This window comes from Vipera berus (genome assembly GCF_964194415.1).
Source record: "Vipera berus genome assembly, chromosome: 7".
Classification (NCBI taxonomy): Eukaryota; Metazoa; Chordata; class Lepidosauria; order Squamata; family Viperidae; genus Vipera; species Vipera berus.
In genome coordinates, this window is record NC_138209.1 from 12,091,469 (window position 1) to 12,575,108 (window position 483,640).

The following is a 483,640-nucleotide window of genomic DNA, read 5'->3' on the forward strand; positions in this document are numbered from 1 at the left end:
TAAGCTCCATTTTAATCAAATCCTGTTCTGCACACGTGCATGCACGTGCGCATGCGCACGCGTATTTTGCGGCTCCCAGGGGTTTTTTTAGTGAGAGAACCGGTTCCGAGTGGCTCTTTCACCGATTCAGGTTGCCTACCCCTGACCTAGCGTGTGATGCTTCACCTTATGGTGTGGGGGCTGTGATCAGCCATTTAGACAACCAAGGGATACAAAGACCAATCGCATATTACTCCCGGACACTAACCAAAGCCGAGAGGAATTATGCGCAGATTGACAGGGAAGCATTGGCAATTGTGGCAGGAGTAAAGAAGTTCCATGACTACCTTTATGGTAGGAACTTTACCATACTGACTGACCACAAACCCCTGTTGGGACTGTTTACCACGGATAAACAGACTCCCCAAATCATGTCACCCCGAATGCTGAGGTGGTCCATTTTCCTCTCAGCATATTCATTTTCTCTCCAATACAGGCCGGGCAAGGACATGGGACATGCTGACGCCCTGAGCAGGCTGCCTTTGAACATCACTGAGGATGACCCTGCCCCTGTGGGACAAATAATGTCCCTACAGGACATCACTGACTGGCCTTTAACAGCTAAAGATATAGCTGTGGCAACAAACACTGACCCAATTTTAAAAAGAATAATGGCCTGGGTTCTAAGTGGGTGGCCAAATGCCAATCCGGATGCCAAGTACATTCCATATTTCAGAAGAAAAGATGAACTGTCAGTTCATTTGGGATGTTTACTGTGGGGAAACCGTGTGGTTATTCCTGAAATCCACAGGCCAGCCATTCTATTAGAATTACATGAAGGTCACCCAGGAATAGTACGCATGAAGGCGTTGGCTAGGAGCCACTTGTGGTGGCCAGGTCTGGACAACAACATTGAGGAATGCGTTGCCAATTGCCATCTATGCCAACGCTCTAGGCCAGAACAACAACACATTCGTACGCATAAATGGGAGTTAGCTAGAAATCCTTGGTCCAGGATTCATATTGATTTCGCTGGACCGTTCCAGGGGTTAACATTTCTGGTGGTTGTTGACAGCTTCTCTAGATGGCTAGAGGTAGTACCAGTCAGTTCTACGACTTCTGGTAAAACAATACAGGTATTAAGGGGCCTCTTTGCCACTCACGGGTTACCAGACGTAATCGTGTCAGATAACGGGCCACAATTCACCTCTGTTGAATTCCAGGATTTCCTCAAGGCCAACTCGATTAAGCACAAGACATCAGCACCCTTCCACCCATCCACTAACGGCTTGGCTGAACGTAATGTGAGGACCACGAAAGACGCTTTAAAAAGGATCATCCGAGGTGACTGGCATCAAAGACTGGCCGAATTCTTGCTGACCCAACACACGACCCCATGTACTGCCACGGGCAAAAGTCCAGCTGAAATGAGGTGGGGAAGAAGACTAACCACCAAATTGGACAGATTACACCCTGACAGACTTCCACCTAGTGCTGAACTGGACATTCCTAATAGAACATTTAAAGTGGGGGATTTAATCTGGGCTAGAAACTATGCAACAGGGGACAAATGGATTCCAGGGGTGGTTACTGAAATTTTAGGTCCCCTGTCATATACTATTGAGGGGGAAGGGAATAGGATCAGCAAGAGACACATAGACCAGTTGAGGAAGAGAAATAGTGGGTGCGCACCAGAAGAAGGGGATCTAGGCATATTTGTGGGGAACAGTACATCCGGGTTCAGTGATAACAACCTGCCAGATGGTGGGGTTGCAGAATTGCATAACAACTCAGTCCCTGGTAACCATCAACAGCAATCTAGTCAGTATGATTGGGAAATACCCCTGCGGAGTAGGCCAGGAACAGATGATCTTCAAACACAAACAAATCCACAAAACAGCAATAGGGTAGCATCTGAGCCAGTTAACCAAGAGCACAGGTCCAACGGAGACAATCAGCCGAGCAGACAATCTGGTAAGGGTGTCCCTAGCAGCCAGGGCAATAGATACCCTTCGAGAATCCATAGGCCACCTAAATACTTGAAGGATTTTGTTCATAAATAACAACAACTGGGGGGTAAGGGGTGTTGTGTATGTAAATAGTTGCAAACAAGGGAATTTGCAGACTGCACCGTAGCTAGGTTTGAGCGGGAGATTCAGGTGCAATCATTGGCTGCAAATAGCAAGAAGCGGGAGAATAAACACCTCTGATTGGTTACAGTTCAAACAGTTCCACTATAAAAGGTTGCAACACTTGACAGTTGACAGTTGACAATTGTGTATTCAATAAACTCGTTCATTGCTAAAAACCACTCTGAGTCCTCGTCTATCAGAACTAAACAGTTTCTATCTCCATTTGTAGGAGGCTGTAAGCCACTAGAGTTGCTTGATAGTGTAAGAAGTCAGCACCCCACCCTAGAGAAGGAAATATTTGGGGGGATACTAAAAAAGGCAGAATATTATATTTCCCCAAAGGAATAATGCAGGGGGGATCTTAAAAAGCTTTTCTGCCCAAGTTTCCCCAGGCAGAAACTCAGCAGGCCAGCTCTGTAGAAATGCAGATTTGATAATCCTATTCAAAAAGACTGGCCACCTATTCATAAGCAAAATGCCTTCAGCCACAGCCTCAGAGAATCAGGACATGTTCTTTAGGACATAATAGGATTAACCCACCACCATTAGAATACCAAAAGGGCACACTCAAGCTCAGATCAAAGTACATGCCACCTCAAATACAAAGCCACAGGAAAAACTCCAAACACAAAAGCCCATGAAGGTATAAAACCTCACCACTCCCAGCTCCATTTTGTCAGCTTTGCTAGAAACACATGCTGTTGGTTCTGTTCTTTTCAATAAACGGAACTTTTTTTTCCTAAGCAGCCTCCACTTTGTTTATTCCTGGCTTGGACTGGACCTGAACATTTTTCTTTCAACAATAGTGAGATGGGCAGCAAATAATAAAATAAAATTTTCAGAAGCTTAGCATAGACAGAGATGAAGTGCTAAAGAGAGCAAGATACTGCAGAAGTAGAAAAAAGAGAGAAATTGGGGAGAAATTGGTGGTGGGAAAGATTTCTTCAGTCTCGTGAAGAACCAACAAATGTTTTCGTATAGCTTTTCTATACTTGACTGGCATGCATGTTCAAATACTGGACACATGCACACCTTGATATATGCTACAGATATTTAACAAAGGGATTAATGTTTAACAGAGGTTTAACAAAGGAATTAAACATTTTCCACCTGACATACTGCAATTTGTGATCTATTTTTTTTAGTATACATCATCTAAATTTACACCTTTTATATAAGTTTTGAGTTGCAATCTGTGACCATCAGCATAGGGCAGCATGATTCCCATAAAAACGTCAACTTCAGGGCTGCATTGGCTTCCTAGTAGAGGCTATTATTTTCTGAAGGAAAAATAATTTTAATCGGTTTTAACTCTGTAATAAAAACCTTGCTATCAGAATTACAAGGGTAGCTTTCATCTGGACGCATGGCCATAAGGATTTATAATTCTCTAGTAATCTACAGTAGTTCATCACAGAGATATTCTTCAGTGAGAACTAAGTCTGTGAAAGTCCAAGGAGAGAAAGGGTATTTCCATAATTGCAATAGTAGAGCAATTTAGTTGCTAATTTACAGCTATTGATCATAAGGTTTATGTTGGGATCAACAAGATATTTGCTGGGCTGAATTTCTCTCTTAACTTACGACTCTTATTAAGACTCCTGCTGTTTTTATCCTAATTTGCAATTGCAGAAGGAAAAGAGCATCAGCCAATGAAGGAACAAAACCATTGGTCTTCAGAAGGTACTAAACACACAACAGGAAAGGTTGTAATATTGAGACTGACCCATGTGACCATCTAGAAGTGGTCTGAACTGAAAATCAGGGAGAGAAAACCATAATTATATATGTTTGTAAATTATGCTACAGGTAATATTTGAAGCTGAATAAGATTAATGAAGTGTACTGTCTATTACCAATGACTTGCTAGGGAAGTTTAGCAATGTTAGCAGGTGTGGATGTCAACTTCAAGGGCTTCGTTGCAAAACTACAGGGGGTCCTCAACTTATGATCATCATGGAGCCCAAAATTTCTGTTGCTATTCAAGACAGTTGTTAAATGAATTTTGCCCCATTTTACAACCTTTCTTGCCAAAGTTGTTAGGGAAGGGGGTCTTTAAACTTGGCCCTTTTATGACTTGTGGAGTTCAACTCCCAGAATTCCTCAGCCAGCCACGCTGGCTGAGGAATTCTGGGAGTTGAACTCCACAAGTCATAAAAGGGCCAAGCTTGAAGACCCCTGTGTTAGGGGAATAACTGCAGTTGTTAATAAGGCGGTTGTTAAGTGAATCTGACTTCCCCTATTGAATTTGCTTGTCAGAAGGTCACAAAAGGGGATCACATGACCCTGGAATACTGCAACCGTCATAAATAGGAGCCTGTTGCCAAGCGTTTGAGTTTTGATCACATGACCATGGGGATGCTAAAATGGTCGTAAGTGTGAAAAACGGCCATAAATTACTTTATTTTCAGTCCAGTTGTAACTTTGAGTGGTCACTAAGCGAACTGTTGTAAGTCAAGGATCACCTGTATTAAAGTTATTCTAAAGCTGGGAGCGTGTTGAGGTCAGGAATCCATAACTGTAAATGTTTGTTAGTTTTATATACTGCCTCCCATTCAAGAATTCAATGCAAAAATGCTTCTTCTGCCAACATTTTCCACGCAAAACCCCCTCTTCTTTATTTGTGTCAAAAGCACCACGAATAAAGTTATAGGCATACAACAGTCAACACTGAGCAAGTAAAATAGGCATAAAATAGGTCACAGAAATATAGCACATGTAAAAAAATTGTAAAAATGTTGTTGTTGTTGTTAGTTGCGAAGTCGTGTCCGACCCATCGCGACCCTATGGACAATGTTCCTCCAGGCCTTCCTGTCCTCTACTATCTTCTGGAGTCCATTTACGCTCACGCCTACTGCTTCAGTGACTCCATCCAGCCACCTCATTCTCTGTCGTCCCCTTCTTCTCTTGCCCTCAATCTTTCCCAGCATTAGGCTCTTCTCCAGTGAGTCCTTCCTTCTCATTAGGTGGCCAAAGTATTTGAGTTTTAGCTTCAGGATCTGGCCTTCTAAAGAGCAGTCAGGGTTGATCTCCTCTAGGACTGACTGGTTTGATCGTAAGATTGTAAAAATAAATAGGATTAAAGCTAAATGACATTTGCCCTGTATCAGGCCACGTTGACAGCATATGAAAGACGATTGCAGGAACTGGGTATGCCTAGCCCAGGGGTAGGCAACCTTGACTCTTTTGTGACTCGTGGACTTCAACTCCCAGAATTCCTGAGCCAGCCATGCTGAGGGGAAAAGGAGAGTTTCCAAGCTGAGCCATGCTGGCTCAGGAATTCTGGGAGTTGAAGTCCACGAATCATAAAAGAGTCAAGGTTGCCTATCCCTGGCCTAACCTAATGAAAAGAAGGACTAGAGGTGACATGATAGCAGTGTTCCAATGTTTGAGGGGCTGCCACAAAGAAGAGGGGCTCAACCTATTTTCCAATGCACCTGAAGGCAGGACAAGAAGCAATGGATGGAAACTAATCAAGGAGAGGAGCAACCAATATAGAACTTCCTAACAGTGAGAATAATTAACCAGTGGAACGGCTTGCCTCCAGAAGTTGTGGGTGTTCCATCCCTGGAGGCATTTAAAAAGAGATTTGTCTGGAAAGGGATAGGGCAGGGGTAGGCAACCTCAGCTGGCTCAGGAATTCTGGGAGTTGAAGTCCACGAGTCTTAAAAGAGCCAAGGTTGCCTACCCCTGGTATAGGGTCTCCTGTCGGAGCAGGGGGTTGGACTAGAAGACCTCTAGCGTTCTTTCCAACTCTGTTATGCTGTTAGTTCTGTTAGGTAGGAAAATCTACCTAAACCTATGTAAAATCTATATAAATCTACTCTATGTGGTAGATTGGGCTGAGAAAGCGTGAACTTGAATCTCCCTATCTACTCCAACAATTTAACCACTATACCATACTGGCTCGTACTAATGAATGTTACAGGAGATAAGATTTGCTGGGAACAGGCAATTACTGTATACAGAATAAAAAACAGCTTGACACTTCGCATTCCAACTAGAATTTGTAAATGAAGAGCACTGAAACCTCACAAGGCTGTCATTTAGGAAAAGATATCCTTCCCCATTGCAGCTATAGGATTGTAACTCAGCAGCCCTTTTCTTTTGTGCATTATTCTGATTTTTTTTTGAAACACAAACACACACATCCCTAACTTCTTTTTAACGTTTTATTGAAGAATTGGGGAAGCTGTACAAACCCTCCTGCATCTTTCTTCCACCTCTCTCCGAAGTGCAGTCTCTGAAGCGGAATTGTCAGTACTGATGAATACATCCCACAGGGTTGTCTATTACTTGTGATTGGGTATCTCTAAGATCCTTGGGGCCAGTCCTTTGTTGCAATCAATTGGCCCTACTCTGTTGAAAGGGAAGGCCCCGTGGGAGGGGGAAGCCCAAAAATGAGACTGGGGAGATCTAAAAATGACCTGGGGAATTTTTCTGGTCCAAGCCTGCATTGCCTTTGTCAAAACCAATCCATAAATGTATTATGGGGGATAGATAGCTGGAGACTTCTAAAGTAAAAGAAGTACTTTCTGCATTGTGACAGCAATACCATTTTCTTGGAAAATCCAGGTAAAATGGTGTAGAAGTCAGACATTGATGCAACACTGCAGATATTTTTGTACAGATACTCCCCTTCACGGCATCTGTTTTTGTGTACGGCACTCCATTTTTCTTCCTTTGTACAGGTGCTGCTATGAATAGAGAGTGCTGAGGGTGGAAGAAAATAAGCTCACAAAACAAGTATATCACACTTAAGGAGAGGGGTTTTTTTGCCCTAGAAAAACCAAAACAATACAATACACTAAAAAGAGAAAGATGCTTAGGGAAAGAAGAAGAAGAAAAAAAAGGAAAAGGAAAGGAGAAATATAACAGCAGCTGTCCTTAGAACTGATTTATGGAAGATATTAAATGTTATCTCCACCCTAACTTTGAATTCAGTTATTGGGCATTTATAGCAATTGGCCAAGTCCAGTTCCGGTCAGGAGTTTTGAGGGGGAACTAGGATGTAGTCTTTTGCCGCTTATGGAAAGGGTGCAGTTTAAAACAGTAAGTCACTTTAGTCAGAAGAAGAAAACCAAAACGTACGTGTGGGGTGATATCGTACCAAAAGTGAGGCAATTGAGGAAAATGGCGGCTAATGGGAAGGGGAAGATGGAGGAGACGTGCCAGAGCACTCTTGGCAACTTGAAGATGTATGGTCTTCAGTTCCCAGAATTCTCCAGCCGCAATGGGAGAAAGTCCACATATCTTAAAGCTGTTATGATGAGAAATACTGTGCTGGAGTAATGGTATGTTGTTGTTGTTAGCTGCGAAGTTGTGTCCGACTCATCGCGACCGTATGGACAATGTTCCTCCAGGCCTTCCTGTCCTCTACCATCTTCTGGAGTGCATTTAAGCTCACGCCTACTGCTTCAATGACTCCATCCAGCCACCTCATTCTCTGTCATCCCCTTCTTCTCTTGCCCTCAACCTTTCCCAGCATTAGGCTCTTCTCCAGTGAGTCCTTCCTTCTCATTAGGTGGCCAAAGTATTTGAGTTTTAGCTTCAGGATCTGGCCTTCTAAAGAGCAGTCAGGGTTGATCTCCTCTAGGACTGACCGGTTTGATCGCCTTGCGGTCCAAGGGACTCGCAGGAGTCTTCTCCAGCACCACAGTTCAAAGGCCTCAATTCTTTGGCGCTCAGCCTTTCTTATGGTCCAACTTTCACTGCCATACGTTGCAACTGGGAAGACCATAGCCTTGACTATACGCACTTTTGTTGACAGGGTGATGTCTCTGCTTTTTAGTGTGCTGTCTAGATTTGCCATTGCTTTTCTCCCCAGGAGCAAGCGTCTTTTAATTTGTTGGCTACAGTCCCCATCTGCAGTGAAGTAATGGTATATATAGACTTAAAAGAATTGGAGAGTATAACCACCCAGCTCCCACTTGACAGGATGCAGGACTGGGACAGCTTCTACTTAAAAGTACAAGAATTCAGAGGCTGTGACTGTTCTTCCAAAATCTGTATGGAGATGATTAATAAGCCCTGGTTAAAAAAAGAAGCCAGTTTTAAGGGGGTAAAAAACTATATTCATATAACATCCTAACATGGTTTGCAGGGCTTTGGCTTATTAGGTTTATGAAGCCAGCAACTGTGGTTGGTAAACCACCATTATGTTTAAGGCTCAATATTGTGTATGAAGCCTGCTAATTCTGACTTAATCAACAAGCTGTAGGAAAGGCAACCACAACTGTGCAAGTATTAGACCAGTTAATGCCTCTGATTGAATTAGTGCAGTGTTTCTCAATCTTGGCAACTTTAATATGGATGGATCAAATCCCAGAATTCTTCAGCCAGCATGCTTGGAATTGAAGTCCACATATCTTTACGTTGCCAAGATTGAGAAACACTAATCTACAATTTCCAGCAACTATAGGAGATCTGGCCCAAAATTGAGTCCCGGCAGCTTAGCCACAGGGAGTCCTCAACTTACGACCACAACTGAGCCCAACATTTCTGTGGTTAAGTGAGACATTTAAGTGAGTTTGCCCCATTTTATGACCTTTCTTGCCACAATTGTTAAGTGAATCACCACAGTTGATAAGTTAGTAACCTGGTTGTTAAATGAAACTGGCTTTCCCATTGACTTTGCTTGTCAGAAGGTCACAAAAGGTGATCACATGACCTTGGGGCACAGCAACCGTCATAAGTATGAACCAGTTGCCAAGCATCTGAATTTTGATCACATGACCATGGGGATGCTTCAAAGATTGTAACTATGAAAAATGGTCCTAAGTCACTTTTTATCAGTGCCATTGTAACTTTTAACGGTCGCTAAATGAACTGTTGTAAGTCGAGGACTACTGTAGTGGCTGTTCCTTCTGCCCATTACACCTGGTTCACACATACTAAATTGTAAATCACGTTTCACAAACCACAATGGCTAAATTCATGCATTGTAATAAGCTAAGCCAAATAGTCTATATTTTGACTAATGGGATATATAAACACAGCTGCTTTCTGCCCCAATATTCTGAAATGCTATTTATTTGGATATCACGGACATCAAAGTTGGACATTACATAATTCTGGCAAATGCTTCAGGATCAAGTCTTTATCCTCCTCAGAATTGCTGGAATCTAACCTACTGTATAACTGCATTTAAAAACAAAATTTAGGGTCTTGTGAAAAATTAGTACTGAATTCAATACTTTCTCATTGAGGTTTTAATACTACTCAGAAAGATATTCTGGCAGCCCACAGTAGATCATTTAAGAGGATGTTCAGTAGAAAAGGAAAGAGGGGAAAAAAGACAGTTCTAGAAATGATTTCCTAAAGCAGACATGTCAAACACAAGGCCCGGGGGCCAGATCCGGCCCGCAAAGTGGTTTCATGTGGCCTACGAAGCCATCCTGGAAACAGTGAGGGAATGGCCCCCACTGCCTTGGCCCTGGCCCAGAGACCCTCCTTCTGCCAGAGACCCTCAGATCTGTCCCACTCCTGCCCAGGCCCCCATAGGCACCCTTCATGCGAACGTTGTAGAGCTGGCCACGCCCACCCAGTAGGCCATACGCACTCTAGCCATGCCCACCCAGTAGGCCACGCCCACCCAGGCCATACCCACCCGGCTCCCTGAGGGCAACCGCAATGCTGATGCGGCCCTCAATGAAATTGAGTTTGACACCCCTGTCCTAAAGGAAATCAAACCTGGATGTTCTTTGAAAAGCAGATACTGAAGTTGAAGCTCAAATACTTTGGCCACCAAATGAGAAGACTGGACTCCTTGGAAAAGACCCTGATGTTGGCTAAATTGCCGTGTTGGCACTTTGCGATAAGATTGAAGGCAAAAGGAGAAGGGAATGGCAGAGGATGAGATGGTTCGATCATGTCTTTGATGCAACGAACATGAATTTGGGAAAACTCCAGAGGATAGGGGAGCCTGTCATGTTGTTCATGGGTTGCAAAGAGTTGGGACATGACTAAGCGACTGAAAAACAAATAGATATGAGAAAATGGAATAACAGAAATTGTTGTCTTCTATGACATCACAATTGTCCAACAACTGCATGGACAGCAGTTATTGTGAATGATCATAGACCTCAAGCTTTTTTGATTCAATATGGATGAAGGTATAAAGGTATAACAGTGAGGACAATTAACCAGTGGAACAGCTTGCCTTCAGAACTTGTGGGCATTCCATCATTGGAGATTTTTAAGAAGAGACTAGATTCTGAAATGGTAAGGGTTCTCCTGCTTGAGCAAGGGGCTGGACTAGAAGACCTGCATGGTCCCCATTCCATTCCATTCCATTCCATTCCATTCCATTCCATTCCATTCCATTCCATTCCATTCTATTCTATTCTATTCTATTCTATTCTATTCTATTCTATTCTATTCTATTCTATTCTATTCTATTCTATTCTATTCTATTCTATTCTATTCTATTCTATTCTATTCTATTCTATTCTATTCTAAATTGTTGGTCACTCTGAGGGGCTGCTATGCACGGATATCACTTGCAAGGGATTTCAATCAACATTTGGCTCCATAATTGGAATGATAAGGAGGATCAATCTTTTTCATTCATGGCAGTTACTCACCAAGGCCACTCATTCTCATTTACTGGGCCATTGACTTCAGTGCATAAAAACAATATAGAAAGAGATTACATTGATATAGGATGGAATGAGAAGATGGTGGGGGAGAAATGAACATCCTTGTCTTTGGACTTTTCCACCTGTTAAAAAAAAAGCTCATTCATCTCCTGGCACAGGAGATAGGTTTCCTGAAAAATTGATGGATTTTACTTTGAAGATGACCCATTATACATGTCAAGGTCTGTGCTGAACTTTTCTGAGCTCGGAAGGTAACAGAGTTGGACATGGTCATGCTTGGTTGGGAAATTGCTGGAGAAAACCAGAGGCATAAAATAAAGTGTACAGTCTGAAAGCACTGCGAGAAGACAAAGGTTCTGCTAAGTTGTCCATTCTAATGGGTTAAATATATGTTCATTTTTAGTATTAGAATAGAATAGAGCTGGAAGGGACCTTGGAGGTCTTCTAGTCCAGGCCCCTGCTCAATCAGGAGAACCTACACCATCTCGGACAGGTGATTGTCTAGTCTCTTCTTAAAAATCTCCAGTGACGGAGCACCCACGATTTCTGGATGCAAAGCTGTTCTACTGTTGATTGTCCTCACTGTCAGGAAGTTTCTCCTTAATTCAGGTTGCTTCTCTCATGCCCTGTAAGCATTTAACTCACCACCTTCTTCTATGTATATGGACGTATCAGTAACAGTGGAAAATTCTTAGGAAGATTCTGGTTTCCCATTTGTAAACCCAAAAGGTCTACAGGTAGTCCTCAACTTACAACTGTAATTGAGCCCAACATTTCTGTTGCTAATTGAGACATTTGTTAAGTGAGATTTGCCCCATCTTATGACCTTTCTTGCCACAGTTGTTAAGTGAATCACTGCAGTTATTAAGTTAGTAGCATGGCTGTAAAGAGAATCTGGCTTCCCCATTGACTTTGCTTGTCAGAAAGTCACAAAAGGTGATGAGTCTGGGACACAGCATCCAGCATAAATATGAAACAGTTGCCAAATATCTGAATTTTGATCACGCGACTATGGGGATTCACATAGCGAAGTGACGCTGCCATTGTAAGTTGTAAGTCAAGGACTGCCTGTGTTTCTTATTGCATTTTTTTTGTCTCCTCCTACTTTCCCCTCTTCCTGAAAGCAGTTAGAGCCTTCAATTTTTTCTCTCTTCATAATTGGAATACACCCCAGGGCTGCATTGCTTTTAAGCAGTGACTTATGTTGTGTTCATGGGGTTCTCTGGCTTGAGTGAATGCAAGAGAACTACGGCGTAGTAAATTGTAGGAAAATCACTTGCTTAATATCTCGCACCACTTCCTGCCAACTGATTCCTCCGCCCTAGTATCCTCTCCTAAACAAAGACCAGGCATACACTTGGAGGTTCTCTAAACCTAGTTAAACATTGTTTTATGTTAGATATGTCATTCTGGCAAAGGTCCCCTCCTGGGAAATTTGGTTGGAAGCAAACCAAGCCTCAGGCAAACAGAGGCATCCCACTGTGTTTTGCACATCATTTGGTAGGTCCCCTCCCTTTTTAATATGTATATATACATATTCCCCTGTTCCCTTGTTGTTTGCTCCTTTCCTTTTCCCAGCTTCTAAGTTGCTGTCAGAGTTGTTAAACCATCAAGTATGCTTAAGCAGCGGTAGCTTTGACATTCAATGGCACAGGCACCGCAGGTGGCTCCATTAGAATCTTTCAGGGTAGCTTGGTGTTGCTAAAAACTTAAGGACAGGGTGTTGCAAATGTGCTTAATTACATGCCAATCCATTTGGCCAAATGGAAGTCCCTTTGGGCTAAATGGTAGTTCATGAACCTGGGCCACTCATGCTTTTAACAAGAAAAGTATTGAAACTTAACAGAGTAACAGAATAACAGAGCTGAAAGGGCCCTTGGAGGTCTTCTAGTCCAACTTCTTGCTCAAGCAGGGGACCTTATACCAGGGCCCTTTTATGACTTGTGGACTTTGTTATGTACTGGGCTTTTGGAATATCACCACGTGCGTTGCCGGAGAACTAACGGTTCTCCAGGAACTCAGACAGGACGTCTCCGGTCCTGCAATTGGTCAACTTTGGGCAGCAAACATGGGTTCAATCCGATTGGTTGCTACCAGAGGGTCTGACTATATATATTTTATTTATTTATTTATTTTAATCCCATTTATATCCCGCCCTTCTCCGAAGACTCAGGGCAGCTTACAATTTAAGCACAAACCAATGTGCTTAGCAATATTGAGGCAGGGTGACTCCAATTCCTCAGTATAGTTTCTGCTTAAATAAAGAATGAGTTTCTCTGTACTCATCTGCGTGTCTTCGTTCCTGCTCATCCAAGCCCACGACATAATAGACTTCAACTCCCAGAATTCCTCAGCCAGTGTGCCTGGCTATACCATTTCAGACAAATGGATGTTCAATATCTTCTTCATAACCTCCTGTGACGGAGCACCCATTCTGGAGCAAGCCATTCCACTGGTTAATTGTTCATTGTTCTCACTCTAAGGAAATTTCTCTTTATTTCTAAATTGGTTCTGTCCTTGATGAGTTTCACCCATTGCTTCTTGTCCTGCCTTCAGGTGCTTTGGAGAATTTGGCTGCTTTTTGTGGCAGCCCCTCAAATATTGGAACACCACTCTCCTCTCACCCCTAGACCTTCTCTTCACCTTCCTGCAACTGTTCTTCACAGTGCTTTTTTTGTAAAAGAAAAAGGTGCCGGAACTCACACATATCATACAACCCACCTTGCCTACCCTACAAGGTTCCATCCAAAAAAGGTGCCGGAACTCCGTTCTGAGCGTTCTATGAGAAAAAAAGCCCTGGTTCTTCATATGTTTTTAGCCTCCAGCCCTTTAATCATCTATGTTGCTCTTCTCTATACTTTTTCTAGAGTCTCAACATCTTTTGTTGTGCTTCTGATGCCTTTTGTGCAGTATGTTTAGAAAGTGGTCTAGGGACTATGGTTTGAGGCTGCACTGTTGGACCTGTTGTGTCTTCCAGAGTTTCATCTAGTTGCTTATGCATTTCAACAGCTACATAAAATCATGGGAAAAGATCATCCAGAGCTTTGGAATGATATACTGTATTTTTCTTTTCATCCCCTTCTAAGGGATACCCTTGAACACTGCCCAGGTTAAGTAATGGAGATGATAAAGGAGACCCAGCTGAAAATAAATCTAGATAAGATGACGGCATTGTTGGTAAATAAGCTGGCTGCAGAAATTAAGGATGGGCTGGTTGTGCGTGCGGTTGCATTTCTTCTGAAAGAGCAGATCTGCAGTATTCCCTGACTTTTCAGCTGTCACTGGATTCACAGGTGGCCTCAAAGGGGGCTTTTTTTGCACAACTAAGGCTAGTATGACACTTGTAACTGTTTCGAAGCCAATCAATTTGGTTGTGAGCATGCATGTTTTGTTTATACTCTTGCAACATTACTACAATGCACTGTATGTGGAATTACCTTAGAAAAATGTTCTGAAGTTCTAATTCTGCCTTATGACTAGAACCATTTTTATAAACATGGTACTCGAGACTTGCTTTTTGCTTTGCAATTACGTCTTCCCTTCCTCCTTGTTCTTGTTCTCCTTCTCCTTTCTCTTACTCCTTTCTCCTTCTCCTTTTCCTTGATAGAGTACAAAGAAGCAAGAAAGTCAGGTGGAGAAAATAGGACTGGCCAGCACTGGGGAGAAGCTCATGGGAACTATAATAATAATAATAATAATAATAATAATAATAATAATAATAATAATAATAATAATAATAATAATAATAATAATAATAATAACAACAACAACAACAACAACAATAATAATAATAATAATAATAATAATAATAATAATAATAATAATAATAAAAATAATAAAAATAAAAATAAAAATAAAAAATAAAGCTGGAAGGGACCTTGGAGGTCATCTAGTCCAACCCCCTGCTCAGGCAGGAAACCCTATACCATTTCGGACAAATGGCTGTCCAGTCTCTTCTTAAAAACTTCCAGTGTTGGAGCATTCACAGCTTCTGGAGGCAAGTTGTTCCACTGGTTAATTGTTCTAACTGTCAGGAAGTTTCTCCTTAGTTCTAGGTTGCTTCTCTCCTTGATTAGTTTTCATCCATTGCTTCTTGTCCTGCCGTTGGGCACTTTGGAGAACAGCTTGAGTCCCTCCTCTTTGTGGCAACCCCTTAGATATTGGAACACTGCCATCATGTCACCCCTCGTCCTTCTCTTCATTAAACTAGACATACCCAATTCCAGCAGCCGTTCCTTATACGTTTTAGTCTCCAGTCCCCTAATCATCTTTGTTGCTTGTCTCTGTACTCTTTCTAGAGTCTCAACATCTTTTTTACATCGTGGTGACCAAAACTGGATGCAGTATTCCAAGTGTGGCCTTACCAAGGCATTGTAAAGTGGTATTAATACTTCATGTGATCTTGATTCTATTCCTCTGTTAATGCAGAGGAATCCATTGCTTATGCTGGTTGAAATGACCACCTTCCAGCATGTTCCTTCAATGCAATGTAAACACACTACATTTCTTTCAAAATGTAAATATGAGTATTGCTATCTCTCTTCCCCAAAACTGAACTAGTTCAGGGGTCTTCAAACCTGGCCCTTTTATGACTTGTGGACTTCAACTCCCAGAATTCCACTATCAGGCACGCTGGCTGAGGAATTCTGGGAGTTGAAGTCCACAAGTCATAAAAGGGCCAGGTTTGAAGACCCCCTGAACTAGATAATCCTTATGAATAGAGTTGGATAGGAACCCTATTAATGAAAGAAAAATGGAAGATTGAGTATAAATAACTGATGTTGTAGTTGGGGGCTGTTTTTAGGACCCATAATAGGCTGTAACAGACTTATTACAAGAACAGAAATTTGCTAAGGAAGAAGAAGTTAAATTAAGCACATCAGTAATGTATAGACAAGAGAGAATGAGGGTGAAGAGATCCAGTTCAGAAGAGTATTTAATTTTATCATCCTGCAATGTTCAAGTACCATACGTTTTTAGTATACTTGGAATTCTTAGGAATAGAAATTTGAGAGGAAATGAATACTATGTTGGAGAAAACCTGCTTTGAAGTTTCATAGATTTGGAAGTCTAACTGGTCATTAATCTAAGAAAAAAAATATATTCAAAAGCACTGCATAGTTCTGGGTTCCATTCCACCTCTGCCCAAAGGCCACTCATCCTCCTTTATTTATTCCCAATTTTGCAACTAAGAAGTCCAACTTCTGCTCATAATTTTCAGTTATTCACGTATAAACTAGGGCAACCTTCCTATATTTTTGTTCATAAATTGTAAAATACAGCACATTCTACAGTAGGGTGGGAAGAATTTCTATTTTGTGTCAGCAATAATGGTGTTGGAAGACAAATGATAGTAGCATTCCTTTTGTTTCATCTGAAAGGGGGCAGGGGAAAAATATTATATCAACCTCCTTTCAAAGACCACTTCATGTCTAGCTTAGTGCTACCATACAGGTGTTGGACCACAGCTTCTATCACTGTAAGCATGTCTATAGTGATGATGATGAGGATGATGATGATGATGATGATGATAATCATCATCATCATCATCATCATCATCATCATCATCATCACACTGAAGTCAAGAAAAAGATTAGAGGTGAATACATCAAGAGAGTGAAGAAGATCTTAAAGTCCAAACTCAATGGAGGAAATACCGTGAAGGCAATCAACACCTGGGCAATTCCAGTCATTAGATACACAGCTGGAATAGTGGACTGGACTCAAGCAGAACTAAAAGCAATAGATAGGAAGACCAGAAAAATAATGACAATGAATCATGCTCTTCATCCACGCAGTGACATTGACAGATAGGTGGACGTGGAATGCTGCAAGTACATCAGATGGTTGGAGAAGAAAAAAATGCTTTGGAAGAATATCTGAAGGACAGTGATGAAGATGCACTGAAATTAGTATATCAGGAAGGCTTACTGACTACTGGAGAGACCAAACTGGCCTACAAGAAAGACCAAATGAAGAACAGAATAGAGGCATGGGAAGATAAAGCACTACATGGCCAGTACATGAAAAAAATAGCTGGGAAAGCAGATAATAACAAGATAATAACATGGCAATGGCTAAGAGCAGGAAACTTGTAGAAAGAGACCGAGGGACTAATTCTGGCTGCACAAGACCAAGTCTTAAGGACAAATGAATACAAAGTCAAAATTGAGAAGACAGCAACAGATAGTAAGTGCCACCTATGCAAAGAAGCTGAAGAAACAGTGGACCACCTGATAAACTGCTGCAAGAAGATCACACAGACTGACTACAAGCAGCAGCATGACAAAGTAGCAACAATGATGCATTGGAAGATCTGCAAGAAATATCATTTGCCTGTAAGCAAGAACTGGTGGGATCATAAAATAGAGAAAGTCATAGAAAATGATAAAGTTAAACTGCTCTGGGACTTCAGAATTCAAACAGAGGATTCCCAATGTATCCAACCTGTTCTGAGAGAGGTTTTATAGAATTTTAGATTCTAACAGAATAACAGAGTTGGAAGGGACCTTGGAGGTCTTCTAGTCCAACCCCCTGCACAAGCAGGAGATCTTATACCATTCTGGATAAATGGCTGTCCAATCTCTTCTTAGAAAACCTCCAGTGATGGGTCATCCACAACTTCTGGAGGCAGGTTGTTCCACTGATTAATTGTTCTAACTGTCGAGAAATTTCTCCTTAGTTCTAGGCTGCTTCTCTCCTTGATTAGTTTCCATCCATTGCTTCTTATCCTACCTTCAGGTGCTTTAGAGAATAGGTTGATCCTCTCTTCTTTGTGGAAGCCCCTCAAATGTTGGAACAGTTCTATCCTGTTGCCCCAATCCTTCTTTTCATGAGACTAGACATACCCAATTCCTGCAAATCGTTCCATATGTGTTCTAGCCTCCAGCCCCACCGATCATCCTTGTTGCTCTTCTCTGCATTCTAAGAAATATAGAAAGCCAACAGATCAGATGACAGAAAACCTGGAGATTTTCAAGAGCAACTTTCATATTAGAACTGTTCAAGGAGGCTATTTCTGAAGGGGGAAAACCCAGTTGCCAGGGTTAAGAGGAAGAAGTGACAAATGGAGCTAGGAAACACTCTTCTGAAATCTGGCTTGCAGGAAGAATCACAGAAGTCTTTAAGGCACACTGTATGGTCTGTATTCAAGTCAACATGTGCTCAGGGTCAGCTGTTAGGGGTCTCAGGACACAGATAGCAGGCAGAACAGCATTTCCAGCTTAGCCAAGCCTGAACACAAGCCATCTTCCATTTCTGGAGGCAGAAACACATGGTACCATTAGCCTCAAGATACCCCAATTAATAGTTAACAGTAATATTTTACTCTGAGTCAACAGTAATATTTTCCATCGTGTGAAGTACCAATACCACTTTACAATGCCTTGGTAAGGCCACACCTGGAATACTGCATCCAGTTTTGGTCACCACGATGTAAAAAAGATGTCGAGACTCTAGAAAGAGTACAGAGAAGAGCAACAAAGATGATTGGGGGACTGGAGGCTAAAACATATAGGGAAAGGTTGCTGGAATTGGGTATGTGTAGTTTAATGAAGAGAAGGGTGAGGGGTGACATGATAGCAGTGTTCCAATATCTCAGGGGCTGCCCCAAAGAAGAGGGAGCCAAGCTATTCTCCAAAGCACCTGAAGGCAGGACAAGAAGCAACGGATGGAAACTAGTCAAGGAGAGAAGCAACCTAGAACTAAGGAGAAACTTCCTGACAGTTAGAACAATTAACCAGTGGAACAACCTGCCTCCAGAAGTGGTGAATGCTCCAACACTGGAAGTTTTTAAGAAGAGACTGGACAGCCATTTTTCTGAAATGGTATAGGGTTTCCTGCCTTAGCAGGGGGTTGGACTAGATGACCTCCAAGGTCCCCTCCAACAACTTCTTCTTCTTCTTCTTCTTCTTCTTCTTCTTCTTCTTCTTCTTCTTCTTCTTCTTCTTCTTCTTCTTCTTCTTCTTCTTCTTCTTCTTCTTCTTCTTCTTCTTCTTCTTCTTCTTCTTCTTCTTCTTCTTCTTCTTATTATTATTATTATTATTATTATTATTATTATTATTATTATTATTATTATTATCTTGGACCAGCTCAAGTCACATTGTCTGGTTCCCATGCTGCGTGCGTTTCTGGTTCCTGTTGTGTTGTGGGTTCTGGAGAGCAGGAAGGACGCCGAGACGATGAGTACAGCATAGCAGCTCTTTATTAGGTGAAGGGACTGTACTGGGGAATAGGGGCTACCTGCACTCTTATATATACCTGGCCAGTACCTGGCCAGGTACTCAACCAACCAATCGGTTTGAACCTCTGTTTCCCACAGAAATGCTTCCCGCCAAAACAGTTACAGTTCAACGCCTCCTGGTGGTGACTCTTATACACAGCTTTAGGTGTTGCAATAAAGCTTAATACATAACAGTTCCCATGCTGCGTTTCAGTTGGTAAAGGCTGTCTCTCTCTTCCGGTGTCACTCCACTGATATCTCTTCATACAACTTCATACAACTGTGCCTTTTTAAAACAAAAAAAAATACCCTTCTTCATTAATGGAACAGAAAAAAGATGGACTTCAAAAAAAAATAATCCCACGGATGAAATTGACAAGTGTTCTGCTACTTTTCTTTTCTAACTGCAGTAACAGAAAAAAATATATATGTTAATGATGTTTTCTCTGCTTTCTTCATTTACCAGTTCAGGTGGGCTAAAGAAGCAGCAGAATCCGTCAATCATGATAAACATGGTCTGGACAGGACATGTCAAGAGGTGGATTCTCTTTTAGAGAGATTTCTTTCCTCCTTGCTTATTTTGAAGATGTCCTGCTGGTATTTTCAGCTAATTTAACTGATGGAGATGAAGAAGGTTGCTAATGCTGGTGTTGTGGCTTTCTGGTATGCCTCTCTCCATCCCTCTGAAAATTCCCTGGACCTTCACCTTCTCCAAATGGGGGTGGGGGGGAAAGCTCAGAGAACACCAAGGACCTCTCATTTCAGCCCTAAGCTACAAAGATTTTCCTTTATTGGAGGGGCTCCTATCTTACGCCTATCTATATGCCTATAACTATCTTGTGCCTATTACTATCTTTAGAAAGTTAACTTAAGCTCTTGGAAGGCTCAGAAATGATCCAATGGCCTTTGGTCACCTTGTAATTGAGCACTCCAGACTTGTGCATCGGCATTGCCCACAAAACTCTTCTTTTTTTCAGGGAAAGAAACATTGCATACCAATTCACTTTCATCCAGAGAAACCAGGCTGTAAGGAAAGAAAAGCAGGATAATGTTTCCACATGGCACTTCCCACATGGCCCGGGGGAAGGAGGGGCCATACCATGCAGGGGTCCGGAGATAGTTGAGGAATGAGCTGTTGGCTAAGAAGGGACTCCCTTCAGCTCAGAGCCAACAGCTTTTGCTTGCTGCAAAGCTACCAGTTGCTGTGTGAAACCTGAAACCTGCTTGGAAGGAGGGGTGGTGGTGGTGGAGATTGGCCTTGCCCACCTACTAGCATGTTGTGCTATATCTTAACACATTTTGGACCCGCCTCAGCTGTGAATTCCGAGCCTCACTCATTCAAGTACAGCTGGAGCTCAGCAATTGAGAGTTTGACGTTTGGTGTCAGCGTTCAACAGGAGGAACCAACAACTTTACACAACAGTGCCAGCCTTATTTAGCCTGTCTGCGTTTCCTTTTTGAAACTGGAGTTGCAGGGACCTTCACTTTGATTTGAATGTTATCTGGCATTCTGGAGAGGGTGTTTTTTTCTGTTCTGCTTTTTTCATCTTTGAAACGAAGGCTCTGGTTTGGAATTAGTGCCGGCGCGGATCAGTTCAGCTGCTAGGAACACGGTAAGTGGCATTAAAATACCATTTGCTTCAAGTGACCGAATACCAGCAAAAGAATATGATCTTCCAGCAGGTTGAACTCCCTCACTGTGGATACAACAGCTTCTTTCTAATGTAATTTTGGAGAAGTTGCAGTAGGACTTTTAAGGCTTCTCTAGGGTGATCTACATTTTGATGAAAGAAACGGAGTAGTGAGGCTACTTGGTTTTTGTCTTCTCTGAAAGTTAAAATTGGAGTTCACATCTAAACTGCAGGGGGTGGGGGAAAATCTATAAAATCTTCTATCCTAAATTTCTTAAATTAAAAAGACTTGCTACTTCTTCAGCCTCATCCTTAGCATGTTCTTTTTCCCAAAGCAACACCTGTAGGAAAAGTCTCAAGCATTTTCAGCATCACTACGATTGGTTTTCTGATAATTCCTCCAATTATAATGGCAGAAGTTGTGAAAATTGTCAAACGCTCCCAAGTCTTCTATGCTGGCACCAAATCCGTTCTTTTTGAATTAACTCTCCAAAATCTCTACAAATTATTTGTAGAGACAAATTATTTACTTTTTTTTTTTGGGAGAGAGTGTTTTCTGTTTAAGGTAAGATTAGGTTTTGAGATGCGGTTAGCTAAATGTTGAGTGTGCTGAGAGATAAATCTTTTCAAAGAAGACTTCTCTTTAGGAAACAAAATGTCAAGGTTTTCATGAACTCCTTCAAAGTGTTTTCATGTATTCTGACAATTCAGTTAACACATGTTTACTCGGTTCTAAAACGTACAGTGGGTTTTTATCAGGCAAACGTGTGTGAGTATGGCATTGATTTTCTCTGCTATGTGATGGTATGGTTCTGTCTATATCTTTCAAGTTTCTTGTTCAGCTCTATTTGACTTCTATTTTGCTTTCAGGAGAAATAAATTTGTAGGCCAAATGACCGAAGAGACCCGTAGAATTAACAAGTTAGAAGGGATCGTGAGCATCTCCTAGTCCAGCGGTCTTCAAACTTGGCAACGTCAAGACTTGTGAACTTTAACTCCCAAATCTTCTCAGCCAGCCGTGCTAGCTGGAGAATTCTGGGAGTTGAAGTCCACAAATTTTAAAGCTTGGCGACTGACTCATATTTATGACAGCTGCAATGTCCAGGGGGGGTCACGTGATCACCTTTTGAGACCTTCTGACAAGCAAAGTCAATGGGGAAGCCAGATTCGCTTAACAAATATGGCAAGAAAGGTGGTAAAATGGGGGGGGGGAAAACTCACTTTGCAAATGTCTCATTTACCAACAAAAATTTGGGGCTCAATGGTAGAAGACTACCTGCAGTTTGATCAAAGCGACTAATTGGGAGTGTATAGATTTGCACATGAGCTTGAGATTGAAACACAAGTTATAGGGTTTTACATGACTGATTTCTACCCGTGGTGTCTTGTTTTTTAATGTTGCATTTCTGTTATGGGGTGAAAGTGTTCCCTTCCTCAGACAATGAGGAAATCCCTGAAAAAGTATGCGGGAGGCTTATACGAAAGCTGGAGACCGGTGGCATTTTGAAAGCCCACCTTAAAACCTGTGAATGAGATATTCTCCAACATTTTTTCAAGGGGTAGGGTGGTGACCATATAGTTACTGTGAATGAATCTCCTCAAGCACATTTTCTATGGTTAGCTCACCACACTTTGAAAATTTCCTCCAAATTCTTCCTCCCCCACCTTCAAAGAAATTTAAAAGCCAGCTTCCATTCCAAAAACACAGAATTTCTCCGCCCAACACCAGAATAAATAGCGAATGGCGTAATTGTTTGTGTTTTAATGTGGCAACGTTATAAAATATATATATATACAGCCCACAAAATAACTTTTACATTGACTGTTTCCCATTCCTCCAAGGTCTTTACTCCAAGGTTACTCTATGGTCCTCTCCTGGAAGACTATTTGCTCAGGAAAACATTGGTGAAGCTCTCATGCTTGAGGTTTTTTTTTTTGACTTTCTTATTTGTCCACCCTTATTTCCATCCTGGGTCTTTTGGTGCACATTTTTCCTAATACAGGTAGTCCTCAACTTACAACCACAATTGAGCCCAAAATTTCTGTCACTAAGTGAGACATTTGTTAAGTGAGTTTTGCCTCATTTTATGACCATTCTTGCCACGGTTGTTAAGTGATTCGCTGGAGTTGTTAAGTTAGTAACATGGTTGTTAAGTGATCCTGGCTTCCCCATTGACGCTGCTTGTCAGATGGTCACAAAAGGGGATCACGTGACCCTGGGACAGTGCAACCGTCATAAATATGAGTCAGTTGCTAAGCATCTAATTTTTGATTAGACCTTGATCATGACCATGGGGATGCTGCAACAGTCTTAAGTGTGAAAAATGGCTGTAAGTCACTGTTTTCAGGGCTGCCCTAACTTTGAACAGTCACTGAATGTACTGCATACACTACCTATTTACAGATGCATTTGGAGTGTATTTTGCATATGCCTTTCCTAATGGAGGTGTCTACAATCAGCTTTCTGTGATCTAAGGCAATTTCACTATTGTAGTGCCTGACACATGGAGCTGACATTGAAAAGTTTATAAAATGGCATGGGCAGTAAATGCAGAATGCATTTCTGTATTCTGCTGTTCAGAATACAGAAGATCATATGAAGTCTACACTGAAAGTTCTCTACTACCTGTCAGTTGTTTGCTAGGCATAATCTAAAGTAGAGCTGCTCCATCTTGGTGGCTTGAAGATATGTGGACTGGCAGGGTCATCCCGGGAGGTGAGGTCCACACATCTTCAAGGTTGAGAATCACTGATCTGAAGTCTGATATTGTCCTGTAATTTCCAGCAGATGGCAGCATTAGGCTAACTTTGACAGATCTCCAATAGGCAATCAGAATTTGGAGGGGAGACCACCAGGAAATATCAAGCAGAAGAATAGATGAAGAAGTCAAAACAAAACACACGCAAAGAAGGCGGCTATGGGAGCCATTCCATATTATTGCCAAAGGCTTTTTTCAGAAAGTTGGAAGCATTGTTTCCAACTATCACATTTTATTAAGTGTAGATTTTTGTAAGCTGCAGCTCTAGGTAGAAAAAAAATCTAAGTTAAAAAAAATCTAAGTTAAAAAAATCTAAGTATACTACGTCCACTGCGTTTCGCTAGTCTACTAGTTTAGTCACTTTATCGAAGAATGAGATGAGATTCCTTCAAAATTTCTGCACCACAGAGGAACACAACGAAACTTCGTCACCATATCTATGTAACCATCCAACGTAAAGCTTGATTGGGAAAGAGTTGACTCATAGCCTTTGAAACACCTAAAAGCATAGGGCCACCATTTCCTTTACAAACTTGTCTGGCTCTTCAGAGCTTCAAGAGAGGCTCTTCGGAAGATGACTCTGCCATCTCTGATACTTGTTTTTCTGACCTGTGGGAGCGAATTGTTCTCCTATGCCGCTCCCAAGCCTTGAAACGCACTCCCTTTTATTCATTTTATTTTATTATATTTTTATCTTGACTTTGTTACTTTATAAGTAACTCAAAGTGCCAAACATACATAATGCTTCTTCCTCCTCCTCCTATTTTTCCACAACAGCCCTGTGAGGTGGGTTGGGCTGACCCAAAGTCACCCAGCTGGCTTTCATGCCTAAGGCGGGACTAGAACTCACCTTCTGTTAGTAATTGGCCCAAAGTCGCTCAGTCGATTTTCATGCCTAAAGCTAGAACTCCCAGTCTTCTAGTTTCGAGGCCAGCACCTTAACCGACTCCCCTTGTTCTCATTCTCTCCCTGTTTGGAAAATCTGTAAACGTTCCTCTGTTTTACTTGACTTGTTAATGTTGATTGAACTTTTAAACTCTAAAACTCCTTTTAAATTTTTGTTAGGCACCTTTGAGGACTGGCCAGAATAGAATGACAGGAATTACTTCTTTGCGGGAAGAGATCTGATTGCCAAGCAGCTGATTGCCACTTTATGGGACCTAGATAGTTGATCAGTCAGGGCAAGGTCTACCTCTTGCACCCCAGTACCTTCTCATATGTTTCTTTATTTCACATTCATTTGGAAGAGACTCAAACAGGATGCCAGAAGAAAAATAAACATGCCTAGGGAAGTCAGGCAAGAGTGTTGAAAAATGACTTACTTTAGGTGTGTGGTATTTTCATGACTGGGGGAAGTTTTCTGTGCTGGCTGATGGCAGCAGAGGAAGCAGGCTATCAGAATCTGTACTGTGGGTGGCATGCTCACCAAAAATATCTGGCACCGATTTGGAACAAATGACATGGAATCTGAATAAATATGAACAATGAGGATAGTAGACATTATGATGGCCAGATTTTGTCTGTATCAAGGATGGGTGAATATCATTTAAACTCAATAATGTATATTGCAGGGCTCAGAAAGAGGGCTGAGAAAATAAGTACAGACCTCTCAAGTCCTGGACATAAACGGTTCCACCTCCTCCCCTCGGAGGGCAGAGGCCCTCAACCTTTGGGGCACCAGGGACCGGTTCCGTGGAGAGAGGTTTTTCCGTGGACCACAGGGGGTGTGGTTTTGAGTGCTGCCTGCATCTTGTGGATGGGGCTTTGCTTGTTTGTGTAGCCCAGTTGCTGGCATGCTGGTCCAAGGACTGGGGGTTGGGGACCCCAGCTATAGGGCATTGCATGCCAAAATAACCAGACCCATGGGGCAGTTTTTCCCTCGTGCCATCGTTCTGCTGAACACCTAATTCCCACAGCACTGTCTTATGCCACTGTCTTAGTAGAGCTGTATTACTGTTACCCTTCACATCTTTTCTACTACCTTCTCTTATTGGTATCATATATTATAATTACTATTACTCGGTTGTTTTGCATGTACACTGAGAGCTTATGCACAAATTTCATGTGTGTCTAATCACAGATGGCCAAACAAAGCATTCTATTCTATTTTCTATTCTATTTTCTATTCTTACCCATAAAGCCCTTTCAGTCTCACAGTCTAATTCAGGGGTGTCAAACTCAATTTCATTGAAGGCCGCATCGGCATTGTGGTTGCCCTCAGGGGGCCGGGTGGGTATGGCCAGGGTGGGCGTGGCCTACTGGATGGGTGTGGCTAGAGTGTGTATGGCCTGCTAGGTGGGCGTGGCCAGCTCTACATCGTTCGCATCAAGGGTGCCTATGGGGGCCTGGGCAGGAGTGGGACAGACCTGAGGGTCTCTGGCAGAAGGAGGGTCTCTGGGCCAGAGCCAAGGCAGTGGGGGCCGTTCCCTCACTGTTTCCAGGATGGCTTTGCGGGCCACATGAAACCACTTCATGGGCCGGATCCGGCCCCCGGGCCTTGTGTTTGACATGTCTGGTCTAATTCCTGATGCAGGTAATCCCAAAGGGCATTGTTGGGGGCAATTAAGCTGACTTTGTAATAATGCCGCTTGGGGTGTGTGTGAAAACCCTAATAAGCAGGCATATACATAGAATGAAGGCTACTGCTAAGCTTGTAAGCCGCCCTGAGTCTTCGGAGAAGGGCGGGATATAAATGGAATTAAAATAAATAAATAAATAAATAAATAAAATAGCATTCATTTTGCTTTTCTTTTTTGGGGGGGAAAAAAAACCATGATAACCACAAAGATGTTTTATACCTAATCTGAGCTTTTCCCTAGCAAGAACAGCCAGGAAAATCTTCAGGCTTCTTCTGGAGCAGGGGTCTTCAAACCTGGCCCTTTTATGACTTGTGGACTTCAACTCCCAGAATTCCTCAGCCAGCGTGCCTGACAGAGGAATTCTGGGAGTTGAAGTCCACAAGTCATTAAAGGGACCAAGTTTGAAGACCCCTGTTCTGGAGCAATCATTGCATGCTACCTTCCCATGAAAAATCCCGTAGTTCTCAACCTGCCTTCCTCAACTTGATGCCTCCAGATGGACCTGTCTTTGCTAGCTTGGGGATATGGAGTTTCTGGAGGATACCCAATGGCAGGAAGTCTGCTGTAGATCAACCCAGAGGATGCTCTGCTCTTAGGGGTTATTATGGCATTCTAAATAGGCTGTGAGAACATAAAAAGCGAAAGTAGCTCATTGCAGGTGGCCCAAACTGCATGCAGTTTGCCAGACCTTCCCCTTTTCTCACAGACCCATGATTCCTCAACCCTAACTAATTTATTTGTCAGCCTGCTGAAGTCTGCTTTATCCCCCAAATTATTAAAGCACAAGCATAGGTTACGTTGCTGGTACCTATTCTGAAAATGCTCAGCATCTTTATTGCTTGGCATTTCAGCTCTGCAAACCCCTTTCCCTTCTAAGCATTGTTACCCTTGAAAAGTGTTAATGACTAAAAAGAACAGTGAAAGGACACCTGACCGGCAGGGGGTTCTGGATTACTGAATTAACCACTTCCCCTTTCCTTCCCCCTCACCCCTGGTATTTCCCCCCCCCCTTTCTATGCAAAACTCCCCTGCCCTTCACTGCATAACATTTTGGCCTTACGGAAAAAGAGAACAGGTGGCAGATGTGCCATCAAACGAAAAGGAAAGGCAGGTTAAAGACATTTGCATAATTTGGTCTAGCTGAGTTGAAAAACACAACTGTAATGAATCTGCCCCTAAGAGTGCATCAGCCCAGTGTGTCGATTTCCTGGCCTTGCCTCTCCCCGCTTTCCACATTTAGTTATGCTGGCTGAGTAGCATTAATATGTGAGAAGCATTTGACTGAAGGAGGTGCTAATTGTCCACGGGAATCAGGAATCTGTAACCTGTCATCCCTTGTTAGTTCTACAGAAAAAAGTGTAGCCAGGAGCACTAGAGAGCATCAAAAGTTTGTGATCTAGCTTAATCCGTGAAGCTGTAAAGGTTAGAAAGACAAGGAATAATCCACGGGGCCAACTGCCACGTCTGTTCCTCCATGAACAAGGATGCCAACAGCGTATATATCGAACACCTCCTACTGAATCACATCATCATTCTTCTCTGTCAGCTAGTGATAATTATTTGGGGAAGGGAGGGTTTTCAGGTTTGTGAGATGTATCTTGTATTTTATTAGACCTCTGGATTCGGGCCATTGCCACAGGAAAAAAAATAATGCCTCTGCCAACAGAGATGTCCTCAAACTGATTTCATCTCAATGGGCTGGACTTCAGTCCCATAATTCCCGCTACAACGTCCTGCAGAAATCTTTGAAATCATTATGTTGGTTCACTATTTTTACACATCAATCTGTAAAATGAGTATGTGGACTGGTTCATTGGTGCAAGTTACTAAGATTTTCTTAGAAGGTCTGGATTCTTCTCTTCCGGAATAGAGGATCAGATTATTTATTTGTTATTCTTTCAGTGAACTATCGGCCATTTCTGTTTTGCCCTAGGCAGAGTATAAAATATGATAAAAAAAATAAGGACCCAGATTGTTGGGGGCAATAAGCTGACTTTGTAATAATGCCGCTTGGGGGGGGGGGCGAAAGCCCTAATAAGGAGGCATATACATAGAATGAAGGCTACTGCTAAGCACATTGATTTGTGCTTAGAGTGTAAGCCGCCCTGAGTCTTCAGAGAAGGGCGGGATATAAATGGGATTAAAATAAAAAATAAATAAATAAAAACATACTGTGGAATCATTTGATCCCAAGCATGATAAATAGAAAAGCAACAGTGAGTTACAAACAGGTTAAAATTAGGATTAGAAATTGTTCAATACAAGCATTTCTTGGGAAAAGAATGACAGATGTAATTGATGATCACCAAATAAATCCCATCCCAGAGAAAAGTTAACCTGACATGAGGGATCCTTGGTGCTCTCTGAGCTTGGTTGTTTTCTTGCAGATGTTTATTACCCAACTAGGTAACATCATCAGTGCTAATAAGGAGTGGGTTTGTTCTTAGTTTTGGCTTGCCCTGTCAGTTATGGTGGGGGTGGTCTTAGGTGTCCTTTTGTTGGACTGTTTACTGTTAGCTTTTTTTTAGAAGTACCTTGATTGGGGTATTGTTTACTTGATTGTTGGTCTAATGTTAATCTTGGAGTTAATCTATACTCATCTAGGTGCTGATTGCTGGTGGGGAGGTGTTTTGGTCTTTTTGTTCCTTTTTTAGCTTGTAGATTGTCTTTTTTTGATAGTGTGTAGATACTGTTTATGTCTATGTGTCTATGATGGGTAATGTATTGTAGTGTCAGTGAGTCCTTCTCATTAGGTGGCCAAAGTATTTGAGTTGCAACTTCAGAATCTGGCCTTCTAAAGAGCAGTCAGGGTTGATCTCCTCTAGGACTGACCGGTTTGATCGCCTTGCAGATATATTTATTTATACCCCTCCTTTATTATTTGTATAATTTAAGGTAGTGAACATAGCTAATAATCCTTGCTCTTATTTTCTCCACAACAACAGGCTCCTCCTTCACCTATATTGGATTTTAAGATTTTTTAAAAGATTTTTCAATGCTGCAATCTCCAGAATCTATTGAATTTTTTCCTAGGGTTATTTCATTTTTATCACACAGTATGTGATAGGCTGAGAACATGATTAACAACAGCTCAACCTATCAGCTTCAAGGCATAATAAAACTCTTGAGTCCCAATATTTTACAATGGCTATTTTTTTAAAATAGTGGATTCACATACCTTTTGAACGGATTAAAGCTTTAAAGTTGGATTCCTTTGGCATATTGATCCAGCTCTGTAAATACCGTCACCAGTTCCCACACTGTAATTAGAAAAGTGAGTTAAAATGTGGAAAGCAATGGCTATAGGCATATGTTTTAGAAACATATGGGAAGCTTGTTCAATATTGCATGGTCAAAGGAGGAGAGAGGATAACCTCACTTAACTGATAAACTGGCCTGTAATTAACTGCACATCTGCCTTTTGCTTTTCTAGCTGTGATCCACGTGTTCTGTCAACTGCAAATTTATTAGCACCTCCATTCTACATATCTACATATGCTCACCTGAACTTATGAACTTACAAAAGCATTCGATGTGTATATCCTCTTGCACACTCAAAGAGCCTCCATTTGGGAAGATGTGTCTTGTCTTTGTTCACCGCTTCCATTGAATGGTGAAAGTGGTTGGGGCCAGTAACCATGATGCCACTCCACTGAGAGAGATGTGTCTTGAGCCCCACGAAAAACTAGTCCTCTGAAATGTGTTTAAAATCAGCGGATAGACTGTGGGGACACCATGTAGGGCTCTCAGGCAGGAAAACACGGTTTATAATAGTCTAGTCTAGGGCCTTGTAACTCAAATACTTTGGCCACCTAATGAGAAGGAAGGACTCACTGGAGAAGAGCCTAATGCTGGGAAAGATTGAGGGTAAGAGAAGAAGGGGATGAGAGAGAATGAGGTGGCTGGATGGAGTCACTGAAGCAGTAGGCGTGAGCTTAAATGGACTCCAGAAGATGGTAGAGGACAGGAAGGCCTGGAGGAAAGTTGTCCATAGAGTCACGATGGGTCGGACACAACTTCGCAGCTAACAACAACAACAACAAAGTCTAGGGCCAGAGTATAGTTAGTCCTCGATTCATTGCACCCCTTCATTTGAAGTTACAGTGGCACTTAAAAAAGAGACTTAGAACTGGTTGTCCCTTGCAGCATTCCCATGGTCATAATCATAATTTGGGTGCTTGGCAACCAGCATATATTTATGATGGTGGGGCCCTTGGTGCTCTCCGAGCTTGTTTGTTTTCTTGCAGACGTTTCATTACCCTAACTAGGTAACATCATCAGTGCTAGTAAGGAGTGCTGTCTGTTGTCAGTTTATATTCTGGTGTCTTGCCCGTGTATGCTAAGCTTGTAAGCCACCCTGAGTCTTCGGAGAAGGGCGGGATATAAATGTAATAAAAATAAATAAATAAATAAATAAATAAATAAATATGTGTGTGTGGGGGGGTTCTTAGTGATTCTTTGATTGGGCTGTTTAGAAATGGCTCTTTGGCAGTTTCTTGATTGGGGTATTACTTACTTGATTGCTAGTCTGAGATCTTGGAGCTAATCTATGGTGATCCGAGTGCTGATTACTGGTGGGGAGCTAGTTGATTGTCTTGTGGGAAGAATCCAGAGAAAGAAATATTTTGGGAAATATTAAAAAGGCAGAATATATTTCCCCAAAGACAGAAACCAGCCCCCAGAAACCAGCCCCAGCCCTTCTCCCCCAAGCAGAAACTAGGCAGAGGCCAGCTTTTAGAAATGCAGATGTGATAATCCATTCAGGAAGGTTGGAGCCAGGAAGCTATTAGGAAGACAAAGGCACCTAAAATCTACATACCCCCAGCCAAATTCTAAGGACAGGAAACATAATAGGATTAACCCACCAATACCAAAAGGACACATTCAGACTCAGGTCAAAGTACATGACACAGGAAATACAAAGCCTCAAACAGGAACAGGAAACAACCTCAAGAGCCCCAGAAGATATAAAAACCCATCACACCTTGCTATATGTATTCAGTTTTTCCAGAGCCATCTTTCTGTCTGGCTCTCCTCTTCAATAAACTACAACCTTCTTTCTCAAGGACTCTCCATTTTGCTTATTCCCAGCTTGGACTGGACCCTAATGAAGATTTTTCTTTCAACAGTCTCTTTTGAATAATCTACAGATGTTGTTAATGTCTATGTATTGATGGCTGATTTGTCAGAGGCCAGGCTTCTTAGGGGGAGTCTGGAACCCCCACAGAACGCGTCCCTGGGTAGTGGATTGGGGGGGCCCTACCCATTATGGCTTTTATGCTGTAATGGCGGGTTGGAGGGAATCAAATACCTCGCATGGACCAACAGGCCTGGTGAGTAGCCGCTGGCTGCCCAGTATCGGCTGAAGGCGGAGACCATATTGGTTGGAACAGCTTCAGAAGAACAGCACATGGTGTGGTGGCAGCCACTTGAACAGCATATGCACAGCGGTGTAGAAAGCAAAGGGAAGACTACTAAACTATATATTTCCCAGGAAAATCATGTTAATGGCGGCAAAACCTAACAACGGCCCCTAGTACTGGCGCCCCTGAAATGAGGCAGGGGAGCTAAGAATCTCCCGTTCTGCTAGAAGCATAATAAACCCAAAACTACTTTGCCATTTGATTTTGTATGCATATTCTGCCAGCACAACTTGGGAAGTGTAATGTGGGGAGTGGGCTATTTGATTTAGGCAAGTTTTGGAAACTTAGAACCATAATTAATTTTGGAAGGGGGTCAGTGGGCTAGACTTTTAAAAATCTCACCCTGGTCTATTTTTCCTTTCAAAAAGGTGTTTACCATCCCTACCTCTGTCCAGATAGTAAAACCTGAAAGTTTTTGTTTACTGCCACCTTTTCAATGATGGACACATTTGGGATTTTAACAGGATAGCAGAGTGGTTGCCATAGTAAGGGCTTGCCCATTCTCAAGATGGCAACTATGGGGAGCCTAGCCAGTAACAGGATGCTTATTTGCCAGAGACCCAACCAATGAGAATGCCTTTTGCCCCTCCCAGTAACTCCCAGGATTCTCTCTCCAATCCAAATATACTTAATTTGCACCACATTGTTTGGGCAGGTGACGCTTAGCAAAGCCCTGAGCTGTAGCCTTTGCAAGCTTTCTTTAATATAATGTTGAAGCTAGCTTGCTTGAAGCACATTAATTTCCCATTTAACTCTCTCTTTTAATTAAAAATATTTAATCTAAAAACAAGTCTACTGGGGCAAACTCACTGGCAGGCAACAGTAAAATCTCTACTGTGTCATGTGAGGTTCACCATATTTAGATGCTACTTTTCTTCCACTGTGTAATTCTTGTTGCTTATCACTAGGGATGATAGCAGGTAGCAAGGCTCAAAAAAAAAATCCCAAGAGAGTGGCTATAATTGTGCAAATAAAATCCTGCCCTTTTTAAAATATTTGTCATGTGACAGAGGTTTTAAAAAAAGCGGGGGCTAAACATGTTTATTTTTTTTGACAGCCTTCCCCTTCTAATTAGACATTTGAGATGTCCACAGTTTGAACAACACTATGGCTTTTCATATTATTAAATAATAACTTAGGACTTCCCCCCCTCACAATCAGACTCATTTATTTGCTTTTTGCAAAACAGTGCATTTACATGATATTCTGCCCTTGAGGCAAATATCTGCCTTTCTAACATATAAATTTCCAGCAAAAGAAATGGCATGAATCAAAGCTCAAGAGCCAAGGTAGTCTTCTGCGCTTGAAGCCCCATTTTCGAAAGCTCACGTTAAGTCTGGCAACAAATGATACTTTTGCCAACAAGGCAGCTGTCCGAATGCTTGCCTGGACAAATGTAAAGTATGAATGCCCAAAATAGATTGTACATTTGTAAATAATCTCAATTCAAAGTGTGAACAGAAATTGCTATTGCTTTTGGGGAGAGGGAAGGCAAGTTACCTTGAAGCACATTCAGTATTATAGGCATATGATTTGTCCTTATGTGAGGATCTATATAGAACTAGGATGCAATTCTTGGCAATGCTTGCCTGATGTGCTAACTTGTGCTTAGCATTAAACATAACTAAGAAATGGCAGATGACCTAGAAAATTGCAGCTGGATATAATTTTTTGGCCTCTCTTCTCAATTGCATGTATGCAAATTTGGCAAGGTTTTGTATTTTTTTTAAAAAAATGAGAAAAACATTCTCACTATCTTTAGTAGGCTCCTGAATTAATTCAGCCAAACATCTTTAGAAGCTCATGTCAAAGCCTGCAATAATTTGCAAACATTTGGAATTCCTTGTGAGGAATACAGAGGATAGAGTAACACATTCATACCACTCTCTGTCTCCTTTCACCTTCTTAAGCAAAACCAATTAGGGGGTAACTATTCTTTCAAGTCTATAAAGTGAAACTAATCAAGGAGAGAACCAATCTAGAAATAAGGAGAAATTTCCTGACAGAACAATTAACCTGTGAAACAGGTTGCCTTCAGAAATTGTGGGTGCTCCAACACTGCAAGTTTTAAAGAGGAGATTAGATTAGACAACCATTTGTCGGGAATGGTAGGGTTTCCTGCTTGGGTAGTGGGGTGGATTAGAAGACCTCCTAAATCCCCTCCAACTCGTATTATTCTGTATTCTATTCTGTAAGTTGTACAGCTGAAGAAGGCCAAAATGTTCATTTCTATACCAAATGTATAGTCATTTGTATACCATGTATGGTATACCGATATATGTTCATTTGTATACCAAGTGCATACAATTTGTATTCCAGTTCTATTATTCTGCGTTCTATGTATAACTTTGTATGCCTTTCTTTCAGTTCAGCATTCATGTCTGGGGTTTAGAAAAAAATTGCCTTGGAGAATCTTAGTTGCCTCTGAAGCTTTCTATCTCTGTGTATACATATCCATATACACATATGTACATGTGCAATGGTTGAATAAAACAAATGTCTCCAATGCTATAAATCGTTAGCAGATGGAGGTACTGCCAAGCCAAAAACTTTTTAGCATCTGCTCTTCTAATTCATTTGGCAGGAGTTTAGTGTGAGAAAAGGTTGGGTTGCTTTTGTTCATGAAATTGAAGCCTGCAGTGAGTACCCGTCAGTTCATTTTGAGGAACCTGTTGAATTTTTGACTGCTAAAGAGCACCTTTAATTGGAATTCACTGCTGAATGTAGGCTGCTTCAGGTGATAACTGTGTTGATGTGAGCGCAGGTAGTCCTCGACTTACAACAGCACATTTAGTGACCGTTCAAAGTTACAACGGCACTAAAAAAAGGGACTTACGAATGTTTTCACACTTACAACTATTCCGGCTTCCCTAGGGTCACGTGATCAAAATTTAGACATTTGGTAATTGACTCATATTTATGACAGTTGCAGCATCCCAGGGTCACACATGATCACCTTTTGTGACCATCTCACAAGCAAAGTCAATGGGGAAGCCAGATTCACTTAACCATGTTACTAATTTAACAACTGCAGTGATTTGTTTAAGAATGGTGACAAGAAAGGTTGTAAAAGGGGGAAAAACTCATTTAACAAATGTTTCACTTAGCGACTGAAATTTTTGGCTCAATTGTGATTGTAAGTCGAGGACTGTTTGGGTGATCAAGGACAAAGTGGATGACCTGTTCCAGCAACCAACAAATGTCCCACGAGAAAGGTTGACAAACTGATTAAGGACAAAGAGGGGATCACTAAAAAGTAAATGACTATCAAGCTTGGTATTTCACAGCAACACATAGTTTGTGTTCTTGATGATGCCAAGCAGGGGAACATTTGTACACGATGGATTCCTTGCATGCTGATGGCAGAGAGGGCAGGCTGAAATTTGCCAGCAATTATCATGCCATAAGAATGAAAGTGAGAAATTTCTTCACCGGATCATGACAACCAATGACATATGGCCCCATCATTCTGAAATGAAACATCAGTCCATGAGATATCATCACAAAGCTTCACTTGGGAAAATTATACAAAGTCCTGGTTTTGCCAGGAAAACTCATGGTTACAGTTTTTGAAACAATGATTAAGCAGAGTTTGGAAGCACAAGAAGGAAATTTTGCCAGGCTTACAACTCACAAACCATCCAAGAATCACTGGCGAGGTTGAGTCTCATCTTTGTATCCCGTGTAACGTGGAGTCTAGACATGATACTATGTGGCTTCCACCTGTTCCCAAAAATTGAAGAATATTTTGTGGGCATCTGTTTAACTTAAATTAAGTGGGAGAAAACACTATCAAGATATGATTGAGAGAACAAAATGTCCTACTTTTGCAACAGGTGTAAGAAACTTGTTCATCGCAGGAAGAATTGTACAATGTATGGGGGTGATTTTGTGGACAAGCAAATACAGGTGGCAAAGTAAAAATAAAATATCCCTATTTAAACTACAGAGAGTCCTCAACTTATGGCCACAATTTGGGCCAGAATTTCCATTGCTAAAACACAGTTGTTAAGTGAAACACTGCTGTTAGGTGAATCATGCGGTTATTAAGTGAATCCAACTTCCCCCCATTGACTTTCCTGGTCTGAAGCCATCTGGGAAGATCGCAAATGGAGATCCCATTATCTGGTACATTGCAACAGTCATAAATACATGCCGGTTGACAAGCTCCTGAATTTTGATCAGGTGACCATGGGGATGCTGCAATGGTTGTTAAATGTGTGGACCGGTTGTAAATCACCTTTTTCAGTGGCCTTGTACCTTTGAACAGTTGCTAAACAAATGGCTGTAAGTTAAGGACTACCTGCAAAGTCATGAAGATGGAAGCATTACTTTCATTTAACTTCTATCTGAGTGTGTATGCATTCATATACTGTACACACATATGTACTTAATTAAAGAACACAGAGGATGGATATCCATGCCTTAAAATCTGTGCTTGGAACCCCAAGAATTGCTGTCTGCTCAGCAATAGCCTTTCCACAACTTCGTTACTCAGTTGCTGAAATTGCCATTTCAGCAGAGAAGGTGCCAAATTCTTTTCCTAGGTTCGGTATCAACGCAGGGCTAGAGACACACCTATTTGGTGTATAGCAACCCTGGATACCTTTGTTTCTGTCTCAAGAGCTTCACATGCACTTTCAAAGGCAGCACTCCAGAAATTACACTAACCTCATTTTTAATGTCATTTGAATTTAAATTTAATTAAATGCCATCTTGATTTTCCTTCAGTCATGTATTTGATCTTCTCTCCCGAGTCACATTAAAAATGTTGCTTTGAGAAAAAATATTGTGGGAGGGGGTGAGATTGTGTGTCTTTAGGGCAAAGCAAGGTAGACAACCTAGGTGGACCTGTGGTTTGGGTGACAACTTCTATAATGTGTAAGTTGAGGGTGAAGGTTCGTTCTCCGAGCTTGTGGATTGGTTTCTGAACATTTCCTCACCAGGTTAAGTGACATCTTCAGCTGAGTTTAGGGCAGGGGTAGGCAACCTTGGCTCTTTTATGACTCGTGGACTTCAACTCCCAGAATTCCTGAGCCAGCCATGCTGAGGGGACAGAGAGAGGTTTCCAGGCTGAGCCATGCTGGCTGAGGAATTCTGGGAGTTGAAGTCCACGAGTCATAAAAGAGCCAAGGTTGCCTACCCCTGGTTTAGGGGATGTCAGTGTTCTTCTGTTTATAAGGGCTTCAAGTGTGGGTGTGTCAAGTGAGGGTCTGTGATGGGTCAGGTGTGAGAATACTGACACTTACACCCCCTAAACTCACTGAAGATTTACGTAGCCTGGTAACAAAATGTTCAGAAACCAACCCATAAGCTTGGAGAATGAACTTTCACCCTCATCCTACACTCGAGCTACAGATATTCACCACTACTGAAAATGGGTACCTTTTATTTAAACCAGTGTTAACTTGTATCTGTGTCCAAACCTTTAGCTGGATGAATCCTTTATATAGCTTTATATAAATTGGAGCGTTAACCTGTACTTGTGTCCCAACATTCAGCTGGATGAATATATAGCTTAATATAAATTGCCTTGTTATGCTGAACTGTTTTCATCAGTTCTTCTGCAACAAGTCCCTGCTATCTTGTTAAAAATTAGGCTCATATAAAAAAAATTGGCCCATTCTGAGTAATCTGCCAGAGCTCATCTTCCAAAACTGAACATCAGGTTGAGGAAGGCTAGAAAGGTGAATAGGATAGTATTACAGCTACAGTTGATGACAACCGAAAATACTTCACCGTGGAGCACCTGGTAATTACAAGTGCCACTGTGGAACATTTTCATCGCTTCATTGAGAATCAAAGCAAACAGTTCAATGGCGGTCTATTTGCCCTACGAAGTATTATATTTCTAATTGGAACTGTGAGCCTTTTTATTTTACAGTGAGTGAGCTGCTATTTGAATTGTCATTCTTTAAGAAAACTCGAAGAAAGGTCTTTTCTAGGAAGAAGATTAAAATGTTCTCCAAAAAAGTAGATTTGCTTCTTAGCATTTTCCCTTTCTGTCAGCTGAGAAAAGTCTGGACTCCTGAAAAGACACAGCTTCTTGGCAGTTTTCAATATTTGTGCAGCTGTTTCTACAAGTCTGCCTTAACTACGTTTTTTTTTTAACTTCTTCAAAATCTCAGAGCAATTTGATGTCCTCATCTTAGGGGCTGTATTTTTTTTTAAACTAAGTGACAAAATCTGATTTTGAAGCTAAATCCACCGGTAAAATTTTAAGAAACAATGAAGTGTCCTCTTGATGTGTATATTCCTGCCTGGACTGACAATATTTCTATTCAGATACTGTTTTTAATGTGGAGCACTCATCAAGTGATGAGTTGTTTTAATTTAGGGCAAGCAATGCCCTATTGTGTGTTTTTTAGCCTGTTGATATTGCTCAGAATATTGAGCAGTTTTGTTAGCATTTTAATGGCGATTCAAAACAGAAGGCCTGTAAAGTTTACAGCTGTGGAAGGCTATATGAGGGAAAAAAATCCCTTTAAAATGTGGTGCTGGGGAAAACTGTTAAGAATATCTTAGATCATGAGAAGAACAAAGAACTGAGGACTAGACTGTGTAAAAGCAGATTGCTCCTTGAAAGCACTGATAATGGAGCTAAAAGTTAGGATTTTTTTGGACACATAATGAAAGGGCAAGAGTCACAGAAAAAGAACTTGATGATTGGAAAAATTGAAGGGAATAGAAAAAGAGGCCAACAGAGGCTAGATACCATTAGTGATGACACAAGGACAAGAATTTGGAGAAGCAGTTACTGATAGACAGTTCAGGCAAAATGATCTCCGTAGGGTCATGAAAAGTTGGAAGCAACAAAACAACCATCACAACCATAGTTTAGCCATTACTCATCCAGCTGGTACATAATGGTCTGAAAGATTCCTGACTGGTACAGCTTTACAAGTACATGCATTTATGCGGTTACCACATCCAGACTGCAAAAATCTGGATGAACTACAGAAAGAACTACAGAAAGATCTGCCACTTTTCAAGTGAAATTGGAAATGTTTTAAATTTTAAATGTTTTTAGCTTTCCGTGCAGCAACTGAAGAATTGCCTAGGGCATGTGAATAATGGTAGGAGTAGTAAAGGAGAAGAATTCTGACTGTAGGATCAGCATGGATTTAAAGATGTACAGTGCTTACGAACCCTATTCTAAACATGATCAAAGCATTATAAATAAAATCTATAGGATGTTATACAATCCATTTGGTTGATTTATGATTCAGTGTATAGAGGAGACGGAAAATATTTTTTTTAGAGGGAAAAAACCCAAGACTTTCATTCCTTGGTTAGATTTCCATAAATGCTAAGCCAAGATTAAAGAAATTGAATTGTGGTTCATCAAAGTGGGTGAATCGCACACCTTGGTTGGGAAATGATGTGCTCTAAATTGGTGTGGGTTGGAATTCATTCAAATAAAGTTTTTTTTTAAAAAAAATATTATGGGATGTGCATACGATCTCCACTTTTTTTGTGTGCAAATCTTGAAAAGGTGGGTATTTTTAAAAAAATCTCATTTTTCCAGATTTGACAGCTTCTACGTGACTCATGTTCAGTGGTGGGATTCAGCCAATTCGCACCACTTCGGCAGAACCGGTAGCTAATTTTTTGTTGCCCAGGCCCAGAATGCACTTCCAGAAGTGGCATCCACACAGAGAACTGGATTTGAATCCCACCACTGTTAATGTTAATATAAACAGCAAAGTTGGGAAGTACAGTAACAGGACAGAATAACAGAGTTGGAAGCTACCTTGGAAGTCTTCTACACCAATCCCCTGCTCAAGCAGGAAACACTATACCAGGGGTAGGCAACCTTGGCTCTTTTTTGATTCCTGGACTTCAACTCCCAGAATTCCTGAGCCAGCATGGCTCAGCTTGGAAACCTCTCCCTTTCCCCTCAGCATGGCTGGCTCAGGAATTCTGGGAGTTGAAGTCCACGAGTCATAAAAGAGCCAAGGTTGCCTACCCTGCCCTATACCATTTAATTTAATTTAATTTAATTTTAATTTTATTGAATTTATATACCGCCCTTTCCCGTAGGACTCAGGGCGGTTTACAGGGTATATAAAACAACGATACAAAAATTAAGAACAATTAAAAAAGATTAAATTAAATCCCTGAAAAAATATAAAACCCCAAATTAAAACTCAGCCTGGGCCGGAAAGCTCGAAGAGCCAGGTCTTCAGGTCTCGGCGAAATGATCGAAGGTCGGGGGCAGTCCTAAGCTCCATGGGCAGCTGGTTCCAAAGGGCAGGCGCCCCCACAGAGAAGGCCCTCCCCCTGGGTGTTATCCACCAGCATTCTTTTACCGGCGGCACCCTGAGAAGGCCCTCCCTGTGGGAGCGCACAGGACGAAGGGAACTTGATGCCTGCCGGCAGCAGGTGTTCCCTCAGATATCCTGGACCCAAGCCATTTAGGGCTTTATAGGTCATCACCAGCACCTTGAATCTCACCCGGAGGGCAACCGGAAGCCAATGCAGCTCGCGGAGCAGAGGTGTTACATGGGAGTAACGGGAAACCCCCATCACAACTCGCGCGGCTGCATTTTGCACCAGCTGAAGCCTCCGAGTGGTCCTCAAGGGCAGCCCCATGTAGAGAGCGTTGCAGTAGTCTAAACGGGAGGTCACGAGCGCATGAGTGACTGTGCGTAGGGCATCTCGGTCCAGATAGAGTCGAGATCAAGATCAAGGGTTATCCAATCTCTTCTTAAAAGCCTCCATTGTTGAACGACACACAACATCTGGAGGCAAGTCATTCCACTGATTGTTCTAACTGTCAGGAAATTTCTCCTTAGGTCTAGTTTCCAACCATTGCTTTTTGTTCTGCCTCCAGGTGCTTTCGAGAATAGCTTGACCTCCTCTTCCTTATGGCAGCCCCTTAGATTTTGGAAGACTGCTATCATGTCGTTCCTAGTCTTTCTTTACATTAAACTAGGCATGGCTACTTCCAGCAATCATTCTTTATATGTTTTAGCCTTCGGTCCCCTAATCAATTTTGTTGCTCTTCTCTGTATTCTTTCTAGAGTCTCAACATCTATTTTATATTGTAGCAATCAGCAATATTATGGAATGAGTATACAATGCTATCAGAAATATGAGAGAATTGAAATGTGGTTTTGAAAACAGATTGAGTCACCTTTATGTTGTTAAAGGGAAAATTCTATTGAAGATGGGTATAAGTAAGGTGAGGCAAGAAAAGTAAGGTGAGGCAAGAAAATATCCGCCAACATTTTCTTCCCTTCAAAAAGAAACTTTTATTTTTCTAACTTGTTTTCTGGTTCTTCGAGCCTTTTCTGACTAACGGATGTTATTAAACAGCATCAGCTTTTCTGGATTGTAATGAGCTGTAGCTCATGAAAGCTTATGCCTTTCGATAAAATTGGTTAATCTGAAAACATAAATAAATAGATTTTATTAATTTTGATCGGTGATCAGCGTTTTTCTAAAAAAAGACATTACTACAAAGTCAGTGGTATTGTTCTGTTCCAGCCTACGACCGGCCCTGTTTGTGTGTTAGAGACAACCCCTTTTTCCTTTTGACAAATTAATAGGCTGGAAAAACCTAACCCAAATTTATTTATAGTTCCAAAATGATAAAGTCTTTCAAACAAAAAAGCAGCAGAATATTTTCTTCAATAAATGATTCAAAACATCAAACAAGAGTCAACAAACAAGAGTCAAACAGATTAGCAAGAAAAACCAAGATTCTCTTTGAATGTCTCCGAATGGTTGCCTTCAGCAACCAGCACCGCCCACACCTTCCCTTTTTATTATCTGTCCCAAGGTGTGGCTTCTCAATGCCTTCTCCTCCTTTCACTGAGTTGCCTCATAAATTTTCTCTGCTCTGCTCTGCTGGATTGCCTTCTGCTTCTAGTGTCTCTGAACAGATTCAGCTGTGACTCATCTGAGTCTGACCCCTCCTCCTCACAAAGCTGAGCCTCATGAGGAACACAATTGGAGGGGCCAGGCTGAGAATCCTGCAGTGCATCAGAGCCTCCCTCCGACACTGAAGGCTCTACAAACTCCTCCTCCTCCTCCTCAGATTCCTCAGACTCAGCTGCTGGGAGCACAGGCTGACACTGAATCACAACAGGTATAGATGTTGTCCAAAAAACAGAAAACAAATGCACACTAGTAAAACTAAATTTCTTGAATAAAATGTGTATCGAAATCTAAAAGAGGAAGTAAATATTCAATTTACACAAAAATAATTTGACAACATAGCTAGAAATCATCCTGTAAAATTTAAAACTCTGGAGTATTAATCATAGATTGTTAGGATATTGAATTTCATAGCTGAACAGTTCAGTGTACAATAGGCCAGAACACACAGTTGTAGCTGATTAATTGGAGAGTGCTGACTCAGGCATGAGGCAATCTACACTACGATTGGTTGCCGTAAGTATAAAGGGGGAGTTTCCCTTTTTTCCCCACCTTTTTCTTCTGTGTGTTCTGTATGCTGTTTAATTTACCTCATGATGTTCTTGTATTCCTGACTAGCTTGTGTTTTTTTCTGTCTGGATGATGACAAAGACTACTGTAAGTTTGATATAGCCAATTATCAGAAGGAATCTGGTAGCAATAGCAATCTCATTTTTTTAAATTATCTATGTCAAGGAATTGCAAAGCAGCTGTCCAAATAAAGTCGGAATTGCAAAGCAGCTGTCCAGATGACGTTGGAGACTACAAGTTTGTTTTAGTGTCTCTGACTTCATCTGGACAGCTGTTTATTTATATATATATATAATTCTATATGAATGACTACAAGTCATACACACACACAAACATATACATTTACAATCTATATATATGACTATATCTGTGGTGGCGAACCTATGGTATGTGTGCCACAGGTGGCATGCAGAGCCCTCTGTATGGGCACATGGGCCATTGCCCCAGTCCTAGGCCTTCAGCTTGGTTTTATAAAACCTTTTTGCTTTAGGCCTCCGCCGCTGTGTGCAAAAAAAAAGGTTCAATCAATCAATCAATTTCAACTCACAGGAAAAAAGATCTTGCAAAGTTGGAATTGATTGATTGAACTTTTTAGTCCCACCCAGCCACACCCACCCAATGGGCCATACCCACCCAATGGGCCACGCCCACCCAATGGGCCACACCGACCCGGCACCCGATGATACATAAGTGGGTTTTGGGTTGCAGTTTGGGCACTCGGTCGCTAAAAGGTTCGCCATCACTGATCTGTATGAATGGCTACAAGTTTGTATTAGTATCTCTGACTTCATCTGGACAGCTGCTTCACAAATCCTTGATATAGAAAATAGAAAAAATATTAAGATACTTATTGCTACCAGATTCCTTCTGATATTTGGCTGACATTGATTAAGGTGGCTCTCCTATAATATCTAGTTGGTTGAGAATGTTAAGTATTATTTCTTGTGCTGTTCTTGAACTTATATGAGTGTTGGAGATGATAATGGGTACCTCTGATAGTATTGTTTTATGTTGAGCACCTTTTCACTTGGAAAACATTTTGACTGCTCATATTTCTCATTACAGGGGAAAGAAAAAGTATGAGAAGAGGTCTTGGAATTTATGTATGGAAAAGGAGGGAGATGGCAGGCTGTTGGGCAGATGATTCAAGATGAAACATGAAACATAGGAATACATTAAAGCTATATAAATACTTTGCTGCATTTATGAAAAAAAATATAGGAGAGTTTTTCAGGACTATTCTACATTATTTGTATTCTTTCAGATCTTTGATCCATTCATATGTTGTCATAGGTTTTGATCTTCCTTCCTCCCATCTCTAAAGTTGCTTTAAGACTAGCAATCCTCTTTTGAAAATCCATCAAGAAGTTGTTATCCATTATCTTGGTGGTCTGTCATTTGTATTTCCACTTGGACTCCCATCTCTATCTTGAAATCCACAATTTCTTTATTTTGTAGTAAATCTGCATAAGCTTGTTTCACCATTTCATGCTATAAGTCTTTCAAAGCATTTTCTTTGACAACTCTTGTTTGTAAAGAATGTTCATATAAGTAAGCTTTATTTCTGCCATTGTAGCTCCACATGTCTACCCTCATTTTTCAAAAGTATTATCTGTCATTTTGTACAATCCAATGCTTACTCTCCAATTCAGAAAGGGCATACTTTGATTCTTTTCCTGCATGGAATCATTGTTTTTTAAAATAGTAATTTGATTAAAAATTAGAACTACAAAAATAAAACTAATTATAAAGTTAAAAATGGAAACTATAGAAAAAACAAAGAAAATAGAAAAAATAGAAAAGAAAAATAATAAGAATATAATAGATTAAATCACCTTTATTGTCATTTTTTACTGCGGGCACAATGGCACACATTAAAAATGAAATTTAGTTGCTTGATCTCAAAATGTACACATACATAACACACATTTAAACATACTATATACAACATATGTATGGGCCTACACCCTTGCATATAAGGAACATATAACATATATGTAACATACGTAACATATAAAGTAACAAGTAACATATGAAGTAAAACAAAATATAAATAACTTTCCTTTTCATAACAAATATAAACAATTTTAGTCAGTGCTTTTTTTGTAAAAGAAAAAGGTGCCGGAACTCGCACATGTCATACAACCCGCCTTGCCTACCCTACAAGGTTCCATCCAAAAAAGGTGCCGGAACTCCATTCTGGGCGTTCTATGACAAAAAAGCCCTGATTTTAGCAATATTCCATCTTCTCTTAAAATATAACAATCTCTTCTTCCCATTTCTCATCTCTTATATATAAATAAAAAAATCCGCCTTTTTCTGGCCCTTCAGACCATTTACTCCTTTTTTAAAAATTAAATCGTTATTTTGCTATTTGTTTTTGTGTCTTAGTTCTTAAGCTTTCCATTATTTTTTTCTTCTCCTCAAGAATGAAGATAAATGCACAGGTGGTTTTTCAAATTAGTCATTTTGAACACCTCTAGTTTCCTTAATATGGTTAAATAGGTAATTTCCAAAAGCAATTAGAAAGTGAGGTTAGCACGCTCAATGTCCTTTAAAAGGCTCTGTTCAGGCTGAGAACATGATGATTCCCTTTGCCTCCCCAGCTCTCAACCCCCAGCCCTTCCCAGAGTTGGGAAGCCATCTCTGCTACCCTCATGAGGAGCAGTCATCCAAAGCACAAATGGGCAATCTCCCATCCTCTCCTTATCTGGAATGGTTCTGTGGTACCAGTGTAATTGTTGACCCTTCAACGTTTGCTGCAGTCATTATGTTTGACTGGGGATGTGTTGGTTTGCCATTCCTCAAAAAGCATTTCAAAATACGTTTTTCCAATAAATATTATTTTGGAGATGTGGTTTTATGCCACTCAGGCAGTAATCAGGTCCAGCTGATTACTGTATTTGAGTCTAGGAAGAATCTTCCTTCCAGCCACAAGAAATTAACAAAGCCTTGTATTTTGTTTTTTTCTTCTCCTGTAAAGTATGACTTGGCTTTCTTGACTGATTAATTTGAAGGCATTTGCTTGATCAGCTCCTTCCATGGTTTCTTGTTTATTAAGTGGACTTAAGCTCTTCTAACTCTTTGATTTTTTTAGTTATTTAATTGGCTGATGGGAATCAGATATTGACATGGATTAACTTAACCCAGGAGTAGCTCTTTACCCTAAGGCAGGGGTAGGCAACCTCGGCTCTTTTATGACTCATGGACTTCAACTCCCAGAATTCCTGAGTCAGAATTCTGGGAGTTGAAGTCCATGAGTCATAAAAGAGCCGAGGTTGCCTACCCCTGCCCTAAGGCCAGCCTTGCCATTAAGAAGAGCAGGACAGATGGTAAACTGATGCCAGATTTCCTCCAGCTGATCTCTTGATTTGTGTTTAATTACACGATTTTTTTGGAAGTATTTGGGCCTGCTAATAAATTGTTCTATTTATGTTGAGGGATTGTGAGGAACTTTAGAATAATTAACTATAAGATGGTTCAGGGGCCACCTATTTAGGCACCTACTATAATTACTTCAGAGCAACACTCTGAAAATCCTGTCAAAGCTTGGTTGTTCATTTGCAAACTAGGCAACTCATCATGGAGTCCTAGTGGACAATCACTTAAATATGAGCCAGCCGTGTGCTGCAGCAGCCAAAAAAGCCAACACGATGCTAGGCTGCATTAACAGAGGGATAGAATCAAGATCACGTGAAGTACTAATACCACTTTACATTGCCTTGGTAAGGCCACACTTGGAATACTGCATCCAGTTTTAGTCACCATGATGTTAAAAAGATGTTGAGACTCTAGAACAGGGGCGTCAAACTGCTGGCCTGTGGGCCGGACGTGTCATCCGGAAGCCGTGTCCACCCCATTGCCGGCAATGGTGAAACCGTCCTGATATGTTGCACGATGTCACATGATGTCGCACATTTGACATTTCTGCTCTAGAAACAGTACAAAGAAGAGCAACAAAGATGATTAGGGGACTGGAGGCTAAAACATATAAAGAACAGTTGCTGGAATTAGGTATGTCTAGTTTAATGAAGAGAAGGACTCTGTGTGTGTGTGTGTGTGTGTGTGTGTGTGTGTGTGACATGATAGCAATGTTCCAATATCTCCGGGGCTACCACAAAGAAGTGGAAGTCAAGCTCTTCTCCAAAGCACCTGAAGGCAGGACAAGAAGCAAACTAACCAAAGAGAGAAGCAACCTAGAACTAAGGAGAAATTTCCTGACAGTTAGAACAATTAATCAGTGGAACAACCTGCCTCCAGAAGCTGTGAATACTCCAACACTGGAAGTTTTTAAGAAGAGACTAGACAGCCATTTGTCTGAAATGGTATAAGGTTTCCTGCCTGAGCAGGGGGTTGGACTAGATGACCTCCAAGGTCCCTTCCAACATTATTACTATTACTATTACTGTAACTATTATTATCATCATCATCGTCATAGTCTATCATATGGAAACAAGCAAGCTTAGAGAACATCAAGAATTCCATAGTTTGATTCTGAGCTACAGATATTCCCTCTTATTAAGATCTTATCAAAGTAATATTGAGAGGAATTCAGTGGCGGTGCTACTGGGAAAGAATATAGAAGGGACCCTATACAAGAAAATAGTATGTCCTTCTTCTACTTCATGGGTTGACTACTCTGAGGTTGCCTGAAAAGATCCATGATCATTGGTCATGTGGCTTACTTGCCGGACACTGGTCTAATTTGTAAGGTTGTCTGTTGATATGATTAAGGCCTTGGATCCAAAGGCAAACCTAGTGTAAATGTATGTCTAGTCTAATGAAAAGGTTTAGGAGAAACATGATAGTGTTCCATTATTTGAAGGGCTCCTACAAAGATGAGGGGGGAAAGTCAAACTATTTTCCAAAGCACCAAATAATAAGACAAGAAACAATGGATGGAAACTAACCAAGGAGAGAAGCAACCTAGAACTAAGGAGAAATTTCCTAACGGTGAGAGCAATAAACCAATGGAATGATTTCAGACGTTGTGGGTACTCCATCGCTGGAGGCTTTCAAAAAGAGACTGGACAACATTTATCTGAAATGGTATACTATAGTGTTTCCTGCTCATGCAGGGGATTGGATGCTAGAAGACCTCCAAGTTCCCTTCTAACTATTAAGGTAAAGGTAAAGGTTCCCCCGCACATGCGTGCTAGTCATTTCCAACTTTAGGGGCCGGTGCTCATCTCTGTTTCAAAGCCGAAGAGCCAGCGCTTGTCCGAGTACGTCTCCGTGGTCATGTGGCCGGCATGACTAGATGCCAAAGGCGCATGGAACGCTGTTACCTTCCCACTGTAGTGGTCCCTATTTTTCTACTTGCATTTTTTACGTGCTTTCGAACTGCTAGGTTGGCAGAAGCTGGGACGAGTAACAGGCACTCACTCTGCTACACGGCACTCGGGATTCGACCCACCAAACTGCCGACCTTCTGATTGACAAGCTCAGCGTCCTAACCCACTGAGCCACCACGTCTAACTGTTATTCTATTCTAAATGTTTGGCACTTGCCAAAGTTACAACTCAATAAGATACAAGTGATGCCATAGCATCTTGGAATGACTGCTACTTCTGCTGCTTTGGTTTCTTCACTCACTTCCTCTAGGCAAGCTAGACTTGACTGTATACAGGTATACAGCAAAAGAGTTACCGTATTTTCCGGCGTATAAGACGACTTTTTAACCCATGAAAATCGTCTCAAAAGTTGGGGGGTCGTCTTATACGCCGGGTCGTCTTATACGCCAGAAAATACTATTCACCTCTCTGATCTGCAGGCCCCGGCAACGCACTCCGAAGCCGCCTCCCAGCCAGCATGTCGCCGCCAAACTTCCCAGCCCACACCGTGTCTAGGCACTGCAGCCCGGATGGGTCCGGTCCCGGTCAAGGATGCCGCGGAGCCCGCTGGCACTGGGCGAGACCCGACAGAGTTGTCCTGCGCGTGCGCGCGCTGGCCAGCTGCCGGGCATCGGTGTGTCAATCACTCATCGGATCGGGGGAGGGGACGGAACGGCTTGGAGCTGAGCTGCCGCTGTCGCCGTCGCCACCGGGGTTCGGACGGGAGGGAGAAGCCTCCTCTTCGTGAGCCTCCCCTACCTCCGAGCCAGGCCGGCGATTGCTGGAGGGACGGACGCGGCATCGGACGGTTGGAAGAAGCAGCCGACGCGCGGAAGGCAGGCTCACGACGAGTCGAGGTGGGCCTGCGTCTGTGGCATGCAGGGATGGCGGGGGTGGCTCCCGTAGCAAGGGAGGTGCATCCATGGGGAGACGGGTGAGGCCCATGCGGCGTGCTGCGAAGAGGGGCCCCGCTGAATGTCACGCCCAAGGGAGCACTTTTGCTCCTGCCGAGGCACCGCCTGACCTGCGCCGACTGGAAGAATCGCTTGCCTGGTCACGGAGTGCGGAACAGCGGTACTTGGCGCCCCTCTTGCCCGCAGACCATGCAGCGGCCCTCACCAGCCGGCCTCGGCATTGCCACCCCAAGCCCGGCTCTCTAGCGTGTCTTCCGGGCCCGCCTGGCCAACCGTCTCCTGGGCGGGGCTTGGCTCCAGACGCGGCAGCTGCTCCGTCTGCAAATGCTATCTCAAAGCCGAATCGTGCTTGGCTGTGCAGGCTGCCGAAAGGCGGAGACTCAGAGTTCCCGCGGTGGTTGCGGCTTCTGGCGTGCTATTTGCAGAGTCTGGCCTGGAAGAGCGCGTGGCTTTGCACCATTTGCATCAGACGGGGCTGAATCTGAATCGGGCTTGTGTCGGACACTTGGCAACTGGCATGTAAGTATTTTCCGGCGTATAAGACGAAAAACCTTGAAAATCTTCTCAAAAGTCAGGGGTCGTCTTATACGCCGGGTCGTCTTATACGCCGGAAAATACGGTAATGTTGGTAATACCCATTAGTAGATAAAAGAGAAATAAATAATATTTTAGCCCTTGGAAAGGAGGGCAAAAAAAAAAGACTCTGGATAACTTCATCTTGATTACGGCACATCTGCTCTAAGAGGAACAGAGGGAAATTTTGGCAGGATCTCAAGATGTACCGTACAACAGTGTCAACAAACTCCCAGTAGTATTTCCAGTGTCTGTGTCTTGACTTTCCCTTACTTGTAAGGGATGACAGTCAGAGCAAAAAGATGGCATTGCACTCTCCTCTCCTTTTTTCTCTCCCACGTTATTGGACAACAGAGGCAAAGGGACTGCAAACAGAGAGGAAGGAAGAGACAGGAATAATGAAGACACATCTCCAGTTGTTTCTGCCCACCTGATGTGCTCTGGTAGAGCAGGTGTGTTCCAGGTCCTTTCTATTAAGTGTTTTTTCAATTTATGGGACTGAGGAACTGTGCCTTCTCTGTCATGTCTGCCAAATCCAGTCTAAATATCTGGCTGACTGTGCAACCAACCATAATAATATATTGAGGGCATCTTGCTTTAAGCCCTGCAAGTGTCTTCAGGGGACACTGCTTTTTTTTAAAAAAAATCAATTGCCCCTTGCATCTTTGTGTGCTTTGATCTGCTCTCAACCTTGCCTGTTTGCTCTAGTTTCTCCTACTTACCTGCAGTAATTCTACCGCCAAAAGGTAGTTTCAGTTGAACCTAGCCACCGAGAGACAACAATGCAATATGCGCTTAGTTGTCTTGCCTTTCTACTAATGGGTATCTTTCCTTCTGTCCTAAAAATGACAATTCAGTCAGCAAGGGGTCCAGGGGTGTGGGTGGCTTGCCTTCCTATAACACCCCCCCCCCCTCAAACTGAGAAGGTGTGCAGTGTTTCCCTGCCAAACGAGAGAATTGATCTCATAATGCTATTAAAAAAAATGAAAAACAACCGTTTAGAAAATAAAGAGGAATCCAGTATCCATGCCTTTAGTAGCCAGGAAGTCCTGGCATGAGAACGGTTAATAGGCTTGATTGGCTATCCTGATAAACATTCTGTAAGGAGAACTTGACTCCTCGTGCAAATATGAAACTTATTAGATTTCATGACATCCTTCCAAGAGTCTATAAGCTATCAAAGTTTGGGCTCAATCAACACTTGAAAAGAAAAAAAAACACGTCCCTGTTCTCAGCTGCCTTGGGACCGAAGGAGGGAACGAGAAAAACAAAGAGTAGAGAAAGAATTGCAGAAGGCAAGAGGAAGGGGGGGGGAGAGCACTCTGCTAGCTGCTGTGCTGAAAGCCGAGTTCCTCCGGTGCAGCATTGTGGCTTCTGAGTCCTCTTTTGTTCCAGATGTACTGAATCCCCACGTGTGTGCTCATCCCTCTCCTCTGGTTGCCTGCTGTTGGTGGGGAAGGTGGGGGGGGGAACAGAACCCGTCTCTGCTGGAGCCGTCGAGAGGTTCAAACTGCAAGTGTTTTCGTGTCACGAGATGAAGCTTTTGCGCCCCAGAGCTGGGGAAGGCAGGCTTGATCCAGCTCCCTTCATTGTCAGCCAGCCTGCAAAGTCCGGGGCATTAGTTCAGCAGAAGGGAAGGGAATATTCTTGGGTTGTTCTGGTTCCCAGCACTGATTGCTGAAAAAAAGAAGAAAAAAAAAGAACCGCTAAATGATTCAGGTCCATTTGCAACTGGAGTTTGACAGCATCACTCGCGGGACCCGTCGTCTGCAATCGTCACCTTCCTTCCAGCACGGACAGGAAAGCTACAGATTGTAAGTTTCTCTCTCTCTCTCTCTCTCTCTCTCTCTCTCTCTCTCTCTCTCTCTCTCTCTCTCTCTCTCTCTCTCTCTCTCTCTCTCTCTCTCTCTCTCTCTCTCTCTCTCTCTCTCTCTCTCTCTCTCTCTCTCTCTCTCTCTCTCTCTCTCTCTCTCTCTCTCTCTCTCTCTTTTATTTAGGGATGTGAATAGGAAAAGTGTGCGTAGAGGGGGATGGAGAGCAGAAATCCTCTCCTAGCTCAAAAGCCACGGCGGAAGATGCTGCGTCTGATCGGGTTGCCGTTATTGTACGGCGGCTACCTTGCTGCGTGGCAAAGGATTGCGCGCTGCCACTGCTGTGCCAGCAGTCCAGGTTAAATTATGGGGTAATTCCTGGCCGGCGGCTGCAGCACCAGGAATTCGCTTGCGATCGGCACTCTTGTTTGTTTTGGAGGAGCCAATGAATGGGGAACAGTAGGACCAAAGGTACCGTAACAAGACAATGAGATGGAATTGGAGATTACAGGGAGGAATTTTTGCATAGGGGCAACTACTTTCTGGGTCAAGTTACTTTTTATTTTGTTTTAGGCTGCTGGAGGGGGAAGGGCAGGGGAAGGGCAGGGATAAACCAAGAGGAAGGTGGGGATCTTTTTGATCGGAATGATAGCAGCATCTTGGCTGGTAGATGTGCTTGGTTGCCAGAGTTGTTGCGAGGAGGATCCTACGGAATATATAAAACAGTCTGAAGCTGTGTTGGCTGCTTCATTTCCCTTCCTTCCTTTGGTATACTGGAACTCTTGGCCTGCTTTTAAACTCTCCCTCTTCCTGCCCAACCCCAGCCAAGTGTTTGCCAGTATGTTCATTAATGACCCCACTTTCTCCCCCAAAACATAATTGCTTATCTCCTTTCTTGACCAGCTGAACACACGGGATTTTGCTCTCTCCTCTTTCAAAACTTGTAATCCTTTTCAAAGCACAGCCTTTGATCTTAGGTTGGAAAATGAGGACCTTTCAGTATTTGGAGGCATTTCAAACAGGCTTTCTTAAATAGCTTTTCAATGGGACTGCTAAGCTCTATTTTTTTGTGTTTGAAGTCTAGTCATTTACATGCTGGAGTCCAGAAGTAGCAGATGCCAACTCTGAGATTTTAGAAGAATAGGAAGTGTATAGTCGATTTCAAGTATTCAAAGAACTATCTCCATCATCCTTAATAACAAATTTCTACAGTAAGATGATATAATTTCTGATCAGCTTCAGGTTTAGGGCCATCTTGGCAGCAGAGGCAGTGGCCACTCTTCAGCTGTTGCGTAGCTTGGAAGTGACATTTTAACTTCTCAGGGTGTGCCAGAACTACAGAATTGTACAGGTAGTCCTTGACTTATGACCACAGTTGAGCCCAAAAGTGAAATGAGGACCCAGAATTCAGGGGTAGGCAACCTTGGCTCTTTTATGACTCGTGGACTTCAACTCCCAGAATTCCTGAGCCAGCATGGCTCAGCTTGGAAACTCTCCCTTTCCCCTCAGCATGGCTGGCTCTGGAATTCTGGGAGTTGAAGTCCACGAGTCATAAAGCGGCCTAGGCCTAGGCCAGGGGTAGGCCACCTTGGCTCTTTTATGACTCGTGGACTTCAACTCCCAGAATTCCTGAGCCAGCATGGCTCGGCTTGGAAACTCTCCCTTTCTCCTCAGCATGGCTGGCCCTGGAATTCTGGGAGTTGAAGTCCACAACTCATAAAGCGGCCTAGGCCTAGGCCAGGGGTAGGCAACCTTGGCTCTTTTATGACTCGTGGACTTCAACTCCCAGAATTCCTGAGCCAGTCCACAAGTCATAAAAGAGCCAAGGTTGCCTATCCCTGACCCAGATTGTTGGGGCAATAGGCTGACTCTGTAAACTGCTAAGAAAGGGCTGTAAAGCACTTTGAAGCAGTCTATAAGTCTAAGTGCTATTGCTATAGTCAGAAGGTTGCATGACCCCGGGACATTGAAACCATCATAAATACATGCCAGTTGTCAAGCCTCTGAATTTTGATTATGTGACCATGGGGCAACTACAACAGTCGTATGTGAAAAACAGTCATAAGTCACTTTTTCAATGCTGTTATAACTTTGAATGGTCAGTAAACGAACTGGGGATTATTTGTACAGATTTTTTTTTTTGGGGGGGGGGAAATTTAGATAATAGCTGCAGTTTGACCTGGACATTAGAGTGATTGCAAAGTTCCAAGAAGCAATTGTTGATTTCTTGAGAACGACTGGTGCTAAAACTACTTTGATTACATCCATCGTGTGAGAGGGGGAGACTCTGAGAAAGGAGATTGAGAAAAAAGAAACCATCCTTCAGAGCTCATGTTCTGTAATATTCTAGATCAAAGAAGGCAAAGCCTCTGATTATTGGTTTCTGGAAGCTGGCAGGTGCTCACCTGTTCTTCATAGGAATCTTCTAAGTGGGGAGGAATGGCCAATTTTTTTATAGCAAGGGGTTGCAATTTTAAATTTTATTTGAGTTTGGTGGGTTTCGGGAATAAGCTGGTCAGTAATGGCATGATGTTACAGAACTGGGTAGTCCTCAACTGACAACAGTTCATTTAGTGATCATTCGAAGTTACAACGGTTCTGAAAAAGGGACTCAGGACCGTCTTTCACTCTTACAACCATTGCAGCATCCCCATGGTCACATGGTCAAAATTCGGATGTTTGGCAACTGACTCGTATTTACGATAGTGGCAGTGTCTTGGGGTCATGTGATCACCTTTTGTAAGCTTCTGACAAGCAAAAGTCAGTGGGGAAGCTAGATTCATTTAACAATTGTGTTACTAACTTAACTGCAGCGATTCACTTAACAACCATGGCAAGAAAGGTCATAAAAAGGGTCAAAACTCACTTAACAATTGTCTCACTTAGCAACCGAAATTTTGAGCTCCATTGTGATTGTGAGTTGAGGATTACCCGTAGGTGGTGTTTTGGAGAGAGTTTGAGGATTAAAATGATTGTAAGATTGGGCAGATGTCAAAGCAACTCATGTAATCCCCCCAAAAACGTTGGGTCTGCCCTGGACCTACAAAAGAGGTACTGTGGTGGCCATGGATTTCTCACCTTGGTCAAAATTCCCAGGCACTTTTTCTTGCTTGACACTTTCCAAGCCTACCATGAATATCTGCCCAAACTTTTGAGCCACTCAGATAGGTGACACTCAGACACAAGCTTGCTGTGTTTGCACAGTAAGCTTAGCCAGGCAACTTAAAGACTGCATTGGCACAACAGGCTGAGGCTGCTTAGTTTTAACCTTGGTTAGTGCTTTTGTGACCGTAGTGTTTTATTGTTAGTTGTGGTCACGTTAAGCCTACAAACTGATGAAGAGAAGCACTATAATCAAGATAAAACTGTGCATTGGGAAGAGCATAAGAGGAGTGACTCCCTTTAGGCAACTCAATTATATATACTCGTCCCAGCTTCTGCCAACCTAGCAGCTCGAAAGCACGTAAAAATGCAAGTAGAAAAATAGGGACCACTAGGGTGGGAAGGTAACCGCGTTCCGTGCGCCTTTGGCGTCTAGTCATGCTGGCCACATGACCACGGAGACGTCCTCGGACAAGCGCTGGCTATTCGGCTTTGAAACGGAGATGAGCACCAGCCCCTAAAGTCGGAAACGACTAGCACGCATGTGTGGGGGAACCTTTACCTTTATATATACAATTCTAAAGTCTTGACTTCTAATTCTGCTTTTGCTCTTGCCCTGACTTACTAAATGTTTAGGGGCAATGCAAGAGACCACCACTAAGTGTTTCAATTGCCTTGGATGCACACCGGAAATGCCTTGAGGGATATGATGGAAATTGTCAGGAACCTCCCTTCCACATGACTTGATGGCAGGCATTATGCTGAACCTAATAAAAGGTTCTTCTAATTTCCTCAAATGGCAAAGAATAGAAATTCCTTTCTGAAGTCCAACTCTTATTTTCCCAGTAAGAAACATCTAAATGCAGGGAGAGAGCTGAGGTCAGATCAATGGAATCAATGGCATTGATTCCATAATCAAGTTAAGCACATTGTACAAATGCTGTCTGTGACTTTCAAACCTGACAGGTCTCAGCATCTGCATTTTTTAGAGAGCCACTTTGGTCTAGTGGTTAAGGTGCCAGACTAGAAACCAGGAAATGGTGAGTTCTAATCCCGCCTTAGGCATGAACGCCGGCTGGGTGACTTTGGGCCAATCACTAGGAAATTCTGAGTTCCAGTTCCTCTTTAGGCATGAAACCTGGCTGGGTGACTAATTGGCCAATCACCAGGAGAGTTGTGGTGGTTGTTATGTATCCAGTGCAGGCATCTGCATAGCAACAGCCACTAGGGGGCGTTGGCCTGGACGGTTTTGGCGGGAACCTTAGTTTTGGCGGGAAACCTAGGGCCAACCCCATTGGCTGGTCACCTACCTGGCTAGGTATTTAAGGAGGCCAGGTAACCCTCGTCCCTCAGTACGTTACCCCCCCAATAAAGAGCTGAACACGTACTCCGGCTGGCGTCTCTTCCTTGCGTCGGACCCACTACATTACAGTGGTGGTGGAGAAAATAGGAGGAAGAAAGAATATTAGGGATATTTGCTGCCTTGAGTTATTTATAATTTTTTTTAAAAAAATAAGACACGATAGAAACACGATGGAATCTAACACCAAGCAGTATTTGGAATGATACAATATTGTGGGGGGGGGGGGAGGGGAGGTTTCTGGAAAAATAAAAACTGAATCTCCCAGGAATGGCCTTTGAAAAGTCACCTTTCTTGGCACTATGATCAAAAAATTAATTTTTATTACTTTTATGAAAAAAAATTGCCGATAGGAAAAATTAGCGCAGAAAAGAATGCAGAAAAAAAGAGTTAAGTAACTTCATTCCACCTTCACAACCTTTGCAGACAAACTCACAAACCTTCCCCCTTCCTGAACATTAACAACAATCCCTTCAGCTCTTTATTCAACCTTTTTTCAGTCATCAAATCCCAAAATCACCTTTTCACTTTCTTCCCTTTTGAGCAAAAAGTCCATAAATACTTTCCAGTCTTCTATAAAAATATTTATGATTTTTCCCTGACCAGAGATTTGTAAACCCCTGAATTTATGAGAAATGGGTACCGATGGAAGAAGAAAACTGATCCTCTTTGTAGTGTGCTGTGTTTGTTTCAAAACAAATGAAAATTCAGTGGGTTACATTCAGTTCAATATTTCATTCTTTCTAGGAGAAATATACATTTAACAGGGGCTCATTAAACACAACTAAAATTAGTAGGGTCTATCTGCAGTGGTAATTCAGTACTCATCGTGAATTGTTTCAGGAGGTGTGATAAATGCCAAAAATGATGAGTACTAAACAAATTTTTCCCATAAGAAATAATGTAGCGAGACACAAGGCAGTTAACACCAACAAGTTCTAGCTTGTGCAATTGAGTACCAAACAAACGATGAGTACCGGGACAAAATTTTCGTGTCTACATGCATTGAGTACCAAATTCGATGAGTTTCAAAGCAGTTGAATACCAAGGAACCACTGTATTTCCAACTTCTAATTTTATAAACAGGGGCATCCACAAAGATAAGGTGTCAAAAAGTTAACATGAGCAAACTTTAGACTTATTTTTTGACATCCCCCTCCCATCTGTGTCCTTATAAACAGGATGCTGCTGTTTATAAGATTGCACTTTGTAAATGTTTGCAGGTAGTCCTTGATTTACAACCATTCATTTAGTGACCGTTCTAAATTGTCACGGGCCTCCAAAAAGGGATAATCATTCCTCACACTTACAACGGTCAGGTGATCAAAATTCAAGCACTTGGCTACCAACTTTTATTTACAACAGTTGGAGCATCCTGGAGACATGTGATTGGGACCTTTCCCAGGTGGCTTCCAACAAGCAAAGTCAGTGGAGGAAAACAGATTCACTTAATAACCATTTAATTTACTTAACTGCAGTGATTTGCCTAATAACCATGGCAAAAAAGGTGGAAAAACTGGGTATGACTTCCTTAACAACCACCGGAAAGTCAGTGGTGGACTTAACTCAAGGACTGCCTTTTAATTCCTTTTTGCGATAGAGTTTTTTTTATGCATCTATCACAGACAATATCCAATCAACACCCTTTCTTACAAGGCTGCAGAGTTAGCAGTTTATTTTCCATTACATGAGTTACGTGTAATAAAAAACAACTGCTGTTTTAAATCCACCAATTAAAATGAACGCGAGAGAAGTAATTAAAGAGTAATAATTTTATGTTCAGCCCATCAGTTAAGTAAAAAGTATATTTCTCTCTATTTTTTTTTATAAACAGAAGAAAAATTCTTTCAAATGATTTGCAGGAAAATTTGAATTTGGCATTTTTGTCTACCTATCAAGTCCTTCCCGGGGACCTGGGATAGGGCATTTGTGGATGTTTTATAGTGTTAGAGATAATGTCGTAGGATGTAAACTGTTCCGAGCAAAGCTGCCTTTTGCAATTGACTGATGGTGAGTTTGTCAATGCCGATGGTGTTCAAGTGATGCTTCAGTTGTTCTGGGATTGCATAGTAATTGTTATTCGTATACTTGTAAAAGTACATGGCAAAGAATGGTTTTTCTAATAAATAGCATTTCAGAAATTTTGGTAATGCTTGCCCAACTCACACACAGTGACTCTAGGTGGTGTATAGCCTTAAAAATCAACAGTGTAAAAAGCCCCAGAAACCCCAGTCTCATGGCAATAAATATGATTGTGCAGAGCAATCCCTTGATCACTCTGAATCCACCAGGCAATCTTCCCCAGATATGCTCAATTAGTGTATTTTTTTCTTTCCTTTAACGGTCCTGTAATCTTTTACACTGGGATGGAGTTGGGGCAACTGAATGGAGCTGAGCATTTACTGGCTGGATGCCCTTCCTGATGCCTACGTGGGTGCTCAATTAGTGTATTAAACAGGTGTATCTACAGGATATGGTAAAAAAATGTGACATTAGTACAATTGAATGTGGCATATGCATCACATATAAAAAACAGACACAGCTTCAAGCACACTGTTTGGTCACTGTTCTTGATTTTTTTTTTACTTTTTTTTAACCATACACTGCAGACATCTAATAAAAATTCTGGAACCTAGTATTATTGGGAAAAACATATCTTATAATTTGACCTCATGCTTGCTGAGCCCCAAGGCTGGGTTTATACAACATGCAATGCTTTTGCACAATGTATTAAATCATAATGAAGTTTATTTGGTCCTGCCCTAGTATGTTACCTGAATCCAGCCATTGTATTTATAAATCATGGCTTGGGAGTTAGCATGTTATTTAAACCAAGCTAAAATGTGATAGAAAATGCTTTCTAGCTCTGCCCATGAGTTCATGTATGTAAATAATATGTCAGAGATATCTGAATGGATGGTAAAAAAAAAGTAATGATGGTAGCATTGATCCAAACCATACCTTTTTTCACACGCATTGTAGGTGTAAAACAACCTAAACCCTATGCAATCTTGTCAATGTGAGTAAGAGGCTATTGAATATCCATGTTTTAAGTTTTTCCCCAATAACAATTGCCATTTCTCTTCTTGGTACAACAGACTTTAAAATCTTTAGTTCCTTAATGATCTGCTTGGCATATTTTATTTGGCACATGATTTACATAAATGGAGGAAAGAAGCTCCTTTATCTTATTTTGATCCACTTTGGCACTGAATAAAAATCCTGAGATTAGAAGGTGTCTGAGATACCTGAGCTGTTTTATCTGGGAAAACTGATGCTCTCCTGCTCATTATTTTTTAGCTTCTGTTAAGAGATGAATCTAGCTTTTGTGAAGGGGGGGGGGGCTGTTCCAGGCACATTCTCATTAAAAATTTGAACTGCACATTTGCAGTACTCTGAATATTTTTGTGATTTGTGAAACAGATGAGCGGATCGTAGCACTGGGGGCCTTAAAATCCTTACTCTGTATTTTTTCGTTTTTGGATCAAATGCAAAGCTTTCTTCCCGCTGGATTACCAAAGTCTGTTCTTTGTGACAATGACCTTAATGTTACAACGTTGGTCAGACTGAATTTTTTTTCCTTTTGCCACCTGCTTTGATTTTTGTTTGCATTTTGTGTTCATTCTATTGCAAGTCAAATGGGCAGATTTGAGTAAAAAAGCACATAGTTTAGTAAGGGTAATATAAGAAAAACTATGTTGGCTCAGAGCCAAAGACTTTGTATCATCCTGCAGCCTGTGCCTGTAGATTCCAGCCAGATAACCAGAGAATTTAAGAAACCTAGAAACAGGAGATGAGGATAATAACATTCTTCTTCTGTTCACTGGTCAGTATTGTGCCTTCAGCACAGAATGTAATATATAGGCATCCAGACAAGTTGTTGTTGATAGGCCTGATCTATATGAATCCCCAGTTTGGCAGCTGTTATCACATTTTCTGCTGGCAACCTTTTAGAGATGTGCTTGTCTTGAGTATTTTGTTTTGACCTAAGGATGTCCAGGGTTTGTTTCAAACTTGGAACATTTGAAAAAAGCTTGTTAATTAATTTATTTAATCAATTTATATGGCTGCCCAACTTGCAATGTATGATTGATTTTGGGGCTCAATTTGCATTGTACGATTGATTCTGGGCTGATAGCATCAGATTAAAGCAAATAACAAGAAATAGGTCCAAGGTTAACCATGGTCATTTTTCTAAAGCTTTGTAGAACAGGCTCAACCAACATCCTGGCTGAACACTTGCAGGAAGATCCAGATTTTCAAGGCCTTACACGGTAATGCCATCCAAATCCTGGGGGTCATTCTGTTTTATAGGGCAGGCTCAGCAACAAAGATGTCAACTGGCATTGTTTCACAGAACATTCCAACAGTATACCTAACTGGTCAGGTTTTGTGGGATGAGTAGAAATAATCAGAAGTACTCCTGTAAATAATGTGATCCTGTGCCATGATGAGTATTAAAAGTGGTAACCTATTGAAGAATACTCAGAATCCTACTGGGAACCCATGTAGCTCACAAAGTAGTGGTATTCCATGGGAACCCCCTGATCTACCCATAACTACTTACACCACTGCATTCTGGACCGATTGCAGCTGGGGGATGGACTTCACAGGCAACCAAAAGAAGTGATGACCTAAAGACCCTGAGCAGGGTCTTCTGATCCAGAAGTAGGCAAAACTATTATACAAGATGGACTCGCGTAAAGGCCATCCTGTACATAACAGTCACCTACTATTGGAGCAGGACCAATAGTCCCTGAAGATCCTTGACAGCGCCACTTGGTTAGCCTGGTAGAATGTCAGCACACTGATGCTATGTCTTCTCCTGAAAGGCCTTTACCAACAAGAGAGATATAGATGTAATTCATAGGTGGCTATACTTAGCCCTAAAGATCCTTCAGGATCAACAGCCTTGAACTCTTTCCATAAAACCAAGCCAGATAGTGCCCCAAACAATCCCAAAGGATCTGCATAAGCTGTAGTCCATCTCAGAACCATATCCAACAAATGCCTCCACAAGTGGCCCTGTGCAAGTGTTCTGACTATTTTTTGCCTAGAGAACCTTCGTTATTTTGAACAGGGCCACCGGCAGCTATTTGTAGACTCCACAGGGATCAAAGAATAAGGACATGTTGCTGCCTTTGTAGTCACAAAGTAATCCTTAATAAGGGCTGTTACCTCTGCTTGGCCAAGTTCACTCTTCTTTTTCTTCCAGTGGTCATCTAGACACTTCTCATGCCATTTCATTGCCAGATTTCTGTTGGGTGCAAGAAATCAGGAAGCAAGGTGGTTCAAATGACTACAGGTCTATGACAAGCTAACGTTCTCTACAAGAATCTGAACTACTAATGGTCAAAGGAAATTGGCAGTAGATAAGAGTCAACAGAATTCAAGGTGGGCTGGACTTAGATCTCTTGTCAGCATGAAGGGACGTGAGACTAATGATGTGCTTGATCCCTCCCTCGGGCTCAGCCTGGTCATCTACACTTCCTCTGAAAACTATGAAGCTCTCTGGGGTCATCGAATGGGGAGAATCTGCACAGATACAATCTGATCCAAGACTTTTATCACTACTAGCCATCAAGGTTTCAGAGTACTCTATATTGGAGTTCAATAACCCTACCTTCCCTCTGAAGCCCACCGAACATCCATGGCTACCTCCTGAACCCAGCAGGTTTTGTTGTAATATTGGTCTCTTGATAAATGCAAATTTTGTTCTAACCTTGAAAGAGACCTTTTGAGTCCACTTTTATTTCTGCACTCATGGGGAAAGGGGTTATTTTTCTTCCCACCAAGGTGATAGCTCATGAATCCCATGGATCTTCTGTTTTGCTCCTGAGAGGCTAGCTAGGCTCACGTTAAAGTATATTAAAGAGTTTGCTTGCAGCCTGGAAGCTTCAGGAAAGGTTTGTTTATTTGCTCGCTTGTTACTGTTTTTATGTAACACAAATTCCATGTAAACCCTAAGCAGTTTGTTTGTGTCTGTAACAAAAAAATCCCCTCCTTTGAAAACTGCAACGAGTTCTTCATCTTTAGCAACTCATCTCAGCAAAATTATAAATTAAACGTTCTTGAGAAATGAGGGCAACTTCCATTCTGCTTTGCGTGTACAATGCCAGGTGACCGATGGTCTTGCTTATCAAAATTATGATGGACATGGTGTCTTCTTTACACTAAATGTGGCTTCTCTGCTTTACTGTGTTGTGGGAGCATTGAACAAACCACAGTCTAATGCTATGTACAAATCTGTTGTGGATTTTTTGAGATCTGCTTGGTGGTAGCAGATGATGATTCAATGACCTATTTTATCTCAAAAGCAATTTCTCAATTTTTCTCTTCTATCATGTGAAGGCACTTCTACATTTTTTTAAAATCTAGGGTCTGGAAGGGGAGCAATGATTTACGTCTAAGCTGATTTTTTTTTAATGATATTGATGGCAACTTGGTTTTTCTTCTGATGGGGTCAACCAGCAAGATATGATAATTAAGCTTTTCTTAATCTTCTCTAGGCCATAGAACACCAACCTCTTTTAAATAAGGAACACCAGTAAAAATCAAAATTGAATATAAAAGTAAACATATCTTAATGCAGGTCTTTATTTTCTATTTAGTTGTTCAGTCGCTAAGACGTGTCCAACTCTTTGCGACCCCATGGGACCTAGCACGCCAGCTCCCCCACCCCCATCCTCCACTGTCTCCCAGAGTTTGCCCAAATTCATATTCATTGTGTCAGTGACATTATCTAACCATCTCATCCTTTGCCATCCCCTTTTTCCTTTTGCTTTCATTCTTTCCCAACATCAGGGTGTTTTCCAACCAGTCCTCTCTTCTCATTTGGTGGCAAAAGTATTTGAGCTTCCGCTTCAATATCTGTCCTTCCAATGAACAGTCAGGGTTGGTTGATTTCCTTTAAGATTGACTTATTTGATCTCCTTGGAGTCCAAGGGACTCTCAAGAGTTTATTTTCTATACCATTGTTTGAAGAACGTAGCTTTATATTTAATAGCAATAGCACTTAGACTTATATACAGCTTTGCAGAGCTTTACAGCCCTCTCTAAGCAGTTTACAGAGTCAGCCTATTGCCCCCCAATAATCTGGGTCCTCATTTTACCCACCTTGGAAGGCTGGAAGGCTGAGTCAACCTTGAGCTGGTGAGAATTCAACTGCCGAACTGCTGGCAGCTGGCAGTCAGCAGAAGTAGCCTGCAGTACTGCATTCTAACCACTGCACCACCACGGCTCTTAATGGTAAGCTTCCTAAGGATTATGAGAGAATCAGTAATAAATTTAATGGGATTTGTGACTTGGTTTATATATCAAGGCATATTTCATCGATGTCTGGGGTGAACTTCATTAAAGGAAATCTCTGTAACAAACACCTGTGGCATACCTGCAAAGTGTTCATAGCATCCTGATGGCCCAAGGAACACATTTGAAGAAACAGTAAAGTTGTTGCATTTCATTCAATGGCATCTGTAAAGCATTCTCAATCTGCACAAGCTATTTCTTCCCCTGCCTTTTTAGCCCACTGCTAAAATGTCATCCTTTTCACTTTGTGTACAAAAGGACTGATTGTCATACCCATTGACAGCATTTCCTTCATCTCACTGAAAGATTGAAGGGCCAGGAAGTGCACACATATTGCAGCTGTAAAAGAGTGGAAAGGGTGAGAAGTCACTTCTGCATGTGTGCCCACGTACATAGTCGACTTACAACAGTTCATTTAGTGAGCTTTAGATTCAGAATAAGAATGGAGCTGGAAGGGACCTTGGAGGTCTTCTAGTCCAGTCCCCTGCTCAAGCAGGAGAGCCTATACCATTTCTGTGGGCGCGCCAGACCTTTGGAACCGTTTACCAGTGGAGCTCCGGATGGCTCCCGACCTTCGCTCCTTCCGACGTGACCTAAAAACATATTTATTTGAACAAGCCAGCCTGGTCTGACGGGTTTAGGGGTATTTTAACATTTTGTATTAATCTATTGAATTGGGCTATTGTATTTAATATTTCTTTTAATTTTTATATATTGTATTTTATTGTATTGCCCTGTGCACCGCCCTGAGTCCTTCGGGAGAAGGGCGGTATAAAAATTAAATTATTATTATTATTATTAATTATTATTTCAGACAAGTGACTGTCCAATCTCTTCTTAAAACCTCCCCGTGATGAAGCACCCACAAACTCTGGAGGCAAAGCTGTTCCATTGGTTAATTGACCTCACTGTCAGGAAGTTTCTCCTTAATTCCAGGTTGCTTCACACCTAGGTTAGTTTCCATCCATTGTTTCTTGTCTTGCCTTCTGGTGCTTTGGAAAATAAATTGACCCCCCCCTCCTCCCCCTTGTGGCAGCCTCTCAAATACTGGAATACTGCTGTCATGTCACCTCTACTCCTTCTTTTCTCTGGACTGGCCATACCCAAATCCTGCGACTGTTCTTCCTATGTTCTAGTCTCCAGGCCTTTAATCATCTTAGTTGCTCTACTTCAAAGTTACAATGGCACTGAAAAAAATTACTTATGACCATTTCTCCCATAACTGTTGCCGTCTCCGCTTGGTCACATGATCCCGGGTGAGATTCAAGGTGCTGGTGATGACCTATAAAGCCCTAAATGGCTTGGGTCCGGGATATCTGAGGGAACACCTGCTGCCGGCATCAAGTTCCCTTCGTCCAGTGCGCTCCCACAGGGAGGGTCTTCTCAGGGTGCCACCGGTAAGAGATTGCCGGCGGACGACACCCAGGGATAGGGCCTTCTCAGTGGGTGCGCCTGCCCTCTGGAACCAGCTGCCAGTGGAGCTGAGGACTGCCCCCGACCTCCGTTCATTCCGCCGGGACCTGAAGACCTGGCTCTTCGAGCTCTCTGGCCCAGGCTGAGAATTAATCTTAATTTTAACTGGGGTTTTATTTATGCAGGGACGAATATAATTTTTTTAAATTTGTTTTTAACTTTTGTATCTTTGTTTTTTAATCACCCTGTAAATGAGTCCTTCGGGAAAGGGCGGTATATAAATGTAATAAAATAAATAAAATAAATAAATAAATAAAATTCAGATATTTGGCAACTGATTCATATTTATGATAGTAGCACTGTCTGGGGGTCATGTGATTACTATTTATGACCTCCTGACAAGCAAAGAAAGGCAGATTCACCTAACAACCATGTTACTAACTTAATAACCGCAGTGATTAACTTAACAAAGGTGGCAAGAAAGGTTGTAATACAGGGCAAAACTCACTTAACAATTCTCAATTAGCAACAGAAATGTATGGTTGTAAGTCGAGGACTATCTGTACACTCATGGAAAGGATCTCATGGGATAACCCGATGAAGCAGAACCTGTCTTTTGTTTAAGTTACCCTGAGAAAAGATTTACTTAAAGATGAAGGGTGAAGATGGCATTTTGCAATTATTAATAATTTGTACTGCACCTTTCACTTTACAAATAATGGCCAGGTTTTATCTCATTTAATCCCAACACAAACCCAATGACATGTGGGTAAGATAGAAAAAAAGTGATTTGCTCACAGCCACCCAGTTTACAGGCAAGCAGGTAATCAGATCTTTGTGTCCTATCTTCAAATCCTTATCTATGATCAGGTGTGCTAAATTGAATGAAGCCAGAAGCATGGTACAATTCAAATGAATCAAATCAATAACCCAAAGTACAGATAATGGGAATTTGTGCTTCTCTAAGATATGAAGCTGTGTCCTCGTCTGTATCCAGGAAAAGCTATTTGATTCTATCTGCTCCTTAAATACAGGTAATTCTCGACTTACGACCAGTGGTGGGATTCAAATATGTGAACCACCGGTTCTCTGGATGCCGCTTCTGGAAGTCCATTCTGGGCCTTGGCAACAAAAAATTAACTACCGGTTCTGCTGAAGTGGTGTGAACCGGCTGAATCCCACCACTGCTTATGACCACAACTGAGGCCAACATTTCAGTTGCTAAGTGAAATATTTGTTAAGTGACTTTGCCCCATTCTACAACCTTTCTTGCCACAGTCAGAAGTAGGGGCTCCTAACACAAGTTCTGGATTTCTACTACCAGAATTCCTGAGCTAGCATGGTTGACTCAGGAATTCTGGGAGTTGAAGTTCCCAGGTCATAAAGAGGCCATAGTTGTCCATGTCTGCCATAGATAAAAGACACCTTCTCTCACACACAGTTTTGCAATGCTGCTTTAAGCATAGCTTGTGCAGAGTGCAGCACAGTGTTGGTAAGAAGAAGAGAGGGTTTATTACCTGGTCAAAATATCTCCCATACTTGCACAACTAAGTTAAAGTTTAAGTTAAACCTAATGCTCTTTAACCCAAGATCTGAGTGGAATACATTGTTGTGAACACATCTACTCAGTAAGTTTCATTCAAGCTGACATCTCCCTTATTTTGTGTTTTTTATTGGATGATCCAGTGAGAACTACACATCTCAATGAAGGCCAGGTCAAAAGAACAAGGACAGTGCTGGGATATATACGAACTCTGTCTTGCTTCCAGCTTCAAATCCTACATCTATCTGATGTAATTGGGAAAGAATCATCTATGAGAGCAGGTTATACATTTTCACGCTAGAAAGAGAACAACTTCATTGAACCAAAACCCTTAAATTTTGGGACAGCAAAGTCAGGTTTCTTAAGTGACTGACTTCTCAATTTATGCCATCTCTTCTAAGCTACGGGATGAAATGCTTGCCTGTACAGAGTGATATAGGGTCCCTGTATTTTGCTGACGTAGGGTAGAATACTCAAATGGTATGGATGGAAGTGACTCATAATTTATATATACTGTGATATATTAGAGAGCCAGATGTTTTCATCACCTTCCCGGACAGATTCACTCTCTATTGATTCAGACATTTTAGCAATCAATTGAACTTCATGACGTGTCTGGGATGCAAACTAGAAAGACATGTGTAAAACTATTATCAGAAGTTCTCTTAATAGATCTCAGAACTTTTCACTGTTTTCTTCACTGCTTTATTATTTTGTGTATTAGGGTAAATGTGTTCCGTGTTCTGGACAAATTTGTTTCAAGGGTTCTCTATTTTATAAGGATGATCTTTTAGACATACAAAAAAATGCATCTGAACTGAAATTGAATCGGAGAGGTCAAGGGTTTCCTTTTGACATATTACCAGCTATTTGAAGTGATGTGCTCCTGGTAGGAAGAACAGAAAGTAGCTGGGTGAAGTCTGAATCCTAGATAACTATTTCTATTTTGGTAGACTGAGTTGGGATTATTAATCCCATTTTAATCCCATTTTTCTCATATCTGAATCCTTGAGGGGGAAAGGTCGGGAAGATATGAGGCAAAGTCAGGCATCCTAGTGAACTTTGTAGTTTGCATCAGTGGCAGTCAAGATGGAGCAGGAAGGAAACTTACTTGAGGTGTTGTGGACAATGTGGACCTTCAATTAAGTTGAAGGTTTCCCATCAATGGACTTGACCAACAGAACTACACAACAATCAGGGGATGAAAGGAAACTTTCTTATTCTAAATAAATAAAATGGACCCATCAGATCTGTACTGCCTATTTTAATTACTTTCAGGTTTGGGGGCAACCAAATTGATCTTTCCCTTCATTACTTCCAACTGATTTGTTTAGACAGCCTGAAGACTTGGCTGGGATCTATTGTATTTCAAGCTGTTTATGTGTTTTCTCCTGAGATACAGTTCTGATCTACGTGTATAACTAGGATGCATGATCCTATTTTGCTACATAACACAGTTCTATATCCATGCAAAGCAGCAAGATTTATTTGATTATCCCCTAAGGAATATTAGTAGAAAGTAGGAAGGAAAGTTATAAATCAAGAAGGGGACCTGTATAGCCTAGGTTCATTGTAAACGGGATTTCTTGAGATAAACCTTTTTAAAATCTTTCCTTTATTTGCAAGGATAAGGGGAAAGTGTTTCTAGATATGTTTTTGGCAAATTATTCACAAATCATCAGGTAGTTTCTGTACGGAAAAGCAAGAGACTGCCAGTTCTGACAATGATAGGAGATACAATTTGCTTTTGTGATACAGACAGGTGTGTTTGTATTTGTATTACCTGGAGAGAAATCTAGCCTTTCTTTCCTGGCTAAAGTTGTTTTCCTAAGTGATGTTAAAATTAAATCAAATTTTATGCAATAGCAAATATGGCCTGTGCGCTAACAGCAGTGTGGGATTCAGCCGGTTTGCACCGGTTCAGTAGAAGCAGTAGCTAAATTTTGCTGCATTTGGAGAACCGGCTAGCTTCCAGAAGTCCAGTCTAGGCCTCGGAAGTCTGGAAGAGGCGTCCCAGGTCAAGAATGGCTCACCAGAAGTGCATGGATGCCACTTCCAGAAGTCCATTCTAGGCCTTGGAGGACTGGAGGAGGTCTCCCAGGCCTAGAACAGTCCACCGGAAGTGCGTGGATGCCACTTCCGGAAGTCCATTCTAGATCTCGTAGGCCCAGGCCTGCATCAAATAAAAGAACTGGTTGTTCAGGTATTTGAATTCCACTACTGGCTAATAGCACCCATAGGATTGTCTCGAAATGCACTTGACAAACTCAGGAAGCTACCATAGAATGAAGCATGCGATTTGGAATGTAAAGCTTGGAAATGTGAATTTTGCAGCATGAGTGCAGTGCAATAATGTAAGTGTGCTACTATTTAAAAATATGTGATGATAATTTCTGTCACTTACTTACCTACATAGCTACCTAACTACCCTGCTCTTGTTTTATACCAGCCTGCTACCGGCCCTGCAGAAAAGGCAGGGACAACCCCTTTTACAAGAAGGCAAGAGGCTGGAACTAAGCCTGCCAAATTTATGGATACAAAAGCAAACAGAACAAGACACGAACCATGAAACAGGAGCCATTCAAGCGGTTGCCTTCAGCAAACCAGCCCTCCCACGCGTTCCCCTTTTATACAGTTCAGGGCGTGGCTTCTCTCTGCCTCCTTCCGAGGTGCCCCATTGCCTTCCTCTGTTTACTCCTGATTGACTGCCTCCTGCGTCGGGTGTCCTTGAACAGGGCCAGCTGTGGGTCATCTTCATCCACGCTGTCAGGCTCACACAGCTGGGTCTGCGTTGTGACCAGGTGGGAGGGGCCTGGCTGAGGGCTCTCATCAGCAAGCTCTCCAACCCCCTCAGCAACCTCTCCAACACCCCCCTCCTCCTCCTCTGAGTCGTCCGACCCAAATGCCGAACCCACAGGCTGACCCTGAATCACAACAGCTCTTACATTTTATACTTATCAATTGTTACTAATATCAGTCCCAAACCCAAGAATGCTATGTGGTGATTCTTCCAAGCTGAGGTTCTTTATTGCTTCACCAAAATCTTGCCAGACTGAAGGCTCTACTATTGTGCATCTACAAAATATTCTCTGAACTATTAGGGAGGGGCTGTCTTCACCCTCTTCGTCTCACACATCTGGGCTGAGTTGCCTCTTACTCCTCTGGAATGCACTCCCTCCCACCTGGGGATCCACCTCCATACTACTTTCTGTAATACTGGTTTACCAATGAACTCACTATTAGAGTATGAACGCAAGATATTATTATAAGATGTTACAAAATCTCAGCACTGGAACATGGTGGCTCACATGATTAGGATGCTGGGTTAGAGGTTAGCAAGCCTGCGTTTGAGACCCGAGTGCTGCCATGGCACATGGTGAGCTCCTGTCCTTTGCTCCAGCTCCTATCTGGGATATGAAAAGAGCCCCCAACTGGGCTTCCTCTAGACCAGGGGTCCTCAACCTTGGCAACTTTAAGACTTGTGGACTTCAACTCCCAGAATTCCTCAGCCTGCTTTACTGGCTGAGGAATTCTGGAAGTTGAAGTCCGCAAGTCTTAAAGTTGCCAAGGTTGAGGACCCCTGCCCTAGACAACAGTGATGTCAATGGCTAATCCTTTCAACCTGGAAGCGTCTCAATGTTCCTAACAGGAGAGCAGTGCAGTCTCTGCCACAGAAACACATATCGGACCCTCCTTTGATTAGTAGAATATATTTCCTTTTCCAGAACAGATAGGTCAAAATTTCTGACAATCATTCCTTGGCATCTGGAATAATATCACTTTTCCAATGTTTTAATTCAATCTTTTAATTATCCTCCATGTTCTATGCAACCATCATTGCTGATAAACAGTTAAAATCCAAAGCTTTGTTTGTATCCATATATATTAGATTAGTTCTTCAGTATTGGAAAGATAACTTCAGGGTCAAATTACCCAGTGGACTAAAGACAGATGTTACTTGTGTCTAATGAAAAAAAGTCTATAGCAGTGATGGCAAACCTTTTAGAGACCGAGTGCCCAAACTGCAACCCAAAACCCACTTATGTATCATTGGGTGCCGAGAGGTGGGGTGGCCCATTAGGTGGGCATGGCCCATTGGGTGGGCGTGGCCCATTGGGTGAGCATGGCTACAGTGGTAACGGCAGACTGGGTGGGACTAAAAAGTTCAATCAGTAAATTCCAACTATGCGAGATTTTTTTCCCCGCAAGAAGTTGAAAATGATTGATTGATTGAACCTGTTTTTTGCACATGGTGGTGGAGGCCGAAAGCAAAAAGGTTTTATAAAGCCCAGCTGAAGGCCTAGGACTGGGGCAATGGCACACATGCCCACAGAGAGGACTCTGTGTGCCTCCTGTGGCACGCATGCCATAGGTTCGCCACCACGGGTCTATAGGCAACGATTAAATGAGATACAATTATCCTTTATTAAAAGTGTTTCACAGAAAAAATATAGATAGGCATGAGAAATAAAAAACTTTAAAACATCTAAATCTCAAGCTACAAGTATTTTCTATTATTTCAAAGGCATGAGAAGTCCTTGTACTTCTGTTTTATCTTGCTGTTATTGCATTATGTACTCGCTCTTATTTTGTTTTGTTTTTTCTGATAATTTTCACTCTGTTTTGCTTTGTTTTGTCAACTAACTAAGGGGGGGGGAACATTGCCTTTTAAGTGCCATCTTCACGGTAAAGAATGCAGGTAGACAGACCTTGCTTGCTGAAGGCAGTTGGGATCTGGAAGTCAGTCACAAAATCCTCGTTGACTTTGTGGGTTGGAAGCTGGCAATGAAGGGATTGCAAATGGCAACCGTGTGAGCACAGAATGCTGTAACATTGCAATTAGGAGCTGGTTGCCAAGTGCCTGAATCACAATTATGTGACTGCAGGGATGGCGGAACAGCCACAACTAGGAGGAATCATTGCAAGTAATCCTTGTTCAGCACCATTGTTGTGATGAAATGTAATGAAGAAGCAGATTCTTAGGAAGGAACTCAGCCCAGATACCATGTGAGAGAAAGAATTGGGCTTGGCAGTTGTAACCTCAAAAGGTCACTAAACGAGTGGGCATTAAATGAGGACTACCTGTATAGGAATGCACAAAGGAAGAGAATGCTCTTAGACATTGGGTTCTAAGCCAGGTGAATTTTGTGTACGTATATCTATCTATCTATCTATCTATCTATCTATCTATCTATCTATCTATCTATCTATCTATCTATCTATCTACCTACCTACCTACCTATTTGTTCCCTTGTTACATGTAGTCCTTGACGTACAACCACAAATGAACCCAAAATGTCCTTTGCTAAGCAGGACAGTTGTTAAGTGAATTTTGCCCCATTTTATCTTGCCACAGTTGTTAAGTGAATCACTTGCCTTGTTAAATTAGTAACATGGCTGTTAGGTGAATCTGGCTTCCCCGCTGACTTTGTGAGAAGGTTGCAAAAGTGGATCATCACATGACCCTGGGACATTGCAACCGTCATAAATACGAGCCAACTGACAAGTGTCTGAATTTCGATCGCATGAGCACGGAGTTGCTGTAGCGGTTGTCAGTGTGAAAAACGGTCATAAGTCACTTTTTCCGGTGTAACTTCAAATGTTAACTAAATGAACTGTTGTAAAAATGCATATAAATAAATGAAGAAAATAAAGAAAAAGAAAATACTCTGATTGGCATATTGAGCCAGATTTACTGGATGTTTTTTTTGGCCTGTAGCTGTTTCTTTTTCAGCCAAAGCATCCTTAAGAGAAACATCCTCTTCCCCTACTCATATTAGAAGCTCCAATTTGTCAAACTACCCCTGATAGTTTATTCCATCAATGTTCCAGAAATGCCTTACATATCTACATGACAAGTCAGGCTAGTTTAAATAGACATGGTTTAACGCAATAGCATACAACATGAGCTTCAGGAATGCATGTTATTTTTTCCCCCTAAAATAGATAGATGCAGTAGTTTCTTTTTACTCTTTGGATGTGTAATGGAGAAAGTGTCATTAGCATATAATGTTCCTTTCTGGACTATTTTTACCTTTTTATCATATTCCTATTGATAAGTGTGCTTATTTAGATCTGACTCAGGGGCTTGCCTTAGTAAGTATGTTTAACACTATGTTGCCTTAATCTATTTTACAAAGGGGAAATAAGATAGCTTCTTTTTCTTTCTTTTTAAAGCCAGTTTTGATCAAAATCCCATTATAGATCTAGGCAGTAGTTTGAATATGAAGCCATAAATGAGTTTTAACACAGCTGTTTATTTTATATTGACTATGTATCGCTTAGGTAAAGATTTCCTTCTCCCTCGGCAAAAACTACTTAAGCTGTAAGTTCTCTTTTCCATTTTCTCTATAAATAATTAATATATGAACACACTAGAATCCCTGGAAAAAAATTGTACTGAATCTGTTATTTAATTTAGTTTTTTTAGCCAAATAGATTAAATGAAACAGCTACAAATTGCCACCTAATTTGTTGGTTATGTACAACAGAAATTTTACACAATGAAGGCAAATATACATGTCCCAGGATAATGTTGCAGGATCCAATTTGGGCCTGTCACTGAGTTTAGTCTTCCGAGCTTTTGGACTCATGATGGACCCCATCCTTGTGCACAAGGAAACAACAGCCAATGACTTAATAGCTATCCATCAACACCCCAATCAACAACTAAAAAGCCACACATAACAGGCACACACAGAATAGCCTAAAGCACACACACTGCTAGAGAGAAGTTCCCTGAGGATGGATTCCAGCTCGGAAGACTAAATCTCTGATCCTGGGGACCGACCCAGATTGGTTCCTGCAGAAATTTTACCGTTTGAGGTGAGATTGAAGAACCAATTAATCTACAAGTGAATGCAAACTCTTGCCTAATCCAGGTTCAGAAACAATACAGTTGGGAAATTTTAAGAATGGCAGGTCCATATAATGCTGTGCAGGAAAAAAATCCTTTGCATTTTTTTTCTATCTGTGTTCAGACAATTTGACAAAGATAATTGACTTTCAACAGAGAAGACTTTCAGTGAAATTGTCAGAGATGGAGGTGGTATTCTTTGCACTTATTCAGTTGTGACAAGGCCAAGGTATCTGAGTGTGTGAATGTTCTGTCTTTTATTGTACAATAAACTCTTATAGCCATAAAAACCTGTAACCTGAAGGGACCCCTTGTGTCAGACTTTCTGATTGCAGTTGTGGCCCCATGATGTTTGAAAGCAATGAAAGATAGGCAATAGGAAATAACAACAGCAGGAGTAACATCTGTTCTCCCTAACACATTATAAAGATAACTAAAAAATATCCAAGCTCTCTGAGAATAAAATAAAAGCAAGGGAAGAAAGATGTTTCAGAAACTACATAGTAGATGTGAACTCAGCACCAACCATAATGTTTCTTAAAAGGTACAATTCTCAGGGCCAAGGGAGAAGGAACATTTGGCTTGCCCCCTTTGTGAAATGTTTTTCTGTGTTAAAATCTCTGATTTAGACAATAAGAAAAAATAGTTATTTTTTTTTTTTATTGAAAAGTTTTAAAATACAATTTTCCCTTGAAAAACCCCCCTTCCCCCTCCCTCCTCCCCCCTACCTCCCCTCCTCCCCCCTCCCTCCTCCCCCCCCTCCCTCCCCCCCTCCCCCCCCCCTACTTCCCAGAGCTGAATACAAGGTATATATATATAAAAAAAAGCAAACCTAAGCAACCATATACTAACAACTATAAATTCTAAAATCCATCACTCTCTAGCTTATATAGGATAAAACAAACCTTAACAATATTAAATATATATATAAAAAAAAACTAGAATAAGAAAAGGACACTCTCTAGCTTATATAGAATGGAACAAACCTTAATAGTATTAAACATATATTAAAAACAAAAAAAAAGGAAAAAGAAAAAAAAAACCCTTCTCAACCCTATACTTATCCTAAATAAACTCCATCCATTTTATCCATTCCATGATATAACATTCTTACAAATAATTTTCCAAATTAACCAAGGATCCCAAATCAAAAAACTTTAAAGTCAACTCTTCTGTAATCGACCGTTCCTCTTCCAGTACCACATCTATAATTATTCCAAACACAACAAAAAAGAAAAGAAAAAAAAAAAAGATTGCAAACAAAACTTGAACTTTAATCCAAAAAAGCTCACCCTTTCCACAAAACCACCAAATATAGAAATATATTGCGTCTACACCCAAATCTTTTCCCCCCTCCCCTACTTGACTACTTGACTATATCGTAAAAGTTCCAAAGACTTCTGCGATTCCTGCTACTTTCTCTTCTTAGATCGTTTTGCAGCAGCACGCGTCACCCTCTGTTTTATAGATTCATCCAACGAGGTTGTATCTTGATCTCCTCCAACACCGTTGTCTTCTATCTGACCATCTTCGGCCTCTTGATGCACTCCTTCTCCAGATCCCTTTCCAGCTTCCAAAAGTGTTAATGGCATTACATTTAAAACATTATTGTAGAAATCACGCGCTTGCATCACAGTAACCAAACGGTACTTTTTACCTTCGTGCGTCACCATCAACCCCACTGGGATCTCCCATCTGAACCTTATATCTCGTTGCTTGAGCTCTTGCACAAGAAATGTAAAATCCTTCCTTCTCCTTAGAATCTTTGGAGGAATTTCTTTTAAGACCAAAACTTCTTGATTAGCAATCATAACTTTAGTATCATAAGCAGCTTGTATAACTTCATCTCTAGTTTCCCTTTTTGCAAAATATACCACCACATCTCTAGGCAACTTCCTCTGTCTGGCAATCCATGAATTCACACGAAACACTTTGTCCATGCCTCCTTTTATTTCAGATGCTGGCTGTTTCAACACTATTTCAAAAGCCTCAGAAACCAGCTGCTTTAGATCTTCCTTAGTATTCTCCTTTAAGCCTCTAATTCTAATGGCAAACTGCATCTGGAAATATTCAGCAAGACACAGTTCCTTTTCCATTTTATTTTCATTCTCCAATACTTTTGCTTCTAATATAGCATTCTTTTGAGTCAAGTCTTCTAGCTTTTCCTCCAATTCTTCCACACACCGAGCCACTTTACACACTGAAGTCAAGATGTCTACCCTCATCGCTTTGAGCTTCTGTTCCATCCTCTCCTCCATTCTCTCCTCCAATTTCTCCAATTTCTCCTCCATCTGTGCAAATCTAATATTAATTGATTCCAAAATTACCTGGGTATGTTTTTCAAGAGCATCTTGTAAGTCCTTTGATGTCAATACATCAGGAGGATGCAGCGCCTGCAATAATGATTGTTGCACAGGAGAAGTTCCAGCACTCCGAAGAGTTTTAGGGGGTGGTTTAGCCGCCATCTTTTACCAAATATGACGCACTTTCACTTCAGATTTGTAATCCAAAAAAGTCCATCAAGCTGGAGAGTAAAACATAGTAATCCTCTTTACCATTTCCTCTTGTATCGCTCTGCCTGCTCCTTTAAATCATAGTCATTCCTTCAGGCAGGGGTGGTCGCAGACGGCTGGCTCTGCTCCAAGAATCAGGAGCAGAGGCGACGGCCAGCTGGGAGCAGCCCAGGCTACGGGGGAGTTCAATCCTTCAGCCGCCCAAGCCATAAGCTCAGGCGGCCCTGGAGAACTCTACCCCTACCTGGGAGCTCGCCCCCTCCTCTTCTCCCGAGGAGGGGGCTTCGGATTCGCCCGAACAGCTGATCGGCGCTGTTTCGGGCGAAAAAAAAACAGCTGAGCCGCGGGCAGCCCGGGAAGGCTCCCTCCGTCGCCGCGGAGCCACCGGAAGTCAGAAAACTAGAAAAAATAGTTATTATTGAAATTACAATCGTATAAGGAAAAAAACCTCATAGCACAGTATTATCTCCTAGGAAATGTAAGTACAGTTTGATATAGCCACCACCACCTCTCATATCATTAAAGGTAGGCCTCAACTTACAACCACTCGTTTAGTGACTATTCAAAGTTACAACGGCACTGAAAAAGAGTGACATGCCGCATCCCCATGATTAGGTGATCAGAATTCAGATGCTTGGCAACTGGTTCATATTTATGATAGTTGCAGTGACCTGGGGTCATGTGATCCCCTTTTGTAAACGTCTGACTAGCAAAGTCAATGGGGAAGCCAGATTTACTTAACAACTGTGTTGCTAACTTAACAACAGCAGTGATTCACTTAACAACTCTGGCAAGCAAGATCACAGAATGCGACAAAACTCACATAACAATTGTCTCACTTAACAACTGTGGTCATAAATCAAGGATTACCTGTAACTGTAGCTTTGCATTTGGGCAATTTCAATAGGGTGTGTGTGTGTGTGTGTGTATGTGTGTGTGTATGTATGTATGTATGCATGCATTTAGAGGTAGGGAGTGTCTGACTCCAAACTCTCAGTCTCCTAGTTTCTAGCCTGGTGTGCCCTAACCACTACACTAAACCGGAACTCATTTGTTATACTCGTTCATTTTTATATTTTAAAGACATTGAAGTATGTAACAGTTCTATTATTAGATGTTTTATTGTATCTGGCCATATGGCTATAATAAACCATTTGATTGATTTGATCGTTTGTGTGACAAAGTAATTATGGTAGTTACATGTATGCAGATTCCTTACCCCTTCTTCCCTCTTCTGAAGCTTCTGTTTGGGGTTATCAAAAATCACAGTTTGATATGTGTATTTGTTGGTTTCAAAACACAGAGGTGCTACTTGAAAGTACAACACCCTCATGTTTAGATGACAAGGACAGCCATAAAAAGATCACCAAATGTGATAAAAGGATGTGCTTGAGTCATTATTATGTTGTACAAATCCTGGCTGCAATGACTGCTATTGTGTTTATGGAGTCAATCATAAACACAGTATTTTTACCATCCACTGTCCAGCAGCAGAAATCAAGATACGTTTACAATGTGCCTTACAGTGAATTCATGAATGCTTCTTAACCTACTCATTTTCCTGATACTGAGATTCTCAGTGTTTGTTTTTGGTGTATTTTTTTTCCTTCAGCAAACTCTTCATTCCCACTTCAAATGACAAGAACTTAGAAATAAAAGCAGTGCAAATCGTTTGGAATATTGTGAATAATTCATACAGTGAGTTTAGCTGTATTCCAGCCACCAAATGCCCATGTACAAATTGCAATTTTACCATATCCATTATTCAACATGTTTTAGATGAAATATTCATGGCATTTGTAGGCTGGATGCAAAGCTAGCCTTTTTTTTTTAGGTGGGGGGGGAGGAACATTGCAAAGCCTCTATTTGATTTTGAGCAAAGTTGAATTAAACTCCAGCAGTCCTGGCGTCTGATTAGAGTTTTTCAGATTCCAGATTCTGAGAAAGATTACTCAAGATCCTGGGAAATATATATCCATCATTCATGACAAACAAATAATAAGACTTGTTATACATTTAATTCCATGAGAACAGAGAAATACAGGTAATCCTTGACTTACGACCACAATTGAGCCCAAAATTTCTGTTGTTAGGCGAAAGATTTGTTAAGTGAGTTTTGTCCCACTTTGCAACCTTTTTTGTGCACCACGGCACAATGTGCCACGCAGCCTTCAGCCGTGAGCAGTGGAACTGGCACGATGAGCAAACGCGCCCCCCCGCCACAAGTGGCAGCACCGGCACGATGCGCCACGTGGTGTGCGGCCACAGAAGAACTTGGGCAGGGGGCATGACAGGTGTTGGGGTGTGGGAGGCCTGGCTGCCGGCAACCCTCCCCCCACCAGATCGTGGGACCCCACTTGTCAAGCCATGTCAGCCCCAGAATCACTGTCTCCGTCATTGATGGTACGACAAGGAAGCGCAACGTCTCCCAGTGGGTCCCCATCTCCAATCGAATAGGACCCGTCACCCGAGTGACTGGAGCCCCCCCCAAAAGGGATCCGTCCACTTGCTGGAAACGAAGAGGAGTTGGCAGGCGGCGTACCTCCAATCCCAGCCGAGCAACCACCACTTGGCTGATAAGGCACCGGGTGCTGCCTGTGTCGATCAGTGCTGGGCAAGCCTCCCTACGTCCCGAACGCGGGTTGACGAGTACGACCGGTACTGTGAAGGGCACCACTGGGTCACTCACCATAGGGTCCTCCTCCTCCTCCAGGCTCTCGTAGGGCTCTGGGTCGTTGGCCTCGGGTGGTTCTGTGCCGATTGCTGCTGTGGTCATCAGGGATGCCAGCTGGTGAGCTGCTCTTGTTCGCTCCAGCGACTTCCGTGCGGTAGGGCCTTTTCCGGCGGGAGTTGCTGCGGCGGCACGAGGTGCCGGAAAGGGGCAAGCGGCCACTCGGTGCCCCGGCTGATCGCACCGGAAACACCTTATAGCCGATCTTGGAGGCGGCACGGGTGGGCTTGCCGTTGGGGCCACGGCCTTCCGACCCTCCTCCTTCGGCCTTTCGGGGGTCCTACGGGTCCCGACCACCCCCTCCGCCTTACCCCTGCATTCGCGCAGCCGGACGTCCAGTTCTACGGTGACCCGGTACCACTCCAGCAGTCGCTCGGGCACTCCACGCACCACGCACGCCCTCCGCAGCGCGCCGTCCAGCCCCGACTGGAAGTGGTGTACCAGCAAGCGTTCCGGCCAAGAGCGGAGCTTACGAGCCACCCGGCGGAATTCAGTGACATACTCCGCTGCGGGCCTGCCTTGTTGTCGCAGCCCCACCACCTCCGCCTCGGCTCTGTGAGTACGGGCCACGTCCTCGAACTGCGTCCGCAGTGACTCCAGGAACAACCCGACGTCAGCTAGCTCCCGGGCATGCTCGCCGTACAGGTCAGCCGCCCATGCCGCGGCCTCTCCCTGCAAGCTTGCTGTGATAGCCACCACCATGGCCCATTGGGAGGTATAGGCTGCACCGTACTGGTCCAGGTGGTGAATGGTGTGGCTTAGGAACATGGCAAGCCGGTCAGGGTGGCCGTCGTACGTAACCGGCAGTGGTGGAGGGCCCCAGAACACCCCCGGGCCCCAGGGGCCCCCCTGGGCCCTGGGCCCCCTTGTACCTGGCGCTTGGTGCCGCCCGCTCCATGGCCGGGCGGAAGCCCCGGCCGTTGTTGCCCACCTGGTGGCCTTTGCCTGGTCTGTCACCCCGGGGCGTTGTCGTTCGGCCTGAACAGCTCCCATCTCCGTCAGCCGTGATGGCGGGCCCCGAAACCTTGGGCCTGCCAGGCAGAAACTAGGCTGGCCCGCCTGGCCGGGTGTCAGCCTCTGTAGTGACCACCGCCGCGACTCCTGAGCCGGTCCCGCAGGTGACCAAGGTGCAGTGTCCTGATAGCCAAACTCCCCAAAACGGTCCCACAACACGTCCATCGTGTAGGCCCCTGGGGCCGTAGAGTAGCTCCACTCCTCGCCTTCCTCCTCCGTCAACCGCCGTTCCCTCCAAGCCGGCACACCAGCCCGTGGACGGCCCTCACCACGGTCTTGGTCCCAACGCTCCAAGGAAGGGCTTTGCCACCCTCCCCCGCTTTGAGCCAGAGACCCTACCTCCCAACTGTCACCGGCTTCAGCCGAGGCTATAACCCCCTTGGTCTTCGGCCGCACTGCTGGCCCCTCCGGCTCGCCAGGATCAGGGGGAGTTGCAACTGCAGCCCCAACAGCCCCTTCCTCTTCGGCTGCCAGATCAAGCCCCGATGGATCCTCTGCCATGCCCAAAGCGTGAGTAACAGCAGTAGGTATCCTAGATTAACGCTGACTTACTGTCACGACGTCCTCTGCCAGGCAACAAAAGCACTTCAAAAGGAACGCGTAACAAGGTTTATTTCTTCTCCAAAGCAAACCGCGGTAAAGTCAGCGTTGAGGCATCCAGCCTCAATGCTCTTTTATCAGGTTACCACGCCCTGACCCCACCCCTTCAAAGCAAACCGGCATCCGCCCGCCTCCCCATAAATGCCCCACCCATCACCTTGCATAGCCACCACCCACCGTGTGCACCGCTGCGGCCCGCCAAGCCCCCTTCCCGGTAAGCCTCCCTCGTGTGCCCCAGTCCGTGCCGGCATTGCGGCTGCGAGCTCCCCCCCCAGTCCTGCTAGGCGCTCAGGGAATGAGGGTGGCAACACGGGCATAGCCACACCCCCCTCCACGTGTTGCTGGGGCGGCCCTGTCTGTCCGTTCGGTCCCGCGTTGCCCCCAGTCTGTTCCTGCCCGGACACCTCCTGCGGCCCAGAGTCCCGCCGCCGAGGTGAGGCAGATGCGCCGATCAGCTGGGCGCCGGCCAGCTGTGCGGCGGGGCTGCGACGCGTCCTGCAGGATTCGGGCGAGGCCACGCCCATTGACCGAACGCCCGGGACCCGACGGAGCTGACGGTCCGGAGGGGGTGCGCTGAACAAACGGGTGCCGGCCAGCTGTTCGGCGGAGCCGCGGCGCGCTCCGCGGTGTTCGGGCGATGCCACGCCCATCCCATTGGCGTCCAGCTTGCCGGCGGAGCCTTGGCGCGCCTCACGGCATTCGGGCGACGCCACGCCCATCCCGGTAGGGTCTGTGGCTCGACAGGGGGACTGCCGCCGATTCGGAGGGAGCGTGCCGGTCAGCTGGGCGCCGGCCAACTGTTCGGCGGAGCCGCAGCGCGCTCCACGGTGTTCGGGCGAAGCCACGCCCATCACAGCCGGGTTCGGGACTTGCCGGTGGGAGTGTCGAGGCCCGAGCGGGCGGCGGACCGGCGGGGCTTGACAGTCGGCTTCCCCTACCACCTGCCCTCCTGCAAGAGAGGAACAACAAGACAGGTCACCGTGAAGACAAGCCGCTGAGCCCCCAGTGCTACCCCCCGGTTTGGACGGTTGTGTTCGGTGAAAGGCCGTGATCAGACGGTCTGCCTGGACATCCCCTTTCCACACCCATGAAGCTTCTGCCAACGGGTATCCTTTCCATAACACGAGATACTGTATCTGGCCCCTCTGTACCCGAGAGTCTAGGATTGCCTGTATCTCGTACCGATCCCCGTGAACAGGCCCCGGAGCGGTCCCACTCGTCCTCCCTGTTATCCCCTTAGCGGGCTTCAGTAGGCTACTATGGAAGACGGGGTGGATCTTCCCTAGGAATTTAGGCAACCGTAAACGGACAGTCACGGGGTTGATTACCTGAACTACCTGGAAAGGGCTAAGGAACCTAGGACCTAGCTTCTTGCTCGGTACCCGTAAGCGCAAATATTTGGTGGACAGATACACCCACTCCCCGACCCTAGGGGTGGCGAAAGGCTCCCTTTTCTTGTCTGCCTGCTCCTTCACCCGTGCCTGAGCTTTCACCATCGCCTCCCTAGCAGTTTTCCAGGCGGCCCCCATGTGGTGCACCCACTCCTCAGGCCCGGTGGGTGTCGCCGATCCCTGCCCACACTCCGGGACAGGGACAAAATCATATCCCGCCACCACCCGGTATGGTGTCAAACCCGTGCTGCTATGCACGGCGTTATTGTGGGCGACTTCCGCAAACACCAGGAGGTCTGCCCAGTCTGTTTGCTGGAACGACACATAGCTCCTGAGGAACCTTTCCACCGTGGCGTTGGCCCTTTCAGCGGCCCCGTTAGTGCTTGGGTGGTACCCGGAGCTGAGGCCCTGGGAGGAGCCGATGTGCCGTAGAAACTCTCGCCAGAACTGTGCTGTAAACTGGACCCCGCGGTCCAAAATAATCCGTCGGGGAACCCCGTGCAGCCGATAGACGTGAGTCATAAACAGTCGTGCCAACCGTTTGGCGGACGGCAGCCCCTTGCAGGGAACGAAGTGCGCCTGTCTGGAGAAAAGGTCGATGACTGTCCAGATTACCGAGTATCCCCTGCTGTCCGGCAACCCGACGATGAAGTCCATGGCGATGTCTTGCCATGGTCGTACGGGGTCTGAAACCGTCTGTAGCAGACCCAATGGCTTCCCGACACGGGGTTTTGCTGTGGCGCATACGTGGCATCCCCGGATGTGGTGTTCCACGTCCGCCTTCATGCACGGCCACCAAAATTGACGGCGTGCTAAGTGTAACGTTTTCAGGAAGCTGAAGTGACCGGCCTGCTTGGCGTCGTGACAACGGCGCAAAATGGCGGGGCGTAGTGCCTGAGGCACATACAGCTTATCCCCGTGCCAGGCCAAGCCGTCGCGCATAGTCAGAAGTCCGGGATGCTCCTTCAGCCAGGCGTCTGTTGCTAAGGCCTCGCCCATGGCTCGGGACAAATCGTCCCCCACGCTGCAAACTGCCTGGGTCGCGCTCGGGGATGCACTAGGCGGGATGAGTTCTTGTATAACCGCTTCTCGTTTGGTGTCGTATTGCGGCAGCCGTGAGAGCGCGTCAGCAAGGAAGTTCCGCCCCCCCGGTACGTACTTCAGGACGAAATTAAAGCGCCGAAAAAAGAGAGCCCATCTGACGTGCTTGGGCGCCAGTTTCCTCGGGGACTGCAGCACCTCCAGGTTCTTGTGGTCTGTCCAGACCTCGAAGGGATGGACAGCCCCCTCCAGAAGATGTCGCCACGTCTCCAAGGCCGCGCGCACGGCGAACGCCTCCTTCTCCCAAATCGCCCATGAGCGTTCCGCCGAAGACAGTTTTTTGGAAGAGTAGGCACAGGGTTGCAGCACGCCCTCCGTGTTCCGTTGCAACAGCACAGCCCCTACCGCGACATCACTGGCGTCGACTTGGACCACATACGGACGGTCGGGGTCGGGATGTACCAACACCGGCTCCTTAGCAAACAGGGCCTTCAACGTCTCGAACGCCCGTTGACACGTGGTGGTCCATGCCAGCTTCAACCCTGGACGTGGTTTCTCCCCGGAGTTCCGCGTCCGCAACAGGTCCGTCAGCGGCAGGGCTGTCGCTGCAAAACCTGGAATAAACTGGCGGTAAAAGTTCGCGAACCCCAGGAAACTCTGAAGCTGTCGCCGCGTCCGCGGCGCCTGCCATTGCAGGACGGCTTCCACTTTGCGAGGGTCCATTTCTATGCCGCTCGCCGACACGCGATACCCCAGATAGTCCAGCCTCGTCTTGTGGAACTCGCACTTGGTGAGCTTCACATAGAGGCGGGCAGCCAGCAGCTTCCGAAGCACCTGGCGCACGAGGGCAACGTGCTCTTCCATAGTCTTAGTGTATATCAGAATGTCATCCAGGTACACTAACACCCCACGGTACAGGTGCTTGTGAAGCACCTGGTTTATCATCTGCATAAAAACGGCTGGGGCCCCCTGGAGTCCGAACGGCATGACACGGAACTGGAAACTGCCCAGCGGACAGTTAAACGCCGTCTTCCATTCATCCCCAGCCCTGATCCGCACCCGGTAATACGCCTCCCGTAGGTCTAGCTTCGTGAAGATGCGTCCCGTCGACAGGTGTGCCAGAAGATCTTTCATGAGTGGCAGCGGATACAGATGTTCAACGCAGACCGCGTTGACGCCTCGGAAGTCGACACACAAGCGAAGCGTGCCATCCTTCTTCTCCCGAAACAGTATTGGCGCTGCTATCTTGGATCGGGCAGGTTGGATGAACCCCCTCGCGAGGTTTTTGTCGACGTAACGACGCAGCTCCTGCATCTCGCGAGGCGTCAGCGCGTACATGCGCGGTTTCGGCAGTTTTACGCCCGGCTCCAGCTCGATGGCACAATCCGTCGTTCGGTGGGGTGGCAGAGCGTCGCACTCTTTTTCGTCAAAAACCTCTGCTAGGTCGGCGTACACCTGTGGGAAGCAGGCTTCCGCCACCCCCTCTGCCCCTTGGACCCGCTCACCACCAGGCCGCTCCGCAGGACCCACATATGCGTGTGGTGGTGGTTGTGGCCCTGTCCCCAACCGCAGGTGCCGGCAACCCTCCCCCCACCAGATCGTGGGACCCCACTTGTCGAGCCATGTCAGCCCCAGAATCACTGTCTCCGTCATTGATGGTACGACAAGGAAGCGCAACGTCTCCCAGTGGGTCCCCATCTCCAATCGAATAGGACCCGTCACCCGAGTGACTGGAGCCCCCCCCAAAAGGGATCCGTCCACTTGCTGGAAACGAAGAGGAGTTGGCAGGCGGCGTACCTCCAATCCCAGCCGAGCAACCACCACTTGGCTGATAAGGCACCGGGTGCTGCCTGTGTCGATCAGTGCTGGGCAAGCCTCCCTACGTCCCGAACGCGGGTTGACGAGTACGACCGGTACTGTGAAGGGCACCACTGGGTCACTCACCATAGGGTCCTCCTCCTCCTCCAGGCTCTCGTAGGGCTCTGGGTCGTTGGCCTCGGGTGGTTCTGTGCCGATTGCTGCTGTGGTCATCAGGGATGCCAGCTGGTGAGCTGCTCTTGTTCGCTCCAGCGACTTCCGTGCGGTAGGGCCTTTTCCGGCGGGAGTTGCTGCGGCAGCACGAGGTGCCGGAAAGGGGCAAGCGGCCACTCGGTGCCCCGGCTGATCGCACCGGAAACACCTTATAGCCGATCTTGGAGGCGGCACGGGTGGGCTTGCCGTTGGGGCCACGGCCTTCCGACCCTCCTCCTTCGGCCTTTCGGGGGTCCTACGGGTCCCGACCACCCCCTCCACCTTACCCCTGCATTCGCGCAGCCGGACGTCCAGTTCTACGGTGACCCGGTACCACTCCAGCAGTCGCTCGGGCACTCCACGCACCACGGTCCGGAGGGGGGTGCGCTGAACAAACGGGCGCCGGACAGCTGTTCGGCGGAGCCGCGGCACGCTCCGCGGTGTTCGGGCGACGCCACGCCCATCCCATTGGCGTCCAGCTTGCCGGCGGAGCCTTGGCGCGCCTCACGGCATTTGGGTGACGCCACGCCCATCCCGGTAGGGTCTGTGGCTCGACAGGGGGACTGCCGCCGATTCGGAGGGAGCGCGCCGGTCAGCTGGGCGCCGGCCAACTGTTCGGCGGAGCCACGGCGCGCTCCGCGGTGTTCGGGCGAAGCCACGCCCATCACAGCCGGGTTCGGGACTTGCCGGTGGAAGTGTCGAGGCCCGAGCGGGCGGCGGACCGGCGGGGCTTGACAAAAAGGCTGCTGTCTAATTTAATTATAAGTGAACCTGATCTATGACTATTTGGTGTATTTTTATCCAGAGCCTCATTAGACTATGAGAATTAGGTAGACCCAAGGATGGCACGAAAATAGTCTGGAACAGTTGCTTTACTATTGTACTGAGCCATAAACCATGGTTTAAAATTACAGTGACAGTCTTTACATAGCAGCCAAATTCAGCTCAAATTAATCATATTATGATTTAGTGTAATGAGTGAAAGGGCATTTCTGGAAGGGCTAGCAATGCTGAGTAATCAGGGAAAGAGAAGGCTTGTTTCACTGCATTACTGTCCCATTTGCATTTTTTTTATTCCACATCTGGAATTGAAGAATCAGTCTTAGCCTGTGCTATCTATACTCCTTTTCTTCCAAAATTATCTCCTATGGGGGGTCATTAATTCTTTCTGGCGCTGAAAGGCATATCAGTTAAACTGTTGACTCGGTAGCTGTCAAAGGCATTAAAGTAATCATTTTAATTACATGTACTAACATTCTACTACAGTCTTTTTCTGTCTTGGCAACTTTAAAATACCTGGGCTTCAATTCCCAAAATCCCCCAGTCAGCATGTTGCTGGGGAATTTTGGGAGTTGAAGTCCAGGCGTCTTAAAGTTGATAAGATTGGGAAACAGTGTTCTACTGTGACTCTAAGAAAATTCTGGCTCATGTTTCTTTCTTCTCATTCTAGGATAAATCAGTGTTGCTTTGTTGACAATATCCCTCACTTATGTCTGTGAAACAGCTCTTTCTGTCTTTGTTGTATCTAACCCTGCTACTCCTTCTTTCTTCCTAGAGAAAGGCTAACTTAATGACATTTGCATAAATTTTGGATATGCTAGTTTGCTTGTACACATAAACCCAATATAGGGATTTAAATAAACATTCCAATATCTGCAAAGTTGGGACAGGATGATGGGGGACCTAGGAGGACTAGACGATATACTAGAAGTTAAGACTTCAAAGTTAGAAATGTGAGGATCGGTAAAATCTTGCATTCCAGACTAGCAGGTGTCTGAACAGATTTTCTAAAAATACTTTTTTTTGGTAATGATTCACATATACATCTCCTTTGTATGTAACTCCCCCAGTGTACTCACAAGTTAATGTAATTTGTCCAACTCTTTAAAATGTAAATTGCCCTTGCTTTGATCCCCTTGATATGTAGATCACCTCTGCACACTCTTCTTTAATGTAATTTTTTCCAATGTAAGCTATTTAAAAAACATGTAATTACTTTTTCTATACGCAACTTTTAGCACTATCCTTTTTTTTTTAGATGAAAGCTTGCAGACATGCAATTGAAGAAAGTTTAATGCCTTGTTTGATGCTAGTATCCATACATAACATCTCCAGGCCATCAACACAAACCTTCTTATCCCTTAATTTTGAAATGGATCTGGAATGGATACAGGTAGTCCTTCGCTTATAATCACAGATGAGGCCCAAATTTATGTTGTTATGTTGGTGGAGCAGTGGGCTAATGCCTCCTTAAGTAACACCAGCTGCCTGCAATTAGTGCAGGTTCGCATCCCACCAGGTTCAAGGTTGACTCAGCCTTCCATCCTTCCGAGGTAGGTAAAATGAGGACTCAGATTGTTGGGGGCAATTAAGTTGACTTTGTAATAATGCCGCTTGGGGGGGCGGAAAGCCCTAATAAGCAGGCATATACATAGAATGAAGGCTACTGCTAAGCACATTGGTTTGTACTTAAATTGTAAGCCGCCCTGAGTCTTCGGGGAAGGGCGGGATATAAATGGGATTAAAAAAAAAATAACAAAGTTTCATGGACTGAAATCCCAAAAGATTTCATATAAAAAATAATAGCAACAACAACAATAAGAATAATAAAAAAAAGAAAACCTGCCAAAACCAACCAACATCTCCAGGCCATCAACACAAACCTTCTTATCCCTTAATTTTGAAATGGATCTGGAATGGATACAGGTAGTCCTTCGCTTATAATCACAGATGAGGCCCAAATTTATGTTGTTAAATGAGACAGGTTTAAATGAGTTTTGCCTCATTTTACCACCTTTCTTGCCACAGTTGTTAAGTGAATCAGTGCAGTTGTTAGTAACATGGTTGTTAAATGAATCTGGCCCCTCCATTGACTTTGCTTGACAGAAGGTCGCAAAAAGGGAGCACATGACCCTGAGACACTGCAACTGTCATAAATATGAGTCAGTTGCCAAACATCCAAATTTTTATCACATGGCTACGGAAATGATGCAACAGTCATAAGTGTGGAAAACGATCATAAGTCACTTTATTCACTGCCATTACTTTGAAAGGTCACTAAGTGAGTGGTTGTAAATTGAGGACTACCTGCAGTCCATTTAATACAGAAAGGTATCTACTGAGAATAGCAGCTGGCAAAGAGAACTAAAGCACCAGCAGAATAAAGTTAGTTTGATTGTTGAGGTCCATCTGCGGCCTCCTTTGTTTTGCTCAAAGGAGCATCTAAAACAGAGGTCCCCAACCTTTTAGACATGAGGGGCTGGTTCCGTGGAGAGAGATTTTTTCCATAGACTGGAGGGGACGTGGTTTTGTGTGCTGCCTGCATCCCACAGATGGGGCTTTGCTTGTTTGTGCGGACCGGTTGCTGGCATGCCATGGACCGGTACTGGTCCACAGACCGGGGGGGTTGGGACACCTGGTCTAAAACACATCTTTAAGAAAGTTTGAACTGTTTGACAATTCAAACACTTTCACGGAGGTTTCATGCCCCCAGTGTGCCTTGGCCTATTCTTTCAGACAAACTGAATATAGAGGATTGTAATAATGGAGGTTTTTCTAATTATTTAAAGTTTACACAAAACAACACATTCCAATCTGCTGTTGATGGTGTAGGAGCAGAAACAGTAAACAATTGATTAAACTAGCATTACAATAGTTAGAGGTCTGTGAACTACTTTTCAAAGAATGCCAGGTATTTCTCTGAATGCAGTGTTTCTCAGCTTTACCAATGTTAAGAGGTGCAAATTCAAACTCCCAGAATTCCCCAGCTAGCATGCTCCTCTTATTTGTTGTTGGGCTTGACCTTGGCATAGGATTTTTATGTTCCTGTGAAGACTAACTTCAGTGCCAAAATTCCTGTTGCTGCTTTGCTAGGTTAAAGTAATGGGACTGCAACTGAAGGAACTTTTGGCACGGATCTCAAATTGCAGTTGTTGCAATTGCCGTAATTTTAAAATATAGGATTTGCATATATGGCAGTCTTAAAATTGCACCCCGAGGAATCTCATACTCAAGTATTTGCAGTTGATCTTTCTTTGGCTTCCTTTACGGCAATACACCCCACATTCCCATCCCATATAAATCTATCTCCATGCTAAAAAGGCCAGCACCCAAGGAGCCTCATAAATACTACAATAAAACATTAGTGGGGAGAGAAAGATGCAGAATGATAAAAATGTGAGTTTAAAGCAGAGGGGGGGAAAAAAACTACTCAATAGAAGGAGTGATGCTACAAGTCTCACTTACTTTGCCAGGGTGGGATGGGACAACTCTCAGCCAACTTGCCATGGTCAACTTGCCATGGGACAACTCACTACAGGAAAAATTGAACAATTCAATTTAATAATTTAATGTAAGTTAAAAAATTATTTTAATTTTTGCCATTCAAATTTTATTTCCTCCCTCCTTTGGCATCCTTTCTTTAATGATTCTATTTGATAGAATATTCAATATTCAATATTAGTGTAACTCTTGTCCCATGTTGAGTTGTCCTGCAGTAAGTTGGCCTTGGTGAGTTCTCCTGCAGCGAGTTGACTGTGGCAAGTTGGGAGTGGGATTTGAAGAGAAGACTTACTAGATAATCTTCCCCAATTTGGCGAGCTCAGATTTACAGAGATTGAACCCCCATCCTGAAGAATTTACAAAGAATCAACCTGGAAAATATGGGAACTGTGGACATAACTTGTCTAGGCTGGGAAAAGTGATGTAAGAAAACTGTGATAAGTGAAAAATTGATTTCTTTCCTAACAAAGAAGTATTTATGGAAGTATCTGTTGTTCTTCAGGAAGGCTATCTATGTTTCTGAATAATAATAATAATAATGTAAAGTTGGAAGGGACCTTGGAGGTCATCTAGTCCAACCCCCTGCTCAGGCAGGAAACCCTATACCATTTCAGGCAAATGGCTGTCCAGTCTCTTCTTAAAAACCTCCAGTGTTGGAGCATTCACCACCTCTGGAGGCAGGTTGTTCCACTGGTTAATTGTTCTAACTGTCAGGAAGTTTCTCCTTAGTTCTAGGTTCTAATTAGTTCTAATTCACTTAGTTCTGTAGCTTTCTGTGAATGGATGGATGTTGTAGACATACATGCTAAGGATGTAACTACAGGTAGTTCTCAACTTACAATATTTTATTTATTCACATAACAACTGTCTCAGCAACAGAAATTTTGGACTCAATTGTCATTGTAAGTTGAAGACTACCTGTATTTATTTTTATACTAGAAGAAGCATTCAAATGTAGCTTCACTTGGAATTCTAGGGAATGGCTTAATCACATAATCATCTACATGACTATTCAAAAATGTACCCCTATGACTTACACCAGTAGCTACAGGTTTTGAGCCAAAAATAAATTGAAGGAAGTGCAGGGATGAGACTTGGAGAAGGCACATCAAAGATGTATGTATGGTTATAATTTAGATGGGAGAGGGATGAGACAGCTCAGGCTTTGAGGCTGCATTTATTTTATTTCATTGCATTTTGTCTACTGAATATGTGGAGTATTTAGTCCATGAGAACTAAACGATCCTTTTAATAATGTAAATGCTGATCTATATTCCTCCAAAAAGCAATTGTTTAGCTTCTGTGCAAATAAAGAAAAAAAAGAACTTTTAGTAGCTTCGAGAGCAAGTTCCACTTCTAATTGTAAATGAATCATATGCGACCATCACTTTCAATTACTGCTGTTAAAGCTAAGTCTCTACTTGAGATGCCAACTCACAAATTACTAAAGCAGGTTTTCAGTGATTCAGTACCTTGGAAGCAACTTGGTTGTGACTAGAGGCTACAGGCTAGAAGCTGGGCATCCAATTCGTGCTTATCAAACAACGATTCTAAAGGATCAGCCGTGGTTTGCTGAAACCCAGCTGCAGATAAACCAGTTTATAATCCAGCTATGAAATGAGTTACCCTGGGTTTAACTGACCACTGTTGGTTTTGTTAAATAGCTTTGTGTCATCTACTTAGAATTTTTGTTCTTTGCAAGAGGCCAAAGATCTTGCGATACATATTTTGGATATTGAAAGGGTCATCTCGGGCAGTTTAACATGTTCCAACAGAAAATAAAATATGCAACCCAAGGTTGAATAGTGGAATTCTTGGTGTTATCATCTTGCAGATGACTCATCATCGGTATGCGAATAAACATTGGTTTTGCTGTGATTCCTTCTTGGTTGTACATCTATTGAAGTATTGTTTTTTGCCTGATTCTCTGGTGTTAATCCCTGCATATCTGAGTTGGCTCCTGGAGGAAATGTGGGACAGTCATTTTGTGAAACACCAAGGAGGTAAAAGTGACAGGGCAAGCTACTATATATACTCAGATTGCAAGCCGCCCAATCACATTTCTCTCCTGGGTAGAAATAGAAGTATTCAGAAAGAGGTGGTCCCTTTGTTAACCTGGCTTGTGGACAGCTGATTAGTCAACTAGATAATGTGAGTTCAAAGTTGTCATATCAAATTCATGCCCAAATTTTTCTGCCATTCCTAAGAAAGCTGAGAATAAAAGTCATGGAAATTCTAGACCAGAATCCTCCAAACTTAGCAACTTTAAGACTTGTGGAGGTCAACTCCCAGAATTCCCAAGCTAGCATAGTCCACATGTCTTAAAGTTGCCAAGTTTGCGGAGTCCTGGTCTAGAATTTCCAGAATTCTATGACTTTTATTCTCAGCATTTTTAGGAATGAGAGATAAAATTCTGGAAGTTGCAATCCAAAGTCTTAAAAGTTGTCAAGTTTGGCGACCTCTGTTTTAGACAAAGATAAATCCTACTACATTTTTTACATTAAATATGTTTTCATACATTTTTCAAATTCCCCCTTTCCTTTTTTTCTCAGCTAAAATCCTCCACTCCATTGCAGCCTTTTCTAATGGAGAGTTACTCCAGGATCTTCCCCCCCAGACCATAATTTTGGCATCTTTTCTAAACTTTTATTTTGTAGCGTGTACAAATCCTTCACATACATACAATATCTGTATTTTGCAGTGTTTGCAAAGCAATATTTTCCAGATGTTTTCCTTCCTGAACAGAAGTGTTATTTATTCTAGTAGTACTTTCTGCCAAGAACAAATAATTGGTTAAAGTCATTTTATCAATTTATTTCATTTATTGATTTATTTTTCTCAATAATCAATTACTGTGCATGGGGGAGAGAACAGCTTGTAGCCAACTGGTATAATTTCTTTGCTGCTCCATGTTATATGTATCACAGCAGCCATACTTTCAGGAGAAAAAAAAATCTTTTGTTTTAGAAAGCAGGAAGGATTGCATCTAAAAATGATAATTACTCCTCACAAATATTTATCTATGATGCTTGTGCAGTGAAAAAGTCCAACATTTGCTCAGACAGAAATCCCTTCCAACAGCATTATTATTGGATGACTGATGGCTCCTTAGATGAAAGGTGATCAGTCATGGACATCCATGGGGCTCCTAATAATCAAAATGGCTTGGCCAAAGATATGACCGTGTGATTAAATTTCTACCCTTTTTTAACAAGCATCCTACGCTCAGCTCCATCCAGTCGCCCTGACTCAACTCTGAATTAAGGGATTACAGGGTTGTAAAAAAAGGAGTCTTTATCATTGTTAAATTGTTAAAAATTGTTTATAGAGATTGACCTTGACTTACAACCATTTGTTTTGAACTTCCGAACACAACTGAAAAAAGTGACCCTTACATTGATAACGTCACAACATCCAGACGATCATTTGATCAAGATTTGGGCACTTGACAACTGGCATATATTTATGAAAGTTGCAGCATCCAAGAGTCATGTGATTGCCATTTGTGACATTCCTATCTGGCTTCTAACCAGCAGAAGCAACAGGGAAAACGTAATAGCTTAATAACCACCTGATTCACTTAACAGCTGTTTTATTTGCTTAACAACCGTGGCAAAAAAAAACCTTGTAAAATCAGGTGCAATTTACATAACAACCACCTTGTTTAGCAATGGAATTCTGGTCCCAATGCTTGTAAGTAGAAGACTACCTGTAAAACTTTGTATAAACAGCAGTACATAAATATATTAAAGCAAATTATCATTAAGGTTAATTAAGGTTAAATGAAATGAAATCAAATTTATTGGTATTCTGACCCAACCCACCGCTCTTTGGAATGCAGAATGTGGAACTAAGTATTATTCCTGATGTAGAGGATCATTTGAACAGGTTATTAGTGTTATTTACCCCCTCTTGATTAAAAAAAATGTTGGTTTGCATGACCCCTGAATGTTTGAGTCAGAAAGAAAAATTACTTTTTGTGGAAAATTAAGAACAGCTTGAAATCCTTTAATATGTAGGCTATTGGATTCTTTATAAATAAAGAAACACTATCTTGTTTGATTTATTCATTATTAATTTGCTTCAGGGAAACAAACAACAAAAAAGGACAATTGTATTGATTTTCTGGCATTTCATATTTTGGGAATAATGTCAAGTGCTGGGGAAATCAGGAGATCCAGGCAGTTCAAATGAGTATAAAGGTTTATTGCAAGCTTAAGTTCTCTAGAAAATTCTGACCAACCACAGCGGTCAAGGGAAATGAGTGGGAGGCAAAAAAAGCATTCAAGGTGGGCTGGACTTTGATCTCTTGTGGGCATACAGGGTCTTGTGACTTATGATGAATTTGACAAATAATACAGTATGCTGTGGAAAGTCAGCCCCCCCAAAAGGAAATATTAAAAGGGCAGAAGGATTTTAAAAGCAGAAAACAACCCTGCCCCCAAGTCTCTGTGTCCCAAGCAGAAACCAGGTCTGCAGAAATGCAGATAATCTTGTCAGAAAGACTGGAATCGGGAACCTGGGATTAGGAAGAAAGATCAACACCAAAAATCTAAGAGTCATCAGCCACAGCTCCAGGGAAGCAGGATATAACCCTTGGGACATAATAGGATTAACCCACCACTATCAAGAATACCAGAAAGGCACACCCAGACTCAGGTCAGAATATGTGACACAGGAAATACAAAGCCTCAAACAGGAAACAACTCCAAACAAAAGGCTCCAGAGGGTATAAAAACCCACTCCCTACATGTGCTCACTCTCTTTCTTCCAGACTCATCTTTCTGTCTGGCTCTCCTCTTCAATAAACTGCCGCTTTCTTTCTAAAGCAGTCGCCATGTTGTTTATGCCCAGCTTGGACTGAACCATGATGAAGACTTTTCCTTCAACAATGCACTGCAACGTATTAAGTAGAAACAAGAAAGCTATTAACTATGTGGCTGAACACAATGCACTGGGAAAGCATCAGATGATATTTCTTAATTAGGGGCCATATGTTTTTATAATAATCCAATACACTTACCTCATTGTTCTTGAAACTGCTTTGGGGAAAGAAATATTTTGGTTGATTGGCCTGGAGGAATCTTCACCAGCATTAGCAAGTTGCAGTTGATTTATTGTTCATATAAAATATCACATCTACATTATGGAAATCCCGTTTCTTGTTCTTTCTCATCTCTTGTGGCTCCAAGAACACAAGCAGTTGCCAGAGGAAGTAGCAGAGATACCCTGTAGTGCATCATACTTAAAAAAATGGGGCTTAAAGACCTCTTCCAGCCCATGTACACTTAAAATATGATATTATACAACAGTTATTCCAGTATGGATGATCCTAGAAACACGCTTGATGGAGCATGTAGCGGTTTAGAATTTTTAGTGACCTATCTTAAGCATCTGAGAGAATGGCCAGTTATAGGAAGACATATAAATGACCCCACAAAAAAGGTAGGATTCGCATGTCACATGGTAGCTGCTGAGCCTCTCTATAAATGGAGCATAGTATTCTTTCCTCAGGGTCCCACATCCAACTGTAGGTCACATTGTGATCAGCTGTAAGCTGAGGGCATATATATCAATCCAGTATCTGATTTTTTTAAAAAAAAATATAAACAATGCCGCACTTCAATGGTTAAATGTCCTAGACATTAATGTTTGAACATAGATCTTTTTGACATTTATATTTTATTGGGTTCTACTAATCTAGTTGAAATATAAATTTATGTCGCTAGGCCATGTGTGATATGTTATATGCCTGTGGTGGCGAACCTATGGCACACGTGCCACAGGTGGCACGCAGAGCCCTCTCTGTGGGCACACGCACTGTTGCCCCAGTCCTAGGCCTTCAGCTGGGTTTTATAAAACCTTTTCACTTTAGGCCTCCGCCGCCGTGTGCAAAAAAAAAAGGTTCAATCAATTTCTATTTCTTGCGGGGGGAAAAAAGATCTCACAAAGTTGGAATTGACTGAAGGAACATTTTAGTCCCACCCAGTCTGCTGTTATCACTGCAGCCACGCCCACCCAATGGGCCACACCCAGCCAATGGGCCATGCCTAGCCGGCACCCGACAATACATGAGTGGGTTTTGGGTTGCAGTTTAGGCACTCGGTCTCTAAAAGGTTCGCCATCACTGTTATATAAAAAATTAGAGCCTTGGTGGAGCAGTGGGCTAATGCCTCCTTAAGTAACACCAGCTGCCTGCAATTAGTGCAGGTTCGCATCCCACCAGGCTCAAGGTTGACTCAGCCTTCCATCCTTCCCATGTAGGTAAAATGAGGACCCAGATTGTTGGGGGCAATTAAGCTGACTTTGTAATAATGCCACTTGGGGGTGTGTGTGAAAGCCCTAATAAGCAGGCATATACATAGAATGAAGGCTACTGCTAAGCTTGTAAGCTGCCCTGAGTCTCCGGAGAAGGGCGGGATATAAATGGAATTAAAATAAATAAAAAAATAAAAATATGCTAAATAAAAAATAAATGAAATCTGACTATGGTTTCTGTTCTTGAAGACAGTTCCCAACACCACAGGGTCTGTGCTTCTCAAAGAAGAACATTTTGCAAATAGAGACCATTATCTCCTATGATATGGCTTTTTGGATGTTATTCTTTGTTCTTCCCAAACTAATAAGGATTACCTAGGGTCCATTTTTGAGAAGCAAAGCTCTCCCTGGACATCATAAGTCTTAGCAATTTGAGTTTCCTGGTATCCTTCAGGAATTCCTCTTAAATATTTTTCACTTGGTTACTTTAAACTTTCCCAACCAATGACATTCATACTGATAATGTGGATGATTAAAATCAGGTTAAACAAATTAAATATCCACAGGGTAGAATAACATTGTCTGTTTTATGTTCACCTCTCAGACAATGATTAAATATATTTTATTTTCAGATGTATTTTTCCCCTACATGTTTTATCATCCTACGTTTTTAAAAAAGAGGAGAGGGGAGAAAAAGAGAATATATTGTATATATATTGTTCCTAGTGAAAACACCAACGTCTAGAACTGATTGTTTCTTATGTTTGAACAAATAGCATAAATCTGATTCCATTTTAGAAATTTTGGCTTTGATTTGGATTCAGAAATACACACACACACACAAACAAACAAACACACACTTTGTTTTCTGTTTGATGTTTCACTTTTCTCAAAAGCAGTATTTTCAATGAAAACAAAAGGTGTTACATACAACTAGCTGGAAAGACATTGCTAACGGCATGAATTTTTATACGTATACAAAAACACATGCAGACATATGTAAAAAATTAGACTTTCATATTATAATAAATTATATTTATAATAAATTATAAGCCTTGGTGGAGCAGCGGGCTAATGCCTCCTTAAGTAACACCAGCTGCCTGCAATTAGTGCAGGTTCGCATCCCACCAGGCTCAAGGTTGACTCAGCCTTCCATCCTTCCCAGGTAGGTAAAATGAGGACCCAGATTGTTGGGGGCAATTAAGCTGACTTTGTAATAATGCCGCTTGGGGTGTGTGTAAAAGCCCTAATAAGCAGGCATATACATAGAATGAAGGCTACTGCTAAGCTTGTAAGCCGCCCTGAGTCTTCGGAGAAGGGCGGGATATAAATGGAATTAAAATAAATAAAAATAAATAAATAAAAAATATGATGGCCTTTGTTGACCCTCAAGAGCTACCTCTGCAAAATCTCTGAGTTGTAGCAAGTTTCCAATAAAGGAGGATATTTGTAGCTCAGGGTTGAAATGAGGGGTCCTTAGTGCTCTCTGAACTTGCTTGTTTTCTTGTTTTCTTTCTTCATTATTTATTTATTTATTTATTTATTTATTGAATTTTTATACCGCCCTTCTCCCGAAGGGCTCAGGGCGGTGAACAGGGCATATAAATAGAAATACAAAAGTTAAAAAAAGGATTAAATAATTGCCCAATTAAAACAATCAAAATATAAAACCCGTTAAAACCCTAACATTCCCCCATCAGGCCAGGCCAGCTTGTTCGAATAGATGGGTCTTTAACCCGCGCCGGAAGGAGCGAAGATCCGGTGCCATCCGGAGCTCAACCGGCAGTTGGTTCCATAAAGCCGGGGCGCCCACAGAGAAGGCCCTCCCCCTGGGGGCCACCAGCTGGCATTCTCTGACCGGAGGCACCCTGAGGAGGCCCTCTCTGTGGGAACGCACAGGGCGGAGGGGAGTCGACACCGGCAGCAGGTGGTCCCCGAGGTATTCCGGACCCATGCCATGTAAGGACTTAAAAACCATCACCAAGACCTTGAACCTCACCCGGAAGACAACTGGTAGCCAATGCAGCTCGTGGAGCAAAGGTGTAACATGGGAGTACTGGGAAACTCCCAAGACAACTCTCGCGGCCGCATTCTGTACCAGTTGGAGCCTCCGAGTGGTCTTCAAGGGAAGCCCCATGTAAAGAGCATTGCAGTAGTCCAGACGAGAGGTCACGAGCGCATGAGTGACCGTACACAGGGCATCCCGGTCCAGATAGGGCCGCAACTGACGCACCAGGCGAACCTGAGCGAAAGCCCCCCTAGTCATGGCTACTATGTGATCTTCTAGAGTAAGCCGTGAATCTAGGAGGACTCCCAAGATGCGAGCCCTATCCATGGGGGGTAAAAACTCACCCCCCATAGAAAGAGATGGAACATTTTGAATGTCCCGGGATGCCGGAATGTACAGCCACTCAGTCTTGTCAGGGTTGAGCTGAAGTCTGTTCCTCCCCATCCAGACCCGAACCGCCTCCAGGCAACGGGACATCACAGCGAGGGCATCACTGGGGTGGTTTGGGGTCGAAATAAAAAGTTGGGTATCATCGGCATATTGATGATACCCAACTCCAAAACCACGAATGATCTCACCCAGCGGTTTCATGTAGATGTTAAACAGGAGAGGCGAAAGGACCGATCCCTGAGGAACTCCACAAACGAGAGCCCTTGGGGTCGACCTCTGCCCCCCTGCCAACACCGACTGCGAGCGTCCCAGGAGATAGGAGGGGAACCACTGAAGAACTGTGCCTCCCACTCCCAATCCCCTGAGACGCCGCAGCAGGATACCATGGTCGATGGTATCGAAAGCCGCCAAGAGGTCTAATAGGACTAGGACAGAGGAATGTCCGTGCTGTACCCGGGCCTGAAGCCCGATTGGGACGGGTCTAGATAATCCGCTTCATCCAGAACCAGAGGGAGCTGATGCGCCACCACACTCTCAACAACCTTCGCAAGAAAGCGAAGGTTGGAGACTGGACGAAAGTTGTTTAACACAGCTGGGTCCAAGGCAGGCTTCTTGAGGAGAGGTCTCACCACCGCCTCCTTCAAGACGGTGGGGAAATTACCCTCACTCAAAGAAGCAGATATAACTGCCTGGAACCAGCCTCGTGTCCTCTCCCTAGCTGCATAAGCCAGCCAAGAAGGGCACGGGTCCAATAAACATGGGGTGGAGCTCAACCTCCCCATAATCCTGTCCACTTCATCAGGGGTCACAGAATCAAACTCCTCCCAGATAACATTGACAAGACCGCCCGTGTCCTGATCGTCGGACTCTGCCCAGTTGGAGTCCAAACCGGTCCGAATCTGAGCGATTTTATCCGACAGATGTTGACCAAACTCCTCGGCACGACCCTGCAAGGGATCCTCCCTCACCTCCTGATTAAGGAGGGAGCGAGTCACCCTAAACTGGGCGGCATGGCGATTATCTGCGGACGTGATGAGGGCAGAGAAGTAATTACACCTCGCCGCCCTCATCGCTGCGAGATAAGACCTAATATAGGTTCTTAGTCGCAACCGGTCGGATTCGGATCGGCTGGACCTCCAACAGCTCTCTAGGCCCCGTTTCCGACGCTTCATCTCCCGGAGCTCCGCGGAGAACCATGGAGCTCGTTGGGATCTGCACCAGGTCAGGGGCCGCAAGGGTACAACTTGGTCAAGTGCCTCAGTGGCTGCCCTTTCCCAGGCTTCCACTAAGGCATCCGCCGAGTTGTGAGCAACGGAGGCAGGTGGGGACCCCAGCGCTGCCTGGAACCCATCAGGGTCCATTAAGCACCTGGGGCGGTACCATCTAGTTGGTTCCGCATCCCCACGGCGGGGAGTGGCAAGACGGAAGACCAGCCGCAGGAGGTAATGATCGGTCCATGACAGGGGCATAATAAATGGAGAGCCCCCACCAAGATCATCAAACCACCGTCCAGATAAGAAAACCAGGTCAAGGGTGTGGCCTCCCTCATGAGTTGGTTCAGAAATTACCTGTGTCAGGTCCATGGCCGTCATGGAAGCCATGAACTCCCGAGCTAACTCCGATGACCCTCCCAGGGATGGTAGATTGAAGTCACCCAAAACTATAAGTTTGGGGAACTCAATCACCAACCCAGAGAGGACATCGAGTAGCTCAGGCAGGGCTGCCACTGTGCGACTAGGCGAAACGTACACCAGCAGCAAGCCCAACTGCGCCCCCGGACCAAACCTCAAAAAGAGAGACTCACACCCAACTATCTGAGGAACGGTGGTCTCCCGTGGACATAAGGTCTCCCTAATAGCTACCGCCACTCCCCCGCCCCTACCTTGAGCCCGGGGCCGGTGTAGCACTCGGAAACCTGGTGGGCAGAGATCAACCAAAGGGACCCCACCCTCTGGACCCAACCAGGTCTCCGTGATGCAAGCCAGGTCCGCATGCTCACCCTCAACCAAATCCCGCACAAGGGGAGCTTTATTAACCACGGACCTGGCATTCAGATACACCAGCCGGAGCTCAGGAGGCTGCACATCCTCGCTCCCGGAACCTCGGGGAAGAAACAGAGGGTCGGAGCGCCTCACCGCTTGTAAATAGTGGAGACGGCCCTCCCGGTGACGATACGGCCCTCTGTCCATACGCCTGCTGCCATTCCCCAATGTCGTGGGAATCGGTAGTCCCACGACCCGCTCCCGAGCCCCGGATGTAACCACACCCCGCTCTCCCCCTACGCGATCAGACCCTGGCCTGGCCTGAACCACGGTTGTATGACCACCCCCCATAGTCAAACAGCCACCACCCACTCCCACCCCTCTCCCTAACCCCATAAAAAATTTCACTAAAAAGTTAACCAGGGGCCTCCTATTAAATTTATATTGAAGGCCCCTGCCCTTGCCCGGCCATCTCTCAGGGTCCCAATAATTGGGCCCTTCATCGAGACTGGGAGTGGCAAAGAAGGCGGGACACACCCAGGAGAGGGGGGCACCCCTGAGGGCGAACAAGTCCGTGCTGGAATATCGATACATGAAGTCCGAAAAAGTCCAGGGAAGGCAGTCCCGTAATTGAAAAGTCCAATAGGAGGATCGAAGGGTAGGGAGTGAACATTTGGACCATCAACCAACTTACTGCCACTCGGTTGGGTGCTCCCAGGAGCAGACCACAACCCTTCCTCTCACGAGGGGGCGCATTTCTGCTCCCGAGGGTGGTCCAAAATATACACCCTGGGTGGGGCATGTCCCATAGAGCTCCCACCTCTATGGGGCTGCCGATGTAAAGCAAGCCACTCTCCCACTGTGGCTTGTGCCCAAGTCCATCCCAGTCCAAAGGGGAGAAAGGAGGCAGATAGAAAGTTGGTAAGTTGGTAGTCTGCCCGAACTGCTACGGCCACCGCTGACCGGACAAAGATGCCAGCCGCCGCCATGTCGCTGCCACCATCGCCATAGACGCCGTCGCTGCCGGTGGAACGGGCCAGCGGGCCTTGAAAACGCCGTCACCACCATCACCGCAAGCGGCCCGGAACGAAGCAAAAAACACCGCCGCCGTCGCCGCGGTCATCCTCTCCGCCGCCCAAAGCAGCCCAAGGACGCCGTCGCCGCCTCCGCCGCCGGCAGCGGCCCAAAAACGGCACAGTAGACATCCTTGCCAGCGAGATAGCCAGCGGTCGTCTTCTCCGCCGCCGGAACGGCCCAAAGACGCCGCAGCCGCCAAAAGCGGCTCGAGGCAGGCCAAGCAGTATGAAAATGCTGCCGCCGCTGCCAAAATGGCCCGCAGGCCAAACTAGGTAACATCATCAGTGCTAGTAAGGAGTAGGGTTTGCTCTCACTTTATATTCTAGTGCAAGGGGTGTCAAACTCAATTTCATTGAGGGCCGCATCAGCATTGCGGTTGCCCTCAAGGGGCCGGGTGGGTATGGCCAGGGTGGGCGTGGCCTACTGGGTGGGCATGGCTAGAGTGCATATGGCCTACTGGGTGAGCATGGCCAGCTCTACATCATTGGCATCAAGGGTGCCTATGGGTGCCTGGGCAGGAGGGGGACAGATCTGAGGGTCTCTGGCAGAAGGAGGGTCTCGGGGCCAGGGCCAAGGCAACGGGGGCCGTTCCCTCACTGTTTCCAGGATGGCTTTGCGGGCCGCATGAATCCACTTCGCGGGCCGGATCCGGCCCCCGGGCCTTGTGTTTGACATGTCTGTTCTAGTGGCTTGCCCTGTCAGTGTTGGTGGGGGTGGTCTTAGATGTCCTTTTGTTGGGCTGTTTAAGGTTAGCTTGGCTGGTAATTTCTTGACTGGATTATTACTTCTTGATTATTGGCTTGATGTTAATCATGGGTTAATCTATGCTCATCTGGGTGCTGATTTCCAGTGGGAAGGTGTATTAGTCTTTTTGTTTCCTGTTCTTGGCTTCTTGACTGTCTCTTTTGCATAATATGTAGCTATTGTTTATGTCTATGTGTCTATTGTAGCAAGATTAATGCTGAGTAAGTACCAAGATGCTTGCTGGGCTGGTAGATATCACCTCCTCCCAATGTGATTTAAGATCTGTTAAAGTATTCGAAAGAAAAAAACCCTTGAGAAGAATAACACCATCGTAGGCAGAGAGAACTGTAGGAGGAAAACATTAACTTGACAGCTATTTGAATGATGCGTGGGCTGGAATGCACGGCTGCAATTGTACACACGTAAATAAAAGAAATGTGACAGAAGATTTCAAGTATGAAATGACAGTTGACTGATTGTTTTGGCATTGTTGAATTGTTTTGGTTAACATGTAGTCCAGATCCTTTCGAAAAGTTTCAACGCCCCTGAAAGCAGGAAATCAAGAGAATCTAAGCAACTGTTAAAGATAATGTAATATGTTGGGAAAGGCAAGAGGTAGCTTAAGCCCAGGTGCACAACTTTACAGGAACACCTTAAAATATCAGCTTTGTGAATAGTTGGCTTCATTTCCCCTTTCCTATTACTAATGTCAAAGATAAAGGGATTCCAAGCTGTAATGAGGCAATAAATGTAATGAGGATGGATATTCAAGGAAAAAAATGAGGCTTTTGCTGATTGAAGGAAGTTTTTTTTGAAGACAGCATAAACCAGTTCAAAGATAAGTTGTAAAGAAATTGTCTAAAGGTCTCCTGCTTAGTAGTAGCTATTGTGCAATAAAAAGTTTTTTTGTGTAGATGTGGGTGCATTCACAGAATTCTAAAATGATTGAATGGTTAAAAGTTTGTGGTTTGATCAAATGCAGGTCAGAGGTAAAGTAAGAGCTTTGAGGTACCTAGAGAAAGATTGCAGGAAACTGCCACAGGCTTTATATTTAATTCATTTAGTATTGTAGAATCATAAAGAGGAAGGCATGTTAAATGTCAAGATTGCTATAGCAACCATCTATAAGGCTGTCTCATGGATTTACTGTCCACATCTTACCCTACACATTGGCATTCCAGGATCTTCAAAAATAACATATAAGCCGTTAAATCACTGGAATATTTTTTCAAGCACCCTTTAGGTTTCTATGAAACATTCTTTTTTAAAAAAAAAAAGATGCTGCAGAGACTCTCTAGAACAGGGGTGTCAAACTGCCGGCCCATGGGCCAGATGCATCATAGCAAAACAGTGCCCACCCCATTGCCAGCAATAGAAAAAAAAAGTTGTAATACATCGTGACATGTCACGTGATATTGTGAATTTGATTGCCCTGCTCTAGAACAATAAATCAGTTACCTAAGAGTTGTAACTCTATTTCTTTTGGTTATATACCACTATATAAATGGCAACATGGCAATTTTTTTGTCAAAGAGGGGTACGAAGTATATATCTTATATGCATTCTCTTCGGGGTTTCTCTTTCATCCAAAAGATTTTCATTGGTGACAGACTAGTTTCTGATCATACCAATGATTTCTTCTCTTTTCATAAAGGGAACGCCATTGTATTTGACATTATGTATACTAAACCAGCCTTTCCCAACCTGACATTTTTCAAGTGTGTTAGGATGAGATATGAACGTTTATTGTGTAAACAAAATATCAATCTTTGTATATGAATCAATAGAATATGGATCAGATTCGATTTGATTTGTATAGCTACCCATCTTGACTCTGGGTGGCATACATCATAGAAAATAAAAACAATTAAAACAAAGCTATTAAAACAGTACAACGTAAGTATATATAAGGTAAAGGTAAAGGTTCCCCTGCACATGCGTGCTAGTCTTTTCCAACTCTAGGGGCTGGTGCTCATCTCCTTTTCAAAGCCGAAGAGCCAGCGCTTGTCCGAGGACGTCTCCGTGGTCATGTGGCCAGCACGACTAGATGCCAAAGGCACACGGAACGCTGTTACCTTCCCACCGTAGTGGTTCCTATTTTTCTACTTGCATTTTTATGTGCTTTCGAACTGCTAGGTTGGCAAAAGCTGGGATGAGTAACAGGCACTCACTCTGTTATGCGGCACTCGGGATTCGACCCGCCAAACCGCCGACCTTCAGATGTTGCTATGGATATTAATACAGCCAGAAAATGGGGCCTATAACACACTTGGGGCAATATGTACAAATACGATTCTGTAATGTGTTTCAGAAATTTTAATGAAGAACAATGTATAAATATCTGAATCAAGCAACTGTTTAGATTGGTTGCCTAAACCAGAATCATATGTATGAATTGCTGCTTGCATTTGAATTTTCACCATGCTGGATAGATTGATATATATTTTTTCCTATAGTAAAGTGTTTACTTATTTATTCTGGAATACCATGTTGCAATTGCATTCATATTCTCTATTCACAATAGTCATATATGAGGATTGAACTGAGTGTTTGTATATTTTAAAGCTGGAGAACCTGGACTGATACATTATCTTCAACAGCAAGATGATATATTTTGTTAGCAACTGAACTCACTTTTGAGACACCAAATAAAAACACAGTTTTCTTCCTTGAAAATGGGAGGGGGAATGAAAGATGCAACCACAGCACTGCTGACAGTCATTGACATTATATGTGACTGCATCTATATTGTTCCTCAATGTTGACATATTTTAAAATATGATCCCTGTCATAGGTTCGAACCAAAATTTTTCCTTCAGCATACTTTCTGTTCCTAGAAATACTGTTTTACATTTTCTGTCAAAGGTTCCACTAAAAAAAAATCAAGCCAAATGCTTGCAAAACCACTGTTGCTGCTATCTGTAATATTAGCGCACACATTTTTTCAATTCCATGGACACAAGCACATATATGGAACAGACCTACTGGTTATAATAGACTCTACTTATAGTTTTTGGTTCCATATATATAAGTATATTAACAGCTCCGTTTTCATGGTCAAAAAATCTGTAATACACCAATATGTGAAGAATATAAGGAAAAATATATAAGAATGTAAGGAAACAGTTAATCAGGTAGTTTTCATTTATGGCTCAAATACGTCTTGCTTTCCACTTTTTTATTATTTTGCCATCTGTTGAGTATGTAAGTTTTGAAACTAATAATAATTTGACCTAGTCAATACGGGACCTCTATAAATACAGATACAAAATAAGTTGTTAATGAGGAACTGTTGAGAAATGCTTTTTAGAATTCTTTTGTAATGTAGTTTTGGAAAGGAAGTTTGACTGAAACCTGAATTAAGTCCAGCTCCATAACTCTTATTTTCAAAGCATTTTTTTTCCTGATAAAAATGTGCTTTTACTTACAGATGAGAAACTAGATCTGGTTTCGTGATATTCAAAGTGTTCACATTTTCCCCCAGTCAGATGGATATATTTAGTTGTTCTCTTTGAACAGAGATTAGTCACAGGAAATGATCACTTTACATATATATATATATATATATATATATATATTTGAAAAAACAGAATTAGACTAAATGAAAGAGGATCTGCAGTTTCCAGCTAAGTGAAAAACATTGAGTAAACATTAAATTCAGCATGTACTGTTTTTAATTGTTTGTTCTATTTTCTTTCTGTTTAGACAAACCAAGAGTCTGGTTTTTTTTTTACACTTCGGGATGGCATAGTTCCATACCCATATGTCACTTGGAGAATTACAAGCCTAATCTTCTATTCTTGCCTAACATAGAGTCAGTGGCGTAGCATGGGTTGTCAGCACCCGGGGCAAGCACCCGGCCGCTGCACTGTCCCTCCCCCAGATAGTCCCTCGCTCTCTCTCCGCACCGCACCGCACGCCTGGCACCCCCCCCTCCACTGTGCGGATTCGCACAGCCAGCACTGCAGTAAGAGAGAGTGAGTGAGCCAGGCAGGGGCAGAGAGCTGCGAGTGCGAGCGCGCCCCCCCAGATGTTGCACCCGGTGCGGCCGGCCCCCCCTGCACCCCCCACGCTACGCCACTGCATAGAGTGTAACATAAGTTGTTTCAGCAGATCAGTCATTTATGGATGAATCAGAGTATTTAAAACTGTTTCAGTTCTGCATTCACCCAGAGTTCAGAAAAGGGACAGAGATGAGCAGCTGTGACACACTGATGCCTTTTAAGTCTTTCATCATACTTTTTGACCTGACTGATCACACACTATCTTTCTGGAGTGAATACAGCACCGTGAACAACATCTGAGGTGTTTTGGTAGGTTCTTCCAGTTTGGAAGTTGGTTTCTGAAATTCTTCTGTCTGGGTTCACGCATTTAATTAAGCATTAATGTGGGTTATTTTGCTTTAGGGCAGTCTGTGAAGCTAGGTACTCTGTCAACCTTGATTTGTAGTTTGGCACATTATGCAAATCCAGCTAACCGTTGGGTCATTCTGCAATTAAAGGGTAACAAAACTATGACTCAGCACAATGTAGGAACTTGGTCATGTCTCTCTTTTTTTCATATCTGCAAGAAACTGCTTGGTCAGAAATCTGAGGTAGATTATCTTCCAAATTAGGTTTTTTTAAAATCTAAACCAAAAGGTTTGATATTCATGCAAATAAGAAGCACCTGTATTTGGAAAATATGTAAAGAAATCCATAGTTATTTGTGTATGGATTGGAGAACTATGATGAACTTCACATGTGAATTTAAGTCTGAAAAAATAAATGGAAAGAAAACAAGATTGACAATTCTTCCACATACAAATCAATCCATTTTACTGCATAAGCAATATATAGTTGTAAATCCATCTGAGACTGAATTACGGATGAACATGGTTAAGCCTTCTTCAAAGTATCACTTTTCACATATGTTTGGACTGCAAATCCCAAAATTCCAAGGAGTTTGGTTAAGGAATTCTGGGATGTGCAGTCTCAACTGATTCAGTCAATGTCAAATTGCAGAAGGTTCAGTGAATGCCACTTTACCTTCATCCAGGCATTCACTTGGATAGTGTATATGTATTTTTTCTCCTTAATTTCATCTTCTATTTAATGTTCCTGCTGTGGATTGATTCCTCTGGTATCATTGTGGCTGTTTCTTCTCAGTCTATCTGTCCACCAAAAGTCTACAACAGCACTTCTTCTTCATTAATAGCAATGACTCAAATCTTTTTTTGCTATTATGACAAACTTAAGAAATTGACCTCTTCTGAGACTCAAAAAGGCCAGGGGCAGCAGATGTGATTCACAGGAATTTTGCTTAGGATATTTTGCTTAAGATCCTATTATTTGTAAACTATGATTTAAGGCTAAGTTAATTGTGTGAACCCACCAATTATTGTTTATTCAGTAAATACTGGTTTAGCCATGCATGGTGCATAACCTTTATCTTAGTATGATAGACAAATTCAGTCAACAGCATGTTTTCAAATATGTAGTTGTTATATAGAGAAGTACTATCACAGTGCAATATTTAGTGCAGAGTGGAAGCCTGTAGAATAGATGTTTTGATCATCTCCTCTCATAATCCCTGACTATTGGGAGATTATCAGGGGATTCACATGAAGGGATTCAGATTTCTCTATAGTTATATTAAATGCCACATTTAATATTTAATAATAGAACTAGAAATGCTGCAAGGCATTACAAGATAAACATCCCATTGGGATATGTATCCCAAAAAATGCATTAAAAGACAGACATAAATAGTAAGGCATTACTGTTCTATTTACTACTAATATCAGTTGACTAAAATTGCTATGGTAAGAGAGAATTGCATGTATGTATAGAAACCAGCATACGTACAAAAAAAAAAGGACAACCAAACAAAAACCCAGAATAATCTAGTGAGTTCTAAGACCATATAATCAGGATGACCAATAGGATTTATCCATATGCCTTCAGGTGTTACTGCGTTAAAAAAATGAAGAGTATGTCATTCATTCATTCATTCATTCATTCATTCATTCATTCATTCATTCATTCATTCATTCATTCATTCTTATATGCCTGTCCATCTTGCAGTAGCAACTCTGGATGACTAACATAGAATAAAACCAAAAATTACAAAATAAACACCACTATAAAAAGCACATCCCCTTCCTGGATTACTGCCTTGTCGTGGCGAAGGGGCTTGCGTAATTCAATGAAGCTATGAGCTATGCCGTGCAGGACCACCCAAGATGGACAGGTCATAGCTGAGAGTTCTGACAAAACGTGATCCACTGGAGAAGGAAATGGCAACCCACTCCAGTATCTTTGCCATGAAAACCCTATGGACAGTACCAAAAGGCAAAACGATATGACGCTGGAAGATGAGCCCCTCAGGTCAGAAGGCGTCCAATATGCTACTGGGGAAGAGCAGAGGGCTAGTACTAGTAGCGCCAGAAAGAATGAAGCGACTGGGCCAAAGCCGAAAGGACGCTCAGCTGTGGATGTGTCTGGTGGTGAAAGGAAAGTCCGATGCTGTAAAGATTTTTTCTCCATAGGAACCTGGAATGTAAGATCCATGAATCAAGGAAAGCTGGACGTGGTCAAACAAGAGATGACAAGACTGAACATCGACATCTTAGGTATCAGCGAACTAAAATGGACAGGAATGGGTGAATTTAATTCAGATGATCATCAGGTATACTACTGCGGGCAAGAATCCCTCAGAAGAAATGGAGTAGCCTTCATAGTCAATAAAAGAGTAGGAAAATCAATACTGGGATACAATCCTCAAAATGACAGAATGATCTCAGTTCGAATCCAAGGCAAACCATTCAATATCACAGTAGTCCAAGTCTATGCCCCAACCACCAGTGCTGAAGAGGATGAAATTGACCGGTTCTATGAAGCCCTACAGCACCTTATAGAACTAACACCAAAAAATGATGTCCTTATCATCACGGGGGATTGGAATGCTAAAGTAGGAAGCCAAAAGATAACTGGAATAACAGGCAAGTTTGGCCTTGGAGTACAAAATGAAGCAGGGCACAGGCTGATAGAATTTTGTCAAGAGAATACGATGGTCATAGCAAACACTCTTTTCCAACAACCCAAGAGACGGCTCTACACATGGACATCACCAGACGGTCAACACAGAAATCAGATTGACTATATGCTCTGCAGCCAAAGATGGAGAAGCTCTATACAGTCGGTAAAAACAAGACCAGGAGCTGACTGTGGCTCAGACCATGAGCTTCTCCTTGCAAAGTTTAGGCTTAAACTGAAGAAAGTAGGGAAAAGCACTAGGCCACTCAGGTATGAATTAAATCAGATCCCTGTTGAATATACAGTAGAGGTGACAAATAGATTTAAGGAATTAGATCTGATAGACAGAGTGCCTGAAGAACTATGGACAGAGGTTCGCGACATTGTAAAACAGGTAGCAACCAAAACCATCCCAAAGAAAAAGAAATGCAAGAAAGCAAAATGGCTGTCTGAGGAAGCTTTGCAAATAGCTGAGGAAAGGAGGGAAGCGAAAGGCAAGGGAGAAAAACATAGATATGCCCAATTGAATGCAGAATTCCAGAGAATAGCGAGAAGAGATAAGAATGCCTTCTTAAATGAACAGTGCAAAGAAATAGAAGAAAACAATAGGACCAGAGATCTTTTCAAGAAAATTGGAGAGATGAAGGGAACGTTTCATGCAAAAATGGGCATGATAAAGGACCAAAATGGCAGGGACCTAACAGAGGCAGAAGAGATTAAGAAGAGGTGGCAAAATTACACAGAAGAACTATACAAGAATGAGCTTAACGTCCCTGATAATCACAATGAGGTGGTCACTGACCTCGAGCCAGACATCCTAGAATGTGAGGTGAAGTGGGCCTTAGAAAAGCTGAGCAACAACAAAGCTAGTGGAGGTGACAGTATTCCAGCTGAGCTATTCAAAATCTTAAAAGACAGTGCAGTAAAAGTGCTACACTCAATTTGCCAGCAAATTTGGAAAACTCAACAGTGGCCACAGGATTGGAAAAGATCAGTTTACATTCCAATTCCAAAGAAAGGCAGTGCCAAAGAATGTTCAAACTATCTCACCATTGCACTCATTTCTCATGCTAGTAAAGTCATGCTTAAAATCCTACAAGCTAGACTTCAGCAGTATGTGGATCGAGAACTACCAGAAGTACAGGCAGGATTTCGAAGAGGCAGAGGAACTAGAGATCAAATTGCCAACATACGCTGGATCATGGAGAAAGCTAGGGAGTTCCAGAAAAACATATACTTCTGCTTCATTGACTATGCTAAAGCCTTTGATTGTGTGGATCATAACAAACTGTGGCAAGTTCTTAAAGAGATGGGAGTACCAGACCATCTTATTTGTCTCTTGAGAAACCTATATGCGGGTCAAGAAGCAACAGTGAGAACTGGACACGGAACCACTGATTGGTTCAAAATTGGGAAAGGAGTCCGGCAAGGCTGTATACTGTCGCCCTGCCTATTTAACTTATATGCAGAGCACATCATGAGAAAGGCAGGGCTAGATGAATCAAAAGTTGGAATTAAGATTGCCGGAAGAAATATCAACAACCTAAGATACGCAGATGATACCACTCTAATGGCAGAAAGTAAAGAAGAACTAAAGAGCCTCTTGTTGCGGGTGAAGAAGGAGAGTGCAAAACTTGGGTTGAAACTTAACATTAAGAAAACCAAGATCATGGCATCTGGCCCTCTCAATTCCTGGCAAATAGATGGGGAAGAAATGGAGGTAGTGACAGATTTTGTTTTCCTGGGCTCCAAGATCACTGCAGATGGGGACTGTAGCCAAGAAATTAAAAGACGCTTGCTCCTTGGGAGGAAAGCCATGGCAAATCTAGACAGCACACTAAAAAGCAGAGACATCACCCTGTCAACAAAAGTGCGTATAGTCAAGGCTATGGTCTTCCCAGTTGCAATGTATGGCAGTGAAAGTTGGACCATAAGAAAGGCTGAGCGCCAAAGAATTGAGGCCTTTGAACTGTGGTGCTGGAGAAGACTCCTGCGAGTCCCTTGGACTGCAAGGCGATCAAACCGGTCAGTCCTAGAGGAGATCAACCCCGACTGCTCTTTAGAAGGCCAGATCCTGAAGTTGAAACTCAAATACTTTGGCCACCTAATGAGAAGGAAGGACTCACTGGAGAAGAGCCTAATGCTGGGAAAGATTGAGGGCAATAGAAGAAGGGGACGACAGAGAATGAGGTGGCTGGATGGAGTCACTGAAGCAGTAGGCGTGAGCTTAAATGGACTCCAGAAGATGGTAGAAGACAGGAAGGCCTGGAGGAATGTTGTCCATAGGGTCGCGATGGGTCGGACACGACTTCGCAGCTAACAACAACAACATAAAAAGCACATACTGGGAACAAAGGACTTAGTGAGGGTGAGTGAGCTGTAATTTTGGAATCACTCACACTGTACATATACTTATTTATAGGATGGATGACTAAAAAAACCCATCAGTGCTTGCTGTTATTGCTATTTTAATAAACTTAAGAAATTATCCTTTCCTGAGACTCAAAAGAGTCAGAGGCAGCAGCCTGATGGCATTTCATTCTACTACATTTCATTGAGGGCTGCATCAGCATTGCAGTTGCCCTCAGGGGGCCGGGTGGGCGTGGCCAGGGTGGGCGTGGCCTACTGGGTGGGCGTGGCTAGAGTGCGTATTGCCTACTGGGTGGGTGTGGCCAGCTCTACATCGTTCGCATCAAGGGTGCCTATGGGGGCCTGGGCAGGAGTGGGAGAGATCTGAGGGTCTCTGGCAGAAGGAGGGTCTCTGGGCCAGGGCCAAGGCAGTGGGGTCCGTTCCCTCACTGTTTCCAGGATGGCTTTGTGGGCCACATGAAACCACTTAGCGGGCCGGATCCGGGCCCCGGGCCTTGTGTTTGACATGTCTGCTGTATAGAGAAGGGGTCACCATGGAGATCACACTTTTTTTGTGATCCTGCCAGATGGCAACCCCATGTTCATGGGACTCATTACACGCCTTGCCTTTCCCATCCTGATTGATCAGGTGGATGTAATAGAGCAGGGGTCCTCAACCTTGGCAACTTTAAGACTTGTGGACTTCAACTCCCAGAAGTCCACAAGTCTTAAAGTTACCAAGGTTGAGGACCGCTGTAATAGAGGAAAGGTGGTCCTTCAAATAGCCTGGTTTCAAGCTAAACAGGGTTTTAAAGGTGATAATCAGCACCTAATTGCACCTAGAAGCAGATTGGCAGCTAGTGCACCTCTCACAGTAGAGAGGTGTTTAGGCTTGTGTAAAATTGTTCGGGATGTTACATTCTGAACAAGCTGAAGTTTCTGAATACTCTTCAAGGGCAGTCCCATGTAGAATGTTTATTGCTTCTTTTCCTGAGCCAATTAAATCATTAGGGAGAGAGGCTTCAAATGGCCAATGTTGGGAAACAATAGGAGGAGGATGGAGGAAAAAAAGGGGGGAGAATCATGCTTGAGTGATCCAAACCCATTTCTTGATTCTTTTACCTTTTTCTGGATGTTTCTGACTGCTAATCTGTATAATGGTCCAGTCCTGTTTTTTTTCCTGCCAAGTGTTTTGTTTATTGCTTATTTATTTATTGAAGCAAATACAGATAGTTCTTGACTTACAACAGTTCATTTAGTGACCAAAGTTACAACAGCACTGAAAAAGAAAGTGACATATGACCATTTATCTACACTTACGATGATTCCAGCATCCCCATCTGATCAAAATTCAGGTGTTTGGCAATTGGTTCATATTTATGATGGTCTCTGTGTCCTGGAATCACCTTTTGCAGCCTTCTGACAAGCAAAGTCAGTGGAGAAGCTAGCTTCACTCAACAACCGTGTTACTAAATTAACAGTGATAATGATTCACTTAACTGTGGCAGGAAAGCTCGTACAGTGGGGCAAAACTCAATAAATGTTTCACTTAGCAACATAAATGTTGGTCATAACTCAAGGACTACCTGTAACAATAAGAATTCTACTGAGACCTAGGTTTCCATTTAAAAATCTCTGCTCTGATCTGGCCCCAGTGTAGTTCAAGTAAGAGCTGGGATTGGCCATTTCGGATAAATATTTCATAGAAGTTCTGCTTTTTTCTTAGAGAGTGACTGAGCAAAAGGAAAATGTTTGAAATAGACTGATCAATATTCAGCTCACATGTAGTGCAAGCAAAGAAGAATGCTTCACCTGTGGCTCATTAAAAACCTGGAATAAGCTTTAGACAACCAGGTAAATAAATGACAACTTGTAGAAAACTTCATTTTTTCCCTTTAGAGATCAGCTTTGTGTTCAGCATTATGCTCCACCAGAGAACATACATTTCTCAGTTTTCTTACCTGTGAAATGAGGTTTAACTTTGACAGAATTGGTAGTTAGGTTTAAGAGAAAAATAAAAAATAATAATAAAAATGATGATCAGGATCATGTAAAGGTATTTTTTTCACTTATCTGCCCTCTGCCTGGTAGAAAAATGACAGAAACATCAATAAGCCAAAGAAAAACCTTTTCTTCAGCTTTGGCTATGAATTTGTTTCAAAGCATATTATGTTATGCTATCAAGATCTAAATTCTGTACATCTAAGTGCTTGCTTCAGCAGCATATAAGCTATACATTTAAAGGGAAAGGAAATAGTTATATCTGTGATAAAACAAAATGCACTACTTAAGCATTATTTCACACAAATAACTTCTTCTATTGCACAAAATTCTATATATAATTAGAAAATGTCTTGGTTAAAGCCAGTTTTTCACAGATGTTTTGGTGCAAGTGGAAAGAGTTGATCTTGCTAAGATATGTTTCTGATATTCTACATTTAAAAACATCCTTGAGCTTCCTTCCTTCCTTCCTTCCTTCCTTCCTTCCTTCCTTCCTTCCTTCCTTCCTTCCTTCCTTCCTTCCTTCCTTCCTTCCTCTAGTAAGATGAAAATAGTATTGCTCAAATTATTCAAACTTCACAGCTTGCATTATGAAATAACTTACTCTGCATCTCCCAGACTGATTTGACAATTGGAACTCAGCTTTCTATTGCATTTTTCATTGCCTGCATATTTTAATATAATTCTTGCCCTCCCCAAATGTATCCAAATACACACATAAATTCCTATTTTCTTTTAGAAATGCATTTGTTTTACAGTTTAATCACTGAAGATGCATCTGCTCAATCTGATCTTACTGTGAGCCACAGTCCACAAGAACTGCAGAAGGCTGTGCATTGATCTTCCTTGGAAGGGGCATATGTCAGTGTACATGTCACACCTGTCAACAGCTTCTTAAAACTACATTTGATTAAGGGAGATGCTGACAGGCACCATGCCCTTCAGTTCCCCTTTTTCCCATTGAACCTGGGTCATTAAAGTGAAGGCCGCACTCCAGAGGCAACTGCCACCATCTTTCTTGATGAATAAAATTCAAATATGATCCAGCATTTGGATGAAAACTGAGTAATCCAGACGTTTCAGAGGATCCAAATCCAAACTCAGTAATGTTAAATAATAACACACAGAGAGGAAATTATTTTCCATCAAGCTACACTAATTCTGCAGGATTTCCAAGTAGGACTCAAGCAGTGATGGGCTGAAATGAGCCAAAAAGCGATTTAGAGTTATATTAACACAGCTCTTCCATACTAATAAGACAAGTGAAAGAAAATGACAAATTACTCTGCCTGGGAGGCGCAGAGATTCTGCAGTGTAAATTATTAGTTAAATAAAAGTCTGGACTGTTAATGCAAACAGGCTTACATTAGACATGTTCTTCACATTGTTTTTTGTTCATTTAATTATTTTTTGTCAATGGTTAGCGTTTTCTATCAGGGCAGAGAATTTGCATTTAGAGAATCTATTGCCTACTATGTGTTTCATGAACTGAGATGAATGAACTTCGTAGATTAGAATTGTTAGCAGGGGACAGGTGTAATGCTAACGTGACAAATTGAAGTCTTTCCGGATTCTGGCTGTCATCTAACCTAACCATCTTTGGCTTCTGAATCAACATTTAAGAACTAAAAGGTGGTAATATGACTGAGTCAGACAGAGTCAGGTGAAAAGTAGCTAAGGCAGGCTTTCATTGTTTACTGAGCATATTTTTGAGAGAGAAAGTATGAGAGCAAAGGAAAGAATGCATTACTTAATGCCTCCTTCACAACACCAAGCTTTTTAAATTAATCTTTACTTAATCTAATGGCAGAAAGTGAAGAAGAACTAAAGACCTTCTTGTTACAGGTGAAGAAGGAGAGTGCAAAAGTTGGGTTGAAACTAAACATTAAGAAAACCAAGATCATGGCATCCGGCCCTCTCAATTCCTGGCAAATAGATGGGGAAGAAATGGAGGTAGTGACAGATTTTATTTTCCTGGGCTCCAAGATCACTGCAGATGGGGACTGTAGCCAAGAAATTAAAAGACGCTTGCTCCTGGGGAGGAAAGCCATGGCAAATCTAGACAGCACACTAAAAAGCAGAGACATCACCCTGTCAACAAAAGTGCATATAGTCAAGGCTATGGTTTTCCCAGTTGCAATGTATGGCAGTGAAAGTTGGACCATAAGAAAGGCTGAGCGCCAAAGAATTGAGGCCTTTGAACTATGGTGCTGGAGAAGACTCCTGTGAGTCCCTTGGACTGCAAGGCGATCAAACGGGTCAGTCCTAGAGGAGATCAACCCTGACTGCTCTTTAGAAGGCCAGATCCTGAAGCTAAAAACTCAAATACTTTGGCCACCTAATGAGAAGGAAGGACTCACTGGAGAAGAGCCTAATGCTGGGAAAGATGGAGGACAAGAGAAGAAGGGGACGACAGAGAATGAGGTGGGTGGATGGAGTCACTGAAGCAGTAGGCGTGAGCCTAAATGGACTCCAGAAGATGGTAGAGGACAGGAAGGCTTGGAGGAACATTGACCATGGGGTCGCAATTGGTCGGACATGACTTCACAGCTAACAACAACAATCTGGAGTAAAATTGTATCAAATAGGTTGGAATTCTAAGAGTGGAAACTATCCCTCCATCTTAACTCTCTCTTTTTTTTTAAATAGAGTTAAATGTTAAAGGGTAACTTAGGTAAAGTTTCCTTCTGAGGTTGGTTTGTGTGACTTCATGATATATCTGTGAAGGTTTCTTGGCAGCAGTATAGAAATGAGAAGCCATCACTGCCGCTAGGATTTTTCCTTCTCTTTTCCAAGCAAAATTATATCCTGGGATTTCCTGGTGGGATGGGCTTACTAAAATCCATTCTGCTTAACTTTTTGATATTGGTCAAGATCACCTATTGTATAACCTATCACGATGAGATCTCTTGGTAGTCTCTGGAGTGATCTTGGTGGTTCCTTGATTAGGCTGTTGTTTACTAATAGCTTGTTTGAGTATCCCCAAGGCCACTTCCACCAACACTGACAGGGCAAACCACTAATATGTAAAATGAGATCAACTCCACTACTTCTAGCACTGATGTTACCTAGTTTGGTAATGAAATATCTACAAACAAAGAAGGAAAGAAGGAAGAAAACAACAAAGCTCAGAAAGGACCCCAAGGTTCCACCCTGAGTTATAAACAGGACTTTTTTTTTCCTCATAGAACGCTCAGAACGGAGTTCCGGCACCTTTTTTGGATGGAACCTTGTAGGGTAGGCAAGGCGGGTTGTATGACATGTGTGAGTTCCGGCACCTTTTTCTTTTACAAAAAAAGCACTGGTTATAAATGTTAATTTTCCGACAATTGATTTCTAACCATGAGGTGATCAAGTGTTTGCCTATGAATGCTCTGTCTTTTACAATCCTCTCTGCAATGGTCTACCGTTTGCTTCCTTGACTTCCAGTAATTCTATGAAATTCCCAGAGATAATCTAATGAAGAAAATCTCTGTTGTTGTTAGTTGCGAAGTCGTGTCCGACCCATCGCGACCCTATGGACAATGTTCCTCCAGGCCTTCCTGTCCTCTACCATCTTCTGGAGTCCATTTAAGCTCACGCCTACTGCTTCAGTAACTCCATCCAGCCACCTCATTCTCTGTCGTCCCCTTCTTCTCTTGCCCTCCATCTTTCCCAGCATGAGGCTCTTCTCCAGTGAGTCCTTCCTTCTCATTAGGTGGCCAAAGTATTTGAGTTTTAGCTTCAGGATCTGGCCTTCTAAAGAGCAGTCAGGGTTGATCTCCTCTAGGAAGAAAATCTCTACACAAGTCCTTTTTAGACTGGGAGAAATGGGCAGGGAGGAAAGCTTCAGAGAAATGAAAAGACATGTAGCAAGAAACAGCAGCACCGACATTAATGTCTTCATCAACAGTAAAAGAAGCTCAATGTACATTTTGCAAGAAATTCTCAAGTTGCCCTGAGAATAAGGCAGAAAATCTAAAAGACGTTTGAGAATTTGAAAGGCAAATTTGAACTTTGGCGTATTTGACTGAATTAGTACTTCTTGACCTGTCATCTCCTGTTTAAAAGAGCCCCCGCTCTGATGATTTCTAGCCAACATCTGGAAGATGTAGAGGTTGGAGAACTCAATGTTTATTCCATTGGTATAAATTAAGAACAAGAAACCTTGTGTGACATATAGACTTAGGGAATGGGTAGGATAAGTTGGAAACTGTGGGAAAATTTGGCTTGTGGGATGGAAATAGCAAATATATCCTAGCTGGAAGTCAACACAGTTGAAGATTTTCACTTGGCCTCTGATGAAAATGTACAAAGTACACCATTTGTTTAGTTTTTAATGTTTTTCAAATGTATTTCTCTGTTTTGTTTGCACAGATGTTCTGAAACAGTTGACCTTGTAATTGGATTTATTCAAATCTATGTGTATTATTTCATCAGATGCTTCATGATATTCAGGTTTCTTTCATGATACCCTCAGTTTTAATTGGTCTTGAAAAGAGAGTTCCCTCATGGAAAATAAGAACTGCTCCTTCCAGTACACATATACTTGAATGAGCTTTTAGAGGTTGTGTTGTTTTCCCAGGGACATAAGGAAAACTTTCTGGCCCTAAAACAAACTTCTTAGCTTCTGCCCATCCTAATATTAATGAACAGCTAAAAGCTACTGGATTTATTTGATGAAACTTCCTTTCATTCCTAGGGCTTTCACACACAATCCATTCTTGGGAAGCAGTGGTGGCAGTAGAACAGGGGTGTCAAACTAGCAGCCCATGGGCCAGATGTGTCACATGCAGGCCACACCCACCCCAGCTCCACAAAGGCAAAAATGTCACAACAACAACAACAACAACAACAACAACAACAACAACAACAACAACAACAACAACAATAATAATAATAATAATAATAATAATAATAATAATAATAAGTTGGAAGGGGCCGTGAAGGTCATCTAGTCCAACCCCCTGCTCAGACAGGAAACCCTATACCATTTCGGACAAATGGCTGTCCAGTCTCTTCTTAAAAACTTCCAGTGTTGGAGCATTCACAGCTTCTGGAGGCAAGTTGTTCCACTGGTTAATTGTTCTAACTGTCAGGAAGTTTCTCCTTAGTTCTAGGTTGCTTCTCTCTTTGGTTAGTTTCCATCCGTTGCTTCTTGTCCTGCCTTTGGGTGCTTTGGAGAATAGCTTGACTCCCTCCTCTTTGGGGCTGCCCCTGAGATATTGGAGCACTGCTATCATGTCCCCCCTCGTCCTTCTCTTCATTAAATTAGACATACTCAGTTCCAGCAACCGTTCCTTATATGTTTTTGTCTCCAGTCATGCTACATCATGTGATGCGATCGAGTTTGTCACCCATGCAGTAGAAGCTTGATAATTTCTTGGAGTAGTAGCTTGGTCTACTGGTTCTGGGTTTGTGAAAATCCAAATGACCAATATAGGACAGGAAAAATATTACCTAATTAGAATTAGAATACTTTATTTGGCCAAGTGTGATTAGACAATGTCTAATTAATAATATCAAATACCTAATATTAATATCTAATAGTATCTAAGCATCTAATGTTTGTACCAATCTGTACACAGTGAGACTATCTACCATGGCTGCCTACAGGTATTTTCCATTTCCTGCTCTACCTTTGTTCATCCTGCTGTCCTAGGCATATGCCTTCATTTTTTCCTTCTTTCTAAAGGAAAGAGAACAACCAGCATCCAGATGGATGGACTCAGTTATGGTGATGATGGGTACATACCAGAAGATTTGAAGGCCAGGTTAGGAACAGTGCCAGAGAAAAACTACAGTATCCATGTTGTTTGTAGGAGTCAACACTGACTTGATGTTGCAGAGCTCTCATACTTTTGTACCTCAAGCACAGGGGTCTTCAAACTGGGCCCCCCTTTTATGACTTGTGGACTTCAACTCCCAGCATTCCTCAACCAGGCATGCTGGCTGAGGAATTCTGGGAGCTGAAGTTCACAAGTCATAAAAAGGCCAAGTTTGAAGACCCCTGCTCAAGATGGTCATTGCTTCTATCATGATTTTACAGTATTGTGAGTTTCTACCAGTGCTGAGATGTTAAAGTTCAGCCAACACAATGGTTTCATTCATTACAGATAAAAGGTTTCCCCCCCCCCCTATGTTTCAAGAAATCTTCTGAAATATTTAACGGACTTGAGGGAGTGAGAGGTTGCAAAATGAAGCCTTCTGCTTTTAAGTTCACAGTTTTATAAAAAGTGAGAATATTGTTTTAGTTTAACTTTCTTCTGTTACAAAGATAGTAGCAGGTAAAATATTATCATAGGCTCTTCACCACTGTAGATATTCTCTTTTCCTTGATATGGAAACAATGCATTACCAATGTGACATACACAATTAGGTTGGATTTTATAAACTGTACAATGATTTGGGTTTGGAAATAAGCGCTACTAAAAGCAGTGAAACTTTTGAGAAGACACATGTCTACTCAATGTGTCTATATGTGAATGATTGATGTCCCAGTGGAATCCTTTAGGTACAGATCAAATTCCTCATGTAAGAATAAAAAAAATCTTAGAGGAATTATCAAATCAAACTTGATTTGCGGTGAGGGTATTGAGAATTTTTTCGTAGAAGCTTTAAGGAAGTGATTTGTTACTGCTTTATTCCATTGTGGTTTTCTTTCTTTCTTACTCCCTAGACTTTTTTCTTTCAATCTTAGAATATTATTTGGAGGTTTTTTTAAAAAAATTATTTTTAATTTAATTATTTTTAAAACTGTTTAGAACCTTAAGATGAGAGCTTTGTCTACGGGAAAATATATTGTAAATAAAATATAGTATAAATGCGTTTATCAGGGATTTTCGCCAGGCTCTGTTCTAAATGGAAATCTCCTTTAAAGAACATTTCTTGTTTCAAAAAGTTGCTACTAGGCTCCTTCTGATTCCTTCAAGCTCCCCAGTGACTTGATGGACAGATCCTTGTAGTTTTCCTGGTAATTAAGCATAAACGGCTTTGGTTTTCCCTAATTGCATTGTTTTTCTGGGAATTTTTTTTTCATCTTCCTACTGTAGCCTACAATGTTATGATTTCTTGGTAGTCTATCCAAGTGTGAACTCAGGCCAACTATGCTTAATTTCCAAGCCCAGATAAAGGTCGGCCATGTGGAGTTATCAGCTGAGTCATGTTTTATTAGGGCATTACCCTGTTTACTATTAGTCTTCTGTCAGCATTCCATTGCTACAGTGCTTATTCCTTATTGCGCTATTTAGAGTGATTTTTCTAAAGATTTGTTGCATACAGCTGGAATCCATCAGGTCAAAACCATTGATTGCTCCCTGTTTTGTTGGGATACTGCTGTTCTGATATAGAAGGAATACACGACTTCGCAACTAACAACAACAACAACAACAACAATATTGAAGTCTTCTATATCACAGGGATTCAGCTTGTTGGTTTCCCTGTCTAGTCTATGAAAACCTCCCTTGGTGGCCCTTTCAAAGCCCATCAAACTAGAATTTCATCCAGGTTTATTTATTTTTTATTTTTTATTTATTTTAATTCCATTTATATCCCGCCCTTCTCCGAAGACTCAGGGCAGCTTACAAGCTTAGCAGTAGCCTTCATTCTATGTATATGCCTGCTTATTAGGGCTTTCACACACACCCCAGCGGCATTATTACAAAGTCAGCTTAATTGCCCCCAACAATCTGGGTCCTCATTTTACCTACCTTGGAAGGATGGAAGGCTGAGTCAACCTTGAGCCTGGTGGGATGCTCCCTTATGTTCCTAGGGAGTAGAGTTTACTGACTGTGTATAGGCATTGCCTTTAGCAACGGATGGAAAGTAATCAAGGAGAGAAGCAACCTAGAACTAAGGAGAAACTTCCTGACAGTTAGAACAATTAACCAGTGGAACAACCTGCCTCCAGAAGCGGTGAATGCTCCAACACTGGAAGTTTTTAAGAAGAGACTGGACAGCCATTTTTCTGGAATGGTATGGGGTTTCCTGCCTGAGCAATGGGTTGGACTAGATGACCTCCAAGGTCCCTTTCAACTTTACTATTATGATTATGATTATTATCATCTGAAACTCCCATTGAAGTAGTGGTCCAATATTTTGACCTTATTGAAGAGTATATATATATATATATATATATATATATATATATATATATATATATATATATATATATATATATATATATATATATGTTAGCAATCTAAAATTTACACAAATATGACTACTGCCTGTGGATGACCTTCATGTCAGATGTGTATCACCAAAAGAATCGAAAGACTTAGATTCATTCATCTCATCCTTTAAGCATGACTATTTTTCTTAGGAGACCACCAAATACTTATGAATGGGACATAAAAGTTGCATGTGGTGAAACAAAATGACGAATTATGTACATTGTTCCCTGGAACATGAAGGTTCCTAATTATGCAGATTATAACACACAGCTTATGTAATATATAGAATTCAGTGGAAGAAAAATGGCTGAGCCTTTAATTTTTTCAGAGTTGACCAGAGTTGACCTTACTATTAGTCAGAACTAAGCCCATTAGAATGTCTGACTGGGTTAGCAAAGAATGAGACCAAACTGCTACATACTCCTCTCCAGACACAGCATCTGATGCCACCACTTTCTTCAATTGGCTAGCTATGTACCTATCTACCATGGGCAACAGATATTCCATTAGTCTCATTCATGTGTCATGCCACCAATTATGTATTACTCCTAGAAAAAGGAGAATGTGGAATGAGGGTGCCTTGGGCTTCCCCTTTTCTTCAGATAATGGGTCTTCTTGGCTATCACTGATGACATCACATCTTTGATCCTGATGAAGATTTACCTTTATTGTCCTTCTCAGAAGGTACACTTTCCTAACCTTCAGATATATGAAATGCCAACTCCTAGAATTCCTTGACAAGCTGGGAATCTGAATATTTTGGCCCAGTGAATCCAAAGGATCCCAGTTTGGCAAAGACTCATAAAAGGACGCAGTGGCTCAGTGGGTTAGGACGCTGAGCTTGTCGATCAGAAGGTCGGCAGTTTGGCGGGTCGAATCCCGAGTGCCGCGTAGCAGAGTGAGCGCCTGTTACTCGTCCCAGCTTCTGCTAGTAGTTCGAAAGCACGTAAAAATGCAAGTAGAAAAATAGGAACCACTACGGTGGGAAGGTAACAGCGTTCCATGCGCTTTTGGCATCTAGTCATGCTGGCCACATGACCACGGAGACGTCCTCGGACAGGCGCTGGCTCTTCGGCTTTGAAACGGAGATGAGCACCGGCCCCTAGAGTTTGAAACGACTAGCACGCATGTGCGGGGGAACCTTTACCTTTACTTTACATAAAAGGAGTCATAAATGTATTAAGAAAGGAAAGCCAGTTTGGTGTCACGTTAAAGCATCAGGTTAGAAACCAGGAGACAGTGAGTTCTACTCTCACTTTAGGTGCAAAGTCAAGGCAATGTCAAACCACTTCCAAAGTCTTTCCAAGAAAATTGCAGGGACTTGCCCAATCACTTGACAGGAGTCAAAACTGACTCAAAGGCATTAAAAATGTGTAAAAAAAAAGGCAGGTTGCAAGAAAGAGTGTCCATAAGGCTAGTGTTAGACTTTCAAGGTGCTATGAATTCCTGAATGGATTTCACATAAAATCAAAGGCATGTTGTTGCTTTCACTCTGTTATCTGAAGTGACATAACAGGCATTTGTTCCCCCGTCTTTCAAGAATAAAGAGAGGCTTTTGTTGAATGTGGTGCTGCTACAGCATGTGATTTCCAGAAAAGGCAGCGATCATATTTTCCAGTGAATGAATTCTGAAATGCCAGTGGCAAAGCAATGGCACTTACTAGCTGGCATCTTCCCAAGAATGGACCACATTTTGCTTTTGAAGACTTGGGCAGACTCCAAAAATGTGGACTGATGGGGGTGGAAATCAGTATCAACAGATGCTCTGGAGCTGTTGACTATCAACTGTAGCAATGTTATCCAACTTGATAAAACTTGCAGATTTTAACTGAAGATCAGCATATTTTATGGACAAAAACGAATGTCTTGCTAAACTGTCTCTGACATTTACAGCAATTGCAGCTGCTTGCAGGAATGGAGGGGCTTGGCTCTTATTTTTCAGCTAATTATTTCTATTAAGGAAAGAAGCAGCGACTCCATAGTGCTATTTCACATAACTGTGCAGAGTGTTTTTATTTATGTCTAAAAACTGTATGGGTGTGAGGAGCCGTAACACATGCACGTGCATGTCTAAAGTCTCACTCTCTCACACACATAGATAGAACACAACATCAGAACCTCACTTATTCTACTGTATAAACACACAGAACAGTTTTAGATTGAAAACTGTTAATATAAGTTAAAATAAAACAGAAGAAGCATCCCAGTGCCGTTGCCACCAATATGTTCATGACTTCTATTGATGCTTCCCAAGATCCAGCACAACTTGAGTGTGTTATGTGTTTATTAATTGGGAAGGTGGCTGCTACAATTCAAAACTCTGATGTCCAGCAACGTCTTTATTTCTAAAACTATCTCTCTAAAACTGTATTTCTGCCTTAATGGCACTAGAACTAGCTCTTAGACTTATATACTACTTCAGAGTGCTTTACAAGCACTCTGAATGGTTTACAGAGTCAGCATATTGTCCCCAAGAAACTGGGTCCTCATTTTAGCAACCGCGGAAGGATGGAAGGCTGAGTCAACCTTGAGCCTGTCAGGATCGAACTCTAGGCTATGGGCAGAGTTTGCCTGCAATACTGCATTCTAACCACTGCATCACTAGGGCTCTTAATGCTTAATTCATCCCATAGACCAGGGGTGTCAAACTGCTGGCCCGCGGGCCCGTTGCATCATGCGGGCACCCCAGCTCCGGCAATGCGAAAAAAGTCACGACAAGTCACGTGACACGGTGAGTTTGACACCCGTGCCATAGACATTCTCAGGGAGTAAACAGAATTGATGGGGTGGTACTTTGTTATATATCAGAAAAGTTTCCACTGCTTAGAAAAAAAGATAAGATAAACAGACATCCTGAAGGTTGTAAGAAGCAAGAAGGAGGACACCTCAACTGTTTACCTGCATGTTAATTGGTGTTTTGTGACTGGCCACCACCATCATGACAAACATTTTGTGGGACCATCTGTCCAAAAACTTCCAGTATGTTCATTAGCAGTGTAATTCTCAGAGCAAATGAAATACTGGAGAGAATGGGAGAATAGCACAATTCACTTCCAGTGGTATCATGTGAGTGCTATTTTAAACACAAATATTAAGAGAGTGAGATTCCAAGAGATTTCCTTCGGAATAACCATTCATGTGGCATTTCATTTACATTAATGAGTGTTAACCAGATTTCCCTCTTACCGGAGTTTTCTGCCTTCTTTAAAATAAAAAAAATGTCTTATATTTTCTATGCTTATACTTCAGGATCTTTTTAAAGTTCTTTGTTTTTTCCCCCTCTTATTATCTTTAGCAATGTGGAATAGAAGAGGATTTTTTCTTTTTGATACAGTTGAGTTTCTTCTCAGTACTGCCAATTAAAAAAATGTGTTGGTTTCTTCTCTATCTGTTTTAAAATGCGTTTCAGTTTTATAAATTTAAGTATGTTGTGTTTAGTAGTATTACAATAGAAGAGACTTTCTTTTACGCTATTATGATATGCTTCAGAATACATGTGAAAAAGGTATGTAACTCATCCACAGAAGAACTGTGAAATGATTCTGCTCACACTTTTTTGTTAGCTTCAGACTTGGAGATAAAAAGAGAATATCATATTATGGTCTGAGCCAAGAGAGAATTTCTTGGCAGTTTCCGTAATTTGAATGTTGGCTTCTTTTTCAAGGCCAAACAAAATTTTGTGAGTGTAGCCTTGTTCTACGGTGTCTACCGAGAAGTTATACCTGGAAAGACAGTCTAAGCTTTGATTTTCAAAAGCTGATGTGACAAATAAGTCTGGATTTAAACTTTGCTATAACTTTGGTGGAAACTGAGTCTACATTGTTCTATTCATCAAAGGCTTTGGTGATTTGGAAACATTATGTTGATCCTGCCTGTGGACTTTTCCCCAAGGCCAATAAAATTCACTAAATAGATTTCTTTCCATGGTGATATAATTTTCCCCTTTATGAACAAGCCCTGAAGTATCACTGCTGCATAAAAAAGTGAGAAGAAATAACTTGGGATGTCTTTAAACCCTTTCATTCACAAACCAAAAATAATTAGGATTTGTAGAAAGAAAAGAAAGCTTTTATATGAGACAGGAAGTATCTACAATGGGTTACTGTGGTCATGTGGAGTTATCTGCTGTGATGTGGTTCCCTTCTTTTTGCCTTTTCACAAACAGACTTGATTCCACAGGGACAAGAAAACTGTTACTCTCCATTCATGAATGGACGACAACTTCTTGTTTTTCTGTCCATCAGCCCTGCTGGATAGAACTGCTGGAAGGTGATAAATCACATATTCCCTATTCCAGAAGTCCCCAACCCTTTGGACACCAGGGACCAGTTTCGTGGAGAAAAGTTTTTCCGCGGACTGGAGGGTGTGTGGTTTTGTGTGCTGCTTGTATCCCATGGATGGGACTTTGCTTGTTTGTGTGGACCAGTTGCTGGAATGCCGTGGCCCGGTCCACGGACTGGGGTTGGGGACCCCTGCCATATTCCATGCACATTATTAGAATAAGAGTTGATCTCCATCCATCCTATTATAACAATGAGATTCCAAATGTAAATTACTGTATATGAATAGAGAGACTTCAATTCTCCAAAGTACTTGGATACCAACTTTCAATACTCATCATACTGATGAGGAGTGAAATCCAACATCGGATGGACCACACATTTACCACCAATGGGAATAGTCTAGATTTTTGTCGTTGTACTAAACAATGACATCATCTGCATCTGAATGCTAACCCTGGGTGATGAGAATTGTTTTAAATATCTGGAGGTCAAGCCTAACTCAAATAGATGATGATTACTTTCCAGTTTATATTCTGAAATCTTCTTCCAGGCTTCGGATTCTATTGCTGGAAATGGTCCAGAGAAGTTCTGACATAGAACTGCCATTCTTACTCTTCCAGAGAGCTCTTACAGTTGCTGCATTTTTCTGTATTATTGTTCTTCTGCTTATCTCTGACGTTTGAATTCATTACATTTGGATCTACTGTTTCTTTCTAAATGTTTTGTCTTATGGATTTTGCTTCGATAGACTGCCCTATTTTTTAACCGGTTGGATCCAGTCTGTACGAGTCCCATTAATCCCACTGATTTCAGTAGAATATTTACATGGCCAACATAATCTGGATTCAACCCAATATATTTTAAATGACTGGAAATTAGTTTTTCCATCAAAATAAGGAGTTAATAAATATGTTAAAGTGAATGCAATAATTTATCTCTATATACAAGCTGTAGTTTCTTTCTCAAACCTCTGCCTCAAGTCATATCAGCTTTAGCCAGTATAGTTCAAGGCAGAAAACTGCTGTATTTGAAATAACATCCTTAAATGTATTTTCTTTGCTCTCAGAGTATATTTTATTATGAAGTATGAAACAACCCTTACCATGCAATATACTAAATTCTGGGATTTAACTTGTATTAATATTTATTGTGAAGGTGGATATTAAGATATAGGTTTGTGTGTGTACAGTATATGAATATTCTGGTTTCAAATAATACCTTAGCCAGTTTTATTGGAAAAAAAATATTTTATTCCTTATCTGTTGAAAGATATAATTACAAAGTTCTTGGAACTTTGCTGTGTCACATTCAAACCCAAAATTCCCATGCTGCTTTGTGGTACATCAAAAAAATATTTGTTATGTACTGATATTAACAGTTAATGTGTTTTGATTTAAATGTGTCTCCAACTGTTTTGGAGGGAAACTGAAATTTGTATTTGAGCTGGAAAACCAGCTTTAAATTTGATTGGTCACCACCTAGTGGCGGCATATATAAATAGCTGTCAGTCTGTCTGTTGAGTTCAGTCTGTTATTCTTCCAAATAAATCTGTTGCATTAGATCGGTCTGGTCAATGTCTCCAAGAACCCACTACGCAACATTATTGATTGCTTTTACTCAGGTTAGTGGAGATGTTAGAGAATGTTTTGAAATGTTTTGTCCCCAATATTATAGCATAATATTTATTTATTTATTTATTTATTTGTTTTATATACCGCCCTTCTCCCGGAGGACTCAGGGCGGTGTACAGAGCAAAGTAAGTATACAATTAAGCAACAATAAAACAAATAAAACCCCAAATCTGTCAGGCCAGGCCGGCTTGCTGGAATAGATAGGTTTTTAAATCACGCCGGAAGGTGCGAAGGTCGGGGGCCATCCGGATTTCGGCTGGTAAGCGGTTCCAGAGGATTGGCGCACCCACCGAGAATGCTCTCCCCCTGGGGGTCACCAGCCGGCATTCTCTGACCGGTGGCACCCTGAGGAGGCCCTCTCTGTGGGAGCGCACAGGACGGAGGGGTGTTGACGCTGGCAGTAGGTGCTCCCGTAGGTAATCCGGACCCATGCCATGTAGGGCTTTGTATGTCATCACTAGCACCTTGAATTTCACCCGGAAGGCAACTGGAAGCCAGTGCAGCTCACGGAGCAGAGGTGTAACAATATATAATATATAATATATAACAATATATAATAACAATATATCTATCTGGCTTACCAAAGCAGGAAGGCAGGGTATGTTGTAGATCCAACTATCAAGGAAGTACATATTTTAGGGCCTAGGAATAGGCCCTTCTCTATAGTGGCTCCTTCCCTTTGTAACACTATTCCCTTAAAGATAAGATTGACCTCTAATTCATTGTTTTTCCACAAGGCCTTGAAGACATGATTTTGTCAGGGCACCCCATCCAGAGCCAATAAAATGGTTTGTCTGATTCTGTTGTGACTGTCATGGGGCTGAGTGGTGGAGTGGGGGCTAGACTGTGAATTTCTAACTAATGTTGCACCCCACCTGGAGTTGGTGTGTAAGTTGGTCAGCTATATAAACAAAGAGCAAATAGTAATCATGATACCAAATAAATAAGGCATGAAGCCCAACATAAATCAAATACTATTGCAATGTGGATCGTAATAAATGAAATTATAGGAAATTAAATAGTAATTTAAGGTAATAAAATTAGCAGATCTGAATTTTTCGGAGTAAAAAGAAATGGCCAGGAGAACATTGTTTTAGTAGTATGTTGCTAGAAAAGTAAATAACTTGATATGTTGTAATTTCAAGTTATCTGCTAATGATTAATAAGGTATAGTTCAGTTACCAGGATAGCCAGAATTGCTCTTTGATGTATGTTGCCATGTGTCCTCATGTTTGCCATTTATCTTGAGAGCTTCTGTGAACTGCCATGGCTTTAATTGTATTTTAGGTTTCTATGCTTGAGCCAGGACAGGAAAGGACAACCAGTTTAAACTGATCTATGTGTCATGTTTTTAGGACATGGATTAACCCTAATTGATTGTATTTATGTTTCCTTAGTAGCAACATTTGTAGCCCACCCAGATCTGGACAGTGATTTGTATACTGATTACATAGTTATGGAACAGAGATAGATAGAATTTGAAAACTAGCTCTGAAATTTCATGAAAGCTTGGAATATGCATGATTACACTCAACATTTCATTGGAAAATTCTGATATATTATTGCATAAGAGACCTTGACTGTAGGAGATGACCAGGGTGAACCTGAGGGTGGGTCAAGCACCTCATTGGTCTGGAGTCCTTACACTCTCTAAAGAGACCTAGGTCCACCCCTTGAAGTCCCTTGACTCTTATCAAGCGCCAATTTGCATTGACCGTTAGTAAATCAGATTCTTGTGTTATAGGTAGCATGGGATAAAATTGTAGGGCTTTAGAACTCCTTCCTGGCTTCTGGTTTATTGTGCCTGACATTGAGCTCTCTACAGTCCAGTTACACTAGAAATCTAGAAATATATATATATATATATATATATATATATATATATCTGGTTTATTGTGCCTGACATTGAGCTCTCTACAGTCCAGTTACACTAGAAATCTAGAAATATATATATATATATATATATATATATATATATATATATATATATATATATATATATATATATATATATATATATATATATATATATATATATATATATATATATATATATATATATATATATATATATATATATATATATATATATATATATATATATGGGAGAAAGCAATGGCAAGCCACTTCCATATCATTTCCAAGAAAACCATATGGACCTGTCTGTCAAGTCGTCAGAAGTCAAGCTAGACTTGAAAGACACTTTATTATTTTATACTTTTAAGCAGTCTACATTAATACTCTGAACCTAACACATGTGATCACTGCAATTTCTGGCCTTCCCAACCACTATTTGGAGAGTGCCATGTTGGAGAAGACTAATTATAGATGAACTTTTTTTGTAGAAGAAACACTATGAGCTAGTGATTTATTATGTTGCTTGGAAAGCAGTCTCTTATGACTGCAAGTAATGTTTATTAACAGTACGTAAAACACATCCAATCCTGAAGGACTCTGGGTGGTATAGAACAACAGAAACAAGCAGCAATGGAACAGTGATAAAATATAGCTGGAAGGGGCTTTATAAGCCAGCTAATCTAAGCTGCATGAAATCAAAAACTAGCACTTTACAATAAATGGCCAACCAGTACCCTATCATTAATCTCTAAGGAAAATTTACTCTCTAGAAGAGGGTGAGATAGAGGCAGAATCTGGCTAATGCATTTACTATTTATAAGCTCCTGGTAATGTTCAACAGAAACCTTTTTCTAGATGCGGTTTTTATCTTTAGCCAATCAGAAAAAATAGGTCCCCCCACATGACAGAGATTCATTCACATGTCTGAGGTATAGAAACTACTTTACTTTGTACATGCACACACATGTGCAAACAGTTGTGAAGCAGCCATGCTGAGACCACTGGTCCATTTTGAATGCATTTTGTTGCCCTATTAACCATCTCTTTTTTTACTTTCTTTTAAATATGTTCAAGACTTGATTATACCTTTGTATCTTTAAGAACCTTAAAGAAAAAAACGCTTGTGATTGGCTAACTGTGCTTTTAAAAATTTTTTTTAAAAAAATCAGTTCGCTGATTTGCAACAGTCATAAGCCATCTTCCGTATCTTTGTCATTACATTCTTAGAAACGTGGTAAAGTTCGTGGTTTAAAAGTGCATGTTATTCATGCAGAATTTTTTTTTGTAATTTCCAACTTTTTAAGTTTCTTTCTCACTGAGTTTCTCAGTGGCTTTCTGTATCCTGGCTTCTTTTTAGCTTTGTGTCGACAAAAATAACATAATTAGTTCAGGATCTGAAGCATCAATAAGTCAGGTGTCCTTCTTAGGTGGCCGTGACAGTCTGCAGCAATCAAGGGGATTTATCCCATATCTGAATATGTTTGTTTATATTTCATACTTCTTAACCCCCAATCTTCCTCCAAAGAACTTTGATCAAAGGTCTTTGTATGCACAAGGGCTTCTCATGTAAATTCTTTTGGCTTTCATTTCCACCTTCAGTCCCTTAATTTAGTCCAGCTTTTCATTATTTAAAGACTTCTACATCTGATGCTTCTCACAGATGCTTGCTAAAAATGAATGCAACCATGAAACCATGTGTGGATGTGGATGGTCATGGTGCCAGTGAAAGTCAGACAGTCCATGCTGGATCATAAAGACCACAGTTGCTGATGAGAAATAAAACTAAATGTTTTGAAATAAACATTTTAGCCATCTGTTTCACAATATAATTGAGGGTAGACCTGATTTCTTTTCCATACTGTAATTAACAAAAACATGCCTTGATCAGATATCCCCAAAGCAATGATTCTTATTTCTATTCATACAACATTTTTTCAATCAATGAAATCAATGTCAATTATACCATCCCTGTTAAGGCCTTCCAGGCCTATGCCTACAAATAATGGGTCTACAACATTTTGCAGCTTGAATGCTGTACCTGACCTTTGGGTTGCATGTTTGAGAGTCACCTTATAAGGGAGATGGGCAGCATAAAAATTTAATAAATAAAATGAAATAATGGAAGCTGGACTCCCCCAAAAAGGAAGATCAGTATAAATAAATGCCGAATATAGCACTAAGTTTGATTCGATCTTAACCCCATTAGATTAATTAATAATAGGCATTATGATTCCTGATGTTTACATTTTAAATAATTCTCCCCTTGTTGAATTAAAAATCACTACTCACATTGTGGCACATTATGGACTCTGGGAACTGTCCCAAAGATGCTTTTTCAAAAGACAACTGGACTTTCTTTGTTTTTCCTTGAAGACACTTCGCTTTTCATCCAAGAAACTTCTTCAGTTCTGAACTGAAAAAGCTTCTTGGATGAGAAGGGCAACCTCTTCAAGGAAAAACAAAAAAAAATTCCAGTTGTCTCTTGAAAAAGCATCTTTGGGACAGCCATGACCCGGATGACTAAGAATCTCCATTGGCAATTCTGGGAACTGTATTTTTTAGAGGAACTTATGGGGTTCTGGAACCTTTAACCTCCTATTCTAATCCATTAAGAATATCAGAAAAAATTGTGTAGTCAATTCTGTATTGTCAAGATCCAGAGCAGTAGACAGAGTGAAAGCAATAGCAGATATTTCAAATGTTGAATAGTTGAACCATCTCCTAAACATGTAGCAAGTATGAGGATATCAAATCAAATCTTTATTATTATAGATCATGATATTATCTATGATCATGATCATAGATCTGCTCATTAGAGGCTCAGGATAAGATACTGGTCCATATTGATAGCCAGCCTTCTTTTGGTTCCCCAGACCCTCTAATCTGAGTGGGCTTATACCCTCTCCTACAGCAAAAATATGTCCTCCATTTTCTTTGCCTGAAAACTGATTTATTGGAATAGAGAACCCTAAAAGTTGAAGTCTGTTATTCAAATTCTGTTATGATTACATCAAGAGGTTTCTTGGATTCTGATGCTTCTTCTTCCCCCAATGCTTGCAGATTGCCTTAGGCATGAAAGCTGTCTGTGTGACTTTGGCAAGTTACTCTCTGTTAGCCCACAACTGTCAGTCTTAGGCAACGTCAGTTAGTAAATTCCTGTCAGAACCAACTGATCAATAGTCAGTTGATCTGAAAAAGCACTTGTGAGAAAATGCTAGGAAGAAAAAAAAGAAGAAGAAGTGAAGCACTACCTGGGGCAGGGGTAGGCAACCTTGGCTGTTTTATGACTCGTGGACTTCAACTCCCAGAATTCCTGAGCCAGCTATGCTGGCTCAGGAATTCTGGGAGTTGAAGTTCACGAGTCATAAAAGAGCCAAGGTTGCTTACCCCTGACCTGGGGGAAGCAATATCTAAACATGGCAAAACTGCCCTTGTCATGCATTTTTTTTCAGTGTAAGCAATTCATAATTGAATAGTTCAAGCATTGTTTGCTGTTTTTCTATTCCAATGAAAAGCGACGGGCCTACTCTTTGGAAGTTGAACTAATACCACTCCTTTCCCACTTGTTCTTCTCTAACCAGGAGAGGCTGCTGACTTCATCATGGAAGAACACAACGGCTCTGCAGAAAGCCCCCTGCTGAGCCCAGGAAGGCACACTGCCATCAAGTGTGGGTGGCTGAGGAAGCAAGGAGGTTTTGTGAAGACTTGGCATACTCGCTGGTTTGTACTCAAAGGGGAGCAGCTATATTATTTCAAAGATGAAGATGAAGCCAAACCTTTGGTAAGTACAAAGGGGGAGTGCACGGGAAGGAAGAGAGAGAGAGCTCGGGATGTAGACGTTTTTTTTGTTTTAGTTTTTAACCTTGGCTCTCTAGACTGGAGTACCACAGTTTCAGTCTCTTCCAGCCAACATAGCCATGGGAAGTGGGTTGTTGTGGAATGTGCTGCAGCATCTCTTGCTGCGACTGATTTAGGGAAGGCAGAAGTCCAACGGAGATTTCTTCCAAATTTTGCAAGTTTTCATTTCTATAACAGATTCTCTCTAGTGGACAACTCAGCTATAGGTTCCAGCTTGATATGCTACTTAGTCTGAAAGTATGTGGCATCATAAGGGAGGAATTGTTGTGTTTTCAAGGTGATACCGGGACAACAAAACTGGTGAAATGACATTTGTACACATTCAAAATCAAAGAGAATGTTGGAATTGAAATGTGACTTCTTTTTAAAAAAATACATGACTGGTTTCTTCCTCTATTCAGATGTGTTGGTTGTTCTAATGAAGTTCAAAATGAGATAATTAGTTTCTGGGTCTCTTTGTGATTCTCAGACATGAAATCACTGTGACTCAGAGTCCCTTGGATATGTGGTGTGATTTTTGAACTCTATAAATTGCAAGTGCCTTTCTTTTAGAATTGCCAAGGTTGACCTTACCGTTAAGCAAAGTAACTCAGTCAATGTGTTTATATTGAGAGAACACCACGTTTTTGGAAAATAAAACTATGCCCATACATAACCCTGGGGTACAGTTAAAGTTAGGATTAGGGTGTTGATGCAATATTTAAGCATAGACCACTTACCGTATATACTTGAGTATAAGCCGAATTTTTCAGCCCACTTTTGGGGCTGAAAAATTCCACTTCGGCTTATACTCCAGTCAACAAAAAAACTTACCGAGGACTTGTGCGCGGCCGAGGCTTTGGTGCTTCCGGGATCGCGCGCACCTCTCCCAAGCCACCGCCGTCCGAGACCTGCCGAAGTTTGGGGAGGTTTGGGGAGGTGCGCGCGCACCTCCCCAAACCTCCCCAAACGTCGGCAGGTCTCCGTTCCTCCTGCCGACGTTTGGGGAGGTTTGGGTGCCTCCCCAAACCTCCCCAAACGTTGGCAGGTCTCCGTTCCTCCTGCCGACGTTTGGGGAGGTTTGGGCGCCTCCCCAAACCTCCCCAGGTCTCCGTTCCTCCGCGCAGACCTGCCGACGTTTGGGGAGGTTTGGGCGCCTCCCCAAACCTCCCCAAATGTCGGCAGGTCTCCGGACGGCGGCGGCTTGGGAGAGGTGCACGCGATCCTGGAAGCACCGAAGCCTCGGCCGCGCGCAAGTCCTCGGTAAGCTCCGGGCGGTCACTTGCTTCGCGTCTCCTGAGGGAAGGGGGGGCGACTGGAGCGGGCGTGTTTCCTCGCCTGCTGGGCGCCGCGATTTGCCCGGGGAACGCGTGGGCCCCGAATGGCAGCGTGGAGCGAGGAAGCGGACAGCCAGGGCTTCCCCGAGAGCCGCGGCCACACAGGGTATTCCTGTGTATTCAGGCTTGCAAAATGGCGGATCGAGCCTCGGCTGGCGGCAGAGGCTTGCAGAGCGCGGATCCAGCCTCCGCCGGCGGCGGAGGCTTGCAGAGCGCGGATCCAGCCTCCGCCGGCGGCGGAGGCTTGCAGAACGGCGGATCGGCTTATACTCGAGTCAACAACTTTTCCCAGTTTTTGGGGGTGAAATTGGGGGTCTCGGCTTATACTCGAGTCGGCTTATACTCAAGTATATACGGTATATTGTATACAGGTAGTCCTTGATTTACAGTAGTTCATTTAGTGACCATTCAAAGTTACAACAGCACTGAAAAAGTGACTTATCACCGTTTTTCATACTTGACCATTGCAGCATCCCCGTGATCATGTGATCAAAATTCAGATGCGTGGCAACTGACTCATATTTATGTCAGTTGCAGTGTCATGGGGTCATAAGATCACCTTTTGCAACCTTCTGACAAGCAAAGTCAATAGGGAAGCCAGAGCCCCTTAACAACCATGCTACTAACTTAACAACTGAAGTGATTCACTTAACAATTATGGCAAGAAAGGTCATAAAATGGGGCAAAACTCACTCAACAACTGTCTCACTTACCAACAGAAATTGTGGTTGTACATTGAGGACCACAATGTATGTAGAATCATCAGGCACAAGCAACCAGAACCACCTGTGAATAATCTCAAGCAGAAGCTTTATTGTCAGTCACCTATAATACAAGAATCTCACTACATTGACTGCATACTCTTGGGCAGTGGTGGCGAACCTATGGCACACATGCCAGAGACGGCACTCAGAGCCCTCTCTGCCAGCAGCTTGAGCAGATCCATTAGTCTGCCACCGCCGCCCGGACTGGCAGCCCCATCCAACACAAAGGAGGCAAAGCAGCCAGCTAGCAAGCTTGAGTAGAGGTGGTAAAGCACGCCCAGACCCAGCAAGCCAAAGGCCACCCCAAGCAGGGAAAGCCGGACCCCCATCAGTGCCATGGCCCCCTAGTCCCAGCTAGGATTGCGTGCCTCCCCCCAATCTATGCTGGGGCTCCTGCCCACTACCCTACCCACCAGAGATCCCCTGGATCTCTCCCAAACCTGCCCGGCCCTCACAGGTGTCCCCCCCCCATGAGCAACATCGAGGTGGCCATGCCTACCCTAGCCACGCCCACCCAGTCTGCCATTACAACTGCAGCCATTACCACCTGGTGGTCCATGCCACCATGCCCCCTGTGAGGGCACCACAATGCTTATGTGGCCCTGGCACTTTGCGATAAATAAGTGGGTTTGGGGTTGTGGTTTGGGCACTCGGTCTCTAAACGTTTCGCCATCACTGCTCTTGGGAATGGACAGATAAGGCTTCAGGGATTCTGGGGGAGGAAAGATCTATGCCACTTTCTGCAGTACGAGGACTCCAAGTTCAGCCTCCTCTTAACATGTCTCTCCAGTCTATCTGGCAATTCCACCACAAGAACGGAGGCTATGCATGATCCCTTTGAGACCTCTTTAATTCTCAAAGGATGAAGATTAGTATAGTGGTATTGGGATTTTTAATTTTAATTTTCATTCATTTTAATATTAAATATGAATTTTCTTGGCCAATGTCTGAAAGAGATGGAGGTATTGGTGGTGATGATGGTGATGATGATGTATTTGACATCATTAGTGTTGACTTCTTTTTCTCCATCATACTTAAGAGTGATCAGTACGTTGATGGATCTACTTGTCGAAAAACACTGTTAAACATTTTAAGTGTGATCGGTATTTTAAAAGTTTAAAATAAAATAAAAAAAACCTGTAGCCATGCAGAATCTAAAATTGTACTTCCTCCTAGAATCTGCTCGTTTCTCGGGTTGAGATTAAAAATATTGCTGTGAGTCTCAGCCATGAAATTATTTCTGAGCAGAAAATGTAGCCATTCACTTGGCACATGTAGATATCTATCCTAGTCCAATTCTTTATGAAATGATGTTTTTCGAAATGGTGATCATAAAGGAAATGGTGAGATTAGTTGGGCTAATTTATGATTTTTATAGGTGACCAAAGCCTCTTTAGCTGTTATCTCATGTTGCTCCTCTTCTTCCTTCTCCATCTTTTTTAAACTCATAAATGATATAGAAACCGACGGTTTTCACTGCTTCCATTCTAAATACCATCTCCTTGAATACCAGCTGATTATACAACATTTAGAGCACCTGGACATTTCAAAAGCAAATACTGTTTAAGAGGAGCCAATTTAAAATGGCACTCTCCTTCTACCATTCACATAAATGAAGAAGAAGGCTACTCGAATAGTTTTTACAAAGCAAAAGCTACTTAATTGACCCTAATCATTTTTTAATTCTGAAAAGCTGAATGCCAGACCTCACCTGATGATAGTATTTATCCCGTTGCAAGGTCCAAGATGGATTAGATATACAAACGTCTTGCTAAGCACCTGAAGGCAGGCAAGAAGCAATGGATTAAACAAAGAGAGAACCAATCTAGAACTTAGAAGAAATTTCCTGACAATTAGAAGATAAGATTTTTTTTTTACTGTGGGCACAACGGCACACATGAGATTTAGTTGCCCGCTCTCAAAGTGGAACAACTAATCAGTAGAACAACCTGCCTCCAGAAGTTGTGGGTGCTCCAACACTGGACGTTTTTAAGAAGAGATTGGACAATCATTTGTCTGAAATGGTATAGGGTTTCCTGCCTGAACAAGGGTTGGGCTAGAAGACCTCCAACATCCCTTAGTGTTGTTCTAATATATTGTTACTGTTTACTAATCTGAATGCTTTGCTGGATCTGTTTTGCACCCTTATCCCTTAGGAGACATTATCCATTACAGGTTATCGCTGCTATGATAATAATAATAATAATAATAATAATAATAATAATAATAATAATAATAATAATAATAATAATAATAATAATAATAATAATAATAATAATAATAATAATAATTTAATTTTTATACCGCCCTTCTCCCGAAGGACTCAGGGCGGTGTACAGGGCAATACAATAAAATACAATATATAAAAATTAAAAGAAATATTAAATACAGTAGCCCAATTAAATAGATTAATACAAAATGTTAAAATACCCCTAAACCCATCAGACCAGGCCGGCTTGTTCAAATAAATATGTTTTTAGGTCACGTCGGAAGGAGCGAAGGTCGGGAGCCATCCGGAGCTACACCGGTAAACGGTTCCAAAGGTCTGGCGCGCCCACAGAGAACGCCCTCCCCCTGGGGGCCGCCAGTTGACACTCTTTGACCGACGGCACCCTAAAGAGGCCCTCTCTGTGGGAGCGCACTGGACGAAGGGAAGTTGATGCCGGCAGCAGATGCTCCCGTAAGTAACCCGGACCCATGCCATTTAGGGCTTTATAGGTCGTAACCAGCACCTTGAATCTTACCCGGAGGACAACCGGAAGCCAATGCAGCTCACGGAGTAGAGGTGTTATGTGGGAGTATCAGGAAGTGGTGGTGGGCCACCACTCGCGCGGCTGCATTCTGCACCAGCTGGAGCCTCCGAGTAGTCCTCAAGGGCAGCCCCATGTAGAGAGCATTGCAGTAGTCCAAACGGGAGGTCACGAGTGCATGAGTGACTGTGCGCAAGGCATCCCGGTCTAGATAGGGCTGCAACTGACGCACCAGGCGAACCTGAGCGAAGGCCCCCCTAGTCACAGCTCCTATATGATCATCCAAGGAGAGCTGTCTATCTTTGATATTCTTAATGAACCTTGCCATCTGGGATGGGATTCTTTACTGTGAAACATGAAGGTACATCAAGATATTGGGACAATTGGAACACCTGCCCTCTGCCAAACATTCTTCTCCTCCTTCCTCCCCCTTCTCTACAGCCACGGATAATAATAATAATAATAATAATAATAATAATACTTTATCAAATGCAAGAGAATATCTGTACATCTCACATAAAACACATTGGTTACAGAGGAACTAGTTTTTCCTTCTTGCCCTTGAAAAATTCTCGAGGAACACTGGAGAACAAAAAGGAAAAAAAAAGACCGTAATGAAGCAGATCGTGTTGCAAATAGTTTTTGCTTTCTCGTTTGAGAAAGCATGGGGAAAAGCAGCAAGAAAACCGCAAATAGAGAAGAACAAGTTAATGCAACATGGCAACAAACCATTTTTGAATTATTTGAACTTGAGAAGAATTTGAATTTTTCAAGAGTTGAACATTTGAATTTTTTCAAGATTTTGCTCTATTTCATTACACTGGGCAAGGATTGATCCTTATTGTTGCCCTGGTCCTTTTATTTCTCTCTCTCTCTCTCTCTCTCTCTCTCTCTCTCTCTCTCTCTCTCTCTCTCTCTCTCTCTCTCTCTCTCTCTCTCTCTCTCTCTCTCTCTCTCTCTCTCTCTCTCTCTCTCTCTCTCTCTCTCTCTCTCTCTCTCTCTCTCTCTTCATGTATTTTATTTTGATTGTACGTGAGCTTTGAAGTTCATATAACCAGTGAATATCTAGTATGCCCCAGATTCATAATACAATCATTGTTTGACTGTCACTGACTAGAAAGTTTTTGCTACTTTGTTTTGGACCAGAACTAGGGATTTTTCCAGCATATTTGGTCTGCTTTAGGGCTGAGAGGAGATAGACAGACATCCCGTGGTTATCTACCATTCATTCCTGCTGTCCTTTCAAAAGATCCTTGCAGGCTGAATGCTGATATGGACAGTTTCAGTTTTAGCTGAGAGCTACAAGGAACAAAGCTTTGGTCGCCACAATATAAAAAATATGTTGAGACTCTAGAAACAATGCAGAGAAGAACAACAAAGATGATTAGAGGACTGGAGGCTAAAACGTATAAAGAATGGTTGCTGGAGTTGGGCATGTCTATTTCACTGAAGAGAAGGACTAGGGGGTGCCATAATAGCAGTGTTCCAATATTTAAGGGGTTGCCACAAACAAGGGAGTCAAGCTATTCTCCAAAGCACCTGAAGGCAGGACAAGAAGCAATGGATAGAAACTAATCAAGGAGAGAACCAACCTAGAACTAAGGAGGAATTTCCTGACAGCAAGAACAATTAATCACTGGAGGTTTTAAAGAAGAGATTGGACAACCACTTGTCTAAAATGGTATAGGGTTTCCTGCCTGAGCAGGGGGTTGGACAGAAAGACCTCCAAAGTCCCCTCCAACTCTATTGTTCTATTCTGTCTGAAATACTTTTGACTCTTTTGACATGAGATACATTCTTGAAAACATTCTGCAATATATTTATAAAATCACATGCATAACCAAACAGAGAAACATAAATGTATTGCAGAATATTTTCAAGAATATACCTCATTCCCTACAATTTTAGGAGCAGCTGTAAGATGAGCATTCCTTGTTTAAAAAATTTCCACGCTACCATGGTATCATAAACATGACAAAACCTGGAGGTTTCTCCCTACAAGAGCAGCTGTCATTTCTACAAGTGACCTCCCAGCCTTATGGTCTTTTCAGTGTTTCTTTGCCCCTGAAGTAATATACAGTAGACACTCACAGTTGTCAGGTCATGCATGACCCTCAGCTGTCATTTTGTGGTCTGAAGGATATGTGAAGTCTTCAAGAGAAATCAAAGTATAAGGGTCACCCCCCAAAAAATGTTGACCATCCCAACCTTTAAAAAAACAAACCCCTTCTGGTAAACTGCTCGTTTCTATATGCCTTCCCTTCATACAGTTTAAAAGTCTGTTCAGTTTCTTGAAAAACATAGAAACACAGAAAACAGATTACTCTGACGCACTCTAGATTTCACAATCCAGTTTCAGGAACAGGAAGAACAACACAGACTTAAAATTCAGATGTCCATGCATTCTGTGGCAATAATTTGATGGGACATTCTGTTCCCAATCAGTGTGATCTTTATGGCCCTTAAACAGTATTTGCGCATCTTCCACTGATATGAAGAATTGCAAATGCAAATAATGCAAATAAAAGTGCATTATGTATGGTTTAATTACCGTAAGCTGCACTTTGCCAGATGTCCTTGGGTGAGAAACTTGTCTTTTATGGACAAAGCAGGTTTTACAGGACCCTTATTTTGGCAAAATACATACTTTCCATCTAATCTAATTTGTGGAGAAAATTCATTAGCAGAAAAGTCCATTGAAGACATCTGTTAATAGTTAATGGAGAACAACTGCCTGAGTTCAGCTGAATTTTAATTAAAATAATTTAAAACTTCTAATGGATCTGTTAAATAGAAATTAATGTTATAATTACATAAATTACATGAATCAAAATGAAGCCAGAGACTTGGGGAAAATCCGCATAACTCTGGTTACTCATGGGTACATGAAAAAAAGCCTTTTGGCAGGGTAGTTTGGGGTAAAAAAAGAAAAGAAAAAAGCTTTGTCTAAGACAAGGCTTAAAAGGTAAAGGTAAAGGTTCCCCCACACATGCGTGCTAGTCGTTTCCAACTCTAGGGGCCGGTGCTCATCTCCTTTTCAAAGCCGAAGAGCCAGTGCTTCTCCGAGGACGTCTCTGTGGTCATGTGGCCGGCATGACTAGATGCCAAAGGCGCATGGAACGCTGTTACCTTCCCACCATAGTGGTCCCTATTTTTCTACTTGCATTTTTACGTGCTTTCGAACTGCTAGGTTGGCAGAAGCTGGGACGAATAACAGGCACTCACTCTGTTACGCAGCACTCGGGATTTGACCCGCCAAACTGCCGACCTTCTGATCGACAAGCTCAGCATCCTAACCCACTGAGCCACCACGTCCCTAAGACAAGGCTTACAGTTAGGTAAATGTATAGAGTACTGTATTGCAGCCTAAGGATTCAATTAGATATGATATGGGAGTACTCTAATTAAAATCTGCATTAATAAAAATTGTAGCTATGGAGACAGGAGTCAAGGGACACGAAGGCTCACAGAGAAGAATTTTTTCCTCCCATTTTAAAAACTGACCCTTAAAAAGTAGAAATTGAGGGGGGAAAAGTAACCATTCATAAAATATCCGTATTTTTTTTTTGTTCAGAAGACAAGAGATTCAGAAGTCATTTTTGCTAAGAAAAAAGTGTTTTAGTCCCCACATCCTGATCTTAACTTTCTTCCCTAGGTTGGATTATTGTTTCTTTGAAAAATGCGACTCTAGTTGTATAATCTTATCTCTGTTTATTCAGAAGCATGTCTCACTCACTTAGGCAGTCTGAGTTTTGAACAACTCTTCTGTATTAAACACTGCAATGTTTTCAGAATTTGAAAAAAAGGAAAGACCTTTTTTTCAGGTGGGAGAAATATTTATCTTCAAGTAACACCAGCTGCCTGCAATTAGTGCAGGTTCGCATCCCACCAGGCTCAAGGTTGACTCAGCCTTCCATCCTTCCGAGGTAGGTAAAATGAGGACCCAGATTGTTGGGGGCAATTAAGCTGACTTTGTAATAATGCCGCTTGGGGTGTGTGTGAAAGCCCTAATAAGCAGGCATATACATAGAATGAAGGCTACTGCTAAGCTTGTAAGCCGCCCTGAGTCTTCGGAGAAGGGCGGGATATAAATGGAATTAAAATAAATAAAATAAATAAAATAAATATATATGGCAACTGGGTCATATTTATGGTTGCAGTGTCCCAAGGTCATGTGATCACCTTTTGCAACCTTCTGACAAGCAAAGTCAATGGGAAGGCCGGATTCATTTAACAACCAGATTACTAATTTATCAAACTGCAGTGATTCACTTAACAACTGTGGCAAAATAGGCCGTATATTGAGCAAAACTCACTTAACAAATGTCTTACGTAATAGCCTAAATTATGGGCTTAATTGTGGTCGTAAGTTGAGAACTACCTGTACAGGCTGAGAATGTTGGCTCCAGCCAGGAAAAAATCACCTTTAGTTTCTAGCCAGCTGTTGGAAAATCACCTCTGAGCACAAAGTAGCAAGCATAGAGACTTAAATATAAAATAAGGCTCAGAACCATCACTTTTAAAAGCCAGCACCAAAACAGTGTGGGAAGTCAGTCCCACAGAGAAGGAAATAGTAAAAGGGCAGAATATATTTCCCTTAAAGGATTTTAAAAGCAGAAACCAACCCTGCCCCCATGTCTCTCTGTCCCAAGCAGAAACCAACCCTGCAGAATTGCAGATGTGATAATCTTGTCAAAAAGACTGGAATCAGGAAACTGGGATTAGGAATTCTGGGAGTTGAAGTCCACGAGTGATGAAGGGGCCATAATTCCCCCATGCTGGCTGAGGAATTCTGGGAGTTGAAGTCCACGAGTCCTAAAAGAGGCCAGGTTGCCTACCCTTGGGCTAAGTCGAGGGCTACCTGTATTTTATATAAACAAAAATTTGTTTACTTCTGCCTTGGCAGTGTGGGAAGTCAGCCTCCCAGAGAAGGAAATATTAAAAGGGCAGAATATATTTCCCTAAAGGATTTTAAAAGCAGGAACCAACCCGGCTCCCAAGTCTCTCTGTCCAATATAGAAACCAAGTCTGCAGAATTGCAGTTGTGATAATGTTGTCGGAAAGACTGGAATCAGGAAACTGGGATTAGGAAGAAAGATCCCTAGAATCAACACCAAAAATCTAAGAGTCATCAGCCCCAGGGAAGCAGGATATAACCCTTGGGACATAATAGGATTAACCCACCACCATCAGAATATCAGAAAGGCATACCCAGACTCAGGTCAAAGTTCATGCCACAGGAACAACTCCAAACAAAAGGCTCAAGAAGGTATAAAAACCCACTCCCTACATGTGCTCGTTCTCTTTTCTTCCAGGGCCATCTTTCTGTCTGGCTCTCCTCTTCAATAAACTGCAACCTTCTTTCTAAAGCAATCACCATATTGTTTATTTCCAGCTTGGACTGAACCATGACGAAGGCTTTTACTTCAACAACAGCAACAGGAGAATAAAACTGTTCAATCCCAGAGCAAAAGTGAAAAACCAAGAAAAACAAATTATCCTAAAGACGTAGGTTAAGGAAGGGTCTCTTATGGCTTTCCAGATGTTGCTAAACTACCACATCTTTCACTGTGGGGCAGGATATGATAACTGCTGGGATGATGTTCAACCACATCTGGAAGACACATAGCAGCAGACTGAAGCAAAGAAAAACATTTTATTAGGCACTTAAAAGGCCAAAAGGAAAGTGTTTGATCAATCTTTCTGGAAACACTATCAGAGTGCATGTACATGGAGTGATTTGATTCATTTCGGAAGGAATCTTAAGTTCCAATAAAGCAGAATATTTGTAGGCCAGGGTTGGAACGAGGGATCCTTGGTGTGCTTGGTTGTGTTGTTTGTTTTTTTTTGCAGACGTTTCATTACCAAACTAGGTAACATCATCGGCGCTGACGACGTTACCTAGTTTGGATATTGAAACATCTCTAAGAAAACAACTAAGCACAGAGCGCCCCAAGGACCCCTAGACTCTTAAGTTCTTTGGATGGAAGATAGCCTTTCACTTAACCCCGTCCCAAATACCATAGCTAAGGCTTGGTAGATTCAAAACCAGTTGGATCTTTCTTCTGGATAAACTTGCAAAGAATTACAGCATAATGAGATGCAAGTGACTAAGGACTTGTTTTCTCTCAGAAGCATCAGAATAAGACTCAAGCCTTTTCCTTGATTGATACGTTGCTTCCTAGACCAGATTTTAAAAATAATAATAACCTCCTCCCACAATATGCTATGATCAAGGGAGCAAAATTTGTGTGCACGCAGAGCTAAGAGCAGTGTGTTCAGTTTGCCGAAGGTCACAAAGAGAGTCGATTGTCCCCTGTAGGGAACCTGCTCCTTTTTCTTATTCCAGTCACTTCTCCTTGTTGAATGTTTATCTTGTAGTCTATTTTCCCACATGTTTTTTTACTCTGTGCATAAAAACAGTTGAAGATGACAGGCATTCTCCAAGTGCAAGGTCAAGTTTAATGTTCAGCAAACAAGACAAGACAGCTTGATTTAGGTCATTTCCACATAGTGGAGAAGGAGCTCTTGTTATGGCTGATAACACTGTGAATATGGGGAAAAAAATGAGATGGAATCCAGTAGGGAAGTAATGAGAGAGTATCTGCAATGTCTTACTCAGCTTTGAACATTTAATTTTCAATTTTCTTTTTTAAAATGTTTTTCACATAAGATAATATTGCTTTCACTTCCACTTTGTCATGTTTGGAACCACATCAGAAGTCCCCAATGGCTAATTGACAGCACCAGGAATTGAGGCCAAGATGTGGCTGGTTATATTATTACTGCCAACTGGGATTGTATACCATGTAGCTGGCTTAAAACCCAACCTATGTGAGCCATAGATTGAGGTTGTTGTTTTTTTCAAACATGGCTTGGCAAAGTCAAGATTATTTCTGGAGAAGGCAGAAGGACCAGACAGGTGAAGTCAACTTTGAAAATTCCTTAAGGTTTGCCAGTTTTATTTAAAATGGTACCTCTCATCCATAAAGTTCATACATTGTATTGGCATGTATACCATGTATTGACATATATTTGAGAACATTTGTGCTCATATTAATCATCACACTGTAAGTTTAGTTTGAAATCCAGCTAGTCAAGATTGTAAGCAGTTTTATGGGACTTATTTTTCTTCACCACAGCTGTTACCCCTTTCTGGACCCCTTCAAACAGAAAGTTACCGTACTCAAGTCAGTTTAAAAATGCTTACAATATTTAAAAACTTTAAATAGACTTTACTGGAGAAAACACACTTCAGGGGTGAAGCCTGGCTCCCTCTGGTGCCTTCGGTTTGCTTGACAATTTGGCCCTTGCCAATTTGGTTGGATAATACCTTAAACATTAAATAATAACTAAAGCATGAATGACTCTTCATCTCATCTGGCATAGTTCATTGACAATGTGTTAAATTGGGAGCAGGCAAATGAAGCAAAAGAAGAGGAAGAATGAAGAGTCCTTGGTACTCTCTGACCTGGGTTGTTATAATAATAATAATAATAATAATAATAATAATAATAATAATAATAATAATAATAATAATAATAATAATAATAATAATAATAATAAAGTTGGAAGGGACCTTGGAGGTCATCTAGTCCAACCCCCTGCTCAGGCAGGAAACCTTATACCATTTCAGGCAAATGGCTGTCCAGTCTCTTCTTAAAAAGCTCCAGTGTTGGAGCATTCACCACCTCTGGAGGCAGGTTGTTCCACTGGTTAATTGTTCTAACTGTCAGGAAGTTTCTCCTTAGTTCTAGGTTGCTTCTCTCCTTGACTAGTTTCCATCCGTTGCTTCTTGTTTTCTTGGAGATGTTTCATTAGCAAACTAGGTAACATCATTAGTGGTAGTAGCAAGTTGGCTTTGCTTTCATTTTATATTCTAGTGCAGGGGTCTGCAAACGTGGCCCTCTTATGACTTGTGGACTTCAACTCCCAGAATTCCTCAGCCAGGCACGCTGACTGAGGAATTCTGGGAGTTGAAGTCCACAAGTCATAAAAGGGCCAAGTTTGAAGACCCCTGTTCTAGTGGCTTGCCCTCTCAGTGTTGGTGAGATGGTCTTGCTGGTTCTTTGGTTGGGCTATTTACTGTTAGTTTGTTTGGCAGTTCCTTGATTGGGGTGTTGTTTGCTTCTTGATTGTTTATTTATTTATTTATTTTTATTTTATTGCATTTATATACCGCCCTTTCCCTGAGGACTCAGGGCGGTTTACAGGGAGTTAAAAATCAAACATACAAAAGTTAAAAGCCAAGTTAGTCTAATATTAATCTTTGCTCATCTGGGTGCTGATTACTGGTGGGGATATGTTTTGGTCTTTTTGTTCCTTTTTTTGGCTTGTTGGTTGTCACTTTTAAATGGTACGTAGATATTGTTTATCTCTTTGTGTCTGTTGATGTCTAATTAGTCTGAGTGTCAGGCTTCCAGGAATTCTCTAGTGTTTGTGGACTTGGCTTGGTTTAGAATGCTTAGTTTCTCAGTTGAAACTATGGTTAAGTCTCTCCATGTGTTGCAAAATGAAGGAGTTTTCATCGTGTCTTCTGACTACTAATTGGTGTTCATGGCTGGTCTTCTGCCTGTTTATCCTACATAATGGGTGATGCCTGCTGCAACTGATGATGTTAGCTAGATTGGTAATGAAACATCTGCAAGAAAACAACCAAGCTCAGAGAGCACCAAAGACCCCTTAGTGCAACCCTGAGCTATAGATATTCTCCTCAGAAGGAACAATATTAGAAAGAAAGAAAGCTCAAGCTCATTTGACCAGTGGATTAAGCCCTTCCTATTTTAAATAAACGATTCACATGAATTATCCTTGGTCTCTCACTCTTGTTCTGAAGCAGAGATGCATGGGGGCGGGGAGGAGGCTGAAAGCTATACTTGACCAGGGACTATCCTTCAGAAAAATGAGTAGGTCTGAGTCCAAAATTTAAATTTAGTTACAATGCCATGATTCCCCATGTATCTAATAATTTTAGAATCATGCTCAACGCTTCTGGAGAGGGAACCTTGGTGCCACAAATAATATAACCCTTTTCTTTGGATTTTTATTCATTGCCCCTCTCTTATTTGAAAAAAAAACATTGAATCCCTTCTCTGAGTTAGTCAGAGAATTCTAAAATGATTGACAGATTTTAGGAGAGATTAAATTAGCACTGTGATAAAAAAATAACAACAGGGAAATCCACCTCAGGGCTTCTACTCTTCAGTAATAGAAAAGGATGTTGCATATTAAAATCATTTCTCCTGAAGCGGTCTTTTCATTCACAGAAGGCAGGGAAAATATAGTCATAATAAATCTTATCTCCAGCATTTTGTCAGGATTAAGTTATCCCCTTTTATTACCATTTAGTATCAGATGACTGTTGTGCACTATGAAAGGGAATAAGATGCAGGTGGAGAAAGATGGTTCCAAAAGAGAGTTTGAAGTGGCAATTGTCTGAAAGCCAGGCATGCTGGCTGATGAATTCTGGGAGTTGAAGTCCACAAATCACAAAAGGGCCAAGTTTGAAGACCCCTGATTTAGACTGTTCAGAAGATCAGGCGAGAATTTACGTCCCTGGTGTTAAGAATATAGAAGTCTATTAGGAATGTGTGTCACTCCCTCTGTGTGTGTGTGTGTGTGTGTGCCTGCGTGCGCGCGTGTGTACATGTACACCTATATGTAACAGTAAATAGTTACATTTATATATATCATATATCATCATCATCATCATTTTTAGCTATTGTCAGGATGAAGGCCTCTTCCACATCTTTCCAACCTATGCCACACAAACACACACACATATATAATTATATATGTAGAATTGCAGAATTGTAACTATTTACTGTTTACTGTTAAAATGATAGATCATACTATATTTTTCCTTTTATTTTTTTGTATTTTTTCACCTTTTCAAAAAAGCATTTTCTATGTGTTATTTTTTCCTTTTCTTTGACTACTAATTTCTATATTTCTATCACAATATGTTTTTTGCGTTCTGCTCTTTTTCCTTTTCTTTCTTATCATTATTTTAAAAGCCATTGAAAAAGGATAAATGCAGGCCTAAAATAAAAATATTCTTCCATTGTGGCGAGACTCAATGTTCTTTGTATAGAAGATGGGAAAGAGATGCATTTTTGCATGTCATTGGTGCTGCTACAGATTATTTGATCTCTCCATGGTTGGCCACGCTGTAAATGAAAATCACACATCATTATTTCTTGTTGGGGGCTGGTTGTTGCTGCCCAAGAAAAATACCTTTCCTTCTGCTCCAAAATATATGTGGGGGTTATATTTGTATTCCAAAACTAGCAGGCAGGAATTTCAGCAGTCTTGTTTTAAAATAGCAATCAATTTTCCCTTCCATTAATGGCAAAGAGATGTGTGATAATAGGTCCAATTTAGCCATGTATCAAACAATCCACTTATCTGACAACATGAAAAGCATGGTATGCAAAGGATCCTCACAACCAGTCCATCCACTGGATGAACCCAATGGAGGAGCTGGAACCAGGATTTGACAAAAGCTGGGAAGTATGGAAGTCATTGAATAAACTGCGCACTAGTAAAACAAGATCCAGAAATACTCTGAACAAATTGGGGCTGTCCAGTTGCTTCTGCTCTTTGCAATTGTCATGACATGCAGACAACACATATGTAACCTGTTTTTTGTGCCCGGATCAGTGTTCACTTGAGGACCTCATGGCAACATGACAGAATGCAATTAATGTTGCTAGTTTCTGGGCAAAAATCTGCTTAATTTGTACATATTTTAATATCGTAAATTTTATGTCATATAGTATACCTTATTTTAATTCTGATGCTTCCAACACAAATACACAGACAAACACCCATCCACTCATGGGTTCTTGTTTTCATTTTTTTAAAATTTTCATTCTTTTCATTTGCTTTCTCTTTTTCTTCCTCCCAATTTGCTCTCCAGATACATTCCCTTCTTCCTGCCTCTTACCAACAATCTTATTTTGCCTACAATCTTGAATAGAATAGAATAGAATAGAATAGAATAGAATAGAATAGAATAGAATAGAATGGAATAGAATAGAATAGAATAGAATAGAATAGAATAGAATAGAATAGAATAGAATAGAATAGAATAGAATAGAATAGAATAGAATAGAATAGAATAGAATAGAATAGAATAATAACTTTATTGTCACTTTGTATGTGCACTAATCGGCATACCTTGAAATGAAATTTCATTGCATTCAGCTCTCAACCTAGTAAGGAATGTAGGGTGGAGGTGTTCCAGTTCAGGCAGGAACATTTCTTGGGCTGACTCTGAACACTGAACATCGTAACACAAGTCCTGTTGTCATCTGCAAAATACAGGTTGAATGAATGGTATATTAAAAAATATTTGCAGGGTGATCAGCTTTGAACTGTCTCTGAGATACATTTCTGCACCTTTAGTGGGAAGATTGACAGCAAGATTGTAAAATGTAATTACAAAGTGGGTGAAAACATCTAAGGTATTATGAACTTTCTTGAGTTTGGAGGGAGTGTCTCTTCCTTAAAAATTATGCTAAGCCTATATTGGGGCTTCTAATGCAATACAGGTAGTCCTCAATTGAGACCCAAACTTCTATTACTAAGCAGGATGGTTGCTAAGTGAGTCATGCCTGATTTTATAATCTCTTTTTGCCACGGTCATTAAGTGAATCACATGGTCATTAAATGAATCCAGCTCCCCCCATTGACTTTGCTTGTGGGAAGCCAGATGCATTGGCTTCCGGTTGCCCTCCGGGTGAAATTCAAGGTGCTGGTGATGACCTATAAAGCCCTACATGGCTTGGGTCCGGGATATCTGAGGGAACACCTGCTGCCGGCATCAAGTTCCCTTCGTCCAGTGCGCTCCCACAGGGAGGGTCTTCTCAGGGTGCCACCGGTAAGAGATTGCCGGCGGGTAACACCCAGGGATAGGGCCTTCTCAGTGGGGGCGCCTTCCCTTTGGAACCAGCTGCCAGTGGAGCTGAGGACTGCCCCCGACCTCCGTTCATTCCGCCGGGGCCTGAAGACCTGGCTCTTCGAGCTCTCTGGCCCAGGCTGAGGATTAATTTATTTTAATTGGGGTTTTATTTATACAGGGATAAATTTAATCTTTTTTAAACTTGGTTTTTAACTTTTGTATTTTTGTTTTTTAATTACCCTGTAAACCGCCCTGAGTCCTCCGGGAAAGGGCGGTATAGAAATGTAATAAAATAAAAATAAAATAAATAAAATATTTATGTCGATATGATGTATCAGCAGCTGATTGATTTTAGATAGGTTCAAGCTTAAAGGTGAATATGTGTGGAAATTTTGTTTTGAAATTATCTTTAATCAGTTCAAGTCAAATTCATATTAATTTTCAGGGAAACAACCGCCCAAAACGTAGTAATTATTTTTTACTTTCCCTTTCCACTTTGCCACATTTAAGAGAAAATGGATTAGAGCAAACTATGTTTGTCTCCAGAAAACTAGGAAATAGAAGACACTTGTAGTACTCTGAAATAAAACTAAGTTTGATGAATAGACTTTTGTAGTATTTTATTAGGCTTTAAGTTGCTTCATAGATGCTTAAGTTTTCAGATATTTGAATTAATAGTTCAGGAATAAAGTAACTGTTAACTCTTCAAAAACTGTTGGATTGCAGCCATTGATCATGTTAGCTAGGAAAAAGAACTTCTACAAAGATGTTTTACTGCTGCTCTAGTTCATTTCCAAGTATTGTGAGCTGTCTTGTATTTCACAAGGGTTCCATAACCTGCTAAACATTTCTTTGGAAATGTAACAAAATGCCTTTATTACTAGTAGCTGAATATAATGAACAGTGTCCTTAATTTTATTTTCCTTTTGGGTGTTTGAGGAACATCTACTCAATCTTACATCCTCTTCAATTTTCTATGAAGGTATAAAATGTTTTCTTTAATGGTTGCAGATAACAAATAAAGTTACACTGTCTATTTCTAACATGCTTCTGCTTTAGAAATGATTTGAAGCATCTAGAATCAAAACTGAATTGAGGACAATGTCCACCTGTACATGAGACCCTGTTTCTTTTCATCCAAGCTTAAGTGATGCAATCTTCTTTTTAATTAATTCCCTGGTTATTTGGTTTTATTATTTCATGTTCTTCTCCATGTGATGTTTCACGGAGAATTTGAGTATATGTTCACAAAGGGTGGCCTTTCTGAACTTCTTTGTCTAACTCAATATCCTTTCTGCCCTTTCATGTTTCTAAGTACTAAACATCCAATTATTCTGAATGTGAGAGACATGGTATTATATCACACAATACTAGCACTTATATAAATTTCTGATATAGAAATGGGACTTGAAAATCTTCTTTATACCCTCTATGTGTTCCAACCTTGTTTCTGAAAAGTTGTTGAGAAAACCTGTTGGAAGTGCTGTATACTATTGCATCTTGTTGTAATATTCTTTCGGGCATTTGTTTTGGAGACAAAGAGTTTGAAAGCTAATGTATTTGGCAATCTGAATCATGCAATAGCTCATTACAAATCCTGTGTTATGAATTATTATGTCTGTTTTGGAAGTTTCAAACCATTTTGCACTATGGATATGAGCGCGTACACTGTACAAAAAGTAGCTATGTGTAAAGAATCCAGCTATGGTTTACTACTAAACTTCTATTCAGATGTGAACAGGCTTCTAATGAGCCTGTATTTGGCCACTGTGTCCAGAGTGCACAGCAAGCACAAAAGCTAAAAACTAAGATAATTAAAGAACAGCCTGTGATTGTCTCTCATATATCATTAATTCTTCTCTTGATGCAAAATAGTGGATCACACCCAGTATATTTTCAATTGAAGTTTCATTTCTTAAATACCAATAGCATAGAAACAGCGGGATTTTGAATGGCTGCCAAGCACTGCTGGTTGAGAACTGGGAACACCATACTCATTTCCTACCTTTGTTGTTCTTGTTGTTAGCTGCGAAGTCGTGTCTGACCCATCGCGACCCTATGGACAACGTTCCTCCAGGGGCCTTCCTGTCCTCTACCATCTTCTGGAGTCCATTTAAGCTCACGCCTACTGCTTCAGTGACTCCATCCAGCCACCTCATTCTCTGTCATCCCTTTCTTCTATTGCCCTCAATCTTTCCCAGCATTAGGCTCTTCTCCAGTGAGTCCTTCCTTCTCATTAGGTGGCCAAAGTATTTGAGTTTTAGCTTCAGGATCTGGCCTTCTAAAGAGCAGTCAGGGTTGATCTCTTCTAGGACTGACCGGTTTGATCGCCTTGCAGTCCAAGGGACTCGCAGGAGTCTTCTCCAGCACCATAGTTCAAAGGCCTCAATTCTTTGGCGCTCAGCCTTTTTTATGGTCCAACTTTCACTGCCATACATTGCAACTGGGAAGACCATAGCCTTGACTATACGCACTTTTGTTGACAGGGTGATATCTCTGCTTTTTAGTGTACTGTCTAGATTTGCCATGGCTTTCCTTCCGAGGAGCAAGCGTCTTTTAATTTCTTGGCTACAGTCCCCATCTGCAGTGATCTTGGAGCCCAGGAAAATAAAACCTGTCACTACCTCCATTTCTTCCCCATCTATTTGCCAGGAATTGAGAGGGCTGGATGCCATGATCTTGGTTTTCTTAATGTTAAGTTTCAACCCAAGTTTTGCACTCTCCTTCTTCACCCACTCTTTAAATCTTCTTCACTTTCTGCCATTAGAGTGGTATCATCTGCATATCTTAGGTTGTTGATATTTCTTCCAGCAATCTTAATTCCAACTTTTGATTCATCTAGCCCTGCCTTTCTCATGATGTGCTCTGCATATAAGTTAAATAGGCAGGGCGACAGTATACACCCTTGCCGGACTCCTTTCCCAATTTTGAACCAATCAGTGGTTTCGTGTCCAGTTCTCACTGTTGCTTCTTGGCCCACATATAGGTTTCTCAAGAGACAAATAAGATGGTTTGGTACGCCCATCTCTTTAAGAACTTGCCACAGTTTGTTATGATCCACACAATCAAAGGCTTTAGCATAATAATAATATAATAAACCTTTATTGTCAAAGTACAACATGTGTACATTGAGATTAGCTGAGCCTCCCCCTGTGCTCTCTCCCCCCAACACACAGTGACAACAAACCCTCCATCCCACCACACTATGTGAACCAACTACACCACACACCGGCCTCCCAAGTCAACTCTGCATAAGATTACATCCCATTCAAAAGCCTAACAGCCCACGGATAAAAGCTGTTCTTCAGCCTGTTGGTACGGCTGGCTATATTCCTATATCTCCTACCGGATGGTAGGAGAGTAAAAAGATACCGTCCAGGGTGTGAGTCATCCCTGAGAATCTTCCTCACTCTTCCAAGGCAACGAGCCCTGGCGATGTCATCCAGTGGTGTCAGGGAACAGCCCACAATGTCTTGTGCTGTGCTCACTACCCTCTGTAATACTTTCCTATCCGCGGCTGTCAGACCGGCATACCAAACCACAATACCATATGAGAGGACGCTCTCTATGGTAGACCGGTAAAAGAGGGTCATTAGCTGTTGTTCTACCCTGTTCTTCTGCAAGATCCTAAGAAAGTGAAGCCTCTGTCAATGAAGCAGAAGTAGATGTTTTTCTGGAACTCTCTAGCTTTCTCCATGATCCAGCGTATGTTGGCAATTTGATCTCTAGTTCCTCTGCCTCTTCGAAATCCTGCCTGTACTTCTGGGAGTTCTCGATCCACATACTGCTGGAGTCTAGCTTGTAGGATTTTAAGCATAACCTTACTAGCATGAGAAATGAGTGCAATGGTGCAATAGTTTGAACATTCTTTGGCACTGCCTTTCTTTGGAATTGGAACATAAACTGATCTTTTCCAATCCTGTGGCCACTGTTGAGTTTTCCAAATTTCCTGGCAAATTGAGTGTAGCACTTTTACTGCATCATCTTTTAAGATTTTGAATAGCTCAGCTGGAATACTGTCACCTCCACTAGCTTTGTTGTTGCTCAGCTTTTCTAAGGCCCACTTCATTTCACATTCTAGGATGTCTGGCTCGAGGTCAGTGACCACTTCATTGTGATTATCAGGGACATTAAGCTCGTTCTTGTATAGTTCTTCTGCGTAATTTTGCCACCTCTTCTTAATCTCTTCAGCCTCTGTTAGGTCCCTGCCATTCTGATCCTTTATCATGCTCATTTTTGCATGAAACATTCCCTTCATCTCTCCAATTTTCTTGAAGAGATCTCTAGTCCTCCCTATTCTATTGTTTTCTTCTGTTTCTTTGCACTGTTCATTTAAGAAGGCATTCTTATCTCTTCTAGCTATTCTCTGGAATTCTGCATTCAATTGGGCATATCTTTCTTTTTCTCCCTTGCCTTTCGCTTCCCTCCTTTCCTCAGCTATTTGCAAAGCTTCCTCAGACAGCCATTTTGCTTTCTTGCATTTCTTTTTCTTTGGGATGGTTTTGGTTGCTACCTGTTGTACAATGTTGCGAACCTCTGTCCATAGTTCTTCAGGCACTCTGTCTATCAGATCTAATTCCTTAAATCTATTTGTCACCTCTACTGTATATTCCACAGGGATATGATTTAATTCATATCTGACTGGCCTAGTGCTTTTCCCTACTTTCTTCAGTTTAAGCCTAAACTTTGCAACGAGAAGCTCGTGGTCTGAGCCACAGTCAGCTCCTGGTCTTGTTTTTACTGACTGTATAGAGCTTCTCCATCTTTGGCTGCAGAGCATATAGTCAATCTGATATCTGTGTTGACCGTCTGGTGATGTCCATGGGTAGAGCCGTCTCTTGGGTTGTTGGAAAAGAGTGTTTGCTATGACCATTGTATTCTCTTGACAAAATTCTATCAGCCTGTGCCCTGCTTCATTTTGTACTCCAAGGCCAAACTTGCCTGTTATTCCGGTTATCTTTTGGCTTCCTACTTTAGCATTCCAATCCCCCATGATGATAAGGACATCATTTTTTGGTGTTAGTTCTATAAGGTGCTGTAGGCGTTCATAGAACCAGTCAATTTCATTCTCTTCAGCACCGGTGGTTGGGGCATAGACTTGGACTACTGTGATATTGAATGGTTTGCCTTGGATTCGAACTGAGATCATTCTGTCATTTTGAGAATTGTATCCCAGTATTGCTTTTCCTACTCTTTTATTGACTATGAAGGCTACTCCATTTCTTCTGAGGGATTCTTGCCCGCAGTAGTATACCTGATGGTCATCTGAATTAAATTCACCCATTCCTGTCCATTTTAGTTCGCTGATACCTAAGATGTCGATGTTCAGTCTTGTCATCTCTTGTTTGACCACGTCCAGCTTTCCTTGATTCATGGATCTTACATTCCAGGTTCCTATGGAGAAAAAAATCTTTACAGCATCGGACTTTCCTTTCACCACCAGACACATCCACAGCTGAGCGTCCTTTCGGCTTTGGCCCAGTTGCTTCATTCTTTCTGACGCTACTAGTACTAGCCCTCTGCTCTTCCCCAGTAGCATATTGGACGCCTTCCGACCTGAGGGGCTCATCTTCCAGCATCATATCGTTTTGCCTTTTGGTACTGTCCATAGGGTTTTCATGGCAAAGATACTGGAGTGTTTTGCCATTTCCTTCTCCAGTGGATCACATTTTGTCAGAACTCTCTGCTATGACCTGTCCGTCTTGGGTGGCCCTGCATGGCATAGCTCATAGCTTCGTTGAATTACGCAAGCCCCTTTGGCACAACAGGGCAGTAATCCAGGAAGGGGCATTTCCTTCCTTAGGACCATACATATCAGAGGACTCCAGATAACGAAGTAGCTGCAAGCAGGCAACAGAAGGCTGTTGCATTTATTTAATGCAGTATAAAGATTCCCAGTTCAGGATGGGATTTTGCCTATATTGCAATTATTTTTCTTAACTCTGCCTTAGTTGGACATTCAATCTTTTCCTTAATGGTAAAACTGCCTGTGACTCCATTGGAAATTTCACTTTCTTAAATGATTCCCAGTCCTGTGGAAAGCCACTTGGCAAATAGTGCAGAAATATGCTCTTATACACAACAGTTGGCTGGTTTGCCATGTAAATTGTGTTGCCGTAAGAAACTTCAGTTTTCTGAAAACCAATCACTCCCCATTCAGGCTGGCCACTGTGTCTTTCTGGACTATAACAGAAAATAATGATATAATAAGGTAATGATTTTGAATTTGGATTAAGAAGATCCAAGTTCCCATGAATCTTTTTGGGTGATTTGAGCCAGTCATTCTTTCTTAGGGTAATTTGGCTGAAAGGTAAGGAAAAGTTGGAAGTCAGAGTGCTATGTATATTGCCTGAATAAAAAGAAAAATATAAATCTAAAACATTATCCTGTTCTGCTTATGTCTTGATTGAGCAACTGTATCTTCTTGAATAGATATATTGCTGAATATATTCCTTCTACTTTAAACTGGAAGAAAACTTCCCTTTTGATAATGATACCTGGTTTCTCAACTTATCAAAGATATCATTACCTCAATTTAAAGGTCTTATTACCTCAACCTATTAAAGATCTCAAGGGATGCGGTGGCTCAGTGGGTTAGGACGCTGAGCTTGTCGATCAGAAGGTTGGCACTTTGGTGGGTTGAATCCCGAGTGCCGTGTAACAGAGTGAGCGCCTGTTACTCGTCCCAGCTTCTGCCAACCTAGCAGTTTGAAAGCACGTAAAAATGCAAGGAGAAAAGTAGGGACCACTATGGTGGGAAGGTAACAGCGTTCCGTGTGCCTTTGGCGTCTAGTCATGCCAGCCACATGACCACGGAAGACATCCTCGGACAAACGCTGGCTCTTCGGCTTTGAAACGGAGATGAGCACCGGCCCCTAGAGTCGGAAACGACTAGCACACATGTGCAGGGGAACCTTTACCTTTACCTGTATTAAAGATCTCATTACTTCCATTTACCTCCAACTTTTTTAGTCTACCCTTCCTATAACAGGTAATGTTCAACTTACAACAGTTTGTTTAGTGAACATTCAAAGTTAAAACAGCACTGAAAAATGTGACTTACGAGTGTTTTTTAGAGTTACCGCCTTTGTAGCATCCCTATAATTATGTGATCAAAATTCAGATGCTTGGCAATTGGTTCATATTTATGACCTTTGCTGTGTCCCAGGGTCATGTGACCCCTTTTTATAACCTTCTGACAAGCAAAGTCAATGGGGAAGCCAGATTCACTTAACAACCAGGTTACTAACTTATCAACTGCAGTCATTCATTTAACAACAGTGGCAAGGAGAGTCGTTAAACTCCCTTAACAAATGTCTCACTTAACAACAGAAATTTTGGGCTCAATTGTGCTCATAAGTCAAGGACTACCTGTATAGGCAGCTGCTCTTCATATATTTGTTTTGCAAATCAATTTTCTTTCAATTTCACTATATGATAAATATAGCTCTACGTATTTCTTTTGCACTGGTGACCCATTTTTATATTTAACCAACATTCATTCAGCCCTCATTCATTCTTGATGTAGCTTAACCTCTATGTAAAGCCATTGGGAGAGGTGACACCTGATGGTTTGGGATGAGATATCAGCTTTATCTCTACCCAAAAGATGCTATGAATGTCCTTTCCCATTGGATGAGCTGGATGGGCCACAACAGGTTTGCCTCAATCCAGGAAAGGCTGAGTGGCTTTGGGTTTTGGGATCCCTGAGGACAGGGATTTTCCTTCTTTGGTTCTGGATGAGGTGGCACTGTCTGATCACAAACCTGTTGTGCAATCTGGGGATTCTTCTGGACTCATGGTTCCTGCTTGAAGAACAGGTGGCAGCCAATGCCAGGAGGGCCTATACATTCGTTTAGGTTGGGCATTGGTTGTGCCTGTTTCTGGACCAGGAGGCCCTGCCATGGTCACTCAGCTCTTGAGACTTCCCTTCTGGATTATTTATTTTGCCCTTGAGTTGCTTTTGGAAGCTTCAGCTGTACAGAATGTGGTGACATGGGTAATAAAGGGAATGCAAAGCTCTACATATGATTAGTGTAAGACACAAGTGTAGAATGGGGGAAATTCAGCCTGGCGGTAATGTGAAAGGGATTTAGGTGTCTTCGTTGACCACAAGTTAAACCTGACCCAGCAGTATGTTTCAGTTGCTAAAAGGCAAAGGCTATTTTGAGATACCTTTTTACAGAAGCACAGAGATTATTCCAATGTTCTCGGCATGGGACAGGTCCCATTTGGTGCACTGGACACCAGTTTGGGGTACTAAGTTTCAAAAAGGACAATGTCAAATTGAAATGCATTCAGAGCAGCCAATCAAGCAATAGAAAGAAGGGTTAGAAGCTCTGGATATGTTTAAGTTTCACTGCACTAAGCAGGGGGTTGTCCTAGACAACCTCTGAACTATCTTCCAGTTCTATTATTCTTTGTAAAAATTGCAATTAAGCATTCTGTTTTCTTTATCAACTGCAACTACATTTATCACCACGATATAAAAAGATGTTGAGAGCGCAGAAAAGAGCAACAAAGATGATTACGGGGCTAAAATATACAAAGAATGGTTGCAGGATTTGGGTATGTCTATTCTAGTATGTCTGGTTAGTATGTCTAGAATAGGGGAAAAAAAAGAACTAGGGGTGACATGATAGAGTGTTCCAATATTTAAGGGGCTGCCACAAAGAAGAACCAGATTGTTGGGGGCAATGAAGCTGACTTTGTAATAATGCCGCTTGGGGGGTGTGTGAAAGCCCTAATAAGCAGGCATATACATAGAATGAAGGCTACTGCTAAGCTTGTAAGCCGCCCTGAGTCTTCGGAGAAGGGTGGGATATAAATGGAATTTTAAAAAAAGAAAAAAAGAAAGAGAAGCTATTCTCCAAAGCACCTGAAGGCAGGACAAGAAGCAACGGATGAAAACTAATCAAAGAGAGAAGCAATCTAGAACTAAGGAGAAATTTCCCGAAGAGAGAACAATTAATCAGTGGCACAGCTTGACTCCAAAAGCTGTGGGTGCTTCATCACTGAAAGTTTTTAAGAAAAAATTGGACAGCTGTTTGTCCAGAATAATACATCGTCTCCTGCTTGTGCAAGGAGTTGGACTAGAAGACCTCTGAGGTCCCTTCCAACTCTATTAAGTTATTCTGAATGCTTCATTTAAATGCTTCATTTTCAGATCCGACCTCCTTGGAATATTATAAAGTAGAACATTTGCTGAAAATTATGTGGTTTCCCAGCCAACAATTGATATCAACTGCACTCAAAATATATGGATATTCTCATTCTCAACCAACAAATGTAATGTCACCCCAAGCATCCCATATAAATCTATCAGCAAACAGAGGAAATAACCAAGAGGCCATTGCACGTTCTTGTATAATTCTGTGCTCAGGTTTCAACTGTTTGCTTAGCATTCCATATATTTTCACTCCTGTTTACTCTCATTAAATGCTACCTATTCTTATCACATTAAGCAGCCATCCTTCAACTCCATACTATTACAAATATGCCATTATTTAGAAATATTAATTTTTTTAAGTGCAATGAACTTTTTCCTCACATTTATTTATTTTTCAAAGAGCAAAAATGTGGTCTTCCTCTGATACCGGCATTAAGCCATCCGGCAATTCCCAAATATTACTTGTGGCAGCTCTTGCACCCTTTTGATTAAAATTCTACCACACTTCTTTCCACAGCATATGTCCACAGAGTAAAATATATGGAGTGTAGTTGAGTGGAGTGGAGTGGAGTGGAGTGGAGTGGAATGGAATGGAATAGAATAGAATAGAATAGAATAGAATAGAATAGAATAGAATAGAATAGAATAGAATAGAATAGAATGGAATGGAATGGAATGGAATGGAATGGAATGGAATGGAATGGAATGGAATGGAATGGAATAGAATAGAATAGAATAGAATAGAATAGAATAGAATAGAATAGAATAGAATAGAATAGAATAGAATAGAATAGAATAGAATAGAAGAGAAGAGAAGAGAAGAGAAGAGTTGGCCATGTGTGATTAGATTACATTAGTTTATATTTATATATAGCATCTATAGAGCAGTCTTCCAGTACATGAGGGGCTGTCATGGAGAAGAGGGAATCAACTTATTCTCCAAAGAACCTGAGAGCAGGACAAGAAGTAATGGATGGAAGATCATTAAAGAGAGATTCAACCTAGAACTAAAGAGAAATTAATTAGAACAATTAATTAGTGGAACGGCTTGCCTCCAGAAGTCGTGGCTGTTCCATCACTGGAGGTTTTCAAGAAGAAGCTGGACAGCCATTTGTCTGGAATGGTGTAGGATCCCCTGCGATGGGGAGGAGGTTGGACTAGAAGGCCTCCAAGGTCTCTTCCATCTGTATTATTCTATTTCGTAAGAAAACCACATCAATATTTTAAAATGTATTTATTCCTGTAGCTCTACATATTTCAACATTCTCACAGTATTGATGGCTTTCTTCACATCATCATGTTACCTTGTGCACTGTAGTAGTAGTGTAGTAGTAGTAGTAGTAGTAGTAGTAGGAAGAAGAAGAAGAAGAAGAAGAAGAAGAAGAAGAAGAAGAAGAAGAAGAAGAAGAAGAAGAAGAAGAAGAAGAAGAAGAAGAAGAAGAAGAAGTAGTTGGAAGGGACCTTGGAGGTCATCTAGTCCAACCCCCTGCTCAGGCAGGAAACCCTATACCATTTCAGACAAATGGCTGTCCAGTCTCTTCTTAAAAACTTCCAGTGTTGGAGCATTCACCACTTCTGGAGGCAGGTTGTTCCACTGGTTAATTGTTCTAACAGTCAGGAAGTTTCTCCTTAGTTCTAGGTTGCTTCTCTCTCTGGTTAGTTTTCTTCTTGTCCTGCCTTCAGGTGCTTTGTGGCAGCCCCTGAGATATTGGAACACTGCTATCATGTCACCCCTCACCCTTCTCTTCATTAGTTTTGTTAAAGAATTTGTTGTGCAGAGGTCTCCTTGTGCTACCAAAGAGTTGCACAGACAAGGAAGGGCACTGAGAGCAGTAAAAGTCACACACAGAAATACACTGAGTTCTAAAAGCAAAAAGTATTTTACTTTGAGGTGGTGTAAGAACAAAAATGCACAGTCAAAAATAAACAGTCCAAGTCATACACAATAGCAACAGTCCAAGGAGTAATCCAAACTACAAAGTCTTCTTACCGGTCCAGAGGTCAATACACAGTTCAGGTTTACAACAGTAGTAAACCAACAGCAGAGCAAAAACAGTAACAGTAGATATCAGTGAATTCAGAGAGAGAGAGAAGCTACGTTCCTAGCTTCCTCTTATGGCCATGAGAACACTTACACACCCATTGGCCAATTAACAACTTAAAGACATAGCATTATGGTTAATATATTTTCAACCCAACATTGTAGGCTAACACCATATGCCTAACATTCTCCCCTTTGGGTAGAATAATATATAACTCTTACAATCTTATGCACATTCTTTCACAATTAGCATTGTGTTTCACAGCACTTTGTACCTTCGTAAAATGGTCTGCAATATTTACATCAGATGGACAATACTCTAACTGTATTAATTTATCTTTGACACATTGTCTGACATTTAAATAACGAAGATCAGTATGTTTAGATCTTGTTCTTACTGCAGCATTATTAGCCATCTTTATTGCAGCTTGATTGTCCTCATACACAATGAATGGATCATTTACATTTAAACCCATATCTAACAATAATTGTTTGTACACTAGCAGTTCTGTACATAACACTGATAGACATGAAAATTCAGCCTCCATTGTAGATAAGCTTATGTGTTTTTGTCTAATAGACTTCCATCCAATTAAAGAATCACCCAACATTACAGCCAACCCTGAGGTAGATTTACGAGTGTTTGAATCAGAGGCAAAACTCGCATCTGCATATGCAGTAAGGATTAACTCACGATTTGGCTCTAGATATAACGAGTAGTGAATAGTCTGCTTCAGATATCTTAATACTCGTTTAGCTGATTGCCAGTGTCTAACAGTTGGATTATTGTTGTACCTAGCTAATTGATTTACACAGTAAGAAATATCAGGTCTAGTCCAATTACTCAGATACATAAGACTTCCTATCAAAGATTGGTACATAGTCTTATCAAATACAGGACTCTCAACATTAGTGTCCTTAAAATCCATAGCCATCGGAGTTTTAGCTGGTTTACACATTTCCATATTGTATCTCTTTAATAACTGAGATATTTTACTGGCTTGTGACACCTTAAAACCCCTATTTGTTTTCACAATATCTAACCCCAAATAGTGGCTAATTTCTCCAAGATTTCTAATTGTGAATTTAGTTTGCAATCTTGAAATGATAGTTTGTGCTTCTAACTCAGTTTTTGTTATTATTGCAATATCATCTGTGAATAATAAGAGAAAAGATAATGCTCCGTTGTGTTCCCTTCTAAACAAACAAGGATCAGCATTACTGGCTACAAAACCTATTGCACTTAACTCATTAACTATACATTTATTCCACTCATAGCCTGATTGTTTCAATCCATAGAGGCTTTTCTTTAACTCCCAACAATCATGGTCTCTATCACTGGTCAATCCTGGTGGTATTCTTAAATAAATAGTATGTTGCAATGGAGCATGTAGATATGCAGTTTCAACATCTACATGGTTAACCATATATTGGTTTTTAGCCGCCCATACTAAAGCTGCTCTTAAAGTAGTTGCCCTTAGACTGGGTGCAAACACCTCGTCATAATCCTCAGTAGTTTGGGCAAAACCTTGTGCAACCAAACGTGCCTTATGGGTTATAGTTCCATCTACTCCCTTCTTTATTTTATATATCCATTTACAACCTATAGCTTGCTCACCAGGTGGCAGTTTAGCTTTCACATAAACCTTAAGATCCTGCAAAGACTTCAACTCCCTGTTCATTGCAGCTTTCCATGATGCCTGTTCCTTTTCAGGATACATCCTGATCTCATCATAGTTAAAAGGCTCTACACTAACTTGACATATACTAGCTTCATAGCGATCAGGTGGATGTCTGATGCGCGTTGAACGCCAAGGAATTACAGGGCTTTGAATTTCAGACTCCTTTCCTTCCTCTGATTCCTCTATTATCTCCCCTATCTCCTCTTCATCTTTTATATTTACAGGAGATGAATTATCATTACTAGTTACGTTATCAGAGGAGTCCTCAAACACTAGAGGATCAGTATTAACAGTTTCTTGCTCTAACCTATCCCAACCAACGTGCTCAAGGAATTTTGCACTAGCACTGTTATATACATTAGTTGTGCCTCGTTCCCAGAAACGATAGGATCTGTGGTTAGCTTCGTAACCTACGAAGTATAATTGCCTAGCCCTATGTTGGCCTTTACTCCTGAGTTGTGCAGGAATGTGGACCCAAGCTGGGGTGCCAAACGTGTGCAGGTAATCAAGGTTTGGTCTTCTACCATGCCATATAGTATATGGTATTTTACCAGTAGAAGTATTAACAACTATATTCAGAACATGGTTTGCACATTTTGCTGCCTCCCCCCACAGTCTATCTGTTAAGCCAGAATCTCTTAACATGGTTCTCATCATGGCTTGTAACGTTTGCCCACGTCTCTCAACAAAAGCATTATGTTGAGGCCTATAAGGGGCTGAATGTTTATGCTCAATGCCAGCTGATTGTAGCATATCAACAAAATGCTTATTTGTAAATTCAGTACCATTATCAGTAATTATGCACTGAACCTTTCTCTTTGTTTTTCTCTCCACGAACTTCAGCCAGTTTGCAAATTGTTGGAAAGTATCTGCCTTTGACTTAAGCAGATAACAAAAACCATATCTAGAGTAGTGGTCCAATATACTTAAAATATAACATGACCCTCCTAAACTTTGTTTCATGGGTCCAATTAAATCAGCAAACACAACTTCCAAAGGTACAGTTGTTTTGAAGCTGTTTATCCTGTTTGCAGGAGTTGCCTTGCTCTTTTCCTGATTACAGGCATTGCAATTCAAATACTTACTACATGGCTTCAGTTTAACTCCTTCTACTAACTCAACTGTTTTACGTAGTGAGTTAAAGTTTACATGCCCTAACCGCCTATGCAATAAATGTATACATTCATCATGTGGCTTCTTGTTCTCACATATCGAGTTAGCTTTAACTGTATTAACCTGGTTACTTGTGAGAACGAATAAACCATTTTTCAAATTTGCAGTTACACAGGTTCCATTCCTCTCAATAGTGCATTGCTCCCCTCTGAATGTTACCACAAACCCAACTTTAACCAATTCCCTTACAGATAACAGGTTGAATCTTAGTTTAGGTATATATAACATAGGTAACTGTTCATCAATGCATGGACAATAGGAATTACCTTCACCAGAGGCCTTCATCTTCCAACCATTGGCCAGTGAAACATATTGGTTGCTGTTTTTCATATTAACAAACCTCTTTTTCACTTTAGTAATGCATTGTGAAGCCCCACTATCAACAACCCACAATTCATTGTTTCTGGATGTTGGTTTACCAGAAATAGCCAAACCAATGCCCTTCTTAGCCTTCCCACTGCTATTTACATTCTGTTTTTTACCCTTTCTACAGAATTTGGCTATATGCCCTCTAGCCCCACAAGAATAACATTTCTTGACGTTGTAAGCAGTGGTAAATTGCTGCTTCTCTCGTGGCTGTGTCTCTCTCAGCTGGTCTCTGTCACGCCTCCTTCTGGACTCTTCCAGCAGTCTCCCAGTAATGTTAGTCAATGTCAGTTCCTCTCTGGTCAGGACTTCCAAAGAAGAAACATATCCATCATAACTCTCATCCAAAGATGACAGAATAATGTAGACCTGATGCAACTCTGAAAAAATCAGCTCCTTTTCATGAAGCTCTTGAAAAGTTGCCTTCATATAATTTAAATGGGTCAGCATATCTCCATTCTTCTGCAGACGAGCCCTAAACAGCTTACGCGTAAGGTGTATATGTGCACCCACACTGTCACGAACATAAAGCCTTCGCAAAACATCCCAACACCTAGCAGCAGACTCCTCACCACGAATATGGACAAGCTGCTGGTCATTCAGTGTTAGTCCAATAATGCAAAGAGCTTTCTCATTGCTTCGTTTAAAGTCGTCTAACTTCTTTGCATCCTCTTCGTCATCTGGATCCCAAGCAGTAGTATCTGGTGGGTTATTTACAACAGCCCATAGTCCTTCCTTGCGCAAAAGCAAGCAGCATTTTGTGGACCAGGAAACATAGTTTGTCCCATCCAACCGGGTTATCCAGGAGATGCCTGACAACAGTTCCTGTGCCATTTTACACCAAATAACTAACTCAGCTAGGAATACTGTGTGTACTAACTCTCAGTACAGGCCTGGGCCCATAACCAGTGTTAAAGAATTTGTTGTGCAGAGGTCTCCTTGTGCTACCAAAGAGTTGCACAGACAAGGAAGGGCACTGAGAGCAGTAAAAGTCACACACAGAAATACACTGAGTTCTAAAAGCAAAAAGTATTTTACTTTGAGGTGGTGTAAGAACAAAAATGCACAGTCAAAAATAAACAGTCCAAGTCATACACAATAGCAACAGTCCAAGGAGTAATCCAAACTACAAAGTCTTCTTACCGGTCCAGAGGTCAATACACAGTTCAGGTTTACAACAGTAGTAAACCAACAGCAGAGCAAAAACAGTAACAGTAGATATCAGTGAATTCAGAGAGAGAGAGAAGCTACGTTCCTAGCTTCCTCTTATGGCCATGAGAACACTTACACACCCATTGGCCAATTAACAACTTAAAGACATAGCATTATGGTTAATATATTTTCAACCCAACATTGTAGGCTAACACCATATGCCTAACAAGTTTCAATACACGTTTCAGTTCCACTCTTTGAGAAATCGCTAACCTTCCAAAATTCCTGCGCTTCAGTTTAAACCCAAATTCTTTTACCAGTTTTATTTTCAGTTTTTCTTTCTTTTAATTTAAGTTTCTGGAGGCTTCTTGTTTAGCTCTTTTTACCTGCTTCCAAACCAATTATTTTTCATCGAACTCACCTTGCATTTGCTGTCTTTTTTAATTTTAAACATTTGTTGCTCTCTTAGCTAGTTTATTCACAACCATTTCCTTCTCTCTACATATACTCAATATATTCCCTTTATCCTCATTTTTCCCCCCTAAAACATTCTCTTTGATATGGCCTTGCATGTATTTTTTTTTTCCTATTCAGAGTTTGCAGTGGGTACCCTGGAGTAGTTTATTTATTTCAGAAACTCAAATAGCAGAAATTGATATCTTCACAATGAAGTGTTAAGTGCTTCAGCAGGATCACCTTAAATTCCTGAATAATCAGGAGATTGAATCAGAGATGTTTACCTAATGATAGCTGTTATTTTCTCAGAAATATTTCTATCATGCAGCAATCACTTCAGCTCAGAAAAGTTCACTTCAGCTCCAGCATGAGTCCCAAAGCTCAGAAGACTAAACCTCTGATTCCGGTGACTGACCCAGATTGGATCCTGCAACATTATCCTGGGACACATACATTCACCTTCATTCTTCTGATAATTGCTCTAATAGGATATTACTATATTTACCTTTATTTTTTATTTCTTATGCTCTTAAAATAGCACAGAATGACAATGTTAAAGGACTTAGGACAGGGGTCTTCAAACTTGGCCCTTTTATGACTTGTGGACTTCAACTCCCAGAATTCCTCAGCCAGCATGACTGGCTGAGGAATTCTGGGAGTTGAAGTCCACAAGTCATAAAAGGGCCAAGTTTGAAGACCCCTGACTTAGGAAGATTTTAATTGCTACGGTAGATAGCAATTAATTTCTTAATTTCAATCATCCTGAAAGATTTAAAAGAACAACAAAACCAACCTTAGGAATGGATGAAATTACTTTGGAGTCTGTCTGAATGGAAGACAAATATAAGTTTAGCTTCTTTTCCATTTATTGCATGATTACTTTACAGTCATGGGATCATAGTGTTAGAAATGGTGTTAAAGTGATTCCAGTCCAATCTCCTATCCCATCCAGGATACGTTGGAGCATTTCCAGTAGTTTTATGAGCCTCTTTTTGAAAATCTGCAGTGAAGGAGCAAGTGGAAGCTTTTTTCATCAGCTGATAGCCAATGTATAGTCACAAAGTTCCTTCTTCTCATCTATATTACTTCTTACTTAAGGAGGATAAAATGGAGCAAGGTCCATTGCTCCATCTTTTCCATTCTGCCAGTCACGATCAATTCTAAGAGCAGGAGAGTAGTTCTATTTGTGTTAGTATTAACTGGGAAAACTGTAATTCTAGCACTCTTGGCCACAGGTGCCCAGCTACACAATAGTAGTAGATTGCAAAGGAGATATTATCTACTTGCTTCTCAGATAGATAAAGCCTCACTGAAATCAATGAAAAATAGGACATACAAACATAGTTATTTGGCCACCTCAGATCTGAAAAAGAAAACTCTTTTCACCTTTAGGGGGAAAAAGCGAGTCATCAAACAGAATGAAAACAGAGGAGATGAGAAGAAACTGTAATTTGACTTTTGCACTCTTGATGAGCAATGCACAGCCTTTTAGGTTCTGAAAGCAACTGAGCTATTTTCCACATTGAATGCGGGGGCGGGGGAAACAGATCTGAATTTAAGCAGACAAAATTCCCTTTTTAATAAATCGGATTTTGATTACGATAATTGCAAGAAATTCCAAATAAAACCGAACTTGCTCAAGCAGTAGAGTTGCTTACTCTGTCTACTGTTTTTTTTAAAAAAAAAGGGGGGGGAAGAAAAAAACAACCAGGATGATCAATAAGGCTTTTCGGAGCCATTAAAGCCTATGTCTGCTGCTTGTTAATTAGTTCTAATGCCAGGGACAACATATCTGGCAGCTAAAGAATGAAGCCTACTTAAGAGAGTCGTGCATGTATAAAGTGGCTCAGGCAGACTGAAATCTATACTGCAGAAAGATTTGTATTTATCATAACCCTAGGGTATTGCAAACACATGAAGAATGGTACTATTTTGTATCGTGCAGCTCCGAAGATCACCTCTTACTCAGAAAAGAGTCCTTTGGAGTTCATTAATGTATCCCTAGCCTTTGAGGACATTAAGATGATGGCCCCTAATTACTTCCTGCAAGAAATATAAGCTTTTAGTGCTTCCCCTAATTCCTGAATGAAGAGGTCACCGGGACCACCTTGGCATCTAGCATGCTGTGGTTTGGTGTGTCTGAAAAGCTGCCAGGGAAGATGTAATGCAGCCTTTCCAAATCCGGTGTCTTTTTTTTTTTGCTATAAGCCCCAATTCAACATGGCGACCTATGGAATGTCATTCCCCCCAAAGGCCATCCAGCATCAACCTTCCTAGAAGAAACCACAACCTAACCAAATTAGCAGGACAATTTATATATAAACAGCCACGCATCTCCAGAGATTCTGCTGTTTACTGGACATATATGAATTATTAGAAACTACGGTAACAAATGTGAACCACTTATGACCATTTTGGCTTGTACCTTAGTCACGTACTGTGATCAACCAGTCTCACTTTTCAAAATTCACTCTAAAAAATAAAATCATATAAATTCAGAGTGGTGTAATTACCCTCAGAATCACCAAGGACAATGTGATAAAAAGCTTGGCTGCTCCCTACCTGTTCTGTCCCCACATCTCTACCAGAAAAATAAGATAAGATTGGATAAGAGTGTGCCAATTTTTATCATCCTTATTAGACTTCCCATCTCTGCGATGGACATTTAAATTTAGACCTCCCTTCCAGTTTCTGGAAAGTGTAGAATAGAGTTTCTCAACCTCGGCAACTTTTAAGATGTCTGGAGATGTCTTTAAAATGTCTAAGATGTCTTTAAGCATACTGGCTGAGGAATTCTGGGAGGTGGTCCAGACATCTTAAAGTTGCTAAGATTGAGAAACACTGTCAATGAAAGACTAAGGCAGGGGTAGGCAACCTTGGCTCTTTTATGACTCGTGGACTTCAACTCCCAGAATTCCTGAGCTGGCTCAGGCATTCTGGGAGTTGAAGTCCACGAGTCATAAAAGAGCCAAGGTTGCCTACCCCTGGTCTAAGGTAAGAAAAGGTACTCAAGTATTAGTTCTACCCATAAGACAAATAAAATTGTTCTCAATTTGAATACAGTGAAGGGTGATGCCATCCGTCCTTTTAATGCTTCTTTCCCCCCCTAATATAAGAAGAGCTATTTTTATTTTTGCCAGTATGATGTTGCCTGGATATCTTCTGTTCCATTTATTAGAAAGACAGATTATACTACCATTGCCCACAAAGTATTTGTATCTATCTGTTTTATTTACTTTGCCATTTCAATTACAGAGCACCCATATTTTATTTGGCCTCCCTACTACCTTTTTCCATATATGGTTCCCTTTTGGGAAACAGGAATGTCTTAGAACTTCAGTAGTCAAAATGAGATATTTTTCCCTTTGCAAGAGAACAGATGTTATGCACTTTAGCAGCCCAAAATAGTGTTTAATTTATTTGGAATTATTACACTCAATTTTAGGACGTGTCCTTCTGCCAAAGATGTAAATGCAGTTGCAAAAAAAATAATATTAAAAATCTGTTTGTTTATTAAATCTTGGTTGCAAATTAAAAGAAAAATAGAACTCTGATTCACATTAGCCATCTGATACTCCATGAAAATTAAATGCCTCTTTGGCTGTTGATAAGTCTGGATCCATGGCATGGCCGATCTGGATGTAACCTTTAAGACTACCCATTTATCACAGGATAATCTACTTAAACCAAAGCTCTCTGGAATGACCTTCAACTCTATGGACTCAAGTACAATGATCACAAATTCAATGCTACATAGGTTTTTCCCTTCCTTTAAAAAGATTAAAGGTCTAATCCTTCCTGAAAAAGAGAGTAAGGAGATAAAGGAGACGGAAGGGTGGAAAATGGAGCTACTATTTATTGAATTTGCTTATGAATGATATATCCTACATTTTGATCATCTTTTTTTAACAGTTTCAAAGATCTGTTCATCACCAATATGGTACCTTGTATTTACCTAACATTGTATTATATCTGAGACCTCTAGAGAGCATCAGTTTGGGTAAGACAGTTGCAACCAATTCAGGTGTCTAAACGTCAGTTTGCAGACAGATTTTTCTTTTCCCTGTGAATAAAATCTAAAGCCAGCTCCACTTTCTCACGCTTTCTATTTCTCTTATTCTTTGTTCAAATAGTGCAAAGCAATAGCGAAGTTTAAAACAAGAACCTATTACTCTTCTGTTGTATTATAAAGAACTAATTACTGAACAGTGATAAAATCTACTGCAGCAGTTTGTATTTTTGCGTAATTCTGTGGGACATATCTTTAAAAGACCTTGATTTATTCCCTGTGATGGTAATTATCTAAGACCCTTGCAGCCTTCAGATCTTGAGGGACTTAAGTCTGGGTGAAGCTGCCTTTGAGGAGAAGAATCTTGGGAGTTTGGGGAATGTCTCAAAAGCAGTCTCTCCCAAAAGGTGCCACGATGATGTTTGCTTCTTCTCAAAGATGTCAGGAGTCAAAAACCATCAATTTACTGAAAGGGAAGCTAGTGTTTGCACTGCTATTGTCCCTTCAGCCTTGCAGTGCTCTTAACAACAACCTGTTTAGTTTTATTGGGGGGGGGTTCTCCCCTGTTGGATAAATGGGCAGACAAAGAAGAGGGAGCCAAGCTATTCTCCAGAGCACCTGAAGGCAGGACAAAGAAGCAACGGATGGAAACTAGTCAAGGAGAGAAGCAACCTAGAACTAAGGAGAAACTTCCTGACAGTTAGAACAATTAACCAGTGGAACAACCTGCCTCCAGAGGTGGTGAATGCTCCAACACTGGAAGTTTTTAAGAAGAGACTGGACAGCCACTTGTCTGAAATGGTATAGGGTTTCCTGCCTGAGCAGGGGGTTGGACTAGATGACCTCCAAGGTCCCTTCCAACTACTTCTTCTTCTTCTTCTTCTTCTTCTTCTTCTTCTTCTTCTTCTTCTTCTTCTTCTTCTTCTTCTTCTTCTTCTTCTTCTTCTTCTTCTTCTTCTTCTTCTTCTTCTTCTTGTTATTGTTATTGTTATTGTTATTGTTATTGTTATTTCCAATGAAGCACAATTTCTTCATCTACAAGTTAGGATTTTGATTTGCAGCAGGATCATTTTGCACTGAATTGTTAATTAAAATATAAAATACAGATGAGGGGCGGGGTGGCAGAACTGCAGCATGTAAGTGTGCTGAGTTGAGTGATTGACAGAAGGAGGCGGGACCTCTTTTGTGGTAGGGCTGTTCTTATGAAACATCATTCCTGCAGCCTAGACTTCCCTTGTGGAATAGTGCAACTGGCTATAAAGGTGGGCTTGGCTGCCAGATGCCTGAATGCAGTCATGTGATCATGGGTCTGTGTGCAGCTATTGTAATTTCAAATGGTTACTAAATGAGGGAAACACCCCCCCCCATGTTTTTTTTTTAGTACATTTGTCATGGAAGTGAACCAAACAAATTTGCTCTAGGCAATCGTGCATATTTTTGTAGTGCTTCCAAAACCTACGGTATGATATCAATTTATCTAAATCAGAACCAAACAAAAGGGAAAAAAAAGATGTTTACTCCCCAGACAACAATAAGTGTATCTCAACAGTTTGAACCCCGTTGCCTCCAGCATCTGAGAATTTGCACTTTGTAGATTTTTTTTTCCAGAGGGATCCTGTTTCCAGTTAGAAGCATCTTAAGAACTGATAACAAATGGCTTTATTTAGCCATCGCTAAATAATGGCTGCAGAAAACAGTCTCTGGAGAAAGTGCGTGTAATTTTCAGGATGTAGTATTCCTTTAAATGTTTCTAACAAGCTGGTTAATTGCAGTTAGGGGATTCATGGCTCTATCTGTTTAGCTGCTCCTAAGAAAACAGGGGATTGCTGATATTTTCAGTTATTTTTATTCATCACTTTGCAGCCTATCTGCATGCACCAGTAACACATGGGGAGGGGGGAAGGAAGAGAAGAGAGGTTTTGGGGGGGAACCCACTGTATTTTAGATGTCGTGAAAAATAACCCTTACTCTTTTTATTTGAAGGGGATTGAAAGGAAAAATTCTCCATTTCCAGCCTGTCAAGTCTTCCTATAAGATAGTGTTTTGTTTTTTTAAAAATTTGAGAACTTGTAAGATGTACAGACACACATCTTAAAGTTGTATAGTTTGAAAAGCACTGGTATAAGAGATACCAATCCATTCCATTCTTCAATCCCTTCAACACTGGTTTTCTTTCTTGTTTTTTCAGCTATGGCAGGGGTGTCAAACTGCTAGCCCGCGGGCCGGTTTCATCATACCGAAGCTGCGCTAAACCCCATTGCCGGCAATGCAAAAAAGAGTCGTGATATGTCACGACACGTCACGTGACGTGCGAGTTAGACACCCGCGAGCTATGGGGATACTAAATGAAGCTCCAATTATAATAAGCTGTGATTTCAATAAATCGTACATGGAATCCTTGGGAACGTGTTATTTGCCCTAGGAAAGACCTGGCATTCAGTGTATTAGCTGGTAGGCTAGGGCAGTGTTTCTCAACCTCGGCAAGCTTAAGATGGGTGGACTTCATCTCCCAAAATTCTCCAGCCAGCATTCTGGCTGGGAAATTCTAGGTGTTGAAGTCCATACATCTTGAACTTACTGAGGGTTCAGAAGCACTGATCTAGGGAGTAAAATGATTGCTGAATCCAGATGAGTCATTGTTTGCATTGTCTTCCTATATAGGTAGTTCTCTACTCACCACAGTTCATTTAGTGACTGTTCAAAGATACAACGGCACTGGAGAAAGTGACTTACGACCATTTTTCACACTTACAACCGTTGCAGCATCCCACTGGTCCTGTGATCAAAATTCAGCCTCTGGGCAACTGACTCAAATTTATGTCGGTTGCAGTATCCCGGGGTCACGTGATTCCCCTTTTGCGACCTTCTGACAAGCAAAATCAAGGGGGAAGCCACGTTCATTTCACAACTCCAATATTAAGTTAACAGCTGCAGTGATTCACTTAGCAACTGTGGCAAGAAAGGTTGTCAGTTAGGGCAAAATTCATTTAACAACTGTCTCCCTTAGCAGCAGAAATGTTGGGCTCAATCATAGTCCTTGTGGAGGACTACCTGTACTCCAGCCCTTCTTTTAATCTAGTCCAACATTAGGCCATGATAACCAGAGAAGGTAGGCAATCGAAAAAGCATTCACCTGTGAGCAAGCCATTTGAGGAATTGGTCAGGAGTTGCAGGCAGCAGCTTCTATTTATTGCCGTCCCAGCAGTAATTACTCTGACAGCTAATTTTCTTTTGCCGTCTGCTGTCAGTTTCTTAGCCTTTACCTGAGTGAGCAGGTTGATACAGCCATCATATGCAATCTCTGATTGATTGGCTCCTTAAGCAATTTCTCTTCCATCTACGTTGCGGTAACTTGATGTGCTGAAGCAATTAGACGTTGGAGTCTTGTGTGAATTGGTCCAGTGTTGGGACATAACATGTATTTGGTTGCTTTTTGTCAAGTCAAGAATCTTTATAACAGTCAGCGACCAATCCACGTGCTTTCTGCCCCTTAGGACAAAAACAAACAAACCCTCATATGAATAAGTGTGAATCGGGATGTCTCGACTTTGGCAATTTTAAGGTATGCTGTCTTCAATTCCTATAATTCCCCAGCCAGCATGATTGAAAAGATCAGATTTGGAGTCAGTAATTAGGAAACCATCCACATGGAAATAATTATGATTCATCCACATTATTCTTCCCTGGCCTGGTACTTGCCAGATCTATTGAAATGCATCTTTGGGATTTCCAGCTAAGAAGGGCAAAGAATGTTTGAGAACATGGAATAGTTCAACAGATACAGAGGACAACATGTTGGAGAAGACTGGTCTACTGTGTTGCTGTTTTGAACTTATTAATACTTTTTGGTCTAGACTACAGAGAAGACGCGGTGGCTCAGTGGGTTAGGACACTGAGCTTGTCGATCAGAAGATCGGCAGTTTGGCGGGTCGAATCCCGAGTGCCACGTAACAGAGTGAGCGCCTGTTACTCGTCCCAGCTTCTGCCAACCTAGCAGTTCAAAAGCACGTAAAAAATGCAAGTAGAAAAATAGGGACCACTACGGTGGGAAGGTAACAGCGTTCCATTCCACATGACCACAGAGACGTCCTCGGAGAAACGCTGGCTCTTCGGCTTTGAAACGGAGATGAGCACCGGCCCCTAGAGTTGGAAACGACTAGCACGCATGTGCGGGGGAACCTTTACCTTTACCTTAGAGAGAAGACTGTGGGTGATTATACTTAGCATACTCTCTTAAAATGAATAGAAAGCAGATGGAACATCTTTCAAATAAAGATAAACCTAACACAAATTCAGAACACCAACATCATGTCTCTATTTCACACAGGTAGTCCTTGACTTACAACAGTTTAGCAACCATTCGAATTACAACGGCACCAAAAAAAGTGACTTATAAACCAGTCTTCATATTTACAACCGTTGCAGCATCCCCATGGTCATATGATCAAATTTGGGTGCCTGGCAACCAGTACGTATGTATTTACGATCCTTGCCACGTCCCAGGACCATGTGATCACTATTTGCAACCTTCCCAATTGGATTCTGCCAAGCCAAAGGGGAAGCCAGAATAACTTATCAACCACATAATTCACTTAATTGCAGTGATTCACCAAGGGGAAAAAAACACAGATGTGTCTCACTTAAGAACCACCTTGCTTAGCAATTGAAATTCTGATCCCAGCTCAGATTGTAAGTCGAGAACTTTCTATATATTTGTAGGTCACATATGGCTTTTGCATGATTGAAAGTGTAGCTTGCGTTTTGGCCCTCTTCCAGTCCTCTTTCTCTTACATCTGAATATTGCCGCTGCAGGAACGGAGATTGTTACCAGTTGATGGATGAATAAATGGAAAGCAGGGGTATCATCACTCAGTTTTGATTATAAGTCTACCAATGTGGTCCTTAATAATTTCCTTTCAGGGAGTACATATCTACCCAAGAGTTTCTTCATTGCTATAAAGTTAAATGGATTGCCTGTTGTAATTATAGATTGATTTATAGTACACTAAATAAATATTTACCAAATACTTTTGACACACAGGGAAGGACAATTGATCTTTATTTACTAAATGAAACTTTGCCTGGGTAATAGTTGAGCTATTTTTTCCCCTCTCTCTGCTTTGAAATAAGATAACTTTACTGAATTGTAAGTAGTAAAGAAATATAATTTTACCACTATACTTAGCAATGCATTGTTTTCTAAATCTGTGCGGTGGATATTGCTTTATGGACTGTTGCCTTTGATGAAACAGAAAATCTTTTGCTGCAGAAAGAGTGATATAGATGGGCAAATAGGTTTTACTGTTTTGCTTGAATGGGTACAGTTCTTAATTCTGGCTATCTTCAAGCCAAACAAAAAAGTTTATTTGATGATACATGTATTACTATGATAACTGCGTGCTGACTTTTTAAACTTTCTGCTTTCTGCCCCATACTGACCCCTTTCTCAGTCTGTGTATTTTATAATGGAGGGGAATGTTTAAGGTACTTTAAAGCTTATGTAAATATACACACACTTACTTACAGCACTTATAAATGGCTCCAACCAGACTGAGTCTGAGAGGCATAGAATTCCCCAAATCCATAATTTGGTTAAAAAAAAATAAAGACAAATACCAAATACTCTGAGTCTGTGAGTGGATAATTTCTAGACTGATAGTTTGCCACTTTAAACATGCCCCTCAAAAAATAATCACATTTACTGTGCAATATGTAATCGGATGCTATGTTCTACTGATCAATGAACTAGGCTTTTAAAAATTATCCATATTTTATTGCTTTTTAATTTATAATGGAAAAAGGAGCAAAACACAAGGCTAAAAGTGATGGAGTACTCTAACGAAAAAGCAAAAGAAATACAATAAAAGCCCCATAATATGTCATTATAGTAATGCAGTTACAATGCTATATACAGTATGTCTAATGCAATACATATATATTTATAATACATTTATATGACTGTTTTTTTAACTAATGTATTCTGCATAAATGAGTCCCACATTTCATTATTCTTGTCTATACAAAGTCTACATTATAGGCAATCTGCTTATAAGTGCATTCAAGTCTTCAGTCTATTGAATAAATTGAGCTATGCATTTATCTTTTCAGTGCTGCAATATCAGTCTTTTAGACTGAAATAAGGGCAGAGAGAATCTATTTACATTGTCCAGTTGTCAAATTCCTTGTATTAGGTATATAGTTGAAAGGAATATTATTCTCTGAACATTTTGGCTTTTGTTGCACGATTATATTTATATAATCCAATACTTTCTGCCAAGCCTGGATAAGTATAGGACATTGTAGAAACACATGTTTTAAAGAAGCATTAGCCTCGTTCCATCTCCAACAAAAAGCTTTTTTTGATAGTCCTTTTCTGTACTATAGAACTGGCGTCCCCATCCCCCGTTCCATGGACCAGCACCAGGCCATGGCATGCCAGCAACCGGTCTGCACAAACAAGCAAAGCCCCATCCATGGCATGCAGGCAGCACACAAAACCATGCACCCTCCGGTCCGTGGAAAAATCTTTCTCCACATGTAACTGGTCCCTGGTGCTCAAAAGGTTGGGGGCCTCTCCTATAGAAAGTCCATTCTATACAGTCTATATTTTCCCCGCCTCCCTGAAGTAGGCAGTGGTGAGACCCCTTCTCAAGAAGCCTGCCCTGGATCCAGCGATTTTGAACAACTAGCGTCCGGTCTCCAACCTTCGCTTTTTGGCAAAGGTTGTTGAGAGTGTGGTAGCACATCAGCTCCCTCTGTTCCTGGACGAAACCGATTATCTTGACCCTTGCCAATCGGGCTTCAGGCCCGGGTACAGCACGGAGACGACATTGGTTGTGCTGGTAAATGATCTCTGGCGGGCCCGGGACAGGGATTGTTCCTCTGTCCTAGTCCTATTAGACCTCTCAGCGGCTTTTGATACCATCGACCATGGTATCTTGCTGCAACGACCCAGGGGACTGGGAGTGGGGGGCACTGTTTTACAGTGGTTCTCCTCCTACCTCCTGGGCCGTTCGCAGTCGGTGTTGACGGGAGGGCAGAGATCCGCCCCGAGGCCTCTCATTTGTGGAGTTCCTCAGGGGTCGGTTCTCTCTCCCCTCCTGTTCAACATCTATATGAAGCCGCTGGGTAAGATCATTCGTGGTTTCGGGGTGGGGTATCATCAGTATGCTGATGATACCCAGCTTTTTCTTTCCACCCCAAACCAACCCAGTGATGCCCTCATTGTGATGTCCCGTTGCCTGGAGGCGGTTCAGGTTTGGATGGGAAGAAACAGGCTTCGACTCAATCCTGCCAAGACTGAGTGGCTGTACATACCGGCATCTCGGGTGAATCATTTTTGTCCACCATTAACGATGGGGGATGAGGTGTTACCCCCCGTTGATAGGGCTCATAACTTGGGTGTTCTCCTGGATTCACAGCTCAGTTTGGAAGATCATATAGGAGCTGTGATCAGGGGGCCCTTTGCCCAGATTCGCCTGATGCACCAGTTGCGACCCTATTTAGACCGAGATGCCCTACGCACAGTCACTCATGCACTCGTTACCTCCCGGTTAGACTACTGCAATGCTCTCTACATGGGGTTGCCCTTGAGGACCACTTGGAGGCTTCAGCTGGTGCAAAATGCAGCTGCGCGAGTAGTAATGGGAGTTTCCCGATACTCTCATGTAACACCTCTTCTCCGCGAGCTGCATTGGCTTCCATTTCTCCTCCGGGTGAGATTCAAGGTGCTGGTGATGACCTATAAAGCCCTAAATGGCATGGGTCCGGATTATCTCAGGGAGCACCTGCTGCCAGCATCAGCCTCCCAGCGTCCTGTGCGCTCCCACAGGGAGGACCGCCTTAGGGTTCTGCCGGTTAGGGAATGCCTACGGATGGTTCCAAGGGGGAGGGCATTCTCTGTGGGCACGCCTGCCCTATGGAATGAACTGCCGGTAGAACTTCGGACTGCCCCAGACCTTCGCTTGTTTCGCCGGGACCTTAAAACTTGGTTGTTTGATCTTGCTGGCCTGGACTGAGGGGGTTTAATTTTAATTTTAATAATTTTAATTTTAATTTTAATTTTAATTTGTTTAATTGTGGGCTAGTCTTATTTAATTCTATTTTAAAGTGTACTTATTTATATTGTTTTAATTCGCCCTGTAAACTGCCCTGAGTCCTTCGGGAATAGGGCGGTATATAAAATCAATTAAATAAATAAATAAATTCTAATCATAATGGAGTCCAATAAATTCTAAATATTATTTTTGTTGTATAAGTCATAATTTGAGATCTATTGATACCTTTGCTGTAGACGTTAATACACTCTCCCATTGTCTTGACCAGTGTTTCTCAACCTTGGCAATTTTAAGATCTGGGGAAGTGCTTGCCTACCAACTGAATTGGTAGTTCCACCATAAACCACAGCCTAATCACCCCCATTAGCACTGACAGGGCAAGCTAGTATATATAAACCAAAAGTACCCCCCCTCCTTTCTAACACTGAAGATGTTACCTAGTTGGGTAATGAAATGTCTGCAAGTAAATAACCGAGCTCCATGGACTCAAGTTCATATATTTTCTTCTACTGGTAAAGTGAATTGTGTTTGACATATTTTTCAGTGTTACCTACCTAAAAATACCATCAAATTTTAACTGAAACAGATTTTTGTGACCCAGTGTTTTAACAGTGGTGCTGTTAGAAGCAGAGAGACCCATGTTTAAGTCCACCTTTGGCTTACTACATAACTTGGGACCAGCCACTTACTTTCCTGCTTCACCTTATCTTACAATGTTATTTTTAGGGGGTGGGGGGGAAAGAGATAGCACGATGCATACCTTGAACTACTCAAGGAAAGCTGGGGTATAAAATGAATGAACAAGACAAACAGTTCTCCTTGATCACAGCTTACACTCATTTTATTACAGCCTATTCCTTTATAACATGTATTATACAAATACAAGTGTGTACATGGGCAACAGGGATATTTATATCACAATATTCCATACAGCCAGTCCAACCATTAGCCAAGAATAAGGTAACCATTTCTAGGAGCACTTCTTATACCACCTTGAAAAAAGCAGCAATTACATTGCTAATTGTAGGAGAGCCTGGGGATGGGGTCAAGAGAGGAATCAGTCCAGAGTCCTTACGTTCCCACAAGCAATCCAAATTCAGCCTGTCTTGAATTCTGTTAACTCTTATCTGGCGCTAATTTAGTGCTTGGCTGTTAGTTGACTGGGTTCTTTTGTGTAGGCATAAGCAATAAATCATCTCAACTGGAACTTAATGTGTGGTCACGATTCTTCAGCCGGACACTAATTGTTTTACTACTTTATTTTAATTTTGCTGCCAAAATAACCAGTGTGATTTGGGTTGTGTGCCCTTTGACTGAGGGAGTGTGCCATTTGCTAGCTGGTGCAAACCAGCTCTTCTCCATCTTAATGTGTTGCCTGATCCAAATGCTTGGTGTGGTTTGATGGAAAGCAGCATACTGACCACAGATGAAGTCAAAAATGTCATAATAGTGGACAGAACCTCATGGTTGAAATTCTGCCTGTTCTTTATGTATGTACATAAAAGTGGTAGCACTGCAATCAGTCATCATCTTGACTTTTGTGCCATACCCTACAGACAACCCTGGTTGTGGCTTACAAAAATCAAATTGCTCATCCTTAATCCCTCAAGGAAAAATGCTAATATGAGCTAAACCTCTATGGAGATTCTCAGTCATCCAGGTCAGAGTTGTCCCAAAGGTGCTTTTTCAGGAGGCAACTGGATTTTCTTGTTTTTCTTTGAAGACATTTGAATTCTTATCCAAGAAGCTTCTTCAGCTCTGACAGGATGGTGGTAAATGGAAGAATTTATCTTCCTTGGAGACAGCTGGTCATTTGCAGGTTGTTCTACTGATTAATAGTTCTCAACATGGGTTGCTTCTCTCCTTGATTAGTTTCCACCCATTGCTTCTTGTCCTGCTTTGGAGAATAGCTTGACTCCCTCTTCTTTGTGGCAGCCCCTGAGTTATTGGAACGCTGCTATCATATCACCCTTAGTCCTTCTCTTCATTAAATTAGACATACCCAATTCCTGCAAACATTCTTTGTATGTTTTTGCCTCCAGACCCCCAATCATCTTTGCTGCTCTTCTCTGCACTCTTTCTAGAGTCTCAACATCTTTTTTATATTGTGGCAACCCAAACTGGATGCAATATTCCAAGTAAAAATGCCAACATCTGCAAGGTGGGGTATATTTTCTGCTCAGGGCTTATCTCAAGTTAAGGAAAAGCAACAGCATGATTATATTAATTACTTTTCATTACCCAAACTAGGTAACATTACCAGTGCTTGAAAACAACCAAGGTCAGAAAGCACCAAGCATCCTTCATTTTAACCCTGAGTTATAGATATTCTCCTTTATTGATAATGCAAAATAGTGATTGCCTATTTATGAATCAGTCTGTCCTGTGAACTCTGCCTATGAGATGACTCTGACGTTGAGTCAGGAGTTACTGAAAATGTCCTCTCCCTGGACTTCTTTAGGTTGTCATCAACTGAGCCTAAAATCTCTAGATCACTATGTAGCATTTGTGTTTTCTGAGCAGGACGTGGAAAGACTTCTAACTTGATGGCGATAACACCATCAGTCATGAGTTCGATCAAAGAAAATTGACTGTAGCTGTAAAGTGATATTCAAGTGTTATTAACTTATATTATGCCACTGACAGAATGAAACTATTCTGGTCTCACATTAATCAGAGGAAGTTAAAAAACAAACAGAAATGAAGGAGAAAATTGATCTGAATGCTTCATTTTAAAGCAATACAGCGAATAGACTGGCACTTACTAATTGTTTGGCCCCAGATCAAGCTATAAAGAATGATAATAAAAAATGCATAAGAACATAACATTGTATGAGTTTTGGACCATCCTGTACAGTTTCCATCTCCTTGTAGTTATCTTGTTTATGACTTTGTGTGTTGTACAAACAGTCAATTGATTATTTAAGAATTAAGTCATACCATCAGTTGTGGTTTATAAATAAAATGAATGCCACAAATAGGTACAAAAATATTTAAAATCTTTCCCCTTTTCACACATAGATATGGCCAAAACTATCAAGGGGGTTTATCCAACCTGCAGCCTGCAGGCCACATGGACAGCTAATAATGTGGCCCCACAAGATCATAAACTGTTACCATTATTATATGATTTTAACTATATTATATATTTTATATGCGGCCAAAGACAATTTCTCTTTACTCGATGCAGCCCAGGGAAGCCAAAGTTTGGACACCCATGCTATAAAAAAAAGGTTCACATATTTATACAATGGGGAAACACACAAATATCTGTAGCCTATCACAATTTAGGCACATTCTAAATGTGTGGATTTCAACTTATATAATTTACAGTCAGCATAACGATGGCTGAGCATTCTGGGTCTTGAAATCCACGCATCTAGACAAGGGGTCTCCAAACTTGGCAATTTTTAGACTTGTGACTTCAACTCCCAGAATTCCCCAGCCAGCATGACCATGGCTGAGGAATTCTGGAATTGAAGTCCACAACCTTAAAAGTCTTATGGAGATTCTCGATCATCCAGGTTCTGAATGTCTCAAAAGTGCTTTTCAAAAGACAGCCGGATTTTCTTGGGGTATTCTTCTTTGAACAAGGGAAGGGGGGGAAAAACCCAAGACAGTCCAGTTGTCTTTTGAAAAGCACCATTGGCACAAGTCTTAAATTGGCCACGTTTGGAGACCCCTGATCTAAAAGGTTCTCATATTAGGGAAAGCTGCTTTAAAATCATAATGTAATTTGCTTTGAAAACTCAGTTTAACCAGGAGAGAAAAACCTTCAAACATGTGAAGTGTTTGCAGTTTCTCTGACATTTTCTTTTTCAACCAGAAAACTTCCCCATGCTAAGTAATGATCACAAGCACTGTGCAGCATTGTTGAAGTAAAGCATAGAACTTATTGGAGCATATGAAAAATAGTGAAGAGGGACTTGTTGAACAGCCAAGTCTGGGCTGCGACAAACTAAAGAGCACTATTTCAAATGGATAGGAAAACTCAAGGCAACTTGATAGAGTTATGGTGTGTAACTGAAAAATACATTAAGAGATCTCTTTGATGGCGAGTGAGGAATTAATAGAGTAATGTTGTCTGTTTCTGCCCTCCAGAAACAATTGCCTACCTGGGGCAATCAGGCAAGGTGGATAAACCCCAGCTCAGAAACCATCCTTAAACTGGGGGCGTTTAACCCAGTTTAACCCAGTTTAACTCAGTGTCCTAACCCACTGAGCGGTGGCTCAGTGGGTTAGGACACTGAGCTTGTCGATCAGAAGGTCGGCAGTTTGGTGGGTCGAATCCCGAGTGCTGCGTAGCAGAGTGAGCGCCTGTTACTCGTCCCAGCTTCTGCCCACCTAGCAGTTTGAAAGCACGTAAAAATGCAAGTAGAAAAGTAGGGACCACTACGGTGGGAAGGTAACAGCGTTCCGTGCGCCTTTGGCGTCTAGTCATGCCGGCCACATGACCACGGAGACGTCCTCGGACAAGCGCTGGCTCTTCGGCTTTGAAACGGAGATGAGCACCGGCCCCTAGAGTCGGAAACGACTAGCACGCATGTGCGGGGGAACCTTTACCTTTACCTAATGTTGTTGGATCATCTTTCAGAAATTTAGTTTTTAAATCCTCCTTGCTGTCTTCATCCTTTCAAACTGCCGTTTTTTGTTGCAATGAGCTGCATGAAAGGTCTGCTGGGGAAAAAGCCATCCAAAGCTGATTGGCAGGCATTGGCAAGAAAAGCTGCAAAGAAAGTAGATAAACAGCACTTTTTGTTATACAGTGATTTATGGTGACATACTGATATTTCTTCATTGATTGGTAAATTATTGAGTTCCAAAGGTGTTGTTTTTTTCAGCCACGTTTTTTACACAGCAAAATATTAGACAACTGGATTTATGGTTTGGTAAATGGACTGTTGATCCAAGCACTGAACATTCCTTCTGCAAGAAACAAATAAAATGAAATAAAATGGAATAGCATGAGCTCATTTTGTCATATCAAACAGAAGGTAACAATGCAATTCATTTTGCAATTCAGAGATATTTTAAAGGGAATAAAAGAAATGGTAGCAGCATCTGTAAAAAGGTAAAGGTAAAGGTTCCCCCGCACACGCGTGCTAGTCGTTTCCGACTCTAGGGGCCGGTGCTCATCTCCGTTTCAAAGCCGAAGAGCCAGCGCTTGTCCGAGGACATCTCCGTGGTCATGTGGCCGGCATGACTAGATGCCAAAGGTGCACGGAACGCTGTTACCTTCCCACCGTAGTGGTCCCTATTTTTCTACTTGCATTTTTACGTGCTTTCGAACTGCTAGGTTGGCAGAAGCTGGGACGAGTAACAGGCGCTCACTCTGCTACGCGGCACTCGGGATTCGACCCGTCAAACTGCCGACCATCTGATCGACAAGCTCAGCTTCCTAACCCACTGAGCCACCACGTCCAGCATCTGTAGGGGATCATAAACCCCAAGATCAGATGTGGGCCACTAATGGCAACTTGACCTGTGGACTTCAACTCCCAGAACTGACAGTTTCCATGCGGGCTCAGGAATCCTGGGAGTTGAAATCCATAGATCATCAAGTGGCCATAGTTGTCCACCCCTGACCAAGATGCTAGCCATGGTCACAGCCGCCATCTTGACCCTCTCTTCCCCATGGATGCCCTTGGATGATAGCAAAGCAGGATGGAATGAACTTTGATTTTGTTGCTTCATTATCCAAAAAGCAGACAGCTTTACTGTTCCTTTAAAGTAGTTTCTTGTGTTAGGTGGGAATTCTGATAGCTGTTACCACAACACATTTAGATAAAATCAACTCTTCTTTTTGGGGAGGGAAACATAATCCCCAGATGGATTCTTCTGGATAAGCCCTGCATGGCAATTGAACTGGCAAAGCAAAATATCTGAGACAGTTTTAATTAATTTGTAGTTGAGAATGAAAAAGAATCAAATTCTTGTAGTTTCTTTAGAGCTCAAGGGAATTCTCTCTCCATTACACCTGAGATAAAAGCAGTATTTTCAGCTGAATAGGCAACTAGAAGAGGACTTGTTGCTATGGGTAGAGATTTTATTAGTAGTTTCCTGCCAAATGCATTGGCTTCTAAGAAAAGAAAAACAACAACGAATAAATGTAAAGCTCCACTGTTGTTGTTGTTGTTGTTGTTGTTTTTTAAAAAAACTTGTGGCATTTAATTGGGCAGGCTTAACATACTTGTTTGAACTGGATAAAATTAGGTAATTACAGTGATTTCTTTGTTTTTTTGTTGCTTTTTAAATAAGCTTTTCTAAAGGAATACTAAGGAATGCAATTGAAGCTGTATTTAAAGCAATATTTATGACATTGTTATAAAAGTTTGTTCTATGGGAACAATTTAACTTTGCTAACCATTTTTCTACCTTACGTATTGTGTTGGAAGGAAATTTAACAGACGTTGGACCTTGCCAGTAAAATGTTTATGCATTGCCCCAATTTGCTTGGATTTTGTTCAATATATTATGAAAACTGAAATTATGATTCGTACACCATCCTTTAATTAGCAATGGAAATTCTGAACAGGTTCTACACTGTGGGCAGTAAAGTGCGGGTAAATATTTAATAACCAGCTATGCTACCTCCATTGCTGTTGCTGTGTTACTACTTATGAAACATTGATTGGCACTTTAAGAGTTTGGCTAAGTTTTGCTCTCAACAAGCTCACAAAATTCCAGAAAATTTTACACTTGGGTCTTGCAAGTCAGCACAAGCCAGCTCCATTAACTGTAAGTAAGCTTTATATATGGTCACTAGTAATTTTAAATGCAATTATATCTGGCTGGACTATGCTCATTTTCTATAGCATTGCTTTACCATCTGTTTATTCTCTTTCAAATTTTTCTACTTAAAACCCTGCGTATAAATCACTTCAAACTGTCAGTTCAACTGTTTTCTCCAACATGTGTAACTGGTCCTGGACCATAGAAGGAGAATTTCAAGTACAACATGACTCCTGCTTATGAATGGTTTTCCCAAAGCACACAAAACCAAGCCATGTTAATGATGGCTTATTGCATAAAAGAGTACTGCCTGGATTGATATAAACTTGCTAACCTGATTACAGCTTAGCAAATTTATATCAATCCAGGCAGTTCTCTTTTATGCAATAAACCATCATTAACATGGCTTGGTTATATATATATATATATATATATATATATATATATATATATATATATATATATATATATATATATATATATATATATATATATATATATATATATATAGTGGCTCAGTGGGTTAGGACACTGAGCTTGTCGATCAGAAGGTCGGCAGTTTAGCGGGTCGAATCCCGAGTGCCACATAACAGAGTGAGCGCCTGTTACTCGTCCCAGCTTCTGCCAACCTAGCAGTTTGAAAGTACGTAAAAATGCAAGTAGAAAAATAGGGACCACTATGGTGGGAAGGTAACAGCGTTCTGTGTGCCTTTGGCATCTAGTCATGCCAGCCACATGACCACAGAGACGTCCTCGGACAAGCGCTGGCTCTTCGGCTTTGAAACGACTAGAGTCAGAAACAACTAGCACGCATATGCGGGGGAACCTTTACATATATATATGTAGGATGACGGATGAGATTTCGTCGAAACGTTGCCCTGATACCTCCAATTCTACGTGGGAAAAAACCCGAATGACCAAAGATCTACATATATATATATATATATATATATATATATATGTGTGTGTGTGTGTGTGTGTGTGTGTGTGTGTGTGTGTGTGTGTGTGTGTGTGTGTGTTAAGTCTTTGTTGAGGCATGGACTTTATCTCTACAGCTTTTTTAAAAAGTTGAATTTTTAAACCTTGAAAAATGTAAAAGAAAAGTCATGATCTCTGGCAAAAGCACTGAAATTCACAAAAAGCAAGCAAAAACTGAAATAGAGTTTATGAAATCAAACTGAAACTACCTGCATTGATTTTCAGGTATGCAAGAGACATGAGCCTTTTTACAAGTAGTCCTCAGCTTACAACTACAACTGAGCCGAACTTTTCTGTTGCTAAGCGAGACATTTGTTAAGTGACTTTTGCCCCATTTTGCGATCTTGCTTGCCACAGTGGTTAAGTGAATCACTGCAGTTGTTAAGTTAGTAACATGGTTGTTAAGTGAATCTGGCTTCCCCATAGACTTTGCTTGTCAGAAGGTTGCCAATGGTGATCATATGACCCCAGGACACTGCAATTGTCATAAAGATGAAACCAGGTATCCAACATCTGAATGTAAATCACGTGACCACGGGGATGCTTCAACAGTCGTAAGTGTGAAAAATGGTCATAAGTCACTTTTTTCAGTGGTGGTGTAACTTTGAACAGTCATTAAGTGAACTGTTGTAAGTCGAGGGGTATTTGCATTAACCAAATCTAACCTGTTAGACTAAAGGCTGGCACCTGTTCTAGCCTTTATCTTTGTACAGAATGTGGCCCTTTGAAAGAAACCCCCCCCCCACATTTTTCTCTTGTATAGACAATGATTGAAAAATTGGCAGTACAATACTATCCTTTGAATGGTTTGCCAGGTTTTGCTGCAATTTTGAAAAGGATGTTTTGATAACTGAAGACATTGTGCCTTGCCTTCTATCCTTGCATAAATATTTTAAAAATGAAAGGCATAATAAATCTGTCTCTTGCATAGACTGCCAAAGATGCCACCTGTTTAGGATTTTAATGAACAATTCTAGTTTTAGGACTGGGAAACCTGGTAAATCAATGCTATCATTTTCCTTTGCTGTAGAATTTCATTCCACTTTTTTTTACCGGTACCCCAAATTAGTTAAATGATGCAACCTTTTAAATTAGTACTGAAAGGGAAAACAGTGGTTATTTTTGTGGTGCACGAATAAGGTGGACTTTCACCTCTGTTGTTCAGTGGCCTTGCAAGCCTTTTTTTAAAGATACTGTCAGAAGGCATATCAATTAACCAAGAAAATTTTCTGGTGCCTGGCCAGTAACACTGTGTAGGATTCTTTTATTCCTTCTAAAAATTGCTAGATGCACTATTAATTCCATCAACAGAATAATGCATGTTGGGGCACTGCAAATATATTTATCATAAGATGAGCTTTTATGGAATAGAATAGTGGCTGATGTCGGTTCACAAAAATCTGTTGTGCCCTGATAAATCTGTGTCAGAAGATTGTTCAGACAGAAAAAAAAATAGAGAAAAACAGTCAGGAATAAAGTGTGGAGTATCAGCCTAGGACAGAGAGGAAGAACATGAAGACAAATTAAATTTTCTGTAGAGAACCTGGACTTCAAAAGAGCCTTTATTGATCAAGTTATGGGTTTGTCTAATCCAACTTCCTTATTTATTTGTTGGTTATTTATCTGTTTTTTGTTATTTGTTCCTTATTTATATGTCCTCATTCTACTTTTCCCTTAATAAATTAAGGAATCTTACATTCAGGGTGGGGTTCCCCTCATTTTATTCTCAGAATAACCACAGAAGTACATTGGAAAAATGTTATCATCCACACATTCTTATTGAACTGCTATTGGATTTCGTGGGCTGCATGATTTCTATCTATCTGGACTCTCTCAGATCAGTGTGGGCCATCAGCCTTCATGTAAGGTAGAATATACTGTCAGTCTAGAAATATAATGATGGATCTGTCAATTTAGGCTGTCCAAATGATACCCTGCTCTGTGCAAAAATTCAGATTACAACAGCAAGACGGTTGCCTATTTTCTTCATGAACACCCCCAGTAAAAGGAATTCCACCCACAGAAAAAAATCATTTTATCTCTTAATGTCTATGGAGATCCTCAGTCATCCAGGTTATAGTTGTCCCAAAGATGCTTTTTCACCAGGCAACTGGACTTCCTTGTTTTTCTTTGAAGACGTTTCACTTCTCATCCAAGAAGCTTCTTCAGCTCTCTTCAAGTACTCTTAATGTTAGAAAACTTTTTCCACCCCAACGTGGAATTGGAATCTGCCACTCTGTAACTGAAATAATCAGTGTTCTGAATTCTGCAGTTAGAGGAGACATATCTTGACCTTCTTAGAAATTAGTTTTTGGCTTGGATAATGAGTAAAGTGGCCATGGTTTGCCATATGGTCTTGATCAGTCTACCCTCCATTATAGCGATTTTAAATTACAGCACATCCTGGAAACAATTTGTAGTTGCTTGTTTGTGAGCCATGGATCCAGTTTGGGATTATTACCACTGCCAAAATGTTGTATAAAACAACAGAATCTGGTTTTTGTAGGGTTAATAATGTTATTTGAGATTGGGGAAAGGGGTAATTGAGTCAAACAGTTTAAGAATCACTGATCTCCTGACACTGGGCCCATGGTGGCAATGAGCAGTGGAGAACCTATTAGGTGGTCTTCCGCAGAGACTCACGGAATCATAGAGTCCTTGGTGGTCTCTGAGCTTGGTTGTTTCTGATGATGTTATCTAGTTTAGTAATGAAATCTTTGCAAGCAAACAACCAAACTTGGAGAGCGCCAAGGTCTCCAGGGTTCAACTCTGAGCTACACATCTTCTGTGTTAGTAGGACTTAAAGCATCTGATAGATTACAGAATGCTCTGGGGGAATCTCCAGAAGCCTGAGCCAGTGTGCCTGTCATTGCCCTAATGGGACTGTGGAATGATGAGATAGAATGAGCCACTGATACAATTACTTCCCCTTCTTCAGGCACCATGGAAACTAAGCTCTTCTCCAGGTTTCTGAGGAGCAATGAAACAGGGAAGGAGAGTGCTAACATCATATATTATAGCAACGTTTCCGAGATTCGGAGCACTGCAGGGCAGAGATAGCAGCAAAAAAAGACTTATTTTGCTGCCTGAGTACTTGCTCAAGTTAAACCAAACTAATACTTTTTGGAATAAACATTTCGGGATATGGAAGCTTAATCTTCAAGGTACCATAGATTTCTTGGTTTGGAAGGGGAAATAGTTTGTATAGATTGCCACATTTATGACCAGCTTATAATTACAAGGTTCATATCCTTCTATGTAGTTATCCATTTCTGTAATGCATCATCAGCATGGTCAGTCATTTAGTCCTGTCCAAATCTCGGCTGCTCTGTGGATCAGCACTTTCCATGATCCTCTGTGTCACACTGCCTCCTTCATGTCGGCCATGGTCATCTCGGAGAATAGAATAGAATAGAATAGAATAGAATAGAATAGAATAGAATAGAATAGAATAGAATAGAATAGAATAGAATAGAATAGAATAGAATAGAATAGAATAGAATTATGAACAATTAAAACTTTATTTAACAATAGCATTATATAACTAGAAAGTATATACCGGTAGGTAGGATATAAACTGTATCTTTTTAAAGGTTCATCAAGAAAACTGTTTCTCAGTACTTAATTATAGAAAAATTAGTACTAATATTACAGTATTACATACATACATACATACATTTCTTGCCTTTTCTCGTATCCCTTTATCTTTATTTTTATCTTGACCATTTATTTTTATTTTTATCTTAATCTTCTCTCTCTGTCCTCTTTCCTGTCTCTTCAAGTTCTTTTAGTTTTTATGTTTTCTTTTCTTAAGAAAGTGGCCAGTTAATCTTTCACTTGCATTCCACTAACACAACAATCTATTGTTTAATCTCAGATGGTGCCAGCACTTCTCATGAAGTCAGTTGAGCTAAGAACATGGTTACCTCCCCTGTAATGTTAGGAGTTTATGTTAAGATTAATTGGAGAGTTGCTTGAAAATTGAATTTTCAATGCCACACCATTAATACATTTGGCTGTTCTGAGACTCCTAAATATTTTCATTTGATTTGGTTTGGCTTTTGGCTGTTTTTGTTTTCATTTTCATATGTATATAACAATCATTAGAATATGTGGAAAAACACACCATCTTGCATGTGTTTTTCAATTTCGTCACAATCTCGAATGATGAGCTCTACATGGTTTGGCGGCATAGGAAGCTAACATGATGGACAGTTTTCTTCCTGAAGTATCACCAAACCCATCATTCTGTCAGGGACAAGGGTTTAGGGGGACCTTCAAGCAGATGTCTACAGTTACACTCAACAAGGCAGATACAAATTTCATTTGAGGGAGGGCTAGAAATTTCCCATGTGGTAAACAAAGATTGACATATTTCAGGTAAAAGTCTTAAATTTAATTAATTCCATTTCTTTTGGTTTAATCCCCAAGCATTGATTCGTAAATCTATATTATAGATAGGTTAGCCTGGGATTGTGCTTTTTTTTAAGCTGGCTTCTTTGAATGCCTGCTTTTTAGAGTTGGCAAATTTAGCAAGGAATAATTTACCACCACATGCGATGATGGTCCAACATTTACTCTCTAAACTGAAATGTTTAAAGGACATTTTTTCAGAACAATTCACAGTCGTCTTTCCCATGAAGTCAACTGATTTCAGATGCTATCTACGTGTAAAATACAGCAAGAGCAATTTCTTAAATATGGAGAGAATTAATTGGAAAGGGGCTCTGCAGGGGAAAAGAGAGATCTGATACTACGACAGCTGTTATTGTTTCCTTTGAAGCACAAACTCAAAGTGGTTTATTCAGAATCTTCCATTTTAAAAGAGCCTTGGTGGAGCAGTGGGCTACTGCCTCCTTAAGTAACACCAGCTGCCTGCAATTAGTGCAGGTTCGAGTCCCACCAGGCTCAAGGTTGACTCAGCCTTCCATCCTTTCGAGGTAGGTAAAATGAGGACCCAGATTGTTGGGGGCAATAAGCCGACTTTGTAATAATGCCGCTTGGGGGGGGCAAAAGCCCTAATAAGCAGGCATATACATAGAATGAGGGCCATTGCTAAGCACATTGATTTGTGCTTTAGATAGTAAGCCGCCCTGAGTCTTCGGAGAAGGGCGGGATATAAATGGGATTAAAAAAAAAGTCTGTGGGCTTTCTAAGATTAGAGTCCTAAAAATCTCTTTTATCCTTCTGTCTCTGGACCATGTCTAGATCAAGAATGTCTCCTCAGGAAATTTCAAGGCACCTGGGATGATCTCATTGCAGCCATGTCAGAAGCAGTTAGATGGTTAGCTTCTTTAGATATTGAAATATAACAAGCATCCCACAGCAATTCTATGGCTCCATACAGTGGTGGGACTGAAATACGTAAACAACCGGTTCTCTGTGTCGATGCTGCTTCTGAAAGTCCATTCTGGGCCTGGGCAACAAAAAAATTAGCTATTGGTTCTGCCGAAGTGGTGCAATTTGGCTGAATCCCACCACTGGCTCCATATGATGGTGAGGTTATTATGTTTTTATATTATTTTAATATTTTATCCCCTATATTCTTTGTCCATATGATAGATAGATAGATAGATAGATAGATAGATAGATAGATAGATAGATAGATAGATAGATAGATAGATAGATAGATAGATAGATAGATAGATAGATAAGGGGAGGGGGAGGGATGGAAGGGGAGAGAGAGAGAGAGAGAGATCATCATTCTAGCCATTGGCTATCCACTGCAAGATGAAGGCCTCTTCTACATATGGTTCCGAGCTTTCGTTTGCCAATTGGGCTTGCAATATTTGCTGATGTCATCACGCCATCTTGTTTTAGGTCTCCTTCGTGGATACTTTTTATCAAATGAATCCATTCTATGACTGACGTAGTCCACCTGCCATCAGTTCTTCTTGCTATGTGACCAGCCCTATACACATAACGCACATGCACACACTTTATTTAAATTAAATTTGTACATCAGTGATTGCATCTACGTCTGTAGTTGCCATAAATAAAAATAAAATAATGGACCGTGCCATTTAAGTTTAGAGATGCAGGGATTACGTGACGAGATGCTTCTACCGTTAAAATGTTAACAATTTATTCTGAAGGACCTTTGTACAGCTGTGGTGTACACAAATTCAGATTTGCTAGTTGTGGAAAAGAGAGGCAGTCTGGCATAGTGGTTAAGGCACCAGGCTAAAAACTGGGAGACCCCGTGTGTCTAGTCCTGCTACAGACACAAAGCCAGCTGGGTGACTTTGGCCAGTCGCTCCCTCTCAGCCCTAGGAAGAAGGCAAGGGCAGAGCATTTCTGAAAGCTTAGTAAGAAAACTGCAGGAAACTTGTCCAGGCACTTTCCAGGAGTCATCACTGACTTGAAGGCATCAATCAATTAATCAATCAATCAATAATAAGAAAAAGCATGGAAAAAGTAAAAGCAGTTTTGCTCACGGGGGAGCAGATAATAACTTCTTTAGATCTATTGAAAGTTTAGAAAAAAGTGGGCAGACTGCCATGTTCAAGGGCTTTTCCAAAGAATTTCTGCAAGATAGAAAATGTCTCTAGTAGCCTGAGAAGATCCAAGGTGCTGCCAGGAACACATTAGAAAATAATATTATATTGGAATGGATCCTTTTTTAAAAAATTGTCTGATTATGAAACCGCTGGCCTTGGACCTAGTCAGCTTCCTTATTTCTATTTTCTTCTTTGGAGGAGATTTACATGCTATCCGTTTTCCTTCCCTCTTTAGCTTTTTATTTTTATCACTTATTCAGGTAGTCCTCAACTTACAACCATTCGCTTAGTGACCGTTCAAAGTTACAAGGGCACTGAAAAGAGTGGCTTATGACTGTTTTTCACACAACTGTTGCAGCTTCCCCGTGATCATGTGATTAAAATTTGGATGCTTGGCAATTGGCTCATATTTATGAGGCAATGTAGTATCCCGGGGTCATGTGATCCCCTATTGTGACCCTCTGACCAGCAAAGCCAATGGAGAAGCCAGATTCATTTAACAGCTATATTACTAACTTAACAACTGCAGTGCTTCACTTAACAACCGTGGCAAGAAGGGTCATAGAACGGGCAAAATTCACTTAACAATGGTCTCACTTTGCAACAGAAATGTTAGGCTGAACTGTGGTTGTAAGTCAAGGACTTCCTATACTGAGAACCTTATATCCTGATAGGTTGGTTGGTGAGAGTTTAATATTTTTAATTGTTTGTTTTCAGCTCAAACTATGCAGTGGAAATCAAAACTACCAAGTTGCTTTAGAATAAACTGTTTGTTTACCTTTTCTTTTAAAAAAAAGAAAGGTTTTTGAGGAGATGATTTCTTCTGCGTTTTTCCGTTGCTATGAGCAACCGCAGTGCAATTGAACAAGCGAGATTGAAGCTTCGTTGGTGATTAATACTGTACGTGATTGATGGTGAAAACAGAAGTCAAAACAATGTGTTGAGGATATTTTAAAAATCAGTAACTATTAATTAATGTTGAGCAATGTTGTAATGTAAGTGTAATAGCTGACACTTAATTGTAAGCTTTAATACATAGAATGATTTATTAGACTGGCTGTCTAATGTTATCGTCAGAGCCAGGGAAAGTGTTGATGTGTACAGGGCACGTATTAGAGATAAAGTTCTTGAGTGACAATGTAGTTCCCCCCCCCCCCCGACTGCCCACAAAACTGGGGTTAGGTGAGAGTTTATTTCTATTTTGCTTCGTTTTCCATTTTCCTAAATACAAGCCAGTCTGGATTTCCTATTTTTTTATTATTATTATTTTAATCCCATTTATATCCTGCCCTTCTCTGAAGACTCAGGGCCGCTTACAATTTAAGCACAAACCAATGTGCTTAGCAATAGCCTTCATTCTATGTATATGCCTGCTTATTAGGGCTTTCGCCCCCCCCCCCCGTGGCATTTTTACAAAGTCAGCTTATTGCCCCCAACAATCTGGGTCCTATTTGCACCAGAGTGGGTACATTTTTGTTTTAAGAGCTGTGGTGCAGTGGTTAGAATGCAGGCAGTCCCATCCCCCACATGCAGTTACTATATTTTGGGCACTTGGCAACTGGCCTGCATTTATGGCAGTTTTCAGCATCCCATGGTCACAACATTTTTGCTGAAAACTGACGTTAATTTCTGGTGTTCATCAAAAATGCTCCATAATAAATAGTTCATTTAAAGGCCGTGGAATTCACATAACAACAACAGCATTTGCTTTATGACTGCCACTAAAAGGTCATAAAATTGGGTTGGTCATGTAGGTAACTGTTTTAGGACCGTCATGACTTATGACCATAATGGGCAGCCTCCATTACAGTCGTAAGTCAAAGACGCCTGTATTGTTTTCCTGGCCAGGTAGGAGGCATAGACGTTTAATAATAAAATACATAAAATTGTATAAACCTAGCCACTGTTATTCACAAAAAACATTTATGGCATAAGACAGACTGGCAAAGTGGATTCCAGCATCTCTTTACTGGCTCCTGAGAGCTCCAAGGGTGATGGAGGGAAAAATATTGTTCTAATGTTTGAAAGACTGGGGAGGATTTTAAAGAGCAAAGCCTGAAGGTGCTCCTTAGACTTTGGTTGTTAAATCAGAACTATTTTTGGTCTTAGTATCATCCACTTTTTGACTGTGATCCTTGACATGCCATGCAAAATCCAGTTCAACCTTCCAGTTCCCAGAGACTGCACATTCATGAGAGTTTAATTGTGACCTATTCAGCCGACTAGTTAAGCCAGGGTTCTTCAAACCTGGCCCTTTTATGACTTGTGGACTTCATCTCCCAGAATTCTTCAGTCAGGCACCTGAGTTAAGCCATACATTCATTGCTTTGTAGACTTGTTTAATGACTCCATCAACACCATATTTGCCTATCTTCTTCTGGTTCACTCATGGCCTCACTGGTAAATATTTCACTAGTTTTTACCCAAATATTTCATGCTGTATATATCACATACACACACAAACACACACACACACACAAACACACAGAGCCCAGTTCAGATTCCATTCCAGACAGATACGTTTATTAGATTAGAATTGAATGGGAAATGTGTAAAAGTTTGTGAAATCTGAAAATAAAGAAAGCTTGTGCTGATTATGTAAGATAAAGTAATCAGAAGTGACAAGATAACCGATTTAGAAAAATGGTGTCTCTAGTTTTGTTTGAAATCCACCTCAACAGATAAATAAGTAAAATTCAGCCCTGTAACTGAACATTATAATGCTGAAGATTGAAGAAGACTGGCTTTATAAGCCAGATATAAGGGAGAGAAGTGAATTTTTTGCTCCTCGTTTTAATTGATCTTCTTGATTTTCCCTTCCAATTTCTCTACAGTTTTTAGACTGTTTTCTATTAAAGATGCATATAAGCAGGGCTTTTTTTTGTCATAGAACACCCAGAATGGAGTTCCGGAATCTTTTTTGGATGGAACCTTGTAGGGTAGGCAAGGCGAGTTGTATGACGTGTGTGAGTTCTGGCACATTTTTTTTTTTACAAAAAAAAGCACTACATATAAGAATGTGTTCATAAAGGAAATGCATGCACCATTAGGAATATAGGGTGGGCAAAGAAATGTGATAGCCAGTTTCTCTTATAAATGTCTGTATGTGTATGTTAAATAAAATTGCAAATAAAAATCATGTGAATTTTCACATTGATAGGGAAGATTATAAACTGCTATAGAAACAAAATGAATGTCTGCTTCGGAAAGCATCCAGAAAGTGATAGAATGAATTAATCCATGGCAGCAGCCCAGTCTGTTCAATTAATCTCAGTTACTATCTTAAGGCATAAAGGTGGGCATAACCATAACTGATCTGTCACTCTATTCAGAAGAACAGAATAACAAAGTTGGAAGGGACCTTGGTGGTCTTCTAATACAACCCCGTGCTCAAGCAGGAAACCCTATACTATTTCAGACAAATGGTTGTCCAGCCCCTTTTTAAAAACCTCCAGTGTTGGAGCACCCACAACTTCTGTAGGCAAGACATTCCACTGGTTAGTTGTTCCCACTGTCAGGAAATTCTAGGTTGCTTTTCTCCTTGATTAGTTTCCATCCGTTACTTCTTGTCCTGCCTTCAGGTGCTTTGGAGAATAGCTTGAGTCCATCTTCTTTGTGGCAGCCCCTTAGATATTGGAGCACTGCTATCATGTCACCTCTCGTCCTTCTCTTCATTAAACTAGACATACCCAGTTCCTGCAACCGTTCTTCATATGTTTTAACTTCCATCTTTGTTGCTCTTCTCTGCACTCTTTAGAATCTCAATATCCTTTTTACATCGTGGTGACCAAAACTGGATGCAGTAATCCAAATGTGGTCTTACTAAGGCATTATAAAGTGGTACTAATGATTCATGTGATCTTGATTCTATCCTTATTCTATAATGCTGATAGGAAACAAACTAAAAAAGAAGAGAAAATGCATACTTGTGTCTGTAATACCAAAAAGAATTCTGGGGGTACAGAGACAGGTAAGGAATTAAGTAATGGATACTTGGGATATCTTCTGTATCTCCTAGAAGATGCTGGTTCTATTGCCTCACTGTGCAATATTTGCTGGAAAAATAAGTCTATTAATGATGTCAAAATGAAAATCTATACTCTGCATGCTCCATGGCTGCAGATGGGAGAGAAAACAGAAGTCTCAGATCGATCATCAGCAAACAAGATGGAGCATCAGCTTCAGTTTCAGCTGTATTTATAGGGACACATAACCACTGCATAGTTGTACTAAGTGTCGACTTTAAATATTAAAATACGTCGTCATGCATTCCTGAAAGAGCCCCTCTCTCTACAATTCTGCCAGAGACCCTGCACAGAGATAATAACCGTGAATCGTAATTTGATCTCAACTCCGATTGAGATTTTTGTCAACATTGAAAATCAAAACTATGATGGAGGACTGGCTATTGTTGTTGTTAGCTGCGAAGTCGTGTCCGACCCATCGCGACCCTATGGACAACATTCCTCCAATCCTTCCTGTTCTCTACCATCTTCTGGAGTCCATTTAAGCTCACGCCAACTGCTTCAGTGACTCCATCCAGCCACCTCATTCTCTGTCGTCCCCTTCTTCTATTGCCCTCGATCTTTCCCAGCATTAGGCTCTTCTCCAGTGAGTCCTTCCTTCTCATTAGGTGGCCAAAGTATTTGAGTTTTAGCTTCAGGATCTGGCCTTCTAAAGAGCAGTCAGGATTGATCTCCTCTAGGACTGACCGGTTTGATCGCCTTGCAGTCCAAGGGACTCGCAGGAGTCTTCTCCAGCACCATAGTTCAAAGGCCTCAATTCTTTGGCGCTCAGCCTTTTGTTGTGACTCAGGGCCAGCCGGTGGGTCCGACAGCCGGGTCCGATGTATCGGAGGACTCAGATGTGGGGGAGGAGGGAAACGAACCGGCTGATGATGATTTGGAGGCTTTGCAGAGTCCTCAGCCGGGGACCTCTTCTCAGCTGTGTGAGCCCGAGAGTGCGGAGGATGATGACCCACAGCTGGCCCTGTTCAAGGACGCCCGACGTAGGAGGCAGACGAGCAGGGACAAACAAAGAAAGACTATGGGACTCCTCGGGAGGAGGCACAGGGAGACCACGCCCTGAGCTCTCTATAAAAGAAGTGTTTGGGGAGGGGCTAGTTGCTGAAAGCAACTTTTTCGTTTGAGAAGACAAGCTCTTGTGTTTTGTTATCTGTGTAATTAAACCTTGGCAGAAGCCTTTTAGCCTTGGACGCTTTCCAGACTCGTCTCTTAATTAGGGGTTGGGAGAAGAGGGCTGGTTCAGAACAGTTTGCTTTCAGCCACCCACCCCTTAATACTACGATGGAGCAGCTTCTTGCCGAGAATGCCCAGCTCAACCAGCAACTCACCTTGCTGGCCACTCAGGTGGCACAACTGCAGGCTCAGGTACATGCTGCCCCCCCACCCAGGAGGAAATGTCAGTTAGCTATGCCGGATAAGTTTGCTGGTAAACCAGAACTGTTTCCTGCCTTCCTGGGACAATGCCAGCTTTATATCAGCGTGAGAGCAGCTGATTTCCCCACTGACCGTGATAAGGTGGGATTCGTGTTGAGCCTTCTGTCGGGAGATGCAGCTCGTTGGGGCACGCCTCTGTTGGCACAGCCTAGCCCTTTGTTGGATAACTTTGGGGGGTTTTGTGACCATATGCGCCTCATGTACGAGGACCCGATTAAGGCGCAGACCGCCACCCGACGTCTGAAAGCTTTGAGGCAGGGTCAGCGCCCCCTACAGGCCTATATCAGCGATTTCCGGCTGCTTAGCCAGGATTCTGCCTGGAATGAGGCTGCGCTCGTGGATGCCTTTCAGGATGGCTTGTCAGAGGAGATGTTGGATGAGCTGGCCCGCGTGGACATTCCCTCAGATCTGAATGGGCTGATCCATCTTTGTCTGCGGATCGATGCCCGGCTGCAGCAGCGTAAGAGTCGCCGTGCCACCCCACAGACCCCTGCCGCCCCTGTTGTGCGTGAGCCCCCAGTCCAGAGGGAGGAGCCAATGGAGCTGGGTGCCGCCAGGTCCCGTCTATCGGTGACGGAAATGGACAGACGACGATCGGAGGGGTTGTGTTTTTACTGTGGGGACCCTGGACATTTGGCTGCTTCTTGCCCAAAGAAGCGTCAGCGGGCGTCAGTGACCAAGCCAGCTCCGAGAAAGTCCCCTGCTTTGCTATCGGGAATACGGCCCGAGCCCGATCTAGACGGTGTGAAAGATCGGGCGACCCACAACGATCACGCCGAGCGACGCCGTTTCGACGGTGCCTGTGAACCTCCACGGCATTTGATTTTGGAGGCACGACTGATCCTTCCTGGCAAGCCAGAGGGGATTCCGGTCCATGCCTTAATTGACTCTGGGGCTACCACTAACTTTATGGATTCGGCCTTTGTGGCCAAATGGGCTGTTCCCCAGTGTCCGGTGGATCCGCCCATGCTTGTGGAGACCATCGATGGTCGAGTGCTCCTGTCCGGGCCTATCACGGCCGCCACGCAACCCGTGTGTATGGCCATCAGTACCCATGTGGAGGCCATTCAGTTTTACGTCACTTCGGATCTGCACTTCCCCGTGGTCTTGGGACTGGCGTGGCTCCGGGCGCATGATCCACAGATCTATTGGTCTCAGAACTTGGTCACCTTCCCAAGTTTGCAGTGCGTGGACCACACCCGCCATATCTGTGCCGGCCAGGTGGAGGGTTCCTCAGGGGTTTCCTTGCCTCCCGTACTGTCCGACTTTGCTGACGTGTTCAGCGAGTCAGAGGCGGACCAATTACCCCCGCACAGGCCCTACGACTGCTCCATTGACCTAGTCCCTGATGCGCCTCTCCCAGTGGGGCGTTTGTACTCCATGTCGGAGCCCGAGTTGGCCGCATTGCGGGACTTCCTGACAAAGAACTTGGCTCGTGGATTCATCCGGCCCTCGTCCTCGCCAGTGTCTGCGCCCGTGCTCTTCGTCAAAAAGAAGTCGGGCGAGTTACGGCTTTGCTGTGACTACCGGAAACTCAACGCTATCACGGTGCGTAACCGCTACCCGCTGCCCCTCATCCCCGAGCTCTTGGACCGACTCCGGGAGGCTAAGATCTTCACGAAACTGGACCTGCGTGGAGCTTACAACCTCGTCAGGGTTCGGCCGGGTGATGAGTGGAAGACAGCGTTTGGTACTCGCTATGGACATTTCGAGTACACGGTGATGCCGTTTGGCCTGACCAACGCCCCCGCTGTGTTTCAGCATTTTATGAACGACATCTTTCGGGATCTGTTGGACCAGTTTGTTGTGATTTACCTGGACGACATCCTGATTTACTCCCCGTCGCGTGAAGCGCATCATCAGCATCTCCGTCAGGTCCTGCAGCGCCTCCGGAAACATCGGCTGTTTGCCAAGTTGGAGAAGTGCCAGTTCTACCAGGTGACCATTGATTTCTTGGGCCACCGCATTTCTCCCGAGGGCATCGCCATGGATCCAAGTAAAGTTGAGTCGTTGCAGAGTTGGCAACCCCCGCGTCGCGTGAAGGATGTTCAGCGACTTCTTGGATTTGCCAACTACTATCGGACCTTCATCCCTGGCTTTGCTGCCTTGACAGCCCCCCTCACCCGGCTCCTGCAGAAGAAGACTCGGTTCCAGTGGAACGCCCCCGAACAACAGGCGTTCCAAGCTTTGAAGGACGCCTTCATGAAGGAGCCCATCTTGAAGCATCCTGACCCGCAACGGCCGTTTGTCGTGGAGGCGGACGCCTCCGACATTGCCATTGGGGCCGTGTTACTCCAGGCAGCGACGCCCAACGGTACCCTTTTCCCTTGCGCGTATCACTCTCGGAAATTGAATCCCTCGGAGCGCAACTATACCATCTGGGAGAAGGAGCTGCTGGCCATCAAGGCGGCGTTCGAGGCTTGGAGGCATCATCTGGAGGGGGCGCGGCATCAAATCGAGGTCCGGACGGACCACAAGAATCTGGAAAGTCTGCAGACCGCTCGGAATTTGAACCAACGCCAGATCCGGTGGTCCCTCTTCTTTGCGAGGTTTGACTTTCGGGTGCGGTATATACCAAGCGGGCACAACCAGAGAGCGGATGCTCTGTCCAGGAAGCCCGAGTACACCCGAGTGGAAGACAAGCTTCCGCCCAGGACAGTGATCCCCGTCGAGTCTTTTGCTGCGGTACGGGAGCCGGTGGATATACGGGCTCGGATCCGGGAGGCGCAGCAGCAGGAGGCGTGGGTGGCTCAGCGGAAGGAAGAGGTGGGGCCAGATTCGCCTTGGTCGGTCACGGATGGACTCCTGTATTATCGTGACCGGCTCTATGTTCCAGGAGGGCCACTCAGGGGACTCGTCCTCAGCCAATGTCATGATAACCCGGCTGCGGGGCATTTTGGCCTGTTCAAGACTCTGAACCTGGTCTCCCATACTTTCTGGTGGCCCCGAGTCCGACACGATGTCCAGTCTTATGTCACCTCCTGCGTCCCATGCAGGCAGGCCCCGCCTGGTTTACTGCAGCCTTTGCCAACGCCCAAGAGACCCTGGGGGGCTGTGTCCATGGACTTTCTGACGGATCTACCCCCATCCTCCGGCTTCACGACAGTGTTTGTGGTGGTGGACATGTTGACCAAGATGGCGCACTTCATCCCCTGTCGCGGCTTACCGTCAGCTCGCGCCACTAGTCGCATGTTCATCCAACAGGTGTTCCGGCTGCACAGCCTTCCCGACAGGGTCGTCTCCGATAGGGGGGCCCAGTTTACAGCCCGCTTCTGGCAGGAGTTGATGCGGGCGTTGGACATTAAGGTTTGCCTCTCGTCCGCGCATCATCCTCAGACCGACGGGGGTACCGAGAAGGTCATCGGCATCTTAGAGCAGTATCTGCGCTGCTATGTTAACCTGCAGCAGGACAACTGGGTGGACTATTTGGCCATAGCCGAGTTTGCCTTTAATAACTCGCAACACACCTCCACGCAGATGACACCGTTCTTGGCCAACGTGGGTTATCACCCCAGGTTCTTCCCTCTTTCTCCCGTGGACTCACCGGAGCCGGCAGCGAACGAATTCATGGCGGAGTTACAGGCGATCCATCGGTTGGTGCGACGGCAGCTGGAGAAGGCCAAGGCCGACTACAAGAGGTTCGCCGATCGGTCGAGAAGGGATACGCCTCCACTATCGGTGGGGGATCGGGTCTGGCTGTCCACCAGGAACCTACCATCCACTCGGCCGGCGAGGAAGCTGGACCACCGTTACCTTGGACCGTTCCCAGTCGAGGCCGTCATCAACCCGGTCGCCTATCGTTTAACTCTGCCACGTTCCCTGCGCGTGCACCCCGTCTTCCATCGGTCCTTGTTGGTCCCCGAACAACCGGCCTGTCCACTTCGCCAAGCGGAACCTCCCCCATCAGGAACTCGTGATGGAGGCAGCACCCCCGAGTACGAGGTCGCCAGCATCAGGGATTCCCGCTGGCTGAAAGGTCGCTTCCAGTACCTGATCGAGTGGAAAGGGTACGGGCCGGAGGACTTCACATGGGAAGACGCGACCGCCGTTCATGCCCCTGCGTTGGTGACTGCTTTTCACGAACAGTTCCCATCCCGACCGCATCCGTATCGGCAGACCCGAGGGAAGGGCCCTGCGGTGCGGGATAGTGTTGTGACTCAGGGCCAGCCGGTGGGTCCGACAGCCGGGTCCGATGTATCGGAGGACTCAGATGTGGGGGAGGAGGGAAACGAACCGGCTGATGATGATTTGGAGGCTTTGCAGAGTCCTCAGCCGGGGACCTCTTCTCAGCTGTGTGAGCCCGAGAGTGCGGAGGATGATGACCCACAGCTGGCCCTGTTCAAGGACGCCCGACGTAGGAGGCAGACGAGCAGGGACAAACAAAGAAAGACTATGGGACTCCTCGGGAGGAGGCACAGGGAGACCACGCCCTGAGCTCTCTATAAAAGAAGTGTTTGGGGAGGGGCTAGTTGCTGAAAGCAACTTTTTCGTTTGAGAAGACAAGCTCTTGTGTTTTGTTATCTGTGTAATTAAACCTTGGCAGAAGCCTTTTAGCCTTGGACGCTTTCCAGACTCGTCTCTTAATTAGGGGTTGGGAGAAGAGGGCTGGTTCAGAACACCTTTCTTATGGTCCAACTTTCACTGCCATACATTGCAACTGGGAAGACCATAGCCTTGACTATACGCACTTTTGTTGACAGGGTGATGTCTCTGCTTTTTAGTGTGCTGTCTAGATTTGCCATGGCTTTCCTCCCCAGGAGCAAGCGTCTTTTAATTTCTTGGCTACAGTCCCCATCTGCAGTGATCTTGGAGCCCAGGAAAATAAAATCTGTCACTACTTCCATTTCTTCCCCATCTATTTGCCAGGAATTGAGAGGGCCAGATGCCATGATCTTGGTTTTCTTAATGTTAAGTTTCAACCCAAGTTTTGCACTCTCCTTCTTCACCTGCAACAAGAGGCTCTTTAGTTCTTCTTCACTTTCTGCCATTAGAGTGGTATCATCTGCGTATCTTAGGTTGTTGATATTTCTTCCGGCAATCTTAATTCCAACTTTTGATTCATCTAGCCCTGCCTTTCTCATGATGTGCTCTGCATATAAGTTAAATAGGCAGGGCGACAGTATACAGCCTTGCCGGACTCCTTTCCCAATTTTGAACCAATCAGTGGTTCCGTGTCCAGTTCTCACTGTTGCTTCTTGACCCACATATAGGTTTCTCAAGAGACAAATAAGATGTTCTGATACTCCCATCTCTTTAAGAACTTGCCACAGTTTGTTATGATCCACACAATCAAAGGCTTTAGCATAGTCAATGAAGCAGAAGTAGATGTTTTTCTGGAACTCCCTAGCTTTCTCCATGATCCAGCGTATGTTGGCAATTTGATCTCTAGTTCCTCTGCCTCTTCGAAATCCTGCCTGTACTTCTGGTAATTCTCGATCCACATACTGCTGAAGTCTAGCTTGTAGGATTTTAAGCATGACTTTACTAGCATGAGAAATGAGTGCAATGGTGCGGTAGTTTGAACATTCTTTGGCACTGCCTTTCTTTGGAATTGGAATGTAAACTGATCTTTTCCAATCCTGTGGCCACTGTTGAGTTTTCCAAATTTGCTGGCAAATTGAGTGTAGCACTTTTACTGCACTGTCTTTTAAGATTTTGAATAGCTCAGCTGGAATACTGTCACCTCCACTAGCTTTGTTGTTGCTCAGCTTTTCTAAGGCCCACTTCACTTCACATTCTAGGATGTCTGGCTCAAGGTCAGTGACCACCTCATTGTGATTATCAGGGACGTTAAGCTCATTCTTGTATAGTTCTTCTGTGTAATTTTGCCACCTCTTCTTAATCTCTTCTGCCTCTGTTAGGTCCCTGCCATTTTGGTCCTTTATCATGCCCATTTTTGCATGAAACGTTCCCTTCATCTCTCCAATTTTCTTGAAAAGATCTCTGGTCCTCCCTATTCTATTCTTTTCTTCTATTTCTTTGCACTGTTCATTTAAGAAGGCATTCTTATCTCTTCTAGCTATTCTCTGGAATTCTGCATTCAATTGGGCATATCTATGTTTTTCTCCCTTGCCTTTCGCTTCCCTCCTTTCCTCAGCTATTTGCAAAGCTTCCTCAGACAGCCATTTTGCTTTCTTGCATTTCTTTTTCTTTGGGATGGTTTTGGTTGCTACCTGTTGTACAATGTCACGAACCTCTGTCCATAGTTCGTCAGGCACTCTGTCTATCAGATCTAATTCCTTAAATCTATTTGTCACCTCTACTGTATATTCAACAGGGATATGATTTAATTCATACCTGACTGGCCTAGCGCTTTTCCCTACTTTCTTTAATTTAAGCCTAAACTTTGCAACAAGAAGCTCATGGTCTGAGCCACAGTCAGCTCCTGGTCTTGTTTTTACTGACTGTATAGAGCTTCTCCATCTTTGGCTGCAGAGCATATAGTCAATCTGATTTCTGTGTTGACCGTCTGGTGATGTCCATGTGTAGAGCCGTCTCTTGGGTTGTTGGAAAAGAGTGTTTGCTATCACCATCGTATTCTCTTGACAAAATTCTATCAGCCTGTGCCCTGCTTCATTTTGTACTCCAAGGCCAAACTTGCCTGTTATTCCGGTTATCTTTTGGCTTCCTACTTTAGCATTCCAATCCCCCATGATGATAAGGACATCATTTTGGGGTGTTAGTTCTATAAGGTGCTGTAGGGCTTCGTAGAACCGGTCAATTTCATCCTCTTCAGCACTGGTGGTTGGGGCATAGACTTGGACTACTGTGATATTGAATGGTTTGCCTTGGATTCGAACTGAGATCATTCTGTCATTTTGAGGATTGTATCCCAGTATTGATTTTCCTACTCTTTTATTGACTATGAAGGCTACTCCATTTCTTCTGAGGGATTCTTGTCCGCAGTAGTATACCTGATGGTCATCTGAATTAAAGTCACCCATTCCTGTCCATTTTAGTTCGCTGATACCTAAGATGTCGATGTTCAGTCTTGTCATCTCTTGTTTGACCACGTCCAGCTTTCCTTGATTCATGGATCTTACATTCCAGGTTCCTATGGAGAAAAAATCTTTACAGCATCGGACTTTCCTTTCACCACCAGACACATCCACAGCTGAGCGTCCTTTCGGCTTTGGCCCAGTCGCTTCATTCTTTCTGGCGCTACTAGTACTAGCCCTCTGCTCTTCCCCAGTAGCATATTGGACGCCTTCCGACCTGAGGGGCTCATCTTCCAGCGTCATATCGTTTTGCCTTTTGGTACTGTCCATAGGGTTTTCATGGCAAAGATACTGGAGTGGGTTGCCATTTCCTTCTCCAGTGGATCACGTTTTGTCAGAACTCTCGGTTATGACCTGTCCGTCTTGGGTGGCCCTGCACGGCATAGCTCATAGCTTCATTGAATTACGCAAGCCCCTTCGCCACGACAAGGCAGTAATCCATGAAGGGGGGACTGGCTATAGAGGAGGATTATTGGCTGGGTGTCATTTGCAAATTACAGTTTCTGTTACACTTGCTTAAGAATTACATTTACAGAGAGTAAACCATGATTTTGACATTTTTTCCCCATTTATAAAACAATGAGCCAGGCTACTGTGCCTTGCAAAAACCATGGTTAAACGTGAACTGTGAACCAAGAATCCAGTGCTATGGCATACAGTTGCCAAATTACTGAGATGAATTTTGATCTTTAGAGTACCATGGAATAGCACTTAGCAATAACACTTAGACTTACATATTACTTCATGCTGCTTTACAGCCCTCTTTAAGCAGTTTACAGAGTCATCATATTGCCCCCAACAATTTGGGTCCTCATTATACCGACTTCAGAAGGATGGAAGGTTGAGTCAACCTTGAGCTGGTGAGGATTGAACGGCCGGCAGTCAGCAGAATTAGCCTGCAGTAATTCTAACCACTACGCAACCACGGCTCTTAGAGAAAATATAACATATAACATAGAATCATAGGTGGAAGGGACCTGAGAGGACTTCTACTCCAATCCTCTGTTCAAGACAGGAGATCTTATATCATCCTGGTCAAATGGTTATCCAATTTATTTTTGAAAACCTCCAGTGATGGAAGGGCCACAACTCCAGGAGGCAAACTATCCCACTGATTAATTGTTCTCACTGTCCGAACATTTCTCCTTACTCATAGGTTGGATCTCTCTTAGTGCTTTCTGCAATGACCTCTGTCACCTAGTTCTTGCCTGAAGGAAGCATGACAATCTGTATCCAGACAGTTTTCACCTTTTGAGAGAGAATGATACCCGCAGTTTTCAAAGAGGCCTTCCTGGATCTGGCAATTACTCTCCAGTCTCCAACTTTCACAAGACTTTTGAGATAGGGGGGAAAGCTACAAAGTGTCTTAGAAGAAGCTGGTTATCTGATTCTTTTCCTTAGAGCAGGGGTAGGCAACCTTGGCTCTTTTGTGACTCATGGACTTCAACTCCCAGAATTCCTGAGCCAGCATGGCTCAGCATGGAAACTCTCCCTTTCCTCTCAGCATGGCTGGCTCAGGAATTCTGGGAGTTGAAGTCCACGAGTCATAAAAGAGCCAAGGTTGCCTACCCCTGCCATAGAGGAAGGTTCCTTTTGGGGACCAGGGACTGTTTTTCCATGAACCAGAGGGGGCGTAGTTCTGTGTGCTGCCTGCATCTGGTGGAGGGGGCTTCCCTTCTTTGCACGGCCTGGGTTTTGGCATGCTATGGACTGGTGCGGGTCCACAGACGGGGTTGGGGACCCCTGTCCTAGTCCATGACCTTAATTGAGACCTGGTTGGGAGAAGTGTGCCCCTAATGATCTAACTGGTTTTTTTCTTCTTCTTCCTTTTATCTAAAAAAATTCATCTTGTCCTTTTTCCTAATTTTATTTTTAAGGGTACCATATTCTTACCTGGAAATCGTGTGATTGAGCATCCTTCCAGCGATGAAAACCCAGGAAAGTTCCTTTTTGAAGTGATCCCAGGTAAGTTTCTTCAGTCATTCATTATGGATCTTTTGTGGTGTTTACTGATTGGCTAATGTCTATGTAATGTTCATCCTTGTTTATAGATTGAAGAATATTAAAAATTTAATGTTATAAATTTTATAAAAGGGGGTTCAGACATTTTTGGTAATGATAGTGTTACTGATAACATAGTTGCCCTGTTTCTTTAAAAAGTTTTTTAAAACTTCAAAATTAAAACAAAACAATACTTTTTAAAGATTAGCATTTTATTGGTGCATGTGTTTAGAACTGCATACTCTTGTTTATGTGTCATTTCTTGTCGATAATTAAATACAAGAGACCTAGTTTATTGTAGTGGTTAAGACATCGGGCTAGAAACCAGGAAACTGGGAGTTCTAGTCCTACCTTAGGCATAAAGCCAGCTAGGTGAACTTAGGCCAGTCATTCTTTCTCAGCCCTAGGAAACAGGCAATGGTGAACTACTGAAATCTTGCCAAGAGAACTGCAAGGACTAATCCAGGTGGTTTCCAGGAATTAACATCAACTCTAAAGCACCAAATAAACACATAGATCACTTGAAACGTTTGATGTGTTATTATTAGAGAATATCTTGAAGCAAGCTGTTGATAAATGTACAATGATTTTTTTCAGGATGGATAACCCAGGGGAAAAAGATAAATGAAAATTAGTAAACTGAAGCCAAGCATGGTTTGCATTCCTGAGTCAAATTGGTAATAAGTTGAAAAGTAGTTAAATATTAAGGCAGCTGTCTCAGCGTGCTATGGCAACAATCCATTTCCATGTATTCATTTGCCAGAATCAAATCCCTGCCTCCTACAATAAGAATTAAAATTTGCAAGGTACTAAGAATCTCCAAGTATCTTATTCTTGTTCTACGCATGTCCTTGTAGCAAGACTGTATGTGTGTGTTGCTTCGCGCGCTGACAATTTGTAGAAAAGAGGATTTTCTCACTGTCTTTGGCAGATCTATTGCTCTAGAAGGAAAACAGCATATAAAATTTGAAGGAACAAAAGAACAAAAAGACAGTAAAGAAATTGTTCCCATTCATCTCAAGTAATGCAGGCTTTTTCTCATTTTTAATACACAACAGGGAAGTGCAATTTTTCATATTCTTCTTCTTCTTCAGCAAAACTTTTTGTTGTCTTTTGACAATTACTAGGCATCCAGGAACATAAATATACCTGCAAACAATTCCTTTGGTGCCCTTAAGCTCTCTGACCTCTTCCCCCCCCCTCCACATACACATCCAGACTTAACTTTATTTTCAAGAATGCTTCTTGACCTCAAGTTAACCCAACAGAAAATTAGAATGAAAGGTGATTGGAGCCTTGAACTTTGTTTGCTAGCAAGCTCACCTGCCTGGAAAAAGGTCAACCATAAGCAGGAGTAATGTGCAGCAGCTTTCAAGAGATGAGACTTGGAGATTTTGGTAGGTTGCATTCTGATAAATCACTGCTCTGCACTTCATTTTGTCTCTGGTACAGCATAATTCACATTTTGTGAATAGATGAGAATCCTAACAATCATTCAGAAGAATGTTTACACAAGTAAATACATGAGTAAATATTCTCCAGACATTGGGGCTTCTTCTGGGTCATGAGAATTTCATTTTGTATGCAAAGTTACTACTAGTGGATCAATCCAGTGCAGGTGGCCACCAGCAAGATGGTCAGCAGCATTTCTTAGAAAAAACCTTTGCAAACCGTTAGCACCCACTGTGGTCAGAATATAATGCATAAAAAAACTTTCTCTTGGTTAAGAATTAAGCTGGAAAAGATTGCTAAGGATATAAGATTTTCTGACTTTCTGGAGTCAGTGCTCCTTACAAGGAACGGGGCTACTAGATTTGGACTGCAGATCATTTGGTTGACCATAAATGGTGGCAAAGAGATGCAGAAAGCTGTATTTCTTTGTTGCCTAAGATGGCCCTAGGCCTAGAAGGTCACCTTAGATCTGATACTCTAGGATGCCTCAGTTGATGTTGCCTGATATGTCCTCATTGCAACATACAACATAGTCCCCAAAGGTGCTTTTTCAAAAGGCAGCTGGACTTGGTTTTTCCTTGAAGATGTTTCATTTCTCATTCAAGAAGCTTCTTCAGTAGAAGAAGTAGAAGCTTCTTGGATGAGAAGTGAAACATCTTCAAGGGAAAACAAAGTCCAGTTGCCTTTTGAAAAAGCACCTGTGGGACATCCATGACCTGGATGACTGAGAATCTCCATAGACATACCACATACAGGAAACAATTCACAAACTTCCAGGAGTGGATGAAATGAAAAAAAAAATATTTTAGTTCTGAGGTAGGGAGGCAATTTGGCAAATTGTGAAAATGCTGTATCTGTAACTTTTATTTCCTGCTTTGGTAGGACTGTTCTGCAGTTCTCTAGAAAAAAAAAGGTAGAAACCCATAAAGGTGCAGTAGAGACTGGTCTATTTTAACCCATTTCCTACCAATTGTTTTTGCTGTCGTATTGCTCCACCTGCTGGTGAACACCCTATTGCCTGTATTTTCACCCCATCAAAAAAATAAAAAATAAAAAAAAAATCCCACCCCCAACTGCGTTGAAATTTTCAGCTATTTACAAGACAGTAGTTCAATTGCTGGGGAATTATTCAACATGATTTTGGTTGTGTCGCCAGTTCTTTGCAGGCATTGAGCGAGACGGAAGGTTCCAAACAGCAACAGGCTTTATTGAAGGTCAGAACATAACAGAAGCAACATAGGAGCTGCTGCGCAGCTATTTATACGGTTGGCCGAGAGGTGGCGACCAATAAGTTTAAAGCAGTGGTTTCCCACCCAAAGACCTACTTAGCCGGCTGGAGACAACCAGTCTAGGCCGGCCCAGCAACAGTTACAACATCCAGGTGAATAGAGCAATTAACAAACGATACAGACAAGCAAGTACTTTCAGCATAACAAAAAGCCAGTACATTACAATTTTTATTCGTTGTGTTTAGTCAGATTTACTCTCATGTAATTAGGAATGTAGCCTTGGCCCCGCTGAATTTATCAAGTGGGAATAAAATTCTGACTTCTGTTACACCCACCCTACTTGGCTGTTGTTTTGCCTATATGCAAGGAAGCTGCTGTGATCTTGGCAAATACTCATGCACCACATAATAATGCAGAGATTTTTCTCTCTCCAGATTTAAAAAGCAAAACATTTCAGGCATGAAAAATATTTTCGCAGTGCAATGGGCTGATTTACAATGGAATCTGTGGCTAAATGTTAATGGATGCAGCTGAAGGAACAGAGAATGTAGTTAGAGGGTCTTGGTTATTGTTTTCCTGAGAACAGATATAAACACTTGTCCTTATTCAACTTCCTCCACCCACATCTTGCTATATGAGTACAAAGCTTTCTATGCACGAACCTTATTCTCCAGAATTCATGCTCTGAATTAGAGATGGAAACAATTCTTTTAATCATCTTTTCCTAAAGCAGCGATGGAGAACCTTTTAGAGACCGAGTGCCCAAACTGCAACCCAAAACCCACTTATGTATCGTTGGTTGCCGGGTAGACGTGGCCCATTGGGTGGGCGTAGCTGCGGTGGTAACGGCAGACTGGGTGGGACTAAAAAGTTCAATCAATCAGATCCAACTCTGCGACATCTTTTTTTTCCCCGCGAGAAGTTGAAATTGATTGGTTGATTGAACCTTTTTTTTTGCATATGGCGGCAGAGGCCTAAAGTGAAAAGGTTTTATAAAACCCAGCTGAAGGACTAGGACTGGGGCGACGGCACGCTTGCCCACAGAGAGGGCTCTGCGTGCCACCTGTGGCACGTGTGCCATAGGTTCGCCACAACGATCCTAAAGAATTGGAAACTGATACAAATGCTATTACTAAAGTGCTGAATGTTTATGGAGATTCTCAGTCATCCAGGTCATGGTTGTCTCAAAGGTAATTTTTTTTTCTTCAAAAGGCAACTGGACTGTTTTTTTTCCCCTCGAAGAAGGAATGTTTTTTTTCTTGAAGAACAAGACGTTTCGCTTCTCATCCAAGAAGCTTCATCAGTTCTGACTGGGTGGAGGGGGGCATGGAAGGATTAGTTCTTCTTTTAGAAAATAAGCACCTTTGAGGTACTAGCATGGTGGTTTACATTTCTTTCATTTTAATCAATTACATGCCACTGTAGAAATCCAGTGTGTTGCAAATCAATTAAGTTCGAAGACTTTCACTAGCAGTCACACTTAGCCATTAAGTTTTGTTATGTAAACGTGAGGTAAACTGAGGTTGACTATGATTTACGTCTTAGTGTGATATGGGACCACAGAAATTACAGCTTACTCAGTAAACCATACTTAAACCAAACCATGACTTACCACAAAACATAAACACAGCCAGAGTGTGGGGGACTGTGTTTATCACTTAATTTAGTTATAGGTTCACTGAATTTCATTCCTTGCTTTTTACTGTTTCACATGTTTTAATGAAATGCATACAGTAATATTATTTTCTGCTTTTTTTTTGACCCAATAGAAACTGACGACAGTTATCTCCCATCTTTCCAAATTCTTTTTTTTTGGGGGGGGGGGCAGGTTAGAATCTAAATTATAAGAGCTGTGGTGGCGCAGTGGTTAGAATGCAGAATTTCAAATCTGGAATTTCAAATCTGGATCATAGGTAGTTGTGGGAAAGTCCATTCTAATTTCTAACAGTCACTGTAGGACAGAGGTCCCCAACCTTGCTGGCTGAGGAATTCTGGGAGTTGAAGTCCACAAGTCATAAAGTGGCCAAGGTTGGGGACCCCTGCTGTAGGAGATGACCAGGCTGAGCGTGAGGGAGGAGTCAAACACGTCATTAGTCTCGAGTCCTTTCATACTCACAAGAGATCTAAGTCCAGCCCACCTTAAATTCCATTGACTCTTATCTTCTGGCAATTTGCTTTTACCATTAGTAATTCAAAGTCTTGTAGAGAGCATTACCATAAAATAAACCTATATTTATTTGTACTGTCTGGACTCCTGATTTCCTGCACTTGACAGTCACTCAGCAACGGGTAGTAAGTTGAGGACTATCTGTAACAATATGGCATAGCTGTTCAGAAAAGTTGGGGAGTAGAAAGAAACCACAGCTCATTGAGAGCCATTGCAGACCCTCAAATATGAGTCAATTTGACTGTGCTTGCATAAAGAAACAAAGACTTTTGATTAACCAATATACCACAATATATTACTTTTGTTCAATATCAAAACTGGCCATTTCTCCAAGTCTGTTACGGTTTCATTATATATGCATTTCTTTTATCATCTCAAAGGCAGCTGGGGACAAACTTGTATTTGTATGTCAAATCCGTGGGCAGTATCCAAAATCATCTCTCTCTTTTTCTGGTTTATTTATTGGCAATACGTTGAAATTATTTGGAGAATGCAAGTGGATGTTGCATGGTGCTTGAATTCTGAATCCAGGAATAAAATAAATTCTGGCAAAAATGCATGCAGTTGTTCTAAAATATATATGTAGGGAATTGTATTGGATTTACATTTTTAATTAGCAGTAACAATTATTTTGACTCCCCCCCCTATGAATATAGATGCAGATTTTACTTCCTATCCATGTTAATGTCTCTGAGTTTCAAGGCATTCATTGCTTCAAAACCTAGGATTTTTAAACTGATGGTTTAGCTGTAGAAATATAAAATTTCTGTTTCAGTCCCATTGAAATTGGTTTTAGGTACATTATATAATTGGCTTTGTCGGTATCAAAGGATATAAAGAATGCAATGAAATCCTATGCAGATAGCCTTTGATTTTCAATAGCAACTGACTGTTCAAAGTTAAAATGGCAGTGAAAAAAGTGACTTATGACCATTTTTCACACATACAACTGTTGCAGCACCCCTATGGCCACGCAATCAAAATTCAGACGCATGGCAACTGACTCATATTTATGACGGTTGCAGTGTCCCGGGGTCATATGATCACCTTTTGTGACCTTCTGACAAGCAAAGTCAATGGGGAAGCCGGATTCACTTAACAACTATGGCAAGAAAGGTTGTAAAATGGGGCAAAGCTCATTTAACAAATGTCTCACATCGCAACAGAAATGTTGGCTCAGTTGTGATCGTAAGTTGAGGACTACCTGTATGTGCTAAATCTTAAGGCCTATGATAACCCTCTGGTTTGAGAACATTACAGTAAGTGTGTCCAAGGAGTTACAATATGTGGACATGAAAAACAGGACTGTGTGCTTGTAGTGGATGGATAGAGGGTTTTACTGGATTTATTGATAAGTTATTTAAAGACTGGGTCACTAAAGATTTGGAAGTTGTCCATCAACAGCCTCTAAAATCAAGAAAACAGCATAGATCATGGTCTTCATTATGATGAAAATCACTTACATTTAAATATGCAATATTTATTATAAATAATAATAATAATAGCAATAAGTAAGAAATCCAACTGTATTAAAGCTATATGGCTCTTCATAAATAATTCTGAAAAGGATGCTTCAGAACAAGAGCACAATAACTATCTGCATCTCTTTAAAGCAGCTGCATTTTTTCCCTTTGATTAGACAGTTATACTTAACAACTGACCTGTAAAGATGTGGCTATTTTAAAGAGTTGCAGACGAAAGAGATTCTACGTTTGTATCACCACATGCTCTAGATCAGGGGTGTCAAACTGCTGGCCCGCGGGCCGGATGCGTCATCCAGAAGCCACGCTCATCCCATTGCCGGCAATGGCAAAACCATTCCGATACGTTGTGCGACGTCACGTGACGTCGCGAGTTTGACATGTCTGCTCTAGATGATTGCACAGAGTTAGGGAAATTTGCATGTGGACTTTTTGCTTGCTGTTGATGAAATGTATTAGGACAGGCTTATGCACACATTTTGCAGTTTCACATAGCATATATTGTTGATATTTTCAATTATATTTTGGTATCATTGGAGTATTCTACTTTAAGTGTCAAAATTTCTCGGGGCACTTCTAGATTAACTATAAATTGTCCAGAGATGGATCACAGTTTATATTCTAGCCATTGCATTTTTAAAATATGGAAACTAAGATTCTGCATTCATCATTTCGTAATATATTCCACTGAAAATAAAAGGCCTACCATACAGTCTGAATGACTTAATGATAATCTTATGTGACTACAAACATAATTAAGATTACAATTCTGTACAGGTATACTTGACAGTTAATCTACTGAATTCAGTTCTCCATTGAAAAAAAATAGGGGATTTGGCTGAAAACTCTATCGCTTTCAGAGAGAATTAAGTAAAATCAGCTTTTTCTGGATTCTTTCTGGGGTACCTAGGAATAAAATGCCAGCCTAGATTTAGAGCAGAAAGTTGTGTGATTGAGAAAACATATGGTTCTGAAATGATGCTTAATTGCAGCCTATGCAAAATAACACAATCTGGCCTGTGGAGTTTCGATATGATGTGTCAGATTATTTGGGAGACATTTTCCAGACTTTCATTCTTCAGATACAGAGTCTTTTTTCATTTTTGCTGAATGTGAGAAAGGGGAAAATTGGCCATTCTTGGCACAAAGGGTTTGAAATGAGTAATTACCATGTCAGATGTGATGGTCTGTTGGTTTTTAAACTAAAATGCTTCTTGGACTGCTTCAACATGTATGGCAAAATACAATTTTGCTCTTGGCTCCCGTTGGAAATATTGTTGCTTGAAAGTAACTTTCTTCCCTATTGTTAAAATAATGCCTTGAATGTAATACAGTAATATATATGCATTTGCAATATCTAATTTTCCACTGCTTCGGAATATGAACAATTGAATAATAACAATATAAATAAAGCAAAACATCACTGGTAATTCCCCATCTCTAGGCAGTCTCCAAGAAAATTAGTTATGTGGCAGACAGCCATAGAGACCATCTTTAACTCATATAGAACAGGAGATAAGAACAACCATTTTTCTTTTTCTTGAGCTACAGGCAGTCCTCACATTGCAACCATTTGTTTAGTGACCATTCAAAGGTACAATGGCACTGGAAAGTGACATGACCGTTTTCACATTTATGATTGGTGCAGCATCCCCATGGTCATGTGATCAAAATTCAGGCGCTTGGCAACTGGCATGTACTTATGACAGTTGCACTGTTCCTGGGTCATGTGATCACCCTTGCACTCTGGTGACACACAGTGGTTAGAATGCAGTATTGCAGGCTAACTCTGCCGATTGCCAGCAGCATATTGACCTCAACAATGCGGGTACTAACGTAATAGCTGCAGTGTTTCACTTGACAACTGTGGCAAGAAAGGTCATAAAATGGGGCAAAAATCACTTAACAAATGTCTCACTTAGCAACATAAGTTTGGGGCTCAGTTGTGGTCGTAAGTCAAGAACTACCTGTAGTGAATTTTGTTTGCCATATATTAGTTCAATAAGTGTATGAGTTCAATGTATAATTTATACACAGTGTTTCTAAGTTGTTTCTAGAATTTTGAGAAGTCGGTCATAGTTAAGTTTCTCGGAAATCAATAGAAGTCAGCTATTGTAAGTGTTTCGCTGGTTTTAGTCACATATCTGAGTAAGTTTGTCTCAATGCTAAACCACAATAACAATTTTGACATATAATATTGCAATGTAATGCCAGATCTGGATAAGGATAGAATCTCAGTCAATTTATGTAATCAGCAGGTTAAATTAAAGTGGAATTGGGTATGTGTAGTTTAACGAAGAGAAGGGTGAGGGGTGACATGATAGCACTGCCTCCAGAAGTGGTGAATGCTCCAACACTGGAAGTTTTTAAGAGGAGACTGGACAGCCATTTGCCTGAAATGATATAGGGTTTCCTGCCTGAGCAGGAGGTTGGACTAGATGACCTCTAAGGTCCCTTCCAACTTATTATTATTATTATTATTATTATTATTATTATTATTATTATTATTATTATTATTATTATTATTATTATTATTGTTGTTGTTGTTGTTGTTGTTGTTGTTGTTGTTGTTGTTGCTGTTGCTGTTGCTGTTGTTGTTGTCTTATAGTGCATATCCATTAAGGCCCATTGATAGTAAAAAGAAGAAACTGCATTCCTTCTTAACCTGAAAGGAAAAATGGCATGTTTATTTTAAATAAGTCATTCTTTGAAATACTCAAGAGGTTGCCCTATCTCAGGTGACTTGACAGAAAGGATAGACTGATTTGTTCTCGTGTTAATATTTATATGCCCCAAGTGTCAAACCTTCAAACTACTCTGGCTACAGCCATCTTTCTTTATTTTTCATTTGCCACAGCAATGGGAGGGAGGGGGGGAGGGAGAAGATGAATTCTTCTAGTTTAGTCATAACAATATGTTTCTTGTGGGAACCAAGGTCAAGCAGCCTAAGCTTTTGGCGGTCTGGAGCTACCGTTAGAGAGCCCACCAAAGATGTTTATTGGGGATTGTGATTTATGACACATTTAGGGATGGGGAGTTTTAAGTTTTTACTTTGTAACCTTTTGTGGGGGGGGGAGACTTTCAGTCTTGGTTTCACCTTTGTTCATGCTGATATTATGTAGCCATTAAAATTGTTCTTTGAGGAAAGGAAATGCCTCGGAGTTGTTATTTCTACTAGTCTCATCTATCAGAACCATGACACCAAGATTCACAGCTGATGTTTGAGGCTGATGATTACAAGGAATCGTCCTTTTGATAGAGCTATCCATAACACTTCCTGACTCTGGAGAGCCATACTTTCAAAGGCTATTCAAAGCCTTTGAAATAAGACATTCAGAGATGTCTTACTGCAAAGGTGACTAAAATTTGGTGTTGCTTACTGTTTAGCTCATGCCTACTGCTTCAGTGACTCCATCCAGCCACCTCATTCTCTGTCGTCCCCTTCTTCTCTTGCCCTCAACCTTTCCCAGCATTAGGCTCTTCTCCAGTGAGTCCTTCCTTCTCTTTAGGTGGCCAAAGTATTTGAGTTTCAACTTCAGTATCTGGCCTTCTAAAGAGCAGTCAGGGTTGATCTCCTCTAGGACTGACTGGTTTGATCGCCTTGCAGTCCAAGGGACTCGCAGGAGTCTTCTCCAGCACCATAGTTCAAAGGCCTCAATTCTTTGGCGCTCAGCCTTTCTTATGGTCCAACTTTCACAGCCATACATTGCAACTGGGAAGACCATAGCCTTGACTATACGCACTTTTGTTGGCAGGGTGATGTCTCTGCTTTTTAGTGTGCTGTCTAGATTTGCCATGGCTTTCCTCCCCAGGAGCAAGCGTCTTTTAATTTCTTGGCTACAGTCCCCGTCTGCAGTGATATTTTTTTTTTTAATTCCATTTATATCCCGCCCTTTTCTGAAGACTCAGGGCGGCTTACAAACTTAGCAGTAGCCTTCATTCTATGTATATGCCTGCTTATTAGGGCTTTCACACACACCCCAAGCGGCATTATTACAAAGTCAGCTTAATTGCCCCCAACAATCTGGGTCCTCATTTTACCTACCTCGGAAGGATGGAAGGCTGAGTCAACCTTGAAACTGGTGGGATGCGAACCTGCACTAATTGCAGGCAGCTGGTGTTACTTAAGGAGGCATTAGCCCACTGCTCCACCAAGGCTCTTTGGAGCCCAGGAAAATAAAATCTGTCACTACTTCCATTTCTTCCCCATCTATTTGCCAGGAATTGAGAGAGCCGGATGCCAGGATCTTGGTTTTCTTAATGTTAAGTTTCAACCCAACTTTTGCACACTCCTTCTTTACCAGCAGCAAGAGGCTCTTTAGTTCTTCTTCACTTTCTGCCAGTACGCATGAGCTTAAATGGACTCCAGAAGATGGTAGAGGACAGGAGGGTTTGGAGGAACATTGTCCATGGGGTCGTGATGGGTCGGACACAACTTTGCAGCTAACAACAACACTCTTTAGCTATTGCTATATTTCATTTTTATTATTATTTTTAATCTTTAATTACTGCTTCAGTAAAAATCTTAAACAGAGTATCAGAGTTGGAAGGGACCTTGGAGGTCTTCTAGTTCAACTTCCTGCTCAAGCAGGAAATCCTATATCATTTCAGACAAATCCTATACCAGTCCCTTCTTAAAAACCTCCAGTGATGGAGCACCCACAACCTCTTTTGAAAGAGAAGTTGAATAGTTAGTATCTCTTTCTCTGGTTTGTATTTGCATTAAAAAAATTGTGAGCTAGCTTACACACAACTTCTGCTCGACACTTATAGATTGACCTTCTGCAATTTTACTCTCAAATAACAACTCTATAGTGAAAGAAAAGCTAGGATTAGTCACTGGCCCAAAGTCACCCAATAAGTTTTAGCGTCCTCAGAATTTCAGCATGAATCTCTCCAGTTCTAAATCCAACATCTTAAGCCAATGACCGTCTGAAGATCTGTTAACTAAAGATAGTAAATTGAATGATCACAGAGGCTTCTTCAGCGAAATAAACATCTTGAATGCAGAGCAGTGTAACCAGCCATCCCATCCTTTCAAAAGCTGAGCAATTGAAAACCCCTAGCAGCAACATTTGTCTGAAAAGTCTATTATCCTAGCCATGTTCTCTAAGGATTTATTGTGTCCTCATACGGATAGATGAGGTTCTTCTTCCACCCTTTCCAGGAGCTGTCAAGGGATCTCTGAGCCAATTTGACATTTCCTAGATGCTTATCTTCATATGTCATGCCCCCCCCCCCCGCCACCGCCCAAACTTCCTTTAAGGAAAACAAAGTCTGGGGCTTCCACATACGTCATGCTCAGAGAGCTGAGCAGATTTAATTGCTTCTGCCACAAAGATAAATGCCTCCCACACTGCTCCGTGACAGTCAGCAGTACTTCTTCATTAGTTGCCAGGAGCCCCATGCCTCAAGGGCATTGGTGAGACTTCAGCAGAACTAATTTTACCTGTGATGTTTTGTACACGGAGAGGTTATTTGTCGTGCGGCAAGGTGATGTTGCAGCATTTTGCCACTCTGGGCACTGGTAAACCCTTATACAGATACTGAAGACATTGAGTCCCCATGCTCTGAATGGTTTTGGGTTTTTTTGCTGCTATTCCTCTCTGTCACTCCATCATATAGAGAAAAGGAGGAAAAAAGTGGTTGTCCCCACGGCATGCAGTTTATACACATGCGACTTTTCTTGCCGGAGTTGTTAAGCAAATCACTGCAGATGATTAAGAGAATAAAACGGAAGGTTTCCATTCTTGCTATTTTTTCTTCTTTATTATTCTCGGTGGGATAGGTAAATTAATCAATACACCCTGCTAGGCATTGCACGTAGGACACAATATACAGAGGGCACAATGTAGGTATGGCTTGACATTTCAAATTTACACCTGGTTGAAATGCGATTGTGACAGAGCGGGCTGTTCCAGACTGAAATGGTGAAACTATAAGCAAATTAGAAGCGCAGATATGAATGAAATGGTCTGGCTTTCTACAAGTCCCTATGATAGTGTACATTGGCTTTTCCAAGTGTGTTCCCATGATGATGTACAACTTGGCAATTTCTGGTTAGGGTGTTGTTATTCATGTCTTATTATGTCTTATTATTATTGTTGGGGGCAATTAAGCTGACTTTGTAATAATGCCGCTTGGGGTGTGTGTGTGAAAGCCCTAATAAGCAGGCATATACATAGAATAAAGGCTACTGCTAAGCTTGTAAGCCGCCCTGAGTCTTCGGAGAAGGGCGGGATATCAATGGAATTAAAATAAATAAATTAAAATTAAATAAATAAAGCTGTAATAGGCCAATACGTTAGAAGAGCACCAAGTTGGGGCTGACTGAAGCCGTGATTTCTTCTCCCTCTTCATGTAGCCAAGGCTATCCTGTCATTGTCTGTGCTGAAAAGTGGCATATGTTAAGCACTTGTCTGTGTGAATGGGTGAAAAAGTCATTAGAAAATTAATGTCCAACCACCAACTGAGCAAATGCACAGAAATTAGATGATTTGTGCTATATATTGTGAAAAAGCTTGGCTAAATCGGAATATTTCAGCCTAAAATTAAGTCAAATTAATATCATGTTCCCGCGCTGTAAGTAGGCTTAAACACTTCTAAAAGCTGCTGGTCTTCTTAATTGTGTTGATGAAATCTCTCTCTTCTCTCCCTCTCTCTCTCTCTCCCCCCCCCTCTCTCTCTCTCTCTCTCTCTCTCTCTCTCACACACACACACACACACACACATACACACACACACAGAGAGAGAGAGAGAGATACACAGACGCACACACCTATATGTAGATGAACAGCCTTAAATACAACTGATTTTAGAATAATGGATCATTAGTAGAATGCAGAGGTGTCATGCATTACATCTATTAGACTATAGGTAAAGGTAAAGATTCCCCTGCACATGCGTGCTAGTCGTTTCCGACTCTAGGGGCCGGTGCTCATCTCCGTTTCAAAGCCAAAGAGCCAACGCTTGTCCGAGGACGTCTCCGTGGTCATGTGGCCAGCATGACTAGACGCCAAAGGCACACAGAACGCTGTTACCTTCCCACCGTAGTGGTCCCTATTTTTCTACTTGCATTTTTACGTGCTTTCAAACTGCTAGGTTGGCAGAAGCTGGGACGAGTAACAGGCGCTCACTCTGCTACGCGGCACTCGGGAGTCGACCCGCCAAACTGCCAACCATCTGATCGACAAGCTCAGCGTCCTAACCCACTGAGCCACCACGTCCCTTCTATTAGCCTATACTTGGCACTTAATCATTTTTTAAATGTTAAAATTTTATGAAAAGGGAAGTAGGGAGGAAGAGGGAAGGAAAGAAAGCAAAGGCTGGAAAATATTTAATGTGGGGATGATAAAATCTCATGGGTTTTGGCAGTGCCATGAGATTTTAGATAATTTTGGAAAGGAGGCCAAAAAAGGGGGGGGCATTAGCAACTATATAATACGAGTTTCAACTGTTAGAAACAAGTCAAAGGAAGAGATCTGCTGCAGTTTTTCTGAAAAAGGTCTCTTAACTTAAAGCAGTGGATTTTCTCTCTTCCAAAGTGTGCAAAGATATGCCTCGCCTAATCTACTGCATCCAATTGCAGCAAAATATCTGAGATGAGTTTTGTTGCAAGTGAAGATGGACTCTATCTCTCCTGAATCTCTATCTGTCACACTGAATTCAGCCAGAAGTTGAGGAGTAGATGAGCAATTTAATCAATCTGAATTATTATTATTTTTTGTAAAACTTTATTATGCTCACTCACCATTAACGTGTAAGAACCCAAACGAATATGCCTGCAACTTTTCTAAGTTGTGTGACTCAAATAAAGAATCCAATAAATGCATACGTTAGACAGCAGTGTGCAAACTATGGAATATATTAGATGGAGGAATAAATGCGTAGAATCTTCTTTTTCTTATTTTAGTCTCCTCCTGCAAGGTCAACAACTGTCATCTCATGTTGTTGAATGGAGCAGCTAGCAAACAAATAGGTGTCAGAGGAAATAATTTGAAAAAAATATATAAACAGATAGTCCTTGACTTAAGACTGTAACTAGGACCAGAATTATGGTTGTAAGTCATGACAGTTGTAAGTCAAGGCACTGTAGATCAGGGTTCCCCAACCCCTGAGCTGCGGTCCACTACTGGGCCTTGAGCCATTCAGAACTGGGCTGCGGAAATGGTGAGCAAGCATGCTCGTGCGCGCATCCCACTTGCAAAAGCGGCGGGCAAGCATGTCTGTGCATGCTTGCCCACTGTTCACACGGAACCATCCCCTCTGGTCACAAAGCCAGAAAGATTGGGGAACTCTGCTGTGGATGACCAGGCTGAACCAGATCAAGGGGTCAAGCGCATCATCAGTTTTGAGTCCCTTCTGGCCCAGAAGAGATCCAAGTCCATTCCAACTTGAATTCAGTTGACTCTTATCTACTGCCAATTTGCCTTGATCATTAGTAGTTCAGATTCTTGTTTAGAGCAAGTATGGAATCAGCTTGTACTTGTTTTGGATCTACCCCTGACTCAGTGGTGGGATTCAGCCAGTTCGCACCACTTCGGCAGAACCGGTAGTTAATTTTTTGTTGCCCAGGTCCAGAGTGGACTTCCAGAAGCAGCATCCATCCAGAGAACCGGTTGTTCACATATTTGAATCCCACCACTGACCTGACTCCCGATTTCTTGTGCCTGACAGGCACCCATGTGACCAAACTTGATTTTATATCTCTTTTATGGCAGATATTAAGCAAATCACACAGTCATCAGTCTGAATCCTTTTTTCTGAATGGGTGTTTTTAACTGAAAACTGTAAAAAAAAGAAACCTATAGCAAATTGTGGTCACACAGTTGCTGGATGCTGCAACCAGTCTTAAATGTGGGGCATTTGCAAATGCCTAAAATACAGGCATTTGGATTATCTGTAGATGGGATTATCTGTAGATGAAGAAAAACACACGGAAGTGTTTATATTAAGAGAAATACATCTGAAAACACAGGCACGTTTTTGTGCAAACCTTTGAAATTTGCAGTAATAGCTATCCTTTCCACTTTGTAGGATGAGAGATGGAAAGAGAGAATATATATGATTGAAATCTATAGGCTGTTCAAATCATTAGGCATTCTGCCTCAAGAAGGTGTTTTGCATTTTGGGATTGTGTCACTTGATACTGATAAATATAGAGGGGGAAACCAATCTGTCTATCTTAGGGGTCTTCAAACTTGGCCCTTTTATGACTTGTGGACTAGAGGAATTCTGGGAGTTGAAGTCCACAAGTCATAAAAGGGCCAAGTTTGAAGACTCCTGGTCTATCTCATTGAATCAACCTGCCTCTCCAGCAATATGCCCATGAAGAACTTATTTCAAGCAATATGACGGGACTGCTATGCTCCATCAGGCCTCTACTTCCCTTTGTGTCATTGCTTCAAAGTTAATGAAATCTTAGTTAATGAAATTAAATCGACAGTATATTGTGGCTGTAGATGATCTGGGTGATCAACTTGCCTAGTTTTTCTTGATCTCTTGATGGCTTTAGGCAGCATGGAACACGGTATTCTTCTGGATGGTTTTGGAATCTAGGAATGGAGGACAGTGTTCTGCGGTGGTTTTCCTTTCTCCATGCTTAGTTCTGGTTGGTGTTGGTAGGGAAAGTTCAAGACCCTTGCTTTGTAGGCTTCCTTGGGACTTGACACTTTCTCCAATTTCGAATTTCAAATCTACGTGAGACAGAGAAAGGGCGGCATGGGTCCGACAACATCAGTACACCTTCCAAATCTGTCATTCTGTTATTATTCTTTTCCGCCACCTAACAGTCGTCCGTATATTTACAGTCCGGATGACAAATTCTTTGGTAAAATATTCACTGTGGATTCATGGACAAAGGTGGACAGTGGCTTCGCTCAGTGTGTAGTTATTTGGCATTTAGAAACGCTCATGCTTAATCCGATGAAAGTACTGTGCATTTAAGAAATCCTGCCTCTGTTTTGCAGTTGCCATTTTGTTTTTTGTTTTTTTTGTAGGATCAAAGAATAGTCTCTCTCCCTCCGTTCCTTCCATGTGTCTCCTTGAAAGCGGCAGACTTATGGGCTCAGACACCAAGTTTTTCTGCCAGTCAGGAACAATAGCAAGCTCTGTTCTCCTGAGGAGCAGTCATGCCAAAAAAGCAGCAGATGGCACTGCCTGATTCTGCAGACATTGTCCCAACAGCTGGCAAGCTACAAAAGGCCAGCATCCCTGAGCGACTTGCCTCGCTTTGGCAAACAACATAAAGTCTTGAGAGTCTGGGCATTTTTTTCATAATGACCACCAGGGAGAGGCTTTTAAAAAGTATAGACTCAACTTCTGGCCCCAGGCAGAAAAGGAATCAATCACAAAGCAAGTGCAGCTTCAGGAAACGTGCAGCAGTTAGAGCAACAAGGAGCAGCCATCTGCCTAAAATCAATGGCTTCTGGAGAGCAAGTTGTTCCTTTTTTTCTAGCCAAAGTCTTCCATTTTTCAAGCCCTCCCAGCCTGGGAGGCCTCCAATTACCTTCAAATGATTCTGGCGTATGCTTTCCATTCTCTGCTTTTAGTTTAAAAAGTTGTCCTAGGTCAGGGGTAGGCAACCTTGGCTCTTTTATGACTCATGGACTTCAACTCCCAGAATTCCTGAGCCAGCCAATTCTGGGAGTTGAAGTCCATGAGTCATAAAAGAGCCAAGGTTGCCTACCCCTGACCTAGTGCATTTGCAAGTATTTCTCAATTGTTAACAAAGAGAACGGCTAGGCCGGAAAGAAAGACGGATCAAAACACAGCATGAAGTTAATTGCAATAGATTTTAGAACATGCAAGTAGAGTTCTGGGCACCTAATGATTTTTCTGATTAATTTTTACAATAAAAAAAACCAGTCAGTTTTTCTCTCTCTTTCTCTCTGATACGATAGGCCAATCTTAAAGAAGATCCTCTACTTCAGCTCTCTTCCTTTCACATTCATCACTAGTAAAATTACTGAGATAATGTGTTTCATCAATTAGGTCTGGAGGCTTAATTGGTGAATCATTAGAAACCTTTGAGGGGCCAAAGATCAAACCTGATTAATCAAGTGACATTTAAAAAAAAAGCCCTCATTATTTTTAATGTAAATGCTTAGAAATTGCAGATGGAATTTTTTGGCGTTTTTTTTTAAATCCCTTCATTCTTCTCTGTTGCAAGAGAGAAAAGATAATTTTTTAAAGTAATGTCGGCTGGGATGTAAACATGGATCTTCCAGGGAAAGGGTCTGTCAGCCTTTGTGTATTTTTCTCTTACAATAATTGTTTTTAATCTTTTTGCAAAATTTAAGTAAGTAAGCATGATGATGATGATGCATTCAATTTATAGGGCTGCCTAATCTTCAGCGAGTTTAAAAACGTAAGTTTAAAAACATAGTTAAAAGCAATATAAGGCCAAGTATAATAATAGCAGCAAACTGAGCAATATACAAAAATCAATAAAAAAGTGAAATGCAACTCTTGAAGTGGGATTGCTGAAAAAATTCAAATTTTTAACTTCAGCTGCCATATTCTGGATCAGCTATGATTTCCACTTGGTTTTCAAAGATTATTCCATGTAGAAGGTTTTCTAGTACTCCAAACATAAATATAGATAATAGGAAAAGGATCTGTTGGTCCAGAAAGAAGTGCAACCAGCATAAAATGAATCTGTGCAATAGTCTTCCTAGCCACAGCTACTACAGCTGAAAATCTAGGAGGACTTCAAGCATGTCCAAGTACTAAAGATGAAACATTCTTTGACAGATGCAATCCCTGATCCCAAAATCAACTGGTTCTTCTAGAACTAAGCCTGTATCTGTTCCTCACCAAATCTTAACAACCTCCAAGGTATCAACAAAGACTCAAGCACCTCAACAGCATCACTTGGTTGATGGTGTGTTTTTGTGTTTGTGCATGCGTGTGTGTGCGTGTGTGTGTACATAAGGATCAAAACATTGAGCTGCTGAAACAGGAAATACTATACCATTTCAGGCAAGTGGTTGTCCAATCTCTTCTTAAACACCTCCAGTGTTGGAGCACCCACAACATCTAGAGGCAAGCCGTTCCAGGGATTAATTTTCTATCAGGAAATTTCTCCTTAGTTCTAAATTGGTCCTGTCCTTGATTAGTTTCCATCCATTTAGGTGCTTTGGAGAATAAGTTGACCCCCTCTTCTTTGTGGCAGTCCCTTAGATATTGAAGATATTGGAAGAGATTACAGAAAAGTAAAACTCTTCTGGATTTGTACAGATCAGTTCTGGTAACTTCCACCCCTGAAATATTTTATTTATGCACATTTTCTTAAAACCTGGAAGAGACAGTTTGTGGTGGTGTGGTTAAGGCACCAGGCTTGAAAACAGGGGAATGTTGAAGTTCTGCCTTAGCCATGAAAGCCAGCTGGGTGACCTTGGCCCAGTTATTCTCTCTCAGCCCAATTCACTTAACAGGTTTGTTGTGGGGAAAATAGGGGGAGGCACTGTTTTGCAGTGGTTCTCCTCCTATCTCCTGGGCCGCTCGCAGTCGGTGTTGACGGGAGGGCAGAGGTCCGCCTCGAGGCTTCTCGTTTGTGGAGTTCCTCAGGGGTCGGTTCTCTCTCCCCTCCTGTTCAACATCTATATGAAGCCGCTGGGCGAGATCATTCGTGGTTTCGGGGTGGGGTATCATCAGTATGCTGATAATACCCAACTTTTCTTCTCCACCCCGAACCAACCCAGTGATGCCCTCGCCGTGATGTCCCGTTGCCTGGAGGCGGTCCGGGTCTGGATGGGGAGAAACAGGCTTCGTCTCAATCCTGCCAATACTGAGTGGCTGTGCATATTGGCATCTCGGGTTACCCAGACTATTCCATCTTTAACGATGGGGGGTGAGGTGTTACCCCCCATTGATAGGGCTTGCAACTTGGGCGTCCTTCTCGATTCACGGCTCAATTTTGAAGATCACATAGGAGCCGTGACCAGGAGGGCTTTTGCCCAGGTTCGCCTGGTGCGCCAGTTGCGACCCTATCTGGACCGAGATGCCCTACGCACAGTCACTCATGCACTCATGACCTCCCGTTTAGACTACTGCAACGCTCTCTACATGGGGCTGCCCTTGAGGACCACTTGGAGGCTTCAACTGGTGCAGAATGCGGCCGCGTGAGTTATGATGGGGGCTTCCCGATACTCCCATGTAACACCTCTACTCCGCAAGCTGCATTGGCTTCCAGTTGCCCTTCGGGTGAGATTCAAGGTGCTGGTGATGACCTATAAAGCCCTAAATGGCTTGGGTTCGGGTTATCTGAGGGAACACCTGCTGCCGGCATCAAGCTCCCTTCGTCCCGTGCGCTCCCACAGGGAGGGCCTTCTCAGGATACCGCCGGTTAGGGAATGCCGGCGGGTTATTCCCAGGGGAAGAGCGTTCTCTGTGGGTGCACCAGCCCTATGGAACCAGCTCCCCATGGAACTTAGGACTGCCCCCGACCTTCGCTCATTCCACAGGGACCTGAAAACTTGGCTCTTTGAGCTGTCTGGCCCAGGCTGAGGGGTTTTAATTTTTATTAGGCTTTAGTTTTAAATTTCGGGGACTTTATTTAATTAATTGTTTTAATCTGATTTTAATTTTTGTATGTTTGTTTTAATCTTCCCTGTACACCGCCCTGAGTCCTCCGGGAATAGGGCGGTATATAAATTTAATAAAATAATAAATAAATAAATAAATAAATAAATAAATAAATAAATAAATAAATAAATAAATAATAAAAAAGGGATACAAATAAATAAAATAAAAACTTACAAGACTTACATACCACTTACTCCACATTTTCTATAGGCTCAAAATACACCAGGCTTAGCCACATTCACAGACTGGATAGAGGTTGGGGACATTTTGTTAGGGAATTTGTTAGATGATAAAATGGGGCCCTTAAGCATTTACAAGGTTACAACACTTGCTCGTCTCTTAAAAATCACCCCAAAGCCAAAATAAAAGGCCCAGATATTGGGCCTGACCTACCTCTGAAAATACATTATGATTCTGAAGACACCTCTGAAGACTATGAAAGAGAATATAACAGAATTCTTTGAGAATTGGAACAGCAACATATTGCAAGACTATAACATCTGTTTATTTCTTATCAGGCAAAATGGGAAGTAAACAATATCTCCCCTGCTTCAAGGGGCAGTTAGTAAGAGAAGAGGGATCACAATTTAATGTATTTACTGATACATGGGCACATATTCAAATTACAATTTTTATAAGCTAACCCCTATTCTATTCAATGAACCTCTTTCTGTGGTTGTGAGTGCCTGACAGTGATGCAAGCCGGGTGTGTTTTTAGTACACCTGATGTATGACAAATACACTAAAATAGCTATGCACTTAATGAGCAGAAAACAGTCCCTGGTATATAAGTAACATATGAGGGCAATTCAGAAATAAACCTCCGTTTGAGCATGTGCGAGAAATAGGCGGGGATAACGACGCCCGTCCTATGGCACCATGCACAGTAGTTCAGTAGGCAGTGAGGAGTGGAAGGAGAAACTTGCGTTGCTGTTGACTGGTCCGCCAGTTCAATTGAAAATGAACCCTACCATAGAAAATCCCACCAGAAGTGAAGTACGTGCAGTAATACAAATCCTGTCCGCGAAAAACGTTCAGCAGCTGCGATTCATCGTGAACCGTGTAATGTTTACGGCCCAAATGTGATGAGTGAAGGCTTCATACATCAGTGGTATCGCGTGTTTAAAGATGGACGAGCTGACGTGCACAATGAAGCAAGAAGTGGCTGCCCATCTATAGTTAGTGATGAACTCGTGCAGGAAAATTGACAAAAAGGTCTGTGAAGTCCTTCAGTTCTCGATATCTGCAAGCGTCGGGGCATGCTGACTTCCGGTGTGGTGTAGGTCCACGATAATGCCCGCATACCGCTAGACGCATTGAAGAACTTTTGAAGCAGTTCCGATGGGATGTTTTTGATTCCGCACCCCCCAATGGCCCAGATTCGGCACCGAGCGACTGCCACCTCTTCAGGCACATGAAACAGTGGCTTGCGTCGCACCGCTTTGACAATGACAATGCACTTCACGATGCTGTTACAGGGTGGCTTCATTCCCAGGAGGGAGATTTATTTATTTTTTTTTGCAGAAGGAATGTCAAACCTTGTAAGATATTACGACAAGTGCCTCGATTTGAATGGCAATTATGTCAAAAAGTAACGTAATGTTGCAGTTTTCTAATGTGTATAATAAAAGTTCTGTATCTGGAGTGTCGTTGCTAATAACCAAACAGAGGTTTATTTCTGAATTTCCCTCGTAGTACCCATGAGGCTGAAATGTACATTACCAAACTAATATATCAGGAACCTTATTAGTAGAGTTAGAACAATTGGTCTCCATAATGATGGGGATTGTGTCAAATGGCAGATGAATCAAGATGTAAGGCTTAGGGCCATTTTAGTCCAGCATTTGGTTTCCTACAGTTATCCTCACAATTAACATGAGGTGCTATGGCAGATGATAGCTTGTAATTGACCCTGGATGATCTCCAAAAAGCTAAGCTGGAATAGACTTGATGGGGAAAAAAGCAAGTAAATCTTAGTTCTGTAGGCTGAACTGGGCAACTACCATCCCAGAAGACAGCAGTATAGCTAGTCCTCGAGTTATAACCACAAACTAAGCCCCAAATTTCTGTTGCTAAGCAAGACAGTTGTTAAGTTGCACCCCATTTTACGATCTTTTTTTTTTGCCACAGTTGTTACATAAATCACTGCAGTTGTTAAGATAGTCACCTGGTTGTTAAGTGGATCTGGCTTCCCCATTGACTTTGCTCGTCAGAAGGTCACAAAAGGTGATCACAAGATCCCAGGACCCTGCAACCATCATAAATACATGCTAGTTTCCAAGCATCTGAATTTTGATCCTGTGATCACAGGGGTGCGGCGGTGGTCATAAATGTGAAAAACTATCATGAGTTCCTTTTTCAGTGCTGTTGTAACTTTGAACCATCCCTAAATGAACGGTTGTAAGTCAAGGACTACCTGTAACAACTCATTTCCATGTTATTATCGAAGTGAAGCAACTTACAGTTAATAGCAATACACACATTTTCAACTAGCATTGTATGACTGCATATTTATTTAGACCCTTTTATAATTCATGTCATGATAAAGTAGATGAACGTTATGCATACTTGGTTTCACTTGTTGTATAATTGGGTTTGTTTAATGACATGCAGTCCTCAACTTACGACTACAACTGAGTCCAGAATTTATCTTGCTAGGTGAGAAATTTGAGTGAATATTGCCCATTTTCACAACTTTTCTTGCCACATTCGTTAAATAAATCACTGCAGTTGGCTTTGCTTGTCAGAAGATTACACAAAGTGATCACATGACCCCAGGACACTGCAACCGTCATAAATATGAACCAGTGGTTAAGTATCTGGATGTGAATCACGTGATGCATGCTGCAACAGTCATCAGTGTGAAAAATCTGAAAAATGGTCATAAACCACTTTTTCAAGTGCCATTGTAACTTCAAACAGTCACTAAATGAACTGCTGTAAGTTGAGGGCTACCTGTATATTTAAAACGTTGGGAAAGTTGTAATCTTACATTGGCCACGGAGTTTTATATGCAGTATTTTAAGATCATTTTGTACATCTGATACTTTTTTCTTTCACTCGGATTGTGAAAAGGGTTATAATCAAATGAACTCAACCTTGGTTGATTTGAAAATATTACTCTTAAGAATACAACACACCCTTGTATTCACCATGAGCTGAGTTTGACAAAAGAGGCTACTCTTTTTGCTATCATGTTATGTTGATATATTTTCATCACTTGGTAGTTTATTGTTAGAGTAAACTTTTATCTCCGTAATAACATTCCCACAGAAAGAGCGCGTTGTTTCTCTTTTTCACAGCAAGTGCTTAGTAAATACACGCAGAAGACAGCAGGAGATTAAACAATTTTACTAATGCATAAAGCTGGAAAAGGTGTGCTATGTGATTCGATCTTTCATAGATGTGTTCATAGGATGTGTTTCTGGGCTTCATATTTATGGATGTCTTTATGGGTGTTTCATGTGTTCATCTACCCTGGAAGCTTCTTTTTCTCAGTTGTGCATTTTTATCACCTTTAAAACCTATTTCTCTGCAGATTTCATTAGCCTATTTTCATAGGCATGTTGCGGCATGTTTAATCACACAAAGGCATTTCAGAAGAAATGGAGGTGTACACAACTGGGGTCTCCTTCCCACACACCTGCAAGTGTTGCCAGATAATGTGTTGATTTATCTGTGGCCAAATATTCTTCTGGCTGAGGAATTCTGGGAGTTGAAGTCCACAAGTCATATAAAAGGGCCAAGTTTGAAGACCCCTGCTCTACATCTGTAAAATAAAGTTATTGCATTTCTTGTATTTCTGACTGTGTTTATTTGGAAGAGCTGACACTCACAGACCACGTTAGTAAAGTTATGGCTCTTCGGATAAGAGGATAGGGGAAATCAGAGCCAGGGGAAATAACTGGCAGCTATCCTGCTGCTAGAGATCCAAGTTGTAACAGAGCCAATACTACTACTTTGTTTTTAACAGATTCAGCAAGCTCACAAGACTCCTGTCCTGTATCTCAGAAATTCAACCAGTCAGTCCTAGGCAGAGGCATTTAATAAAGATCTAGGACAGTGATGGCGAACCTTTTAGAGACCGAGTGCCCAAACTGCAACCCAAAACCCACTTATGTATCGTCGGGTGCCGGGTGGGCATGGCCCATTAGGTGAGTGTGGCCAAATGGGTGGCCGGGGCTGTGGTGGTAATGGGAGACTGGGTGGGACTAAAAAGTTCAATCAATTCCAACCTTGCGAGATCTTTTTTTCCCCCATGAGAAGTTGAAATTGATTGATTGATTGGACCGTTTTCTTTTTTTGCACACGGCGGCAGAGGCCTAAAGTGAAAAGGTTTTATAAAACCCAGCTGAAGGCCTAGGACTGGAGCAACGGTGCGCATGCCCACAGAGAGGGCTCTGCGTGCCACCTGTGGCACGCGTGCCATAGGTCCGCCACCACCGATCTAGGATCAGAAAGCTGGACTTCATGGATCCAAGAAGCTAGCCAAAAGTCAAGTGAGTGTTAATAAGAGAGAGGTTTCTGTTTGAGATCTGAGATATGTCAAGCCAGGTACCGTTTGGAGGATCTCAGCTATGCATTCTGCTTGGTTTATTGACTGTCCTCTCTTGCCCAGGGCCCTGCTGAGAACAACTTGTATGAAATTCACGTGTTATTTGTGAACAGACTGTTTTACCATGGTGGGGACCTTGGGTTTCATCTCAACTGGTCTCTTGCTTCTTCTTTGGATTGATTTGCCATTTGATTCAGAGTTGCTCATTGGATTGGGAGTGCTGCTCGGAGGTACTATTTTTCCGTAAACACTGCTTTACTTCAGTCTTTGACTAGTCGCAAAAGGACATGAACCTGCTTTTATTTGGCCCATGGGAGATTCCAATTTACTCACTGATAATCCGCCTTGCCAGCAGAGAAGAGTTAGAGGCAAGGTGCCACCAGGAAAATAGATTATGGTAGGAGGAACTGGCAAGCTGCTACTGCAAAGTAGAAGGTACGAAAACCTGCAAGGCTTCTGGAAGAGCAAGTTTGAAAGCTGCAGAATTCCATCATATGGCTTCAGCTGAGATCTCCCAAGCCAGTTTTAGGATTACTCTTGCCACCTATTGAGAAGCATAATCATAATTCTATTTCACAAGGACAGTATACATGCACAACCACTAATTCAGACCTATTACCCATGTATAATAAAGAGAGGGAGAAAAAAGAGGGAGTGTTGGCTACCAAGTCCACAGTGAACCTGGGGTGAGCAAGAGCCGCTATAAACAGGAATATTTTGATGATCCCCAAACTCAGTATAAAATTTGGACAATGCGTCCTTGGATCATGTTGTTCTGTACCAGCCTGCTACCGGCCCTGCAGAAAAGGCAGGGACAACCCCTTTACAAACGGCAAGAGGCTGGAATAAAGCCTGCCAAATTTATTAACATAAAACAGACACCAACCATGAAACAGGAGCTATGAAACAGGAACTATTCAAGCGGTTGCCTTCAGCAAACCAGCCCTCCCACGCATTCCCCCTTAAATACAGTTCAGGGCGTGGCTTCTCTCTGCCTCCTTCTGAGGAGCCCCATTGCCTTCCTCTGTTTACTCCTGATTGACTACCTCCTGCGTCGGGCGTCCTTGAACAGGGCCAGCTGTGGGTCATCTTCATCCACGCTGTCAGGCTCACACAGCTGGGTCTGCGTCGTGACCAGATGAGAGGGGCCTGGCTGGGGGCTCTCATCAAGCTCTTCAACACCCCCCTCCTCCTCCTCCTCTGAGTCGTCCGACCCAACTGCCGAACGCACAGGCTGACCCTGAATCACAACACATGTTACAGAAATTTGGGGATCAAGAGATAGATTAACAATGGGAGAGTTACCCAGTATCTGTTGGAAAATAAATTGGGCCAAATTTCCCTGAATTCCTCAGTAATATGGCTAATTCATTTTCCAAAAGAGGCAAGGGGGTTGGCTATGCTAAAGCTGTTGGGAAAGAGATGGCTAAAGAAAGAAAAACAGTGGAAACCCAGTGAGGATACAATCCAAGAGAGGACTGTATACTTAAGCATTTTAAGCGCCTACTTCAGCTTTACAAAACTGGTTCCTTTCTACTACATGTCCCAACATTCCTATCAATCCAATTAGCCTTTGTTGGGAATTTTGGGAGGGAGCTAGAAAGGAAGCATTCAATACAGTAGATTGGGGTCTTCAAACTTGGCCCTTTTATGATTTGTGAACTTCAACTCCCAGAATTCCTCAGCCAGCTGGATGAGGAATTCTGGGAGTTGAAGTCCAGAAGTCATAAAAGGGCCAAGATTGAAGACCCCTGCAGTAGGTACAGGGGGCTGAATGTTCTGAGATTTCTAAATCTAAAGCGCTGGGGTAGCCTTGATTTAGGTAGACTTCCCTGAAGGGACTCTTTCCAAAACATATGGAAAGCTGGTAGCTACAAATGTTCACAGGTTCAACTACAAGACAAATGAAGCAGAGCAGAGCAGTATAACAACATGGCATAATGTTGCTGACTGAAGCATTCCGTAGGTTTATTTTTTATACACATAAAGAACATCAGAAAAGAGAAAAATGATTCACCACTCTGAAATCTGATGTGGTTTCCAAAAAGCAGACTTCTGTAATCAGGCATTCTCCAGATGTGTTGGGTTTCAAGCCCCAATCTCAACACATCTTGAGAACACAACAATAGAGAAATTTGACCTAGCTGTGCCAACTCCTTTTGCTCTTGTTAATGGATATTAATATAGATATCTCTGTGGATGAATATAGAATGACCAAATAACAGAGTTGAAAGGGACCTTAGAGGTCTTCTGGTACAACCCCCTGCTCAGGCAGGAAACCCTATACTATTTCTGACAAATGGTTGCCCAGTCTTTTCTTAAAAACTTCCAGTGTTGGAGCATTCACAACTTCTGGAGGCAGGTTGTTCCACTGATTAATTGTTCTAACTCTCAGGAAATTTCTCCTGAGTTCTAGGTTGCTTCTCTCCTTGACTAGTTTCCATCCATTGCTTCTTGTCCTGCCTTCAGGTGCTTTGGAGTTTAAACTGACCCCCTCTTCTTTATGGCAGCCCCATAGACACTGGAAGACTGCTAGCATGTCAGGCCTAGTTGTTCTTTTCATTCAACTAGACATATCCAAATTTTTCTTCTTAAAGCAGATAAAAATAATAGGCTCACTACATTTTACCAAAAAAAATAAAAATAAAAATAAAGACAGATGAGCGTACGTACACCCAATCTGCATATGCTAATTCAACTGTAGATTATTTTAGAGATATTTTTTTAAAAAATGACTTCAACTTTCTATTGCAGCATTTTCTTCTTTTCAGACAACCTGCTACGATAAGCTTAATTCTTTGACTCTTCAGGCTTAAATGCTTTGAAGGTTCCACCACACCACTTGACAGCTGATGTAGCAAACTATACTTCATCCTGACTGAAAAGAGTTTTTGTTTTTGATGTTATATTGATTCTTGTGCTATTCTCTATATTGGCTGTTACATTGTTTTATTTTCATATTTGGTACATTGCCTGGAGCTTAGTGGTCTATAGAGATTAGAAGTGTAATAAATCAACAGGTATAACCGCTACCTTAAAAGGGCAATGCTGGAGGTCTGTGCTGATTGGTTGTCATCTATCAAGCCCAACTTAAAGAACTGACATTAGTATATAAATAAATTAGGTAAAGGTAAAGGTTCCCCCGCTCAGGCGTGCTAGTCGTTTCCAACTCTAGGGGCCGGTGCTCATCTCCGTTTCAAAGCCAAAGAGCCAGCGCTTGTCCGAGGACGTCTCCGTGGTCATGTGGCTGGCATGACTAGACGCCAAAGGTGCACGGAACGCTGTTACCTTCCCACCGTAGTGTTCCCTATTTTTCTACTTGCATTTTTACGTGCTTTCGAACTGCTAGGTTGGCAGAAGCTGGGACGAGTAACAGGCGCTCACTCTGTTACGCGGCACTCGGGATTCGACCTGCCAAATTGCCGACCTTCTGATTGACAAGCTCAGCATCCTAACCTACTGAGCCACCGCGTCCCTATAATAAATAAATTAGGAACCCCCAAATTTAAAAAAAATTTCATTCTCCAGTATCATACAATTTATACCTTGCAGTCAGCAAGGAAGACCTGGCTCATAGATTCTTCTCATACCTCAATAGCCAAGGATATTGTCTTCTCAATAGTAGCATCCCAATTATGAACATATCTAAGATGTCTAAGTAATTCATTCTAATGTCAAAATTGTATTTTTAGGAATAATTCAGTCAAAATCAGCTTTCCTTTAACTTGAACTTCATTCCATATTCTCTGGAGTGAGATTTCTTCAATGTGACATTCCTTCAAGTATTTGAGAAGGGCTATCATATCCCACTCACTTGTCTTTTCTTGATATACAGCTCTACTTCTAGTCCCCTGATCATCCTTGTAACCATATTCCACTTGTTGGAATCCTTAAAGCAGACATATTGCTTTTGGTGGCTTTGACCAAAGCTCAGAGTAGTAGAACTGGTTTTTTTCCTGTGATTTGTAAACCATATTTCTGTTCATGCAGTGTAAAGTATCATTTGTACATCCACATCATACTGCTCATTTGTATCCTGGTCCCACTTCTTTGCTTTACTTGTGCTCATTTATAACCCAGGCCAAGTGTAGCCATCAGGACCAAAGACAGTATATATTTTAGTTAACAAGTAAGAACAAGAAAGACACACCACCAGTATAGGAGCTATAGTGACTACTCAGAGGTCTGCTCAAACCCAAAGATGATTAGGAAACTGGAGGCTAAAACATATGAAGAATGGTTTCAGTATATGTGCATGTCTAGTCCAGCAGTCTCCAAACTTTATGGAAAGAGAGAATAGGGGTGATATGATACCAGTGTTCCAATATTTGAGATGCTGCCACAAAGAAGAGGAGGGGGTCAACCTATTTTCCAAAGCACCAAAGACACGGCAAGAAACAATGGAATGGAAACTAATCAAGGAGAGAAGCAACCTAGAACTAAGGATAAATTTCCTAGCCAGTGGAACAGTTTGCCTTCAGAGGCTGTGAGTGCTTCATCACTGGAAGCTTTTAAGAAGAGACTGGACAGCCACTTGTCTGGAATAGTATAGAGCAGAGGTGTCAAACTCGCAATGTCACATTACGTGTCGCGACGTATCACAACTTTTTTTCCACTGCTGGCAATGGGGTGGGCATAGTTTCCCCATGACGCATCTGGCCCGTGGGCCAGCTGTTTGACACCCCTGGTATAGAGTCTCCTGCTTAAACAGAAGGTTGGACTAGAACAGGGCTTTTCAACTTTTTCACCCATTGTACCACTTTTAGGATATGGCAACATCCAGGTACCACCAGTTGCCTAGCAATGTGTCAAAAACTTGATGACCAAAAAAAAAAAAGGAAAAAAGTGATGAAGTACAGGTAGTCCTCGACTTACAACAGTTCGCTTAGTGACTGTTCGAAGTTACAATGGCACTGAAAAAAGTGCCCCCCAAGCCACAGCCGAGCAAGACACCTGCCTGCCCGCCTGGCGCCGCTCTTCCTCTTGTCCGAGGTTTTCATTGTTGTGAGCATTTCTGTTGAGGATTGGCAGCGGGAGTGGGGTGGGGTGGGATGTTTGGTTATTGTTCCCCCCCACTCTGCTGGGTGGTTGCAGCAGGTTTTGGTCACTTCACATGACCCTGGGACACTGTGACCATCATAAATATGAATCAGTTGCTAAGCATCTGAATGTAAATCACAAGACCCTGCAGATGCTGCAATGTTCCAGCTGATCGGCGCTTCTTCTGGGCTCAGCAGAAGCGCCGGGATCAGTGCCGAGCTCCAGCTGGAGCCTGGCACTGATCCTGGCGCTTCCGCTGAGCCCTGACAGCCCTGCAGCTCCAGCCATCTCTCGCTCAGGCTTGTGCGGTGCTACCACCGGTTCAGCTCATTCCCCTCCCCCGCTACCACTTTTCTAGGATGGTCACGTACCACCTGCCAGGTGCCAATGTACCACAGGTGGTACCCGTACCACTGGTTGAAAAGCCCTGGACTAGAAGACCTCCAAAGGTCCTTTCCAACTCTGTTCTTCTGTTATTTCATTGCAATGGAGTCTTTCATGAGCCCGCATTGACCATTTAAATTATATAATCTCTATGAAGCTTTGCTTGACTTCTTTTTCAGAAGTGCTGATTACAGCACCCTGTTCCTTGCTTTGACTAAGAGGCTTCCTGGGGGCTTTAATGGGCTTGAAATATCATTCCCCTTTTTTGATTTCACGAAGAGATGGACAGCAAATATTGCAATTAAGAATCTTTTAATGGTATACCTATAAATTAATAGAAAACATTTTTGTAAGTAAGTTAAAGTGAAAAAACGCATCAGTATAATGAGATCTAATTTTAAACTTTGACATTTTTATAATAACGTTATGCCTGTACAGATCAGTGAATTTTGATTTCATAAATAAGTCTTCTAATTTAAATGCAAATAGCAATGACTATTTACTTCTTTGACCCACAGAGATTTCTTCCTAGAAAGAACATCATGTTTTTCTGATACATTTGTGTAGTGCTTTTTTTGTAAAAGAAAAAGGTGCTGGAACTCACACATGCATTACAACCCGCCTTGCCTACCCTACAAGGTTCCATCCAAAAAAGGTGCCGGAACTCCGTTCTGAGCGTTCTATGAGAAAAAAAGCCCTGCATTTGTGTCTCAAAAAGCTAAAAAATTCCATGGACCTAACAAAATAAATGGCTCATTTATAGGAGAGATTTTTTCCATGGAGAAGCTTCAGATTTCAGCTCTTGGTACATCCATTTAAATATGTCAGATAGCAGATTATGGGAACATCTTTTCTTGTGAACCTGCAAAGAATTTTTCTAATTAGAATAGAAAAGATATCTGTACTGTAGTGGTTAAATTATTAGTCTAGGATTGGAGAAGTTTAGGTTCAAATCTATCCTCAACCAGGATAGCTCCTTGGGTAGACTTTGAACCATTTTTTTGGCTCAACTTTATTTCCTTTAGCAATCTTATGAAAAATTGGAGGATATAATGCTTCCTTTAGATGAGAACTCTTGTAGCTTATGGTTGAATTGTGAGCTCCTTGGTTGTCTCTGAGGATGATTGCTTTCTTTCAGATGTTTCATTACCCAACCAAGTAACATTATCACAGATAATGATTCTGTATGTGTACCTTCTTCAGCTTGCGTAAAAATGACAGTATAGAATCTAGTCAATGATAAGAAATGATAAGAAAGTGCAAGGTTAGATGAGCTAATACTCTGCATAGATGCGACATTGTTTTCAGTGTAATTGCTATCTCTGGGAGAACCAACAATAGAACAACCTCTCAAATTTAATAGGCCATCCACACAACAAAACAACAATATTAGCTTAATTAGCAACAATGAAACAGAATTCTAGTAGTCCTTGTGGGGTTTGATTCTTGACCAGGCCTGGCTTGAAGAGCTGATTTGCATTCATCGGGACTTTACCGGAAAACTATATGAGTAAGACCGAGCCTCTATTTGTCATAATCTTTATTGTTTACTGGATCCTCAGAGTATTATACTGCTGGAACAGACTTAAAGAGGAGACCACCCTACTTTAGATATAATGCATATCTGTAATGTACCAAAATGTTTTTATAGTAAGGATTATTGTGCATATTTCAGAGTTCTATGAAAGACTATCATGAAAAATTATATAGCAAAAGGATCAGAATATTGTATTGCTGGTATATGGGCTCATTCTTGAATGTCCAAATATACTCTATATGTAAAGTCACCATGCAAGGCTGTTATTTAAGTTACTTAGGTTGGCATGCTGTCATCGTTCTAGGGGAAGATAGAATATTCTTTTACAGTAGAAGATACACCTGTTTCTCTCAACTGAGAAGAACATTTAGTAAGTAACAAAGATTAAAACATTAAGAGTCAACAACTGTACTGAACTGGATAGGTGAATATGGTGAGCAAGATGAAACTCATTGTAACATTACTTGGGAAAAAGATCAAGGAAAATATTGATCGAGATACTATACCATCAACTGATTAAAAACTCAGAGAAGCAGAATTTACTGTATATGCATATAGTCTTGATGGTTTGGGCTTGTTGCAAAAGTGTTACTTTTAAGAAAAAAGAAGCTAATGGCAGTTCACAGAACCAAACGTTATTTCTTCACAGTGATCCCTTCAAACTACTATCCAGAACAAGTTTGTTAAACTGCAGAGTATGTGGTTGAGAATTAAAGTCATCAACATTCTTCAAAATTAGATGACAACCTGACTCCCTATCTAAGTACATACAGGGTTAACCTTTTAGACAACCCAACCCCCTCCAGATTTGGCTACCTGCTGCCAACTAGTACCAGTTAAATCTGATCACCCCCTAATGGCATGAAATTGAGTAGAAGCAAGCAAATTCTGGATACCACATTTTCCACTTCTGCTGTAAATCCTATACTGCCCCCCATTTTTAATCAAATTGATTAAGGAGAAGCTGCTTGATGCTTTCAAACACCACCAAGATAAACAGCTGGCACGGGGTGTCCTAGATGATGAAACCTATTAGTTCAATGGCTCATGGCAATGTAATTAGTTTCACTTGAGTACTAATGGAATGACTGGAAAACCATAGACAGGGCTAACCAAGGCAGGAAGAAATTAATATTAGAGATAATGTTCCAGTACAGAAGATTCTGCTCAACATTCATAGATAGCTGTACCATACCATAAAACCATTGATGAATTACAAAAATATACCCCCCAGACTTGCTCCTGATAAAACTTTATGGAGCTCAAAAGATTGCACCCTCTTAACTTAATAAAAATAGTTTTATCTGGACCCATGTTTTCTAGGTGGCCAGTTATACACCACAATAGTCAAGCTTCACAAGAAAAAGGTGAATAGCATTCTTGTTGGCCATGCATATAATTTGCATGAATGATTCTGATTCAGAGCTAGGCAGTTTCATCTCTTAAATGGATTTATTTAAAGAAGTTCATGGCCTTTGTATGCTTGTTTAATTGTTTCTAGTTCAGCTTCCAGGAAAGAAGCTTGCCATTCCTTCATACTGTTGTGTTGTATCAGATCTGCATTTGAATGAAAGAAGTATCTTCCAATTTGTACCAGTCCTAGAACTTCTGTCTTTGTTCATTCTAAATAATCTTAATTTCAGTCTGAAGATGCCTAAAGGACACAAGAGAATAGATCTCTTCCACTTTTGCTTTCTATTAAATGACATTCACAATCTTCATAATAGCAACAGCACTTAGATTGATATACTGACCCATAGTGCTTTATAGCAGTCTCTTGGCTGTTTACAGTGTCAAAGCATTATTTGCATATTGCCCCCAACAATCTGGGTCCTCATTTTACTGACTTCAGAAGGATGGAAGGTGAGTGAACCTTGAGCCCCGTCAGGATCGAACTCCAAGCTGTGGGCAGAGTTAACCTGCAATACTGCATTGTAGCCACTGCACCCCCTCAGCTCCCTATCATAACAATTACCCATAAACATTTTCACTTTTTAAAAAATAATTTTAATTGGTGACTAATCAAGACTCCGTACAGCAAACCATCTAGCTGTATTTATGCAATTTATGAGAAAAATGCTTCCTTTGGTCTACCTTGTACTCAAGTGCTTTATCTTCTTGGATGACCCCAATATCTTTTTAATATCAGTAGGGAATAAAATGGATCTGATCCAGAATGTGGAAGAATGTAAATTTGATTATTTTGCTGCCAGTGAAGGAGGCCAGTGAAAAAGATTTCCAACTAGTAGTACATCTTCCCCTGGAAAAAAAACTATGGTGGTAACAGTCTGGGGTTACATATACCGTCTGCATAGGTCTGCAGGAGATGGCAGAGAAAACTTTTCTATCTTTTTAAATTGTTTTCCTCCATTTTATAATGCCTACAATGTACAGCATGCAGAACTGCAGAAGGTAACTAGGAAAACTTTTCTATCTTTTTAAAATGTTTTCCTCCATTTTATTATGCCTAAAATATACAGGATACTTGTAGCATTTAACAAAATGTTCTTCCTAAAATGGCCATATGGTCATACAGATTTACATGGTCTCTTGGCCAATTCAAGAAGTGATAAAAGCGAAACCTGCATTTTTTTTTTGAGGCGCCTGCTTCTAATACAGGTGCCCAGGCTTTTAAAATGTTTCCTCTAAAACAACATAAAAGGGAGCATTCTGCTACTTTAGAAGTTTATAAAATATTCACAATCCCTCCCAAGTCTAATCTGGGAAATTTTACACAGACTTTTATTTGAAAAAACAGCCTGAAAGTCTACCAGATGAGAAATCTGTCCCTAGAGCTGGGCTTTAAAATGGATTGAATTTGTTCTATTAAACCAGGATAGATCAGAAAGCAAAAAAAAAAAAAAGACTTAACCATGTCCATTCTCTTCATACCAAGAGAAAAACTGCAGCACTATCTTTTCAATATATTTAGTTTCATTTCTCCAATAAAAGCGTCTTCCACATACATCCAGTGGCTATTTGGAAATCCGTTGCAATTGAAACACTAAATTGTAATCTTCTTCCGGGATTTATCTTTTTTTTTAATTCCAAATACTGACAAAGAAGACATCCACTGTTGTCCCTTTATATAATGAGCTCACAGAACTGAAAAAATATCTCATAAAAGGCAAATGTACACAATCAATGGAAATCTTCCCAAGCGGTGATATTCTGATTGATCTGGAATAATTTGGTTTTGACCTTTTGTATCCTACACTGAGATCACCTTTTACTGACACCATTAGCCAGAGACAAACTGTAGTTTGAAGCTACCCTTTTAGCAACTAGCATGCTATTGATTTAGCTCTGAGAGCAAAGTAGTTAGCATCAAATTGTTTATGTCATCAAAGTCTTTTTTTAATGAACTTCAGGCAGTAATGAGAGTGCTAGCCTGAACATTTTTGTTTTGCATTTATTGCCACAAAGTGTAGAATTAATGTGTGCAAGAGAATGCAAAACAAGCCAAAACAACGACCACAGCTTGTTAAGTAACATGCCTTCTTTCATTTTTGTTGAATGTAGTTTTACAATACTTCTCCGTATTCAGTTTTCTATCACAGTATCAGAAATCTAGTGAAATGAGGCTCAGTAACCATACCGGACAGGCTTCTAGTGGCTCTTGATTTTGATGCTGGCTTGGAATTGAAAAATAGGGCTGCTCTCCAGCACATAAGTGGATAGAAAAGTAGATACCATAAACCAGGCGTGCCTGGCTGAGGAATTCTGGGACTTGAAGTCCATGAGTCGTAAAAGGGCCGAGTTTGAAGACCCCTGCCATAAACTGTCCAGTTGGCAGTACATTTTATCTTTAAATGGGCCACGTTGAAGGCACTTTGTGGACAACTTTGAAAAGTATGCTTGAAACTATTTGGATTGAAATGACTTCTAAAGAAGAATGGGTTGAGGTCAGAGTCACCATTGTGCTGAAGAGCATTGCCATTGCATTGGAGTTAATATGATCCAAAGGGAGCTGGAACCAACTTTACTTTTGAGGGGACCTTTGTGCTCTCTGAGCTTTGCTGTTTTCTTGCCGACGTTTCATTACCCAACTATGTGACATCATCTGTTACACACCTGTGCTCTCAGGTTCAGCTTATGGTCTTATCTCACTCACTCAGTCACAGCCCTGGAAAATAGCCATACTCAAATCATTTTCAGCGGACACTGAGGCCCAAACGGTTCTTTAAGAATACACAGAGACCCTGTGAATTTATAACAGCAAACTTTACTAGTTAATGTATATATCTATTTGCTCTTTCTCACACAGATATACACACAGAGACAAACACACACAGAAGCACACACACACACACAGAGTCATTTGTCTACATTTACCCAACATCCTCAACTAGGATGGCAGGCATTAGCCAGAGGGATAGAAGCCGCCAAGTCTGGATCCAAAAACAGCTCAAAAGAGTGGGGAGGATTTAGGACCCCTTTTATCCCCCAAAGTCCTTGCTTTGTTTGTGAGGAGAGGCTTTCCATGTGCTCAGATCCAACTTCTTTTTGGTACCTCCCCACGTGCATTGCTGGAGAACTAACGGTTCTCCAGCAACCCAGACAGGACGTCTCTGGTCCTGCAATTGGTCAGCTTTGGGCAGCAAGCATGGCTTCAATCTGATTGGATGCTACCAGAGGGTCTGGCTATATATTGTGGTAAGGTGCACCCAAGTTCTCAGTACAGTTCCAGCTTAATAAAAGAATGAGTTTCTCTGTACTCAACTGCATGTCTTCATTCCTGCTCATCAGAGCCCACGACATAATAGTGGCCTCAGGCAGTGGTGGGGTTCAAATATGTGAGAAACCAGTTCTCGGTGTGGATGATGCTTCTGGAAGTCCATTCTGGGCCTGGGCAACAAAAAATTAGCTACCGGTTCTGCCAAAGTGGTGCAAACTGGCTGAATCCCACGACTGGGCCTAGGCCTAGTTTCACACATTAGTGCTGAATGCAGAGCACTAGTTTGGGTAAGGAAATGTCTTCAAAAAAACAACCAAGCTCAGAGAGCATCAAGGATCCCTCATTTCAACCCCGACCTGCAAATATTCTCATTTTTTGGAACTTTAGGTTTGCATATTTCTACATGGCTTCACTCAGAGTATTTCCCTGTCTTCTCCACTGCTGCCCATTCTATTTACCATGTCCTTCCATCCCTCACTGCCCAAAATAGTTAGGGGAGAAAAATGAGTCCACTAACTCATGTTTGTCCATGCGTCTCTTGTTTTTTCTCATCAAGATATTTCTCATTTGTCCAATTTAGCTACAAAATGGCAATGCAGGAAAAATCTGTGGTTGTCAAGCTTTGGAATGGACGCTATAAAACAATTGCTTAGCCTTTCCTTTTGAATCCAGCTATGAATTATAATTGGATGCTGAGTTTGATATTTTCCCCATTCTTTCTGTCCATTCTTGTTCTCTTTTTCATAACCTCACAGAATGATATACAGCCGATGGGTTTCTGAGAGCTCTAACAGTCATCGAGAGCAACAGAAAATGACAAATTGAACTTGTCTGTGCCAAAACACTTGAGTTGTGACAAGTCAAGTAAACATTAGGAAGCTTTCCAAGAAGTGAGAAATCTGCAGAAATGGATTTTCTCTTAAAAAGAAAAAAGAAAAGAGAAGATAAACTCTTTCTGTGTCTGAAATGCCTCACTCACTTTCCTCCAGAAGCTTCAGAATATTTCTTTCTAGTGTTAAATCACACACTGAGGACATCTGAGATGAGAGGCTTAGTTTAATGCATGTTTCTCAACCTTAAAAGTTGCCAAGGTTGAGAAACACTGGTTTAATGGAAGGGAGATAGGAGAATAGTATTCAAAAATGAAGAATTTGGCTCCTTGGGCAAAGTCAGTTTTAGGAAAACCTTGCAAATAAATTATTTCAGGTTTTAATTTTGCTTAATTAACTCTGGTTTGATAAGCAGTGGCAATTGTAGAGACTCACAATATCTTTCAAAGAAATTGCTGATAATAATAATTGGAAAAAAAAATGATGGCATTAGCCAGTAGGCAAAAATCCTGCTGCCTGTCTCCTGTACTCTGTCTTTTAATAGGAAGATGATAAATATTGTCTTCAGATCTACTTAAAAATTGATTACCCAGTAAGTAAATCATACAGTTTCCAGGAATGTATGCAGCATTATTGGGTTGGGTTTTTTCCCCCTGTTTGATCTGCATCCCAAATGGTTTAATATGAAACTGCTTATTCAAATATCCAAAAATTAAGAATGAGAAAGTGATAATATGCTTGATTTGGGGATTTAAAATTATTAATAAATCTTTCCAAATGAAAAGTGGCAACTAAACAGGAATTCATTATTGATCTGTTACTTGAGAGTCGAAATCAAACCCAGGCTTTAAAAAAGGTGGGTGGATTTCGTGACTATGTTATCCAGCTCTTCTTCCATATGATTTCATTTACAAAATAGCTGACATGGGGACATAAATTACATAGATATTATGTCAGAATGCTACCTATCATCAATTCTAGTGCTCCCTCTTAAAATGGTCCCTATTTCTTCTACTTCCTTCTGTCTCTTTTGTAGGCATCTGGCAATGCTTGGAAATAAAGATGGGGTTACTGCTGCCCATTATTTTATTTTCCAATTAAACAATAGAACAGAATAACAGAGTTGGAAGGGAACTTGAACCTCTTCTAGTCCAACCCCCTGCTCAAGCAGGAGACCCAGAAAAATGGTTGTCCAGTCTCTTCTTAAAAGCTTCCAGTGTTGAAGCGCCCACAATTTCTGGAAGCAAGCTGTTCTACTGATTAATTGTTCTGACTGTCAGGAAATTTCTCCTTAGTTCTAGGTTGATTCACTCCCTGATCAGTTCCCATCCATTGCTTCTTGTCCTGCCTTCAGGTGTTTTGGAGAATAGGTTGACTCCCTCTTTGTGGCAACCCCTTAGATATTGGAACACTGCCATCATGTCACCCCTCGTCCTTCTCTTCATTAAACTAGACATATCCAATTCCTGCAACCATTCTTCATACGTTTTAGCCTCCAGTCCCCTAACCATCTTTGTTGCTCTTCTCTGCACTCTTTCTAGAGTCTCAACATCTTTTTTACATCGTGGTGACCAAAACTGGATGCAGCATTCCAAGTGTGGCCTTACCAAAACTTAAAGTCCTTCTGGAAGATGATGATGATAATGATGATGATGATGATAATGATGATAATAAGTGATTCTTTGCTTTCAGCATACCCCTACTTATTATATAATAGAGACCTTAGATGTATCTTTTATTACTAAATAGGGTTGAATGTAGTGATAGAGTGGATATGCCTTTTGCTTATAACAGGGAGACTTATTATCCCTAAAAGCCTTGATCATTTCATTCACACATTCTGTGCCATACTACGCACAATGCACTGTAATTCAGAGTCTTCTTTCTGGCTTTTAACTCCCTAAATCAGAAGCAGACAACTCTGTAATTACTTCAGTGCCCATGGACTTCAACTTCACTGAGGATCCACCAGCAAAGCCAATAGCAATGGATTGTAATAGCTGGGAGATGTAGATTGTCTAGTCATGAGGAAATTCTCCAACAATTATCTCTGTCCATATATTTTGACTTTCGGGGGAGGCGCTGAGGTTTGGGATTTTCTTGGTAGTGGTCCTCATTCACTAATGAGATGCTTAATCAAATATATTATAGAAATTGAAGCAATATAGATCTGTATTATTTTTATTGTTACTTGTATTATTATTTCTTTATTGTTGATGTTTTTAATATGTTCTTAGTAAAAAGGTCAGTCAAGGTAAAAGATCCAAAATACTGTGAAAAAAGAAGGAAAAACAATTGTTCATTTAAAAAAAAGACAGTAATGTCTTTTCTCTAAAGAGTGCCAATTTTCTTGTGCTGAATTTTGGTGCACGTATGTTAATGGTTGCCTTCCAAATATATCTCTTCTTGAAATTGCTACAAAGATTTTCTCTAGTAGAGACTGCCAGATTAATTACGTTTCTCTCGTTAAGTAAAATTAGGGGGCAAGTCCAAATGGTAGAAATGGCCAAGATGAGAGGGTAGGACTAAATCTTGAGTAGCCATGTACCCATAAAGTAGATGGCAATTAGCTTTCTGTGCATAAAATGTGGGAACATTAGGAGCCTACCCTATATACCAAAAGACTCTTACAAATTGTAACATTAATGAAGTACCACTTTTCACCCCAGTGGTAAAAGCTACATAAAACATAAAAACTAACTGATGTACAGTATACACCAGTTGGTCCTCGACTTATGGGCACATTTGAGCCTCCAAAATTTCTTTTGTTGAGCAAGACAGTTGTTAAGTGAGTTTTGCTGCATTTTTCAACCTTCCTTGCCACAGTTGTTAAGTGAATCTGACTTGCTCATTGACTTTGCTTGTCAGAAAGTCACAAAAGGTGATCACATGACGCCGGGACACTGTATAACTGTCATAAATATGAGCCAGTTGCCAAGCATCCAAATTTTGATCATATGATATAACCAGGGGGATGCTGCAATGGTTGTAAGTGTGAAAAACGGTCATGCCTCATTTTTTTCACTGCTGTTGTAACTTTGAACGGTCACGAAATGAGTGGTTGTTAAGTCAAGGTCTACCTTATTATTTTTTTGTTTGTTAATGGCCGTAATCACCTCTGTCATCCTAATTTCTTCATTCAACATACTTTTAATTTCATCTGTAATTTTTGGTAGTGTTGCTTTTTTGAAACATTCCTCCGCTTTCTCCTCAAGTTTCCTGATTTATCTTCCTTATATAATTTCTCATAAAATTCCTGGGCTATAGTTTTTTTCTCCTCTTCTTGATAATGTATTCTCCCTTGGTCATCTTGTAATCTACTAATCCAACTTTTCTCCTTTTGTTTTTTCAATTTGTGTGCTAGCCATCGACCAGGTTTATTTGCGTTTTCGAAGAAATTCTGTTTTGTACTTTTTATCTGTTGTGCTCAATTTTCTTTTTCTAAGATGTTGAGTTTATGTTTAATTAAGTCCATTTGTTGTTTTATATTCTTTTTTTGTGGTTCTTGTTGGAGTATTATGATGTGTATATAAAATGATATGTATATAAAATGTATATAACACACAAACATGATGTAAGACAAGAAGGTATGTTAGACCGATAACACTGTGTCCAAAGTTTCTAAATATTTTAAATAATAAAATTTGTTGGGGGGAAAAAGTCAAGGTCTACCTGTCCCAAAGGTGTTTTTTCAAAAGGCAACTGGACTTCCTCTGTTTTTCCTTGAAGATGTCTCACTTCTCATCCTAGAAGCTTCTCCAGTTCTATATTTGGAAGGCAACCTTCAGTTCTGAAGAAGCTTTTTGGATGAGAAGGTAAACATCTTCAAGGAAAAACAAAGTCCAGTTGCCTTTTGAAAAAGCACCTTTGTAACAACCATGATCTGGATGATTGAGAACCTCCATAGATATCGAAGATGACTTATCCAAACTTTTTTTTGTGAGTCTGGAAGCAGGATCAAATTCCACATTTTGAGCTGAGACTTCCATTATTGCACAACCATTTGTCTGAAATGGTACAGGGTTCCCTGCCTGAGCAGGGGGTTGGACTAGAAGACCTCCAAGGTCCCTTCCAACTCTTCTCTTCTCTTCTCTTCTCTTCTCTTCTCTTCTCTTCTCTTCTCTTCTCTTCTCTTCTCTTCTCTTCTCTTCTCTTCTCCTCTCCTCTCCTCTCCTCTCCTCTCCTCTCCTCTCCTCTCCTCTCCTCTCCTCTCCTCTCCTCTCCTCTCCTCTCCTCTCCTCTATTTTCTCTATTCTATTCTATTCTATTCTATTCTATTCTATTCTATTCTATTCTATTCTATTCTATTCTATTCTATTCTATTCTATTCTATTCTATTCTATTCTATTCTATTCTATTCTATTCTATTCTATTCTTTCTAGAGAATTAGCTTACCCATTCCCTTTCTCTATCTCTGCAGATGTTGATCAACTCCACAAGAGCAGGTGTGAGGATGGAGTTGAATGAAAGCACACTTCCTGGAGTTTTTGGCTTAGCATAGTTCCTTAGAGTACCTTTTTTCTGTAAAAGACAGATTCCAGCTATATATGTGTAACAGGTATTTGAATTTTTTACTCTAATGTGTGGGAAGCAGCTAGATTAATTTTAAGTTGAGAACATGGATGCATTTTGCTTTGGACTGCAATGTTCGTCCTGTAAATAAAGGAACAATATTAATTTTGACTGTACAAAAATCAATATACAGGTAGTTCTCGACGTACGACCACAACTGAGCCCAACATTTCTGTTGCTGAGTGAGGCAGTTGATAAGTGAGCTTTTTCTCATTTTACAACCTTTCTCACTTTCTTACTTACTTCAGTTATTAAATTAGTAACAACATTGGTAAGTGAATCTGGCTTCTCCATTGACTTTGCTTGTCGGAAGGCCACAAAAGTTGATCACCTGATCCCAGGACACTGCAACCGTCGTAAATATGAGTCAATTGCCAAGTGTCTGAATTTTGATCACACGACCATGGGGATGCTGCAACGGTCATGTGAAAAACAATCATAAGTCATTTTTTTCAGTGCCATTATAACTTCAAACGGTCATTAAACGGACTGCTGTAAGTTGAGGACTACCTGTATTAAAGTTATATCTGATCCAGTAATGTTTAGAATTTTTGTTCAAATACTAGATGACAATAATAGCAATTTTAGTTCAAAATGTTTGTCAGTAGAAGTAATAGATAAATGCATAATCCAGATAAAGCTGAAAGCAGGGGTCCCCAACCTTTTGGGCACCAGGGACTGGTTCTGTGGAGAGAGGTTTTTCCACGGACCGGAGGGTGCGTGGTTTTGTGTGCTGCCTGCATCCCGCGAAAGGGGCTTTGTTTGCTTGTGCGGACTGGTTGCTGGCAAGCCATGGACCGGTACCGGTCCACGGACCAGGGGTTGGGGACCCCTGGTTTAAAGCATGGGCATTGGTCCTGAAACTTCTCCCTGAGCACAATTCACATCATACATTCTCATCTGATCCACTGGTAAGAGTGGATCTGATGAGATCTGGTGTGAATATGCCTTCTAAACGATATGAGCATAATATTTTAAGAGGATCTTCTAACATGTATCTAACATTTCTTCTGGACTGAGAATGAATAAGCAGATTGAATTTTGCTGCACATCTCCAACTGTAATAGCCAACGTGATCATGGATATAAATGGCTATTTTTATACAGAAAATTTAAAATAATGTATTTTGCAGAAAACAGGTGAAAGAAACCTTTATGATCCTTGCAACCTTTTCTTAAAAGTGAATAATTAGGAAAAGTGAAAAGTGTGTTTCAAATGGATGAAAATCACGGGTGGGTTAGGTAATGCAGTAAAATTATCTTCAGTCTATTTATTTATTCAGTGAATGTCTATGGCTGCCCATCTCAGCAAGGGACTCTGGTAATGAACAATCTTCAGTGCTACTTATGTGAAAGCATGATCTTGGATTCTTCCTTATTTGGGGGAAATCCTAAGTTTTAGATCCAGGCATAGAGAGTTATGAGCCAAAGAATGTTCAAACTATCGCACCATTGCACTCATTTCTCATGCTAGTAAAGTCATGCTTAAAATCCTACAAGCTAGACTTCAGCAGTATGTGGATCGAGAACTACCAGAAGTACAGGCAGGATTTCGAAGAGGCAGAGGAACTAGAGATCAAATTGCCAACATACGCTGGATCATGGAGAAAGCTAGGGAGTTCCAGAAAAACATCTACTTCTGCTTCATTGACTATGCTAAAGCCTTTGATTGTGTGGATCATAACAAACTGTGGCAAGTTCTTAAAGAGATGGGAGTACCAGACCATCTTATTTGTCTCCTAAGAAACCTATATGCGGGTCAAGAAGCAACAGTGAGAACTGGACACGGAACCACTGATTGGTTCAAAATTGGGAAAGGAGTCCGGCAAGGCTGTATACTGTCGCCCTGCCTATTTAACTTATATGCAGAGCACATCATGAGAAAGGCAGGGCTAGATGAATCAAAAGTTGGAATTAAGATTGCCGGAAGAAATATCAACAACCTAAGATACGCAGATGATACCACTCTAATGGCAGAAAGTGAAGAAGAACTAAAGAGCCTCTTGTTGCGGGTGAAGAAGGAGAGTGCAAAACTTGGGTTGAAACTTAACATTAAGAAAACCAAGATCATGGCATCTGGCCCTCTCAATTCCTGGCAAATAGATGGGGAAGAAATGGAGGTAGTGACAGATTTTATTTTCCTGGGCTCCAAGATCACTGCAGATGGGGACTGTAGCCAAGAAATTAAAAGACGCTTGCTCCTGGGGAGGAAAGCCATGGCAAATCTAGACAGCACACTAAAAAGCAGAGACATCACCCTGTCAACAAAAGTGCGTATAGTCAAGGCTATGGTCTTCCCAGTTGCAATGTATGGCAGTGAAAGTTGGACCATAAGAAAGGCTGAGCGCCAAAGAATTGAGGCCTTTGAACTGTGGTGCTGGAGAAGACTCCTGCGAGTCCCTTGGACTGCAAGGCGATCAAACAGGTCAGTCCTAGAGGAGATCAATCCTGACTGCTCTTTAGAAGGCCAGATCCTGAAGCTAAAACTCAAATACTTTGGCCACCTAATGAGAAGGAAGGACTCACTGGAGAAGAGCCTAATGCTGGGAAAGATTGAGGGCAATAGAAGAAGGGGACGACAGAGAATGAGGTGGCTGGATGGAGTTACTGAAGCAGTAGGCGTGAGCTTAAATGGACTCCAGAAGATGGTAGAGGACAGGAAGTCCTGGAGGAATGTTGTCCATAGGGTCGCGATGGGTCGGACACGACTTCGCAGCTAACAACAACAACATAGAGAGTTATGCAATAGTGGTGAATAATCTGTAGCTCAGGTGAAGGTTTCTTCTCCGAGCTTGTGGGTTGTTTTCCAAACATTTTGTTACCAGGCTAGGTAACATCTTCAGCAGAGTTTAGGGTATGGCAGTGACTGTGTTCTTCTTTTTATAAGGGCTTCATGTGGTCAGTGGGTCTTGTGATGTGTCTGGTGTGGGTATGTCAAGTGAGGGTCTCATAATGGGTCTTGTAATGGGGTCAGGCCTGAGTCATCAGTGACCCATCACAAGACACATTACAGGACCCTCACTTGGCACACCTATACTGACCGATCACAAGACCCTCACTTGACCCATCACAAGAGCTACTGACCACTCGGAGACCCTTATAAACAGAAGAACACTGACACACCCTAAACTCCGCTGAAGATGTTGCCTAGCCTAGAGAGTTATATCTGATGAAGTGTCAGGTGCAATCAATCTTAGCCAAACCAGATGGGTTGGAAGGTATATCTACAGTTAAAACGAATCCAGCTTATGCAGTTCAGGAAATCAGTAAATGAGGAAGCTTGGACAAGTGCAATAAAGCTAAGCATCATTAGTCTTTCTTAGAAGTCATTAAATGTTGTATAAATGATGCAAAAGAGCCTCAAATGTTGCCTTCCTGATGTGAGCAGATTTCTGATTGATCTCATTATAACATCCTGAGGAGCACTGAGAGATAATGTCTGACATGCTTGTTTATAACATGAACACGGTTGATCTATAGGCAGTGGAACGTGGATTGCAATATAACATTCAGGGTGCCTGGCAGATTTATTAAACTTTTAATTTTTAGATGAATGAAATAAAAAAGGTAAAGGTAAAGGTTCCCCCGCACATGCGTGCTAGTCTTTTCCAACTCTAGGGGCCGGTGCTCATCTCCGTTTCGTTCCCAATTTTCATGGAAGCCAGAAGAAAAATGGTGCTAAGGCCACTTTCACAGACCAACATACACGTGTGCATGCATCATGAAAATAAGTATTTTTATCAAAAACTTTTCACTTGGCTCATGATGCTTTTGTACATAAACACTTTTTGTGTTCTTGCTTGGGAAGGACCATTTGGCCAGGTGACAACCTCAAGATCTTTGACCATGACCAGCATGTACGCATCCTATATTTGTAAACTACTACTTGTGAAAAGCTAGATCTGTGGTGGTGAACCTATGCCACGGGTGCCACAGGTGGCACACAGAGCTCTCTTTGTGGGCACGCACGCTGTCACCCCAGTCCTAAGCCTTCAGCTGGGTTTTATAAAATCTTTTCACTTTAGGCCTCCGCTGCCGTGTGCAAAAAAAAAGGTTCAATCAATCAATCAATTTCAACTTGTCGCGGGGGGAAAAAAGATCTCGCAAAGCTGGAATTGATTGATTGAACATTTTAGTCCCACCCAGTCTGCCGTTACCACTGCAGCCATGCCCACCCAATGGGCCACGCCCACCAAATGGGCCATGCCCACCCGGCACCCGACTATACATAAGTGGGTTTTGGGTTGCAGTTTGGGCACTTGGACTCTAAAAGGTTCGCCATCACTGAGCTAGATCAAAAGATTAAAATCTACTGCATTGTGTTTAATACACTGTCCTTTCTAAAACAGTTATTCATGACATTGATTCATTCATACATTCATTTGTTGATTGCTTGGCTCCCAGTAATTCTCGGCAGTTGACTATGTGAGGGGTCTTTGGTGCTCTCTGAGCTTGCTTGTTTTCTTGCAGACATTTCTTTACCCTAACTAGGTAACACCATCAGTTCTAGCACTGCTGACGTTACCTAGTTAGGGTGATGAAACATCTGCAAGAAAACAAGCAAGCTCAGAGAGCAGCACCAAGGACTCCTCATTTCAACCCTGAGCTACAAATATTCTCCTTCACTAGTTCACTACATAAAAGACATTTTGAAATAACAATAAATAAATGGTATTCATGAGTACCGCTGAAGCTTGGTCAATATTCTTTCTGAAATTAATGGGATAATTCATGCAATCATTAGTTTCACTAAATTGCTTTTGGGCTTTCTTCTTATCGCCCCAGTCCAAAAACAAAACAAATCAACTGTATTTCTTATTAATCTGAAAGGGGAAATTACATTCTAAATAAGGAATGATTCCTTGAAGCACCGAACAGGAGGCAAAGCCTACGTTTAAACCTATTTTCCATAGTGGAGGAGTGAACACACACAAAAGATCCTTTTGATTTCTTAATCAAATAAAATCTAAAAACTGAAAATCCTCTCTGATAACAACAAATTGAAGTAAAATTTGGGAAACCTACTAAACATACCCAAACAATAAGCTGAAAGAAAGCCGACTTCTGGTCTTGTGTCTTAATGACGTGGCCGAGGGATTGCAGAGCTTTGCACCCCACGGCTGCTTTCGCCCTGCCAGGTGACCCTAAAATGGGTCTAAAGTTGCCTCGGAGAGGCAATGAAGAAGGAGCCCCCCCCCCGCTGATTAAGGAATGAAGGCGGTTGATCCATTTGATCTGGGGGAAGCCCTCTAACCCGACAGGAGAAACGCTAGCCACACCTTGGTGACTAGCCCAAGCTACCAGGAGCCAAAGTCCAAAAGCACTAACCAGAACAACTGTGAACAGCGTGCTTGGAACTGGGTGAGAATATTGATCTTCTGTCTCCTATTTTGTAACTGATTTCCTGAAAAAGATCCCCAAGAAACAGAAAATCCTCCGAAAGTGAGAAGGGAGGGGACTACACCCCTCCCTTCCATAGACGGAAGCAGCGAATTAATGTTTATGGGGGACAGAAACATTTTGAAATGAAGTTAATAATACTACAATCTGGATAAATCTGAAAACTATAAAAACTGTTAAGATTTCACATCTCAAAGAGTATTGATGTAATTATAAGAAAATAATTCTTTGTCTTAAAAGTTGGAAAATGAATAGCTACTGACATCTAGTGGAGAATTTGAGTATAAAACTACAGCTGCATTGACTCAGAAATTGGCAAGACACCCAGAAAAAGAGAAAAAACTGTTCCTTTGAACCTCAGTGACTCTCAGCCAAATAAGGAACAGCTGGGAACAGAGGAAAGAAAATACACTGGGGTATCTACTACAGAGTGAGAACTACATTTGTTTTAAAAACTGCTGACCTGGGATTATAAATACTCAGCTGTGATTTCTAAGCTCAAGAACTGTTTGCAGAAAAAGAAAAACCTTGACTTTTGGCTAATCTTCTAGGGAGGAATTTACTGAAAAGCTTTAAGTGGCTAAACATTCTGGATTGCAATTTTGACTGGTTGATAATTGTAAGACCCCTGAACAGAACAACTGTTATAAAACACTGCTTTCAATGGTGCTTTGACAATTGGAAACATGTTGGATGACAAAAGCCATATATAGAAATAAGAACTATATAAGATTTGGTTGTTTGGATTTTAAGACTGGCTGGTTTGACAAGGCTAATCACAGAGACTATCGTACCGGTGAAAGACTATCTGGAGGGGGGAGACAAAATGAATGTTGCATACTGATCTAAAAGTGACAGGAAACCCACATCTAATATCCCCTTCTGAAGGCCCCAGCCTGGAACATCAGAGTTCTGCAAGAGTAACATTCCAAGTCAAGGAGAATATCTTCCAGGAGGAAATGTATGTAATGCAGTGACAGATTCAGATGACAATTGTTGCAAACCATGAGATTAAAAAACAACTTTGATGACATAAATGAGCACATCTTCAACAAAAACTTACAATTAAAAAAACTCAGAAAATGATGTTAAAGAATGAACGAACAAATCAGATAACAGAACATAAACCAGATGAAAGTGACCCCAAAAGGGAAGCTACAAATGAAGATAACTACAGCTTAATACAAACAAAAGAAAATCTGCAAGTTTCTGCCACAACAATGAAAACGGAAAAGATATTTTATCTTTCAGGACTTCAAAAGAAACTTGAGGATAAGAAAGAAGATCTAACAAAATGGATTATAGAGCTGTCAGGAGAATCATTAGAATTTGGAAGATAAAAAATGTACATTCTACTTAACTTGTTTTTCCTATTCCCAAAAATACTCACAAAAATACAGGAAGAATATCCTGGCAAGTGGAACATACTGACACAGAAATCTATATGACAAAATAAAAAGACTAGAGTTAGATTCAAGAGATTCAGTTTGACTTAACAGATGGAGTACTATATAATTAAACACCTGTTTGAATATGGTTAAAAGAATAGATAAATTTTGGATATAAAGGGGCCCTACAGTAAGAAAGATAAGATATATAAGTAGTATAGTACTTTTTATAATATATGAGATGTAAAAATATTGGGATGGTGTATGTGAATGAAAAGTTTGGATATTTAAAGGTAATTAATTTTAAGAAAAATATGACTGATAAGAATGGTTTGAATACTGAAGGGAAATTAAGCTTAAATAAGAATCTTGAAAACAGGATGCATAGTGACTTAATAAGATGACTTTTACAAATACAAGTGAAACATAAGCCGATCAGAAAAGATGTTATATTTGGATGTTATTGTTATTTGTACAAACACAAGAAAAATGTTTATATCCAACCTTGTATGTATCAAAAGTATTAATAATTATATTTGTTTAATGTTGATAAAGGAAAATACTACTGGAGAAGAGAAGAACAAAGAAATATATCATTAACTAATATATTGATTTTGGACTGCCTCTCCTTTCAGCAATAATAATCCAATGGGTTAACCAAAGCAGTTTCAGTGCAAAAAACTCAGGCATAAACCACAGTTGAAATATATCCAAAAAGACTGTTTCACCTAAGAATAATTGAATCTACCAGTAATTGCCCTTTTTTTTTCAAGCACATTTTCTGCTCAGAAAAACCTGGGTTTGGCTGCAGCTAAAGCTCCTGTAAAATAGCAACATTTACAACATTTGTGCATTCCACTTATTTATAGCATCAAACTCTTTCTTGTTCTTTCTCTCTTAAAGCCATGGGAGAATAGATGTTGGCTAAGCTATAAGAAGAAGAAATATGGGTTTTATTTCCCCAATGGCCCCTGAGTGCTTAAATAGTAACTGTAGTGGCTTAAATCCAACTCCATTTTTTCAGGAGAAAAAAATTACTCTGCCATTGCTTGTCAGATGAACAAACCGAACCATTTCATTTGAGCTGCATGCTTAGGAAATTGAGATAGTTGTACCGGGGGAAAAATCTACAAAGAAACAAACGGTCAGACTATTAAAATCAAGGTATCTTTATTTAATTTTTCTATCAGCTATTATATCACTTCCATACTGAGCTTGGGTTGAATTCATGTGATGTTTTTTAAACTTCTCAACTCAGTTTTCATTATAATCGTTTCCAACCAAAGATATGTGTTTAGCTTTGTTATACAAAGCAGAATTTCTGCACAAACTTTTATTTTCTCGGGTTACTGTACTTGAATGCATGTGATTTGTTTCTGGTTTTGGGGCTGTAGAGAAGTCACATGAGAAACAGTTTTCATTTCCAAGTCATGTTTAAGATTTTTTTTTTCCTCGTTGGTGATAAAAAGGAAGGAAGAAATGAACTTATTAAAATAAAGATGATGAAAGGGTGGGTTTTTTTGGTAGCATCTTTAGTCTCTGGAGGATATAAAGTTCACATTTGTTAAGTCTGCAACTGTGGATGGACAAGTGTAGTTAAGCAGATGAATGAACTACTGTATTTTCTGGCGTATAAGACGACTCGGCGTATAAGACGACCCCCCAACTTTTGAGAAGATTTTCATGGGTTAAAAAGTCGTCTTATACGCCGGAAAATACAGTACTTGCTCTGTTAATTTCCTAAACAGAGTTTTCATTAAGAAGTCTTTTAAGTCAAGTATACAGTGGTTGGGGAGGAGATGAGCTGGAGAGATGATGATACAAGAAGACTAATTTGCGGGAGAATCTATAGCATCCATGGAAGCTTTGCAACACCTTGAATGAATGAATGAGTGAATGAGTGAATCAATGAATGAATAGAATAAAGTGAGGGCTAAAAGTAATTGATCATTGGGAGAGGATATACTGTATACAAGAGAATTAAAAGTGTAGAGTGGCAATATAAAAGCAAACTCCACCTGTGTTGACACTTTCCATATAGATTTCCACTATAGGTCTTGCAAAGGTCTTTGGTTAAAAACATAAGGAATCTGCCAAACTGATTGTATGTGATGTGTAAGGCTCCACATTTGACAAACTAGACAGTGATCTGTAAAATATGCTAATATAATGTGCTAGTGTTTAAACTTGCATAAGACTTTTTGTTGTCAATAGTTGTTAAACTGTAGTCGTTGTTCACTTTTCACATATAACGTAGATTGATTTTTTTTCTAAAGATTTCAATCTCTAAAAATTAGGTGGCAATTTTGAAGGCATATGTTGCTGGTGTTATTTCTAGACTTAAAATTCCTGACTGAACTGTTTGAATTAATTTTATTTATTTGTTTGAGATACTGACTAGACCAGTGATGGCAAACCTTTTAGAGACCGAGTGCCCAAACCACAATCCAAAACCCACTTATGTATCGTCGGGTGCCGAGTGGGCATGGCCCATTGGGTGGGCGTGGCCCTTTGGGTGGGCGTGGCCATTTGGATGGGCGTGGCTGCAGTGGTAACGGCAGACTGGGTGGGACTAAAAAGTTCAATCAATCAATTCCAATTTTGTGAGATCTTTTTTTCCCCGCTAGTTGAAATTGATTGATTGATTGAACCTCTTTTTTTTGCACATGGCGGCAGAGGCCTAAAGTGAAAATGTTTTATAAAACCCAGCTGAAGGCCTAGGACTGGGGCGATGGCGTGCATGCCCACAGAGAGGGCTCTGCGTGCCACCTGTGGCACGCGTGCCATAGGTTCACCACCATGGGACTAGACTGTCTCTGGATGGCTCACAGTGTAACTATACAATTAAGAAATGAAATGCACAATAAATAAGGAAAGAGTTCCGTAGCCTGGCCAAGCCACACAGAAGAACGCATATAGACATAACCAATGAGGAGCTCCATTTACTCTAGCCCAGGGGGGTGGGAGAGCAGCCAGAGTTTTAAGTATTAAGGGATACCATCAGGGTGGGAGCCACACAGGTCTTAGGGAGAATCACATTCCAGAAGGCAGGCACCACAAGAAGGCATGCTTGCTGGGTCCTGATAGATGATATTCAATTGAAGGGACCTGGAGGGACATGGGAGATGGGCAGACTCTCCAATAACCAGGGTTTAGAATTGATAACAAGCACCTGAAGTTACATCTGAAAGCACAGTGGCATACATTAATATAATAATATGGAAATGGCTGGTAGGGAAGCTCTGATATTGGATAAAAAGAGGTCATATCAATGGGCTGGAGTGGGTGCTTGGGCAGCTTGCAAGGTATGAAGCTAGGTCACTTGCCCTAGGATCATTTCCAGTGCACACAGGGAAATTCCTTTTATTAATATGTCAAGGTTGCTGCTGTCATTGGTTCTAGTTGCACTACTATACATTGCAAAATAAAGCTTTCTCCTTTAACTACATTCACTATTCCAGTCACATTAATAAACTGGCAGGAGTAGCCAACATCCTAGAAGACAAACCCAGGATCCAAAAAGATCTTGACAGACTTGAACAATTGGCCCTATTCAACAAAATGAGTTTCAATGTGGAGAAAAGCAAAGTTTTGCATTTAGGCAGGAAAAATCAAAGGTACAAGTACAGATTGGGCGAGACCAGGCTTAAAAACAGTAACTGTGAGAGGGACCTTGGAGTCCTAGTGGACGATCACTTAACTATGAGCCAACAGTGTACAGTAGCAGCCAAAAAAGCTAATACAATCCTGGGTTGTATAAACAGAGGCATAGAATCAAGATCATGCAAAGTATTAGTACCACCTTATAAAACCCTAGTAAGACCACAACTGGAATACTGCAGCCAATTTTGGTCACCATATCACAAAAAAAGATGTTGAGAGTTTGGAAAAAATTCAGAGAAGAGCAACTAAGATGATCAAAGAGACCAAAATATACAAAGAACGGCTGCAGGACTTGGGTTTGCCTAGTCTAAAGAAAAGAAGAAATAGGGGAGACATGATAGCAGTATTCCAGTATTTGAGGGGCTGCCACAAAGAAGAGGGGTCACAATATTCACCAAAGCACCAGAGGGCAGAACAAGAAACAATAGATGGAAACTGATCAAAGAGAGAAGCAACCTGGAATTAAGGAGAAACTTCCTGACAGTGAGAACAATTAACCAAAGGAACAGCTAACCCCCATAAATTGTGGGTGCTCCATCACTGGAAATTTTTAAGAAGAGACTAGACAGTCACCTATCTGAGATGGTATAGGTTCTCCTGCTTGAGCAAAGGGCTGGACTAGAAGACCTCCAAGATCCCTTCCAGCTCTATTCTATTCTATTCTATTCTATTCTATTCTATTCTATTCTATTCTATTCTATTCTATTCTATTCTATTCTATTCTATTCTATTCTATTCTATTCTATTCTATTCTAAATTCTAATAGATTAAAGAGGTCCATGTATTGAGCACTATTCTAAAATTGAAAGCCTTTCTGATATGCTGGACTAACAGTCTCAGAATTCTTTGCCAGCATGACTGGGCCTTGCTTATTTGGGCTAGTAGTCCAAAATCTGCTATTGTAAAGTGAATGTCTGCTTTTGAGACCTAAAGATATATTATTTAATGTAGATATACAAGACTGCAGTATAAAGTTTTCAGCACCGGATTTGCTAATTTGGCTAGATAAATTTGGACCAGTGAGCTGTTACCCATCTGCAGCTCCATAGCGCTCTATCATATGCGCCCTCAGCTTGTTGACAAGGCTCCTTGCAATCTGCCTTCCTGCATATTGCAATAAACTTGCCAAATTGAATAATTCCTGATGTTGTGTCTCTGCATAACTTGCTTTCATTTAAAACGGGGGTGAGAAAAAGTTTTCATTTATTTTAAAGAGGCACGTCAGGCAATAGATACCCTAAGGGGATCTTTCCTGCGCACTTAAATTACTAACTTATGCATCATTAAACTTTCTCCTGAGCCCAAGACATTTATTGGTAATATTGCTTCCTTTAACTAGTTATAAGATAGCTGAACTATCAGCAAGGTTGTTCCACAAGCAGCCCAAAGAAAGGAGATGCTATTTATAGAGCAAGGATATACCATTTCTTGCAACAGCCCAGGCCATCAAAACATGCTTACATATACATCTAATACATATAGAAGTAATACATCTATGCATTTAAACACCACATTCAGTCAAACACAGATAGAACACCAATGCACACACAATGGCTGAAATGTGGATACTGTAATTGCTCTTCATTTGTCCCAAAGGTGCTTTTCCCAAAAAGCAACTGGACTTTCTTGGCGTTTTTTTTTTCTTTGAAAACATTTTGCTTCTCATTCAAAAAGCTTCTTAATTCCTCAAAACTGAAAAAGCTTCTTGGATGAGAAGCGAAATGTTTTCAAGGAAAAAACTGAGAATGTCCAGTTGCCTTTTGGAAAAGCATCTTCAGGACAAATATGACCTGGATGATTGAGAATCTCCATAGACATACAATGTGGGGTTCCCAGATCCTGCCCCCCCCCGCAGTTCGAAAGCATGCAAATGTGAGTAGATAATTAGGTACCACATCAGTGGGAAGGTAACAGCGCTCTATGCACCTCGGGTGTGTAGCCATACTAGCCACATTACCGTGGAAGCGTCTTCATTTGATTTATTAAGGAATGTTCAATATTTCTGCTTTCTTTTTTTGTTCCTTGGCTCAAGGGTTGCTGATAATAAATTATCTTCTGTCTCTGTTCCCCTAAAATGAATGCATCACTGTACATTTTCACCTGTTTATCTTTCAACCCATCAGAAATGAAACCAGGGGAAGCAGGTGCTTTTACAGCAGCTGGAGAGCAATGAAACATGTAGTTATGGCCTCCACACTTACTGAGCCAGAGGCTAGCTAGGTAGTCATTATTAATGTAGGGGGGTTTTTTTCCCCAACGTTCCTCAGGCATATAAAATGTGGAAGACAAGGTGTCACTTGTTGGGGTCTGGCAGGGTCTCATTTATGCCCAGGTGAAAATTGCCTGGCGAACTTGCATGATTAACATTGCACAAAATAAAAGTCTGTCTACCACGGGCACTTGTCTTATCCTTGTCAGTCGGAGATCTCCAAGGCGACAGTGTTACAACTTAGATGCATACAGTTTGGTTATATAAAAGACGTTGCAACCCTTGGAGATGAAGAAATTCACCGTAGAGATAGGAAAAAGTATTCCTGCCCAAGGACATCACTATCTTTATTTTTCAGCAATAGAGTTTCTTCGAAACTCTGGGACAGGTCATGAGCCAGTAATGAGTGGGATTGCCCACTGCATGAAATGAAGGGAAAATGGGGAACACTGGAAAAAATTTTTTAAAAAATATGCAAGACCCACTTTCCAGAAAGGAAAAAAATAATAATTGCAAAAATCACAGAAAAAATATTACCCAGCAGAATGGCAGTTGCCTTTTAGAATATGGAAAGTTCACCATTAAATTTCAAAGCAAGATAATGGGCCAATATAATGATAATAAATTATTGATTTACATAGGGGCACAAGGTCAGCAGAAAGATGCCGAGCTTGTCATCTGGAAAGGTTAGGGTTAAAGTTAGGGTTAGACTTAGAAGCTGGAAAGCTGACAACCCGGGTTTGAGACACAAGTGATATACAATGTGGGGTTCCTTGCCCCAGATCCTGCCCCACCCCCCAGCAGTTCGAAAGCATGCAAATGTGAGTAGATAAATAGGTACCACATCAGTGGGAAGGTAACAACGCTCTATGCACCTCGGTGTGTAGCCATCCTAGCCACATTACCGTGGAAGCGTCTTCAGGTAACAGTGACTCCCTCAGCTAGGAAATGGAGAGTCAGAAACAACTTGACAGGGGGAACTGTTACCTTTACCTTTATTAATTTCAGTGCTTTTTTGTAAAAGAAAAAGGTGCCGGAACTCACGCATGTCATACAACCTGACTTGCCTACCCTACAAGGTTCCATCCAAAAAAGTGCTGGAACTCCGTTCTGAGCATTCTATGAGAAAAAAAGCCCTGATTAATTTACATATAATTATTATTATATCATTACTTTAAACTAATCAAATAGAAGGGAACAATAGAGATCCCATGTGGGCCACTGATCCTTGCTCCAGGTTAGCCCACTCCCCCATAACCTTGTTTCGAAGGAAAATAATCCTTTTAGCTCCCACATGTTTAAAGATGTCATCTGCATTAATGCCAGCTTTCCACTTCATGCTAATCAAGAGCTGGCAGGGGGTATGGATTTTGACAGGTCCAGAAACGAGGGGTGTGCACAAGAGATTAATTCCCCCAGCCAATCTCTTTTGCTCAGGCTGTTCTCTGCTGCTCTTTACCTATGAAACAATTGCAATTGTTTCAACACTACGTTTACTTTGGCTTACAAAAACAGTTCTAAATGCAACAGAACAAATCAGTCCAACATCTGGGCACAGAATTTACTTAGCAACATAGGGTTCCTTCTCCAGATCTGATCACTTGTAGGCTGATTCTGAAATGATTCGATCCTCCATCTGCAAGGATCACTCTTGCTAGCTGTTCCACCATGATTTACTTATACACATACTATATATATACTTTCCTAGAAACAAATTCATGTCTGTTTGAACATAGCCATGAACTAGATGAAATACCGGAGTGTTTAGGGACCATTTTTGTTGCATTCCAGCAGAATTTTATACTGGGAATATGTCCATCTGAAATGAATGCTAATTCAGCACAATGTCAAAGTGCTCAGAATATCGCAGCTCCATTTGGTCAGCCAGCTGTATCCCTCTGGAGCTTGGCTCTAATTCATCCTTTCTTCTATGTGAGTGTTTCTCCATTGACTACAGTTCATTTATCGTCCTTCCTTCCTTCCTTCCTTCCTTCCTTCCTTCCTTCCTTCCTTCCTTCCTTCCTTCCTTCCTCATCCAGTGATGGGAAGGTTGGCTCCATTTGAACATAGAAAAACAGCTGGGCACTCTTGGTAATTGTTGAAATGGAACATTTGGGGATTTGAACTCTGGCCAGGATTGCAGGTTGGCTGGCTAGCAACTGGCAAGCCAGATGGGAAGAAATGAAATTGTCTGATTGGACCATGAATTAAAGCACTGGATTGTTCACCAAATATTAAAAATACTGGGAAATGGAATTTTCACGCACTACAGCAATTCCCATTGTTTTCATGGCTGGAAGTTGTTACTTATACTGACAAATAAAAAGAACCATTCAAGAATATAAACACACATAACATTGATTCTGATGTAATGACCTCTTCCTAACTAATTCATTGATCAAATCAGCCTATTGAAAATTGAAGGCTGGCATTAAATTTCCTGGGGGGAAAACAGTTTAAATTTAATTTATACATGTCAAAAGTCGGGAAATATATATTAAGAAGAATATTTTCAAAAGCAACATAAAAATATATATTTGGATCACTGTTTCTGGAATATGAGAAATATTGTATGCATTCACGAAATGCATCTGTTTCTTTCCATATTTAATACTTTTCAAATATAGTGACAAAGAACCCCTCTGATCCCAAGAAGTAACAACAATATGCTGACTTGGACCAGAATAAAGGTAAAGGTAAAGGTTCCCCCGCACATGCGTGCTAGTCGTTTCCAACTCTAGGGGCTGGTGCTCATCTCTGTTTCAAAGCCGAAGAGCCAGCGTTTGTCCGAGGACGTCTCCATGGTCATGTGGCCGGCATGACTAGATGCCAAAGGCGCACAGAACGCTGTTACCTTCCCACCATAGTGGTCCCTATTTTTTTACTTGCATTTTTACGTGCTTTTGAACTGCTAGGTTGGCAGAAGCTGGGACGAGTAACAGGCGCTCACTCTGTTATGCGGCACTCGGGATAGGATAGGGTTTTCCAAATCAACAATATGCTGACTTGGACCAGAATAGGGTTTTTCAAATGTTTTGAGGCTGCAGAAGCTCTAGGTTTTTTTTTAAATAAACCTGGAATCCATGGCAAAGCTCTAGTGATAGAAGTAATTGGCTTCATTCATGAACTATGGGGAATGAGTAGATTTTTGCTCTTAGTCAGTCATCATAGCATTCCATGGAACACAGTTTGAAAAAACTTGGACTAGACCACTATGTAAGCCACAATACATCACAATTCATTGTGTATCTTCTATTTCCTTTGCTGGCAATACCAGGAGATACAATTCCTTGCCTTCTTAGCTCTGAACATATGTTTCATTTCTATCCATATGAGGAGGAAAGAAATAAGTCCAAATGGAGAAGTCCACTTGTGAAGCACATATAAAGGGTCAGGGCTTCCATCACATTGTTTTGATTATAAACTTGACTTTTTTTTTACTCTAGGGATGCCCTTATTCTTTAATACTGACAGATTGACAATAATCTTGGAACAATACAATCCTTTTCAATTTTGTTGAAAAAAGAATTAGTGAATACTTTCTGACATGTAAGCAAAAGGACAAGAATGAACAAAAGTTCAAAAACACCACGTAAAAATAATATAGGCAGGATCAACATGTTAAAATAGAGCCTGCAGCTTTTTAGACACTCAACCTATATTCTCCACTGATCCTCATAACAAGATCTCCCTTTTCCTTCTGAAGTCACAATCTAAACCATTTTTTCCCTTTGCATCTATCTATAATTTCTTAGATACCAAGTGGGATGATCATTTTGTCAGTCAATTCAGTGTTTGTACTTGACCGGATGCAAAACACAAAGTCATACATACATTAGCAAGGCAAACAATACTAAGGCAATCATAACTTGTTCCTAAAATCAAATTATACCAGCTCAGTCAGATGCTTGCATAAAATAACAGACAGCTATGGCAAAAAGGCAATTTAAGCCCTAGTAAAAAGACTAAACTGAAGCATGTTCAATCAATATAACCTTAGAGCACTGACTTCCAGACAGGAGGTAGTTTATGTTAACAATAATATTGTACATACATTAATGAATTACTACAAAGTAATGCAAAAACACCATCTTACATAATAATTATAGACTCAGTAGTAGCAGCAGCAGCAGCAGCAGCAAAAAATCTTTTTGATAAAGTATAGGAAAATTTTGATCATTATAACTGAAAAGTCAAGAATGATGAATCATTGTAATCACTTATCTAGATCTTTGTCCTTGTATAATAGTGCATCAAAACATTTTAGAAAATTTGTCTTCTCCAAAGACCTTTCATAAAGGCCAGTACAGAATTAACATCAGAGAATGATACATTCTATGCATAGAAATGGTTTCCATGTTATATAGGTTTATTAAAATTGAAATATCAATAATTGGTTCCCAAGCAGTTCATATCCTACTGGACAATTACAATCCATTTACATCCACATTTACCTAATGTTTTCCCTAAGAAGAGCAACTAAAATGATCCAAGGCCTGGAGACTAAAACATATGAAGAACGGGTTTGGGTTTGGCTAGTCCAGGGGTAGGTAACCTCGGCTCTTTTATGACTCATGGACTTCAACTCCCAGAGTTCCTGAGCCAGCCGTGCTGGCTCAGGAATTCTGGGAGTTGAAGTCCATGAGTCATAAAAGAGCCGAGGTTACCTACCCCTGGGCTAGTCTAAAGAAAAGAAGAAATAGGGGAGACATGATAGCAGTATTCCAGTATTTGAGGGGCTGCCACAAAGAAGAGGGGGTCAAATTATTCACCAGAGCACCAGAGGGAAGGACAAGAAACAATGGTTGGAAATTAATCAAAGAGAGAAGCAACCTGGAATTAACGATAAACTTCGTAAGAGTGAGGACAATTGACCAGTGGAACAGCTTTGCCTTCAGAAATTGTGGGTGCTCCATCACTGGAGGTTTTTAAGAAGAGACTCGACAGTCACTTGTCTGAGATAGTATAGGCTCTCCTGTTTGAGCAGGGGGCTGGACTAGAAGACCTCCAAGGTCCCTTCCAGCTCTATTCTGTTCTGTTCTAATTATATCAAGGAACAATTGAGGAACACAAATCTATTCTTAAACAACATACAACAATCTGTGTCATTTGGAGACCAGGTTGTTTGTAGGACAACCGTTTTAGAGTAGAGTAGAATCTTTTGGATTCCAATTGAACAAGCATTGTTGAGAATTGAAATGAACAGTCTAGTGAAATACTGAAAAACTCAGCGATTCCTATCAATATACACCAGTACAGAAATTAACATGATATTTGTGTAAGGAGAGTAGGAACCTTGCTGCTATTCTGTCTCTATTTCTAAACTCGTGGTCAAGGAGGGTGCCCTTCAGTTTTGCTAGTGAGACCAAACATGTTTTCTTCAGTCCTCATAAGTTCTTCATAGAAGGAAGACCTAGGAATCCTGACTTAATATGGCTATTTAAACCTTTAGTTGATTTTGGTAGAGCAATATTTCACTGGCTGCCATTAGAAAGCCAGGATGTTGTGATGTAGTTAAGATTATGGATTAGAATCAGAGACCAGGTTCAAGTCTACCCTGATTTGGGGTCAGTCACCTTTTCACAGTCCAACTTGACTCACAAGGTTGATGAGGAGAAAATGGAGGGGGAAAGCGGGGTGTATCATGTCCCTAAAGGAAAACAGAATATAGGTCTAACAAATAACTAAACAAACTCTATTGAAATTATCTGAGCTCTGTTTTCTAGCCTGAATGTTTGCCTCTCAACTGTGCTTAGAATAACAAAATATTGAATAAGAAAAACAATCATCACCGTCAGGTAGCCTAGAATAAAACAATAAAGCAATTGTATCTTTTAGTGTCCTGGCTAAGTTAAAATAGCTAAATCAACTGTAATAGTATGATCCCAGCATGAGAAGAATTCAGGGCATTATTTATATAAAATTCAGAATATTCTCATATATTCCCCAGTTGTTTGGGGAAAGGGCAGCCAGACCACTAGTTCAGAGAAGAGATATTAGAAATTGAAAAAATCTTAGTCATAAAGGGGGGGAAGATAAATTGGGTTATAAAGGAAAGTAATCCAGTTGTTGAAAATTCTGAAACCTCATCTCTTAACCTTAATCCCTTCAATACAGAGCCTTGGTGGAGCAGTGGGCTAATGCCTCCTTAAGTAACACCAGCTGCCTGCAATTAGTGCAGGTTCGAGTCCCACCAGGCTCAAGGTTGACTCAGCCTTCCATCCTTCTGAGGTAGCTAAAATGAGGACCCAGATTGTTGGGGGCAATTAAGCTGACTTTGTAATAATGCCGCTTGGGGTGTGTGTGAAAGCCCTAATAAGCAGGCATATACATAGAATGAAGGCTACTGCTAAGTTTGTAAGCCGCCCTGAGTCTTCGGAGAAGGGCGGGATATAAATGGAATTAAAATAAATAAAAATAAAAATAAAATACATTTTGCTAAGAAAAAAAGACTGAGAATCTTGTTACAGAGTTGAGTTGGATATAAAGACTTGATGCCAAGCATGGCTGATCTTGAAAGCAAGCAGTTCTGGACCTGTTAAAACTGGAATGGAAGACTATCCAGATTTTTTTTCCCTTCCAACCCTTTTATTGATAGTGTTTGTACATTCATATGTATGTGTATTCTGGCAGCAAGGTGTAGGTGGAACATGCTCTTCTCTGGAATATGTTACTATGAGAGAGGAGGGAGGGAGATTATAATAGAGAAGTTATCCACACACTGGGAAATTTCTCAGGACTTTTTTCTCCAGATTTGCCCATGATTTTCCTTTTGCCAGGTTTTCCCCCTCCCAAATGTTGTCCCATTTTGTTCAACATTTGCAGGGTTGTTACAGTGGCAGATGTACAGATGGTGTCCTGACCTTATTTACATAATTTCTTTCCAACATTCCATTGGGTTGGAATTAATAAAACAATCATGGAAGAAGGCAATAGGAAACCACTTCTGTTATTATGGACCAGAAGAGGACATCAAATTCACCCCTGAGTCAAGCTCAGCTCTTGATGACCAAATGGATGACCAAATGGTTACTATGAGTTAAGCTTTACTCAAGGGTGAATTCCATCCTTCCTTCCTTCTTTCCTTCCTTCCTTCCCAACAAAACTACATTACAGTTGTATTATTTACAAAACAACAATAATAACCATCCCATTAAGAGAAACAATTACTCTTTTAAAGATCATGCAGTATTTCTGCTTGATAATTAGATATTAGAATGTGAGCTATTACTTATAAATACCATTTATTTTAATCCCATTTATATCCCGCCCTTTTCCGAAGACTCAGGGCGGCTTACAATTTAAGCACAAACCAATGTGCTTAGCAATAGCCTTCATTCTATGTATATGCCTGCTTATTAGGGCTTTCACACAAACCCCAAGCGGCATTTTTACAAAGTAAGCTTATTGCCCCCAACAATCTGAGTCCTCATTTTACCTACCTCGGAAGGATGGAAGGCTGAGTCAACCTTGAGCCTGGTGGGATGCGAACCTGCACTAATTGCAGGCAGCTGGTGTTACTTAAGGAGGCATTAGCCCACTGCTAATTTCCCAAATATTGCAATGATCTAAGAAGTTAACGCCATAGCATTCATTCAATTTCTCTGTGGATAAATGTTTATATTAATAATATTATAATAAAGAGACTCCCATTTATGGTTTTCCATTCTGATAGTAAGGATAATATTCCACTATGAGATGGAGAGACTTATAATTTTTGCTCAGTCTTTATGCCCCTTCACTTTTTGTCCATATTATCTTCTCGAGTGGTAACTCAGATGCTAATGTACCTTCTTTTGTGTAGCCCTCAGTATTTCAAATGTACTTTTAAAATTAGTGCCATTCTGGAGCTAGAAACACATGAAAAATAGTTAAAATGTAAAGAGAATCCGGAGTGGGTGGAGGAAGGAAAATTCTGCTCCGTCATGTTATGGCCCTCACCTTGCAATAACAACAATCGTGAACTTCATTTTCCAAAAGGTTTGCTCAACTTACATCCTTGAGTTTTGCTTCGATTTTCTATTTGCACATTATGTCTTTTCATTATGTTTCACATGTGGTTGTGTAGCCAGGTGATCCACTCACAAAAGTTATGATTATATGGAGGAGGTTTATGTCTCAAGTGAGTCCAGCTCCTTCTCAAAACCAGTTTAAGAGAGTGGATCAGCCCTAGGACATTATCAGCACATTTTTTAGGCCTAAATGCAAAGATTTATTGCCAATAAATCTTTGGACTAATCCAGTAGGACTATTATTCCATTTGTCCCTGACCCAAGAAAGTGCTTATACTGTGGGAAGAGAAGCTTTCTTTTTCTATTTTCTTTTTTGTTCTACAAATTAATCTGATTTCCTGGTTGGCTAAATCTATTGACTGTAAGCAACAACTGTGGAAATCCAAAGGATTCTCTTTCTGAGCCTCTTCCCTTCACCTCATGTTTTGTTGTCTTTGTACAGTACTTGTTTTAGTCTGCGTAAATTGGGTGTCAAATTCCAGATGGAAACCAAGCTGCTTCTTGTGAACATGGGTAATTGGGCATTCATAGGTAGGTGAAAAATCCATCACATTTGCATCCAGATTTTATTGGTGTCTCACTGTGCAGCAATGCTCCTTTTTCAGGAACCAATAGCTGTTTGTCAGTGCCTGCTTGTTTATATTTGGCCATTCCTCAACTGCTTCTTTCTTCAAAAGAATTATGATCAGATAGTTCTCTTTTTTGTTATCGTTTTTCCCCCCTCTCGCCTTGCTTTTCCAGAGTTTAAAATTTTATGTCTGTGAAAAAGCCAAAGTCCTTTCCAATTAATGGCATATTGTAGGCGATTTCAATCTGTAATACAAATCAGAAAGTGGTCAGCCAAAGTACAGGTCTTTTTTTTTTAAAAAAATCCTTTTTTGGCCTGTATGCACTCGAATGCTTTATGGAAAAAAAATACCTTTTTGAGACTTGCCTGATTGCTTACATTATACTCTAGATGATATTAAAGTGTGTATTGGACATGCTCTCCTTTTCTGATGATGTGTCAAAAGAAGCTGGCTTTCCAGGGGGGTTTAGTTGCTTTTCCTGTGCTTTGCAAAGGATTGTGTTACAGAATTCTTGTGGTCCCTTCCTGCGCTACAATTCATGATCCTATGATTTCAACTCTTTGACTTCTTCCAGCATCTAAAGAGGACATTATTATCGTCTGGTATTTTCGTCTATTTACTGAGTCCTTTCCAAGACCTGGGATAAGCAGATGCGGATGTTGGATAATGTTACAGATATTTGTTGCAGGATGTAAGCCAGACATGTCAAACACAAGGCCCGGGGGCCGGATCCGGCCTGCGAAGTGGTTTCATGTGGCCCGCGAAGCCATCCTGGAAACAGTGAGGGAATGGCCCCCACTGCCTTGGCCCTGGCCCAGAGACCCTCCTTCCGCCAGAGACCCTCAGATCTGTCCCACTCCTGTCCAGGCCCCCATAGGCACCCTTGATGCGAACGATGTAGAGCTGGCCATGCCCACCCAGCAGTCCATATGCACTTTAGCCACGCCCACCCAGTAGGCCTTGCCCACCCGCCCCCCTGAGGGCAACCGCAATGCTGATGTGGCCCTCAATGAAATTGAGTTTGACACCCCTGATGTAAGCTGTTCTGAATAAAGCCATCTTTTACAATTGAGTGATGATGATGATGACTACTTATTAAATTTATTTGCCACCTATCTCACCCTGGGACCTCTCTAGGCAGCTTACAACAGTGAAAAAGGAGACATGAAAAGAAGTGTAAATGTAACAGGAGTAAAGAAATGGAACAATAGAATAAGGTATGAAAAAGAAAACAATGAGGCAGTGATATGAGAATACAAGATAGGTGGGTGGATGGGGGAACAGGGAGCGAGGGGAAGGTGGGGTTTGCTATCAATTTAGTAGGCACCTGTTCTGAACCAGCCTACTACCGGCCTTGCAGAAAGGCAACCCCTGTACAAACAGTAGAGACTGGAGAGCGTCTGAGGCTGGAAAGCGTCTGCCAAGATTTATTACACAAACAACAGAACAAGAAACAAAACACTGGAACTGTGATCCTCAAACGGAACGGTTGCTTTCAGCAACCAGCCCTTCCCCAAACACTCCCTTTATTAGAGTTCAGGGCGTGGCCTCCCTGTGCCTCCTTCCGAGGAGTCCCACAGCCTTTCTCTGCTTGTTCCTGCTTGACTGCCTCCTGCGTCAGGCGTCCTTGAACAGGGCCAGCTGTGGGTCATCATCATCCGCACTGTCGGCCTCGCGCAGCTGAGAAGAAGGCCCTGGCTGGGGGCTCTGCGAAGCCTCCAAGCCATCATCAACAAGTTCGTCTTCAACACCCTCCTCCTCCCCCTCGTCTGAGACATCCGAGCTGGCTGCCGGACCCACAGGCTGGCCCTGAATCACAACACTATCCCGCACCGCAGGGCCCTTCCCCCGGGTCTGCCGATCCGGATGCGGTCGGGATGGGAATTGTTCGTGAAAGGCAGTCACCAACGCAGGGGCATGAACGGCGGTCACGTCTTCCCAGGTGAAGTCCTCCAGCCCGTACCCTTTCCACTCGATCAGGTACTGGAAACGACCTTTCAGCCAACGGGAATCCCTGATGCTGGCGACCTCGTACTCGGGGGTGCTGCCTCCATCACGAGGTCCTGATGGGGGAGGTTCCGCTTGGCGGAGTGGACAAGCCGGTTGCTCGGGGACCAACAGGGACCGATGGAAGACTGGGTGCAAGCGCATGTAACGTGGCAGAGTTAAACGATAGGCAACCGGATTGATGACAGCCTCGACTGGGAACGGTCCTAGGTAACGGTGATCCAGCTTCCTCGCCGGCCGTGTGGATGGTAGGTTCCTGGTGGACAGCCAGACCCGATCCCCCACCGATAGTGGAGGCGTATCCCGTCTCGACCGATCGGCAAACCTCTTGTAGTCGGCCTTGGCCTTCTCCAGCTGCCGTCGCACCAATCGATGGATCGCCTGTAACTCTGCCATGAAGTCGTTCGCTGCCGGCTCCGGTGAGTCCACGGGAGAAAGGGGGAAAAACCGGGGGTGATAACCCACATTGGCCAAGAACGGTGTCATCTGCGTGGAGGTGTGCTGCGAGTTGTTAAAGGCAAACTTGGCTATGGCCAGATAGTCCACCCAATTGTCCTGCTGCAGGTTGACGTAGCAGCGCAGATACTGCTCCAGGATACCGATGACCTTCTCGGTTCCCCCGTCAGTTTGAGGATGATGCGTGGATGAGAGGCAAACCTTGATGTCCAACGCACGCATCAACTCCTGCCAGAAGCGGGCTGTAAACTGGGCCCCCCTATCGGAGACGACTCTATCGGGGAGGCCGTGCAGCCGAAACACCTGTTGGATGAACATGCGACTAGTGGCGCGAGCTGACGGTAAGCCGCGACAGGGGATGAAGTGCACCATCTTGGTCAGCATGTCCACCACCACAAACACTGTCGTGAAGCCGGAGGATGGGGGTAAATCCGTCAGAAAGTCCATGGACACAGCCCCCCAGGGTCTCTTGGGTGTTGGCAAAGGCTGCAGTAAACCAGGCGGGGCCCCTGTCGCTGACTTGGCCTGCCTGCATGGGATGCAGGAGGTGACATAAGACTGGACGTCGTGTCGGACTCGGGGCCACCAGAAGGTACGGGAGACCAGGTTCAGAGTCTTGAACAGGCCAAAATGCCCCGCTGCCGGGTTATCATGACACTGGCTGAGGACGAGTCCCCTGAGTGGCCCTCCCGGAACATAGAGCCGGTCACGATAATACAAGAGTCCATCCGTGACCGTCCAAGGCGAGTCCGGCCCCACCTCCTCCTTCCGCTGAGCCACCCACGCCTCCTGCTGCTGCGCCTCCCGGATCCGAGCCCGTATATCAACCGGCTCCCGCACCGCAGCAAAAGACTCGACGGGGATCACTGTCCTGGGCAGAAGCTTGTCTTCCACCCGGGTATATTTGGGCTTCCTGGACAGAGCATCCGCTCTCTGATTGTGCCCGCTTGGTATGTACCGAACCCGGAAGTCAAACCTCGCAAAGAAAAGGGACCACCGGATCTGGCGTTGGTTCAAATTCCGAGCGGTCTGCAGGCTTTCCAGATTCTTATGGTCCGTCCGGACCTCGATTTGATGCCGCGCCCCCTCCAGATGATGCCTCCAAGCCTCGAACGCCGCCTTGATGGCCAGCAGCTCCTTCTCCCAGATGGTATAGTTGCGCTCCGAGGGGTTCAATTTCCGAGAGTGATACGCGCAAGGGAAAAGGGTACCGCTGGGCGTCGTTGCCTGGAGTAACACGGCCCCAATGGCAATGTCGGAGGCGTCCGCCTCCACGACAAACGGCCGTTGCGGGTCAGGATGCTTCAAGATGGGCTCCTTCATGAAGGCTTCCTTCAAAGCCTGAAACGCCTGTTGTTCCGGTGCGTTCCACTGGAACTGAGTCTTCTTTTGCAGGAGCCGAGTGAGGGGGGCTGTCAAGGCAGCAAAGCCAGGGATGAATGTTCGATAGTAGTTGGCGAATCCAAGTAGTCGCTGAACATCCTTCACGCGACGCGGGGGTTGCCAACTCTGCAACGACTCAACTTTACTCGGCTCCATGGCGATGCCCTCAGGAGAAATGCGGTGACCCAGGAAATCGATGGTCACCTGGTAGAACTGGCATTTCTCCAACTTGGCAAACAGCCGATGTTCTCGGAGGCGCTGCAGGACCTGACGGAGATGCTGATGATGCACTTCACGCGACGGGGAGTAGATCAGGATGTCGTCCAGGTAGATCACGACAAACTGGTCCAACAGATCCCGAAAGATGTCGTTCATAAAATGCTGAAACACAGCGGGGGCGTTGGTCAGACCAAACGGCATCACCGTGTACTCGAAATGTCCATAGCGAGTACCAAACGTCGTCTTCCACTCATCACCCGGCCGAACCCTGACGAGGTTGTAAGCTCCACGCAGGTCCAGTTTCGTGAAGATCTTAGCCTCCCGGAGTCGGTCCAAGAGCTCGGGGATGAGGGGCAGCGGGTAACGGTTGCGCACCGTGATGGCATTGAGTTTCCGGTAGTCGCAGCAAAGCCGTAACTCGCCCGACTTCTTTTTGACGAAGAGCACGGGTGCAGACACTGGCGAGGACGAGGGCCGGATGAAACCGTGAGCCAAATTCTTTGCCAGGAAGTCCCGCAATGCAGCCAACTCGGGCTCCGACATGGAGTACAAACGCCCCACTGGGAGAGGTGCATCAGGGACTAAATCAATGGAGCAGTCGTAGGGCCTGTGCGGTGGTAATTGATCCGCCTCTGACTCGCTGAACACATCAGCAAAGTCGGACAGTTCGGGAGGCAAGGAAACCCCTGGGGAACCCTCCACCTGACCGGCACAGATATGGCGGGAGTGGTCCACGCACTGCAAGCTTGGGAAGGTGACCAAGTTCTGAGACCAATAGATCTGTGGGTCATGCGCCCGGAGCCACGCCAGTCCCAAGACCACGGGGAAGTGCAGATCAGAAGTGATGTAGAATTGAATGGCCTCCACATGGGAACTGATGGCCATACACACTGGTTGCGTGGCGGCCGTAATAGGCCCGGACAGGAGCACTCGACGGTCGATAGTCTCCACTAGCATGGGCGGATCCACCGGGCATTGGGGAACAGCCCATTTGGTCACAAAGGCAGAGTCCATAAAGTTTGTAGTGGCCCCAGAGTCAATTAAGGCATGGACTGGAATCCCCTCTGGCTTGCCAGGAAGGATCAGACGTGCCTCCAAAATCAAATGCCGTGGAGGTTCACAGGCACCATCGGAACGGCGTCGCTCGGTGTGGTTGTTGTGGGTCGCCCGATCTATCACACCGTCTAGATCGGGCTCGGGGCGTTTCCCGACAGCAAAGTAGGGGACTTTCTCGGGGCAGGCTTGGTCACTGATGCCCGCTGACGCTTCTTTGGGCAAGAAGCAGCCAAATGTCCAGGGTCCCCACAGTAAAAACACAACCCCCCCGATCGTCGTCTGTCCATTTCCGTCACCGATAGACGGGACCTGGCGGCACCCAGCTCCATTGGCTCCTCCCTTTGGACTGGGGGCTCACGCACAACAGGGGCGGCAGGGGTCTGTGGGGTGGCACGGCGACTCTTTCGCTGCTGCAGCCGAGCATCGATCCGCAGGCAAAGATGGATCAGCCCATTCAGGTCTGAGGGAATGTCCACGCGAGCCAGCTCATCCAACATCTCCTCCGACAACCCATCCTGGAAGGCATCCACGAGCGCAGCCTCATTCCAGGCGGAATCCTGGCTAAGCAGCCGGAAATCGCTGATATAGGCCTGTAGGGGGCGTTGACCCTGCCTCAGAGCTTTCAGGTGTCGGGTGGCAGTCTGCGTCTTAATTGGGTCCTCGTACATTAGGCGCATATGGTCACAAAACCCCACAAAGTTATCCAACAAAGGGCTAGGTTGTGCCAGCAGAGGCGTGCCCCAACGAGCTGCATCCCCCGAAAGAAGGCTTAACACGAATCCCACCTTATCCCGGTCAGTGGGGAAATCAGCTGCTCTCACGCTGATAAAAAGCTGGCATTGTCCCAGGAAGGCAGGAAACAGTTCTGGATTGCCAGCAAATTTATCCGGCATTGCTATCTGACATTTCCTCCTGGGTGGGGGTGCAGCATGTACCTGAGCTTGCAGTTGAGCCACCTGAGCTGCCAGCAAAGTGAGTTGCTGAGTGAGCTGAGCATTCTCGGCACGTAGCTGCTCCATCTTAGTAGTAAGGGGTGGGAGGCTGAAAGCAAACTGTTCTGAACCAGCCTACTACCGGCCTTACAGAAAGGCAACCCCTGTACAAACAGTAGAGACTGGAGAGCGTCTGAGGCTGGAAAGCGTCTGCAAAGATTTATTACACAAACAACAGAACAAGAAACAAAACACTGGAACTGTGATCCTCAAACGGAACGGTTGCTTTCAGCAACCAGCCCTTCCCCAAACACTCCCTTTATTAGAGTTCAGGGCGTGGCCTCCCTGTGCCTCCTTCCGAGGAGTCCCACAGCCTTTCTCTGCTTGTTCCTGCTTGACTGCCTCCTGCGTCGGGCGTCCTTGAACAGGGCCAGCTGTGGGTCATCATCATCCGCACTGTCGGCCTCGCACAGCTGAGAAGAGGGCCCTGGCTGGGGGCTCTGCGAAGCCTCCAAGCCATCATCAACAAGTTCGTCTTCAACACCCTCCTCCTCCCCCTCGTCTGAGTCATCCGAGACATCCGAGCCGGCTGCCGGACCCACAGGCTGGCCCTGAATCACAACAGCACCTCAGTGTGGTACTCTGCCATGGGATCACCAGAGCAACCAGCAAGGCCAGGATTTTCAGGCTCTTACAGAAGGGTGGAGACAGATCTCATTGCCACCCTTTGGAGTGAAGACTCTTCTTCTGGATCCCAATAGTTGGAATTCTTTGACCAATAGGATTTGCAGTAGGCCCTCTTTGCTGGCACAAATGGAGTGGGTTTGTCCTAGTGGAATGAGACAGTTTATCAGGTAGCCTGGACCTATGCCATTAATGGCTTTAAAGGTCATAACTAACAACTTGAACTCCAGTAATAATTATAATAATAATAGTTGTTATTGTTAGTTGCAAAGTCATGTCTGACCCATCACGATCCCATGGACAATGTTCCTCCAGGCCTTCCTGTCCTCTACCATCTTCTGGAGTCCATTTAAGCTCAACGCCTACTGCTTCAGTGACTCCATCCAGCCACCTCATTCTCTGTCGTCCCCTTCTTCTCTTGCCCTCAATCTTTCCCAGCATTAGGCTCTTCTCCAGTGAGTCCTTCCTTCTCATTATGTGGCCAAAGTATTTGAGTTTCAACTTCAGGATCTGGCCTTCTAAAGAGCAGTCAGGGTTGATCTCCTCTAGGACTGACCGGTTCGATCGTCATGCAGTCCAGGGCACTCACAGGAGTCTTCTCCAGCACCATAGTTCAAAAGCCTCAATTCTTTGGCGCTCAGCCTTTCTTATGGTCCAACTTTCACAGCCATACATTGCAATTAGACTATGGTCTTCCCAATTGCAATGTATAATAATTATTGTACTATAATTATAAGCATGCTCTCCACAGATTTGGCTTTCTTAGGAGACTGAAGGGACTGGGATTATTGTAAAGCCATGAACAAGAAGTCAAATAATCAGAGGACAGCTGAATATTTAAGCTTCAGCTGAGATAAAGGGAGAAGACTGTTTCTGTAAGGCGGAGTGAGAAATATCAAAATATTTTCCCAAACATTCAGAAGCTGGCTCTGTTTTTGTCCTGATTCAAAACTTGGCAATTCTTGGACATGATACTGGAAGCTTGGACATGGCAAGTTCAGAGTATGAAACAAATGGAAAACAGGGAAATCAAAATATTCCACAAAGGTTTTACAAACTATTTGCTGGACAGGCAGATAACATATTTTAAAAGGCAAGATACAGTAAAACAGCAGAAGCAAAACCTTGATCCAGAGCCTGGACAGAAATGTTCCTGGAGTGGTAAAAAGGCAAAATGGGGAACATGAGAGTAACATCGGAAAGACATGTGATGCCTCTTATATGAACTTTACTTTCTCTTCTCTTTGAGCTATTTTAAAAAATATATAAATTGGCCCCATCAACAGGCCACAGTAGCTATCAAAAGTTAGAAAGCTATCAAAGTGACAGAGGAATTCTCTCTGCATTTGTACCATTCCTCCAATTAGAGATTTGTAAATTGTTATTTTGCCTCCTAGTTAGTTTCAAAAATGAAGGAAAAATATATAAGCTGTTCATTACATGACTCTGATGCTTAGTTCTTTGCGGTATGTAATTCCAAACCTTTCGGGTATTGTCCCTTTTTCTTAACTGTTAGTTTATCAGAAGCCCTGTTAAAAAAAATGCACCCACCCATACTCATACATCTAGGACCTTGACAGACTTGAACACGGCTCTATTCAACAAAAATCAGTTCAGTGGTGAAAAAAATAAGGTCTTATACTCAGGCAAAAAAAATAATAATCAAATGCACAAGTATAGAATAGGTGCTTGTTGGCTAAACAGTAGTAACTGTGAGCAGGATCTAAGAGTCCTAGTAGACCAGCAGTTCCCAACCTTTTAGTTTCTGACATATTTTCACACCCCTTACAAAAGTTTAAAATAACGAATTATGCATATACACTATAATTTTGAAAACCCGAGTTTTTGCACCTCCTGGAATATCGTCTCGCACCCCCAGGGGGCGCAAGCACCCCTGGTTGGGAACCCCTGTAGTAGACAATCACTTAAGTATGAGCCAGCATTGTGCAAACAGTTGCCCAAAAAGCCAGTGGTGTCCTAGGCTGCATCAACAGAGAGATAGTATCAAGATCATGTGAAGCGATAATACTGCTTTATACTGTAGTGGTAAGATCACACTTGGAATGCTGCATCCAGTTTTGGTCACCATGATACAAAAAAATAATGTTGAGACCCTAGAAAGGGTGCAGAGAGGAGAAACAAAGATAATTAAGAGACTGGAAGGTGAACAGTAGCGGGAACTGGGTATGTCTAGTCTAAAAAAGAGAAGGATTAGGGATGAGATGATAGCAGTCTTCTAATATTTGAGGGGCTGTCACAGAGAAGAGGGGGGGTCAACCTATTCTCCAAAGCACCTGAAGGCAGGACAAGAAGTAAATGGATGTAAGTTTACCAAATGGAGAGCTCACCTAGAATTAAAAAGACATTTCCTGTTGTTGAGAACAATAAATCAGTGGAACAGCTTACCTCCAGAAGTTGTGGGTACTCCATTACTAGAGGTTTTTTGAGAAGAAATTGGCTAGTCATTTGTCCAGAATAAGTCATTTGTCCGGAATAACAATTCTGTTATTCTGTATTCTAAGGTAAAGGTAAAGGTTCCCCCGCACATGCGTGCTAGTCGTTTCCAACTCTAGGGGCCGGTGCTCATCTCTGTTACAAAGCTGAAGAGCCAGCGCTTGTCCGAGGACATCTCCGTGGTCATGTGGCCGGCATGACTAGATGCCAAAGGCGCACAGAACGCTGTTACCTTCCCACCGTAGTGGTCCCTATTTTTCTACTTGCATTTTTACGTGCTTTCGAACTGCTAGGTTGGCAGAAGCTGGGACGAGTAACAGGCACTCACTCTGTTACGCGGCACTTGGGATTCGACCCGCCAAACTGCCAATCTTCTGATCGACAAGCTCAGTGTCCTAACCCACTGAGCCACCGCGTCCCATTCTGTATTCTACTTAACTATAAAAAATAATCTAACTTTGGTTTAGATGATTTTGAGTGTGAAATATTACCATCCAAAATTATAGCCTGGAAAATAATATTATAATACATATTCATATATAGTCAAACTATATCATCTAAGAAAATATGACCTAAAATTGGTTTCCCTTTAAAATATTGCTTAGAGAATTTTATTTCCTTTTTACAATAAAAGTGCCAAGACTTCCATAATTAAATAATAATAATAATAATAATAAACTTTAAAGATCATTGTGGTCACAATAATTAAACGAAAGCTCTTTAAAAAATAAAAGAGATATTTGCTCCCTCTAAAAGGAATATTTTTTAATTAAAATGTTACCCAAGATGCACGTCTTTCTTGGCTCTATGTAAAGAAGTAAGATAAATGGTTTAGCACAGCTAGTATACCTTTTTAATGTAATTTGCTTCTTAATTGTGAAATAGGCTATTAGTTTGTAATTATAAAAGGCCAAGCTTTGTAAGACCTTTGCAGAGTGGGAGGAAAAGTCACCTTTGAGAAAAGTAACAGAACACTAGAGAAACCTATTTGAAAATTTTACTTCACAGAAGGTTGTTGTATAATTCTGTATTTGTTCACCTCTTGCATGGGAAAAAGAGTAGGCTGTTACATACCAGCTTTTATATTTGAAATCCACATTTTGCCGTCATTCAAAAACATTTGAATCAAAACCATTGGGTTGAATTCCACAAGAATAAAACCATTTGAAATCATGATTTAACTCCCCATGGGTACTAAATGGAATTAATTTACTTCTGGATCCAACCCAAAGAGTAAACAAAACTGTTACTCTTTGTAGCCTGGTATGGCTTCTTCTGTGAGCTGATATTGAAATGGATCATGCTAACAAAGAAGAGTTATGTTGGTGTTATGATGAGGTGTCTGTAGATACAAACCTGTGCAGATCTATATCTGAAATAAATATAATGATTGTTTTCTATAGCAGCCATTTTCTTCTCCAGAAATAAATGACATAATACCAGTTGGGCACAACGGTACCTTCAACGGTCTCCTTTTGCATTAGTCTCTGGCATCATCTTTCTTTCCAAGAAGGCTTTTAAACCTCACTAGATAACACATTTATTTATTTTTATTTTATTTTAATTCCATTTATATCCCGCCCTTCTCCGAAGACTCAGGGCGGCTTACAAGCTTAGCAGTAGCCTTCATTCTATGTATATGCCTGCTTATTAGGGCTTTCACACACACCCCAAGCGGCATTTTTACAAAGTCAGCTTATTGCCCCCAACAATCTGGGTCCTCATTTTACCTACCTGGGAAGGATGGAAGGCTGAGTCAACCTTGAGCCTGGTGGGATGCGAACCTGCACTCATTGCAGGCAGCTGGTGTTACTTAAGGAGGCATCAGCCCACTGCTCCACCAAGGCTCATGACCTGAAGGGTCATTTTTCCAGAGATATTCTCTTACCTAATAATCACAGATGGACTCAAAAATCAGTGGGAGCATTAGAGGGTCCCAATTTCTAGTCAGTGTCTGTATTGAGTTTCCTTGTAGAAAACTGGGAGGGAACATCATAAACCTCCCTCCCTCCCTCCCTCCCTCCCTTCCTTCCTTCCCTTCCTGCCCTTCCTTCCTTCCCTTCCTACCTCTCTTCCTTCCTCCTTTCTTCCTTTCTGCCACATTGGGTTTAGACTTCCTGCTGGCTTTCCCATTGACTTAATAAATAATAGGTACCATGGGGATATGGCACATTTGGAAAGAGTGTATGGGAGTATGCAAGTGGCCAGCTTGGCATGAGTTCAGAAGGGCTGGAGCGGTTGCATAAGTTGAGGAGCCTTATGCAATCGTGGCTGAGTTTACACTTCCTGCCAGCTTTCCCATTGACTTGTAGGAAGTTGTCAGGGAATGCTGGAAATGATGATCATCTGACTATGGCTGACCAGATAATTTAAGTTAGTAACAAAGACCCAGAAAGTATGGATTTTTTAAATTCTTATTTAGCCTCTTGTTGCAGGTAAAAAAAAAAAGAGCACCACCTTTCTTAGATTTATTGGGCATGGACTGCAAAAATCCAGGCAACCACTAAATCTTCTTTATAAATAAATGCTCAAGTGCATGTTATTTACAGCACTATAGGCATGTTTAAGCAGTTTGTCCATTCAGTCGGGGACACAATGCTTCCTTTCTTCTCTTGAGGATGTCAGAAGGGGAGGGGTATAGAAACAGACTGTTACTATGGCAGCCCATCGCTTTGGATATATCGCCAAAGATCTTATTGGCCTCCACAATTTTAGGATTTAAGAAAGGTGTTGTAAAAAAGGTCACTGCTGTTTGCAGACTTTAGGAAACTCAGGTGCTAGCACATCATGCTGTTGTTAATGCCTGTTAGTTTAATTGTTTTGAAGGCATTTCTTTGATATTTATGACATTTTATATGAGCCACCTGGAGTCTGAAATTGGGCAGGATGTAAACTATGTAAATAGCAACAGCAATAATAGGCTGGGAGCTTTTTTTGCTGGTATGATGTTTCTCCATTTCTTTATTTCATGTTACCAACCTATGAATTTTTGAGAGTAGAAAAATGCAGTAGTTTAACTTCTCTACTCTTGTGCATTGGGTTGGTATTTTTAATATTGAGGGACAGACCACCATTGTGCTTTCTTTAACAAGATATTCCTTAATCCAGAGGTCCCCAACCTTTTGGGCACCAGGGACCGGTTCCGTGGAGAGAGGTTTTTCCATGGACCGGAGGGTGCATGATTTTGTGTGCTGCCTGCATTCCGCGGATGAGGCTTTGCTTGTTTGTGCAGACCGGTTGCTGGCATGCCACGGCCCAGTACTGGTCCGTGGACCGGGGGCTGGGGACCCCTGCTGTAGTCCATTATAATTATTGTTTTGTGGCCATCCTATAAATTGCTCAGTAGAAGATGAGGTGGCCCAGTCCATCTGTGTTTCAAAGGGATTGCCACAATTAGCAGAAGTCCACAACAGTTGGAAACCAATAGAATCATAGGGGTGGAAAGTGCATTGGACAACCCTATGCTCAGGTCAGGAGACTTATACCATCCTAGTCAAATGGTTGTCCAATCAATTTTTGAAAACTTCCCGGGATGATGGAGGAGTAGTAGTATTTTTTTAAATTTGTTTGCCTTTCCATCCTCTTTCACATGTTAGTGGCTTGATCTCAGATGCCCAGTTTCTTCCAAATCCAGGTTGTACATCTGACAGTCAGTGTATTTACAAGGATCAGAATAATGGCAAGTGTCACTGCATTACTCTTTTCTGCATCCATCACAACATCCCAAGTTTTCAGTATTCAAACAAAAGTAGCAAGATGCTGTTGGCAATTCTAATTCCATATGCTGTTGAAGCCCCAATTTTGAGTGTTATTTGCACGTGAGATGAGCACTGACTATTCTTTGTATGGAATATAAATTCATTTTTTACAATCCCTGGATCACTTCTGAATTTTCCATTCTTGCAAAGCTGCAAGCAGCATTTTAAACTGTATTGTCAAGATTTTATACAGTTCTGCTTTGTATTTTATCAGCTCTTGAAGTTTTGTTGTTAGCAATTTTCTTAGGGTGCATTTCACTCCCTGTTCCAGAAAGTCTGTCTCTAATTCAGTATCAAAATGAAGTTGATAAAACCTGATAAATACTATAAAACCCAAGTGTGAATTAACTCCTTATTGGTTGGAATGTAAGCCTACGATAAACAACGCTGTAGAAAAATTACTCCAGACTAAATATTGTCTCAGAGATTAAATACTGTGGGAAAATGATTTGAGTGAACCGTGTTTTGAAAGATAATCACACATAAAATAGCACCCAGGGTCAAGGAGTTGCTCTGAAATATCTCAACATATTTGAAATAACATGTCATTTTTTTCAGTCTGCATTCAGCTTCCAGCCTCAGATAAGAAGATGCAACTTTGATCAAAGGACGATATTTCATTTGTAATTGGTTACAGGCAATTTGTTCCTTGGATTTTGGGGTATATTATTCATATGGATCTTTTGTGGTTTCTAAACTTCTGAAACAGGATTCACACAAATAACTATTCTACAGTATTTCAGTTGCCCAACAGAATTGATGTTTAAGTGATTTTTTATATAGCATTGTTGATGCTCACATTGCAGCTAATGAAGAGTTAACATGATTCTTTATTTCTAATCCAAGGACTGAAATCTTTGTGCACTTCATGAATTTGGTGATATTTTTTGTATACCTTTGTGTATTCACACCATTTTTTCTTTATTTCAATGGGTAGTCCTTGACATATGACCATAAATGAGTCCAAAATTTCTGTTGCTAAGTGAGTTAGGTTCATTTTACTCCAATTTATGACCTTCCTTGCCATAGTTGTTAAGTGAATCACTGCAATTGTTAAGTTAGTAATAAAGTTGTTAAGTGAATTTAGCTTCCCCCTCTGACTTTGTTTGTCAGAAGGTCCAAAAAGATTATCTCATGACTGTGGGACACTACAGCCATCATAAAGAAGAATCAGTTGCCAAGTGTCTGAATTTTTTTTCATTTAATGACTTTTGTTTATCAATATAGGTAAAGGTAAAGGTAAAGGTAAAGGTTCCCCCGCACATGTGTGCTAGTCGTTTCCGACTCTAGGGGCCGGTGCACATCTCTGTTTCAAAGCCGAAGAGCCAGCGCTTGTCCGAGGACGTCTCCGTGGTCATGTGGCCGGCATGAGTAGACGCCAAAGGCGCACGGAACGCTGTTACCTTCCCACCGTAGTGGTCCCTATTTTTCTACTTGCATTTTTACGTGCTTTCGAACTACTAGGTTGGCAGAAGCTGGGACGAGTAACAGGCGCTCACTCTGCTATGCGGCACTCGGGATTCGACCCGCCAAACTGCCGATCTTCTGATCGACAAGCTCAGCGTCCTAACCCACTGAGCCACCGCATCCCTTTATCAATATATAAAATAAAAAAAATCAAAATAGAAAATTAAGGGAAGGAAAAAGAGAGGGAAGAAATAAAAAAATGCATTGACTTCCCACTCTTTTTAGCACAATACAAGATAACAACATTCCAGCCTCAACGTTTTACTTTTACAAATTAGTATAGCCATTTCTATAACAAATCTATCTAACCAAAGTCAGTTTCATTTTTTTTATCACAAGCACAAAATCTAGAAGTGAGATCCAAATAAAAACTTATTTAAATATATTCTCTTTGCATAAAACAATCAATTTAACCAATTCTGCTTGATCTTCTTTGCTGTAGAAATAATATATATTTCTATTTGCACTTAATAATCTTTATAAAGTATCACCATTTATATTAACAAAATTCACTGTATTCTTTCAGATTTTAACCTTAAAGAGAAAAATACTTTATGCACAGATATTCTTCAACTTACAAGTCCTTTGGTGACCATTCAAAGTCACAATGGCGCTGAAAAAAGTGACATACAACTGTCTTTCACACTTACAACCATTGCAGCATCCCCATGGGCATATGATCAAAATTCGAACACTTGGCAATTAGCATGTATTTGTGATAGTTGCAGTGCCCTGTGGTCATGTGATCACCTTTTGTGAGTTTCTGACAAGCCAAGTCAATGGAGAAGCCAGATTCACTTAACCAAATGTGTTACTAATTTAACAACTGCAGTGATTCACTTAGCAACGGTGGCAAGAAAGGTCGTAAAATTGGGCCAAATCCACTTAATAACTGTCTTGCTTAACAATGGAAATTTTGGGTTTGATTGTGGTCATACGTTGAGGACTACCTGTACAAGAAAAAAAAAAGATTGCAGTTAACTATTACAACATGCAAATCATTAACCCTCTGAAACATCAAAATGGCACTCAGAACTGATAGCTTCTATCACAGACATGTCAAACTCGTGATGTCACATGACATCGCGCAACGTATCGGGACAGTTTTGCCATTGCCGGCAATGGGGTGGGCGCAGCTTCCGGATGACGCATCCAGCCCGCAGGCCGGCAGTTTGACACCCCAGTTCTATCTGATGGATGATGAACTGGGGACTCACCGAATCCTACCTCAAATCCTGGATACCATGGCAGAATGTTAGAGTAGGTTGGCAGTTCCTTCTTCAGTTGATTTTATTTAGTCTGATCCTTCATGCATGATTTACCTATCATGGTTGGCTCATTTGGGGGTCTAGACTCCCATGAGTTCATAGTGTCACTGGGATGTGCAATAATAATACTACAGTGACAAATGAAGAGAAAGGGAAGATTCTAACTCGGTTGCAATCTGGTGTTAAATGAGATAGTGTGGTATCCACTTGAAAAGAAAAAGGATTAACAATTATTTTGTAAGCCATTTCTTTCAAATTAATTATCATTTTAAAAAAAATGGATGAGGTGATTATCACAGTGGGATAAGCAAAGTAGGCTGCAACCAAAGAACATATTGAAATATATAGCCCCCTTAATTCGCATTAGCTTTAATTTCTGTTTAATTATGTTGCATATGTAATCCTTGTTCCAACAAGTATGTGGTCAAACTAATAGCACAGAGGCCCAGTCCACTTCCTTAAGAGTCTCCAATTTAAATTAAGATGACATCATCAGGTTATGCATCCTGCAACTTGTCTGTACTTGCCCAGTCAAAGTTTAACTCAGTGTGAATCTTAGCATCATTATCTACCAAAAAAAACCCGCATCTCAGAATATTTCTCACAACAGTCCTGCAGAAAGTCCTGTGGCCTATTCTCCACTGAGGAGGGACCAGGTGACCTTTTACATTTAATATAATCTGGGCAATAAATAGCTGCTTCCTGTCACCCGGGAAATCAGGTGATTCAAGCAGTTCAAATGAGTATAAAGATTTATTGCAAGCTTAAGCTCTCTACAAGAATCTGAACTACTAAATGGTCAAGGGAAATTAGCAAGAGTTAAGAATAGAAAGGAATTCAAGATGGGCTGGACTTAGATCTCTTGTGTACATTATGACTGATGACACGTTTGACCCCTCCCTCGGGCTAAATCTGCTCATCTTCTACTTGTCCATAGCTATTGTATTACCATTAGCATTATTAGACCTAAACCAATTAATTGTATACTGCAAGAGTTACTATATTGCTGTGCCATTTCAACAATTCTGAGTAAAAAAACCCCCAAACCCTAATTATTATAAAGATGGAAAAAAATGGTATCCACTTATCATGGTAACTTGCATTTACTGTACTTTCAGCTCCATGTCTGGTTGAATATTGCCATATTGTCTTATTAAAGACACCAATGGTTCCAGTAACAAGCTAAGTATTAAAGGAGATATTAAAGGCACCTTGACATTTTCGATATCTCATCTTGATTGCAGAGGGGAGACAATCCTATTAGCAGTTATCCAAGCAGAAGAATTAGGAAAATAATTTTTATCCAAGAAGTAAATTATCTGCAAGTCTACATGTCTTCATAACTTGCTCCCAAAACATAATTGGCATCCTAGCAAAGTGTTTTTTCCTCTTCTAATGAAGCCCAAACAGCTGTTTTATTTTTATTAGCATATAATGCTCATATAATCTCAGTAATCTAGTATTATTTGGGATTTGATTTTTTTTTCATAAAACCCAACTGCACATAATAAATAATTGCAAGTAATGCTGTTTGCTTTCTATGTGCCAAAATGGGTGTTAAAAAACTTGGCATCAACATTTAGCCAAGATTTAAGGGAATAATTCACACAGTCCATAGGATACCTTCCCATTTTTAAAATAAATGCTTTCTATGCATTATGGTATGATGTGTTGAATGTGCAGCTAAAATTTCTGGAAGATTAATTCCATTTTTAAAAAGGGCTTCCCTACTCAATGGGATCTCTATGTTGACAGAATATTATATCTTGCTAAAATTCAGTAAATTTTATAAGAGAACTAACTTCATTGTAATGGTTATGAATTATCCCCAAATAATCTCTAATGAGAGATAGAGATAGATAGAGATAGAGATAGAGATAGAAATAGAGATAGAGATAGAGAGGGGGAGGGGGAGGAGGAGGGAGAGGGAGAGGGAGAGGGAGAGAAGGAGTTAAAGAAAGTTACTTTGTTTTAATAATTTTAAACAAAAAGCCAATAGTTTACCAGATCGTTTCCATTTCTTCCCATGACTTTTACTTGAATGAATATCTAGCATTCAAAACATACAATTGTTCATGCTCTAATTGATCAAGCTTTAATTTGTATATTTCCAAACTGTGATTTCTAATATATCTAGTCAAAGTTGCTTTTCCTTCCTTTTCTCATTTTTTTACAAAAGCATTCTAAACAATTATCATTGCTATTATCACTAGTATTTATTTGTTTATTTATATACCCATCTTGCATATGTTTCTGGGTTACATGACCTAGAGCTGGTTTGGTCTAGTAGTTAAGGCACCAGGCTAGAAACCAGGAGACTGAGAGTTCTAGTCCTGCTTGAGGGATGAAAGCTGCTTGGATGACTTTGGACCAATCACCAAGAGATTGTGAGTTCTAGTTCTGCCTTAGCTATGAAAGCCAGCTGGATGACCTTGGACCAGTCATTCTCTCTCAGACCAAGTCATCTCACTGAATTGCTATTGTGGGGGGAAAAAATAAGAGGAAGGAGTGTTGGATATGTTCCCTGCCTTGAGTTATTTGTACCACCTATAAACCAAAAAGTTGGCAAAAAGTGGCATATATAATGTTTCACAGTTATATTTATTTGGACCACAGAGATTTGTACCAAGCCATCTGGTAATCTCCATTATTAACAAATGTCACATCCATTAGCATTCAAAAACTCTTGTTCAGTAATGAGCCGAAAGATGTCTTAATTGTAATTACTGTTCCTCTAGCGATGTTGGCAAAAAACTGCCAGCCCCTGAAACAGAAATAATAATAATAATAATAATAATAATAATAATAATAATAATAATAATAATAATAATAATAATAATAATAATCCATAAAATGTTTTCAAGATTTGTAATATGATATTATTCAAGATTATACATATGCGTGTGTGTGTTGAAAAACCATTTAAATTGTTTATCTCTGGCCTTCCTAAATGGTGTAATGATTTTAATATCATTCCTGAAGGCCAGCTTTCTTTTCAAAGTTTGTTAATTGAAGAATGCTCTATGTTTACAACACTATACTTACAGGACATTTCAATAGCCATAATGCTACAGCAGTAAAACAATCCAATGGGCTGTAGTTCCTAATAATGAATGGCATAAATTATGGAATTAAGCAAGGGTCATTCAAAAGGTTTCCAGGGTACAAATGTTCTAATTAAAAGAGCTTTAATATGAAGAATGCTTTTGATTAGTTAATGACACAGTTAATGAAGAACTGAAAAAAAAGAAAAAGAAAAAACGATACACAGAAGATAGGATTACTGGTGGGAAAGAGAGGTTATTCCCAGCAGGTAGTAATTTAAAACCCTGGTTCTTAACTAAATGAATCCATAGTCATGGGTAGTTGCTTTGAATGCCCTAAGCAAATAAAGTACTTTTCAAAGTGTCTTAAAATATTACATGTTTCTACTCTATGGGAATAATTAACTGCTGTTGCCACAACAATAGAAAATCACCACAGGCAAGACAAGAATAGGCCATAGAATAAACTGTTCAGGGAAAATACTGTATGTCCCTTGGATAATGTGATAATTACATCTTCAGTTGTCCATGAAATGGTGAAGATAACTTACAGCACGCTGGCTGCATATTCTTCTGTAGTTTCTATGTGCTTTGATGGGTAAGTGAGGTTTGGGTATAGGAGATGGGAATCTATTTCCCATTCTATAAATGGGAAATAGATTCCCATATCTTACTGGAAGCTAATTTTAGTTGGCTAGCAATGTAATTGTTATTTATTGTTTGGTCTTTCCCTTCCCCATTGATTTGAACAATACCTTCTAGCAGATATATGCAGCCCATTCATGAATGCATGTTCACTTATTGAGGAGAAAGAGGGGTTGGGGTGGAACAACTGGTACTTGTAGGTTTTTTTTTAATCTGTATCATTCTTTTTGTCTATTCTTATTCTTTTGGGGTGACTTCCTTATGGACCATAAGAATTATATAGAAGTGCTGTTAAGATATCTAATTTAATAGCTGGAACAGCAAAGTGTATAATGGGCCAGAACACACAGATGTAGTTGATTGGTTGGAAAGTACGGGCTCCTGCATGAGGCAAACTATGTTATGATTGGTTGCTAGGTATAAAGGGGGAGCTTTCCTTTTTCCCGCCTTTTTCTTCTGTGTGATCTGGATGCTGTTCTGTGACTTACCTGACGATTTACCTCATGATGTAGTGATGTGCCTGACCATCTTGTTTACTGCAAATATAAATGTAAAATAATCCTTATTTATATAAAACTTTATTTATAAAAAAGTATGTGTCAGCGTCTCTGACTTCATTTGGACACTGGCTGCACAATTCCCTGACAAGTGCTATCTAATTACATTAATCCAATATGTATATGATTATTCTATATGTGATACAATACTTTCCTCGACCTGGTATCCCAGAAATGTGTTTGACCTCAGTTTCCATAAACCCTGTCCAAGCTATGAACACTCTTCATTGTTTTTATTGCAACATAGAAAGCAGCTGAGCAACATATCTCAGAAAACCTTGATCATTTCAGGGCCCGCTTGGAGGAATGGTCCTTAGGAAAGAGGACTGAGGAAGGGAGGGAAGGGTTATACTAGACTTCCAAAGAAGAAAACACTTTTTCTCAATCAAAGAAAGGCACAAGACATTGTGATATTATTTAGCAATGGAATCTATTTTTCCTTCATTCCCATTGTGTTTTGAAAAAAACTGAATACAAGGTAGTCCTTGACTTACAATAGTTCATTTAGTGATTGTTCAAAGTTACAAAGGAACTGAAAAAAGTGACTGTTTTTCACACTTCCAACTGTTGCAGCATCCCCATGATCATGTGATCAAAATTCAGATGCTTGGCAACCGATTCATATTTATGACAGTGTCCCGGGCTCACGTGATCACTTTTTGCAACCTTCTGACAAGCAAAGTCAAATGGGGAAGCCAGATTCATTTAATGACCATGTAATTAACTTAACAACTGCAGTGATTCACTTAACAAACATGTCAAGAAAGGTCATAAAATGAAGCAAAATTCACTTAACAAATGACTCGCTTAGCAACAGAAATTTTGGGCCAATTGTGGTCGTAAATTGAGGACTATCTGTATTTCAGGACAGCTTTAATGTGAAGTAAAGACCTTTTAGGCACTTTTTTCTGAAATCAATACAAGAATCATTTTGTTTTCTCGGTGGAGCCAGGGAAAGTGGTATGATGGTCATGCTCATCACATCTGTCGCAGCTAGAGATGAGAGGTAGAATTCTGCATTTGTGATGCTTTGCTTTTGAAAATCCCTTCCCCAAGTGATACTCAGGACATTATTTCAATCTTCTTCACCATTTAAAGTTTTATTTTTCCAGGCCTTTTGATATTTGAGCTCTCTTTTCCTTAGTTTATTCAATCTCTTCTATAACTAATTTAATGAAACAGCAATTTATACCAAGGATAATTATTGGACTTTCTAAAATAGTTCCATTGACTTTCTGCAAGAGCAGTAATGCAGAGGAATGGATTGATCCTATCAATTTAAATGCTGAAGTTGATTTCTTTCCTTTTTTCTTCATCAAATTGCAAATACTAAAAAAAAAAAACCTCATGCATTGATTTTATGTATGGGGCACAAATGCAAGACAGTTTATCAATTCTGTGCTGGATTAGACCTGGTTGATTATCACTGAGATACTGATCTGTAAATAAGCACCTTTAATGGATTAAGAGGAAATCTTTGCACACATTAATTGCACAGAGAGATTCAATCCCCTGGAAAACCTAGAAGGAAATCAATGGGTAATTTTAATGTGAAATCAATTGGGATTATCTTTGCCAAAGCTGCTGATTCAGCACCACAATGCAGCATTGTTGTAGCAAAACATAATATGGTTTGATTGCCTAATGCATTATATTCCAATTGTTGTTGTTTTTCATGCCTCAAACAATAGTATCCTTTACATTTCCTATTATCACAATAATGGAAATTAGTGAAATGAATTTTCCATTAAGCATTTAACTCAGGTAGCGACCTTTATTTTGATGCTGCAGATAACTAATTCAACTCATTCACTTTTTGCTGAATATTTTTGCTAGACATTGATGTTTAAGCTTTATGTTTTCAAGGCATGGAGAAAAAGTCTTTTCCTGAAAATTCCAATTACCGTAAGTCTTTATCAAGGATGTTTCATTTGTTGCGGAAAGACTTAATGATACTTGTTTAATAATGAGCCACAGAAAAGATTCACCCTTGTGAATTTCACTGTGTGAATGAACTGTCCACAGAAGACAGGTGGGCTCCTGTGTGGGGATTTCTGCCAGCAACTGTAGATAAACCTGCTGGAACAGATATTTGTGTAATTATAGTAGCTGTCCCTAGTGATTGTGGTACTGTTGGTCATTTTTTTGCTGGTGGACTTTACAGTATTTTGCCATGAAAACAAAAACTGGTATGTGTGTATGTGTAGTTTAAAGAAACAAACTAGCTCACTCAGCTAGTGACCATCATCCAATGGAAGTAAATGTTTAAACACCAAAGGAACCTTGCTATCAATGACTGAAAAGTAGAACGTTCTATGAAAAAGAGCAATTCTTTTAAATGTATGACATAATTACATGTGTGCAACACATGTTTTATTTTTATAGGGGTTGCATAAATATAACAGAATTATTTCTGCAGTTCCATTTTAGGTCCAGAGTAAGGACTAAATAAATAAAGAAAAGCCAGTATGGAGCACTTAACACAGCATTTTTTTAAAAGTTATTTCTAAATAATAGAACTAAATTTATTAATAGTGTTGGGTGATTATTTAAATAATTATTTAAATAATAATTATTTAAATTATTGGGTAACTATTTAAATAATTAGGGTAGATTGTGCATATGCTAACTGAGAAGGATAACACAGATATAGAAATACTGGTTACACTTTTTATTGAAATATATTGTGTGCCATATAGAAAATTGTAACCAAGTAATGTGTTGAAAGTCTACTCAATCTGTGAGCTAGGTAGCTATGGTAAACATAAATAAATAAGCAACCAACCAACCAACCAAACTACATGGCAGCCACAACAATGTGTGACTGAAATTTCCTGACTCACATAACAACAGGCAGGCTTTTGATTGTATTGCTGTGACCAACAATTATACTTATTATTTTTTGCTGCACTCTGTGGACACCGCTGGAACAGCCCCATTATCTGTTTGATAAACATGCTATATTAGGCCAGCATTGTTACTCCTGAATGAAATCATGCTATCAATCAAAGAAGTAAGAAATATCCAGGCCTAGTCTTCAGGATCTTACTGACGGATTCTTAAATAACATTTGCTTCTATTTTCAGTCATCCATTTCCTAAGACTGCCTAGCAGTTTGAAAGCATGCAAATGGGAGAAGATAAATAGGTACCACTTCAGTGGGAAGGTAACAACACTATGATGTTATGCTGGCCATATGACCATGGAAATGTCTTCTGACAGCCTGGCTCAATGGCCTTGGAATGGAGATGAGCAGCCCACAGGGCCTCCTTCACATTTATTTCCTAAGCAGATCATGGCTGGTTGTGTTAACGTTTAAATAGTTTCAATTCATTAAAAATAAGTAATAACAGAGTATTATCTAAAAAAATAAAGTTCTTAAATATTATAAATCAACCCTGAAAAAATGGATCTTAAAGGGTTCATTAAAGCCTACTAAATGTGAATTCTACATTGACCAAGAAGGCTCACTTTGAGAGGAGCTAATGGTACTTGAAGACGCATCTCTCCTGAGTAGCTTTATGCCATATGAAGTCAAACAAACAAATGAAAGCTATGGAGGAACATAACTGCCATTTTCAGAATTCTGTAGAACATGATAAGGAAACAAGCGGAAATGGGTCTACAAAGCAAAAGTCTATGTATATGTCTCTGACTGCTGTGTAGACTTTGCAGTTACTGTAAATCAGGAGTATACTTGGTATTTCTCCCCATTGCAGTACAACCAAGCAAAAGCATGATCTCATTTCCCTGAGTAACTTCAGAGATTAAGTTGGTCATCCTGTGTATCCTGAAGACTAACAGAGCCATACATTGAACAGGGGTTGAACCATCACCAAAATCTGCTCCAAGGTCTGGGAGAACCGACAGGTCTTCGAGTGCTTCCTGATTTCAAAATGGAAGCTGGATCTCAAACCAAGTCAGCCCTATATAGAGTGCATTGTAATAGGCCTGTGTGGAGGCTACCCGCTGATTTATAGCACCAAAGGCGTCCTGTTATTAATAAGTCAACAATGAATGAGCAACTTCAGTGATGGAGTGGGGGAAGAAAATGGGGCCATATGATATATCACATGTTAAGACATCCTCATAACACATGCAAAGCCTTTCTTAGCTCAGTTTACAAACTACCTTTGGAAACAGCTGCCAAAGGGAATGAAATAATGGCACCTTCTCTCCTTTGCCCACCCACTTCAGGCTAGCAATTTTCTATTAGGCAATCTTTGCTGCTGTACATACATTCTTCCTCTGAATTTATGAATCCAAAATTTATTCATTTACTTTTCTCGGAGAAGGAAATGGAGCTGCATGTGAGACTTGTTCCTCTTTAGGTGGGTCTTCAAGTTTATGGGTGACCTTTTTAGGGCTATATTATATCCTGTGCCAAATAGCCTTATCAGTGTTAAAAGCTCATAAATCTTATAGCACTGTCTTGTTATTCTGTGAGGTTTCCTGTCATTCATCATCATCTACCTTTCTATTGGAAAATTGAAACTGTGAAAAAAAACTGGGTGAAGCATGCAGGAATGTCCCAACGAGGCCTGGGCTCAAAATCTGCAAGTTGATGGCAGGCATGACATTGCCATGAAAGTCCCACTTTTTGTCTATGAACCAAACTCTGCCTGAGGCATATTTCTGCTGAAGGAATAAAACAAACTGTTTACAGCAAGTCCTTCTTTCCACTACACATATAACAGAATAACAGAGTTGGAAGGGACTTTGGAGATCTTCTAGTCCAGGTGTAGGCAACCTTGGTTCTTTTATGCCTTGTGGACTTCAACTCCCAGAATTCCTGAGTCAGCATGGCTGGTTCAGGAATTCTGGGTATTGAAGTCCACAAGGCATAAAAGAGCCAAGGTTGCCTACCCCTGTTCTAGTCCAACCCCCTGCTCAAGCAGGAAACCCTATCATTTCAGACAAATGTTTGTCCAATCTTTTCTTTAAAACTGAGTGTTAGAGCATCCACAGCTTCTGGAGGCAAGTTGTTCTACTGATGAATTTTTCTAACCGTTGGGAGATTTCTCCTTAGTTCTAGGTTGCTGCTCTCCTTGATTAGTTTCCATACATTGCTTCTTGTCCTGCTTTCAGGTGCTTTGGAGAATAAGCTGACCTCTTCTTCTTTGTGGCAGCCCCTGAGATATTGGAACTCTGCTATCATGTCACCCCTCGTCCTTCTCTTCATTAAACTAGACCTACCCAATTCCAGCAACCGTTCTTTATATGCTTTAGCCTCCAGTCCCCTAATTATCTTTGTTGCAGTTCTCTGTACTTTCTAAAGTCTCAACATCTTATCCTACCCACTATCCTGTGAATACCGTCGACCTGTATATTGTGCTGAGAAGGGCTGTGAATGTATCTGCAAACCCCTCACATGCTGGACACAAACTGTTTCAATTCCCTTTTTTGGGACAGCTCTATAGAGCATTGCATGCCAAAAGAACTACACAGGGACAGTTTTTTCCCCCTCAAGTGCTATCACTCTGCTGAACACCTAATATTTGCCCTTGACAAACACGGTGTTTATTAAGTTCTGTTTAATGTATATGTATATGTGGGTTAGAATGTAGCTGTAATAATATTTATCCTTTTTATTACCTCGCATATCCCCTTTACTCTTGCAGACTTTTATTATTATTAAAATGGTTTGTTTACCCAGTCAGTGAGATGTTCAGACTGGATTTGGCATTTTTATCTACCTGTCAAGTCCTTCCCAAGGACCTGAGATAGGCAGAAGAGGAAGTTTGGTGTTGGTGTTGGTGTTGCTATTATTTATTTATTTATTCTTTGTTTGTTTATTTATGTATTTATTTGTCTGTCTGTCTGTCTGTTGTTTTGCAAGTACACTGAGTAGTCCTATACCAGAAACAAATTTCTTGTGCATCTAACCTCTCTTGGCCAAATAAAGTATTCTATTCTACACAGAACAGAAAAAAGACTGATGATGTTGGAGCATCTATTAAACATAACTCCTCTTATTTTCTTTATTTGCACTGCATCACTGGAAGTTGTGTTTGATAAGTACAATAGCACGGGAATAGTATTTCAGGACTATACCTACTATAACACTGGTGATAATTTCTTTGCACTGTTACATTGAAAGTTGCTTGGTCAGCACAAGCAACTAACATTTTGTTAGACGTTATGGGGTCATGACATTAAGCCTGAAATGATTTCTGCACAATGTGCTGAGTACAATTTGTGTCAGTCTGATGCACTCAAGATTCTTTTCCAAATATTTGACAGCAGGGAAAGGCACAAACATATTTAGACAGCATCTTGAGGAATGTATCAAAATTCAAGTTGAACCATGTACCACAGAATGTGTACATGTGCTATATATGATGGTTCTATATTCATCACCCTATATGTTAAGAAATGCTCACAAAATTAATAAAAATATCTAAATTCGGGGCATTTATTGTGACTCATGTACTCTTCAGTGCTCTGAGGTTCAGGAAGATAACTTAGTTTGCTTTTCTTTTTCAGACTTTTGCAGATTTTATGCATTTGTTGCAATGAATATTCCAAATGGGATTGTGGCAATATCCTCAGGAATATAGAGACTCTATGAAAACTTCATGACTGTTTATATGAAATGATGTAGAATAGTTTCTATTTCAGGGTCAAATAAGTTACTAACCATATTTAAAAAAAACTAACTGCGAGGATTCATAGGTATAATTCTGAAATTTGTGAAGTTCGTAATATTACCTAAGGATTATCACTATATGTGTATAAACTGCAATGCACGTCTGAAATTCTTGTCACTTTCCACCTCTCCATCTTGATTTATCTTGTCTATCAGAAGTATCAGAGGCATTATTGCTAAGCACATTGATTTGTGCTTAGAGTGTAAGCCGCCCTGAGTCTTTGGAGAAGGGCGGGATATAAATGGGATTATATATATATATATATATATATATATATATATATATATATATATATATATATATATATATGTGTGTGTGTGTGTGTGTGTGTGTGTGTGTGTGTGTGTGTGTGTGTGTGTGTGTATGTTTGGTCATTCGGGTTTTTTCCCGCGTAGAACTAAAGGTGTAGGAGCAACGTTTCGACGAAATCCCATCCGTCATCATCAGGCTAGTGGCTTCAGCTTCCTTCTTCTGGGAGAGCTGAAGCCACTAGCCTGATGATGACGGATGGGATTTCGTCGAAACGTTGCTCCTACACCTTTAGTTCTACGCGGGGAAAAACCTGAATGACCAAACATCCACATACAAACACCCGCGAAAACCTCAGAAAACATATATATATATATATATATATATATATATATATATATATATATATATATATATATATATATATATATATATATATATATATATATATATTGACTTATGACTGCAATTCAACCCAAAATCTATGTTGCTAAGTGAGACATTTGCTAAGTGAATTTTGCCCCATTTATGACCTTTCTTGCCATAGTTGTTAAGTGAATCACTGTAGTTGTTACGTTAGTAACACAGTTGTTAAATGAATATGACTTCTTCCTTGACTTTCTTGTCAGAAGGCTGCAAAAGGTGATCTCATGACCTGGGACATTGCAACCATTATAAATATGAGTCAGTGGCCGAGCATCCGAATTGTGATCCCGTGGCCATGGGGATGCTGCAATAGTCGTAAGTGTGAAAACAGTCATAAGCCACTTTTTTCAGTACCGTTGTAACTTTGAACGGTCACTAAAAGAACTATTGTAAGTTGAGGACTACTTGTACTAGTTGCATTACCTTTAATACCCATCACAATTAGGTCACCCAGAGCACCCATGAAGAGTAATTAGCTGATCTGGTGAAGGAGTAACAATGTAAGACCATTTTTGAGAAAGATTCATATCTATTCCTTCCTGATTTTGTAAGGTTGGAGTGTGACAATTGTACATCTGCAAACGTTGTAAATCAGTATGTCAGGCTGCTGACACATGTAAAAAAAATCCATCCTTTTCTGTTTCAAGCATGAAAATTGGATCGCATATGGAGAGCAAATCCTGAAATGAGTATACAAATATTCAGAACTAAATGCAAATGTCTATGGAGATTCTCAGTCATCCAGGTCATAGTTGTCCTAAAGGTGCTTTTTCAAGAGGCAACTGGATTTTCCTTCTTTCTTGAAGACTGTTTTGCTTTTCATCCAAGAAGCTTCTTCAGCTCTGACTGGATGGTGGGGAATGGAAGGATTTACATTCCTTGCCGACAGCTGGTCATTTGCATTCTTTTAAAGAGTAGTTGAGAGCACTTGGAGCTTTATTTGTGTCCTCAAGGCCACCTGAGTAGTGCAAATGGGTGTGGAGCCTTCTTGGATGCAAATGACCAGCTGTCTGCAAGGAATATAAATCCTTCCATTCCCCACCATCAAAATCAGAGCTGAAGAAGCTTCTTGGATGAGAAGTGAAACGTCTTAAAAGAAAAACACGAAAGTCCAGTTGCCTCTTGAAAAAGCATCTTTGAGACAACTAAATGCAAAGATCTCACAGAGCTTCAATTTTAGATTGCTCCCCACATGTACACATCAAATAAAGATACCACGTGGGAATGTGTGAGAAAGGTCTTCATGAAAAACCTAAAATAAATAAGTTTTCTTCCTTGTGACACCAGCTTTTCTTGCCTATTAACATCAAGGGGGTGAGAACTCTTATACTGCAAAGTTTCCTGATTCAAACAAAATGCTCCCCATTGCCCTAAAGCCAAATCTGTTCCAAATGTGGCTTTTACAGAGACCCTTGGTTTCAAATTCTTCTCCAAAAAAACACACATCAAAGATCATAAATAAAAAGGCCTTCCCCTGTTCCCAGAAAAAGCAGCCTGAATCTGATCATACTAAGGCTAAGACTTAGACTAGATGGGAGGCATGATCATGGTGATGATGATGTTATCCATTCAGTCATTTCTGACTCTTGATGATTCTATAAGCCAGGTCTCTCCATGTCTTCCAATCTTACATTACTTCTTTGAGTTTTTCTATGCTCTGGTTGGCGTCAGTTTTGATGGTATCGAGTATTCTTTGGTGGCCTGGTTTTCTTCTAAACATAATTAGTAACATAATAGGGGTGACATGAGAGCAGTGTTCCAATATCTCAGGGGCTGCCATAAAGAAGAGGGGGGGGGGTGTGTCAACCTATTCTCCAAAGTGCCTGAAGGCAGGACAAGAAGCAATGGATGGAAACTAATCAAGGAGAGAAGCAACTAGAACTAAGGAGAAATTTCCTGACAGTGAGCACAATTAACCAGTGGAACAACTTGCCTCCAGAAGTTGTGGGTGCTCCAACACTGGAGATTTTTAAGAAGAGATTGGACAACCATTTGTCTGAATTAGTATAGGGTTTCCTGCTTGAGCAGAGAGTTGGACTAGATTAGAAGAATCCGACTCTGTTATTCTGTTAATTGCTTTCTCTAGTGAATTCTCCCACCTGATGTGGCCAAATAAGTGAGACACAGTTTTGCTATTTTTCCTTCCTGTGACATATCTGGGGTTATGCGCCCCATTACTTGTTTGGTGGTCATCTTTGCTGTCCAAGGAATACGCAGGAGCCTTCTCCAGCACCACAGCTCAAACAAGTCTTGCTTTTACAAACAAATACATAAATACTAAGAATGCTATCACTGTCCCAGCTGTAAGAAAGGTGTGAGGTGTTCTCACGAGTGAATCGTTAAAGGTGCTTCCAAGCAAAGGCATCACGCAGAGATGCAATCATATTAGCTTTATTCATGATAGATCAAAGAGAAAGAAATACTTGGCATGAAAGCATTCATGCCTGCATGTGAGAGAGAAATAAAATAAAACAAGCTAGCATTACATAACTAAAACAAGAGAAGGACTAAGAGCTAGGAGTAGAGGTAGAAGCAGGGATAGAACTAAGAACTGGAGAACAAAGAGCAGCCCCTCGTGCAGAGGTATTTATGGGGGGTCTTGGTCCCTCCCTGACCATAAAACTCTCTCACCAATGGGGCTGTCGGGTCCGAGACCCTTGGCTCATCAGTGGAAGCAAAGAAGCCTCTTTGCTACCATCTGATGACCCTTTTGGGGAACTGCCAATGACTGGCACTAATCATCTAACAAAAGGAATACAGAATTGGGCTTTTAAATGAAAAGCTTAGATCGGCAGCCTGATCTGGAAGCATCTATGTTTTCTTTAGTAGCCCTTTAAAAACGTAAACTCTATCTTTCTTTTTAGATCGACAAAAGAAAGGGAAAGTGAATCTGGCAGCCTTCATTGGTGGGATTCCCAAAGCCAAAACTCTGTAGCATTTTTCACTGACATTTATGAATAATAATAAAGAGAACCCAAAACAAAATGTTGCAAGATGGAGTAACTTCAGTTCAGGATTCTGGCTGGTTGGCCATTTTTGAAGATGGAAATAGATATTCAATTCTATCCCTTTAGCATATCTGGGAAGCTATAAGGTGACTTTGGGTCTTATCCCATCTCTGGCTTTATTTTCTAAAGATGTATCTCATATACAAAAACTCTGCTATTTTGTTGCCATTACAATGGTTCTCCAAACATATAAAACAAAGAAAACCTAATTGGACTTCAAAGCTACCTCACATTGTCATTCAAGAGAATGATTCTACCATTAACATAGAGAACAAGGAACTTTCAAAAGTGAAATAATTGAGCTTTTATAACCAACACTTAATAAGAGCAGGCCTCTGAAGGACGGTTGCGTTTTTCCTTAGATTAAGCAGTAACAGCCTGGCTCATTTTGAAAGAAGGAACTCTGCGATTTCAGAGAAGGGATAAAAGGACAACTGTTTTTTTAGAATGTTTTTTAAATGGTTTCCCATTAATAGCAAATGGAAATCTTCTCACATAGGGCTCTGCTGGCAGATTGTGTTACAAAATGAAACCAGGGCTTAGCTGTGGTCAGAATAAATGATGCAGCAAGAAATCATTGTGCTGTTCACGCTATATGCCTCTTGAGAGACCTGACAGCAAAGTTTCAGTATATGTCATGGATATTTTTACGAGGCCATGAAGTATTCAGGATTTAAAGGCAAAATGATGATATGGAATGGTGGAAGGAAACATACACAGCATCTCTCATAGGCTCTTTATGATGTTCCACCATTTTGGAGTCCCATGAAAATAGTTTAAAGAGGAACCAACACTGAGTAGTTCACACAGCACATTGGAATCCAAAGCCTTCCTTTTTAAACATAGATTGACATGTTTATTCTCACTCTGGAACACAGATTGGAGGCATTACTATCAAACTGCTATTATATTTGCAAAAAATCTGCCACTAAAATTAAAACACAGAAACAAACTTTCATAAACCCTTCAAGTGAAGAAATACGGTAGAGAATGCCTTGGTTTCAGCAATTGGGATTAATAATGACTTCCTACAACATAGCTTGGCTCTTTAGCACTGTATGAGGTAAAAGTATGACATCCTCGGACAAGCGCTGGCTCTTCGGCTTTGAAACGGAGATGAGCATCGGCCCCTAGAGTCGGAAACGACTAGCACGCATGTGTGGGGAAACCTTTACCTTTACCTTACCTAGCTCTCTAGCTAGATAATCTATCTGGTTCTAAAGTTCATTTTAAAAGGAATTAGCCAAGAATTGATTGTCCTTGGCAAATTGTATGTTAGAATATTTTGTACTTCAGTGTTTTTATTAGAGTGTTGACAGTACTTAAACACCAGATCACCTGAAATGGTGTTAACTTGGTTCAAGGAGGAATAATCTTAGGTCCACTAATATTTTTACTTTTATGTAACTTTATAACTATATGAAGTATGTCCATATGCTTTTCCACAGCAGTTACCAGTAGAAAGTTCTGTGTTTTTCTGTATAAGATTAGATGTTTAATAGACATTCAGATTGCCATTTTTAAGGATCTTCCTGAAAAAACAAATCACCTTTGTAATACGTAAATGTGTTGGGTCTACGTAGTCAGTCCATCTTCTGATTAGTTCACAGATGTGTTCAAAATCTGGCTTCATCTTGTTCTTAGAACCAGCCAACTCCCTGGTTAGTATTAGACATCAGTAAATTATTTTGTAAATTATTACAGGTTAAAAACCTGATTTTTGCTCCAGAAGGTCTCACATAACCTCATTTAATTGTGCCTCACCCAAGGTCAGGACTAAGCCATAAGAGTAATTTTGCCCTTATTGGTGGTTCCAAACCATGGTTGGAATATCTTTATTTTACAATTTTGTACAAGAAGAGGGGAATGAGATGGCTATGCTTCACCTCTCTTCTGAGGTTCCTGCTAGCAGTTTCAATAACTAGAAAAGACTTCTGTATGGACAAGGACAGGCATTTGAGCCATTTCTTGCTATTGGAAATGCCAGATCAGGTCTGCAAAGCTTGAAACAAATTGCCTGACCCTTTTCACCTCAGAAGAGAAAATCATATTGTCTTCATGGCATGAACATCTTTGTCAGGGCAAATTGAAGCTACCTTGCACAGGCTTAACAAAATGGTCTCTTCCCAACTCAATTTTCCCTCAGCCTCCAGTGGCTACTGCTATTATAATAGGCTGCTACTTCTACATTTATATTTCCGTTGTAATTGTAAGACGAGAGTGCCTAATATATCAATTTATCAGCATTATTCTTGCATTATATGCAAGACTTCGTCTTGTCCTTTTTTTCATTAAAAAATAGCAAACAGAGCAATTTTATAAGCACCGTAGAGAAGGAAAAAATATATACAAAAATGGGAAATTGGAATATTGTAAAGCACCAGCCTCCAAGAAAACATCTTTATTTCCAGTGTGTCTTTAATTCCTGAGTGGGACCTAAAAGCATTATTAGAAAATAAAGAGGACAGGCAGCTGCACTTCAGAGCTTTGACTGAGCTGTCACTGATGTCTAGAAAAAGGACTGAGTTAAACAGGGATAATAGAAAGCCTGCCTGTTAGGCCTTCGAGGAAGGTAAGGTCAAGAAACCGGAGCAGCAGGGGTTTCACGAATGCCTTTTATTGCTGTGGGGGTAGAATAAAAGAATCTTGAAAGCCCATCAGTGTTCCTCTCAACTCTTATCAAAGAATATCAAGATGGGCTGTTCTGGGTTTCTTTATCACCCTTTATGCTTTCTCAGGACTGACCTCATCTCTTAATAGTTCATTTTTCTCTTTCCCCCTTCCTAAAGTCAGATCTGAAAGGGACGCGGTGGCTCAGTAGGTTAGGATGCTGAGCTTGTCGATCAGAAGGTCGGCAGTTTGGCGGGTCGAATCCCGAGTGCTGCGTAACAGAGTGAGCGCCTGTTACTCGTCCCAGCTTCTGCCAACCTAGCAGTTCGAAAGCACATAAAAACGCAAGTAGAAAAATAGGGACCACTACGGTGGGAAGGTAACAGCGTTCTGTGCGCCTTTGGCGTCTAGTCATGCCGGCCACATGACCACGGAGACGTCCTCGGACAAACGCTGGCTCTTCGGCTTTGAAACGGAGATGAGCACCGACCCCTAGAGTTGGAAACGACTAGCATGCATGTGCGGGGGAACCTTTACCTTTACCTAAAGTCAGATCTACACTATTTCCCACCTTTAAGAAAGAGAGCCAGAGAGAATAATTTTCTGATAAATCAGTGTTGTGTTCTGTATAGTATCCTTTCTGTGAATGGAGAAGGGATCTCACTGGCCCAGCCTACTCAGGCATGATTCAGTCAGTCTTCCTAAGGTTATCCTGCTTCCTGAAGTGAAGGTTATCTAGCCTGGTATCTAGCAGTACCAGCAAAGCCAATATCCCTGAGAAGCCCAACTGGGGAGAGATAATAGCAACAAGAGATCTGTTGAGATTAGGGTGCTTACTTCAATGTCAGCCCTAGTTTTGGATTTTATTTCAATTCAGGTTTTGCTATTCTGAAAGTATTTTTTCTTTCTATGTACAGCTCCTCATATAATTTAAAATTGTATAGTACTCTATTTGCTATACCATCTTCCTTTCCTTGTGCTCTGAAAGATCTCAGTGTTTACATATATCTTCCTAAAGTTCCATTTTAGTGATGTATGAATTGCTTTAACTTAGGGCTTTTTTTTAAATTCCATTTATATCCCGCCCTTCTCCGAAGACTCAGGGCGGCTTACAAGCTTAGCAGTAGCCTTCATTCTGTGTATATGCCTGCTTATTAGGGCTTTCACACACACCCCCCCAAGCGGCATTATTACAAAGTCAGCTTAATTGCCCCCAACAATCTGGGTCCTCATTTCCCCACTACCCAGATGTAAAGGTAAGGTAAAGGTTCCCCCGCACATGCATGCTAGTCGTTTCCAACTCTAGGGGTCGGTGCTCATCTCCGTTTCAAAGCCAAAGAGCCAGCGTTTGTCCGAGGACGTCTCTGTGGTCATGTGGCCAGCATGACTAGATGCCAAAGGCGCACGGAACGCTGTTACCTTCCCACCGTAGCGGTCCCTATTTTTCTACTTGCATTTTTACGTGCTTTCGAACTGCTAGGTTGGCAGAAGCTGGGACAAGTAACAGGCGCTCACTCTGTTACGCGGCACTCGGGATTCAACCCGCCAAACTACTGATCTTCTGATCGACAAGCTCAGTGTCCTATACCAAGATAAAATTTAGTGTTAGAACCTCCCATTATGTAGCATATTGAGCAGCAAGGGATCTCCAGCATTTTCAGTCTTGGGCGAGTACTTCAGCATCTTCCCATGTGATGTTCTATTCCCATATCATATTCTCTGCATGGAGAACAATTGAATCCCCAAGATGGCAATGAGGTGGACCCCCTCCCCAATGCCAAATGATCAAAAGGATGCCCTTGAAGTACATGGCGAAGAAAGTTCATGGAAGATCAAAGACTAAACCAAGAGACAATGGAGTTAATAACTCCGTTGACTTAAAATAGGGCTGGAAGAGATCTTGGAGGTCTTCTAGTCCAACCCCCTGTCCAAGACAGGAATCATTCTATCCCAGACAAATGGTTGTGCAATCTTTTCTTGAAAAACCCCAGCAATGGAGCACCCACAACTCTAGGAGGCAAGCTGTTCCAGTAATTAATTGTTCTCACTATCAGAAAATTTCCTTTAGTTCCAAGTTGGATCTCCATTGAGGAGCTTCCTCCCCTTGCTTCTTGTCCTATCCTCAAGTGCTTTGGAGAACAAATCAGCTGCCTCTTCCTTGGGATGGCCCTTCAAGTATTGGAAGAAGTTATCATGTCTCCCTTAAGCAGAAGATTTTTAAATATTCATGTACAATTGAAACCAGATACATTTTGGGGGGGATTGTGAAAACAAATAATGTTTTTATGGCAACTGCAGAAAGACTATTATCTAGGGTTATAGGGTTGTTACAAGCCACTTTGGTTTAGTGGTTATGGCACCAGGCTAGAAAGCAGGAGATTGTAAGTTCAAGTCCTACCTTAGCCATGGAAGCTCTCAGAGCTCACAGGGTTGTTGTTGTGGAGAAAATAGGAAGAAGAAGGTGTGTTGGATATGTTCATCATCTTGAGTTATTTGTAAAAAATAATAAAGTTGAGATACAAACAAATAAATAAAAGTAAATATATTTAGGGAGTTCACAAGTTACCATCATAATTGAGTCTGGCAATTAAATAAATAAATAAAAATTATCATCATAAGTTGTGAAAGTTGTAAAGTAGATCTGGATCCATTTTTATAACTATTGTGTGGTAGATGTTAAGCAAATGCCGCAGTTGTAAAATGAACACTGTGGTTATTAAGAGAACCCATTGTTCACTAAGGGCTGTGTTTTATTGGAAACTGTAAGTAAACACTGGTTTCCAGCAAAACCATCATAAATTGTGCTCACATGACCATAGGGTGCTGCAGTCATAAATGCAGTCATGTGACCACAGGGGATCATGTCAGAACTTGAAAACCAGGTCATGAGTCCCTTTTAGGAGCGGGGGGAGGTCCCTCATAACTTCAAAGGTTGTTTAGTGACCATCGATAAGTCAAGGATTACCTGTATCCACAAAGATGGAATGGTTCAATTTTACCCATCATGGGGACATGGATGGTGAAGAAGATGGAACTTGTTGAGATGGCTGAATTGATTGCTTTAATTAAAGATAGTACATTTTCTAAGATTAAAAAGCCTTTATTGACCTTTGGTGGGAAACAGAAAAAAAATCAAGTCATGATATGGTTTTGATGATTAGAATAAAAATAATAGATAAGAGGGGAAGGAATATGACTGTAAATATCACTTTGTTATTAGACAACCCGTTCTGCTAACGTCCTGCAATTTTTCCAACTTCCAACCCTGAAGTTCAATCCCAAGAGGAAACATCAAAGGGAAACTCTACCCTTGGGTCTGAAAAGCGTAAGCAGTCAGGGACACTTCAGAGTGATAAAAAGTTGTGTAAAAGAAAACAAAAGCACAGTGATAAGACATTTCCCTATTTCCAAGAGTAAGATAAGGGAGAAAATGGGAGCACAGAATTAATTTTAAGGGCAAACCTACCCAGTTTGTAATTGTACTTCTTTCCTTTCATACTTGACCTTGATGTCCAATAAAAATTTGCAATTGCACATCAGTCAATTCCTGCGGAATTTACAGTGTATAGATGTGAAATCCATACACATTCTTTTAGTGTCTTAACAGTCAATCTGCACACAAATGAGAACGTCCTTGTAATTTGTTGGCTTTATGCTGCTAACAGGTATTAAAGTTTTGTGACTCCACTGAGCATATGTAGCACTAAAAAAGATAATAATTCCCCCAATAACCCTCCATCTGATGTGCAAATGAATAAGGAATTGTGGAACAAATGCAGGCTTATTTTATGTGTGAGTCTCTTCATTTTTTGTCTCCAAATGATAAGCTGAAATGCTGCTGGGCCATATGTCAGCCTATGGCACTTTCTATATTTTCAAGCACTTTTAGGGGTCCAACCTCTTTGAAAGAGTGCACACCTGTCTAGAAAAAAAAAGCAAAGGTAAGTTGAGGTTCTAAAAGACTGTGAGTAACAGTTCAGGGATCTCTGAGGGTCTCCGAGAAAGGATTTTAAGTCTCAGCAGAGAGAAATACAGGACTCAAAAGCTAAGCAGGATCAGATTTACTATCTCAATGGAGGATCTGCTGGTGGAAATGTCCCAGAAGAAAAGAAGGTAATGCCGGTCACTTTAGTAATGATATTAAAAACCCCTAATACCTAAGAGTTTGAAGAGTTGACTTCAGAATATCTTTGCCTTTATATCTTTCTAGAAAGTTTACTGTGCATTTCAGTGTATAGTCATGCTGGCCATGACTGAGATGAAGGCGAATATTTGTAGCTCAGGGTTGAAATGAGGGGTCCTTGTTGCTCTCTAAACTTGCTTGTTTTCTTGCAGACATTTCATTGCCCCTAACTAGGTAACTAGGCAACATGATGTTAGTAACCACCTAGTTACCTAGTTAGGGTAATGAAACATCTGCAAGAGAGCAAGCATGCTCTGAGAGGACCAAGGACCCCTCAAACTGAGATGAGCACAGCCCTGTAGAGTCGGACACAACTGGACAGGGGAAAATCTTCACCTTTACTAGTTTTTGGCAAAATCCTGAATTGCACTGTCTCCTGATGCTAACTAAGTTAGATCCTGTGCGAATCAGCCAAAGGGTTGATTTTAGGCAAATGCCTAGCTTAAAAAAAGAAAATCTTCAGTTTTATTCTAAAAATCTCTTTTTAGTTTTCAGTAAACCCCCTGGCAGGTGAAAGAAGACTAGTTTTGCATCAAAATAACAGGGTACTATTATTAAAGAGTTCAGTAAGTCAATGGCAAACATTATCAATACTTATTGACTATATTAATAGTAAAATACTTTTTTTTCCTTTGGGATTTTTTTAAAAAAATGAACAAACAGGATAAAACCTACATCAACAATAGTAAATATTATGCATTTCTACTATGCCACTGGTGCTGTTTTCTGGGCTACAGTCAACTCTTCACAATTTACATATTGCTTACCCCCACCCCACCCCCGTTTTCCTATAAATTGTATTCCTTGTCATACGGATTCTAGCTCGCCAGATTGTTTTCCCATGAAATGCTCACTGAAATTAATTGACCCTATATCCTGTATCTAAATAAGAAATATGAGTATGTTTAGCACACTGCCTTTGTTGGTATCTGATTAAGACTTTCACGATTTCATTCCATAAATTCCTTTCTACCACCATCAGCCATCACTTCTATCCTTTCCACTTTAGTGTGTCTGTGTCTGTGTGTGCGTGGATGTGTGTTTTAAAAAGCAACCCCTAATACGATGTTTGACCCAGATTTGCAAATGGATCTTAAAAGAAAAAAGATTGTTTTGCAGGATCTGGGTCAAAACATCGACCCAGTACAAGTGGAGGGTTTTTAAAAGATCTTTCCTTTACATACTGGGAATTTTAGAAAAGGAAGGAAGGAAGGAAGGAAGGAAGGAAGGAAGGAAGGAAAGAAAGAAAGAAAGAAAGAAAGAAAGAAAGAAAGAAAGAAAGAAAGAAAGAAAGAAAGAAAGAAAGAAAGAAAGAAAGAAAGATTGATTTCTGGATCTTTGTGGTTTAACTTTTCTTACTCTGAGAGCTGAAATTTTAATCCTTCCCTTTTCCTTCTTCTCTTGCTCACATCCAAACATCCACCGAGTCTAAAAATAAACCCCCGTCATCTAAAATATACTTCTTTGTTTTGTTTATGACTGGAGCTCAGAGAAGGCTGGCTTCAGAGTCTATGCCCCTCTTCGATTCTCTGATTCACTGCTCTTCTGTTTGTTTCAAGCTGTGATTTATTATCACTTAGCGCCACTTCCAAAGGCAAGCCAGTCCAAAGGACTTGTGTGTGTGTATGTATATGTGTGTCTTTTTTCCTGTTTCGATTCTGTTCACCTTGCACCGTCCTTGGGTTCTTCTCCTCCCTAACTTCAGCAGCTCCTCTGTGTATGCATGCAAATGTTTATGCCTGTGTCCCTGCAGCACCGGTGTTAGACAGAGTAAAGTTGTTGCCATTCTTGTGTGATAGAGTCATGGGAGAAATTGCAGCGAGCACACAGATAGTAAGGGGGCAAGCCGCAAAGCTGGCTGGGCTGGGAAGCAGCCCATAGCAGCAGGAGCTCTGGCTGGCGAAGCTGCAAGCCTCTACATCTGGAGTTGGATCTTCCCCCTGGAGCACTTGTAGGAAGGAGTAAGGTGAGAGTTCAGACTTGCTTTAGATAAATTTCTTGCTTGTTTCCAGCTGCAGAGAGTGAGCCGCAGGGATCAGGCGACAGCTCGCCCTCGCCTTTCTAATTTATATCTTAACACATTCTGAATGCTGCCAGAATCTTCAGAAAATTTCTCGCAAAAATCTTGGGAGCCTTACTCCTTCCTGATTGGGATCTGCTACTCAGGGTTTTGCTAAGCGATGGGTTTTGTTCCTTGTTTTTAAGTGATGTGAGCTTTTAGTGAAGCTTGAATAATTCTGTCTGAAAGTAACTTTTTACTAATTTATCCCTCTGCAGCAGAATTCTGATAATTTTACATCCCTTGTCATTTTGGAGATACTTCAATTTTCAAATCACGCAATCTTTGCTTTTTAAACCAAGATCTAAACTTTGAAGAACAGCAAGGATCCTCCGCCTCTTTGTTCTAAACCCATAGGTTTCTTCCATGATTCCTTGTAAAACTTGAGTCCCGATAAATTCAAAGTAAATATAACATAAAAGGTTTAAATAGTATTCTGTTAATCCAACATTATGGTTGTAGCCCATGAGTCCTTGTAAAATCTGAGTCCTGTAAATGAAAATTATATCCAAGCAGACTTTTAACAACCAAATAAGAACCTATTGTTTAATATTATGTGCCTTGGTAAATATATTCTTTTAGAGTTATGTTTCACTAGCATGCAAACTGAGACCCATATGTTATTTATTGCAATACCATTTCTGGAATAACTTATTCCCAGTATTCTTTTGGAATTTATAGTGCAATTTCCTAAATATCAGTACTTCAGATTTGTATATTTGTTCCTGGCAAAGAGAAAGGGCCTAGAGCTGTATACATGCATATAGAACTTTTACTAAGAGAAAAATGGGATTTTGTAACTGGTATAAATTATGCAAATTCAAGACATTTGTGCTGCTTCATAACTATTTCACTTTTGCTGGTGGTTTGGCTTCCCCCATTCAGTGTTTAGAATTGTTTCTAATTTTTGTCATGATGTAAGTTAAGAACATTGAAACTATAAATTGATGGAGCAGACAAACAGGTGTACAAACAGCCAGGGATAGAGAGTTGAGAGACATAGGAATATGATAGGAGACGTTTTCACATGAAGGATATTGATCTCCCAGATATCCCATATACACATAACCATTGTATCCTATACATTTATATATTGTCCCACACTCAGTCTACTAATTTGTGGTTTTGTTTTAAATTAGCAAGTTACTTGCAAATATATTATTTGCTTGTCTTTGGCCATTATATTAAATGGGACTTGACTGGATTGGATTGGATTTGCATGGATCCTTTTGTTTAGAGTTGCTTCCTGTTCCTGTTTGAAGCTATTTCCTGTGTCATGACTTTGGACCTGAGTCTGAATGTGCTCTTCTGGCATTCTGATGGTGATGGGTTGATCTTATTATGTCCAAAGATCATGTCCTGCTTCCCTGGGGCTGGGTGTCTTTGTCTTCTTAATGTTCTAGCTCCAACCTTCCTGATGGTTTACATTTGCATATCTATAGAACTGGTTTTTCTGCTTGGGGAAAAGGAGACCTGGGACTATTAAGAAAACTGGGCATGCTTTCCTGGTTCTTCAATCTTTTAGGAAATATATTTTTTCTGCCCTTTTAATATTTCCTTCTCTGGGGAGCTGACTTCCCACAGATTGACAATTACCGGTAATCAAATCTATGTGAAAATCTAGAGCACTGGGAAGAACATCACTTAAGTTTGAGTTAAAATTATTTTAGGCCATTAAATTAACCATCCAATTTTAATGGTTAAATTTTGCTCATTCTATAGTCATGGTAAAATAATGGAAGGTTGTGAAAGATTGGCTGGAATTAGTAGTATGAGGTAAACAGACAGACAGATGATAGTTGGATGATAGATAGATAGATAGATAGATAGATAGATAGATAGATAGATAGATAGATAGATAAGGAGAGAGAGAGACAGGGAGAGAGAGAGAGAGAGGATGGGTAAGTGATTGGTTTTATAGTAACTGGGTGATTAACTTGATTGATTTCAACCTTCAAAAACTCCCTGAAAAAAGGAGGAGAAAGAAATTTCTAGACAGCTGGTTAATAATTCAATCTAATGTCATCTCACTCTATCAAGCCCTAAGGATATTATTTTTTTTAATCTTACTGTGAGTTTTAAAAGAGAGACAGGACCACCATCAGTAGTTCTGAATTTCTTAAAATTGGATGGCTTTGCTACGCCTCTCCTTTGAAACCCCTTTACTAGATCAAAGAGCTGAAATAGATTTCTTTGTATGCACAGCTCATGTGTTGAAACCTCTTCTGACTATTGGAAATGACAGGTCAAGTCTTTGAGGTGAAGTGACAAAGCAAATTGGTTTGCTGATTAAAACAATCACAGGGTGTGAAGCTCTTTTGTCAAGGTGAGCCAGAGCCTCACAGAACCCTCTTTTCAATTGTGTTACAGAGCTGGGCAAAAGTATAATTTTTGGAGTCTTCAGATCAATTTTCAAGGACAGGCCTTCCTCTTCAGCATGGATAGTAACGTCACACACAAAGAATTCAGTAACAATCTTGAGACCTCCATGAATTTCTGTTCTCTTTTGAAATAATGTTTTCTTCAGATTAAATGAGAAGGCACAAGAAACCAATAGCCAGGATAGAGTCAACAGACTTCAAGGGAGGCTGGTCATTTTTGAAGGTGTAAGGATCCAGAGTGATGATCTAGTTGATCCTGCCTTCGGGTTCAACCTGGTCATCTCCTACACAAATAAGCTAAGCTTGTAAGCCGCCCTGAGTCTTTGGAGAAGGGCGGGATATAAATGGAATTAAAATAATAAAAAATAATAATAAATGTGTTTGAGGTGCTGAGACAAGGATCCACCAAATAGAAGTTATAGCAATGGCTAGTAGTCTTTGGGACAGCTGTTACTAAACGTTGCCAGACAGGAAAGTGGACACAGGACAGAATTCTTAGTGGTTGGGATTTGGACAGCAGTTTCACATAGTAGGTAGGTAGGTAGGCTTTCACACTATGATTCTTTGATTCCCTGATTTTAGATGACTTACAGCCTGCCATTATCCAAACTTAAAATGTGTATCTGGAAAATCAACAAAAATATAAAGTTCTTAAAATTTCCAACACTGGTCTTCTGGTACAAAAGGATGCCATGGCCCAATTGAAAGGATGAACAAATCCTTCTCCATGTTATAAGAGAACTGTAATATCTGACATAGTAAGAGATGTTCTTCCTAAACTCAATTCCATCTGGATGTAATATAATAATAATGTATTATTCCAACTCATTGTCTACACCTGATATATAGTTATCAGGTGTGCAATAAAGCAGTAAACTATAATTAATAACATTTGAAATTGTATAAAGTTGGGTTAATAGCCATTAAAAAAGCATTTCTTACAAAAACAAAATCATTCGCATTTAATGATGTTATTAGGAAGGGCTGTAGTGATGTTCAGCTGTGACATGAGCAAAATCTGCCCATCTGTACACAACATAATATTTTCTGTTTTCAATAAGAATTCAACTTTATGGAAATCTGTCCAGAGTACTTTACAGAAGAGGTTGTAGATTATTTCATCCACGCAGCAGAACTGGGCAATCAAGTAGATAGTGAGGGATCTCCTCTAAACTATCATCCTGATAGAAGCAATTTTGGATATGTGAGACTTTTAGGAAGTAGATAACACTCATAGCAAATATCGGTTGTTGCCTTCCTAATCTTGTTAATATTGATCAGAAGAAAAGTGCAGTAATACATTTCTGTCATGTGGCTTCCATTTGAATGTGTTTTTATTATTATTATTATTGCTTACCAGAAAACTATTTTGCTGTTAGAAATTGAACTTTTAAAAAACATGCGTAGATATATTAAACATCCTGTTCTTGAAATCCTGTGGCACTGACAAGTTGTTTCCATATGCAAAGAAAGAAGAAGAAAAAGAAAGGGGAATATTTGCAGGTATATGTGAAGCCCCTTGCGGTCATGAACCAATAAGGATATTTTGCTGAAATACAGGTAGTCTGTATTTATTACAGGTAGTCTGTATTTATACAGATTGTTGGGGGCAATAAGCTGACTTTGTAATAATGCCGCTTGGGGTGTGTGTGAAAGCCCTAATAAGCAGGCATATACATAGAATGAAGGCTACTGCTAAGCTTGTAAGCCGCCCTGAGTCTTCGGAGAAGGGCGGGATATAAATGGAATTAAAATAAAAAAAAAAACTTACAACCACAATTGAGCCCAAAATTTCTGTTGCTAAGCAAGACATTTGTTAAGTGAATTTTGCCCCATTTTACAACCTTTCTTGCCACAGTTGTTAAGTGAATCACTGCAGTTGTTAAGTTAGTCACCTGGTTGTTAAGTGAATCTGGCTTCCCCGTTGACTTTGCTTATCAGAAGGTCACAAAAGGAGACTATGTGATCCCGGGACACTGCAACTGTCATAAATACGAGTCATTGTCTGAATTTTGATCACATGACATGAGGAAGTTGCCTCAGTTGAAAGTGAGAAAAACGGTCAAAAGCCCCTTTTTTCAATGCTGTTGTAACTTCAAATGAACTGTTGTCAGTTGTATACCATCTGTATAGCTCATATGCTCTAAAAGACAAAACTTAGGTAACCAGGAATATACAGGGCCTAAAAAGAGATGTCTTTCTGTCTTATGCTCTATGCCCATGGTGGCGAACCTATGGCACGTGTGCCACAGGTGGCACGCAGAGCCCTCTCTGTGGGCATGTGTGCCGTCACCCCAGTCCTAGGCCTTCAGCTACATTTTATAAAACCTTTTTGCTTTAGGCTTCCACCGCCGTGTGCAAAAAAAAAAAAAGAAGTTCAATGAATAAATCAATTTCAACTTCTTATGGGGAAAAAAAGATCTCACAAAGTTGGAATTGATTGATTGAACTTTTTAGTCCCACCCAGTCTGCCGTTACCACTGCAGCCACGCCCACCCAATGGGCCACACCCACCCAATTGATCACACCCACCCAATGGGCCACGCCCACCCAGCACCCAACGATACATAAGTGGGTTTTGGGTTGCAGTTTGGGTACTCGGTCTCTAAAAGGTTCGCCATCACTGCTCTATGCTCTTTATTTCCCCTTGACCTATCTGTCCTACACTCAACTTCCCTAAGTCCAATTCTGAAACAATCTTGGACTGGTTCCCAATTATTTTGCCTACTTTTGATTGGGGCCAGTTGGCTATGCGTATGAAAGAAAAGTTCCAGAATGCAGTACTGGCTTTATTTTATTCCACTTTCTGAGATGGAGTTTCTCTTTAAAACAACTTGCCACTTTGGCAAGTCAGGCAAGCATTTGAAAGAGATTACCATTATGTATACCGCACCACACAAACATAACTGAAACACTTCAGGAAAATAAAAGCCATAAAAAACAGAGAAGGTTAATTAGAATTGTTACAGCCCAAATGCTCCGTCTCATTATGCATTGCCTAGTTACTGTAAATGTTTTCGGCTTTATTTATATATGCATGAATGATGTTTAGTCGTTAGTTAAGATTTACTAACCTCAAAGGGCACGTTTGTCCTTTTTCCTCTAATAAGAGCTGTTGCTGCTCCACTGCTTCTGCCTTTGTCTGGAAACCAAAATAAATAAATAAATAAATAAATAATGGCTAGTCTGTCATTTGTCATGGTTCTGCTTTGTTTTCGGTAGTCTGGTTCTGTTGACTGAATTTAAAGAGTATCAGAGAGGGTGACTTTGGATTGCTAACACTTTCGTTCTTTTCAAAGTCAGCTCAGCCTTTTGAGTTCCAAATGAAGAAGCTGTTCTGAAGTAAGAGCTCAGTGGTAACACTTTTATTATTGGCCATGGGTGAGGAGGAGGAGGAGGAGGAGATTTCGCAATGAACTGCTTAGCCCTGTGAAAGCTTCGTTAACATTAGTCCACCGCTCATATTGGTATAGTAGACAACCTGGGACCCATTGGGTCATTTTTCCTTTTTTCACATGTTCTCTCTCCCTTCGTGGTTCCTGGTGAAGTGACTCTTCTTCCTCCTCCTCCTCCTCCTCTTCAACTGGAGCTGCCTACCACTTCGGTGGGGGAGGGGGGGTAGAAGAAGCACTGGATTTTGAGGAACACTGCACACACACACACACACACACACCCCGGTCCCCATTCCAGGGGGTCCCAAGAGTCTGCCCTCTCCAGGAAAGAACAGAGCTAACCCATCACCATTGCCCTCCAGCCAGCCTTACTTTATTATATTATATGTTGGAAGAGGAGAGACGAGGTAGTGACCAGGCGTCCTTCCTCTTCCTACATATAATATAGGCTTGTGCTGTTTCCTCTCTTCTCGTGATCCTCAGGAGAGTACCCGTGAAGTCTCTGTCTCCTCCTCCTCCTCCTCCTCCTCCTCCTCCTCCTCCTCTTCCTCCTACCTGTGGAGCTGCCAGCCACTTTGTTTGCACAGGGGACCGAGTGACTGAGGAAAACCGCACCCATGCTTCTCTTTCGGACATGTCCCCAAAGGGCCCTCTGTTGAGGGAGGAAGACGGATCACTCTTCAACTGATGCACCCCACCCCACCCCAAGTCAATCTTCCATTCCTCCTTCACCGGCCTCCACCATTAAGAGATTTCAAGTTTCAGCCTCAGTTTCAAAGCAACCTATAGCTGCTCACCCAATTGGGAACAGGGGCCAAAGGGGGCCGGAAAGAGGGTGGGGATATGCCCCTCCCATTTCCCTTATACCACACAGCCTACAGGTTTCTGGGAAGTGTAGTCGAAAGGCCTGGTGGTGCTGAAGTGGCCACAACTTTGCCAGGTTTCTATCCCACAGGAGTCATGGGTCCCAGATTTTGGATGCATTCTGTATATAGCCCATTTGACATATGTTGATTCAAAAATAGCTGCTCTATGATGCCCTAAGCCCATGGTGGCAAACCTATGGCACGTATGCCACAGGTGTCACACAGAGCTCTCTTTGTGGGCACCCGCGCCATCGCCCCAGTCCTAGGCCTTCAGCTGGGTTTTATAAAACCTTTTCACTTTAGGCCTCCGCCGCCGTGTGCAAAAAAAATGATTCAATCAATCAATCAATTTCAATTTCTCGCGGGAAAAGAAAAGATCTCGCAAAGTTGGAATTCATTGATTGAACTTTTTAGTCCCACCCAGTCTGCCATTACCACTGCAGCCACGCCCACCCAATGGGCCATGCCCACCCAATTGGCCACACCCACCCACCACCCGACGATACATAAGTGGGTTTGGAGTTGCAGTTTGGGCACTTGGTCTCTAAAAGGTTCGCCATCACTGCCCTAAGCATAACCCAATTTGGCTTATTGAAGGTTACAAAATATCAAACAGACACAATGGATTTAGTAATATATATGGATTGGTCTTTGTTCAGCTGCAGGGTACACCAAAGTTTCCTCTCCTGGAATAGGAGCATGTATTCATTGGGTTACAAGCAAAGGTTATTACACAGTAGTAGGAAGGACAACCTTCCTGCGTTTGGATTGGTCCCAGAATTTGCCAACCAGTATGGTCTTTGTTGAGAATGCTGGGAATTGAAGTCCTCACATTTGGAAAACGTCAACCTCTGTATAGATGTGTTGCATGCAAACAGTCCAAAGTTTGGTTCCAGACCTTTGCTTCTAAATAGAATTTCATTTATGTGGTCAGACTGTACAGGTCTTCCCACTGTGCATCTCCAAGAAATTTTGGTCTCTAAAGTACTCACTGAAATTTGTTTTTAAAGCAACCCATCTTATCTTTTTAAAATAGAACAAAACAAAAGGTTTTGGAATATTTTTTTTCCTGTGCAAGTCTGTGGGAAAATGAAATAGTTTTCCAAAACAAAGCATCCAGTCAGATTAAATTATCTCCAGCCCAATTAAATCAGGCAATTCCCAGAGTTTTAGAATTGGGTGGTGTTTCCATACCTTAGGCTAAAATGCCTTAGTCTTCTCCAACCTGGAGATGTGTCATTCAGATATGTTAGGCTCAGAACTCTCAGCCTTTAAATTTAGAAGTGTCTGGCATCAGATTGAGGGAATATTTCCAAAAATGTTACTGCTAACATTCTTTACACTGAAATCATTATTTCAAATGTTTCCAGTTGCCACACTTCTTATCTCGCTGATGCTGGAAGACTTTAAACACTTTCATTACATTTCTTCAGAGGAAGCATCTGTGCTGCAGGCCACAAGCATCTTACTAAAATGGGCCTGAGGTTCTTGTAGATTAAGTTCACATTGCACCCCATTTTGGGGCACTTTCATTCTACAATGTTCTTGAATTAACTTTGCCTGTGTTAGGTATCCTTGGGTCAATGACTACAATTAAAAAGCAAGTTTTGTTTCTTTCTCTTTTGCATGGTGCTACTGCTATCCCTAAAAGAGCCCTTTTTACTATTTATTAGACTGGTAAATGAGAATATTTGTAGCTCAGGATTGAAATGAGGGGTTCTTGGTGCTCTCTGAACTTGGTTGTTTTCTTGCAGACATTTCATGACCAAACTAGGTAACATCATTAGTGCTAGCCATCTGCATATGAACAGAGAGTAAACCCCAGTTCTTTCTAGCACTGATGATATTACCTGGTTGGGTAATGAAACATCTGCAAGAAAAAAAACCAAGGTCAGAGAGCACCAAGGACCCATCATTGTTTATTTTCTCGTTATTTATTTTATCAATATTTTATCAATATCGATAATCCTTAGTACAAATGACAAATGAGGAAATGCACCAATCAGGGCATGAAAGGGGAAAAATAACGTGTTGTTTATTTTTTATTCCTAATACTATTCCTTGGGTATAGAATTCATTTTCCAGAATTTTCTGTAGTGGCAGTAGTGATGAGGCATTTTAGAAATCCAAACAGATGAACAGTTTTAGGCCAGATGGTCTTGTTAGGTCCAATGAAAACTATGTTAAAGAATATGCAACTCTTGATTTGTCCAGATTTGTGCTATCTCATTTTTTGTTATCAAAAAAAAAAATTATGCCAGAAGTTTCAGCCAAAAGATCTGCAATTCCATGTCAGTGTCTGGATGAAACTTGAGACAGATGTTGATGTTGTCATTTAAAACCTAGCATTCAGTAATAAAGGAAAATAATTTCTTTCCACCACTTTGAAAACATAATGGCCATTAATAGGAAGGAAGGAAGGAAGGAAGGGAGGGAGGGAGGGAGGGAGGAAGGGAGGGAGGGAGGGAGGGAGGAAGGAAGGAAGGAAGGAAGGAAGGAAGGAAGGAAGGAAGGAAGGAAGGAAGGAAGGAAGGAAGATTATAGTTTGCTCCGTGGAGGTCTGAATACATTTGATAGGTCAGCTTTGAATTCAATGCTTGAATTTTGGGAAAAAGAGGAGAGAGAAAAGAAAGAAACAGTATATCCACTGCAAGTAATGTTTGAAAAAAAGGCTGCATAAAGAAAACTATATACATTATTCAAATTAATCATGCCACAGTGTCTTGTAATATTACTTTAGAAACTACTATAGGTATTTAATTTGGATTTGAAGAAGATGCATGTAAACCTATATGAAGGCATTCAGTTATTCTTATCCTTTTACTGTTAGCCACTAGGTGGCAGTTGAAATAGAACATAATCAGAGTGCTTTTAAGAAACTCAAACCATTCTAGCCATACTTGGGGGGGAGGGGGGTATGGCAAATTAAGTTTTGAAAAACAATAGTTTACCAAATTGCATGATCAGTCCCAGTACTCATTTTGTGGGACCTTCTGGATGAAGGTTCTTTACTTGAAGCAAAAATAGCAACGTATTTTGGAGGGAATATGAGTTGAACCTCCTACTTAGTTATTAATTTACAATGAAACCTGCTCTTATAGTTCATGTGATTGAGAATGATTATTGGAAGGTGCCCCATTGTTGTTTTTTTAAAGATAACATTTCTGATATCTGATTGATAGCCATTTATTGTTTAGCATGAGAACCAGTTTGAAGAGCCGAAATCATTGAACTAGAACACGGGTCGGCAACCCGCATGCGGCTCTTTGAGCCGTCTCCTGCGGTTCCCAGCCGCCCGGTGCGCGCGCACCTCTTCGTACGGGCAGTGGTGCGCGCGCACCTCTCCAAATGGAGAGTGGCACCGCCCGTTTGGAGAGGTGCGCGCGCACCTCCCCGAATGGGCGGAGGTGCGCGCGCACCTCCCCAAACCTTTGGAGAGGTGCGCGCGTACCTCCGCGCGAACGGGCCGCGGCGTCGCTCTTTGAGGAAGCTGCCGCGGCCCGTCTGCAAAGCTGCCGAAAGCGGCAGCTTTGCAGATGGGCCACGGCAGCTTCCTCAAAGAGCGACGCCGCAGCCCGTTCCGAGAGGTGCGCGCGCACCTCCCCGAATGGGCGGAGGTGCGCGCGCACCTCCCCAAACCTTTGGAGAGGTGCGCGCATACCTCCGCGCGAACGGGCCGCGGCAGCTTCCTCAAAGAGCGACGCCGCGGCCCGTTCGCGCGGAGGTACGTGCGCACCTCTTCAAAGGTTTGGGGAGGTGCGCGCGCAGCTCTGCCCATTCGGGGAGGTGCGCGCGCACCTCTCGGAACGGGCCGCGGCGTCGCTCTTTGAGGAAGCTGCCGCGGCCCGTCTGCAAAGCTGCCGAAAGCGGCAGCTTTGCAGACGGGCCGTCGCCGTCGGGCAACCAGGAACCGGTTCCATCTCACTTTAAAAAAAATGGCAACCGCGTGCGTCCGCGCATGCGCAAAAAAACGTTTTGCGCATGCGCGTGCATGGACACACGCACGCGGCTCCCAGTTTTTTAATTTGTGATGGAACCGGTTCCCGGTGGCTCTTTTCCTTTTTTAGGTTGCCGACCCCTGAACTAGAAGCTGGGAGATCACAAATTCCATTTTTACTTTTGATATGAACATATTTAATACTAGCTATCCTATGCAGATATCTTACTTTGGCAATACAGGTAGTCCTCAACTTACGGCCACAATAAGCCTGAAATTTCTGTTGCTATGTGAGACAATTGTGAAGTGAGCTTTGCCCCATTTTACAACCTTTTTTGCCACAGTTGTTAAGCGAATCACTGCAGTTTTTAAGTTAGTCACATGGTTGTTAAGTGAATCTGGCTTTCCCATTGACTTTGCTTGTCAGAAGTTTGAAAAAAGTGATCACATGACCCCGGGACACTGCAACCGTCATAAATATGAGCTCGTTGTCAAGAATCTGAATTTTGATCACATGACCATGGGGATGCTGCAATGGTCATATGAGGACCCAGATTGTTGGGGGCAATAAGCTGACTTTGTAATAATGCTGCTTGGGGGGGGGGGCGAAAGCCCTAATAAGCAGGCATATACATAGGATGAAGGCTATTGCTAAGCACATTGATTTGTGCTTTAAAATTGCAAGCCGCCCTGAGTCTTCGGAGAAGGGCGGGATATAAATGGGATTAAAAAAAACACAGGTCCTGTCACTTTTTTTCAAGGCCATTGTAACTTCAAATGGTCACTAAACAAATAGTTATAAGTCAAGGACTAACTGTGTTGAATAACAGTAGCATCTTTCATATTGGAAGGTAGGCAAGTTTATGAGTTTTGGTTTCTGCTTCTCCATCAACGGAGTACGTTCTGTTGTTGGAAAATAACTGATGTGAAGTTTTATGACTAATTACAAACAAGTAGACCCTTGCTACACAAGATTCTGGAAGAGAAATACATTTTTCAGGTTATCTAACATATTTTTGAAGATATGCCTGAGCACTTTTTACTCGGACTTGTATGTGCTGAGTGATACTGTGAGGTTTTATGATTGTGTTTTTTTTAATGTTTTGTTTCCTTCTGAGTTTTATCTTGTAAATAGATCATTTCTAGATCTGGACATTTTCCAATTAGTATCTGAAAGGGGCATGGCTATCTTTACTGAGGCCAAGAGAGACACAATATTATATTTGTAGGAAAGATACAATGGTAAGTCACTTCTAAAAATCCTTGCCAAGAGAAATGCAGGGACTCATCCAGGCAGCCACCAGGAATCAAAACTGACTCAAAGGCAAAAAAAAAAATATTGGGATCATTTGCTGAAAGAATTATTTACGGAAAAGCTACATATCTCAGGCTGTATTAATAGGCTTCCCAGAAGCATGTGGCCAACAATTGTGGGAAGAAGTAGATGGACGCTTGGGTTAAGTCCAGGAAAATCTTCTTACAAATTGTAGAAGGCCTTGTATCAGCTGTGGAAAGATTAGAGTAAAGAAAGTATGTCATTATATGACTAAGCAGTGAAATAATTTATGACCATGATACCACCTTATAATAGAAGCTCATGACAACAGCATAGATAGAAACACACAAGAAAGGGCTGTGTTTACTAGACATGAATTTCTGGTTGTGGGCAACTTGATTCAGCTGTTTTTCAAAGCTGGTACATTGTGCCTTTGCTCAGAATGGAAGAAGACCTAGTTAGAACAGAATCTGGACATGCTAGAGACGAGTCATCTTGCCATCCTAGAAAATCAAAGAAAGTGGAAACTCCATAGGTCTGAAAGGGTCAAAGAATAGAGGCAATCACGGTTTAGTGATGAATGGACTGACTCAATGCAAAACAACTTTCTATGTTCCTTTCTACTCTTTCAGTGAGATTTATTCAGATTAATGATACCTTTTGGCATTTTGAGTTTAAAGATGTGAGGCTGCATCTTTAATTCAGGAGAGGATCCAGTACCTTTAAATTGAACATCACATGCTGCGGCTTCATATAAAATGCATCAACTCTGCAGTGCCTGCTTAATAGATTATGGGAAATTGAGTTAAGGGTTAGTCTCAACAAGAGCGGACAATATCAGACGAGAATTTTTTTTTGGGGGGAGAGGGAAGCAGTTAATATTGTTGTCATGGAGTCTGCTTGCTTGCCATTTTGATCTCTAGCTGGTATGAAGTAAAACAAAATGGTTGCTTATCTTTAGATCTTCTTTCTTTAGAAGTAAAACTTGGGTCAGAGGCTGGAAATATTGGGTCAAAGAAATGAAGATAAGATCTAAAACAAAGGATAGACTAAATCATTTTCAATAGATATATAAGAGGCTGACACAGACTTGGGTGACAATTAAGGGACAGCGATCGATAAACTGGTGGAGGGGTTTTTTCAACTAAACCCTTTCTTTGATGGAAGAAGAAATGAAATTGAGAATCAACAGTGAAATTAATTGGGTTATAAAACCTTTTTTTCCTTTAGGCAGCCAACAACCTTTTCCTCTGCTTTGTGAAATTTAGAATGTTCTTACCAGTATAAAAAGGTAAAGGTTTCCCTGTTGGTCAACATGTCCAACTCTGGGCCATGGTGCTCATCTCCATTTCTAGGCCAAGGGAGCCAGCGTTGTCCAAAGAAAATTTCCATGGTCATGTGGCCAACATGGCTATAAGCCTGTGGTGGTGAACCTATGGCACATGTGCCACGGGTGGCACGCAGAGCCCTCTCTGTGGGCACGCGCGCCATCGCCCCAGTCCTAGGCCTTCAGCTGGGTTTTATAAAATCTTTTCGCTTTAGGCCTCCGCCGCCATGCGCAAAAAAAATGGTTCAATCAATGAATTTCAACTTCTCGCAGGGGAAAAAAAGATCTTGCAAAGTTGGAATTGATTGATTGAACTTTTTAGTCCCACCCAGTCTGCCGTTACCCCTGCAGCCACACTCACCCAATTAACCATGCCCACCCGGCACCCGATGATACATAAGTGGGTTTTGGGTTGCAGTTTGGGCACTCGGTCTCTAAAAGGTTCGCCATCACTGCTATAAGCCAAAGTCTCACGGAACACTGCTACTTTCCCACCAAAGGGGTACCTATTAATCTACTCACATTTGCATGCTTTCGAACTGCTAGGTGGGCAAGAGATGGGATAAGTAATGGAAGCTCACCCCATTGCGCAGAGCTCGGGTTTTGAATCCAGGCTGTCAGTTCGCCAGTGGACAAGTTCGGTGTTTTTAACCGCTGACCCATTGCACCTCCTCCTTACCACTATATTGATCAGCAAAGAAAATGAAACATTGCTTTTTACTGGCATAATGTTGGCACTGTTTGCACATTGTTCTTTGGGAAAAGCAGGAACTAATGGAGAAGGTTAAGGCTGAAGGGTAAATGTGACTGGAAGATTGTGTTTGAAGATGGTTCTTGTCCAGTGACCCTTTTGGATAAATCAGTCTGATGCATCAAACTGAATAACGTCAAACTGGACAATGCTTCAACAGACTTTGGCATATGTGGATACACACTTTTAATCAAATCCCTAAATTAGATTGATCTGATGATTCAAGTCACCAAATCATTTCGACTTATCTATTCAAATTAATGAACAAGTTATTAAGTCATATATCACTCGTGGCTAATAAAAAAATTAAAGAAGCAGCATATTGTTCCTACAGGGCAATAAAACACATGGGCACACATAATATTTGACGAAATATATTTTTGATCACCTACCTGTCCATGGAATTGGGGGGGGGGAAGCACAGGAATTATGCTCTATAGTAAGTAAGTTGCTTCTGCTTTATGAGCCTGAAAAGCAATTCCTTTAAAAAATGTATTAGAACTATGCCAACAGGCAGTGTATTCATTAATTCTGAATTACTTACAGGCTTCATGGCAACCTAGTAAGAAACATTAGAAGGGATTAATAAATAGCTTTATATCTCCTGTTCAAAATATTGCAAAATTAAGCCTCCCATGTTTAAAACTCAGGGTGTTATGCTTGAAAAGCTAATTCCTTTCAGAGGTGCAAATTATGCAATGTTGGGCTGTGGAATTAATTGTGTTACGAAGTTTTCATGCATTCAGTCAACTTTCCCTATCCTTCCAAATTTGTTAAGACTACAATTCACTGATATATTCACCAGGATGGTCATTGGCCAGCTGAGTGTTCTGGGAGCTGTAATCTCGATCAGATAACAACCAGGATGTAGACTTGAAAAACTAGACCTGCAGCCAGGGTAATCTAACAAGCATTTGATAGAGAGCTCCTTAATTACTTCTCACTACACTTAGCACCTAATCAATCTATTATTTTATTTATATTGTATATTTCTTAAAGACTTCAAGGAGACTTAAATAAAATTCAAAGCAGCCTCTCTCTCATCCCTTAACTTATTCATCAGCCAGATTCAAAAACAGGAATCTTTCTCTGATTTTACAAGGGTTTCCCCCCAGCCTTAGTTCATTTCATATTCAACAAAAAAGTAACAATGGGCAAAGATTTGCTTACTGAATTGAGTTTAATTCCTTCCTCCACCTAGCCCATTATGCAAGCAACCAGCCATGAAATAAATAATAAAAATAGGAAAAAACTGTTTTGATTAAATGACTAAAGAATGATTAGAGCTTAGTAAAAAAATGAGTATGGTCTAATAATAAATCCAACTATTTTAGAATATGCCTGAAATAGTAGTAACAACTGGTGACATAAAAGGCCATAATCTCTTTGTGGCTTGGACTTTGGTCAACTTCTTGAAGGAAAGATGATCCCAGTGTATACACAACAGTGACTGAGGATGCCTATTAGTAAAGATCACAAGGCAGGGGAGCTCAAAAGAATGAAAGTTTTCCATAAGATATGTGGTCTTCCCCTTTAGTCCTGGCCTATATGGCCAAAGAACATTCCAGGTGGGGTTATGACTGGGAAAGTCCAACATATCTGGAGATTATCAGATGGTGAAAGGAAACCATGAAATATTATAGGGAGCCAAGCTTTGGCTTTGTAACAAACTGCATAAAGAAATATGGATCGTCCTTTTGAAAACACATTTTCTTTTTTCTTCCTTTGAGTTATGAGGTTCATATCTAAACATGTTATTGGATGTGCTGCTGGCTGAACTCTAGAGATGGCTTTTAATTATGTTTTCAGTCTTGTTAGGTTTGACATCTTAACTCCACATCTGGATCCTGAAAACAATATTGCTGAGATGAAGAGGAATGCACCCCTATACAGAATTATTTATGCATTCCCAAACACATCTGCATGCATGTGGACACACTCACACAAACCTCATATTTCTCATCCATCTAACTATGGGGAAGCAGAGGCCTTCATGAGTGGCAAAAGTATAAAGTATAAAGCTTGGTTGTGGCATATACTAATTTATTACTAAAAAAGTGAGCTCTTTAAAAAAAGTATGGGAGAAGAGCTGTTAGGTACCTTGCAGGGTAACCATTGTTGATTGATATTTAAGAGGTTAATTTTCAGCCTCTTAAATTACAGCTCTTATAACAAGACATCCATTAACAGTGCTATCTTATGCCTTACAGAGTAGAGATTTTGCATGTTGTGCTAGAACAGTGGCCTGACTCTAGGCTAGGAGTGGTTATCATTTAGAAGTGAAGTCCTTGAATGAGGTGGTTTTGATTGAGCCAGTAGTCCTCAAATTACAGCCATTAATTCCAAGTTACAACGGCACTGGAAAAAGTGACTTATGACTGTTTTCCACACTTAACAATCGTTGCAGCATCCCCATGGGTCATATGATCACAATTTGGACTCTTGGCAATTGGCTCATATTTAGGATGGTTGCAGTTTCCTAAGGTCATGTGATCATCTTTTGCAACCTTGGGGAAGCCAGAGTCACTTAACAAACGTGTTGCTAACTTAACAACTGCAGTGATTCACTTAACAACTGTGTTGTAATATGGGGCAAAACTCACTTAACAACAGTCTTCCTTAGCTACAGAAATTTGGGGCACCATTGTAGTTGTGTTAAGGACTATCTATATTAGATTGATATTCCTCAAATTAGTTCTTTACTTTTTGTCAGGATAAACTTTCAACAAGTATTTCCTTAATAACAAAACCCCTTTTCCCTGCTTTACTTTAGGATTTTGAGATGGACAAGGATTCTGTTTTTTCTCAGCGTTTAGCATTTATTCATTAAATGACAGTTTCATCAAAGAAGAGCAAGGTTTGAGTTAAGGTTAACGTGGATTTTAAAAAACATTAATTTAGATGTGCCATACTGAGAATATGGAATAGACACAAATCCTGTTTATACCTACAAACACCTTTATTGCTCTCAGCACAAAAAACATTTTATTAATGAGATATAAATAGGCAAACACAAATAGCTAACACTGTGAGATACTAGAATTTTGTCAAGGAGAATGGAAAATAAAATTAAGAGAAAAACTGATGGCCAAGGAATAATAATTTTCAATAGTTCTCTTATTTATCATTATTAGAAAAATCTAAACCAGGCAAAAGGATTTATAGCTTTGAACACTAAGACTGAGTTTGAAGTAGAGTTGTGCAAAATGATAAACAGATAATCACTGAACAGTATAAACTTTTATTAAAATTTGAAACAGAAGGAGGACAAGTGAAAGAATGTATTAAAAAGTGGGCTAAACATTTTGATTACAGTATACAGATGGAACAAAGGGAATACAAGAACTAGGACCTGCCTTTACTCACAATTAGCATTCCTTTCAATTCTCATTGAATCTTTGCATATATTCTGTTCATGTTAATAACTGAGGTACTACTGATCATTCAACTCAGCTAATCTCTGACACCCAATATCCTTGGTTTAAGCAGCCCCATCAAAAATTCTTCAAAAAACACCCAAAACCCTGCTATCTATTTAGATTCACAAGAGTAAAATCTATTTTAAGTTTCACTCTTGAAGTGTAAATCCATTCAAGGCAATTCTCTTACAGTATTGTTTAGCTGAAACCTATTCACTTTATTTGATCATCTACTGATGGCCTGCTGGATACACAGAATTATGCAGACAAGATCAGAATCCTACATATATGATGATATTATAGGTTTTCAGAGATTATTTCATTGAAATGGAATTGCATTTTGGCTCAGTGGGCCAGGCTGAAATGATCATCGCTGTGAGCCATCAACATGATAGATAGTGCCGGCAATCATGTAAACATTTCGATTGGCTATGTGTAATTAAGTTAAGTATTGATCCCAGTTGCAAGCTATTGGCCAATTTGTTCCAATTCTTCCCAAACTCAAAGTGAAGATATCCAGTGTTTGCCGTCAATTTTATAGTCAAGTCTGCATATATGACAGTGCCATTGGTTGCCTAGGACATCATGATACTTGCATGCTAGTCATGTAATCCCTGATAGGTTAAGCAGATTCTGAGAGGATCAAGTGAATATTACTTCTGTCCAAACCTTTGGAGATTTGTTGCTAAATCTTCAGGGGCTCTGGGAAATCCTGATTCTACTAGTTCAATTTGCTCCCTTTCTTGGCACATAATCCCCAATTTATGTTCAAACTCAACTGGACTGGGCCCTGATCAATGAGAAGATTTGCTCTACCATTGACTGAGCTTTAGTAAGTTTCTTAAGCCTATAAAATGACCTTTTATCTCTTATCTTTTTTTTTATCTTCTGTGGGATTTGCAGTGCTGGCAATTTAATACATCTGTTGCCTGTGGCATTAAATAAGGTGCAATGTGCTACAAGCTGGAGAGTGCTTCAAAGGCAGGAACTTACATTAACCTTACAAGAAACATCCCATTGTAGAGCTCTTATGAACTTGTAATTTTGTATAGGAGTCATTTTTCCCCAATAACAGTTGATACTTTGCACATCCTACAATAGATAGAGAGTCTGGTCAAACTTTTAATCAGGCTGCAGTTACAGGCGTTGGAGTCCTAAATTTCTTTTCCGTGTCCCCAATTGTGTTCTGTCTAAAAGATATGTGTGATTGTGATTGGCAGCTGCTGTCCAAGTTCACTCACTCAAGTTTCCTTCTGGTGGCTAAATTCACATGAGATGTGGGCTCCTTTCTTGAGTTGCTGTGATCTGCTTTATTGTGACTCTAACTTGAGTCTCTGGAGTTAAAATTTCAACATTTGCAGTCTTTTTAACTGTGGATGGTAGGATAATGGGGAATGACATGAAGTTGGGGATTTAGGCACTAGAGCCTAAATCCTCTAGTGCAGGGGTCTTCCTCTAGTGCAGGGGTCTTCAAACTTGGCCCTTTTATGACTTGTGGACTTCAACTCCCAGAATTCCTCAGCCAGCATGCCACAAGTCATAAAAGGGCCAGGTTTGAAGACCCCTGCACTAGAGTAAGAATTTTAATTTAAATAAATAAATGTTGTGTATTTGGGTGCATGTGAGAGAGACACACAGAGAGAAATTTATTTATTTATTATTTATTTATTATTACATTTTTATACTGCCCTTCTCCCGAAGGACTCAGGGCGGTGTACAGGGCAATAAATACAAACAGAATATAAAAGTTAAAAACGAATTAAATAAGTGCCCCAAGTTAAAACAGTAAAACAGTAATTAAAATATATTAAAACCCCAACCCTAACCCATCAGACCAGGTCGGACTGCTCAAATAGATATGTTTTTAGATCGCGCCGGAAGGAGTGAAGGTCGGGGGCCGTCCGGAGCTCAACCGGCAAGCGGTTCCATAGGTCTGGCGCACCCACAGAGAACGCTCTCCCCCTGGGGGCCACCAATCGACATTCTTTGATCGGAGGCACCCTGAGGAGGCCCTCTCTGTGGGAGCGCACTGGACGGAGGGAAGATGACGCCAATATGTGTTGGTCTCTTTGTGGGGGGGATGTGTTGTGATTCAGGGTCAGCCTGTGGGTTCGGCAGTTGGGTCGGATGACTCAGAGGAGGAGGGGGGTGTTGAAGACCTTGCTGAGGGGGTTGAAGATCTTGCTGATGATAGCCCTCAGCCAGGCCCCTCCCACTTGGTCACCACGGAGACCCAGCTGCGTGAGCCTGACAGTGTGGATGAAGATGACCCACAGCTGGCCCTGTTCAAGGACGCCCGACGCAGGAGGCAGTCAATTAGGAGTAAACAGAGGAAGGCAATGGGGCTTCTTGGAAGGAGGCAGAGAGAAGCCACGCCCTGAACTCTATATAAGGGGAATGTCTGGGAGGGCTGGTTTGCTGAAGGCAACCGCTCGGATGGTTCATGTTTCTTAAAGCTCCGGTCTTTCTTGGTTCGTGTCTTGTTTGTTTTTGTAGCTATAAATTTGGCAGGCGTAGTTCCAGCCTCTTGCCGTTTGTGGAGGGGTTGTCCCTGCCTTTTCTGCAGGGCCGGTAGCAGGCTGGTACAGAACAGGATGTCAAGAGGTTAGGAAGCAAAGAACCCCAAATAATTGTGGGCTGATGGCCCACATAGCAGGCAGACTCAAGAAACAATTTCTCAGATCAGATTTGCCGTGGTCGTTAAACAAAGGACTGCAGTTGTTTAATGAATCATGTGGCGATTAAGGGAATCCAGCATCCTCAGTTGACTTTGCTGGTTGGAAGCAAAGCTGGGAAGGTCACAAATGGTGACCATATGACCCTGGGATGCTGCAACCACCACAAATGCATGCCTGTTGCCAAGTGCCCAAATTTTAATTACATGATTAGGGGGATGCTGCAACAGTTGTAAGTGTGGGGACCAGTTGTAAATTACTTTTTCCAGCACTGTTGTAAATTCAAACAGTTGCTAAACAAATGGTTGTAAGTCAAGAAGTACCTGCATTTTCTCTTTGGGGTAAGATACCACAAATTTCCATTGCTAAGCATCGCAGTTGCTAACTAAAATGTGTCTCATTTTATGGCCTCTTTTGCCACAGATGTTAGGCAAATCACTGCGGTTGTTAAGTGAATCATGCAGTTGTTAAGTAAATCTAGCTTGTAAATCAAGGATTTACAAGAGACGGCAGACAAGAGTTTTAGTAATTCAGCTACTCTCAAATCTTCACTGGGATTTTTGCTACCAAAATACAGGACTTACAACAGTTCGTTTAGTGACCGTTCAAAGTTACAATGGCACTGAAAAATGTGACTTACGTCTGTTTTTCATAGTTACAACCTTTGCATCATCCCCATGATCATGTGATCAAAATTCAAAATGCTCGGCAACTGGTTCATGTTTATGTCCGTTGCCGTGTCCCAAGGTCACATGATCCCTTTTGCGACTTTCTGACAGGCAAAGTCAATGGGGGAGCCAGATTCACTTAACAGCCAGGTTATTAACTTATTAACTGCAGTGATTCGCTTAACAACTGTGGCAAGAAAGGTCGTAAAATGGGGCAAAACCCACTTAACAAATGTCTCACTTAACAACGGAAATTTTGAGCTCAAGGTGCTGGTAATGACCTATAAAGCCCTAAATGGCTTGGGTCCGGACTATCTAAGGGAACACCTGCTGCCGGCATCATCTTCCCATCGTCCTGTGCGCCCCCACAGGGAGGGCCTTCTCAGGGTACCACCGGTTAATGAATGCCGGCGGGTTATTCCCAGGGGAAGGGCGTTCTCTGTGGGTGCGCCTGACCTATGGAACCAACTACCCACAGAACTTAGGACTGCCCCCGACCTTCGCTCATTTCGCCGGGACCTGAAAACTTGGCTCTTCGATCTATTTGGTCCAGACTGTGGGGTTGTTAATTTAACTGGGTTTTAGATTTACTCTTGGGGCTTGAATTTAATTTGTTTTAATTGTTTTTATTTTTTGTATTCATGGTTTTAACTGCCCTGTAAACCGCCCTGAGTCCTATGGGAATAGGGCGGTATACAAATCCAATAAAATAAATAAATAAATAAATAAATAAACAAATAAATAAATAAATAAATAAGTCGAGAACTACTTGTATGGAAGCTCTAGGGTAGTTGAGGTGAAGGAGTAGCTAAGAGTTCAGGCAGCGCAGGAGGCACTTTTAATATAAATAAATCAATATGGGAGAGGGAGTAGGAGGGAAAGGGGATTTTTCCTCATCTCCTTTGTTCTTTTTGGGTGGAAGTGGCAAAAAGAAAAAATAGGACACAAGATACTTAGAGGAAGCAAGCAATTTCAGGAAAGTCAATTGTATATTTTGGTAGCCAGGAGGAAGATGAGAACTTAAATCATCCTCATCATTATCTAGTAGAGAGAGGAACCCAGTCATCAGAGGGAAATTAGCACATTTTCACTTTTTAATGCAGTGTTGTTGATGTCTGTTGTGTGTCCAGAGAATTCAGTGCAACCGCAGCAGAACATACATTGCAAGAATAATGCTTTAATTAAAAATTTACATTGTTGTCTTAACATATGTCAGGCTGCCTAATAGGGTTGAATTGCCCTCCTCTCTTCCCTTCATTCTTTGGCTAGATTTAGAGCTAGCTATAAGCCTTCTGTTATTACAATCATTGGTAGTGTGTGTGTGTGTGTGTGTGTATGTGTGTGTGTGTGTGTGTGTGTGTGTGTGTGTGCTTGTGAGAGAATAGGCAGAGAAAGAGATAGAAAAGTGCTGATAAAGAACTTTTTGAGAAATGAAAGCTCTGCTCAACATAGGGCTGCCACTAGAAAATTGAAGTAATTGGGTACCAGCAGAAGCTCATCCCTCAAGCATATTTTAATACAATGTACACCTATTTGCTTCCCCCCCATACAAAATATAAAAACTGTGTCTGAGCCATCTTGTTTGTTGGATGAGCAGGCACAAAAACAGCCAGAAAAACAGGACCCTCGTCAATCAACAGGAATGCTGATTTACCCCCAGTTTATCAAGGCAGGGCTTGGCAGCACAAGGAAACAACAGCCAATGACTTAATAGCTAGCTAACAACTCCCCAATCTACATCAAAAAAGCTACACACAAAAAAATACCACACAGAGAACAGCCCAAAGCACACAGAGAAGTTCCCTGAGAAAAAAAATGTTCACACAAACACTGCTTGCAGTCAAATTCAGCACTTTATCTAGGATGGGTAAAGTTAGGTCAGGTTTGCTGGGATCATTTCCCACAAAGTGGGAAATCTATGACCCTAGTGGTGATGTGAACATCATTTCTGAGGAGCTTTAGGCATCGTGGCCCAAACTGAGGTGATTCTAGAACCACTGAGGGGCCCAAAGGAAATTAATGTTCCCCACCTTGCTTTAAAGCATTTTGGACCAGAAGAAATTTGATATGATTCAGTGGTGCAATTTTTTAATCAACTGCTCACATAATGAAGATTAATTTAAAGCAAATCAGGAGAAAGTCTTCTTCCAGGACAATTTGGTTCTAAAATATGTGCATTGTCAAGCAGATGTTGCTTATTTCTGGTTTTCTACTCAACATTTAAAAATCTAGAATGATCTTCTAAGCTTATTTCTTTCTTATCAGAAATACTATCCAGGTAAAAGGATGCAGTTTTGTGACTTCCGGTTTTGGTGGCCATGAGACGGATGGAAAAAGCTGGGGCTCCGGCTTCCCAGTCCGATTTTGCTTTGCCCAGGGATCTTTAAAGGGTCGGAAAGTTGCTCTGGAGGGGCAACAAAGAAGGAGGGACACTCCAGGAGCTCAGATCAGGCAGCGGTCGATTGGAGCAGACTGAAGAAATCCTCTGAAAGGACGGAGGAAAGGCTGCTGGGTGAGCTGAGACAGCCCAAGTCGTCCCCAGCCAGAAGGAAAGCGAGGAGCTATGGCGCTCCACTAAACAGCTGATTGTCAACAGTGTGCTGAAGCTGGGTGAGCCAGTGCCTTTTCCTTTTCCTCTTGGATTATAAGACGTTGAGCCCCTGATGGGGAAGAGCTAAAAAGCAAGACCCCAGAAGGATTAAATCTAAACGCGGCGAGCAACCACAAAAGGGGAAACTTTTGTAAGAACTCTCTAAATTCAGAGATTGATAAATGAGTGTATGAGGACACCTAGTGGTGAACGAAGAAACGACAGTACTAATAAATACTAAACAAAAGGACCTGGCTGCTTCTTACACTCTGGATTTTACTCTGCTGGCTGAAAAATGAGTACATCAAACATTACTAGATTTATGAAGAAGACCTCTTCTGCACCCTCTGTTGGACAATCTAGCCCAACAACCCAGGGATATATTGAAACAATGTTGCAGTGTGAGAAAATAAGCACTGCCCTAAATGAACTGCAAGCTTCACTAAAATTGATTCAAGAGATAATGCAAAAAAAAAACATGAAGAGACCCAAAGTAATTTTGAGAAATTAAGCAAAGGAATCTTGGATATAAAGGCACAATTTAAAGTTCAACATCAAATGATTGTCAAAAATGAACAAATGAAAAATGAACAAAGAAGTCAGAAAATGGAAAATAAATCAGATGATATTGACAAAAAAATGGAAATGTTACTACAAGAAAATGAAAAACTAAAACAAGCAAATCAAAATTTAGAGGGGGCTGTTGCGATTCTGGAAATGAACATTGCAGAACACTATTTGAGATTTCAAAATATCCCTGAGGACAGAGAAGAAAAAATTTCAGTTGTGATCATTGAGCTTTTGGCAGAAGCTTTGAAAGCAGACAGAGCAAAGATGCAAATGGAGATAGACGAAATATTTCGAATGAACTCAAGCTATGCAAGGAAAAATAAACTACCAAGAGAAGTACATGTAAGATTTGTAAAGAAAACAACAAGAGATGAAGTCCTGAGAAAAGCAAGAGATGAGCCATTACAATATAAAAATAAAGAAATTGTGGTTTTAAAACAGATACCTAAGAGAGTAAAAGACACTCGAAGACACTACCATTTTTTAACTACAAAGCTGATTGCAAAAGGCATAAACTTTAGATGGTTAATGCCAGAAGGCATCTTAATAAATTGGAATAGCACAAGGTATCGACTGAATTCAATCTGGAAAGCAAAAGATTTTGAAGCAAGAAATCGAGCAATTCTAGATGAAGGAGTGCAACAACGACAAGAGGAGAGCAAGGAACAGAAACAAATGGAGACAATCCAAGAAATAACTACACAAACAGGAGAACAGAAAGAGAAAGGTGAACAAGAGGGTGAACGTGAAGGAACTGCCAGAGAACAGAGGATTACGAGATCGACTAGACCTAAATATAAATAATGGAAATGGAAATGGAGAAAGAAAATGGAATTTTCTCAGTGAATGTAAATGGACTAAACTCCCCTCCAAAACGAAATATTTTTTTAGGAAACTTCAGAAATTAAATATAGATATAATTTGTTTGCAAGGGACACACATAAAAAAACAACATCATAAATTACTGGAATACCCCAAAATTGGGAAACTTTATTGCGCATCAGAAAAAAACGGTGTTGCTGTATATACTGTATTAAAGAGACAATAGACTCTAAAGTCGTTTACTCAGATGAAGAAGAAAGAATTGTGATGGTAGAAATATATCTACATCAAAAACAAACATTGTTAGTAGCAATTTATGCACCAAACAATAACCAAGAAGAATTGTATCAAAGCCTACATAGAGAAATAATAGAAATGGAGTACCAAAATATTTGCTTAGTAGGAGACGCGATAGTAGATGGGACAATTGACTACAAAAGCAGTAAAACAGGAAAAACCGGAAGAAGAAAATTACCTAAGACATTTTTTGATATGACCACCATCTCCCCGAATTAAAAGAACAGAAGCAAGACAAGATGATAAACAATTGAGTGAAGGGGCAATGTCACTGCCCCTTGAGGAGATGCAGAAGGCGGAGGCCATGGAGCAGAGTTTGGCATTAAAGGAAGACCCAAAAGAACAGAGGATGACAAGAGCTGCATATAAGCGTATGGAAAAAGAGCAAAAACAAAAGCCTGTAACTGGTCCAGCTACGCAAGATGTGGCCGTTTCAGAGCCTGTGGGAGGAGCACGTCCTAAGAGAGCAACAGCTGATCTTCAGGCCATGTTCCAAAGGCTCATGGTCACCAGAGATGGTGAAGTTCCTGACATGGAATGTTAATGGGTTAAATTCACCACAGAAAAGAAAGAAAGTATTTTTTTTATCTGAAACAACATAAAAATGACATTGTTTGCTTACAAGAGACACATATTGCATTAAAAGATCAAAAATATTTGATTAATTCCCGATTGGGAACACATTTTGCATCTTTTGCTTCGGACAAGAAGGCTGGAGTGGTTATTTACTTAAGAAAAGACTTTTCGGCAAGATTGATTGAATCGGATAAACAAGGGAGATATGTTAGTATTGAATTAACATTACAAGGAAAGAAAGTTCTTCTTATTGGATTATATGCTCCAAATCAACAGCAATTTTTTTTTAAATTTTTACATCAGAGACTAATTGAACTGGATTATAAATCTGTTATTATGATGGGGGACTGGAATGGGGTTTTGGTGCCATCTGAAGATAAGAAGGGATCTTCTAAAAACTTTTTTAATTCAAAATTGCCTAAAGCTTTTTTTGATTTGAAGGAAGATCTGGAATTAAGAGATGTATGGCGGGAAAGGAATATGAGAGACAGAGATTTTACTTTTTTTTTCGGATAGACATAAATCTTTCTCCAGGATTGATTTCATTTTGATTACTACTGATCTTTCCTCTTCGGTTAAGAACGTTAAGATTTTTCCTAGGACAATGTCTGACCATAGTCCTGTTTGGTTGGAGTTCTTTGCTGAAGATGCTAGTAGGAGATCCTGGAGGCTGAATGAGAATTTATTTACAAATGACTTGTTCTTGCAGAAATGTAGAGAACATATGAAAGAATTTTTTGTCACAAATATGCATAAAGGTACCTCGATGGAAATGGTTTGGGATGCTAGTAAAGCCTATATGAGAGGGGTTTTGATTTATATGAATAATGCTTATAGGCGTAAGCAAGTGCAAAAACGTTTAGATATTGAGGAAGAGATTAAAACTAAGGAGAAAAAGTTCATTTTGAATCCATTGGATAATAATTTAAAGATCTCAATACATTTATTGAAAGAACAATTTAATATGCTATTGGCTGATCAAGTAGCAACTAATTTGCGTTATGCCAAACACAATACTTTTTGTAACGCCAATAAGCCTGGTAGATGGTTGGCTTATCAATTAAGGAAAAAACAGAAATCACGTACTATAGACAAAATAGAATATAAAGGAAAAGAAGTCTACCAACAAAATTTGATTAAGAGGAGTTTTTTAGATTTTTACTCGAAACTATATTCTAAAGAAAATATACAAGCTTTAGATATAGACAAGTATTTACAGGGAGCTCATTTTCCAAGACTCTCACAAGAACAACAACTTGAGATGAACTGCCCAATTATATCAGAAGAAATTTCTTTAGTTATTAAACAGTTGAAATCGGGCAAGGCTCCGGGAACAGATGGATTAACAGCAATTTACTATAAAAAGTTGTTGCCTGAAATGATTGAACCCTTAAAGATTTTGTTTAATGAAATTCAGACTGGAGGTGTAGTTCCTCCATCATGGAGGACAGCTTTTGTATCGTTGATTCCAAAGGAGGATCAAGACCTTACTCAACCTAAAAATTATAGACCTATATCACTTTTAAATACAGATTATAAGATTTTTGCTAAAGTATTGGCTAATAGATTAATGCAAGTTTTGAAACAAATGATTCATAGTGATCAATCGGGATTTATATCTGGGAGGTATATGAAATATAATGTAAGACAAATTGTTAACTTGCTTGAATATTTGGATAAGAACAACCAAGTCCCCGCAGCATTGATATTTTTGGATGCAGAGAAAGCCTTTGACCAATTGAATTGGCAATTTTTATTAAGAGTTGTTGAGGAGATGAATTTTGGAGAAGGTTTTCTACATGCTATTAAAGCTATATATCAACAACAAACTGCACAAATTATAGTTAATGGGGGATTAACAGAGATTTTTAAAATTGAAAAAGGTACAAGACAGGGTTGCCCCCTATCACCATTATTGTTTGTTTTAACATTAGAGATTTCATTAATTAAAATTCGAGAGTCCTCTATGATAAAGGGAATTAAAATAAAACAGAATGATTATAGACTGAGAGCTTTTGCTGATGACTTGGTTGAGACAATATCCCAACCGTTACAGTCGGTTATAGACTTGATGGAAATTATAACTCAGTATGGTAAGGTTTCTGGGTTTAAGGTGAATAGTAATAAGACTAAGATATTATCTAAGAACTTATCTATGAGTGAAAGGGATATGTTATCTAAATTAACAGGTTTTGAAATAGTGAAGAAGGTTAAATATCTAGGAGTATATATTGCAGCCTCAAAAGTAAAATTGTATAAGAATAATTATGAAACACTATGGTTGAAGGTACAAAGGGACTTAAATAATTGGAAAAAATTACAATTATCATTACTGGGAAGAATTGCAGTTGTTAAAATGAATGTTCTACCAAAGTTTCTCTTTTTGTTTTAAATGATACCTATATTGAAAAAGGATGCCAACCTTGATCAATGGCAGAAGGGTATTAACAAATTTATCTGGGCGGGGAAAAAACCAAGAGTTAAATTTAAGATTTTACAAGATGCCAGGGAAAGAGGGGGACTCAAGGCGCCGAATTTGAAATTGTACTATGATGCGGTTGCCTTGACCTGGGTTAGTGATTGGCTTAATTTGACTAACAAGAGAATACTTCATCTTGAGGGATGGGATTTGGTATATGGATGGCATGCATATTTGCTTTACGATAAGAAGGTGGACAGGGCTTTTAAATCCCATATTCTTAGAAGTGCTTTATTGCGTGTCTGGAAAAAGTATTATTATAAGTTAAATTATAAAATACCGATTTGGGGAATTCCTGGACACGCGATAGAGGGCGTATCTATGGGAGTGAGTATGGATATGGTTTCTTATAAGGAACTACTTAGATTGCAAGGGAATCATTGGCAACTTAAACCATTAGAGGAGTTAAGACAAGAAAACATAAGTTACTCTTGGTTTCAATATACCCAGTTGAAAGCTAGGTGGAAGTCAGATCAAAAGGTTGGCATCACAATTACAGATCAAAATTTAGTAAAGCAAATTAGAGATTTAAATTGTGCACATATAAAGAGGATATATAATGCTTTAATTGAATTGGATTCGGAAACGGAACTGGTTAAAGACTGCATGATAAAGTGGGCACAAAATATTCAGGAACCAATTTCGTTGGACACCTGGGAGATAATTTGGGTCAGAAATGTTAAATTTACTCAGGCTCAAAATTTAAGAGAAAATTTTTATAAAATGTTTTATAGATGGCATCTGGATCCCAAGAAGTTGTCCAACATGTATCCTAATTTACAGTCTAAATGTTGGAGGTGTGGTAGTTTAGAAGCTACCTATTTTCACATGTGGTGGACTTGTAGAAATATAAAAGCTTTTTGGATTAAAATTTGGTGGAACATTCAAAAGATTTTTAAGAGAAAGATAAAATTTTCTCCGCAATTGTTTTTATTGGGTATTGTTGTAGATTGTGATGTTAAAGAAACTAACTTGATGTTGAACATGATAACAGCAGCACGGTTACTGGTGGGACAATATTGGAAGAAGGATAGTTTGCCCACTATAGAAGAATGGGTGTTTAAAGTTTCGAATCTTGCAGAAATGTCTAAGATTTCTGCTTATTTGAAAGATCATTCACAGGAAAGCTATATTTCAGTTTGGAGGAGATGGATAAATTATATTCAGAACAAATATGGGACTAAAAAGTTCCATTTAGCTTATGACTAGATTTTAGTGGGATAGTGTTATTGGTACGTTGTTTGTAGTTATGTTAAAGGGGAGTTAAAGCACATTATGAATTTGGTTAATTGTATATTATGCATAAATTTTTATTTAGAATATGATTATTGTAACTATAATCCTGTATTTAGCTCTGGGAAGTGGGGGGGGAAGTGGGTGGGTTTGGGGTGGGAGGGATTTGGGGATATATTGTAAAATTTTGTTTTTGTGAAACTCTTTAATAAAAAAAAAGAAAAGAAAAAAACGGTGTTGCTGTATATACTGTATTAAAGAGACAATAGACTCTAAAGTCGTTTACTCAGATGAAGAAGAAAGAATTGTGATGGTAGAAATATATCTACATCAAAAACAAACATTGTTAGTAGCAATTTATGCACCAAACAATAACCAAGAAGAATTGTATCAAAGCCTACATAGAGAAATAATAGAAATGGAGTACCAAAATATTTGCTTAGTAGGAGACGCGATAGTAGATGGGACAATTGACTACAAAAGCAGTAAAACAGGAAAAACCGGAAGAAGAAAATTACCTAAGACATTTTTTGATATGACAGATGAAATTGGAATACAAGATGTTTGGAGGGAAATTAATCCAGAAAAACTACAATACACTTTTTACTCAAACAGTCAAAAATCCTGGTCAAGAATTGATATGCTTTGGATGACGTCTGAATTGAGGATGAATATACAGGAAATTGAGATAGAAATAAGTACATGGGCAGACCATAACCCTCTAAAAGTGACATGGAGAGGAACACAAAAAAGACCAAGATGGACTTTAAATCAATCTATATTAAAAGAAAGAGAATTTATAGAATTACCTGGGGGGGGGGAAATGGAGTTCTTTTTTTAGAGAAAACAAGAAGATAACAAAATGTATTGGATACAGCTAAAGCATACTTTAGAGCAGACATGTCAAACACAAGGCCCGGGGGCCAGATCTGGCCCGTGAAGTGGTTTCATGCGGCCCGTGAAGCCATCCTGGAAACAGTGAGGGAACGGCCCCCACTGCCTTGGCCCTGGCCCAGAGACCCTCCTCCTGCCAGAGACCCTCAGATCTCTCCCACTCCTGCCCAGGCCCCCATAGGCCCCCTTGATGCGAACGATGTAGAGCTGGCCACGCCCGCCCAGTAGGCCATACGCACTCTAGCCACGCTCACACAGTAGGCCACGCCTACCCTGGCCATACCCACCCGGCCCCCTGAGGGCAACCGCAATGCTGATGCGGCCCTCAATGAAATTGAGTTTGACACCCCTGCTTTAGAGGCATAGCTATAACATATACGGCAAAGAAAAACAAACATAGAAGACAGCGATATGCAGTATTAAAAGAAAAGTTTGAAAGTTAGAATAAAATAAAAGGATGCAGTTTTGTATTTATTTCCATCAATAGGCTTATTACTTGCTACCTTTTCAAGAGGTTATGTTTGCCATCATAAGTTATCTCCCTTAGGCATGAAAATAAGCCTCTTGTGGATCATAAAATAAGCTAAATTAAAATGAACCCCCAAAAGAGCTAGAGGGAAAAATAAATCTCTGATTTTCAGAACTGAATTAAAGATACAGCATTTCATAGTTAACTTGCAGGTCACATGATAGGATTTTAATGGTTGCTGCGTCAATCGGAATTAATTCTGCATATTGTCATCCACTTCATTTAGAATTATATATAGTTTCTAGCTGATAGATTGAAGCAAATTTTCTATTATTTTCAGAAAAACTAGATAATGCTATTTTTTAAGCTTCAGCACTGTACTCATATCAAAGCACATTTTTGAAGATCAGGGTGTCTGAAGGAGCAAAATTAAGCTCCTAGAAGACAGAATTTAAAGTGACTTTAATTTTAATGTTAAGAGTCCATGATAAGGTATACTCTGCACTGGATGAAGAAGTACAGAGCTGAGCAGTTTGGTGTGAAGATTTTTTTCAAATAAAGCATGTGCAGATAAGCAAATGTAACCAAAAATGATGGATAGTTAGTTATTCAGGTTCTAAACAGACAAGATGCAAGGAATAAATGCAAGGCAAAGGGGTAATCTTATGGAAAATATGTTAAAGAGTGATAAATAGCACAGATTGAAGCATCAGACAATATAAGCCAGCGGATGAAAAAAAGGCAACAGAGGAAATCTGGGATTTACAATAATTATTTCTTTGGAAGCAACTCATATATCCTGTAAGTTTTACTTGTGACATTTTTTCCCCTCAGAGCATAATACCGGTATATGAATTATCTAGCCTTGTGCCTACGAGAAAATGGTGGGTTTGTATGATGCAATAAGAGGGACTTAATGGATAATCATTTGAAATTAAAGTTATGTCCCAGAGACCCATTGACTGTCGACAAGGCTACAGACAATATTGATGGCTTCACTTAAAGACAAGAATCAACTGAGTAAGCAACATTGATGTTGTAAGGAGAAAAACTCCTGAGGCCTAAACTATCAGTGAGCTTTTCATGACTAGTCATCAGGAGTTGTTTTAATACTTACTCTTAGTGGAATCAATAGTGAATCCATAGTAATTTGCTGGCCTGCTGGAGAACTGGCCTTATGAAATATTTTTCTATGTACCTGGTAGTATCTGTGTTATTCATAATAGCTAATAGAAATATATACACTATAGACTACATCTTCCTATTCATCTTACTTAAATGTTGTAATAGAATTCCCCAAAGAAATTAAAACTTACGAAAAATGCATGTAATGATGGAAAGCGCACTAAATATATTAATGAAACTGATATTAAATGCTAGGTTTAGAAAAAAAAATATTCTTACACATTTTTCTGTTTATTTAATTTTTTTTTTAAAAAATAACCACACTGATGCAAAAATGGACAAACAAAATAAGGGTAATCCCTGACTTATGACCACAATTGAGCCCAAAATTTCTGTTGCTAAATGAGACATTTGTTAAGTGAATTTTGCTCCTTTTTACGACCTTTGTTGCCTTAGTCGTTAAGTGAATCGCTGCACTTGTTAAGTTAGTAACCCGGCTGTTAAGTGAATTTGGCTTCTCTATTAACTTTGCTTGTCAGAAGGTGGCAAAAAGGGATCACGTGACCCCAGGAAACTGCAACCAGTTGTCAAGCATCTGAATTTTGGTCATGTGACCATGGGGTACTACAATTGTCATAAGCATGAAAAATAGGCAGAAGTCACTTTTTTCAGTGCTGTTGTAACTTCAAAGAGTCACTAAATGAACTGTTGTAAATCTTGGACTGTCTGGACTGACAATACAGACTACATCTTCCTATTCATCTTATTTAAATGCTGTAATAGAATTCCCCAACTAAATAAAAATGTATGAAAAATGCATGTAATGATGGAAAGTGCACTAAATGTATTAATGAAACTAATATTAAATGCTAAATTTAGAAAAAAAATATTCTTACACAATTTTCTATTTAATTGTTAAAAAAAACACAGATTGATGCAAAAATGGACAAAGAAATATTAAAAGATAGGAAAAAAATAAAACCAGGAAAATCCAAAATTGGTAGATCCATCTATCTCTTTTCCATTAATAAAGAATTATTGAGAGGGGTATAGATGAAGGGATTAAGTGAAGGGATTAAGACTCATCATATCACGACGCCCCTCTTTTAATGGCCTTTGGTTTTTATAAATCAGGAAATTATGCACCATAGGAATAGGTAAAATGCAAAATGAGGAATAAAAATTGAAGCCATGGAATTAGTATTAGTCATTTATTTAGCTAATGGAATACTGTGCCGCCCCACGTGGGTTTAGATTATAAGACTGTAGAGGCAGAGGGGGCAAATGTAGTTATGTAGAATATTTTTCATCCTGTTTCTCAGCCAGAAAAGCTCTCACAATGACATAAGAGACCATCGGTGAATCTGCTGTGCCACACAGGGGTATCCACAAATTTGCAAAGGTCAAATAATGAACCGGGTATCCTATGATATCAAGACCAACTCTGTTCTTTATGCGTTTATATGCAGTGCTGCAACACAAAAACAAAAGGATGAAGCTTATATCGCGACACCATGATATCCATTTTGTCATTTTATCCAGTTTTGGTCACCACTTTACAAAAAAAGATGTTCAGACCTTGGAAAAAAGTACAAAGAAGAACTACAGAAAATAAGACCTACAGTCGCTTGATTTTTACACATGCACCCAATATAAGCCCTACCCCAAAAATACTGTAAGCCCTAGTTTTGGAGAGAGGCACACACATAAAAATCAAGCTAGGGTGGAGGAGAGGGTGGATCTGCCCCAGGGCCCCTGCACCCGCTTACCTTAGGACCGCTGCAGCCAGGCCTCCCGTGACCTCACACCTGTTGCGCTGCTGCCTGAGTTCTTCTGCGGCCATGTCATGGTTCCAGTAAATGAGACCGATTAAAAGAACTTCAAGGCAAGGAATTCTCCCTCAAAGAACATTTTTATTTGGCTACAAAATAACGGCACGTACAAAGGTGAACCCAAGACTAAATCCCCCCCCTTGGTTACAAAGTTACCAGTTGCAATTCCCACCCCAAATTAGTTGTCAGAAATCACATTCACCAGTTGTTAGAAAACGCGGGCTTTCCTCTCGGCTCTCCAGCCTACCAAAATGTTATCAGCACTGACCTTGGTTCCCGTACATTTGAATTCTTTTGGCTAACTGAAATCTACACCCACCCCCTCCCTTCTTCTAAACTAAATACGTGGCAACGAAGACGAAATGAAAATGGCTTCAGTTCAGTTTGTCGCAATGTTGACCGGCCGCTTGCAGCTGCATGCTCAATTTTGAAGATCATATAGGAGCCGTGACCAGGGGGCTTTTGCCCAGCTTCGTCTGGTGTGCCAGTTGCGGCCCTATCTGGACCAAGATGACCTACGCACAGTCACCCATGCGCTTGTGACCTCCCAGCTAGACTACTGCAACGCTCTCTACATGGGGCTACCCTTGAGGACCACTCGGAGGCTTCAGCTGGTGCAGAATGCAGCTGCGCGAGTTGTTATGGGAGTTTCCCGATACTCCCATGTAACACCTCTTCTCCGTGAGCTGCATTGGCTTCCGGTTGCCCTCCGGGTGAGATTCAAGGTGCTGGTAATGACCTATAAAGCTCTAAATGGCTTAGGTCCGGATTATCTAAGGGAACACCTGCTGCCGGCATCAACTTCCCATCGTCCTGTGCACTCCCACAGGGAGGGCCTTCTTAGGGTACCGCCGGTTAAGGAATGCCGGCGGGTTATCCCCCGGGGAAGGGCGTTCTCTGTGGGCGCGCCGGCCCTTTGGAACCAGCTTCCCACGGAGCTTAGGACCGCCCCCGACCTTCGCTCATTTCGTAGGGACTTGAAAACTTGGTTTTTTGAGTTGACTGGCCCAGACTGAGGGGTTTTAATTTTTAATTAATGGGGTTTTAGTTAAGTTCAGGGATTAATTTAATCTTAGTTTTAATCGTTTTTAATTGTATATGATGTATTTTAACTTTTAATTTTCCCTGTAAACTGCCCTGAGTCCTTTTAATCGTTTTTAATTGTATATGATGTATTTTAACTTTTAATTTTCCCTGTAAACTGCCCTGAGTCCTACGGGAATAGGGCGGTATATAAATTTAAATATAAATATAAATAAAAAATAAATATGTGGCGCATTGCAGCGCTGCTGCCACTCGCAACTGGAGGCCATAAGGCTCGCTGCACCGATCCCACTGATGTCACTGCACCATGTGCCCCGTGGCGATGTGGCCACAGAAGAACAGGCAGGGGCACGACAGGTGTCAGGGTGTGGGAGGCCTGGCTGTGGCGGTCCCTAAGGTAAGTCATCCCTGAAAATAAGACCCAAGGCAAAATATAATATAAGGCTGGGTCTTATTTTCAGGGAAACACATTAAGATGATTAAAGGCCCGGAGACTAAAATATATTAAGAACGGTTGTAGGAACTGGGTATGGGTAGTCTAGAGAAAAGAAGCAACCTAGAACTAAGGAGAAATTTCCTAACAGTGAGAACAATTAACCAATGGAAACAGCTTGCCTTCAGAAGTTGTGGGTGCGCCATCACTGGAGGTTTTTAATAAAAGATTGGACAGCCACCTGTCTGAAATGGTTTAGGGCAGACATGTCAAACTCGCGATGTCATGTGATGCTGCGAGACGTATCGGGACAGTTTTGCCATTGCTGGCAATGGGGTGGGCGTGGCTTTCGGATGATGTGTCCGGCCCGTGGGCCGGCAGTTAGACACCCCTGGTTTAGGATCTCTTTCTTTGTCTGAAATGGTATAGGGTTTCCTGCCTGAGCAGGGGGTTGGGCTAGAAGACCTCCAAGGTCCCTTACAGCTCTATTCTGATTTCGGTGTCTCTGTGGCTAGGAACGGCTGCCCATAATGGCACAGAAATAAAAGAGGGGGAGTTGGAGGAGAGATACAGAATGCCCATTCTTAAACTACATGCAAATTATTAAATAATGACCTGCTGAACGCAGATACAGACAGGAGTGGTTTGATAGAGATGGTTTTTCAGAGAAGCTGAAGGAATGTCTTTGTTCTCCTTCGCATCACGCTCTCTTTATGAGAGCTGAGGCAAAAGAAAAAATTGTCAAGGGAACAGTATACGTATTTTTTTGTGTGTATATGAATATGGATAGCCAATCAGGGAACTGTAAAATTGTAGCCATGCTGCCATACATGTCCTGCTGCTGCAGCAGCAGCATGGAAACAGTAAAAGAAAAGGGCTTTTTTAGATATGAGCAAATAAAAACGAAAAGAAAAATATTAGCATATTAGTTGCCGAGTGCCAAAGGGAAAATGCTAACCGGTAACAAAGAAAAAGCAGAGCTGCTTCTATCCTACAGCTAGTCCTCATCTTCCAACTATAGTTGAGCCTGGAATCATGGTCATAAGTCATGGCAGTCGCTAAGCAGGCCACCATGTGATCGCTCTTGATTTTGCCGCCTTTTCTTGCGGTAATTGTTAAGCAAATGCCACATTCATTAAGCAAACACCACAGTTGGTAAACAAACACTGTAGTCATTAAGCATTTTTTGCCAGAAACTGGAAACAGATACTGGAAGCTGGCAAAAAATGCCAAAAAATAGTGGCACACTATTTGCACGGGACACTGCAAATAGCCATAAATAGGTAGCCAAGTGCCCAAAATGTTAATGGAAGGACCAGTGGTTGTGATAACTTGGGTCATGAGTAGCTCTGGGGAGATCTGTCATAACTTTAAACAGACACTAAGCAAGGACTCCATATATTGGTCTTCTCTGGCAACTTCCCCCACCAATCCTAAAGGATACATTCCACCAGGAAATTGTAAGGTACAAAACTGAAACCTGAGATGAATACATTAAAAAAATGAGGGTTTGACATTCACTGCATGCTCATTGCAAACCAAATACAGGTAGTCCTCAACATACGACCCCAATTGAGCCCAACAGAGTTGTTAAGTGAGTTTTGCCTATTTTATGACCTTTCTTGCCACAGTTTGTTAAGTAGTGCATTGCAGTAACACGGTTATTTGAATCTGGCTTCCCCGTTGTCTTTGCTTGTCAGAAGGTCACAAAAAGGGGACCTCATGACTCCAGGACAAGGCAACCGTCATAAATATGAATCAGTTGCGGAAGAGTCTGGATTTTGATCACGTGACTGTGGGGATGCTGCAACCGTCATTAGTGTGGAAAAATGGTCCAAAGGCACGTTGCTGTAATTTCAGATGGTGACCAAACAAAAAGTTTTAAGCCAAGGACTATCTGTAAAATTTGGCAGCTGCAAAAAAGGCCAATGAAATTCAAGGCTGCATCAACAGAAGTACTGTACAGTGTTTATCCCAGCTCCCAGGAGGCAGTGGCATCACTTTATTCTCTTTTGGTTAGGTAAAGGTAAAGGTGCTAGTCGTTTCCGACTAGGGGCCGGTGCTCATCTCCGTTTCAAAGCCGAAGAGCTAGCGCTTGTCCGAGGACATCTCCGTGGTCATGTGGCCGGCATGACTAGATGCCAAAGGCGCACGGAACGCTGTTACCTTCCCACCGTAGTGGTCCCTATTTTTCTACTTGCATTTTTTTTACGTCCTTTCGAACTGCTAGGTTGGCAGAGGCTGGGACGAGTAACAGGCGCTCACTCTGTTACGCGGCACTCGGGATTCGACCCGCCAAACTGCCGACCTTCTGATCGACAAGCTCAGCGTCCTAACCCACTGAGCCACCACGTCCCTTAGTTAGGTTTGGAGAAGCTAAATGAGGATAACCTGAATGGTCCTTCTAACACCGTGAGTCTATGAAACTGTCATCAATAAGAAAACCGCTGCTGGTATCGTTGCAGCTAATAGTGAGAACTGACATCGTGCTCCTTCATGGCAGACAGCCATCAGGAAGCTTTGAAAGGCTATTTGTACTTGCCCTCTCTCAGCTGCTCATTTCTTTATTCCCAATTTGAACCACCGTCTTGTGCAACTATAGGCAATGATGACACCATCACTATTTTAAAGACAAAGATATACAGTACTTGCTTAGCCTTTCTTCAGTAAACAAAGCTTTTTTCAAAATCGGCTTTCTCTCCAAAATACAAGAACACACACAATTGCTCTCCACTGGGCAGACGGACTCTGAGGATTTTGTTGTCTTTTTTTTTTTAAATTGCAAATGAAGGATTGCTGAACAATGCATCACAGTGCGATTCTAAATTGTGATGGCCGACTCCATGATTTAACCTTTGGCAAAAGTGAATTGTATACAGTCAAAGACCACAGAAGAGAGTTTTACAATAGCTACGTGGGTCAGGATTAGGGTAAGGATTAGGGGCAACATCTGCTTTTGCTTGTATAAATAAGAAAATGACATCTTATTGAGGTTCCTCAACTCTCTGTATGTTTCCCATTTGAAGGGCTTCTGGTCCTGCCTACCTAGGTGAAATATTTTCACAACTGCAATTCTAAAATAGGAATATATTTTATATTTCCACTATGGGAGAGATCTGTCCCTGGTCTTTTGGGAGAAACAGCAGTATTGCTCACTTCTTTCCTCTGAACAATAAAATCATTTGGAAAAAGTTCTGTATAAAAACAGACATTAGTTATTTAAAAAAAATATATTTGGCAGGAGATGTATATTTAAAAAGCTGCATCAGAGAAATTTGGATATTCAGCTTGCCTGTCATAAATGCATATTAATGAATACTTAATACTTCCAAGACTGGAAGTTTTTAAGAAGAGACTGGACAACCATTTGTCTGAAATGGTATAGGGCAGGGGTGTCAAACTCAATTTCATTGAGGGCCGCATCAGCATTGCAGTTGCCCTCAGGGGGCTGGGTGGGTATGGCCAGGGTGGGCGTGGCCTACTGGGTGGGCGTGGCTAGAGTGTATATGGCCTACTGGGTGGGCGTGGCCAGCTCTACATCGTTCGCATCAAGGGTGCCTTTGGGGTCCTGGGCAGGAGTGGGACAGATCTGAGGGTCTCTGGCAGAAGGAGGGTCTCTGGGCCAGGGCCAAGGCAGTGGGGGCCATTCCCTCACTGTTTCCAGGATGGCTTCTCAGGCCGCATGAAACCACTTTGCGGGCCGGATCCAGCCCCTGGGCTTTGTGTTTAACATGTCTGGTATAGGGTTTCCTGCCTGAGCAGGGGGTTGGACTAGATGACCTCCAAGGTCCCTTCCAGCTCTTATTATTCTATCCTGTACTGTTCTGTTCTACTCTATTCTGCCATAGGGCATTTTGTATCAAGATTTCTGAGTGCTAGGGAAATTTACAAATAAAAATACCTGGCAGACCAGAATTAAGATGGACATTAAAATGGATCAGATTTATATTGATCCATTAAATCGTGGGAAGTTAACTAAGTTGTGCTCAACATTCATTTTATTGTCCTCATTAAAATAATAGTAGATGCTTTAACTGGATGTGTGAGAGGAAGGAAAAGGGTTTAATTGAGAAAAGCTGTGGCTAGAACAAGTACATTTTTAATGGGCAAAGGCAGTATAATGTTAAAAAAACAAAAGCTATGCTACAACAGATTAAAAGCTTATCCTGTTTTCCACAGTGGCTGGTCAAATGTTAATAGAAAACCTGCCGACATTGCACAAAGCTACAGTAGCTACTTTTTCAAAAACTGGTATTAAATAATAATAAACCCCTGGGAGCTTACCCGATTTTGTAGCCATGATCAACAGTTCCTTTTTAATTCAGATACTCCTGGACTTACAACAGTTTGTTTAGTGACCAGAGTTAGAATGGCACTGTAAAAAGTGACTTTTGACCATTTTTCACATTTGTGACCGTTGCAGAATAGGATAAGATCAAGGAATAGAGCCTTGGTGGAGCAGTGGGCTAATGCCTCCTTAAGTAACACCAGCTGCCTGCAATTAGTGCAGGTTCGAGTCCCACCAGGCTCAAGGTTGACTCAGCCTTCCATCCTTCCCAGGTAGGTAAAATGAGGACCCAGATTGTTGGGGGCAATTAAGCTGACTTTGTAATAATGCCTCTTAGGGGGGGCCCGAAAGCCCTAATAAGCAGGCATATACATAGAATGAAGGCTACTGCTAAGCTTGTAAGCCGCCCTGAGTCTTCGGAGAAGGGTGGGATATAAATGGAATTTAAAAAAAAAAGAATTAGAACGTCTTTGTATCTTAAGATTCCATTGAAGTAAATGAGTGGTTGCCCTTGCCATTCCTAGGAAAAAAAATTCTCCTAGAAAATGTTTTTGATACCTCCATCTCAAAGAATCAGGTAGCAAATACCGGTAATAGGAATGTTCTTTCTTTGAGATTCTGCAAAGCAGCTGCAAGTCAGAATAAATAACACTGGGCTAGTTTTCTTTGTTGGCTTGCATGATTAGATTTTGCCCTGTTCACCACCCAGCAGACTCACAATGATTAACAGCATCCATCAGTACGAAGTGATGAAACGTCTATGGTAAAAACAAATAAATCAGAGGAACATAAAGAAATTAATCCTAACATTCATGGTGTCAAGTGATGTCTTAAAGACTAAGGGGGGAAAAACTAGTTTTGATAGCCAAGAGAAACAGATGAATTCTTAGGAGAAGGCTATTAGAGAGCCAGTTTGGTCTAGTGGAGTGGTCTTCAAACTTGGCCCTTTTATGACTTGTGGACTTCAATTCCCAGAATTCCTCAGCCAGGCATGCTGGCTGAGGAATCCTGGGAGTTGAAGTCCACAAGTCATAAAAGGGCCAAGTTTGAAGACCCCTAGTCTTGTGGTTAAGGTGCTGGCCTAGAAACCAGGAGATTGTGAATTCTAGTCATGCATGCCTTAACCATGAAAACCAGCTGGGTGGCCTTGGGCTAGTCATTCTTTCTCAGCCCAATTCACAGAGTTGTTGTTTTGAAAATAGGAGGAGGAAGGAGTATTAGGTATGTTTGCAGCCTTGAGTTGTTTAAATAAATAAATGTCAAAGTGCAGATGCCACAACAGGGGGGGAAAAATCTTCCCCTGGTTGCATTTATATCCCCATTGTTCTTGGAACTGAGGATGGCATTTACAGATCTCTTCTAATTTTTTCAATGCAGCAAGAATTTCTTGTAGAGCAGGTTAGGAAGAACAGAGCTACCACAGAGGCACTCTGACAGGGGTCTTCAAACTTGGCCCTTTTATGACTTGTGGACTTCAACTCCCAGAATTCCTCAGCCAGCGTCATAAAAGGGCCAAGTTTGAAGACCCCTGCACTATGAGATCCATGGATGAGTAGAAGTTGTATCTCACTTTCCTGGTATAATGATATCTGGCAATTGTCTTGGAAAGTAGGCAGAAGGACTGCAGACTGTGTGGGAAGTATTCTGGAAGTTTATTTATTTATTTAGCATATCTACAAAGATCATGCAATCACCAATATACAAATTTAGTTTAAACAAAGCATTAGCAAATATATACATATACGTGTGTGTTTGTGTGCATGTGTGTGTGTATCTGTTAATGTAACCTACAATAAAGGTAGAGCTGATATTCCTTATTGTGCTTCTTGTATAGCCTACAGTTGAAGAGCTAACTACTGGCTAACAACATCTGGTGTAAGGGCAACTCCTTAACCCCTACATTATAGTGGTTCATCTCTTTCTCCCAATATTTTACTTATTGTAACAGATGCTTGAACATACCTGGCATCATCTGAGCAAATCTCATTGCCCAAAAAAGTTGCAGAATAAAATTTCTAGGGCTTAAAAATTCAGAAGCCATGACAAATGCAAATAAATTATGCAAACCAACAGAGAGAGAGAAAATATGCTTAACTGTCCATAAATTATATAGGCTGCAGATTGCATTTTATTTTCTCTAGGTAGAACTTTCTCTATCTCAGGGCACAGTTTTGCTTTTATTTATTATATTTTAAGACACCAAAGACATGCAGCGCTGCCTACAGCGCTTGCTTTAATATTCTGATATTACATTATTATTAATGTTCCACCATAATAAATGCTTTTTCTAGACATGAAATTTATGATGCAGAATGTGGCTGGGCTTCAAACACTGCAATATATTTTGTGCATCAAATCAAAATCTCATCTCTGTGGGCAAAGAAGGAGAAGCTTAAAGATGTGAACTCATACTATATAATGTTGACTATTGATTCTTGGAATGATCTGAGATGGACCTGCTGCTGCAAGTACTCCTCAACTTATGATCATTTCTTTAAAGAACAAAGATATGGCATTGCTGAAAAAAAGTGACTTAGTACTGAAAGTAACTTACTATTGGTCCTTCCACTTATTATTACTGTCACAGTTCCCAGCAGTCACGTGGTCAAAAATCAGGCACTTGGCAACTAATATGATGGTTGCAATGTCCCAGCTCACATTATCACCGACTGAAGCCTATCCAAGGACTTAACAACCATGTGATTCACTTAACCACAGCAAAAAAAGATCATGAAATCATTTCTTAGAAATCCCAGTCCCAACTCTGGTTGTAAATTGAGAACTACCTGTCATGTACGTGTCTGTGGAGATTCTCAGATCATGATTGTCCCAAAGGTGCTTTTTTCAAGAAGCAACTGGACTTCCTTGCTTTTTCTTTGAAGTAGGGTAGAAAATTTGCCTTTTTGTCATTCTTTGCTCTTGTTGTGTTGTGTCAGTTGTGGCTGACCTGTTCCAATACTTCTTCCAATACTACGGTCAGAGCTGAAGAAGCGTCTTGGATGAGAAGCAAAGCATCTTCAAAGAAGAGATGCTTGAAAAAGCACCTGTGGGAATACCTGTCATGGACTTTTATAGTGTATAAGTGTCATTCAGCAGTGATATCACTGTATCTGTTCTGTACTAGCCTACTACCGGCCCTGCAGAAAAGGCAGGGACAACCCCTTTACAAAAAGGCAAGAGGCTGGAACTAAGCCTGCCAAATTTATTGACATAAAACAGAGCAAACAGAGCCAAACAAAAACACGAACCATGAAACAGGAGCTATTCAAACAGTTGCCTTCAGCAAACCAGCCCTCCCACACATTCCCCTTTTAAACAGTTCAAGGCGTGGCTTCTCTCTGCCTCCTTCCGAGGTGCCCCATTGCCTTCCTCTGTTTACTCCTGATTGACTGCCTCCTGCGTCGGGCGTCCTTGAACAGGGCCAGCTGTGGGTCATCTTCATCCACGCTGTCAGGCTCACACAGCTGGGTCTGTGTAGTGACCAGATGGGAGGGGCCTGGCTGAGGGCTCTGCGAAGCCTCCAGGCTGTTCTCTGCAGGCTCTCCAACACCCCCCTCCTCCTCCTCTGAATCGTCCAACCCAACAGGCTGACCCTGAATCACAACAGTATGTGAGTATTTTAACACCAGAATATTACTTCCTTGTTGTTGCTGAATGGACATTGACAGAAAATTGACAAAGTAATCGAAAGTTTCCAAATGCTCGCTTTCTGTCTATCTGTCTCCTAGCTGTGGAAAAAGGGCAAACATCAGTATTGTCTCTTATTGCAAAAGAGAAATTTGTAAGAAGATACATTCTAACTTCAGAGAGTAGCTTCTAACTAATTATACTTTTCAACCTCTTCGTTCTGTTCATTTTGTGGATAGAATAACACATGCAGTAACTCAAAAGTAAAATGAAATGGATAAGATAAAATACTAGCATGACAAAGATTAAAATAATACATAAAAATATTTTTTACAAATTACAATAATGTGTTAATTACACTGTGCAAATGTACACTGTACAAGTGTAAATCTAAAATATTACAACCTATTAAGTAAAGTACGTACGGTATCACCTAAAACAGGACTAAAACATATTAAACCTGAATTGATGAATAAAACAAGAAGGGGTTATTTCTTGTGACTTGTCATGCCTTATTTTCACCATGGCTACAAGAATTTGGCTACTGCACAAAGGATGAAGGATTTTGAAGACGGTTCACATAGAAATGGCCTGGCCTTTGGGGAAATGTACATATTAGGAACAGAATATAAGCGGATCTGATATCCTTGTAGAATTTACAATGAAACAATGCATGCAAAATGGTTTTGATCTCCTTGTCACCCCATGGGCAGTATGCTTTGTTAATGGGGTTTGGAGCATCTGCCTTGAAGCCATGTGGATAGTAAGATGTTATATCTGGCTTTGAAAAATGCTACCCTCAGCTTGGCAAAAGTCATTGACTAAATAAACAGTACTTCATTCACTCCACATGCAGTACAGTGTTGTAATGCAGAATTATCTCTAATCACAATCTTCCAGTCCAAGGTGCCAATCAGTTGTGCAGCCAGCCATGCCATCCTCTGGGGTCCAATTTATTTTTTAAAATAATTCAATTAAGATTTACAGATAAAACGAATAAAAACTAATGCAATTTTTTTTAAAAAAGATAGAAACCCAAAAAGTACAGAAAAAGAAAAGAGGTATAATTTTTTTTTGTCCAAAGAATCTTGCAGAACATTGACAGAGTTCTCTTGAACATCCTAGTGAGTAAAATTTGTCCCTTTTTAATCACTTCTCATAAAGTCCCTCAAGACTTTAACAGACCTCTTTTGTACATACAATAAAAGAAAATTATCCAAATTAGTTTTCTGGTTTAGTAATTGTACATTTCCTTTAAGCAATGAAATATCTACCCATGTCATTTGTAAATCCAGGACATCCTTGTCCATACCTTTTGCACTGCTTGACATTTAAATCCACATTCAAATTAATTTCAGACTTATCAGGTATAGCTTACACTTCTTCTATAATTTCATTAAGACATGATGTAGTTATCAAGTCATTTCAAAGATCAATCTTGATATTCAGAAATTTCAGTCAGAGCTTTTTGCTCCATTCTTGATTAACAAGAGAAATTTATTATCTTCTAGCTCCCTCTAGTGTCCAACCTTCAATGTCCCCTTATCATATTTCCTCTTTAAACCCCCCCCCCCCAAAGAATCACTATTTCCCACTGGAAGTATTCTACTAATTTATTCAAAATTATAATTCCAAGTCCATCTGGACCCTTAATCTGTTGTTAACTTTCCAAAATCCATATTCTACACAGTCTTTCTCTATTTAATCTTGAAAATACTATTTTTCAAGAACTTTTAAAATTGTATTTTAAAAATTCTTTCCCCAGTGAGAAGGCAACTCACCCAGTGAATAAAGTAAAAGAGCGACAACCTGAAGGGTCTTAATCTTTCCAAAGCAATGAAAAAATAATAATTTTAAAATGAATTAAGAAACAAGGTTTAGTCTAGTTTTTTATCCTTAATAAACTGCATTATGAGTATGAACTTAGTTATCTCTCAGCTCCTATCCACTCATCTCATATTTGCTGTTGTTCAATCATGAATTTGTGTCTGATTCTTTCTTACCCCATGGACCATAGCACTCCAGGCCACCCTGTCTTCCACTGTGTCCCAGAGGTTGCCCAAATTCCTTTTCATTGTATTAATGACACAAGGTAACCATCTCATCCTCTGCCACCCCCTTCTCTTTTTGCCTTCCATCTTTCCCAACATCAAGGTCTTTTCCAATGAGTCTTCTCTTCTCATTAGGTGGTCAAACTATTTGAACTTCAGCTTCAGTATCTGTCTTTCCCTCCTGTCAGGGTTGGTTTTCTTTAAGATTGACTGATTCGATCTCCTTTCAGTTCAAGAGACTCTCAAGAGTCTTTCCAAACACTATAATTTGAAAGGGTCAGTTCTTTGGTACTCAGCCTTCCTTATCGTCCAACTCTTACATTACTATTGGGAAAACCATAGCTTTAACTATAGGGACCCTTATTGGCAAGGTCATGTTTCTGCTTCATAATATGCTGTCTAGATTTTCCATAGCTTTCTTCCCGAGAAACAAGTGCCTTTTAATTTCATGGCTTCAGTTATTGTCTACAGCGGACATGTCAAACTCACGACATCACGTGATGTCGCACAATGTATCGGAGCCTTTTCGCCATTGCCGGCAATGGGGTGGGCGTGGCTTCCAGATGACACCCCTGGTCTACAGCGTCAATTCAGAGTCAGCTCATAAGCCAACCACAGTTCCTGCAATCTAGTCATAAAGAGCAGCTGTTCAGCATCTGTTATGTGGGTTATCTCAATGCTCTCTTCTTCCTCCGAGAGATTTTGCCAGTTGAGATCAACTGTGATTTTCTTCATAAATGTTGAACCATTGGCAGCAGGACATCAGCTCACCATGACACTGACCAAAGGTTTCCCAGTGTCCAATAATTTTTAAGAGTATTCTCATTCCCACCCTAGTGGGTAACAGTACTTGGCTGATCATGGCTGATTCAGAAAATGTATTTTGGTGGGACCTGGTTAGTATTTGGATAGGACGAAATCTTAGCTCTGGGTTAGTTTGGGCAAACAAAATCATCCCAGAAGAATAGATTGACAAAACACTTTCAAAGTGTTATGAGGAAAACTAATTTGCTATCACAGAAGTTGCCTTTGACAAATCCTTACCTTTCTTATAATCTCTTCTTTCCCTGGTTTCCATTTTTAGCTACTAATTAATATTCTGCCATTATAGAACATCACCAGTCTCTTTTTTGTTGGTGAATTACCTCCTTAGAGTTGATGGGATTTTTCAAAACTATTGCTTTACTTCATTTATTGCTATTTATATTTGCTCTATAAATTTGATAAATAAATCAGCAAACCTATAATATGTACCTCAGATGTTTCTCAGCAGCCCTGTGGCAAGCTATTAAAGCTGTTGGCACATGGCACCTTTGTCATTATTTTATATTTTTATGGTTAAGTTTCTGCATTCAGAAGCTTCATGTATAGTCATTCAGTCCTGGTGGATCCAGGTACCGGTAATAGCAAATTCCAACAGATTTAGCTGGCTCTTGTCATTTAGAAATGTAATCTATGCTCATTTAGAATTTTTATAAAGGCTTCTGGGCATCAGATTGTCTTGAAAATAGGATAACTATTCTTCAGTTACAGCCAGTGGCTATATACTTCAGTTGCTTGTAAAATTTTGTGATACAAACGATTTCTTCACTTGATGAGATTTTATTTCATGCAGTTCATCAAATGGGAAAATCTGTTCCTGACTAAAAAAGAAATATTAAAATTAGTGTTTCTGGATGTGAACAAACTCACAAGGAATAATCATATTACTCTTCAAGAAAATTCTTAAAAACCAGCCCCCCCCCCGCCCCCATGAGTAGTAATGATTTCTTCTCTGTTTCTTTGTGTATGAAAGCTAAAGGAAGTCTCCTGTGATTAATTAAGGCTTGTTAGTTTTCCATTTTATGTATTTTCTCCCTAGGCTGACTTCTTACATTGTATTCTTTACTTCTGAATCTCTCGCCTACATTAATCTATCACTCTGGTCACCATGCACGGTCATGTAATCTGAAGGATTGATCAAAGATAAAAAAATATCAGGCAAGAAAATATGAATTGTTGAGAGAGAAAAAAAACATACATTTACACAATTGATTGATTGACTATTACATCTTAAACTGCAAAGTAAAAGGCAGCTCACAGTTTACTTCAGAATGAGTAAGTTTACAGTTAAAACATAAAAAGTTAAAAAGGAGACATTAAAATCAAGGACACATGGGGAGGGTGGGGGAAGAGTGGGAGGAAGTAAAGGCAAAGGTAAAGGTTCCCCCACACATGCGTGCTAGTCTAGTCGTTTCCGGCTATAGGGGCCATTTCAAAGCCGAAGAGCTAGCGCTTGTCCGAGGATGTCTCCGTGGTCATGTGGCCGGCATGACTAGACACCAAAGGCACACGGAACGCTGTTACCTTCCCACCGTAGTGGTCCCTATTTTTCTACTTGCATTTTTACGTGCTTTCGAACTGCTAGGTTGGCAGAAGTGGGAGGAAGTGGGATCTGTTATTACTCAATCATTCACCTTGGTGGAGCAGTGGGCTAATGCCTCCTTAAGTAACACCAGCTGCCTGCAATTAGTGCAGGTTCGCATCCCACCAGGCTCAAGGTTGACTCAGCCTTCCATCCTTCCGAGGTAGGTAAAATGAGGACCCAGATTGTTGGGGGCAATAAGCTGACTTTGTAATAATGCCGCTTGGGGGGGGGAAGCCCTAATAAGCAGGCATATACATAGAATGAAGGCTACTGCTAAGCACACTGATTTGTGCTTCTTAGATTGTAAGCCGCCCTGAGTCTTCAGAGAAGGGCGGGATATAAATGGGATTAAAATAAATAAATAAAAAATAAACCTCCATTGGGCTGCTCCTCCACGGATCCCCAAGCCAATTGGCAAAGCCAGGTCTTTAGGCCCTTATGAAAGGAATTGGGTTAGGTTGGGGCCAACCTCACACGGGGGATGGGCAAGATGTTCCAGAGGCCAGGAGCAACAGCAGAGAAGTCCCTCCTCCTGCACCCCGACAGCTGGAATAATCAGGCTGGCAGGACCTGCATGTTGCTTTCTATGCTGGCACGGGTGGGCCAGTCCCTCAAGTAACCTGGACAGATGTCATGAAGGGCTTTAAAAGTGATCACCAACACATCGAATTGCACCTGGAAGCAGACTGGTAACCAATGCAGCTTGTGGAGCCTTTCTTAGCAGAGAAAATTTCAGTCACAATTGTGGTCATAAGTCAATGAGTATCTGTATAGATCAGGGGTGTCAAACTGCCGGCCCGCAGGCCGGATGCGTCATCCGGAAGCCGCACCCACCCCATTGCCAGCCAGTGGCAAAACAGTCCCGATACATCTCGTGATGTCACGTGACGTCGCGAGTATGACATGTCTGGTTATAGGTTATATTTGTGCAACAAGAACATTTTTGCTAGAGTCTCCTGCATTTTTTATAATGGAGAATTTATCACTAGCTTTGCTTTCTGACTTGTTCCATATATCAACCAAGATATTTCTGTTTAAAAATGCTAAATGGCCTTCTGGTTAGTTGGATGTTCATCTTGGGAAACCAATGAGGAACTACTTTTACTGTGGTTCTTTCCAAGGTCAGATTTATTGTTTACATTGGCTCAGACAAAGTTGGTTGATTCTTTTATTTACCAACCATAAGTAATTGTTTATTTGTGCTTTGCCTGATCTTTAAGTGGTGAAAACAAAGGGTTAGGAACCAAACCCAGTATGGAGATTATATCCAATCCATTGCCCCAAGATTGTGCCTGTAAACAAAAAAATAGTTAATATTGTGATTTTTTTAAATACCATCTGCTTCTTATATCTTCTCCAGTATTTTGCTGACATAAGGCTGGAATTGGTTTCTGTGGTATGCTTAATCAGCAGTTTACTTTTCAGTAACTAGTTCCCCCACCCCCACCCTAAAAGGAAGATTAATTCTTCTTGGAAATTTGTGAAGTTATCAATCACCAGGATTTGACAGGGAAAAAATTACCAAGCTCGGATGAATTTATTCTTATTGTTTTATACCATTTAAATCCTATTGAACATAACAGAATACAAATGCCTTACCTTAAAAATCCCTAATCCTGGTAAAGCAATTACAGTTCATCCACGACTTACAACACATCATTTAGTGATGGTGCAAATAGAACAGCAATAGCACTTGGACTTATATACCACTTCACAATGCTTTACAGCCCTCTCTGAGCAGTTTACAAAGTCAGCATATTGCCCCCCCAATAATCTGGGTCCTCATTTTACCGACTTTGAAAGGATGGAAGGCTGAGACAACTCTGAGCCGGCCAGGATTGAACTCTAGGCTGTAGGCAGAGTTAGCCTGCAGTACTGCATTCTAACCACCGCGCCACCAGGGCAAAGTTACAATGGCATTGAAAAAAGTGACTTATGACCGCTTTTCACACTTATGACTGTTGCAGCATCGCTGTGCTCACGTGATAAAAATTCAGATGCTTGGCAACTTACATATATTTAGGACAATTGCAGTGTCCAGGAGCGATGGGGATACCGTTTGTAACCTTCCCAGCTGGTTTCCAACCAGCAAAGTCAACAGGGGAATCCAGATTCGCTTAACAACCGTGTTACTAGCTTAACAACTACAGTGACTCACTTACCAGCAGAGGCAAGGAAGGTCGTAACATGGGATAAAATTCACCTAATAACAGTCTTGCTTAGCAACAGAACTGTTGGGCTCAATTATGGTCATAAGTTGAGGATTAGCTGTAGCGCAAAGCTTATTGTTGCAGAGTAGTCTGATTCACAGATACACTAATCCGTGAACAACAGTTAGAAATCATAATATCCGGATTAACACGTCATGGTTTGGTGGAACAAAATCAGAGGTGGCCCTACCCAAGGCAGAGGGTGGCAGCTTCTTTATGCTGTCAGCTGCTCCTCCCGAGCCCTTAGTGATTCCCTTTTGTTTGTAGGATATTGCTGGATTTGTCGTAGGCTTTGTCTAACCCTGCCTGAACAGCCTGTTGCCCTTGGGAGTGAGTCAATTATGCTGACACAGGGGTTCCATTGCCAGTTTATTCCTATATTTGGAATAGGGCAGCTGGGAAGTGAACACCACACTCTCCTTTGTCACCTGGCACAGTAGAATGACTTGGGAGCACCCCTATGCATAATTCTCCACAAACATTTTTCTTTTCCTGTTGAAGAAGAAAATCTGGAACATCTTCTATATATTATGTTATTTGCAAACATGGCTAAGAATTTTGGAAATAAACTTTGAGGCATTGAGGAACAAGACAGCCTGCTGTCAAGAAGAAAAAAATAACATTTGGCGTGTTTCTTCTGGGATTTCTTTTACAAAATGATTAGGCTGCCTAAAGAAAACACCTGGATGCTCTTTCTACTATATTTTCCTTCTCATGGTTTTTATTGGGACGGATCATGTTTAATCTCAGTGACATTCTGCTTACATAGCACTCAAGGCATGAATGTACTCCTAGTAATTTAGCCTTACATGGACATTGTTTCAAACCGGGACGTAGTGCTAGCTTAAAACGTAAGCTACGGTGTTATGCTTTTAAATTCTTTTCTTGCTGTGGTGATTGAAACCCAGCATCACTGAACCTTTTCGACATTATTGTGCTTTTCTTGTGATTATCTCTTAAGATAATGCTTATGGCGCCCTTATATTTAACAAATCAGTGCAAGCAAGTCAGCTGGGTTGGCAAGACAGGAAAGGATTACTTTGCATCTTCTCTATTACACACATGGTTTTATGCTTTTCACAGGCAGGCCTTTCTGCACAGATGCACAATAATTGCGGGGTTTTCTTCCCCCACAACAAACAGTGCATTTGGTGAAAGGTATTAGAAAAAAAAACCTTGTACTGATGATGTTAACCTAGCTGGGTAGTGAAATGTCTGCAAGCAAACAGCCAAGTTTAGAGAACATCAAACGACTCCACAAAAAACAAAAACTCCATACCTTCTTGCTGGCTGCAAAGTTTCTCTTTTCAGTGGCCTGCATGGTCTTTCAAGATATTTGGTTTTTCAAGTCTAGTGCAAATGATTTGGCATACCAAAGATCGTGTCTTCGTATTCCAAATCATTTTTTTTCCCTGCAAAAGGACTCTCATGGGGAGAATTGCACTTTTGTAAAATTACTGCCACAATGGCACAAAACACCCATATGTTCAGTTAGTAAACATCAGCAAAATGAGTTGGAAAAAGGGGACTAAAAGTTATATATAGGCGAAGACAGACAAGCACAACAAGCAAAAGATAAAAGGGCAGAAGATTTCTATCTAGAAAGAATAGAATACAAAATAATAGAGTTGGAAGAGACTAAGTTACAGGGGTAGGAAACCTTGGCTCTTTTATGCCTCGTGGACTTCAACTCCCAGAATTCCTGAGCCAGCCATGCTGAGGGGAAAGGGAGAGGTTTCCAAGGTGAGCCATGCTGGCTCAGGAATTCTGGGAGTTGAAGTCCACGAGTCATAAAAGAGCCAAGGTTGCCTACCCCTGGCACTAGGAGATCTTCCAGCCAACCCCCTACTCAAACAGGAAACCCTGTATCATTCCAGACAAGTGGCTGTCCAGTCTCTTCTCAAAAGCCTCCAGTAATGAAGCACCCACAACTTCTGGAGGCAGGCTGTTCCACTGGTTAATTGTTCTCACTGTTAGGAAGTTTGTCATTTCCAGGTTGCTTCTCTCCTTGATTGGTTTCCATCCATTGTTTCTTGTCCTGCCTTCTGGTACTTTGGAAAATAGATTGACCCCATCTACTTTGTGGCATCCCCTCAAATATTGGAACTAGAACCAACCACTAGAGCCAACAATAATTAGCATGGAGTAGCCTTTGGTAGTTCCAGCCTTTTTATGTATGTAGAAATAGCAGAATAGAGATGGAATGTGGGCCACCATCCCTTTATTGTGAATTATAAAAGGCATAAGATGTATCCAAAACTACCACCTCAACTTATTCTTTTCTTTCCCTCTCCTCAGTGACCATTTCCAAAAGAGTAGCTACTCATTTCTGATGCAGTAGCCACTCACTGCTCTTATTTCTTAAGAATATATAAGGGTCTCGATGGGTCCCCAGGTTTCCAGTATATAAATATGATGCTGTGGATTTTTGTTTGCATAGTTGTTTTGGGGCACAGGAGGAACTCAGCAGGCACCAAGGCTGGTGAGCTCAAGTACCTTTATCCAAAAGCTGCTAATATAGCATCTCCTTGTTTCGTAGAAGCCAGAGGACTATTTACAAGGTTAATGTGTTGTCATAGCAACTTGGGGCACTTGATCTTATAGCATGAAGATTATGTTAGAATAAGTATGGTAGCCACTTGACATATTCGGTTATGACAAACTTACCTCTTTTTGTATTTGCCACAAATATTCCATGTTTGCATCAGTGCATCCACCATAAAATAAGACAATTCATGCCATTAATTTAGCCTTGAACAGTATTTTTAGCAATCTGAATAATAAATGGAAAATGTTTCATTTTAGTGCTTCAGAATAATTATTATCTTTCTTTATTGTTAGTATTTAATGCCTTAATGTCTTCCCTGGGCTGTGCAATAATTTGGCCTTTTCCAGAATTTGCAGGAGTTGCTTTTCTCGATTTGATTTCCATCCACAGAACTAGGTTTCAATCAATATTTTGGCTTTGGGTTTAGAAATTTGCACTTAATATATTTTCTCTACTAACTGACTACTCAACCTTTATTGTCTATTGACTGACACAATGACCAACACAATGGCTATTCTCAAAGGGCTGCCTGCATGGTTCATTTTGCCCTTTGTAAAGGTTATCTTTTCTTGGCATCGTAGTCTAAGCTGAAGTGGCACAATTGATGAAATTAAACATTGTTCCCAATACAATTAAGGCTGAACTCTGTTGCTTCCTTATGCAAAACATGGAAGGTGATATTTCAAATAGAAATTTGAAAATGAAGCAAGAAAGTTGCCCTCAGCCATGATATTTAATATTTCTATAATGAAAGCCATACTTACTTTGCATGTTAAAGTTCATAACATTAAACACCTATTTTGAGCTTATTTTTCTGCAAAATAGTTTTTAAAATGCGTTTAAATGAAATTGTGTCACACACTTTAATGAACTATAAAAACTACTACTGAATAATTGCATTACTTTGATCCATATTTTAGTCTAGGAAGTAAGGCTCAAATTGGAACACTTAGAAGCATGGACTGAAAAAATGTCCTTCCTAGTAAACAGCCAGAAACTTCAGAATATTAAAATGATCATGGTTTGAAGATATTATTCTAGTCCTAATCCTGTTCAGTGGAGGTTCCACTATACTATACCATCTTTGACATCTCCATGCAACTTTTGTTTAGGAACCTCTAGAGAAGAAAAATGCACCAATGAGGCTGCCAATTTTATTGATTAATCTACAGTCAGGAAGTTTCATGTGATATCCTGGCTGTAGCTCATTCTTCGTACTTTTAACCCATTGGTTTGTTTTTGCCTTCTGGGGTAAAGGGTAGTATCTCCAATCCTTCTTGTATGTGACAGTCTGTTCTGTACCAGCCTGCTACTGGCCCTGCAGAAAAGGCAGGGACAACTCCTTTACAAACGGCAAGAGGCTGGAATTAAGCCTGCCAAATTTATTAACATAAAACAGAGCAAAACAAGACACCAACCATGAAACAGGAGCTATGAAACAGGAACTATTCAAGCGGTTGCCTTCAGCAAACCAGCCCTCCCACGCATTCCCCTTTTATACAGTTCAGGGCGTGGCTTCTCTCTGCCTCCTTCCGAGGTGCCCCATTGCCTTCCTCTGTTTACTCCTGATTGACTGCCTCCTGCGTCGGGCGTCCTTGAACAGGGCCAGCTGTGGGTCATCTTCATCCACGCTGTCAGGCTCACACAGCTGGGTCTCCGTCGTGACCAAGTGGGAGGGGCCTGGCTGAGGGCTCTCATCAGCAAGCTCTTCAACACCCCCCTCCTCCTCTGAGTCGTCCGACCCAACTGCCGAACCCACAGGCTGACCCTGAATCACAACACAGTCCTTCAAATTATTGAAGAGTCATTTCTTCTGTAGTCTAAAACACGTCCACATATTTAATCATTCCTCCTAGGGTTTGGTTTTCAAACCCCTGTCTGTCTCATTTAGCCTCTGACATGTCACTGTCCTTTTTGAAATGTGGTGCCCAGAATTGATCCAGTATTCCAAATATATGTCAGGGCAAAATAGAAAAAATATACTAGAAAATACTAGAAAAAAGAATATCACTGGTCTCCATCTTTGCTACTTCTAATGGTAGCTTAGGCTCAAAAAACATTCCTTTTTTAACCTGCAGAAGGCTCAATCTGGGACAACGTTAACCTCTCCTTGAACCGGGCAGACTTTCAAATAACTTGAAAGTCACTGGTGCAATGGGCCTAGAAAACAGGAGAAGGTGAGTTTCAGTCCTGTCTTAGACATGAAAGCCAATTGGGTGACTTTGGGCCAGTCACTTGCTCTCAGCCCAACCCACCTCACAAGGTTGTTGTTATGGGGAAAATAGTTTGATTACTGAAGGTAGTTTGATCAACCTAAGGTAGTTTGACCAACTGAAGGTAGCAAAAAACCTGCTACCTTCAGTTGAAGGTAGGTATGTTTGCTACCTTCGGTTGATCAAACTAAAAAAAGAAGTCCAATAATAATAATAATCATTTTTATAAAGAAGAATTTCCATTGATTTCAACCCACAGATAAAGGACAATAAATCCAATCTTCCCTTGCTGTAACTCCTAGTGAATTTAAAATCTGTAAACCACTACTGTAGAATATTCTGCAGAATGAACAGATCGACCTGGATTAAGGCAAGTTTTTGAATAGTCTCTAAAAAGCCATAAAATGTTATTTTGGAACTCAGAATGATCACAGAGTTAGGGAAGTTCAAGGGAAAACAAACTTTTTAGAGAGTTTAATTAGAGACAAGCAAAGCCCCACTGAGGAAGTTAATGATACTTCAGCAGGAATTATTGCTGCTGAGCTGCTGTAAATTTTTGTTTCTTAGCACATTCTTTGCTCAATTATCTGCCATATGATCTTCTGCCATGTTCCCGTCTCCTGTGCAGAATACTTGTGTGAATTTGATATAAGAAGAAAAGGCCCTAAAGTTTGTTCTGGATAAGCTTGAAAAAAACTTCTTCTCTGAAATCTGAAATATATCCCCAGCCTCTGTTTAGGCCGCAAGACAAGAACTGTTTATGTACAAAATAGAATTGGATTTGGGCATTGACATAGAATGAGATATGATCATATCAAGATATGATACTTCTGAGGCAGACTTAAAAATATGGCTATGGAGTAGGGGCAGGCAACCTTGGCTCTTTTATGACTCGTGGACTTCAACTCCCAGAATTCCTGAGCCAGCCATGCTGAGGGGAAAGGGAGAGTTTCCAAGCTAAGCCATGCTGGCTCAGGAATTCTGGGAGTTGAAGTCCACGAGTCATAAAAGAGCCAAGGTTGCCTACCCTGCTATGGAGCAACTGAACAGATGCTTCATAAATTGTGAGAGAGGAACAAGAGATGAAGGCAAGGGATTGATTGATTGATTGATTGATTGTATCTTTATGAAGTACACAAAGGATCTCTCTTCATTTTATCCCCACAATCATATTCCTGTGAAAGAGCAGTTGATCCAAAGTCATTCAGTCAACTCCACGATCACCTGGATTTCCCTGGACTCAAGTCTAAAATTTTAGCCAATTATCTACCCTAATTCTATTAAAGGTATTCTCTGATGCATCTTCATTGTCAAGATCCTAGACACGACTCGTGTCTACTGTGATTCAGAACAACTGGATTCAAACTCTTGGGTAAATTTAAGAGCTTAATCTGAGATTAAGTCTTGAAAGAGTTAATGATTTTATAAAGGGCAGCTGGGGTCAGTCTACTGCTGGGGAATGTTTGCTAAATTGTGATCCTTCTGAGCTATACACTTTCCACGTTCTCGGCAGTCACTGATTAACTTTGTCACTCAGTGATTGTTTTTCATATCATACGGTTCCTAGAAAAACTGAGCTTTTAAACATCACAAGGGCCAAGGACCCTCTCTCAAGTTTTTTTTCCCTCCTGATCTGGGTTAGATGTTACTGCTAAAGTTGACTTGTCTTCTATTGTCTTCTTCCAAAGTGGAAAGCATAGGAGATTTGGCTCCTTAAGAACTAACCAATTAATTGGGATTGGGATGTTAGCGTGGGAGCTCTGGCATGGCTGCATGTGGTTAGTGCTTTTGTGGTTTTACTGAACCTCAAAACTAGTTTTATTTGGGTCTTTTGTTTGTTTGTGTAATGGGATTTGAACTTGCCCAGAGTTTCTTGGAAAAATGGGTGACAATATAAATTGGACAGATTAATCAATCAATAAATAAATTGCATTTTCAAAAAGTGAATTACTTACATGTCTATTACTTGCTTTGGAAGGCTTTCTGTTTTCTTTTTAGCAAGTGTGTGTGGTGAAACTTTATATTTTATAAAGCTTGAAAATGCATGAGCATAGGAATGTGGTTCTGGGGATGCTAGTGTTCCTATACCCTGTGTGATGAAGGAAATAAACTGGAAGGACCATTTTTATTGGATAATTCCTGATTATACAAATTAATTATTATCTTCCCCCAATCTAGCTTTTTATTTGTATTTTATGTTTATATATTTCAAGTGTCTTAATTATTGTGATGTTTTAATTATTGCTGGTTGTACACAGCCCAGAGTCACATTCAGTGAGACGGGCGGCCGTATAAATCTGCTAAATAAATAAATACTGAGTGTAGATAGTCTTTTCCGTGACAAGAATCTACTAGTTGGAAGAAAAAGCCACATCTCAAATTGTCAAATGTGCATTTTCCTCCAACCTGATGATGTCTTGTATATTATTTGCTAAACCATTATCATAACATGTTAAACCAGCTGTATCATTGAGATAAATATTATGTAAATTAATGGGCCAAGATCCAAAGGATCACAGAGCGGTAGGAAAAATTGCTTTGAAACCTAGGGGTTTGGAAAAGCAGTTTCTGAGTGGAGCCTGCTGTTCAAAGAAAAGAATTCTTTTTTTTTTAAATCACATTATACATGGCCAAGCTCTTGGGAATACCCTCCAGTAGTTCTTGGTTTCTAGCCCTGGTTTTTAATAAGAAATCAATTGTCCTTGATTGCTGATGACTATTCTCAAGAATGTATTCTCCTGCATTATTCAGGAGCTAGTATATAACATTGCTACACCTCTCTCTCTCTCTCTCTCTCTCTCTCTCTCTCTCTCTCTCTCTCTCTCTCTCTCTCTCTCTCTCTCTCTCTCTCTCTCTCTCTCTCTCTCTCTTTCTCTCTGTGTGTGTGTGTGTGTGTGTCTATAGATGGAGTGCAAGGAAACATCAACTGAATTCCAGTAAATCAAGTCCAGCTTCTTTTTATGCAGTTTGCCAATTGGGCATGAAGGCAACAACCTCTACTAGGTTATTTTAATAATCTGAGGATGTAATGCACCCTTCAGCCTATATTTATGCGTACTTGGCCCAATTCAAAAAATTCTCTATAAGCTGTTGATTCTGGGTTCTGGTAACTGGATTTTTGATAATTTGCTGCATTTAGGGGATGGCAGAATAAGAGAGAATGGGGAGCCAGAAAGAGAAAAATAGAATAAAGGGTATGTTTGGAAAGAATACAAATGAATTGTAAAAAAGGAGGAGGAGGAGGAGGAGGAGGAAGAAGAAGAAAATGGCTGAAGTTCCCTAATTTGATTTTGTTCCAGCCATCCTTTGGAGAAGTTTTCCCTCTAACATCCCTATCTATAGTTAAGAGAAGGAAATCCTTTCCACCTCTGTCTATAATACAGTAGTCCTCAATTTACAACCATTTGTTTAATGACTGTTTGACGTTACAACAGCACTGAAAAAAATGACTTAGGATTGTTTTTTACACTTACGACCATTGTAACATCCCTATGGTTACATGATCAAAATTTGGATGATGATATCTGGGTTCACATTTATGAGAGTTGCAGTATCCCAGGGTCCTGTGATTACTATCTGTAATTTTCCAAGCTGTCTTATGACAAGCAAAGTCCGTGGAGGAAGCCAGATTCACTTAATAACCTCATGATTCATTTAACAACTGCAGTGATTGGCTTAAACCACAGGTCTGCAACCTGCGGCTCCGGAGCCCGCATGCGGCTCTTTCAGCCGTCTCCTGCGGCTCCCAGATCTCTGCCATGTGCAGTCCAAAAAAAAAAAAGTGGGATTAAGAAAGTTCAACCAATCAATTCAAATATGCAGGGTAGGTGCATATCTCGCCTTGGCTCCACTCTTCAGGCAAACCCTGTTCTGCGCATGCGCGCATGTACGCGCATGTGCACACATTTTTTTGCGGCTCCCAGTTTTTCCTTTTGTGAGGGAACCGGTTCAGAGTGGCTCTTTCACTGTTTCAGGTTGCTGACCCCTGGCTTAAACAGTTGTGGCAAGAAAAGTCATACAATGGGGCAAAATTCACTTACCTGTCTTGCTTAGCAACAGAAATTTTGAGTTCAACTGTGGTCATAAGTATTATATGCAGGCTGTTGGCTAGCATGAAAAGTTAAAAAAAAATCATTTGGGAAAAGGCAGTGGCAATGCACTTTGGTAACTGTCAAGAAAATGGCATTGATTTAGTCATCAGGACTCACCCTTGACCCATGACTGTGCTTCCTTTTTACAAACAAAGGAACAGGAGTGCAAACTAGAGACATATTTTCCTAAGTTCATGGCTGCTGTGGCCATGTGTATCGCCTACATATAACTTGTTTTCATATTGTGATACAAAAACAAAAGTCAGTTGTAGTTCAAGAAGCTTATTGTGATAGGTCGACAAGGCATATTATGATATGAATAAGAATTCTAGGACATGAAGACAAGGCATTTCATAATTCTAAACAAAATCCACTGACTACAGTCAAATACACAGCCCCAGTGCCAAAGAACCAGTTATTTTAATCGTGATTCTTGTAACATAGTAAAAACTTGGTTTGATGTAACACAGGTCCCATTTCTGCATTTCATGCAACATCACAGGGGATGGAATGCCAATATGCTAGAAGCAATAATAATAATAATAATAATAATAATAATAATAATAATAATAATAATAATAATAATAATAATAATAATAAGAAGAAGAAGAAGAAGAAGAAGAAGAAGAAGAAGAAGAAGAAGAAGAAGAAGAAGAAGAAGAAGAAGAAGAAGTTGGAAGGGACCTTGGAGGTCATCTAGTCTAACCCTCTGTTCAGGCAGGAAACCCTATACCATTTCAGACAAGTGGCTGGCCAGTCTCTTCTGAAAAACTTCCAGTGTTGGAGAATTCACCACTTCTGGAGGCAGGTTGTTCCACTGGTTAATTGTTCTAACTGCCAGGAAATTTCTCCTTAGTTCTAGGTTGCTTCTCTCCTTGACTAGTTTCCATCCATTGCTTCTTGTCCTGCTTTCAAGTGCTTTGGAGAATAGCTTGACTCCCTCTTCTTTGTGGCAACCCCTGAGATATTGGAACACTGCTATCATGTGACCCCTCACCCTTCTCTTCGTTAAACTACACATACCTAATTCCAGCAACCGTTCCCTATATGTTTTAGCCTCCAGTCCCCCAATCATCTTTGTTGCTCTTCTCTGTACTCTTTCTAGATAAATAACTTTAAAAAGAGGAGCAAGGAATCTGAATAGGGAATAAAAAGCTATAACCATTTTTAAATCACAGCTAACTTAACAGCATTATTTTAGAACATCATTCTTGGAAATGCAAAAAATAAAAAAATAAAAAATCAAGTGACCAATTAGCCTTAAGAAGCCCTGAAATTGCAGTGAAAAGCGTTTTTCTGAGCTTTGGACTCTCCTACAAATGCTTCTGTTCTTCATACTCAACATTCCTTTGAACCTCCCAAGTGGTTCACATTCGTCCCCTTCTAAATTAGTGACGTTAACTAGATATGAAGATTGCTACAAATATTCCTCTCAGCTCTTTTCTTGAGTGTAATTGATAGCGCCCTTCTACGCTGGCTCTTTTCATTAAGTGTTGATGAAAAAACCCATAGCTGATTCTTGTTTGCATCAGAAGGATATTTATTTTTTTAATGCCACATAGACATCAGCAGACACATGCAAGCTAAACAAAGACAAACTGTGTGAATGCCAGTTGAACCTATGCATATGAATCTATGCATATTTTTTTCTAAATTCAGAACAGAGATATACTCCTGTTGTAAACGAGGATAAAGAGGATAAACTTAATGGAAGCATTTGGGTGGAAGGGAAGAAGCTTGTCTTCTCTTTTATTTGTCAGGATGGCAAAGAAATGCATTTGGGTAATACGTGGGCAAAAATCAACTTGAGTCACTTGCACTTTCTAAATTCATGTCCAAATTGTAGTGCAACACATTGGCCTTATAGAACTTAAAAACATTGTTGTATTCCTTGTTTAAAAATGGATAAGGGAAATAAAAATGTACTTCTGTTAGAAAATTAGCAGAGTAAAACATATATTAGCAATAAAAAAGGAAAAATTCATTCAGATTCAGATATGAATGTTCATGCTTATGTAAATGTACATGTCAATGCTGCTAACATCGAATGTTATTGCTTGACAAGAGATGAAGAAGTAGCCATTTCATATGTTAAACTTGTGTATTGCTTTAAAAGATTTAGTTTAAGGTTGGGAGGGGGGATGAGTAGGATTGCACCTTCAAGGCCATCTCTCTAACTAAAGAAGATAAGGCCTTGGTGGGTTTTCTAACGGAAGGGAAACTGATTCTTTAAATTAATTGGAGAATATGGTTAATGACAAAATTAGAAAGTTGGAGAATTGTGTTTTAATATATTGTGCAAGGGGCAGAGATTTCAGATTCCAGCTTCCTTCGAGCAAGCATTTGCCGGTGTGTTAGGCTAATAAAGGTAAACAATGCCTCAGAGTCACTTGAAAAGCCCATACGTTGGAACCTTGACAGTACATGTGTAAATTTTTGGGTTGACCTTTTTTTAAAAAAAGAAGTTGTAAGCTGATGGGAAAGTAAAAACAGCAGTTTCAATCATTCAGGATACTACTATCTTACCAATAAAGGAGAATATCTGTAGCTTGGTAGAAATGAGGGGTACCTGCTGTTCTCTGAGCTTGGTTGTTATTTTCTTGCAGGCATTTCATTACACAAACTATTTAACATCATCAGTAAGGAGTGGGGCTTGCTCTCAGTTTATATTTTAGTGCAGGGGTCTTCAAACTTGGCCCTTTTATGACTTGTGGACTTCAACACCAACTGAGCCTTGGTGGAGCAGTGGGCTAATGCCTCCTTAAGTAACACCAGCTGCCTGCAATTAGTGCAGGTTCGCGTCCCACCAGGCTCAAGGTTGACTCAGCCTTCCATCCTTCCGAGGTAGGTAAAATGAGGACCCAGATTGTTGGGGGCAATTAAGCTGACTTTGTAATAATGCCGCTTGGGAGGGGTGTGAAAGCCCTAATAAGCAGGCATATACATAGAATGAAGGCTATTGCTAAGCACATTGGTTTGTGCTTAAATTGTAAGCCGCCCTGAGTCTTCGGAGAAGGGCAGGATATAAATGGGATTTTTAAAAAAAAAAAACTCCCAGAATTCCTTAGCCACGCCGGCTGAGGAATTCTGGGAGCTGAAGTCCACAAGTCATAAAAGGGCCCAGTTTGAAGACCCCTGTTTTAGTGGCTAGCCCAGTCAGCATTGGTGGGAGTGGTTAAGTGATTAATCAGTTAAGATAAAAACATTACAATATCTTTATTTTCAGTGGTTATATTAATGTTAAACCTTTATTGATAAGTGATTGTTTTGGTACTGTAGTCAATTCCTTATTAACTCTTCTAAATAGATCAGATACTGGTGATATAAGCTAAGCCTTCATATTATTACAACCTGGCTATGAAATCTGATATAGAGATGCTTCCAGTGAATTTGCAAGTAGTTATGATTAAATATTACATTGCCTTTATATAACTAACTAGTAAGACATATTTGTCATGTAACAGGGAAAAATATTATTTTTATAAGGATATGAGTGACAGCTTTACCAGGTGGACGGGATAGGAAACATAACCAGATGAGATAATTCAACTTTACAGGTAGTCCTCGATTTACAACAGTTCATTTAGTGACCATTCAAAGTTACAACAGCACTGGAAAAAATTCACATGACCATTTTTCACATGACCGTTGCAGCCTCGCCACGGTCACATGATCAAAGTTTGGATGCTTGGCAATTGATTCATATTTATGACACTTGTGGTGTCCTTGGGTCATCTTATCATCTTTTGCAAGCTTCTGGCAAACAAAGTCAACGAGAAAGCTAGATTCACTTAACAGCAGTGTTACTAATTTAACAACTGAAGCGATTCACTAAACACCTGTGGCAAAACAGTTGTAAAATGGGGCAAAAACGCCCTTAACAACTGTCTCACTTAGCAACAGAAATGTCGGGCTCAGTTGTGGTCATAAGTCAAGGACTTCCTGTATTGTAAAGCTACATTAATAGAATCTTGCAGATCTGAAAGTACAATTGTCCTTGTGTCTCCTTTACACCCTGAGAAATTAGGGAGGATCTTTTCAGAGCTTCCCACTATCCAGCTGCAGATTAAGCTTCTCTCTTATCTGACTGTTCCCTAGGCAGTGTCTCTCAGCCCGGTCTCCCAAGGTCATTCTCACATACCATCACATCATGAGGAAAAAAAAGATAGGTATGCAGAGTTAGAAAAAAATAAAATGATCCAAAATAGATAACCCACACATGGCCAAAAAAAAAAACTTTAGAATTTATGGAAGTTCTGTTTGTAGTACACAAAGCATCGCTCTTCCTCTTAAATCAGATCAGAGATTACTGAAATAAATCTTGATTGCAGACTTTGCTGCTGCAGCTCTTGTGTCAGTTTTCACAACTCAAGGGACAGTGACTGTAGACTATCTGGACAAATTCTGTCATTGTTAATTATATGCTGTCTGTTTATATTTGAAAGTCCTTCCAGCTGAGAAAATCAGTCAAACGGTTTTCTATGGTTGCCTTTCATAGCCTATTAGAATCTGCAGATCTTCCATTTAAAAATTATTTTGAATGTTAATAAACTAGACAGCTTGTTATGTTAAAGTCAGCGAATGAGGTGTGAGACAGCCGGGAAAAGAGAGTCGGGCCAGCTTATGGCAAAGGAGTTGTTTATTCAAAGTGGGATTAAGAGTTGCACAAACCATGATGCTTTTGCTGAGGTGGCCATGTGTCCTATTTTGTATTTTTGTATTTGAGTGGCTGTCAGAGGAGTGCTCTCTTTTTGAAGTGAGTCATGATTTCAAGGATCAATAATCTTGTCAAGTGCCAGGTGTTACTTTCATATAAAATGTAAAAATGCCAAAAGGTGAGATTACGAGATTATGGGGGAACTCTTAGCAACATCTCATGTGAGAACATCCAGGTCTTGTAGTTTTGGTGGTCCCTGGATGCCATCTAGGGGTGGTTTGGATATCCTGGAATCTACAGACACTGTATTGCCGATCCTCTTCCGTTGAATGACTGACTGAGTTACTCTTAGAAGGACAGTGAATATCTTGAAGCTGAAGGCCAGGAGATGGCACATGGACAAGGAATTAAGTATATACCCAGCACACCTGGGCACAGCTATCTACACAATGGTGAGATGTGTGCTGTTTTTTATAAACCAAGATACCCAAATTTTTTTCTACATCTGAGACCCTCTTACCTTCCACTTTGAAAATGCATGATTATTTTTGGAGTACTACATAACAGAATCAAATAAGGTTTCCAGCGAGTATTGGGAATGGGTATCCCAAAGCAGAGATGAGGAATGTATAATCCTTGAGCTGTATTTATTTATTAGATTTTATAAGTAACTCGAGGTGGAAAACACACCTAATACTTGGGAGTGAAGGTAAATGTACTGTACGTGTCCCAGGATAATGTTGCAGGATCCAATTGGTCCCAGCGACTGACTCAGACTGGATCCTGCAACACCTAATACTCTTCCTCCTCCTCTTTCCCCCCACAGGCCCTGAGATGGGTTGGGTTGAGAGACAGTGACTGGGCCAAAGTCACACAGCTGGCTTTCATGCCTAATGAAGGACTAGAACTCATATGATCCTGGTTTCTAGGCTGCCACTTTAACCACTACACCAAACTGCCAACATCCTTTATACTCAGGGCAGATGTTGTAATTCAGCTACATCTAGAAGACTGTGCAGTCTTCATCCCTGTGGTATGAAGAATCATCTGAACAGAGGTTTTTTTAAGACTTATTTGCTTTGGACATATTGATCGTTGGGATTGTTGACCAAGCAATCTGCAAAATTCAAGTGGCTGCTGATTTCCCCAGAATTCTACTTGTCTGCTGCTTTTCCTAGTGTCTGATTTTTCCTTCTTGGAATGCTGGAACCATTTTGAACAATTTGCAGTTTTGGATGGGTTCCCTAGGAGGTCAGAGGCCCCCAACCTTTTGGGCACCAGGGACCGGTTACATGGAGAGAGGTTTTTCCGTGGACCGTAGGGAGCGTGGTTTTGTGTGCTGCCTGCATCCCGCAGATAGGGCTTTCTTTGTTTGTGCGGGCCGGTTGCCGGCATGCCGTGGCCCGGTACCGGTCTCACAACAGTGATTCTGAGCTGCCGTTTTTATTTTTCCCTTATTGTTGTTTTATTGACAGACAAGGCCTAGCATGACAGCCATTTTGTAAATGGCAACAACCCCATGGGCTAGCCATCTGGTACAAAGAGGGAAGGCAATGAAACAGCACCAACCTGCCTTTTTGCATTTGTATTCTGACACCCGTGATCTATAAATGGTCCATCAGCCAATGACAGCTATTCTCTCAAGCACTTCTACACTAGATGGGGGAAAAAGCCCAGCTACCAAACCAGATATCTTGATCGTCATGTATTTTAACTCTGCCTTTCTTATTTATCTGGCCAGGTTATTTCATTACAGAACCTTTTTCTCCAGGAATCTGGAAGGTTCTTCCTGTCTTTGCTTGTTGAAAAGCATTGGTACTTGAATTTGGTAGTGAAATCAGATTAAAAATTCCAACCAGGTGTGCCAGCAAACATCCATTCGTTCCTAAAACTTAAGGTAACATTTTCCTCCAGAAAGAAAACCAGCTTCCAGGCTCAAGAAGTTTTGAGCACCTGGCTTAATTTTTATTCTGTCCAAATCCAGCCGTGATAGAAAGCGTCAACTTGAATATAATTTTCACATTTGCAGAGAAAGTTGGCCTTTTTTCTTTCATTCTTAACAATTGATTTGCATTTGGGAGAAGATTGCACTCCCTCCATTAAAGAATTTTAGATATTAAACTGTCATCTTGCCCACTCCCCAAGAAAATAATAATTGCAATAATTCCCTGCTTATCATGGGGAGATAATAACTAAAACAGGAGGCCAAAGCAAGCAGCAATAATTAATAGAGCCTGATATCCTAGCTAACAGCAATTGGATGTTTGCTAAAGTGAAGGAAATAACTCTGTAATTATCCTGTCATTTGCATTTGCATTCCTTTTGTAGACATCTATCACTACTACATGGTTATTCAAAATTACCCTTGCATCTCACTTCATCTTTTTCCACATAATTTGGGCGGACCGTGTCTCAACTTGTGAGATGTGTCAGAAATTCAGGATCCCACTTCCACCTTTCACAGTAACGAAACTCCTGATATTTTAATGAGGATTTGTTGATAGTTGAGATTATTAACAGCCACGTAACTGCCTTCCTTTTAAGATGTGGCATTCATTACTTGGTCACCCTGGGGGCAAAAGTACTTCTTTTCCAAGATCAGATTTAGTTTGCTAGTGACGCTAATGAGATGTCTGAGGTTTTTAGATCAGGCCATTGGAAAATGAAAAGTCTATCCTGGTCTACTTGGCAAAGTTCATTTCCTTAAAAAAAAAGCTTCATAATGAAAGAGCTTGCCCGTGTCTTTAGCCATTCTTTTTCTGCCATCTGACACGCAATACAAATAAACACTGAAAATATGACATTTTTCAACTAATCTGTTTAATATTGGTTATTGTACCGGAACACAAGGCAAAATGTATTTCCTATCATATATTTTTTTAAAAAATATATAAAGGTTGTTCTTCATCTCTTAGGTGGCATTTCTGTGTGTCACTTCTTAAAAAAGGATGGATAGGTACCGTATATACTTGAGTATAAGCCGACTCGAGTATAAGCCGAGACCCCCAATTTCACCCCTAAAAACTGGGAAAAGTTTTTGACTCGAGTATAAGCCGATCCGCCGTTCTGCAAGCCTCCGCCGCCGGCGGAGGCTGGATCCGCGCTCTGCAAGCCTCTGCCGCCAGCAGAGGCTCGATCCGCCATTTTGCAAGCCTGAATACACAGGAATACCCTGTGTGGCCGCGGCTCTCGGGGAAGCCCTGGCTGTCCGCTTCCTCGCTCCACGCTGCCATTCGGGGGCCGCACGTTCCCCGGGCAAATCGCGGCGCCCAGCAGGCGAGGAAACACGCCCGCTCCAGTCGCCCCCCCTTCCCTCAGGAGACGCGAAGCAAGTGACCGCCCGGAGCTTACCGAGGACTTGCGCGCGGCCGAGGCTTCGGTGCTTCCAGGATCGCGCGCACCTCTCCCAAGCCGCCGCCGTCCGGAGACCTGCCGAAGTTTGGGGAGGTTTGGGGAGGTGCACGCGCACCTCCCCAAACCTCCCCAAATGTCGGCAGGTCTCCGGACCTCCGCGCCCTGCCTGCCTGCTTCTTTCCGCTCAGGCAGGCAGGGCGCGGAGGTCCGGAGACCTGCCGACGTTTGGGGAGGTTTGGGCACCTCCCCAAACCTCCCCAAACGTCGGCAGGTCTCCGGACCTCCGCGCCCTGCCTGCCTGCTTCTTTCCGCTGCGGAAAAACTGATGTAGTTTAGTTTAGTTTATTATATTTGTATACCGCCCTTCTCCCGAAGGACATGATGAAGTATTTTTATCAGCTGTAACCTGGAAAGCACTCTTTCCAATGCACTTTTCGGAGCCCTTATTATCCATTAGTGGAGGTGGTTAAGTAGATAGTTTTGAGATTTTTCTGCATTCTGCATTCACATGTTGATCAAAAATATTATTATTGCCTTTCTGGATACTGAAAATTGCCCAAAAGCTTCTTTCTCCCCCAAATAGCGATTCAGATATGAGAGTAAGAGGAAATCCAAAGAGACTGGACAGCCATTTGCCTGAAATGGTATAAGGTTTCCTGCCTGAGCAGGGGGTTGGACTAGATGACCTCCAAGGTCCCTTCCAACTTTTTTTATTATTATTATTATTATTATTATTATTATTATTATTATTATTATTATTATTATTATTATTATTATTATTATTATTATTATTATTATTATTATTATTAATCTAGAACTTTACTTCCCATTGGAGTCATTCTGCATCACCAAGAAGTAGGGAGAGTCACAACTATATAGGACAGGTCTCTTCAGACTTGGCACCTTTAAGACTTGTGGACTTCAGCTCCCAGCTCCTCTAGCTGGTTGAGGAATTCTGGGAGTTGAAGTCCACAAGTATTAAAGTTGCCAAGTTTGAAGACCCCTGGTATAGGACATCCTCAAGTTCCAACTGCTTATTCAATGACCATTTAAAGTTATGATGTCACTAAATGAAGGGACTTAACAACCGGTAGTTGGAATTTCTGGCCACTGGTAATTACCATTCTGGCCCTGGTAATCGTGTGAACAAAATTTGGGGGTCTGGCAACTGGTTTACACTTATGACAGTGGCACCATTCTGTGGCTTGCAACCTTCTCTGGCAGATTCTCACAAGCAAAGTCAATGGGGAAGCCAGCAAGGAAAGTTGCATGTCACTTAGGTCAGTGTTCCCTACGTATTATTCTGTTGTCAATTTTACTGCACTTCTTTTCTCGACAAACCTGTGCTCACCCACGGGCATGCATGCACCCTGCGTCCTGTTTCCATGGACTCCTTGAGATTGTGCACATGTACACACTTACCTTATACACCTCCGTCTGTGATCTCCCTCAATTGCACCCATCCTGCATCCTCTTTCCTCAGCCTCCCTGAACCCACAGTGCTCTTCAGGCTCCTCAAAACGTACATATGCATATGCATCAGGCCTTCCCCCACCACAGTTGAGCAACTCTATTCTCTATATTTGGAGCTTCCTTTGCTTCCCACTTAAGCACCCACATATTTTGAGTTTCAACGACAATCAGGACGGCCTGGATGGCCATCGCTAAGGGATGCAGTCACCTGACACCATGCTTTTATGACCACATTGCTTAGTGACAGCAATCCCTGTCCCAGTTGCAGTCGTAACTTGAGGATTACCTGTATAGTCTTATCTAAATATCTGGAGGTCACCATATTGCCTAACTCTCATCTATACTGTATTTTCATTTTATGGAACTTCATTATCTACTAAAAACAAATCAAACATGCCATAATAGAATTGTTAGAGCCATTTCATGTAGTTCACAAAAGAACGATTGTTTCAAGGCAAGTCTGTGATCGTATGATGACCACTACAGTAAAACAGGATTTGGATTTTTAAAAACTCCATTTTTTTACCCAAAGTTCCTTTTTCAAGAGGCAACTGGACTTTCTTTGTTTAGAATAGAATAGAATAGAATAGAATAGAATAGAATAGAATAGAATAGAAGAGAAGAGAAGAGAAGAGAAGAGAAGAGAAGAGAAGAGAAGAGAAGAGAAGAGAAGAGAAGAGAAGAAGTTGGAAGGGGCCTTGTAGGTCATCTAGTCCAACCCCCTGCCCAAGCAGGAATCCCTACAGCATTTCTGACAGATGGCAGTCCAGTCTCTTCTTGAAAGCCTCCAGTGTTGAAGCACCAACAACATTTGAAGGCAGTCTGTTCCACTGGTTGATTGTTCTCACTGTCGGAAAATTTCTCCTTCCTTCTAGGTTGAATCTCTTCTTGATCAGTTTCCATCTGTTATTCCTTGTCTAGCCTTCAGGTGCTGAAGATGTTTCTCATCCAAGAAGCTTCTTCAGTTCTGACTATCAGAATTGAAGAAGCTTCTTAGCTGAGAAGCAAAACGTTCAAAGAAACTCCAGTTTCCTCTAAAAAAAAAAGCACCTTTGGGACAAACACGACCTGGATGACTGAGTATCTCCCCAGACATTCCCATTTTCCATTTTTCCACTGATGGCTTCATTTGTTAATTGACTGACCTAAAGCCCTTGTCTTCTCCTGTAGTGTGCTATGCATTTCATTCTCCCCAATTTATCAACAACAATATGATTCAGGGAAGATACTGAAATCAATAGCATCTGGAGAGCCAGCATGGTTACTGGTTAAGGCCGGGGTGTCAAACTCAATTTCATTGAGGGCCGCATCAGCATTGCGGTTGCCCTCAGGGGGCCTGGTGGGTATGGCCAGGGTGGGCGTGGCCTACTGGGTGGGTGTGGCTAGAGTGCGTATGGCCTACTGGGTGGGCGTGGCCAGCTCTACATCGTTCGCATCAAGGGTACCTATGGGGGCCTGGGCAGGAGTGGGACAGATCTGAGGGTCTCTGGCAGGAGGAGGGTCTCTGGGCCAGGGCCAAGGCAGTGGGGGCCGTTCCCTCACTGTTTCCAGGATGGCTTCGCGGGCCACATGAAACCACTTCGCGGGCCGCATCTGGCCCCTGGGCCTTGTGTTTGACATGTCTGGGTTAAGGTGTTCCTCTTGAATCAGAGAGACTTAAATTCACGTTCATCCTTAGTTGCGGAAACTCCCTTGGAGAATTCCCTTGGAGAATTGGGAACCGTTCTCTTATTTAATTTAATTTAATTTAATTTAATTTAATTTAATTTAATAATTTAATTTGTATACTGCCCTTCTCCCGAAGGACTCAGGGCGGTGAACAGGGCAATACACAATAAAAATCGAATACAAAAATTAAAAAGCCATTAAACATCATGCCCATAAAATCAATACATATTAAAGTTAAAACTAGTTTTAAAAACCCAACCCCATCCCGTCAGACCAGGCCAGCTTGTTCGAAAAAGAAGGTTTTGAGATCGCGCCGGAAGGAGCGAAGGTCGGGGGCCATCCGGAGCTCGACCGGTAAGCGGTTCCATAGGTCTGGCGCGCCCACAGAGAACGCCCTCCCCCTGGGGGCCACCAATCTGCATTCTTTGATCGGAGGCACCCTGAGGAGGCCCTCTCTGTGGGAGCGCACTGGGCGGAGGGAAGTTGACGCCGGCCGCAGGTGTTGCCGTAGGTAATCCGAATTTCAGTTCCCTTTACTCCAGAGTTCTGCTGTTTCAAAGGAAGGACGTTTCGCACTTAAACTGCCTTGGATTCCTGGAGGAAAGGCAAGAAAATAGCCTCATAAATAAATCAATAAATAAACCAGAGTCCAGTGAACTACCGAGAACCAATAGCAACGCCCTACAGAGCACTCTGACTGGCAGTGTTAGACCATAGTGTGTCCTTCCTACAGGTCTTAAATAAAATATGATTCCCTCGATGGTGTAAAGTCTTGAGTGCTTCTTTTGTATCAGGGTTGTATTGATTTTATTCTGGGATAATGACCTTTTTTTTTCTCTGACGGCGCTTTAGCCTAACCAGAAGTTTCTCATATTTTATTTAGGCCCCTGAATGAGTCCCGTCTTCCTTTTGTTGCGTTTCTTTATTCCCGGTGAACTGTGATGTAATGTGATGCCACCTAGGGATTGAACTGAAATTACTTTTTTTTCTTCCCCCCCCCCCTTCCTCTCCTCCATAAAAGCACTTAAGAAAGCTGCAGCTCAGGATTTCTAAACTGGCTGTTCCATCCGATGAATGGCCTCTAAGTCAGAGTGCTCACTTCAGAATAGAGTTGAAAGAATAGATTGGCGGCTGAAAAGGCAAGCAGGAAATGTTTACCACGGTGGGGGGGAAAAGCCTCTGCTTTCTCATGACCACCCATGGTGTTTTCTTCAATTCTCCAAAATAAGGTAAAATAAAATTAAAAAAATAATAATCAGGGAGATCTGAAAAGGAATCCCTGGAGATTTATCCAGTAGTCTCTAGAACAGGGGTCTTCAAACTTGGCCCTTTTATGACTTGTGGACTTCAACTCCCAGAATTCCTCTGTCAGGCACGCTGGCTGAGGAATTCTGGGAGTTGAAGTCCACAGTCATAACAGGGACAAGTTTAAAGATCCCTGCTCTAGAAAGTTGGTTTCCAGTGATGAAATTGATGACTGCCCATCCATGTTACGCCTTGTAGATCTGTCCTTGAATGCATTAACAGAGAAGGAAAATCACATTTTTCACTGCCATTTTAACTTTGGATGGTCACTAAATGAACTGTTGTAAGTCGAGGACTACCTACACAGGTAGTCCTCAACTTACAACGGTTGATTTAATGAGAGTTCAAAGTTACAACGGCACTGAAAAAGTGACTTATGACTGTTTTTCACATTTACGACTGCTGCAGCATCTCCATGATCAAAATTCAGAGTCGGCTTGGCAACAGATTCATATTTATGACAGTTGCCATATCCTGGGCTTTTGTAACCTTCTGACAAACAAAATCAATGGGGCAGCCAGATTCACTTAACAACCATGTTACTAACTTAACACCTGCAGACATTCGCTTAACAATTGTGGTAAAAAAAGATCATGAAATGGGGCAAAACTCACTTAACAAAGATGTCACTGAGCATCAGAAATTTGGGGCTCAATTGTGGTTGAGGATACCTGCAATCAATTTACAAGATTTTATGCCCGCTTGTGCAAATTGTTTTTAAAAAATACTGGGTTAAAATGCATAGGGTGGAATCTATTACCAGCCTGTAGCAATGAGAGGCAGAAGCACATTTTTCATGTTCAGTGTCATAACAACCTTGTCTACGAGCTTTCCTGTATATTGTTGTTGTTGTTGTTAGCTGCGAAGTCGTGTCCGACCCATCGCGACCCTATGGACAACATTCCTCCAGGCCTTCCTGTCCTCTACCATCTTCTGGAGTCCATTTAAGCTCACGCCTACTGCTTCAGTGACTCCATCCAGCCACCTCATTCTCTGTCGTCCCCTTCTTCTATTGCCCTCGATCTTTCCCAGCATTAGGCTCTTCTCCAGTGAGTCCTTCCTTCTCATTAGGTGGCCAAAGTACTTGAGTTTTAGCTTCAGAATCTGGCCTTCTAAAGAGCAGTCAGGATTGATCTCCTCTAGGACTGACCGGTTTGATCGCCTTGCAGTCCAAGGGACTCGCAGGAGTCTTCTCCAGCACCATAGTTCAAAGGCCTCAATTCTTTGGCGCTCAGCCTTTCTTATGGTCCAACTTTCACTGCCATACATTGCAACTGGGAAGACCATAGCCTTGACTATACGCACTTTTGTTGACAGGGTGATGTCTCTGCTTTTTAGTGTGCTGTCTAGATTTGCCATGGCTTTCCTCCCCAGGAGCAAGCGTCTTTTAATTTCTTGGCTACAGTCCCCGTCTGCAGTGATCTTGGAGCCCAGGAAAATAAAATCTGTCACTACCTCCATTTCTTCCCCATCTATTTGCCAGGAATTGAGAGGGCCAGATGCCATGATCTTGGTTTTCTTAATGTTAAGTTTCAACCCAAGTTTTGCACTCTCCTTCTTCACCTGCAACAAGAGGCTCTTTAGTTCTTCTTCACTTTCTGCCATTAGAGTGGTATCATCTGCGTATCTTAGGTTGTTGATATTTCTTCCGGCAATCTTAATTCCAACTTTTGATTCATCTAGCCCTGCCTTTCTCATGATGTGCTCTGCATATAAGTTAAATAGGCAGGGCGACAGTATACAGCCTTGCCGGACTCCTTTCCCAATTTTGAACCAATCAGTGGTTCCGTGTCCAGTTCTCACTGTTGCTTCTTGACCCACATATAGGTTTCTCAAGAGACAAATAAGATGGTCTGGTATGCCCATCTCTTTAAGAACTTGCCACAGTTTGTTGTGATCCACACAATCAAAGGCTTTAGCATAGTCAATGAAGCAGAAGTAGATGTTTTTCTGGAACTCCCTAGCTTTCTCCATGATCCAGCGTATGTTGGCAATTTGATCTCTAGTTCCTCTGCCTCTTCGAAATCCTGCCTGTACTTCTGGTAGTTCTCGATCCACATACTGCTGAAGTCTAGCTTGTAGGATTTTAAGCATGACTTTACTAGCATGAGAAATGAGTGCAATGGTGCGATAGTTTGAACATTCTTTGGCACTGCCTTTCTTTGGAATTGGAATGTAAACTGATCTTTTCCAATCCTGTGGCCACTGTTGAGTATATTATTATTATTATTATTATTATTATTATTATTATTATTATTATTATTATTATTATTATTATTATTATTATCATCATCATCATCATGATAATAATAATATCATCTATAAAATAGAAAGACTGTGGCAAAGGCAAGCAAGGGTAGTACCAATAGTAATAGGCGCCTTGGGTGCAATCCCAAAACAACTGGAGTGCCACTTGAACTCCATTGGCATTGACAAATTCGCCATTAGTCAGTTGCAAAAGGTGGCCTTACTAGGAACTGCTTCCATCCTGTGACGATGTCTGTAATGCCATCAAACATCCACATCTGCCTATCCCAGGTCCTTGGTAAGGACTTGATAGGTAGACAAAAATGCCAAATCCAGTCTGAACATCTGGCTGACTGTGCAATTATTATTATTATTATTATTATTATTATTATTATTATTATTATTATTATTATTATTATTATTAATATTAATATTAATAATAAAGTTGGAAGGGACCTTGGAGGTCATCTAGTCTAACCCCCTGCTCAGGCAGGAAACCCTACACCATTTCAGACAAATGGCCAGTCCAGTCCAGTCTCAAAAACTTCCAGTGTTGGAGCATTCACAGCTTCTGGAGGTAGGTTGTTCCTCTGGTTAATTGTTCTAACTGTCAGGAAACTTCTCCTTAGTTCTAGGTTGTTTCTGTCCTTCATTAGTTTCCATCCCTTGCTTCTTGTCCTGCCTCCAGGCGCTTCGGAGAATAACTTAACTCCCTCTTCTTTGTGGCAGCCCCTGAGATACTGGAACACAGCTATCATGTCACCCCTCATCCTTCTCCTCATAATTTGGCTGGCTACTGCTAGAAGATGGGATGATGCAATTACTGACCAATTGAATCAAGCAGTTTTTACCTTTGGAACCTGGACCATTCATTTGTCTTAATAAGCTCAAACGGATATTGCAGTACTGGGATGAAGTTTAGTTTGTGCTGAATTTCTGTGAACCTACAGAGAGCTAACCTCAGATTTTTCTTTCTTTGTGTAATTGGCATCAGTCACTTCCTTCACACTCATTAATGACACATGCATCCTGAAGGTCTGTATGGGGTTTAGTTGATGCATTCAGTACATTATTGTGATATTTTAATAGATGACTAAGCAAATAACATATTGAATCAGGTGATAACTGTCCAGGTACCATCTCATTGTGATGGCTTTCACTGAGAATTTAGATATGGTTCCATTTAATGGCTCTCATAATAACTGTGCCTCTCTGAAACCCATTTCGTAAATAATGCATCCCTTATTGACAGCATCAGAAATGCAATCAAGAACACTGCTAGAGAAGCTGACGGTTCTGCACTATTGACTCTAAACCCCCATCTGCTTTAATTACATTTCTCTTATGTACCAGAACTGAAAATGGTCAAAGAAAGGAACAGGGTGGTTATAAATAGACCTTTTACTCTTAAGATTGCCTTTTCCAACCTGAGCAGATGTTGAGATTACCTGCCCAAAGACTCCTTGTACAGAAACTTGCCTGGGGACAATGGAGGGACTTGTAAACCCAACATTTGGAGGACAATAGATTGGAAAAAGTTGTCTTAAAACTGTAGATAAATATCAAAACTGGCAACTTTTGGTCTCTGAATAATTTGAGCAAGTGAAGGTAAGGGCAAAAATCAGCTACAAAAATCAGTCAGTGTATGTTCTTTGCAGCATGTTTTGTTGTTCAGAAAATGGTTGGTGAACAATAGCCTGTGGACTGGAACTGTGAAGAATAATTATTCTATGGGTTGAATAGGAAAAGTGATACAAAAAAAAGGGGGGGGGGTCAAAAAAATTCAGAAGTCTGGTATCACTTTTCCCAGCTTGAGTATCTACCAGATTCTTCCTTATTTTTGTCTTCCACAAACTAATAGTTACTTCCCTATAGTACCTACATTGGCTGGGTTTACATGCCAAATCCTAAACACTGATCAGTAAGTTATAATTGTGATGTTCCCTTAACATGCTATGTCCAAACAAATAAGCTGCACTATATGCCACCATACAGCTTAACAAGACAATGTCTGGGTTGTCAAAATACATTTTGTACCATCGTAGCCTAGCATGGCTAGACTAGCATGTTGTGCAGACCCAGCCCAGTGACTACATGAATCCAAGGGTGGAGAAAAATGTCATTTGATTTTTATGTTAAGTCAATGGAACTGACTTTTCACACTGATTTCAGTGGGATCTATGGGTTACTAGCCTACTCCAGAATGCCTAATCTTGCTCTAGAATCAGCTGGCAGTCCATGCACTTCCAACATATCTGGAGGATATGGAAGATGGGTCTCAGTTTGAGTAATTCAAGTCTAGTTTTAACAAATCTAGGCCAGCAATACATCCCCATTGGTACAGATAGTTCAGTCCCAGGCATTTGGATATTGCTGACCTTGCAGGCTGTTGCTTTCAAGATTATTGCTTTGTGTTAGTCCCCTAGAACCTTTTACATTATTTCTGAATAAAAGGGAATTAGAGGGACAGAACCAGTGGATGCAATACCATTGGAAGGTAACATAGGATTTGCTTCTCCATTGAATATTCAATATTCAGTAGATGGATACAAGCTAAATATCTGCATGGATTGATTGAGCCTTTTTGTGTCAATTGATGAATTAAAAAGTAAAAATTCAATTATTTTAAAAAATAGCAGCTAAGCACAGTCTAGAACCAAGAATGTATTCTAGAAAGGGCCCAAAGGAAATATGCAACACTTTCTTCCCTGTGCTATTTTCTTAATACCAATGGCACCTTTCCAAAGCAGTTTGTTTACCAGAATTAACATTTCTTGGATAAGGTAAAATAGCTGCAGTGGGAAGTGATTTTTAAGCTGAAATAATGCAGGGAGCAAAGCAGAAAACTCACCTGTTTTTATTCAGTACGGTCCTCGTTTCAGTTTCTTACATTTTTAAAAAGACAAAGTGGGTTGGTATAGAGGCATGATTTCATGTACTTTTAATGTTCAAGAGTATATATAATTCCTTCTTTAATGAAGCTAGTTTGGTCTAGCAGGGGTAGGCAACCTTGGCTCTTTTATGACTCGTGGACTTCAACTCCCAGAATTCCTGAGTCAGCCATGCTGAGGGGAAAGGGAGAAGTTTCCAAGCTGAGCCATGCTGGCTCAGGAATTGGGAGTTGAAGTCCACGAGCCATAAAAGAGCCAAGGTTGCCTACTCTTGGTCTAGTGGTTCAGGCACCAAGTTAGAACCAGAAGACCATGAGTTCTAGTCCTGCCTTAACCATGAAAGCCAGCTGGATGACCTTGGACCAGTAACTCTTTCAGTCCAAATCACTTGACAAAGTTGTTGTGTGGAAAATAGGAGGAAATTGTGTTTGATGTGTTCACTGCCTTGAGTTATTTGTAAAAATAATAAAGGCAGGGTACAAATTAATTTTAAAAATGGATAGAAGGACAGGTAAAGCAATAATCAAACCCACTATCTTGATGTTGGACTTCAACCATTCTGCTCCCTTCATATTGCTCTTATTAATGTTCAAATAGCTTGTCTATATTCCTTTCTTAGCAACTCATCTGTATTTATTGCAAAAACCTTTGACTAAATGGATATTTAGATGAGGAACTTGAACCGAATAAAGCAGGTCCAATAAAATTTGTTTTTATGCCTGTTGCAAAGGTGAGGGTGCATCAATCCAGGGTGATTTTCCTGAGGAAATGTTCAAAGAAAACATGGTTTCTGTATTGATTTAGAAAATTCTATTAACAGAAAAAACCTAAAAGGGTTTGCAAAAGAATAATAAAATAGGATAAAGTATCCGAAAACAATTCAGTTTTGCAAAAAAAAATGAATATACCAACAAATATATAACCAATAATGAGCTTATTTTCCCAGAGAAAATCTATCTATGGGTCAATATTGCCTTGATAGCACGCAATTAATCATCAATCAATTGCTTTTATTTGGCAATAAAACAAAAGAGAAACCTATCACAAATGAGCCTCAAAGGTCATGCAAAACACTGAGACTTATTAAAATAATGAAAAATGATATCATATTTCCTGTTCTTCCAACTTTTAATTATTCTTTGTAATCATACATAGCATCTTTGTTCCCATAATTATCTAGGCTCCCCCTAAGCAGTTTTTCTAGTATTAAACTCTAGTGACAAATTTGTTGGAAGGGATTCTCATCAAAAACTTTGAGCAAAAAAACTTTGAAGTTTGGGTTTAGGTATCAATCTCTCTTAAGGAGCCTTTAGAATCAACATTTATGCTGGCCTTTTAGAGGGGATGCTTGCCTCCAGAGGTTTTGGGTACTCCATCACTGGAGTTTTTAAAGAAGAGATTGGACAACCATTTGTCTGAAATAGCATAGGATTTCCTGCCTGAGCAGGGGGTTGGACTAGAAGACCTCCAAGGTCCCTTCCAACACTGTTATTCTAAAGATGGGAGCTGCTATCTGTTGTAGTATAAGATATCTCCCATACACCTGTGAGTTGTATTCATTACCAACCCCATAAGGCAGGGGTGTCAAACTCAATTTCATTGAGGGCCGCATCAGCATTGCGGTTGCCCTCAGGGGGCTGGGTGGGTGTGGCCTGGGTGGGCATGGACTACTGGGTGGGCGTGGCTAGAGTGTGTATGGCTTACTGGGTGGACGTGGCCAGCTCTACATCATTCGCATCAAGGGTGCCTATGGGGGCCCGGGCAGGAGTGGGACAGATCTGAAGGTCTCTGGCAGAAGGAGGGTCTCTGGGCCAGGGCTAAGGCAGTGGGGGCCGTTCCCTCACTGTTTCCAGGATGGCTTCGCGGGCCGCATGAAACCACTTCGCGGGCCGAATCCGGCCCCCGGGCCTTGTGTTTGACATGTCTGCCATAAGGGGTCCCTCCTCTACAAGAACAATAGCCTTGTGGAGTCTTTGGAGCTCTTTGAACCTGGTTGTGTACCTGCCGATGTCTCATTAACTAACACCATCTGTGTGATTCTGTGTGGGGCAGGGGTAGGCAACCTCGGCTCTTTTATGACTCATGGACTTCAACTCCCAGGATTCCTGAGTCAGCTGACTCAGGAATTCTGGGAGTTGAAGTCCATGAGTCATAAAAGAGCCGAGGTTGCCTACCCCTGGCGTGGGGTTTTCTCCCTGTTTATATACAGTAGCTTGCCCTGCCAGTGTAGAATACTTGATTTTCCCAATGTTGCTTACTATTGCTTTCATTACAGTAACATTACTGAGGATGTTACTTAAGAATATTGCTAGGCAGCAGCAGCAGCCCTCAAGCCCCAATTTCAAGTGGTAGCAAATTACTTTTTTTTACTTTTATGTGAAAGAGAAAGAAAATATTCAGCCTCTTCATACTGACCACTTCAGGATTTCTTAACTATTCTTTCTTGCAACACTCAATTGACCCTTGTAATGGATAGGTGGTTGGTTGAGCCCCACTTTGCTGAAAAGAACTGGGCTCTTTTACATCTTCTGAGAACTAATCTAAGGACATTTGTTGGTGTCACTAAAGTTAAGCAGACATGTCTGGCATGAGAAATTGTGTAGGGATCTCAAAATATGAAGTTACCCGAGTTCTTGTAATGGCCACGAGTGGATTTGAACCTGAGAATAAATTTTTAAAAAAATACTATGCGAACCGAGTCCCTAATCTGTGGGGTGTATGTGTGCACATATGTATATATGTGGTCGACAGATCGACAGATAAATAAATAAAACCCATTTTGAGAATAGAGAATAAGCATTGCCATGGTGGCGCAGTGGTTAGAATGCAGTACTGCAGGCTATTTCTGCAACTTGGCAGTTCGATTCTCACCAGCTCAAGGTTGACTCAGCCTTCCATCCTTTCGAGGTTGGTAAAATGAGGACCCAAATTGTTGGGGACAATATGCTGACTCTGTAAATCACTTAGAGAAGGCTGTAAAGCACTATGAAGCTATGTATAAGTCTAAGTCCGTGGTGGCGAACCTATGGCACGCGTGCCACAGGTGGCACGCAGAGCCCTCTCTGTGGGCACGCATGCCGTCACCCCAGTCCTGGGCCTTCAGCTCGGTTTTTAAAAACGTTTTCGCTTTAGGCCTCCGTCACTGTGTGAAAAAAAAAAGGTTCAATCAATCAATTTCAGCTTCTCACAGGAAAAAAAAATCTCACAACATTGGAATTGATTGATTGAACTTTTTAGTCCCACCCAGTCTGCTGTTACCACTGCAGCCACGCCCACCCAATGGGCCAGGCCCACCCAATGGGCCGTGCCCACCCAATTGGCCACGCCCACCCGGCACCTGATGATACATAAGTGGGTTTTGGGTTGTAGTTTGGGCACTTGGTCTCTAAAAGTTTTGCCATCACTGGTCTAAGTGCTACGGTATTGCTATTGCACATAGCAATGAAACTCAGCCAAATTCCTAGCATAAGTGCAGATCAGAGGTGTGACACGGTTAAGTGATTTCCTCCTGATGCAAATCATACATAGAGTGTCCTTCTTGTGGAGCCAGCTTCTGGAAAGGAGCATTCTTCAACTGCATGACTGATTTCCAATTCCTGTTTGTTTTTCCTTAATATCCTCCAATTTTCTATCCTTTTCCTTCCAAGCCACAGAAGAAATCTCAGAAGGACCCCAAGCCTTTGTTTAATTAAATCAAATGTTTGGGTTACTGATTTATTTTTCAAGAGGCTGTTACTCTGCTTTTGCATTTCGGAAACCGGTTCTGTAGGAGGGAATGGCTTTGTGATTCATTCTAGATTCAGCTGAAGAGTCCTAGCATTCTTGAGAGGGCAGCTCTACCATTTTCACAGGGGCCAGTCCATCAGTTTTCTGGGGAAATCTGTTTGCTACAAAACAAAAAGCAATTTTGGTTGATTTCCTGAGTCTTGAGTTTGTTTGTTTGTTTGTTTGTTTGTTTGTTTGTTTGTTTGTTTATTTATTTATTTATTTATATTTGTATACCTCCCTAGGGACGCGGTGGCTCAGTGGGTTAGGACGCTGAGCTTGTCGATCAGAAGGTCGGCAGTTTGGCAGGTCGAATCCCGAGTGCCGCGTAACAGAGTGAGCGCCTGTTACTCGTCCCAGCTTCTGCTCACCTAGCAGTTCGAAAGCACGTAAAAATGCAAGTAGAAAAATAGGGACCACTCCGGTGGGAAGGTAACAGCGTTCCGTGCGCCTTTGGCGTCTAGTCATGCCGGCCACATGACCACGGAGTTGTCCTCGGACAAGCGCTGGCTCTTCGGCTTTGAAACGGAGATGAGCACCGGCCCCTAGAGTCGGAAACGACTAGCACGCATGTGCGGGGGAACCTTTACCTTTACCTTTTATACCTCCCTATTCCCGTAGGACTCAGGGCGGTTTACAGGGCAGTTAAAACCATGAAATACAAAAATTAAAATCAATTAAAACAATTAAATTAAATTCAAGCCCCAAGAGTAAATCTAAAACCCAGTTCAAGGAAAGAGTCACATAAATAACACAATGATGGTGAATGTACTTCTATAACAGACTTGCTGTGATGCATTGGGCATCTTAAGAGGACAATTCCAGATGAGAACCTCACATAGACCCAGGCTGAAGTATGTGTGTTCATAAAAGCACACTCATAGAGTTTTAGTGACATCTCTAGCACCAACAGAAGTGTTCAAAGCTACACAACTGAAGCAATAAGAGAAGAGCTGAAGTAACCTGTCTTGAGGGTAAGTCCTGAAAAATGAGTTTTGAGTTCTTCATCATCATGCTCAGAAGACTTCGCTTTATACGAAAGGGAAAAAGCAACCTGAGATCTCTCGGAGGTGGAGTTTAACTGCCATTAGCCCAGGATGGCCTATGGCAAGACATAGTGGGATTTGTAATCTAAAGGATCTGGAGAAACATTTATCAGAAAGCAAGCTAATGAAAAGTGTTTTTTTCCCCCTGTAGAGCCCCGAGTCATTGTTGGGAAAAAGAAGAATGCTAGAGGCTGGTGTTTAATAGCTCCCCGTTTAAATTCAGCTCACTGAGGGCAATCAAGATATTTGCACTTCTTAACTTCCAGTAACCGTGTGAATGTGGTTGGCTCCTGAAAGGAAGTAGAAGGCTGAAAATTCCCGGATAACAGATAGGAAGAAACCCTGGGACTGTTTTACAATGCAGTTGTGAACTGGCTGAGCCTTTAGTGGTCAGACAAAACTGGAGCTCTTAGCAGCTAGGAAAATTGCCACTTTTCCTTCTGCTTGAGAATATGTTACAGCAGCTGCCTTTTGGACTCGTGCTGTGGGGCCGTAAAAAGACAGCAGAGTAATACAGTTGGTAAATCATCTGTCAGTCAGGACTTAGCCATGAATGTTTTCTGGGAAGAGTTCAGCTCATGCAGCGTTTCAGAGGTGGCTTCAGCTGCATCTTAAAATCAGTTTCCTCAGGATCTGATTTTCAGGTGGTAGGGCAGGGATCTTCAAACTTGGCCCTTTTATGACTTGTGGACTTCCTCAGCGTCCACAAGTCATAAAAGGGCCAAGTTTGAAGACCCCCGTTATAGGGTATTATCCAAAAGAATAATGCTGCTGGTGGGGGTTTTTTTTATTCCTTTTATTCCTTTCATTCGATTCTCCGAGATTGCCTTGGACAAGTCCCTACAGTTTTCTTTGCAAGATTTTTCAGAAACGGTTTGCCATTGCCTCCTTCCGAGGGCTGAGAGAAAATAACTGGCTCAAGATCACCCAAAACTGGCTTTGTGTCTAAGGTGGGATTAGAACTCACGGTCTCATGGTGTCTAGCTTGGTGCCCTAACCACTACACCAAACTGGGTCTCACACTGCTTATAATGTCAGGCCATAAATGTTCCCCCCCATCACTAATATTGTTAATAACTTATTGAGGCTTTAAATGAAATCTGTTTCCCTTTGCCTCCATGTTGCTGTCATTATTTGTTTTAGTGAATGTCTTCTGTACAAGCTTCCAGATGTTTGTAACAAATCTACAAACAACTGCAGTTAAAATATTCAGTTAGACTGACAATCTTTTCTGGACCTGGAGATTTCGGTGTCCATTCTCATGCAATGTCCTGTGCTAAAGACAATAAAAGCAGAAAACCCGCAGGATCTTTTTTTTTAATTAAAAAGTTTTACAAAAACAAAATTTTACAATATATCCCCAAATCCCTCCCACCCCAAACCCGCCCACTCCCCCCCCCACTTCCCAGAGCTAAATACAGGATTATAGTTACAATAATCATATTCTAAATAAAAATTGTGCATAATATACAATTAACCAAATTCATAATGTGCTTTAACTCCCCTTTAACATAACTACAAACAACGTACCAGTAACAATATCCCACTAAAATCTACTCATAAGCTAAATGGAACTTTTTAGTCCCATATTTGTTCTGAATATAATTTATCCATCTCCTCCAAACTGAAATATATCTTTCCTGTGAATGATCTTTCAAATACGCAGAAATATTAGACATTTCTGCAAGATTCGAAACTTTAAACACCCATTCTTCTATAGTGGGCAAACTATCCTTCTTCCAATATTGTCCCACCAGTAACCGTGCTGCTGTTATCATGTTCAACATCAAGTTAGTTTCTTTAACATCACAATCTACAACAATACCCAATAAAAACAATTGCGGAGAAAACTTTATCTTTCTCTTAAAAATCTTTTGAATGTTCCACCAAATTTTAATCCAAAAAGCTTTTATATTTCTACAAGTCCACCACATGTGAAAATAGGTAGCTTCTAAACTACCACACCTCCAACATTTAGACTGTAAATTAGGATACATGTTGGACAACTTCTTGAGATCCAGATGCCATCTATAAAACATTTTATAAAAATTTTCTCTTAAATTTTGAGCCTGAGTAAATTTTAACATTTCTGACCCAAATTATCTCCCAGGTGTCCAATGAAATTGGTTCCTGAATATTTTGTGCCCACTTTATCATGCAGTCTTTAACCAGTTCCGTTTCCGAATCCAATTCAATTAAAGCATTATATATCCTCTTTATATGTGCACAATTTAAATCTCTAATTTGCTTTACTAAATTTTGATCTGTAATTGTGATCTGTTATTCTCTTCTGTCCTGTTAAGATCCTGCGGGCATCACAAAAACCCGCAGGATCTTAACAGGACAGAAGAGAATAACAGAGTTGGAAGGGACCTTGGAGGTCTTCTACTCCAACACCCTGCTCAGGCAGGAGATCCTCTACCATTTCAGGCAAGTGGCTGTCCTGTCTCTTCTTAAAAGCCTCCAGTGTTGGAGCACCCACAACCTCTGAAGGAAAGCCATTCCACTTGTTACTTGTTCTCACTGTTAGCAAATTTCTCCTTAGTTTCAGGTTGCTTCTCTCCTTGATTAGTTTCCATCCATTGTTTCTTGTCTTGCCTTCTGGTGCTTTGGAAAATGGGGTTGACCCCCTCTTCTTTGTGGCAGCCCCTCAAATATCAGAACACTGCTGTCATGTCACCCTTAGTCCTTCTTTTCATTACCTAAAGGTAAAGGTTCCCCCGCACATGCATGCTAGTCATTTCCGACTCTAGGGGCCGGTGCTTATCTCCGTTTCAAAGCCGAAGAGCCAGCGCTTGTCCGAGGCCGTCTCCGTGGTCATGTGGCCGGCATGACTAGATGCCAAAGGCGCACAGAACGCTGTTACCTTCCCACCTTAGTGGTCCCTATTTTTCTACTTGCATTTTTACGTGCTTTCGAACTGCTAGGTTGGCAGAAGCTGGGACGAGTAACAGGCGCTCACTCTGTTACGCAGCACTCGGGATTCGAGCTGCCAAACTGCCGACCATCTGATCGACAAGCTCAGTGTCCTAACCCACTGAGCCACCGCATCCCTTCATTAAACTAGACATACCCAATTCCTGCAACTGTTCTTCATAGGTTTTAGCCTCCGGGCCCCGAATCATCTTAGTGGCTCTTCTCTGCACTCAGTCTCAGCATCTTGTTTATAATGTGGTGACCGTCTTGTGTGAAATTATCAAGGTTTGATGAGATTTTGATGTGTTCATATGAGATGTACTGAGGTTCTGCAGTCTGGCAAGCTTCCCATTTTTTATTTTTATTTCTTATTTAGTGAGGGTTTCAAAAGATCAGTGAGCAACCTAGTCCCACCGTGCTATGTCCCTACACTCACTCCACTCCACTCTTTAAAACAGAAAACCCATTCTATAAAATGGGGGCATAGGTTACGTGTTTATTTATACATGACTTTCTTCCCAAATGAGATGAGATAATTAGCTCCTTCCTTGTTGTTCAGCAGAGCAGAGAAAATGTTTTCATTTTGCCAAACACGCACCGGCTTTTAATATACAAGAGAAGGTTTTACCTCTGCTCCTGCCAATTTTAAGATTTCAATTAAAACTATTTCATTTGACAGAGGAATGAAATAATATTTGATGCTTTTTATGTAAATTGCTTTGAGGCCCATGTCAAAGACAAAAAAAAAAGCAAAACAAAAAACAAAAAACCACAGGAGAATGCTGTTCTATGTGTAAACTGTATTTTATTAGTATTGTAGCTTGCACAATATGGACATGTTTTCTCACCAGTATTCTGGAGCTGAAGCTGTACAATCTACTAAAATCATAATCGTTTCTCAGATGAGTTTTAAGAGAAAAAGCTATATATGGTTCTTTTATTTAATATCCCAACTCTTCCCATCAGATGTTAGCAAATGGCAATGATCTCAGTGTTGGAAACACAACTTGTGTTACTTGTGGGAAACATGAGAGAGAGAGAGAGAGAGAGAGAGAGAGAGAGAGAGAGAGAGAGAGAGAGAGGGAGAATTACTGAATGGGGGAGGAAGGAAGGTGTCTTTGGCAGGAAATAGTAACTCACTAACTCTACTTTCTGTCTTCAGAAAGTCCGTTTCACCATGCAGATTGTCCTTGATTTACAACAGTTCATTTAGTGACCGTTCAAAGTTACAACAGTCCTGAAAAAAGTGACTTAGGATGGTTTTTCACGCTGACGACCATTGCAGCCTCCCCAAAGTCACGTGATCAACATTCAGATGCTCGGCAACTGGTTCATACTTAGGACGGCTGCAGTGTCCCAGGGTCATGTGATCCCCTTTTTGCGACCTTCTGACAAGCAAAGCCAATAGGGGAAGCCAGATTCACTTTACAGCCGTGTTACTCACTTTACAGGTGCAGTGATTCACTTCACAACTGTGGCAAGAAAAGTCATAAAGTGGGGCACTGTTCACTTAACGACTGTCTTGCCTAACAACATAAATTTTGGACTCACTTGTGGTCCTAAGCGGAGGTAAAGGTAAAGGTAAAGGTTCCCCCGCACATGCGTGCTGGTCGTTTCCAACTCTAGGGGCCGGTGCACATCTCCGTTTCAAAGCCGAAGAGCCAGCGCTTGTCCGAGGACGTCTCCGTGGTCATGTGGCCGGCATGACTAGACGCCAAAGGCGCACGGAACGCTGTTACCTTCCCACCGTAGTGGTCCCTATTTTTCTACTTGCATTTTTACGTGCTTTCGAACTGCTAGGTTGGCAGAAGCTGGGACAAGTAGCAGGCGCTCACTCTGCTACGCGGCACTCGGGATTCGACCCGCCAAACTGCCAATCTTCTGATCGACAAGCTCAGCGTCCTAACCCACTGAGCCACCGCGTCCCTTCAATTTGCCAGCTGAGGTCAATGCATTTTAGGGTTATTTACTTGTTTGTTTTGAATCAGTGACCAGGCCTGGCCACCACCTCTCTGTCTATCGTGATCTGAATGAATTTTTAGGCCACTGGAGCACTTTTCCAAGTGGAATAATATTTTTAAAGTGTTTGGACACCAGTTGTGTGCTCTTCTGAGGTGCTTGGAGAAGGGGACAATTTCATCCAGTGGTAAACTTCACCACCATAGCATCCCAATTGTTGTTGTTTTTAGTGCACCTGTACCAATCTTCTCATGCATTTCAAATCTGCTGAGCAGAATTAAAAATATTCTTTCTGCTTTAAACCCTAATTGTTGTCTTGCAATTGTGTACCACAAGAGATGATCGATAACTACAGGCAGGTTACCTTTAATAGCCTTCATACCTCATAAATAAGCAATTCCAATTCCAGTGGTAAGAGGGGTTTCCCTCCCTTCCTTTTGGGTAATGAACTATCCATGATGTTTCGGTTACTGCTTGACCGTGATTCTGCAGCTGGGTTTTCCAGCAGTGACATAAGTGTGAATATTTGTGTCAAAAGACAACAACTTTCTTTACAGTGTTGTTGGGTTTTTTTCTTTTGTAGGAGGAGACAGAGAACGAATGACATCAAATCATGAGACTTACCTCCTTATGGCCAGCACTCAGAATGACATGGAGGATTGGGTGAGGTCCATCCGCAGGGTTATATGGGCACCCTTTGGAGGAGGTGAGAAATAAAATTAATTTTGCCTATGGTTAATTCTTTTTAAACTGCTTCTTAGAAAATGCTGGTAATAAAAAAATAAAACATAAAAGAAAATATATGTAGCTCAAGGTTGAATTGGGTGTGGGGCTCTTGGTGTTCTCTGAGCTTGGCTGTTCGTTTATCTGTTTTTTGCAGATGTTTCATTAGCAAACTGGGCAAAATCATCAGTGCTAGACGCTCTGATGATGTTACCTAGTTTAGTAATGAAACATCTGCAAAAAACACCAAACTCAGAGAGCGCTAAGGACCCAGTGAAATGAAATGAGAATTCTAGTATGGATCAATAAATACATATATTGGTTTGATTTCATGTGTATCAGTAATTAAGAATAATATAGTCAATAAGCTGTTTCACTGGTCATCTTATTCTTTCCTTGACTTTAATAACCTTCAGTATATTACTGTGCGTGTGTATATCATGTGTGCATGTGAGTGTGCATAAACATACATGTACACTCGATATAGTACATGGATCATTTGGCTGGCCTTAAGCTGTCAGTATATTGTTGCTAAAATAGCCTTTATCTTCAGAAAACTATCAACTAGCAAAGTTGTATTTTCATAAATGAGGGTGGTCAAAGAAGAACAGTTGTCATAGAAGCTCATTATTAGGCATTAGTGAGATAATGTGATGATGAACCAAATATCATTGTTCAAATTTCACTTTATCTGTGTTTTAATCTTACAGTTATTTTTTTTTCTGTGCTCACTGAACACGCTACAACTTTTTTGTTTTTGTTGCTGTTGCTGTAGTTGTTGTTCCCAAGTTAGTCTTGTACTCATGTAAACCCAATTCCTCTGTAGTGTAACATACGGGTCCCCAACCCCTGGGCTGTGGCCCACTACCAAGCTACAACTGATTTGCAACTGGGCTGCGTGAGTGGCGGGCCGACATGCATGTGCACACATGTGAGCCCAACTTGCACAAGTTGAGCTGCGTGCGCGCCAGCCTGCTGCTCACATCAGTTGAGTCACATACGCTCATGTGTGCCAGCCCACTGTTCACACACAGCCCGGTTCCCTTCTACTCACCCACCCCGCAACTGGACCATGAAGCCCGCAAAGTTTGGGGACTGTTAGAAATATTGGCCTTTTCTTTTGCAGCTGCAAACGTCCAAGGAGTTTTATTTTTAAATGTTTGTAAACAAGCTAATTCACTGTAAAAGTAGTTTTGCTTGATTGCTGTCGCTTAACTATTTTAAATGTTGGTTGTAGTTTGTGTTGTTGTTGTTTTTGTTATAGTTTGTGGGGGTTTTTTTGCTTCTAATAATTATCCCTGTGAAGTATTAAAGGTCTTTTTTTTTATTCTCGTATGCTCTTTATGTACTAGCTGTACATGGGAGTAGAAATAGAAAATAAATAGAAATGTTATTTTTACTTTCAAAATGCTTGCATCCAAGATTTCCCAGTTAAGATGCTTGGTATTAGATTCAGAAATTCATGCAACATGTAAATTAAAAGGTTAAAGGCTTCTTTGAGTTGCACTCAATTCTAGGGGAACAGCATGAACATTTCCATATAGGCTTGTTGTAGTGTGATAGAAATGATTTGCCATTAACTTATTTATATCAGGATGCCTGCATTCGATATCCTAGTCTACAGTACATAATCCATAATTTCCTGGAAGTGCCAGATCAGAACAATTAACTAGATCTGATTCTGCTTAGATTTTTCAAGATCAGCTACGGTCAGCTAGATGCTGCCCCCTAGCTGGGTTTCGCACTGATATTAGTGGGGATTTGCAAATTTTCAAGTGGGTGCTTTGCTTTGATCTAAGTGAAAGGATATAGCTTGTCTTGTAACGGTTGGAGCAAATAACTGCTTTACATCACTTTGTGCCAATGAGAAGAGCTTTTATGCCTGCAGGGAAGCCATTATTTTGAACTGAAGTGATAAATGAAGCAAATCAGCTGCACCCCGGTGCTATGTGAAGGGTGGAGCTTTTACTTTTGTGAAGAGATGGGCTTCCACCAGCTGGTTCACAGAGGTCTATTGTTATGTACATGGAATTCATTTCTATAGGATGCACAAGGCTAGTTACACATGTCAGAGATGGATCTCAAAAGTAGTTTAGGTGGGACCGGGAATAAGGAACTGAAACGGTATGTTTTTACAACTTCAGTTAACCCACAGGTGCTTTTTCAGGAGGCAACTGGACTTTCTTGTTTTTCTCTGAAGATGCTTCTCATCTAAGAATTTTTTTCAACTCTGGTGGGGAGTGAGCACCTTTGGGACAACCATACCTGGATGACGGAGAATCTACACAGCCATTTAACTAAGTTAGCTTAATTAACATACCCCTAACTAACTCACGTTTGTTGGTAGAGTGTTCAATACAATTTATTTTATTTCATTTATTGGCCACCCATTTCTCATACTCAGTTTTAGATATAAAACACTTGGGGGATTTTTTTTAAAGAAATAATCAAAAATGAACTGCTATTTTTTGCTGACTGATTGCTATTTCTGTTTTCATGTCCCATCTCTTTATGCTCATTCCTTCTATTTGGTCAGCAGACCTGTGGTGCCTAGGCTTAATGCTAAGTCCGTCTATAATAAGACAATAATGATAATAATGATAATAATGATAATAATGATAATGATGATAATAATAATAATAATAATAATAATAATAATAATAATAATAATTAATAATAATTAATAATAATAATAATAATTGGAAGGAACCTTGGAGGTCATCTAGTCCAACCCCCTGCCCAGGCAGGAAACTCTATACCCTCTCAGGCAAATGGCTGTCCAGTTTCTTCTTAAAAACTTCCAGTGTTAGAGCATTCACAGCTTCTGGAGGCAGGTTGTTCCACTGATTAATTGTTCTAATTGTCAGGAAATTTCTCTTTGGTTGTAGGTTCCTTCTCTCTTTGATTAGTTTCCATCCATTGCTTTGGAGAATAGCCTGACTTACATATCATATGATGACTTGCTTGTAATACCGAATCCTGGCTGGATCCAGAAGGTAATGTGGCCAATAGGTTTCAGGCATGGCATCCACGAGATTCTAGGGCAGGAGTGTCATCCAGGAGTCTCTTACAACTTGAAGGGCACTAGTCCAAAGATTACCCAGTGTAAGGCATTGTTCCTTAAGTTTAGTTCTAGGGATCAATTGGGATTGTTGCTATCGAATTAAGATCCCTTAACTCATCTCTAGGGTGGCAGTGGAGTTTCAATCTGCCTTCTCTTGGAGGTATATTGAAGTGGCTTAGGTGTTTATGACCACCAAGACAGTCATGGGACTATCTCAAGTCATCCAGAACCTGGCATAGGATGATGGTTTCACATCTGGTCTGGCTTTCTCCTTAGGGCAGTTGCACCATGATCTGGAATTGGGGGAGTTCTTTGTGAGCCCTGCCATTGTCAGATCACTCCCAGGTGACTATAAGATTCTCTGATGCTTCCCTCCCATCCAGGAAGGTGCAAGCTATTATACTGGTCCAACTGTGGCAACTGATGGACCCAGAAGGGGTTCCAGAGCTAAAAATTATTCCTGGTGTTGTGCTGCATGGTCAGACCGAGGCCTTAGTTGCCACTTAAAAGGAGATGGTGGCTGTGGCCTTGGATCAAATCACAGCCATGCAATCTCTTCTCTCCCATGGATCCCATCTTTCATCATAATTTACATAAGAGCTGAGGGGGATAAAACAGGAAAAGGTAGAGTGCTCCTAGACATCAATGAAAGATTAACTTGACTGGACATCCATCTTGACTCTACTTGACCTCTCAGTGGTTTTCGAAACCATCAACCATAGTATTCTTCTGGACTGACTTTGGGCATTGAGACTGAGCAATGCTGTATTGCACCAGTTCACTTTCTCCAAGGCCAGTTCCAACTGGTGTAATTGGGGGCAAGAAGTGCAGCTCTTGGCCCCTATCATGTGAGGATCCAGGGGCTCAGTACTTTTTCTTCTATTAAATATCTACATGAAGCTGCGGAGTGAAATCATCCATCATTGTGGAGAGAAGTTACGGATTGTCTCACTAGGTCAGTTAAGTGATGTGATGTCCTCTCTCAGTGCCTGGAAGCTGTGGGGATCCAGATGGGGAACAACAAGCTTTGACTGAACCCCGGAAAGACTGAATAACTTTGGCTTCTGGAATTTTATATATCTGGGGTTTACCATTTTTGATGCTGGATGGAGTTGCCCCAAACAGACCTAGTATGAAATCTGGGCTAGGGTTAGGATTGAGGATGGAGTTAGGGTTAAGGTTTTAAGGTTGGTGAACAACTCCTAGTCAAAGAGCAGGTGACAATCATGGCCAGGAGGGCCTTTGTGTTATGCACCAGTTGAATTGTTTCCTGGATCATGAGGCTCCAATCTCACTCACTCATTCTCCAGTCACTTCCTGAATGAATGCAACATTGGAGAGGACCCAGATGTTCCAGCTGGTACAAAATGCAGCAGCATTGCAGTTATATGTGCTCTAAGAAACACTCTGCAAGCTGCTTTGCTTGCTAGTATCTCCCGGGTCCGATTGAAGGTGCTAGTTATGACCTTTAAAGCCTGACATGGGATGGGGCTAGATTATTTGAGAGACCACCTCTCCCCAACGACATTAACCGTTCCCGTCATGTTTGGCAGAAAGGGCATATTGTGGGATCTAGAAAAGAGCCTTTTGTGCTGTGGCACACGTCCTCTGGAACATAATTGTCTCCCAAGTTGAGCTTGGCCTCAATCCTGCTGGCCTTCCAGAAGGTCCTCAAAATGTGGATGTACCATTAGTCTTGAGAAACCAAGAAATGTTCCATGATTGTACTGTCTTTAAGTGTAAGTTGTCTTTTGTTAAATAATTTAACTTTAAAAAATAATCCTCAGGAGTCTTCTCCGAGTTCAAAGGTGCCAATACTCACCCTATCTTGCTTCTTCAGACTCCAATTTTTGCTTCCAAAGAGCGTCAGAGGGAATACCTATGGAGTCCATAATTCTGGCCTTTCTGGGTGTAGACACATCACAGCATTTCAATATCTTTCCCAGTGACTACCCTACCAAGTATCAATCTGCCACATATTTCTTGACGGCTTATTCCCTTACTGTTGATGGTTGATCCTAAAAGACAGACACTATCCCCACATTGATATTTTCAGTAACAACAACAACAACAACAATAACAATATAATAATAATAATAATAATAATAATAATAATAATAATAATAATAATAATAATAATAATATAATAGAGTTGGAAAATGCTGGGAAAGATGAGGTGGCTGGATGGAGTCACTGAAGCAGTAGGCGTGAGCCTAGATGGACTCCAGAAGATGGTAGAGGACAGGAAGGCCTGGAGGAACATTGTCCATAGGGTCACGATGGGTCGGACACGACTTCGCAACCAACAACAACAACAAGAAGAGTTGGAAGGGATCTTGGAGATCTTCTAGTCCATCCCCCTGCTCAGGCAGGAAACCCTATAGCATTTCAGTCAAATGGCTGTCCAGTCTCTTCTTAAAAAGTTCCAGTGTTGGAGAATTCATAACTTCTGGAGGCAGGTAGTTCCACTTATTAATTGTTCTAACTGTCAGGAAATTTCTCCTTAGTTCTAGCTTGCTTCTCTCTTTGATTAGTTTCCATCCATTGGTTCTTGTTCTGCCTTCAGGTGATTTGGAGAATAGCTTGGCTCCCTCTTCTTTATGGCAACTCCTGAGATATTGGAACACTGCTATCATGTCACCCCTCGTCCTTCTCTTCATTAAACTAGCCATACCCAATTCCAGCAACCATTCCTTATATCTTTTAGCCTCCAGTCCCCTGATCATCTTTGCTCTTCTCTTTACTCTTTCTAGAGTTTCAACATCTTTTGTACATCATGGTGACCAAAACTGGATGGAGTATTCCAAGTGTGGCCTTACCAAAGCGTTGTAAAGTGGTATTAACACTTCACGCGATTTAGTTTTTCTGCACATTGAAATTAGTTTGGTCTGATTTATATTTACTCTTGGTCCCCTTTTTTCATTGTGTTCCTTGATTTTTAAATCAATCTGATTTTGCAGATCCTCTGCATTTTTGCTTGCCAGTGTAATATAGTGTCATCAGCATTATTGATGTTTCTTCCTCCACTTTAAAAACCATGGTCATTCTCTTCCATTCCTCTTTTCCTTAATATATTGGTTGAATAAATAAGCGGAGTACTTTTGTTAGCAACATAAAATGTGAGTTTGTGGAAGACCCGTGTTCCTGAATATTCTGTATTAAAGAAAATCAAAGGGAAAGACCAGTATGTTACACTATATCCAAGATCATGTAGCTGCAGATAATCCAGTGTTCTCTTTTGCTGTATTAATGCATCATACTTTGTGGAGACTGTGATTGTACACTTCTTTGCATGTGTAAAGTTGCAGATTCAGTGTCTGTTATTCCTAGGAAAGATATTCTAAATAGAAGGTGGAGGCAAAGATGGTTCTTAGCCACAGGTCCTGGAAGGCTGCCATCAGTCAGAGTAGGCAAGGCTGGGCTAGATGGAAAAATAATCTGCCTAGACAAAAGGCAGTTTCCGATATTATTTTAAATGCTCTTTTGTCTTCCTCATTGTTCCGCTTTTTAAATTTCCATATATTCAAGCCTAGCCTGTAACATTTCACCTACTAAGCAGAACTAAGTCACGTGCGGTAGCCTTTCGGTTGCTCGCCAGCTCCACCTTTTTTATCGTTTTTGAAATTCTACGTATGAATCAAAAAAAAAAAAGAAGAAATTTATCAACCTTGTCCTGGATCACTAGATATGACTAGCTGGAGAGAAGTGATGGGTTTCAAATTGTGCTGGTCTGTGATAAAAATCTGGCTTGCAATGAAAGGAGCAAGGGAAGAAAAAACAACAACCTGGAACAGAAATTCTGCTTTGCATGTGCATTTCAAGACTTGCATCCATCACCCCCCCATCTCGTTGGAATGAAAGGCATGTTTTCTGAACTGTTAAAAAAAATGCATCAGTGCCCTTTGGTAAAACCCTAATATTTGGGGGTTGACCTTCTAGCAGCCTAGTGCAAAGGCAGAAACTCGCAGAGCAGGAGCTCTGCAAATTATTAACCGGTTTATTAAACTGCGATGTTTTGTGCCAGCAAGGGGGTTAGGAGGGGAAGAAACCCTCTGGAAAATAATTGTTTATGGACGGTGAGGATAAAGAAGATACAAAAAAAAACAGCCTTAACAGCATTGGCCAGAATGCCAAGTTAGCTCCCTGAATGTTTCTGTGTGCATTAAATTCTTTCCTAATTAGATTTAGAAGATGACATTTTTTGTTGCTGCTCTTGATAGGAGTGAAGACAAGCTTTGATTACACAGCATGAAAGTCAGAATAGCAGTGGAAACTGAAGGGCACCCAGGAGCAGGAAAGATTAATGGGACAGGCGAGGGGGAGTGGGACGCTTCTGCGAGAAGCAAAGGGGCTCTTAAAACCGCCAGGCGCACGTGACATTTCTTTGAAGTCAAGTCAAAAGTCAACATTTTAGAAAATCAACATTGCAGACGCTGCTTGGGTGCAGCTTTGCCTCCTCTATATTGTTTTGCCCGCACCTGCCACACGCTTGCAGCAGGCTGGAGCAGAAAGCAACAACAGTGGTCGGAAGCAGCAGGGCGAGCAGCAGCAGCAGCGGTGGCAGCAGTCTCAGCCGCAGCCTTTGAGACCCTTCCATGGAGAATAGTTGGACGGGGAAAAGCTTGGCACGGGCATCCCCTTGGAAGAGGCGTGCGTGCTACAGCCAATCTGCCGAGGAGGAACTTAAAGGTGGTGCTGATGAACGGCTGATCCTGCCGGAGCCCCATGCCTTTGCCTCAAGAGCTGGGAGAGAGGAAGGCAAGAAATCATCCAGACTATCGGAAGGGAGAGCATTTTCTTGCATGATAATTGGGGAGGGGTGGGGGGAAGAAGCAGCTCTTTGAAGAGCATCTGTGACGGACAAGGGGAGCCTTGAGGGAGATGCTGTCGTGATTTATTTTTTGTCCCCTCTTTACCGAGATTTTAAAAAAGAAAGAAAGAAAGGAGCCATCCAGGAGCCTGCAACTCAGTTCTTTTGGGGTCCTTTTTGGCCATTGTTCTCATCTTCCCTTTATGCACTGCTATTTGCTGACCTTTCGCACTGGAGTCTCTGCTTCCCCGCTTCTCACTTGCTCCACCCTGTACGTTTCCAGCTGAGAAGAGGCACGGTTTCCCCCAAAACGTGCCACGAAGCACCCAGGTGGTACCTTCCCCGAACAATGAACCTCGGGGTTGAGATTCTTTCGTCAAGGTGGTAGGACATTGTGACCATTCAACGGGCAATCAGACCAGAAGCAAAAGAGCAAAGGAGCCAAGGAAGAGTGAAGCCAAAGCACCTGAAAAGCACTGGCAAAAGAAGGAAGCGACAAGCCCCTTTTTTTCCTCGAAAGCCTGCCCTCGCCACGTTCAGCCGAGACGGAGAACCTCCAAAGTCTGAGATACTCAGGAGTGGAGATGAGAAGACAGGCAGGAGCAAATGAGAATGATTGATTGCACCATGACATCACAAAATAGTCTTTAACGTCTGCTTTGGGCTAGCAACTCTTTCTCAGGCCCGCATGATGCCCGAAGACAGGAATACGGGGGTCCGTGCCTCAGGTGCCCTGGCGTCGTCACCTTTTGTTCCCAAAACTACTTACAGGAGGATCAAGCGATGTTTTAGCTTCCGAAAAGGTAGGCACACTTCTTCTTGTCCTTTCCACCGGGGCTTGGGAATGTGAGAAAGCCGAAAATGCCTTTTGAACAGAAATTCAGGAAAACAAAAGAGGCGAAGCGATAAACGGTTTGCCAGTTTTTAAGTTTATTTCACCTGGGTCGAGGTTTCTGCTGCAGGATCGCCCTTATTTTTCTCCTTGCAGGTTTGCAGACCCAGGAGTGGAAACCAACAAGGGCGCCAAAGGTTTAGCAGGGTTTAAAAATCACCGTGCATGGGGTGCTATAAAAATCAGTCAGGCATCAAGGACACCTGCTCCCGTTTAAGCACGGAGGAAATGGTCAGCGATAGAGCTCGAAAGCAAGGAGCAAGAGAGCCGTTCATGTTTGAAAAGGGTTGGTGAGCTGTAAAGGTTTGCAGTAGAGTCCAGTCTTTTTCTTCTGTTAACATTTTGCTGTGTGAGTTTGCTTGCATGCCTTCTGCAGCTCACTTCTTTTTTCATTTCCCTGATGCAAAAAAAACCAACAAACCCCACAACCTTTTCATGCTGGTTGTCCCACCCCCTTTTGCTTAATTATTATACTTCTAATCAATGCATAGGATTTTCCCTGGGCATGTGTGTGCATGCATGTGTGTCTAACACAGCTGCTGGTGGCGGTAGTACAAAATGTGTTATTGAGGGGAAGAGCAGGCGTAGCATTAGTTTTAAAAACATAAAAAAGAATTCCCCAGAACTGACCCAGTTGGCAAACCCTATGGCACACAGATATAGGGCATAAGAGCAAGCACAGTCTCTACTAGACTGTTTAGTTTTAATTACATTCCCCTTACCTGTGACAGTTAATGACTCCTCATCTCTGGAGGCAATATGTTCTTTGGCACGAAGCCTTGAAACTCATGTATTAATATAAAAAGGGACAGTGTGCTTTTTGTGATGGGAGGGGACCCAAGGAACTAAATATCTTTATTGTACAGATCTGAGATAAGACTTAAGAAATAGGATCTTGCCTTGGGTCAAGAGAAACTCAGTGATCCCTTTATCGTCAGTCTTCTGTTGGTATCATTCGATTTATTTCCAGTGGGAAACTTGGAAAGAAATGAAATAAATAAGGGACAGTAAGACACTGTCAGAGTTTCACTCTATGTGCAATGACCACGTAGTAAAGGAATTGTATCATGTGTACTAGTCATTTCCTAAATGTATTTAACATGCTGCGTAAAGCATGTTTGGGTTGATTATAATGCAAGTCTCGGGATTATGTACAATTGCAGTGAACTATTTAAAGAAGTCTTTTTGTTGCTGATTTTTTTTTAAAAAAAGGATAGACCTTTCTGTCACTTTCCAGAAATTTAATAAATGATCTCAACATTCTGAACATCCTTTTAAACATTTCTATTTTTTTAAAAAAAATCTCTAGACAAAATTCAGTGATACTTCAAGGGATATATGAAGTTATTTGGGTAGTCTTTTAGAAACCATTTGCTTTTTGGGAAATTTAAACTTTAGTTTTTCCTACAAAAGAGTCTCCAGATTCATCTCCAATGACATCTTGAAGCCCACTGTAGAATTAGGAGATTCCATTCAGGGTAGATTTCTTCTGAGGATATTTTTCAGTGTGAATTCTTTCCATCTGGAGATAATACAGACCACTCCCTCAACTGATTCCAACCCAGATAGTGAAAATCAGAGGAACAGGGCCATCTCAGCTCAGCTGTGATCAATTTTAGCTCAGAACTGACCATCAGAGACCCTACTGAACAAAAAAAAATGGCGTTTGATCTGCCACATCTGACTAAATCAGAATTAAAAATCTCATTTCTTAGCAAGCTTTAAAGCAAAGAGCAAGCACAGAATTTTGAGGATCAAAGCAATGAGCAAGATCAAGAAATGACCATTCAGCCTTCTTGGATTCATATCCAGAAGAGATACTATATCAAGAATCTTTCCTCATAAACTTGAGACTTTTCTGGTTTTCCTGAAGTTTTATTGTACTTAAATCTCCCAGAATTCGGCGATCTCACAAGATCCTTAACATTTAGACATTTTAAAATATCTTTTTGTTCACAGATGTCAGTTCAGGAGGTGTTCATGGCCTAATATTTGCTTATATGGTGATCAGCAAAAGCTTTCAATGGCAATCCACTAAATAAATTGATAAACAAATGATTGAAAACTGATGCTTCAGAAATTTTGGAGTGTCACATTAGCCCAGGTAGCTTAGAATGGATTGCGACCAGGTTACCTTTTCTGACACACTGGGAGTTAAGCTTTGGGGAAGTTAGTTTGATTTATTTTCTAGAGAATATGATTGTCTGCTGGGTGCGAGCATCCAATATTTTGGAATGTGGTTTTATTTCTTTGTTTTTATACCATCCCTCTACAAAAAAGCTTTCCTAGTTACTGCATAGTCGACAAAAAAAATAAAGTATTAAAAGCATAAAAATCTTACCATTTAAGTCTTAAGCTAAAAGCTAAACTGAAGAATTTTTAAATAATTCAGTCTGAATGAGGTTTTGTTCTTGAAGGGTGAGTACACATGCGTGTTGAAATACTCACTATTCAAAATTTAATAACACATGCAACGCAAAAACACTCATAAAACCATGTTTTAGGGAAATATTCACTAAATACACAATGTGGCAAAATTTACAAACGTATATAACATTAGTGGACTTTCCAAAAAAATACATTAGGAAGTGTGCAAAACTGCAAATGGTAAAATGCACAAGAGAGTCTGGATTTTCACACAAGAAAATTGTTACGAATTTACAATAATAATAATAAACCTTTATTGTCAAAGTACAACATGTGTACGTTGAGATTAGCTGAGCCTCCCCCTGTGCTCCCTCCCCCCAACACACAGTGACAACAAACCCTCCATCCTACCACACCATGTGAACCAACTACACCACACACCGGCCTCCCAAGTCAATTCTGCATAAGTTCACAGAGATTATATCCCATTCAAAAGCCTAACAGCCCACGGATAAAAGCTGTTTTTCAGCCTGTTAGTACGGCTGGCTATATTCCTATATCTCCTACCCGATGGTAGGAGAGTAAAGAGATACCGTCCAGGGTGTGAGTCATCCCTGAGAATTTTCCTCACTCTTCCAAGGCAATGAGCCCTGGCGATGTCATCCAGTGGTGTCAGGGGACAGCCCACAATGTCTTGTGCTGTGCTCACTACCCTCTGTAATACTTTCCTGTCCGCGGCTGTCAGACCAGCATACCAAACCACAATACCATACAGGAGGACGCTCTCTATAGTAGACCGGTAAAAGAGGGTCATTAGCCGTTGTTCTACCCTGTTCTTCCGCAAGACCCTAAGAAAGTGAAGCCTCTGTTGGGCCTTTCTAGCCACCTGGGTTGTATTAACTTTCCAGGTCAGATCTTTGCAGAGGTAGACTCCCAGAAATTTAAAGGAGGAAACTCTCCACACAGTCCTCCCCGATGTAAAGTGGGGCAGGTTTTTCTCCGGAAGTCTAACACCATCTCTTTCGTCTTGCTGATGTTTAGGTGCAAGTTGTGTTACTACACCATATGGATAGTTTTTGTACCTCCGCCCTGTATGCTGTCTCATCCCCACCTGTAATAAGACCCACCACAGTTGTATCATCTGCGAACTTGATTATCGCAGTGGATGGGTCAGATGATACACAATCATATGTGTGTAAAGAGTACAGGTAGGGGCTAAGCATACAGTCCTGTGGCATGCTGGTGCAAAGCTTCAGGGAGGTGGACAAAGCAGACCCGACCCTCACTGTTTGTAACCGGTCCCTAAGAAAGTCTTGAATCCAATCGCAGATGGCGGGGGAGAATTTACAAACTAATAGCCAAAACAAACTAAACATCAGAAAAATTAGAAACAACAAGGGAAACAGCAAGGATGTGTAAATTCATCTCTCCTCTGTCAAATGCAGTGCCTGAAAAGTACCGTAATACTTGGCTCCTTTCTGCTTCAGAAGAATAAAAAGACACTCCTTTTGCCTGGTATTTAGAAGGCAGAGAGTTTCTTTATTTTTTTAATAGACCTATTTTTATACGTTCCTTGTGTCTGTTTACAGGATTGCACATTCTATCCCTGTCTGCCCATCTCATTTCATGTTGCCTTCAGCCACAATGGAATCTATAAACAGGCCTGAAGAAGGCCTTGGATTTATTTAGATGCAAATAGAACTCTTGAGAAATCTAGGATCCTGTCTCTTTAGGATTTTTGCTCACACGTACAGGTAGTCCTCTATTTACAAACCTCACTTAGTGAACAAGCACTAAGAAAAGTGACTTACAACGTTTTTCATACTTGCAACTTCATACTTGCAGCATCCCCATGGTCATGTGATCAAAATGTGGATGCTTGGCAGCTGGTTCATATTTATGATGGTTGCAGGGTCCCTGCAGTGCCGCGTGATCCCCTTTTGCAAGCTTCTGACCCGCACAGCCAGATGGAGAAGCCAGATTCACTTATCAACCGTGTTGCTAACTTAACAACTGCATATATTCACTTAACAACTGCGGCAAGAAAGGTCGTAAAATGGAGCAAAACTCACTTAACAAATGTTTCGCTGAGCAATTGTGCTCGTTAGTCAAGAGCGCCACTACTTGAACTCTGAGAAATGAAAGTAGAATTTGCCTTCAAGGTAAGAGAAGGGCGGTATAGGAAGGGCGGGAGAAGGGCGGTATAGAAATTGAATAAACCTAAACCTAAAATGAATGGACCCCTCCAGGAGAAGATGGGATTGGCAAGATGTGAAGATAAATGGGATGAGTCCAGTCTGCACAGTTTGAAGCTTTCACAACTTTAGGGGATAAACCAAACAAGAGTTGTCAGTAGAGTAGGGGGACAGTTGTAGAACTGAAGGAAATATGTGTTGCATCTTTGTGCCTGACATAAGGGCTTTGGGGTGGGGGTGAGGAACGGTCCTTGGTGCTCTCTGAGCTTGGTTGTTTCCTTGCAGACATTTCATTACTCAAACTAGCTCTAGCACTGATGATGTGACCTGGTTTGGTAATGAAACGTCTTCAAGAAAGCAACCAAGCTCAGAGAGCACCAAGGGCTCCTCATTTCAACCCTGAGCTGCAAATATTCCCCTTTATTGTTAAGGGCTTCTGAAATGGTGAAGTCTTCAAAAAGGCTTTTTTCAGGAGTTCTTAATAATTGAACAGGTTCATAATGAGACAGGCTGTCCCTTATGAAGACAGGTCATAAGCTGCTCAGAGCTTTGAAGATTAAAATCAATGTTTCAAATTGATCGCAGAAAACAATTAGCAAGCAGCAGAACATGGCACAGCAGCTTTTCCAACACTGGTGTCACATGGTGCCTATTCTGTGCACTAGATAGTATCCCAGCTGCTGACTTAATACTCCTGTTCAACAGCATTGTCTCCTGAATAAGACCGACCGTTGTACAAAATTAATCCAGAAATATTTACTGGCAGGCAAGTCCAAAGTAGACAGCTCTCTATTTTCTTACATTTCTTAATGGGTTTACTCAGTCCTCTGAAAGAGTATGTCAACAGTCTGTAGAAAATCAATAGTACAGCTTGCATGCTTGATAACCATATGGCTCTTATGTCCATGAAATCCAACGTGTTAGTGAATCAACTGTGAACTTATCTTCTCTGATTAAATATCTGCCCATCTTCATCTATGCAAAATCAACTTCTCGAGTTCAGATTTCCCCCAAGTGTTCTCTGCTTGAAACTTTTCATGCTTTTTACAGCATATTCACAAAGCAAAATGGAAATATGTACTTAAGCTTACTTAATTTGAAGAAATTAGAAGATTCATTTTGACAGATGTATTCATAACAGAAAGCATACATTCTATTACTTTAAGGATAAAATTCCCTTACGTTCTCATCTTTGTCTTTCTCTCCTATGTGCCATCCTCTCTCAGTTCTCCTCTTTTCTTCTTTCTTTGAGGGCTGACAGTTCTTTCTTTCCTGGGCCGGTTTTGCCCAGTTTTGCAAAGAGTGTGGACAAAATATTTACCAAGAAATTCCCTGTTTACTAGGACTCTAAAACAAAACCAAACTAATAATAATAATAATAAAATAGAAGCATATGGTACCTATATTCTTATGAACTTTGGTTTCTCCTGGAGCTTTTGTGAAGCCAGTGGGTATCTTCAGCTGTCATTAAAGAGAGACCCAACCTAGAACTAAGGAGAAATTCCCTAACAATGAGAACAATTAATCAGTGGAACAGCTTGGCTCCAGAACTTGTGGGTGTTGCATTGTTGGAGGTTTACAAGAAGAGATTGGACAGCCACTTGTCTGGAATTGTATAGGGCCTCCTGCTTGAGCAGGGGGCTGAACTAGAGGACCTCCAAGGTCCCTTCCAACTCTGTTATTCTGTTTACATTTTTCAAAAGAATTTGACTTGGGTCCCCTATCCTATCTTGTCTTTGGATTTCCATGAAACCTCATCCAGTCTCACTCATTGCCCTAAAATGTCTTGATCCTCTTGTGTGGGGGAAAAAAGAATTGTTTTCACTAACCACTAACTGAAATGTAGCTTTTTGTTCAATAATGCATGTCCATCACAAAGTGATATCTGGCCTCTAGATTCCAAAAGGCTAGTTTACATGCCTTGGTAAGGCCAGTGATGGGATTCAGCTGGTTCGCACCAGTTCGGTAGAACTGGTAGCTAAATTTTGTTCAGTTTGGAGAACTAACTGCATGCACACCCCTTCTGGAAGTCCATTCTAGGCCTAGGAGACCTGGAGGAGGCCTCCCAGGCTAGAACAGCCAGCCGGAAGTGCGGGGATGCCACTTCCGGAAGTCCATTCTAGGCCTAGGAGACCTGGAGGAGGCATCCCAGGCTAGAACGGCCCGCCGGAAGTGTGGGGATGCCACTTCCGGAAGTCTGTATTAGACCTCGGAGGCCCAGGCCTGCATCCACACAGAGAACCGGTTGTTCAGGGATTTGAATCCCACCACTGGGTAAGGCCACACTTGGAATACTGCATCCAGTTTTGGTCACCACAATGTAAAAAGATGTTGAGACTCTAGAAAGAAAGAGTACAGAGAAGAGCAACAAAGATGATTAGGGGAGTGGAGGCTAAAACATATAAGGAATGGTTGCTGGAATTGGGGATGTCTAGTGTAATGAAGAGAAGGACAAGGGGTGACAGGATAGCAGTGTTCCAATATCTCAGGGGCTGCCCCAAAGAAGAGGGAGTCAAGCTATTCTCCAAAGCACCCGAAGGCAGGACAAGAAGCAACGGATGGAAACTAACCAAAGAGAGAAGCAACCTAGAACTAAGGAAACATTTCCTGACAGTTAGAACAATTAATCAGTGGAACAACCTGCCTCCAGAAGCTGTGAATGCTCCAACACTGGAAATTTCTAAGAAGAGATTGGGCAGCCATTTGTCTAAAATGGTATGGGGCTTCCTGCCTGTGCAGGGGGTTGGACTAGATCACCTCCAAGGCCCCTTCCAACATTTATTATTATTATTATTATTATTATTATTATTATTATTATTATTATTATTATTATTATTATTATTATTATTATTATTATTATTATTATTATTATTATTATTATTATTATTGTTACCCATGGCAGAAGTGGATCTCAAAAGCAATTTAGGAAGGACCTAGAATAAGGAACTAAAACTGTTTGTTTTTACAGCTTAATTAAGTTCACTTAGTTAATTTACCCCTACCTGGTACAACTGAATGGTATAAGATCTCCTTCTCAAGCAGCGGATTGGACTAGAAGACCTCCAAGGCAGTTCTGTGACTCTTTCTCCAGCAGAAGGATGTCCTCACCTGGAGCCACCTGCTCCACTGATACTGGGCCCATTGCCAGTATACCCATTAGTGGAAGAGTACAGGCTGTGGTCTCAGAACTGGCCTGCTCTCAGCTTTTATTACGCTGCACTTGGTAAAGTTTCCTGTTCAGAACTTGAGAAAAAAAAGATTGCTTAATTTGCCATTAATGAGTTTCAAACTCCTTCCCATTTTTTTAAAAAAATTATCTGCCCAGGACTTTCATAAGAAAATAAGACTGTCAGCTGTTTATCACCCTACATGATTCAACACATAACCAGCCCTCTGTTCTGAAAGCAATAACCGTTAATGAGAACGGCTTCTTTGCCTATATATTAAAGGAAGGTCAAAGCACAGAATTGCCAGGACTTTCACTGCACGACTGCACCAGATATATCCCTCCCATCAGAGCTGGAAGCCACCTTAAAAACTTGGCTGGTGATATCAAAAAAGCTGAGGGATAAAAAAGTGGATATTTTTATGTTGAGATATAAGCATCAAAAAGTACCAAGATGGACGTTTGCCATAAGTAAAAGGAACAGGTTAAGTTTTGAAGATCAACCCGGTTTCATATCCCAAGAAATTTGCATGGGTATAATTTTATTCCTTGGTTGGTACAGGTACTCCCTGACTTACAGCAGTTTGTTTAGTGACCGTTCAAAGTTACAAGCGCCCTAAATAAAATGACTTACCACCATTTTTCATTCTTACAACCACTGCAGCATCCCCACGGTGACATGGTCAAAATTCAGAGGCTTAGCAACTGGTTCATATTTATGACGGTCCTGGGGTCATATGATCCCCTTTCTGACAAGCAAAGTCAATGGGGAAGCCAGATGCACTTAACAGCCATGTTACTAACTTAACAACTGTGGCAAGAAAAGTCGTAAAATGGGGCAAAACTCAGTTAACAAATATCTCGCTTAACAATAGAAATGTCGGGCTCAATTGTGGTCCTAAGTCAAGGACTACCTGTTTCAGCTGTTTACTGCAATTTCTCTTTGAGCAATAAAGTTCTGAGGAAGAAGAACAATGAAAAGGAATAAAACATCCTGGTGTCCAAAGAATTTTTTACAAATCGTATTAGAAACAGACATTTTGCTATACAGCCCTGTCCTTGACTTATGACATTATAAGAGACCCAAAAAAAGGCACGACCTGGATTTGCAGTTCCAATGGTGACTCCTCTCACACAATCACATTTTGGATACTTAACACCCTGCCTACATTTACAGGCATTTTGAGTGTCTCACAGTCATGTGACCACAATTTACTAAGGTTTTTTTTGCCAGAAAACAGCATCTGCTATTTGCTTCCAATTAAAAAAAGTCATTACTTAATGCTTGTAGCATTCATTTAATGACCATCGTAAAACTATGTCATAAAATTGGATTGGTCACCTGATGACCTACTTAACAACTGGCATGGCTTACAATTGTAATTCCAGGCTCAAATAACAGTCATAGGTCAAGGACTAGCTGTAACAGAATTGCCTCAGAGTATTGTTTTGAGCACAAAGGGCCTTACATATTCTGCCATTTTCTCTCCAACATGTTCACGTTACCAAGGTGATATTTTTGTCAAATATTTTCTATTTTGTTTATACTTTTGGTGAGTGTGACAGTTCCTAACCATTCCTAAAATGTCCTAGGATTTTGCTATACTTTGGACATTGTAGCGGATACAAAATGGCAGTCTGATGAACAGGACACCTTGGTGCAGAAAAAAAATCTCCAAACCTCTTTGCATGATGTTTTCTCCAGAATGAAGAATGATTAAGCTCGGCTAGGCAAATGGACTCTGTAACTTAAAGAGATTTTCAGTCATGGCTGCCTGTCAGACCTGGGTTGTTAGAGATTCCACGATAAGAGTATTTCTGAAATATTAATGGAATTCACCATTTATCTCCGTTGCAATAATTAATGAGATCAGCCATGCATTATTTGAACACAAAAAAAAGTCACTCCCTTTCTTGGTCCTCCATTTATAATTAATATGTTTAGATACATGACACTGTAATTTAAGTTTTATATTGTATTAGTTTTCTTTTTTTTTTTCTTTTTTAAAAAGTGATTTACAGTCTAAAGCCTATCTTTCAACAATAAAAAAATATGTCGATATGTTTACAGAGTTTCAGATATACGTTTTCAGAGTCTAATTGTGTTTTGGGCAACCTCACAGTTCACACATATAAGCAACTTATTACAATGAGATCAACCGGCATGGTGGCCTAGAGGTGAAGACCAAGTCTCACTCGAATGAGTGGTGCAATGACTTACAACAGATATTCTGGTTTCAACTGTGGTTGTAAATTGAGGACTACCTGACAAGAATGCAAAAAAATCTAATGTCTTACTTGGTCATTAACGTTTTGAAGCTTTGTTGGTGGCCCTCTTTTCTCTTGGTTTAGTTTAGGAATTATAAATGACATATTTCACCAAGTCAAGTCTCTTTCTGGTCATTAGCCATGTGTTTCTCCAAGTTTTTGAGGCATTTTTAGGTGGCCAGTTCTTGATCACTAGCCAAACATTATCTTCAAATTTGATTAGATGTATGGTACTGTGGCTAGAATGGGGGCTGCAGAGACCCAACACATCTTTTCTGCCTTGAACCAGAATAGAGTTCTGGTTGAATTTTTCTCAGATTGACAATGATGTTCTTGTGAAGTGCCGGGGAAATCGGGAGAGTCAGGCAGTTCAAATGAGTATAAAAATTAATTGCAAGCTTAAGCTCTCTACAAGAATCTGAGCTACTAACAGTCAAGGGAAATTAGCGGGAGTTAAGAATAGAAAGGAAGTCAACGTGGGCTGGACTTAGATCTGGTGCGGGTGTGCAGGAACTCATGACTTATGACATGTTTGACCCCTTCCTCGGGCTCAGCTTGGTCATCTCCTACAGTTCTTTAATAAAAAGATGCATGCAAGAATGCCAGAGAAAAACATGCAGAATATGAATACCAGTGAAATTAATATGCAAGTGATTCTTTTTGAAAATAAAAGCAAAAATCCACAGTAAGCTGCAGACAATTAAGACAAACTTAGAAATTGGAAAAAATGTCAGAAATAAAATTCATCAGATTTATCCATTCTTCGTCCAATATTTCTGCAGATGGGATGGGATACTGCTATATTGCTCCCATGTTGATGAAGCCACAGAATGTGTGCTATGCAGAAAATTATGCTGACTTTACTCTTTCTTCCTGATTCTTCTATTAGTTTTTAAAGAATAGAGTTGTGTTAATAGCAGGAAGGAGGGGAAGAACACAATAAATAATCTTGGAGAATTCACAGAGTACATATTCTACATTCTGTATAATATAGACTATTATATATCCTAGAAAGGGAGACAATCAATACTCAAGTACAAGTTTTGCTCCATTATAAGATTTATAATATTTCTGTAACTCCTTTTCTATAAGTGGCATCAAAACCTTTTCACAGGGATGTTCACGGTGTGGGTATGTTGTGATAATGTTGTTGTTGTTGTTAGTTGCGAAGTCGTGTCCGACCCATCGGGACCCTATGGACAATCTTCCTCCAGGCCTTCCTGTCCTCTACCATCTTCTGGAGTCCATCTAAGCTCACACCTACTGCTTCAGTGACTCCATCCAGCCACCTCATTCTCTGTCGTCCCGTTCTTCTATTGCCCTCAATCTTTCCCAGCATTAGGCTCTTCTCCAGTGAGTCCTTCCTTCTCATTAGGTGGCCAAAGTATTTGAGTTTCAGCTTCAGGATCTGGCCTTCTAAAGAGCAGTCAGGGTTGATCTCCTCTAGGACTGACCGGTTTGATCGCCTTGCAGTCCAAGGGACTCGCAGGAGTCTTCTCCAGCACCAGAGTTCAAAGGCCTCAATTCTTTGGCACTCAGCCTTTTTTATGGTCCAACTTTCACTGCCATACATTGCAACTGGGAAGACCATAGCCTTGACTATACGCACTTTTGTTGACAGGGTGATGTCTCTGCTTTTTAGTGTGCTGTCTAGATTTGCCATGGCTTTCCTCCCGAGGAGCACAATATAAATTATATATGTAGATTTTATCCCATTGATTCACAATACCAACCACATAATTCTAGAATCTCCTAAAGCACAGCTAAGTACAGGAAGTCTTCGACTTACAACAGTTCATTTAGTGACCATTCAAAGTTACAACGACACTGAAACAAGTGACTTATGACCATTTTTCACAATTCCGACCATTGCAGCATCCCCATGGTCATGTGATCAAACTTCAGAGGCTTGGCAACTGAGTCATGTCTATGATGGTTGCAGTATTCTGGCATGATATGATCCTCTTTTGTGACCTTGTGATAAGCAAAGTCAATGGGGAAAGCCAGATTCATTCAACAACTATGTTACTAATTTACCTGCAGTGATTCACTTAACAACTATGGCAAGAAAAGTTGTAAAATGGGGCAAAATTCATTTAACAAATGTCTCACTTAGCCACAGAAATTTTGGGCTTAATCATGGTCGTAAGTCGAGGACTACCTGTATATCCAGACTTATAAAGACACACTTCCTTCTCATCTCCCACACACAGACCCAGCCAGATGGAGCAGTGTGGACCACCAGTGAATTTCTTAGGAGGTTTATAAGTATGAAACACTCAATATTTTTGAGGAGAGTCATTTGAAATCATTAGTGTGGCAGTTTGCTGTCTTGCCCGGGGTGGGGTGGGGGGCAGACAATGGTGTGCTTTGTAGGTCACAATCTTTCATCTTGCTTGAGTAAGCGAAGAATCCAGCCGTCTCCTGAGCCCGCAACTGTCACAGCTAGTTACAAGGAATTTTACTGCCAGTCGTAACCTCATTGTCCTTGCAAAGAGAGTTTAGTGATTCTTCACTAAGAAGAGAGGCTGAGTTTCGTTATCATTTCCACACTCCATCAAAAAGCATCACCAGTGCACTCTAGAAGTAGTCTGTAATTTATAACACTATACACAGTGGCAATGAAAACACCACAATGCAAATTAGCAAATAGAACAGACATGTGAAACACAAGGCCCGGGGGCCGGATCCGGCCCGCGAAGTGGTTTCATGTGGCCCGCGAAGCCATCCTGGAAACAGTGAGGGAACGGCCCCCACTGCCTTGGCCCTGGCCCAGAGACCCTCAGATCTGTCCCACTCCTGCCCAGGCCCCCATAGGCACCCTTGATGCGAATGATGTAGAGTTGGCCATGCCCACCCAGTAGGCTATATGCACTCTAGCCACGCCCACCCAGTAGGCCACGCCCACCCTGGCCATACCCACCCGGCCCCTTGTGGGCAACCGCAATGCTGATGCGGCCCTCAATGAAATTGAGTTTGACACCCCTGAAATAGAGGATGAGATAGCGATGCTTTTGTTCTTGGTAGGAAGCTGCTTGAAACTGTAGTCTAAATCTCTCAGGGATGTTTGGCAGGATTAGGGCGAACCTTAATGGTCTGAACTATGACAGTTTGATCTCATTGGTGTCATCACTTTTCAAAATCACATTAAATGGAATAGTGTAGCCGAGTTTGGTCCATGTTTTAAAAGGAGTGCCAAAGCAGTAGCCAGAGTAAATAGAAAAACGCTAAGGAGGTGTTTTCTACATATCTAGAACATGTTCACTCATAAATATTAATCAATATGTGTTCATTCATAAATATTAAACTCTATGAGTTGCATAAATTCTGCCTTCTTTAATGTTATGACAATCTCACCATGAATAATTGGCCAATCTATATATATATATAAAAAACCTGTAGAATTTCCCAGTGCTTCCCTGTTTTCTTATCTCAGGTGTGCTGAAATTAATTTAAGTGTGTCAAAGTTATTCAGGTATTCAAAATTTATTTGTGGCTGTCAGATGTATTAACAACCTGCAATACCTATCATTCCAGAAAGTAATATATAATTTAGGCCGGGCACTTCTCCAGCCTAATACCATCCACATGTGTTGGAACACAAGTGTCAAAATCTCTATTCAAATATTTGGGGATTATGGGAAATGTAATATATCGTATTTGAAGAATGCCAGATTTGGTAAAGGAAAGGGAAAGTAGCAAAGGAACAGCAGGAAACAATTATAAGACAGAAATATTTTATTTAAATCGTATTTAAAGTAGACCAAAGCAACGAGTACTTAGGAACAATCATTCAGTATTCTAATAGGGTTAGGAAAATGTGGTAGATCAGCAAGGCCAAATCCTTAGCTCAACATTTTTTAGGAAGGGAGCACATAAAGGACAGAGAATAATGCTTTGAGATACTGGAAGGGACGCGGTGGCTCAGTGGGTTAGGACGCTGAGCTTGTCGATCAGATGGTCGGCAGTTTGGCGGGTCGAATCCTGAGTGAGCGCCTGTGTCAAACAAACGTCCACGCCGGAGAACGCAAGCCAGAAGAACGACGACGTGGCACAGTTGACTGCAAGAAAATGTTTACTGTGAAGAAATCCATGCAAATACAAAGTCAGCGTTGGGAGTACTCACCCCCAACGCGCCTATTATCCCGTGCCTGTAATTGGGCAACAGCCCCACCCATGAGCCCCACCCCTTCCCCGCGCAGACCAGCATCCGCCTGGGCTGCGTAAAAGCCCCACCCCCCTATTCCATCGACCCACGCCCAGCTTCTCCCTCTGGCGCCGAGGTCCACTGCGTGGAGAATAATGTAAGCCCAGCACCCCCCTCCCCTGCACCCTAAGGTCCCAGACATGCTCCCCTCCACCGCCTCAGCACCCCGCGCCACAACTACGCCCCCCTGGCAGCCCCCTGACGTCCGGGCGCAGCTGTAAAGCGCCCTGCGTTGCTACCGGCTGGCGAGCAGCTGCAATTTCCGGGGACACGAGGCAACCGTCAGCACGAACGCTCACGCGTGCCTTTGTGGTGTCGAGCCCGAGGGGCTTGACAGTCTGTTACTCGTCCCAGCTTCTGCCAACCTAGCAGTTCGAAAGCACGTAAAAATGCAAGTAGAAAAATAGGGACCACTATGGTGGGAAGGTAACAGCGTTCCGTGCACCTTTGGCGTCTAGTCATGCTGGCCACATGACCACGGAGACGTCCTCGGACAAGCACTGGCTCTTCAGCTTTGAAACGGAGATAAGCACCGGCCCCTAGAGTCGGAAACAACTAGCATGCATGTGCGGGGGAACCTTTACCTTTACCTTTTTACTGGAAGATGCAAAGCATCAAGTTATCAATCACTTCTAGAACTTTCCAGTTCATTCAAACCATAGTGGAAAGCATGGCTATTCTATATTCTTCTGTATTCTTCTTTTGCTTGGATCCCCCATCACCGTTTCCTCAAAGTTGAGGAAATTAGTTACTCCAGATCCAGTGGTGGAATTCAAATATGTGAACAACTGGTTCTCTGTGTGGATGCCGCTTCCAGAAGTCCATTCTGGGCCTGGGCAACAAAAAAATAGCTACCGGTTCTGCCAAACTGGTGCGAACTGGCTGAATCCCACCACTGTCCAAATCTACTCTGGGATCTGGAGGACTTGATCCTGGACCATCTCTGACGAATGAAGGAACTTTGTATCCAAAATGCCTCCATCATGTTCTGCCTTCAGAATGTGTCACTGTCAAGACTGATTTGCCTTTTCACCTAAATTTTCTCTTTTGCTCATATGGAATGGAAGGGTGGGAGGAATGGGGTCTAGGCAACTGATAGCCAAGGCCAGCTCTCGAAGGAGAAGTTGACTGTTCCCATAACAAGAAGAAATATTACTATTGGACAATGTGAACACCCGGTTGGTGGGGGTGAGGGAGTCTATCGTTTAGTAAGCAAGTTTTTGAGCGGAAGAACCAGAGCTGGTTTCGCTTTCTTCTGTGCCAATGTAAACTTTCAGTAAAATATTATACTCTTGGTAAAATCATGTCCCAGGTGTTTTTTTTTTCTTCTGGAAATGCCTACTGGAAAGTTGACAGTCACTTCACTGTACAAGGCTAGCTATTACCAATGGAAAGATTGCTGAAAGTAAAACAAACCCACATAGCATTCCATTGATGTATCCGAGCAGGAGATGGTTCACAATAGAGATTTTCCATTGAATTTGTTTTCATCATTAATGCCCTCCTAACCTCGTTTGCTCTGTAACCCACCAGTGGGTGATATCCCAAACTAAATAACCCTTTTTTGTTGTTTCCATTTAAAAAGGTCCAAAGAGTGTGCCTAAAAATCACATGAAAATTCAGTTAAGAACACCACACTCTTATGAGATTTTCTCTTATGAGATTTTTCATTTTTTTCTTTGCCATCTGCAACATTCTGCAAAGTCGTAACATGGACTCACCAGATTAAAAAAAAATGCTGACCCTTGGCATTTTCTTATAATTTGGGACAAATAAAGATCTAACCACTAATCCATCTTGTATATATAAAAGTTAGAGCTGTGGTGCCACAGTGGTTTGAATGCAGTATTGCAAGCTAATTTTGCTGACTGCCAGCTGTTTGATTCTGACCGGCTCAGGATTGACTCATCCTTCCAGCCTTCCAAGGTGGGTAAAATGAGGACCCAGATTATTGGGGGACAATAGGCTGACTCTGTAAATCACTTAGAGAGGGCTGTAAAGCACTGTGAAGCAGTATATAAGTCTAAGTGCGATTGCTATTGCTGTTGGGAATGTCATGCTGGTCTTTTAGAAATCTTGACCTACTTTCTGACTAGCCCTGATTTTTTATATTCTCCATTCCCACTGTACAAGAGAAAATTGGTAGAAGTCAGAGTAATAATCAAAATCACAATTAGAGGTTCTCTCATTGAAAAGATAATTTGAAAACAGCTTTAATCTTAAATATAATAATGATAATGATAATGATGATAATGATGATGATGATGATAATAATAATAATAATAATAATAATAATAATAATAATAATAATAATAATAATAATAATAATAATAATAGAAGAAGATTGCTTTTTGTACTATACAGTATTTAAATTTTAATGGGTGGGGTTGGCACTCCCTTTCTCATCCACTCCATATACTGATAAAACTCAAGATACTTCAATGGCCAGCTATTCTAAGCATGTTCTTAAGGTGAGATATAGTCTCTCTGACAAATGGGTGCTTAATTAAACATCTTCATTAATAGCAAACCCAACAGTTGCTCAAGCATTCTCTTCCTTGTGAAACAGCTCTACTGTCAGAATATTTATGCTGGTTCCATATTGAAAAAGTCTCCTGCATTTTCTTACCAGCCTATTCAAATTGATGGAAAATAATCTTCTTTTGAAATATATCTTCAAAGAAGAGAATTGTATGTATGTATGCGTGCATGCGTGTGTGCGTATGTGTGTGTATGTACTTGATTTCCCTTGATTTCTGTGTCACCTATCTCGTCTAGATTTTGGTGAAGTCCTGATGAATGGACTATTGTGTTATTGCATTTATTTACTTTCTTGTTGACCAAATGTTACGTGTAAATGTCCCGTATTTCATTTATACCCTCATTCCTGCAGACCTCTGACTTCTGACATTTCAATCCAAGCCCAAAATTGTTGTAAGAATTCAGCCCATGACACTTTGCAGTTTTGTAATTAGCACAAGTAGCCATAGAGATTTAAACATAGGAGGGAAATCAAAAGGAATTGCTGAATTGTGAGAATACATTTTTTTCTAGGAGCTGAGGGAGGGAACCTTTGAGAAACTGCACATCAAACTTTAGCACAGCGTTCATTTCTGCTAATGCTTAAACAAAGCCTGCTTCTGTTCAACTTCCACCACCTGTAAAACCACTTCCTTCTGGAAAAAAAACCCTTCTGTAATGATTTCCAACGTATTATTTCAAGCATCACTGCAGTTTTGAAACGTCAAACAATGGACCTGTACAGTTTATGGAATGAGTATGGATGAAGGATCTGGAGGATGATAATATATAGCCAGATAGATCTTCTTCTCTGTCGTCATTATGACTAATGTGGCTGAAACATTACAAATAAACAAGTGTTTACTTTTAAAACAGAAGCTGATTTGTCCTTGAGCCTTTGCCAGAAAGATAAAAGAAAATGCAGCTAAAATACAAGGCAAGCAGTGTTGGTTGCTAATAGAAACATGATGGGAAAAAGATGGACACCCTTCAACAGGAAACTAGCGGAACTAGGCACAAATGGAGATTCACTTGGATTGCAGAGGAATAAGATTATAAGAGGACTTTCCTTTCTCAGATCTCAAGACTGTTTGGACAAGAGCACCTTAAGAAACAATTTCCTAATGCATGACAAAGATAACTTTGCTAAGGTTTTAACATGAAATTTGCTCATGTTTGTTTTGCTCAGCTTTGCTTGCAAATACTTTTAGCTGCCCCATGTTGTTTGCATGCAACTTTCAGAGCATTTCATTTTTTAAGGATGAGAAACTTCTTCCAAACAATATAGAAAAATGGCTTGATGCTCCCTTATCACACAGAAAGTTCTAAATGATGAAATATACTGTTTTTACCCAACAGGATGAGGAGATTTCAACTCTATTAAATAATAATGACAGCATTTCTGTCCTTTTCTTTTCTTTTCTTTTTTTTCTATTCTTTTCTTTCTTTCTTTCTTTCTTTCTTTCTTTCTTTCTTTCTTTCTTTCTTTCTTTTCCTTCCTTCCTTCTCTCTCTCTTGCTTTCTTGCTTTCATTTTTTTCACTTTCTCTCCCTCTTTCTCTCCTTTTTGCTGTTTCTCCTTGAAGGAGAGGTGAGAATATATGGGGGAGCATTTGTGTTTGTCCTGGTGCTGTTGTTTAGAAATAGATAAATGTTGATTAAGAATTGTGCTCTGTTTAAAATTTATTCTTTGTTCAATTATTTTTATGTCCCTTTATAATTAAAGGGCATGACATTTTCTCTCAGTTTGGAAAAAAAAACCTTCAAGGAATCTGTGCTACTGAGCTTTAAAAAAAATTATAAACTTATATGGCCATCTATCTTTTACAGAATAAGCCTAGCTAGGTCACAATAATATTCAATAAAAGCAGAGTAAATTGAAGTGACCAAACCTCATGACCACACCATCCAGCCCAGGGGTAGGCAACCTTGGCTCTTTTATGACTCATGGACTTCAATTCCCAGAATTCCTGAGCCAGCCACGCTGAGGGAAAAGGGAGAGGTTTCCATGCTGAGCCATGCTGGCTCAGGCATTCTGGGAGTTGAAGTCCACGAGTCATAAAAGAGCCAAGGTTGCCTACCCCTGATCTAGCCCAATCACAGGGCCTCAACCTCCCATAAACTCTAGGTATTCCTACATTTTGAAGGGCTCACTTCTACCCTAGACCAAATGCTAGGCAAAGAGTCATTTTTTACAGCCCACCAGAAGACTAATAGTATGGACATCCTCTGAATGTCCTCTTTGTGTGTGTGTTTGTATTTTGTGGGTGTGTGGGTGTGTCTGATATCCCAACAGATGGCAACATTTAAGGGAAGGCAGCTTGAGCTACAATGCATTTTCCCGTATTGGTGGCAGATCAGCTTCATGTTGTGGTCTACCAGATTTCTTATATTTATGTATATAGTTACGTACATTCCGTTGGCCCTTTCTTCTTACGCCTTGTAGTGAAATAAACTTGTAGTCCTTTTGAACTCTATTCTGGTTCCTGATTCCTTGCACCTGACATCATTACAGTTAATGTAGTTTTAGTGTTAGGGTTTCCCAGGCCCAGGTAAAATGATGCAATGCAAGACATATTGACTGTCGACAGTATTTACAGCTATTGTTGTCATACACAGGAATATTTGGGCAGAAGCTGGAAGACACAGTTCGTTATGAGAAACGATATGGAAACCATTTGGCTCCGTTGCTGGTGGAACAGTGTGTAGATTTTATTCGCCTGCGGGGGCTGAAGGAGGAGGGACTTTTCCGGTTGCCGGGCCAGGCTAACCTCGTCAAAGAGTTACAGGATGCCTTTGATTGTGGAGAGAAGCCACTGTTTGACAGGTAAGGCCACAAATGTATCTTTTCTATAGACTTTTCTTTCAGAGCTCAAAGAACGTATTTCTCAAAGCAACCCTTCACCCTACAGTCCGCCATGTCTGTTTGACTATAACCCTACATGCATTTGTTACATGAGGGCAAGTACAAATTCAATCCAGCATGGTCGCGTTGACTGGAGATTTTGGAAGTTGTGATCCCCACACTCCTGTAAGACACCAGGTTGGAGAAAACTGTGTTAAAAAACTTACCGTTGTGGCAATTTATAATAAAAGGAGATTCGGACTTGAAACGTCTAATTCAAATTCATTCTCAGGTATAAATCCTTCCAAATCATTCAGATGTGTTAATAATTATTCAATATACTAATAATGAATGTGAGATTTGGGTCTCCATTACACTTTCAAAACTGTTTCAGAAATATCTGATAGAACCTAGGGCTTTCTTTAAAGAAGTATTATACCTCTCAGAGTCACTGCTTATGAGATGGGCAGACATATACATTTGATAAAATTATAAGCTTCCATGTTATTCGAGAATTCTTGATTTGGTAGAACTGTTTCCCTCAGTCTGATAGTCTATTGAGACTAAACATTCCAAAATGCTGAGAACTGAGAACTGGAGGCAACAGAGGGTGACTTAATATTTCACTACCAAGAATCCTACCTTTCACGTTATTCTCCATATATTTTTTTTAGTCTTGCAAAGTATTTTATGTTTTTCCTGTCACTCTGTTCATGGGCCAATTGCTCTCTTTTTATGACTGTTCTTCTCGCCTTTCTCTCTTTCCAAAAACTCCTACTCACATCCGACCAGCTATAAGGCGACTGTCATAATATCTCGATGAAATGAGCAACTTGTCTGTGCATACTGCCAATCTAAAGAGGCAGTTTTTATAAGACAAAATAAAATGCCAAGTATAAGTTTGTAGTTTGATTGATGATGCCACTGCATATGAAATAATAACCATTTATTAAGGGTCAGGCCTTGGCACTATCTGGTTCAATATTGCTGACAATGACTGGGACTCTACGGCATTTCAGACAATTTAGTTCATAACAGAGGAGAAGATTTATAGCTCACGGTTGAACTGTGGGGTCCTTGGTGCTCTCTGAGTTTGGCTGTTTTCCTGTAGACATTTCAGATGTTATCTAGTTGGGTAAGGAAATGTCTGCAAGAAAACAACCAAGTTCAGAGAGCACCAAGGACACCACTTTGATTTTTCCTCTCCTTGACACAAAGACTTCCAGGTAGATGTAGTTTCCCTAGGTCACCTGTGACCCAGATGTTCATCTTAACCCATTCATTCATCATTTGTCAGTAGAATCCATCACTGTTTGGAAGTTCATAACGCTCTGCTGGTTGTTTCGCCTTCCAGGCATGGTAATTGCACCTGAAGCTGTTTGTGCATTAATTTAATCCACAGTGAACAGTCTGCGTAAAAACATATCCATATGAGATCCTTTTTCATACAGATGTGCACTCCTTTACTCGGTAACAATTCTACGCCTAGGAGTTTTCTCAAGAGAGATAATGCTGAAAAGAAAGTTCCAGCTGAGCTCCTGTGATTTTATAGATTAAGCACATTTTTGCTGGGCTCAGCAACTGTCAGTTAGTGGTGGCTATTCTAAAAAATGGACCTTGCAGGAAAACACAAGTCGACAAAAGAAACTTTGCAGAGTTTTGCTGTTCAGTGTCTTTCTGACTTGCTATACTGTACCTGCCTGAAGGCACAAGCTGTTTAATTGGCCCAAAAGTGGACTGGAGGCTCAACCTCTTCACACTGTGGCAAATTACAGGCACACATACACGTCATATATTTACAAAGGATGGTCCTGAACGTACAGTTCCTTAAAATAAAAGGGAACAAAAATATAGTTGCCAGTTTCAGCTGAAATTAATCATCCACGCACACCTGAAATAGGTGCATGTCACATATTTGCACGGACGTGTATACATGTATGCACCTGCCAGAAGCTACATTCCTCCAAAACAAAGGGCAGGGCCAAGAACAAATATATACTAATTAAGTTAACTGCTACCAATTAAAGTTAATTTCTTGCAAAATGAAATGTCCCAATTGCAAAAATTGTTCTCTATCTGCATATGGCAACCAATCTCTTTCCGATGCATAACTCAATTTCACACAAAGAAATGAAAGAACACACACACACACACACACACACACACACACTTTCTTCCTTTCAGTTTACCGGGCAAGAAACTCTTACAAGCTAATCTTCAAATCATCTGCTGTAGCCATTTATTTCTGGTGCCCAGAGCTTTGTTGTCACCACTTCCCTTTATACTTAGCAGCAAGTATAAAAAATGTCCCTCCCCAAAAATAAACAAATATTGGTAATTATCATAGGGAGGACTTTGTATGTATTTCCCTCCCTTTGGAATAGCAATGTAGTTATATCCCTTCATTAATTTTCTTCATTTCCCATAAGAAAAGAGTGTAAAGGCCATAGCTCAACCTAAGGGTCTTAACCTCTCCCTTATGTACCTTAGCAGTTCGAAAGCACGTAAAAATGCAAGTAGAAAAATAGGGACCACTACGGTGGGAAGGTAACAGCGTTCTGTGCGCCTTTGGCGTCTAGTCATGCCGGTCACATGACCACAGAGACGTCCTCGGACAAGCGCTGGCTCTTCGGCTTTGAAATGGAGATAAGCACCGGCCCCTAGAGTCGGAAACGACTAGCACGCATGTGCGGGGGAACCTTTACCTTTACCTTTATGTACCTTAACTGACAATTTAAAGTTGATCAGGGATCTTACCTTACAAGCCAGTTTGTCTAAGACTCACCTGGGCAACCCAACAGAGGGAGTGGATGATACAGGGTACCCGGTTATCTGCTCAGTTTCCTGTTGCTCACCTTGACCTTTTTTTTAAAAAAAAATGGACAATTACAGATCTTAGCTAGAGGCAGTCACTAATGGTATTCCTTTGGTTTTTCACAGACTTGCAAAATTTAAGTAGGAAAGTTCAAGGCTGAAAATCTAAATATCCCTGAATATCCTTCTGTACAGGTAGTCCTTGACTTATGACCACAATGGAGCCAACATTTCTGTTGCTAAGCAAGACTTAAGTGACTTTTGTCCCATTTTGTGATCTTTCTTGCCACAGTTGTTAAGTGAATCACTGCAGTTGTTAGTAACACGGTTGTAAGTTTCATCTGACTTCCCCATGGACTTTGCTTGTCAGAATGTCAGACCCTGGGATACTGCAAACGTCATAAGTACGTGTCAGTTGCCAAGCATCTGAATTTTGATCACATGACCATGGGGATGTGGCAGCAATCATGAGAGTGAAAAGTATTTTTTAATACTGAGTTTGTTTATATGTTAAGGCTTTTTAATTCCCTTCTTTATCTTCAACACCTTTACTTTTTTAAACTTCTCCATGGCAGTTACGCAGTGTGCAAGAAGAAAAAGCACTGGATTCCATAAATAGTACAATGAAGGGAGAAAGGAAGGATAAATGTACTTATAATCAAGATTGCTTCAAATCAGTCTGTTATTTAATTGTACTTTTATGGATCTCAATAGTTGACTTCTTTATTGTTTTGCTTTAATACAGTATGTAACATGTTATAGTTTTCTAACTGGAGTGTGAAGAGGTGGGGCTGAATTCAAGCAGGCCTGATTATATTGATATTCATCTTCCCAGCAAAACAACTATGACATATATTTCCCAGATTTTGAGTGTATGCGTGAGTGCGGGTATATTCAAGAAACAGTGATAACATCCATACTGAAACCAATTTCACTTAAACATTCTCACTAATGAAAAGGAAATCACAGCTAAAACACGTACTAGTTTTTGTCGGCAATTTTTAGAGTGCCTTGAAGTTAGAGCAGGAAATGTTATTCTCAGCAGCACAACAATTAGGCATTTCTAATTGCGTTTTGGTTTTTTCCTGTTTTTTAATTTTCTGTGAAGGAGCTAGAGATATTAACCAAGCCCGCATTTCCTCTCTGAAAGTACAAAATTTCATCATCCTTAAGCATACCATTGGGTGAGGTGACAAGCAAGGGAACTCTTTGTGGGACAAAGGGTGGGTGGGCCACTGTATCTTTCACACTGTTTGTATTTATTAACTCCCAAAAGATGTGGACAAGACACAAATCCTTTTGTGTTTTGATGATGATATCGCAAATGTATGGCTTAACTCTTCAAACTTGGTCCTTTTATGACTTGTGGACTTCAACTCCCAGAATTGAGAATTCTGGGAGTTGAAGTCCACAAGTCATAAAAGGGCCAAATTTGAAGTCCCCTGGATTTTCTGGTGGAATATTTAAACTAAATTAACTCACTGTCCCTCTGTCAATTAACTCACTGTCCCACAGCAGGGACAGTGAGTTAATTGATATAGAACATCCCTGTCCCCGCCAAACTAAAAATTAAAGGACTATCAATGCATGTAACATAGATGTGTGTGTGGACAAGCTTCTATTAGTGAGTGCCACACAAAGTGCACTAACCAAATAGGTGGTAAGACAATAGGGGTACTCAGGCACCACACAGGTTATGTAGAAAGTAAACACAGGGTCAGACATAAAGGACTCAAATGTCTATACACTAATGCACAGAGTATGAACAGCAAACAGGGTGAACTAGAAATTCAGGTTAATGAGGGCAGATATGATATTGTTGCCATTACGGAAACATGGTGGGATGAAACCCACAAATGGAACACACAGCTTTTGTTGTTGTTGTTAGCTGCGAAGTCGTGTCCGACCCATCGGGACCCTATGGACAATGTTCCTCCAGGCCTTCCTGTCCTCTACCATCTTCTGGAGTCCATTTAAGCTCACGCCTACTGCTTCAGTGACTCCATCCAGCCACCTCATTCTCTGTCGTCCCCTTCTTCTCTTGCCCTCAATCTTTCCCAGCATTAGGCTCTTCTCCAGTGAGTCCTTTCTTCTCATTAGGTGGCCAATGTATTTGAGTTTTAGCTTCAGGATCTGGCCTTCTAAAGAGCAGTCAGGGTTGATCTCTAGGACTGACTGGTTTGATCGCCTTGCAGTCCAAGGGACTCGCAGGAGTCTTCTCCAGCACCATAGTTCAAAGGCCTCAATTCTTTGGCGCTTGGCCTTTCTTATGGTCCAACTTTCACTGCCATACATTGCAACTGGGAAGACCATAGCCTTGACTATATGCACTTTTGTTGACAGGGTGATGTCTCTGCTTTTTAGTGTGCTGTCTAGATTTCTCATGGCTTTCCTCCCGAGGAGCAAGCGTCTTTTAATTTCTTGGCTACAGTCTCCATCTGCAGTGATCTTGGAGCCCAGGAAAATAAAATCTGTTACTACCTCCATTTCTTCCCCATCTATTTGCCAGGAATTGAGAGGGCCGGATGCCATGATCTTTGTTTTCTTAATGTTTAGTTTCAACCCAACTTTTACACTCTCCTTCTTCACCCGCAACAAGAGGCTCTTTAGTTCTTCTTCACTTTCTGCCATTAGAGTGGTGTCATCTGCATATCTTAGGTTGTTGATATTTCTTCCAGCAATCTTAATTCCAACTTTTGATTCATCTAGCCCTGCCTTTCTCATGATGTGCTCTGCATATAGGTTAAATAGGCAGGGCGACAATATACAGCCTTGCCGGACTCCTTTCCCAATTTTGAACCAATCAGTGGTTCTGTGTCCAGTTCTCACTGTTGCTTCATGGCCACACAGCTAGAGGGATTTAAATTATTTAAAAGAAACAGACCAAATAAAAGAGGAGGTGGAGTTGCCTTCTATATAAGGAATAACTACATCTCTACAGAAATGGAGCACAACAATAATGAAAACTGTAAACTTGAATGCATTTGAGTCAATATAAAAGGGGGGGGGGAAATGACATTGCCATAGGTGTATACTATAGGCCACCCAACCAGAGGAAATGAACTTTTTGCTAATCAGCTAACGAAGGTATGTAGGAAGCACATCACAATAGTAATGGGGGACTTTAACTACCCTGACATCAACTGGGAGACAAACTCCGCACCAAGTGGAAGATCAAACAGATTCAATACAAACCTAGCAGACAACTTTGCCACCCAAAAAGTAGAGAAGGGAACTAGGGGATTAGCCATTTTGGATCTAATTCTCACTAACAGAGATGAAATGATAGAAGGTGTTGAAGCCACAGGAACCTTGGGAGGAAGTGATCATGCAATATTGGAATTCAGCATTATGGAAGCACAAGCAATAGAACACAGTCAAACTAGAGTCTTGGACTTTAAGAGAGCTAATTTCAATAAACTTAGAGAGGGTTTGGGAAGGATTCCATGGATGAGAATAAAAGCCCAATCTAGCACAATACCAATGAAGCAGCGTGGCTGCATAAAGAACTCTCTGACAAATTGAAAGATAAAAAGGACAAGTATAGAAAGTGGAAAGAGGGGCACATAACTAAGTCAGAATATCAGCAAATAGCTCGAGCCTGCAAAGATGAAGTGAGGAAAGCTATGGCTCAAAATGAACTAAGGCTTGCGACCAAAGTCAACAATAACAAAAAAAGCTTCTTTCAACATGTAAAAAACAAGAAAAAAGTGAAGGAAATGATTGGTCCATTAGTGGGTGAAAGTGGCAAGAAGGTGACAAGCAACAGGGAGAAAGCAGAACTATTTAACTTGTTTTTTGCATCTGTCTTTACACAAAGGGAAAAAACAGGCCAACCTATCAAAAATAGTGCCATAAAAACCAGAATAGAAACACAAGTTAAGATAGGCAAGAAAATGGTAAGTGAGCACCTGTGCAGTCTAGACGAGTTCAAATCACCAGGACCAGATGGATTACACCCCAAGGTTCTCAAGGAAATGGCAGATGTGATATCAGAACAACTGAACTATATTTTTCAAAGATCCTGGAGCACTGTGGAACTACCAGAGGATTGGAAAAGAGCTGATGTAGTTCCCATCTTCAAAAAAGGGAAAAAATGGATCCAGGAAATTATAGACCTATCAGCCTCACCTCAATACCTGGGAAGATTCTGGAAAAGATAATCAAACAACGAATCAGCGAGCACCTAGAGGCAAACAAAGTCATTACTAAAAGCCAACATGAGTTTGTCAAAAACAGATCATGCCAGACAAATCTTATTGCATTCTTTGACCAAGTGACAAAATTAGTGGATCAGAGGAATGCTGTGGATATAATTTACTTGGACTTCAGTAAGGCATTTGATAAAGTAGATCACAACCTTCTACTTGATAAGATAGATGGATTTGTAGCTGGCTGATCGGCCGTACTCAGCGTGTGGTCCTCAATGGAACCTCATCTACGTGGAGGGAAGTATGTAGTGGGGTGCCCCAGGGCTCTGTTCTGGGCCCAGTGCTCTTCAACATCTTCATCAACGATTTGGACAAAGGGATAAATGGGGAACTCATCAAATTTGCAGACAACACCAAGATGGCAGGAATAGCCAACACTCCAGAAGACAGGCTTAAGTTACAGGAGGATCTGGACAGACTTGAACACTGGACACTATCTAACAAAATGAAATTCAATGGTGAAAAAAGTAAGGTTCTACATTTAGGCAAGAAAATGTACAGGTATAGTATAGGGGGTGCCTTGGTCAATAGTAGTAACTGTGAGAGGGATCTTGGAGTCCTAGTGGACAATCACTTAAATATGAGCCAGCAGTGTGCTGCAGCTGCCAAAAAAGCCAACACAGTGCTAGGCTGCATTAACAGAGGAATAGAATCAAGATCACGTGAAGTATTAATACCACTTTACAATGCCTTGGAAAGGCCACACTTGGAATACTGCATCCAGTTTTGGTCACCACAATGTAAAAAAGATGTTGAGACTCTAAAAAGAGTACAGAGAAGAGCAACAAAGATGATTAGGGGACTGGAGACTAAAACATATAAGGAACGGCTGCTGGAATTGGGTATGTCTAGTTCAGGGGTCAGCAACCTGAAACAGTGAAAGAGCCACTCAGAACCGGTTCCCTCACAAAAGGAAAAACTGGGACCCGCAAATAAATGTGTGCGCGTGCGCGTACATGCACACATGTGCAGAACAGGGTTTGACTGAATAGTGGAGCCAAGGCGAGATATGCACCTACCCTGCATATTTGAATTGATTGGTTGAACTTTTTTAGTCCCACTTTTTTTTTTTTGGACTGTACATGGCAGAAGACTGGGAGCCGCAGGAGATGGCTGAAAGAGCCACATGTGGCTCCGGAGCCGCGGGTTGCAGACCTGTGGTCTAGTTTAATGAAGAGAAGGATGAGGGGGGACATGATAATAGTATTCCAATATCTCAGGGCTGCCACAAAGAGGAGGGAATCAAGCTATTCTCCAAAGCGCCCAAAGGCAGGACAAGAAGCAACGGATGAAAACTAATCAAGGAGCGAAGCAACCTAGAACTAAGGAGAACTTTCCTGACAGAACAATTAACCAGTGGAACAACCTGCCTCCAGAAGCTGTGAATACTCCAACACTGGAAGTTTTTAAGAAGAGACTGGACAGCCATTTGTCCGAAATGGTATAGGGTTTCCTGCCTGAGCAGGGGGTTGGACTAGATGACCTCCAAGGTCCCTTCCAGCTTTATTTTTTATTTTTATTATTTTTATTGTTGTTGTAGTTGTTGTTGTTGTTGTTGTTGTTGTTGTTGTTGTTGTTGTTGTTGTTATTATTATTATTATTATTATTATTATTATTATTATTATTATTATTATTATTATTATATCTTGCAAGTGCCAGGATGATCCATTTCATTTCAGAGTTGCAATGTAAAGTATCACCTTATGAATACATAAGAACATTCAAAGTCTTAACTGTTCACATGTTTTCTACACCTTTCTACATTCACCTTTGTTAAGGTGAATGTGACTCAACTTGTATTTGGTGACCATCATTTATTTAGAACATTCCTGCGTTGTAGAATCAGAACTGAAATGGAATTTAAAGGCAGTCCAATCCAACTCCTATTTTGACTGTTTGCAATTCGCAACCCCATGGGCCATAGCAGACCAGGCTGCCCTGTCCTCCACTGTCTCCCTGAGTTTGCCCAAATTCATGTTCATTCTGTCAATGACATGATCTAACCATCTCATCCTCTGCCCCGTTGCCCTACTCCTTTTGCTTTCCATCTTTCACAACATCAGAGTCTTTTCCACGGAGTCCTCTCTTCTCATTTGGTGGCCAAAGTATTTGAGCTTCAGCTTCAGTGTCTGTCCTTCCAAAGAAGAGTCAGGGTTGGTTTCCTTTAGGGTTGATTGATTTGATCTCCTTGCAGTCCAAGAGACTCTCAAGAGACTTTTCCATCATCACAATTCAAAGCGTCAATTCTTCAATGCTCAGACTTCCTTATGATCCCACTCTCACAGCCCTACATTATTAGTGATGTAGTTTACCTTCCATCTTAAAATAGCCCTGGTAGATATTTCACATACACTTTTGCTTTCTGCAAATTTTCAGGATGAAAAAAGTAGGAAGTGATTCTCTCTCTCTCTCTCTCTCTCTCTCTCTCTCTCTCTCTCTCTCTCTCTCTCTCTCTCTCTCTCTCTCTCTCTCTCTCTCTCTCTCTCTCTCCCTCCCTCCCTCCCTCCCTCCCTCCCTCCCTCCCTCCCTCCCTCCCCCCAATTTTATTGGCTCCTTGGACTACCCCCAAAATGATAGGAACTATAGCATGAATCTGGTGCCAACGATGTCTAGAGGAACCATTCAGAAATGGCAGGTTTTTAGGTGATAAGCTATTAAGAGCAGCAGGAAGAAAGAATGTCAACAGATAGATGGGAATTTTGGAGACATGCTCAATATTCTATGCCCTCAGTGAACATTGGCTGACCTAATAAATGATTTGTAACGTAAAGCAAGCCATGCAGAAAGTGGCTGCTGTCCAAGGTTCTGCTGTCTCTGCACTTTTGTGTTTCTCTATCCAGTTTCGGCCAAAGACTTCAGGAAATGAATTGTGCATATTAAATTGGAAGCAAGACAGAGAGCCCAACATCACAGGATAAGCTGTATATTTAAGTTGCTTCCAGTCTCAGATTAGTTAATGGTTTGCAAATTCTCCCTTGGAAGAATTAATAATTAAATAGCTGGCTCCCCTTAGCAGTACAATTTATCGCACAACCTCAAAGCACTTTGCAAACATTAATTAGTAAAATGTTCCAAGTGTCATGTGAGTAGAAATATGGAAGTGCACAGGACATAATTCTTTTCTTTTTAAGTTTTGCTTGGTGCAATAGGTTACAAAACTCTGTAACTGAACTTTTTTTTTCTCCTAGCCAGACATAACCTGGTAAACTGTAAGTCTACTAAGTCCCACATAAAGACAAAAGACATTCTCTGATAAACTGAAAGGAATGCAATAATAATGTTCAGTGATATGGAAAGCAAGAATGAAGTAATACTAATGAAAGGAAGGCTAATTAATAGGGATCTACCTAATTATCTACCAGCTGCCTAGTCTATTGTTTATTAATAACCTTCTTTCTTAATCTACAAAATACATAAGGTAACTATCATAACAAAACAGAATCAAAATCTTTATTTGGCTTTAGTTTATCCATAGCTTTTATAATCCCCAGTCCACCAACTCTGGGTTGTGTATCACAATCAAAGTTTGAAAAATAACATAGGAATAGTCAAACTTACATTAAAAGAAATGCACACTTCCTGGATAATCTCAAAGATGTTTAAAATGACTTGTAGCTTTTATGACCTGCCCATATTTGAGAACTGACTCTCAGAGAGAGATCTAACTTTGAATTCAGAGCAAGAACTGATTAGACTGCTAACTAATACATTACACTGCAACAAATATTGAAAGTAAGATAGTTATGAGCTTAGCAGACCATGTCTGTGGATAAGTAGGGTATTAGTACCTACAGCCATGGATGGTTGCAAGTTATTTGATTTTCACCTTATCCCCGAAGGAATTCAGAGCAGTGTAGTCTCTGCCCTTTTTTTATCTTCTTGTCATAACTGTGAGGTAGGTCAAGTTGGGAGAAAGTATATATGAAGTTTACTTTATGCATGAGTAGAGATTTTAACACAGCTCCAACTATATCAATTATACCAAACCATTCTCTTTTCAATCTTTCCTGAAGAAAGACAGAATAGTTTCTGTCTATTGCTGAATGGTTACTGCTCAAACATATATTCCATTACAATATCATTTGAGAAGGAAGTGAAATCATAATTTGAGCTTATGTTTTAGAAGTAATATCTTTTTTTGTTCCATGGTTAACTCAGTTATAAACAGGAAATTAATTGGAAGGTTTATGTTTTGTAAAAGTAATTTTTAAAGGTTTTCTTAAAGGAAGGAAATTTCTTTTCTATCCTTCTCTGATTATTATTGCTACATTAATTGGGAAGATATAATGGACTAGGGCATGCTTGAGCTCGGAAGAATTTAAGAGTGAGCCAAGTAAGATTGCTGATATTTGACTGGATAAGTATTATAACAATAATACTGAGTGTCAAATAAACACAAACACACTTTTAGTGCCTGCCATTAATTGAAATACTACATTGTGTTGATAATAGCACATGTGTTTGGGTGCTTAAACCTCATTAGATTTGGTCACAAACTTTGGAATTTATGTCTTAAATTCCCGTAATCTTACCTGCATAAATCTAAGGCTGAAGTGACATTGTAGAAATTAACCCAATAACAGCCAGACTGTGGCAGCCTTATACTCTTGAAGGAAAGTCTTATTGTGAGGTGAGAATAGACTTGCCAGAGTTATTACAAAGTGTGATCCAAACAAAGAGACCCACAGGTTTACATGTGGAAAGTGATCATAAGACTAGAAGTATTTATCATGCTCTAATCACATTGTATCTTAGCTTTTCTCTGACTTGTTCTGAGTCATCAGTGTGATGTTTTTGCACGCTGTCAACAACTACAAGAAGTTAGAATTAACCTAAAACCTAATGCCCAGTCCAAGGTCATCTTCTGAAGAAGGATTTGAAATCAAGGTCACCTTGACTGAATACTCTGTATCTCCTACACTTCAAATTTCCTTGTGCTTTTTGGAAATTGGAAGTCGTTTGTTCAGATCATTAATACAATGTGCAATTGCCTGAAACATGCACCAGCAGGCTGTCACACAAAACATAACTGTGTTGCCATGGCTCTCCTTTGTTGCTTTCCATCCACATAGATCAATCTAATTGAAGTGAATCTAGTAATACATTGCTATTTCCAACTGCTGGATCACAAATGCTCATCAACATCAAGTTCCCAGTTAGCTCTGGTGATATAATTTGCATTCACTGGACAGTGACTTAAAAAAAGAAAGGCAATAACTTTTCAACATTATGGAAGAATGATCCTATCCCAGCTGCTGGGTGTTTCTCTTGTCTCCTAAATTCTGCTCCTTGTATCAGAAATACCACAATATATCAGCTCCTAAGGATACGTTTAATGTGCACCTGTCATCACTGCCCATTGATCTCTGAGGAACATTTCTAAACAGCCCAGAAAACATTTTACTTTATAGAAGCATGCTCAAAGAAGCGACTAAAAATAGACTTGCAAGCAGAGAAATAAGTGTAATATCCTAATACATTTAAAAGGTAGCCATGTTGCCATTAGGATAGTTAGAACTTTGCAGAACTTTCAGGAGCAGCAGAAAGAAAAAAGAAAAGAAAAATTGAAAAGAACAGAAAAAGGAAAAAGGAAAGAGGGAGGGAGGGAAGGAAGGAAGGAAGGAAGGAAGGAAGGAAGGAAGGAAGGAAGGAAGGAAGGAAGGAAGGAAGATGAATAGTAAGTAAGAAGCATGAATTTTGTTGATAGCATGTAGTTTTCTAAAACCACCTACCTTTGCAGCATTGCCAGTTGCAAATTCATTTGTGCAAATTCCTTTGTTGTAAATGACAATTATAATTGACCTGTTAGAAAGAAGGGTGCTTTTTAACCCTAATATTCCTGCTTGTATGTACGTGTGTATATTTGTGTGTGTTGTGTACATACTGTATAATCACGGAAGCTGAAATCAAATAATCGAGTCAATTAATGTTACAAGTTGAAATGGGATAATTAATTCTTCCAGTTGTAAAAGCTGAGTTCTACATTGGAACTGAAGGGAGAGATGACTTACACTGTTTTAAAAAATGGGGTTCAGTTCCAAAATAGAGTGATATTGTTCATTGTTTCTTGAAAGAACTGTAGAAATGGAATTAATTCTCCTTTATCTTTTTTTCCCCCCCAATCCTCTTACTTTACAGTAGGTGATCCTTACGGAAAGCAAAGTTTAAATAAACAAGTATACTAATTTACATCCCTTTGTTTCTTCTCTTTTTAATTCTAAATTAACCTGATTGTTTTCTAAAGGGCTCTCTTTTTCATCTGTGTCTCGCTTGTCTTCCCTGCCCTGGGACTTTATGATCAGTGATAGAACGGGGAAAAAATAAGGACAGGGGAAAGGGCAGTTGGGACAATGCAGAAAGAATAACAGAGTTGGAGGGGACCTTGGAGGTCTTCTAGTCTAACCCCTTGCTCATGCCATTTCAGACAAATGGTTATCCAATCTCTTCTTAAACACCTTCAGTCTTGGAGTAACCACAACCTCTGGAGGGAAGTTGTTCCACTGATTAAATTGTTCTAACTGTCAGGAAGTTCCTCTTTAATAAACACAACATCCTTCTACCCCTCTCTGTGCCTTGTGCTGAGAGCATAAAACACTTTGTAGAGTGTTTTAACCAGAGGAGCTAATACTACCTTATTGTAAGGCTACATTAACGAAATCTTGCAGGTCTAAAAGTGCAAATCTTCCGCTCTCTCCTTTACAGCCTGTGAAGCTAGGGAAGGTCTCTTCTGAGGCTCTTTTTCCACCCATTATGCAACTGCAGGCTATGCCCTCTCTTATCTGACCATTTTCTAGGCAGCATCTTTTCACCCTCTCTCTCTATCTCACATACCGTTAGAACAGGAGAGGAATCCGGTTGCCTCTGGTTAGATTTCCCTCTGATGGATACTAAAACCAATGGACTTTTTTTTTTAATCACTGGGCAAACAAATTCACCCAATTACCCAATTTTATAGTATCATTTCAAACCATAACAAAAAGATGTCTTGCAGTTGTTTTCCTTTAAGGAGATGCACTAATATTTTGAAGACTTCCTTACAGCAGAGGCGTAGCAAGAGGTTCATGATCTGGAAATGTTTGGCAGAAATTCATGCTATGGATGGATCACCGCGTTTGTGATTTAGTGTTATCGATGGAAACTATCAGGGGATACGATGGCTCAGCGGCTAAAGATACCAAGCTTGTCAACTTGACAAGCTGGGTTCGAGATCTGAGTGCTGCGCGACAGGGTGAGCTCCCGTTACTTGCCCCAGCTCTTGCCCACCTAGCAATTTGAAAGCATGAAAATGAGAGTAAATAAATAGGTACCACTTCCATGGGAAGGTTACGGCATTATGTGTGCCTTGGCATATCATCGTGCTGGCCATAGGACCACAGAAGTGTCAACAGACAAGGCTGACTCCCACGGCTAAGAAACGGAGATGAGCACTGTCCCCTTGAGTCAGACACAACTGGATAGGAGGAAACTTTTACCCTTTACCTTTATAGAAACTGTTGTTGTTGTTAGTTGCGAAGTCATGTCCGACCCATCGCGACCCCATGGACAATGTTCCTCCAGGCCTTCCTGTCCTCTACCATCTTCTGGAGTCCATTTAGGCTCACGCCTACTGCTTCAGTGACTCCATCCAGCCACCTCATTCTCTGTCGTCCCCTTCTTCTATTGCCCTCAACCTCTCCCAGCATTAGGCTCTTCTCCAGTGAGTCCTTCCTTCTCATTAGGTGGTCAAAGTATTTGAGTTTCAACTTCAGGATCTGGCCTTCTAAAGAGCAGTCAGGGTTGATCTCCTCTAGGACTGACCGGTTTGATCGCCTTGCAGTCCAAGGGACTCACAGGAGTCTTCTCCAGCACCATAGTTCAAAGACCTCAATTCTTTGGCGCTCAGCCTTTTTTATGGTCCATACATTGCAACTGGGAAGACCATAGCTTTGACTATATGCACTTTTGTTGGCAGGGTGATGTCTCTGCTTTTTAGTGTGCTGTCTAGATTTGCCATGGCTTTCCTCCCCAGGAGCAAGCGTCTTTTAATTTCTTGGCTGCAGTCCCCATCTGCGGTGATCTTGGAGCCCAGGAAAATAAAATCTGTCACAACCTCCATTTCTTCCCCATCTATTTGCCAGGAATTGAGAGGGCCGGATGCCATGATTTTGGTTTTCTTAATGTTTAGTTTCAACCCAACTTTTGCACTCTCCTTCTTTACTCGCAAGAAGAGGCACTTTATAGAAACTACACGTAGGCAAATCCCCATCAAATGTTCCAAACTGGCAAGATACCTGCAACATCATCCGAAGAATAAGGGGCAATTCTTAATTTCAAGAAGCATTCGATTTAATTTTGAAAAGCAGGTATCATTACTGTCATCTGGGCAGATTTACACATTTTTGGAGGCAACAAACAATCTGACAACCTTTCTTTCATGAGATGTCTTTACCTTCTGCCTGAAGTTGGTGGCCTTACTATTTTCATAGCGGTGGCATCACCATAAGCACCCTTCGGTCTCCCTATTTGCTTCTGCATGTAAACCTTTCTCATGTATGTAAGATCAGCTGCTGTGTCTTACAGGCTGAACTGCCATCAGGTCTGTAATTGGCCTGACAGCCATTTCTTCAATACCACAAAGCAAAAAAATCTTGTTGACATAGCAATAGCTGGGAAGGAAATCAGGGACAAAGGGGGCTGGAATAATAAGAGCTCTGAATCCAGGTTGCTTAATTGCACGGGAAAAGATCTGTGACTGCACATCCTAAAGCCTTTATTTTATCTTCCTATGAGAGATTCATTGTCCAGTGGTGCAAGCATAAAATGAACCATGAACCTATCTGTTCCTATAAGCTCCTCTAACATGTTTCTTTAAAGGGAAGCTGTGAAAAAATTGATACAGAAAGGACAATAATTTAGAATATTCCAAATGCATGTGGGCTTTGTATTAATCACTCCAACTAGGAAGAAAGTTTGATATGAGTGTAATAGGTCTAGCTATAGCAACATTCTAAAGCCTTTTCATAGGAATTCTATACAGAAGCATTAAATCACTTAATTCACTCACAATCACTTAAATATGAGCCAGCAGTGTGTGGTGGCAGCCAAAACAGACAACACAATTCTAGGTTGCATTAACAGAGGGAAAGAATGAAGATCACATGAAGTATTAGTATCACTTTATAAAGCCTTAGTAAGGCCACACATAGAATACTGCATGAAGTTTTAGTCACCATATCATAAAAAAGATATAGATACTCTGGAAAGAGTGCAAAAAAGAGCAACAAAGATGTTTAGGGGGTGGAAGCTAAAACGTCTGAAGAACGGTTGCAGTATTTGAGGGGCTGCCACAAAGAGGAGGGGGTCAATCTATTTTCTAGAAGGCAGGACAAGAAGCAATGGATGGAAACTAATCAAGGAGAGAAGCAACCTAGAGCTAAGGAGAAAATTCCTAACAGTGGGAACAATTAACCAGTGGAACAACCTGCCTCCAGAAGTTGTGAGTGCTCCATCACTGGAGGCTTTTAAGAAGAGATTGGACAGCCACTTCTCTGGAATAGTATAGGGCAGGACTTTTCAACCAATGGTACGGGTACCACCTGTGGTACATTGGCACCTGGCACAGGGTACACGACCATCCTAGAAAAGTGGTAGCGGGGGCGGGGAATGAGCTGAACGGGTGGCAGCACCGCACAAGCCTGAGCGAGAGACGGCTGGAGCTGCAGGGCTGTCAGGGCTCAGCGGAAGCGCCAGGATCAGCGTTTCTTTGGGGCTGTCAGGGCTCAGTGGAAGCGCCAGGATCAGCGCCAGTCTCCAGCTGGAGCTCGGCACTGATCCCGGCACGTCGGCTGAGCTCAGAAGACGCATCGATCAGCTGGAAAGTTGTAGCATCTCCAGGGTTTTGTGATTTACATTCAGATGCTTGGCAACTGATTCATATTTATGACGGTCACAGTGTCCCAGCGTCATGTGAAGTGACCAAAACCTGCCGCAACCACCCAGCAGAGGTGGGGGGAATAAAAACCAAACACCCCCAACCCCACCCCCACTGCCAATCCTCAACAGAAATGCTCACAACAATGAAAACCTCGAACAGGAGGAAGAGCGCTGCCGGGCGGGTAGGCAGGTGTCTTGCTCGGCTGTGGCTTGGGGGGCACCTTTTTCAGTGCCATTGTAACTTCAAACAGTCACTAAGCGAACTGTTGTAAGTCGAGGACTACCTGTACTATATCACTTTTTTCTTTTCTTTTTTTTTTTGGTCATCAAGTTTTTGACACCTTGCTAGGCGACTGGTGGTATACAGATGTTGCCATATCCTAAAAGTGGTACAATGGGTGAAAAGGTTGAAAAGCCCTGGTATAGGGTCTCTGCTTGAGCAGGAGGTTGGACTAGAAGACCTCCAAGGTCCCTTCCAACTCTTTTATTCTGTTAAATGCCAGCCACAGAACTCCAGATACCATGGATAATTTTCTTAGGCTGTGACCCAGATAAACTGAAATTTCAAAAGGAGGGGGGGTATTTATGTGATCAGCTAGCCAGCGTATAATGGGTAGCTTCTGTTAAAAAAGAGCAAAACATTGAATTACACAGAAAATGGAGAGGAAATCAATCTAATTTAGAAAATACCAGTCATTGTTCAATACTCCCTGGTAATTTTGAAGCAGCCGTGTAATAATATTACTTTGGCAAAATGAGCTTCTGTACAAAAATTCAGCTTGGCTTAAAAGCAGCCCAGTGATAGTTTTCCAATTAATGCACTTCACAGGACTGAGCTATGGATCGGATTTCATGTTGGTACATTAAAAGAGAAAAGAGAAGCAGGATGCATCGGAATACTACCAGGAAAAGATTGCCTTGGGTAAAATCAGTAGACGCTACTTAAAGCATTTAGTAGTTAGCAGTCCTAACAAAGATGTCCGGTGTACGTACAAAATTTGCAAGATGGCAGGCCTGGGTAATCTCCGTCCTACCTGATGAATTTGGTATAAAAATGATTGGTCTTCAATAAGGATGCAGCACGTACCATCTTACAGATTCTGTCTCTCTTTCAAAGATGGCCCTGTGTCTTACACACACATTTTTATACATATTTTGTATTGGGTTTTGGCCAAAGAAGTTGAGGTAGGGATATGAGACAAACTCAATTTAATCTTTTGTGAAGAATGAAACAATGTGAGAAGACTATGTGTAATTCACAGATGAGAGCCATTTAAACCCGGGAATTTTTGTTTAAAGTTGAACTGGTTGATATTCACCCAGCATTGCTAAATCCAGTAAAGCCAATAACTATATGACTTACCATGTTGGGGAAACCGATGCTCTGTTGGTTTCTGGTGCTCTGTTTCTTGCAAACTTTAGTCATTGTTTAACAATGGAGAAAACAGATGAAGAGCTAGAGATGGCTCCTTCTTTTGTGGTGAAACAAATGAGAGAAAAACAGCACAATGGAATGAAGGGTGTGTGTGTTGATTGTACAAGAGAGGGGATGAGGTGGATTGTAGCCATGCCTTAATGAATCCAGATTACATTAAAAATTATTTTTCGGAATATCAAGAGAACACACATTGGTCTACACCAGACATGTCAAACACAAGGCCCGGGGGCCGGATCCGGCCCGCAAAGTGGTTTCATGTGGCCCACGAAGCCATCCTGGAAACAGTGAGGGAACGGCCCTCGCTGCCTTGGCCCTGGCCCAGAGACCCTCCTCCTGCCAGAGACCCTCAGATCTGTCCCACTCCTGCCCAGGCCCCCATAGGCACCCTTGATGCCAACGATGTAGAGCTGGCCACGCCCACCCAGTAGGCCATACGCACTCTAGCCACGCCCACCCAGTAGGCCACGCCCACCATGGCCAAACCCAACCGGCCCCCTGAGGGCAACTGCAATGCTGATGCGGCCCTCAATGAAATTGAGTTTGACACCCCTGGTCTACACAAAGGTTTCACAAGGAGTGGCACGTTCATCATTTAAGCAAAAGGGCCTATTCCGCTTCTACAGGCAGTCCTTGACTCACAACCACAACTGAGCCCAAAGTTTCTGTTGCTAAGCAGGAGAGTTGTTACGTGGATTTTGCTCTATTTTGCCATCTTTCCTGCCACTATTGTCAAGCGAATCACTTCAGTTGTTAAGTTCATTACACGGTTGTTAAGTGAATCTGGCTTCTCCACACTGACTTTGCTTGGCAAACAGGCAATCACGTAATTCTGGGACACTGCAACCGTCATAAATATGAGTCAGTTGCCAAGCATCCGAACTGGGATCCCGTGACCGTGGAGATGATGCAATGGTTGTAATTGTGAGAAACGGTCACTTTTTTCCAGTGCCCTTGTAACTTTAAGAGGGTCACTAAATAAAACTGTTGTAAGTCAAGGACTACCTGTATGCAGTGGTGGGATTCAAATATGTGAACAACCGGTTCTCTCTGTGGATGCTGCTTCTGGAAGTCCGTTCTGGGCCCGGGCAAGAAAAAATTAGCTACCGGTTCTGCCGAACTGGTGTGAACTGGCTGAATCCCACCACTGGTCGTAAGTGTGGAAAACAGTCTTCGCTCACTTTTTTCAATGCCGTTGTAACTTCAAATGGTCACTAAATGAACTGTTGGGAGTCGAGGACTACCTGTATTCCTTGTTGTCAAAACACTTGCCAAGAAAGATGAAGTTATTCCAATAGCCAGGATGCTCGTGGGTGCCTCTTTTGACAATGGTTACCCAAAGGACACACAGAAAGGAGGAATATCATAAATTTTGCCACATATGGACTAGAACAGGAGCTCCCAGGCCCCACAGCGGGTGAGCACAACTTTGTGTACATGGCATCTAGGTTTCACGCTCCTCCTCCTTCCCCTGCGGGTCTTCCGGTCCCTAGTGCCAGAAAAGTTGGGGAGTACTAGATTAGAAGATCTATCAGGTCTTTCCAGCCCATGATTTTATCCCCTTTGTACAACAATGGTTGGGGCCACTACAATCCGGTGTGTAAACTGTGCACCACACAAGGGTGTTGCCTTGGGGGGGGAGGGGTAACACCAGTTGTATTTTTTAAAAAAAAACCAAAACAAAACAGGAGTGCAATATCAATAGTAGAAGATTGGGACTTTGCACACACGCTCAGAGAGTTGTGACAAAAGCTACACCTGCAACCTAGCAGGCCTTCATATAAATATAATAATTTTTTTTTTAATTGAAAAGTTTTAACATACATTTTCTCTTTAACAATCCCCCCTCCCCCTCCCCTCTCCCTCCCTCCCTACCCCTCTCCCCCTCCCCCCCCCGACTTCCCAGAGCTAAGTACAAGGTATAAAAACAAAAAAAAACAATCATAAACATCCATATGCTAACAACCATAAACTCTAAAATCTATCACTCTCTGGCTCATATAGGATAATACAAACACTATTAATATTAAATATATATAGAGAAAACAAGAGAAAAAAAAAGAAAAAGAAAAGGAAGACTTATTCAAATGCTACATGAAACTTTTTAGTCCTGTATTTGTTCTGGATATACTCAATCCATTTTCTCCATTCCATAATATAACGTTCTTGCGAGTGATCTTTCAAATAAGCCGAAATCTTTGCCATCTCTGCCAGGTCAGAAACCTTTAAAGTCCATTCTTCTATGGTCGGCAGTTCCTCTTTCTTCCAATACTGACCTATTAAGAGTCTTGCTGCCGTAATTAAATTCAACATCAGCTTAGTGTCCACAACCGTAGCATCTGTAATTATTCCCAACAAGAAAAGTTGCGGACAAAACTTTATCCTTTGCTTGAAAATCTTCTGCATATTCCACCAAATTTTAATCCAAAAGGCCTTAACCTTTTTGCAAGTCCACCATACGTGAAAATATGTTGCATCTTCATCACCACATCTCCAACATTTTGGCTGATAATTCGGATACATACTTGCAAGCTTTTTAGGATCTAGATGCCATCTATAAAACATTTTATAAAAGTTCTCTCTTAAATTTTGAGCTTGTGTAAATTTTACGTTCCTCACCCAAATCTTTTCCCACGTATCCATTGTAATAACTTCTTGGATGTTTTGGGCCCATTTTATCATACAGTCCTTAACAAGTTCTGTTTCTGAGTCAATCTCTATCAATGCAAGATATATCCGTTTAATATGTGCTGGTCCCTGATTTCTAATTTGCTTTATCAAATTTTCATCAGTCATTGTAAAGCCAATTTTCTGGTCTTCTTTCCACCTGGCCCGTAGCTGAATATATTGAAACCAAGTTTGAACAATCTCTTCATCTCGCAAGAGGCTATATGGTTTCAAACACCAGACATTTCTTTCCAAGCTTAAGATCTCTTTATACGTAGTCACATCATGTTTAAAACCAACATTTATATTTTCTATTGCGTGTTTTGGAATTGCCCACAATGGTATCTTACAGTCTAACTTATGTCTATACTTCTTCCAAACTCTCAGCAATGCCTGTCTTAAAATATGCACTCTAAACACATTATCTACCTTCTTATCATACAACAAATATGCATGCCAGCCAAACAGCAAATCATGGCCCTCAAGATTTAATAATCTCTCTTGTGTCAAATTAATCCAATCACTTATACCTGCTAACGCAGCAGCTTCATAATATAATTTAAGATTAGGCATTTTAAGACCACCTCTTTCACGAGTATCCTGCATAATCTTAAGTTTAACTCGTGGCCTTTTCCCTGCCCAAACAAATTTATTGATACCTCTCAGCCATTCCTCCAAATTAGAATCTTTCTTAAGAACCGGTATCATTTGAAATAAAAATAAAAATTTAGGCAGGACATTCATTTTCACTGCTGCGATTCGCCCCAACAAAGACAATTGCAGTTTTTCCCAACTCTCCATTTCTTTTTGGATTTTTCCCCATAATTTTTCATAGTTATTTTTATATAATTTTGTATTAGAGGGCGACAAAAGCACCCCCAAATATTTGACCCTTTTAACAATCTCAAATCCAGTTAACCCTTCTAGAAGGGCCTTTTGCGATGCTGTCATATTTTTAGCCAGAATTTTAGTTTTTTGTACATTAACTTTAAATCCAGAAACCTTCCCATATTGCATAAATATAATAATTTATATGGGAGGACACGAAGTGGAATTCTGCAGAAGGGCGCCTTGTGCATCAGCAGCAGTCTTGGTATTAATGGAAATTGTATAGTATATTTTTGTCAAGGTCATGCTATCCTTGTTGTGGGCTCACAACAAATACAAGCTGTATTTCATCAATTTTTTTTTAATAAGCCACGGTGGCCTAGTTCTTGCAGGCCCTACTACGCCATAAACCATGATTGACAACCTACAGTGCCTACCAAAATCCAGTAAATTAGAATGTGTGTACTCCACGTAGAGTGCTTTTAAGTTGGAGGAAAATGTTTTTTCTTTTATGTTTCATCACCCTCTGGTGATGCAATTCCTCTTTCGAGGATGCATAAACAGTTATCTGACTCATATAATATTTGAGAGTAGAGGAATCCTCACTCTGGAAATATGATTCTGTCTCAGCTTTCAGACCAGGAAGTTCTCATTTTAAAAATTAAAGAACACATATTATTCAATGTACTAAAAACCTGCCTTCAGGATGGCCATTAAATTCAGTATAATAGTAATTCTCTGCCGTGAATAAATAAACTTCGAGCTTACAAAAATTTCTACAATCTTATTTTACAAGACCGCCATCTAGTGGACCTAGAGGGAGCTAACAATTTCCAAGAGCCTTCTGCCTTTCTGGAAAAAAGGTGGATTAATAGATCCATTGATCGATGGGTTGATTTCTCCTGGGGCCACCTGATTTAGGGATTGTAATTTTCATGGCGGCACCTAGCTGATCTTCCAATCTCAAAAATTAAGTGATATCAGAAGAATTTAGGAATCTTTTCAGAAATACAGAGGTATAATGGTAAAATGTGGACCCAGATTGTTGGGGGCAATTAAGCTGACTTTGTAATAATGCCGCTTGGGGTGTGTGTGAAAGCCCTAATAAGCAGGCATATAGATAGGGCTTGTAAGCCGCCCTGAGTCTTCAGAGAAGGGCGGGATATAAATGGAATTAAAATAAAATAAATAAATAAATAAATAAACTAGGCTGGAAACAAAAAAAGTCACCTAGAAAAAGACTTTGAACTGTTGTTCTAAATCTGTATGGACGTGAAAGTTTCATGAAATCATTGCATTTCTAATTCAACTTGATGGGGACTATTTTAACCTTTAGTCCTTGACTTATGACCAGTCACTTAGCAACCATTCAAAGTCACTAAGAACCCCCCCTCCAAAGGTACTTACAATGTGAATTCAAAGTTCTGATAGTCACTGCCCCCCCTCCCCAGCCCCCTGATCACATGACTGCATTCTGGGCACTTGGGAGCTGGCCTGTATTTATGACTGTTTGCATTTTTGAGATTTTTGCCAAAAAGGGCCCATAGCAAACAATGGGTTCACTTTATGACCATGGCCTTTTACAACCAAAAATGGTTGTAAAATCAAGCCGGTCACGTGGGTGACTCGCTTTACTTAACTTAAACTTAAAACCAGGATCCATTATGGTCATAAGCAAGGAATACATTCCAGTTGCTAAGCTCTGGAAGTTTCATCATTTGACCATGGGGATGCTGTAACAGTTGTAAGTGTGCAAACAGTCCTAATTCACATAGAACAGTCATTAAATGAACCGTTGTAAGTCAAGGACTGCCTGTACGTAGGTTTTCTGAATAGGTAATACGAGTTGCTTTAGAACAGGGGTCTTCCAACTTGGCCCTTTTATGACTTGTGGACTTCAACTCCCAGAATTCCTCAGCCAGGCATGCTGGCTGAGGAATTCTGGGAGTTGAAGTCCACAAGTCATAAAAGGGCCAAGTTGGAAGACCCCTGCTTTAGAAGCATCCAAAGAGGTCCAGAATGGATATGAGATGTTGAGAGATCTAATATTACACTTACAACTGAATATTTACTGTTCCATTCCTGCAGAAATACAGATGTACACACAGTGGCCTCACTTTTGAAACTCTACCTCAGAGAGTTGCCAGAGCCTGTGATCCCATATTCCAAATATGAAGAGTTTCTCTCCTGTGCCAAAATGCTCAGCAAAGAAAAGGAAGCGGTGAGTTTTTTTCTCTTCGTTTGGAATTGTGTTAGTACCCAGATCCCCTGAATGAATTTAGTTCCTAATTATTTGCATGGGTGCTGGATTTTATTTATTTATTTAACATATTCACACAGGGGCTGAATGAATTAGCAAAGCAAGTGAAGAATTTGCCACTCGTCAACTTTAATCTACTCAAGTACATTTGCAGGTAAGTCATCTTGACATCATCATCATCATCATCATCATAATGCTGTGCCCAATATATCATTAGACAGTCCAGTTGTTTCAGCCGTTTTATTAGGATAATTGCCGACTGGTTGATTTTTGTCTGAATCCTTATTACAAGTATGAGAGACTATATGGAGACTACAATCTCTTGAGAATTGCCTGTAAAGGTTGTAACCTCCAGTCCCATCACATCAGGAGAAGCTACGCTGAGGAAATCTAGCAATTCCTCCTTTAGACAATTCACTTCTATTTTGTATTTAGCAAGATGTAGTAATTTCTCAGTTTATGATTAGCTGCACTGGGGCAATGCTAGGATTTTTGGTCTGATGGTTTTCAGATAGGATTGTGGTTACCATCATCCATCACTAAAAATGATGGAAGTTATTATACAGTTCCTCCAGAAAGCAGCATTGTTTGCCCTAATCCTGACAAAACCCAAAAGTGTGTTATTGGACGAGCATGTGGTTGGAACATTGGACAACCATTTTTGCGCCAGTGCAATCACATTTGGGTTGGTTGTTTTGCCAGGAGTTATTTTTCTGCTTTTGGGGAGGGATAAAAATGATGGAGATCATTTTTGAGGGAGATGAGCAGTTCAGAAATATGATAAATACATGTTAACATACATACATACACACACACACACACACACACACACACACACACCAGGGACTTGTAACTAATGCCTTGTCTTTAGATATTATAATTGAAACTTATTCTAGATGTGTGTTCCATTGATTTCAGTGAGATGCATTAGTTAGGAATTGTCATAGATGTGGTTCATATATTGTGCTGTCATGACTTTGTGTGTGTGTGTGTGTGTGTGTGTGTGTGTATGTGTGTGTGTGTATAAGAATAAAATGCAAAACAAAGGATTGTGTACAAAAAAGAGAAGAAAACATAACCCAAACATCAAATAAATCTAACATTAAACATACAAAAAGATCTACCCCGTCTAGATGCTGGAAAGAAAATAAATTTTAAAAACCCAATAAAGTCTCCTGCCCTTACATAACAGGCCTACAAATAATCATAGAGTTTCTCATCCTTACTAAATGAGAAAGATATATAAACAAATATTTCAGATGAAGAGATATCTGTCTAATAATTGAATCAACCCAACATCTAATCATATTTTCTGACTAAGCCAGAATGATCTGGAATCATGCAACATAGTGAGCCCTAAATTGTGCTGTACAAAGTTCAGTGATTTGATTCATACAACATGCTAAGCCAAACAAAGCAAAATCATTAAATGGTTTATATGACCTCTTATAGCAAGCTCACTGGAATCAATAGAGTCAATAGAAGTCCCCATGGTTTTAATAAATCCATTTTATGTTTCAGTACATCTGGATTCAATCCAATATGAGGAAATATAGAGAAAACATGAATAGGTGGATGAGAATTTAAAGAACATGGTAAAGAACGGTACTTATTCTTCCTGGAGTCTAGCCAAAACTTCTAGTTTTTAACTTTCTTTCCTTTTGACTTTATATCCCCCACTTTTTATTTTCAAATTCAAGCAAGGAATTTTTCTATGGATTAAAATAGACAAAATATGATCAATTGCACCCAACTGCTGTTTAAAAGTTAACAGCAAATGAGAATCAGATCAACCCTTGGAGAACAAGGGAGGGTTTAATCTTCTATTCCTCCTCCAGGAATGATACAAGTATGTCTTTCTCCATTTCTTCACCAAAGACATTCTCTGTGTCTTTTCTCTACTTCCAATATAAAAGCAGCTCCAGAGAATAGTTCAAGATTGCAGCAGAGGCTGTGCAGCTTATCTTTTAAAAAAGAATTTATGTATGCAATTCCTAATTTTATTTCGCATGATACATCTGATGAGATTTTGTCATCATACGTGACTGAATTCTGGACTTTCGCTCTTCTCCTACCCTACCTACTTCTGGTTCCTTGCATGTCTGAGTAGATTTCTGGACGAAGTTCAATCCTATTCTGGAGTCAACAAAATGAGCGTGCAAAATCTTGCAACTGTCTTTGGACCCAACATCCTCCGGCCCAAAGTAGAAGATCCTTTGACAATCATGGAAGGTAAGTCGACGAGGATGAAAAGGATAATGCAAATTGTCCAAATTATATGACCTGTTTTGAAAGATTAAGATACAGTATAAAGTCTGTTATTTGGAAGAAGGATCTTTTCTCATGCTTAGTTAAATGCAGTGCTTTTTTTGTAAAAGAAAAAGGTGCTGGAACTCACACATGCCATACAACCCGCCTTGCCTACCCTACAAGGTTCCATCCAAAAAAGGTGCCGGAACTCCGTTCTGAGCGTTCTATGACAAAAAAAGCCCTGGTTAAATGCATAGAAATTATCTGAAACCAATGCCGGATGTTTACGTTTTTGCTAGGTGGCATGGCCAAATTGTAAAAAAATACCCAATACTGAACTTTAAGGATCCCTCCTGCGCACTGGAAAAACAGCTAAATATCACAGAATATAACTAATTTCAGAATTTGACCTTTCGCAGACAAGAAGGATTTAAACCCAATCATCCATACATTCCAATTTCTGAGCCTGTCTAAATGCTGTAGAGATTGAAATAAACATAACGGACTCCAGATATAGTAATTGCGTAAATACTGAAGGAGCCACTCAAACATCATTTATAGAACACGTTAGAAGCAGCGTGAAGAACTGTTCCTAGAGAAAAAAGTTTATACGTCATTGTACCCAGAGGTGAGGTAATGCAGAGTTCCCCAACCTTTCCATTTTTGCAGATTGGCAGTGGAGGGGAGGAGAGAGAGGATAGTTCCATGTGAGCAGCGGGCAAGCTCGCTGTGATGACCCAGGGCCCCGCACGGAGGCATAGCAGTCGGATGGCGAGAGAAACAGTCCTTTAATAACTGCCAGTGTTCCCCAAAAGCTCCTGCATATGCTGGCAAGCCTTCAACCAAAGCACACACCAACGTTCCTTTCAGCTGCCTCTGGCTGAAGGCAATTTCAAGACAGCCCGAAAAGTATACAATATCCTCAAGGCCAGACTGATAACAAGAACACAAAACAGAGACTTCATGAGTCCTTTTAAATCTCAGCTTGCCTGCAGTCTGCAAGGAGAGACTGAGAAATGCAGTCTGCGGTTGTAAAGCAGGAAATCAGCCGGTCCGGTATTCAAGGTGTCCAGGTTAAACAAAGACAAGAGCACAATTGACAACTGTCCCAAGATACCACGTTTGCTCCCGCCAAATGCCCCACCCCCACAGCGTCTCCTTAAATCTCAATCCCCAGGTGTGCCTCGTGGAGTGGGGCGGGACGCTCTCCTCCCAAGCTATTAAGCCTGCCTACGTTGTTCTCCCCCCCCTCCCTGCTCTCCTTGCTCTGGGATCAGGTGGGGGTGGGGCTTGCTCCTCGCCTGAACTCTGCCTCCCCTGTTCCAAACCTGAAGGGGCCTGGCCTGCCTCACCCTGTTCTTCCCCACAGTCCTCCGAAGCCACAGACACCTCCTCCTGGGCCTCAACAGGGCCCTGCTCCGGCTCCCTCTCCTCCTAGGATTCAGGCTTGGACAGAGGCATGACACTGGCCCAAATGGAGCGGGCGTGCATGCGCTCACCCGCTACTCAAGCAAATGGGGATGCGTAGGTGCGCTCGCCCACCACCTCTGTGGCCCAGTTCTGAACAGCTCAAAGCCTGGTAATGGGCCGTGGCATGGGAGTTGGGGACTCCTTATGTAATGGTATCTGGGAATGACCTTGGGAGATAGGAGGCAAAGCACGGAGTTGCCAACTGGTGGGTAAAAGATATCTCAGCCCAGTGAAGGAGGAAGGCTGTGGAAAATATGTTAGAAGGGACATCCCCTAGTTTTCTAGAGAGTAAAATGAAAGGAGTAGAGAAATAACTCAAGCGTACTGTTTCAAGAGGCAAGTGGACTTTGTTTTTTTCTTCTTGAAGATGTTTTTGCTTCTCATCCAAGAAGCTTTTCATCGGTTCCACCTTCAAGGAAAAACAAAGTCCACCTGCCTTTGAGACAACCATGACCTGGATGACTGAGAATCTCCATAGATGAGTGGAAAATTACTCTCAGCCGTATAAGATTCTGCCAGTATAATCTTATTATAAAGATAGATCTGGTACTTCTGATTGGGCTCTTGTCTGGACTAGTTCACAGGGCTAACAGGTAGTCCACATAGATAATCTCATTTACTAGGTGCTATTTAAATCATCCCTGGGACGCGGTGGCTCAGTGGGTTAGGACGCTGAGCTTGTTGATCAGAAGATCAGCAGTTTGGCGGGTCGGATCCCGAGTGCCGCGTAACAGAGTGAGCACCTGTTACTCGTCCCAGCTTCTGCCAACCTAGCAGTTCGAAAGCACGTAAAAATGCAAGTAGAAAAATAGGGACCACTACGGTGGGAAGGTAACAGCGTTCCGTGTGCCTTTGGCGTCTAGTCATGCCGGCCACATGACCATGGAGACGTCCTCGGACAAGCACTAGCTCTTCGGCTTTGAAACGGAGATGAGCACCGGCCCCTAGAGTGGGAAACGACTAGCACGCATGTGCGGGGGAACCTTTACCTTTATTTAAATCATCCAGACAGTAATAAAATATGGCAACAAAAGCCATTAAAATGATCTCCTCTTCCTCCATTTCTTTACAATTATGGAATTCAATGCCATACAGTGAATACCAATGGATAACAGGAGGGATAAAATTATTGTCCTTCTGGTCTTGTCTTTTTTTTACTGTTACATAACCATTTCCAACTCAAGGGATCTGTGGACACCATTGGAAAAACTAGATCTGAGTTGGCAGAACGCAGGTCTGCAATATCCTGTACATTGTTGGTAATTTAGAATACTGGGGAAAAGGTTTTACATTTCAGTGGCTTGACAATACTAATATTAATGAGCTTGTCCATTGCTTTATGCTATTAGAATGATAAATACACAAACATAAATATAAATGCATGGAAGGCTCAGAGATAGATTTTTGTTTGGAAGAATTGTGAACCCAATTGAGTTCTGGCAGACCACATAAATTGGTAGTCTTAGAATTAATTCTAAATTAGTATGTAAGACCAGGCGCATGAAAATTAATTTTACAGTGGAACCAATGCTGGAGGGACGTGGTAGACTCTGTTTTGCTAGATGAGTTCAAGCAGGCACATTTGAGAGGAATGTAAATTGTTGCACCGAAAAAAATAGTTGGATCTAGTGGTCTAAATGATCTTTTCAAACTCTGTGCTTTTATTCCAAGTTTAATTGATCTCTGGATTCTAGTTAAAAATCAGAATCCATCCTACATGCCTAAAGACTCCCCAGCCCTCAATTAGATAAGCCGCTAACGTTCTTGTTACAATATTAAAATCTAATTATGAAAGTGAAAGCATTCCCGTTGCTTCAAAAAGATCCAGATCTAAGTTAATCTAACATCTTAGATTAAAGTAGCATAAAGAAATGGGCGTATCTATCTTGTGCCTACAGATGTTCAGATGGCCAATCTGAGAAGGCAGATGATTGCGCAATTCATGTGAGAAGAAAGAGTTCAGTTAGCATCTTTGCAAGCTTTCTGTTTTCCTTTTATCTGATCCACATTTGACAAAAAAAGGGGGGGAGGGCATCCATCTTAGTAGCTAAATCTAGCTGGTGAATTTTTGAAACTCAGTTCTTTTTACAGCTGCCCAAGAGTAATTTCCACTAAAAGAAGCACAGGTCACATCTGAGTAGTTGTGCCTAGAATGACCCTGTTAATGTGTTCTGGCATTTGGTGTAGGTAAGCAGGCTGGTCATGATTGCTTTTTGGAAAGTGGGGACATTAATCAACGTCTCCACTTAGTGAAACAGGCTGAGTGGCGAATTGGACCCTCACTTTACCAAAACAGCTAAGATACACAGTTTTCCAGAGTAACTGCTGCTCAGCCTGGATGTTTTATTCTGAACTGAGACTCAGTGTGAGAGGCATACAACTTACAACCATCCATTTAGTGACCATTCAAACTTACAACAGCACTGGAAAAAGTGCCTCATGACTGGTAAACAACCGTTGCAGCATCTCCTTAGCCACCTGATCCAAATTTGGTAACTGGTTCATGTTTATGACAGTTGCAGTGACCTGCAGTCATGTGATCCCTTTTGGGACCTTTTGACAAGCCAAGGGTCATGGTTCCGAAAGATGAGACCAAAAAAAAAAAGAAAAGAAAAAGAACTCCAAGGCAAAAAGAATTTCCTTAGAGAACATATTTATTTGGCTACATAATATTGGCACGTTCAAAAGTGAACCCAAAACTGAAACACCCCCCCCCCAATGGTTACAAAGTTACACTTCCCACCCAAGCAATGTGTCATAAATCACATTCCCCAATTAACTACTTGTGTGGGCTTTCTAACGGAAACTACAGCCCGCCAAAATGCAGTTAGCAGTGACCTTGGTTCCCACGGAACAATTTACTGTTATGTCTAAGATAAAACACTCGCCCCCCTCCCAAACGAAAACAAAGGGAAAATGGCTTCAGCTGATTTTGTTTTTAGAGTTGACACAAAGTTAATGATTCGCTTAACAACCATGTTACTAACTTAACAACTGCAGTGATTCACTTAACAAACTGTGGCAAGAAAGGTTGTAAAAGTCACTTAACAACTGTTCTGCTTAACAATAAAAATTTGGACTCAATTGTGGCCATAAGTCTACTTGTACATTGCATTATTAGTACAGGACATTATCCTTATGTGATCCCATCCCTGTGTGAGCTGCACAGTTTACTGGTTGGTTTCCAGGAGCAATTCAGTTCATGTTGGTTACCACCTTTAAAACCCTGCATGGCATAGACCAGGGTTAGGCAACCTTGGCTCTTTTATCACTCGTGGACTTCAACTCCCAAATTCTTGAGCCAGCCATGCTGAGGAGAAAGGGAGAGTTTCCAAGCTGAGCCATGCTGGCTCAGGAATTCTGGGAGCTGAAGTCCACCAGTCCTAAAAGAGCCAAGGTTGCCTGCCCCTGGCATAGACCATTTACCTCTGTCTATTTCTGTACTCTGGATCCCATCTATGTACCAATGTCATCTTATGGGACCCAAGGTTGCAGCACCTACTTTTTGGATGACATCCTTGCAGAGATTCATATGGCTGAGACACTGAGGGTGTTCCATAAAAATTACACAAAATCTGGTTGTTCTTCCAGGCTTTGGGTTAAGATGGTCACGTAGCCCTTTCTAATCAGTTTCATTTCATCTTATTTAAAAATGGGTGTTTGTTCTTCTGATCAGACATTTTCGTTTCATACGCATTGCTTCCTCTTTTATTTGTAAGCTCTCCAGCATCATTTAGGAGTCGGGAGAGGGGGAGGGGGGTGTAGAAATGCAAATAAATAAATAAATAAATATTTGACTCTTAACATTTATCAGGCTCATGCTGTAAAAAAAATTGAACATTTGCTTATACGATAAAAAAATTTTGAAAATAGGCTTTAAAACAGCCACCCGAAAACCGCCACCCTCATTTTATTTCTAGAAATATGGAAGAAGGTGGAAAGGATTGTGAAGTGCTAGATGCCATGTTCCACATGAAAGCTCCATAAATTTTAAAACAAAGAAGCCATGCTGTTTGACTTCCAGGAGTGTCTGAAGAAAGGAGACTGGCAATCCATTACCTGCATCTGGAATTCACTTTGATTTATAGTACTTGCAGCATATTCTCTACTCAGGGATAGGGGTGTGCACTAGAGGCTGTTCCAAGCTTCATTCCAGAGTGTTTATTTATGTTGATATTAGATTAATTTTACAGGTCTTTTCATTATAAGGTGCTGTTGCAGTCAGCAAAATTAGATTTGTAGAAATAGGAGCCAGGGAGCTTCATCCTCTTCCTCCTGAAGACTTCTGTGGTGGGCCTCCTGTATGGCAGGTGACCCTCCAGCCATCTGGTGAAGTTCAAAAATTCTAATTAGACCATTCATCTCTCTGCTCTGTGTGGCTTTGCTCCCACGGTGCTGTCCCAGAGTTCCCTAAGGGTTGTTTAGTTTCTTGTTTTGTTCTGGTGTGGAAAATGAACTTTTTCCCATACTGTGGAATCCACAGTGGGTCACGTTGTATGGCCTAAACAGGGATGTGAGAAGAATAGAGTTTGTCCTGTGAAGTATGGACTTCGATCTTTGACTGCATTGTTTTGTTTTGTTTTTAACCCCATTTATATCCCGCCCTTCTCCGAAGACTCAGGGCGGCTTACAATTTAAAGCACAAATCAATGTGCTTAGCAATTGTCTTACAGTCTTCACAATTCTAAACCAGTGGGACTAATTTCAGTGACGGGTCTGAGAATTTTAGTCCAATTCATATTTGTATACTGTATAGTTAGAGCAGACATGTCAAACACAAGGCCCGGGGGCCGGATCCGGCCCGCGAAGTGGTTTCATGTAGCCCCCGAAGCCATCCTGGAAACAGTGAGGGAATGGCCCCCGCTGCCTTGGCCCTGGCCCAGAGACCCTCCTTCTGCCAGAGACCCCCAGATCTGTCCCACTCCTGCCCAGGCCCTCATAGGCACCTTTGATGCCAATGATGTAGAGCTGGCCATGCCCACCCAGTAGGCCATATGCACTCCAGCCACGCCCACCCAGTAGGCCACGCCCACCCTGGCCATACCCACCCAGCCCCCCGAGGGCAACCACAATGCTGATGTGGCCCTCAATGAAATTGAGTTTGACACCCCTGAGTTAGAGCAAGTGTGGCATTAGTAGAATGGAAACATAGCAGAGAGAGAAAAAGAGAGAGAGAGCAGAAGCCACACATGGATTGTCCTCATAGCTACATAGTTCTAAAGACGATTGGAGGAATGTTTGAGTGAGGCACCAACCTGGATTGGGTTGGACTTCATTTTACTCCTGGATTTGGACCTGTTTCGGCTTTGTTCCTGGAGGAACAGGCTGTGCCGGTTTTGCTTGTCTTGCCAGCAGTACTTACCAGATCGGCCATGCTTGCCACACCTGTGGGCTTGGTGGTGGTGGTTGAGACCACCACCCCTCTATATGCTCCACCAAACCTCTTTGGTGGAGGTTTGTCAGCAGCTGTGTTGGGGGATGACAGAGGGGCTTGGAGAACCCCCTGCAGGTGTGTATAAACTGTAGAGATTGATTTTTATTTTGCAAATTATGGAATCACAGATCAGAACGAGAGCAGAAGGGACTCAAGTCCAGCTGTTCTGAAGCTCTATATGTCATCTTTTAACTAGCCTGTATAACGGCATATCCTGCATCAGGTTTCATGCTGTTTTCCCACTTAATGTAAGCAACTGAGCAATTCATAGGCAAGTGAAGCATGTCAACAATATTTAGTTCTTGTCACTTGTTCTTCAATGCCCTCAGCATACAGCCTTGGCTTCGTCTCCAGATAAAGCAAAAGAAGTCTGCCAGCCCTTAAAAATCTATCCATCTATCCTATCTTTTAAAAGAATGTAATAAACTCTGTTTAAAGAGATAATGGCTGTCTCGATTCAACTTCACACTCACTGCCTCCTACCCAATTACAGGAAAACATTCACTGTGAGACTAAGACGGACTGTCAAACTTCATTTACTGCTGGAATTAGATAGTGATCAGCTCTTTTCCTAGGTGGTTTTCTTGTTAAAGTGGGATGGATGGAGAGAGAGAGAGAGAGAGAGAGACAGAGAGAGAGACAGGGAGACAGAGAGACAGAGAGAGAGAGAGACAGAGACAGAGAGAGACAGAGAGAGGAAAAAACCTTTTTTGGGCAAAGATTATTTTATGTAATATAAACATCATTGGTGCTTTCATGAATGAAGGCAAATATACATATCCTAGGATAATGTTGCAGGATCCAATCTGGGTTGGTCATTGGAATCAGAGATTTAGTTTTCTGAGCTTTCAGACTTGTGCTGGAGCCCAGCCTCAGGGAACTTCTCTCTCACTCAGCATTTTGATGAGAGAGACGTTCTCTGAGGATGGCCTTCAGTATGAGTCCGAAAGCTTTAGTCCAAAAGACTAAACCTCTGGTCCTGGTGACCAACCCAGATTGGATCCTGCATCATTGGTGCTTTGCCCATGACAAATATGGATTGCAAGAACGTTCTAGATGAGAAAGCCTCCTTTTTTCCATTGGAAAATAAACCCACCACAAGATGTTGAATCTCATGCAAAGATAACCTTGGATGCAAAGCAGTGACAGGATTCAGCCAGTTCTCACCACTTCGACAGAACCGGTAGCTAATTCTTTGTTGCCCAGGCCCAGAATGGACTTCCGGAAGCGGCATCCACACAGAGAACCGGTTGTTCACATATTTGAATCCCACCACTGATGCAAAGTATATGCAAACGTAGCATTTCTTTTTTCAAAAGTTATGGCATGCTTAACCTTGATTTGTTTGTGTTATTTTCTATTAGGTACCGTTGTGGTCCAGCAATTAATGTCCATGATGATAAGTGAACATGAGCTATTGTTTCCCAAGGATGCAGATTCTCAAAGTGGACAGGAGGTTTGCAATAACAACAATGAGATCCAAAAGAAAGTGATCATTGGTCAGCTCCAGAACAGAGAGAATAATAATACTAAGGAGTCATCACCAGTAAGGCACTGTTCATGGGACAAGCCTGAGTCTCCTCAAAGAACCATGGTGGACAATGGGTCTCCTACAGCTCAGCCTGGAAGCAAATCTAATAGTCCAAGGAACAGCATTCACAAACTGGACATGACTAGGAGTCCACCCCTTACAGTGAAAAAAAATCCAGCATTTAATAAAGGCAGCGGCATAGTCACCAATGGGTCCTTCAGTAGTTCTGTAGAGAGTCAAGAGAAAACGTCACCATCTCTCCCCAATGGTACCTTGCAGAGCAGAAGAACATCTTCTCTGAAAGGGCCAGTAACCAAAATGGGTACGCACAGTGTACCCAACGGAGGGGTACGAATGGGTATTTCCAGCACTGATGCCCACAGCAACTCTTTGAACAGCCGTTGCCAGAGCTGGATGCCTAATGGGTACGTGACCTTGAGGGACAACAAGCAAAAGGAGCCTGTGAGTGACTCAGGCCAACATAACAGACTGTCTACTTATGACAACGTGCACCAACAGTTCTCAGCAGTGAATGCTGAAGATAAGCAGAGTGTTGACAGTGCAACTTGGTCCACGTCCTCTTGTGAAATATCCCTTCCGGAACATTCCAACTCCTGCCGATCGTCCACCACCACGTGTCCTGAACAAGACTTTTACGGGAGCAATTTTGAAGACCCGGTTTTAGACGAGCCCCAACAGGACAATCTCCTGAACGCGGCCGAGTGTGAGAGCAAAGTGGACCGGAGAAGCGTTGGAGGCCGAAGCAGCAGGGCTACTAGCAGCAGTGACAACAGTGAAACCTTTGTGAACAACACAGGCAATCACAGTGCTTTGCACAGCCTTGTTTCCAGCTTGAAGCAGGAAATGACGAAGCAAAAACTGGAGTATGAAACGAGGATAAAAAGGTAAGAGTTCAGCGGAAGATATTTCTGAAGCCAAGGGATATGCTGGTTGGGGATGATGAGAAATGGACTCCATTTCTGGTATGAAACAATTTAGGGAAGATTGACTTACGAGGTAGAGATGGAGGTACAAAAATCCCTGACAGGGATTCATACCTGGAGGCAAAGGAATCGTTCACTGGGTTAGATTCCAACTTCAATTTCAACCAGACTGGTAGATCGTTCTTATACCAAGTGAACTTATACTGAGACCATTGGTCCACCTAGATCAGGGGCCCAAAATCTCCACATCATTCCCTAAAAAACCTCAGCTTCAACCCGAGTCCTTCCAAAACTTGCCAGCAAATTGTAATTTTTAATGGTCATATGGAGAAAGCTATTAAATATATAGTGAATTAAATTAAGGTGACACAATTTACAGTCAACTGCATCAAATTCAGTTTTTAAGAGTGTGGCCCTGACTCAACACAAAAGACTAAATGTGTCCCTAAGTCCCTCTTCCAGGTTGCATCATCTAGGCCAGAGGTCCCCCAACCTTTTGGGCACCAGGGACCAGTTACCTGGAGAGAGGTTTTTACCGCAGACCGGAGGGGGTGTGGTTTTGTGTGCTGCCTTCATCCCTCAGATGGGGCTTTGCTTGTTTGTGCGGCCCGGTTGCTGGCATGCCACAGTCTGATACCAGTCCACAGACTGGGGGTTGGGGACCCCTGATCTAGGTCACATAGATCTAGTCCCACAATTTGTAGAACATAAATCAGTACTGCCAACCATCAGCCCCCTCTTCAAAGAAAATGGATGGTTTAGAAATATGAAAAAGGTTTTCAATAATTCTTACTGTCTTTCATTGAATTAAATCTACATTAATACTATGATGTGTAGCCAAAGCTACCTTCTCCAATTGCCCTGTGGTATGATAGCATTCACAGGTAAGGGTTGCAAATGTAGCTTTTATATGACAGTGCTGTAGTCACACATTTAGCCATGATATTCCTCTGTTTAACATCAAGCAATTCAAAATTGTTTTGAATACAGGCAATTTAATTTGAGTTGTGTGTATTTCTTCCTGATCAAAGAGGGGGAATGCCAAGATATTATTTACTACAGATAGCCTTTGCTTAATGACCATAATTGAAGCTAGCCACTTTGTCACTAAATAACCACATCACGTGACCGCACTAGATTTACAATGTCACTTCCACTTCGGTCATTAAGCAAATGACCCCTAGTCGTTAAGCAAGACGTGCTATTGCAACTTGTGATTTCACTGCTGACTTCTCCGTTGACTTTGCTTCTGAGAAGCCAACTATGAAATGTATAAATTGGGATCATGTGATCACAGTGTGCTCTGACAGTCGTAAGTGCGAGGACATAAAGTCACTTTTTCAGTGCCGCTGTAACTTCCAACAGTTTCGAAACAAGGCGCTTGTTAAGCAAGAACTACCTGTGGTCAGGTGAGTTAAAATTGTGGCACATGGTCCTTTCAGATAGGTGGAAGAGGGGAAATCATTTAAATTATACATGCCATGACAAAGCATTGCATGAACAAAGAGACAAGGGCGTGGGGGGGGGAAGGTCAGCCTTTAGCTTAATTTATCTCTTAGGGCAGAGGTAGGCAACCTTGGCTCTTTTATGACTCATGGACTTCAACTCCCAGAATTCCTGAGCCAGCCAAGGTTGCCTATCCCTGTCTTAGGGGATTATGTACCACTCACATCTTCCACTCTGCCTCCAAGTAATCTAAAATACTAATGAATATCACAATTTATTTTGTTGGATGCCATGGGACAGAGCCGAAGACCCTTGGAAAAGGAAATGAATTTTCAGAGCAGGACTAGATGGAAAAAGTCTCTCTCTAAAGATTGCTGCTTCAGATTCATAGCAAGGTTTTAATGAGCTGGGGGGGAGGAGGCTTTGATTTATTTATGGAAAATTGCAGATGAGCCTCATAAATGACTTTTAACATTTCAGTCATGAGATGGTTCTGTGTACTGTAAAGCTGGGGCCAGTAAAGAGGCAGATTTTAAAACAAAATAATAAATAGAAATGGCATTGTGAGGCGGGCTTGCAGTTCTGGCTGTGTTGAGTTTCCCAAACGTCTGCCATCTAGAGAATGTAATTTCTGGTCTTGGTAACAATAGATTTCCATTGTCACGTGCAATCCTCTCTACAGTAGAGGAAGATAAGACAGGGAAGAGTGGTTCCTTTTGGTTCTAAAGGAAATAATTCAACCACAGAGGTAGCTTTTGATGAGGTTGCAAACAAGATCCTCAGTAAGGAACAGCAGTTCCAGTTCCATATTGATTGGGTTCATACCTTATGGTAATTCATCGTTTGTTTTAAACCCAGTTTGTTGCCCAAACTGCACAGGTTAGATTCATCTACTGAATTAAACCACAGTTTGGTTTTGGCTTACCATGGCAAGTGAACCCAACAGAATAGAATAGAATAGAATAGAATAGAATAGAATAGAATAGAGTAGAATAGAATAGAATAGAATAGAATAGAATAGAATAGAATAGAATAGAATAGAATAGAATAGAATAGAATAGAATAGAATAGAATAGAATAGAATAGAATAGAATAGAATAGAATAGAATAGAATAGAATAGAATATATGGAATGGAATGGAATGGATAGAATAGAATAGAATAGAATAGAATAGAATAGAATAGAATAGAATAGAATAGAATAGAATAGAATAGAATAGAATAGAATAGAATAGAATAGAATAGAATAGAATGGACTTTGTAGGCAGTGGTGGGATTCAAATGTGTTCATACCTTATGGTAATTCATCGTTTGTTTTAAACCCAGTTTGTTGCTCAAACTGCACAGGTTAGATTCATCTACTGAATTAAACCACAGTTTGGTTTTGGCTTACCATGGCAAGTGAACCCAACAGAATAGAATAGAATAGAATATATGGAATAGAATAGAATAGAATAGAATAGAATAGAATAGAATAGAATAGAATAGAATAGAATAGAATAGAATAGAATAGAATAGAATAGAATAGAATAGAATAGAATAGAATAGAATAGAATAGAATAGAATAGAATAGAATAGAATAGAATAGAATAGAATAGAATAGAATAGAATAGAATAGAATATATGGAATGGAATAGAATGGAATGGATAGAATAGAATAGAATAGAATAGAATAGAATAGAATAGAATAGAATAGAATAGAATAGAATAGAATAGAATAGAATAGAATAGAATAGAATAGAATAGAATAGAATAGATGGAAGGGACTTTGTAGGCAGTGGTGGGATTCAAATGTGTGAACAACCTGTTCTCTGTGTGGATGTCGCTTCCGGAAGTCCATTCTGGGCCAGGGCAACAAAACATTAGCTACCGATTCTACCGAAGTGGTACGAACCGGCTGAATCCCACCACTGCTTGTAGGTCATCTAGTCCAACCCCCTGCACAAGCAGGAGACCCTAGACCATTTCTGACAGATGGCAGTCCAGTCTCTTCTTGAAAGCTTCCAGTGATGAAGCTCCCACAACTGCTGGAGGCAATCTGTTCCATTGATTGATTGATTGTTCTCACTGTCAGGAAATTTCTCCTTATTTCCAGGTTGAATCTCTCCTTGATCAGTTTCCATCCATTATACCTTGTCTGGCCTTTGGGGGCTTTGGAAAATAGGTCGATCCCCTCCCCTCTGTGGCAGTCCCTCAAATATTGCAACGCTGCTACCATGTCTCCCCTGGTCCTTGATTTAGTTTTTTGAAAAGAAAGATGACATTCAGTAAGTTCTCTCCAGCATCCATTTGCTCAGCTCTTCAGAGTTTTGAAGGTCAAGCAATCTTTGCTACGAATGTATTCATTGCACTTAACTTTCCAATGGGATACTCATTCACACATCCATTCACACATTGTTGAACCACTGTCAAGTCTGAAAGACTTTGCAGCAAGAGGCTTTCTCTTCATCCTGACTCTTCTGGACTCCAGGTGCAACAGAAGATTGCCTGTTTATGTCAGGGATAGGCAACATTTGAAATTTTAAGGCTATATCATGGGTATATTCACAAAATGATGTCAGGACAAGGTGATGAGATCACTTCTCATCTGCAGTATTCTTTACCCAGGTAAGGTGTTCTCCATAACCCAATTTTCTTTTTCCATAATAATTCTGTTTTATTATTCATAATCCTTTTCTTTTTCTCCTCCATTAATTTCTATCACTGTTTTCATTACCACTGGTGATGGTTTCCATAACTCAGAACAGGCCATCCAAGCATATATATTTTTTTGCATCTACACTCCAGGTACCTTCCTTGAAACAGTGTCATCCGATGGGACCTAGGAAGCCTCCCTTCTCTGTGATGGTGCTTACCTGCATCCAATGAGATTCAGACTGCCCTGACCCTGTTAGCCTTTAGGACAGGGGTCTTCAAACTTGGCCCTTTTGTGACTTGTGGACTTCAACTCCCAGAATTCCTCAGCCAGCGTGCCTGGCTGAGGAATTCTGGGAGTTGAAGTCCACAAGTCATAAAAGGGCCAAGTTTGAAGACTCCTGCTTTAAGATCTGCCCTTGAGTGTTGGTGTCAGGATGTTGATGAATTTCTCCTCCAAGTGTAATACTGTATATGTGGGTGTGTCCAAATGAGTGTTTTGTTCTGATTGTTGGTTGTTTTATTTGTTGTGTACTGCCTGGAATTAGTTCTTGTGAGTTTGGCCTTTAAATCAAGCAAGCAAGCATAAAGGGAGCTATACCTCATGTCATCAAGTTGAGGATGACTCCCTAAATGTCCAAAGCTCTTAGAATCAGCTGTGATCTACTTTGTGAGGAACGTGACTGTTCATCTACTTGCCTCATGTTTGGCATTGCTTCAAGATACAATGCACACCCTGTCTCCAGGTGATTTGATTACTATTGTATAGCTCAGTGATCTTGTTGTGTTGGGTTCTTCAGCTAAGCACAAACTTTCTATCGTCACTGGAAAAGCCTCAGATTGTCATTTTCCTTAGTGTTTCCAGTTACTGTCACATAGTACAAGAGAATTTTCTATTCTCTTGGGGTTATTTTGATTTGGATTTAAGGATCTTTAAGGCAGTTGCCACCTCCTTGTGATTGGCAAGCCACATATGCTTTAACCGTAGGCAAGGGGACAAAGCTTCATGTGGAATGCCCTCTTATTCTATATAAAATAGTAAAGATGGGATAAAGATCTAATGCCAGCCCTTTGGAATCAATTACCGGTTGACTTCCGGATGGCTCCCGACCTTTGCTCTTTCCGCCGGGATCTGAAAACCTATTTATTTGAACAGGCCAGCCTGGTTTAAGGGTTTGGGGTATTTTAATTATTTATTGTTAGGGCTTAATTAATTTAATTTCATTTTAACTTTTGTATGTAAAGCTTTTAATGCCCTGTACACCGCCCTGAGTCCTTCGGGAGAGAGGGCGGTATAGAAATTCAATTATAAATAAATGAATAAATAAATAAAGACATAAAAATATTAAAGATTTGTATCCTGAACGTAGCCTGGCTGTGTTTGAGAATCATGTAATTTCTCTAGTCTCCTTCCAGTTACTACTTGTGTTTTTAGCTTGGGCTGGAGATTTTATCAAAGATAAATACTAAAGTATAATTAATGAAAGGTAAGCTTTATAGTTTGGTTCCATGTTTCTTTTCATTCTTTTTTTTACACCTGAGCATCTGTGTTTCTTCTAACATCCTGGCAGTAATCTAGATGGGAAAAGAAACTTTCTGGTGGATTTTGGATGGTCAAATCCTATTCAACTACAAAGAGGAATTGATTTTTTCTTTGTTGGTATCTGGTTAATTGTGAACATGTTGATATGGATCACACATTGTTACATCATGATCATACAATAGAGGAACTATGCCTTCTTCATAATCAGTATATGAATTGTGTACATGAGCTTTCGGGAGACATATTTTGCATAGATATTTTATTTATTTATTTTATTTTATTTATTTATTACATTTTTATACCGCCCTTCTCCCGAAGGATTTTATTTTATATATTTTATTATATAATGAGGGCTGGTCTCTTCTGAGCTGAGCAGTAGAAGAATTGTTTCAATGCATACAATTTTGTCTATAAATATTTATAAGAATGAAACACCTGCACAGCATAAGACCTTAGCATAAATATTTTAAAAAGAAGTGCTGAGTCAGTATAATTTTAAAAAAAACTGGCCTACAATAAACGTGTTTATTTATGCCTTGTTAAGCATACAAATATTCAGCACATAGGTAGAACTCACTCCTATATTCTGAAGTCTAGTCAAGTCTGCAATTGATGGGCAGTTAGTGACAAAACTGTGACATACTTCCTGCACTAAATAATGACGTTGGTGGGCTTCCAGGTTTTCCGTTCCCCATAACATGAAAGAAAAAAAAGCACTCCTGTGATCTGTGAAATACTTGTTCATAAGATGCTTCGTTTCAAGTAATGCAATAATTTTTTCAGGCTAATCATTAAAATGGCAGCTGCAATAAGATTGAGCCTAACATAATAGTAAAAAAATGTATGCACTCCTGTAAGGATTTGCTACTGACCTGGTTTGCATCAATTTCCTCTTTACTATCTTTGCGTAAGAGTTTTTTTTAAAAGTAAACTTGCTATTATCGCTGAATATCTGATTTAATAATGTTGGACTAGTTTATGTCAGGACAATTGCTTTATGAGCTTGGTCATAAGTAATAAATATCTGATGGTCACCTTTCCAGTGTGAGAAGAAGAAATCTAATTATCTGGGGGCATCAACGTCTTGCTTATAAATAAACATTTTTATTCTGGGTAGGTGTTTATAGCTACAGCATCAGAAAGTGGTGTTCAGAAATAGAAAAAGAATATTAGTTGCTACTCTTTCAGTGCATAAATTAACAGAAAGACAGGCAAAATAGTTAAGTACACAAAACATTTTCAACTAAAGGGTTTTATTGGCAAAAGTGCTTTTGTCAGCCCCTTTCATAGCTACCACCAATTCTGATTAATGGATGCTGGAGTTTTGTGCCCATGTTGTTCAATAACCCTTATGCAGTCATCAGTGAAAGCTTTTCTTCTTTCCTTAGACATAGAACATAGAATAAGAGGATTGGAAGGGACCTTGGAGGCCTTCTAGTCCAATCCCTGGCCCATGGCAGGAGATGTTATACCATTCCAGACAAACGATTGTCCAGTTTCGTCTTGAAAACCTCCAGTAATGGAGCACTCGGAGCTTCTGGAGTCAAGTCATTCCCTTGATTAATTGTTCTCACTGTCAGGAAATTTCTCCTTAGTTCTAGGATGCTTCTCTCCTTGATTAGTTTCCATCCGTTGCTTCTTGTCCTGCCTTCAGGTGATTTGGAGAATAGCTTGACTCCCTCATCTTTGGGGCAGCTTCCCAAGTACTGGAGGACAGCTATCATATCAACCCTAGTTCTTCTCTTCATTAGACTAGACATACCTAATTCCTTCAATCATTTCTCATTTCCTTCCTTCCTTCCTTCCTTCCTTCCTTCCTTCCTTCCTTCCTTCCTTCCTTCCTTCCTTCCTTCCTTCCTTCCTTCCTTCCTTCCTTCTTAAAACAACTTTAATTTTGATCGAACAAGTTAAAGGGTTTGCTATTTTAATACATACCCTATCAGAAATGACCATGTCAAGTTTAAAATAGATAATTGAGAATGGAACGTGTAAACTGTGGCACCTACCATCTGTAGTATGACAGATAAGTGGCTACTAATTTATGGTAGAAAAACCATACCAATAAAATATTTGTGAAGTAATAGAAGTAGGCTTGACTGAATTTAAAGTTTTTAATCTGCTCATCTTTCCATTTAGAACTTTTTTCTTCACATGCCCATGGTTATTTGAGAATCTGTTTATTTTAAGTTTGAATTAAAATTGTTTGTATTTTACGCCATTTCCTTAAATATAGTGATTTGACATTGATACTATTTCATTGGAACTGTCTTCTCCATATGCTCCAGTTTTATACATTAGATTCACAAAGGCACACATTTTTCTGCAGCCTTTAAAAAACATTCTTTTTAATTACCAAACTCCACTTGAAAACATGTACAAATTTCAGTTTTTTTGTTGGCTTGCAAACCAATAGTACCACAGCATTAGTTAAATTCACAAATGCAAATCAAACAGCTTTCTCAAATCCACATATTGGAATACTCGACTTATTCACGAGCCTTTGCAAATATTTTTATTAAAGTTATATATTGCTGAATCTTTATAGACGTCAAATCCTTACAAACAATTAAACCATGCTGTAAATAAAATATCCATGATTATAAGTAAATGCCTTTCAATCCAAATCATGAGAGAGATCATGTAAGAATTAATTTAAGAAATTTATCTTACTAGCTGCCCATTAGCTATAGCCTTGAAAATCCATTTTAGGATCTTTGCCTGAATGATATAATTATATGCCACAGGTTTTCTGACTATTTATAATACCCAAAAGATGCTCAAAAGCAAATAAAAGAATGCAGTTAATTTTTATTAAAACTATCCTAACAAGAAAACGTACAGCAAGACATTTTGAGATTCCGGTGTCATAAGGAGCAAGGATTAAAAATAAAATAAATCAAAATCAAAATACCTAAAAGAAACAAAGAAAATAGACTTGAATAAAAACACGAAGCACAACAAGCCATAACCTTTTCATTTATAATCTGTAAGCCACTGAGAGTCGCCTTATAGGGGAGATGGGTGGCATAAAAATTTAATAAATAAATACAAATTTTTATATTGCTTTGCATTCAATTGTATATGGTCCAGAGATTTTACAGAATTGGGTGGCCCTCTGAAATTCACTAACTGACTAATTAACAATAACCTTTTACAAGGAAAGACAAGGTCAGGGAATTGATTACCATAAAGGAAAACAGGAACAGGGAAAGTTGGGAGATGAATAAAAGAGAGTATTTGTAGCTCGGGGCTGAACTGTGAGGTCCTTGGGCTCTCTGAGCTTGGCTGTTTTCTTGCAGATGTTTCATTACTCAACTAGGTAACATTATCAGTGCTAGCCTCTTGTATATAACCAGAGACCAAACCCTAATCTCTTCTAGCACTGATGATATTAACTAGGATAATTAAACATCTGCAAGAAAACAACTAAGCTCAGAGAACACCAAGGAGCTCACAACGCTAGGAGAATTGGTAGGCTGTGCAGGATCAGTGAGATGAATCAATTTGACCTTAAACAGAGTCAACAGAGATAGGATAGATTTATATTCCTAGGAAGACACCAAAGTAGAGTCAAACAAGTGGGCAGATTCTGCAGACGGTCTCTCTCTGCTTATATACCAAGGTAGCAAACAGATCTGTTCAAGTAATCTTCCCCTTTTGCCTTATCTGTCTCTACTTTCCATTCCCAGCCTTGAACAGCGGAATCTCTCGCTAGAGACCGAAATGATGAACCTCCACGACGAATTGGAGCAAGAGAAGAAGAAGTTTACCATGGTCGAAATAAAAATGCGCAATGCTGAGCGGGCCAAAGAAGATGCGGAGAAACGGAACGACATGTTGCAGAAAGAGATGGAGCAGTTTTTCTCAACGTTTGGGGAATTGACAGTTGAGCCGCGTAGGACAGAACGAGGAAACACCATATGGATCCAGTGAGGGCTGTTCCTGCTGCTCAACAAGACTGTGGGATTCTGGGAAGAGGATGGCTGTGATATTTTGTTGCATTGTTTCTCAGCCTTGGCGACTTGAAGATGCGTGGACTTCAACTCCCAGAATTTCCCCAGCCAGATTTGCTGGCTGAGGAATTCTGGGAGTTGAAGTCCACGCATCTTCAAGTCACCAAGGTTGAGAAACACTGTTTTATTGTAACAGGTGACTGGTCACCTGACTGAGGCTAGCACTCAATGTAATGTTATGAGACCTCCAGAGACTCTACATGACTGCATCAACCAACCTTTTCTCTGCAAGTTGCTTTCTCAATTGAGAAATCCCTACTCCGCTATCCATCATCATGCTACTGTTAAGTGTTACAACAGGCTTTGGGCTTAATAGATTTTAAATAGGTTATGTGGGGTGGGGGGGTACGATAGAAAGAGGCAAAAGATTATTTTAATGCAAGTCTTATATTTAAACTGTCAAATGTTAACTTCATTGCAATCAAGCTTTTCTCCCTTGCACTTAACATAGTAAGCTATTTTTGGCCTTGTGTTATAATCAGCTAATTTTGTATATTACTTCCCCCCCTTCTGTTGCCCCGTCATTGCAGAATTAATTATATAATATATATAATATATGTATATTTATACACACACACCGTCACACACAAGTCTGTGTCTTTGCGTGTGTATATATATAAAATGTTAGCTATTAAAACAAGAGAAAAAGTATTGTGTGATTGTGCTGTTTATGCCAACTTTGTTGCCCATGACCAAAAAGGAAAAAAAAACCCAGAAGGAATTGTAAATAATTTTATAAATATATAACATGAGCATTGATTATGTTTGTTTTATTTTCGCCTTTTTTTCTTTGTGTTTCTAACTGTCAGTCCTGACCTGACCTGTGCACTTACATCTTCAAAAGTCTCTCCTATGGGTCACTGCATTATATCTGCAAGATCCAAACATTAATTATACACATAATTTGCACTGGAATTCTGGGAGTGGTTTTGAAGTGGGTGACCTATATCATAATCCTGACAAAAATCTGATCATTAACCAACTGACTGACTCTCAGAAAAAGGAAACAGCCATTCACCATGTTGTAATAGAGCTAATAAAAAATACTCCTTGACTTATGACCACAATTGAGCCCAACATTTCTTTTGCTAAGCAAGACAGTTGTTGAGTGAGTTTTGCCCCATTTTACAACATGTTAAGTGAACCACTGCAGTTGTTAAGTTAGTAGCATGTTTGTTAAGTGAATCTGGCTTCCCCATTGACTTTGATTGTCAGAAGGTCGCAAAAGATGATCACATAACTCCGGGAAGTTGCAACTGTCATAAATATGAGCCATCTGCCAAGCATCCAAATTTTGATCACGTCACAAGAGGAGGGGATGGGAACCTTATCTGTGCTGACAAATATGGATGTGTGTGTGTGTGTTTGTGTGTGTAGGTAGATAGGTAGGTAGGTAGATAGACGGATGGATACTTGTGTGTCCTGGGCTGTTGAAGGTTCAAGAGAAGACATGGAAACCTTACTTGTGCTGACAAATACGGATATATGTGTGTGTGTATGTGTGTGTGTATAGATAGCTATAGATAGATAGATAGAGAGAGAGAGATGATAGATGATGATGATAGATAGATAGACAGACAGACAGAAACTTGTGTGCCCTAGGCTGTTGAAGGGTCAAGAGAAGGGATGGGAACCTTATCTGTGCTGACAAATGTGTGTGTGTGTGTGTGTGTGTGTGTGTGTGTGTGTGTGTCAATAGATAGATAGATGATAGAGAGAGAGAGAGAGAGAGAGATGATAGAGAGATAGAAAACTTGTGTGCCCTGGGCTGTTGAAGGTTCAAGAGAAGGGATGGGAACCTTATCTGTGCTGACAAATATGGATATATATAAGGCATAAAGTCTCTTCTCCCCACCTATGCAGCAATCTTCGTGTCCCCAATCATTTCTAGATTTGTATCTCTCCTCCGTACATCACAATGTTAACAGCAGCTGCTGCCACTTTTTTGAAAGCCCCACTTTCAGTCTTGGGAGCCCCTCAGACAGGGTGTCCATGTGTAACTCTCTTGCTCACTCACTTGCTCTGTGTGTGTTTGTATGTGTGTTTATATGTGTGTTAAAAAATCAAGGGGGCAATAACCATGCAACTGAAGCCCCATTCCTTTTTTATCTGCATTGTGACACATTAAAAAGAGCAGGCATTTGGACGATTGTTGCCACCTTCCTTGACTTTTTTGACATGTGAAATACAAACACATTCCTCACTGCCATAAACCAACAAGTCAGTCTTCCCTGCTTTTCTATTAAAGGCTTGTGAGGTAATGGGACATTGTGAGAAGAACAGACAGAATAAAAGAGCTGGAAGGCAACCTTGGAGGTCTTCTAATACAACCCACTACTCAAGAAGGAGACCCTGTACTACTTCATACAACTGGCTGTCCAATCTCTTCTTAAAAGCCTATAGTGTTGGAGCACCCACCATTTCCGGAGACAAGTTGTTCCAATGATTAATTGTTCTCAATGTCAGGAAATTTCTCCTTAGTTCTAGGTGGCTTCTCCCCTTGATTAGTTTCCATCCATTGCTTCTTGTCCTGCCTTCTGGTGCTTTGGAAAATATGAGGGCAATTTGGAAATAAAGCTCCATTTGGTTATCAATGACAGACACTCGCAGATATAGAACGTTTATTCTGACATAATCACCATTCAAATTGAGACACTTGTCATAATGTCTTACAAGGTTTGAAATTCCTTAGTAGCAGCTGCTCGGTGCCAAAAGATCCCAACGGAACTGCTTCAAAAGTTCTTGGGTGCGTCTAGTGGTGTGCAGACGAGCATTATGAACCATCACACTGGAAGTCAGCATGCCCCAACACTTGTTATGGATGGCTCATCTGAGTTTTTGTAACATTTCACAGTAGACTTCTGAACTGATGGTAGAACCATGCTCCACGAACTTCACTAGCGGTACTCCTTTGACATCTTCACATTTGGCGGGATTTCCTATGGCACCACTTCCGGTGTGGTGTTGGTTCACGATAATGCTCGCCCGCACACCGCTAAATGCACCCAAGAACTTTTGAAGCAGTTCCGTTGGGAGGTTTTTGATCATTCTCCCATAGCCCAGATTTGGCGCCGAGCAACTACTACTACGGAATTTCAAACCTTGTAAGACATTGTGATAAGTGCCTCAGTTTGAATGGGGATTATGTCAAAAAGTAATGGAATGTTGTAGTTTTCTAATGTGTATCATAAAAGTTCTGTATCTGCGAGTGTCTGTCATTGATAACCAAACAGAGGTTTATTTCCAAATTGCCCTTGTAGATTGAACTCCTCTTCTTTGTGGCAGCCCTTCAAATATTGGAATCCTGCTATCACGTCACCCCTAGTCGCTCTTTTCACTGGACCAGACAAACCCAATTCCTGCAATCATTCTTCATGTGTTTTAGCGGTCAGTCCCCTAATCATCTTTGTTGCTCTTCTCTGCACTTTTTCAGAGTCTCAACATCATTTTTATATTGTGGCAACCAAAACTGGATGCACTATTCCAAGTGTAGATTTACTAAGGCATTTTATATATAGTACTAACGCTTCACGTAATATTGATTGTATCCCTCTGTTAATGCAGCCTAGGATTGCATTGGAAGTGCTGAATTGTTGGAGGGCCTTGTTCATGATAAGGCTTAGGATTCATCAAAGCTCTCCATGCCAGATGGTTATTTTCTCCACAAAGAGGGCTCCATGATCATTGGATCTTGCAAACAGAATTTCTGCAATGTCACAAAATGGGCAAGTGCAGGTGTAGCTATGTCACAAGCTATATGACAAGGCAGGAGCAGAGGCTTTCTTAGGAATTATGTCAGGCTACATGGAGAGCCAGGCTTGCTGTAGTAGCTAAGACATCAGGCTAGAAACTGGGAGACTGTGAATTCTAATTCCACCTTAGACAAAAAAAGTTCACCTGGGTGACCTTGGACCAGTCACACTGTCAGCCCAGTAGTGGCAAACCACTTCTGAAAACTTGCAAGGAAAATTGCAGGAACTTGTCTAGGATTCAACAATGATTTGAAGCCCTTACTTCAACCCAAAAAGTTGTACCAAAGGCCCTTAAAACCTGCCTTCCCCCCAAAAAAAAACAATTTGTGGAAGAAATGTTTATTTATTCCTCTCTTTAGAGAAATTATCACTGTTCTTACCTTTTAAAAAGTATGTTGTTCCAAAATAATGCAAAAAATATATATACCTACCTGCTTAGCAGTCCATCAGCATATTTTTCCCCAATTATTCCAAGTCTCATTTAAAAATATGTATAAATTATTTTAGTGGAGTTCCTGGTGCTCCCTGTGCTTGGTTGTTATCTTCAGACATTTCACTACCCATCTAGGTAACATCATCAGTGCACTACCTAGTTGGTTAATGAAATGTCTGCAAGAAAACAACCAAGCACAGAGAGGACCCCACAATTTAACCCTGAGCTACAAATATTCTCTTGTCTTGGAACTCCATGAGCTGCATTGGCTTCCAGTTGCCCTCCGGCTGAGATTCAAGGTGCTGGTGATGACCTATAAAGCCCTACATGGCATGGGTCCGGATTACCTATGGGAGCACCTGCTGCCGGCGGCAACTTCCCTTCGTCCAGTGCGCTCCCACAGAGAGGGCCTCCTCAGGGTGCCACCGGTCAGAGAATGTCGACTGGTGACCCCCAGGGGGAGGGCGTTCTCTGTGGGCGCGCCAGACCTTTGGAACCACTTACCGGTTGAGCTCCGGATGGCTCCCGACCTTCGCTCCTTCCGCCGTGATCTGAAAACCTATTTATTCGAACAAGCCGGCCTGGTCTGATGGGTTTGGAGTTTTAATATTGATTTTAATTATTTATTGCATTGGGCATAATTATTTAATTTTCTTTTAACTTTTGTATCTTGTATTTTTGATATTTATTGCCCTGTACACCGCCCTGAGTCCTTCGGGAGAAGGGCGGTATATAAATCAAATAAATCAAATTAAATCAAATCAACTACTTCAGGATATTTCTCTACAGAACTAATCAATACACAAGCCACCATACTCAAAATGTTCATTATTGTTCCTGAGTTATACAGATGGTAATGCCCGAATTTTTATAGCTGCATGAAATCTGTGATTTATTCATGTTTTCTTGTCACTAGTGCAGGGGTAGGCAGCCTTGGCTCTTTTATGACTCGTGGATTTCAACTCCCAGAATTCCTGAGCCAGCATGGCTCAGCTTGGAAACCTTTCCCTTTCCCCTCAGCATGGCTGGCTCAGGAATTCTGGGAGTTGAAGTCCACGAGTCATAAAAGAGCCAAGGTTGCCTACCCCTGCACTAGTCATTTCAATTTTCAATCTGGATCGGTTGTGTCTTCCGAACTTTCAGATCCCCTTCCAGAGAGAAGAGAAGTACCCTGAGGGTGGGCTCCAGCACAAGTCTGAAAGCTTGGAAGACAAAAATTCCCAGTCCCGGTGACCTACCCAGATTGGATCCTGCAACATTATCCTGGGATGCGTATTTCGTATATCAGTTTTGAACTTAAATGAGGCTCTAATTTCCATCTTTCTTCAAGCAGTAGGCATGTAAAATTTAATAATAATAATGCTAACTTATTAAACTTGTACGTTGCCCAATTCCCAGTGACCCTGGGTAGTTCGCAACAACATAACAAAGAAATATTAAAACTAATAAAAGGGAAAAAAAACAACAAAAAAACCAAAAATGACAAGGACGACAGAGAGATGGAATGAAGCGAGGAGCGTCACTCTCCTTTGCCAAACTCCTGGGTGAAAATGCAGATCTTCATGGCTGTGCTAATTTATCAGCCGATTGGGGCCATCCAGATCTTAGGGAAAATTTTGTCCCAGAGGACAGATTCTGCTACAGATAGTCCTCGGCTTTCGACCACTATTGGGATAGAACTTCCATCACTAAGTGAGGTGGATATTAAGTGAGTTGTGCTTGAGTCTACATCCTTTTTTGCTATGGTGGTTAAGCAAATCACTGTAAGTCATTAACTGAATCACATGGATGTTAAACAAATCTGGCTTCCCCATTCCCCCTCCTGCTTGTTGGAAGCCAGCTGAGAAAAATCACAAATGGTGATCGAGGTCCTTAAGCAAATTCATTCTCCTGAATAGGTGTTTCTTTTTTTTCTTTTTTTTGCCAGAAAGCAAAGTCACAAATCATGGTCACATGGCTGTGGGTTTCTGAAACCAGTCATAAATGTGAGTGGATTGCCAAGGACCCAAGCTGCCATCATGTGACTGCTGAGATACGCACAGGACAGATCATAAATAACTTTTGGGAGTCCGTTGTTAACTTTGAATGATCATTAAGCAACCAGTCATTCAGTGAGGATTACCTGCAATCCAAGACACCCCACAGAAAGGGGCCTTTATGGTGATTCATCTGATAGACGAGGGACCTTATAACTTGATATGCTTGATAGCCAAGAAGCCCCGTAATATAAATATATATATTTGTTTTCGTAGATTCTCGCGGGTGTCTGTATGTGTAGGTCTAGAGTCTCGGGTTTCTTCCCGCGTTCCTTTCATCTTCAGAAAGTTGTGGCGACGTTTCGACGAAATCCCATCCGTCATCATCAGGCCGGAGTATTCCTCCTGCTGCTTTCAGGAGCAATGCGTGGTCTGTCTGTTCCTTTCCTTCCAACTGCCGGTGGGGCTGTGTGATATTACGACACAACAAAAAACCCCACCCATTCAGAACACACCCCACCCAATCAGAAGACAGCCACGCCTCCAACCAATCGGAAGACAACCACACATCCACCCAATCAGAAGACAGCCACGCCTCCACTCAATCAGAAGACAACCACGCCTCCACCCAGTCGGATGACACCCCCACCCAATCAGAAAGCAGTCACGCCTCCACCCAGTCGGAACACAGCCCCACTGGCAGTTGGAAGGAAAGGAACAGACAGACCACGCATTGCTCCTGAAAGCAGCAGGAGGAATACTCCGGCCTGATGATGACGGATGGGATTTCGTCGAAACGTCGCCACAACTTTCTGAAGATGAAAGGAACGCGGGAAGAAACCCGAGACTCTAGACCTATATATATATATATATATATATATATATATAAAGTTCAGTATGACAAGTTTGAAATATACTGTAGCAACATGAGGGTCCGCAATTGTGCAGTGCTAAGGACTGAAAGGATGCTACAGGAAGGAACCAACCTTGGTTTTTTTGTACTCTCCTCTCCATTGCAAAGTAGCTGTGATGCTTTGTCCACCCCCCTGAAGCTTTGCACCGGCACGCCACAGGGCTGTGTGCTTAGCCCCTACCTGTACTCTTTATACACTTATGATTGTGTATCATCTGACCCATCCACTGCAATAATCAAGTTCTCAGATGATACAACTGTGGTGGGTCTTATTACAGGTGGGGATGAGACAGCATATAGGGCGGAGGTACAAAAACTATCCATATGGTGTAGTAACAACAACTTGCACCTAAACATCGACAAGACGAAAGAGATGGTGTTAGACTTCCGCAGAAAAAAGGAGGAACCTGCCCCACTTTACATCGGAGAGAACTGTGTAGAGAGAGTTTCCTCCTTTAAATTTCTGGGAGTCTACCTCTGTGAAGATCTGACCTGGAAAGTTAACACAACTCAGGTGGCTAGAAAGGCCCAACAGAGGCTTCACTTTCTTAGGGTCTTGCGGAAGAACAGGGTAGAACAACAGCTAATGACCCTCTTTTACCGGTCTACTATAGAGAGCGTCCTCTCGTATGGTATCGTGGTTTGGTATGCTGGTCTGACAGCCGCGGATAGGAAAGTATTACAGAGGGTAGTGAGCACAGCACAAGACATTATGGGCTGTTCCCTGACACCACTGGATGACATCGCCAGGGCTCGTTGCCTTGGAAGAGTGAGGAAGATTCTCAGGGATGACTCACACCCTGGACGGTATCTCTTTACTCTCCTACCATCCGGTAGGAGATATAGGAATATAGCCAGCCGTACCAACAGGCTGAAAAATAGCTTTTATCCGTGGGCTGTTAGGCTTTTAAATGGGACATAATCTTATGCAGAATTGACTTGGGGGGCCGGTGTGTGGTGTAGTTGGTTCACATAGTGTGGTGGGATGGAGGGTTTGTTGTCACTGTGTGTTGGGGGGAGAGAGCACAGGAGGGGGGAGGCTCAGCTAATCTCAATGTACACATGTTGTACTTTGACAATAAAGGTTTATTATTTATTTATTATTATGTGGTACAGAGCCAGCTGGGCGCTGTAACATTAATGACTTCGCAGATAGCATCCTTGATGGCCTGTTATTGATCACTGCCAGCTGGGATATAAGCGTTTTTTAGGGCTATCACATTGGTCAAAACACTGCTGTGAACTTTCATGTGGAGCAAACGTTGACCTTTTTTCCATTTCCCCATCTACAGGTCATCCTCAACTTACGACCACAGTTGAACCCAAAATTTCGGTCAGTAAGCAAGACAGTTATTGAGTTTTGCCCCATTTTACGACTTTTCTTCCCGCAATTTGTTAAGTGAATCACTGAAGTTGTTTAGTAATGCAGCTGTTAAGCTAGTAACACAGCTGTTAAGTAAATCTGGCTTTCCCATTGCCTTTGCTTCTCAGGGCACAAAAGGTGATGACCCCAGGATACTGCAACCGTTATAAATACGAATCAGTTGCCAAGCTTCCGAAATCTGATGATGTGATGGTGAGGCTGCTGCAACGATTGTGTGAAAAATGCTCATAAGCCACTTTTTTCCCCCCCAGTGCTGCTGTAACTTTGAACGGTCACAAAATGAATGGTTATAAGTCAAGGACTACCTATATAGTGGACATTTCCAACCTGCCTTAGACATCCAGCAATGTGTCTATGTGTGTAGTATGTGTGTCTAATATAGGTATAGGCATATTCCTTGGGTAAAACAAAAAAAGAGCACTTGGATGATGTTCTTTGAAGATTCTTCCTTGCTGCCACGCTTTAAAAAGGTCACCTGACAGCCATTCTTGTGAACATTCCTTAATGATTTTTAACTGTTTTTAACTTTTGTATTGTATTGACGTTTTTAAATACTTTGTAAACCGCCCTGAGTCCTACGGGAAAAGGGCGGTATATAAATTCAATAAACTTAAACTTAATTTCCTGCACTAAACATAAAATAGTTTAGAAAATAGCCTTCAAGGTACCTGCCAAATCTATGATTTTACTATTCTTCCCATATTCTCCTGCAGGTAATGATTGTTTTGGGGAAGATAAAGGCACTAAGGAAGTTTGGTCCGTCTCTCAATAGGTCCTGCTACGTCACTTTTTTGATAAATTATAATAGCCTGCCACACACCTTCCCTATAGATTTTATTAGTTCTCCCTCTGTCACCAGGCAACAGCAGGGTTTCATGTTGAGCCATTTTAAGCCGGCAATTTCTCATTCTCCTACGTCCCCATAAGACAGGTTTTCACAACTGTAACACTGGTGGGCTTCAGTTCCCAGAATTCCCCAGCCAGTAGGACTAGAATTGCTGTTGCTAAACAAAGAGGTCGTTAAATAATTCATGTCTAATTGTACTATCTTTTTGCTAAGTGAATCATGCAATTGTTAGCGAATTCAGCTTTCCCCACTCATTTTACTCGTTGGGAGCTGGCTGAAGAAGTCACAAGTGACAATCGCCTGTCCCCGGGACACTGCAACTGTGGTAAATGTATGGGAGTTGCCATAATTTTGATCACCAAGACCCTGGGGATGCTGCAATAGTTGTAAATGTGAGAGTTGGTTGCAAGTCCCTTTTTTCAGTGATGTTGTAACTTCTAATGGTTGCTAAATGAATGGTTGTAAGGCGATACGTTTTGTTCCCATTGTTAGTGAACCGGACTGTTCTGTTGTGTTTCTGTGCGGCAAAATCATTTTATTTTATTTTTTTGCTAAGTTGGAAATGATACTAGAGTCAAAGGTGGTATTAGGGGTACTCTATCTTTGGATCAACATAGCTGTAGTGAAGGTAGAGGTCTAAGTTACTATCTACCACAGGGCTGGGCAACGATGGCAACTTTATGACCTGTAGATATCAACTCCCAGAACTCCTGAGCAACATGCAAGTCCACAGGTCATAAAGTTGCCATCATTGCCTGCCCCTGATCTAGCAGGAGTTTGAAGGTGGGTTTTGTTTTGTGTAATGTATTGGGCCTGTTTTACTTGAACTGTTCCACATCTTTGAATGCTGCTTGAGATTGCTTAATCAGGGAGTCTGTGTAATGGTCGCTGGCTTCTCAGATAAGCAGTCTCCAGGACCACCATTGGTTGGCTCTAGGGTGGGAATAGGTTCCTTCAAACCTATTGGTCGCCACCTAGTGGCCAGCAGTATAAGTAGCTGCGTAGAGGCCTTGGTTACTAGTTCAGTTCCAGTTATTCAATAAAGCATGTTCCTGCCTGAACTCCCTCGCCTCATCTCCTGCTTGCAAGAAACCCAGTACACAACATTTTGTTTTGTTTTGTTTTGAGGGAGACAAAGGTGCTGTTTTTGATGCTGCCATATCCGAAGCAGAAGGGGAAGTGAATGAGCAATTTACACTGAGAAGCTGCTGCTATAAATTAGTTCCACCACTTAGCTCAGGAAGGTACTCAGAATTTAATCACTCTGTGTGCTCCCATGGCTTCAGACCTAAGAAGGAGACTTTAAAAGCTGCTTTGGCCTTCTAGCAGCTGATCCATAATGGAATGTTGTGAAGAATGGCATATTCTGATCAGTATCTGGAATGAAATGGATGCTGGCGCTAGTCATTTTAAATATAATGTAGGCAGATCCTTTTGAATACTAGCCAAGATGATTAGCATTAAGTATACTGTATTGTGCAATGTGAATGCTAGTTATCTCTTGACAGATCAGATCCGTAACCTGGAACTGTTTCTGGACTCAGTTTTTCACCTAGGTAGCTGAAATAAGGAGTACTGCTGAACAGTTTTAGTAAGGCATTTCAAATTCCACAAATCGCTAACCCGGACTGCTGCTGTTCCCATCTCAAGATATCCAAATGGTTCCTCCTGTTGTGGAATTGCAAAACACCTTGAAAACTGTGTGTAGAGCCCTGTTTTAATTCTCAAATGCTTTTCTGGTTCCTTAACTGTTGAAAGTCTATTGCGACAATTCTGAGTTTCATTGCTTTGCTTTCTCAGCATTATTTCATGGGGTCAGTTTGATTTTAGTTCATATTTTTTTTAATCCCATAAGCCTGTTCAAAAGCCCTTCCGTGGTGAAATAGTTTAAAATTTCTATTTTAAAAAAATGAAATAAATGCCTTCAATGTATAGTAACCATACATGTACCTTGGTGGAGCAGTGGGCTAATGCCTCCTTAAGTAACACCAGCTGCCTGCAATTAGTGCAGGTTCGCATCCCACCAGGCTCAAGGTTGACTCAGCCTTCCATCCTTCCGAGGTAGGTAAAATGAGGACCCAGATTGTTGGGGGCAATTAAGCTGACTTTGTAATAATGCCGCTGGGGGGGGGGGGCGAAAGCCCTAATAAGCAGGCATATACGGTACATAGAATGAAGGCTATTGCTAAGCACATTTGATTTGTGCTTTAAATTGTAAGCCGCCCTGAGTCTTCGGAGAAGGGCGCGATATAAATGGGATTAAAAAAAAAAGATTTACAGGAAAGATCTCTTGTTCCTCAGAGAAAACATTCTGACAATAAGCTAGCTGGATACTCTCCTGGACTTTGGGAATAAAATCCCCCATGGACCATTGGAAAAACGAATCAAGACAACAATGCAAAAAAAAATATTTAGACAAGAACTCCAAAAGGATTTTTTTTCTTTTTTTTCTTTTTTGGCACAAAGGGGAAAATAGACTCCCTTCTGCTTTTAATAACTCAAAACAAATAGAAGTTAGAATGCATTGACTCAACATTGATCCACAAAAAGTTGATGAACAAAGCCAAGGCCCCCTCCATTCCCCCTCTTACCACCCACAGGAAACAATGAAAGGTAGAAAGTAAAATGGCTGGAGAAGTAAAGAAAATGTAATGATGTTCATTTCCTTTTCAAGCGTCACATTGGTCAGTTCGTCCACATCACTTATTGTGACATCTCAAGTTCAAAGCTAAAATCTTGAAATTAAGTTGACACTTCTTCCTCTTCTAGTCTTGATGCTGAACAAGCGGCTTTGGGTTTTTGTGGGTTCTTTTTTTTCTTCCATACATATATATGGAGAGAGAGAAACGGTGTTTTAAAAAATGGTTTGTTTTTGTTTTTTTCTCAACACTAAAAGTCATGCTCTTGGTCGTTGTAAATTATACGTGAAACGCCAATTGTGCAGAAATATAGCAAATGCAGTTTAGGTATTACAGGATGGACATGGCAAGGTGAACAGTTTGGCTTTGCTACTGGGATTTGGAGATCCGGATATCCTTGTTTCAAAACATATTACTGGCCAGAAGTCCCACTTAACTCAATTTGCTAAATATACATAATTGTGTCTATATACAGCTGAAACCCCTAAGCCTTTTCCTTGCTGGAGAATACCAACAGAGGAAATGACCAATGGTAGCACATGGAGGCATACAGTGGCTTTTGAAATGTACAAAAGGAATAATGGTTTGTTACAGGAAAGTTTACAAAAACAGAAGGAGAGAATCAGTATATATATTTACATACAATATGTTCCTTGCTAAATAGAACTGTGTAGCCTTGTTCAACAGGAAAAAAAGCGTATTTAATTGAATTAGCTCTATTATCTTAGAATCAAAAGTATTTATGCCCTTGAGGATAGACTTATTTTAGTGAAGCTGACATTAGGTTGCTGACTTCAACAAGTCAGAACCCACCTGACTAGTTCTAAGATATACTTGCATTAGCAGCTTGGGCTAAGTAAATATGATTATTGAAACAAGCATAATAAAACCCCACCTCTTATGCCCAAGCCAGCAAGAGAGATTCATGCACACAGTGGAGGAGGGTGCAGGTTGGACTTATGTGATCAACATACTCCTATATCTTCATTTGCACTGCTTTTCACACAGAACACACCCCTGTAGCTAGATATGAGCGCCTATCCCTCCTTATACTGTAGTCACAAAAGGACGTGGCAATGTCATCCAGAAATCCACAGGTATAAAAATGGAATTTTAGGGCGGGTAGAAGGAAAACATATACTGTTCCTACAACAAGGCTTTTTGCAAAAAAAGAAAGAAAGAAAGAAAGAAAGAAAGAAAGAAAGAAAGAAAGAAAGAAAGAAAGAAAGAAAGAAAGAAAGAAAGAGAAGGAAGGAAGGAAGGAAGGAAGGAAGGAAGGAAGGAAGGAAGGAAGGAAGGAAGGAAGGAAGGAAGGAAGGAAGGAAGGAAGGAAAGAAAGAAAGAAAGAAAGAAAGAAAGAAAGAAAGAAAGAAAGAAAGAAAGAAAGAAAGAAAGAAAGAAAGAAAGAAAGAAAGAAAGAAAGAAAGAAAGAAAGAAAGAAAGAAAGAAGAAAGAAAAATAAAGCTTAACAAAACTTTCCATTTTTTGGGACTGAATAAAAATGAAAACTTGCCTTGGGTAAAATGGATATTGGATTTATAGCTGGCCCATTTCCTTGAGATTAAAAGGGAAATATTGGAATCAATTTTACAAGTTGCTTGAAATGTTTGACATTACTGGACTACTTTTATCCTGGGATCAATACACGGGCTAAGATTCATTACAGCTGAGCAGAAGATTCTGATCTCATCTGTCTGACCAACAGCATCCCTTTTTTGGATCCCTGGTTCATAATGAAGTCCAATCCAGAATTGCTGTCTATCAACACTTCGTGAGACTGTAACTTGAGCAAAAGGATGCTTTTCCTGTGCCTTTTTCAGAGGCCTTCACTTATGACATTTCAATTTTTTTCCACAGGGATTAAATATAAAACTGCTGGGAGGAGGCATCACCCTTTCCCCTCTTTCCTTTCAAAGCAAAATTGTCCCTTGGAAACAAAGCTACATCATCATTATTCCTTTTGTGCTATTCTCAAAAAAACAATTTGAGACGGAGAGAGCCTAATCTCACTTCTGCCAGAAAATCCTCAACTGAAAGTGCTAATTCGCTTCTGTCCCCTCCCTTTGTCACTGACATTTTAAAAATGAAATATGTTAAAGCTAGACTTGGATAATGATAATCCCACCTAAGCAAATTGGAAGGAAAGCTAGTCTAGGGTTGTTTTTTTTTTGCTGTAAAATGATAAACCATTGATCAAAAAAACTCATGCTGATCTTAAATTAATTTTAAAAAGCATTCCACACATAGAAGAGTGCTTGACATCATCTACCATTATAGATTTATATAATTAAATCAATTTTTTAGTTAACATTCTTTCTACCGCATAACTTTAAGCTTCAATCTTAAACCTCTTCAGAGCTCTTGACTTTAAAGAAACTTTCCAGGTTAGATGGGCAATAGATTGGAGATTCCATTTTCCACGGGGACTAAACCGAGATGAAATTTAATTAAGATACAGCCCATAAGGTAAGCAAACATTTTGCAACAAAACCTAATCTATTACATCTTACGAACAAGGCTATTTTTGTTCACAGATCAGTAAAAGAATTAACAAGTTCTTTTCTCCTCACCACACTGAGACACACTCACACAAAGTTATATTTATGTAGAACAATTCAAGTGGATTGCATCTTCTCACTCAAAACTCAAACCAATTCCAGATTACAACAAATTGTTTCCATTTTAAAAAGACAAATTCACGTTAAATTCAGCAAACTACCAACCTAGCCAACATTTGCCCAGGTCTATCAGAAACTGGTGTTGTTTGTTTTTTTTAAAAAGAACTCAGTCCAAGTAAATAGCAAATTGTCTCCTTTCTCCAGTCTTCCACACAAAAGCTTATTTTAAGAAATCTTCTTGGCTTGCATCTTGACTACATGATATATACTCCTCTGCGGCCGATTCTTGATAGGCAACAGAATTTTGCTAATACTTTACTGAAGTAAGGTGGAAGACTGCATCTTGTCAAATGCAAGTATTTGCACTGTTTCTGAAAAAGTGAGGAAAGTTTCACTCTGACACATCTGTACAATTCTGGCCAATGGAAGGTGGAAAGTCCTTTAAATTGTTGCTCTGGATTCAGACCGATTAGATTCAGATCTAACCATATCTACAGTGCTCTCCTTGGTATGATGGACCATGTCTTGTTATCCCATTTATTTCAAGAGTCTATACCAGGGGTGTCAAACTCAATTTCATTGAGGGCTGCATCAGCATTGCAGTTGCCCTCAAGGGGCCGGGTGGGTGTGGCCAGGGTGGGCGTGACCTACTGGGTGGGTGTGGCTAGAGTGCGTATGGCCTGCTGGGTGGGCGTGGCCAGCTCTACATCGTTCGCATCAAGGGTGCCTATGGGGGCCTGGGCAGGAGTGGGACAGATCTGAGGGTCTCTGGCAGAAGGAGGGTCTCTGGGCCAGGGCCAAGGCAGAGGGGGCCGTTCCCTCACTGTTTCCAGGATGGCTTCGCGGGCCACATGAAACCACTTCGCGGGCCGGATCCAGCCCCTGGGCCTTGTGTTTGACATGTCTGGTCTATACTAAGCACCCCAGCTGGGTGACCTGAACAGGTCACACTCTCTCAAACCTAGGGAGGAGGAAAGTGCAAAAACCACTTCTGAAAATCCTTGCCAAGAAAACCGCAGGGATTTGTGTAGAAAGTTGCCAGGAGTCATAAACTGACAGGCACAAAAACAAACAAACAAACAAAAAACCCTCTAAACATAATTAAAATGGGAGCTGAAAATCAACTATAGACCAGGAGTCCTCAAACGTGGCCCTTTTATGACTTGTGGACTTCAACTCCCAGAATTCCTCAGCCAGCATGCCTGGCTGAGGAATTCTGGAAGTTGAAGTCCACAAGTCATAAAAGGGCCAAGTCTGTAGACCCCTGCTGTAGACTAAGCAATTTATAAAATTCTAGAAAACTAAAAGTTTAGAGAAAAGTTTACAGGGCTCATTATACCTCCATCTCACCTTTGTTCTGAGGCTTAGGTCTGTGAGGTAGATTGATTAAAAAAGAAGATACCGATTGATTTTCTTAGTGTCCTTGATGGCCATAGGGAAACACAGGATTCTCAATTCTTACCAGAACTACGTTACATTTTCTCTATACAGGATTTTTTTTTAAAAAAAAAATTATAAATGGCAATGTGTTGTCAGCCCCACCTGCAGTCTGAAGTGACATTCATACAGATGTAAACCTCTCTGCACTTTTGAGACAAAATATTCTTTTGAACAAGTATTTAAAAAAAAGAAAACCAAGTATCTTCAAAATGCTCAGAAGAATCTACCAACATTCTTATCTTTAGAGTATTTCCCAAGGGCTGAAGATTATATTTCTTCACTTCTACTTCCTGTGTATCTTTCACAGCTGCATAGAAGACTGAATTTTAACAGGGATGGTTTTCAGCAACAACAAGACTCGCAACAAAATTTCCTTTAACACGCATTCTGTCAAATCACTTGATTCTCTAGCCGTGCCATCTTACTATATAAGCCAGGGGTCTGCAAATATAGTACTTTTATCATCATAAACACACTACAGAGCCTAGCTCAGGGGTAGGCAACCTCGGCTCTTTTATGACTCATGGACTTCAACTCCCAGAATTCCTCAGTCAGCTGACTGAGGAATTTTGGGAGTTGAAGTCTGGTTGCCTAGCTCATTATGGTTAGGGTGGATTTGGGTGGAAAGATACTATCCATTTCATCCCAAAACTTGACTGGCCTGCAGAAAATGAAAAAAAAGCAACTGAGTTTTCTTTTTACGCTAGGTGCTAGGAGTCAAAAATCAATCAGTCAATGATTCTTTAGAACACTAGCTCATTTAGTAACCTGAACTTGCTTTCTCATTGACCAATGAATGCAGTATACTTCCTTGCAAAACCCATATCCTATTAAAAAGCCCTCAGAGGTTTTTGGGACAATTCA

At 41.3% G+C, this 483,640-nt stretch overlaps 1 protein-coding gene across 2 annotated transcripts; it reads left to right on the forward strand.

Moving 5' to 3' along the window:
* The first annotated feature begins 20,313 nt into the window (after nt 1-20,313).
* On the forward strand, nt 20,314-466,767 carry ARHGAP24 (Rho GTPase activating protein 24). Of its 2 annotated transcripts, XM_081332696.1 has the most exons (10): nt 20,314-20,545; nt 130,904-131,103; nt 204,565-204,652; nt 392,911-393,033; nt 421,158-421,365; nt 445,339-445,471; nt 445,591-445,664; nt 447,621-447,742; nt 456,029-457,100; nt 466,451-466,767. In XM_081332696.1, exons 2-10 carry the CDS (start codon nt 130,924-130,926, stop codon nt 466,692-466,694), a joined length of 2,244 nt encoding a protein of 747 aa, XP_081188822.1. In that variant the 5' UTR covers nt 20,314-20,545; nt 130,904-130,923; the 3' UTR covers nt 466,695-466,767. The 2 variants fall into 2 exon arrangements, with proteins under 2 accessions (XP_081188822.1, XP_081188823.1); XM_081332697.1 differs by lacking the exons at nt 20,314-20,545; nt 130,904-131,103; nt 204,565-204,652; nt 392,911-393,033 and adding an exon at nt 401,606-401,727.
* Nucleotides 466,768-483,640: the final 16,873 nt, after the last annotated feature.

Coding starts and splice junctions, on each gene's coding strand:
- ARHGAP24 (XM_081332696.1), top strand. CDS start 130,924: ATGGAAGAACACAACGGCTCTGCAGAAAGCCCCCTGCTGAGCCCAGGA. Junction 445,472..445,590: donor TCAGCAAAGAAAAGGAAGCG/GTGAGTTTTTTT, acceptor ATATTCACACAG/GGGCTGAATGAATTAGCAAA. Junction 457,101..466,450: donor TATGAAACGAGGATAAAAAG/GTAAGAGTTCAG, acceptor TTCCATTCCCAG/CCTTGAACAGCGGAATCTCT.